The sequence below is a fragment of the Phasianus colchicus genome, chromosome 7 (assembly GCF_987193195.1).
Source record: "Phasianus colchicus chromosome 7, bPhaCol1.hap1.1, whole genome shotgun sequence".
Lineage (NCBI taxonomy): Eukaryota > Metazoa > Chordata > Aves > Galliformes > Phasianidae > Phasianus > Phasianus colchicus.
The window spans coordinates 25,830,431-26,407,146 of NC_143442.1; the positions used below are offsets into that span (position 1 = coordinate 25,830,431).

General features: G+C 38.6%; 24 protein-coding genes and 1 long non-coding RNA gene across 89 annotated transcripts in view; 10 read left to right on the forward strand and 15 right to left on the reverse strand.

Annotated features, from left to right (window-relative positions):
* The first annotated feature begins 1,775 nt into the window (after positions 1–1,775).
* On the forward strand, positions 1,776–23,177 carry MPP4 (MAGUK p55 scaffold protein 4). Its single transcript, XM_031601239.2, has 21 exons — positions 1,776–1,909; positions 2,959–3,080; positions 3,982–4,059; positions 4,749–4,829; positions 5,380–5,511; positions 6,135–6,216; positions 7,457–7,542; positions 8,541–8,612; positions 9,061–9,257; positions 10,311–10,375; positions 11,079–11,096; positions 12,080–12,118; positions 13,361–13,381; positions 14,366–14,380; positions 15,773–15,814; positions 16,630–16,800; positions 17,861–17,941; positions 18,825–18,918; positions 19,673–19,781; positions 20,852–20,986; positions 21,917–23,177. The coding sequence occupies exons 1-21, from the start codon at positions 1,849–1,851 to the stop codon at positions 22,106–22,108; spliced, it is 1,893 nt and encodes a 630-aa protein (XP_031457099.1). The 5' UTR covers positions 1,776–1,848; the 3' UTR covers positions 22,109–23,177.
* A 1,112-nt stretch (positions 23,178–24,289) lies between these two features.
* Positions 24,290–37,678, forward strand: TMEM237 (transmembrane protein 237). Of its 2 annotated transcripts, XM_090144255.1 has the most exons (13): positions 24,290–24,349; positions 25,765–25,796; positions 26,756–26,766; positions 27,275–27,331; positions 28,813–28,926; positions 29,188–29,302; positions 29,992–30,152; positions 30,735–30,858; positions 31,859–32,050; positions 32,861–32,934; positions 33,430–33,523; positions 34,441–34,562; positions 35,509–37,678. In XM_090144255.1, exons 1-13 carry the CDS (start codon positions 24,320–24,322, stop codon positions 35,574–35,576), a joined length of 1,194 nt encoding a protein of 397 aa, XP_090000381.1. In that variant the 5' UTR covers positions 24,290–24,319; the 3' UTR covers positions 35,577–37,678. The 2 variants fall into 2 exon arrangements, with proteins under 2 accessions (XP_090000381.1, XP_090000380.1); XM_090144254.1 differs by lacking the exons at positions 24,290–24,349; positions 26,756–26,766 and adding an exon at positions 24,389–25,361 and having other exon boundaries at positions 35,509–37,677.
* Positions 37,679–39,847: 2,169 nt separating this feature from the next.
* Positions 39,848–50,614, reverse strand: STRADB (STE20 related adaptor beta). 6 transcript variants are annotated; one of them, XM_031601234.2, is made up of 13 exons: positions 50,467–50,614; positions 49,606–49,698; positions 48,489–48,540; positions 48,069–48,149; positions 47,600–47,699; positions 46,367–46,488; positions 45,814–45,892; positions 45,138–45,261; positions 44,511–44,682; positions 44,001–44,105; positions 43,536–43,765; positions 43,128–43,170; positions 39,848–42,665 (listed from the first exon to the last, which is right to left on the reverse strand). In XM_031601234.2, exons 3-13 carry the CDS (start codon positions 48,498–48,500, stop codon positions 42,504–42,506), a joined length of 1,230 nt encoding a protein of 409 aa, XP_031457094.1. In that variant the 5' UTR covers positions 48,501–48,540; positions 49,606–49,698; positions 50,467–50,614; the 3' UTR covers positions 39,848–42,503. The 6 variants fall into 6 exon arrangements, with proteins under 6 accessions (XP_031457094.1, XP_090000377.1, XP_090000378.1 ...); XM_090144251.1 differs by having other exon boundaries at positions 45,814–45,922; positions 49,655–49,698; positions 50,467–50,613; XM_090144252.1 differs by having other exon boundaries at positions 45,814–45,922; positions 48,489–48,580; positions 49,655–49,698; positions 50,467–50,613.
* TRAK2 (trafficking kinesin protein 2) lies at positions 48,075–117,656 on the forward strand. 22 transcript variants are annotated; one of them, XR_016468360.1, is made up of 22 exons: positions 48,075–48,166; positions 49,991–50,103; positions 55,950–55,996; positions 59,330–59,636; positions 60,525–60,719; positions 66,415–66,485; positions 67,077–67,193; positions 68,553–68,762; positions 69,275–69,353; positions 70,878–71,008; positions 71,201–71,275; positions 72,136–72,252; positions 73,149–73,228; positions 73,830–74,030; positions 74,165–74,463; positions 74,802–75,080; positions 76,240–76,339; positions 76,851–77,040; positions 79,196–79,367; positions 82,479–82,587; positions 111,643–111,751; positions 117,571–117,656. XR_016468360.1 is itself a non-coding variant. In XM_090144224.1 (21 exons), exons 4-21 carry the CDS (start codon positions 59,600–59,602, stop codon positions 111,659–111,661), a joined length of 2,481 nt encoding a protein of 826 aa, XP_090000350.1. In that variant the 5' UTR covers positions 48,075–48,166; positions 49,991–50,103; positions 55,950–55,996; positions 59,330–59,599; the 3' UTR covers positions 111,662–111,850. The 22 variants fall into 22 exon arrangements, 18 of the variants coding, with proteins under 18 accessions (XP_090000350.1, XP_090000349.1, XP_090000351.1 ...); XM_090144224.1 differs by lacking the exon at positions 117,571–117,656 and having other exon boundaries at positions 111,643–111,850; XM_090144223.1 differs by lacking the exons at positions 111,643–111,751; positions 117,571–117,656 and adding an exon at positions 89,123–89,306.
* CASP8 (caspase 8) lies at positions 84,111–93,218 on the reverse strand. Its single transcript, XM_031601230.2, has 9 exons — positions 93,067–93,218; positions 89,300–89,838; positions 88,438–88,543; positions 87,215–87,353; positions 87,068–87,124; positions 86,798–86,865; positions 86,190–86,325; positions 84,682–85,183; positions 84,111–84,396 (listed from the first exon to the last, which is right to left on the reverse strand). The coding sequence occupies exons 1-9, from the start codon at positions 93,121–93,123 to the stop codon at positions 84,261–84,263; spliced, it is 1,740 nt and encodes a 579-aa protein (XP_031457090.2). The 5' UTR covers positions 93,124–93,218; the 3' UTR covers positions 84,111–84,260.
* LOC116233979 (caspase-8-like) lies at positions 94,574–103,234 on the reverse strand. Its single transcript, XM_031601231.2, has 8 exons — positions 102,380–103,234; positions 101,092–101,421; positions 100,764–100,869; positions 99,573–99,711; positions 98,506–98,582; positions 97,733–97,844; positions 96,100–96,589; positions 94,574–95,524 (listed from the first exon to the last, which is right to left on the reverse strand). The coding sequence occupies exons 2-8, from the start codon at positions 101,400–101,402 to the stop codon at positions 95,365–95,367; spliced, it is 1,395 nt and encodes a 464-aa protein (XP_031457091.1). The 5' UTR covers positions 101,403–101,421; positions 102,380–103,234; the 3' UTR covers positions 94,574–95,364.
* Positions 104,658–118,084, reverse strand: CASP10 (caspase 10). Of its 2 annotated transcripts, none has more exons than XM_031601221.2 (11): positions 117,754–118,084; positions 114,991–115,328; positions 114,752–114,851; positions 114,306–114,441; positions 113,507–113,595; positions 112,361–112,397; positions 111,864–111,935; positions 110,354–110,442; positions 108,802–108,910; positions 107,616–108,120; positions 104,658–106,938 (listed from the first exon to the last, which is right to left on the reverse strand). In XM_031601221.2, exons 2-11 carry the CDS (start codon positions 115,302–115,304, stop codon positions 106,767–106,769), a joined length of 1,623 nt encoding a protein of 540 aa, XP_031457081.1. In that variant the 5' UTR covers positions 115,305–115,328; positions 117,754–118,084; the 3' UTR covers positions 104,658–106,766. The 2 variants fall into 2 exon arrangements, with proteins under 2 accessions (XP_031457081.1, XP_031457082.1); XM_031601222.2 differs by lacking the exon at positions 117,754–118,084 and adding an exon at positions 115,639–117,577.
* A 2,451-nt stretch (positions 118,085–120,535) lies between these two features.
* On the reverse strand, positions 120,536–134,714 carry CFLAR (CASP8 and FADD like apoptosis regulator). The gene is made up of 10 exons (XM_090144245.1): positions 134,633–134,714; positions 133,986–134,417; positions 133,036–133,141; positions 131,767–131,902; positions 131,505–131,602; positions 130,346–130,394; positions 129,539–129,588; positions 128,637–128,703; positions 124,187–124,700; positions 120,536–123,211 (listed from the first exon to the last, which is right to left on the reverse strand). The coding sequence occupies exons 2-10, from the start codon at positions 134,279–134,281 to the stop codon at positions 123,073–123,075; spliced, it is 1,455 nt and encodes a 484-aa protein (XP_090000371.1). The 5' UTR covers positions 134,282–134,417; positions 134,633–134,714; the 3' UTR covers positions 120,536–123,072.
* Positions 134,715–139,460: 4,746 nt separating this feature from the next.
* On the forward strand, positions 139,461–200,899 carry HYCC2 (hyccin PI4KA lipid kinase complex subunit 2). 8 transcript variants are annotated; one of them, XM_090144240.1, is made up of 14 exons: positions 145,297–145,424; positions 146,025–146,068; positions 165,204–165,308; positions 168,707–168,785; positions 169,721–169,822; positions 174,542–174,721; positions 177,124–177,204; positions 178,139–178,254; positions 178,982–179,077; positions 181,682–181,798; positions 182,459–182,546; positions 186,916–187,075; positions 188,289–188,456; positions 193,135–200,898. In XM_090144240.1, exons 4-14 carry the CDS (start codon positions 168,735–168,737, stop codon positions 193,737–193,739), a joined length of 1,764 nt encoding a protein of 587 aa, XP_090000366.1. In that variant the 5' UTR covers positions 145,297–145,424; positions 146,025–146,068; positions 165,204–165,308; positions 168,707–168,734; the 3' UTR covers positions 193,740–200,898. The 8 variants fall into 8 exon arrangements, with proteins under 8 accessions (XP_090000367.1, XP_031457077.1, XP_090000366.1 ...); XM_090144241.1 differs by lacking the exons at positions 145,297–145,424; positions 146,025–146,068 and adding an exon at positions 139,461–139,519; XM_031601217.2 differs by lacking the exon at positions 146,025–146,068 and having other exon boundaries at positions 145,291–145,424.
* Positions 141,831–145,303, reverse strand: NDUFB3 (NADH:ubiquinone oxidoreductase subunit B3). Of its 3 annotated transcripts, none has more exons than XM_031601235.2 (3): positions 145,156–145,303; positions 142,465–142,606; positions 141,831–142,084 (listed from the first exon to the last, which is right to left on the reverse strand). In XM_031601235.2, exons 2-3 carry the CDS (start codon positions 142,602–142,604, stop codon positions 141,928–141,930), a joined length of 297 nt encoding a protein of 98 aa, XP_031457095.1. In that variant the 5' UTR covers positions 142,605–142,606; positions 145,156–145,303; the 3' UTR covers positions 141,831–141,927. The 3 variants fall into 3 exon arrangements, with proteins under 3 accessions (XP_031457095.1, XP_031457096.1, XP_031457098.1); XM_031601236.2 differs by having other exon boundaries at positions 142,465–142,679; positions 145,156–145,295; XM_031601238.2 differs by lacking the exon at positions 145,156–145,303 and adding an exon at positions 144,907–145,101.
* Positions 200,900–200,909: 10 nt separating the features above from the next.
* Positions 200,910–222,458, forward strand: ORC2 (origin recognition complex subunit 2). Of its 6 annotated transcripts, none has more exons than XM_090144234.1 (17): positions 200,910–201,610; positions 202,445–202,588; positions 202,880–202,966; positions 204,506–204,595; positions 205,840–205,871; positions 206,983–207,040; positions 207,875–208,056; positions 208,626–208,724; positions 210,344–210,453; positions 211,135–211,267; positions 211,687–211,783; positions 213,491–213,637; positions 214,274–214,445; positions 214,748–214,809; positions 215,524–215,642; positions 216,285–218,816; positions 222,325–222,458. In XM_090144234.1, exons 1-16 carry the CDS (start codon positions 201,448–201,450, stop codon positions 216,369–216,371), a joined length of 1,782 nt encoding a protein of 593 aa, XP_090000360.1. In that variant the 5' UTR covers positions 200,910–201,447; the 3' UTR covers positions 216,372–218,816; positions 222,325–222,458. The 6 variants fall into 6 exon arrangements, with proteins under 6 accessions (XP_090000360.1, XP_090000359.1, XP_090000361.1 ...); XM_090144233.1 differs by lacking the exon at positions 222,325–222,458 and adding an exon at positions 219,143–219,239; XM_031601219.2 differs by lacking the exon at positions 222,325–222,458 and adding an exon at positions 219,143–219,239 and having other exon boundaries at positions 201,071–201,538.
* On the reverse strand, positions 219,277–225,404 carry NIF3L1 (NGG1 interacting factor 3 like 1). Its single transcript, XM_031601203.2, has 6 exons — positions 224,909–225,404; positions 224,133–224,298; positions 223,587–223,713; positions 223,071–223,209; positions 222,367–222,450; positions 219,277–221,399 (listed from the first exon to the last, which is right to left on the reverse strand). Exons 1-6 carry the CDS (start codon positions 225,327–225,329, stop codon positions 221,215–221,217), a joined length of 1,122 nt encoding a protein of 373 aa, XP_031457063.1. The 5' UTR covers positions 225,330–225,404; the 3' UTR covers positions 219,277–221,214.
* PPIL3 (peptidylprolyl isomerase like 3) lies at positions 225,328–233,017 on the forward strand. Its single transcript, XM_090144595.1, has 8 exons — positions 225,328–225,514; positions 225,570–225,699; positions 227,223–227,295; positions 227,837–227,911; positions 229,895–229,988; positions 230,640–230,707; positions 231,316–231,434; positions 232,655–233,017. The coding sequence occupies exons 1-8, from the start codon at positions 225,328–225,330 to the stop codon at positions 232,779–232,781; spliced, it is 873 nt and encodes a 290-aa protein (XP_090000721.1). The 3' UTR covers positions 232,782–233,017.
* Positions 233,018–233,385: 368 nt separating this feature from the next.
* On the forward strand, positions 233,386–240,450 carry CLK1 (CDC like kinase 1). Of its 2 annotated transcripts, XM_031601196.2 has the most exons (13): positions 233,387–233,541; positions 233,862–234,001; positions 234,640–234,877; positions 235,979–236,069; positions 236,494–236,560; positions 238,004–238,120; positions 238,276–238,442; positions 238,535–238,629; positions 238,714–238,843; positions 239,159–239,241; positions 239,645–239,724; positions 239,954–240,044; positions 240,126–240,450. In XM_031601196.2, the coding sequence occupies exons 2-13, from the start codon at positions 233,862–233,864 to the stop codon at positions 240,339–240,341; spliced, it is 1,515 nt and encodes a 504-aa protein (XP_031457056.2). In that variant the 5' UTR covers positions 233,387–233,541; the 3' UTR covers positions 240,342–240,450. The 2 variants fall into 2 exon arrangements, with proteins under 2 accessions (XP_090000370.1, XP_031457056.2); XM_090144244.1 differs by having other exon boundaries at positions 233,386–233,541; positions 238,535–238,843.
* Positions 238,566–251,174, reverse strand: BZW1 (basic leucine zipper and W2 domains 1). Of its 2 annotated transcripts, none has more exons than XM_031601200.2 (13): positions 251,036–251,174; positions 250,651–250,721; positions 247,949–248,125; positions 245,580–245,674; positions 245,252–245,317; positions 244,887–245,022; positions 244,267–244,376; positions 243,979–244,149; positions 243,504–243,650; positions 243,006–243,144; positions 242,068–242,190; positions 240,458–241,872; positions 238,566–238,731 (listed from the first exon to the last, which is right to left on the reverse strand). In XM_031601200.2, the coding sequence occupies exons 2-12, from the start codon at positions 250,709–250,711 to the stop codon at positions 241,841–241,843; spliced, it is 1,257 nt and encodes a 418-aa protein (XP_031457060.1). In that variant the 5' UTR covers positions 250,712–250,721; positions 251,036–251,174; the 3' UTR covers positions 238,566–238,731; positions 240,458–241,840. The 2 variants fall into 2 exon arrangements, with proteins under 2 accessions (XP_031457060.1, XP_090000376.1); XM_090144250.1 differs by having other exon boundaries at positions 251,040–251,155.
* A 1,626-nt stretch (positions 251,175–252,800) lies between these two features.
* Positions 252,801–303,279, reverse strand: LOC116233971 (aldehyde oxidase 2-like). 3 transcript variants are annotated; one of them, XM_031601207.2, is made up of 38 exons: positions 303,190–303,279; positions 299,313–299,385; positions 297,539–297,596; positions 295,942–296,038; positions 294,892–295,000; positions 293,801–293,927; positions 292,787–292,848; positions 292,217–292,303; positions 290,193–290,273; positions 287,694–287,838; positions 286,331–286,423; positions 284,997–285,148; positions 284,367–284,460; positions 282,448–282,557; positions 280,406–280,590; positions 280,011–280,173; positions 279,717–279,809; positions 278,126–278,295; positions 277,498–277,612; positions 276,831–276,950; positions 276,171–276,267; positions 274,959–275,083; positions 274,483–274,616; positions 273,704–273,791; positions 270,541–270,627; positions 269,818–270,009; positions 268,349–268,576; positions 266,712–266,807; positions 265,673–265,801; positions 264,814–264,888; positions 264,396–264,448; positions 263,755–263,869; positions 262,708–262,773; positions 261,219–261,407; positions 259,916–260,083; positions 257,193–257,314; positions 254,030–254,124; positions 252,801–252,831 (listed from the first exon to the last, which is right to left on the reverse strand). In XM_031601207.2, the coding sequence occupies exons 2-36, from the start codon at positions 299,367–299,369 to the stop codon at positions 257,261–257,263; spliced, it is 4,014 nt and encodes a 1,337-aa protein (XP_031457067.2). In that variant the 5' UTR covers positions 299,370–299,385; positions 303,190–303,279; the 3' UTR covers positions 252,801–252,831; positions 254,030–254,124; positions 257,193–257,260. The 3 variants fall into 3 exon arrangements, with proteins under 3 accessions (XP_031457067.2, XP_090000336.1, XP_090000337.1); XM_090144210.1 differs by lacking the exons at positions 252,801–252,831; positions 254,030–254,124; positions 257,193–257,314 and having other exon boundaries at positions 259,951–260,083; positions 260,846–261,407; XM_090144211.1 differs by lacking the exons at positions 252,801–252,831; positions 254,030–254,124; positions 257,193–257,314; positions 259,916–260,083 and adding an exon at positions 263,190–263,393 and having other exon boundaries at positions 261,385–261,407.
* LOC116233962 (aldehyde oxidase-like) lies at positions 301,002–341,350 on the reverse strand. 3 transcript variants are annotated; one of them, XM_090144214.1, is made up of 35 exons: positions 341,216–341,350; positions 340,120–340,177; positions 338,231–338,327; positions 336,908–337,016; positions 336,273–336,399; positions 335,153–335,214; positions 334,327–334,407; positions 333,601–333,681; positions 332,062–332,206; positions 331,815–331,907; positions 330,121–330,272; positions 329,802–329,895; positions 327,784–327,893; positions 326,770–326,954; positions 326,083–326,245; positions 324,864–324,956; positions 322,806–322,975; positions 321,074–321,200; positions 319,888–320,010; positions 319,008–319,104; positions 317,988–318,112; positions 316,835–316,968; positions 316,077–316,164; positions 315,033–315,119; positions 313,204–313,395; positions 312,675–312,902; positions 311,601–311,696; positions 310,798–310,926; positions 310,250–310,324; positions 308,627–308,679; positions 307,936–308,050; positions 307,235–307,300; positions 306,490–306,678; positions 304,524–304,702; positions 301,002–303,549 (listed from the first exon to the last, which is right to left on the reverse strand). In XM_090144214.1, the coding sequence occupies exons 1-35, from the start codon at positions 341,273–341,275 to the stop codon at positions 303,546–303,548; spliced, it is 3,987 nt and encodes a 1,328-aa protein (XP_090000340.1). In that variant the 5' UTR covers positions 341,276–341,350; the 3' UTR covers positions 301,002–303,545. The 3 variants fall into 3 exon arrangements, with proteins under 3 accessions (XP_090000340.1, XP_031457042.2, XP_090000339.1); XM_031601182.2 differs by having other exon boundaries at positions 301,003–303,549; positions 304,535–304,702; XM_090144213.1 differs by lacking the exon at positions 301,002–303,549 and having other exon boundaries at positions 303,599–304,702.
* SGO2 (shugoshin 2) lies at positions 341,345–357,302 on the reverse strand. Of its 6 annotated transcripts, none has more exons than XM_090144215.1 (10): positions 355,291–355,620; positions 354,800–354,985; positions 353,076–353,251; positions 352,615–352,692; positions 352,230–352,312; positions 351,788–351,846; positions 349,039–351,033; positions 346,860–347,007; positions 345,215–345,363; positions 341,345–341,426 (listed from the first exon to the last, which is right to left on the reverse strand). In XM_090144215.1, exons 2-9 carry the CDS (start codon positions 354,939–354,941, stop codon positions 345,258–345,260), a joined length of 2,787 nt encoding a protein of 928 aa, XP_090000341.1. In that variant the 5' UTR covers positions 354,942–354,985; positions 355,291–355,620; the 3' UTR covers positions 341,345–341,426; positions 345,215–345,257. The 6 variants fall into 6 exon arrangements, with proteins under 6 accessions (XP_090000341.1, XP_090000342.1, XP_031457044.2 ...); XM_090144216.1 differs by lacking the exon at positions 341,345–341,426 and adding an exon at positions 356,460–357,302 and having other exon boundaries at positions 343,589–345,363; positions 355,291–355,632; XM_031601184.2 differs by lacking the exons at positions 341,345–341,426; positions 355,291–355,620 and adding an exon at positions 356,460–357,302 and having other exon boundaries at positions 343,589–345,363.
* Positions 355,524–370,304, forward strand: KCTD18 (potassium channel tetramerization domain containing 18). Of its 6 annotated transcripts, XM_090144248.1 has the most exons (8): positions 357,594–357,858; positions 358,017–358,188; positions 359,357–359,568; positions 360,184–360,377; positions 361,518–361,612; positions 362,052–362,154; positions 363,993–364,116; positions 364,217–364,382. In XM_090144248.1, the coding sequence occupies exons 1-8, from the start codon at positions 357,727–357,729 to the stop codon at positions 364,286–364,288; spliced, it is 1,104 nt and encodes a 367-aa protein (XP_090000374.1). In that variant the 5' UTR covers positions 357,594–357,726; the 3' UTR covers positions 364,289–364,382. The 6 variants fall into 6 exon arrangements, with proteins under 6 accessions (XP_090000373.1, XP_031457059.1, XP_031457058.1 ...); XM_090144247.1 differs by lacking the exon at positions 357,594–357,858 and adding an exon at positions 355,524–355,608 and having other exon boundaries at positions 363,993–370,304; XM_031601199.2 differs by lacking the exon at positions 357,594–357,858 and adding an exon at positions 355,805–355,893 and having other exon boundaries at positions 363,993–370,304.
* A 737-nt stretch (positions 370,305–371,041) lies between these two features.
* Positions 371,042–444,086, reverse strand: SPATS2L (spermatogenesis associated serine rich 2 like). 6 transcript variants are annotated; one of them, XM_031601195.2, is made up of 13 exons: positions 443,940–444,086; positions 427,116–427,176; positions 406,974–407,035; positions 397,248–397,356; positions 393,274–393,323; positions 392,104–392,344; positions 389,729–389,929; positions 389,183–389,318; positions 379,219–379,277; positions 376,031–376,140; positions 375,377–375,479; positions 371,865–372,088; positions 371,042–371,540 (listed from the first exon to the last, which is right to left on the reverse strand). In XM_031601195.2, the coding sequence occupies exons 3-13, from the start codon at positions 407,010–407,012 to the stop codon at positions 371,142–371,144; spliced, it is 1,671 nt and encodes a 556-aa protein (XP_031457055.1). In that variant the 5' UTR covers positions 407,013–407,035; positions 427,116–427,176; positions 443,940–444,086; the 3' UTR covers positions 371,042–371,141. The 6 variants fall into 6 exon arrangements, with proteins under 6 accessions (XP_031457055.1, XP_031457054.1, XP_031457048.1 ...); XM_031601194.2 differs by lacking the exon at positions 443,940–444,086 and adding an exon at positions 443,424–443,573; XM_031601188.2 differs by lacking the exon at positions 443,940–444,086 and adding an exon at positions 442,691–443,126.
* A 39,319-nt stretch (positions 444,087–483,405) lies between these two features.
* LOC149917285 (uncharacterized) lies at positions 483,406–495,088 on the reverse strand. The gene is made up of 5 exons (XR_016468361.1): positions 495,016–495,088; positions 493,690–493,838; positions 490,940–490,996; positions 484,456–484,539; positions 483,406–483,583 (listed from the first exon to the last, which is right to left on the reverse strand). It is a non-coding gene; the product is annotated as an uncharacterized LOC149917285 (long non-coding RNA).
* Positions 495,089–504,939: 9,851 nt separating this feature from the next.
* On the reverse strand, positions 504,940–509,135 carry MAIP1 (matrix AAA peptidase interacting protein 1). Its single transcript, XM_031601135.2, has 5 exons — positions 508,800–509,135; positions 507,991–508,062; positions 506,562–506,688; positions 505,472–505,622; positions 504,940–505,199 (listed from the first exon to the last, which is right to left on the reverse strand). The coding sequence occupies exons 1-5, from the start codon at positions 509,118–509,120 to the stop codon at positions 505,121–505,123; spliced, it is 750 nt and encodes a 249-aa protein (XP_031456995.2). The 5' UTR covers positions 509,121–509,135; the 3' UTR covers positions 504,940–505,120.
* Positions 509,136–509,197: 62 nt separating this feature from the next.
* TYW5 (tRNA-yW synthesizing protein 5) lies at positions 509,198–514,669 on the forward strand. The gene is made up of 8 exons (XM_031601179.2): positions 509,198–509,495; positions 510,296–510,450; positions 511,221–511,290; positions 512,131–512,175; positions 512,669–512,806; positions 513,420–513,507; positions 514,013–514,129; positions 514,283–514,669. The coding sequence occupies exons 1-8, from the start codon at positions 509,409–509,411 to the stop codon at positions 514,537–514,539; spliced, it is 957 nt and encodes a 318-aa protein (XP_031457039.2). The 5' UTR covers positions 509,198–509,408; the 3' UTR covers positions 514,540–514,669.
* Positions 514,670–521,515: 6,846 nt separating this feature from the next.
* C7H2orf69 (chromosome 7 C2orf69 homolog) lies at positions 521,516–526,580 on the reverse strand. Its single transcript, XM_031601177.2, has 2 exons — positions 526,212–526,580; positions 521,516–524,877 (listed from the first exon to the last, which is right to left on the reverse strand). Exons 1-2 carry the CDS (start codon positions 526,512–526,514, stop codon positions 524,038–524,040), a joined length of 1,143 nt encoding a protein of 380 aa, XP_031457037.1. The 5' UTR covers positions 526,515–526,580; the 3' UTR covers positions 521,516–524,037.
* A 100-nt stretch (positions 526,581–526,680) lies between these two features.
* SATB2 (SATB homeobox 2) overlaps positions 526,681–576,716 on the forward strand; it is a 211,723-nt gene continuing 161,687 nt past the window's right edge. The window contains exons 1-2 of one of the 2 annotated variants that reach the window (XM_090144256.1): positions 526,681–527,078; positions 537,726–537,818. In XM_090144256.1, coding sequence (XP_090000382.1) covers positions 537,816–537,818 — 3 coding nt within the window. In that variant the 5' untranslated portion in view covers positions 526,681–527,078; positions 537,726–537,815. Of the gene's footprint in view, positions 527,079–527,653; positions 527,708–537,725; positions 537,819–576,716 lie in introns of those variants that run through there. The other variant, XM_090144257.1, reaches the window with a different exon arrangement.

Below are 576,716 nucleotides of genomic sequence, written 5' to 3' on the forward strand. Positions count from 1 at the left end.
GTATTCATGGCTAGATTTATATGGCCTGCTTACTTGATCTGCCTAATAATGGATTTAAGAAAGCTTAACAAAGGAGAGGGAAAGCCCTTAAAGGAACAGAACTCAAGAATATTGAGGGATAAAAATAATTGTAGCTCAACCCAGTTCCCAGTGAGCATGTGGTAGGAGGATTCAGTGTTACATAAATTGTTACATAGATAAAACATAGAAAAATAGTTTTTCCTCACTGGAAAAACAGTTGTGTAGTATAATGCGACAATTAAATGGAAATGTTGCATTGGGTGGTGGAGGGAGATCAAACTATGTATTTGCTGGTCTTTGAAAGGAGAAATCATAATTGTAGAAGTGGTCTTTGCATTAGAATTTCTGCAAGACATATAACTGAGCATCCTGTGCAGGTAGCTTGTAATGAATCACCAATACTCAGCAATAAAATGTTTGAATCAGAATTTCCTGACTTCTGTATTTTTCCCCTCCTTCTGAAAACAGTTCTGTGATTTAACAGGAGAGAGGAAAAATGGTTTAAAAATAAGTGTTAAGATGTGCAGTAAAAGTGACGGTAATGCCTTCTGCTTTTATAAGCAGATCAAGGTAATACATTTCCAGCTTTTCCTTTTGATGTGTTCTATCCACAGAACAATTTAGAGGAAAATGGCTGCATTTTTGCTTCACTGATCTAGGAGATGAGCTACCATATATTTAACAGAATTTGGTGAGGCATTCTCTGTGCAAATAGCGTCATTGTGGTGTTCACTATTGGCTGATGTGCTCAGATATTTGTTGTTGCTGACTTTTTAACTTGTTAACTTTTAAGTTGTGTGACCTGTTCAAATATGTAGTTCTTCAAGAGTAATCTTAGAATAACAGCAGTCATGACAATATTTTCATATTTGTATCAAACATGATTTGGAGTTGGCTTAATGAGATGTAACAAAGATGCTGAATTACTGCACATCTCTCATACATGGGCTTTTGATACTTTGGTGTAGAAATACACCAAGTTATTTCACAACTTTAGGGAAATCAGTAAACATAGGACCGTGTGAGAGAAAATAGTGTTACCTGAGGAATTTCCATGCTTGTTGCAACTTTTAAGTAAAGAATTCTGAGCATTCTCAAAGGCAATCCCCTACTACATTGTTTCTTGCTAGAAATAGATTGGAGATCTTCCTCCACTTTTAGTCTAAGTTATTACTTAGTGCAATCAGCTATAAATGCCCGAGTCCGATGAGGTAAGGTGTGGGATTTTTGTTTGTTTAATTCACTTTGAGGGAATATGGAGGAAAATATGAAATCCTTTCAAAGATGTTGCATTTAAACAGAGATCCTTTCTTTGCAAAATTGTGCCCTCAATTGTTTCAATTTTAATAATGTCAATAACAATAAGAATGAATATAATTTGATTTTTTTGAATGATTTTTTTTCAGGCTATGTAAAACATCTGTTTTATGTAAAACAAGCTTTTAAAATCTCGGGTAAAATAACTTTGTGGTAGCACACTTAGAGTTGAGGAACAGAGGTTATACAAGCAGATTGTTATTTTAGACAGCTTAATAAAGCAAGCTAATGACAATTCCATGAAGAAATAAAATGATATTTTGCAGTTGAGGTTTGTCTCTGCATTTTGGGTGTTGGTGGTAACTGACTTTACATTTGTGGCTCATGTCTTCAATTTATGCTTGCAACCTGTTGTTGCATGTATAAAAATGATGGTCATTGCTGTTTTTGTTCTAATTTTGCATCAATTTAATATACTTGATTTTTCAGTATGAACATACTCTTTTCCCTAGTTCAACATCTGTCTTTCTGAAAACCTACTTGGTGTGAATGCTGTAGTCAAAAACATAGATGGAATCTCCTGGAATGAAAGAAAAAATGGAGGTGCCAGCAGTTTGTGGTCAAGATAATGGTACTTGTAACCCTTGTATTTATCTTTCCAAGAAAACTGGCAAAAAGTTTTGTTCCATGCATGTCTGACTTAAGACTTGTGAGAAAGGCTAATTACATCTATGTTTTACTATAATGGGAATGACTTTTGGTCCCTAATGTTGGTGGGTAATTTATAGGGTTTCAGAAGAGAACTACTGCCATTTGTTTCTGGCTTAAAGTCAATTTCTTTAGCTGTATGAAAAGATTCTAATTTGTAATAGGGCTTTTTCCTTCTGAAGTAAATGATTCTGTTTATTTAAAAAACCTATGCTTCTATGCAGAGTATGTTGTTTTGTTTGAGCTTATTTGTGTAGGGATTGCATTCTTGGAGATACTTAGTGCAAGTTCTCTCAGAGGAAGGCAATGAATAATGAGGAAGAGATCTCAAAAAGCAGCGTTCTTTTGGGTGGTAGGAAGTTTCTGCAGCAGATAATCCTTTAAAGTTAGCTGTGTTTTGAAAGCTTTTCCTGTGGGGCTTACAGTCGTAGTTCACAGAATTCATAAATCATTATTCTTATAAGCGTTTAGATGTCTGCTTTCCTGAAACAGATGGTTTCTTTGGTAATGAGGTACGTTTCCAGGCTTCCCAATTGGGATATCCAATAATTCTGTCTGATGGTTGAGGTAAGAGTCCCATCTGGAGAAGCTTAGTGAGGAAGTACCTGCATAATTATTGTATAAAGAAAATAGCCAATTGAAACTGAAGTTGATCGTATGTGTTGTCATCGTTACAGTGTGGAGTTGGTATAGGAAACAGTTAACTGTCAGTGATTATAAAAAAAAAAAATAAAAAATTGTTCAGGAGAGAAATAAGAGCTGGTTTCTGCATTCAGTTAGCTGTGGTAACTGGATAATGGCAGCTGATTATACAGTCCATTGCAGAAAACAAGTAAAGCAGATAGAGGAAATCAGTGTGTATTTCTTGCAAGTATAAAGATGTTGCTTTTCAAGGAATGGGTCACTGATTAGCTTTTGTTGATATTCTATTTGTGCTGAAATGTGTTGCACTTTTCTGTTTCTTGGGCTCAGGTTTATCTCATGTTCTGACTCTAGTGCTGCAAGAACTGAGTTTGCTCTGTAAAAGAGATGTCAATGGTGTTGGCGTATTATATGACCTGCTCAGATCTCACTGGCTGCAAGCACTTTTAAAGGTAAAATAATACCTAGCTATGAAGATGGATGTTTGCAGGTGATAGCTACTTTATTTTGTCATGTAAAGACAGTAAAAAAAATAATTTATACTAAGTGCTAGTCCTTATATTAGAATTAACATCAACAGTCCGGGTGAACAAATCTACTTTAGCTTTATGGAAAAAAATTTTTTGTTATGAGATGAGCTCTTTTACTTGATGCGTCCATATTAAGGTTAGGGGTGAAGAGGCACGAGTTGAATTTGGCATTGCTCAGCTGTCTTTTTCCACTCTTGAGTGTCTGTTTGGCTATGTATCTTGCTTGCCATGGATACTGATTAAATAATACTTTCTGGTTTTTATGATCTGATAGGCAGCTGGATGCTGTGTGTTGTTATAGAACAGAGTTTTGGCTGGTACTTCTGTCTGAATCAACCATATCTCTTTATAAAACAATTTCTGTACAAATTTTGCTTTACTTTTGTGAGGATTCTAAAAATCTTTAAAGTTTAAATAAGAAAAAAAAAATCCAGAATGCTTTTAAGGCTGTTTTAAATACAGCTACTTGGTATTAAATTTCTTTTGTTAATCATGCCTTCAACAAGGGTAAGGAAGCAAGCCACTAGTCAGAATTGACACTATCTTGCTACTGTCTTGTGTAATCAGCTTTTCTTGGTGGAAAATTAAAAGCCAAAGCATAACTAGCTAGCTGAATGACTGTATGGAAAAACAATTACTTATCGACTAAATTCTAGATGCAGTAGGCATTAAAGATTGAGATTACAAGCTCTCTGGCTCTAGTTGAAATGACAAATTCCTGGAAATACAGTATTGTCTGTGGTATGTTGTGTATGTATCTATATAGTCAAGAAAACAGATGATGCTGTCATTGCGTTGTTTTGTCTATCGTGGCATGCAATAGATTTATGAATGCCTCCAAAACTACCTCGGAAAAAGACCAGTTCCTGTCACGCTGCAGGCATATGTGTTGAATTGTGAGGTAAGACCATGTATTTCTTTACTTACTAATACCAAATTAGTCAACTTAACTGCAGAAAACAATGTTCTAGTATTTGTTTTGTGTCTCAGGTCTGAATATACTATATGAACTGGAAGGATTCTTCACCTTTTCAACAGCTGATTATTTACTGTGTTGATAGGGAAAGAAAACATATATAGCTGTAATCATTAGACTGCACAAGCTCTGGCCATATGAGATAATTAATTGTTTGCTTTAACCACTGACTAAATGTGTGTGTATATATACACAAAATCTATCTCACTGTAGTTTAGTGTTATGGATATTATAAAGCACTTTGACATGAGGTTTTTGAAAAGCTTTTTAGGTATTTTTTTTCTAATAGCTGATTATTAAATAGTAAGAATTAACGACTAAGTGAAGAAACTGATAGTAGTGATGATATTGGTTGAGGCATAGGGAAAAGTAATTTAGACCTCATGGCCTGAACCAAACTAAGTGTTGCATAGTCGCACAGCATGCCAGATGTTACATAGTCGCACAGCCAGACTTATTTTGGTCCAATTTTAGAGCAAACAGTATAGGTATGCTTTTAGTCATATAACGTGCAGGACTTAAACGTTTTATAATGTTGTATTTCTCAACTTAATTTAGAACTTCCTTTGAATTAATTGGCCTTCAGAATCAGACTCTGTGCTTACTCTTATCAGGTGGTAGAGTTGCTGCATGAAGCCCCTCCGTCTGGAGAGATCAAAGAGCTAAGACGATTGCTGAGGGCTCCTCACTTAAGGGTAAGTAATGCTTAAGAACATAGAAAATTTGTTCATAGCAATGTCTGCACTGGGGGTGGAAACAGATGACCAGCTGCTCACAGGAATCAGCAAAGAAGTAGCAAGAGGCTTAGTTTCCTAGTCATGGGCTAACCTAATCAAGAATTCATTTCAGGACTGTGTATCCGCAGTACCTGCACTGGCTGTGTTTTATAAACAGCTACTTTTTAGAGATGTTTCTTTGAAAGGTAAATTCTGAGCAGTTGATGCAGACATGTAAAATCAGAGTTTATTTGATATTATGTGTAAAGCCTGCATTCTTATCTTCCGAATAGAAATATTTCAACTTCTGTAAGATTTCCTGAGGAAACACAGAGAGGAACTGTTCTTAATTTTTTTGCAGTTGGAATTGCCAAAGGGAAAGAAGAAAAAGCCTATGTGGAAGGAACCGATGTCCACTTAAGAACTTAAATTGATTTCTGTTTCCTGACCAGTCACTGTTAAAAGTAAAATCTGTTTTGTTGTATGTTCTTTGCTGATGGGTTGACTTCTTTATTTTTGCTTGTTACAGGCCTTGCTATCTGCTCATGATACTGTGGCCCAGAAAGATTTCGAACCTACGCTTCCACCACTGCCAGACAACATACCTGAGAATGAGGAAGCCATGAGGATTGTCTGCTTAGTGAAAAACAACCAGCCTCTGGTTGGGAAGTTTACTGATATGTCTAATCCACTGCGTTGGATAATGCATCATATGCATTTTGGTTTATTTCCAGGAATATCACACAGACTGTGTGTGTTCTTGAGGCTTTTACAGAATTGGAGATTCGCAAGAATTATTAAGATTGGAAAGGACCCTAAGGGGTCATCTGGTCCTGCTCTGTGGAGGGACAGCTAGAGAAGGTTGTTCATGGTCATGTCCAGTCAGGGTGTGAACATCTGGCAGATGCTTTTATCCCATGAAATTTAAAATGTAAATAAGACTGAGAGCTGTTCCCTCTTTCAAAACAGTGAAGATAGAAAGAAGGATAGAATGAAAGGTTCATTTGTGCTTACAAGCCGAAAACATATTGTAATCTGACTAATTATCTTGGGAGGAGATTTCTAGGAGTCAGATGCTGAGGTTAATTTAGTATGATATTGGATGACTTAATACTATGTGATAGCACTGCTAGTGATACATTCTTCCTAGATCCATGTGGTGTTTTAAAAAATATATTTATCCTTTAATGCCTCTTTGTCATTGCAGAAGAGATCAGACCTGTAGTTTGAAAGAAAACTTATAAGATCTTCAGTGCTGAAACCAGTTTTTTTTCTGTTTGCCAGGGTGCCACTATTAAACGGCATGAGATAACAGGTGACATAACAGTTGCCCGTGTGATCCATGGTGGGCTAGCAGACAGAAGTGGTAGGTATGACTTGAAACGTGGTAATAACAAAAATTCAAGGTGAAATAAGATATTTTTCAAGTAAGATAACAGCTTTACTTCTACAATTAGCCTTCCCTTGTGAACAAGCAGATGCGTATGCCATACAGCACTGTATGCCGTGTTGCATTGGAGTGAGTTTGATTCTGCTTTAATTTTTGTATGAACATGATATGTTTGAGAGAGTTGAGGTACAAATCCAGTTTTTCGTTATTCGGAAGTTAAAAGCAAAGTCACACAAATCTACTATGAGATTGATCATTAACAACCAAAACTGATGTATTATAAAGCTAGCAGCTCATTCTCTGATGGAGAAATAAAATTATAGATAACTTTGTGTAAGATAAAGGGCACTAAGGAATGTGTAGTAATACTTTTTGGGAGTAGTCTATTAAATGTTCTGGTATTATTAGTTGCTAAGCAAAATTAAGACTTTCCTTGGAAACATTTGCTTTGTCATCCTAGAATTATATGCCATTTGTGTTCCTTGGGAAATGTAACTAAAATGTAAAACAAAAAATGAAATTTATCTGTAATCACTGTAAAGTTTCTATTAATAGTTCTGGATTCTGTGTAGAGAAGAAAACCCATACTGTAGGCAGTAGCTGAATATATTCCTAGTTTGATTAATATTTTAAGTTGAAGGAAAATGTGATATTCTTAATTTTTCAGCACCTAAGCAGTTAGGAATTTCTTAAGGTTTGGTTCCAAGTTTCATGGTTTATTAAGACGCTCAGAAATTATTTTAGGAAAGGAAGCTATATTAAAATGTTTATGTAAACTTTTAAGGCAAATTGTCAGTAGATTGCATGTTGTGTAGGGGAGGTGATACAGGCTGCCCAGAAGAGTGGTGGAGTCACTGTCCACAGAGGTTTTCAAGGAAAGATTCACATGGCACTGAGGGATGTGGTTTAGCAGGCATGGTGGTGTTAGGTTGATGGTTGGACTTGGATAATTTTAGAGGTCATTTCCAACCTTAATGTTTCTAAGATTCTAAATAAGAAAACTGAAGTGTTCAAAGTTCTCATGTCTCACAGCATCCCCTGGTCTTATCCAGGGGCAATATGGTGTATTCTTGTGTACCTAGTGTATGGAAACTTCTACAGCTGGCATCTAAACCTGTGATATATCTTTGTTTACCCACCTCCCTCTTCCCCCACCAAGATCATCCATGCTGTGATAAAGTTTTTGCTGCTGCTTTCATCCTTGTTTTTACTGTAGGGTTGCTGTATGCTGGAGACAAGTTAGTGGAAGTAAATGGAGTTTCTGTCGATGGACTTGAGCCTGAGCAAGTTATTAATATTCTGGTACTGAATCTCTTTTAAATTTTAATTGGACTTTGAGGGTAACAGTATACTACTCTATTTCCTTACCTGTGCTGCCTTCCACTCCCTAGAAAGATTGTTTCATTGCGGTGGATGAAATTCACAGCTGCTTATAAAATTGAAGTATTGTGCAAATTCAAGCCTGAAAATTCAGTGTGGGTATAACAGAATCAAATCTAACTTAATTGTGGCCTTTCCATCCCCAAATTCTGTGCGTGTATGTGTGGGGGGGAGAGGAAGGTAAATTATTAATTTATTCAAAATTCACTGATGCATAATTTCCTTGGAAAATCTTCCACAAGAATGAAGTGGTAAGGTGCTATTCTAATAAAATTCCATCTTATGAAATAAACTAAAGCAGAGTGAAGTGAATAAACTTGAGTTACGTGCCTTCGCTTGCATGAAAGCGCAGTGGTAATCGCTTGTCAAAATCTTTTGAAGAAATTTGTGATCTGTCTTTTTTATTTACTGACCTTGCACACAGTCCTTCAGGATTTTTCACTGCAGTGTATTAGTGCCAGTTAGGAATGGCATTATAGTCATGCTATATGTGATGAATGTCAAGTCTTTCGATGTGTTATTTTCCTTGGCATACTATTTCTAGATAATTTTTAGCTTAATTGAAATACTTGATTTTCAAATATTAAATATTTTCCTCCCCCTTTTACATCACTTGTCTAACCAAACTTGCCACTAATTTAAATAAGACTTCAGTAGAAAAAGTTAGGTTTGAATTCATGTTGAACTTGCATATATTTATAACAGAACATGGTTTTTCGTTGAATTAAAAGTATTCAGTGAGATTTTGAAGTTTTCTTCTTGATTTTACTTTTGGAAAAAATATAGTAGTCATATTAACTCAGTCTGCCTAATTCCATTTGTAATAACATAAAAGCCATGTTGTGTTAAGTCTGTGTGACAAAGTTTGGTAATTTATGTTGAATGCCAGTCGTGTTTTATTCCTCTCTTTAATCATTTAGGCTCTCTCTCAAGGAACAATTATGTTCAAGTTGATTCCAGTTTCTGATCGTCCTGTTAGCAACCAAACCACAGTAAGAGTTGTTCTTTTTTCTATATTGCTACTGCAAAGAATTGCTACAATAATACCTGTCTAGTGGCACGATACAAAGATGTGGTGTTTGAAGTTTACTGCAGTCCCTAAAATGTTACCTGCCATATTGGCTATCTCTCAGCTAATATCTGTATGCTGTTGCTGAAGCATTAAATAGACTCAACTGAAATATAGTTGTGTCTCAGATAATGAAGACATTTTTAGAGATATGTAGAGGTTAAAGCTCAATTCTTCTCATAATTTACAAGTCTTCTCTCTTTGCTACTCTATTTTTTCTCCTCCTTAATGAATTGATAGGATTCAGAGCTTGATCATGTTTTTAATCAACTTAATCACGAACAGACTTAACTAGCAGACATACTTGGCTTTGTGATTATAAAGGTTATGTAGTATCTTGGGGTTTTTTTCATTTGCTTGTTTTTTACCAGCTGTATGTGCGAGCAATGGCAGATTACTGGCCATTACAAGATCCTGCCATACCATGTGCTGATGCAGGTTTGCCATTTAAGAAAGGTGAAATACTCCAGATTGTGGACCAGAATGATGCTCTGTGGTGGCAGGCTAGGAAATTATCGGATCTTAGTGCCTGTGCTGGACTGATACCCTCAAACCATCTTCTTAAAAGGTAAAGTAATCTCAATTTTTATGATTTCTAGTCCAGTCTTGCTACATAAACTTTCGCCGTTCATAACAGTAGGATTCAGCTACATCTGACATATTTTTCCTTTTACTGTTCTCAGGCTTATTTCTCTCCTTTTTCTCACACACACTGTGAAAGATGCTTTTCAGAACACCTATGTCATCTGAAATTAAATCTTACATTCATAGCAGTTATCTAGTCTCTGTAGTAAAAGCCCTGCACTAGTTGGAGGTAGAAGCTACAGTTTTAGTGAAAGTGAAAAGCTCTGTTTGGAATCATAATTCATGGTGTTTAAACGTGTATTGGAGGAGTGGGAGGGATATTAAAATGTAAGATAAGAGGATATAGCTGTATCAAATGTGTGGTTTTTTGTTTCTTTTTTAAGATGTCTTATGAGCTATTATTGACTTTTCAGTTTTGGTCAAAACTTATTTCACCAAATAAATGGAAATGCTTTAGAAGAAGAGAAGGATCTTTTGCCTGTTCTGTACATATATAACCCACAGTTTGTTTCTGAAAGCTTGAACTGTAAGGACAATTTAAGCTGCCATAGCACACTTCTTCAGTTTGATCCTCTAGCCACGTGTCCCATCTGTGTTGCCTCAAGAAAATATAAGGCCAAGCAATCATAAACTTTGATTTATACTCTATATAAACCTACCTGTGTTTTTATAATAGAAGTTGAAATCATACTAAGTTGTGACTGAGGCTGGAAGCAAAAGACTTTCCTCTAATTCTATAGGTCTGTAGACTAGAATGGCTAATATGCCTGTCCTTATACATTAACTCAAAATATTTTTGTGCTGCTGATTTGGATATTACATTTAAACAGTTCTGATAGCGCGTGGCTTTCCTTCACTATTCTGCATTGGGCTAAAACAACTGCTAGTATTTCCATTTTTTTGATGTTTTGCACTGGCTCAGTAGTGATTAACATCAAACATTCTGTGAATATGGTTGAAGCATCGTGCCCTTGTGGACTGGCTTCTTTATTTATTTTTTTATTAATTTAACTGTGCTATATTTCTTTCTATGCAGGAAGCAGCGAGAATTCTGGTGGTCTCAGCCCTTTCAGCCCCACCTCTGTCTCAAGTCATCAATATGTGAGTGAAAAGTTATTTGAATGGTAGAGCAGGAAGGAAAAGTCTTGTTGCTGCTTCCCGGAATACAGAAATTACAAGCTCATACAAATTCAGTTTAAGTCAAAGACATTATTTCTAGAGCCACGTTGTAACGTCAGCAGTGCTTTAAATATTCTCTTGAAAATAATTACTTAGTGGTAGTTGTATTTGGAGGACTGGTGGTGATTTCAGTCATCTCCAGTGTACTAGATACCTAACTGAGAATCTGTGAATTCAGTTTCTTCTGTAATTTTAGTGAGTTAGGAGCACTTTGTGCCCACAGGGTCAGGTCTGAAGTGACAAAGTCTCTGAAGTGACTAGTCTCATGACTTTACAGGGGCATAGACAACAGTTCTGCCCTGGAAGGTGATACAATACTTTTAGAATAGAAGGGAGTATTTTTTCTTCAAGGTACAGTTAAGCTACGTTGCCCATGGGAGATCCACCTTCCAGCTACATAATCTAACTTTTCATAAACTTGTAGTTATTCCTAGACATGAGGAATGTTCATCCTGTTTCTCTCCATTTTTTCTATGGTTCTTTTTACTCTTCTTTTGTGATAACTTCTAGATTAAGTGCTTCATTGCATAGGATTCTTCTGACTGAAAATGATTTGTTTGTTAGAGCTCTCTTTTACCATAATTTTATTGCGTTTTAATTGCTTCACTGGATATACTGTGGATAGTAAGCACTGTGGAAGAAGGTAGGAGATGGTGTGTGGACTATATTGCATTTCTGTACTTAGAATCAACATAGCACTTGTTTTTTTTTAGGCTTTGTAAAAGTTGCCAGAAATAAGGTGGTTTGAGTTTTTTCCACGTATTTGTGAAGTTCTAACATTTTGCATGCAAGTCTTTTGTTTGGTTGAAGTGATGGAAACTTAAATTATCCAAAAGTGGAAGTTTAAGCTATGCGCTATTTGATGGGGAACTGAGAGTTTGGATGGAGTGCTTAGAGGAGGGAAAGACGGCTTTTTCCTTCCTCTCTTCCATCTTCAGCAGATAATGTGAGCAACTCTGGGAGAGTACCTCATGAAAGGATATCTTTGGGCAAATGTAATTAGGATGGAAACAGGAGTTTATTGGGATTGAAACATGGTCAGCTGGAAAATAGTTCCTACTGGGCCTGTCTGTAGAACACAAAAGAGCAGAACACGCAAATCTGAGGATGCCCAAATCCATGACGTTAGATTTCAAGGACATGAATTGATGTGATCTGAGCATAAAGAGGAAACTGAATCCATCTTTTATTTTTCTTTCTTTATAAAATTAATATCAACCAAATAAAACCACTTCTTTGAGCAAAACATAATGAAAAGATGGACCTAAATGCAGTGAGAAAACAGAGTGAGTGGAACATTGCACTCTGTAATTGTAATATTTAATAAATAAGTTTTCATAGGGTAAGCAGAGCAATTACCATGTTAGACCTTTTGTTATTTCAAAAAGATAATTCAAGTTGGAAGTGTTCAGACTAGGAGCTAAAGAACAGTATTCTGCTTACAAAAGATGGAGAACATCAGGAAGACGTGGTTGCGGTGCTTGAAATCCATAAATGTATAAAGCTTCAGATCTCTTCTTTCAGTTGTCTGAGTTCAGTCTCATTATGTGTAAGGTTTTTTCCCTCCTCTCTTTTTTCCTGATTTGGATAACTTTTGTGTGTGTGTGTGTGTTGATCTGTCTGCAGAGGATGACATGCAAATTGATGAGAAGTGTGTGGAAACAGGTAACTGAATTGACTTTGGACTACTGTTTGCTTCAAGGTAATAGCTAGTCAAAGCAGATTTTATTTCTTACTTAAAGAGAATCATTCTTCAAGTGAATTTAACTGTAGAAAATTCTTGTTTTCATACTCTGGTAACGTATGTCACTGTATGAAAATGAGCTGTCTGCAGTTCTGGTGTACAGTGAATGACTGCTTACAGTGAAATGTGCTGAAATGAGGGACCACCCAAGAAACATCTGAATGAGAAACAACATCTTTGATTCAGATTTTGAATTGTGTAACAACATCAATTTTGCATATTTAAAGCCGGAGATTATTGTAATCTTTGAGAACCCATACAATTCATTGTCAAGAGTCTGAGCTGATTTGAATACATTTTCAGGCAGTGAGCAAGAATGGGGTTGCACAGGTAAATAGTATATATGAAGAGTGTGAACTTGACGCACTTCCTGAAGTGGCGCAGTTCGTTCTTCCTTCTACTGGGGTTTTTAAGAAAGTTCTCAAGAGGGGATGTGATCCTGTAAGTACCTGCTGTAGAACTTTTTGCAGTTTTCTGAAACAGTTGTTACTGTCCACATCTGATTGCACTAAGAAGCGTGAAAAACTGCTAGCACATTACTTGTATCATGTCAAATTTGTTAAACAGAAGTTTGAGAATCTGAGACATTGCCCCCAAGCAATATTGTTTATAAAGGCATCGCAACACCTGAATGCTTGTAAATGTATTGCCTTCAGGTGCCTGGTGCATCACAGGATTAGTGCATGCATGCAGAATGCCTTGAATATGGTGACTAAAGTCCCCTAATCTCACACACTAGGCTGTTGCATCCTTAGCCAGGAGCTCAGGTACTTGCCTAAGTTACTTTTGGCATCATGGGAGGGGTTTGAAAGTGTCTTTGCCTCAAACACAAGTAGGTACTGTATGTTTGCTGTCACATCAAAAGAAAACAAAACAAAAAAAACCCAGCCTGCATACAAGAGTCTTCTAATTCGTATGCCAATCCACTTTCTGCACATATTGCTATTGGGGAACAAACATTTTTCTAAACAGATTTCCAGAAGAATGACTGTGCGGAGAGAGATTAGGTAGTTAATTCAGGCATTTTCTCAATGTAGGAGGAAGTGAAGAATATGTGTATGAAGCAGACTGATGGGAGCTGGAAAATTCCAAAATTTTGTAAGAGGAAAATAATTAATTTTTGTATTTATTTTAATAACTTTGCTGTCCGGATTATTAAAAAGATGAAGAAACATTTGAGTCTGGTAAGTTCTTCTGACCTAACTCTGAATTCCTTGATATTGTTTTGCTTTGAGATGACTGTCCACAAAAAAAAGCAAGCAGCTTAAAAACAAGCAGTTGACAAAAATAAGAATACTTTTTTAGCTTTAAAAGCCATCCTGATCTATGGTGCCTGTAGGAGCTGCTGATGTATAAAGAAGGAAAATGTTCCATATTCTTGATTGTGTGCATAGTCAAGAATGTATAGAAAGAAAAATGTTTTTATGAAAATGAATGGGTTATGTATAAGTCAATCAGCGAGGGTGTTTCTTTGTTTTGGTTTTGTTTTTTTAACCAAGCAAATCCTTTTAGGTAACAGCTACCTATCTATTGCATATTGAGAATTCTGCAAAATGTTGAATCTTCTAAATAAATGTGTTTTTTACTAAAAGAAGTCTTCTACTATTAAACTTCATTGAGGTGTTTGGCAGCGCTATGGAGAAAACGTCATTCCAGCTCCCTTTCCTGCAGCTTTTCTGCATTTGACTTGCCAGTAGGATCATCTTTTATCACAGATCAGTAATTTTCTTTCACCTCTTAGTCAGAGCCTGAATCTCTTAAGACAGATCTATATGGCTGCTTTTTGTTTTCAGGCTAGGACACATGGTAACTGCATTTCGGGTTTACTGTTGCAAATCCTACTCCTTACCACTGAGTCTGCTCTCTGCTGTAACCTAGAAGAGCAATAAGGAAGCAAATATTTCCTATCCTACATCTTACTAAACAATTATCTGGCTGTCTTTATGATTTATTTTGCAAGTACAATACTGAAATAGATGCTGTAAATGAGACTCATTCTGAACATTCATGCTCTGTGCTTCATTGGGTGTATTTTGGAGTTAGAGCCTGCAATACCCGTTTCCCAAATTTCCTAAATTCAGTGGGCCGTGCTGGTTAGTTTTCTTCATTTTAGTTTTGAGAAAACAGTCCATACTAATTGTTCTGTCTGTCTCTGTCTGAACCCTCAGAGGAGCTTAAAGAAGGTAACACTACCTCTTTTCTTTCTAACCCCTGTAAGCAGCTCTCTATTAGAATTTATCATGATATATTGCATGATGAAAAACTATACTCCTGTTATAATTTCTGATAGCTGATATGGTTGCTCACCGTGAATTTCCATGCTGCACTCTGTACCATGTAAGGACAGGGTAGATAAAGTAGATAGACTCAAAGATTTGAATGACATCTCAAAATAAATGAGGATAGAAAGGATATAAGCATAGGTGTGCTGCGCAGTACTCTAAACTTTGCTGTAGTCAAGCAGTTCTGTGCCAAGTAGGGTTTTCTCATTATAAACAAGGAGTTGTTAGCAAGTATAAGAAGTTGGAATGAAACTGTCTTTTAAAGCTGTGAGTAGTGCAGAGTGCATAGGCCTAAAAAAAACCATGCATCTAACCTTGTTTTGATATCTGCTTGCTTATGAGATAACTACCAGTCAATTGACAAGTTCTAAAATATTATACATTAAATGCATAATGGTTCCAGAACAAAAAAAATAATTTTCATTTGCAAAGCATCTAAAGATATGCCTATGTCTTCTGTATCTTGTTCTTGGTTTAGCAAAGCCTTTGTAAAGGGAATACACAACTTGAATAACTATACATGTGATTAGGTGAAAATTAGGAGCCCTTCTTGAAGAGAAATAAAATACTGATGCCACTAGGTTTTTTGTTGTTTTTAAGTCACCTCAATAAAATAGTTGAGCTCGAGCATTAATCTGTTGGTGAAGTGATATTTTGGAGCTTTGTCGAAGACATTTAATTTAAAAAAAAAAAAATGCATGTAGAGATCTAGAAGACTTATCAAAATGCTTACAACATTACAAGAAACAGCATGAGAATGGGGAGAAAATGAACTGGAGGAAACAGATTTTTCTGGAATATTGGATATATGGTTGTTCTAAACTTGTTATTTTTGACTTTGACCTACTGTACTGTTAGTCATCGTAATATTGTAACTGAAGAATTCTTTTAAGCTAGGTTTTACCTGAAAAGCTTAAATTAGGTGGACTTTTTTTTTTTTGCACTTTAAGTATTTTGAAACATTGGTGTGTAGTTATCATAGAAAAAGAACAAATAAAACACTGAGGTTTCAGATCTCACTTAAAAAAAAAAAACAAAAAAAAAAACCAACAACATGACTTCCAAGCTTAATTCAACTAGTTTAATTTCCAAGCTCTTACAGAAAATGTGGTCATGTTTGAATATTTCATATTTTTGTGTAGCGTGCTTTTTAAACTAAATTAGTTTGTAATACTAGCTTGTGTTATCTGCAACGCTGTTCTTACAGGATCAGAAATAATTGCTAGCAGTATAGCTTTGAAACTTTTACTCTCCTTTTTTTTTTTCCTTCATGAGTATTTCTTCTTATTCTAGAAGAGGAAGAATTTGGTGAATTTGGTCAACGAGTCTTCATTGGTATGCAGTGACTAAAGATAAGTAAGATGTTTAGGGCTTGATCTAGATTAAATGTTTGTGTGGAGTTTAAATCAAATGCTCTGGTCTTCACCTAAAGAGTTACTGAACTGAATTTTGCTCACTTGTTTTCCAGACTTCAGGAAGCCATTTTCTTCATACCAGTACTTGCTCTCTCTGTTTAAGCCTCTGTTCTTGATAGATTTCTACTGAGGCATGGCCGCCTTTTAAATTGACTTTGTTATATTTGTTATATTTGTCTTACTTCAGGATTATCTTTTATTAGAACATTGTTCTGTTATCTGTCATGCATCAAGAATAATGATGAGGATTTTCATTAGAGAAGTAAATGTAAAAATGAGGTTCTCAGAGTTGGATAGTAAAGTGGAGCAATAAGCGGATCCTTGATACTAAATCATAACAATCTCTATAAAATATTTGTATTCGTTTTGTAGGCTGAAGCAAAAGTTCAGTATTTGCTTTAGTAGAGTGGACCTTAAAAATAAATAAAATCTGTTGACCTGTTCCTATGGATGCTTTATATGATTATAAATTTCTGTTTGGGTTAGTTTTGGGCATATTGTTGTGGTCTTTAATTATGGGCTAATTTTCAGGTAGCTTTTAATGCAATTTGACCTCGTTCATCTAACGCTCAGAGGTCCTACCAAGCTAATATGCCAAGTACGCTAGTGAAATTAGCTATCTTTTACCTTGCTAAAAAATACAGCAGATATTTAGCTTAGGGACACTCTAGGCTCCAGAACTACCTGCTTGCATTTAGTTGCGATTTTTAGTGCTGATGCCTTTGTCCCTTACAGCTGGCTTCCGCAGAAGTATGCGCCTGTGTCGGAGGAAGTCCCGGGCCACCCAGCAGTCATGTTATGCTCGGTGCCCCAGCAGCTGCTGTAGCACTTTTGCAGCTCCATATGAGGAGGTGGTTAGGTACCAGCGGCACCCGGGAGATCGGAACAGACTAATTGTACTTGTGGGTAAGCTGTAGTTACTTCCTAATGAAACATTCACAGCTTGTGATGGAGGGGAGGAAATGGTCAGTTTGTGTCCAATTTACTGCTGCTAATCTTGACAAGTGGTGGCTGAGGACAGCATAGGTAGCCCTGAAAGCAGCATATCAAGAATGATTTCTTGTAACTTTTCTCCATTGTTGATTTTACACTCTGATGTATGTATCATCTTTACTTGAGACAATTTTCTAAAAAAGAAAAAAAAAACAACAAAAAGACAAAGTCTTCAGAAGAAACCATATGGTTGTGAATTCTGGTTGAATATGCATTTTATTAGGAAAATGGTTCAGTTTTATATTCAGGTAGGACTGATACATAAAAGTGATGAAAAACATAAGTACACGCAAGCATTTCTACTACTGGAATTAAAAAATGTGCAGGTATGGTAGCTGAAACAAGAGGTCTTCAAATCTTTGGACTAGAAAATATCTATCCTGGGTAGAAGGGAAAGCTAAAAAGATGTCTTTGATTGTGGTTACTATCGTAAATATTGTATTAAACAGGCTGCTGTTTCTCAAGTTCTCTTTACGTCATTATGACTGAAAGAAGCCTGGTTTTCTGTAGTGTTCCACATTCCTGAAAAAGCAAACTGAGTAAAAGCAGGTTACTTGTACTTTCCAAGTCTGTAAGTTTATTTAGTGTTTTGTTTTAAAATGGTGCTGCTGAGTTACTTCCCAGGAGTGACCATATTGCTAGGAAGTGATTTGTACCCTCATCCATCAAGATACTTTAGTCACATCTAGTATATTTTTCAAGAAGTTCACAAGATCAAACTTGCTTGATTACTTGCTACTAAATAATTCTTCAACACGAGGAGCAATCTGATTTCTATTCTGGTGATAGGTCATTGCCTGTTACCTAAAAATACAAGTTCATCATATTTACAATTCATTTGTGTATGTGTGAAATGTTAGAAAACGGTTGTCTTAGAGATTTTTTCCAAACTTAATGATTCTATAAAAATGTGGGGGGTGGGTGCAAAAAGTGCCTCTAAGTGTAATACTAGTCATTTTTTTCAACTATTCAGGTCCTGCAGGAGTGGGAGTGAATGAGCTAAGGCGAAGGCTTATTGCAAGCAACCCACGAGAGTTTCAAAGTGCTGTGCCTCGTATGTAATATTCTTCTTATTTCTGTCCCCCCCTCCTTCAAAAATGGTGATAAGGAAATGTCAGGTACCTACCTCTTGCCTTTGTGTACTCATGCTCTTTGTTGTGTGACTGTTTGTACTGCAAGCTGTAGTCACTTGCTTTTATAAAAGCTGGTTTAAAATACTGTCTTTCTGTTTTGGCAAATCAGCCAAAGGCACTCTTCAGTTACACCTTCTGAAAGCTTAAAATTCTATGTAGCAATAAATCTGTATGACTCTCTAATCTTTGCCATTTTCTTTTCATAGATAAAAGAGTATTTCTTAGGCACCTTTTAAGTTCATAGCATTTAGGTGATCAGGTACGAGAGTGGAGGCAACTGAAGATGGTGCTTAATAGGCTTTGCAGCTTTCCTCATTAGCCTTCTGGTCTCGAATGAGACTAATACAGATTAATTTCTGACTTAATCATAGAAATTTTCTCTACCTTTGCTTATTGGGTTCTTGTGATTTGGGTAACTAAAGAGAGAATGTATCAATCTGAAACTTGTTGAAAACTTAGGAATTTCCATTATGTTTAAGATCCCAAATATGAGGAAAGTGCAAATGTGCAAGTGCTTGCGGAATGTTTCAGAATGAACATAAATCAGCTTCACCTTGGAGGAAAAGCAATTATGCAACTAGTTCTAAAGAAGTTTCTGATTGATTTAATCCAAACAGCTGCACTTCTTCTGTTCTAGGAAATATAGATAGCTTAGCAAGTTTGGACTTAAAAAAGAAAAACAAAAAAAACTGATTTTAGTACCTACAAAATAATTATTTATATGCCTTCATGTAAGCTCTCTTATTTTCATCTATAACACTGCAAGAATTTACTTCAATTGATTTCTACTATCTCTACTTTCAGACACCACTCGAGTTCAGAAGAGTTATGAAATGAATGGTCGTGAATATCACTATGTATCAAAGGAAACTTTTGAAAATATGGTGTATAGCCACAGGTAAAAACTGTAACACTCTCCGAGAGCCGATGGTTTTGTAGTTAGGATTTAAGTCTGGGTTCCTCTCCTTACACTTACATAGCAAGTTGGGTGTATATTTGAGTCAAATTGTTTCAAAAACCATTTGTGCAATTGCAAATAAGTTCCTCTACAATCAATCTTGGCATTTTTCTCAAAGTGTGGTCTCTAGTCCTGAGCTTGTCTGGTGTGATTGGTAAATTAGGAATATAAGCCCTCTTAGGAACTGGTTTGGTTTTCAAAATTGAGTAGGTCAGGGCTGTCCCTAACCTGTATCTCTGTTGTGGAACCTGTGTGGTGATGACATCTCCATGTAAGCACCTCAGCTATAAGGCCCAAACTTTAAGAACTGTTCCTTTCTCTGCCTCAATAGACTCTCTGCTAAAATAGACCAGCTTAGCAGCAGAAGCTATACTCCTTAAGTATATACTCCTTAAGCTATACTCCAAAGTGCTTTGAGATCATCTCATCTGTGAAGTTATTAGTACTGAATATAACTGACAAGCTTTTTGTTACTAGAATCCAACCCCCAAACACATTATTTGTATTAGTAAAATAAGTAAAAGATAAGTAAAAAAAATGCATTCATTATAGCTGTAGTAGTTCTTGAGTCATGTTCACTGTTTTATGATTTTTCGATCTTAATCACTGGTTAGTTTGGAAAGTTTCATGCTTCAATGGAACCTTTTTGAGACTGAAGCTCTCTTGTTTTCCTTCTTTCTCACCACTGATACAGAATGCTGGAATATGGGGAATACAAAGGGTACATGTATGGTACCAGCATTGATGCAGTGAGAACAGTCCTTGATGAAGGGAAGATCTGTGTAATAGATTTGGAACCACATGTGAGTTGTAAAGGGGCAGGGAATCTATAACTATATCTCCTGGAAGGAAAAATAATTCTGTATACATTCATGAGCTACTGGAATGCTGTTAGATGCTTTGTCTTGTATTTCCTGTTACAGTGTTTATTAATAGTAGATTTGTTGTTGCGTGGGTCTTAAGGGAAAAAGTACTTCTGTGACAAGTACATACAGATCAGTATTATTCTCTTGTTCATTTGTTTTCAAGTGAGCAGCTGCATTATCAGATGGAATGATGCAGAAAAGAGTTTTCATACTTGCATACAGCAAGGACTATTCTTTCATGTGGAAGCTGTGATCACAGTGAGCTAGACTGAGCCTTTTTTTTTTTTAAAGTTACATACCTGTGGAGCACTACTCAAAATCCAAACTGCTGTAGGAGCAGATAAGGCTACAGTGTGGTATTTGTTTTGCATCTGAAAACATCCATAGGTTTATTCTGCTGCACTTCTCCTGAACAAGAGGGAGGAGGAGGGAAGAAATTTAATTTCACTGCTTCAACATTATATGCCACCATGAGTTTCTAGAATGTGAGTTTGTGGGCAAGTTTTAGGGTATGAAGTAATGGTACATAACCATTCTTTAGTGGTCACTAGGAGGTAGGAGAATTGCTGTGTAGTTGCATACTTGTATTTTAAATGAGGTAGTTTGGCAACTTTACATGCTGCAATTTTTATCTTCTTTATTTTTTTGTTTTCCAAAAATACTTCTCCAAAGGTAGCTCAATAGTTTTTTTGGTGGCTGTTTGTTTATTTAAAATCAGAGTCCTCTTTGGTGTTGTCAATTTGTTGAAGGCAGTGTCCAGATACTCACTGACATTGAAAGCATCTTCTAATAAGGTTGTCAAGCAGAATTAAGTGACCGGTATGCTATGCTTGCTTTAATAATGTCTGGTCCAGGGATTATCAGTGAGGTCATTTTAAAGTAGGTGTTTGTGAAAAAGATTACTGCTAGGTCTGGAGGTAATAATACATTGTAAACAATTCGTTTTCTATTGAAATACAACTGGGATGAATACACCTGAAATAGTTGTTTTTATTCCTATTTTGCAGGGCATCCAAATAGCCCGGACTCATGAATTAAAGCCCTATATTATATTCATCAAGCCATCCAGCATAAGCTGCATGAGGCAAACGCGTAAAAATGCCAGAATCATTACAGATTATTATGTGAACATGAAATTCAAGGTGAGATGTGGGAATGGAAGAGACACAATTTGCTACACTGGGGTTGTGTGTTTAGAACATAATGCATTCTATTGTGCTACTTGATTACATCTTTATAAGTTTAAGTCCTGAGGTTCAGATCTAAATTCTTTTTTCATTTTATTTTTGTTTTTTTCCTCCTCTAAATTTGCTTTGAAGGAGGGTTGTGATTTGTACATAAGGAATTGAAGCATTTGGTCAAATGTCTTCATACAAAGAGGCTACTTGGGATACTTCAGTTTTAACTAACTGCCTTGTGACAAGGTTTGAGTCAACAAACACATTTACTGTTTGCACTGAAACGTATGGATCAAATGTGCTTCATTCAGTGATGTAAAAAAGTATTTTTCATGCAGTTTTAAGTGTGTAATGTACTCTATTGTGTATAAATGCTGTATAATGTATTTCTGACAGTACTGATATCTGTTCCATAGTGACTTTTATAGATAGAACACAAATCCTGCTTGTAGGAAATACATAGCTTGCATTTGCAATGTGTGTAGTGTATTTATCACCACTGTTTCCATGCAAATCATAATCAAGCTTAGCACCTTAAAGTTTTAGAGACCTCAGTGCATAACCATAAATGCAAGTCATAATTGTTATGACACAAATATGAAAATGGAGAAGGTAAATTAAAATGCAGAGTAAGAATGTGTGCAAGAGAGCAAGTGGAGCGTACTGAGACTCAAGGTACTTCTGTGAGAAGCATACGGCAATCTTTCAGAAGCCTGGAACTGATTGTAGCCAAGATTTTTCAGTGTTATAGCAACTGTGAATTGAAATACTGTGCAATGGCATTGTCTTGTCTACTCACTTCTTGTCTTCATAGCGCAGGGTGTTGTGCAGATGCCATGCAGATTGTTTCTCTCTACAGTAACTAGAGCTTTAGAGATTTGTTGTGTCTCACAGGAGGAAGATCTACAGGAGATGGAGGATTCTGCTAAGAAAATGGAAGCTCAGTTTGGTCAGTTCTTTGATCAAGTGATTGTGAATGACAACTTACAAGAAGCATCTGCTCAGCTGTTGTCTGCAGTCCATCATGCACAAGACGAGCCCCAGTGGGTCCCTGCAATATGGATATGCTCAGATACTCAGACATAATTCAGAGTGGGAGGCAGCTCCATGAAGATTACGGATTGTTTTACTTCAAGAATAATCCTCATGTCAGGATTGTGAGAATTTATCTTCGTATGCAAGGGATTTGGAAGAGGATTAGGAAAGAAGCCGCTATAGGAGATATTATCATACTATGTTCTGTGTAGCTGTTCAGCTTTTATGCTACAATTGCACCTTTTTTGTACAAAAAGGAAACACTGTGAGCAATCCACTGCAAGAATAAATAAAAATCTATTTTGTTGCATGTATAATTTACTCATGGGTGTCCAAACTTTTAGCTTGCTTGGGCCACACTGAGTGAAGAGGAATTGTCTTCAGCCACGTATACAGAGGCTGCTCTGAAAGTAATGACTCCTATTTTACTTTCATGGAAACTACAGCAGAAAAAAATAGCACAACAATGTTATTTAATAGTGTTTTGTAGCTGAGAATTTGCTCTGTTTTTCACTGTGATCATCACCATTAGCTATGCATTTTGTCAGCAGTGAACAAGAGCCTACATGTCGTGCTCATCAAAACCTGCACCAGCAGAGGTGACCCACTGTGTTTGCATCGTGTTTGGTCTCCATTAAGGAATGGGTGCCATTTTTTCCACATGGAGGAATTCAGTGACACTTCTGCTTCAGATGCCAATTTGTCAATCTGCCCCTCTGCTGCCATCTGTCACGTGGAACAAAATGGAATGGAATATTGGTGGGAAGGTTCACCTCCACTCAATATCACCAACATCTGCTTCTGACATTGCAGGCCAACATAATAAAATAAGGGGTGTTACTTTCAGAGCAGCCTTCATAAAATATGCAATACAGCTACTGTGTAAAGAGCAACAAAAATATCAAACTAGTGGGATATGTGATCTTGTTTTTGTGAAACAACACATTGGCCTGGTTTGATGGCAGTGGTTGCAATTCTCGGGGAAGTCTCAGAGCGTTTGTTTTGGTTTTAGGTGAAATTTTACTTGTACTTCATCCTTGACAACCGTTCACAAATGTATGTATTGCCAAAAAGGGATGATGTGAGTAAGGTGTGATTGTGAAGTGAGAAATATTTTTCTCTTGCAAGAGGGGGCTTATAAAAGTCTGGTAAAGAGATATGACCAAGCTTTTCTTTGAAGTGAATGCCTGATTGCAACTTTTGAAAATTTGCAGGTTATTCATTTATGTTGACTGAAAATGCAGTCATAAATATACAAAAATATTGATTTTTTTTTTCAATCTTGAAGTCTCAAATTCCCCTATTAAAGTAGACAGCATGTTTTTTGTGGTTCATTGATCTGTGTGCAGTTAATGTATCAAAATGTACACATTTGAGTTAGCACTGCACCCTCTGTGTGCCCCAGCCCAGACAGTGCTGATCACGTGCCGACACGCGGTGGTTGTGAGCAATGGCTGCTCAGTGGGGCAGAGCTGCTGCCATGATCTATCAGGGCTTGGCTTTTCCTCCATCAACTCAAGTGAATGAAAACTGACAAAACATGGGTTTATTAAAGCGGAAAATCAAACCCAAAGTCCATTTTCCTGTTGGTTTGAGGCAAGGCAGCATGATCTCTTCAGCAGCGAGTACCGTGATTACGGCTAACAAGTTCCTCACTCTTCATCTTACATTACAGGTGTATTGGATGCTGAGGAAACAGCTTATTCTGTCAGCCCAGCTCCCCCTGGAGAAAATCAACTGGCGAAGGCTGTGCTGCCTAGAAGTTATTCATGTAGTAAGCCTGCCCTTGTAGCTAGCGCTGTGCCAGCTTCTTGTGAAGTCAGAGCCGGTGTCCTTGGTGAGAAACACGCTGGAAAGCAGAGCCCACCATGGGCCTGGAGTGGGGTGAGTACAAGCAGTGGGAGAGGGACTGGTGCACGGGCTGGTACTATGCCCCTCGCAGCAGTGGGACGTAAACGGAAAGGCAGCTGCCGGAATAGCACAGCATCAAGCGTTCATTCCCTCTGTAGTTTAATTTTCTTCCCGTTTAGAGTTTATCGCTTCATTTGCAAATAGTGTCAGTGATAACAAGGCGAAGGAAGCCGGAATCCCAGTTTGGAAAACGCCTTGCTCCCGCCCCGCCCGCCGGCCTGAGAATCCGTGCGGGCAGCTCCGCTCTGCGGCCGGCCCCGCAGCCGAGGATCGCGCCCATAGCGGCGGGGCGGGGCGGAAGCGAGGGCGGCTCCTCCCTGCGGGGCCCGGGACGGCGGCGGCGGGCGCGGCATGGCGGAGCCGCGGGCGGGCCCAGAGCGGGTGAGGGCGCGGCGGGGCTCCCCAGAAAAGGGCGGCGGGGGGACCGGGCCTGCAGTCTTCTCCGGCCTCGGCCGCGGCGTCGGTTCGGTGCGGCCGGGGAGGGCCGGCCCTGGCGGAGGGAGCGGGGCCGCTGGTTCGCGCCGGGGTTGAGAGCTCTCGTTGCGTTCGCGTTTCTGTCCCTGTGCGTTCGCAGGATAACGAGTGTGACGAGCGCGAAGCCCGTAAAGAGTTCGTCAGTGTTAAGTGTTGGAGCTTGAAGAACCGTCCCCCGTTGTGCCTCTGGGGCAGCTCGGTCACCGCGCTGGCAGGTGAAACGCGTCCTCTGGTGCCGCGTTACCGGAGCCGCACCTCTCGCTCCGCTTCCCTGAACGGACTCCCGGCCGTGGGCGTATTTCCTCCCCGGAGGGTTCCTGGGCGCGTTCCCGCGGCCCTGCGGCTGCTCACCGAACAGTAACGGTGCCGGGAGTGCGCGGAGTGCGGGGCTGCTGGCTCCGACCGGCCCCTTCTCCTGCAGCCGGCACTGCGCCGTGGGTCTGCAGCGTGCTCCTACGGGCCCTGCGGAGCTGCAACTATGGGCTGTCCTAAGTAATTAACGGTAGATACCGCCCCAACGTAGGAATCGATGAAAGCAATGAGCTCCGAGCTAAACGTAGGTTGAAGTTTTTTCTCCCTTCGTCACAGGGTGTTTCATTCGTCAGGTGAAAATCCCCGAGTAGTGCTCACCTGCACTTTTACCAGCACACGGAGCGATGGGCTTTTGGGGCACGTGCCATTAGGACGAGCTTTGCTGCCAGAGCAAACCACCACTGATTCCAGCAGGAGTAGCACTGGCCCTGGCCCTGGCCCTGGCCCAGGAGCAGGGAGGTTCACAGCCAGTTAATCCGGGCTGCTAGAAGCTTATTTTTAGTTCAGAATTAGCAGGGGTTCAGCATGAGCAACGTCAGGAGTAGGGAACTGTTCACAGTGCCTCTTCCAGGGAACTGCTTCCAATGATATGGGGAAAAAACAAGTGGTGAGTTGGGGACCCTTGAGCCTCACTAGTCAAGCAGCCTTTTGCGTCGCTGATATCGATTGAATTCTTAGAACATGGGAAATGTTTTGTGCTGTACTTCTTAAATATAATTATGTAATACAAAATCAGCGAGTGAATTGCTCTCCTGTATCTGGATGGGAATCATCCAGCGCAAGAATTGCATTTCAGATTGGTAACGAGAGATACTTGTGTCTTACTATGTATGTATTTGGTTATGTATGAGATGTTTAGAATCTCGTTTCAGAAGCATAGGTGGCAAAATATAGGTAGTGTGAGTTCTTACTGCCTCTGGAAGCAGCTGTTCTCTGTGGAGTAGTTTAATAGACCTCAGGATGGTTTCGCACTGGGAGAAGCTGACTTCTGTCTCTCTGTTATGTTTCAGTGCCCCCCACGTGCCCTCCCTCCAGTGCCAAGGTAAGATCAATTTGTTCTACAGGATTGATTGTGGTTCTTTATTGCTGTGTTTTTAAAAGAAATGCAATGAATAAAAATGAGTTTGATAAGTGTCTGCATAGTCACAATAGCTTTTAAAACGTTGCTTTTCTTGCTACTTTGTTGTTCGAGGACTCCTTACAAGATGTATAAAGCATTTAATGTTTTTAGAGGTTGAGAAAACTTACCTCATTTTAAATACTCAGGTAGATTAAACCTTTTAAAGTCTTGGATAAGAGCAGCCTGAGTTTTATTAGCATCTATTTCAGTCTTACTGATGTTTCTCTTTTCACTGTCTTCTTCCTTAACTCTTTGTTGCTGTCGTTGTTTTTTCCACATTCTTTGGTACGTTTAAATTGCAAATCCTTCAGGACAGGGATTTTTGAAATCAAGCTAGATATTATCAATGGAGACACAGGTATTTACCAGTTTGATGTAATATAGGAAGAAATTTGGGCTTTTTTTCCCCAGCATTTTAATGAGCAGTGTGGAAGGAAAAGCAACTCTACAGATTTTTATGGCATAACATGTCAGAATTCCTTCAAAGTACTTTGGGGTAAATGCAGTGTGCATGATTGGCAACATATAAAGATAGCATGTTTTTAGTAATGTATATATTCTAACGTTTCATAACTTCTGTTAGTTTGTTACATGTCAGGCAAGTTTTAATTAGCCAGGTGATTATAGCTTTTAATCTGATCTACAGTTGGCCAATCAAGAAACTGCACAGTCACTAACAAAGTGTTGAGTCCAGTTGATTGCTTTGTACACTTAACCCTTTTGTGTACAGTTGCCAATAAAAAGACGTAGGAATGGAATAAGGGAATCAAATAAAAATGTAGAGAGAATGTCACTGTTGTGAGTTGATTAAAAACTAACTCTCTTCTTACCTTTGTTCCTTTTGCACTGCTCTTCAACGCCTTTTCTCATTAAATATGAAGTGGAAATCAGGGTGAGTTATTCTGTCATCAAAGAGAATCATAAACATGGATAGTTCCTTTTGATGTCCCTTCATCCTCTCTTAAAGGATTGGTCCTTACAGGTTTCCTAAATATAGGCTGATAATTGTTTAAATTGTATGGGTATTAGGATGTTTTCCTCTGTTCTTTTTACCAACTGCTAGTTCCATAATAAATCAAGGTAACTGGAAAGTTGTCACTGTGCTCTAAAGAAGTAGTTTATTCTTTGGAGCATTGTTTGGTTTTTCACTTAACACATGCATGTGCATATTCAGCCTTTGTTGCACATGAGACAGATTTGTTGTCTTGTTTTCCTGTTTTCTACTGCACTTTTCCTGCTTGTGCAAATCAGTTAATTCTCACCTTATCTTTAAAAGCTGAAGGATGTCTTTGCTTGTAAAAAGGACTCTATTTCTTAATTTGGAATGGTATGGTTGTTAGAAAAAAGAAAATGGAGGTTTCTCCATGCTGTGCACATTGACTTATGTTTCTGTTCTGCAGATGACATTCCACTCAGTCGTCCCAAAAAAAGAAAGCCCAAAGGAAAGACTTCTTTAGGTAAGGTCCCACCTGTGTTTGTAATCCTGAGTGATACTTACACTGTAGCCAAACTCCTGACAAAAATCCTTTTTGTCTTGTACTCTGTTTTGGAATAATATTCTTCTCAGTTTCTTTATTAAAATTGATTTTGTGTCAAGTGCTTTCCCCCACACACACACCTCACCAGAATACTATCTGTCTTTTTAGAGCAAGTCTGTAGTGTTACCTTGAAGTAACTTCTTCAATCTTCTCTTTTCTTCTGGATCCGTTCCCAGTACTGGTAATAGAGCAAATTTTAATAGTGAACTGAAAAAAATGCTTTAATGTTTATTCCTCCTATTTTTTTCCTTTCTGAATCTTTTTAATACTTAATTAAATTAAGTATTAAAATTATTCCATATGTAAACTGCTTGCAACGTAGAGTATGTTAAGTGCTTGAATTTTTGAATGAACTAAGATACAACTAGTTTAACAAATTGGTTCAACTTAAATCCTCGGCCAAATAAAGTCGCAAGTTAACCATTCCACTGTCATCTGAGAGTTAAGAGATGAAGCATGGCTAACACCAGAGCTTTGCATTTTTACAAGAAGTGCATCTGCTGAATAAACTGTTGAATGCAGTAAGTGGAGCTGTTGCCAGCAGGGCTTCCCAAGGAGCAGGTTTTGTGACTGTTCATTCCAGTAGGCAGATTAATGGTGCAAAGCATATTCTGACTTTGGCCATTAGCATGCTGTTTGATTTTCCATTTTAGCGCAGTAAAACTGTGTAAAAGATGGATAAGCCTGTTGCTTCAAGTGAAAACAAAAGTAGATTTTGTTGTTATTGATAAAAACTGCAGAACTTGAAAGCACTCTAAAAAGGTTTGTCCTCCTGTATGAAAAGATGCCAATTGATGCTAGAATGTTTGATGAGATTTCATATTAACCCGCCATGAAAAGGTAGTTCCTCCAAAACTTAGCACTTTTTCTTTCAGATTGGAGTAAGTGTTCTTCAGAATTGTTTTTTATCTGTTCCTCCCAGATTCTTGTGCTGTTTGTTCAGCAATTAATTTAAATTTCCCTTTGATATTACACCATTTTGCCTTAACACACTTATCTGTCAGTATGAATCAACTTGTCACTGTTAATTTTTCTGTCCCTTGCATCTTTGTCTTTGCACGTAGAAAGGAAAAATACAGAGCTATCGTTCCTTCCTGTATTAGATTCCATTTTATCAGTCCTCTGTTGTACACACGAATGGGAATCATGCTCCTTCCTGCATACCTACGTTTCCTTCCAGATGTGAAATTGTTATGGTGAAATGAAGACTCTATGTTTTCATCTTGTATATTCTTATTATCATATTTGTTTCCCATCTCTTATGTATTCTAGCCAGTATGTTTTCACCTCAGCTGGGCAAATACAGATACTCTACGCTGTGTAACAGCTAGCAGCATTTTCTTGCCTTTTTCTCATCAGCTTTGAGTTGAAGTTGCTGGAGGTTTTTTTTTGGTTTTCAGATGACATTGTCCAAGCAACTGTTCGTCGGCAGTCTGAAAGCAGTGAGCCCTTAACTCCTGAACCTCAGGATGTCCCTCCTCAGCGGAAACGCAAGAAGAAGAAAGTACCTCCTGGTATGTGAATAACGGTAGGCTGCAAAGAAGGCTGAATAAAACCTGGTGACAGAAGTATGACTGGCCAGTTGTGTTTTCGTTTAAAGTGTTTCAAATCGAGTGCTCTTGTAACAAGTGGAATTAATCTCTGGGTGAATGATAGCTTAGAGTTGCCATTTCTGCCATGTTTATGTAATAACTATTTCTGTATTTAAGTGAATGTGTCTCTAATCCCATAAAAGCTGTAAAATTTTCATGTGGCTTGTTTTTTTAAATCTCCAGATTCTGAGACCTCCTTTACCCAGCAGAACGTTGCATCCTTATTTCAGAATGGAAATGGCGTGGATGTTCCTGAAGCTGAAGAAACAGTGGTCCGCAAACAGAGAAAAAGAGCCAAGTGAGATAAACAGTTCATAATTTGGAATATCTGTGGCAGTAAAAGTAACTGAATAACAAAGACATTGCATCTTGGAAGTTCACAATACCATTTACCTTGCTTAGCAAATTGTATGCCTGCAGTCCTGTCCAGGGCTAAGATCTCACTTTCTTCACATGTTTGCTTCATTGTATCTGGATGCATTTCAGTTCAGAGTATGTTAGCATGACCCTACTGTTTCAATACATAAAAAATTAAAATGCATAATTGCTTTCTTTCATTTTTCCTGTATTTTTCTTAATTTTCTGAGAGACAGCTGCTTTCTTAACCTCCTAAATGGCCTTTTCTCCAAGAGCTATGCCTTTACAACATTTTAGTTGCCTTTCCAACCACAAATATCCATTCTCTCAGCCTTGTATTTAGTTTGTACATATTTTTTCTGATTGTTAATCTCTTGATCTGTACTTCTTCCCAACTTAGTGTTTTGACACAAGAAGGTATCTAGATTGAAAGAAAAACCCCCAAATCAAGGCTTAGTGTTAATGCTTTAGTGAGAACTATAGCTTTAAATTTATAAGTGGGGGTAATATACTGGTCAGTAGCTTAATCTGTTTGTGTCAGTGAGGTTAGGCATGGTAAACGTTCATTGAAACCTTCAAGTTTTAAATTTTTCTTCTTTTTCTGCCCCATTGAATGACTTGTGATAATAGGAAGGCTCGGCCAGCAGAAACACATTGTTCCAATGAGCTGGAGGTAGAGGAGGATGACATTATTGAAGATGAACATAGAAGGAGCCCAGATCAGCAGCCTGTGTTTGCTGCTCCTACTGGAATTAGCCAGCCTGTCAGCAAGGTGTTTGTTGAAAAAAATCGTAAGTGCATTGTGTGATTTTTTTTAAACTTAAATAATTTCTTGCATTTAAAGAACACATAATTGTATTTAAAATCCAAATATTTTGCTATTAGGCAGAATTTAAAAAGGGAGTTTGCCAGCAAAAAAAAATACTTGAAAATAAATGTACATTATAATCTTTCAGCAGTGAGTGCTGGTGTTGCAGTGTTACTGATTTGTTGAATTTTTTAGTTCTGTGGGTGAAAAAAACCTGGTAGTACAGAACTGAGCTCATTTGACCTAATACTGTCACAAGACGTTGAGAAGTATTTACTATATTGCAAAAATAATTCATGTGGAAGGCGGTGTTCTTTGTTTTTTAAGCACAGAACTTACCCAGTTGTGCTGTGCATTCATAAATCCATAGCCTGATCTGTCAGGGTACACCACACTGACAGAGGCATCATGATCTGAATGGAAGCTGGCAGGAAAGAAAAGGGAGAAGAAATCTGATGGAAATTTTGATACCCACAGCCTTTTCTTCATAGGAAGTTCAAGTATTAATGTAAAAATATTGAGTGAAGTTAATGGTACTCTAAAATAAATTTTCTCATCCTTTTAGGGCGTTTTCAAGCAGCTGACCGTGCAGAATTGATTAAAACCACTGAAAATATCAACGTGCTTTTGGATGTGAAGTCGTCTTGGACCACCAGAGATGTTGCCCTCTCAGTGCACCGAAGTTTCAGGTGATGGATTAATGTTTTGATGTAAATAAACTGAAATAATTCTGGTGTTGATTTTTTTTTTTTTCTTTCTTTAAGATGTTAGCATCACTTCTCTATCACTGTGATGTATCTTCATGTGGATACTTCTAACAGGTTGTGGTTGGGTATGCAAATGGCATAAGTGCTCTAGCTTTTTTCTGTTGACAGTAATATCTATTTCTAGTCAAGACATCCATTTGAAATGCAACCTCTAAAAAGAACAAAAAGCTGAAGCTAATTAAGAAAGCTGTATTGTTAAGATTCAGAAGAAATATGAATAGAAAGAGATATGTATGATAACAGAAATACTAGGGACCTACAATAAAAAACAAAATGAGATTCTCCTATCAGCTGTGATATGAGCAGAGTTAAAATGTCTGAACGCTTTCCACTAAAAAAGGAGGAGTGAAGTTGGACTGGGCATAAATGTGCACACAGAAGTAAAAAATGATATTTTTTTTCCATATGTGGTTGTATAGTGATTCAGAATGGGAAGATGACAACTTTTTCATGTCTCTGGTGTATTTTACCTGGAAACCTGTGCTTGATCCTTAGCTTTTTGTTAGCAAAGATGGCAATCACAGATTGAAGAAATTCTGAAAAGACTGACTTTCTCTCAAGGACAGATTAAAGAGCCTTGCATGGATGAAAGGGGCAGTGGTCTTGGGGAGCTACAGATAAAATGGGGGAGCAGACAGAGTGAAAGTGTTTGATTCCTGTAGCATTAGTAAAGGGATGTAGCAACAGGATCAGACAGAACACCTGCACTTTCCTGGTTGACTGCTCAGGCCCTGGTGAAGTCTGTCAGGGGGGGAAGCAGAAGTCCTATTGCTTAGGATTTTTGAAACTAGATCAGAATAAAGCACTTGAAAATAATCTATCACAGCAGCAGGATTGAAGGGGTGAATTTGTAGGCCTTTTCATCTGTAGTTTTCTCTAATTCAAGGCATTAAACTTCTCAAATGTTCTGTTATCCTTTCAGGGTAATCGGACTCTTTACCCATGGCTTTCTTGCTGGCTACGCTGTGTGGAACATTGTTGTTATCTACATTTTGGCAGGAAATCAGCTTACCACAGTTTCTAACCTGCTCCAGCAGTATAAGATGCTAGCCTACCCTGCTCAAAGTTTGTTCTACTTGTTGCTGTCTATCAGTACAGTCTCAGCCTTTGATAGGTAAATTGTTGATGATTTATTGATTCTCTTGGTGAATGATTTTGCACTTAGCTGATGTATAGTTAAAAGGTGTACTTGTATATTCAGGCTTTTGTTACTCATTTCTGTCCATTACCTGCTGCCTTGTTTCAGTATACGAGTGCTGTTTGTGTAATCAAGAAGTAAATCAGATGGGAGAGCTGTGGTGGAGGGGAGTGAAGAACAGCTACTGTTTCTGTTCAGTTATTTTTCATGTGAATTCCTTATTCAGTTAAGTTTGCAACATAGCTATATAAACAGTTTACCTAGCTCAGCTGGTGTTTCTGTATTATGGCTCAAAGAGTCGTTTCACTGAAGTTTATTTTAATGATGCATTGTTTCCTTGGCAGCATGGTAAGCCAGGGAAAGAGTCTGTTTCATGGAAGGAATTGTGTCTTTTTTTCGATAAGTGGAGGCAGGGAGGAGTCCTGAGTTATTCTTAATTCCTCCTGTACCAGTGTGAGCTTTGTAAGTAGTTTTATTAACATTAACTGCGTTGGTGCAGACACTGAAATGAATGGTAAGGTCTAGGGGGAGCAGATCTCTCCACACTCTCCCTGACTGCAGTGTGAAAGCTACAAAACTTATGGAACATCATCCTTAATTTCAAACTTTCTGGAGCTTGGCATAATGAGGATCGTTGCTTGTGTGTGCAGCATGGTAGCTTATTAAGGCACTATAACACAAGCAGGAAAAGGTATCTTGAAAAAAGTAAAAGCAACAGAACACTGTTAGAAGAACAATATTATTATCTTATTGAGCTGTGTTAATGACTCTTGTTCTTCTAATCAGGATTGATTTGGCAAAAGCATCAGTTGCACTGAGGGGTTTTCTTACCCTAGACCCAGCAGCATTGGCTTCTTTCTGTAAGTATCCTGAAGTGAATAGAATGTGGCCCAAAAAAGAAAGTAAATGGAAAAAATCCTGCATTCTGTTTTCAGTGGATTTTTCCTCCGTGGTTTATTTTCTACCTTTAAAATAAGTGACTTGGGGAGGAGTTAAAAATAGCATTTAAGAATTATGGATGCTTCGCGCATTTTTTAAGTATTTGCAATAGTAGCATTAGTGATGCTACTGCTGGGATGGTTGTTTCCCCACTTATGAACACAAAACACAAAAGTAGCAAAAATTAAAATGGGACCTCTGATGTAGATGGTAGATTGAAAAAGAGCAGAAACCCAATTTTGATGGGTCAGAATACCTGGACTTTGAGAAGAACACTGGAGAAGAGAGAATGCAGTTAAGATGGCAATATCATTGGAAGAAGTAAAGTGAAAGAAAATGTAGTGATAATTGTCATTTCATGATGGGCCAGCATTTTCTACTTGCTTTATACCTGACGCTAATTTCATTTCTTCCAGTGTACTTCACTGCTCTTATCTTATCCTTAAGTCAGCAGATGACATGTGACAGAATTAACCTCTACACACCGCCTTCAGAAAATGGCAGCATCTGGTAAGAAACCTAAGAAAGGTCTTCTGTAAATTGTAACATCACTCACTTATGAACCATAGTCAAACTGTTGGATTCAAAAGGTTATATAACATACATAAGAAAGTATTAATGAAGAATTCCATTACTACATTTGCCTTTGTCTGACCGTGCCTTGAACCTCTGAAACCTTCACTCAGAAATGAGAAGTCATATTTGGTCTCAGTCATGTTGGTCACCAGTGCATCATAACTTGAACAAGATCTTGTTGAAATGATGCTGAGAACATCAAGGGTGACAGAAACTTTAAGCATCTCTCTTGCTGCATGCAGTTAGCTATTTTTTCCTTTTTTAGAGCTTCCATAAGTGTTTATTGAAAAATTTGGATTCTAGTAACAAAACCTCAACCTGCTGCTACTAGTGACAGTATAAAACATATCAGCAAACTTAAATCCTAACCTTTTACCTAAAGCCCCATCTTATCTGGCCTCTGTCTACAAGTTCTTGCACTGGCTTCCAGGCAGACTTCACTGACTTGCTGCTCATTTGCTCTTTTGCCCTACTGCCCCACAAATGATGAAAATAAGATCTACTGATGACTTTGTTATATCTTTCCTCATAGTAAAATTTGACAGTGCATTTTGGTTTTTATTTTCTATTTCTTGGCCAGGAAAAGGAATGCACTGTTGAAATCTACAAGTGAATGTTCTCTGTGAGCTAATGTGGTGGTTTTTTTTTTTTTTTTTCCTGAGTTGCTGTCTTTGGTATACACTCTCTTTACTAGATCTTTGTAAAGCAAGACCATTAGGATGATAGTGATATTATTACATCTGACTTAGAAAGTTTTTTATTTGTTTTTTATTATATTCTGCTGATGTTATTACTGTAATATGTGCATGCTGGTGTGTACCCTGACCAATTGGTTGATGTGCTTTTCCCAGGACTGCAGGTATGGAGGAAGAAATTCTTCAGCCGTGGATTGTGGTGAATCTGGTAGTATCAATTCTAGTTGGGGCAAGTTGGATCTTCTTGTCTTACCGACCAGAGCTAGACCACAGTGAAGGTAGGAAATGTTAATTGACAAAAACTTATTCGTTCAGACTTTTATCTACTGTAGTCTGCATTGGGTGCTCAAGTGTAGTACTGAGAAGTGTTATGACTGAGGAACAGATTTATGTTTGGGAGGTCAAAGAAGGCTAGATGTGCTTCTTCAAATTACTCTAGAATGTTAATTTACAGCTTTCTATATTTCAGCTGCTGCCAGTTATCCTAATTAATTCTAATAACTCAATTAGTTTTTAAAAAAAACACAACTAGTTGGCAGCTTTTACAATTATTGAAAGTAAAACTTACAGTAGATGTCTAAATTGTAATTAGAAGTCATTTTTTAAGTAATAAAAGGCTTATTCAAGAAGACAGAGGTGTGATCTAGCCCAGATTTTGATGAGATTATAGATATTTACAGATGTCAACTAAAATTAGGTAATTTGCTTCAGCAATTTCAAGAGAAAAATTCTGTTAGGATTTATCCCAAGTAGTAGAGAAATATTAATAGAATGGAAAAACAAAAACAAGTGTGTGATTTCAAACTTGAGTGGATAAAATTACAGTGCTGTGCGTGCAGGTTGTGTAATTTTGCCACATTGACAAATTGTTGGCAAACAGTAAATGATCAGGTCTGTAAATGGAAATATTCAGTCTTGGTTCGGACAATTTCAAAACTGGAACAATCTATCAGTCTACTTACAGACACAAATTTAAGTGTCCAGGCTGAAGCCTACTTCCTATGATCAGCTGCTAATGTCAGTACTAGTTGTGTTAATGTAGGAGGACAACTACAGTTTTCTAAAGACAGTGGTGGGTCTTCTCATTACTGAATTGCCAATACGAGGGCTACAAAGAAAAGCAGGAGGCTTGGGGAAATTCCAGAGAACTTTTCTGGAATAATGACATAATATTCAGGTGAAACTTTTTCAATAAAACCAGTATTCTTTTCTCTTTTTTTTCAGAACTGATGTTTCATACTGAAATTGAGGAATTTCCCCAAGGACTTATCATACCCAGAGTCCAGCCATAGAGTGGAACATGAACCTTGTAGCTGAAACTGATGGCTCAAAGCTTACTGTATTTTAACCATGTATTATAACTTTCATAAAGCAAAAAAAAAAAAAAAAAAAAAAAAGTATTTTTATATTGTATATATTTCATGGATCTTTTATGTATGCTAATTTTTAATTATTCAAATGTGACTGAAATCTTTTATATATCTTCTTTTTGTTTTGTAAAGTAGATTATCTCTGGTACATAAAGTCAAGGTACTTCTGTAAACATTGCTACCTACACAGCCAAAGGAAATGGGTGAATGTTGAAGATCTGCTATTCTGTGCTTTTTTGACAGCAGTGCTATATTGTCATCATCAATCTATGTTTTGTTACTGACGCTGTTAGCAGTTGAGGTATATCCTTTTTCTAAGATATTTCATAGAGATGAAAATAAATCTTAGGAAGAAAGCAGTTTAAGTGAATAAATGCAGATGTCTTGCAGGATGAAACAATCTCCTTAGCAGACATAGGCAAGTGCTAGTCTGAAATCCATTTCTCATGCAAGTATCACACAAGACTAGTTTTAAATTTTATTTAATATGTATTGAGTTTTGCATTATTTTATTTAATGTATCTGAGGGTGGTTTTAAAAGATGTGCAGTGTCAAAGTTCCCTGGAGGCTACTGTGTTTTATAAAAGTGGTGGTGAATTTAGCCAGATGAAAGAGTGGAAGGGAGATGTTAAAGAGCCAGTAAGTTTCTATCCTGTTGCCTAAGTTGCTTTAACACAAGAATGGGAACATGAATAACTAGGACAGCTTCTGCTCTGTCAAGAACTTGAGTTCTAGTGTGTTTATTTAGCAAATTTAAGTAATTATATAATTCTAGAGAGGGAAGAAAAAAAAAGTTCTACTGGAATTGAAAGATTTTCCATAACTGCTGGCTCTATTTTAGGGCATTCACTTGTTTCTGGGAAGGAACTGTTTAACTTTTTTGTCAATTATTATGATGTGTATATATTCTTGTAAAACTGTGGAGCTCAGTTACAGCTGATGGTGCATTGTATGTTATAACGAAGAGATTCAGGATGCTGGTCCCCATCAGTGTTACTTTGGAGGTCCTTGTGATTTGCTGTAGGAGATGGGAGATGAAGCCACTACTTAGTGTTCTCACATGGGTTTCTACACAGTAATTTCCTTGCAAAGTGGGAAATGCACATCACAAATTCTTCAAGCGTCATATGTTTGATTTACAGAATTTCTGAGCTCCTGAAGATGAAATTAGTAATGGATTCTATTTGCTATTTCATGCTTCTGTCATCTTGGCATGTGATAAAAAGTATAACTTCTCTCATAAGGTACGGAGCTCAAACACAATGGTGTGAAGGCACCCAATCAGTACAGAGAAACATGAAGACCATCACTGCTTGATTTCATTTCTGAAATTATTTCTAGGAATTGGCCTTCTAAGTATCCCACAAACAAAGCAGTGCTAGCCAGGAGCCAGATTTTGCTCTCATTGTGAGATGGTTGAGCAGTGATTAAGTTTTTTGACTTAATGGCATCAGTAGTTGAAGCCAGACTTGCCTTCCTAGTTCATACCTTTTTTGGAGGACCTGAGTATAAACCTAGATGAATGAAAGAGGCTTGAGGTTCGCCATTTAAAATCACAGTTAGATAAACAATTTCATGGCTTATTACTTCTTTTACAAGGTAGTTTTCATTCCGTTAAGCCTCACAATGGAATTTAACTGCTTTTTATGCGTGTATGTATTTAGATACTTGGAAACCTTTAGAACATCTTAAAGTTTACAGAATAGATGTTTAATTGCAGAACATGCAGTATATGTAGAAGCCTTAACTGAAATGCCTTTGTGCATTTCCATTACCATTGTTTTTGATACAGTATTTTGTGTTGAAGGAAAAATTGCAGAGAAGTTAGTGCCAATTTTTTGTTTTTAAGTATCTGAAAAGAGTGAGGAAGTGATCTGAATGAGTATTAGCTTGTACTACTTTGTACTGTTTCCAAACGTTTAGTTTGTTTAAAATAAATCAGTCTAACTTGTTTCTTTCTCAATGCTAACATTATATTATTGTATACAAGCTCTGAGCAGATTTTATGGGAAAACATTGCTTTCTGTAGTCCTTTTCCATTACTGATGTAAGTAATGGCTGTCTTTCCACCAGCAGGCTCTTGCCACCATACTGGCCTTCTGCAGTGAGAAATAGCACTGTAACAGCCCAAGAACCAGCGAGTAGACTCACTGGTCTGTGCTTTCTGAGATCTGGTTTGCATCAGATTTAGACTGGACATAAGGAAGAAGTGTTTTGCAGACAGGACGGTGAGGCATTGCAACAGGTTACCCAGAGAGGTAATGGTGCCCCATCCCTGTAGACACTCAAGGTCAGGCTGCACGGGGCTCTGAGCACCGTGATCTTGTGTAGGTGTCCCTGTTCATTGCAAGGTGGTTGGACCAGATGGCATTTAAGGGGCCCGCCCAACCCTATGATTCTGTGCTGAAGTGCTGCTCGGCGTCTTCGCAGCAGAGCTCCGCGGGATGCTCGACGGAACACAGCCCGGAGCCGCGGCCCGCCGCCACAGCCCTTCCCGCCAACAGGGGGCGCCCTGCGCGCGCCTAACGGCCGGTGCAACTGCACGGCCGCCATTTTGGGCTCTGCCCCAGGGAGGCGGCGCGGCCACTTCAGTACCGCCTTTCCTTCCTTCTCCGGGCAATCGGCGCTGGAGTCTCTCGGCCGAGAGGGGGCTGAGCCAAAGGAAACGTGTAGAGTTCTGAGGTACGGGCGGTGCTACGGAAGGGGAGGAGCCGGGGAGACGAGCAGGTTGGGCCCGGGTGGGTTTGGCTAAGAGGCGTGTCTGCAAGTGGTTGCAGAAAGCGCAGGGAGGTGTGGTGATACAGAGGCCTGAGGGAAGCGCTTAAAAATCTTATAAAGGTTCACGTTATAAAGACTTTCAGAAGCGAAGTTGATGCAAGGAATGTGTTCATAAAATCCATCACTAGTGGCCAGAAACAGATTGCTGATGGATTTAGGGGCATTGCTGCCCAGGGCAGGGTGAGATCGTCACCAGCAGAAACCAGCAATAAAGTACATTTTGCTGTCTCATACTCTTACAGCAAGAGTTTTGGAAACAATCTAAAACCTCTTTTACATAATTTCTTCAAGACAATCTTAAAATCCAGCTAAACAATATAATAACATGAAAATCTGCATTAAGCAAAGGCATGCAAAACTTTAGGGAATAGTAAACCAAATACAATTGCAGCTAATTTGTGTAATTTGCATTTTTCAGAAATTTGTGGGGATTTTTGATAACGAGCATGTTTAAGTAACTGATCTGTGGAGTAGGATCAGTTGCTTGCTTTTGGGAATCATGGAGGTTTCCATAAGAACTAGTTTAAACCTAGTATTTATTCTTTCATTGAATCATGAGTTTCTGGACAGATTAAATTATTTTAATTACCAAAAAGTTATTCTGCTACCTATTAGTAGACCTGTTTTTCAGTGCTTTCTTTTCTAAATCGTTAAGTCTCTGCTGCACTGTTGCACCAAATAAATTGATTTCACAGTATGGTTTCATATTCCTGCTCTTTGGATGTCAGTCTGACAGGGTGTGTTGTGCAGGATCTCTGAATTATATTATTTCTTCCTCAGTCAGAGAAGACCATCATGAGGACAAGTCATTACAGCTGGCTTAGGTGTTTTAGCGGTTTATTAGACAGCCTAATGTACTTTAGCAAAGCTACTTACAAGCATTAAAGACAGGGTACATAAGTCACCTACTTTTGTACCTCCCTCTTATCAGAGACATTCAGAACAGTCTTTTTGAAACATTTTTCCATGATTTCGCAGGCTAAAAACTGCTTACATCACTTTTAAAAGGGGGGTAGGGAAAAGAGAAATGTAAGGTGAAACTAGGTAATGTTTTTGTAATGCTTGCTTTTGTTCACTGATAACATCCATTGGAAAAAATGATCATTTCTCCAATGGATACTTATTGAAGTACTTTATATAGAAAATCAAGTTTATTGTGACTAAATCACATTTTTATCCTATGTTCATCCATTCAGACATTCACAAACTGCTGCATCTGTCATTAGACCAAGACAGTAGGAAACAGAATAGCATGGTTATATTAAGGATGATGTTATATAACAAGTTTTCTTTTGTGACAAGTTTTTAATTACATTACATAGTGTTAAATGCTAAATAAGAGAAAGATGGCAGCAAAAAAAAAAACAAAAAAAAAACAACAAAAAACAAAACAAAACACCAACAACCACAAAAAAAAAAAAAAGAAAAAAAAAAAAGAAAAGAAAAGAAAAAGAAACCCAGACCACTTCTGTTCTATTTCTACAAATGTCAAAATTGCAGAAGTAATCCATCTATTAATTTCTGTTTCACAGGGCATGAGAACATTTTGTAAATATATGAAAATTTTTACAATGTCTCACATTGAGCTTAAATGCAAGATTCTTTGAAAATTTTAACTCTGACTTCAGCACTAGTTCGTATGCTAATAACATGTAATTGGTATGAGTAAGGGTTAATACATGGATGTTCTGAGAAATTAGAGGTTTATTGTGCTTGGAAGCATGTCAGCTTGGAATAGGAAGTCCCTTTTAACAATGCAGATAACATATGTCAGGTTTTGAAAATACAAATTGTATGCAAAAACTTCTTCATAGCACTGTATCTAATTTTCAGTGTATCACTGTATCTTGTTTTCAATGCCATGCAGTTGTAACCTGTTCAACAGTATGATTGGTTACACATTTGCTGTGTTAACTGATGCACTAACACATTTTTGTGTTAAGACATTTTATGTTATTCCTTAGAAGAAAGTAACACAGTTAATGAGCAGAATTGCAACAAATCTCTCTGTAAACTTAATCCAGAGACTGGAATATTTGGCTGTTTAAATTTGTCTATTCTTTACTTCGCTTTGTTGTTAGTATTCAGGTTCATTGTTACAGAGTGCAGAGCGCTGTTATTTCAAGTGAAGCTTACAAACACTAGCACTTCAGCTGCCTGAAATGTTTGGCATCAGGCTTTCTTAAAAACAAACAAACAACAGTGAATTAATGTTTGTTCAGACATCTCTAATTTAAGTATGTGCAATTTCATATCTGTTTTCATTTACTTGACTTGGGGATTATATGTACAGTTACTTATACAAAAATACTTGTAAGTGCTACATAATTTATTTTAAAACAATCAAGATTTGCAGTGGTTAGGGGTAAAGAACCTTATGGGGTTTGTGTGAGACTAGTGTCTTCTCTGAAGAGCCCACAAGCTAATATTGGTATGATTAACAAGAGTAACTTAGTAGTTTAGACAACTGTTTTCTTAACTGATGACTGACATAAATCTGAAACATTTCTTGCAGTAACAAGAAGCTGTTAGTATGATTGAATTGTGAAAACAGGAGTACAAGAATTATAGAAATATATGGAGGCAGACAGGGCAAGTTTTTATTGAGAGGCTCTTAAGCTTAGTTGTACCTATTATGTTCTGAACTATGAGTTCCCTTCACAGCGTAATGAGTAGTGTCAAGTATTTTGTTAATACTTCAGTGTGATTATTTAGAACTGGTTGTGCCTTCCAGTCATTTGGCATTCAAGGCTTTGAAGAGAAGCTGCTGGCAAAGCAGTAGTATTTGCAGGGCTGGTTGCACGTAGGCCCAGCCATGTCAGATTTGAGCACTTCACAGTGGAATTTCCATGTGTTGAAAAACTGAAATGTATCCATTCACTATCTATACATTTTCACTATTGTCAGAACATATGTCAGCAAGTAGTAGTGGCTTGGGACACAGCTTTTTCTAAAACATGATGAGGTTGCAGTTTTTAATAATAATAGTAATAAATGCTCCTTTTGTTCAACTTGAGTTGCTTGGTCTAGAGTGGGAGATGAAAAGTTAGTGATTTTGTGGGCACAAGGGCAGTTTTTCATCAGGAAAGAGACAATAAAACCTCTCAGATTCTTGTGAATTTGTGCCCTGAATTGAATCATGGGAATCTGACTGCAGAAGATGTTTGCAAGCAGCAACACAGGTGAAGCTTAATGTGTTTTGTAACTTCTTTTGAGAAAACAATATTAGGTCGAGATAATTCTTGGTGATGGACAGGTACACAGTATAAACAAAAATACATACAGGGACTTCAGATTGTTTAACAGGTCTTCAAAATTAACCTGTATGTGTTATAACTTAAGACTTCCTTTACGTTATAAGAGGTTCTCAAATTGTTTGTTAAGATGATGCAACAGTAAATGGAGATGCAAAAGCACAGATCTGCATTAAGGATGCAGAAAAATGCAAAAGCATTTTAAACTAGCTTCTTTGGTTAACATGTAGTATTGAAACTGCAGAAAAGTCTTGACTGATAGCTAATTCAGGGCAAACACTGACCAATGCATGTCAATTGGCCAATTCACCTTTTGAGAGGCAGGAGAAAGAAACATGATTTGTATAAGAAACTCATTTCTGCAGTTTCAAATTTAGGCTTGAAAATGGAAGATTACTCCTCACTGAGATAATTTAGGCAACAATGAAAGATAAATAGAATACTGAAGAAAAGCCATGGACAAAAGACAAAGCCTGAATTCAGAAAGGCACTTGGACTGCAGTAATACGAGCTAAAAAGTGCAGTATAAAGTGAAAATACAGCAGGAACCCTCACATTTGTTAAGAAATATTTCAAAAGAGGGAGATAAGAATTCAGTTGTTCCTTACATGCAGTTTTGCTTGAGATCTGAAAAAATGAGGCATACTGCACTTCCCGATACAAACATATGATGAAGTTAATGGAACATGGCCACTTTAACTGCATTTTCAAGTATACAGTGTATAACTGTATTTCAACCATACAAACTAAAGCAGCAACTAGAAATCACATTTTCCTTCTTTGAAGCACAAGAGAGGTATGATTGCTTGGTATCTGCTTAGAATTCCCAGTCGGGGAATGCTGCAACATGTTGAGTTGCAGCATTACATCCAAATCCAGCCTCAGCTGCTGCTGAGGGCAGTGTCAAGAACTCTGATCTGTTGTTTTGAACAGGGGGCGGTAATAGGGACAGTAGTGAGTTCTGTGTTTGTTCTTTTACCTATGAAGAAGAAAAGTTAATCAAAAGAGGGCTGCAAAAAAATCTGCGTAAACTTGTGCCTGACTTAATTAAAAACATGTAAAAGTCATAGAGCCATCTTCTTGCATGTTACAGTATTGAAAACAGGCTAAGAGGTTTAGCTTTCCTCACTCTACAGAAAGTTGAATTCATCTTTCATGACTAATTGCATTAGCTGTGGAATTCTTCTGCTTGAAATCCTGAATATTTACCAATTTTCTCATTAGTTAGGCTGACCTAAGTTAAACCATCATTATCAAAGGGAAAATAGATTATTCTAATGATGCATCCTTTTACAAAAGTTGTCTGAAGCAGATGAGCTGTTACGTGATGGTTTTTGCTTCCAGCTAACCTAAATATTTTGTAATCCAACTCTAATATTTTAGGACTTATTTTGATTTTTTTTGATCACTGTGTCATTTAATAAAAATTTAGTGAGCTCACCTGTTTGAAGAACGTATGAGAAAGCAAACTGCTTGCTGATGGCCTGCATCATAAAATGAACAATACGATTATATTTTGCAAAGTTAAATTACTCTTCTTGGGAAAGGGCCTAGTCTGACAAAGTGCATGTTTAAAATTAATTTTACTTGTCTAAATGCAATACAAGATAGATTCAGACTGTAAGAAGTTCAGGCCTAAAGGGAGTCAAAACTTTAAAAGCATGGTTCCTTTGTCAAATAAGACAGTTTTTAAATAACAAGACCAAAGGAAAGTGTAGAGTTTTGTGTAGTAATTCTGGTCTGAAATTCTGATTGTAACAGTATTCAACTAATTACTGTATCCTAAACCATAGACTAGACCTGGTCTAAGACTAAAATGACACAAAATCAGTTTTCACCAGAGCATTACCTTTTCTCAGGGTCCTGTTGCAAGCAAAGTTCTACCAAGTCGTAGAATGCAGGGGAAAATGTTTTGGAAACAGGACTTTGTAGTCTTTCGCTTGTCATCGTGCGTGTCAGACTCTCACTAATTCCAGAATCAACACCTGATTGGGAATTCTTCATTCTGGATTCCCCATGGGGGAAGGCATTTATATCCCAGGGATAGTATGTAGGACCTTTCAGCTTCTGCAGCAGCATCTAGTAGAAAGGAAGAGCGGTTCTACGAGTGCACCACCCACAGACCTATTCAGGCTATGCTGTGAGTCTACCAGAAAGGATTATTTACTCTAGCAAGAAACATGCATGTTTGAAATAACAAAAAGCGGCCACCATTTCATCAGTAAAAGTACTGCTTTATCTCACTAATGCTTTATTTAAAAACAGAAAAAAAAATCTGTATCCTTTGAAGTAGAAATGGAGTTTAGCATCATACCTGAGTGCGAGGCATGTCTTGAAATGGAACATGTCCATTGGCTAATTCACATGCTGTTATTCCCACACTGTAGATGTCAGATTTCATATTATACCCAGACAAATCCTGTGGGAGAAATAAAACTGTACTGGACCACAGAAGTCATTGATGCATGCAAACAGAAACACAAATACCAGCGTCAAGACACAATTCTAAAATTCTGTAATCTAAACAGGATTAAGGCAATTAACAAATTGAAACAGGCTTTTTCTTGTGATGTTGCACTGAAGACAGGATCTGCTCTAGTTTTCAGGAAGAGAATCAGGCAGATTCAGTTGTAAGCACCACCTCACCAACAGCTTTAAAACCTGTTCTCTTTAGGAGAATCACAAACTCAGTTAATCTGGGTATTTTTGTTTTTAAATTGCAGTTCAACAGCTTCTATTGCACTTCTACAAGCAGATGTAAGATGGAACTTGAGTACTTCCTGTTAACTTGAAATGAAGAAGAATGAAGTGTATTTTAACTGACCTGTCTCAGTAGTTCAGGGCTCAGCCAAGGTAGTACAGATGTACTAAACTGAGGAAAGTCATACACCACCTTTGACTTTTGTCCATTGTTAACTAAACTGTACAGGTTGTTTAAGCCAGAGAGAGAAACTAGTCCATCCCCTGAAATCAGAATGTGGCTAGCTTTAACATTCCTGTAACAAGAAGTGGTAAATTTTAGTTAAACAAATTACTCAAAGCACTATTAAAGTAGAAGTATGAAAATCTTTCATTAATTTATATTGGGGAGTTTACATGCAGTTTTGTTTAGCAGATTATTTTCATGAGTGGTCTTCCCTTAGCATGAGCTGTCTTTTTAATACACCCGAGAGATGGTTAGCAAGAAAAACTGATTGCCAGACAGGTGGTCTTTCCTTCCCTGCAAAGAAGGTAAAGAATGAATTTATCTATCCTGCTATATTATTCAAAAGCAAACTAACAAAATGAAACAACCTGTACTGTTTCTGCATCTGCCATAAGAAATATATGGAAAAAGGAAAGATGACATTGAATCAAATATGGGTTTTGTAGTGAAACTAAATTCCTAATAAAGTAGATACTATAATCTGATTCTTACCTATGGCACTGATTGTCCTACAGGTTGTCCTACCTGTGAATGTAGCCATTCTGGTGCATGTAATTTAATCCTCTGATTGCACCAAACAGAATGTTCCCTATCAAAGCTTCACTCATTCCTTCAGGAAAGTATGTCTTCAGCAGATGTCTCGCAGAACCTGGAAGCAGGAGGAAAAAATACCCTAAGCCTAACAAGCCACCTTAAACTTGTTTTCTATGCCTCTTTTCTTGTTTACATTTGCCAAGAGTGATATTCTCACCTTTATATTGACTATGGTACATCAGGAACACTTACATGGATGCAACTGAAGCATCCATCAATCATAAGGATTGCACTCGTGTCATGCTTGCTAACTGAAAGCCAATGCAAGCCTGCTCTGAAACCAACAAGTTTTCTATTCTATAAGGTCAAATGCATCTCTCTCTTATTACTCCGTACTTTGTGGGGATTAGGACTAAGTGAAATTGAATGCAATTCAAATGTCAATCCTTTCTGGGGAGGAAGGCGATATACAGAAGACTTATCTAAACAAGTGGTTTGGGAAAGCGTGTCTATTGGGGTTTTTTTCTCCCCCCCCCCCCCCCTTTTTTTTTTCCTCCCTTCTCTTTCTCTATGAGGAGATTCTTAAAGAAAAAACACTTGTCAACTGCATAGCCCAAATTTCATCAGTCCTTTTCCATATTCCAAAATTGCAGTTAACAGTTCTTACCATAGGCCATGAATGGAGAAATGACCCAAAGCCAACTACCAGCTGTAAACACTGTCCAAAGCGTCATTATGTTGGGATGCTGGAAAAAGTGGGATAAAACCACCTCATTCTATGGAATTAAATGAAAATGGATGTATTAATCACAAAACAACTGTCTTACTAAAAGCATTAATTGTGTCAGTAATCAGCAGAAAAAAAAAAAACCAACTATTCAGTTTATTTATACTAAATTGCATATGATGAGCATTGCTGCAAGAGATATCCAAATAGCCTGGATGTGATTGCATTTTTCTGAAGTCTAGTTTGTTCACAGTTGTAAGTTTTACTGTTAAATCCAGAGCACAAAATGTTTTTTCAAAGGAAGAGTTGTAAAGTTCTATGACAGTTTCTAAAACATTCGTCAACGGTTTCTTCAGATCAAACTTGCACATGCCTTTTCTATTCCTTTGAAGATAAAATTTGAATTCAATTGCCCAGTAAAAGCACAAAGACTGCCTCAGTTTACTTAATTCTTACGTGTTCAAAAGTGGCTTCAGAAGGGTTGTTGCTTTACCTGTAAGGCTTTCAAATGCTCTTCTGAGCAGCTTTCTAGGTCTGTGATCCTTATGGCAACTTGTGTGCCTGTAGGGGTATGCCGTGCAAGGTAGATTGAAGTTAAGTTGTTGAATCTCCTTCCTGAAACCAAAAGTTGATACCTTAATATTAGAAAATGTAGTAAGTCACCAAAAATTTTTCTTTGTAGTTAAAGGACTTTACAGTTCTGAATTTTAGTGGATAGCAGCATGATGTTTTCTTTAAGCACACCAACAACTTAAGTAGTTGGGGCAAAATACATCCACAAATTAGTTAGAGCTTGGTTCTGCTGTTTTTAGAGCAACAAAGGACATTTAAACATTTGTCAGCATCAGTAATGCATCTACATTAACAGCCCTTTAAGTACACACATTAGAATAAACAGGAGAGACACAGACCTATTAGAGAGCGTCCAGATGGGGGGGGGGCACAAAAATAATCCAAGTGATGAAACACCTCCCCTACAGGGACAGGCTGAAAGAGCTGCAGTTCTGTCTGGAGAAAAGAATGCTTCAGGGATACTCAATAGCAGCCTTTCAATATCTAAAGGAGGGGGAGAGACTCTCTAGCAGGTCTGTTGTGATAGGAAAAGGGGAAATGTTTCAAACTTAAAAAGGGGAGATTTTGATTGGAGATAAGAAGTTTCTTTTATAGTAGGGTTGGTGAGGCAGTAGCACAGGTTGTCCAGTGAGGTGGTGGATGCTCTGTCCTTGGAGACATTCAAGGTCAGGCTGGATGGTGCTCTGAGCAACCTGATATAAGTATAGGTGTCCCTGATCATTGCAGTGAAGATAGACTAAGTGACCTTTAAATGTCCCATCCAAATCAAATAACTCTATGACTTTAAGCTTGCACAGTGAGATTCAGTGCAGCCATCATTAAGACAATCAAAACAAGTAGCCAAAGGACAGGTTATGATGTTACTTAATGTTATATTTATTGTTTGCATGCCACAGATTTTAGGCAATGACATCCAAATGCACAAATATCAAAAGAAAAATTTGATATTTGTTAATTTGTCTTATGTTTTAAAGCAAGCGCTAACTGAAACAAGATCTGTATCTTTCTCAAGAATAGGGAATAGTAGAAACAAGAATAATTTTAGTCATCTGATAATACATTTTCCAAACTTAATATTTATTGCAGTTAGCAATAGTTACAGAGAGAATGCATCTGCAAGAACAAGAACTATTTTAATGTACAGTTGTGTTACCTATTTCCACCTGGAGTTCATAGTGAGAGACATTGGAAGAGCAAAATATCATTTCATTCCCTCCTTTAGATGGGGGAATCCAGGCTAGCTCAGAATCAGCCTAACGGTGGAGAAAAACATAGTTCTTAGAATTACTATGTACATTTATGTTTAAAATTAATGCATAAATAACATCAATTGGAATGCTAAGATCAAGTACTGGAGTTGGAATATTCAAGCTGGTGCTTGAGACTTACTACACTGAGACTTACACAAATAAGCTACTGGGTTTTTTGTTTTGTTTTTAAACTAGTAAAAGATTAGTACTCCAGAGTACTCCAGTTATTTTTCCTCTTAGTGTTTTATTAAGTGCTTGCTAATGAGATAACTTTTTTTTTCCACATGTGCAACTTCATACTGAACTTTGCCAGTTAATGCTTTTTTTTTTTTTTTTTTTTTTTTTTTAATTATTTGTGGTTTTTTTTCTTACCAGGGATTCATGGCTGCTGCTCTGAGATTGCTTTTCTGGTTGGATTGACTCAACTGGTGTACGTAGAATACAGGAACAGTCCTTGAGAAAAGAAACAAGTGAGTTGTTAGTGGTCTGGCTGCAATTTATTAAACAAGGCAGTGGGAAAACACCACAAGTTGTTGTCTAATCCTAATAAGCTGTAGTTCAGAAAGTTTTCAGCTACAAGTCAGACATGCAAGAGATTAAAAAACAGTATAGAGCATATGGTAGGCTGAGAACTAAACAGCCTGCATCAAAAGTTGATACAAGGAAGCTTCAACATCTCAGAACTGTGGAAATCCCCCTAAGCAAAACATTGCACCAGGGCTGTTTAACTTAAGGTATTGCTGGCTAGCAAGGTACAACTATTGAGGATTCCCAAATAAAATACAAACTTACCAAACAAGACATGGAACCACTTTAGATGAGGTGAAAAATACACCCATTGATCCTAGAACAATTAAAGTAGCAATGTCAGATTGTACGTGAACCTGTGATAAAAGTGAGTCTTTTAATAAATGAGAACATTGAGGCATTCCTCTCAGTTATGTCACACTGAAACTTCTACAGTCTTGGGAAGGCCTGCTTTTCTATTAACCATAACCAAGTATATGCCGCATACATTCCAACTTAAAGGTTTCCTTTTTAATTCATGGCTTTTGACATCTTATTACCATTTCTGAACAAGCAATTTAATTGCAAGTCAACTGCATAAGTGCAGAAAATAAAACAGAAATGGATTTGTGCATCATTAGCAGTTCATAAGAAAGAAAAAAAACCAACTTATTTTAAAGAAGCACAGCTGTGTGCAGCTGAACTAGCTCACAAACCCAGCCAGAAGCTATTGCACTTTACATTTCCCAACTGAAAGAAGAAATACTATTGTAGAGAACTTGAGTAAGAAAAAGAGGGGAAACAACTGATTTTTTTCAAATCACTGATCACGGAATAGGCACTCAAACTCCCTCACAGATCAGAATCACTACTTTTCCAGCAGACTTTTCTGTCCAACATGTTGAAAGCTTACACAGAGAGGACAGAGAGATGGTTATGTCTAATATGCACACTGCAGTTTCTAGCATAAAGTGGGACTACCTCACTTTAAGCTGCCTGATGATTCACAGGGAAGTCTTCTACTGTGTTGAATCAATCCTACTTGACAGCTGACAAAGTCAGCTGTTGGGGGTTGTTCCATGTTAATGTGTAATTATTGCTTGAAAGTTAACTTCAGAAGGTGAACTACTACATCCAAACCCAATAATTTTGTAAATCAGGAACCTAAGCTTGATTATATCCTTCATTAAAACTATGAATGCTCTTTAATCTAGGCAACACTGAAAAGTGAACAAGCACCAACCAGCCATCTCCTGCCAAATAACTAAGCCACCAGTAATCCTTACTATTCTTACTCTAAACAAAATGCTTGAAGATTATGTGCGATTCCTTTTCAAATATGAAAAATGGAGAGATCCTTAGTAGGTATTTGGCTCTGTTAGAAGGTAAGGGCTTGACTTACCCACTTCACCAAAGAAGTCTGTGGCAGGGTAGGAAAAAAATACAAATACCTCAAGACATTAGCCAGTTCAGCGCGACAGTATCCTTGTTATACCTGGAAAAAGAAACCTTGTTCCATTATACAAAATTAGTTACTCTGTTGCTTGAAACACTAAGCCACAAAAGCTAAGGCAAGGTTGTCTTAATAACTCAGGTATGCTAAAGTGAAATCGTCCGAGAACTTGTTCAGAGCTGTGCAGGGGTATCACCAGACGGCAGCGGTGTCCCTAATCCACATTTGTTCTAATAACATTGTTTCTTAATTTTTTTAAATTCCACTGTTTAATGTTGTGTCCATTTTCATTATGGCTTTGGGTCCCTAACCTAAGCCTTTTTTTCTACTGCAGGTTGTGACAGCGGCGCACAGCTCAGCTGACTGTCATCGCAGCTCAGCTAACGCTTGGGATGCAAGTTCCATCTATTTCCAGAAAGACGTGAGCTGCGGAGGCCCAAAGCCCAGGTACCACCAGTGTTACTGCTGTCCTGCTGACGCGGGGCTGCAGCTCTTGAGGGTTTGAGCGGCTGAAGAGGTTCGAGTTAAGTGATCTTTGACAGATACCGACTCGAAGTCCTCGACAAAAGGAGCGGAACGCGAAAAGCGCTCCCAGCCTCCCTTTGCTCAGCTCCCTTTAGCTCGCACCTTTCCCCCGCGGCGCCCACCCGCCCCGCCTCCCTCAGCCCCGCGGCGGCCGGCACTGCACTACCCCGCTCCCGGCCCGCCAAGCTCCCCGACTCCAATTCCGGAGGCGCGGCCGGCTCGGAGCCCCTCGGTCCCCAGTGCGGCCGGGAAGCCCCACGGGAGTGAGGAAGCGCCCGCTCGTACCCGCCGCCGCAAGCCCGGAACCCCGCGGAGCTGCGAGGGTTGGCGGGGCCTCGGCAACGAGCGGCCCGGTGTGCCGCGGGGCCGGCCCCTGGCGGCGGGTGGCCCAGCCGCGCCGCGCGGCGTGCCGGGGCCTGTAGTTCCGCGACTGCCGGGCGGAAGTCATCGCCGCGCTTCCTCGGTCGCCGGCTGATTGCACGGCGGGCGGCTGCCCGTCAGCCGCGGGCGCAGGGCGGCGGCGGGGAGGCGGAGCGCTGGAGGGAGCTCGGGTAAGGCGGGTAAGGCGCTGCTCGGCGCTGATTTGGGGTGGCTGTGCCGCTTATGGGCGCTCTGTAAGTTCTCAGTGCGAGCTGCTGAGGTGCAGCGGGAGCGTGTCGTGGCCGAGAAGCATGAGGGCTGACCGTGGCATGGCCTGGCCCCGGCTGCGGGCCTGTGGCTGCGGGTGGGCTGCGCTATACTGTGCTGTGCTGTTTTGAGCGGGAGGCGAGCGGCAGCCCTCGTCCGTTCTTGCGGTGAGGCTGGCGGAGGTCTTTTCGGGTGGTAACGTAGATATATGTGATGCTAAGCTTTATTTTCGGGTGGTAATGTAGATACATACGATGCTAAGCTTTGTGTCTATAGTATATACGTGTGTGGCTGCGGTCGAATGGCAGACTTTGCTGCGGCGATGGCAGTGACCGCAGGCTGTGCATAGCGTGACCTTCAGCGTGCCGCCAAGTTCGTTCCATGGTAACAGTGCCCTTACCCACACGGGCTCCGTATGGGGAGGCTGTGTCTCTGCTCACAGAAAGCAAAGCTTGGCGAAACATCAGTTGTGTCTCAGGTTTTCTATGGACTTTAGGACAAGGCGACTCTGGGTTCCGTCAGCTTTTTAATTACAGCATTGCATTCTGAGCTTCTGAGTAAAATGCAGTAATAGCTTTTTTCCTGTTGGCCACCCAGTGAAAAAATGCTGCATGATGCTGCACCTTTGTATTATTATTATTATTATTGAAAGTAATCTTCAACTGTAAGCTGTTGAAAACATCCTTTTTTGTTATGTGTCAGAGTTATTGTTGCCTGGCAGTGAGAATGTGGATCAGATACATCAGATACTATGAAATAATTCTTAACACAATGTTACAAGACAGCATGGTGAATTTTAGGTTAGCTTTCACATACTTTCTATTTTAAAAGTATGTATTTTATTAGCATTTATTGGGACTTTTATCTTTGCTGTTGACAAAGAATGCTATGTAGAAAGTATTGAAGTTAATCTGTTGTCTTTACATGTATTTCCAGTACTAGTCTTAACATGCCTAGAGTTTGATATGATGGACAAATGAGGAAGGAGAATGGTAGAACAAATGCATGGAAAGCTAGATCTCATTAATTCCAAAGCTTATAGGTGCATTGGTCTCTTTTCCATCCCTTCCAGTTCCCATATGTAATACAACCTGACTAGATGTGCAGACAGTTGGTGTGATACCGCAGATGTGAAGGCGTTCGGCACTCTGTACTGATAGAGCCAGGCATCAATTTGTCTGTTTGGAGGAAGGCTGGTAAGGAGGAATTGAAGAAATGAAAAGGAAATGTGCCTCCAGCAGTTAGTGCGTAATGCTTTTCAACCAGGTTAAACGAGCTCAATATTCATTTCTTCTCCTCCATTTCTTGTCTACACTGCCTGTGCTTTGAATGTCTTTTTTCTTGCAGTTGGTATAAATACATTTCAGGGCAGTTAAGTCGGTTGTTTACCTCATTCTTTTATTGAAGGCATGCATCCTCAAGGTTTTTTCTTTTAATTGTACTTCTAACACTGAAGGTAACTTGAAAAAAAAAAAAAATTACATATACCTGAAACTTAAGAGCTCTTTAGTGATGGTGTCCTCTATTAGATCTGTATCAGTTCATAAAATTTGGGATGAGGATTTGAAATAATGATTTAAGAAGCAGAATGCTGGAAAATCTGGATGTTCTGTTGTTAGTTTGCATCTAATATAGCAGAGGGCTGACTGGGGTGAATATTGCTCTGTTGAAAGGCAGTGTTTCAGGAAGGGTGAGCATGTGATTCATTGATAAGTTTTCCAGGAAGCTACCAAAATAGCATTTTTGCAGAGATGTTTACAGAAGAGATGACAGATCCTTTTATCTACTTAGGTTGCTAGCAGTATTCTGATGGCTGGGTCACATTGATCAGTCTAGTTTCTTTTAATAAATATAGAATCAACCTGAAAATGTTAGTGATCTTAGTGGAAAATATTATTTAAGTTCATCTGAAGTATAGACAGCAAGCTTCGGTTTTTAAAGAAGCCTCTAAGAAACCTTTAATGAAATACAAGTACAACTCTTGCTTCAAGAGTGTTTGTGACGTTTTTGTACTTCCTGACTAACAAATAGAGGATAGTTCTTTTTTTTTTTTTTCCTCTCTGAAGAAAGAGAATTAAAAAAGCCACCAGAGGTCTTCCTGGAAGAATGTGTACACTTGAATGTTATGGCTGTGCATTTAGAAAGTTTTATTGATTCTCAGTTCTTTCCTGTATGTTATTACATGTAGTTAGCAGCCATAGTTTCTGCCAAAGATAGAATTAATTTAAGCATGTATTTCTACATTGTGTAGTAGGGATGATATAGACAACCTCCAAGCATGTAAACACGATTGACTTTGTAGTCTCAAGCTGTGAAATTTAGCACTGTTCATGTATACTTAGGTGTAAAGCGTATACGCATGTACTGAACAGCTAGTTTTGCCATGTATGGAGATACACGGCTGACAAGGAGCAGAAGTGTCCAGCTTGGCTTAAGGCCAAACAGAGATCACGAGAGAATTGTTATGGTCAGTGTTGTGACTTCCTTGATACACATCATCTTCTGAGAGATGTTCTCCAGCATCCCCTCTGAACCCTTGCTGCTAACCCAAGTTTAAAAAACATCCAGGAGATGCATGTGGGATTCTGTTTTTGTTCTATTTTTTATGTTAGTTTCTGGAAGTTGTTACCCTCTATATTTGATGATCTGATACAGGATTGCTTATGATGATTTGGTGAGTATCCTATTATTAGGACTGTGTTTGCCTATTTTTTGAAATGATCCCATTTCTTACATGAGAGGAAAAACAAGCATTAAGTAGGCTTCTGTGGGGATAGTAATGGCTGAATATAATATAGGTGTGAGGTACACAGCAAGTGGTAATTGTGATTGAAAAAGTTCACTTTCACGGATACTTGTTTTTTGGTGTGTGTGTTCCTTTGTCTTCCATTGTCTACTAAATACTGTTGGCAGATTTGGCTTCTTCTGAGCAGGAGTCCCAGGAATGCTTTGGCTGCAATTCAGTGTGGTTGTGTTCACTACAAGAATAGAACTGTTTCATTAACCTTGACATGCAAAATATTTTTCTTGTTATTAGCTGACTTGATACAATTCCAATTGTAGTAATAAAAAGCAGTGTGTTTAATGACTTGATACAATTATTTTTTTAACATATTAATGTAACAATAAAATGTGGCATTCAAGGATAACTGGCTTGTTCATTTGGCTTCTTCTTGGAAAGATAGTGTTGCTTTGGCATTACTTTCTTGTTGTTGAAATCTCCTTTGAATTAGCTGGGACCTGTTGTCTCACGTCCTATAACTACACAGAGGAACAAATCTAATTTAGTCCTTCCGGGTGCTTGTGAGAAGGCAGTTGCTCACAACAAATAGAAAACAGAGAAAATAACAGGATGTTTCTGTTTGAGTTTGGATGTTGTCAAAATAGATGCTGGTATTTTGAAAGTGATTTTTTTTTTTTTTTTTTTTTATGCAGGAAGAAATGAACGCCTACATTGTTTATCTAGTCTTTCCTTTTGTAAAAGCAGCTCATCTCTGCTTTCAGATCATTATAATTTGAAGTAACAGAGTTCTCTAGTGGTAGAAAGTCTTTTGAATTATGTTCTGAAATAAGATGGCACAACTGCCATTTTGCATTCGTCTTGTTCAGAGTGGCAGTTACAAAGAGCACATTAACTCATTTGTATAATATTTCATGGCTATTTCAACTTTTCTAAAACTTCCCTCTATCTTGCTTTTGCAAGTTAATTTTGGTTGAGATTTTTTGACTTGCTGAAGAAAAAAATTAGTGTGATCTCCTGCCAGGTTCTCGAGGAAATCATTTTTGTCTCCTTGTTACTTAGATGGAATGATATTGAAATAGCAGTGCTTTAATGGAATGTGTGGTTGTGATAGCTGAATGGTGTGACGGAGAGTTTAGTTCGGAGAGCATGGAAATATACATACATGTGTATCTCATGTTTGTACGTATAATGTTGTCTGATGTGTTAGCTTCTCTTCAGAGGGCATCACTTCTGCATATAAACTGTTCTTCAGTGTTTGAATTCTACTTGGTTTATCTCATATTCAGTTGAATTATTTCTAAGAGACTTCAACATCAGTGGGAAATGGGTGTATGAGGGGTACGGGGATAAAACTGATGACAAGTACACTTGTGTAAAAATAGTGTAGTAAACTAACAATAGAAATGGTATTTTGTTATAAGATCTTTTAACAATTATGTGAAAAAAAGGAAGTAATGAAAGTACTAAATCAGTAGTTCTTGTGCACTGTGGTTGCGATCACGGTCTGCTCTTGATAGTTTATGGCACAAGTCCTTCACATTTTTTACTGTTCAGTGATTAATAAAAGAATGTATGGCTGTGAAAGAGGGAACAGAGAAAGGAAGAAGTTCTAGGGCTGTCTTTTTGGGCAGCAGAATAAGAAAGAACAGAAGGTGTCTTTAATTTGTAACTGTCTTTGAATGTCTTTACTGTTAATAAATGGTCCAATAGGAGACTGAAGCCTCTGTTCCTTTTTATAAGGGGAAAATGGCATGGCTGTTAGAGCTAACTTTAATTCTTTCTTTCTGACAAAATTCATATATGCCAACTAAATTAATCGTCTATTATAGTGAGTTTTGTGAAGATCATAAAATATACAGAGAGGCACTTAGCTTTCAAAATTTAAAATATTTAATCAAAGAAAACTGCAGCAAGAACACTCTTAGTGTGTGCACTTTGACACTGCAATGTAGTACTGAAGACAGGGGCGACTCCAGGTCTGTCAGAGCAGTTCTGAGGATAAATGGTCCAGAAGGCCAGGTGGCATCAGCGAAGTATTACAGTGCTTCAAGTTTTGTCATGCCATTGTGAGGCAGAAGATGAAAGATGACGGTGGAGCTGTGGTTACACTCTGTACAAACATCTGATTTTTAGACAATTTGTTTTCAAATCTGAACAAAAAATTAATTGTATTTGTGAAGAGAACAATGTGTAGGTTTAACTCAGGCACCAAGAAGTGTTTTCTTTCTTGTCTCTGATAGCAATATTTCCTTTGAGCCCTCAGTGGACATTAGACAAAGTAGAAAGAACTGCACAGATCATTTTAAGTAGGTTAATGTAAGTTTCTGCTTTTCTGTAGCGTGGTGTTGTGTATTGCAAAAGATCAAAGAAAAGTTTATGGTCCTATTTTACTTTTCAGGTGACCTTACCTGCTGCATAGATGACAAGGCTTCAGTCAAGTTATAAGTGAGTTAGCTGTTATTTCCCCAAATTGACAACTTCCTTACTTTTTTTTTTTTTCCTTTTTGTTACATTTTTCAGTTTAAATAAGTAACCTTATTTAGTGTTTTGCCCTATAATTTGTTTCTATTCACAAGAAGAATTTTCAAATTATTTCATTTGTGTTGTGATTTTAGTCAATGCCACACTTGTCTTTTAATTCCTGGTTTGGTTTTTGAATGTTTGGCAGAAGTAGTTTAAATTCGGTGTTTAAATGTTAGCAAAGACATTAAAAGCTTAATGTTTTAATACTTTTCATAATAAATATCAGACACCTAAATTGTGTGATACTACTTCATATTCACTCTTTCCAACTTGTGTGTAATTTTTATTCTTATTCAGACTAAAAGAATACCTGAGAAAGTCTCTGGCTCCTGTTTTGGGCATATCTCTGCACAACTTAACTACTTAATTTGAATTTCTAATTGTCTTACAGTAGAGCTGTGTGTATTAAAGCTACATTATAAATGTTGGAGGTGTTATCCATGTGGATGTAAGTATGGTTGTAACTTGCTGTGCTTCAGGAATAGTTTTATAGTTGCACTATTGCAGAGGTCAGGGAGCCTCCTTCGGGGTTTTACTGTGCAGGCTGGTTAAATTTCCAGAGAAGTTACCCCATGGTACACTGGAATAAAGCTATCAGAAACTTTGAAAGTGGTGATATTGACTTCTGTGATGTTTGCTTCTCAAGGGTGTTGCAGATGAGGTTGCCCTTTGAAGTCAGTAGCTGGTTATTGGCATGGTGCTCTAGAAACTTCGACTCAAATTATTTACTTTTTTTCCTATGATTGGCTGAACTGAGACTGACCTGCTAGAAATGCTGTTTCTGCTTTGGACTACACAAAAGACAGATTAGCTCCAGCCTTGAGAGGAAATGACATTCATTTTTAGACTATTAAAACTCAAAGATAGATTCAATCAGACTTGTGAAGAAACAACCAAATTCTGAGTTTTTTCTTCCTTTACAGTGACTCGTGTCATCCCAGCTGCACACTCCTTGTATCATGAACTTCTACAGTTATGGCAAATAACTATAGCACACCTAGCGTAGTGTTTTTTCTTAGTTCTTTCTTTTAATTTCTTTGGTTCCTTTTGACTACCAAGTTTTCAACTAAAAAAAAATACAGAGGAAGTATTTTGTTATAGGATTAACCAAATGCAAATAAAACATTGACTTAAATAAATATCCAGTGTCATGTAGTTATAAAGTGAATATACTTTTCAGAAAAAAAAATTGTTCTTGAGATGTATTATTGTAATAAATCCAGTTTCTCCTGGGATGCTTAAGAAATCTTTGTAACTCAAGGCAGATGAGTTACAAATACACATACAGTTCTACTCTCACATTTGCTTATAGGAAACGTTGAGAATAGTAGCTGCAAAAGTGCCAGATTAAGGAAGGATTCTACCTTATGATATTTTTAAAATTGGACAAGAATATGAGTTTTGTCAGAGGGTTAGGGAGGAAAAAAAAAAGGCAAGAAAAATCAGTTGTTAGTATGTGCAGGTGGCACAGCCCGGTGTGTCTACTTTATCAGGCACACATGCCTCTGACCTTTGGTATTATGGGTGTACAGTGGTTCCATGAGGTGTCCATGTAAAAGGAATATAAGATTAAGTTATTTACTGGAGAATTGTAGCATAAAAGTTCAGCTTAGAAACAGGATTGATTTGATGTGTCCTGTGGTGATTATTTTCTGGGACACCTTCCAGCTGTTTGTACTGCTTTTAGTACATTGTGTAACTGCACTGTATACATTAATAATGCAACATGTGATGTAGGGGTACGCCATGCATATGGACACTGGCATATCCCATTTATGATTGCCATTGCAAACTGATTTATTACTGGCCTCAGGCTCTTAACTGTAGTCACAACTGCTGTAACACTGCATTGTCTTGTATCTGCCTGTGATCATTTCTCCTTTCATGTGATTTGTCTTTTTTAATATGGTTTAGAGTAGATATCATAACCATTGTTTGTACGACAATCTAACAGTATCAGGATTGAAGCTTGTATAACCAGAAGAAACAATAATTTTTCATTTTTATGCAGTTTTAGTAAGGCTGTTTGCAAGCATCTCCCTATTAATATTATCTGCTAATATGAACTTTACGAACATTTACTTTAATATGAATATTAAGCATTTGGGTCTCTTTATTTTTTTCTTCTTTCTGATTAACATATAATAGTGTATTGAATTCCCTAAGAAGGACTTGCAAGGAAAGGAATGTAACGCTGGCATGTCTGGTGGAAAACAGAGAACAAAACCACCTTGCCTTGTGAGGAGATTGTTTCTTTTATCAAGCATGGTTGCATCATAAGCACGGTTAGAACTGCTCTGAGGCTTTTAGTTTTTAAGTACTTGCTAAACTGAGAAGTAAAACTTAAAGAATCTGATGACATGAAGCACTTCTTATGAACCTGCATTGCTACCTTAAGTGACTCGCAGAACAGTTGAGATTGGAAGGGAACTCTGGAGGCCATCTAGTCCAACACGCCTGCTCAAGGCAGAGCCACGTGGAGCTGCTTGCTTAGGACCATTTCCAGATGACTTTTGAATATTTCCACAGTCTGTCTGGACAGCCTTTTCCAGTTCTCAGTTACCCTCACAATAAAACAAAACAAACAAACAACAACAACAAAATGCTTCCAATGTTCAGACAGGATCTCCTGCATTTCAGTTTTTGTCTATCGCCTCTTGTTCAGTAAAGGCAAATGCCAAGTCTTGCACCTCAGAATAAGCTGTGTAAGCAGCACGTGCTGGGAGCTGACAGCCTGGAAAGCAGCTTTGCCAAAAAGGACTAGGGAGTTCTGGTAAACAATAAGTAGACCATTAGCCAGCAATGTTCCCTTGTAAGAAGGAAGGTCAACAGCCATCTTGGGTGACATTAGGAGGATCACAAGCTGGTTGAGGGATGTGATCTTTCCCCTCTACTCAGCCATGATGAGAAACATGTACAGTTGTGTGTTCAATTCTGGGGCTCTTAGTAGAAGAGACATAGACAAAATTGTGAGCCCTGCAGAGGTTAAAGAACTGGAGCATCTATCACATGAGAAGAGCTGAGATAGAAAGCTCAGAGCAGAATCTTATCAGTGTGTGGAGAAGACTTTTTTTAACACCACACTTAACATATGATGATGTAATGTGTAAGCTAAGGATTAAAATGATTTTTTTTTTTTTTTTAGTTAAATGGTGATACGGAGAAGAAATAGAATGAAAAAAATGAGGCTATATTAATCATGCTGTCTCATTTGAAATGTGTTAAATTCTTGCACTCTCTTTGTTTTATTTTTAGGTAATGGCTGAGCTGAAGATCTTATGCAGCTTTTATGAAATAACCTATAGATGTTCCTGCTGATGGGTAGTACCTCAGATGAAATGAGCATGTCCTAAGAGATTTGGAATAAGAACCAATCAACAGAAGGGAACTGATGCCAGATTTGTTAGAGTCTGGGTAGCTTGATGGCTGTCAATTACTCTGTCTCTAAACCAAAGCCGTCTTTTTACCAAAGCAATCTGACTACAGAATGCAATTTCCAAAGAAGTGAACTGTAAAGAAAGACTCATGAATTTTGATCACAGGATCTTGGAGAGCATCTCTGGTGAGTTGGGGAAATAATTCTGGTACAGATCTTGAATGCATCTAATGTTTTACATATCACCAACTTGAAAACAGCCTTGCATATCATATTGATCACTACTGGCATCTCTTCTATTGGAAGTTACTGAAGATAGCCTTCATCTTTAGTGGGCGTGTTCAAATGATAATAATTATATACCTTTGAGATGCAGTATTTTAGCAACTTAATGTTTATTTTGTTTGTTTTATTTATTTGTGTTTGTTTTGTGGGGTTTTTTTGTTTGTTTGTTTGTTGTTTCTGTTGTTTTGTTTTTTCAATAATATTGAAGAGGAGAAAAGGCAGGATGAGCTATATTTCCTGTTCAGAATTTTTAGGTACTGTGTTTACATAAGTTGTGATTCCAGATGGATGATAACAGAATTGTATACTCAAGTTGCCCGATTTCAAGGCAGTATTCAGTTGCAGGGCAGTATTAATTGGCAAACAAAAGCATAAATGGAAGAAACAGAAAAATGCTAATTTCCTTCGGGAAAAGGGAACTATAACCATTCTACAGCCAATGAAACCTTACAAAATTAATCAATAAAATGTAGATCTCTGTTTTAGTTCAATAAGCAGGAAAAGATAGAAGCTGAAACTCATTACATGTATTGTATTGAAGAAATCAGAAGGAGCCATGGATAAAACAGCTTTGCAGGAAGCTTTGCAGTAACTTGGGAGTGAGGAACTTGCAAATACTGTCATATCAATTAAGTATTAAATAAATAAGTATTCTGCTCATTTGTTCAGTACAGAATAATTCTTTTCAAATCTACTGAAAATTTATGAAAGTATAGTAAGTAGAATCAATATTAAATACATGGAATATTTTATAGTCATGTTCTCTTACTGGCATTTAATCATTTTTAGATGTCTGCTCCACTGAGGATCTTCCTGAGGTAGAGTTGGTGAGCATGCTAGAGGAACAGTTGCCAGATTACAAATTACGAGTGGATTCTCTGTATCTCTATGAAAATCAAGACTGGATTCAGTCTCCTACTCACCGTGGTCATCTTCCTGAAGTCTCTTCTCCAGTTCATGATGAGGAGACCTTTCGTTACGTGAGTGAGTATATCTGAGCCTAAGGATTTTATTATTTATTTATTTATTTATTACATTTATTTAAGAGAAAAATGTAAATGTAAACTGATTAATGTTAAAAGTATAATGTTCAAATTTGAACATTTTAGCACAAATGAAACAAAAAGCTTTTCCTCTGAACTCATCTTTTAGTGTGACTCTGCCATCCTTAGAGCTGAGCTGGTATGTCACATAGCTGCCTGATCATTAGTTTTTATTTAGAAACAAAATCAGAAACATGATGAAGGGGGAAGAAGAGGGAACATGAAATTGTACTAGATTATATGAGATGTGAACAGTATGGCATATGCAGCAATTCTGTCTTCAGGAGCATTAATGATGCTGTGATTTTTTTTTTTAATGATGTTTGCCCCTATGTATTTTGTCATTGTTGCTTGTAAGATGCTGTTAGATGTTTCTTCTGCAGATATAAATTGTGTGAAAGCCAGGTAGGTGAGTATTAGATCAGTGTTGATCACTGCCTTTGGTTCTGAAAATAACAACTAATTTTTGCTACCAGTCAGTTGTGATTACAGCAGTCCTTAAAGCTAGCAGATCATGAAGAAGAAAATGGATAGCATCAGATCATGTGGAGAAACCATTAATATGTTAAAAATCAAATGGTATAGAAAGGTTGAAGGAAAAAAAACCCTAAACGCTTTCTTGTCATAATTTCAAGTGTTTTTCATGTAAAAAGAGGAAAACACTGTAAGCACTTTTAGATAAATCTACCTTTGAACAAGGGGAAGATTTAGGTTGAATATAAGGAAAAAGTCTTTTACAGTGAGGGTGGTAAAGCACTGGAACAGGTTGCCCAGAGATGTGGTTGATGCACCATCCTTGAAGACTTTCAAGGCGAGGCTGGATCAGGCCCTGGGCAACCTGATTTAGCTGTCCATGTCCCTGTCACTGCAGGGGAGTTGGACTAGATGTCCTTAAAAGATCTCTTCCAACTCTAAGGATTCTATGATTCTGCAAATGGCTAAGTCCTGTTTCTTCCACAGAATCACAGAATCGCTCAGGTGGGAGAAGACCTTAAAGATCATTGAGTCCAACCATGACCTAACCATACTATCCTAACTCTAACAACCCTCCTCTAAATCATGTCCCTGAGCACCACATCCAAACTGTTTATAAACACATCCAGTTCCTTCAGTCTCTCCTTGTAGGGCATATTCTCCAAGCCCTTCACAAGATTTGCTGCCTTTCTTTGGACCTGCTCCAGCACCTCAGTGTCCTCTCTGTACTGAGGTGCCCAAAACTGAACACTTGGGGGAATGAACTTGGTATTTGGATTACTGTTTCTCTGTAATGATTACCTCTTCCATATGCTTGCCACCTCTGTACAGGGGTTTTCTGTTGTTTGTGCTTTCAGCCTCCACCCAGGGCATATAGCAAATGATTAAATAAAAGTGACATATTGCCTTCTACAAATACAGTATTCCATAATTTAAAGTAATCTTGTTATCAGTTGAACTTTCATTCTTGGGATTTTTTTAACTGTGGAAAGTATATTGAAAGCCTTAATGATTATTGCTCAGCCTGTTTCTGATAATAGTACTGCAAACACAAATGAATTTTGAGTTGAATGAACGTTTTTATAGTTCACTTGAAGTGATTGTGTGTAGTCAGCGGGGTGTGTACTGTCCTCAGTTTTTTTTATAAAGAGGTGGGATCAAAGTCTGTCAGTGCTGGTAGCAACTTGACATCAAATGTGTCTCTGGTCAATGCATGCATTTCCAGTGTGATAAAGCACAGAGCTCCAAGAGAAGGTTCTTCAGTGAATGTGAACCTGCATTTCCAATCAGTGAGAGGCAGGGGTTTTAACCCATGTAAAATTTGGCAGTCAAGATATTACAGAAACTGGTGTCTTCCTCCTTCACCCAGCAAAAAGTTCTTTTTAGCTATAGAAATGTGTTCTGTGAAAATAGTGAGCTGCTTGTGAGAATTCTTTGGAATTGCTGCCATAGTTTTCCTGGCATTCTCAAAAGTGTTCAGTAACTATGACTGTAAATTTCTGTCTAAAACTGAATATTTTGAATGAGTCTATCTCAGAATTTTGCATTTTAGGATTATATAGGCACTTCTGTATGTAAGATTCAAGTGTGGTTACCCAATGTGAAATGCATCACATTAATTTAAAACATTGTAGTTAGATTTAACATACAGAATTAACTATCATTTACTTGGCCAGGTAGAGAAAGAATAAGGGGGAATGATTTTAAACTAGAAGGGACAGATTTAGGTTAGATTTTAGGAGGAAATTCTTAGAGAGTGATGAAGTGCTGGAGCAGGCTGCAAAGAGACTCTGTGGATGCTCCATCCCTGGAGGTTCAAGGCCAGGTTGGGCTCTGGACAGCTTGAACTAATTGTGGCAACCCTGCCCATGGAAGGGTGTTGGAACTGGACCCAAGCCATTCAGCATCATCATTTTGATGATGTTGTAACTGCCAGATCATCTTCGAGAAACTGTCCAAAGAGGAGTCATCATAGGAGACTTTTTGAGCCTAATAACTTACAGGAAGATACTGGGATGGTCCTAGACAGACATACAGAAACGCAAATCAGGATCTAGTTACAATCACATCCAAATCACTTGTTAGCTGAAGTTTGCATCTTTCTTATAATTGACTGAAATTGGAAGTAAGTATGATTATCATAGTCTTGAAGCATAACTAGGGATTTTTATCAGTATCTGTATCCCTCTCTCTATACGTGTATGAAAACATTATGGAAACTTTTTCCTAAAAAGAATGGTGAAGTTATGATTTGATTCAATTTGTAGTCAATATCTAAGGAAAAAAATAGCAACACACTATTTACTTGAACTCCTCCTCTTTTTATGGCTGCTGCTGCCTATTAGAAGGTTGATCCAGCAACTGGGTGACTGACACTTACCTAGTTTCCAGTGAAGTGGAAGAATGCTTTCTTTGAGACAGAAGAATACTTTTTCTTCATTTGTGGCAGCATAAGAAACCTAGAATTAGAAAATGTCTGTCCTTAGAACTACTTTGTAGATGTGAATAAAGGGGCATGGCACTGCATAACAAGAAGTTTAACCAAAGTGAAGAGTTGTTTGCAGGCTTCACATGGCAAGGTGAGTGAACAGATATGTGTGCTTGTAAGAGAGTGGTGTAACAAACTTATGTGTAATTTTGATTCTGTACTGAAGGAAATTAACAAAGGTTGTATGGAGCTGAGTTTCAAAGCTGTTTCAAAGTTTCAAAGCTGAAAGTTCTGAGATTTCATTTACCAGAGGAGATAGGTGTCTTTGTTTTAGGAACCTATGTATCTGAGTAACCCTGCATGTACTTAGCATAGATCTTTATTAAGTTGATTTAGCAATGGGTAGAAACTTCCATCTGAAGTCGTCTGGTGGGAACACTTAACCACAGGAGAGCTGGCTGTAATATTCTGCCTATAAAGGCTGATAGTTATTTTTGTGTACAGTTGAATTTTCAAAATATTAATAAGCAAGGTAAGTGCCTTCTTGGCAAACAGTGTGGAAGTGACACAGTAAAACTATCCTACAAAATGCGTGTCTTGCCACAGGTAAGTACTTCACATTTTGAGGAGTTAGTTTTCTATTTTTACCCCACCTTAAAATAGAATTAATAAATATCACTGCTTGAAGTTCAAAGCTTGTTAATATTTGGATGGCATGTGTTGGTTTTCTATGCTCACTCATCTACTTAGTAAAAAGTATTTGACTTGTTAGCTTAATTTTCTTCCCAGTTAAACTATTACAGAAACAGTTCGGTAAATCTTATTCTTCTATATTGTTCTTTCTGTTCTCCTCTTTAAAGACAAGTTTCTTCATACGCTAAAATGCAACTTATTTTTTTCTGAAGCACAGACTTAGTGTTATGTTATGTGAGGTTAATTGTAGGCATTACCTTTGTAAAGGATATACATAACTTACATAACATACATTAATAAAATTACTGTGCACTTCAGTGTAGCTCCATTGTCTCATAACTATATCAGCAGCCCTCAGTAACAACTAAGATAAAAATACTCAGAACCAGCACCACGACATACTTGGAGTGTGAATCAGATTTAAACAAGGCATAAAATTATCAGAAATAGATGTAGACCATAATAAACTAATTTCACGATGCAGTGGTGATGGAATTAGTTTCAAAATAGATTAATTTACACCTTCAGCTGAAGCAGATTCTTCTGTATTTATTCATTTTATATTGCTGTATTTTTTTTTTGCTTTCTTGATCATGATTCCATCAAGTGAAAATAGCAAATGATGAACTTTAAGAGGCATAAACATCCTTCACCTGTAAGATATCTAGTCCTAATTTTGAAGAGAATCATATTTAAGTGGTTCCTTAAAATTTCCACAGAAGTTTTAGTAATAAAAAAGGTATGTTTTACATATCTCTTTACTTTTATAGTGGTGGAGGATGTATGCAAATAACCATTCCATTTGCAGTGGTTGCTTTCTATACCTCACCATACCACTCTCTCACTCCCCCTCGCCAAAAGGATGGAGGAAAAATATGATGGAAGAAAAGAGACGTATGTTGAGATAAGGACAGTGTAATTAAAGAAGAAAAAAACAAACCCAAACCCAGCCGGCAAAAGAAACATAGGGTAAAAATAATTATCTGCTTCCCATCAGCAAACAATGTTCAGCCATGTCTTAGGAAGCAGGGTTTCAGTACGTGTAGTGATTGCTCAGGAAAACACTTTCATAACAAGAGCCCCCCTTCTCCTTCCATTTCCTCAGCTTTTTTTGCTGAGCGTGGTGTCATACACTACAGAATATCCCTTTGGATAGTTCAGTACAGCTGCCCTGGTGGTGTCCCCTCTCCACGTCTTTTCCACCCCCTGCCTACTGGGTTTTTTTTTAGGGTGGGGAGAAAGTCTTGATGTTGTGCCAGCACCACTTAGCAATAGATAAAATATTGGTGTGTTATCAGCACTGCTGTAGCTACAAGTGCAAAGCACAGCAGTGTATGGTCTACTGTGGGGAAAGTCAACTCCGTCCCAGCCAGACCCAGTAGACTGTTGCCTTAAATTTTAACTCTTTTCCTCTTCTTTATCTTTCTTCTGTCTTTCATTTTTTGTTACTATAGCTCTTATTGAACTTCCTCCCTCCTCCTTGTCTGGATCTTGCAAATTTTCACAAGGTAATTAAGAGTTTTCTTATTAGTGTCTCTTGTTTCTCAGGACAAGAACTAGAACAGGATAGGGATTTAGACTTTAGCACTGAGTTTTGTTCAGAATTGTCTCATGTTCTTCATGCCCTTAAGTCCCATTTTTCAAGTCCTGCTTGTTGTGGATGAAGTCTTCAAGTGTTTTCAGCTGTATTTGGATATACATTACTTTCCCTTTCTCCCCAGTCTGGTAAATGATTTAATAGCTTAGCTATATTGAAGAAGTTGATCAAAAGATTCTTCACCATTTTCTAATTTTACAGGATATGTAAGCACCTCAGCTTCTAGCTAATGTTGCTGAGAGCTGCAAATACTCAATACCTCATGAGATCAGTCTCTCAAATTAGTACTGTTTCAAATTTCTGAAGTTAAAATGCATTTTCATAAGTTTCTGCGAGTTTCCTCAACTGATTGCTGTATTTCTGCCGTGATTTAGTTCTCTGCCTTCCCAGCAGTCCTCTTATAAATTAAGGTACTTCAGTAAGCGTGGTTTTTTGTCTTGTTAGTTCTAGGTACAGATAATGTGGAGCAGAAAACCTACAGTGATGCTGATATGGTCAGACATCTGCTAGCTGAGGTATGTTCATCTCTGTAATGCTGTGTTAATACATTTGAGGACGTGTATTTGAAGAGATTATTCAGCTACTGGGAATCCTGATTCAGTTGTCTTCATGAGCTGCTTATCAAACACATGGGTCCTGAGAAGCTGCCTAGTCAGTTGCATCATCTCTAAACTATGGATGCCTCACAGGAGCTGGCAAGTAACAATGAAGAAACAGCTTTCTTCTTGGCTTTTACCCTCTCATCACTACTCCACTTAAGTAGTCTGTTCTGGAGAAGTTGTTACTTGAAAGACAACAGAATTGGGCATATGTGAATTCTTAGTATAATACAACAGAATCTTCAACCTCATCAAAACTATACCTAGATTAGGTGCTGTCCCCCTATTATTGAAAATGACTATGCAAGAGAAACACAGTTAGGGATGTGTTCTGGATCAAAATGAAGTATTAATCTTTTTTTTTTGACAATGTTGAAGAACCAATGCATTTGATAGAGGAGCTCTCAAAGTGGTGATGCATTAAACAGTAACTAAGAAAATAAAAATTACTATGAATTTACACTTTATCTGATCAAAAGTAGACATTCATTCACTTTTTATGTGCAGAAAGATCGGGACCTGGAACTGGCAGCACGAATTGGACAAGCCCTGCTTAAGCGAAACCATCTGTTGACAGAACAGAATGAAGCACTAGAAGAACAGTTAGGACAAACTCTAGATCAAGTGAGTGATTTTTTTTTTCTTCTTTTTTTTCCTTTTTTCTTCTTTATATGATGATGGAAATGGGATTAATAGAAATATGTTATTCCATTGTGAACACATGATTGCTGCTTTCAAACTATGTAGTGTACTTTGAAATCATTCTCCTCATTGTCATGGTTCAGTCAACTTTCTTGGGCACTGTGAAGTCTGCACATGGTAGTTACTGAGAAATTGTTAGGTGCTGGAATGTTAGGTTAGGAACGTTAGGTACTATTTATGATAGAGCAAAATTGCACTTTTGAAGTGTTTGTTATGACCATCAGTCTGATATTTTGGTTTTAAACTGAATATAATAATATAAGTAAAAATAGACTGTAGTTGTCATCTGTTGTGACCTTTTAAGTAGCAACTTCTGAAGAGAAGAAACAGTCAGAAAATGAGTGCTTCCATTTAAATATAAAACTAAAAAAAAAAAAACAAACATGAAAAGGGAGTTTTGTTCCATATCTTCACTCCATTTTTTCCTTATTCTTTATTTAATATTCTCTTGATTATTCTTGCTTAAAAATAAATAAATAAATAAATAGTTGTCAACCTAGAAAGTATCCCAAGTTTTTTTTTGTATTTTTTATCTTTGGGGGCAATACATGTAGGGTGAGTGATAGTGAAAAAGTTTCAGCTGCTTGTATTAAACAGTATGCTGGTAATAAATACATACTCACGATCAGCTGTAGGCCGGCATAGGCTTATTTATTCACATAAAAATATCAATAAGCAAAATGGAATCTGTCTTAACTTCAGATTTGTCTCATCTCTTTTTTTTCTTTGTCCTACAGTTCATTTACTATATAGACTGGTGGGGACCATTCTGTGCACATACATAGATTATGGTTAGGCTGAGGTTGGACTTGATGATCCTTGAGGTCCCTTCCAACCTGAGTAATTCTATGATTCTATGATTATCTACTGGTTCTTTTCTCCAGGAAGTTACAGTGCAGAAAAAGGGTCGTAAACAAAAAGATACTAGCTTGTTAAAATGTAAGATATAACAAGGCAGCTGGAAAATTATTTTAAAGTAAGTTGTCTTAAAAAAGGAAAAAAAAAAATAGTAAGCTGTGTTGTCCATTCCTATATTGCCTTAAATTTTCATTCTCCTTTGCAGTGTTAAAACTATGATTTTGTGAACTTCATATAGGATACACAGGGTCTGGATCTTCTGTGCAAATATATATAAATAGATCGTGACCAGAAAGCAGTTTTTAATCTCATTTTAGAGTAGAGCAATGATATCCCAAGAATTGAGAGGCTGCATAAATAATACAATGTAATAGTGTTTAGCTAAACAGTAGTTCACAAGCTGGTAATCTTGTTTTGTGCTAGGTTAACCAGCTCCAGCATGAACTGTCGAAGAAGGATGACCTGCTTCGTATTGTTTCAATTGCTTCTGAGGAAAGCGAAACAGATTCTAGCTGTTCCACACCACTTCGTTTCAATGAGTCTTTCAGTGTATCACAGGGTCTCTTGCAGCTGGATATCTTGCAAGATAAACTCAGGGAGTTGGAGGAAGAGAACCTTGCTCTCCGATCGAAGGTATAGCTGAGTTATAGTATGTACTATGTATGCTGGATATGAGATAAATTAGAACTGTTTAAAAATCTAGTATCTGGGCTTCTCTTTAAACATACAGGTGTTTTGTTTCACTGTATACACATCATATCTAACCACATTTTCTCCACTCTCCACATCCTTCTGTTTCCTTCACTACTACTATGTTCAAAGACCTCTACTCCTATCACAATGCCCTTATGTTATATGTGAATCTGTGTGAGCACCCAGCTGAAGAATGTAGATGTATCAGACCCTTGAGTGTTTGTGACCTGTTCTGGTGTAAATTTAACTGCAATTGGTAGCAGTATTTTGGAAATTTCTATGTGTTGAGATTACATCTTAGTTCGGTCTTAAGGATTAAATAAATAAACAAATCCTTATGAAGACAAAGAGAGGGCAGATTCTTCACTTGCAGCAATGTCCAAAATAAAATTTGTAGCATTAACATATGTATACATAAACTGAAATGGGAAGACTAATTTATTTTTTTTAAGGCCTGCCATCTGAAGACAGAAACCATTACGTATGAAGAGAAGGAACAGCAGTTAGTCAATGACTGTGTCAGAGAGCTCCGTGAGTATCCAAGTTGTATCTTGCAGCAGCAAAATAGTACTTGAACATCTGCTGCCTAAACCTTCTCTTGTTCATCCCTGAATTAAAAAATGAGCTTCAGTAATTTCTGTCAGTTATTTGAGTTTTACTCTTTTACCAAGTGGAAATATCTTTTGTTCTGTATTTCATGAAGTTTCATTGTGGTGTTCAATTTCAGCACAAAACCTCGTGTTTATAAACCTAAACTGAAGACTACAGACACTGGAAAATAGATGAATTTGAATTGGCAAGTGTTTTGATGTGTCTGGAATAGTTATCTAAATTTGCTTTGAGGACTACTTACTTGCAGAGAATGGCAGCTATTCTGTTACTTTGGGGTTTTTTTGATGATTGTATGTATATATTTTTTTAATCAGTAGTCATTTTATATGGTTTGATTCTTTTGTGCATAATAAGCCCATATTTTAAGTTTGCTTTTTTATTTTTGTATGCAACCACCATAAAGAAGACTGGCTGCCTGTTTCTTCTTTTTTAAGATAACCATGAAACAGTATGAACTGATACCTAGCTAGTTGTTAATTTACTATTTTGTCTGTAGAAACTTATATCCATTGCAAGTAAATGTTAATTTCTTAAAACCTCTCAATTTTTCCTTCAGTGAGAATATTCTTGAGTTCTGTTTTGTCTAACTTCATAGCATATACAGGCTTACTAGCCAGTTTAGGCTCTCAGAATCTTCTTCCACAGAATGCCTACTCTGCAGCTTTAAAATTTATGTCTTCAGGAAAGTGATCCTAACTATGACATCAAATGCCTACAGGCCCTTGGACAGGATTTTATCCTGTAGCAAATCTGTGAGATACAGTAATCACTATCAGTTAAAGATAATTTACACTGTTTAAAAAGATAAGTATTTAGCACTTCTAGAGAATCATTTTTCTAACTCAAATTCCACTAAGACTGATGAATTTTTTTTTTTTCTTTTTAAGAAATAAGATTTTTCTTGCTCTAAGGTTATCTTCTAAATCTGTAGTCTGACCTTTTATGCAAGATAGATCATACTTTATTATGACTTTGTACACGTGCCCTTTGTACACGATAGAAGCTATCTATATAAAATACTTCAGCCTTTTGAGGTGCTTTGTCACTTTTCTTCAGGAAACGTTCAAAGAAAAATAACCACTGGAAATTGTGTGCAGTGGGTCTTTGGGGAACAGACAGTTATTAGAATCAAAAGATAGATTAAGAGGTGTATGCTGTATTGAGAAAGCGTGAAAAAATTTTGCATACAGAAAATGGCAGATCAACTCAGAGCCTACTTTCTTCAGCATATTCCAATAAATCTGGTCTTGATTATGGGTCCCTGTGTCACTTGAAATAATTTGTAGTGGCTTGTCTTGGTTATGCTACGGTCATTGATCCTATCTTTGCTCTGTATATCAGTTTCTGCATACTCAATTTTCAGCAAGTTAAACCTACATTTGAAGTTGACTTTTTCTTTTATTTCCTTAAAGCCCTTGATGGAGTTGCTTTTATATTTTGTAGGGCAAACAAATGCTCAAATTTCCAGAATAACAGAGGAGTTGTCAGAGAAGAGTGAGGAGCTGGTTCGCTACCAGGAAGAGATTTCATCCCTTTTGTCTCAGATTGTTGATCTTCAGCATAAACTCAAAGAAGTAAGGGACTGCTGATGAATTGTGTGTGCATGTGTTTATGTGCAGACAAGCAGATGTGTGTACTTGCAGTGGGTGAAAATAGACTTGTGAAGTGGGGGTTACATCACTGTGATTGTTTCAGGAAAGTATGGCAGAGAATCAACTCTCAAGGAAATCAGTTAAGAAAATAATAGACACCTTTTGTGCTTTCAGCATGTGATTGAGAAGGAAGAGCTGAAACTTCACTTACAAGCTTCCAAAGATGCTCAGAGACAACTGACAGCAGAGGTATTTAAGGTGCATGTGCACGTTTGTGTGTGTAACAGAATACAAGAGAAATAAAACTAAATGACAAGAAGAACTTTCTTCTTTTTAATTATTATTTATTTATTTTAAAATTATTTATTTATTCTTTTTTTCATTATGGTAGGAGACAAATGATAGGAGGAAAAGAATAATTGCTTTGAACCATACTTTCGTGGTTCATGAAAGTCTGAAAGGCAAAGAGGATGTTCCCAGTAGATAGATTTTACTTACTTTTCTTAGTTGTTATGAAAAAGAACACATTAATATGAATATTACTGATTACATCAACAGCGCTGTAGCTCACCGTAGCTTAAGGAAATTCTATTCCTTCTTTTGCATTTGTAGTACTTTATTTGCAGGCTTTTAATTGACTTTGGTTTTAAGTCTGTACTCTTTTAAGTCTTAATTTGGACTTTGTCTCTCACCACTGAAATCGGTGTGAGTGTTACGCTGAGTGTAGTCATAGAATCACTGAATGGTTTCTGTTGGAAGGGACTTTTTAGATCATCTGGTTCCAACCCCCCTGCAATAGGCAGGGATGCCTCCACTAGACCAGATTGTTCACAGCCCCCCATCCAGCATGGTCTTACATACTTCCCTTCTAGAGGAGGTGCTCCAGCCCTCTGGTCATCTTCTTGGGCCTTGACAGGACCCACTTCTAGAGCTCCATGTCTTTCTTGTGTCTAGTATTGCTTTCAATTTTAGATGTTAGCATGTGCTGTGTAATGGTAGAAACATGGTACTGAATCCATCCCATCTGTACAAGTTACTCAGTTTCACTGCGTCTTTTTGTTTTGTTTCTGTTGGAGCATAATGGTATCATGTCGTCTTTTCTCTTTCAGTTACATGAGTTGCAAGATCGGAATGCAGAGTGTTTGGGGATGTTGCATGAATCTCAAGAAGAAGTGAAGTTGCTGCGCAGCAGAGCCAGCTCCGTTGCTTGTCTCTGCCACCCTCAGGCATGTGGAACATTTCCTGTGGTAACAAATACTGCTACTATGGTGTATACCTACTGGCACAAATGGCCTTGAGTAAACAGCTGTTACCTGCACTGCAGTGGGAACCATTTTGTTATAGGCAAAGAAGCTGAGGTTTTTCCAGTTTTTTAAGGTGCACGCTTCCTAGTGTACGCTTTTCATATTTAGTAAATTAATCATTCACTTGCCATTTTATGATATTAGGATGGCTTTTCCTTTTTATGCGACTTTTATTTTAAGTACAGGAATTGATATGTTTGGTTGCGCTAGTATATTGTTAAATTTTATAACTTGACAATATTTAAGAAACCTTTTTTTTGAGAGTTCAAACAGCGTTTTTTTCCTTTAAGTATCTTATGATGTGCTTTTATGTCCTTATCTCCTTATCTTGTGAAACTGAACTTTTAAGCATAATCAGAAATGTGTTAGACTAATTGCTGAAGATAACTAAACCAATGGAAAAAAAATGGTAAAAGCTTTTACTTTCTTGTTAGTATCAGGAATATTCTGAATAGTGTATCACAAATTTCTGGGCTGTGATGGGAATTTGTCAAGTTTTGATTGGTCATTCTTATACAGAAACCCTTGTGTGTGTTTTGACCTTGTAAGAAGTGCTCCTACCAAGCGTAGTTTAATTTAAGAAGCCAAGAGTACCAAGAAAGTAGATTTTGCTAATGAAAGTTTTATGTAGATGTTTTTATGGTGTAAAACTTACTTCTCCCCACCTTCAGAGACTGGAAGGTCTTTGCATTATACTCTGTGTGAAACATATCTATGAGGGAAAAAAGTTGAAAATTTTCAAGTATTTTGAGAGATGTTTTCTGCTAAAATTATTGTATTTAATTTGTCAACTCTTCTGGTTCTCTTTTTTTCTCTAGGATTCCCTTGCAGCAGAAATTGAAGGGACAATGCGGAAAGAACTGAGTCAGGTTGATGAATCTCTCCTATCCAAGCAAAAGTATGTTTTTAGATATCTTTGTGACATTTCAGTACTTTTCCATATGCTTATATTAGGTAAGGTGAGCTATTTGGAAATCTGTAAGTGTGAACTTTCATTCTACAGTAAGTTTTCTATATAGCTTAAAAAAAAAAAAAATTACCTGGTAGACTTTTCAAGTTTGAAATCTATTATTCTTAATTGGTTCCATGAAGAAGCTGGAAATTTGCTAGAATGTTATCTCATTCTTTGATTTCTGAGATTTTTTGATGCAGATTCTCTGACAAGCAGCACTAGTTTTATCATTTTGACTGCTTATAGAAAAATTATCTGGCAAGGGATATTATAGCTTAAATATTGATAACAATTTCTAAAGCTCTGAAGATTTATTCCTGAAGACCACACTTTTGACCAAGAGTTAAATATAAGCTTCTAAAATTTCTCAGATAGTTATCAGTAGACTGTTTTGTTCTTCCAGGTCAAAGTAAGCAATAATTCTGATATTAATGGAGGAGTATCTTAGGTAATTCTGTTCTACTGTAGTCTTTGGCACATTTGTTGTGCAAAGCTTTGTTATCCTTTTAAAAATGCCATATTTGTTTCCTTGTTTTTGTTTTTGCAGGAGTCAACAGAAACGAGTATTTGACACTGTCAGGGTTGCTAATGTTACTCGTGGCCGTTCTTCTTCTTTTCCTGCTCCATTACCAATCCCTGGATCTAATAGGTCAAGTGTTGTTATGACAGCAAAGCCTTTTCAGTCTGGCTTACAGATGGAAAGCCATGCACACATGATCCAGAGGAGCAGCTCTGAGAAGAATTTGAAGTAGGAAACAGTCTATTATTGTCTTTCTAAACTGATTTACTTAAAACTAAATCCACACTGGACCCTTGCTACGCAAGAGAAAAATATTTAATTTAGTGGTCTCCATATCTGTTATTATTTCTTGTTTCTCACAGGGGCAGACATAAGCCTGGCCAGCCAGGAACTCCTGGAGACAATGACTTAGTCACAGCTCTGCACAGACTCTCTCTCCGTCACCAGAACTATCTCAGTGAAAAGCAGTTCTTTGAGGAGGAGTGGGAGCGCAAAATGCATTTGCTGACTGAGCAGAAAGAAGGGGCTAGTGGTTATAGTACACCAACAGAAAGTTGTTTTTCTTTGGGTACAAACTCAGAATTCACCGATCTCTCTGCCAGCTCCAGTAACCTCCGTGTCCTTCTACCAGAAAAACTGCAAATTGTCAAGCCCATCGAAGGTAAGCAGATGATCTTCCTTCTTCTATCAGCAGAAAAAGATTTGATATTAATTTGCCAACTAACTTGTTGTGTGTATAGACAGATATGATAATTAATAAGGGGAAAAAGCATTATTGTTGGCTTTGTGCCAACTAGCTCATCAATATAACTTTGTATTTGGCTTTCTTACATGGTGCTAAGTGTTAGGCTTTTTCTGGCTCTTGGCATCACCATCCAAGTGCACAGTGTGCTTTACCAACAGCACCAGGTGGCAGAAATTGTTGTGATTCAGTGTTCTTGTAACTCGATGTAATAGTAGGTATTGGCTCTCTGAAACCATTCTCTTTTGTGGCACCAGGATCTCAGACCCTGTTTCACTGGCAGCAGCTTGCTCGACCCAACCTAGGCACCATACTTGACCCAAGACCGGGTGTTGTTACAAAAGGTTTTACCCCTCTGACTGATGATTCTGTGCACCGCATCTCTGACTTGGAGGAGGATGATGAAGAAGAAGGGGAAGGAGGTATAACATTTCAAGTGCAACAATCCTTCCCAGAGAAAAAGAAGTCTGCGGTGGCAAAACCAGTGTCAGGGATTTTTCTGTCACCTATTACTTCAGTAGCAGTACCACTCCCTGGTAAGAAGCACAGTTACTGATTTTTTTTTCCTCCTTTTGTATGCTGATTTCTGAGATTTTAACCCATACTTGATGCCTTGATAATTTTAGCTGTTTACAAACTGTCCACCCTCCACTTTCAAGTCTGCAGTAAATTTGTTAGGGAAACATTCTCAACTTCATCTACACACACATGCTACAAAATATAGTGATGGGGGTTGTAGAAGGTGATGTTTGTCTTTTATGTCAGTTTTTTAATTAGGTGGTACAAGACTGCTGGAATACTTACCTGGGATAAGGTTATATCTGAATAACTATATGCTAAGCAGTTGTCTTCTAACACAATTGAAGATGACCAGTATCTTCCATTTAATTATCAAAAATGTGCTACTTTTGTTAGTAAAAGGTGTAAAGCTTAGATTCTGTGGAAAACAGTGCCTTACAAAGGTGAGGATGGATATCCTAACATTAAATTTGTATCAAACCCCTCATGGGAAAATTACGTATTGCGAACATTGATCTTATTTTCGTCAAAATACAAATCCCTAAGGAAGGCTGATGTCAAAGAATGGGAAAAACATCCCTGCTTTCTCTTGGCATATGGGCTTCATCACTGTTTATGTGCTGAGCTCTCTAATTGCAGTGTGGGTTTACAGACCAAAATTTTTTATCAGGACTCTACTTTTTGTTAGGTTTTATATAGTTTAGGAATATATCTCCAATAACTTAGTTTTCTGCAGAATTCTGTACTACAGTAGTTCAAAGTGCTAGTTCAAATGCAATTTAATACACATGGTACAGTTTCTTCCAGTTCTCTTCATCCTTAGAGCATTTTATAAAGGCTAGATAGAAGCTTGTGCCTTGTTTTTTGGATGTCCATATTTCTTGTACTGCTAGTTAGCTTCTGTGGTTATTGATGTTACTAACATTTGAAAAGCATAATTTCAGCTCATCTTAAACGGGAAAAAACATAAAGCAAGAAAGTGAATGGATTTTAAAATAAACTAATGGTAGAATCTTTTTCTCAACTGAAATAGCTGACTTTTAGACAATACTGTCTTTGTTACCTTTTAAAAAAGCTAAAAATTAGCATTGATAACATCATCTTAAACATTGCTTTCATTAATCATGATCTGTCTCTACTTTTAACCTCATGGGATGTAAATTCTCCACGTTGCAGCCTTGAATCCTGGCAAGTGTCTGTCTTCAACAAATTCTACGTTTACTTTTACTACCTGTAGAATCCTTCACCCGTCTGATGTCACCCAAGTTACTCCCAGGTATGGTGACTGCTGACATATTAAGAGTTACTGCATAGAATCAGATGGTTGCATTCTGGCTTTTGATATATAGACAAGTTTTTAAAAAAATACCAAGATAGTTAGGCAATGCATAAAATGTTATTCATTACAGGGGTTGCAATTACAAAGGCGAAATTTGAAATTCTCCAGAATAAAACAGGAGTGTTTTTTTTTTCCTTTGATCCTTTTTAAAAAAAACTGAGCTATTGCTTAGTGTTGTAACAATTATTTTTGTTTCCTGTCTCCATGTTCAGACATTAAAAATTATACATGAAAGATAAATGCTTTGGTACATACATCAAAACCTCTTTGTCAACCAATACGTTCTAGATATTTTGCAGAACACTAATAATGAATCCACTAAAGCTGAAACTGTCAAAAATATCAAGTTTACTTTTTCTTGAACCTTTCGTATACTAAAAGGCAGATATAGAGCCAAGCTGTCTGCATATATCTGAAGTGTATCTTCTCTGTTTCACTTTTGTTTCAGCTCTACGTCTGCCTCATTTTCACTTGGAAATAGTGGCAAGAGCTTTGGAAACCATGTAGTGAGCACTCCAGCCATGTCTTACAGGCTTAGTATTGGAGAATTTCTCACCAACAGAGGAGATTCAACCACTACCCTCAGCAGTACCAGCAGTCTGGCTCAACTCTTGCAAGAGCGTGGCATCTCTGCCAAGGTTTATGATAGTCCCCTATTAGATAAACTGCCTCTGCTACAGCCCCCTCGTACAGTCCCTGTTCCTTCTACTCCACCGAATTCTCCTTCACATTCACCTTGTCCTTCCCCTCCGCCATTTGAGTCTCGAGTGCATCACTCAGAAAATTTCCTGGCTTCAAGACCAGCAGAAACATTCTTGCAGGAAATGTATGGCCTAAAGCCCTCCCGTAACGCTCCAGATGTAGGCCAGCTGAAGATGAACCTGGTGGACAGGCTGAAGAGGCTGGGTATTGCCAGGGTTATCAAGCCCCCTGATACACAAGACCACAAGAAGAATCAGGGGGCAGAGGTTAGCTTGCAGAGGCCAGACTCGGCTGTGTTTCTAAATGCAGGTAGCAACTTAATGGCAGGACTGAGAAGAAACCAGAGTCTTCCAGCCATGATTGGAGCATTAGGGGCCCCAGTCTGCACACAGCCAACAAAAATGGATATCCTAAAAGAGGACTGATTGCTGTGGATACTGGCTTAGTAAATAATTCAAGAGGGATAAGCATCCAGTACAGAAAAGGTTAGGTGTGTTACAGAAGAGGTGGAGAATGCATGTGCATGTTAAAAGGGGTGGGGAGAGAAGTGATAGGGTCAAGGAGAAAAGAACATTGCTTGGGTCTGGGAAAGAAGGCTTTTGTGGAAGATAAGAAAAGAAAGAAGAAACCAAAGCTTAGTTTTGAGATCTCTCCAGCATCTGTCTTAGCTTAAGTAAAAGTCCCACTGTAGACGTTTTCAGTATTTTAATGTTTTAAACTGTACTTGTAGAACTGTCTTGCAGGTGCTGTTCTATTTTTTCTACCATATGACTATAGTATTTATAATTTGTTAGCAGTCAGGCTGTATCATTTGAATACGATATTAAGATAATAATCAGTCTGACTAGCATCATTTGTCCAAGTTCTTCTCTGTAGCAAATACAAAAACTTGGAACTACTTTAATTCTAGTATTTTCTAGCTCAGAAACTGCTCTTTTGAACTCCCCATGTTGAGAAACAGAAGTGAGAACCTTTAATTTGACATTTGAGCACAAAAATGAATGATCAGGATTTGTTTTTTTGAAAGAGTGCAATTGTGCTAGTGAGTTACTCACAGAAGTTAATTTCTTTCTAGAGCTTCTGAAGCATACAGTGGAAAGTGCAATGAGTGAGAACTAAGAAGCATAAAAGTATGTATTAGGGTGAAAATTTCAAACTAAGAATTTTTTTTTTTCACATACAAAAAAAACCTCTCAGGCACGTTTCAATATTCAAAATGACATAAAAACTAGATGCTTGATTCAGAGTTTGTTTTCACTTGGCATAAGCAGAGAGCTTTTACCTAAATGCTTGAAAAATCAGTAATCTGAATCTTGACAGCTAGGCATTCTGTATATTGGAGACTTTGGCAGCAACATCATCATGCCTTTTGTTCAGATATTCCTGATTTTAGGCAGGATTTTGTTTGAAAGATTTCATTAAGATCAAAATTTATCATTCTGTATTCAGAAAATGGAAGATGAAAGCCAGTGTTCTTTGTAGCATTTTATGAATGCAGATCAATTTGGCCTGTGTTGAAATCATGTTTGAATGATGAAAAGTGGCTCTGACCATGGTTCTGAATTACCACTGAGGCAGACTTTTTGTCTCAAAAGAAAACACCGCTGGAGAAATCTGGTTTCAGAATGACATTCAGCAAAGTATCATTGCCTGTTCTGCTTTTTGAATTCCTTCCTGACCAAGCTTCTAGTGATAACTGAATAATCTACAATAGATTTAAAATGTATCTTAAGAAAAAATATTTGTTCCCCATTCCTTGGGGGAATAGATCTTTGCCAGTGATCAGAATAGAAACAGGTTCTTAAATCTGTGATTTTTTTTTTTCAGTGTACCTAACGTATTTGAATGATTTTAAAGTTTGTTTCCATATAGTTAGTTAGAGCAGCCAGTGTTTACCTTGGCTGTTAGAGTGTATGTGGGAAGTAGGTGGCATCTTTCTGGATATATGGTATGAAGCACTGGCATAATTACACTGATTTGCATTTGGCATATGGCACATCCACACCCTTGTTGCTGCAGGATTGAGTGGAGTAGGGCAGGAAAAGAAAGCTTCTTAAAGTGATTTGTAATGTGGCCTTTCTGCTTTTACAGCCCTATGGATCTCATGATGACTCTGATATAGCAGTCTTTTTTTGTAAAAGGAAAAGGACTAATCACTTCAAACTTGCACAGGGACTCTCAGCAGAAACTTTCTGTCAGCAGCGCACAGAAATATTCAGGAACTCCTGGAGTTGCCTTTTGCTCTCTAAGAATCTTATGAAAGGTGAATTTTATTTGAAATACTATATACGGGTTAATTTGTTTTTTAAATGAAAAATATTTAATTCCTTCATGTAAATATTTATGTTTGTACTTCCTTAACTGTTCACTGGGCCTTACCTAGCTAAATAAGGTAAGAATGAAAGAGCTGGGGAGAGATATTCTTGCTCTCCAGTAAACTAAGGAATGAGTTGACAAAAGATTAGATAGTTTGATATAAACAGGGAAGTATATAACGTGGCAGAAGTCTGTCTGTTTTATGTACGTTTATTATAGGAATGCATCGAAGAGACAGATAATTTTTAAAGGTATTTCACTATGTTTCTAACTAGCTTCATTATATAACTTCAGATCATTGCATGTGTTATCAGCAGAAAAAGGAAAATAAATTAAATCCAAATTCCTTTGGCAGACTATGCTTCCATTAAAAGCTATGTAATAGCACATTAATTAAATGCATGTTTCTTTTCAGGACAATTCCATTTTCTGTAGCCTAGCAATAGAAACTGGTTCCGTTCAAACGATACGATAGATATTGCGAGGTTTGTTGGTTGCTTTCTGTAGGATCATCAGATATTTACACAAGCAGGAAGATGATCAAAGAGTTTGAATACTGCTGTGTTTGTATTCATCCAGTTTTTTGATGCCGTGGTACAGTACTTTTGAAATTCTGTTGTGCATTTTGTATACTTGTGCCTAGCTTGCAGCAGCAGGGAAAGTTGCTACATCTTCCAAGTTTACCTCTTGGTGCCAAAATCAAGCAGACAAACACGTGTATTTCTGATAACATACTAAAGTTGCCATTATTCTAGGAACTCACTTGGGTTCCATTGTCTCCTGCAAGAGGGGAAATGAACTTGGATGACTTAAGTAGCTGAGATCTTGCTCAAGATCTTTTTGTCCTGCACAGATGTGATTTGGTTGAGTGAATTGATGGAGAGTTGCACTTGTAAAACGTTCTGCTACCTTGCAAATTTGAGACAAAAAATAGATGCTGCAAAGAAAAGAAGTGCCATGTTTGTGAAAGTTCAAGACATTGGAAAGGAAAATTTTGTAGTGTCTACATTTATTCAGGTTGGCTTAAGTCAAGTACAAGTTTATAACTTTCTAGTTGTACAGGCGTACAGTTCAAGCTTCACTGTGTTTGATAAACTTGGAGATACCTGCACACTCAAAATACCTGTGGGCTGATGAAGTCAAAAGTCTACTGCTGTCAAAGAGCATTACAGAGGGAATGAGGATAATAGGTTTGAGCCTCTTTTGGCTGCTACACAAAGGGATTACACACAACGTTTGAACGGTCTGGGAACGTTTGTTTTTTCCATCTGCTTTTTGCACCTACTGTTGTTTCATGGTGGAATGTAAATTTCGTAATAAACATGTATAACATGTCCTTTTTCAGTATGTTGGTCATCTTGTGTGGTTTCTTCCAGATGTCATCATCTGTTTTGCAATGTTATTTAGTAAAACTGAGATTAGAGCTTTTTGACAGTTGGATAGAATTTAGTGATTGGTGTACAGATTAAGTGAATTGGTATCTGCATAAGTATTGCATATAAAAGCTATCTTAGAAATTGATTCCAAAACTTGATCAGGCTGTGCTAGTCTTTGCAGTTGTGTTCATAATTAAGCAATTAAAGGAAATATAGATGTGCAATACAAGTTGTGGTCAGACTTTGACTGCAGTTTAGATGTGTTGGTTAAATCTAGAAAACAACATTTAGTATGCTGCTTTTTGAATAATATTTTACTTATGAGTGATAAAACTTCACATCAGCTTCTAAGCAGAATATTTGATTGTGAGCCTCAATTGAAATCAATATGCTTATGCTTTCTGGTAGTACAGCAGCTAATGCTGCATTCTTCTAGCAATATTGTGACAAATAGCAAGAAGCAGAAAAGAGACTGGACTATTCTGCTACAATTAAGTACCTATCTAGGTCAGTGGCTTTGTTTGCATTTATTTTATGGCCTCCTGTTTGGAAATATATATTCTTCCCTTGTTTTTTCTTCAGACCTTCAAGGGAAGATTGTTTTGAGCTTTTTACAGGAAAATGTGTGATTTCCTATCTCAATAGCTGTACTTCTATTAGCCTTCCTCTGTGTTTGTGATAAAGGGGGGGCAGAGACTGAAACCAAGCTACTTATCCTTGAAGAGTACTCCCTTTGTGCATGTCTCATGAAATTCCATATGCACAGAGGTACCCAATTTTTGCCTGCAGCTGTGCATACCTCCAACACATGTCCTTGCACCTGCTTTTGTGGCAGAAAGGCTCAGATTGTTCTGAAAATGCTCAATTACTTCCATGGTACAGACTGGGAACAGCATTTATTGCAGTTAACAGGTTTTTACTAAAATTTGTCTAATTTAATAACTGATAGTGGTTCCTCTAGCACTCTGTGCAGAACATCGCAAGAAATTAGGAACCAACACTATCCTATGGTAAGTATCTTCTATTTATTTAGCTTGCTATCTTTTCTGACATGAGAGAATGGCAAAGGACTGGAACCCTCATCTGACTGAAGATGACTTTTCAGCTCAGCATTTCATATGCTGAAGACTGAGTTGGACATCCTGCAGAGAGATTCTGCAACTGTTGGACCTACAGGTGGTTAGGCAGGGTCAAGCCACAAAATAGAATGCCTGCATCTGCATTGCAAAAGTCCCCTAAGTTTGCTTCACCAACATGCATGCAACTTACATTGTTGCCTAATATTCACTGTATTTATGCAGCTAGAAGGCTGTACATCTGTGTAAGAAATGGTGATCTACGTAGAGCTGCACTACTACAATAGCACTACTGCAAATACACGAGGGTAAAAGAATGTCCTAACTCTCTGTGAAATGTAGGCTATTTCAAACTAGTTCCTCGGTGATGGTTCTAACAATCTCCTCCTCTACAATTAAAAAAACAAAACAAAATAAAAAACCCAAAAACAAGGGAAGCAAGGAGAGAGTGAAGATAACTGTTCTTGGTATTTGGTACTACTTGTTTGTCACAAGTCACCTTAACAATTTACTGTTGTTTGTATTTACTAGTTGTGATGTTGATTTACAAAGAAAAAAAAAAACAACAAAAAGAAAACAGAGTTTTTTCTTCTTTTCTTTGCAAAGAAAGCAAAATACCTGCTGCTGAGAGAAGCATCAAGCAGAAAATCACATCAGTTGAAGAAAACCACCAGGTCACTGCAGTTTATCTCTATGATGAAAATGTTACCCTAAGGTAAGCACTGCAGAATTAGTGTGAGCAAATAATTGACACCAATGAGAGTTAGTCTAAAAAGTGCAAATGTTTACCTCACTGTGTGTGCTGTGGCCTGCCTGTGGCTGTCCACTTGTAACTGCTTGGTGCACTGTCCCACTGGCAGGGGTGCTTCTGCAGGTGACTGCAATACATGTGCCTAAGCAGCACACACAGAAGCCTTCGAAGCCTTACTGATGGTTTTGTTGCTTTACATATTTGTTACAAGGAGCATGAGAGGTAGAGAGAATTTCCTTTTTTCTTCATATGCATGAGTGTAATTAGTCTGCAGAGCTGCTGAGATTCCTTGTGAATCAGTGAGATAGTTGCTTTATAAGAGGAAACCAATTATAAAAGAGTTTGAAAGGGCACACATTTAATTCCTATTTGAAGAAGAGTTGCCAAACTGATTATATGAGGAGAATACTAGTAAGACCTTGCTTATGGGATGCATTTATCTTGCTGGAAAATTCCCCCAGATTTTTTATATCATGTTCTCCTGGGGAAACTATTTCCCTCAGAATAGGTAACTGTAGTTGCTGTAGTTTTTTTCTTTTAATTAAGAGTTGCCTGGGTGAGCATGCTGTCAGATTCTTCTGATTTCAGATCTCTGGGCTCACTTAAATTTTGTCAGCAATACAAGCTTAAAAGACAATCCAGCCTCCACCCAAAGGAAAGGGAAGTGTGCAACTTGTCATTTGGTTGTAACTGGTCCCCAGCTGGCTGATCTGCAGTGTGACAAGCAGGACAGTTAGAATAGCAGGAGCCCAAGGTGTATGTACAGAACAGAATGTTGCTGAAGAACACAGGTGCAATATAAAGTACTGAACGGTATGCGTGGAGAGAGAATCTTGGATGAAAATCCAAAGAAGTAAAAAAAAAAAAAAAAGAGTGAAGACATTCAGCATAGGAATCTAGGGAATTACTTACATTCCAAAAATGGTTCAACTGAAGACTTATCTAAAATCAGCTAAGTAGTCACTTACATTAGTATAATTACTGTGCACATAGTAATCAGAAGAGGCAATATGTCTTTAAAGAGCTGTTCACTTATCTAGTAAATTCTTTTTTTGCTATGCCTACAACAGAGACTAAAAAGTCAGCAAGGTAAGTGAACATAAGCATAATGCTGCACCTATACAATTGATTGGAATGTTAAGAGTACTGTGTAGGTAAAGTATGCTGTGAAATACAGGTCACAGCTCAGGATGCTGGAGGACAAGTTCTTGACTTATTTTTGAGGAGAACTAAGTCTGAATGATTTAAAGCAGAGGGGTGTGTAAGAAAATGAGCTGATGCATTCTATAAAATTTGCAGTCCCCTGCCTTTTATTTTATGAAAAATTAAACATAAAATACACAAGGCTTTATATGAATTTGTGTTTGAAAAGTATCTTAATAAAACAACAGCAACGTATGGTACATCTGGAAGGACCCTCAATCTATTGTAAGGTTGCAAACTGGAGACCAGTTTTCAAGTATAAAAAGCATCACCCAAATTAACTCTTACATTCGTAAAGCTTTTATTCCTTATCTATTATCATAAAAACATTCATATATATATATTCTGCTAGGAGCAGACTGATGTTTTACTGAATTCTCAGCTGAGATGAGTGGTTTTCAGGTTACTGCAGTGCTCAGTGCCTCTGCTCCCATTTAGTTTACAGGAAATATGAGTTTTTTCCTCAGTGTGAAACTGGGCTGGGGCATTTGCTTCCCTGCATTCTGCTTGTCAATCTTGCTGCTCACCTCTTGATTCACTGCTGTCAGTATGGTGAGAATATCTTCTCCTCTGCAAAAAATACAAGCAGTTTTGTATTAGAGTATTTGCATTTAACATCAGAAAACTTACTGTGTTCTTATACATCATCTTGACCTCTGCCACTGCTAATGGCTCCTCCTTTAAACCATCTTTAAAGCAGTTGGGTGAACTGCTTCAAACAATCAGTGTTGCTATTCTACATTGCTCTTTTCGCTCCCAGTGCATGTTATCTACCTTTGCATTCAAATCAAACTTGTGTCTTTCAGGAGGAAGATAAAAGGAGTTGCAAAAAAGTATCTTAGGGAGAATAGTTACCGAGGACAGCTGTTCTCCAAGTGTTGGCACAGTGACTGTATGTACCAGGTCCCCTGGCTTGGGCTTCTGTAGGAGACATAATCTTGCAGGGTAGCCATGCCCAAGAGGAAGTCTGCCTCTGAGGGGATGCAGTCCAGCTGAAATCTTGCATCCGTTTCTAGAGAATGATCTTGCTCCCCGGAATCTGTTTCAATGGTTACACCTTTCTGATAAGCATCACCTTGGCAGGCCTGAACGAAGAAGACTTTTGGTTTTCCAGCAAGTGATTTGCAATTTTGCCCAGTAAAAGAAGTGGTCAGTTCCTGGATAGGTACTTCCTGCCCATCAACACCATATATGATGCCTTTTTTTCCATGAGAGAGAATACAACAAACAAAACAGTCTTTGTTGTTGTGGTCCATGCACCGATACTTGTTCACTATCTTACGGATTTCCTCTGCAGTGCTGTCTTTGTATTCTGCTACTATAAAATGAAGGTTGCTAAAGACTTTTTTCAGAGCACCTGGAAAGTAAACCAAGGAGGAATTAAAGCAGTTTTCTAAAATTAGGACACTTCTTACAAATAAACCTTTTTTTAAATTATTTTTTAAATCCAGGTATTTACACTCTTTCTCTGAAAATAATGTAGTAGTCTGATCACTAGTCATATTTGTGTTGCATTCCCTTATCTCTCACTAAAAGAATTCCCTGTGATCTTGCTAATCACTAAATCCTGCACCTTAGGGCCATGCCCACACAGCTTTAAAATACCTCTGGGGTAGATACTCTACCACCTCCCCAGATAGCCCATTCCAGTGTTTGACCACCCTCACCCTTATGAAATTCTTCCTAACATCTATCTAAACCTCCCCTAGGACAGCTTGATCATGCATTCAATAAAAACAAAGTTAGTATATTGATTAAAATATTACAGAATAAAAATACTGACAGCTTGGTCATGCATTAAAAAAAAAAACGAAATTAGTATACTGATTAAAATATTACAAAATAAAAATACTGACATACATTCACCTCCATGCTTTCCTTTGATAATACATCCTTTGATAAAATATATATATATTTATATACGTATGTAAAATATTTCTGTCAATATATTTGGGTAGTCCTGCATCTCAAGAAGATAACCTGCACTCTGCTAATGGATTTTTCTCTCCTGGTTAATGTAGTGCAAATATACCCATTTCACAGACCCTAGGACCTTCAATGAGCTGTGCTGCTGCTCTGCAGGACAACGTACTAAAATGAGGGCCCTTGAATAGCAATATAAGAGTGCCTGAATTCCATATCCCCATCCACTCTTAAGCTAGAAGTGAAGTAAAATTCTGGTTCTCCAGCAAATCTGCTTCTGATTCTGTGTATTTTAGTAGTATGCAAGTCTACCACTACAAGAAACATAGCCTTGACGTGGAAGCTTGAACTCCTAGTCCAGAACACAAAATGGTTCCTGTTTTTATGTACGGTCCACTCTCCCTGAATATACGTAAACTCATCTGTAATGTTCATTGTACCTGCATCCACATCTGTCCCATTCCGATTTTTCATCTTTCTGAGTTCTGGCACTGCTTCCCTGGCTTTTGCAAAATTATGATTATTCAGGATCAGGCAAACTCCACGGGGTCGGCTGGTCATTTTATAAACTTCAAGCTGTTGGAAAGAAAGACTTCTTGTGACTGCTTCTCAGCCACTGTGGCATGGCACAGAGGGTAAAAAGCTAGCTTTCTATCTGGGCAACTCTCCCGGTACTGCTCTACCAAGGCTTGGCCACATGCTGCCTCACAAGCAAGCAAGACAGAACCCACCTCTTGCAGCTCCGCCCACAAGGGGGTGTGTTGCATTCATCCACTTCTCTGTGCCTATTTATCTGCCTACTGCCCGTCTCCTGGTATTAAAAGTTAGGCGTATCTTCTACCCTTAAAAACATTTCTTAAGCTTAATACTTCTGCAGCTTCTGCCTGATACGCAGTTTCAAAATAAAGGACATTAAAGAGTAGTGCATCATTGTTTTTCTAGACAGTGCCTTTAACAGCTGTGCTTATAATACTTCATCTGTACTTCATAAAGGAATGGTCTCTTCCGAGACAAAATTGTGACATTTCTGAGACACAAACTGACTTACCTGTGAAGGCTGATCACAATTGCCCAGAGAATCAGGTGCCACAGATGATGCCAGCCACATGGCACTGTCTGAATACACACACAAAACGTATGTATAAGTAAACAATTAAAAGGGAGTTTAAAGTGCTGCGATCAGTTAGTAAGCGAAAAGATTCTTGACCACTTCTCAGATAGGCACATGTTTAAAGGCAAGATGCAAGTAGTGTAGAGAGGCTAAAAGCCAGAAAAAAAGCAAAGATCTAAATGTTTTTTTTGAAGAAGTTTCAGTTACCTTCAGGGGCTCCTGTGCTGCTTCTTTGACCCTCTGTTACAAGCATCTCTCCTTCACCTGGAAAGCATTCAGCATTAGTCCTCTAAGACACCTTACATATCACTTCAAGAATAAAAAGTATGGGAAAGAGGCCTTGTTTTGTTTTACCAAATGAGTTTAATTCATACTCTTCAATTTTCTTCAACAGGCTCTTGTCCACTTTTCCACAAATAGTCTTCAGGACAGTTAAGTTGTCTTCTCTCAAAATCCCCTTCTTCTCCATCTCAGTGAAAACGTCGAGCATTGTCTGAGCAATCAGAAAAGTAGTTTGCTCTTAGGGCAGATCCATGCTGCTACTGAGAAGGAAGCTGCAGCATGTTTAGGGCACCCAAGCTGGCTTTCATGTACTGACAATACAAGTGACTCACTGTCAGTCTCTCTGTCTCAGTTGATACCTCAAGCTGATTCAATTAAATGTAAGTTGACAAAAGCTAGAAGTACAACGACTAAAAATATCTTCCCAAAACAAGCTTATTTCCCTCCCACTGCTCAGAGATGCTGAGAGCTAATGGTGATCACACAGGAACAAATAATGTCATTTTTAATGACATTTATCTGACTTGCAGTGACAACTTTGTTCACTTGACTGAAACACAACCATCACTGTAGCAAAAATGGGTATAACCATGCAAATATAGTATAAGGAGTTCTCTGAAGAGAGAACCCAAGGGACAGAAGCTTTTGCCAAAGAAAGTGGCAGAGCACAGTGGTCTCCCATGTATTTACTAGAACATCCACCACTGAACAGGCACAGTTGATCCTCTAAGAAAAGAGGAAAGATTTTAAAAGAGATTTCATTAGGCAGAACAAAGTACCTAGCAGTCTAAAGGGCAGGTTGACATAGTGTAAAGAACAGCTGGATATCTTGCAATGATGTAAGTTAACTCCAAGCTCTTGGGCCTTAGCTCTCTGACTGGATCTTTTTGGGGTTTTCTTCTAGGTTTGGAAATAAATAGCACCAAAACATTACAGGAATAGCCCTAGTGGGTGATTCTTCATTCGCTAATGACTGACTTAGCAACCAAAAGAAAACCAGCTGGAAAAGATGAATGAAAGTGCTCAGCCTTCCACTGAATAAAACCAGTCAACTCTACACAGAGTTTGGGTGTGCAGGCATCATGCCTGGCCCAGGGCTGAACTGTGCTTTCTGGGCTGGAGCAGTACATGCAACATTGGCACACAAGTCCTCTATGCACCATTCCAGGTCTTCCCTTTTCCTAATGGAAAAGTGACACTCATTCCCCTCAGAGCAACCTAAATGTTGCTAAGTATTACAGCAATTATTTAAAAGAAAAGAAAACAAAAGAAAAACAAAACAAAACAATTCTTACAGTTTCAGGGCTTAGCTTGCATTTTGGTAATTCTTTTCCCAAAAGAAACTTGAAACACTTCATGTCATCTTTGGTGATGTTTTCTGACAGCTGAAAGAGTAGATACCTAGAAGGAACAGTGGAGGACAGTTTCATTATGTTCTCTAGCATTCTCCTTAGCACAGTTTAACGTTGTACCACTGAACCATCCCCTCAGCTCCCCCATCTGCCTTCCCAGGGCAGCTTTTTTTTCTTTTTAATCTGAGGACATTAGTCCCAGAACAGACAGAAATCAAACCATTTCCAGCTGCAACTAAAAATATCCGTTTTCCCCAAATCAGAATTGCACGGAAAGTTTCTGCACTGGGACATGAGGGCAAAGACAGTCACACCCAGTCACTGACTGCAGCCCACAACAAGCCTTTGTAGTCTGCGAATTTTCTCAGAATCATAGAATCACTAAGGTTGGAAAGGAGCTCTAAGATCACGTAGTCCAACTGTCCACCTACTGCCAATATTTCCCCACTAAACCATGTCCCTTAGTACTACATCCACATGTTTCTTGAACACCTCCAGGCACAGTGACTCAACCACCTCCCTGGACAGTCCATTACAGTGCCTCACGACTCTTTCAGAGAAGAAAGCTTGGTCTTCTCTCCTTTACTGGACAGAAGTTTTCTCTACTCCTTATACCTGCTTTTCCTAGGAAAGATGGAGATGCTTGTGTTTTGCCAAACCTTACCTTGGTGTTAACTCATCAGTAAAAATCTCGCACCTACCCACCCAAGAAGGATAACTGATCCCCAGAGAGTAACTCCGGGGTCAGGCTCTGCCAGACTTTCGCCTCCAGGACCCTGGTGAACCCACACCACCAGCCGCTCACCTGAATGGAGACACCCGTGCCCTGCCTGGGACCTGGAGCTCCCTCTCCATCTCTTCTCGGCTGGAGCCCAGGTGGGAAGCCAGAAGGTCTATCCGATTGATCCGATAGAGCAGTTCCTTCAAGAAGAACAGGTCCCCCACCTCGATCATCCCTTTCTCTTGTAATGCTTGGAAGAAGGCCTTGGGCTCCTCAATATCTTCCCGCTTCCTTACAGTGACGTGCTCCAGGCTGAGAAACTTCAGAGATGCCAGCTCAGTCCTGTCCAGCGCCTCGCTGATCACGAAGAGCAGCTGGGAGAACTCCATCTCCTCGCAGCAGCTCCAGCCCTGGGCCGGGATGGGCGCCACTTCCTCGTGCACCCGCGCTTCTGAGCTTCCGCCCGCCTCCAGGCTGACGGGACAGCGCCCAGGCTCCTGGGAGCTGTAGTTCCGTCTGCATTCCTTACTTAAAAGCCCACAGTTCAACTCAGAGACTGCTTGTCTGCCGGGGGGGAGCTTTCTGACACAGCTGAGGCTGTCTCCGTTCACAGTTACGGAGCGCTATTTTTAAAAAAATAGAAAGAGGCTGAAGAAGTCGAAAATCCCTGCCGTGCGCTTGGCACGACCTAGAGGAGAGCACAGGGGCCGGTCAACGCTCACCAGCGCCCACCTCCCAGGCCAGTAGCAGTGTTCTTTTTCCAGCAGAGAGATTTCTCATATCACTTCAAACATGCATACTACTCTGACAGGAAGAAGTGAATTTTACATGCGTGGCTGGTAAAATGCAAAAACACAGCATTCTGCGCCGTTTTACATTAACACTGCTCTCTGCTTTTTTGAATTCTTCCCTTTTTGCTTCATAAAATTCATACACCCACTCAGCAAAACCAGTAAGTGGAAATGTGGGGGAAGCAGAAAGAGTAGCTTTCCCTCTGTGCTGAAGTATTTGAGAAGAAACACACTCAGAGACACGTGAAAATCAATTGCCAGAGTGGCACTTCAGTGGTTAAGCACAGTAAATAAGAGGACTTCAGAGTTCTCCAATAAGAGTTTGAGCTCCAATCACACCACTATCTTCACATGCATCCCAAGGATATTTCCAGCACGAAAAGGAGTCTTGAGAAAACTGAACTTATTTGAGCAGGTCAGGAGCTCTCCCTCTGCCCTGGGCATTTCTTGCAGTCATACCTCCACAGTCTAAGGGCACTAACAATTCATTGCTATTTTAATACAAGTGAAAGAAAATCTCAGAACACCATTTCCTCCTCGCAAGCTGCCCCCAGGCTGCTGACAGGAAGCACAGCACACTCAGTCCAGGTATTCAACCCTGTTCCCTAATAACAGGCACAAGCCACTAACCAACTCTCTTCCCAGCCCTTGGGATTTGCTGGAGGCTTTCAGCAGCAGGAGCAAGCCCACAGGAAGCAACATGATGGGGTGAGAACTTGGAATGGTGCATCACCTCTGTTATAAAGAGAGATGATATTTTATAGCAACAGGAGGAAGGAGGGAGGTGTTTTTACTGGTTGGAGTTTCATGCTTCTGAAACTGAACATTAACAGCATGGCAGGAGAGCTCAGCACTCAGCACTGATTTTAAAACAGAACCTCTTCCTACCAATACTCTCTTTCACAAAAAAATAAAAAATAAAAAGATAAAAAATAAAATTATACAGCAATCTGAGAGCGTGCTCCCCTCACCCCCAACCTCATCCTTTGGCCTGGATGTTACACCCATGGCTGTGTTCAGGGCTGATAACACAGTTCTGCCACATACTATGACTGTGCCAATCATCTTACCCTATAAATAAATAGTGAAAGCCCCAGAGCCCCTTGAACTCTAATCCTCATAACAAGGCTGCACACACCCTCTCAGTTCCTCCTAAATATTGTGGGTCTTGAGCAACTGTAGTCACAGGATCACTTATGTGGAGTAATTACTGGAAGTCGCTTATTGGGATATTCGCCTCTCAAAAGAAGAAAAGCATTGTGGACACCTCCAGGGTGGAATGCAGTAAATATGCATGGAGTGTATTCCATGACAGTTCCCTAAGCATAGGGATGGGAACTTGGTGGTACTATGGAACAAATAACTGCGTAGCGGTCAAACTGAGTTAGCAGTTTTTCAGTTTTCTGTTGCACCAATTGCAACAAAGATAAGTAATATTAGTCACTCAAGCTCCACCTGAAAGCAAGAAAATAGTATAAAAAAAGGGGAGGAGGAATTTTTGGGAAAGATACTATCGCAGACAAGTAGGGAGGACACTGCTGACTTCCAGAACCAGTCAATGGGCTGAGCCTCTCTTCCCACCCCTACAGAGACATCTATTGGGTGAGATTTGCACACTCAGTTACACCAAGTGCTTTCCTGGGAAACACAGAAATCTCTATGGAGGTATTCTATAGTTCAGAGCTGTATTATTCACAGTATTGGTATTCAAAAGAATCTGCCAAATTGGATATTTACCCTTTAACACAGCAATTAACCAGAAATATTTACATTATTATCATAGAAGTCACCAATATTCAAAGCCCTAAACAAGATATTTGATTACTGCCTGCATATAGATTAGGTCAAAGGTGGAAGTAAGCTGAATGCAGTAAGAATTTTTTTTTTTTTTTTAAACAGCGTATCAGTTATCCCCTCAAGTCCTGTTAAAACAAACTCCTAGTAAATCAACTGCAAGAGCTATGGATCTTTTTTTTTTTTTTTTTTTTTTTTTTTTTTGCACTGACATGTCTGGACAAAAGAGCCTAAACACAAAGTGGCTACCGGAACATCTAATATAAAGTAGCCAGGCCAAGCTCTGAAGATACGTGCAGAATAACTTTGTATCTAGCTAGGAATGTATTACAGTTGAGAACTGCAGAAGCCAGTCACATTATGTGACTGGGGAATTCCCGCAGTTGTCAACATAGAACAAATACAGCATAAGCAAAGACACAGCTTCAGAAAGGAAACACAAATGAGTACTTGGGAATTCCCAAAGATCTCAACTATTTTTTAGTACACTGCACAGAAACCATTGTAAATTAAACATGTTCTCTGTAGGTTTACACCTCTTTACCAGAAAAAGGTAGATCTGAATAATTCCAGAGAACATGTGCCCATGTAAGTTAGGGGTCAAAATAAAAAGGATGGCCATCAAGGACTTCACACTGAATATTTCCTGAGAACATTCTAGCTCTGGACTCCCTACTGCACAACTGGATCTTCTAAAGGATGTGGAGTTTGTTTCCACTTCCCATGAGTTTCCAGGATTTCCTGTGTGAGATGTAGATGACAGATGTAGCTAATAATTAAATATAAGTGATGAAATAAAAAAAAAAAAATCTCCTGTAGTCAAGCTTTTCAGCACTCTAAGTGCTGGGGAAAAAAAAAAAAAAAAAAAAAAAAAAAAAGTGTGAACCCTTACAGAGTTAGTGGATACTTACAGCAGCCTGTGCAATGAGAGAAAGCAGCAGCGAGCAGGCAAGCTCTTAATATGTGTCAGAAATCCACCCTGGCAGCAGCAGATTACCAGGTTGCCCTAAAGACTGAGAGAATGATAAACTTCCCAGGGAAGACTGGCATCAACATCTCTCTGGGACACTGACTTTAAGCTGACATTCAACTGAACAAATAAGAAGATGCAAATCAAAGGGATCAAAGGGCAGACATTCGTGCCTCTGAATGAACACTGCTTCCACCTAAGCAGATAATGGCCCTCCCTCACTCTTCTCAGCATTTTCTTTCGCAAACAGCCTCATTTTGATTGCCTGCTTTCTAGCTTATCTCTGCAGGACCTACCTCAGCCTTGCCTTCCTGCCAAGCTTGTGATTCACTTCCTGCTGGTAATGCCTCCATTGGCTGAAAACATAACAGACTTAAGTGTCACATTGCTTCAGTGCAAAGTTCTGCTTCCCAGACATGAGTTGAAGAAAAGGGAAGGCAGGCTGAATAACCATAGCCTCTGAACGGAGAGGCAATTGCCCCTCCCCCTTTCCCCGAGTTGTGCTACAGAGAAGAAACAGGAAATTGTCCGGTCTTCAAGTTTCCTTCATACCTCAGCTCTGGTAGAGGGCAACAAATATGGTCAGAAACATCGCAGCCACTCTGCCGTGGGGGTGTGCATATTTATTTTGCTCAGAACCACAAAAAAATGAAAGTGCATTTTCTCCTTCATTGAGTCACATATCAACCCACAGTATGACTTCTTCCTGAAATTACTTTTAAGTAACAAGAGCTTCTCCAAAAGTCATGCCTCCTTTTTTATATTATGTTCATTATTACTATACAAAAAAACCCAAGTAACATCAAGTAAATTTGATATTAGACACTAAATTCTCCTTATGTGGAGTTTATAAAAGAACCTAATCTGAGAGGACAGAATTCTGACACAGAGGCATAGAAAGAAACAGAAATGCTGTAGATTCACCACTTCACTAATACCAGTAATATTTTCTCTTAATTCTACTGGAGCAGCTGCCACCTTCCAGCAAGCTTCTTCCAGAGGAAGCAGCAATTTCATATAAACTATATTTCCATAAAATTAAAAAAAAAAACAAAAACAAAAACAAAAATCAAAAAATTTCTACATTTATAGCAAGGTCTCACATATGAAAATGCTATAGAAATTTGAATTGTCATGTTTTTCAACAGTTAACCAAACATCAGCTATAGAAATGCATCATAACCTGTAACACCTGCTAACACCTGCCACAAACAGCATTCTCATTTATATAATGCTTGTAATATCTATTTATTATTTATGAAACCTGTATGAACAGAGCTGTGATTCTAAGAACAGACATTCTCTCTTTTACTTAGAAAGTGAAAATGGTAAGCAGAGCAACTGTCAACAACTGTGAGGAATTAAGAGTAAAAGGCCTCACTTCAGGAAGACAAACAGGGCTGAATAAAGAACCCCCGCCCCCCCCAAAAAAAGCAAATTAAAAAAAGCAGAAGTTATAAAGTGTTTCACACTGATCCTTTATCTTGCTATAAAGCTCAAAAGGGACGTAGCCATTAGAATTCCAGATGGCTCCCAGATACTACATACATACTGCTGAAAATACAAGGTAAGAACAGCTTTACTGGCATCAGCTCCCATTATCAAGAATGTCCTAACTTTATTCTTTTCTACCATCTCTCCATCTGCTAATGAAAGAATATAAATACGCCACCTCTCCCTCAGGGTGTCTGCCATAGAATACTTCAGTGAAAGCAAAATAACTTCTTTAGCTGAAGCAAAGGAGGTTTGTTGTGCTGACTGTCCCTCAATCAACTACTCAGAGGAAAACACCACAAGCAAGAGTGATGTGACAACCAACAGCGTTTATTATAACAGAGATTAGAAGCCTGTAGAAGCTACAGCCAGTTACCAGGAGGTGACAGCGTCTCAGAATTGTGTCTCATAGAGTGGAACCTTACTTCCAGTGGTCAACAGCCTTTCAAAAGATAATGCTTCCCAAGCATTCTGAGAAAGAGCACAATTGGAACTTATTAATAAAAATCTTAACCAGCAATGCTGCCCAACCATGCAAATTAATAACATAAAGAAAAAAAAAAAAAAAGTGAAGGAAAAGAACCAGATATATAACAATCACTTTTCCTTTGTCCTTCTGGACAGAGACATTATTTTCTGTGAAAAACTACACAGCTTCCAGAGATACCCAGTCACTCACTTCCATGTAAATCAGTTATAGCCTTACACAAGTTCCCTGAGAAGGGATCTGGTGCTCTGAATCTTCCTGTTCTTTTCTTCAGATTTCAAGGACTTACTCTCCCAACAGATAGAAATGATAATGGCATATTACACTTAAAAATCATACTGCTTGGAGGCGCTTCCTCACTTAAGACCAGGGCTGAGGAGATTTCATTGCTTCTGCAGGACAGGAAAGCAACTCTTTACTCCTCCATTGCCTTAGAAGACCTACCAATTCAAGTTTGAGCAGACTCATTACACATGGCATTTGAAAAATTTAAGTCGGATGGCTCCTTGGAGGACAGCAACGAACTACACAGACCCAGACAATTTCTCTTGCAAGTTCTCTTAAATTCCCTGTGGAAGTCCATTCCAGAGGCAATTCCTAATCGAGGACATTCTTATTTTTCCTGCTTTTCAATTGACTGGCATTGTGGAATTTGGAAGATAAATTGTTTCCGTAGGGTTGATGTTATCTTTGGCATCTGTTTCCACCCATTTAATACTCTTCTTCCCACTTCCTTGTTCACTTCTGTCAGGATGGTTATGAGGTCCTTGCGACTTGAACAAAAATGAAGAAAAGTTACATTAAAATACACAGTATGTGCTGCTTGTCCAGAAATTGATCTATATTTGTTCCAATAAAAGAGATCTCGGAAAGTTATTATCTTTCCTTCACCTTGCCCGCAACTAAAATTACACATTCTGTTTTGTAACCAAAGAATTCAGTATGTTTTGGGGAATAAAAGCAACCTCAGTGTAGGATCACCTTCCAAACTAACACAGCCTTCTACTTCAGTTGTGTTCACAATAGCACAATAAAATGAAACAGAACCAATCTATGCATTCACCAAGCCCCCCTCTGAACATCATAAGAAAGTAGCGTCTGGAGGAAAAATTCCATCTTCTAAATTAAGTTTATGAGGGAAGAATTGATGAGAATTATGAATAAAGAATACTGATTTCCTGCCTGTGTACCAGCCCAACAAATTTGCCTCTCATCAGGTGTCACTGGAAGAAAAATCATTTATCAGTCAATAAAATGCTAAGAACATGCACACATAAATACACCTGCCTATATGTAATGTTCCAGCATTACAACCCCAAATCTGTACCTGGGTTAAAAATAGACTTACAGTGGGCAAAGTAACTCCATCTTGTCACAGAGGCACTGAATGTAAACACTGCCCGTCTTTATAGAACGGTAGCACTCAAAATCTTCCACAGTAGCCATGCCAACCAGAACATCAGCCTGGTCAGGAATAGAAGGCAGAGGGATAGCATCCATCTCAAGATGACCAGAACAGTCTTCCTTTACTGTGACAGCTGGATGACCTACGTAGCCCTGGCAGGCCTGTATGAAAAATAGCTTGGGCTTGCCAGCAAGAGAAGGACAATTAGATCCACTGAAGCAGGAGAGTAAATCTTTAATATTTACAAGTTCGTGATCAGTGCCTTTTATTTTGTCCTTCTCACCATGTGAAAGAATGAAGCAAACAAAACAGTCCATGTTGCTATGATCTTTTTTACTGTATTCTTTAACTTTTGCAAAGATTTGCTTTGCTTCTAGATCCATGTACTCAATTGTGTCAAACTGAAGCCATTTAAATACTCTCTTCAGAGCTTCTGGAAAAACGAAATTAAGAAGGTACTTATTAAACATCAGGCTATCTGCAGCAGAACAGGTATTAGCAAAAGTGTTTAGATCCCACTGATAAGTTCACCTGACTATTTCTTAGCCTGCCAAGTCTAATTAGAGAATGACCTAATTTTCTTTTCTTTTTTTAAAATAAAACAAAAACAAACAAAAAAAAGCAATGCAATCGGGTTCAACACTACTATTTAAAGCAAATGCAGGTTTCAGACTGCCCTAAAATTAATCTGTACAATTTAGTGAAGTGTACTTTTTTTTTTTAAAGAAGGCTTTCACTATTTGCATAGCAATCTCAGATGCTTAACAGAACAACCCTTGGTTAGTTAAGGAAGAAGTAACTCTTCACAATAACAAACTACCATTCTTAAATGAATTTGATCCCTCATTAATCATGAGAATGATTAATGCAGCAAGAAGGAAGACAGGGTAACCTGCTAACGTGCTAGCAAGGAGAGAGTGCTATATAGATTTCCCAGCAAATGTTGACTTGAACGTTCTGCAGGAAGAGATCAAATAGCTGGAAAGAAAGAAGCACGTAGACAGGCAGGGTGGAGTTAAAACATCATTGGCATGTGCTTTCAAGAAACTGATTTTAGTTTATTAAGTTAAAGAAGTGATTCCTGCAAGAAAACAAGCATTAAGGAAAGTTATAAAAGAGGAAAATAACTGCATTTATTTGAGCATTATTGCAAATGGGTGTTCATAATGACTAAATTGGAATGCTTTCTCAGCTTGCAGAATGGCCAAGCTGTATCTTCTAATGCAAACCAACACTGAAAGATTTTAAGGACCTCAAAATGCTACTCTATGATAGATAAAAATTAAAAGCAATCAGAAAGTGAAAAAGTGGATTAGTAACATCTCCTTCACTTTTTGTTACATATGACCAGTTAAGATGATGCTTTTTACTGACAGCATAAACACCTTCCCCTTCTTAAAGTCATGAGCCAAACTGTTGGAAATGGTATATTTCAAAATTCTGCAGTGATTGTCACTGCAGTTAATTTGGAGGCAATGGAGCTCAGTGGAAGCAATCATTTTTCACAGTAAAGTAACTCTCTTTCAGAGGGTAATACAAAAGAATAAACTAGTCATTGGATTAAAAAAGTACACACTTCCATCTTCCACTGTTCCTTCTCTGGTTTCATCTGGATTTTTAAAACGGTAGTTGTTCAGAATCACGCAGTAGCCATGGGGGTTATTTTCCATCTTATATGATTCCACACACTGTAGAACAAAGAAACCATGTAAGAAAGCGGTGCCAATCACCCAAAAAACAAATATGCTATGTACAGGTTGGTGCTCCTCCATGTCCAAACACACACACACAAAAAAAGAAGTCTTGAGGGCAAAGCTACAAGAAAAATAGTTTAAGAGTACAAGTCAGCCCCAGGTACAGGTGAGAGGAAGTTGCTTGCTCTTCTGGAAACCCTCCTCCTCTCTCTCTTTGGTTAGGATATGATTTTGGAATGGGAGAAAGTGAGTATCCATTAAATAAAATCTGCACACGTGGAGGAAAAGTTCCTGCACTATACCATTCACTGAGAGTCCTGCCTTTCTAGCAAGATAACAGATGCTTTTGGTCCCTTCCCACCTGCCCAGGATATTCCTGGACAGGACTTTAATGTCCTAGTCTCTTTAACATCGCTTTTCTTCCCATGACAAATAGGAAAATGACCTTTATTGTTTGTAAGGTTGCTGACAGCCAGGTCCTCATTAATGAACATGGCTTGGGTCTTGTTTTGAAAACAGGAACTCTTCTACAGCCAACATAAAAACCAGAAGCCCTCTCTTTCAGCTCTTCCACTCACTTAGCCTTAAAAACTTATTCCCCCTGCTCCCAAGAGTTAGATGAATATTTCAAAGGCAATCTTGAGGCATTTCTCACCCCACCCTCTGCTCCTTGTCCTGGTGGATGCGTAGACACACAGACTGGAAAGCTCAGATTTTCGTTAGAATAATTTTCTAAGAAGGAGATAAACAGAATATTTTAGGATAAATATTCCACTTTGCATATTTCAACACCAAACAAACAAACAAACAAAAAGCAACACAAAGAGATGAAGGGATGAAGCTGTGCAGAGTTTGGAACAAATTATACAGTTGTGTTAAGACTATACAGCCCTAATCAGATATTCTTAATATTATAGTTATTAAGCAGAAGTGAACTTCTGGGCTTGTGCACATACAGTAACCTGAGACAGGAGATGGCATGCAGTGCATTATCACAATGACTGTACCTTGACCAATTTCTTTGTTCTTTTATTGGCAGCAAGGTCCAAATAATATAGCAGTGTGAATGTGATAGTCACCCCAGGAAAGCAACTCATTATCTCCACTATGGGATACATAAGGAAAAGTGTAAAGCCATTTTTATAATGATACACTGCAGCCAACTCATTTACTTCTGAAGTTATTGTCCCTTCTCTAGAAGACTTTATTTTGGTAGACACACCAGGCATGCAGAACACTAGCATAATGGAAGATCTCCTCAAAGCAAGAAAACATTGCTCTAAGTACAGCTGCCATGAATAAGTGAATAAGTCATCGCTCAGGATTCTACACAAGGAAATAAATCACAATACTCATTTTAAATTGAGTTTAATTGTCAGGAAAGCAAGATCTACCAACATGCTCCTTTCCTGCTTAGCAAGGGGGAAAAATCATACCAGTAATACTAAAAAGCTATTCTCCTGACAAGGGGCTTGTTTATCCTGACCTTCCTTAGCCCAGGACAGAACAGAACATGTTTCAGGGAGAAGAACAAGAAAATATGAGATAGTGGAATAGCGGAGAACATTAGAAACCATGGGTAGCAAAAGCTGTTCTGTTTAACTTAATATACTTTAAGATGTCTCTCTTATCCTTAGATTCCTAATATCCCAAAGATAGAGCTATGAAAGTCACACACACACACAAAAGTTATCCTCCTAAACAGCTGATTAATTGATTTACCTTTTGTTTTTTCTTCATAGTCATCAATTTTTTTCTTTAGGTCAGCTCTAAATGCCTTTAATATACTCTTCAACATTGTTAGGTCATCTTCCTTAATTATTCCATTTCTTTCCATTTCCACTAATACCTTCAACATTGTCTGGTAAAGAAAAAAATGGGACAACAAACAAAAAGCATAACCCAAAATCATATAGTGACTTTCAATAACTGCATTATCAGATTCAGTTATTTATTATTCAGTTGCTTCTGGAGAAAGCAACATCCTCAGTTCCCGAAGACCGATCAACTTGAAGATCAATTTATTTTTCCTCTAAATTGCATTAAAACAAAGGTCAGGATGCAATGTGAATGAAGAAACAAATCACTAAGATAAAGACCATATTTGTAGAAATTGCCTATGGCAAGGTTATCCTGCTTTGCTTCAGCAGTGCAAAACACTTAAGCAGATAATAACACAGCATCCTCTTGTGCTTCTGCATTCAGGTGAACTACTGTAAGCCATTTAGCTGCACAACTCTACATTTTCTAACACAGGAAATGTCTTCAATGATGACTTTATTATTTAAAGCAGATTTGTCCGCCAAGTTGGAGGTAAATCTGCTAATTTTGCTACAGTTGCTACAATACAAATAGGACTTTTAAGGAAGCTTCTTTGTAATACCAAATAATTTCAAAGCCCTATACATTATTTACAAAACAGGTATTAGACTAGCTCACCAAACCTCCTAATACGATTGTGAGGAAATTAACAGAGTTGTTACCTCAGATTACAATGAAGAAGAAAATGTACTCAGTAACACACAAAAATTTGTGGTGGAGCTCACTTGAGAGCTCATTTTATGATGTCTGAAACATTGCTTTTTTTCCAGCAAACATCACTTTTATTAGATACATCATATGCACAAATACCTTACAAAGAGTCAAGAAAAAAAGAAAGGCAGAGCATGACAAATATCGCAAGAAAAAAAGATGAAGAGGCAGATGAAGAGGTAGTGGAGACAAAATGAGAACAGGAGAGTTAAAAAGTGAGAAAAAAGGGTCTGTGCTGTCACAGAGCACCTGTTGGCTACCATCACAAATCGTTGAAGAACAGAATTTTCATGAGCGCACTAGTCTCTCCCTACTCCTGTCCTAAAACAGGCAGTCTCTGAGCTAGTTTTGCAAGAAACTTATCAAGATCATTTTGCTTACAGCATTATCCCGTAGTTTGTTCTTTGGTAATTTTTCTTGCAGCAGGAATTTTACACTCCTGACATCTTCTGGAGTTAAGTTCTCAGCAATTCCATATAGCAGTTGTCTGCCATTAAAGGACAGAGAAAGACTGATTAAGAAATTTATGAAAAGTAAATGTGGCAAAATGTAAAACACGGTCTCCAAATTCACAGCATCAAGTAGTCATGCTGTAATAAATACAATTATGCTGAACTATTCATAAAGATAACACTGTAGACAGAAAACAAGAAAGACAACAGAACTGTTGTGCATTTTGCTTGCAAAAGTATACTACTTTTGTGCCTACCTGTAGGCTGACACCCGTGCCCTGCCTGGGACCTGGAGCTCCCTCTCCATCTCCTCTCGGCTGGAGCCCAGGTGGGAAGCCAGAAGGTCTATCCGATTGATCCGATAGAGCAGTTCCTTCAAGAAGAACAGGTCCTCCACCTCGATCATCCCTTTCTCCTTCAGCACTTCAAAGAAAGCTTTGGGCTCCTCACTATCTTCCTGCTTCCTCACAGGGATGTGTTCCAAGCTGAGAAACTTCAGAGCTGCCAGTTCTTCTGTGGCCAAAGCCTCAGAAATGTCAAAAAGGAGTTTCCGGAAGTCTGAACTCATTTCACGTTAAGATTTTGATCTAAACACAGAATTTGATTTGTTTTGTCAGTAATGGTAGTGCAACCACATGATTATAAAAGGTATCATGGCATACAGAATAGTCTGAGATAAATATATGTAATAAAAAAATACTTCAGTAGATGGAAGCGGTCCTGCAAACATAGCTTTGATGCTTAGCCCTTTGGTTCTCTGAACTTAAGTAAGAACACTAAAAATTGCACATAAATAAAAATGACAGAAAGTCACAGACCCTTCTCACTTCCTACGGTGTATTTTAATAACAGGATGTACTGATATGTAAGACACACTATCCTGGCAAGTCAGTGTTTTTTCTTTTGTTATTTCTTATGATTCCATTTGGGAGCAAGAGTCACTCAAAATCTGAAATACAGACTACACAGTAAATAAGACTGACAGATTTTGCGCTATGACAAAGATGAAGGTTTTACACTCTAACAAAGATAAGGGCACATATGAGCATGTTTCTAAGCTATTTAGCTGCTTCAATATACTGCTTCTGACCTTGGTCAGTGTAAACAAAGCACATCGTCCTGTTTTGGTTCATCTGCAGAAAGTAAAATTCAGTCCCCTTCTCTCAGTAATATTCAGATAAAATACGGATCATGTCAACCTCTTCAAAAAGACCAGGAGAATCTTGTCGAAGCAGTTCTGTTTCACTGATCATCAAATATCCTCCTCCTCCCCCATCACTTACACCTACCACTCCAGCAGCTTCACCAATATTAAATTTGACTTGCGCATCCAGCCTTTGAGCACAATAAAAAGTCAGAAAACAAGTTTCAGACCTACAACATTACTGCAACTAGAACAGATTTGCCATCTACATGCTGTCTGTAAATACAGGAGCACACTAAAACAATATTTAACTGCATCTGTCTTCTACTTCACTAAAATAAAAACCGATACAACGTAAACTATTTCTTCTATACCATAAATAGCCACTTTAACACACTTACTTGGAAAGGCAGGCTGGGAGACCGCTGAAACAACTCTGTAAAATGAAAGTAATTGTCTTGGAAGTTTCAGGAAAAGTACTGGGTGTACTCTGGCCTGTGTTGTCATATGACTTACAAAATGAAAGTTATATCGAAGCTGTGATAATTTTGCAGCAATTTCCTTCTCCACTTATCACTTTTCTGGATGAAGGAAATTGTTACACTGGTTGTGAGAAAAATCAGTAAACCTACAAAAATAACTGAAGCTTTTGAAATAGCATAGCAAGGACTTGCTAGCATATGGTACCATTCATTAAATAGTGATTAACTATGAATCCTAATTAAAAGATAGTGGTAAAGACGTGCATTAATTACATCTTCCCATTTAAAAATACCTCAGTTCCATCACCCTGTTGTGTCACCAGATCTTCCACATCTTACCTCCATTCTCTGAAGTCCCACTTGAACTTACCTAGCCTACTTTTAACAAGCGTATTTATGGAAGATTATTTCCTAAAATGAAATATCAGCACCATATTCAGTAGCAGTACTTAGTGCATACAGGAAACTGAAAGGCTAAACATCTCTTTGAAATTATTTCACACTTCCCCATTTGCAAAAGAATTTAAACAGTATTTAAATTTTGGCATTTACATCTTTTTTCATGCATAGAACTCTGCCTTTAATGATGAAGTTCCAAGAATGGTCCGTTGGTCATTGGTATACTCCATGCATTGGGAAACATATGAACAACAATCAGTACAGCTACCAACCCCTCCATTTATATCTGAAGCTCAGTCAGTATTATGAAAAGAGACAAGAGAACAGAAATATATTCAAATTTCACAATGGAAGCTACCTTTCATTGATTTCAACCTACCTACCTTTATGAACTCAAAATTATAACATACCCTTCAATAGAATGAGGCCTACAAACTTCTTCCAAAGGTCATACTCTTGTAAGAACTCAGAAAATTTGTCTGACATTCAATTGCATGAGTCTTCCTTTTATCCAAAGGTTAGAAATGACACCGAGGAACAAAACAAGCACTCTCTGATCTTCAGGTCCAAAACAGTTGTGTCTCACGTTGTCCCATGCCGCATTCTCTCTCTTCCTTCATCAGTAGCTCTGTGTCTTAAATGAATCAAGATTCCAGTTGCAGATTTAAAGAGGCAAAATACCGTGATTAGTACAGTATGAAGAATATTTGCAGACAAATCCAATCCTAAGATAGCTCTTTCCAGACAGAGACTTCTCCCATCATGCAGTTGTTCCAGGGAGCACCCCTTCTGGTATTGTTCTTCCTGTTTTCATGATTTCACTTCTTATTTCTCTCTCATCTTTCCCAAAATATTCCTGCTCTTTTGTTAACCCGTAGTTGCTCCAATTTCTGTCAGCTCTTCTGCAGTCCTGTTTGGTCCCTCTGGCTTCACCAAGAACAGTCTTGATGATCCAATTAATTCCATGTACAGCAGCCCACCAAGAATTCAGCTCTTCCAGAAAGGCTGGTCTCAAGGAAGTGAAAAATGCTGAGGGAACTGACAACTCAGCATTGTGACTGGCCTCTACTGGCAAAAGCCAGGATAAACCACTCCTATGCAAAAAACTGTCAGTATGGAAGGACTTGTCAATTATACAAATCCCACTTTAAAGATCTTCCAAATAAATTATATGCAATTATAAATAAATTACAACAAGTCTTCCATATGCCCAATCTAAATCCCGCCCTTTTTAGCTTGAAACTGTTTCCCCTTGTCCTATTGCAACAAACCTGCTAGAGTATCTCCCCTTCCTTCTTATAGCCCTCTTTAGATACTGAAAAGCTGCTATAAGGTCTTCTCAGAGCCTTCTCTTCTCCAGGCTGAACAGCCCCTGCTCTGTCTGCCCCCATAGGAGAATACTCCCATCCCTTGGATCATTTTTGTGGCTCTCCACTGGATGCACTCTAATAGGCCCACATCTCATCTCTCTTGTACTGAAGACTCCACACCTGGATGCAATATTCCAGGTGAGATCTCACCAGTACAGAGCAGAGAGGCAGGATCACCTTCCCTCAACTCCCTGACCACATTTCTTTCGATACAATCCAGGACACAGGCTTTCTGGGCTGCAAGGGCACACTACTGTCTCATGTCTAGCTTACCAACCACCAGTACTCCACATCCTTTTTGGCAGGGCTGTGTCCTATCCTTTCATCCCCCAGCTTGCATTGATAGTGGATTTTGTCCACTGATGCAGTTACACCACAAATGTCATTAAGGTCTCTTCTGCAGCATCTGATGCACAGACTCAGATGAGAACAATCCAAATCATTTATTGCAAGTTCTTACATCACTTCAGAAGTTCCCTTTGTCTAGCTTTCCTATCCACCTTTACAGGTCAACAGAGCATTCTACAAACACTCTTCAACTGTTCATGCAGGCGCTTTCTAATCAGAGCTGTGAGACATTCTTTCTTCTTCTAGGTGTCCTTGGTTCTCATGCTGTTTATCTTGCTCCACAGCTGCTGCTCTGAACAGTTTATTGTATTCCCACACTCTTGCAACCCAAATCACTCTTATGATTCTAAGATTCTTGTCAGTGCTTGTACTGATAAAATTCAGTTGTTACCTAAACATACAAAAGAGGAGCGCACCAAATCTGAACACTAATTTTGAGCCAGATACTTGGTGATTCTATTATGTTATATATTCTACTAGCAGAGAAAATAGTTTCTACCTGTGACATAAATGAAAGTTCAAGCATAGCAACTACACTGATTCAGAAGACTTAGAATACAGTCATGAATTGACTTAGAATGTAGGTCAATTCATAATGACAAAAAGTAACAAGTATGTTTTGGCAGATTGTCTGCAATTTAATGCTTTGGATGATGCAAAACTCTTCTCCCAAAAATCGTGCATACTGCAAGAAAAATTGCTTCCAGCAGCATCAGTCCATGCTCTCTCACTTTCTCATCCCAAGTCTTCAGCTATTTTACAGCTAGTAATTATAGATAACCACCACTGTCTTGTTGAAATAAACTAAGCTTCACTTCAGCTCAAGTCCTGAAGCACTAAAAATCCCATTGACTGATGAGGCCCAACAAAGATATAACACAAGGGAATGGCAGAAATCTGTGCCAGAGTAGGTTCAAACCAAATATTAGGAAAAATTTCTTTACCATAAGGGTGGTCAAGCACTGGAAAGGGCTTCCTAGAGATGCCCCATGCCTGTCAGTGTCTAAGAGGCATTTTGATAATGCCCTCAATTACATGCTTTATCTTTTGATTTGCCTTGAAGCAGTCAGGCAGTTGGACAAGATGATCTTTGAAGGCCTCTTTCATCTGAATTATTCCATTACATGTATTCTGCAGGTAGGCAAGCAGAAGCAATGATAAGCTTTAGCCCTGTACAAAATTTTTATTATTACTTTCTCCCCCTCCCCACTCCCTAGTTCTTAAAAATAAGTATACATTAAACTCAGTAACAAACAGGAAGGACACAGATACACATAGTAAATGTCTCTAACAAAATAACATCATATTATTTTGGTTAACTCTAAAACATACTCTGTTAGAAGCTTAATAAAGAGCCTTCTGTCCCACATGAATGCATTTTATATCTTAAAGTAAGAAATCAGGAAATTTAATGTTTCCAGTTAATCAGTCTGATCAATGTATGCAGATACAATGCTGAATATCATCATTTTGTAGTGCTCAGTTGTCCCATCCTAACTTTTCTTACAAGAAGTCATGTGGAAATGAGAGTTAACAAGGTTTCACAGAGGGAATACTGTAGCATATTGTCTATACTCAGTCTTGGAAACATCTCCTTGTAGGAGAGGTTGATGTTAGCTATTAGAGGGTATCAGTGTGTCCAGTGAACAAAGCAAGTGCTTTTTCAGTAGTTATAAGTAATTTAAATTAGGAATGAAAGAAATTCTCCTCCACCTACTACTTAAACTTTCTCTTCTTCATTCCTAACTTTGCCTTTCTCTGTGAACACAGCTTATGGTTTTAGAGGTAGGTTTAAACATATTAGTATGCAAAATAAAATTTGATGATTCTAAACTAGACTTAACATTCTAGTTTAGATATAAAGGAATATATAGAAGGCTACATATGCAATCCTTACGCTGGCTGAAATAGGCTTTTACATCTGCAGTTTGTGCCAGTACAAAAATGTTTAACATCATAGAAACTTGCTTCTCCCATCCTTGAAAACACTGATTATATAGATGATTGAAATAGCTGGCACACTGATTATGTTAACTGCATCTCTTCCAACTCAGCTTCACAGTTTTTTTTTCTCTGGCAAGAAAAAAAAAGCCTTGCCTTGACACTAATAGCTCCTCAGGAGTCAGTAACTGCCTTAAACAGGTGTTGTGAATGGCATTTAAAGAGACATACTGACAAAAAGATGTATTTTAAAAGTCTTGATGTCTCTGTGAAGGAGGAGGGTCTCTAGGTATTGGGAATATAAGTCGTCGTCTTAAGGTATATGCTGGCTGGGGCATCTGCTTCCTTGTTCCACAACGGTCAACACGCTTGCTAACATCTTCATTAACTTCTGTAAGGATGGACAAAATATCTTCACCCCTGCAGCCAAAAAGAAAGCAAAAATAAAAAGTGATTTATTAATGAGCAGATGATACAGTTTCTTCATGTAACACTCAGATAATCTAGAAGCTACAGTATAAACATTTAAAGCCAATAAAGATTAAACAAAGCACACCCTTTTTTCCAAATTCCCCTTCTTTTGATATTCACTTGAGTCATACTAGAAATCAAAAACTTTTTCTCTCTCTGACTTCCAGTGCTTGATCTAGTGGCTGGCAACCCTGCCTATGGCAGGGGATTGGAACTTCATGATTTTGAGGTCCCTTTCAACCCAAGCCATTATACGATTCTGTGACTTGACACACAGTAATCAAAGAGAAGGGAGCAAAATATTTTCATCTAAATCCACTAAAGAAACAGATGGCTCCATCTAATATGATAGAGATTTGAAGTTCAGAGGTTTTTAAGTTTTTTTTTTTTTTTTTTTTGAGGGTTAGTTCCCCAATAAACTTCACATTGACCTGATTAACACTAAGCTGCTACTGGTGTTAATGTAAATTTATCAAAGATGAATTATCACACCAGCAGCTTCACCGATTTTGCCTATTTCAGAATAGGGATTAATGTTACTACTTGAATTTGCCTTCAGAGAAAAATAAAAGAAGGGGAAATTCCTCCCATTTTTTCATAGAAGAGCTAAGTAAATAATTATTTACCTTGGTACCAACAATTGCAGCTTGCTGCACAAGGCCTGAATATACCAAGTACCCTCTTGGACATGTCGGAAAGAAGCATATCCATCAATTGTGGCCATGCCCAGGAGGAAATCAGCCTCTTCAGGAATACTTTCAGAAGGAGAAATGCTCTGTTGTACAGAAGAGAAGTTAGGAACTCGTGCATCAGTTTCAACACAGACAGGACGCTGTATCTCTTTACCTTGGCATGCTTGGATAAAGAATAGTTTGGGTTTTTCAGTCAACTGTGGACATTTTTTGGCAGTGAAGTAGGTCATGATAGTGCGGATTGATACAAGCTTCCCATCTTTCCCATACACTGCTCCTGACTCTCCATGAGATAGAATGCAACAAACAAAACAGTCCCTATCCTTGTGGTCTTCTGAACTCTGCCATGCTTGCATCAGTTCTTTAATCTGATCAGATGTCTGATCTGTATAAGTCCTCACATCCAGACCAAGCCATTTGAATACTCTCTCCAATTCCCCTATAATTAAAGATAAAAAGAAAAAATGAGGCAGTAGAAAGCCATTTTATGGTCATCATGCAAGCTAATATTAACTGTAAAAGACTTCATACACTGATCCTTCTGCAAATTCATCCTTATACTATTATCAAGTAAAAGTTAATGGAATAAAGGTGGCATCAGATCAAACACAGTAACTGATTCCTTCTAGACAAGTTTCAGAAAATACAATGACATTGTACAGTGTACAACCACAAACTGAGTTCAAAATTACATATGGAAATTAAGGTGATCTCTTTTGAAACCTTATTAGAATGCTCTTTTCCAACTGCAGTTTTGCCTATTAGAGTTCTATCAGTAAGAGACAAAAAGAATAAAGAGTATACATGGAGCTATTTACTTAAGGAGTTATGCATTATATTATATAAAATGACAGTCTATATCTATAATAAGGAATTAAAACTAAGTAAAAAGGAATTCTTGAAATGTTTAAAGAACAATCTAACTTTATGAAAAACTTGGTGGTTACTCAGTCTTTAGTCCTTCCTGCAAGAATACATAAGTGACGTAACATATATAGAAAATTTTACTGTTTAAAAATATTTACTGAAACACGTATGAAAAATATAGACCAATACAAGAAAAATCAACTATGGGAAATAAAGAGATCAACCCTTCAAAAATCTTACTTCAAGAACTTACAGGCATCTTTATAAGAACCCTTTCTCTCTTGAAGAACCCCATCAAATTTAACATTATTAATAACAAGACAAATTCCTCTCTGTGGCCCATCCATTTTGTAAGTTGACACCTGTAAAAAGTATAAGAAAAACAACTTAAGCCTCAGAGAACTTATTCAACACAAGTGACGGATGTGTGATCTCTAGAAATCATATTTCCTTAACATGTTTATTCCTTAACATGTTTAAAAACTAGCAACCAGAACACTAGAGGTGCCTAAGACTCCAGGTTATTTCTGACAAGGTGGAACTCACGATGCCTCCTTGTGTGAAGAGGCATGGATGAAGTCTCAAGCATACTATCACCAAATCATCGAAGTGCAGAGGAAGGGTTTAACAACTGAGTTGGTGATCTGTATGCAATCTGAACTGGTGTTAGGGTTAGCAGTACTTCACCGTCAGGAAAAGAGTTTAACTCGAAGTGGCAGAGGGTTTACCCTCAAACTTGACAATGTTAGACATCTGACTTCATTTTATGAGAACTGTTGAGTGCCTACTGGTGGTTCTGGGAAGGGATGCAATGAGAACAGAGATCTCACACATGAACAAACCTGCCACACTAGCAGTTTCGCTGAGACTTGAAAATTACCACCCTCTTTTAAGAAACAATGCTTTAAAAATTGAGAATTCACTAGAACTTAAAATATTATCCCTAATTTTAGCCTCAGGTAAAAATTAGAGTTCCACCATTCTGGTTCCTCTCTGCTAACTGGAAAGAACAATAAAAAACACATGGATTTTGTGCATTTTAGTTGAAGGAAATCAAGACACCACCCCAAAAACTCCTTCAAGAATTGCAGACAGTAGTGTTTGCTAGAGCATTCTAAACATCAGTTGATGGCATACAACTTTGAGAAATTAAAGAGGTATAAATTAACGCAGCAACATGCTCTCTCAATATCTGTGCTTATCACAAGGAAAAAGATACGGGGAGAATTCAATGGTTACACTGCTGTGCAAGCTTAAAGAACACACACAAGACTTCTAAAAAGGTACCTCAAAGAAGGCATGTTTTCCCCTGAACCAAGACCCCTGGTGATTATATGCCCATGATTACTTAACACACTTGCCTTTCCATCTCTTACCCTTCTTCCATAGTGGGTAGAGTGTGAAGGCAATATTATTAATTTCAGGGCACCCTGAAGTTTTTTCTAAGCCACAACCAGAGAGAGAGACAACTGTGAAGGTGCTTGCCTCTGCTTCTACCTGCACTTTCCGCTGCCATCTCTGAAATCTGCAACTCAAGATTATGCCAGATGATTTGCCTCTATCAGGGAGATTATTATGTGTGTATAGCACCAAAGGCAATAAGCCTTTTGTCTGTGTCTTTCAATATTGTGAAGTTCCTGACCTCCAAGGTTAGAACACCCTCCAAAATATTCTGGATCATCAGACTGCTCAACCAGCTTCACAAGACACAGAGAAATCTCACATGTTGTTGCATGCCACTGCAGGGATGGAGACCTTACATACCTACATATTCACAAATAATCATTTAAGAGATAATCTCAAACCTTGGATTCGTTTTCTACACCACTGAATCCTCCAGACAGCTGCAGGTTCGTTTTAGAGAAGACTTGTGTAAGATTAGGCACTCTGTTATCTAGGAAAAAACAGCATAAATATTTATGAGGATTAATCCAGTATTGGTGTATGTAGCAAAAAGGAGTTTAGCTACAGGACGGCCCTTTTTATATTCAACATGCTGATACACTAAAAGAAATAATTCTGTCCATATGAGATAGCACTATCACTTACATGGCATGACGTTTGAACATGCTTCCAGTTATTTTATTATATTATTTTCATGACAAAGGCAAGGTTTCTGCTTGCACTGGTTTTAGGGAACAAAGATGTTTGTGGTGCAATGATAGACTCTATCTGCAACAAGAAAATTAATTTTTCAACTGGAAATATTTAGAAATAAACTGCACTCTAAGAAGGATCTGTGACTTACAAGTGAAGCTCCCATTACACAATATTTTCAGTTCCTGAGCGATTCACAATGGCTCTGAGATAAAACTTCCAAACAGCATTCAAAGTTTAAAGTGGAAAACAGCAGGTTGTGCTGCGATACTTTTTAACAGGCCAATATGTTGTGGAGTCAGAAAGATAGCTGTATACCTACCAGCCACTGTTATTTGCACATAATCCTTTCAGAGATCTGATCTAAATTGTCATTTACTGCTGTATAATCAATGAATATACAGATGTTATAATTAAGAAATACACAAGAGAGTTTGGCTAAGCAGGTTATTACACCAAAAAAGAATAGATAGGGGGCTTACCCTTGTCCTGGGCTTGCTGGAAAACTCCAAAAGGAGGGATCTCCAGGAAGAGATCCTTCCCCACTGGTAGTCAGCTCTTAAATGGGGTTTAGGAGAGATAGAACCAAGCTCCACCCCTTCCGGCAGTACAGGTGAATTGCCTTCACCTGTGCTCCCAGGGCCGACTCAGTGCTGCCTCAGGTGATCAATCAGAAGTTCAGACCGTGATTCAGCAGTTCCCATACAATTGCTAATTTATTTATGTTTCCTTCTGAATCTGCTGAAACTCTCCCCCCTCCTTCTTGTACCTATCTCAGGCTACTTAATGCATTCAAAACATCAATTTCCACTGTATAACACTTGGTGATTTCCTCAACTGGTAATCTAACTTCACTTTTCCAGGAAGCCACTGGAAGATGTGCAAACATTAACTGTACATGCTCTCTCTAGTGTATAAAGGTGCTAGGAACTATACCAATTTTTGTCTGCTTGCTTATTTCTGTCCTCAGACCTTTTATTTTCTGCTATTTTAACAGCTGTTCAGCAAATGTCTGAGAAGAACTGCTGGAGAACTGACATTCCTGAACTGGAATGGAGAGACAAAGTCCAGCGCATCTTCTCATTTCCTCTATGAAGATCCCAGAGGTATGGCAGAAAGGGCTACAAGAATTGCTGTGGTCCTTTTAAATAACACATTAAATTTCAGGCAGCACAGAATAAAAATAGCTTAACAATTAAACACTAAGAGAAGACAAACCTTGCCTCCCAGGTACAGAGTTCACATTTCCAGCATGTTCCCGTGGGCTCCCAGGTTCTTCAACATAATGATCTATACAGCAAAAGAAGTCTGAGCTAAAGTCTCACACAAAAAAATTAACAGTTCAGTTTTATAAACAGTCACAGAGATCTACTCCTTCTAAGGCATATTTAAACAGAGCACTTGTTTTTTCTTCTCAGGAAGAACAAACAATCTTTTTACTACTAACCTTTATTTCACTTACTAAAAAAAGCACGTTAGTTAGTTTCTAGTGAATGACTAACAAAGTGCATGGGATTTGCCAATTTTCTCCCATTTACATAAGAACAGAAATCCTTCAAATCTTCTTGTGCAGAAAGCAAAAGACCCTTCCAGGTAAGACAGCAAGGTAAGTGTACTGCATTACACCAAATGCTAGAAATTTACTACAGTACATAATTGTATGTAATATTAAGCATAAAAGTAACAAAACTGAGTATGTTTTTGGAAAGTCTTACCATGGATACTGGAACTGACAAATTGGATTGAGGTCTCCTATTTTTTGAGTAGAGGAAAGAACATGTTAAAATTATTGTGTATACACACACACACACACATCTCATAGTGGTTTTAGCAAAACCGGCTTAATAAACACCAAAGCTTTCTAAGTAGCAGGTAACAAGGTAACAAAAATACCAAGTTCCTGAAAGCAGGAAGCATAATGAAACTACAAAAGACTTCTTCAGTTATTGCAAATCTCATGGAGCTGCAAACAAGCATTTTTTCATACAGATAAAAGAAACAGCAATTTTTTTTTTTTCAGTTTCAAATGATCTTTCAGTATAGGGAGGTGGGCAATCAATAAAAACAAAGAAAGAAGTCTGACACTGCCCCCTATCAATTCTCTTGGATAGCATGTTTAATTTTTTTTTCTATCTGTTTTTGTACTCTGACATTAATTTTCTTAACATGCCAAACGTCATGCATGAAAGCAGAGCAAATACAACTCAAAGCTGAAGTAATGCAAGCCCTTCTGATATACTGAATAGCCCATTTTCTTCAGCTCTTTTCTACCAGGACTGCACTTCTGGGAAGTATAATCAGAAAGACCATTCCTTTCCTCATTCAGAACTGGAATAAAACTCCCTCCCCTATAAAGAAATCTGTTATAAGCCATGCAAGTTAGGTTTCTTAATCTTCTTCATCATTCAGCTGTAGAAATGACCTAACTGAGCAAGGACTGCTACGCTGAAGAAATGGGAACACTCCTTCAGAAGCAGCCATTTGAACCAGTTGTCAATACATGGTGTTAATCCTTGGAGATAGATAGTTTAGTGATGATCAGACAAAACTTTAAAAATCTGCAATTCATGTCTCATTCTCTAGAAGGCCCTCTTATACCTCTCTCTCTCACATTTTTCCTCCTAGTATTATCTTTTCCTCCAATTGCACATGACCAACAGTAGTTTTTCAGTTGAAATTATTTGATGCTATATAGAGCTGTATTTCTTATATGCAGAATAAATAAGCTTGTCACCTTATTAAATCAAGTGGAAAGAATTAGTGAAACAGAGAGCCAACAAAGTATGGTTTCAAAGTGAAGGCAAATTAAAAACAAATCCCAAACACTAAAATCCTTGTAGGCAGCATGTGTTCCAGCGTACCTGAGGGGAATTGAATACTCTGATGCCTACAGCATAAGATGGTGAAGATTCCTTGATTGGAAGAACATTCTCCTGCTGAGACAGAGATACTAAGAAAAGGAAAAAAGTAAAATAAGTGAGAGAAATCACGTGCGTTTTAGTTAACAAACCTGCACGTTAGAGCAAATGCAGATCTGTACTTAATGAAAGATGTATTAAAATAGAAAACAACTTTGAAACACACAAAGGAAGTACGTGGCACTGGACCCCTTGGAAATACTGAATGCCCTCACACCTGTTTAAAACATAGCTTTGCAATTCCCAGAATTTGTTTCCCATTGCTAAAATAATCGGAAGTAAACCCTTTTCGCCAGTATGCTTATAGTCACTCAATAGGATATTAACTATAGCAGTGTCACAAACTGTAGTACAATACCCCTGAGAACACCAATCACACATTTAAAAATTAAAGTTACCAGGTATCAGAAAACACACAAATTGCCTTGCCAGCTTACTGGCAAGCAACTGCTTTGTAGATGTATATGTTTATGAATAACAGAGTGTCTTTTATAGGATAGTCATCATCATCTCAGTGCTACCCACATTGAAACTGAGGAGTGTGGCATATATTTAAACACATTCCTAGTGGGGAATAATGATGCAATACAAGTTAGGGACAGTTAGATTGAACCTGCATGTGAAGATAATGAGCAGTCCCAGTCTAGTAAAGCACACATAGATCTTAAAAGTTCAGTTGCCCAGACCCTCATAGAGCTTCCTGCATTTTAGCAAGTATATTCTCTGATTCTGAATTTCTCACCATTTGCCATTCTGTAGCAGTTTACTGTTTCCAGGAGATCAGGTGAAACATTTTTTAAGACTTCCTCCAGTATCTGCACATTGTTTTCAGTTAAAAGACCCTGTTTTTCCAATAAAATCAGCAACTCCAAAGCAGACTGATAAAGAAGATTTAAAAAAAAAACCACATTTATTGTTCTTTAGTACTTAAAACCATTTGTTTCAGCCCTGTCTGTCTCAAATAATCCCACTATCATCTGCTTTGCCTCCTATCAATGAAGTCCAAACAGTCAATTTTACATCACAGGGAGAGGGAGCTTCCTCCTTGCTCACCCTATGAACATTGACCAGCTTAGTCACACACCATCTTTTCTGCCAAAGACTTCTCACACTTCTTCTCCCATTCCACTCCCACTCCGATCTTCTTCCCTCCCCACCATACGCATATTTGCCACTCTCCCCACATACAATAGTTCTGTGTCGCTTTGGAAGATGGTTTCTCAGGAGGAATAGAATTTCCTGCAACATCTCATTGGTAATGTTCTCTGACAATTCATACAGCATCTGCCTGTAAGAGAGGGACTCAGTGAGACAAAGGTAGAACAGATGGTGGAGAAACTAAAAGCAATATGAGAAATTAAAGGAAAGGGAAACAGAATGTTATAGATGGCAATAATGGAAAGAACAGACTCTCGTTACGTACTTACCTGTACGGAGACACTCTTCCCTTCTCACGCAGACATTCTCGCACTTTCTCTTTAGTATAGCCAAGCAGACTGAGCAAGGAGTGATATTTAATTCTGTATAATAGTTCAGCTAGCAGGAAAGTATCTTCCTCATTCAGATAACCTTCATCTATAAGAAGCTGAAAAATGTCCATTGCTGACTGCACACGTTCTAGTTTTCTGAAGGGGATCAAGTCAGTACAGAGAAATTTTAATGCTGCTACATCTTCAGCCCCCAGTTTTTCATCAATGAGCAGGAGCAGCTGACGAAACTGCAAGCTGTCAACAACCTCCATGTTGTTGGCACTGATGATCTCTGCCTGAAAGTCAAATTAAATGTTGGTAACAGTCAAATCTCCAGCAATCCTCATAATTATAAATAATAATAAGATATAATCCAATGAGGTTTGAAAGACTTGAATTCTCTGCAAAAGAGAAGTTTCCTTTTAAATCAATCTGTAACATACTTCCTTCTCCAAGGGCAAAACAACAGAGAATAAATTTGGCAGTGTACAATCAACAAATATACAATTAGCAGAGTGGCATGATTAGGCTGGTATTTTACAGGTCACATAACTAGAAGGATTATCATGGTGGAAAGAGACAATCTAAAATAAATGAAAGGCTCACCCATTTCCTAAGCTTGCAGACAAACTCCAAAGGGAGCTCTCTCCAGAAAGAGACCCTTCCTTAGTGGGGGTCAGCCCTTAAATGGGGTCTAGGAGAGGTGGAGCCAGGCTGCACCTCTTCTGGTCACACAGCTGAATTACCTTCACCTGTGCTCCCAGGGCTGACTCAATGCTTGCCTCAGGTGATCAATCAGAGGTTCAGGTCGTGATTCAACAGTTCCCATACAGGCAGATGTTCTATACAACCCTGTCTAACTTTGATGTCAGCCCTGTGCTGATCAGTAATCTGTGCTAGATGTCCTCAAGAGATCCCTTCCAACCTAAATTCTTTTATATCATTTATATAATCTTTAACGTTCAGAGCTTCACTTCTTTACACTGTTGGTGGGTGGGAAGAGTCCCTGCTTATTGCAACTCTCAGTGGGGAGAATGTAGTAAAATAACTTATTCCTTGATCTTCTACTAAGCTCTTTCGCATTTCCTGCAGGAAAGACTCTGTGCAAGCAAATTAATCCTACTGAAGTTACCAAGTTTATGCACTGACTTCTTCAGTGTAGCTTATGCAGTCTGTGCAATGTTGTATAGGAAAGCTTATTTAAGAAAGAGCTTTAGTGCCTTCCTTCTGCCCAGGCAGACCGGTAGGTTCTTAGTCTTTTGTTCAGAGCAGTTGGGACACATCCCAAAACTTTCTATATAAGAGAGTACATGGGGGAAAAAAAAAAAAAAAAAAAAAAGAGCAAGCAAAGAAAAACCTCCAAATTCAGATTTGTTGAAGCACCTGGGTGGACAGCAGCTCAGCAGATCACAAAGGATATCATAGTGTGTTGGGGGCACAGAGATTTTTGCAATTTTGTATTTAAAGTGCTACATTTTCTAATGTAATTCCAAGTCCTGGCACCCAGCTAGGATACAAGCATCATCTACATTTCAAGTAAGAGAGTTGACAGTTTCCAGGAGTCCTGCACTCTCTTCTGTCCCTTCGTCATGAGTGAAAAACCACATGAAAACAAACCCTCAGATCACTTTTTCCTGTATTCAAAATTTAATAGCTCGTTAACTATTCTTTACAATATCTCCTCAATTTGAACTCCAAGTTGTGAAACTTTCTTCACTTAAGAAACCAGTTACTATCAAAAAGGACTGGAATCAATTCAAGTCAGTTTAGTCAAGCTACTTCTAAACCTTGTTCTGATGCTTTAATCAAGTGAATTTAGCAGAATAACTTACATTAAATTGATTCCTGCCTATGCCAGTAAGACCGTATAAACCAGGTTCAAACTGAATAGTGACTATTTGTAATTTGGAGCCGATGAGTTGAATTAAATCTGATAATAAATCATAGCTTTAGGAGAAGGGGGTCAAGTTGTGCATAGCTCAAGCATACATAATTGTTTCATCAGCAAATCGAACTGAAGCAAGACCCAGAACAAATTCCTTCATCTACCCTTAAAACAAGTTCTCAAGTTGTGCTGCTGCCACTCCTGGAACGCTCTTCCCTCCAAACACTTTCTGCTTGAGTTCAGAATATCCTCACAGCCACTAAACCTGTGCTGAATTTACCAGTTGTCCTAAAGTCCTTTTCCGTCCATAGTGAGGCCCAGCCCTCCCTCCTAGCAGCACTGGGAGAAGTGACACCACCCCTTCGTTGCTTGAAGTCCCCACTCGGTTTACAGCTATGGTATTTTTGGAACCCTCTAGCACTTATACATTTTATAAGCGACACTCGATGGCCAGGACCTCCTCACCCCCCAGGTTTGCCACGGCTCACAGCTAGGGAGCAGGGCACTAACAAGCACAAAACCGACGCACGCAGAAAGGTGGTGGAACTGCCGCTCCGATCTACGTTTTGCATAATATCCATAGGGAAGGAAAATGACATAAAATAAGCGATGAAGATTATCAAATTACTGTCTTTTCCTCTAACGTTTTACAGAACGGAACGCTGCCTAACTTAAAGATTTTAAAAGAACGCAAAACCACGAACGCAGAAGAACGACAAAACTCAGCCCACGGCCCCGCAAACAAGGGAATCAATCGGCCGCCGGGGGCAGCGGCGCAACATGGGAAGAAGGCGCGTTCTTTCGTTTCCTCTCCGTTCCAGTCTCTCCTTTCTTACCTTCGAAAGAAATTCGCGCCCGTCTTCGCTCCCGGCGGCCGCTGTGCGAGTGGTGCGCAGCGCTGCCCGCTCTGTGCCCCGCCACCAGGCGCGGCCCCACGTGCTGAGTCACAGCGCCGCAGCAAGGCGCCGCCAGCTCTGCAGGAGAGGCGGAATTCCCCGGAACGGGACTGGAAAGCGGCACAAAGCCAACAGGTTGAAGCCTCCGGGGACGCGCCTCCCAGCGCAACGAGCTGCTAGTGGGCGGCTCTGCTCCGCAGGGTTCGGCCGAGCGCCGGGCCGCCCTTTCTCCTCCCTGCAGGGTGCGGAGCCGTGCGGGCAGCGCCCTCCGCCCTGTCGGCCTTGGGACTTTTGGAACTCCCCGCCCTGGCCCCAGCCCAGGAAATTTGCTAAATAATCTGGAAAAAAAATATTCCGCCTTGCAAGAGTCCCCGTATAAGGAGCGAGAAGTAACTCTTACTACTTTCACTTTCGGTATCGAGCCCCTTTTAAAGAAGTTTACATTAAAAAAGGAAAAAAAAAAAAAAAAAAAAAAAAAAAGGAGCAGCAGAGACCGGGTTTATCACACACGTGCAACTTGAGATCAGTGCTTGGGGAAGACGGCTTCAATGGAGCTTTTACGCACGGCCGCCCCTCCGGCCCTTTGCTGGCGGGAGGACGGGGAGCGCGCCCTGCCCAGCGCAGCCCCTATACGTAACGCAGTGCTACTCCACGCCTCCGGGATAGGAGCCCTTGTGCGCGTACTGCTGCCCAGCACACAGCCAGGGGAATTCTCTGTGAAATGAACAGGTTCTCTGGCCGTCATGCTCTCAATTCGCTTTTACAGAACCGTGGTAACTCTGCAGCCACAGCAAGCACTAAAGATCTAAGAGATCCACTGGCCAATAATTCCAAGAGGTACTTCGGGCTGAAGGAAGGCTGACAAAGCTCATGCATTTTACTAATGGCAATAACTGAAATCACATTTATTTTGACATTATTTATATAAATTAAAAACTGAAAATACACTCTCAGAGTGACACAAATGAAAAAATAAAGCACGCAGAAAGAGACACAATCCTCAAAATGTCCAAAAATACTTTCAACTTTTTTGACTAACACAGAAACTGAGAAAACATCCTTCAGTAATAGTTACAGAGCTGTCAAATAATTCAGCACAGAAGATACAGTTTAAATGGAACAATCACATACGCAGCAGACAGACTGCACATCATCCACCACAACCAGCATCTTCATAGCAATATCATTCTGCATGTCAGAAATTAAAAGCTATGCATATCACAAAAACATTCTCAGGAAGCGTCATGTAAAGATTCTCTGACTCAAACATACAGGGAGTCACTGTTACTTCTTCAACTACAGACAGAGTAGTGCATCAACTGTGAGCACTGCAAAGTTCCTCTTCAATGCAACTTCTGAATCACGAGCTGGCATTGATTGTAATCCAGGACACAAATATGTAATGGTATAAAGTAAACTAGATATAAAGCTCAGAAAAATCATGCTACTCAAAACTGGAGTAAAACACCAAAGAATCTCCTGCTTCAGGGTTACATCTTCTGAGCCAGGGGGAAAGCATCATCTACATGTGACAATTCTTTTCCCCATTCCATACATACAACACATACAGAAGTATACTACATTTTTCAGCTCTCAGAAACCAGAACTGAAGCTATGCCATGGAGCCATGAGTCCAGCAGCCTTGCCCTGAGCAGGAACAATGCAGAAGCAGAGGAAGTACAGCTTGTATATCCTTGTTCAACAGCAGGTTCAGAAAACTATATGTTTTGGCAGCCCATTAAACTCCACTGGCACCTGCCACTTTCTATGGTCCTACACTAACAGAGTTACAATGGATCCAGAATTGTTGTCCCTCTTTTCTCTTAGCTGCTGAATGGAATTCAGCTAGACCACCTGAAATTTCCAGACTCAAATTTTAGATGGACAATGCAGCAAGAACAAAAAGACCCTACCACATATATGGAGGGGCACAAAAATCTACTGGAGAGGTTATAGACAACTTCTGCCACCGCAAAATTCCTGCACATTAGTCCAGGAAATCAATTACTCACTCTTGAAGGAAAAGCAAAGGCAATAAATGCTACTTAGATGAATGAATATGGAATGTGTACTAGTGTGGGTTAAGAATCTGCTGAGGGTCAAGACTTCAGAGTATAAATCCAGTATCTGATGCCCATGAATGCTGCATGACACAGGACACGTCCCCTAAATGCCTTGGTCATTAGAGGACTGTGATCAATTCTGATCTAAGCAGCCAAACACAAAGCAATTCCTTTCCTTTCTTTATTACAAGGGTTATTTACAGGCATCTCCACTGTTTTCAAAACAGTGCTTCTTCCTTTATTTCTTAAGAAAGGGGATATGGACTACACTACATCAGAGAATACACCTCAACCTTCAACACAAACCCATGTCATAAACTCGTAAGAAACAGAATATATCCTATTACTAACATTTTACTAAAAAGTTGGACTAAAAAAAAAGTTTTCAGATCTTTTAATAATATCCACTGTTCTTCTTACTTCCTATCTTTTCTCCTTCCAATACTGCTGTTGTACATCTCCATATCTTCTTTTCCTTACGTGTTCTTCCCTTGGTTATACCTACCACTTCCCTTTTCATTTCTGCTTGAATTGTCACTATTTCTTTCCCTCCTCTCTGCCCTCTCTTGGTTCCATTTTCCCTGCATTTGGTGTCTATATGGCAGCAGAAGTACTCATCACATGTAAAAGCTAGTAAGGAAAATGGAAGAATAATGAAGTTAATTTGTGAAGGGAATAACATTTATTAATATCACATACTTATATATGACAATTAGGAATCAAACCTGATTTACACAGCCACAGAAGAGTCTATATTTTTTTGCCACATCATTTGCTTCCCTTACCAGTCACAATAGGAACTAGTAAGACTCCAAATTTGTCATTTTATAATCCTCTCACGCTATGGAAAGAACATGAGCAAGGTGGAATTTCAAAATTACACTTGTGCTATATTTTATTGTAAGCTAGTCAGTTATGAAATATTCAGAGTTAAAAGTGAAGGCTATTTTTATTAACCATCACATACAATATAGACCCTTCTGTTGATGCAAAACTCTTAAGTTTTCTACTTTTGTGTGTGAAATACATCAGACCATATTTTTAAAGACATTAGCTATCATTAAAGACAGAAGCAATATGGAATTAGTGTATGAAAAGAGCCAGTTTAACAGGCCCTTTCTTATAAAGTAGAAACTGAAAGGAAGAATTGACCTTCCCACTCAAAAGTATAAATGCATTTATTTCCAGACCTATAACATAATGAAATTTGATTTAGTATTTTCTACATTAATGCTTACAGAGAACAAGTTGTTACTATCTTTGTCTTCCTATACCTCTACCTACAAAAAATTACAGTAGCACAGACAATACACTTATCCCTAATTTAAGATACAATTAGGAGTCAGGTTTTTCAATTCAAAGCTATTAAAAAGTTTTCATGTTCTTTTTTAAAGGGAAACTACCTTATTAAGTGAAAAGATAAAAGTATGTTATATATAGGTCTGTAATATAGCAAAATATTTTTCTAATTTGTGCAAACATTCTTCATCACAATTATGCATTTCACTTTCTACAATCAACACAAAAAAAGATACAAAAACAAATTTTTAAAATTTACAAAATTACAAAGACATAATTGAAGACTTCAGTTAATGATATAAAATGTACTTTGTATATATCATACAAAATTGTATATTAATATAAATAAATGGATATTGTGATCTTAACATCATATATAGATGGCTAAAGAAAGATTGTAAGGTAAAACCTGCTCAGTGGGTTTCTCCTCAATCAGCAGTTTAGGAAGCTCTCAAGCCAGGAAGAAACTGGACCTATACCACGTAACAAGGAAGGACTTCTGTGAGCTTAATGGAGTTAGACATCTACTATACCAGATAAATGTGACTTTACTTAAAATTATAGAAGCCACTTGAAAACTCATTTGCTATTTATCTGAATTAATATATAAAAAGATTGTTTTAAAAGAAAAAATAAAACATGGGGTTATCAAAAATGATGTAAATCCAACAACTAGAAGTACAACATAATACTGAGGAATGAAAAGGCATTTTTTCCTCATCAGGAAACTACAGTAGTATTAAAAGTTTGCAAGTAGACTATATAAAGAGGGAAGAGAATGCTATAAACTCATTAAATTTCAATATAAATCATCCAGGTTATACTGTTACATAACAAGCAGATCAGCTGAACTTTTTGTGTCAGGCATATGTTCTAGTGGAGGGGGAAAAAAAGCTACAACTTTCACTACTGCCTTTTCTTGACAGATTAGAGCAACTTAAAAAACAAAACAAAATCAGTTAATAAACTGATAAACTTTTTCCATAATCAAAAGAGGTATGTGTGGGAGGGTGTTGGAATAATTTTATTTAGTCTTAAGAAGCAGTGGTTGCTACATTTTGGTTTAAATGTGTTAAACAGTATACTTATACTTTGCCTGGTACCACACAGTGAATTGCATTTCAGCATCCCTGGAACACCTGCCAAATTCCCACTATTTATTTTTCTAATCTGCACAGACTATTACAAAGCCCTGCTACACGTAGAGTCATTTTTGCATCAGTGGTGAACACAGCACAAAACATGTCAGACTCTCTGATTTATTAGCATACAATCGTTGTGTGCTATGGATAGTACTGACAGTACAGAGTTCTGTGTGAATTAGAACTTCTAATATACAAAGCAAATGGAATCAAAATTATTTAAAAAGACCATCCCTCTCTTACTTCTGTTTTGTTTAATTCTGTGGAGGTATGCTGAGTAAGCATTTCTCCTGACATGTTTTAAGTGATAAGAAATTACTTAGTGAATTTCAATGGTTTGCACATTAGATTTCAATGATTTGTGCTGGCTTGTCTTTTTTTTAAGCAACAAAAGAAAAGCCTAGTTCAGTGCACTTACATCAAGATCACTAAAATACAAACAACCAAACAACAAAAACACAGAACCCTGGAAAATCCAACAACCATACAGTTTAGAATTCTTTCCCCACTGTTTACCTGTTGCACTTGCTTGTAAGATCTGCTGCCGTTCTATACAACAGCCGCTGTTACCATCCAGGCTTTCAGTCTTTCATATTAAAATCTATAGTGCCTAAACACCCTAAAATGCTTCTAAATACCTGGGTTTGGAAGCAATAGGCACATGTGCAGTAATAAAGTCTAAGTAAAAGTGTGGTTGCAACTGAGCCAGAGGAAGCATTCCTCAGCTACGTCAGACATGTCCTTTCCAATAGCAGTTAACTGGGAGAAAGAAAAAGTGTTTTCCTCAGTGTGTGCTGGAGCAGAAGTGAGTATTGCTGGTTTGGGTCAGTTGTCTTATTCCATTCATAGACTCTTCTGTTCAGTTCCGTATGGATATCTAATATAGAGAGTTTCCTGCAGCAACAGAAGTAAAAGCTTTTTATTAGACAAAGAAGCAAGACACTATTTAACAATCCACAGATGGAAAATAACTATAGGCTCAGCGAGGAGAAAGTTTCAAATTTCAGCCATTATTGCAGAAGTTATGCCTTTAAAACCCAAAGCTGAATATGCATTCTGTAGATAAATTCATTACATCCCAAATCACTGTTGTGATACTGATTTTAACGAAATGATCTGTGCTTTCTTTACAAGATCTCAGGGTTTGTGAAAAGTACTAAATATTAACCCACAAGTCCACTGAAAAATGCTTGCTAGCTCTCGTAGATCAGCTGTGCAATGAAAATCTTTGTTGGTAAATTTATATATGCAAGCATATTTTTTGCTCAGATCTCTTTTGATAATCTCTTTGGATAGACAAACGTCTTTGATAGTTTTCATTCAACATCGTAAGTTGGAAAAACTCATGGCTTCCTGAAGTCTGGGTGAATTATGCCTAAATGAAGAATGAAATCCTTCCCTCTCAATTGCCTTTTTTTCCCCCCGACTTATCTCAGACGCTAGCATTTTATTTGCAAGCAAGGTCATTCTTAATAATTTAAGAGGCAATCTTCAATTTGACATGAAGCCAGGTGTGCACTTCATAAGCTGGAGAAGAACACTCTCAAATCCTGCCTAAAGCCCTCAACTCCATAGCACTGATATTAATGTATATCAGTTTCTTCCCTTTTTATATTCTTCCCTTTTTAGTCTACAATTCCCAGTGCCATAACACACTTATTTTACCCTCTAGAATCTGAAGCTTCATTCTCACTCTAGACTGCGTTCCTGTGACATTCTTCCAGGACGACGTACACTTGTACTTTAACTTATGACATAGCATGAAGGCACTTCTCAGAATGAGAAAGGATGAAATCTAGCAGAACTCTTTCTCAAAGACTGTAAGCTGTCCTAGAAAAAAAAGATTCCTTTTTCCTGATTTTTATTCACCTTTTATGAGGATTGCGGAGTAGCTCAGCCAGACAACGAAGATAATACGAGGACGGTATTGAAGATTTTTCTAGTATAGACACATCCACCTTGCACTGACTCCAAAAAACATCTGCTACTTGGGGAATAGTGTCTTTCAAGGGCATTTTTGCATTAGAGATAATTTTCTTATTTCCATTTCCATCTATTTCCAGACTAGTAAATTCTTGTTCATCTTCTGGCACAATGTAACTCTGAATAAAGAAGAGCTTTGGTTTTCCTCGGAGCTCAGGACATGAATCTGCCATAAAGTACTTCTTTATTTGCTCCAAAGGGAATCCAGTGGAGATGGGGTCTGTACAGAAGATGCTCTGAGCATTTCCACGGCTGACTAATATGCATATGAAGCTGTCACAACTCCTGTGCATCTTCAACCTTGCAACTTCAAGCAATGTTTCATTCATGGTGATCATATCTAAGTGCTTGTGACAACGAACATCATAGTCTAAGCCTCTGAAAGTCTCTTCCAACACATCTGAAAAAAGAAAGATGTAATTAAGTCACAGTACCTCAAGACTCAGTCTGTCTTTAAGGGTTACAGAATTTATAATATTTCATTACAAGAAGTAGGGTGTTTATTTCATCACAGTACTTAAAAAAAAAAAAAAGAGTACTTGGTGTTGATCAAACAGTACATGACATACATCCTATGTGTATACTGTCTTTCAACATGATTTGCACACTTCCTGACAAAGGCATTATTTTGTAGCATGCAATTTTTTCCTAATTCCACAGATTTCAGTGTGCTTTTATTTAGAACCAGTATTCCAAGTTTATAGGACTTAAAATACCAGGCAAGAGGAAATTAAAAAATGCTTCACAGAGAAGATTCTTGATATGAAACGGAACGTGCTGGATAGCAAGGGAAGTCTGTTTCAACTGTTTAACTTTTCAAAATTACTCTGAATGTTTATTAGAGAAGTACATAATTCAACAGAGATTTGCTTTCAGTAGTTAAAAATGAATCTACTGCAGTCATTTATGCTTACTATTATCCAAAATGGACTTAAAAGTGATAAGCTCCAGGTGAAGAACTGTGACAAGCCAGACAACAAAATGGCATTTTCAGAAATAAAATGCTAAACAATATCCTAAAAATTTAAACTGTAGACAGCCTATGTTACCCATGTTAACTTTTGCTGCAGGAAAGTGTGCTATGTTCTGAAAAACTTGGGATGCTTATTAATATAGAAGTGAAACCAGATCCATGTTGGTTAAGTTCAAATGTATTTAAGTATACAGAGAACCAGAAGACTACAAAATATAACTGTAGCATTGTACCCTTAGTAGAAATCATATATACATTGCCCACATGCAGTATGTGATAACTGTGACAGAACATACCAAGTATCACTTCAATATAAAATGCCTCACAGACCCAAGAAGCTAGGCTGACCCCTGACTTCAGAAGTTTAACAATCCCTAATTAGCAAAGGCTAATTAGCAAAAGCTGATTTCAGAGGTAACCAGCAGCAAAGCAGGAGCTGCACGAGCACACTATTCCCCTCAAAAAGCGCATAGTGAAAACAGATTTAATAAATTTAATCAACAAAACACAGAGTAGAAATACACTCTGCACTATAGCGAGGTGATGAACAGGAGCTATGTATGGGGTTCTGTTTCAGCCCACTTCATTTGATTAAATTTGGTACAATATTTCAAATATTCTAGACTTGCTTGTTTGTAAGTAGAAAGGAAAATATCTTTTATTTTAGACAATAAAATATGCTCTGAAAATTCAAGGTGAAAGACATGATCAATTCAAAAGGTATTTTTACGCAGGAGTAAATCAGTACCATTCAGAAGTTATATACTTGATGAAGCACCATTAGAGGGCAGTAGTGCATATGCAAAATGACAGTTACAGCAACAGAAAAGCTCTTATAATATCTTCATCTCACTAGCGTGTATGTAGACAAAGATACAAAACTTGGTAGCACCCTAGACCATACACACACACTAAGTTTCATGATTAAAAATAATAAACTCAAACTGTTGGAGCTGATACTGTTGCTTAAAAATGAATCAGAACTTACACATGGCAAGTTTGAGATACAGCATTTTCACTTTGAGGCAAGATAAAACAAGAGATTACACACAGCAACCTAGACCAGCAATCATTTCCCAACAAATCACCAGTGACTTTTAAGGAGTTTCCTTTTCTACATAAAAAATTACCCCTCTCTTCCTCTGTTTACAACACAAGGATAAAACCTGACTTCCAAATGGAAATGAAAAAGTCAAGAGCAGCCAATGACTGCTTGAATAACAACAAAAGCAACTTCAGTTTGAACTTTATCAGCATCTGATGAATTCACATTGTTTGTACCAAGCATTTTTAGTCATTGTGATACTTGATCTTACAGCATTTATCATTGGTTCAGCTTCCTCATATTAAATCTTGGGATAGATGCAGACTCAAATGCGTGCCACAGATGTAATTCCTAACTTCCTCCTTATCTTTTTCTCTCTCTTTGGTATCTTCAGACTTCAGAAGTAGTGCGGCATGAGAACTCTCAAGTAGTCAACACATTTCTAAAACACTCCCTGAAATAATGTCATATGCCCTGCACCTCTCCTAAATAGTAATCTACATTAGTGTAAGTCTTGCTTTCTATCATGTTAAAATGCTTGTTTTAATGCTGGTAACTTTAGAAATCTGAGACAAAAACATGGTTTAATTCCTTCTGTGTGCTATACAGATGAATGGAGACAGAGACACACTAACACTTGCTTTGGGTAATTTTGGCACAACAGCAGAAAATCCATGATTTGCAGGTAAATCTGCTGAAAACGTAATCCATCTTAATTCTTTCAAATCAGCAGAATTTTCTTATTCATATTTATATTTCCTGTTCTTGTGCAAATACTGAATTGCATACATGAGCACAAGAACAGCAATCATAAATTTTGTGCATATATTTGTATTTCATTGTAATTACCATATCAAGGGGGTCTACATTGCCAGGAAAAAAGATCTGTGCCTTCAAATGATGATCTAAATTTAGATCTAAATTTATGCGCCTCTGACTGTGAACTGACATAGTAGTTCCTTCTTTATTACCGGTTCTCTGAAGCATATGTGCCTTCCAGATGAATAAGTTCCTTGCATCAAAAAGTTTGTTTGCTCATTAAAGCCACCATAAAAGAGAGAAGAAAGGAGAAATGAAGAAGTAGGCCTCCCCACAGAGCAGGATTTACTTATTTGTTTATTTAAAGTCTCAAAAGCCCTGACCCTGTCCTTCACATCTTGGCAGGCTTTGTTTTCTTGGGGCAAAGCTGGCGTAATGCTTTTTAAGAGCAGAAATGACGTACATTAGATTGAAGAACTTAGTTTCTATACACAGTAATAGCATTCTTAGGGGCTTTTTAAAAATTTAATTTATTTAATTTTGCTACAAAAGTAGTTCATAAACTTTCTGCCTATCCCAGCAAAACAGATTCTAAAGGATGTTTTCCAGTTGCATGTGAGTTCAGTGTTTTCCCTTGTCCTTCATTCACAACTGGCAGGATCCTGAATAAGTTTTAGTTTCTTGTACCCAAGTGGCAAACTGTATTGTTTTATATCATTTACCTAAAATATTATCAAGTAGACAGTAAGATTTTACTTTCTGTGTCTGTGCATTGCATCCACTTCTCTTCACTAATTGCATCAATAATCATAGTTGACCTGCCTGCTAATGGTCCTTATAAGAAAGAAAAAAAGATATCTCACTGATCTTCTCCTATATCTCCTAGTCTAATAAAAATTGGCTGCAAGCATTCTATTTTAATTTTAGCTTCATGTGTTCCAATGATTTTTTTGGGGGGTGGTAGGAAGGGTGGGATTTTTTTTTTGTGGGTTTGTTTTTTTGCTTATGTAAAGATTCTTATTTTTGATGAGGAGATTAGAAAAAGGCACATTTTAACCACAGTACTGGTTACTTTGAATTCTAGATGTATTTTTTACTTTTATTATGATTTTCAGTTAAACTGAGTAACATGCAACTTGGACTGGAAGTGTTATTAACAAAGGACCATTTGCTTTCAACTATTCAAAATCAGTGGTGTCTTTTTTTTTTTAATTACACTTCCAGTCTGCAACAGGCTCATTTTTATGGAATGGTGGCAGATGTTTTCTTTACCATCTTTGCCAATAACCTACTGTGCAGCTGTAGCATAAGTACTCTGTTGGTCTCTCTGGATGTAATTTTCTTCCCCCTCACATCAGCCGATCCCTTTTTAAGTTCCTTCACTCAAAGAGTCTCAGGTTGGGCCTCCCAACTTCTTTCTTTAGATGACTAACTGTAATTGACAGAAAAGCTGACTAAGACAACATGACTCTAGTTTGTTGGAAAATATGCATCATATTCTTTATGTTCTAATTACCTGAAAAAAATAAGAAAAGGAACTTCAATTTCCAGAGACTTACCTGCGTCATTACCAATACAGTCTATAATCAGGCATACTCCTAAAGGCTGACTTTGCATTCTGTACACCTGAGGAAAGTGAAAAATAAATACCAAATTGTTATGTCATTCTCTTATCTTATAGACTTGATTCTTTTGTCTAATTTAATCACTTTAGGCCTTTCAATCATATTCTGTTGCTTTTCCATTGAGTAACCAGTAGAAGCATATCTCCTGGAATTCAATGTTTTTACCTATGTAACAAAACTTCAGGAGACATGGATCCATGATTTTTTTTTTCCTTATTTCCTGTATGGCCTTAACTTTCATATTCTGTTATTCTATCTTATTACATTAACGATCCATAACCTAAGACCGGACCAGGAATGGGAGAAGGAAGTTTGAAATGGGGTAGAGGAGCTTTTGAAAGACCTGACCTATGAGTGCAATGATCCTATATTAAATTCCTGAAGTGTTACTGCTAACATGATATTGGGAACTTTAAGTTTCACACTGTCAACATAACATAAGTAGACAACTTCTGTGATTTGTAGGGATGCAGTAGACACTGCTTATCAGGACAACATTCATTTCCTCATTTAGTACAACAGTGTAAAGCCTCTTCATTCAATTATCTGCAATGACTTTGCACAATCCCTTTCTCCTTTAATAAGCTAAGGATCAGCTTGCTATAGGCAATTCCCTATACATTTAATTTACATTAAAACTACATAGAGCAATTTACAGAATCTATTTATTGCTGATGAAGCTATGAACGTTCTTGTTGCATGTAGTTAAAGAAAATGTTAAAAAACACCTAAGGAAAACTAAGGCAAATATCTACTGTGTTGGGTTTTCTTTTTTTTTTCTTTCTTTTTTTTTTTTTAAACTTGCATACATGCATCATAAGTGCTAAAGCACTTACCTTATGTGATGCTGGTCCTGATTCTTGAATAGACATGTGGACTGGTTCTTCTGTGGTTAAAACATACAGAAGCAATCTCAGTGTGTAGGTATTGGTAGCTATTTCTTTGACAGCAACAGAGATAAAAAAGAACCTATACAGTTTGGTCAAGTTCTCTCTCACCTAGTCCTCCTACTTCCTATGTATATTACTGAAGTAGAAAATAACAAAAATGCTCACACTAAAATGTTATTTGGATTGCACTCTACATTACTTATGACTAGAAAAGGAAAACAGCACAACAATAAGAAATAAAAACAATCTCTCCCCTACTTTGAGAGAATTCAGTCAACTAGTCTCTTTAAAACCATCGTATTTGAGAGGTATTGTGAGTTCCCAAAAAGAATACAGCACACACAGTACTCATTGGAAAACTTCCTAGATGGCCTGGTGGAGGATCCACAATTAAATTGATGCAAAAACTTCCTAGTCAAGACCTAATGGGAACAGATGCACTACACTGCTCTCCAGAACTGGATAGTCAACCTCTTCCACTATTTTATTAATATTTATTCTATTTAAAAGTTGTTTAAGTGGAAGGCACCAGCAATTCCAAGAAAGTTTTAAGATCTGGCAATACAAGCAAAACAAATAATAAGATAAGGCTCAGTTTTCAGAGGAACCAAATACTCTCTGCTCCTGGTGACATTAACCATCTTAGCCATAAACACAGCCATCAAAAAATTGTTCTTTCAGTAAATGAAATTCATTGTACGGCTCTAAACCAGCTAATCTTTAGACAGCAAATAATAGAAAAAATTTTCTTACCTTGAAATAATTCTCCATTTTGTGATTTTTCTTTGTTCACATTCTGAAACTAAAACGAAGAAAAGTCTATTTTCCCTTTCTTTTTCAATGTTAGTAATCATGCTTTCAAAATACCATGTGATAATATTTCTTTTCCTTAACAAAAGGATTACATCTTTTGGATTCAAACTTATCCAACTTAGAATTTTAAATAAATAATTAAAAAAAAAAAAGGGAGAAAAATTCTTCCCCCCCCCAAAAATAATCAGTTTTCCAAGAACAACAAAGGAAAGCTTATTTCCTATGGTAGTAAAAGTCCCTCTAAAGGGACTTTTGTTACCTTTTGTTACCTATATAAAGGTAAGTAGAAACTTTCATAAAATTCAAAAGGAAGTTAAAACAAAATCATTACAATATGAAAGTCAGTACAAATTCTTCCCCATTAGTAGTTTGGAAAACAAACCTGTTGCTTTGTTCGTAAGAGCTAATTGGATCAATGGTGTTCTTATGTAAGCTTGATGTTTATTAAAAACATATCAGAAAACATCTCTATGCAAGATTAAAGATTTCAAGAAAGGTCAGTATTATTACAACATCAGACCTAAGTCAAACATAAACAATGTTGCACACAATAGGGTTTGACTGAAAGTAACTGAGTGGGTGACTTTTGACATATTGAGAGACTTTGGTTAAAATCAGATTAAAATAAACACAAGCAAAGAAAACAGCTGAAGCAAGCCACAACTTTTTGCTTCTAAAGTTTAAAAGCTATTATCCCCGTGTTCTGCAAAGTCCACAAATATAATAAGACAATTGTGTTTCACAAAAAACACTCAAAACAAAACCTTCCACTCCCCAGAGTAGTAGAAAAAAAACTTTTAAGAGAAAGGATTTTGTATTCTTCATTAATAAGAAAAAAATATATATATTTTATATATTATATAAATAAATATATATATATAATATATATTATATATAAATCACAGGAGTTACTGAACGGCAACCTGACAGTCAAAATTTCTATTGGGCCTTAGACATAGTACATAACAGAAACAATAAATGTAACCCAAACAGTATTCTTGTTACTAGCCATTTCTCACTCCTCAGGTGTTGCAAAGATGAATCCTCTTTCTTGTAATGTTTAGATACAAAGGATCTGTTTGAGTTACTATATACTTACCCCTGAATTGTAAGGAGGATCAATCAGACTGAGATTAGGGAGAGATGCCTGAAGGGCATTTACATATACAGGCTGAGAATGAACGGAGGACATGAAAGCTGAAAATTGAACAGAAACACACAGAGAAATATACTATGATACAGGACCTGCTTGAACAGACCAATTCCTTGGAGCATGCAAACAGTCTGACTTGTAACTTTGTCTTTAGTAAGACTGCATCTAACCCTTATTATCAAAACTAAGCAGTGCAAAAGTATTTTACCTTCTTGCTTATACTTCTCAATCTTCTTAATTAGGTCTATCCTGTGAATATTTCGGAAACAGTTTTCTATCAAATCCAGTTGATTTGGAGCCACCAAATTCAGTTTCTCCAGTTCAATAACTAGACGTAGAAAACTCTGTAACAGCAACAGAAAACCAAATTGTTACCATAGAATATCCTTGGTTCCTGAGTCCAATTTCTGTCTCCACACAAAACCACTCAAAAAAACCCAAACCATATTTCTGACAGCGTTGTCCAAATACTTCATGAACTCTGGCAGCTGGTGCCGTGACCACTGCTCTGGGGAGCGTGTTCCAGTGCCCATCCACATTCCAGTGAACAACTTTCTCCTAACATGTAGCCTGAACTTTCATCAACACAGCTTCATGCTGTTCTCTCAAGTCCTAATACATATCAGTCATTTGTTCTTTATTGCTAAAAAATAGACTCAAAATAGTATGTTCAGGTGGTACAGGTTGAATTTTCAGGAACTAGGCATGTTATTGCTGACACGCTAAGAGGAGATTACCTGGAAAATATTAGAGTTCTTAGCATTATTATTATTATTAGGATGTAATAGACTTAGAAACAATTCAAAGGTTTTGAGGAAACAGCCTTGCATTTCGTTGTTACTACATAGCCAGCCACATGAAATATCACTTCATATGCCATAAAGCAGTAGATAAGAAAAGCTTTAGGAAATTTGCAGGATCTCTCCCCTCCCTTGGTTAAAATTAAAAATTCAGAAGCCTTCAGTGTTCTGTGCACACAGTGGCCAAGCTTTTTGAATCCTCACTTTCTTTGGCACTTGGAACAAATATTCAGAATGCAAATATACAAAGAATGACATTATTAAGAAAACCCTATGCTTTTGTAAATGGAAGAACACAAACATAAAAAGTGATCTTGTACATCAAGGCATGTTTAATACTATCAATGGTTTGAGATCCTGCAGATATGTATTTTCAGATCAGCAATACTGAAGAGAGATTTTACTTTGTGTCTTCTGCCTGTGAGATTCATGGTAACCCTGTTCACTACAGAAACTATTCAGAGTTCTCTCCAACTATTTCTTTAGCTTCTTTTCTTGCATTAAAAACAAGAACATCAGCAAAATAATGAACTACAAACCACTTCTCCTTTCACACTTGACTTCTCCCTACTCCTGCCTTGCCATCCATTATGGTACAACCTCTTCTCCTTCTAGCCACCTCCCTTTTTACTTTAATCTCTTTGCTCTAGAGGAAAAGATGAGAAAAAAGGTTTTACCTTATCTTTCGACATTTTCATTCGAGGAGCAAAATCTCTGAGTAGAAAAACAAGAGAACTCACTTCTTCTTTTTCCAGATTCTCATTAATCTCCACCATTAGTACTCTGAAATAAAATTGAGACATTTCTAAAGGACTGGTTTTTAGCAAGATCCTACCCTTGTTCAACTACCCAATCTTCCCCACATTCCAGTCTTCACATAACATTCCCAGTTCAACAACATTGAAAAACAACAACACACAACTATTCTGCTCCAATATCCAATTACAAAATATCTCATCATGCTTGTCAGCACCAGTATTACTTCAGACTGACTGCTGGAGAAATAGTCTCCTTAATATTTCAGTAGAGATTAAGAGAAAGAATACAAGACAGTATAACACACCTTTGACTTTTAACCTAATAGTGATAGGGTTTTTATTTCAGTGAGATGTCAGCACAGGAAAATCTTCCTTATGATTGTATGTATTCATTTCTGAAATCCCACAGGGAAGATCACTCTATTCTCTTAATTTAAGCTTCTTAAAGCTCAATAAAAGAGAGCAGTAAGGGACAGGTCACCCAAGAAAAGCTATGGTGAGGCTATGTGCCCAAAGCAAGCCAGAAAAGACACTATATCTAATTAATGACACTTCCATAAAGAGCATTTCTATCTGCTAATCTGCTAATAGAACCACACAATCATCACAGTTTTCATAAATTAAGATAAACAAACTCTTCAAAGATAGATGTTTCCAATGCCCTGACCGTCAAGAAGTTATTAAGGTTTATTTTAGGGATTAAACTTGACAATCTTTTCACTATATGAACTAAGAAGTTCATATAAGAACATCTTATATGATGTTCTTTTCTGCTTTTCTTTCACTCTCAAGACAAATTAAACAAGTTAAAAATTAAACAAACACACACGTATTTTGAAGAAAATACAGAAGATTTCTGAAATAGATACCTGTAATCAGGGACAAGTCTGGGATTCCTGCTAAGGTTAGCTTCCACTGTTGTCTTCTCAGTCTTCAAGATCCTCCTCAGCAAATCAAACCTCTTAACTCTGTACAACAGCTCAGACAAACCAAGAAGAGATAGTTTATCCCTTTCATTCAAAGCCAGCAAAAGCTCTCTAAGGCCAGCAGTAGCCAAGTCAGGAGCAAGGTCTCGGCACAGGAAAATCATCATCTCATCTTCTTCTTTATCCAATTCTTCTTCAATCTGGTGAATAAGGACAGCTGGTACTTGGCACTTGGTCATCACTTTCTTGCTGTCCCTTTAAAACTGCCAGCCTTCCTTCTTTTAAACAGGAGGCCAACATGACATGAAGTCTGTGTCTGCTACAGCACGTCTCTGGCCTTCAGTTGTAACTATATGCATTTTGATGTAAGGAATTCTGTGGAAGAGAAATAAAAGCTTCTAAATCTACTGCACAAGATCACAGTTAACTCTCCTATTTGTCATACCTCCCTTATAACTAAAATGCCAACCTAGTTTACATGGCCCTCCTGTTCTGAAGGGGTTCTCCCAGATGTTCATTACAGAACAAGAAGTATTTGGTAGGTCATACTGATCAGAAAAAAAATGGAAGTTCATTTAAAGTAAAATTACCTTAACACGAGCCTGTGAATTCCATAGGAAGTGAAACAAGAGTCATCAGCTTGCTGATAAGAAGTCTGTATTTCAGGGGTTTCTGGTAATAAGAGATTAAGTTCCATTTAAGAGATTAAGTGCAATTGAAGTCTAAAGCCCTGATCTTTTTCCAAAAACCCACCACTCAGTCTCCTGCCCAAATGTCTCAAGGCATTTTAAAGGAAACATTTTGAGAATTAAGAGGTAGTGTAACCACATACCGTAGACAAAACAATGAAAACAACAACAAACTAAATATAGAAACACTTATCAGATATCCATTTCAAAGTTAAAAAAAACCAAAACAACATAATATTTTTACATATTAGTTAACTTCAAATTCAGAAACATGTAGACTGCCTTATTTATTAGTACCACTTTAAATGATTCCACTCTGAATGAGTTACCAGGGTTTGAAGGGTTCCTCCCCCACACTCTCCAGGCTCAATAAGGTCAAAGAAGCATTCAAAAAGAAAAAATTCCAACCTTCAGTATGCCAAGTAGTTAACTCTGAAGGCAGAGATAAGCCACAGACCACCTCTTTCTTCACATGATACCCATGCTGAAAATTGAAAGAAGAATCAAAACTAGAAAGAAAAAAAACCCTCGCGATTAACAAAGTAACTAGGGTGCTATGATCAATTTCCGTTGCCACTATGGAAATCCTATCTGTCCCTCTCTGATCCCCATTACGTACACTGAGAAAGATGAAATGAGCAATCTGAAGATAAATCTTAGCCCTTACAAGCAGTTCAGTTAATACACTGCATATGGTTTTGTGTAAACCACACTGTAAAACAAAACCCAATGGAGCATCAAAGACTAATATGCAGTAAGACTGGAAGACTAGGGTAACATTTTTTTAAAATGAGTTTCAGCCCTGGAAGTCACATTCAACAACACATGCTATGTCTGTGCATTAAGCAGCTAAGGAGAACTCATCTAAAATCTTTTTTAAAATCAATTATAATTTCAGAGCTGTTTAAATGAAAAAATAATTCTATACACTTAACTGACTTTACAGAGAGAATGTGTAAGAGTTGGATCAGAGTAAACCATAGGCTAAGTTCTACTACTCACGAAAAGAGCAAATCAAATTCAAGTTCCTATGGCAAAGTCTCTTTATCTACAGCTACGCTTGTGAACCATATTTTCTATGGAGTCAAAGACTGCAGTGGATTTTTCCTCCACTTTATGACAACCACAACAGCAGGAAAAGACATCACTATTTAAAGAATAAAAGAAGAAAAAAAAGCAAAAAAGAATCATCTTCCTGGTAACATGACTGAACTACTAGGGGATTTTAACACAAGCAGCTGCTATGACCCCAAGGTGCCACCTTCAGAAGCAAAACATAAGTTTCTGTAAAATATTATACATTCACCACATGAGAAGACCCAAGTATTACTTAGTTTAAAAACTCCTACACTTCTGTACCACCATGCAAATGAGACCAAATGTATTTGTAATACTCAAAATGTCATCGAGGCCACTTAGCTCATTTTCAGTAGCACAGAGTATTCAAAAGCACCTAACAGTAACAAGGCTGTGGATAACCTTTGCTTATCAGTCTCCTAAACAGTCAGCTCTACATGTACCACATACCACGTGCGTTCAACACATACTTCTAAACACATACAGAAGATGCATGATTAGGGTACTTCTGCTATGGCACAGAACCAGGAAAAAGCAGCACATCCTCAGACACAGTTCTGTTCTTCAGAACCCAAAAGAGATCACATCACATCATTTAGGAACAAGCTGAAAAGTAATTAAAGTGTTTCCAACAAAAATGAACTGTAAAGACAAAATGAGTGTACTTTTGAACATGCTGTTTCACACAAGGATCTGCTTGGTATAACTGGAGAAGCACAGCTGTAGTGGAAATGCTAAGTCATGGCCTGAAGCAGTGATTGAGCACCTGGTGGAAGGCATGGCCACCCCAATGGAGCTCAGGTGCACTCAGTGCAATGCAATGGAAAATGGAATGCACCTGAGTGACCGGAAGGGATGGAGCCAGGATCCATAAGCAGGAATTCCACTCCCATGAACTGTAATCTGTTCTGTACAGTGTTCTATCAGGGGAAAGACATTTTTGCTGTTAACTTCTGATTTTCAAACTAGCATCAAGTATTATTTGTGAGATGGCCCACAGAAAAACAAACTTTTTTGTGAGATTGAATTTATTCCAGAAGGGGGAATGCTCCCATAGGAAAGCACCCCCCAAGTACTTACAGCCAGGATTTTCAAAAGCACTTGAGGAAGTGAAATGTATAACTTAAAAGCACTCCCTCCCTGAGGGTTCTCAGTGGGCAACGACTAAGAGCAACATGAAGATCTTCAGTATCTGAAACAGCATTTTTATCTTTACATCCAAAAACACGAGTTGAGAAAAAAACAGTATATCTTCTCAACACAGAAAACAAAAGTTCATAGAGTTAAAACTGCCCCAGCAGGTTGTGTGCTCTTGTGCACATGTGATTTGCCAATATTGCCACAACAAAATACTGAACATTTTTCTGTTCAGTGCAGTGTTAAATAAATAAATATTTCAATGCAAAGCTTCTGGAACAGGAAGACGGTTAATCATTTCAAATAGCTCAAGTCTGACATCACCACCAACACTGAAAGGTCACATTAGGGGTGGTAAATGAAAGACACTGTCCTACACAGAGCACAGAAATCATTTTCCTTCCTCGTGTTAGAAGAGCTAGGAAACCCCCAGGCAGAGTAAGGGAAAACAAGCCATGGGAGGACAGTTTTCTGTAAGTCTGGCTATTTTAGTTCACTATCACTCCAGATTTTCTCAGAAAAGGGGCTATTCTGATACCTGTATTATCTCCAGAAATAAAACCATCAATTCTAGGACTCATCAGTCCTCTTGTCCCCCAAAAAGGCTAAGAGAAAAACCTCAAGGAGGTTAAGATCAAAGTGCACCTGAATACTAATTTCTGGTTATCATTAACTTTCAAGCTTCCCTGAACAAAACGTAAGATTGTAAAGCTGAGTTGACACCTACTGGTTAATTTCTCACCTACTGCATGGGAAACTACCTTTCTGACAATCCTATTTGCCTAAGCCTAGACTGACCTGTGACTGTGCCAACAGTCCAGAAGGTTCAGAAAATTTTTGTTTTTTAGAATAAACACATGAGAGTATAAGCAAACATATTTACTCCTTAAAGCACAAGTCATTTCCATTTCACATCAGAGAAGCAGACAGAAACCCACCACTATGTTAATCAGTTTCTCTGATGCTAATAAACTTAATCATACTCCTATTTTTGAGCTTTTTCAGGCTGTGGATAGTCCATACAGCATAGAACCAAAATCAAGGACACCTTTTTTACGCAGCAAGTAACAGCATACTAAAAGTTCACACACAAGGACAGGCAAGGCTATTGTAACTCCCTGTCAGCGTTAACAAATGGAGACTGTACAAGGTTCAAACAATTTTACTCTTTGATACTTAACACCATGCCGAAACCTTTGCTCCCACGACTGCAACACAGACATTGTGCAACATTCAAATGTCGGTGTGATTAGCAAGGCAAATAGCATGCTGTACTAATCAGGATACGGTCATATCTCAAGCCTCACGTTAAGAAAGCCTTTCAAAAGAGATGAAGAAACATTTCACACTCTAAACTAGGTCTAAGCAAGCCTGTCATTTCAGACAGCATTCATTTCTTTAACATTTCATAACCGTCTCTGCGGCAGCAAAAACAGGATATAACATCAGTGCCATAGTTATTTGGAAAGCGCTCTTTGTTTCCTTCACTGATGAGCTCATGCGGAAGCCCCTGCATTTCAAATCTGCGATCTGGCTTTGTTCAGCGTTAAAAACTACTCAGCGTGCTTCCCAGCTTCCAAATTTCCCTGTAAAAGAACGAGCAGGGAAAACAGAAGTCTCAGAAAGGACCTTTCACGCTTCTTGTTCCTCTGCCAGGCTTGAGTAACTTTCCACGTACATTACCAGCGACCACACGAACTGCCATTTAAAGATGGCAAGAACCCCAGTCTTGCTCATCAAAACAAGTAAAGTTGGCTTTTATTCCAGGGAGTTTACGTAGACTTCCACTCCGCTTTCTTACTAGTCACTTTAAATCACACACGGAAAAGCCAAGCGAAAGGACTCTCCACATCTCCAAGGCAAACCCCGCCACAGAAGGCAGTGTCGGGTTTCACGTCTCCCCGGGAGCGCGGTGGCCGCGCACCACATCCGGCTCGGCCCGCTGCCGGGCAGGGAAGGGTCCGCTCCGGAGCGCGCAGGGTGTGCGGAAAGCAGGGCACGGGGAAAGGAAGAGCGGGGAGTATAACGCACCCAAGCGCGCCGGGAAGGTCTCGTCTACAGCAGTGTGGCCGGGTCCGGCATGGGAACGGGCGAGGCTTCGAGCAGGGCGGCGAGGGACGCCCTTCTGTGTTTCAGAGCACGACTTAAACGCTTTTCCCTCATACTTCCCAAGGCTACTGGAGACCTCAGCCGCCCCTGCGCGTGGGTAGCAGCAGTCGCCGTGCAAGGTCGAGATCCCTCTCGCTGAGGGACGAGGGCGGTGCTCTCGGTTGCCTTACCCTCCGTTATTCTCTGCCGCGCCACGTTCGTCAGCCCTTACGGTTTATCGTGGCTCCGGTATCGGGTATTTCGGAGCGAGGCGAGGCGAGGCGAGGCGAGGACTACGCTTCTGGTTCCATCATCTCCTCCAGGAGAGCGAACCGAGCTGCGCAAACTCGCCCACCATCTGTCAAGATGGCGGCGCGGCGATACGAAAGGACGCGGCGCCTCCCGCCGGCCGCCGCGCGCGGAACGGCTCCCGGAGCGTTGTGATGGAGGTTCACCTTCGTGGTTCTTCGACCGTGAGGCCGGCAGGTAGGACTCCGCTCTCAGGAAAGCTTAGTGTTATTTCGTATCTGTTGTAGGAGTTGTGTGTGTATAATATTTTTATATTCCACAATGTTGACAAAATATGTTCGTTGTAAATTAAGGCAGCAGCTAAGGGCTGAGGCCGAAGCGCTGCCTAGCTATCACATCCCTGAATGATCCCATGGTGATTCCTAAATTCAGGAATTTTAATGATGCTAGTCCAGCGTGACAGCTGGTATGCCTAATATGCTTATGTAAAATCGTGGTCGCCTAGGATAAACTCTTGATGAACCAAATGATCCCTTAAAAAAAGGTACTGAGGAACACGTTAGTTTGTATCTTTGTATTTTACAATCTTTTTGCCCAATTAAACTAAGCAGCACACTGTTATGCATTCTGAAAATGTGCTTACCATAGCTTGTAAATATGCTTCCATCTGCTAGTGACAGGAAAAGAAAAACGTATCTCCTCAGCTGCTGTAAATCACAGAGTAGAATCAGTTGAGTTGGAAGGGACCTTTAAAGGTTAATTTGTTTGTAATAGTCGGTGAAGTGGCAGGACTGATGTTTTAAAAGACTCATCCCAGAGGAACTTGTAGCAACCTCACTTCAGGCTCTGAAGCATTCAACAAAGAACAGAGACCAATAAAATGTGAACCTATAGAATAGTATGAAAACAAGCTTTACCAACAAGAAACTAAAACCAAGAGCAACTATCGCTTAGAGTTTCCAGAAGCGTTATACAATGTGGCAGGGTGTCTGGGAGGCAGTGGAAAGCTGTGTCAGCACACGCAGCAAGTATGGGAACAGCTGAAATGAGAAATGTGCATTCAAAGCTAAGATTCACTGATAGCACATGTAATGCTAGCTCTTAATAGTTAACTGAATTTTAGATTGTTGTTCAGAAGAAATCTTAAACAATTTAGTCTTAGGTCCACATAGAGGGGGAGAAAAGTGAGTATTAGCTTTTGCAAATGTGTACGCTTTCTGGGTGTACCTAAGGGACAACATGGAAATACTTGGTGCAGTGGACTTCACATAGTATGTTCTTGATTTGCTTTTTCACAGACTGATTAAACTGTGTGGAGACGTTTCAAAAAGACTTTGGGCAAAAAAGAAGTTCAGTAAAGCTGTTGTGTGCCCTATGAACAGAGCTTTGAGAAATGTCACGCAGAGATATAAAACTCCACTGAACACTACAGCTACTCTCTCAAATCAACAGATGCTTACTGATTCTAAAAATAATGCCCCATTGTAATTCCACTTAAAAATGTTGTATAAATACATATTTTAAAGATATTTTTAAGCCATTTGGTAGGAGCTTCAATTTTATTTTAATAAACCTGTATATGTGACATGGCTACCTCAGAAACTTTCCACTTTATTCACAGTGGATGTGCACTATATAATTATCTACTGGTTTGTAGCATCAATTTTGCTTTCTTTTTAGTGATAATTACCCTAGTGTCTGAATTGAAAACTTAGACAATATAACTGCCTTTTCTTTCCTTACTGAGGGCATAACAAAGATTTAAAATAGGATATCCAGACAGTGCCAAAAGGCCCTTTTTTTTTTTTTAATATCTCCTCCAAAAGAGCATTCAAAAAGCACTCTAAGAGGAATAATGCAAAGAAAAATAATATTAAAAAAATAGTATAAGAAAGCGGTATTCATGCAAAATTATAACTGGAATTGTATACCAGAAAAAACAACTGATCTCTATTTTCAGTTTCATTTATTTACACTCAAGTGTATTGGAGGCCATGCTAAGATAAGGTACAACTATTGCTGAGTGAAATGTACACTACTTTGTTTAGTAAGTGTGGTAGAAACATGAGTTTTAATTTCTGGATGTTACAAAGAACAGATTATTTTGGTGCATAGTATCTGTAAGTTAGTGTCTTCAATATGATTAAGCATAAGGTTTGGTATTTTCACGCACTTCTAGGCAGTTTGGATACTTTTTAAAGCTTTAAGGTAGCATTTTTTCTTACTGAGAGACAAAAGAGTATAAGTTATACTTTTAAAAAATAACAAGTAATGCAAGATCCCTTACCAGCAAATAACAGCTGTTAAATCTGTAAGGAGTAAAATAGAATTTTTCGCTCAAAAGCATCACACTGTCTCAATTTCATTCAGCAGGATGTTGGCAGGACTTAAAAGAGCTGGGCTGACTGTTTTCCTTTAAGAGATGGTACAGCAAGCCCAAGAGTATATATATTCCTTGTTTTCCTTCCCTAGACTGAAGTCAGGGAAATGGCTCTGGCTTCTCTTCTTGATCCTTTTACAAAATTGTAATAAAATCAAAGCAACACGCTTTTACCTGTGATAGACTTTAATATGCTCTTTATAAGTACAGTGGGCAGCAGGCTTTTGTACATTTTAGTAGTGAAAAGTACTGTCATATTTGATCTTCAGTGATGTCCTCCATTCTTCTTCGGGGGAAACAGGGCATACTCAATGCCAAGAGCAACAACAAAAGCTGCAAATCCCCACTTGAGTCCCCTGGTAAAGACATCTGTTAAGGTGGCAGGTTTTGCATAGCCACCCATATACCTCCAAGCTTCATTACTAAAAGGAAAATAAAACCAAAAGAATAAAACAAGATCAGTGGAGCCAGTGTGATAAACATGGCAAAAGTTATTTGGAAAAACGTTGAGGTTATTTCTGGGTATGCACTGAGATGGTAACATTTCTATCACGTAGGCATTCAAGTAACTGTAGTAGCTCTTAAGTCTTTATACAGGTACAGTTTACAGGAGATGCAAACAACACTAATGCAGTATCAGACTCACTTTCCTAAACTAGGTACACAATTCTTACATCTTCTGACTTTACTCTGAAACTAAGATTGAGGAGTATTTGAGCAAAGTTTATATAGTTCATAATGGGGGGAACAAAACTATGTTAAGACAACATCTTAATATTACTTTTGAAGCTCCTGCACTTACCGAGCCCATGGATCCCTGAGACCCCGTTTGGCCAACCTCCTTTGGACCTCCTCAAGTGGAGTACCCTCTATCTTCCACTGCCTGTAGTCAGGGAGTTCTGTTCGGCCATGGCCATGGCCATGTTCACCTCCATGCCCCATACCTACAACCAAAGGTGAATTTCAGTTCTCAGGGACCATCAGCTTATCTTCCAAACACTCAGAAGTACCAATATCCTGTACAGGAAGAGCAAGGTTGTTACAAAAAGTACTCCAAACCAGTAACGTTGCACACAAAGCATTCTTCTGCTCTGTGAACAGTGCACCTTTGAAAAACGTACTAGGAGACTTTATACTGCATTTCAGAAGCTGGTGATAAAGAAGCAAACTGTGCTAGATTTTATAATTTTCCCACATATAACAACAGTTGGTATTTGGTCTGAAATCATACGTGGTTACTTCAATGTGCTGTATGTCTAAAGGCAAGAGTCTTCACATAAAACTATTTCCAAAGAAATAATAACATTCTTATCTATGGAAAGAAAAAAGAAATGGAATTTTTGCTAATAAAAAAAGACCATTAACACAGATCTTCAAAAACACTGCATTAACATAACACAAACATTGCCCAGGAACAGAAGAATCTGCATTATTGAACAACAGAAAATCACACAACCCAGGAAACTAAAAGAATAATTCACCTGGGTTTGATATCATAGTGTTATGTAAATATATCTGATTAATAGTTTAAATACTCCACACTGTAGTTTTTTTTTTTTAATATGCCAACTAAGAAACCATGTTACAGGTTTTTCCTCACACTAAGTCAGAAAAATATCCCTAATTGCATATTTAGAATTTAAAAATAGTGATGTGGCTTGAAAAGGAGAGACAACTTCACAACTACAAGTCACTATATGGAATGTTAAAAAAAAAAAAAAAGTAATCTCAAGTTAGTGACCTATGTACACCCTTATAGAAGACTATTATGCTTAAACCAACACCTTCAATAACTGGAATTCAAAGACGTGAACACCTGTGAATTACTCAATTTAACTGAATCTACATTTACTCTCCACAGTTTACTATCAAATAAAAAAAAAAACTACAAAAAACAACAGAGGAAGATCTAAATGTAAATATAAAAGAATAGGGCATTATATTAGATGTTAAAATTCTTATGGAATGGTAGCCTATTAAAAACATTAATGCACATACAAAAATATTAAAAATGGGCAAAATTATTAGCTGTAAAGCATCCATAATAGCATACTGAACACTTCATAGATTAGCATTATTATATCATTGACTAATAAAATTGTAATACACTCATCCAGGATAATCAGCTGAACTACTCTCTGAGAAAGCAATCTTGTTTCCTTGTACATGGCAAAGAAGCTGGAAGCTGTTAAGACACTTTTCTTAAAGCATTACCTTCATGTACTGTAAGAAAATGGATCATTTTCTTTAAACAGTAGGCAAGAGGGTTTGTTTTGTTTTGTTTTGATATTTGCCCAAAGAGCTTTTATTTCTTGCTGTCACTAAGAATGTTTTAAAACATAAGTTCTAAAATTTCAGGATACACTAAGTGTAAAGTTCTTAAAATTATTCTACTGGATGCAGATACTACTACATTTGGAATTAACTGTGTTAAACATTAAGAGGTTTTAGGGTTATAGAATCACCAAGGTTGGGAAAGACTTCTAAGACCATCGAGTCCAACCATATTGCCCACTAAACCATGTCCCTCAGTACTACATCTAAACATTTCAACACCTCCAGGGTCGTGACACTTCCTGGGCAGCCCACTGCAGTGCCTGACTGCTCTCTCAGAGAAGTATTTCCTAATCCCCAACCTGAATCTCCCCTGGCACAACTGAAGGCCATTCCCTCTAGTCCTACCACTAGTTACATGGGAGAAGAGGCTGACCCCCCACCTCAGCACAACCTGCCTTCAGGCAGCTGTAGGGAGCACTAAGGTCTCCCCTGAGCCTCTCCTCCAGACCCTTCTCCAGGGTTGCCTTTGAAAAAACCAACTCCATACAACACTACAGCCACTGTTTGTTTTGAACATTCTAGCGTAATTACAATTTTATTCAGTGACTGCTTTAAAGTCTTTATTTCCACAACATAGTGAGACTTCTTTCAACATGAGTTTCCCATTTGAGCATGTATCTGGTAGCAAAGAGCAGCTTTCATGCCCTCGTTTGTAGGAGAATTGTCTGCAATGAAAGCATGCCAAGATGACAGCTTCAAAGTCTGCAGTGCTGTAAGAGCCTCTGCTGCGGGGGCTTAAAGGGATGGAAGGGCATATCTGAACAAGATAACTAACACTGTTATTACCTGAAAAACATCTGTTCCTAAAAATAAACAAATACATACATTTAAAAAAGAAACACGCACAAAAACCAAACAACCGTCTGTCTGCAACCTTGCCACGCAAATCCACGACCTTGTTTCCTACCAGTATTTACTTCCCCACCGGTAGGGTTACGAGCAGCCCCCCGCTGTCCCACGCATCGGCAGCGAGCCGCAGTGCGGCACAGCCGGGTGCCCTCTGCCCCGAGAAGGGACGCGGCCCCGGGCTGGTGCAACTGGCGGCCTAACGGAACGCGAAGGGCCGGGCGGCACGGCGCAGGGCAGCCCCGCTCTCCCCGGCTGAGCGGGCCGGGCCTGCCTGCTCCCCGCGCTCCCCGCTCCAGGCGCTCAGTACCTGCCCGCTCCGCGACCCTCCACCAGGACGCAGCGGCTGCCCGGAAGCGGAAGTCAGCGAGCGGAGCCGCTACGGAAGCGCGGCTGGGCACGAGCGTTCCGCGTAGCTTCCGTTCCGCTTCATTCCCCCCTCCCTCCCCAACGCCACCGCCCCGTGCAGGTGGAAGCTCTGAGGCTGCTCTCGGCCCCCCGCTTCCCGCGGTGCTGCCGCCGCGGAGATTCACCGAGGCAGCTCACGGGCACACGACGATACCGCCAGCCCGAGCGGAGGTGAGGGGGAGGGGGGATGATAGAAGGACGGGGAGGCACGGAGCCAATCGGCGCGGGGCTTGTTAGGGCGGGAGCGGCCCAATGGGCGGGCGCGTTGTTGGGCTGCGGGCTGGCAGCGGCTGGAGGTGGCGGCAGCTGCGCTGGAGGAAAGGGTGAGGGGGTGGTGGCGGGAAGGGTGCGCGCCAGAACTGTGGGACGGTGGGGCTTGGACAGGGGCCGCAGCGAGGTCTCTCTTTCTCTTGCTTCCTTCTCTCCTCTCCCGGTATGGCTGTTGCCCGTCGGTTCTTGCAGGGACGGGAGCCCGCAGGGTCTCCGTGTGCGGGGGCGCGAACCGCTGCTGCCGCTCGCTGAGGCGCGGGGCCTCCTCTCGGCCTCCTTCTCCTCTCAGGCGGCGGCTCCCGGGCACCCGACGGGCGACGGCGTCCCCGCACCCCGCGCTTATGTAAGCCTTGGGCCCGGCCGCCCCCGGCCCGGCTGCTGCCTGCCCCTGGGGCTGCCTTCGTCAGGGGAGGGAGAGCTGGAGCGGCCGCTAGGCTGAGCTGAGGGGGGGGGGCTGTCGGCGGGTGTGTCCTGAGAGGGCATCGCTGTTTGTTTCCGTAGGAGAGGTGAGGAGACGGGGTGAGATCCTGCAGCTGAGCTGAAAGGTGACTGAAAGTTAAAGGTTTTCTCAAGACCTGCTTCTCCTGTGAGGCTGCTCCTTCCTTCTACTGAGTGCTCGTCCCTGGAGCTTGGAGTTTTGCATGTCATTAATATATATAATTATGAAGCATTGATTGTGTTGCTGTTTAGGTCTTTTTTTTTTTTTTTTTTTTTGGTCTATTCTTCGAGATTGAGTATGTAGTACCATTTCTCTGGAAAGAAACTTGGAAGGGCAGCCAGTCAGTAACTTGGCTTTAAATTGTTTCTTAATGCTGTGGTAATGCTGTTTCTTCGTAGCTGAATGCGAACTCTAGGTTATCCATTTCTGATACACAGATAGGAATAAGAATAAACACTGGTTTATAGTGCGGAACTGGCAGAACATTAGGACTGACTGCAGGCTTGTTTTTTTCATACCTGATGTGAAGCTTCTTCTAGTTTTCAAGCTTTTACAGTGATATTAGGAGATCATGAGAAGCGTTCCAGAAAGAGTGCCATTATCGTGTTATTAACAGTGAAATTGTTCTAAATAGAGTGCCATCTGTTTAATCCAGACTGCCTCTGTCTGGTTTCAGCACTGAATGTTTTTCCCTGTGAGGCAGTCTGTGAGACCCTGTGTCAGGAGGGGAGAAGATGCATTAGTTTTTCAGTAAAGTAGGGAGGTGAAATTGGGGATGGGTTCTTTATTTGTTGAATACCAGGGATTTCAGTTTCTGTTTCATGCATAATTACGTTCTGTCTGAGATCTGTGAAATATTTTTTCTTTCTTAGTGAGGTGGAAGGTATATGTTCAGCATCAGTTTGCTGTGGAATGCTGATATTCCTCTCAGAATATTTTTTTCAGTGAGCTGTGAACATGTTAGATACCAGACAAGATGGTTTCCTTTTTTGAAGGAAAAAAAATAATCTCCTAGATTTGTGTTTTATTTTGTTTGCTTGGTTTTTTTTTTGCTTTTAATTTTTTTTTTTTTTTTAAATTTTCATGGCACTTTGCAGTATAGCCTGGTGATCTATCCATGAAGCCATACTGATATTACGAGTTTATCAACTTCAGTGTTCAGTGGTGATCACAGAAGATTGACTTTGTGGGACCCATTGTGGTCAAACAGAGTTATAACAGAAGAGTACACTGCAAGATTCACCTTCAAGCACTGCAAATGTCAGGATTGAACAAGAGTAGGGGGAAACAGCTGTTCTAAACTAAGTACATAAAACCTCTTAATAGGACAAACTTTTTGCACTTCATAGATTTGCTTTGCAATAAGGTTGCTTAACATCTTACTTTCTAAATTGTCTTGTATTTCAGCATGGACTTTTCTCTTTCCAAAATAGAAGATTGCAAACATGGGGGATGTGTTGTTCTAGTGATACAGGAAGCTTTTCTCAAGCTGTATTTTTACCAAATAAGTGAGTCTGGATAATTTTAAGGGGCCTTATGGTCTTGTTGTAGCCTGCTGTTTTTGAGAAGGAAACTTCACCTTGCTGAGTTACTCTTTTTTTTTTCTTTTTTTTTTTTTTTTTTTTCTGGCCTGTAACAATAATATACACAAGGAGCTAAAATATGAGAAGTTTTCATCTTGTGTAGAACATACTGGATGTCCTTTGGGAAGAAAAGGTCATTGAGATTCTGTGTAAAAATAATCAGTGCTCTTTATGGTTTATTCAGTTGCTTTTTTTTTTTTTTTTCCTGTACTATTTGTGGTGGTGATAATTTCTAAAAATTAAGCATTCTGGGATATGGTTACATTAACATGTGCTTAGCCATGCTAGTTATGATTAGTTGGGATTCTTATGAATACCAGGTTAGAGGAAGGTGGCAGGGCTTTCCTGATAGCATTCAGAAACCTGTGTTTCCAGAAATTTTAGTCGGTGTGTATTCTAGCTTACCAGATGCATCTCTGTTACTGTTCTTCTGTATGCATACTAGTAGTTTCTGTGATCTGTGTTTAGTGGTATGCTCTTCATGATTATTTTCTGGCTTAAAGAGCTGCAAGACTGACAGTGACTTGAAGTACTCAGTTTTGAGGGTGCTTCTGTTTTTTCTTTGGCTTACTGTTTTAATACATATTTGAGCCACTTGAAGTGAGATGCTGCATGTTTTTCTCCTGAAATTGCATGTTACTTTCTCAGGCTTTGTGTCAGTAGTCAGTTATACTTCACTAGAAGCCTGTTGTCATTTGAATGAAATGGTCAATCCTGTTTTAATTGCAGTAATGATGAAAAGACCTTTCCTTAAACTGCTTAGGTTTCTTTGGATCTTTTTTTTTTTCTAAGAAATGCTATGGAAGGTGGGGGAGCAAGTTATCTTCTCAAGCTGTGCTTGAGCTAAATTTTCTATGGGTTGTATCACAGTCTCAAACCACTGTTTCACCTCTATTTAGGAGAAGTGGTGTGCTGGAGCAATACTTCCTTTCTGTTTTTTGGCAACCCAGAGATCGTTTTTCACAGGAAGATCTATACTGCTGGGCTAATCTGCCATCCTATCCTGAAGCCCAATAAAGCTCTTTGATCCTGGTATGTGACAGAACCATTGTTTCAATCCTGCTTGTGCTGCACAACTAAGCAGCAGATGCTCTATTCTTGTGCTCTTTTCTAGGCGGGCATATTGGGTTACTTCTTAGGTCAGCTCTCCCAGTCCCTCTGCAGGGATGATGTTTTGTATGGCTTTTTATTCCATGGATGTATGGAATTTTTAAAAACTCTTGAGTCCATGTATTGTTTTGGAATCTACCACCATTCTGACAGCAAGCACCACTAGACTTCTCATGTTGTGTGAATAAGTCATTCCTCTGTTCTGTTCTGAACTTGTTATCTGAGAACTTCATATGATACTCCCTGTTTTCTGCAGGAGAAGGAACGGAACTGTTTGGCTCTTTCCCAAGCAGACTGATATGAGTTCAGAATCAGGCTAATGTGTTCAGTCAAACACTGGTATGGGCTTGAAAGTAATTTTAGATTTTGTTCCTTTATATTAAGTTATGAACTAGTATCTGGCAATGAAGTTGAATGCTTCCCCAGCTGACTCCTAGTGAAGGCCATCTGCCATAGTAATTATCTTTTAGGTAGAAGTCTTGTGACTCTTGCAAAGAAAGTGATCTGAGCACGTGCAGTCATCAGTCATAGTTTGACTGCTGCTTTGGTCAGGTATTTTCATTTATGGATGGTACAGTTACAGGAAGTAATTCTTATTTAATGCTGTTTTTCACTGTGCTTCCTTTGCAATTGTTTCCTTATGGTAGATAAAATTTCATGCGGATTTGTGTTCAAGGAAGCATTCGCTTCTGAGTCGTGCAGGCTTGTTCAGACATTTCATATAGGGTGTAAAGGAAGGGTAAAATAGAGACAAATGACTTCAAGAAAGATTTTGAGCTGTCATGTATTATCTGAATAATCTGTTACCTTTTTCTGACCCTTTCTTCTGTCACCTTATTTGGCAGAAATGTAGATTCATAAATAAAGGAATCATTGGATGGTTATGGTTGGAAGGCTCCTCTTGAGATCATGTACATCAGCTCCTTTGTTCAATACAGGGTTAACTAGGACAGGTTCCTTAGATTTTTGAGTATCTCCAAAGGAAGAGGGTGCACAACCTCTTTGGGTGACATGTCCTAGAGTTTAAATGCTCCCACCCTGTAGGAGTTTTTTCTTGTGTTTCAATATATGTCCAGATAGATCCAGTTTCTTTGGACAGCAGGACAGTGTTTTGAGTTTGTGCTTGCATCATTAACTGGAAATTAACTATTGAAATAGTTGCATTTTTCTCTGTTCCTTTCCTAATAACAAGACAGGTATGTTTTTTTTTTTTAATTATTATTATTATTATTTTTTTTTTTTTTAAAGAAAAACAACAACTTTAATCAGAGGACATACTTTTGGGAGTGACTTCCCCTCTCCAATGGAATTCTGACCTTTTGTTTTTAAATTTGAAATCCAGAGAGGCAGAGGGGCACTCCTGATGAAATAAAATATTGTTATATAGTAAAACAGAAGTTTCTACTGGCAGCAGTATGACATAGAAGAGAAGGTAGAAACCTGGATCAGGTGCTGGGTAAGATAACGCACAGTTTGCAAACTGTTCCAACACATGCTGCAGGTTATCAATAATTAATAGAAGTTTTGTGCTGTAAGAAGAATTGCAGTGTGGCCCTTTGTCATTCTTCTGTTAGCATCGTACTTTTGTCAAACATAAGGAATTTGGGCATAGACTTTTGTGTGTTTTTCTTCCTTAGAGCCAAAAAAGTTAGAAAAGTTACGTTAGATGTTTTTTGAATGACACTTAAGTTTGTTAATGGCATCTTACAAATCAGTTTTATGTTGATTGCATGATGTAAATCTAACAAACCATGGAGCTACTTTCAAACTAATTTGCATCTTTTTGTTTTATGCCAGCGTAATGTAATTTAGAACTCCTGCACCATTCTGGAGCATTAAGCTGAGTTCTACAGCAGTGTTACCTTGCTGCCATGAGGTGGTCTTTTCCTCTCCTATCCAGTGTTTCTCATATTGTGGATTCCATTTGAAAGTGCTCATGGCAGTAAAAATTAGTTATCTGCTTCAACAGGTATGTGACCAGGAGTCACAGTTCATGTGATTTTTGAAGTAGTCATTGGCAAGTCTGTTGTTGTTTTTTCTCCTTGATTTTATTCTGTTTTTCTGTGGTCTGTCTGGCAGGCCCCTGTTTCCCAGTGCCTGTGGTCAGTTTGCTCCCTTGGTATCGTTCAGTAGAGTAATATGAATGTTACACTTTCAATTTATGATCTTCCTTTCAAGTGGAAAATAAAGAACCAGAGATATTTGGAAGGAGATCTCACTGGGATAGTGAACTAAAATGTCAGATGAATGTCTGTTGTAAAGGCTGAACTCTCTTGTCTGTCTGTCTGTCTCTGTCTTTCTGTCTCCTAGAGTTGAATATTGGACCTTGCCAAATCCCCTTGCTGCATAATACTGTTCAGCAGAGATCCCAATGGATGCAGTTGCAACAGTTCTCTCTTCCAGGAATGTACTCTTGCTGCTTATTTTGGAAGGTCTTACTGCAGGATGGGGTGCTTATCAATAATGTTATGTGTATACAATCAAGTTGGCTAACTGATATTTGCAGTTCAGAAGTGTCAAGTCTACGTTCTTCTGTGTCATCTCAGTAATTTGACTGCTCTTGCTATGCTTTTATTTTACTGTGATTCTTCACTAAATTGAAATAGTTAGGTCTTCTTTATCAGTATTCATTGTGTGTGGTTCGTAAGTTCTTTAAATAGTTAGACACTACTATTCCACAGAAATATTTCAGTGAGATATGACATGGACATGTGTGCAGGCTGCATGACGGTGGTTTGCTGATTCATACAGGGTAATGCTGGAACATTTGGGATTTTTTTTTCTATTTCCATTCTCTATTTTAGCAGTTTATGAACTTTCAAATGGAGTAGAAAGGGTCGTCTTCCATTCTTCTGCCCTGCCTTGGTAACTGTTGAGGCTAGGGGGAATTATTCTACATCTGTCTGGAAGGGCTGTTCACATTTTTCATGGCCATTCAGTTGAGATGATGATGTGTTGAAAGAGAATGGGGTGAAATATGTGCAAAATCTGTTCTCCCCCCACCTGCGATATAATTTATTTCCTTATTTTCTCTTTCCATCTCCTCCTGTCTCCTTTGGTTTTGAGCATGCCCTGAGCTTGAGAGGCTGGAGAGCAGCCCCCTGCATGTCTGCCTGTGTTCTTGATGGGAATTGGACCGTAAAGTCGGAAACTTGATGTACAAAAAAATCTGAAGATCCTCTTAGTACTTCTACAAGTGACCCTCCTCAGTATCCTAAGCACTCATTTGTAGAGAGCTGAGCATAAGCGTAGCAGATTTCGTTTCAGGGGTGGTTTTAGTTGATTTGTTCCCACCAGGTTTCTTTTGATTAAAAAGCCACTGCATGGATAGGTATGTTTGAGACAGTTTTGCCTTTGCTTTCCTGCTTGTTTTTTGGACAGGTGAGACAAAGTGCATGAAAGCATTGGTCAGGGGCTCTGCGTGTGTAATTCAGATCAGTGGGAAGGACTCCAGGTCTCGAATTGGACTAATCTTGGGAAGTGGGTGGTTGTGAAAACAGTAATTTAAAATCAGTTGTTCCTGCATGTGAAGAAACAATTCTGTTCATTTGTTTTTTGTAATTGGAAAAGCAGCATCTGTGTAGAGCTGCTGTTGATTCTGTAGGCAGCCGGGCACTGGGCTGTGCTATGCTATGTACAGCTGTATCAGTTGCTGCAAGGATGATATGCAACACTTTGTTCTTTTTATCATGTGTGTCTCCTGTCTTGATTTACCTTTGTTATAAGCAGGCTTATGACAAGTGACTTCTTTGAAGACAGTTTGTGCAAGACTGAATTTGTAAGCTTTAAGCTCAGTTTCTAAATGTGTGTTTTGTTTGCTTTTAGTAGTCTCTTTTGTTGTGTGTGTGTGTAGGTTTTTTTTTTCCCCTTTAATTATTGAGTGGCTGAATATAGTGAAGAAGGCTTTATGTCTGATGTGCTCGTGTCCATGGAGTTTTTCCCTTGGAAAGATAGTTGCTAGTAGTATTGCACTGGATTAGCATTTAATGTGCCATAGCTGTGCTGGCCTTGCAGTAACTTAATGACTGATGTCAAACCACTTGGTGAGTTTGGATAGCAGCTACCCAGGTATTGCAGATGAAAATTCTTTGTGCTTCTGCCTCTGTTGAAGTCAATGCTGGATTTACATTTATTTCCATGGGGTTAAGGTCACATTCTTAACTTTCTGGGCTTCTGTTGTATTTTACTTCACTACAAATCTGTAAAACCAAATTTCAGCAGGCATAACTAACCTGTATTTGCCTGTATTTGTAGATGGAGCTCAGTCTTGATAGTACAAATCTTTCTTTGTCCAACAGGAATTGTAGAAGGATAAGGGGAGGAGTAGTCAGTATCATTTCTAACTCTTCATATGCTAATAACAGCAGTGAGATGGATGTATGGTTGGTACCAATCCATTTATGTGAGTGAAATTACATAATAAGGTTTGAGGCATCTGTTTGAGGCAGTGTGTCCTTTTGCATGGAAATGTCAGGTATTCGATGAAGGCTTTATCCTAGCAAAGGTTCCTATTTCTCTTCATGTGACAGTGGAGAACTTTCCATTGCTTTTTTTTTTTTTTTTTTGCTTTTTTTTTTTTTATAAGATATTCAGCTGAGCTGGAACAGCACAAAGATATGAGCTAAATATGGGCACAGAGGAGAGCAAGAGTTTAGATCTGCAGTGGAAAAATGAGTAGTTCCTTACGTGTGAGCATTTTTAATGCTTTTTTTTCTTTAAGCTGCTTGCTGCTTGTTCTTGGCATAGAGCAGGCCTGAGTCAAAACTGCTGGGCTTCAAAAGCTTCTTCTAGATTGTTAATCATGTGCCCATTCTGTTTAGTAATTATGTAACTGACAAGGCATGGTATGTGGTAAAGCTGCTCTTGTCGATGATACCTCTGTGCAATAGTTGCAAATAGTAACATCCTTATGTTTCTGGAAGTTACTAAACTAAATTTCTGGCAATTTCTCGGGTAGATAACGGAATGAGGTGCTGTTATTGTCAGGCTTTGTGTGAGCTGCTCTCATAATTGAACACATGTTAATGAACTGCAGCAGATAGCAGCACAAACCTTTGCCGTGTCGGAGTAGTGGTGGCTTCGTGAAAATCTGAAACAGCTCAGTGTGACCTTTGGAAACACAAGTAGGGGTGGGAGTCCTGTGATGGAGGCTCAGTTGAACAAAGAAAGAAAAGAAATACCTGGCATACTGAGGTAATTTAAGTTAAAGGTTCATGACTGTATTTCTGGGCTGTTTCATTTCACAGAGGTTCTGTGACAGCAACCTTTTCTTTCAGTCAGAAGTGTGGCATGCGTTTCCCAGCATGCAGGATAGCCAGAAGCAGGCTGCTGCCTCTTCTGTTTGCTTAGTTTTATGCACTGCTGCATTTCATGTCATCTGCTGCGATTCTTCAGCTTTGCCTTCACCCAGGTAACCGTAAACACCTGAGTTTGAGCAACCTCTGTTTACCTGTGGAAGAGGAGACTTCCTGGCTTTCTTTTTGTTTCATTCGTGGGTGAGGACTGAAGCAAGATTTTTCATTATCTTGTCACCGGAACCAATGTTAGAACTTGAGACAATCAAGATGGAAAATGATTTGCCCCAACTGTTAGCTCTGTCTGTTCATCTGATTGCTGCAGTGCAGCCAGCTTAGACACAGCCTGTAGCCCACAAATCTCCAAAGGACGATTTGGAGAAATAAGTCAGATCCCCTTTTTGTGTGGATATTGAGTTCACTGTTGATGCACAAGGTAATCTGTGTGACCTGCTCCTTCTCACCCAAAGTCTGCTTTTTCTGCGCCAGTAGTGAAAATACATCTGCAGTCGTTCTTCGTGCATACAAAAATAAAACTGTTGGATTCTTAGTCACTTCAGCCAGAGAAAAAGGAAAATGTGTTTGATACAGACAGATATGTCTGGGTGTTGAAGTCATTCAAATGGCAGCAGCGTTACACATGCATACCTTGTGTTCCAGGAGTCACTGCATGAACTCTTTACCTAACAGTGCTTTGCTTTTTTCCCCCTTTTGTATAGGTGAAATACTTTTGCCCAGGTCTGCTGTGGTTTTTAGCAGTTAATTTTTACAAGTTACATGAAAAAAAATTGCAATGACTGCACTAGTAGTTTTCCATTTGTAATTGGAGTTAAAATGTTGCCATTTTATACCGATTTTTTTAACTTGTCAAGCTGGCTCAAATTTAAAGTCTGGAATGTAAAAGACAACCAACTAAACAAAAAACTGTCAATTCCATAATAATGTTGGTGCACTAACTGTACCTTTACTTTTTTTTCCCTAGCTACTTCAGTATTTAATTGCGTAAAGCTGGTGATGCTAAGGCAGAAAAATAAATGTGCAACTATGGGATTTCACAACTGTTGTGCTCAAATTCCTAATCGGGTTAAGGTTTGTGTGTGGATTCCAGGCTGAGGTAGGGGTCACTGGCTGGCACTGGTTGGCACTGCTGCTGAAATGGGGCAGTTAGTGTCGTGCTGGTCGTTGTGGGGTGTCCCCTGTTCTATCCACACATCTTTATTTAGCAACGTATAATTAACCAAGTGTGCAAAGGTTGGTTTGGGTTTGTTTTGTCTGTACCTTCTTCTCTGAGTGGCAAGTGGTTGTCAGCGCTGAAGACCAAAGCACTGGACTGGATGGGAGAAAAACAGGAGGAAGTTCAGAGAAATATAGAGAGGAGGATGGCTCTAGATGTTTATTTGCTCTAATAAGCTGAGGTTTGAAGTCTGCTGCAGAAAGCTGGAAAATGATCTGTTGGTCAGCGAGGATGCTGCGCTGCTTTTCTTGCCAGCTGCTGGAAAATGACTCCTTTAGCACTGCTGTGTGCTGTTTTAGTGAAGCGTTTTGTAGGAGCAGTGCCGTGTTTGGCTGCTGGAGGTACGTGTGGGTGTGACAGTCAACTGCTCATCTCTACCCAGGATGCTCCCATCACTGTAACGTGTCAGAAACTGTTTGCTAACTTCTTTTCATACGGAATTTTTGCTATGGTGAGAGGTGGGAGAGAGGAGTTAACAGATGTTAAATGAAGAATGTTATTGTGCTAATGAGGAAACCTTAATCACAATTTAGAGAGTTTTTATCTTTAGCAAATTTTGAGGTATTTCAAATTCCTATTCCATTGGGTAGATTGAGATGGACAAAAATATTTTTCCTGCATCATTCGGCGTTACGCAGGATTCTAGTAATAGTTATTTACTGCTATTTCTGTGAACTATTGGGAAATTCTGCTTTAGCAATGTGTGTGGGCTTTGAACAGATTTGTAGATTGTGATGATTATCTTTTTGTCTCCATGAATGCAGGCGTTTCAGCTTTCTGAAATGCATAATGTTGCAATTAGTAAATTCTGCCTATGCCTTGCATCTATGAGAAATGAAAAAGGTTTTTATTAGCATTTGCTTTTTTATTGCCTGAAAAATGTTTGAAATTAGAATCTTATTTTTTGGTTTTAATTATTCAAATTAGATAGGGCGGATTAGGGAACAAAATAACTAAAATACAGTTACGAAAGTCGTCTTAATACGTCGTTTAGATAACTGGCAGGTAATGCAAAAAGCATGAGGGTTTTTTCTGCCCCAAGTATGAAACTCCTGCTGCTTACTGATAAGAAATAATTATTGAATAATCGTCTTAAGTAGCAACGTGCAGATAATTGCAAGTACCAGGATCTGGGTTTGTATTTTATTCAGAACGGTTTTCTTGCATGCTGAAACTGTCACATTTCCAGTGCGTGGGTTTCTTTTTGGTGCTGGTGTCCGTGTGTGCAGCTGGTCAACCTTACGTTTCAGGAGGTTACTTAATGCTGTGCGGGTCTGCTGCCTGCATGCCATTAACCTCAACGATCCGAAACTGTCAAAGTTGCCCTTGAAACACCATCTGCATTTGTTTTCTGAAGCATGGTGTGGTATTAGAAGAGTGTAATTCCTTACACCACAAGTGCAGAACCAAAAAATCTCAAGTGCCTGGTGCTTGCATTTCAGTAAATACTCCTGATTGCTGTTGGCACGGATCCATAGGGAAGCAGTGCAGTGGGACATTTAAAAGACTGTTTAATTAAAATCAGGCTCTGATTAATTTTTTTCTTTGCTGATGTATTTGAAGAGAATGATCTGAATTTGCTGTATTGCCAATATAATTTTTTTCAAAAAGAAAATGGAAGGTCAGCAATAGTTAGTATTATTTAAAAAACAAAAAACAAAGAAACCTGCCTTGTATATGTTGAGTGTATATCGAGTATTTCATGTGAATATAGGGGGGCTGCTCTGAAAGTAACGCCTCCTATGTTATTCTGTTGTCCCACATTATGGGATGTTGGTGGTATAGCTGTAGAGGTTGAACCTTTCCACCAATATCCCATTGCTACTTTCAGAGCAGAATAGAATTTCTGAAGGAAGGTTGTTTTTGATTAACGTTGGAAAAAGTAGGAGTAAAACTCTGTGACATGTTTGCATTTAAGGCAATTTTTCCAAAGGTAAGTTTATTCAGGAGACCTGAGGGGAAGAAGAACACAGTCTTACTAACTGCTTTTGAAGCTGGTTTTAATCAGGAAAGCTATTTAGTATTACAAACAAAGCCCCAGAGCTTCTCTGTCTATGGGTGAGGTTATGCAAAAAATGGCTTAAGTTTAGAACATTGAGTACTCAGTGAGAATTTCTGCTTTTTTTTTTTTTTTTTTTTTTTTGTGAGGAGTGGATGAGAGAAGTTACTATGAGAAAATGTATGTATGGAATTGTACAACATTGTAAATTCATTCCTCCCTCCGTACCAACCATAACTGGAAGAAGGAAGGGTACCCATGAAACTAGCCGTATGGATTTTCAGTTAAACTTGTAGCTATTAGTAATCTTGAAAGTCCTTCTACCTTCTTGGAAGTACATTAGGACAGTATTTTAAAAAAACTTAATTTTGTTCAGGCCGTGAGTAGACGATGTACATAAAAACAGTAGTATGCAGTCATGCCCCTTTTCTCTATTTCACCATCACTCCTATATGAAATTCAGCAATGGCTGATGTGGAGAATATTGTGGTGTGTTTCAGTTGATATCGCTGAGGCTTTGAGTGCTCTGCATTCCATCAGAAAAGCCCATGGAAGTCCTGTTCCCCCCTCTGCTCCTCTAGGTATTGATCCCTAGCTTAGATAAATGGAAAGCTTTGTGGAAAGTCTTGCCTAACAGAGCACACAGAAGGTCTGGCTGGTTTAAGTCATACTGGGTTGAAATTGCATTCCTAAAGGGATTGCATGGAAAAATTTGCCTTAAAAAAGACAAGTTTCAGATTTAAACCCAAGTAAATAAATAAACAAGTAGCCCCGGTATACTTTGTGCTCCTCACTATTAAAAAAGTTGCTTCACACGAAGATGTGAGCGCATTCTTTCTTCTGAGCAGTCAATCTCTCATGTTCTAATGGTAGCTTGAGAGTAAAAGAGTAACAGCTGTGTAAACAACATGCATTGTGCTTAACTAGTCAGCACTGAAGGTTAATAATTAATCTCATACCAAAGCAAAAGAGGAAACTTCTGTAGATCTTGCACTAGTTTATGCTTACAAATGTTTGAGTTCCTGTGAAGTTATTTCTCAGAGAATGAACCTCTACTTCCATGCGATAGGCTGCAGGATGGTCTCAGTAAGCTGAGTTTCAGTTTAATGAGGATTTAGAATATGGTGATTAAAAGGAGTTCTGTTTTCTGTAGAGGCATTGTTTCTTTGCCAGGTTTCCATGGAGGAGAGTCCAACAAAAAACAAATTTCCAGTTCTGAAGGAATCTTGTTGAAGTTAATAGGGTTGGTCAATTTGGGCAGGACAGTCACCTTAACCAGCTGGGTCAATTGCATGAATAGTTCATGTCAAAGCAGCAACTGATGGATCTGTGTTGCACAGGATTTAGATAAGATCTTGTTTGTTTTAGACTGCATTTTTATTACATCTGCTCTGCCTTTAGAGGACACTTCCTTGATGTAATTGACTTCATCAAGCAAAACTATGAACCAAGGCGGCCAGGTTACATGGAAAGAAATTTGCATGAAATGTTTTCATATGTGAAGAAATTCATGAGTTGCAGACAAACTGGCATAGGAAGAGTTACTATGTATGAGCTGATGCTAATAGAGAAGAAGTCTATACGGTTTAGCATGGGTTATCACACAGGGTCCTGACAGGAGGATTTAGTGTAGGATGACTATATCAAATAGTTTCTAAGGAAACTACTGCTGAGAGGATGTACGAGGTAAAATTTCTATGGCAAGCCTACGTGTGTGTGTATATTTAAGTGAGTTCAATCTTCGTAATAGAAAAATTAATGTGTGCTTCTATATTTAAGAGTGCAGGATAATTCCTTTGATATATTGTTGTCACCAAAATCACGTAGATAAAGTAGAATAGTATTTTCAATGTCTCTTTCCACAACCTGGATTGTCTTGACTCTTTTCTGCTATATTCATTGCATGAATTCCTAGGAGAGAGATGTAGCTACAAGTGCATAAGGTGTGGCTGTTAGTTTTTATTTTTTCCCTCAGGTCCTTAGACTCAGAGAGGCAAATAGAATTTATTTTTTTCTCTAAAGTTCCTTTTGCAGCTTTCCATAGCTGCTGTATGCAATACAGTGTGAATGTCAGCTTTATATGGTTTTTTTTTTAAACTCTGCTATGAAATGCTGTATTAGCCTGGATATTGCTAATGTGTCAAAGCAAGCGTGGAATTCATGTATTCTCTTGAGTGTTTTCTGACATTGAGACTCGTCTAATAAGGCTGGCAGCCTAAATCCTACACGTAGAATACATCAGTGTTTATATTTTAATGTTGGAATGCATGTCTGTCAGCTAAGCTGAGAAATTACCTAAGAAGTGGAGTTGGAAGAGGGGCTCTTCCCAACAAAAAGAAGACTTGAGCTGATGGAAACTGTCCTGTGAATGTTTTTCTTGCTTCTTTATCCATTTTCTACCTTGTTGAATTGTTTCTTTGCTCTATGCTATGAGCTGTTACAACCGACAGTCCTGTACTGTTTCCAACACAGTGATGAGGTTGTGGTTCTGATTTGTTGATTATAACAGGTTTTGAATTTGTTTTTTGATGTCTTTATCAAAATGGCAGCTTATATAATTGTATGTTAAATATGCCTGCTATAGAGTAGAGTATTTATGTAGGTGGAATGAAGGCAATCATAATGCTATTTTTATATGTTTATTATAATCATACATGCACTTCAAAATCAAGTAATGCACGAACTTTTCTCATTGTAGAGGCCCGTGGCTAATGGCATCAAACTACCAAATTGGCATTTCAGATCCTCTTTGTAAAGGATGATCTTGTTTCTTTTGGGATCATACTGTTCCTTTTCCACTATGGAAATAAAAGCATACTGTGGCTGTTCAATATGGTCTAGCAGTCCAACGGCAGCTGGATGCAGATGTTCATAGGAGCATAGATGTTCAGAAGGAGATGCTCATAGAACTTTTTGTGAAGCAAATTGATTAAATACTAGCTTACACCATTATGTTTTCTACTTTTTTCTTATTTATATTTTTAAGAAGTAATCACTTAGAACAGGTATTGTAAATATTTTTGTAAAATCTCTTCTTGTTGCATTCATGGTATTTTATCCTGAATCCCTGCTCATAGCATAAGAAACAGTATACTGTTAGAAGCCTTCTTTTTTTTTTTTTTTACCTTGTTATGTTTTGCTGTTTGTTTTGTATTATTCTCTTACAGAATTCCATTCTGCCTTCTCTGCTACTTAATTCTGAGTGCTTTTAAGGCATGGATTTTTTTTTTTTTGCTTGAATTTGAAATTAATCCTATATCCTTAATACCAGGTTAGAAGTTATTTTTCACTATCATTATCTTCATTACTTGCTTCTTAAACACTTTTGCCCAATACATGTAGGTTTTTTTTCAGGTTTCTCGAATCAAATGTGGCCAGTATTTCAAATAAGACCATGCTATCAATTTTGTGTGCTCTACTTATGTATTTTCAGAATTCCTTTGTATGACTTCTGTTATTAAACAGCTCAAGTGTTTTTCCAGCTGCTTTTAAATTCCTCAGCAGATGTTTTCATCAAGTAGTTGAATGTATTATCTGTTCTTTTCCATTCAGACTTTTAAACCTCTGCACTGAAGAATAACTCTATGTGAGAAGTTCAAATTGGTTTCTGTTATCTGTATTTGTCAGTGTGTTGCCCTGCTTCCTTTCTCAGGAGTTCCTTATAGCTTTATAGTAAGGAGAGGGAGGAATGGAGGATGTTTGCTATTTAGTTCTGAAATTATTCTGAATCCAAGGAATTTAATGCTGATTTACTTCAGACTGATGGTGCTGTGTCGATGCTTTTCATGCTACTTTATTACAGGTGTAGCATGGAAAAACTATTCTTTAAGTACACTTCTTTCCATGTTTAATAATGGATTATATATATGAGAGGAGTGTATATATATAGCTTGGAACAGCAAGTTGTATTGATACTTGTTTTCCTTTCTTCTAGGCCTGCTATGAGACAGTAGTGTTCTCTTGCATAAGTGGCACTGGCGAGGAATCATAATACTGAAAGCTTTGCTCTTGTTCAGATTTCTCCCTGCTCCAGATTTTCATTGCATAATCTTCTTGCCATAGACCTTGAGGTCAAAATACAGTTTTCTCATCCATCATGCAGCTGTGACTCAATTACATTACATGCATTGTGACATCTAGCATATAAATGTCAAGAAATATACTCGTTTTTGAAATGCATGTCCTGTTTATGAAAATGTTTTGAAGCTAATATAAAATCCAGCTTTCTTTTAAAATAAGTAAAAACAACAGCAACAAGAAACCTACAAACTGCCTTTCCCAAATCCTCCACACTTGAGTAGTCACATCTTCTTGGATGGCAACAATTACTAATATCTCATTGGTAGTACTTTGGAAAAATATTTTCTTCTGCATTGCTAATGCCATTGGCTCTGATTACTTGAGTAATTGTTCTTCTGTTGCAAATAGATCTTGGTTAGTGTTTTAGTGGCCTTGTAAGTAATAACGTAGTCAGAGCTGGTGCATTGTTATTTCAAATGTCAGTGAAACACATGCTCTTTGATGACAGAAGTTGATTGAACTCTTTCTCATTTCCATCACAGTAGAATTAAAAAGTTTTTGAGTAGTTACCTATGTGGATTCTTATTTTTAAGTTATTTGTGCACGGTGTGAGCTAATTTGGAGAATGCCTTAGCTTAGCATAATGCTGTTTAGATCCCAGCTGTAATTGCAGAGGTGACTTCCTTTGAGAGTAGAATGTTGCAGCTTCAGTGTTGAAGGTTCCAGGTCTAATGATTGAGAAGCAGTGGTCTCATCCTGGCTCTTTTTATGCTGAGTAAACCAATTCAGGAGAAGATGATAACGATGATCATAAGTGCTTTTATGGGAAGCTTTTCAGTAATTAATTTTTATATTTGGTTTTAACATTGACTGTGTTCCCATCTAGAACTTTTCTGCTTTAACATGATTTCAAACTTGCTTGTTTGTGTGGTATTAAAGGAATCTGAACAGTCAGTCTCTGTGTCAAAATATTTGATTGTATTCAGTTACTGCTGTTACTAACAGCTAAATTTGTGTTTAGTTATGATTCCTGCTTAAGAACTTTGAGTGATAGTAGGAAAAGAACTAGTTCTTTTAAAGTAAATATGTATTTTGTTTGGTTTGGGAGAGACGTGAACACTTTGGAAATTTCAGTACTCTTAGTTGAGGCTGCTTCACCTTTGAATAAATATGCACTGGATTTAATGCAGTTGGACCAGTTTAGTTTAGAGACACACCCCCGTGGTGTCTGATATATTTATTTTTCTCCAAATCTTAGACTGTGCATGGCAAGCCTAGAAGTAAATATAACTGTGAGGCAAGCTTTACAGATGTTGGTGTGAAAGTGCCAAAGCGTGTCTGCCTGTCAGGTGGAGGCAGCCACACAACTGCTCTGCATGTGTTCTTTTCTGGAGAGTGACAAAGTATGCCTGGTGCAGCCTGGCTGGTGCCTGAGTAGAATGGGGAAGTTCCTGCTCTCCACCAGGGCAGCTTGGCTCTAGGCTGGGGACAGTGGGGAGGGACAGCCACCAGGCACTGAGCTTTTGCTCATTGCTCACGTAGGGAGTCAGAACTGTAAATCTATGTCCTGACTGACTTGATTTTTTGTACAAGTTCTTACAATTGTTTGTAACATCCAGGTCATTTGAAGGGAAAAGCTGGTTTGTCTGAAAGCTGAACTAGCATAGTAATCCTAGCTGAAACAGGTGTGGACTACGTCTGACATGATACAGCAGAACTGCTTGTCTGCATCCTTTTTAAATCACGTGAGCAAAGTAAGTCTTAACATCTGAAGAAGTCTTCTGAGAGGAATAGCCTTGGAGAAACAAATGGTTTGTGTTTACATTTTCTTGCAAATGTGTTGTGAAAGAGGCACACAGATCAAGTGCTTTACATCCTGGGGTATAGTTTATATTATTAGTCTTAAATGTACGCTCTGTTAAAAATGGTCTGAAAGGATCAGTACAACTAGCTGTATTCGTTATATAAGCAATCACTTTGAGGTAATGTAGGAAGTTTTCACTGAGTGAAAAAGAATAGACCATACAGTAGAAATGGCACAAAAAAGATGTTATGTAAAGCTGTTTTTTTTTTTTTTTTTTCTCCATTCTTCTAAGACGAATAAATACACAAAACACACTGTGCTTTTATACTTAATGAAAAACTGTTAAAACCTTACCCTGTTGCATATAGAGTTTCATAACTGACATTATTTTTGCAGGGCATGTCGTAAGCTCTGTTTCAACAGTTACTTTCAAGACAGCCCCTGCCTTTGGGCAGCAAGCATGGCCCTGGTTGTAAAGCTGATGTACACTGAAATAGTTGCCCCAAATAGGGCTTGCTTAAAGGTCAGTTATATGGTGCAAACTCTGGAACAGAAGTATGTATGATACTGGTGGGGAAGAAGGATGTTTCCTTTTTCATAGAATGTAGCTACTAGATGAGCTTAACTATAATATGAAGTTGCACCTGAATTTTGACCCCTACACAGGTTCAGTTTTCAGCTTAATGTGAGTTGTTTTGCAAAAAAGCTATTCTGGGATTTTCTGTTAGGCTAAATAGACATGGAATGAATCATGGAATCGTTTGGGTTAGAAGAGGCCCTAAAGGCCATCTAGTTCCTACTTGCCTACTGCAGGCAAGAACACCTTCCACTAGATCAGGTTGTCCAGCACTCCAACTAACATGGTCTTGAATACTTCCCAGTATAGGGCATCTACAGCTTCTCTGGGCAGCCCGTTCCAGTGTTTCACCACTCTCTGAGTGAAGAATTTCTTCCTAATATCCAATGTAAATATCCCCTCTTTTAGTTCTTCCCTGTGTTCTATCACTACGTTCCCTAATAAAGAGTTCCTTTCCAGCTTTCTTGTAGGCTGCCTCTAAGTACTGGAAGGCCACAGTGTGTTCTCCCTGAAGCCTTCTGTTCTCCAGGCTGAACAACCCCAATTCTCTCAGTCTGTCTTTCTAGGAGAGGTTCTCGTATCCGTAATCTGAACTTAATCCAGTGGGTCCACAGCTTTCTTATGTTGAGGACCCCAGAGCTGAACATAGTACTTCTGATGAGACCTCTGATGAGGGCAGAGTAGAGGGGAACAATCACCTCTTTCACGTGCTGGCCATCCCTCTTTTGATGCAGCCCAGGATCTGAATTGCAAATGAATTGCAATTTAGTCTAAAAAGAAAGGCTAACAGGAAGTACCAATCTCTAGCTAGCATGGAGAGAGAAAATAGAGAAAGAAGGGAGACCTTTTTCATAGCTGGAAGGTAATTAATTGGAAAAGCAGTATGGAATGGAATATACTCATTGTTCGTTTACTTTAGTTTTCTATTAAAGGTCTCTGGATACTGAAATCGTCTAATTTAGACTAGGCTCATCTGTGTGCTCTTCACCTTCTGCTCAGCATGAAGAGATCTTGCAGTGAAATGTGAATGTCAGTGTAATGTAAGATTTTTTTTGCAGTGAAATTGGAGTTTTTAGCTCTGTAGGGAATATGTATTGAACAGTGGCAGTAAGGAAGATTCTTTTAATATATTCCAGTTATGATTTGGACCTTTTTAATAGGCATATGTTCTTCCAAGTTATAAAACTGATTCCATTCACTTTTTAGAAATGTAATTCTCTTTTCATTCATCTTGAATCTTTCTTGCACTGTTCTTTGTATGAAGTAATGTTTTAGTTTTCCTTTTGTAGTATGCTTGTACTACTGTGTACCACTGAGGTGTAAAGGTTATCCACATAGGGAAGATGTCTTTTAGTAATTCATGTAGGCAATCCTTCCCTCCTTTCTCCCATTCAAAAATAGTGGGCTTGTTGTTGTCTTTTCTTTGGTTTTTGTTTTTAGGAACAAATTGCTAACACGTAGGAAGACCTGTTTTTCCTAGACTTGATTTAAAAATGTTAAAAAAAAAAAATTTGAAAAGGCTGAAAAAAACATAGAATCATAGAATCATGTTCACATATTGCTGTTTCTTTATTGTATTTTTTCTTCCTTTGTGATAATCAGTTTATTTTCATCTTTTAGAAAACAGGACAGTATTTGAAGGCTTGACAAATGCATCCCAGGCTGAAAAACTGCTGCGTTTCTCCTCCTCTTCCTCCTTTAGAGAACTGACTTCTTGAAAGAGAGGTAAAGTTGGATGTTGCATTTTAGGTAGAATTTTTTTCTAGACCAAGTGAGCTAAAATTGAACTAAATGTGAACTTCTTCAGCTTTTTTTGTGATGTTTTAAATTAAGTTTTATATATCTCATTCCGATGTCTGATATCTGTATCTATTGAAAATGATGTCTTCAGAAAATTTTGTTTGCAGAGATATGTTTAGTTGTACTGTGTTATTTTATGGTATTATTTAGCAGTGCTTCTGCTAAAGTGAGTTGTCTGAGAGTTAATTGAATTTGAATTGATCTATGTTACATCTGAATCTGATATCTCTTAGGATATTTAAACATGCTTTGGGAATTTAATGTTGTTCCTTAGTTACTGGGAGTTTGTATTCTCTGAATGACTTGCACTGCCAAAGGCTGTGCTAAATTTTGTGTGCAGCCTCATTTATACAAAGATGCATGACATGCTTCCCCACACAATTCTTACATTGCATTTCATGTCATTTTCTATTTAAAAAGCACTGACCTGTTCTTAAATGCACTTCTTTCTTCAGAAATCAAAGCAAAAATGTTCTAAGACCAAGATAGATGATTCCAATCATCTAAGCTGGCTATTTGAAAGCCACTTATCACAGGGCTTTCATGATGTAACTGTTATATATCAAAACACTTTCGTTTGAACTTAAATAGCTTCCAAAATGCATCTGGGAGAAAATTGTAGAAAGTAAAGATTTCACTTCATCTTTACCTGCCTTTTTCCTGTAAAATTAACAACAAAATCTACCAATAGTAGCACTTTGGTTATTTATGACGTTGTATGTAGTATTTATGGGACTAAAGTTGACAGTTATCATCGGGTTTTAGGAATGTTTCTTTTCTTCCCATCTCAGGCTGAAAGAACTTCAGAGAAAGGTGACTGTATTAAAGGCAAAAAAAAAAAAAAAAAAAAAAAAAAAAAAAAGTTTATTATTATTGATTTTTTTTTTTTTTAAGGAATGCTTTGTAGCTGATAGTTATTTATAGATTTTTTTGGAAAGTGTGATAAATATATCTGACAATGGGTGACAGCTTTATTGCACCTAACTCTTATATATATATATATCTTCTTCTAACAAAGAATACAAAAAAAAGTAACTAAAATATGTCATAAAATACAGTATCCCTTCACTTACTTGTTTCTGTTCAGGCTGCTGTTAAATTGCTGGTCCTGTGAAAGCCAAACTTTTGATGAACCTTAACTAAGTATCACTGTCTCGTGTTTGATATGGCTACAAGAAGTCCTTACATTTTATTGTCTCCTTAGTTTATCCCTTTTCAGGACATTCTTCTTGAAGTTTTCCTTCTGGTTGATGTGCTTGCAAGTCTCTGTGCTGTCATTAGTAGTTAAGTTGTGACTAGAGACTTTAGTTTTCTGTAACTTTTTTTGTGGATGAAAGTTTATCCAAATAAGTATGTTGAGTTGTTGTGCCAGGTGAGTTTAAAAAGCCTCAGAGCATTCTGAACAGCAATTTATTCAGCTCTCCTTTATCCTTTGGCTAGCAAATCAAAGCTTCTCTCTGAAGAATAAGGCAATAATTAATTGAGAGCAAGGAAAATAGTTGTATTTAGTTTTTTGTTTGTTTGTTTTCCCTCATAGTTCAGGGCAGTGAGAAGTTCAGTAGATTGGTGATGTAATCTAAGTCCATCTGAATTCCTTACAGCTTCAATCCCCTTAAGATTTTTTTTTCCCCGTCACTTCATGCTCAGGGTAAGAGCTTTATCCCAATCTCTTTGTTATGACCCACAGAAGTGGTTGAAAGGAGACTGTTTAATATAAACATCGAACTCAAAACCCCGTTAGGTTCTTTGTGTTTCAGTAAAGCCAGGAGTGTGAGTTAAATGTTTTTAAAATTTCCAGTATGCAACCAATGGTATTAACTATATGGTTAGAAATGCACTACAGTGTTCAAAAAAATGAAACAAACAGAATACCCTGCTAGCTCATAGACACATACACAAGATAGTTCTCTTCTTCTGTAAGAGTGATTGTGTCTGAACTAAATTTCTTTTGCTCTTTTTTCTTTCTTTCTTTTTTTTTTTTTAAGAAGGCTCTTCCAATTTCTTCATATGCATGTATTTTCTTTACTTGGTTATCAGAATGTTAAGGTCTATGTATGTCGCATCAAAATCTAAGATCTAATCAGTAATCTAAAGGAGCTGGGAGAACTCTTTATTATTTAGCTGGGATTGCCAAATAAATCATCCAGCACGGAACACTGGAAGGGAACTGTGTGTACAGAGAGAATAACATCATCTTTGTTGCACTTCATTTTTCTTTATCTGTTCTGTTTGTTACTTGTTAGGTCTGAAGGTCTTCATAAATGCTGGTGTCAGGTGCTGTTCCTGACTGCATTCTTCCTAGTGTTCCTCTCAGTACAGGCACACAGAGGCTCTCCTGTACAACACAGTATGAAGAGCCAAAGGATCACTTTTGTTTGTGTCTTTTGTTCTGCCTCTAAGGTAGTCAGAACAGATTTTGCTGGTTTCATGGATTAAGTTGTGTAATAATACTGCGGCGAACTAAGGAAACTGAGTTTTGTTTTTCAAACAAATCGTACTTGAAAGAAGGATGGCTTAGGCCCAGTGTTAAGTGTTTTGATCTTGTATCAACAGAACACGTACATTGTCCCACTTAGGACAGGTTTCTCAGTAGGTGTGTTTTTTAACAAGAGAAGCTATCTATGCACAGTAAGTTTGAGCAGGTAAGAATATGACTGAAAAAAAATTGAAAGCAAATCAGCGATCTGTAGAAATTGGAAACATGTTAGACTTCTACCATGATGGAAATGGAAAACAATAGCAACAATTGTCCTTGACAGTTTTCTTTTTTTCCTGAGCATTCCAGCATATTTTTAGAAGAGCTATATCTTGAAGCTTTTCTTTCAAGCTGCACAATTCTTTTAAGAACAAGCTTTAGGGAGTGAAATTCTACTGTTAGAATTTCTAATAACTGTTATTATGAAACTGCTTTACTACATGTATCCGGAACTATCTTTACATCATCTCACATCGTTTGTTCCATGATGCTGTTGACTTTGGCCTGCTTCTCTTTTTTTTGTGCTATATTTGGTAAGGGAGCAGGAATGGCATGATGTATTTGTGTTAAATAATGCACATTTTGGCCTGAAGCACCAGGTCCGTCTCTTTCCTTCTCCTCCGTTATAGCGCAGTAGTTTAAAAGAAGAATCTGAAGACAAAAGTTTTTTGTTACTGTTTGAAAATGGGACCAGTTGTCAGGAGTGCCACTTCTCATCTTGTTGGATATTATATAAATCTTTTGGGAATTTATTAATAGACTTTCATTGGGTTAGGATTTTACAGAACCAAATTTTTCTACCAGAGCTCTTCCTTACTTTCTTTTTTTCTTTCTTTTTCTTGTTAAGGTAAGAGAGAAGATACAGAAGTGAGAAAATGCTGGGATCAGAACGGGGTGTGGTGGAAGAATGGCTGTCGGAGTTCAAGGTGCGCTGAGAGGAAAGATAGCTGTAGCGTTGGTAACATTTTAAATGTGATTACTTTATCTTTCAAGCTCGTATAATTAATAACAGGTGCAAAGATCTATGTCAATAAGTCAAATGGTACCTAATATACAATGCATAGTCCCAATAGCAATTTTTAATTCTTTTTTTCTTTTTTAGTTGTATCATACAGTCAAACATAGCCCGTTATAACAGTGGGATTTTTAAGGCGTCTCTTACTGTGTGAATCAAGTTGACAGAATGTAACTGATAGCTGGATAGTGCTACCTGCATTCCTGATTGAGCAACTTCTTTAATTTCCCTTTAAAATACGAAAGAAAATGTTTGGCTGCTTATTCCATTATACATAAAATGAGTTGTTTTATCAAGAGGAATCTGAAGTATTTTTAAGCTGTTTTGCTTGTTTACAATTATGGTGAATGAAACAGCAGATAATGCATAAGCAGGCAGATGGGATTTCATGATTGATAGAATATTAATCTGTTATTTAAATTAATAATAATTCCTCTAATCACTGATATCTAAAAATTAATTATATAGTGTTACTAGGAACTTGTTGAGGAGCCAGAGATGCGAAACGTACAGACATAATTCTGTAGTGGAGCTTTAGACTATAGCTGACTAATCAAGTCTTTGGAAGTGCCCATTAAATAAGGAATATTGAGCAAACAAAGTGTCTTCATTTCAAGTTGGATCAAATAATTTTACGAAAGGTACATCTGAAACTGCTTTTGAAGATAACCCTGAATGTTGCTAAGTTGCCCATAAATGCAGTTTATATGGAGCAGAACTGGTACTGAATGAACTAGATTACAAGTCCTAAAATTTACTCAACTTCGGGAATTGGGATGAGGATGAATGCATTTGTACTTGTGAACACTGATTTATCAGAGTAACTCTTTTCTTATTATTATTTAGGCATTACCTGAAACACAAATTTCCAGCTATGCAGCTACGTTGCACCGAAAAAAACCACTGGTACCAGCTCTTTATAAAGTCATTCAAGACCCAAATAATGAGGTAGGAGGCTTAAATAAACATTTGTTTTCAGTTGTATGGTTTCCACCTCTATAACTAAACGTAGAGAACTTGGAGGGGAAGAATATCCTTTCTGATGTGGTCTGACAGGGGTACTATCCCTCTTATTATTCTCTTCAATTTTGACATTCACTTCAGTGCTTTTCTGATAAGGCACAGCCCCATCTTCTCCCCAAAATACAGTTTATACTGTCCGCTCAGTGTTACTTGTCACATCTGACAGTTACAGTTGACTTTGAGTTGCTTCTTTGGCGAGAAAGCACCTTTCACGTGCAACAAAGTAGGACTTACAGTGAGAACCTGGTAAGTCTAATGTGCATCTTACCTGGTGGCTTATTACAGTGGAAGAAAGAATTGCTGTATGTCTCACTATATGCAGTTAAAATAAGCAGTCTTTTGCTTATACTAGTATGATGTTTGTGAAATTTGGTTTTAACTACTATAAACAAGTGCAGAAACAGGACCCCAAAATATAAATATATATTATCTTATCCTTGTCTATAATTCATTTTGCAAACGATGCTAAAACTATGCCTTCTATTCCAATGGCTTTTATTATGATCATTTCTGGCAAAGTGTTTGAAATGCACCTTCTAAATGAATTGAGCAAGTATACTGCTCTGCAGTGTAAACTGTTTCAGATAAAATGCTTCAAAAAATTTATCATCTGTGATCTCTTGTATATTTATAGATTTAATGGCAAGCATGCACATTAAGGAAGCTTTTTCTTTTCCTAAATACAGCTCATCTGCTTTCGGAAGCTGGATGGTTGATTGAGCTTAGAGGAGATTACCTAATTCTCATGCAAAAAGATCCCCACTTCCTAGGTGTTAAGGTCATTTCTGTGTTACAAATAACTTGCATAGTGACGTTTTTCTTTGTACTGAAGCTACTGTTACTCTCTGACCTGAAGCCATCGTTGCTACTGTTACTTTCAAGCATCATAGATACACTTTGGAGTGTATGTGCCTGTAGACTTCAGAGTATCTAAGTGCTGTCCTTTGCTCTGAGAATAAGCATTTGGTTTACTTTTTACAATACAAAGAACCAGATTTGTCAAAAGAGCATATTCTTAAGGGTCTGAGAGAGATTTTAAGTTGATGCTTGTCTAATTCTACTCTTTGGAGCTGCTCATGCTGTTTAACAGGGCCTGATTCTGATCTCAAGTATAAGATGCATGATCCCAAATTTGAGACTAGCTTCAAGTTCTGGTTGTTAAGGTTGTAAGGTTGTTAAGTATATATTTCTAAACTTACATGTGAGGAGCATAACCACACACTGAAATCTCTCACAAAAATATATAATAAATTCATTACTTTGTGTAATTCTGTGGCAATATTTTGCTTTGAGAGAGATTTTTTATTAAGTGCCTTATAGGGTTCTAGTGGGGTTTTTTTTTCTTTTTTTTTCTTTTTTTTAATTTTAGAAAGGTAACTGATTGCTTATGAAGCAAAAGCTGGTGTTGTAAACCACTATAAGAACTTTTAAAAGGGAGGTTACTGCTTGGGGCAAAAATTAATTTTGCCAAAATCAGTACTCTCTTGGTAAGACAAGGACTGCTGATTTAGCATGAAATCAACATGCTTAAGAACCACACCAAGCAACTAAGGTGGGTTTTCTTTTGCTATCTGTCTACTAATTTCAATTAAAGGCAAGCAAGCTGTCAAGTTAAATGCAACTGTTATTTGTACCTGTTAGGAAATTCCCTGAGTTTCTTAATACGATAATGATAATGGCTGGAACAGGAGGTTAGAGATCAGTGTGATTTTTTTTTTTTTTTTCTTCTCATGAGTGGCTCGTTTAACTGAGTAGTGTATTTTTATTTTATTTTTTTGTTTAATATTTGCCTTCTAAGATAAAGCAGTTTTGAAGAACTGTTACTTTCATATAGTTTCTTAATTTTTAAAATTGGTTTATAGTTAGAGGAATGTTTTATAAATCTAAAATTAATGTAGTAATGAAATTTAAATACTGACTATTCATGTGTGGCTATTTCAGTTTAACCTGGAAAGCTCAGCCTTGAAACAAAATAGTCACCTTTGCAATGCCAAGCATTTTCAGACATAGTACTCTTCAAATAACAATTAATTTCATTCATTGTCTTATACTTAAGCCTAAAATGAGCGTGTTATTTTCTGTTGTGCCTTAATTAATCTAAAAAGCAAGCATTTCCAGTCTTTGTCATGCTTTTTATACTGAGTTTTGAACTTCAAGATATGGTAATGACTCTTTAAGATGTGACAACCTCGTAAAACAAGCCAAATGTGAAAGCAAACAGTCAACTTCCTTAAAACATGACCAGTGTGCATCTCCCTGAGGTGCAAAAAAGAGATCTGCAAATCACATCACTGCCACTTATTGTGTATGTTAGTAAAAATACTGTTTTTGTTTGTTATGCTAATTGTTCTCTATGCCGATAGGAGAGCTCTTCTAATGGAAGCTTTTGATTTGTCAGGAAAGAGATATGATTCTAAAATACTTTTTAGCTTGTTTAGCTATTCTACTCAGTTTACTTAATATTGTACAGGAAGATGTTCTGGAATTGAAAAAGTTTATGCCTATTCATTTATACATTCATTACTGGTGATGATAAATGTTCCATTTCCTCTGTTTATCCAATGTCTTCTGAACATTGGACTAGGAGAATTTGCTGAAAAAGGCTTGCTGCAGTTGTTAACTCTTTTGCACAATTAATGTCACAGTGATGAAATGTGAAGAGTATCTACAGGCTTGCAGTACCACTGACTGGATGTTCCTGTATCTCTCTATGCAGCACAATCTAAATTAAGACTAATTTTATAAAACTTTCATTTGAAGGGCAGTAGAACGATCTCAGTAACTACGTAGAATTAATTCTGGTCAAGTCTAGTCTGACTTTAGCTAAAATTATTCTTTTCCACTGTTTTTAATGAGATTTAGATTAGACTGACTAATTTCAAATAGGAAACAGCTTTAGGCTACTGTCATCTCTAATCTAATACAAACACTATTAGTAGCAATGCTACTGTATATATCTAGTTTCTGATAATGTTTGTTTAGCTCATCTTGCACCTGTTATCTCCTCACAGATGCATTTGTATTTCTTATTTCCATAGGGATTCCTCTTTTATTTTTAACACTAGCTTCCTGTTTGTATTTTCTTTTAAAGAAAACATAAACATGTGTTTGGTGATCTCTGAATTATTTATTAACTTCTCTTTTTTGTTTGGTTGAGCGTCTGAACAGTGCTAGACTTTTCATGAAATGAGAATACATTTGTCTCTAAGGACTAAAGCATCTACTGTAACAAATGCTTTTAATAATTAGTGTTACTTTTAGACAACATTTGCACTGAGTAAATATTAGAACAATTTACTTGTAAGTCGTTGAAACATAAGGTGCTATGCACGTGTGAAATGTTAGAATAAATACACTAAATAAACTAATTTATGCTCAATAAGAATGGTAGGGCCTTTTCTGTCATGTTTGTAGTAGAAGGCTTATTTTCATTCGATTCTAAATTTATAAAAAATGTAGTATTGAGGTATTTTACATTTATAGCTAATAAAAATCTGTGTGCTCCAGACTACTGAACTTTGCTGTCAGCAGTCTTAGTGTTAGCTTTCTTCCTTCCCCTGTTGAAGGAGTCTGCCTTTGTTTCTGCTGTAAAAACAGACTTTTAGCTTAGAGTAACGAGGCTGTCCATCAGAAGCCTTGTTACACAAGGTACTTAGGCTAAGCCTAGCGTAAGAAGAAATTTGACTGCTAGCAAAGTTTTATTTTACACAGATGTGATGTTATGACTTACATAATCAGTGGTGTAATTAGCCTGCTTCATTGACCAGGGTACTGTGTGTTAGAAATGGAACTGTGTTCACTTCTTCTTGGGCGTTGTAAAATTGATACTCTCTTAAAGCATCTATCTCAATAGAAATTCTGTCAAAATTTATGCTGTGTGTGATGTACTAGAGTAAAATATTGAAGTCTAAATAGATATATGTTAAGTGTTACAGTCATACAGATTTATGGCATTGTATGTTTATCTAAAATTCAAATCAAGTAGAAAGGTCTCTCCCTTTCCTCTGCTGGTAGCAAGGGACTCGTTAAAATGGTTTTAGAAGATAGTTCACTACAAGCCAGAGAAGTCCTTCTTCATACAACACAGCTGAGCAGCAATGGTGAATTCTACATGAAATTCTGGGTGCTACGAGCTTGATGACTAGACAAATTATTGTGGTGTTTGTATTATATTGAGCAAATACGTACTTTTTGGGCTTTCTATTGCTCCTATCAATAGACTTGTCTTCAGCAGCTTCTACTAATCTCCAACCTTCTTCTACTTTTCTGAACATTATAACAGCACCACTGAACTTCTGTGTTCCATGTAGTTCAAGCCACTAATCTGTCACATACCTTAAATTAGTATCTGTATACAAATCTCATACTGGCAGTCCTAGAAAACAGTATTCTTAAAGAGCAAGATGGTTGTTTAGTAAGGCCACATTTCCCAATTCTGTATACCTGTTCTGCTCAAGCCTTTACTTACAGACCTCCTTAAAATGAACACAAATACTATTTTGGTTCATTCATTTACTTGACATTGAGGGACGTCATCTCTACTGACTACAGTGGCTGCATTGTATAGCCTATATATTTGATATTGTGTTCTCTTTCATTACGGAAGCCCAAGAGTAATTCGTTACCATTTTTGTCTTTTCACAGTTTCTGGAACCTGTTTGCCACCAGCTCTTTGAACTGTATCGTAGTTCTGAAGTTCGGCTGAAGAGATTCACACTGCAGTTTTTGCCAGAGCTGATCTGGGTATATCTGCGTCTTACTGCCAGCAGGGATAGGCAAAGTAATGGTTGCATTGAAGCATTGCTGCTTGGTATTTACAACTTGGTAAGTGAGGTGAGGGGGTTGGCTGAGGAAAGCTTTGATCTGAAGTTTTGCATCACTGACTGGTAGGAATAAATTATTAGAACAACATGTATATATGAAATTATAATATGACTGCATGAAAGCATACTTAGAAAAAAGTGTAATGTTATGAAGATTTAGTAAAAGCGGTTTTGCAGAAATATTTGTTATTGATTGTAAATCCACTTGGAGCAAACATTTTAACTCAAAAGGATCATTTCATATGTTTTCTTAGCGTTGCATAATTGTGTGCATAAGAAGATGAAGTAGCCCTCTTTAATGTTGAAACATAGAATTTTTACATACATATCAATATGTGATTAGTCAGTCTTCCTGTACCACTCATTATTCCCCCTGAATAGTTTATTTTTTAATGGCAGTTTGAAGCTGAAACTACTGAGCATGCTAGCGTTTAGACGTGTGTGTGCTGCTGAGGCACTGTCCTGAGTGGAAGTGTGATCTTAAGAGCAAGTGAAAGAAACTGTAGGTGATCAGGTTCAGCTGTTGGATTTAACAGTTGTTTGTTATATTCTTTCTCTTATACCCTTACCTTTTCTTGAAAATTTTTATTCTTGTATTAAGAGGTTGTTTGACAAATTTAGCAATATGGCTAAGAAAGGCATTCCTTGATAGGAATTTCCATATTATGTAACTATAAAGCATATAATACCAAACTGTTGTCCTTCACTCTACATATTTTAGTGAACTTCTTCTTTTAACTCTGTTTTCGCTGTAGCTGTGATGAGACTGATGAGATACTGTGATTCTCTAAAAATTAAAAAAATAATAATAAAAATTACTGCTATGTGTCTAGATCACCTCTAACATACTTATGCTGATAGAAATAAAGAGGGTACTGCTTGCGGATTTTTGGTACTGTTTTCTAGGTTGAATATTTATCTTTGGCATTAATTTTCTTATAGAAGTCCTGTAGTGCTTCCTTTGAAACTCGTAATTCTTATTCTTTAGGGATGCTAAAGAAAGAGACCTCAAAATGGACAATAACTAGCTTCCATTTCTTTCTTTGGTTCTGTTGTTGATATTTTTCTGCTCATCTGCAAATACTACAAGAGTGAAGTTATTTTCTCAATACTTAGAAGGACAACAATAGATTTTTTGCATTCTGTTAAATTCCATCAGTTCTCTTCCCCTTCTGATTATTAAAGCCCACTTTAAGTACTGTGCTACCTTGGACTAGGATTTCATATAAACTGGGTTGGTTCAACTTACTGTTTAAAAGTTTACAGTACAAAGTGGAAAGGCATGTGTCGTGGTTTTATCTCTAGATCTGTGTCTGTGATGAGGACAGTAGATCCACAAGCCCACTCACCCAAAAGAGGGAAGAAAGGGAAAGGGAGGAAAGAGGGGGGGAAAAAAAGCAAAAAACAGTGGCAACAATCTGAGCAGGAAAACAAACTTAGTTTACTAATTATAGTAGTAAAATACAGGTTAATTGGAATTGAAGTTGTTAAATGAACTGAATGAGAGAGAGAATATTCAAAAACCGAAGGCCTTGCTCTAGTGCTGTGGGCAAGGTGACCAGCAAGTACACAGAGGCAGGCAAAAAGAGGGAAAGTCTCATGAGTTGCAGTCAGTTTTATCTTTCTCACCAACCAGAAAATGGAAATGGAATAGTGAAGTCTTCTGGGATCTGTAGATCACTCTTTTCTTCTGAGGCCAGAGCTGTAGTGTTAAAGAATGAACTCCCAGTGCACTGCATGGTGTTCTGATGTGGAATACTGGCCACAGATTGTAAAACCCACCACAGCATGATCTTAGACTGCTTTCTGGTACATTCCTGCGTAATTGCTTTTAGTTTATTTGCTTTAAAAACTGCTGGGTTTGCTTATATAATAAGTATCCTGTCAACTATAAAATCTAATTGGTTTGAAAGCCTTTTGAGAAAATGCTGTGTATTTCTTTCTATTAGAATTCCTGAGGAGACTTCACCAATCTCCTTGATTTCACCTTTTTTCTGTACTGCATTTATTTTGAAGTACTGCCCTTTGGCAGCAAGTGACTCATCAGCCCTCATGCATCTATATATTTAGGTTTCAAGTTTAGCATTGCTCCACTATGCAGTTCTATCATACATAAATGTCATAATGTAATGGGCTACAGAAGCTTTCACTTCTTGGTTTTGAACAAAGCCAGGAAGATCAAGGAGCCAGTAATTTTTTTTTTTTCTAAGCGCAGTCAATGAAGAAGGTCTTTCCCATTAGGTCTTATCAGATCAGAGCATCTAACTACTTACTTTCTAAATACATTTTAGGAATTCTGCAAGTTTTCCAGATCCTGTCTTTGTTCTGTTGTGCTTTTTCATTGTTTTATTTTTTTTGGTGATTTTTTTCATTGTTGTTTATTTTTCTTTGTTTTAAATTCAGGAAATTGCTGACAAAGATGGAAACAACAAAGTTTTATCTTTCACCATCCCTTCATTATCTAAACCCTCGATATATCATGAGGTGAGAGAGCTGCTATGGCAAATTAACTTGGGTCTATCAGAGCAATGAAAACTGCATCCATTTGGAGCAACAGACTATTTTGGTGCATCCTGTTTTTAGTATTCCTTTCTTGGAGCAATTGGTGTAATCTAATCAGTAGCAATAATAGAAATGTAGATGTTGTAAAATGATTGCTGACAGTGCCCATTTTGTATAGAGATTAGTTATGTTAGTTATGTTGTAGTTGCAAATGGGTTGCCTCTTAAGTGTTAGGATAAAAGTAATCCATTTTCTTTTGTAACTCCTCATTAACACAAGTTGAACTTGGGATTCATTTTTCTTTCTCTATGGTTGCTGTACAAAAGGCCTATGCAGTTAGAACAAACCTACTTTAGATGACTATGCAACAATCAAAATTGAAAATGACTTTCATTTGCTTTTTATGATAATGAAATTATGTCACGTTTTTAGATTTTGTAATTATTTTCATTTTTAAAAGACAACTGTTTATTTTGACTTGGATGATTGTCCCGCATGGCATCCTGGTTGCCAAATCGGAGAAAAATAGATTTGATGGATGGACCACTCACTGGTTAAGGAATTGGCTGGGGGGCTGCACTCAAAGAGCCGTGGTCAATGGCTCAGTGTCTAAGTGGAGACGGATGGCAAGTGGCATTCCTCAGGGATTGGTGCTGAGTCCGGTGTTATTTGACATCTTTGAAGGTGACATGGACAGTGGGATCGAGTGCACCCTCAGCAAATTTGCGGATGACACCCAAACTGAATGGTGCAGTTGACACCCTAGAGGCCTATAGCAGGGGGTTGGAACCAGATGATCTTAGTGGTCCCTTCCAACCCAAACCGTTCTTTGATTTTATTATTAGGAGTTTCAGTGCTTTTGGAGGCCTTTTACTTATGATTTGTTTTCTCCTCCCTCCACACCCCGTACTTCTAGCCCTCTACTATTGGATCCATGGCTTTAACTGAAGGAGCTCTCTGTCAGCATGATCTCATCCGAGTAGTTTACAGTGATCTTCATCCTCAAAGAGAAACCTTCACAGCACAGAACAGGTGGGTTGGATGCATTGTAATGTTTGCGGTGCTTCACTAGACAGTCAAAAAGTCACTAAACGTTAAGACCAAATAGATTGTGGTCAGTCCTTTCTGTGCTAGGATGTAAAGATAGAGTGCAAATCAGTAAACTTGCAAAATATTTTTGTTTTTGCTTCCAACTTTGTGTGTTAGTACTTCATTTAGATGAGAGTGACTTCTGTCATCTCTGTGCCTGTCACAAATATCTTTTGAGTTCATGCCTGTCAACTCAAATTTTACTGAAAGCGTAACAAAAGTCTGGCATTGCCTTTACCACAGGAAAGAAAGGGATGGAGCCAAGTGCACAGAAAGAAGTGAGGATGAAAAACCTTAGGAATGAGGTTTCCTGTTTCTGCTGCATGAGGACATGTAGACTGGGGCTCCACTAATAATAAAATTTTTTAAATGTTGCAGACTTGTCCAGCTCTGTAGCAACCTGGAGAAATGTTATGACATGTCATTTCCTCGATAATTCCTGCATATACTAATGGTTTTCAATAATAATTTAAAGTGAACCTTTAATGTCCCGTTTCAAGTTAATGAGTTATAGTGGAAGAGGGTTTCAGGATTTGTGTGGTTTATTTCTGACATTTTTTCCTTTGAGGTGACTTTCAATTTGAATTGTAGGAATTTTAAAATTTTTTATATTTTGAATGGAATATAAAGAATTTAAACCATGCAAGATCTTGATCTTGTCTCTTTTCAGGTTTGAGGTGCTGAGCTTTCTCATGCTGTGCTACAATTCTGCTATTGTCTATATGCCTGCCTCTTCTTACCAATCACTTTGTAGGATGGGTTCCAGGTGAGACACTTGCCTTTGAAAGTCTTGCAGGGTACATCTAGATTTCTAAATATTCATCCAGCAGAAAAGAGTAATCAAACCTTATTATATGTTTTAAGTTACTAAATGCAACTTTTGGTCACTTCTGCAACTTAGTTGAAAATTTGATACTATGCTTGGATTATCTTACTCCTGCGTTGGATTTTGTTCCATTTATTTAACCTTTTGTTATCTGGAGGAAAAAAAAAATGGGGCAAAATCTTCTGAACCTACTCAGATTGATCTGCATTTATTGGATTTACATGTTATTCAGGCACTTTTCAGTATGGCTAGCTTCAAAATATTGTGAGGGATACCTTTTGTTTCTTCTGCTTCCAAATATTGATCTCTTGTTCCTCAGGATAGTTTATATGAAGTGCTAGTACAGTGTTCCATGCTTTAGGTTATGTATTTTTTTTGTTTTGTTTTGTCCTCCTTAGTAATGATATCCCGTTTTCTGGAGAATTCAGTACTGTGATTTCTCAAACTCTTACACATGTCCTTTATATAATCTTCTGCTTGAACAGTCTTAAATGCATCTGGTTGGCAAAGATCCCTGCTTTATGCTCTGAAAAATCTGAAGTGTTTCTGATATTTCCATCTGCCAGTTTCTACCAGCAATTTTGTTTGAAATGAAATCAATTGACTCCAATATCCAAACAGACGGAGCTCTTTAAAAATGTTTAATTTAGCTTTTTTTCTTCAACACGATACTGCCATGAAAGAAATTAATTACATGCAATTCAGTTACATAACTATAAAGGATCAGGCTAGCTTCTGACAAATATGTATTCTGTACTAACAGGCATTCAGGTAGGATGATAGGCTGTTTCTCTCGTCCCGTTTATGATGAGAACCGGTCATTTCTCAGTGTGCTTCCATCATTTTCATTTGAGGTATAACTATGCTGGATTTAATAAATATGCTGAATTTTCCTTTGAAAATTAGATCTACTCTTCAGTTAGAGTGGAGAGAGACAACGTAGGAATTGTTTTGGTGGTTTTTTTTTTTTGTTTTGTTTTTTTGAAACAATGCAGCAACAGCAATAATTTGGGTGTAGCAAACTATTTCCAACAATAAAGTTATTTTATTATGAACTGAGTAAAAGTTGCATGTTTTTGTCTTGTTATGCCATTATAGTGTGTAATATGTGTCATACAACAATCTCATTTCAGCTTTAATCATAAATTGCAGTCATTTTCCTTAACCTTCTAAATTTAACTTTCCACAACTGTTTTCATTCAGCTAAAACAAGCAATGATGTTGCTCACTTGAGCACATGTTAATGGAACTGTACAATAAACTCCATTCTGAGTATTACACTCACTAGTTTTGTAGTAGTTTATAATCTAAGTCATGGACAATTAGAGCAGGAATCATTTTGTTCCACAAAGAGTGGAGTGATCTTGAAAAGGAAACATCCTGAATCCTCCTTTTGTAACTGTATGCAAGCTTTACCTTATGATTTCTTCTCAAAGGTTTTGTGCTCCTGGTCTGTAGTGCAGCCTAAAATGCCATTATTATTACTGACTTGGGTCTGTGTACCTTGCCTTGTTGGAAAGACTGGACTATACATATTCAGCAGATAATTCCTACTGTGGTACACTCTGCTTTCCAGGATGAACTTGGACGACAGTTTTTGTTACTGAGGCAGCAGATTGTATTACAAAACAATAGATTGCATGGGTTTCAGTTTACAGCTGATAGCTGGGAGACCTTTTAGATATTAGCTTTCATTTTTTGGTCATTTTCTGATAAGAGCATTAACACAGTGAGATACTTCTTTGTGTTGTGGTTTTGTTTTTCTCTTGAGGGCTTTGGGTTGTTTTCTTTTCTTTTGGTGGCTAATTGACATTTTCATTCCTTTTCTCTGTTTTGCCTAGTGTCAGTATGTGCTCGTGGATTCCATGCAATAATCTTCCCAGTTTTAAAGGAGAAATCTAATGTACACAGTACTGGTTTACTAGATTAGAGAAACAGGCAATACGTTTACATTGAATGTATTAATATCCATGCATTGTTTTATGTTATACATAGTCAGAATGTCAGAGTTCTGAATAAACATATCTGGTGTGTTTTTTTTAACAGCAGAGTCAATGCAGTATGTGACAAGGCAGGACAAGGGCCATAAATGATTTTGGTTTTATTTGTAATAAAAGGCAGCTGAAAGTAATTCTCAAGAATAAGGTATCTTTGTTAACCAACAGTGTACATAAAATGGGAGATGGTATGTCTCTGTTCTATGCCACTGAATGTTTTCTGTGTTGAAAATTGGGTTTGTTAACTGAATTTCTGGGAGAGTTTTGTGCTTGGTATCTTAGCAGTTTTGCCATTCTAATTCTTTAGAAATTGATTATGATTTGAAGAAATCAGAATTAATGGCTTTATGGGAATTATCTCTGGTTTATTAGCAAGTTATATGTCAAGGCACTGTTGTTAAACTGCTTTAATGATTGGAAGAGCAACAACGTAAGAATATTCTACATTGTGAGTTTATGTTTTGAAAAACAGGTTTTAAAAGAAAATCATTTTTAGTTTGAAGCAATTGTAGGGTTAACATTGAGGTGCAATGGTATATTTTTTCAGGCTGTGTGTGAGTGGATTTCCACGGCAGCATGAGAAACGCTGGAAAGAACACTGTGGTAGAGTGGTGTTAGACCCTGACTTCATGGTGCAGCTGCTCACAGGTGTCTATTATGCTATGTAAGTAGACTTTTTTTTTTTGGTAATAGAAGTTACTGGTTTTGCATGAGTTAAAATATCAATGCTTGTTGTTTTAAAATTGGAATCAGTGAATTTAACCCAATATGACACAAGGATTTAACCTGGTTAGTGTAGTTCCTGTTACTTACTCAGCCAACTGATAGTTTGAAAATATCTTTGTCAGCTCTGGAGTAGGTGGTGAAGGACCAGCACCAGAGAGAAGGAAGCTCTTGGCTTCATTTTTTCCTGAGTTTTTATTACCATCAGATAACCTTCTGTTAACAAGCATGATGAGCTTGGATGCCAAGATAACCTGATGAAATGCAGTCCTCTTGAATGCCAGTAACTTCTGAAGTAGCAAAAATCCATTTCTGATAAGAACTAAGTAAATCATGACCCCATTTTTCATTCTTTAAATTTGTCCTGATTACAGTGTCAGCTTTGTCTCGCTGTGAGGTGAGAGGGAGCATCTTTTTTCATTATACCAAAAAGAGTAATATGAAACTTACCTGCTTATACTACAAAATAGAGAACAGTCTGGGTGTGTATGCAACTGATAAACGTTCTACATAAAGAAAGAAAGAGCTGAATTTGGATAGGAAAAAAAAGCCAATCTGAGTTCCTAGGATACAGAAGATAAATTTGTTTCTTTACATTTAGATATAATGGTCAATGGGATCTCGGCCAGGAGGTATTGGAGGACATAATTTACAGAGCACAGCTTGAACTCTACTCACAACCTCTGTTGGTAAGAAAAAAATCTACTGAAATTTATGGACTTGATTATGGAGAATATGGAACTGTTTCTGAAGTGGACTCTTAAGGCCTTTGTGACCACTTACTGCATTCCCAAATGCAAGTGGTTGTTAACAGCTGGTGTTTTCAACATAGTTATTTACACCATACTTTTTCTGCAGGAATGTTGGGATCACCTAGTACTTGTTGATGCAGAAAGCTAGTATTTTCTAATGTAGTACAGTTGGATCAAATGTTTGTTGTTTTGGCACCAGCTACTGATGTCTTATTAAAAAAAGCTTAACTGAATGATTTTATATTGCAGGAAAAAGATTGTAAAAAGGTGTATTCTTTGCATCTAGACCTTCAGAAGACTTTAGAATATGCTGTGTGGTTTAACTAATAACACAATAGAAAAACAGCAACAGGACAAAGCTGTAAGAGAGGAGGAGCTTTATCTAGATTCAGTGTCAGATTTTAATTAAGTTACACAAATCTTCATCTTCTTAGTAGACCATCAATAGAGTGGTTTTCTTACAATCAATTGTTTTGGGGTTGGTTTTTTTTTCCAGTTCCCAATAGAATCGTTGTTTTGATCATTTAGGGGGAAAAAAAAAAGAAATAGGGAAAGAGGTGAAACTGAGCAGGATACAGATGGAGGATAAGGAGGTTGACAAAGGAAAAGGAGGAATGGAAGGTTTTTATTTTGTGCGAGATGTAGAAGCAAGGCTCAAAATAAGAAGGAATGTTAAAGAAAATAAAGTAAGTAGAATAGAACATTATCTCAGTTTCTCTGAATTGTGGCCAGAAACCTTTGGTGCTCTTCTGAAAAAACAAAAGTAAATTTAATTACTTTTACATAACTGAGAAAAAAAATTGATTGGGAAAAGTTTTTTTCTGTGTCAATCTGACATCACTCTCTCCCCCAATAAATTAAGTAAAATTATTCTCTTGATGAATTAATATTGGCTACAAAACTTATCTACAGGCTTTCTGAGAGTCCTGCATTTTAAACGGTTGGTATCCATTGAATTATTATAATAGCTGGTTCCTTTTCAAAATGACTCATTGCTCCATCAGATTGAAAGTTTTAAATTAAATATTGAACCTGCAGAAATAGACCACCTTATCAAAATACAACATTGAAAAGTTGTGTAGGAGGATCTGGAACATAATTCAATTGATGATAGGACAATTTTCAGTCCTGATTATTCATTTTTAATCATTTTGTCTTTTGAGATAACTTATAAGAATCTTCTAGAATGTCTGTTTTTTCAACAGGCATTTGACATTTGGTTTTGCTGCTCCAACCCATTGTTTGATGCTGTCATCACTGTTTTTTTTTTCTTCCTCTCTCCCCTCCATTTTCTAATTGTCAGGTTTTTCATGCATGTATGTGCAGGTGCATCTATGTATTTTCTTCTGGCTCTGATCCTTGCCTTGTTTCACAGCTTGTTTCACAGCAGTTTTTGAAAAGCACCTTTCAAGAAATCAGCAGATTTATAAAAAGATAACCATCTTGTCTTTGGACTCACACTGTATATTCAAACCACCTGACCTTTTCAAAGGTTGGAGTCCTTTCACCTAGTTGCAGTTTCCAGGAGATGTAAATAATTTAGCAGCATAGAACTGTATTTTTCAAATTACTGCACCAAATAAAATATCATCTGTGCATCTAGTTTGATCAAGTTCAAGTCTCTGCTTACAATTGCCTAGCAGTAGCAAATTCTTTGAAATCCATTTAATATTTAGGTGATCTTCCATAGTAGGATTCTTTCTATGTCTTTGTACACAGGCTGTTTGTTTAATTATGGATATACTGATCAGTCATCAAAATGATGAGACACACCACACCTTTTAGTGCAGGATTAGTAATACCTCTTGGTATTAAGAACAGTGAAGGCAAGGGGTTTTTTTGCATCTTCCTTCTCTTTTGGTTTCCCATCTGATGGAGAAGGGCTGTGTTTTATTCCTTCTGGTTGTTTGGATTATTTCCAGGTTTTACTGTTGCTTAATTTTATTTTCATATGGATCTCCTTGATCCCCAGAAGTACAATTTGTGCTGCTAAAAAGGGCCAGTTGTTAAAATGCTCCACAAGTAAAAGTGCTGTGTCACTTTCTGGTCCTACTGCAAAAGCCTTTTACTACCAATTTTCAGATTTTAATCCTTTATACTGAGAAAGGCTGCATATTCAAAAGAGGCTGGAACTCTAGCAAAGTAGAGGATTGGAAGGCAAACCACTATGTGAGTGAGCTTGATGTGCATTGAGTCAGTACAGCAGAAATGTGCTTCAAAGTCTCTAATGAGATCAAGGATATGAGAACAGTGAGGTTTAAAGATGGCAGCATGGAAGAAGGACTACATATGAATAAAAGAGCAATTTGCAAACAAGCAATGAATCTGAGAGAATTGAGTAGCAAAGGCCATATCAGAAGTGGACAAGTGGTAGAATGATGAAGAGTATTTTCTATAATGGTGCCAAGAATCTTTAGGCTACTTTGAAGTCAGACACAGCAGAGGTGTTTTGTGTGGAGTTACAAGATCACAACAGAAGCTGGAGAAATTCAGGATCAGCTATGTGGCAGCTGCTGTAGCTTCCTAAGAAGTAAAGAGTATTAGAGTTAGTTAACATCTTATCATCTCTGACTTTACTGTTTGAATGAGTTTCATTTCCTCACATGTCTGCTGGATGGCTTGTGTATTAGAATTTGTAGGAAAGCTTTATTTTACTGTGATGCTACTAAATGCTTTTAATTCATGTAAATTATATGGCATAATAGATGCACTGAAATATTTATTTTTTATTAAGCATTATTTGAGATCTTCACAGGACAAATCATACAAACGCGGTTCTGCTGATAGAATCATATTCTAGTGGTTTAGTAAATCTCTTCTTGCTTGTGTTTTTGTAAATACTACTCAAAGACAACTTCATTAAGTAAGCAGATTTGTTGCACATGGGCTTTCAAAGTTTTAGGGAATTAATAGAATGTCTCTTGCATTTATGACACCTCTGGCAACCTCAGAATATCAAGGCAACACGGATTAAATTTAAATCTTAATTTTCTCATTATGTGGGGAGGAGTGTATGAAAATGTTACTTCCAGCATAAAACTAGGAAATGCTGGATTGTAGGAACATTCTAAACAGTTGATGCAATTCCATCAGCTAAGCACAAGGTTTTATACAATTAAAAAAAAAGAAAAAGAAAGAAGTTTGTGCTATACAACAGAAAAACAAAATGGCTGAAGGTGGTGGTGGGGGGGAATATGTGTGCCTTGCTAAAAAAAAAAAAAAAAAAAAGTGGAGAATCTTTCAAAGTTGTGTATTCTAAAACAATCTGTATTTCATTTGAGTGGACAGAACTGTTACCTTGTAGTTTTATTTGTATCATAAAGAGTTTACATACACACTGTCTTGGGTTAACAGGTAGATTGCATCTATTTAAGACTTGCAGAACACATAAATTTGAGATGTTTCTCTTGTCATACAGTGCATTCTGATCTCCGAAGTTGCACCACTATAAAATTATTTTATTTTTTAAACTTTGTTTTCTAATTCAAGGGAATATCCATTAAGAGAAAACGTACTTTTCATAGTGATGACTGTATGCTGTAATGGGAACTACCTAAATTATTGTAGAAACAATTGATAAGTAGGATTTTATAGGGATTAACTAGATACATTTTCCATGCTTATTTTATTTTTTGTCTAGTTATCTGTGGCCTCCTTAGTTTACTTACTCATCTTCATCAGGTGAGGACTAAGAGCCATGCGGGAGGTCAGATATTTGTGAAACAAGAGATACACAAAAGAAGCTGTAATGTAGGTTTAAAACGTGTCTGTTTATTGCTGGTTGGCTGTATAAGGTCAATAGGATTATGGAAAATCAAGGTGAATTCACTTTGATTTTTTCTGAAGTTTTAAAAGATTGCGCACGACAGCTTTATTTTCACTAAATACTCTACATGCTGTAGAGACCTATGGAGGTGGAAAGTGGAAACTGGTCTTGTGTCTCCTGTGCCATTCTTGTCATACAGCATGAACAGTATTTTTCTTGTTATCTTGCATCTGTTTGGATAGAGAATTTATTGTGTAGATTGTTACCACGCTTAGTATGGATGTCAAATTTAGAACAAAATAGCTTATGGAAAAAGTAAAAATAGAGAGAATTGGGCTATAAATTTGGGAATAGGCTTGTGATGGTCTTTTCAACTTAGTTGAGGGCTGTGAGTCTTGGAATAGGACTGTCCATCTGGATGGGATCTGACATAATAAACAGTTCTTGGTTGTTTCTTCTTCTGGATCCAGCAAAGAGATTTAGTACTGCCATTAACATGATCAATGATGGTAGTAGTATAGCATTTCACTTTCATCTTAGGTTGCAAATGCCATGAAGAACTCACTGCCCTTTGATGCTCCTGATGCATCCCAAGAAGGCCAGAAGGTACTGAAAGTAGAAGTTACTCCAACAGTGCCGAGGATTTCTCGAACTGCCATTACAACAGCTTCTATCCGTCGTCACCGCTGGAGAAGAGAAGGTGAGCTTTCTTTTCCAATGGCAGGTACTGTAATGTTCTGTATTCATCACCATCACTGTTACCTGGCTTCTGAGTTTGAATGTTTGCAGAACAGTTGGTCGTGGTTGTTTTGTTTTTTTTCCTTTTGAAAAATGATTCTCCATAACAATGTATAGTATTTTACATCTTCAGAGCACTGCATGAACATGAACATTTGGAATGTTTGTTTTGATTTTTTGAAAAAACATTAGGTGTGTTTGAAGGAGAAAAAAAAATTAAAAATTAAAAAGAAAAGGGGAAAAAAGAGACTGGAAATTCTTTACTAAGACTTTTTTCCCTCTATTATAATGGAACATAAAATTGTGGCAGAGTTTAGTGTAGAATTTCTGTTATTTCTGTGATGGACTCTAAAATTCAGTTGCTCTCCCATCCTAAATAGCGTAGGAAATTAGTGTTATTATTCAGACCTTGCTAGGGTTCCAGTTACCCACAGCTGCTGAAGACAGTGGGAGATGGAAGAGCTGAACATCATACTCCTAGCATCGTGTGGTCCAACTTATAGAGGGAATGTGTCATAAAGTAGTTTTGGATAGCTTAAAATTATTCTGTTTTTCCTCATTCCTTATTGAATACTTAGATTATGTGGAAGCACGCTGGACTATATGAAGAACAACAGTAAACATATAGTAATGTTTTCCTTCATATGGTTAAATTTTTGTTGTAATTGTAGCAAAAATTGCTTTAAAATAATTTTTGTCAAACTTTTTAAGTTTTTTACTGCATGTATGAAACACAACTTCAAAAAAGCTGCGTAATGACTAAGGCAAAATGTAGAATAACCTAAAAATAAACTGAGGTTACAAGAGTCTGAAAACAAGTATTACATTTTTCCTTTTTTTTTTTTTCTTTCCTATACCGTGTGCCAAAATATTTAATGACCTCTGGTCCTCAGCTGAATCAGGATGTCCAGGACAAGAAGCAGCTGTCTTCTATTTTCAGGACTTTGGGCCATGTTTGTCTTTACTGTAGCTGCCATTATATTCATTTTCTAGTCTCTGGTATGGAGTATAGCCCACCTGTCCCTTTCTGTGGATGTTCTCACAAACTTTTAACTAAGCATGAGTAGTGTTTCGTGTTTGTTCTATGTCCACATAAATCTTCTATTTTCCCTGCCTGGGTTGGAATGCCAAGAAAGGAACAGAAAAGCACTAAAATGTTATATGTTGAATCCCAGATGGCTTTGACTTCTCAAACGAGGCTGACTCAAGCATACCTGGCTCACCGATCCAACACGGCTCCACAGACCTAGGGATCAAACGTGAGCAAGAGGGGGAGGTGCTGATGCGCAGGACCCCTGAGCATGGCTTCCCGGAGCCCACCTTGGCAGCAGCCACAACAGAGGGTAGGACAGAGATGAGGAGGCAGAAGTCAGTGAGGCAATTGCTGGAGGAGGATCCTGGCTCCCTATCCCCAAGCAGAACTTCTTTCCATTCTAGTGTGTGTTTCCGCTATCCCAGGGTGTATTAGCTTCTCTTTGCAATACACGCATCCCCTATATACCTAACATCAGGTCAGGTACTACCTTTTGTTATCACATGGGCTGGCCTGGGGCTTGCATCTGTGTGGTGAAAGGCTGCTTGGCATGGCAAACAATAAAATAAAAATGACAAGAGTAATAGCCAAGAGCTTTGGGATTGCTTGGACACTTTTCTATTACTGAGCATGTTTAATCTAATATTCAGAGGAAAAAATGCACCTGGTGAACATGAATCCAGTCCTGAAAAATAGGTAGTGTAGAGTATAAATGGATTTGGTTGGCAACAACTTAGTTCCAATGTCTTATTAGTCTGTGCTTTTAAATTTCCAAGAACAAAGTCAAGCCTATCTAAGACAGATTCATAACTATTAATATTTTTTATTTGACAGTCAACCTTTAATTGAAGACTCGTAATCTTAGAACTAGTGTAGATGAACAATCTGACTTCTGTAAAAACAAGCACCAAAAAGGAAAAACTTGTGTTTCTAAACACTTTAGAAACAATAATTGCTTCTTTATTCAGTTGTGCTGTCCACACAAGTGCTGTAGGGCTTCATATTCCCACACTATAATCAGGAATAGCAGACACAGTAGTTAGTAGAGATTTATTTTGCTTCAGTTCATTTGTTTATTTTGTCATCTTTATTCCATGAAAGGTATTGTTTTGAGCACTGATTTTGAAACATGATTTCTCATCAGAAATGAGAATTAATTTCTTATAAATTTAGCTAAACATAATTTGAAGTGTTTTCATATTTTAAATCTCTGATCTGAACGGTCTTCTGGTATTTCCAAAATCTATAAGCATAACAGCTGATAGTAAATGAGATCTATTTTTAGATTTTACATAGGCTTCAGATTTGTTCTTCTGGAAACAATCATCTAGAGAATTTGAAGATTTAACATAGTTGTCACCACAATCCTTATCCTTATCAGAGTTGCTATCAAGCATGGGATTATAATCTATTCCTTGGTGCATAGTGGGTTTGAGCATGCTCAGTAAATGAGTATGGCCTTCTCCTAACTTCACTGGTTCACTTGATCTTATTCCTTTGCATGTGCATGACCTGAAGGATATGGAGAAGTCCTCAGATGCAGAGAACATTCTGGAAGAGATAGGAAGTGGGAAAGAAGTTGAAAAAGATGTGGCCTTCTAGTCTTAGTTGTTTCTAGATGTTTATATTATTTGAGATGTTACTGGAGAAGTGATCATTCCACATGTTTCTGTTAAAGTTGTTTGAATATACTTCTTTAAATGTTGACAGTATAGGATTACATGCTTGGGTGAATGGAATTTTGCTAGTTAATACTAACTAGGAAAAGGTACAGGAATGGAGTATGGCTTGATTATCAATATAGATATTGTTCGTGTATGTATGGGTCTTTTATTGATACATATTTCACAGAAAGTTTTGGTTAGTGAATATCCTCTCATAAGTTTTTATATCAAAAAATATAATGAGAGACTGATTATTTTCAGTTACTTTTCAACCTTCATATGTGGAAAGGGTAAATAGAATTAATGTTACTTTTGAAAAAACAAACATAAAATCCTTTTCAGATCAGCGTTTTGACCCAGTAATTACAAAAAGGCAGAAGACTTCAAAAATGACTCAGTAAATACCTTAAAAGGTATTCTGCTTCTGAGTGGTAGCAGCTATTGCTCTGCACTATTTTGAGTAGAGAATGCTGTATCTGCATTTACAGAATTACATACTGATATTGATAATGTATTCTTTAGAGAAAGATTTATCCTGATAAGGAACAGCAGGAATCCCAAAGACATGCTATAGGGTGATTGATGTGATTTCTGTTAGGCTGGGTTGCCTTTTTTCTTCCGGCCTTATAGTAAAGAGTTCTTGGCTTTTTAAGTTTTGTTTTCTTTTCAAAATCATCTTATTGGTCTCTTGGTAAACAAGCAAACAAATCCTTTGTGACTTCATCCTATTTTACCTCCAAACACAGTATGTAAAGAATGGAACATTTTTTGTTTGTTCCTGTGGACAACTTTTAAAGGAAAAATAGATGTATTGGGAAAAGATTACGTTTACGGAGTTTTTTCAGTCCTACTGAGAACATCTGTAGCTATATGGATCTGACTAGAAAGTAATTCTCGTGCATGTTGTCTTCTCTATCTTCTTCATTTTTTAGCACTGCTGAGCTGCTTGAGCCTCTGTCTAGTTGCAGCATCGAAAAGCTTGCAACAACCCCTCTCAGTCTGGTGTTTAAATTTTGTGGATGAAACAACACTTCTTTTGTGTGACCCCTTTGCTTCACTGTCCCTGAATAGGCACCATATGCTTTAGTATTTTATTCCTCATATGTTTTGACGTGAACTGTGAGAAAGCAGTAACGTTCTCATAATAATGAAAAGCTTAGCAGTATTGTCTGGAGACAGCATTTTGCAAGTTACGCGTCTTTTCTAGAATAAAAGGGATTGAGAGGGGACTTCTGCTGCTATTATTGCTGCTTGTAACCAAACACGCTTTCATCCAGCTTTGCATGGTTATAAAGAAAGATTTACTTCGGTTTATTGAAATAATCATCTTTCTTTTATTAGGTTCCAGTCACATCATACTTTTCTTAGCATCTTTGTTTATGTGTGGGAATGTTGGGGTGGGAGAGGTGGGGGAGAGATGAGGTGAATGTTAAATAGAATTTCTCGCTGTCTAATGTAAGAAAATACTTGTATGTCTTGGTGAGAGGAAAGGGCCTAGTTTGACTAAACAAGGAGAACTAAGAGTGTTTGTATTTTAAATATGGATGCAGGAAGTTAAAAGCATGTAAAGCATTCTTGATTTTAATGATAGCCTTTGAAGCCTATTTTTTTTTTCTTTTTCTAAGAAGGCCAAAGACTTTATCAATGAAGAAAGACTGCCATAACATGAACTACAGTATCTTTATGCTTCTTAGAAGGCTTAACAAATCAAGTTAGAAATATATAACACAACAGAATAGTCTCATTGCATTGCTGAGACAGGCCTGACCATGATCTACTTTGGAGAAGGCTAAATGTTGTTTATAAGCTGATGCACAATGGTAATTCTGAGGCAGAACTTCCTAAAAAGAGAAATAGATTTAAAAGAAATAGAGTAATTAAGTCTTCCTATAAAGTCCATTTTTGCTTTACATTTTGAAAATATGAAGTTGGATCAGGCTTATGTTTCTTCTATGCAGAGGAAGCAATATTGAATTAAGGCTTTGTGACTGTTTTGTTTGCCATAACAAAATATTCTGCAGTGCTATGCTAGCAGTCAGTATAAAAGGATGGGGTTCTACTCAAATAATATAATCTCTTAGATGTTTACCACCTCATTCCATGAAAGAAATTGAAATATATTTCCTTGGTGGCATACTGAGCTGGACAAACTGTCAGTATAGCAGTACAGTGGTTTTAGCTGTTAGAGAGGCTTTGCAGTTTTCTCACCAAAAAAAAAAAAAGTAAAAATTCAAGCTTCACAGCTTTTATAAAGCAAAGCAAAATTCTTATATCCTGAATGTTTTTTTCTTTCTTTTTTTTTTTTTTGTGTAACTAAAGATATCAAGCTCTACTTTCAATTTTGTAACTTAAATGCTGTTTAATACTGAAACAATAACTTGTTTTAAGTACTTGGAGCTTAGAAAAAGGATTGGAATAAGATTTAAAAAAACAAAAAGTCTTCATGTATAGCCCTAATCTATAATCTATAAGCCCTAGGACTGAAAACAAGGATTTAAGAAAGAAGCTTTACAAGCTTTAAAATCCCATTCCAAAGGACAAAGCTTCTTGTACAACATGAAATGTTTCAGAAGTTAAATTTCTATTATTATATTTATTTTCTCAAAAATCTTGATGCTGAGATTAAAGCAAATATGATGTGGAAGCACCTAGGTAGGATTGATGGAAATGCAGGGAGGATGAGCTTTCAGAGAGAACTAGGAATTAGGTTACTCTCCAGCAGAAAGCATAGTCACGTTGTTTGAAAAGCCAGCTACATACAACAGAAGCCTTTTGCCTCTTGTTGGAGCATTCTTGCTGGCCTAGGAAGTAACCTCATTGTGAAGCTTACCAAGCACGTGCCAGAAAAGTACTTGAAGACACTCAGATCTAGCCTCAAACTAGGATAAAATTGTCTAAAAGCCTTTTTCTCTTTTTTAAAATAAATGATGATAATAACAATACCCACATATAGTAGGAGGATGGGTATTATTAACTGTGGGCAGAACTAAAACAAATTAGCCATTAGGCAAGGCCTAATTCTTCTGTGTTGATAGACATAGTTTTAGATATTATCTGGACTGATGAAAGCAATGCGGAGGAAGAACAAATCAGGTTCAGGAAGGATTTGTTGTCAGATTCCATTATTCTGCTATATTTGACAAGAAGATTATTGGCAGATAATCAGGAATTTTTAAGCAGGTGGAAAACAGGTGGATCAGCAAACGAGGGTTTGTTTTGGTGGTCTGTGTGCATCTCTGTATTCATGTAACTTGAATGCTTATTTTGTGTTCTGATTGGTTTGGGTTGTTTTTTTTTTTGGTTGTTCCTTTTTTTCATTAATAGATACTGAAGGTGTAAATGGAAGAGAGGAATCTGTGAACCTTAATGATGCTGATGAAGGATTTTCATCAGGAGCATCTCTCAGCAGCCAGCCAGTTGGGACCAAACCTCAATCATCTGTATCCCAGAAAGGCAGCTTAAGAAAAACAGCAAGTGGACGTTCTGCTAAGGATAAAGAAACCTCTTCTGCAGCAAAATCCAATGACAGCCCTCGAGATTCAGTAGCTCGGAAGCAGTACATGCACCAATCCCCTGACCTTGGTACAGATATAATTGAGATGACACCTACTAAGAAACACCTCAGCCTGCCTGCTGGGCAAGTGGTGCCAAAAGCCAACAATTTAAGCTTGATCAGGACTGCCAGTGCTTCCTCCAGTAAATCGTTCGACTATGTGAATGGTAGTCAAGCAGGCTCCAGTGTTGGAGTTGGTACAGAGAGTGTTACCAATCTAGCAGCTGGCAACACCAATCGTTTTTCAACTATCAGCCTACAGGAGGACCGACTAGGCCATGCTGGGGAAGGTAAAGATCTTCTTCCTCCAGGAACTCCCCTAACCAAACAGTCTCGATCTCCAAGTTTCAATATGCAGCTGATATCCCAGGTGTAACATTTAACTCCCTTTGTTAGAACTCTCTCTTTGCTCCAAATCCCCAGGCAAGTTCATTCTTAGGCAAAACAAGAACCATCATCCTGCAGTGTGAAAATACTGACTGTTGTGATCTTGTTTGATTTGGTTTAGCTATCATACTGTATTCCTGAAACAGCAATAATTCTTCCTTCACTTTCATTCTGCCCCCTTGTAAACATGGTTGTGAAGCAGTATATAATGTACTGTATGCCTTTTTCCATGCCTTCCTTTCTCCTTGGGTGATGTGCAATCCATCGTAGGCTGATCAGTCCCATTTCAACACTGTGAGACTGGAGACACCGTCGGAAATGGTGAATGTGATCCCTATGAGATGATGCTTTGGCTTTGTTAAGAAATAGAAACGGGTTTGTTTTCTCGGTCTACAGTACTGCAAAGACTACTGGATCATGACTTTTCTTTCTCAGAACCAGGAGTGCCTCAGAGATTCTAATGTGACTTTGGACCTCTCTGAGTCTGTGCAATCAATTCTGGGGAGGGAATTGTCATTGCTGCTCCTGGCTGCTTACAGCACTTTCATTAAAATGAGGGTAGTTTTTTCTTGCCTGCCCCTAGTCTCTCATCCCAGAAGCTTTTGATGTTCAGCAACTGAGACATGCTTATTACCAAGTTGTTTTCCCTCAAAGAGAGGATTGTAAGTAGATAATGTAGGTTACAATGCACTTCTAATGGTGTTGTAGCCATGTGTAATGTTATGTCTTCCCCTCCAGGACACAGGGTCATTCCGCATGTAGACTAAAATTTAGACAAAACCATGCTGTTAAAGAAATTGGATTTGTAAGTGGGAGGGAAACACTATGTTCTGAGGAACTAACGGCTAGCTCTGCTCCATTTTTGTTGTCGGTGGCGTTGTTTTTTGTTGTTGTTCTTGTGAGGTGGTGATCACTGAGTTGAAAGGTGTATTTGGGTAAAAGAGTATTTCTCAGGCTGCTTTCTACAGTATCATGGATGTTAGACATCCCCACCCCTTTCAGCTTCTTCCTCAAGTGTCCCTAAAGTCAGTCATGGAGTCATTTTGAGAATCTTGCAGTCCAAACAGACCATCCTCTTAAGGGACTGTCTCAGGGATAGAGACATATATGTATATTTTTTTTGCTAGAAACACAGAAGCTTTAATGTGAAATGCTTTTCTAGAAACACCATTTACACAAAGGGGTACTGACAGTCCTTTTTTTTTCCAGAAGGATCAGAGTTCATTGCCTTGGTATTTATCATCTATTACGTTTTTCGTCATTATTTTAGTGGATAGACCCCTACTCTAGAAAATGCAGAACTCATGCCATTGAGCCAAGCCTTGAATGTATATGACTGGTGTGAATGGTGGGCGCTGGCTGATACTTATGATAGAGAACACTGCTTAGAAGCACATTTCTGATTGTGTAGGAAAATGTTTGTCATCCTATCTCTCTCTCTGTCCTATTGCTAGAGAGAAAAGGAGAAAGTTCATCCTGTATTCTTAAGTAATGTATGATATCCTGGAAGTTTACAAATTGTAAATCCACAGAAAAGAGTTATGATCTTCATGTGAGCACTTTGGTTTCATTGTCACTGTGAAGAGTAAACATAAGCTGTTAGACATAGCAGGTTATCTTTGAATGACAGAGAATCTTTAAGAAATTCAGGATAATAACATGGTGTTACTTTTGTTGTTAGGTTTTATATTTTTTTATTCTTTTGAACCTCTATTCCAAACAGAACTTTCAAATTTACATTAAAACTCATTTAAATATTTGAAATCTTTTTGTAACTTGATAAATCACTTTGGCAGTCTAGTCTTCAGATCTTACATTCATCCGGACTGATGCAGAAATGTAGTTAAAAAATAGAATCTTCAGAAAGAAAGCCCTGCTGTTTCAGAATTTAGATTAGTCTTTAAGGTTCACTACAGATAGAACTAATGCACAGTTGAGATTAAACTGTGAGAGATTTTATGGTTTTTTTTTTTAAAGCTGCTTATGATTAGACTCTTCTTGATTTTTTTTTTTTTTTTTTTTTTGGTCAAGTTTTGCTGGTGGAGGTGATTGGCAAGTTATGGTTTGCTTGGTAGTAGTTTCTTCCCTGAAAGTACAAATCTATATTTTGTAGAGATCATCACTATGAGAATTCTATTCTATTGAAGTGCCATCGCCGTGAACTGATAAGGACCAAATGATGATTGCTTAAATCTTTGGAAAATAAAAGGTCAGAAATGTCAGCTTTTTGAGGAATTACTTTAATATTTCTACACCTTTAAAACATAGGGTTGCTTGTTAGTAAGGTTCTCTTGTTTCTGCTTTTGCTATTATAAACATTCCCATAGAAGTTTTAGGACATGTAATTTGGCATTAGGCCAAATTTTAGAAACAAATATTTTTTACTCTGAAGGGAGGAGCTCCACACTATTACACTATTTCAGGAAAGCAAGACAGCCCAGTGACTTCAGATAGGGAAATCAAACATACATGCCTCAATTTGAAGTAGTTAAAAGTTCAACTAAACTACACATCAAGATGTTTTTTGCAGTCCTCATTTTGATGATGTGCCTTTTGTTACAGCTCACTTCATTTTATTCTGGTTTGTTCATGTGTGTACATGTATATACACGTACATAAGAACAAACCAAAAATATATATATATACCTACCCCATTTAGAGCTTTAAAAAGGGTTCAATTTCATCTCTATTAAAAAAAATACTTTTTGCTATGTGCTGATGTGCAGCATCTGTAACTTACCAAAATTATCCCGAGTGCGTTGTTTCATTTCTGAGAAGTTTTGTCATTTTCCAGACATAAACTGATCGACATCTGTCTTAGAAAATGAGGTGTCACTATGACCTGCAAACCAGCTGTAATAGCAGTCTCTGCCAGTGCTGTGCATCACACCTACCTGTAATCCTTCTTGGCATCTCAGACTATACCAAGGTGTGTGAAGATTGTAGCAAAACCTCGTATAGTGACATTCAGTACACTTCAAAGTACTGCGGTGGTAATGAAATTAGAAATGTCCAGGATCTGGGCTGAGAGAATAATCTGCTAGCTTTCTGACTGTGTGTTAAATATTAACAAAAAGTGTGTTCTAATTTTCTGATACCAGTGACAAATATCTGAACTTAAACCTCTCTATCCTGAATTCACTTGGCTGTGTCACGTTTCAGAACATTTGGTACTTTATATAAGGCACTAGATTGAAATTTCTGCAATATTTCAGTGCAGCTGCATCATTATAAAAGGGGGTTGAAAATCAGAACACTACATGTGTGCACGCATGTGTGTGCAGATATTTTTAATGCTTAGGTGAGGAAGTGCGGGTACTGTATGTAGATGTCTATACACATGTAAGTAGGGATACATGAATTATCCCTTGATACAGTTTTTACCATGTTACACTATGTTGCCATCTTACAACTCATCTTTCTTTGGCTTTATAATTTTGAAAAGATTGCTAAAATCAGACTTTGGTTCTCCTTTTCAGGAGGTTTTTATGAGCAGCTTTTTGGTTCAATGTTGATCCCTTTTGTTTTTCATCCTGCAGGCCACAAAGTGATGAAGTGAAAGTATCTGTTAGAATGAATGTGGCAAGATGAAGTTTTAAGTTGCTTTGTTATTCTTGCTGCTTTTAATTTGGAGACTTTTTATCTCACTTTCTTATCTTTCACTGTTTGTTTTAAATGCAAATTTCTTTGAATACAACTTTCTGATGTGTTTGAAGAAGTTTTCAACAGCGTACTTCATTCTGTAATGCTGAACATCATGTTGCAGCCAGTAAGCATTAGAAGTAGTTATTTGTAGATTGCTAGTGTGTTGGTCTCAATTACCTAAATCTAACATTTCCAACACACTCCTGCTAGCTTGAACATAGCTAGTCATCTGTTCTGACAGCAAAATTACGAGGAAAAAAAACTGTTTTCTGACAACTTATTTATTTGCACTACTTATGAATACTGGAGTTTACTGGGACAGGGTTTTTTCTCACCATGTGAGGTTTACTTGTGTGTGGGTAGGTACATACATTTGTCACGTGTTGACAATCAATTGCCTCAACTGTGTGTATACTGTATGTAAATATAAACATATTTTTCAAGACTAAGGGGGAAACCTGCACCTTAATGGTGGTAAAGCTGCTCTGTAGAAAGGTGGCCCCGACTCTTACCCCTTTCTGTCTCCAGATAGATGTGGCTTGTTTTACTTCTTTAGTGAATATAATTAATTTTCCTGGAAAATTTTAGTTCCAGGGAGATTTTCCTCAATGTTTAATGTATAGCATGTTCAGAGAATTATATTTTCAAAAATTAATTTTGGTGTAGATTATGCTATGGCTTATTTTAACCTAAATTTTAAATTTGTCCTATTTTATCATGAAACAATGGCTCTCTTTTAAGTGTTCCAGTGTTTTAATTTCGGTCACAGGCCGGAAATTTTTGTTTGACTTGGCTTACAAATTTAAGTTAATTTGAAGACCAAGTAGTAACCAAGAATAACTTTTTGAGTAAAATTCTTAATCAGTACAAACTTGATACTGAACTCATAATCCTGGAGGAGGTGTGGAAAGCATAATGGAACTTACTTGAATGGAATGTATGTGCTGCATACAGAACGAAAAGATGTTTCTGTTATTTGTAGATCTGTAAGTCTTATCCTTAAATTTTGCAATTCTGTCACTGCCAAAGATATTGTTACCTTGGCATGTTTCATATGGGATGTTAGCTAGGTCTCATTTGTAACATTCACTTACATCATTGGAATAGTTTGTATCAGAACAATAAACTTGCTTTTTTTTTTTTTAATGCTTGTTTAGGACGATCACTGAACTGAAGTTATAAATTATCAGTCCTCTTCAAGCATCAAAAGTGGAGGGCTAATCCTCTGTACTTGCATTGCATTCTTGGCGTTAATAAAATTGATCCATATTTTGAATTTTCTCCAGTATTTGAAATGCTGCTTATTGCTGATATACAGGCCTTAATTCCTCTTTCTCTTACTAAATTAAGATAAATTTCTCTTAATTTCTTAACCTAGTGTTAGTTTGTTTTCCCACTGGCTCTTGAATAAATTTCATTTCTGAATAGCTGTTTGGTAGGTGATTTGGGGGAACAGATCCCAGCATGGATATTGTATTTGTGAATACATACATCAGTCTGTCAAAATCTGCATGCTATGATCAGCTGAAGAGCTGAAATACTCACCTCCTTCTTAAACTATGATGGACAACAGCAGAGAGCTGTGAGCAACTTGGTTCATCAATAGTTTATGAAGGCAAGAAGTAAATGGATTTTGCAAGACTGATCTGTATAATGATTTTCACTTAGTCATTAAAAGATTTTATTTTAAAATAAACCAAATCATGGAACAAATTTTCAAAACATAACAGGTAGCCATTTCTGAGAAACTTACCTTGTAAGTTTGGCAAGTGTCAAGGCCTGCTATCAGGTAATGCATTAGAAGCAAGCTCTAGAAGCCTGAAGGTACCTCGCAGCTGCCAGGAATAGGTTTAGTAAAAATCTGTCTCGTGTTATGTGACTTTACTTGAGATTTTTGTGAAGAAAAAAAGAAAGTAATTTCCATCTCTATCATTTATTTTGTTTAGAATCAAAGAAACAAACACTTCTGATTTTATTTTTTTTAACTGTACTCATCAGATTTTTAAAGTAGTTTTAGGGATAAAATGAATTTTAAAGTAGGTCCATAAATTATTGGTTCTATCATAAAGGATTACTAAGCTACTCCTGTGAGGAGCTGCTGTGTGAGAACACTTGTACAGTAAAACTTTGTGTCTGTACAGTAAAACCTTGGCCTATATTTTAGCTTGTGCACAATGGGAAAAGTTGATTAAGCTGTATTAAGAAGTTATCTGGTTGTGAGCTCCCAGTGTTTTATAGTCCTCATCCTCCCCAGAACTGATCTGAAAAGAGAAAAATTAGTATGAATGAAGCAACCTTTTCAAAGAGAAAAGGGCTTTGTTCAAAAATAGGTGGGACTTGGGGGTGACAAGTACTGGCTTCTGACACTGTCCTTTTTGTTCATGTGGTTCCTGTTGTTGTGCTAGACTTTCATGCTGTTTATGAAAAAACTGAGTATTAGAAACTTTATGGCTTGAAGTATACAGTAGATGTGAGTTAGCAATCACTAACTAGATAAACCACTTCCCAAAGCTTTTTAGTAGATAGTACTGGGGTGTGTCTATGTGTTTTTGTGTGCCGGTGTTCGATGAATACTTTGAAACAAGACTTCTTACTGTTTACTTGCAGAAAGTGCATACTTTTAGGATGGGTATAACTGGCTGGTTTGTTTATGAAGAAACAATGTACGATTAAATAAAATTGAGTTATTTAACATTTTTTTCCATATCGAGGATTCCAGGAAAAAAAGCTAATAAAGATTTTTAATAATTAAATCAGATACTCTTAATACATTTTAGATTTACTAGGGTAGCTTTTCTTTGCTATAGAGACCTGAATCGAGGTACCCCGTGCTGCATTTTTTAAATTTGTAATTCCTCTATTTTACAACGACTCTTTTGCTCTGTACTGTCCTTGTAAGAACACAGGATACGCCATCGATTTTACTAGCAAAAAGAAACGCTCTGCAAGGGTTAAAAGATTATTTTCCTACTTTTTCTGTCATACCAGGTTTGTTTCTCTGAACTAAGCTTTCTGAGGATTTTTACTACTTTAACACGATGTACTCTGATCTCTGTTGTACAAGGAGCGTGAGCAGCACGTCCCGTGTGTGCAGACAGCTGGGCTTGGCCCGGGGCAGGGATAGGGCCTTTGGGCAGGAGGTGCTGGGAGGGATGGAACACGCGGGCTTCAAGAGGCCGTGAGCTGTGCTGTGTGATGCCCCTTATCCTGGGACCAGGGAAATCCTCATTCTTAGAGCTGAAGATGGCACGTAGCGAAGATCGTGTTATTGGTGCATGTAAGCCATTATCTTACTGTCTTACTGAACTGGGTAATGCTGTTGACTGTTGTTGAAATGTGAAGCATAGTTACTGTTGACTCTGTAAATACCTGCCAGAGATGAAATATAATTATTTTAAATCATTGTAAATAGAGATGTATAAAACTTGACACAATCTGCAATGCAGAAAAAAAAAATTATATATATATATAAATATATAAAGATGTTAAATAAATATTGTGCTGTTTCTGAACAGAACTGGAGCTGCTCGGAGTTGGTTTTGTTTTTATACTTTGAGCGGCGTTGATGAGGGCCGATAACGCTGCGGACCCCAGCCTTCCTTAGGCGGCTTCGCGTCGTCACGGCAACCGCTGGCGGCCGCACGCGTGGCTGCCAGCGGAAGTCCCGCCCCTCGCTTCTCCCGCCGACAGGCGGCGGGAAGCGGGGTCCTGGGTCGCGGATTGGCTGAGGCGTGCGTCGGTCAAAGGCAGGCGGCTGTCCTCACAGCGTGGGCGCCCCGCACACTCTCAGGGAGGGCGCCGGATTTGGTGGTCGGCCGGCACGTTAACCCGCTTCGGGCTCCTTCCCCCGACTCGAGGTGCGGTCTGGAGCCCGTGCTGAGCCGCCTGCGGTGAGGGCGGAGAGGAGGCAGGCGCCCGAGGCCTAAAGACCAGGCCGTCGGACCCGGGCCCTGCGACGGGCGGTCGCTGCCGCTTATCCCCGCGGGCGTCTGGCGGCAGCGCCCCCTGGCGGCCCGCGTGCGTGAGGCGGGGGTGCTCGCCGGACGCCCACCATGAGCTTGGCAGAGTGTCGGAGCGCCGGCGCTCTGGAGGTGAAGTTCGTGCCCGACGAGGACGTCCTGAGGCACATCGCTGACGACGCAGGTACGGCCGGGCCGGCGCTCCCCGAGAAGGGCGGTCGGCCCTTCTCCAGCACTTGCGGCGGCCGCCGGCGAGGTGAGGCCTTGAGCCGCCCTCCCCCCAGGCTGCCTCCTCCGCTCTGCGCTCGCGCCCCGCCCGGCGCGCGGAACGGGTCGCTGCGGTGCGTGCCCTCAGCTGAGGGTGACGCGTAGTCCTGATTGCAGCTGCCCGGTGGGGAACGTGCGCGTTGGGGGCCTGGCTGCGGGGAACCGCCCGCCCGCCTCTGCGCGTGGCGCGAACGCACGGACAGAATGAAAGCAGAACCGCGTCCGGGCCGGGCGCTGCAGGAGCCCCGTGTCGCAGTTCTGGCTGCTTGTAACGTCTGGAATTGTGGTCTGCGGAGATCCTCAGAACGCATCCGCGTGAGGTGCGGAATACCTGATCCATGTTGCTGTTGGTCCTGCTCTGAGCGGGGATCAGACGAGTGGTTTACAGAGGTCTCAGCCTAAATTTGTCTGTGGGCGTGCTGGTAGCCGGTACCTAGCTCTAATTAGTGTGCGTCCCACCCCCATGCAAGGCAGGGGATGCTAAACGCACCCTATTTGCATGTAATTTGGATCTTGTGTGTGTGAGTTACTGCCGTTTCTTCCCAAAGTGGAAGCAGGTGTGTGCTGAAATGAGGCCGTTGTCCTCCTTTTACCTGCAGTATCAGCTTCCCTACTAAAGGAGGGACTGACAGCTGTGGGGCAGCTGACTGCCCTGATACAGACCAGCTGTTCCATTAGCAGCAAACCTTTTCTATTTTGCGTTTGTATAGCATTTTGCACAACAGTAGCTTGGTCTGTGAAGGGGGGTAGCTGCATAGTACTCCAGTGGACATAACGATATAACAGCTTTCATTTAAAAAAAAATCTTCTATTGTAATTGCAGGTGTTAAAGTTCAGAAAGGCAAAAGCCAGCTGATAGTCAATACGAAGAGATTTGTAAAGAAGCTTGAGGCTATCTCAGATGATGAAGCTCAGGAGATCCTGGAGGAGAAGAACTATGTTGCTGTTTTAGGCTTATGTGGCGAAGGTACCTGGGGCACAGGAACATACCACAGATGTTACTTTGGGAGATTCTTTTTGTCCCAATGAGTTGCATAGTGTTTATGAAATTGCTGTTGTGGGCTGGCTAACTCTAGCTGTGCTTGTGGTAACAGAGGGAGAGGATATTGATTTCTAGAATTTGTTTGATGGTACTGCTTTCAAAGCACCTACAGTGCTACTGTTTGAGCCCAACAGTAAATCATCACCTTTCCTATTCCATGGGTTGGGAGTGTACTTGTACTTTTAAAGCAGTTACAAGTAACGTTTCTATTCACAGAATCAATGACAAATGGCTCAAGCGTAGGTGGTGGTGAAGTTTACACATTCCAGACTCCCAAACGCTCCAACAAAATGGCAGAGCTGGGTATGTTTTTCTCTTTCTTCTTCCATCTTGTTCTGGCTATGATCTTTTTGATTATCTCTATTAACGTGATCTGTATCTTCTTTTCATTCAAGTTATGTGCTTGTACTATTCCAATAGCTTTTATCCAGCTCTGAATTGGTTTTCCTCAGAAACAGAAGCTCAGCACTAGGGCAAAGCAAAGGCATGGTGTGAATAAGAGATACTTAAAATAAATAAATATGTAAAAACTAGGAGTCTGTTAATGCTGTGAGAAGAGCTTATATGTATGTGCCCAAGGATGGCAGGACTTTTATTTTTGTATCTTCAGAGGATATGTGAGAATAACTAGTTATGTAACAAAGAATTTAAACCAACAAACCAACAACCCAAAAGGCAGTGTTAGCTTTGTGGAAGGGGATTTCTCCTGCACAAAGTGTCTGTCAGTGTGCTTGCTAGGCTGGTTGTTAGAAGAAACAAGCTGTGCTGAAGAGTGGGCTTTTCTGGCCCAAATAAGATGCTTGGACCATTGTGCCACTACATTTCTTCTTTTCACGTGAAGAGGCCTTTGTTTGCCCAATACCACCTGAACTCTAGCGGTCTTTGGTTTTCACAGCTACTGTTGTATTCTGCAGAGGAGAAGGAATTTCCTTCCGTATCATGATACAGAATCTGTTGTTTCCATCTCTCTTTATCTTTCCTGGGCTTCTGCTGTGTATCAGGGAAGTTTGTTTCTTGCACCTTTGCAGCGGTATACATTTCCCTGGTGTTCCCTCTTGGAGCTGCAGCTCAGTTTGAAAACTGCTTCCCAGAGTTCCTCACCAATATTACTGAACCCTCCTGGTATGTGGTGATGAATCAATGCCTTCCCTTTTCAGGAGACACCCTGCAGTTGAGTTGCTGATTATTTTAGTCTAGCAGGCTGGAATTGGAACTTGGAGTTGACTTAAAGAGATGGATGGGTTTTGGACATCAGAGATGGCTAAACACTGTCAAAACTGAGCTTTGACAGATATGAAGATAAGTAATAGTAACTTGTTAGGCAAGTAATACAGTAAGAGGCTGTATTTGTTGGTGACCTGTTAGATGGGGCATTCCATATTCAGGTCAGTGATTCAGCTTCAGCTTGAGCTGATAAGTAGTTGAAAGAGGTAAGCAGAATACAAGAACCTGCATCCTGGTGGACTGACGTGTTTGCTTTAACTGCTGCTCTGGTGTGTTCAGTCAAGCAGTGTTAAAGAACTGACTGGGCATAACAGAGCATTTATCTAATTTTGAAGATAGGCAGTACCCCAGAGAGCAAAGCTTGCCCTGTCATTGCCTAAGCAGAACTTTGAAATGAATTAACTGAGGAATTCGGGTTTTGAAAATTTTTGTCTAGTGTTACATTAATCTTTAGGGCTAGAAAAAATAATAAAAAATAAAGCATCTTATGCACTTTCTGAAATAGCTAGGAAATTAAAATTTAAACTTTCTTGTGATGTATGACTTCACTGCTGGCAAACCCAAGTTGGAAGTTTTGTATCTGGTGTGTGAAACTTCTTTCCCTTCTATGTTGTACAGCCTCTGAATTAGCACAGACACCAGGACAGAGTGTTGTACCTGATCCCTCTGAGTGCCCTGAGAAGACAGCCAGAACCCCTCAAAGCAGCAGTAAGTGTATGATGCTGTGAGAAACTGAAGCTGAGTGAACAGGTTCCTCTTTGTGTGGTGAAGCAGATGCTTAAGAATTCTGGTCAATTTAACATTGTAGGTTGAATTTGCATGGCCTTTTGTTCACTTGTCTGTTGCATCTTATATTCTTTCCTGCTGGTGCAGAGAAAATGAACTTCTCACTCATCAGTTGCTGTCTGACAATATATAACAATTTTATTCATGTTCAACACAGATGATTGGACTTGAATTAATGAGCTGGGCTGATGTGTTGAGCACCAGATGAGTTGTGAGTGGGATTGTGTGCATGTTAGTGTGTAACTTCTGTTGTGGTTTAACTTGGCAGGCCTCTAAGCATTACACATCCATTTGTTCACTGCCCCTCAGTGGGATGGGGAAGAGAAGCTAAAACCCGTGGGCTAAGATAAAGACAATTAGGACAGAAAAATAAGGGAAGAAAATAATGAGGATGATGATGATAAAAGAATATACAGAGTAAGTGATGCACAGTGCAATTACTTGCACCTGCTGACCAATGCCCACCCCAGCCATCTCTTCCCTCTGCCCAAGCTTTATTATCCAGCATGGCATAATGTGATATGGAATATCCCTTTGGCCTGTTTGGATCAGCTGTACTGGTACTGTTCCCTCCTTGTGTGCTCCCAGCCCCCTTGCTGGCAATGCAGCGTGAGAGGATAAAAGGTCTTTAGTATAAGTACTGCTCAGCAACAGCCAAAACATCAGTGTGCTGTCAACATTATTTTCATCCTAAATCAAGAGCATGATGCCATACCAGCTACTGGGAAGGAAGTTAACCATCTCAACTGAAAACAGGACACTTCATAATTTATTATATAGTTTTCTGCCTGCCATTATTGAGTGCTTGAAATGAAGGTGCAAAAAAGTCAGTGCAGGTCAAGATTGGCAAGTGTGTTGCTTTGTGCTCAGTCTGCCCTCAGCATTGGGGCATTTAGTTCCTTTTTCAGTGTCTGTCAGTCCCCTCCTGCCGAGGGCTTCCCACAGCTGTGGCCAAATTAAGAGCTGCCTTCTGTGATAATAACATTCACTGTCTTTGTTTTCTCCTTGCCTGCCTGTGGGGATCTAATAACTTCCCCTGTACTGCTCAGGGAGCTGATATTCTGTGTAGTATACCTTTGATCAATGGATGCCTGTTTTTTTAATAGAGCATCTTGTGCCTCTGAAAATATGCAGTGCTCTGAACTATGCTGTTTCTTGCCTTGCAGAACGTTCAAGTTCAAACCAAGTTCAGCAGAAGGTGAGTGATACTCTGTTGATTTATTATTATATTCCTCCCCAACACTTTTAAAGCTTGAACTGACAAATTGCTGCAGTTCTGGAAAGTAAAGACCCTTAAAAGCCTCACCCACCTTATAGATGTCTCCTAATCTGAGTGGGCAGGGGTAGCTTAAGTGAGAACCAAAACTGCCACTCGTCAAGGCTATGGAATTGAGAGTCTGTGCCAGTCAGTGAATTTGACAGCTTAATTAGCATGGGTGAAGACTTTCCTTCCATCGCACAAATGAGAATGTTAAACAATCTCTTCACATGCAATTAAACTCATAGCTTTCCACTTTCTTATCAAAAGAAGAAACAACCTTAGTTATAAAGATAGCAGTGCTGGTAGAACAATAACTTAAAAACGGTGATGCTGTTCCATTTCTTAATTTAGCATTTGTTTATTAAAAAAAAGAAGAGAAAAAAAACAAAAAAAAACAACCACATGAATTATCATACTATGAAAGATGCCCCAGAAGTTGATGTCTTCTTTCATGATTGTATAAAGACGTACAGTCTACACGTGCCAGTTGTGGTTAGAAAGCAAGTGCTGTGAAATAGCTGAGTTCCTGAAACAGCATAGCATCACTCTAGAAACGTGAGCAGAACTTTTTGCAAAGTAAGGTTCCTGGATGGGAAGTGCCTGTAAGAGATGCTGCTTTGGGATGCCACATTCACAGCTTGATGATGCCACATCTGCTTTGACTAGATTAACAAGGATGTAGAAGATAAATGACTGCTTAGGGAAGCAGAAGTATTTTCAATTTGTCTTCTGTTTGACTCTTGCTAAGGGGCCAAAGTTGGCACCTTGCTTAAAGATTTCATAGCTTTCCACTCTTTATCCCAGGATGTTAGTTAAAAGAATTAAGCCCTTTTTGCTACCTGATCCTGTCTCTCTCTGGCTGTGAATGGGAGCTCTCTAGACTTATTGCTTCTGCTTTCCCAGTTTCCTGTTGGCTGAAATATCTTGGAAATTAAACTTGATTCTCCTCTTCACTTGGTGAAAGGCTGTTTTGGGGAGCTATGTGTGATTTCCTTCTAATGCATGTGTTTGTTTTGTTTTTTTTTCTTCTTTTTTTCTGCTAATACAGACCAAAAAGAATGAATTTGTGTCTACCACACCTTACAGGCTCCGAAGGAGACTAGCAGGTAATGATGAAGCTTTGTAATTAGCTTCCATAGTCAGTGAGGCACCGTGTTCAGAGGAGGGTGTTTCACCTGTGCCTGTAGCAGCGGCCAAACTGAAGCAGTCTGATTAGTCCTGCAGTGAACAGAAATATCCCTAGGGCAAGCCTGCATAGATCTTTTCCATACGTTTTGCTGTGTAGGAATAGGGTTAGAAGCACCCAATTGCTGAGCTTTAGAGATGTGATCAGAAGAGGCAAAACTCTGAGCAATCCTACCTGTATTGATGCTTCACTTTGGAACAGCAGCTTATGGTAATTTTTTTCAGTAACTGGTTAGCTACACATGCTCAGGCTGAGAGCAGAGGAGAGTTCAGTGTGTGACATTTCATGTTCGTTTCTTTTGTGTTGAGAGACCAAGACTCAGCCAGGTTCTGTCTGTGCACTGAATCAGCATTGTTCATGTTCACAGAGATGTTTTCAAAACCTCTTTTTGCAGAGTGTGAACTAGAAGATACCCAGATTGCATGATTGGCATTTGTAGAAAGCTGATGTAGAGTTGCTAAGAGAAATAAGAAAATTGATTGTCCATTTTAATTCACTTTTTAGGATGGGATTATGTTTCTTAGTTGGTATAAAAGGGCAGAACTTTACTACACAATTTCTGAGTTGAAAACTAGGAACAAAATGGTTGTGTGTTTGCTGTCCTCTTAAGCTTTGTTTTTACTTTTCTCTGAAATATTCTTAGTAATCATGTGCTTGAAAGCCGTCTAGAGAATGTATGAGAGCGAGTGTGTGTGCAAAGTGTGTTCTGTGTAAGAATTCATTGATTGCTTTTAACATTAAGTTTCTCCCCTAGCTCCCGATGCTCAGTTAGAAAGCGAGAGTGAATATTCTGCTTCCTGCTCAGAAGAGGAGGAGGTAGAAGAAGCCCAGAAAGAAGTCAGCACTGTTTTATCACATCAGAAGACCCCAGCAAAAACTAAGGCCGTATCTACGCCTCCTTCTAGAAAAACCCTAACCAAAAAAAAAGACAACATGGTGAGTGTGCAGAGAACACCTCTGAGCCAGCAAAAGTGAAGGGATGTTCAGTAACAATGTGCTGTTAGTGAACACACTTGGGGAAGTAATTGCAAATCAAACCAGGTGTGTTGGCTTTTGCTGTACTTGTGAGCAATCTCTACTAGGTGGGCATTGTGTGAGCCTGTGGGCTAATACAGTCTCAGCAGCTACAAAATGAGAAGGTCTAGGATTTCTGTGAAGGAGGAGACCTTGTGCTGAGAAATGATAAGGAAATTGACTCCTGTAGTGCCAAAAGAATCACGCTTTACTTTCTGGCTGGCTTGGCATTCAGCTTTGTTTTCTTCTAGCACAGAGGATTCTCCTGCAATGTGTTCTATTCTGTTTTTATGTCTGGGAAAGAACCATCTGAATGGGTTAGCTTTGGCAGAATGCTACTTGTATACTTGTATTTTTGCAAATATAGAGTAAGGACTTATAGAAATCCAGAAGGTAACTCATACTGGTCATCTTCAGACATGCTCATGAATGCAAGGGGAGAAGGGTAAATTGTTAGTAAAGGGCTGATTGATCTTCCTGGCCCTTTTTAGAACAACCTCGTAGAGGAATACTTTGAAGCTCACAGTAGTTCCAAAGTGCTCACTTCGGACCGAACGCTGCAGAAGTTACGGAGGAAACGATTGAATCAGGTACACTTGAGAGTGAATCACATAAATAACAGAGCTTCTGATTTCTTTGAAGATTTCCCCCATCAAAGCTGCCTAATATTGCTGTTTTCAGTTTAATTGCTGATGAAATTCTCAATGATTTAGGCAGGGGTTAGGTAGCATTTCAAGCATCATACCTCCCTTATGCCTCCCTGCTCTGAGCAGGAATCGTGCCAGTGGGCTGTTGCCCAGCTGAGTGGGTTTGAGACAGAAGGGGAAGTGCAGGGAGAAGGCATTATCAGGTGAGCAGATAGTTGAAAGCTTAGGTTACTAGAACAGGTTAAAATTTGATTTTGGAGAATAAGCAGAGTTGTACAGACCTGCTGTAAAAGTTATTACCAAACCAGCATTTTTTCAACTGAATAATCGGTCTTGATTATATGTTGAGGAGATGGAGTCCTTTTTGTCTGTATGTTTTCGAGTCAAGCCCTGTGCAGGATTGGGACGGCTCTAAACTAAGTGATTCAAAACTAAGTGATAACCGCTTTATCTCCTTTCAGTTCCTCAAATAAATAAATTATTGAAATGTGACTGAACTACTGATCTGTTGTTCCTTTCCCCCCAAATATGCCACTTCTACAGCCAGTTCAAAGTAGGCAGTTGTACCTTAGAGAGATGAGTACATACAGGTGCCAGGAAAGCTTGCAAAATATATGGATTACTCTTGTGTCTATGACTGTTTCTTTGTGCCCTTCTTGTTTTTCAAAGGTGGTGTATATGGAGAATGCCTAATGCCTGTTGTCATCTAGAATTGCTACCCAGAGTAAATGTTTAGATTCTTAACAAGTTGTTTCATAACAACTCTGGAGCAAAATCAAGGCTTTCAGTATTAGATCTCTCAATGGCACTAACGAAAGGTGTAGCAGTTCTGTCTCTCAGTGTTTTATGTTTGATAGATACACTGCAGCTGCCTATTGTGTTCTTTCCAGAGTAAACTATTTACTACCTGAAAAGCAAAGCTGTTAAAATTGAAGAGAAGGGGAGGCCAGTGTAGATGCGATATCATTTGTTATGTTACTGTGCTGTTCAAACAGCAACATCTCAGCACATTTTTAAAGCCAAGTTAATCCTTAGGTTCTTGATATTTTGCTGTTGGCTTCAAATTATTTCCTTTCTGCTATGTTTATATTTATTTTCTCTGATGATATTTATAAACATTCTTTTGCAGACACAAACATATGAATCGTTGCTAAGCATGTTGACTGGAGCCCTTGTTCCTGTGAACAAGGTTGTGGTGTTGGTATTTTCTTAGTGCAGTGTTTCATGCTCTTTTAAGTTCTGAGCATGTCATGAGCATGAGTTTCCGTAATGGTTTTCCTGTACTCAGCAGGAAAAGGTAAAACGTGGTGCAGTAGTGGCACAGATCTCATTTCTAGTCCTAGTCTGATTACTATTTCCCATTATAAGGTCATTTACTCTGCTACTTTTTTTTCCAGTAGCAAAACTATGTTTAGTCCTCACAGGGGAGTACATAGAGAAACGTGAATTGTGTGTACCATTGGTGAAAGCCCTAGCTAGAGAGCATATTGGAAGGGTATTTATAAAGACTCCAGGCATACATCCTGTTTTTCTCAGCTTTGAATTACTCTTTTTCAACACAGCAAACATTGCATGACCTTCTGCAAAAATCTCCCCTTGCCTATGCTGCTGAAATTAAAGAGTTAAACCAGCAATATGAGTCCCTGTTTTCAAAGTGGATGCTGCAATTACAGTAAGTATCTAGTGAGAACTACTGAAGATGCCTAACAAACAGACACTGCCAGTAAATTTACCCTCATGTCAGCAGCATCCTGTGGATGTATGCATCAGGTTGGAGAAACTCATCCATATGTGATATTGAAATCAGTGACGGTTGTTCAACACCTTACCTTTGTTCACTACTTTTTGAGTGACCCGACTCTTACTTCTATTCAAGATGATGCTTTTCCTGTTCCTCAAAAAGATCTTGTAGTGACTGTGACCCATGGTAAACATTTAATGTAATCATGTGTTGAAGGACTAAATGTTTGTTAGCCTTCATTATGTTGAAGATGCAGTTCTAGTATCATTCTCAAACAATCCTATTGTTTTGCATAGACACTTCACTGAATTTCTGGGTCTCCAGTCTGCTAAAAGGCTACTTTAACTAGAATGTGTGTGCCATATATCAGATTTCTTGCAGCTAACCTTACAGAATGATAGAATAGAATCATAGAATTGTTAGAAAAGACCACTAAGATCATTTAGTTCAACCCTTGTTATGTGTCCACTGTGAGCTGAAGTTAAGCCTGAAGCTGACGTTCCCTAGAAACATTACTTTTAGAGGCAAGATTGCAATGGATCATTTTACTTAATGATAATCAGAATGTATAGACTTGTACTTTTTTTTATTCAGTATGTTTGTTCTCTTCAGCTTGGGTTTTAATATCGTGCTTTATGGACTTGGCTCGAAACATGATTTATTAGAGAAATTTCGTACATCTATGCTCCAGGATTCTGTTCACCTTGTGGTTAATGGATACTTCCCCAGCATCACTGTGAAATCTGTAAGTGTGAGAAAAGCTCATTTTTATCTAGCCACTGTGTCTTATAGATACCTCTAAAGGCTTTCAGTGTAAAATGCTAAGGAAAGCTTCCTACATCCTGTAGCAACACACTCCTGAATGAAGAACAATTCCCATATCTTTTTTTAAGAGTTCAAAGAAATGAACCATTGCATTTTCAAAAGAAATGCTGTGATTCTTATCAGTAAAGTATTCATCAGTCTAAAGAGTTATTTTATGTCATAGTTTTGAGAAGGAGCAGCAGTTTTGTGTTTATTTTGACTGTTTGGGGAAACTTACGGTAAAAATCACAGTATCTCTGTCATGACAGTCAAGGACTAACTTTCAGATTTTCTGCACTAGGTCCCTCAGTGCCAGCGCCCTTCAGAAGGGGCAGTGGTGACTGCTATTTTCTGTTGTAGGTTCTCAACTCTATCACAGAGGAGGTATTGGACCATATAGGAACTTTTCGCAGCCCACTCGATCAACTTGAATTCATCATGAAAAGATTTAAAGAAGGTAAAATGATATATATTTAAACATGTAAACAGTAGACATTGTTTAATTTTAGGAACACCTGAACATTTTCTTTGGTCATTATTTTTTTTATATTGTTGCAGTTGCTTAGTCTGTTGTAGCTAGTGTTTTCTTGTCTCACAGTTTATGCCACTACTGATGACCAGGAATAAATGTGTATGTTGCTTCCAAGCTGTCAGCGTTTAACACAGAGAATTCTGTAGAAAAGGATTGAGGAGGGTGTGAATATTCTGGTAAGCCAGAGGCTATTCAGCCCCTTGGCAAACAGAAATACTCATCTCTTTTGCATTTAGCACGGTGCCTCTGTGCTTTAATTACATGGTATTTCTGTAGCCATGTTTCATGATGGAACATGGGATAGCTAAATTGCAGTTACATGAGGGAAGATGGTTCTGAGTCACTGCTTGAGGACCTGACATAAACCTCTCTGTAATTAGCAGCATGAAGAACTTGCAGACAGTTTGAATGACATTTACTGATTGATCTCAAGTCCCTTGGGCTTCTCTGGAAGATTATGGTGATGGGGAAGGGTCTTTCTAAAAATATTAGAATAAGCTGACTTAAGGCTTGTCACGTTAACTGCTTAGAGCAATAGTAGTGTAATTTTAACACATGTAAAATATGTTAAATATTAAATTTACTTATTTAATAAGTAAATGCTGACATGAAAATGAAATAAAAGACAGAAGTGTCAGTTTAGAAATGGCTTCAAAATCAAAGTTAAATGTGTATAGAGACTCTGAAAGGCTGCTGAATTCTCTTTGTATATAGGTTGTACTGCTTATGCATACATAGGTTATTGCTGTGGAATTCTAGTTTTCTAGGACAAAAATGTTAAAAAGCATACACTTCATTCTTCATCCCTATCAATGTTTCTGGTGGAACTAAGGGAAGAAGATTAACTGATTTACAGTAGTACACACGTGAATCTGCATACATCAGTCTCATGTATTTATTACAGTTGATCTGACAGGGAGTCTGAGAAACTCTTGGTTTCCATTGGCAGCCAAGTGTGTATTCATGCGCACAAGAACAGGCTATTCTTACAGAATTCTTTCTGGAAAAACAGGAAAAAGCTGTTTCCTGGGATTGAGTATAACAGCAACAAGCTAAGTTGGAAATCTTAACATCTACTATTTGCATTATCCAAACTAAGTCTTTATAAGTTTCTCTGAGTGCTCAAGGGGAAATTTTTCTAATTAAGGTAGTGTGCTGCAGGTCCAGTCCTGAATATGTGTATTTCCATTTTATGAGGGCTTAAGGATCCTAGTTCTGTAACTCAAAAGCGGCTGAACAAACTGTGCTTAGATTTCTCTCCTGAAATACATTTGAATGACCTGAATCACAGGGCTAAAGACCGTATTGAAAAAGGACAATTCCTGGTAATACACTGAGCAAGTGGAAAGGTTTGTTTGTTGTTTTTTTAAAATAAAAACTTTAGCTGCAGGAAGAACAGCACCTGTGATTAAAAACTGAAATATAATAAATTGAGAGAAAGCCTTTTAGCTATCAAAAATACAGAGTGTGGTACAGGAATCAAAGTAAGCTGTACAAAGAAAATCATTTGATACTGGAGTGGTGAATGTGGAGCTGATGGAATGGACTTGTCCTAGACTGCACTGGGAATGGGAAACTGCTTTGTGTACAGTTTCTTTGATTGGTTCTGTGCTGTTTTTTCTGACCTTGCAGATTCATCTTTAGAGCTCTATGTCCTCATTCATAACCTGGACAGCCAGATGTTGAGAGGAGAAAGAAGTCAGCAGATCCTTGCACAGTTATCCTCTCTGCCTAGCATTTACCTCATTGCCTCTATCGATCACATCAATGCTCCTCTCAGTGAGTCCTCTTGGGCCTGATGTAGAATCTACATTCTACTTTGGGCCCGCTGAGCATGTTTCATAAGCTCATGTATTACTCTTGGTGTGCAAAATAGACCTGGTGATGTATGTATGGCTGATGTGGCTGGAAGCCCTGATTGGAGCTGTGGCTTTGTGCAACCCAAACTGTATAAAGATGCTAAGAACTACCAGTCTCTGATTATAAGAAAAAAAAAAAAAAAAAAACCACCACAAAAGCAAGAAAAAAACAACAATGTTCACAAAACAAGCAAAAAAACCTCCAAGCCTGTGGCACCCTTTTATTTAGTGACTTACTGAAATGGAGATTGGATGCTACATTTGTCACTACATCTTAACAATTTTATCCAAAATTCTTTTCACACTGCTGATTTTTGGAATGATTTACAGCATATCCATGAAGCTGGTATGAAAAGGGGATGCGTGCAAATTTTCCATTGCAGAGGATTGTCTTGCCTGAACTGCAGCATCTGGGTGCATGTACTGTGAATTTCACGTGCATTTTTTTTTTTTCCTCAAATACTACAGTAGATCTAAGTACATTATAATATTGCTTATTTAATACCTGAAAAAAGCTAACCCTCCAATTTGTCTGTTCTTTTTCCTCTCTGTCTAGTGTGGGATCAGGCAAAGCAAAGCCTCTACAATTGGCTTTGGTATGAAACGACCACGTTTAGTCCTTATGTAGAAGAAACATCTTATGAAAACTCACTGTTAGTACAGCAATCTGGATCTTTGGCTTTGAGCTCCCTAACACACGTCTTGCACAGCCTCACTCCCAATGCCAGGTAAGACGCTGATAGTCTTTCACAGTAGCACCTACTGAGAAACCAGTCTTCACTAGGTTACTCTGGACTTCTGTGTTAACTGTTAGGCATACACCAACCAGGAGGCAATCCCTGTTTTCTGACAGCAGTTTTCAAGGTGAAAATGATGGGACCCTAGTTTTCATGTGATTGATAACTTTAAGTGGAAGAAGCTTTAGCCAGCAACTACATGTGTGCACAGATTCCTTGTGATGAGAGAAAAATAAATTAGTATTTGCTAATATTTTTTTCTTTGGATTTCTCCTTCTCATCTCTTTGCTCAGGGGAATATTCAGACTGCTTGCTCAGTACCAGCTGGAGAACAAGGACAACGCATCTTACCCAGGTGCATACCTACTGTTTCCTTGCCTGTTTGGGGTGGCATCGCTAGCTCAGCCACAGTGGCACTGGCTTTTAGTGTAAGGGTTACATGAGCAGCAACAAAAGACCTGTACTTGTTGGTTCAGTGTGTCTCAGTAGTATAGACCATCTTTCTCTTAGTGCTGGATAGACTAGCTGGATTCTAGCCTCCTCTTACTGTTGTCTGCTTTCATGTTTAGACATTATTGGGACCATTGGGGGGGACTGTGGGGCTACAGAATTAAAATCAAGGGAGAATATGAGCTTGCACAACAGTAGTGCTTGATGAACCAGGGAGAAACAGGAGATTTGGTTTCCATGCTGTTCCTAAGTAATCTCCAACGTGTCCCTGCTTTCTAGGATCCATGTGGAATACATTATCATGGTCTTAACACATGCAGCAGAGGATGAGCAGCGTGTTAATGGTGCAGAAAGATGGAAGTGAGGTGGAGGAGTTGGAAATTGAGATTATACTGGGAATTGCCATTAAAATTCTATTAGGCAGACAGGGTGTCTGGAATGCTAAATCAACTGTTTTCTGTTGATTACTGAAATATTAACTTGGCTGTGTACTTGAAGTGATGTTGTTGCTGTAAACATAGTGGTGTAAGCCAAAGCAACATTTGTAGATGGGGAAAACGTTTATAGTTAGACACACTTACCATTTCAGATCCTTGTTCTCACCTTTCTCTGTCTCCAGGCCTCTCTTTCCAAGACTTCTACCAGCAGTGTCGAGAGGCCTTCCTTGTAAACAGTGACCTAACGCTCAGGGCACAGCTGACAGAATTCAGGGACCACAAGCTCATTCGGACCAAGAGGGTGAGTTGTGGGAAGACAGTAATTCTGGGGAATCAGTTATCTTAAAAAGCTGCATTATTCCTTAAAAGTATACCTAAGACACAAGTGGGTGCTAGCAAATAGCTGAGATTTTGTAATTGCAGCTCTTTCCATAACTTTAATTAGTGAGCACCCTTCGTATGGATAGGGGGCTATAAATACAAGCAAAAAGCCCACAACCAAAACAAAAAAACCAACAGTGTGGCTTAGTTAACTCAGCAACTTACAGGTGTCTGTGGAACACAACTTCCTGAAGACCTTGAGAAGTAATGAACACTGGAGCTTGACAGTGTGATTCAATTAGTTACCTATATTTGCATGGCAGAAGAGTGCAGAGTCCTAATAATGAGGCACTGTAGCAATGCTAGATGTGGAAATATGCTGTTGAGGAGATGTGTAGTGATAAAATAGCATAGCCCACCAGAAGCTTTGCATTTTTTCAGTATTTGTGCTTTTCCAGTGTTGCTCTAAGGAAATATTCCTGGTTTTAGCAATGCAGTCATTCACATGCTTGCCAGCTCTCACCCTGGCTGCAAGGATTCAAAGTGTTGCAGTGCAATCTAATGGCTTGCATTGCACTATGCACTGATGTTAACAGAATGTGTATTGCGTGTCTGTTCTCAGGGAGCTGATGGTGTGGAGTACTTATTAATACCCGTAGATGACAGTACCTTGACTGACTTCTTAGAGAAAGAGGATGAAGATGTATAACGTCTGTCTGTTCCCAAAACAACTACGGCAATTGCTCTCAAGGGCTGCTGGAGAGGGGCCTATACCCAGGTCTTTCTCTTCAGCCTCAAAGCTGCTGGACTACTTACTGAAATGTATTAACTGTAATGAACGATGTTTCTTGTTCATCTACTTCAGATAGTTTGGAACGATAACTTCTTCAAGCAAGCTGTTTCTTGCTCTGAAGTTAGATTTATCTGCTTTGTCTCTTAGCTCAGATGATGCTCTCTTCATATCTACATAGCCAACTATACAGTCAGGAAAACTAACTCGGTAGGACTGTGCCTTCTGCTCTTTACCAGACATAAAGGTTTGGTTGGAGCAGTTCATGTGATGTGCAAACCACTGGATGGTCAGAGCTTTAGTTTGTACCAGTGATGGATTTTTTTTTTTTTTTTTCCTCAACTGAGTGCTTTCTGGCACTCCTTTACCAGCTAGACAAGATTGGCTTCTGACATAAGAAGAAGCTAGGATTTGTAATGCTAAGAGATCTATATTGACTGCACAAGGAATATGAGCGAGTTTGGGATACTGTGGGTAACTTATTAAATTCTGACAGTGGAACTGAAAGACTTTTCTCCAAGATGGAATTCTTTTATAAGAGGATTTAGGTAACAACTTGAGTCCATCACAATTTTGATTACCTCTTGATGAGGGTGAGATGTTCCAGCTTCTTTCATCTACTTTCCAGTTTATAATCCGGAAATATGAAGAGGCTGTGAAGTTTAGTTTACTTTAAAAAATAATAATACAAAAATTGATTGTTTATATGTATTTTTTTACATTAAGAATGTCCATTAATTGTGGAGGAGGCCTTAAATGCCACTTAGCAAGCTCTCCCTTTTTGTAGCCCTTAGAGGTTGGGAGAGTGCTGAAGTTTCACAGGTTTTCTTCACTGTGTTTCTCAGGTATGTGAAAGTAAGCCCTAGTTTCATCAACTGTAGTCTGCTAATCAGACTTCAGGGACTCCAATGTCTAACTTCGTAGCTGTGTTACAGCTCAATGTTGTAGTTGTTCAAATCAATCAAATAAAGTTCTTCATTAATTTTCATTAGCTTATCTCATCTTCCACATGTGTTTTTATGTTATGGGAAGATAGAGATCTTTCTGGAAGTTGTGTAAAAGTCTCATTTTCATTATTATGTCAAATATCTGTGCAAATCCTTGTGCAGGGGGCAGAAGACTTCAAACTAATTAAGGAAAGTATTTCATATTTTTTTAAGGTATCAAAAATAATAGCAGTTTGTATGCCTTGTAATGCCATTATATATTTAGAAAAGAACCAAAACATCACATGGAATAATACTGTTACTCTCAGTGGTATGCTCCTGGTATACCCCTTGCTGGCAGAAGCAACAGGACAGAGGTTTACAGCCTGACTTTGATTTGTATTGGAAACACGGGATATTTACTTATCCCACTGTCAAATTGATTTTCAAATATAGGAGTTATTTAACTTTGCTGAAATGTGATAGGAGGGGATACTGGTACTTGCCAGCAGTGCTCTCCAGCTTCCTTCCCCAGCACATCTGAGACAACAGGAGAAGGCAACAAGGAAACTTGAGGAAAATACTTAAAGGAATGAAGGAGTTATCCTCCAGGAAGGCGCCAAGGCTGGCTGCCCAGCTAAAGTGCCTCTACACCAACACACACAGCTTGGGAAACAAAGAGGAGGAGTTGGAAGGCACTGTGCTACTAGAAAACCATGACATAGCTCCCATCACTGAAGCCTAGTGGGACGATTCCCAAGACAGGAGTGTGGCTGTCAACACTTAGAAGTTGTTCAGAAGAAACAAGCATGGAAGGAGAGAAGGAAGCATTGCCCTCTACATCAAGGAAAGAATAGTGTGAAGATTTGTCCGAGAAGAATGGCCACAAGCAAGTGGAAAGTCTATGCTTAAGTTAGAGACTGGGGCAACAAAGGGAACCTTGTAGTTGGAGTCTGCTACAGGCTGCCTGATCATGCAGAGCCTGTTAATGAAACCTTTTTCTAGCTACAAGAGACATCACAATTGCAGGCTCTTATCCTGCTGGGGGCCTGCAACCATCCTGACATCTGCTGGAAAAATAGCATGGTAAACTATTGGCCATCCAGGTCTTGCACCTGGGTCTTGGCAGCCCCTACTATCAACAAGCTGGGGGATGAAAGGATAGAGCATAGCCCTTCTGAAATGGACTTGAGGGTACTGGTGGATGGTAAACTGGACTTGAGACAGCAATGTGCCCTCGCAACCCAGAAAGCCAACTGTATCCTGGGCTGCAGCAAAAGAAGCATGGTCAGCCCATCAAGGAAGGTGATCCTGCCCCTCTACTCTGTGCTGTTGAGACCTCACCTGGAGAACTGCATCCAGATGTGGAGTCCTCAGTGTAGGAGAGACATAGACCTGTTAGGCCACATCCAGAGGAGGCCCACAAAAATGATCAAAGGTATGAAACTCTTTATGGGGACAGGCTGAGAGAAGGCTCTGGGGAGACCTGAGAGCAGCCTTTCAGTAACTAAAGGGGGGCTATGAGAAGAAAGGGGACAGACTATAGCAGGGTCTGTACTGACAGGACAAGGCAAATGGTTTCAACGTAAAAGAGGGGAGATGTAAAGTGGCTATAGGGAAAAAGCTTTTTACAGTAAGGGTGGTGAGGCACTGTAACACGTTGCCTGGAGGTGGTGGATGCCTCGTTCTTAGAGACATTCAACATTAGGATGGATGGGGCTCCAAGCAGTCTGATCTAACTGTAGATGTCTCTATTCGTTATAGGGGAGTTGGCCCAGATGACTTCTAAGGATCCCTTCCAATTCTATTGATTCTACGATTTATTGATTCTATGATTTCCAGCTGACCTTCTACTTTGGAGGCATGTGCATCTGTGTTTGACAGGCTGCAATTCTAAAGGTCTGCAAAACACATTAGATCCTTCCTATTGCTGCTTAGGCTACCATCAGAACCCCTAAAACTGTCCAACTCTGCGTTAGCTGTAGTTAGCTCTGACAGCTGTGCAGCCCCCTTTTATTTGGAAAGGAAGAAATCTTCCCTCACTTTGACCCTTAGCTGTCTTTGTGGCATTGATAAGAATGATTGTCTTTATATCACCTTAGCAGTTTCAGATAATACTGAATTTAGCTATCTTTCTTCATTGGTATTTAAATGGAAGAAGACGTGCAATTACTTTTAAAGCATCACTTCCATTATACCTGAGAATTCAATTAGTTTTTCTACAAGAATAATGAAACGTAAGCACTTGTTTCAGGCTGCAGCAATGCTGCCTTCTATGGAGGTTTTATTTAATTAATTGATTCCAGTCAGTTTGAAGTTGTAGGACTAGTTCCCTTGTACTGCGTGGGTTGAAATCTCCCTATAAATCACATCACTTTACTAGTTTACAAGGTTGAACGTGTTCTTGAAGTGAAGCAGGCTGGCTGTGTCATGGTTTTAAGTTGTTTTATTGGACAAGAGTAAGATATGAAAGAGGGGAGTTAAAATGCTTGACAGTGTGGTTAAGTTGTATTGAAGTACAGCTTGTGGTGGCAAGCATTTGGTCACAGCCTCACATCAAAGTTCTGGAGAGACTGCCTCTAAGTCATTGTCTGTGTGTGAGACCACTGGGAGAGCCTAGGTAGCTCTCAGTAGCAACAGTTTCTTGACATTTTACTAGGGTACTTCTAGCAGTGCTCCACTGAGGAAAGGCATGGTCTTCACTTAGACCCTCCTCAGCTGAAAGAGAGTCCAAGTTATGGAGAAATATTTCCTAGAATCCTGATGATTTTAACTACTGCAATAAATCTTCATGCAGTTTTCAGTGAAAGTTCCAGGTTCACACAGGACTCAAATGCACTGACTTGATGTATGCAGCACAGAAAAGATCTAGCTAAGTAAGCCAGCTTTATTAACTAAATTTAAAAAGATGCCACTCAGATATTTATTAATTTGCAATGGAAGTATTTTCAGTTTGTTTAGATATTTTTCTGGTGTGTATGTAATCCAGAGATGGTAAGATACTCAACTGGGAGATTTTTTTCTTTAAAAAAAAAAAAAGGAAGCAAATGAAACATCAAACTCCTCCAATCGTTACTGATAATGGAAATGCTACTTGTTCAGCTTTAGTAATCCTGTAATTGAGAGCCACAAGTATAGGAATTGTTTTTAAAGAGAGCAAAAACATATTTAATTAATCTGCCTGAGAATGGGAAGTGTTATAGCAAATTTTAAAAAAAATACTTCCAAAGTATTTCAATAGAGGGACCCTCCACTGAAAAACAAATAACCAAAAAAATCCCCAACCAACCACCACCCTTACTTTTGTAGGCTTTGCAATTGAATACTAGCACCAAATGCCTGAATTGTGCTCTGCATATACATATGAGCTGTGTCTTATTAAAACTGTTAATGTAAACCAGTGATCAATACTGCTTTAGCTATTATCGAGAGCTTTATTGGCTAAAATTTGCGTGACTTGTATTGACATAACCACAGTAAGGTAGAACTGCTGTGTATGCTTGAAAATGGAGCTAAGTCAGATTTTTATATTTTAGCCCTCTCCCCCTTGAATGGTGTGGTTATTAAATATATGTAATAATAGTACATAGTAAATTCATTCAAGTGAGAGCCCAGTTATTGACTAAATCATCTTTCAGTAGCCTGAAACAAGCATTTATTACGTATCTGATAGATGACAATTTATATTGTAAACATTGGGTGAATGTAGAATACAATGCTATACTGACCAATTCAGAGCATCTTCATTCAGCTTCCATTTGTATAGCTCTGTGCAAGATTCTACTAAACTCTTGACTCTGCTCTCTCACTTCATTTTTTTTTTTTCCTCCTCCCTCTTACACCACCTGGAGGGGATCTCTGTCTTTCTCAGACAGAATGATGTTGATTTTGTTCTGTAGGTGGATAGTTAGCATGTCACGCAGCTCTGACAAGAAGCCTCGCTCGGTGTTACTGTGTTCACACAGAATAACACTTACACCGTTGGCAACTGCATCCAGAACGTCATGGTGGGACATCTCTCCTGCCGCGTGGAGAAAGAAATGTCATGTAGATTTCTTGTAGTTGAGGTGAATAATTTCTTTGTGTAATGTGTTCAGAATCTCAGCTAGAAGCTGGGAAGAAGCCCATGAGGGGAAAAGCAATGCTATCTGCTCAGTGTCAGAATACGACATACTCCTATTCTGGTGTCCCTTGAAGGACATTCAGCCGATATCCCCAGTGTACTTCTGAGACAAAACCACAGAAGTTCTGTGCTGTCTTTGAACAGTGGTGTATTTTGCTACTTAGGGCAGGAAATGGTATGCAGAGAGTGGTTTTGGAAGTGTTATGCGTCTGCTCAACTGGGTTGCTACAATGAGGGAAAGCAGCTGAGGAAGCTGTGTGAAGAACTGTCTGAGGGTCCACTCTGTAGTGCTATATATAAGGGAGGAGACCAGATGTGCCTTGCCAAAGAACTTGACTGAATTAAGCACAAGATGCAAGGCATTCTTCATGTTGTGGAGCAGGCTGTGGGAAGTATCTACTGCCCTGTCAGAAAGAGGATAATAGACTGTGTCCTTTTGGGCAGATACAGCGGCTGTTGTTATATACTTTCCTTGGAAAGATTCTGTAGACAACATTGTTTCCCACTTTCTGTTTGAGAATTCTATAGTGAAGTGGGGAAACAACTTGTATCTTGCCAAAGAAGAAACATTGAAATTTGCAAGAGATTCTGCTATCAAACACTGATTTTGTGTTGGGGGGAAAAAAAAAAAAAAAAAGCATGTATAGTAACATTTACTTCAAATAACCATCACTATGTGATACAGCCATCTGATCCATGTTACCTCTACTCTAATGTTATTTTTATGTTATTCCAGTAATCGGCTGTTTCTCAGTTCTAACAAGTAATCATTCTTGCCAAATCTTTCAACAGCCAGACAACCCTCTCTTTTCTCTTTTCCTAGTGCCTATTTTTATAAAGATAATAGAACAACGTAGTCTCTTACCTGTGAGATAGAGGTCAGCTTCCATTCCCTTCAGGACGCTGCTCCCAGAACCAGCACACAGCGCAGCTTTCTTCACTGGAGAATCTGCAGGATACAAGGTGCCATAATTAACTTCTTTTCCTCTGTTTAGCCCTCATATCAGTACAGTTATTGTGAAACAATATCAATACCTTAATTTTAGGGTCAATGTAAACTTATTGGAGGAAGAGACACAAATGTCAGTTTGTAAGAGTCAAAGGCCCAGAGCATCTGTAATAATAAGCAAAGTCCTCTGTGTACCAAAAAGATGGGCAGAAATTTTTCTACAAGGGGTGGGAAAGTTTGCAGAGAACTCCAGCACCATGGCTGGTTGTTGGCTACTGCAGATTAGTTCTTTTCTAGTGAGGTGTTGTTACTTAGGTATTTGAACTCTTTAATTGGCTGCTGCTCCTTCCAGGACTCTGAAGTTCCACTGTATTTGTTTTCCAAACTAACAATGCCACTAAGACAGCATTTTCACTCTGAGATGAAAAGTAGTACTGTCTCCTAATTCTGCTTTCAAAAGGCTGTCTCTTGTCCTTTGTCTCTTGTCCTTGACAAAGCTTCATAATGTTTGCAAGTAAACCTGTTCAAGGCAGCAGTATCTCTCACACCTACACACACACACTGCTTGTATTCCTGGAATACTGGTTCAGATGGGCAGTGTTACTGGCAGGTTTGATTACCAAGTGTCTTGCCTGTTCCCACGGCGAGGCGGATGTGGGGTAATTTTAGGTGGCTTTTGATGCGCTCAATTATGTCTGACAAGGAGGCTGGCTCACTCAGCGTGCAGAGACGTCCCATTCCAGTATGTGGAAGAAGAGGCTGAAGAGAAAAATTCAAATTACTGTGAGAAAGCTGACTCCAGAAGTTCACATTACTTTCCATAGTGTACAAGAATAAGTATATTGGGCATTAAGGAGAAACAATTCTCAACATTATGAAAAAAAATATGTATGTTATTGAATGTAACATACTAACAATGCTAACTTTTGGAACCAGTTTTAGAATTAGTTCAGGCCACATAGTTATTTCCATTGTTTTGGAAAATGGATATGGCTTTAAATGCCCAGAGGCCAGTATTTCAGAGAACTGACAGGCAGCATAGGAAACCTGCAATGCCAGCAGTTGCTGGGAATCAGTTTTAGGGCGTTTAGCTTACACAAACTATATTCACTGGAAGCAGTATACAAATTTATTACCTTCTGTAATAAGAGAACCTCAGTCTTGCGATAAAGAAGGCTGTTCTGGGACAATAATGCCACCACCTCCAGCAGTGCTTTCTGAGAGCAGTTCAGACTGACTCGTGTTTGCTCCTCCCCATCAACCCTGAGTAAAGATGTGTTTGGCACTTGCTAAGAGATAGATAAAATTTCAACATCATATTCATAGAAAATAAAGGTGTTCTGTCACAGAGGCCTGCTGCAGAGAAAGGGGGAAAAAAGATGTTACAGTCTAGCTTAGTCTGCTCTCCTGGAGGAAACACACTTGGAATTTAACTCAACTGTTCTTATTTTGTATTTACCATTAACCCTCTTCATCACTTTAATCCCTGTGATGCTACATGAAGTTGATAGTTACCATTTAGTAAAACAGGGGTTGATCAGAAGGGAATGATTATCCTTTAAATTTATGGATCTGTTGCTGAAGAAAAATAGCACTGCACAAAGGACAGTAAAACACAGTTCCAGCAACTTAATATTTTCTAGCAGCAGAAAGAACACAACGTTAGAGAGTGAAGCATATACCTGACAGGGAGAGTGGTGAGACAGAAGATCTCTGGGATGTCTTTGATTTTGGACAGCACTGTCTCTAGATGCTCTGTAGTGTCTGCACAGAATTCTACCCGGTGAGTGCCCTCAGTCGGATGGCTTGGAGCGGTTGATGGGTGCAGTGGGACAGAAGTACAGGCACCTGAGAAAACAGAGCAAGGACTGGTTTTAGAAAGCTGAATGATGTGGCTGATTCTGATTTAGCACGTATCCAAAAAGGGTGCAGCTTTGGACAAATTTTGCACTTGAATCCATTTTCCCTGACTAGAACTCAGGACTCTTGTCCTGCTAAGTGCAAGTAAGTTGAATGATACATATAATTTGTTACTCTTCATACCATTCAAGTTGTATTGTACCAAAAAATCATTTCTGGTTTGTAAAGCAGGCTGGAAAAAGCACAGCTGTTCTCATTTATAAGCCACAGCAGAAGATAAAAGTCTAAAAGAATTTTAGATACTTTAAGTCATGTAGGAACAATAAGATTATCTATAAATTTATGAATTGCAGGCAGTGATTTAAACTCAGTGACCTAACCTCTTTAGCCAGGATAGACAGTAAACACACTGCACCTGTTCTGACTGTCCAATAGCACCCAGGCACCTGGAAATGTCCTCTGGTGTTCATAGCTGGTTTGTAGCACACCGAGGAAAGGAAAGCAGGGAGGCAAGGCTCCCGCGTGGGATAATTTGACAGATGTAACGAATACCGCTGAGTAACTGCACCCAGTGTCGCTTTGTTCTGAACAGTCTCACCGAGTCCCTTGGACAGCCAGTTGTTGACTCCGTGGGGCACGGCATCGTACGCTGTGTGTGGTGAGTAGATCCCGATCCTGTGCTCCAGAGCGCGGACCACCAGCCGCTCCTTCCAGGTCCTCCACGTTACCCGCTTGAGCGGAGCGAAGATGGGAGGGTGATAGGAGAGAATGAGGTCTGCATTCTTCTGCACCGCCTCCTCCATCACCTGCTCGGTGAGGTCGTTGGTGAGGAGCAGGGTGCGCACGGCGTGGGGAGGGCTGGGTTCCACCAGCAGCCCCACGTTGTCCCAGCTCTCAGCCAGGGAGAGGGAAGCGAAGTCATTCAGGGCGGGAACGAGCTCGCTGAGGTTCATGAGGGAGCGCAAGGGCGGGCGGCCCGCGGCACGGACGCGATGGAGGGGCCGGCAGAGCGGCAGCATGCGGAACCTGCGGGGAGGGGGAGAGGGCGGGGGCCGGGCCGGCAAGCGCTCCGCCCGGAACTCCGCGTCTGAGTGGAGCGTGCCGGGCGGAAGCTCCCGCAGCTCCGCCGCTTCCGCCGGGCCCAGGGGCGCCTCTGTGCGGCGCCGAGCGTGCGGAGCCACGGGACGCCCGGGTCGTGTCGGCGGTGCGGGGCTCAACCCGCGGTTGCGCGCGGTTACCGCCCGTGGCGCTGTGGTGAAAAAGCGCGGAGCCCCGCGGGCGTTTCGGAATCGAAAAGAACCGGGGGAAGGGTGAGCCGAACGTCGTGTGCTTCCTTTGCAGGCAGTTGCTGTGTGTGCATCAACCTCAGCTTTTTGATGAGCGGGCATGGTAAGAACTGTAGCACTTCTCCCATGCTTCTGTGCTGAAATGTTCGCCTCTTGGAAAGAGAATGGCTGCTCTGCTTCTCAGGTGTTGTGCTGTGCTCTGATGCCGTGTAGAATTTGCAGTGATAAGTGCAGGTTTCAAACGGGTCAACTTACCGTTGTATCAGTCTGAAATTCAATTAAACTCTCAGTTGTAAGGCAGCCGATTTCAGACCTTGTTTAGCTAATAATCGGTAACCCAGTTTGCTTCTTTTCCTACCGGAGCTTTGTTGGAGATGCAGGCACGGGGCCCTCTGAGCGCACACTGCACTGTATGCTTACAGGCTTCTCAGTTCAGCAAGCTCCAGCTAGAGACAGGACTGTGTGTCTTAAACTGTTTGTACTCTGTCTGCAGCATCTTCGTGGCCATTACAGATGCTTCTCCCGGCCTGTGCAACAAAATCTTTTTAGAAATTTACAACTCAAGCAGACTCTATAATAAAAGCTAGTTACGTGGGAGCGAATCTGGTTGCAAAAAAAGCCAGAGCTGTTTTTTGACGATGAGTTCATTAAGCAATTATGCAAATTATGGCAGATATAATTTGTCCTGACAAAAAAAAGTAAATGGGTTTTTCTGAAATCACTAGCCTAGAGAATGGAAGAAATAGGAAAATCTATCAAAAGAAATCTTTTTTTTTTTCTTTCTATTTGACAATAGATGAAAGTACTGATGTTACAGCTACAACTCAGCTTGCATTTATATTAGAGGTATTGATGATGAATATAATGTCACTGAGTAAATGGCTTCTGTGGTGCCACTAACTAAATCTCTTGATTTGTATGAAGCAGTAAAAAAAATACATTAATGTGATTTTCTTTAACCTTTGTTAGCATGTCTGGTATAGGTACTGATGGTGCCCCAGTGCTGGTTGATCAAAGAGAGAGATTTATAAAGTTAATCGAAGACGATGCAGTGGCCGCCGGCAACTCAGTTTGGTGAAATATCACTGCATCGTACATCAAGAAAATTCCTGTGTGAAAGCTTTAAAAACAGTGACATCATGCAAGTTGTCATCAAAGCAGTGAATTTCATATGGTCCAATCATTCTCAATTCTGAGAGTTCCTTAAAAGCATTGATGCTGATTTATAGGGACATCATTTACTTTTCTGAAGTGTCTAAGTCAGGGTAAAATGCTAAAAAGACTTTATGATTTGAAATCAAGTCCTTTATTGAATCAAAAGGAAAATTTGTGTCAGAATTTGAAGATGAAAAACGGCTCACATGCTTAGCATTTGTGGTGGATTTGACACTCATTTAAATGAGTTAAATGTGTGTCTTCAAGGTGAAAATCAACTGTGCTGTTTCAAGCCAAAACAGCATTTGAAATTTAAACTTAAATTATGCTTGAGAAAAACAGGGTCAAATATCCCACTGGTTTTGTGTTTTTGTTGCTCTCTGTGTTTTTTTTTTTTTAATAATAAAAATGTATTTATAAGAAGGTTTTCTTACATATATACCTTAATTATATAATATATTTTATATGCAGCCCAAGACAATTTCTGTTTGCCAATGTGGCCCAGCCATGCCAAAAGGTTGGAGATCCATGCCTCAGTGGCTGTGTAGGTGGCATTTAAAATTTTGTGAAAATTGTTTATAAATTTTCAAGAGAAATGTGAGGTTTTGTAGAGTTACTTGTTTGTGGGGGCATGTTATATGTAGTGCTATTCAGAGTTAGCCTGATCACTCAGAATGCTCAAGTCTAATAATGCCCATCACTTCCTCTGGTTGTAAACCAGTAGGGTATATGCTCCTCCCAAAGTAGGTATTACCTTGATTCTTCAAATTTGCAGTGAAATGGCAGTGTGGGTCTAATTCACAGATGAACAGTTTGTCTCTGAAGTGTAACAGCACAAATTGGAGCTTCTGCATTGTTATGGCAAAGTTGGCTTGGCCTGAAAGTAACTGAAAGCAATGCATTCTGGTAATTTCAGTGGAAATGTGGAAGGTTTGTGACAGTAGCTTGCCTATGGTCAAATACTGACACAACGGTTATGTGTAGTGGGAATTGTTCCTGTTCTTGATAGGAGCAGGAAATAAATCTGATCTACAGCTCTTAGAATTTCACTGCTGGCTTAATTATGTTTTGTGACTCTTTCTCAGGCTGTCACGCTGCACACTGATGTAGGAGACATTAAAATTGAACTGTTCTGTGAGCGAACGCCAAAAACATGTGAAGTAAGTTGAATAACAGGAGTGGGACTGTGTAGTATTGAAGCAAAGCAGTAATGGTGAAGACCATAGAATGGGAGAAGTGACTGTTCCAGCTAACATTTTCAAATAGTGGAATATTCCACTTTAAGTTGGCATGAAACTTGTTGGAGAGTGTATTCTTGTGTGCTGTGTCATAGAGCCTAAAGCTATGCTTCCTGTTTCTCACCAGGTAGTATTTACTTGAGAGTTGTTTCTCTCTTATTTTTGGTGCATTCCAAAGTGTCCTTTGCCCTTAAGATGAAACGTGGAATGTGGCCTGGAATTCCCACATTTGCCTTGGTTTGCTTGCTCTCAAACAGATGGGACTTCTTAAAAAGAATTAAGAATCACTCCAAGTTTGTCAGAAACCCCAAGTTTTCTGCAGTAAAATTAAGCTTGCACTGAAATTGGTTACTTTTTAACTAAACAAAAATATGAGGCTTGAAGTTACTTATTACAAAATTATGATGCATTTACAAAATAAAAATGTGAATGCAAATGGTACTTATGGACATGCCTCAGTCCACTTATTTGTTCAAATTAAGATGGCTTTGTGCAGTCAACCTTATTTAAATCCTTTTTGTCTGTGGCAGTGTCAAAGGAGCAACTTAACCATAATTCTGTATGTCCGTTCTATTGCATTACTCAGTGGATTTCACCAAATAATCCTCAACCCATCTTAACTTTATTCTTTAAGAAACCAAGGAAACAGGAGCTCTAAAGACAAAGTGCATTTTTATTTTCTTAAAAATACAGCTTGTAAAAAAGACTTGTGGTTTTACAGCTGTTTCTCTTTTGCTGATAGATCATAAAATGATAAAATCTTTTCCATTGGAAGGGACTCTTAGAGGCCATCTAGTCCAATGCCCCTGCAGGTACACCTATACTTGATAGGGTGCTTGGAGCCACATTGAGCCTGACATTGAATGTCTCCAAAGATGAAGCATCCACCACCTCTCTGGGGAACCTGTTACAATGCCTCACTGTCCTTATTGTAAAAAGCGTTCTCCTTATATCCACTTTAAATCTCCTCTCTTTTACTTTGAAACCATTTCCCATTATTCTGTTGCCGCAGACACTGCTAAAGAGTCTGTCTCTTTCCTTCTTATAGCCCCCCCTTTAGGTACTGAAAGGCTGCTCTCACGTATCTTCAGAGCCTTCTGCAGGTAGAACAGCTGCAGCTCTTATAGGGCAGGTGTTCAATCAGTTGGATTATTTTTGTGGGTCTCCTCTGGATCTACTCTAACACATCCAGAGGTTCTATGTCTTTCCTGTACTGAAGTCTCCACACCTAGATGCAGCGCTCCAGTCGAGGCCCCACAGGCACAGAGAGGCAGGATCCCCTCCCTTGGTGGGCTGACCATACTTCTTTTGTTGCAGTCCAGTTGGCTTTCTGGGCTGTGAGGGCACATTACTGTCTCATGTCCAGCTTGCCATCTACCAGTACTCCCAAGACCACTTTGGCTGGACTGTGCTCCTCCTTTCATCCCCCACCTTGTACTGATAAGCAGGGGTTGCCACAACCCAGGTGCAAGACCTTTGGATTTGTTTTACCTCATGATGTTCACCTGTGCCCACTGCAGGGGAGTTAGAAGGAGATGATCTTTAACCCTTTCAACCCAAGCTACTCTATGACTTCTGAAACCCCATCAAACTTGTTTCAGACCTCATCGTATCTGTTGATGTATGTGCAAATGGCTTTGCTGTTGCCTATTTGATTTTCAGATAACCTATAGATGTTTTTTATTATGTTTGGTACTGTTTATATCGGCAAAAACCTAAAGAGGGATGAATGGGGCCTGAGTGCTGTTCATGCTTTTTAATAGCCAAAAGTGGTGTGGGACAGGGGGTAAATGCTATGGTCACAATGCCAAGCAGAGGCAGAAGTGTTCTTTCTGGTTTTGCCATTTTAGTAAGGGGGAATGTTATTTCTGTATTTTATTGATATGGTTTGTTTTGTATCCTTAGAATTTCCTGGCTCTTTGTGCTAGTAACTACTACAACGGCTGTGTGTTTCACCGGAATATAAAGGGCTTCATGGTTCAGACAGGGGATCCATTAGGTAAATTCTTTTGTCAGAGTCTCTCTGTAGAAAAATATACATAAATATCAAAGTAAAACAAATAAAACATTAAGAAATACAAAGAAATTGTAAGCATCAGTAATAATTACAAAAACAAAATGTAAATAAAGTTAATTTAAAATATCTTCTGTTGCTAATAGAGGTTTTAATTATATGAGGTTTTAATTATATAGAAGCAGCCGTTATCTGGTTCTAAATGATCTATTGCAGTAATAGAGCATTCTGTAAATTTTAATCTTCCTGCTCTTTCCATTGAATATGATGGCTCCGCTGACTTACCAGCAGTTGAACAGTAACAGTTGCTGCTATAGTTTCTCTGTTTTCTGCCTGGAAGGCTACATTGTGTCTAAAGCATCAGCATCTGGAGAATGTCTAATTCAAATATGTGTCTGTTTGTACTCATACTGAGTTTAATTTGAGGATATATCAGGGTTTTTTTTGTTTTGCTTCTGGAAATGCAATTACACAGAATTATGGCTCTACTTGGTATTAAGACACAAGAACCTGGTTCCTGGCTCAAGCACATCAGGGTGTATCTGGGGCCTCTGTTGTAAAATGTTATAATGTTATATTATTGCTGCATTTTCCAATCTGAAAATCCAGTAATGTATTGTGATATTTCTTTGTCAGGCACTGGGAAAGGAGGAACCAGCATCTGGGGCAAGAAGTTTGAAGATGAATTCAGTGAATACCTAAAGGTATTTTTGTGCTCTCAATGTGCTGTTATGTTTTCAGATTAATTTTCTTTACAGGTTGATGTATGCTCAGTGTTGTGCTGCATTAAATACTCGTTTTGTAATTGCAAAATGAAGTATAATCAAGGAAGAGTTAGAAAGCTTGTTATTAAAACAGAAATAGGCATCTTATCACTTGGCAAGTTAGTTTTGAGAGTTCTCATGAGGGAAAACAGAAGTAGAAACAATTTGAAACATAGTATTTTTAATGCATCAGTTTTTTAATTGCAGAAGTAGATTTGAGGAGCTAATGAGTTGTGATACCATAATTATGTTACCATGTTGTTGGTTGAAACCAACTAGGTAGGTTTTTAATGATGATGATGCTGAGGAAGAGTACCACTTGGATGCCCCATCCCTGGAGGTGCTCAAGGCCAGGTTGGATCGGCCATGAGCAGCCAGATCTGATGGGTGGCAGCCAGCCTGCAGCACAGTGTTGGTACTTGGTGAGCTTTTAAGTTCCATTCCAAGCCATTCTGTGATTTGGTGGTCATGTCACTGAACACATTGTACGTGTTGCAGTTCTGCTTTCATGGGTGATTGGTTATTCAAGTTTTTTTTCTGTCTTTTAGCATAGTGTCCGTGGGGTGGTTTCAATGGCAAACAACGGTCCAAATACCAATGGGTCGCAATTCTTCATCACTTATGGAAAGCAACCACACCTGGATATGAAGTACACTGTTTTTGGGAAGTGAGTGACCCTACTATATGCCTCCTTGTCATAGTGTTTAATGGACATGTATACGTAGAAGTACATACAATGAAAATTTAGATGCTTCAGATCTGAAGTGCTTTAAAATATTGGATGTGTATGTGTGAAAGTGTGCTTTCCACTGTCACCAGGATTAGTCATTGCAAAATGCTGCTCCATTTGTCTTAAGGGTAGGGAAATCATTGGAAACTGGCTTATTAAAAATTACCTTAAGAATAGAGCTGAGTTGGTGTGGGGTTTTTTTGTTTGTTTGTTTTAAGCTCATTGTTGTTGCTTGCTGTCTCATACCATGCTCAAATGGGTGCAGCCTGATTTACACAAACTCCAAAACAACTAGGCACACTGATTAGTGTTTGCTGAGAAGCAAGGGTCTGCTGTGGAACTGGAGATGTGAATGGTCACGCTTCTGTGTAGGTGGAACTGGCAGTTTATGAGATGGGATGCGATTGTTTAAGATGCATTGTTAGTTTAAAATATTCTCATGTTAATAGAAGCTGCTAGTAATATACCAGCCTTAAAGCACACGTTGAATTTTTGAGTCTTTCAAATACTGCTTTTTTGATCTCAAAATCATGGTAATATCTTTTCTTTTATTTGTTGTTAAGTCTGTGAATCTTACTGAGAAAAAGTGGGTTTTTTTTTCCAGGGACTTAAATGTTCAAAGGAAATGGGTGAAAATTGAAAATGCTGTTCCCTTCCACTTGCATTCTTCGTAGGCATCTGGGCATAGGTGTTTCTTTCATTGTTGAGTTTGTTTAGAGGTGTGATCAAAAGTTGGGGGTTTTTTGACATCCTTGTTAGAAATGAGTGGACACTGACAGGAACTTTGCCTATCTGTGCAGTGATAGATGTGGCAATGATGCCATTGTGCCATTAGATTTACAGAGTTATGGATGGTTACCAATTTTGTCTTTGAGTGAGAAGGTAGTGATTATAATCACGGGTTTGGAAATTGATTTTCCAGCCATGGATTTCAGTCATGCACAGAGAAGTTCGGTGTGGCCAGTACCTTGTTGCTGCTATGATTAGTCGTAGGTTATGTGCCGTATGCAGTGTTTGGCTGCCTTATTTGTATCGTTTACTTGCAGAGTCCTTGCACTACGACACTTAGCTAACTGTAAGGTGTTCTGAGATGCTTCTGTTGTGGAAGTTAAGTCGTTGGTAGGAGGAGATTGCGAGCGGTTCTGCTTTTCTTCCAGAGTGATTGATGGCTTGGAGACCTTGGATGAGCTGGAGAAGCTGCCTGTGAATGAGAAAACCTACCGACCTCTGAATGACGTTCGCATCAAAGATATCACCATTCACGCCAACCCTTTTGCTCTGTAGCAGTCGTGACACATTCTTTAGAGGCTGGTCAGACTGGCTGCTGGAAGGGGCGTTTGGTGCCCCGTCAGACGGGGTTACAGGAGCTGGGCTGTGCCTCGGTGTGCTGAATGTGGGGCTCTGGGAGCTGTGATGTTGTTTATGAATTGTCACAGGGGAGCCTTGTGTTCCTCAAGCCTGTGTTTTCAGAGTGTGTGTTGACTTGATTTTGACTTCTAAGCGTTGCTTTTTATACTTGTAAAATAAGACTTTCAAATATATATATATATATATATATATGTGGGTTTTTTGCAAATCTCTCTTTTCTGTCATCTTTCATAGCAGTACGATGTTGAAGCAATGCCTTTGCAGACTGCCAGCTTTCTGAAACCTTCCCGTGTCAATACTATCATGCCTTTATTTTTTTTCAGAAAGTGTCGTACCCTGGCTAATTCTTCCCCCTAGGTGGAAGCCGCGTACCAGACAGAGAACACTCCTCTCTGCCAGTGCGCTGATGACGAGTTTGTTTCTCTCAACTTAGTAGGGGAGCACATCGGGTTCCCGCGGAGGCGGGCGGGCGGGCGGGGCGGCTGGGAAGCACCGCCCCCATCAGGGCTCCGCATCCGCCCCGCTGTGTGACGCACGGCTCGCGCCATAATGCTCCGCGGCGCCGCCATTTTGTCGCGGCCGAGAGCTGAGAGCGGCTGAGGCGCGGCGGTAGCGGCGGCTCCGGAGAGCGTAGCGGCGGCGGTCGGAGAGCGCGGCGGCAACCCGGGCTGCTGAGGTACGGGGGCGGGTCGCGCTGCCGGGCGGTGGGGCTGAGGGAGCGGGGCCCGCTTCCTGCCCGTCGGCGGGGCCGCGGTCGGGAGCCTCCAGGCCCCCGCCTCCCCGGGCCGCCATGTTGTGTGCCCGCCCCGCGGCGGAGAAGATGGCTCCGGCGGGGCTCGGCGTGGGGCTGGGCTGTGGGGAAGCAGGGCTGCTGCGGTCGTTTGGGGGCGAGGAAGGGAGGGTGGGTGCGCCGGACGTGTGGGCTGTGCGCTGCGCTCCGTGGGACGCCCCGTCTGGACGCGCGGTTTGAAGAACAAAACGTTGCGTGGGTTTCAGATGGGAAATTACGAGCGCAGCGACCAGCCCGGGTGGGGGCGGCGGCGCGGCGGCAGCGAGCGCCAGGGGAAGCGGAGATCGCCCAGCGGTGCCCAGGAGGGCAGGCACTACAGGCACGAGGTGGCCAAGAGGCCTCACAGGTGAGGGCTGCGGCGCTCCGGTACCTGCGGGCCTGCGCGTGCGGTTGGCCTGCTCCGGTATGGCTGTCGGAGAACGCGGCGGCAGCTTGCGGTGGAAGTGTTTGAGATTGATGTTCTGCTGCCTAAAGCAGAAAGAAATGGCTCGATTAGGACTACAAAAACGGCCCAACATAGGGAGCTCCTATCCTACCAGGACCGGCTGAGAGCTGGGGCTGTTCTGCCTGGAGGAGGCTCTGGAGAGACCTCCGAAGAAGTTGGCCTTTTGGTACCCAAAGGGGGGCTCGATGAAGAAAAGGGACAGAGTCCTTAGCGGGGTCTGTGGTGATAGAATAAGGGGAAATGGTTTCGAACTAAAGGAAGAGAGATCTAGGCAGGATATAAGGAAAAAGCTTTTTACGGTAAGGGTGGTGAGATGCTGTCACAGGTTGTCTGGAGAGGTGGTGGATGCCTTGTGCTCAGAGACAGTTGAGGTTAGGCTGACTGGGGCTCCAGTTGCCTGATGGAGCTGTAGATGTCTATTCATTGCAGGGGCATTGGCATAGATGATGTTTAAGGACCCTTCCAACTTGGTCAACTCTGTCTCTTTATAGGGATGCAGGAATTACTTTAATTGGGTTTACGTGTTCTTTTGCTTGTAGTAAATGTTCAGAAACCAAATCCGTAAATGATCGGGAGCACCACAAGCGGAGGCGCTATGTGGAGGAGTACAGGACTGAGCACACGCAGGGCTGTGACAGCGGGCAGCAGCACCGCGAGCACGACAAGAGCGCCCACCGCCACCACGGCAGCAGGTCCTCGGGCCGCAGCGGGAAGGGCAGCTACAAGCGGTGGTACAGGACGCAGCACAGCGCCTGCCACCACCACCATCACTCACAGGTGGTTTGTCCAGTTATAACTGAGGGGGTTGTGTCTTAGGGAGATAAGTTCCCAGCTGGGCAGCAGTAATCGAGTGGGGTCTGGGGAAGTCTGTGAATGATGTTAGTAGATTAGCCCTTTTGTTCGTATTGATTGATAATTCTTTTTGTTAGTTTGTGTTGTTTTTTTGTTGTTTTTTTTTTTTTAATCTTTTAGAGAACGTATACTCTGTGGTTATGCTTGTAACGCTATGGAATATAGCCTTGCCTTTTGTTTGTTGGCTGTAATTTGAGCCAATTAATGAGTAGAAACCATCAAATGGAATATTTCTGCAGGCATCACTTTCATGCCTTAAAAATGTATTATGACATCAGATATTTATTTCTGCCCTACTCAAAAGTCCAAATGCAAACTTTCAGACTTGCTTTTGAGTACGTATCACTGAAATAGCAAGAAGATAATGTTAGGTTTTCACACGTTTCTTGGTACCAATTAAATAAAATGCTTTAGGTCTGAATTAAATCTGTAGAATTAGATAAGTACAGAGACTGTCCACTAGCAGGGCACTTTTTCTAATCGTTATCATATATTTAACTGTTGAAAAAGCTGAAGATAGGGTTTATGGTTTAATATCTTCAGTTGAGACAGCCTAAAGTAAATATATATGGTACTTTTGTGATTTAAAAAAAAGCTGTTACTGAATATTCAAGCAGTCATTTTAAACTCAATTACTTAAGAGGGGTATTTTCATTTAGCCATGAGGCTGTTTTATATGATGTAATTATTAAATCCTTTTGCTATAAGAAATAAGGGCACTGAAAACCTAAATGAAAATTCAGTGAACCAATATTTTTAAAGAAAAAACAATGTTGTATTTTTTTATTGCCTTGCCACTTTGAGTATCTCATCTGAAAATTTGTTCCTTGCCATGTTTTTCTCCTGTAACATAAACTATGTGCCCTGTGAATTTCCGGGGACTGAATTTGAAATTGCTCCTGCCAACCGTTTGTGGCCTGGCGTGTATCTGAATGCCCGAATATCTCCCCGCTGAATGAATTTCGTATTCTGACCTGAATTGACTCGGGTTTATTGATTGGCCTGACCATCTTGGTGCCGTTCCAGAGGAGTCATCGAAGGAAAAGATCCAGGAGTGTAGAGGATGATGAGGAGGGTCACCTGATCTGTCAGAGTGGAGACGCACTAAGTGCAAGATGTATAGAATATTTTTCAAAATTTATTAACATTCAGATATAGTAATTTCTTTTAGCATAAGATGTTAGGGGGCTTTGGCAGTCTTTTCTTTCTTTCTTTTTGTTCTGTTTTATTTTGGGGGAGGGGGGGATCATTAATCTTCTTCTGGAGAACTTAAATGTATTTCTTTTTCCTTTCCCCCTTTTTTTTTTTAATCCCAACTTAGTAAATGAAATTAATGTGTTAGAATGAGATACCTGTAAATGTGCATTGATGAGAGTTGTCCGATAACATCTCTCAACCTAGTTATTGACATTTTTAAAGAAGCACAGTCTAGAATAACCTTCAGTGATAGCATTTAGCCTTTTCTGTTTGTTTTGCTTGGTTTTTTTTTAATGGCTGAGTAACTTAACAACTTCTGGAGCTGACGGTTCTTTCCTTTATAGATGAGATTGTTGCTACTTTGGGTGAAGGAGCTTTTGGAAAAGTGGTGGAATGCATCGATCACAAAGCGTAAGTCTTTTTTCTAAACTTATCAGTTGGACTGATAGAATTACAGTTCATTAAGTGCTCTCAGAATGATTTTATTGATTTTTATCCCTACTAGCTCATATGTTGCTCTGTGTATTTCTTAACATTTTGGCTTAACAGAATTGGTGTTTTTTTTTTTAATTCCCCAGTGACATTATTGTGGCAGTTACAAATGCTTTGTAGCTGGAATTGGAGATCAGTCTGCTCCACTTCTTCATTAAAACTTCCTTTTGGGGAAGGTTTCTTGCATGTTCTTTGGAGCATACGCTGTTTGATGCTGGAGAGTTTTTGCTGCACCCCTTGAGGTGAATTAAGCACACATTTGTGCTTAAATATAAAAGGATATAAATGAGCAATGCATTAGGCAGTCTGCAAAGATGTGCCATGAGCTGGTTCTCTAAACATGCCCACCTGAGCCCTGCTCCGTGAGTGCTGGCGCAGGCTGTCCCTGCTCAGCATTTAGTTTATGACCAGTTCCGCTTGCCAGAAGGAGCACCTAGGACTATTTTGCAATTGCTGTAATATAATGCTGGGAAACCACAGCAGGAAAAACTTCACCTGCTTATGTGAAGTTATTTTGTCCCTGGCATTTTTGCTTCTAGGGAGTTTAACCCTTCCTGCAGTTAGACCTTATTAGCAGGTTATTCTGTCGTTGCATGTCACTGTTGCTGCACAGTTGCAGTTTAAGTTTCCCCTTCAGTCGTGCAGTAGAGTTGGATGCAGGAAGCTGTTCTCCTCCTGAATGTGTGTACTACATTGTGTCCTAGGCAGAGCACCTTAATGTAGCAGTTGTGCAGAGCTGCTGGAGGCAGCATTAGGAGGTAAACTAGTGTCTATCTTTAAGAATACTGCTGATACACCAGATACTGAGTATGTTTTAAAAAGTAATACCTGAGCAGCTAAATTTTACTTGCGCCTGTGTCTATGTGGACCTTTGTTATTGTATATATATATATATATATATATATATATATATAAAAGTCAGTATATACTTACAGTTCTTGAAGGAGCCTGTAAGCATGAAGGTGAGTGACTTTATATGGTCTGATAGTCTTAGGACATAGGAAAGTGGTTTTAAGTTTAAAGATGGGAAATGCAGGTTAGATATTATGAAGAAATAATTTACTCAGGTGATGGGGCAGTGGCACAGGCTGCCCAGGGAAGCTGTGGATGCCCTATTCCTGGAGGTGTTGAAGGCTGTGCTGGGACACTGGGCAGCCTGATCTGGTGGGTGGCAGCCTGCTTGTGGCTGGGGGTTAGAACTGGGTAAACTTTAAAGCTAGTTCCAGCCTAAGCTGTTCTCTGAAAATGTTTTATCTGGTTAAGGTTCACAGGTTACATTTGTTTTTATGCAGTGTATATGGTGGTAATTAAGGAATAATTGAAACTACTTCTTCTAATGACTGTTTAACCTGTTTATTTCAGGGGAGGTAGACATGTAGCTGTAAAAATAGTAAAAAATGTGGATAGGTACTCTGAAGCAGCACGTTCAGAAGTACAAGTCCTGGAACATTTAAATGCATCAGACCCCAGCAATACGTAGTAAGTACCTTACTTTGTCTTTAGGATTGCTCTGATGTCACTTTCTGTAACACCAGTGATCTTGAAGTTGTCCACGTCATGTGATGTACGTCTCTCAGCACAATGTATTACTTACTTACTTACTGTTGAAATTTGTATTTTCCTGCTTTCTGCAGTCGCTGTGTTCAGATGTTGGAATGGTTTGAGCATCATGGCCATGTCTGCATTGTTTTTGAGCTACTGGGACTCAGTACTTATGACTTTATTAAAGAGAATGGCTTTTTGCCATTTAGGTTGGACCACATTAGACAAATGGCGTATCAGATTTGCAAATCTGTGAACTGTAAGTATATGTATGTATGTATGTTATTTTTATTTTTGTTTAATTTTCTCCATGGGACTTGCTAACTTATCTCTGTATTTGTTACCTTGCAGTTTTACATTTGAACAAACTGACACACACGGATCTGAAACCGGAAAACATTTTATTTGTCCAGTCTGATTATGTGGAAGAATATAACCCCAGACTGGTAAGTTGCTGTCATCTCCCCTTCTTTCCTGCAGCCTTCTGGGTTTATGTCATCGTTTACATCTCCTGGTGTGTTTCACTTCAGAAACGTGATGAGCGCACACTAAAAAATCCAGACATCAAAGTGGTGGATTTCGGGAGTGCAACATACGATGACGAACATCACAGCACTCTGGTGTCTACAAGACACTACAGGGCTCCTGAAGTTATTTTAGGTCAGTAGAATTCTTTTTGTTTCAAGAGAGAGAGTGTGCTTTTCCATTCAGTGCTGATAATTTTAAGCAGTGACCACATATGGAAAACTGGAAAAAAAGTCCTGTTCAGCACTGTGTGTGCCTGGCTGGACAGAATATTTCTTGTTTTCATAGTGGTAATGAGCTTTTTGAAGTGTGTTACACAGATCTCTTTCACTTGGAGAATTTTTGTATGCTTTTCACCTGTACTACAGAAATGTGTACTTTTTTTGAGCTGTTCAATTTTGCTTGTAGCCTGATCTAACCCTGATGTTTCTGGTTTGTTTTTTCTCACAGCACTGGGATGGGCACAGCCATGTGATGTTTGGAGCATTGGCTGTATTCTCATAGAATACTACCTTGGGTTCACAGTATTTCCGGTAGGTGACAGAGGCTTGGAGATGCAGTGTGTGTTGTGCGCTGCTGCTTGGTAGAAACCCCAGGGCACGATGGGGTTGCAGAACACTGTGCTATACTTCTCTGCTTTGCCCCGTTGAAGGGATAACAGAGGCAGCTTCATCTCTCACTAGCAGCAGATATTACTCAAGTATGTGTATGTTTTGACAGCAGTACTTATAGGGGAAATTTATGACCAAAGAGAAGGCAAGACAGAATTGGGAGGGGAAAAAAAATATCTATTGTAACTGCCTTGGAAGAAGATGACTATAGGCTCTTTCTTCATGTGAGAGTCATTACTGTTTTGCAGTGTACAATCCAGAAATCAGGTTAGTGTGTATACCATGGTAATGTAAGGATAAGAGAGAAATGTTCATTTTCCTTCAGACTCATGACAGCAAAGAGCACCTGGCAATGATGGAACGGATACTGGGGCCTTTGCCTAATCACATGATACAGAAAACCAGGTAATTACACTTGTCATTTTTCTCTACCTTGATTCCTAATTTTTAAATGCAGTATTTTCAGGTTTGGTTTAACAAGAAAAAAAAGTAAATACATGTTTTTGTTTAACAAACTGCCTTTGCTGTAGTGGAATATTCTCAGATCATTTCCCTGTGGGAGGAAACATGCCAGTAAAGATATTTGGGAGGGGACAGATAGGTTTTAAATAACAAGTTGTGCTGTTTGTTGAAGGAAACGGAAATATTTCCATCGGGACCAGCTGGACTGGGATGAGCACAGTTCTGCAGGCAGATATGTTGCAAGGCGCTGTAAACCACTGAAGGTAAAATGATAGAAGGGAAAGGGCTTGGGGGGATGGAACTGTAATTAGGATATGAATAAAACAGTATTTGTGGTATTGTAGGAATTCATGACATGCAGGGATGCTGACCATGAGAATCTCTTTGACCTCATTCAAAAAATGTTGGAGTATGACCCAGCTAAACGTATTACACTTGAAGAAGCACTAAAACATCCTTTCTTCTTCCCCTTGAAACAAGAGAAAAGGAAGCTATCTCCTGTACCAGAGCAGTCCCATCCAGATGATATCAGCCCACCAAAGAAATTTAGAAGATTTTAAGTAATAAATTATTATGTATAGTTCTTTTTTGTAAATGTCTTATTTTGTATTGTGACTCTTTGGATACTTAATGCAGCTGCTGAAATAAAAGTTATTTAAGAAAAAAAGATATTAACCTGAGTGGTTGCTTATTATTAAAATCTCTGAACACTTTTTTTTAACCTGGACACATGGAAAGAGCATCTTTTATGAACTAGGCTTCTCCTAAAAGGGAAAAAGATAAATGATTATGAAAAAGTCACAGAAATGGTAAAATACTGGGGAACTAAAGATGCTTACAGACATCACTCTGCATTAAGTGTAAGAATGGCCTTTATTTGCTTGAAAAAAAAATTACAAAGTAAGGAAGATCACTGTAGTATTCAACATAGATAGCACTGTGATCACCACTTTCTTTTTTCATGTTAGTGGGTATACTCAGGTTATGAGTATTTCAGCTAGTGCTCATTATTAGCTTACAACAGCAGCCTGTCTTTACCAGCTGTCCTAAATTACCTGCTGTCCTGAGAATTGCCCTCAAGAATTCAAAGTTTTGGTGAACAGATAATCTGGTTTCATGGAACAACTGCCAGCATAAAGTAATCCTATGTAAGGGCGGGGGTAGGGTTTTGCTCAGCTTACCTTCCAGCAGTCCTGTATGTAACAAACAGCACAGGCAAGGCACAGCCCTGCCCAAGCACTGAGCAGCTTCAGTCAGGGCTCTAGAAAGCTGCTGGGCAGCTGCATGCAGAACAGCACTATTTGCTTGGGAGAGAAGCTGCAAACTGATCCTTGGCTGTATATCAGCCTGAGCAGTAAGTGGTGCAGTCCCTTAGGAACTTGGGCCACCAGCTGTGACAGCAGGCTCAGAGAGGCCACTCTTCATACCCCACCTTAGCTACAGAGGTCACTACCACCACCACAGGAGCTCCCTGCAGTGGCGCAGGTGCCTCGTGCAACAGCTGGATGCTAAGATTACTTTATGCTGGAAGTACAGGAAAAGAGATTACAGATTTTACAAAGATGGACAATCAACAAGGTTAGCTGGAGCAAGTAGTATGGATTAAAGTGTCACACCAAGTTACCACACAAGCCACGGCCTCGTTGCATCAGAGGCTTTTTACAATTTAATGTGCAAACAGAACTGCCATATATCTCATTTACGAAATCATGTCTACTCAAATGCAGATAGAAAACCCAAGGAGGTAAAATGAATTTAATTGTGGAAGGCCTTAAATTACATTATTACAGTAGAAAATACAGGAGGTAGAATATAACTGAAAGGACAAATGCAGGTTAGAGTCAAATCTATAGCTCCTGTAAACTACCTACTTAAAACATGGTTTTAAAAACTAAACCCAGTATTTCAATAACTATAGAAAACAGTTAAAATAAATTTGCCATGAGAGCCCTTATATCATGCTTGATACAGGGAGGTAGGATGTAAGAATCAGAAGGACACATGAGACATGACACTTATCTACAGCTCCTGTTTGCTTTACTGAGGACTGTTCCAGAGGTCAGTCACCCTCCTCCGCTTCAGACTCTGACTCTGCAAGAGAGAACCCTGATCAGCTGCTGCCATGAGGCCAGCCCTCCAGCAGCCCCAAACCACAGGGACTGCTTTTCCAGCCAGAACTGGGGGCACTCCCAGTCTCAGAAAATCCACTAGTGCCTCCCAGCTAACAAAACAAAGCACCAGGCATCTCAAAGTGAAGAGAAACTTGTGAACTAAGCTTTTGCTTACCTTCTTCAGCATTCTTGAGCCATTCAACAAACTTCTTCATTTGCTCCAGGAAGACACTCTTTCCTTTTGCAAGATGTGCATCTTTATACCACTTCAGGATGGGTTCTTCGCTCAGAACTTCAGCTGTAAGGGGTACAAGAGTGATGTTAATAGGGCAAAACACCTAATAGCAGTTAGCAAGGAACCCTGCCTAGCAGCCTTTGCTTCCTCCCCTACAAATTTCAACACATATTTGTTGGCTGCACCTTGGGGATGGCTGGACATACCTGAGCTATGAATAACTCCTAAAGTTCTGAGAACCACACATTTCAGATTGGTGACTGGGGGTTTCCTGAGCACTGCCTCCAGAAGCTGCACTTCTACTCCTAGTAATAACACAGCCTTGAGTATTTCACGGCTATTTGAGTTCATGTACTCTGAGAAAAGCTTCAGTCAACCGCTAGAACAGATGTCAGGACACCACACCAGCTGTTTTCAATTGTTACCATTTACAAATACAATATAATCTTTACATCAACAATTTTCCTTATGTTCCTATGGTGTTTCTACAGGCCCACAAACATGTCCTTAATACCTTTTAAACAGCCATTTAGCAGAAGCCCTAGAGCACCTTGACACCTTGGTGGTCTTAATCTCTGCCTGTTCAGACCAAGAACTAGGAATTATACTTAAGGAAAAGACTGTAGTTAAGTGCCTAAAAGTCTTATTGCTTTGCTCCAGGAGACAAGAAGCACCCTTCCTTGTCCAGAGTACTTATCCACGTGCCAAAGACTGCAGTATCTCCACTTGTATTTTAGAGTTCTAAGTTTGCAAACTGAGGGTAGAAAATTATTCAGTTATGGAAAAGCACCTGAGCTCCCCTGAAGGCCTTACCAGGACCAAACCATTCTGCAATCCAGGCTTAAACAGAAAATGAAATCAACCCCACAGAGATTTACCTTTATAGAAGAGCACCACTATTTTCTGGAAGGCCTTCATGAAGTGAATGTTGTCATAACAATACTCCTGAATCTTCAACAGAAGAGTCAGCTCTGACTGACCTTGGGTAGTAAAGGCAGCAAGTAGAGGGCTGTATTGCTGTAATAAGGAAAAACAAGTTGACACGCAGACACACAACATTTCTTAACATTTACTGCCCATCTATGCTGGCTTCACGCAGTTTCTATCAGCCACTGCTTAGAAATTTACAACCCACATATCGGGGAAGCAATTTCCACACACCCCCGGGAGTGTTTCTGCCAAAATCGTACTGCTTTTACCTCAATAACTGGAACAACAATCAATACTAAAGTTGCAAGGGGAGGAGCTCCCCATCTAATGCTGTCTCTGCATTATGGTACTTATAGGTTTCAATTCACTTGAAAAGAAAGCTGGAGACAAAAGGAAGCCCAAGCTCTACCTCAGGAGATGCAAAAGCCTCAACTTGGTTACAATACCTTCAAGTGCTTAATGGCTTGCTCTGCTACCAGCTCCTCCTTTTTGTTCCACTCCACAGTGCTCATCACACTTGACCAGATTATGGCTATGACAGTCTGCTCTGAGATGTTGTTTTTCTTCATCTCCTCCTTTACATACAAGATTATCTGTCAGAGAGAATAAAAAATCATCATGTACATCACATATGACAAAAACCTAAATTGAAACTTCTGTTCTAAAGACAGCTCAAAAGCCTTCAGTACGGCCAAGACTCAGAGCATTAAGGAAAGACCACAAAATTAAAACTGGTAAAGCTGGTACTTATTGCAATTGCCAGTGGGAACTAGGTGCCTGAGCTCAGTAATTGGACGTGTATCCTCTTCAGATTAGCATTAAATACTATTGCATTTCAGATAATTTGAGCTACATTCCCACAGAGGAAAAAAAAAAACAAAAACAGTTGCATATACACCTTGCCTGCAGACAAGTACTTACATCCTTAAATGGATCTCCCCTTGACATCTGCTCCTGAAGTTCTTTCTGCAGCTCCTTTCGAGCACCTATAGTTTGCTGGTTCCGAACATACTCAGAAAGTTCTTTCAGTCCTGCTTCAGTGAAGTACTTGGAGAAGTGTTCTACACTTTGTTTGTTGGCTGGGAAGAGTTCCTGAAAACAAAGTATACAACGACACTTTCAAAAGAGAAACGTGTCAAGTACTTTGCTGGTAAGAGCTATTTACCAAGCTGCCTTCAGAAGTGAATCAGTAGCAGCAGCGAGGCTCACCATTAGCCTGTTATCCATGTTTACTTTACGAAGACTGACAGCCACTGCATTAATGTCCTTCTCATTTATCCATGATTTGAAGAGCTTGACCGCAAAAGCTGCAGAAACACCTGTGAAACAGAAACAGTATATTACTGAAATTCAAAACAAAGGGAATCCAGTAAGTACAAGACACACAAATTGTCACCCCCTGCTCCAAGTGACAGCTGTGCTCAGAGGTGGCACAAGCAGCCTGCAATACTTTTGTCTGAGGACACAGCTGCTGGCCTGTTGGACTCCTCTCACAGCTCAGCATCATGAGGGCTTCTCTGTACTAAGCTCCACTCTCACTTCTGCAATTTAAGAAGCAGCCCAAGCACCTTCTGCACTGAGAGGTCCTTTTCCAGAACACAGTAGTCACTTGCGGGGCAACTCCAGTGACTGCAGCCCCCAGCACTGTGCAGAGAAGCCCTACGCACAAGTTTCCTAAAAGACAAGTTTCTAAAGACCTTTCAAGGAAGTGATCCAACATGTTTACCTTAGCTAAAGGGCACACTGTCATGGTTTCCTTCTACTTACAGTAAAGCTTTGCATTTTGTTCACATCATCGTTCCTCTTACAGAAGAGTCAGCAACACTTACCTTCTTTTACCAAGTTCTCATTATAAAGACTGTTGAGAATTGATGCATTAAGTGTTCCATTGGCTAGCAGAATACCCGTCAACATGGCCAGTTTGTTCCTCTCAGACTCTGAGAACCCTTTCAGGAACAGCAGCAACTGCAAGCAGAAGAGTTGTGAAGTCCATGCTAGATGCTTACTTTTGTTACTCAACCAGCAGCACTGCTAGCACACTGTCAGTCTTCTCCAATACTCATACAATCTTGCTGTTCTTCAGTTAAGAAGATTCTGTTCTATTATAATAATCCATTATATAACTCTTCCATATAATGACTAATTAGCAGGATATGAAAGCCTATCTCTCTGCCAAAACAAATCTACTCCATACCTTTTTGACTTCATCTTCAAAGCCTTTCTCCAGGTACTTGTAACGCCTGATGAGCTTGTTAAAAACCTGAAAAGAGACGGTGTGTCTGAAATGCTTTGGATTATCATTTAATTTGAATTAGGAGTCAAGTTCAGTACAGTTGGTCTGAATTCCTTTAGAGCACTTCCAGCTTAGAAGAGTACCATTCTACAGTGCCCAAAGCCAAGAGGTTCCCAGGAGGCTTCTTCAAGCCATACACTTTCTTTTAACCTGAAGTTTCAACTACACAAACATTTCATTTTCAACTACAGAAAGGTTTATGTAAAGTTATACTCATTTCAGGACTCACCTGAGCAAATGCTTGCATGGTTTCTAGGTCTTCCTGTGCTGCAAATACACAGACATCTGTGCGTGTCATGTCATCTGCGAGGGTACCGCCTGGGGCTAAGGAAGGGTTTCAGTATTAGTGCTGTGACTCCTCAGTAAGAATCAAATACTCATAACATGAAAAATATCTTGTCTTCTCATGGTAAAGAGAAGAACCACATCACTAGAGAGACACCCCTGCATTTCTATCTGCTCTGCTGCTGTAAATGCACTAAGCTTTAGATTGGTAACTTAGATTGGAACACCTAAATATTCCAACCCCTACACCTAAAATGACTGACAACACATCTTGTTCATGTCCAAGCAAGTTAATATGATTATACATGCTCATCTTCCCTTAAAGCTAAACACTGAGGCTGCTTAATCCTAACAACTTTTTACTATCTTCTGCAATCACGCTGCTTTCTACATCAGTCTTATATAACCAAACAAGTCACCACAGGAGATTAAACACCTAGAAACGCATATTCACAATTCAATGTCTTTGAGATGAGCTGAAAACTTGAGCCTGGAAAGCTCATTTCAGCTTTTTAGACTGAAAAAAATCAGAAGATGCTTCTTCAACATACTTCTTCAGTTTAATACAGACATTTGACTGGCACCCAGTCTGATTCATAACAGTGAATTCCAGTCGCTAACTTCAGTGTCAGAACAACCTGTGATCAAATTCTACGCCATCCTACATAGAAGGGAGATCCTTTTGTTTTGCAGTAGACAGAAACAAGACTTCAAGATGAAAATAAGCACCAGTGTTAAGAATTTTAAGAGGTGGTATGTTCTTATTTCATCCGTGTCTGATTAAAGACCAAAACTAGTCTACTCAGCTGCTTCTGCTTGTTATACAGAGCAAGCTGAACATATGTCCCTTCCATCATCACTAATGCAGTAATGCATTTTTCCCGTCTCATTCTGAGAAAAAACATTTCCTAACATAGCACACAGTGGTCTTAAGACTTAGAATGCAATCTCCCCCAGTTTGTACATTAAGATTTCCAAGCAGTGATGCTCCATGTGGCAGACAAACCTATTTTCTCATGCAACCAGCTCTTGTAACATCAGCAAGAGAGGCTTTTGCCAAAGCAAACATTGCACAGTAACTTCAGACTACATAACACTGTTCCAACACACAGCCTTCAGATAAGCAAGCACGCTTTGTTACATTGCGCCATTCTAAAAGCCTTATTTTTGGCATTTCTCTGAGCAAGTCACCTGACAATTCTCTAGTACCCGTGGCAGAGCTCCACACGTACAGCAGAGGTGCCCTCCCAAACCAGCCGCCCCACTGCAGGACTGCCACACAGTAAGGCTGGAGCAGCCCAGAATCTGATATTCCCTCTTCCCACTGCATTTAGGTTACTTGAATTCTGTCATATTACAGAAAGTCTTCTATTACTGCCAAGTTTCTCATTGAAGTCCTTATCCCCACCACAATATATAGGGCAACAAATGTTACAATCTGAGATGGACTGTTTCTGTCTAGGTAGACAACAGAGCGAGCCCTTTCCACACCCTGTATTTTAAACAGTTCCCTGCCACTTGAATCTCTTCCCACTGAACAGCAGTCAAATATACAGATCTAGAACTGCATCTTTCTTAACACTTTTCAACCTCATTTATCTTCATCTACATCTTGCCTGGTTGGTCAGCATCCCTTCCATTCTTTGCACTTTACACAGTGCATGTAAAAGTATGAGTTTACAATACCTTCAGTCATCACATTTCACTTGCTCAGTTCACGTGTTTTCTGCTGACTTGGCAACAACCTCATTTCTCACTCCCACACAAATACTAAGAGCCCACCATGCCCTCATTGCTGCTAGCCACAAACAACTTAAAACAGCACTTCCAAGACACAGCAGTTTCTTCTGCAAATAATGTTACTTTGCAGAAAACAGGGAAGGGTGCACAAGACAGGATCGAGTCAGAATCCTCCAGGGCAACTCCATTGGCTCTGTGACCACACACGAGTACGAACCAAGCATTTGTTTTCCATTAGCAGAAATGCCTTCATTACACAAAATTCTACTGTTGGTTTAAAAAAAATGTAAAAAAATCCAATATGCCTCTCCTTAATCTAAATTTGTATAGCCTACGCTTTCAAGAAGGCAAACTATCTCAAGCAAAAGCATGGTGTGCTATACAGAGTATTCCTGTAAGAATCTGACTGCCAATTTAGGCCTGGGATACTCGTAGTTTGCTACAGATAACAAACCCTGTTCTACACATCCAGCATGCTCCCTGAGAGAGTTTGTATAGTGACAGAAAACAGCAAGCTTCTGTCAAAAGTCAAGTAAATGAAATCAGACAGCAGCCCCATCAAAGAGTACTTACCCAGCATTCCACCAGCCACCAGGATGTCAAAAAGTGTTTCTGCATAGCGGCGATAGTCAAGTTTTGCACCAGAAGCATCAAGGAACTTTGCTACCGCCTCCAAGTCAGTGCCAGTTTCAGTTAAACCTTGTATAATGCAGTCCTGGAACTGGGTAGGGTCAAACCTCTCTTTTTCATCTGAAAAGACAAGTGTTTGTTGAACTAAAGTTGTCACACATTTACTTGGTCTCCAAAAATGTGAAAAGCTTTTCTTTCTTTCTTTTTGTCTTAGAAAAACAAAAGGAAATCTACACATTGACAGTTCGGAAATGAAATAGAACTGTGAACATTCCAGCCTCCCAAGACAACTGGGGTCTCTAGCACAAATAGTGAAATAACAGTGTAGCCTAGAACAAATCTCAATGACCAGTAATTACAAATTTTGGTGTTATCATCTCTACACTCAAGCTAAAACATACCTTATTTACCTTTCAATGAATTTCTCAGTCCTTTCACTAAGCAGAGCAGTCATTTGTGATGATCTGAATCTAACAAAACCTATCTGATTTCTGAGTTTGATTCTTACACCCCTGCTCACACACGATCACAACCTCTTCCCCCAAAACAAAGGCTTAGCCACAGACCAGAAGGTAATTCCACTGCACTACAATTTTGTACGTTTGACCCCATCACTCAAGTTCCACTTCAGTCCTTTGGGTCTCTCACTGTTTCAGAAGAAACACTTTGATGGAGATACTGCATCCTGTTAACACATGCAGGCTGTGCTCCCTGAAGAAGACCACCTCTTCTTCAGCTGGAGGTAAACAAAAAGCTACCATCTTTTGAGTGCCTGAGGGCAATATAGAAATCTGAGCTAACCCCTTTGTCTTAAATACACATTAAATAATTAACTCTTTTTTATTGTTTTAAGGCAGAAAAACCTGAATGGGACATTTTTACATTTGAGATAAATAATTTGATCACGGCCTTTTCACAGTTATAAGAGCTGATCCAAAAGTAGTGCCTCCTATTTTATTATGTTGTCTCGCAACACCAGATGCAGATGTTGGTGGTACAGCAGTAGAGGTTGAACCTTCCCACCAGTATCCCATCACATGTTGCTGCCGTGCGACAGATGGCAGCAGAGGGGCAGTCTGACAAAAAGGTGTCGACATGGAAGTGTGGATGAAGCAAAGGTGTGTCACTGAATTCCTCCATGTGGAAATGACGGCACCCACTGACATTCATCAATATTTGCTGAACATTCACGGAGACCAAACAGTGGATGTGAAAACCAGGAGGTGGGAGGTGCTGCGTTTCAGCAGTAGTGACAGTAGTCACCTCCACTGCCGCAGGTTTTTAATGAATGCATCATACAGGTTCTTATTCATTGCTGGCAAAAAAAAGCATGACTGACGGTGGTGACTGTGTTGGAAAATAGCATTTTGTAGCTGAGGATGTTCTCTTTCAAATAGCGTTATTGTGCTCTTTGTATTTGCTGTAGTTTCCATGGAAATACATAGGAGGCATTACTTTTGGAGCAATCTGCACAATACACAGCACTCAGGTAACTAATAGGCAGCCTTACATGAAGAGGTCTTCACGTCTATTCAATTCAGTTTGTCCTTAGATTATGCAAGCCATGGGAAGAAAAGCCTTCAAATAATACAAGAGCTCTCCTGTAAGCCTTTACTAAAGCACTAACAGCTTAGGTAGCACTGTTAACACCTGAATAAACGATTTTCTAAGGGGCATGTCAGTGTCCTTACATTCAGTGCAAGTTACAACACAGCCCTAACAGCAGGGTGGAGATTTGAAAATGGTGAAGCAGTCATTTTCCAGGACAGATCTATGAAACTCATCGTTACTGCAGGATTGCTTGGAAACCAAACAATGGTTAAAGGACATAAAGTCAGTTCCAGGTGATACCAGGTACTCCTGTGCCCCTCCACCACATCTTCAGCGGCTATCGCTCCCTCACTGTCCTGAGTGCCACCCAGAGCACCATGAGGAACCAGTGGGTGTGAGATGGAATAAGGACAGAAGGCAGCTGCTTTAAACCAGTTTCTGCCTGAAGAAAGGCAGTCATCACAATCTGGTAATAAAGAAGGAATCGCTGAGCCCTTTCAGGGCATCAGGGCTCCCTGAGCACTTAAAGCAGGTGATGTCCGAGAAGAGATCCTTCCCCTGTGGCCGCCAGCCCTTAAATGAGGTTAAGAGGGATGGACCCAGGGTCCACATTACTTCCACCTGTGCTCCCAGAGCTGGCTACACCACTCCACCAGGTGCTCAATCACCGCTTTCGGCCGTGCCCTAACGGTTCCCATACAGACGGGAATCACCAGAGCGCCCCGCCAGCTATCAACATCCAATAACCACATCCCGCCTCGCTTCTCGCGTTTCCCCAGCCACAAGATCTGCCTGCAGGGTCCCCGACAAGATACGGGCACCGCACGGCCCTCGGCCGGTTCGCCGCTTTGTTTCTCTAAGCACGACCCGCAGCAGGCCGCGCCGAGGCCGCCCGCCACCGAGGAGCACCGCACGGCTGCTTCAGGCCAAGAACGCGCAGCGCGGCCCGCGGGACCCGTTCCTCCACCAAGGTCACGGCAACCGCACGGCCCCTCTCGCCGCTCCCCTCCCCCGCGCGGCGCCCGCAGCACCCGGCGCCACGCTCGCGGCGCTCTCGCGCAGGAGGCAGCGCAGCGCCAGGCCGCGGCCCTTACCTCTCTTTCTGGTCTTGAAGCGCTGCCCCGATAGCGTCGGCTTCTGCTGCTTTTGATTCATAAAAGACGCCCTGCGCGGGAGCACAGCACATCACGCACCTCTCGGCGCCGCCCGGGCTCCCCCCGCCGCCGCCACCGCCGCCGCCGCCGCTCCCGACGCGCCCCGCGCGGCGCCGCTCCGCTCCTCCTCCCGCCGCCTCCATTTTCCGCACCGCGCTCCCCCCGCCTCCCGCCGCACAGCGGCCCCGTCCCGCCGCGCGACCCGGCGGCCCCACGGCGCTTCGCCGCTGCCGCGCGGGGGCACGGAGCGATTTCCCCCCCCCCTTCCACCGCCGCGATCGGCGCGGCCGCTGCCACCCCGGCCCGGCGCCCCACCGCCGCTCACCGACTTTAAGGTAGAGAGAAATCGCCCGAGGGCCCGGAGCGGAGACGAACGCGAGCGGCGGAGAGGAGCGGCGGCGGCAGAACCCTGCGGGCGGAACCAACGCGAGAGAAGGGGGAGGGCGCGCCCCGCCCGGGACGGACCATCGCGTTGCGCCGCAGGGGGCGCCGGGCCGGGGAGGAGGCCGAGCTCCCCGGGACTCCCCGCCCGCGGCCGCCCAGGCGCTGCGGACCCCCGGCACCTGGCCGTGCCCCGCGCCCGCCCGCGGAGCCGTCCGCTCGAGGACCCCCGGGGGGCGAACGCGCCCGCGCGGCCCTTTACGGCGTCACACGCGGCAGCCCCTGCCGCCTCCCCCCGCGCGGCGCTGCGCGTGGAACGGTCCGCGGGCGGCAGCGCCCCTGGCGGCGCGCTGTGAGCGCGGGCATCGCCGCCCCGACTGCGCTGCAGCGGCCCCTGCAGCAGAGCCGCGAAACGCAGCCGGGCGGCAGCGAGCAGCGAGAGCCCCGGCCGGCCGGTCGGTAAACACCCCTTTCCCGTCACGCCCGAAACGCGTGCCGCGGCTGGTGGTCAGCGGCGTGGCGGCGGCTGCGTTGCACAAACGTAGCGGCAACAGCGTGCGGCCCGTTCCCGAGCTGCTAGAAAAATGTTATTTGCTTTGGTGCTTTCTGAGTTAAATAAGCAGCAGCAGATGGGGTGGATCGTGAAGCCACAACAGCATGGCAGTTAAGGAAGATGACCCAGACCTGGGGCCGCTGACACCTTCCCTAGGACTGTTCTGCAGAAGCATGGCTTTGGAAAGGGAAAGCATCACTCCATACGTACTACCTTTCTTCCCCACCCACAGAATCACAGAATTGCAGAGGTTAGAAGAGACCTCTAGAGGTCGCGTCCAATCCCGCTGCTAAACAGGTTCCCTATGCAGGTCACACAGGCAGGTGTGTCGACACAGGTCTTGAGTATCTCCAGAGAAGGAGATTCCACAACCTCTCTGGGCAACCTGTTCCAGTGCTCCACCATGCTCACAGTAAAGTCCCTCCTCATGTCAGCATGAAACTTTCTGTGTTCCATTTTCTACCCGTTACCCCTTGTTCTACTGCAGCACACCACCAAAAGGAGTCCACCCACATAAACAATTATGAGATCCCCTCTCATCCTTCTCTTCTCCAGACTGAACAGTCACAAGTCCCTCACAGCGCTCAGCCTTCCCTCATATGGGAGATGCTCCAGGCCCTTATTCATCTCTGTGGCCCTCTGCTAGACTCCTTCTAGGGAGATCCTGTCTTTTTGAAGCTGGGAGCCCAGACTGGACAAAGTATTCCACATGTGGCCTCACCAGAGTAGAGGGCAGAGATCACCTCCCTCTACCTGCTGGCCAGGCTCCCAGCTTTGTATCATCAGCAAACTTGCTCAGTATGGACTCTATCCCTTCATCTAGGTCACCAGTGAAGATGATGAACAAAACCAGACGCAGCACCAACCTCTGGGGATCACCACTGGCTGCAGGCCTCCAACCAGACATGCACTGCTACCCACAACCCTCAGATTATTAAGAGCTGTAAAACTATTAGATCCTAAATTTGTATCAGAGTTGTAACTTCTTTTCCTCCAAACTTAGTTACTGTATCACCTTATAAAGACTCCATGTATTCTGGTACAAACAAAGTTATGGGTTAAAACTACTTACATCTGGTGTAGAATCACGTTCCTGAGTTCCAGGAGCACAGGCCTTCTCTTCCTCCATGTAACACACAGCTTCTTTTACCAGCAGTTGTAGCAACAGCGCTCATCCTGTCTGCAGGCTGTAGAGCATACATCCATTAGAAGACAGCATAAACAGAACCAGTATGGTTGTATGAGTCTAAAAGCCATCTAAACAGCAATGCTTAGATAGACACATCTGCAAGACTAGCTAACAACACACAACATGCTGGTAGAGGACAAAAGAGGCAATTGCTGCTGAGTTCCTTGTTCCCTAAAAGGGCAAACTACTGATTAACCCAGAGCTCACACACACAGCTGCCAAACTTCCATCAGGTGTAAAGCATAATGTTCCTTTGGCTAAAACTCTTGAGCTGTTATCAGGTGTGCAAACAAAGCAAGTCATTATGCTTCATGAAGAGAAAATGGGATCACCTGCACAACTATGGCTTTAATTAAAGTTGCTCCCAACCTTTTTTTTTTTTTTTTTTTTTTTTTTTTTTAACTCCAACAAACCATTTCCTTGGCTGTGAATCTTATGGCTTGTTTGGCCCAGTAAAGGACTGTAAATATTCAGAAGAATGTCAGGAGATGCCTGTGTGACAGCACCAAAGGACAGCAAAGTGAGCTGCATCTGTTGCTCTCTATCCGAGGAGCATACCAAATATGTTATTTTTCAGTGGAGGCTGGTCCTCTGAAAGCCTTATTCTGGAATGCATGTTTAAGAAGGCATACATGAATTTGTAAGTGAATAGCTTAAGAATTATATATTTTACAAGAGAGTACACTTAAAGCCTGAAAAAGAATAATTTTAATCTGTGATATTCTTTCACCAAGCACAACTGGTTAACTTGTGCTTGATCCTGCTGCTTTACACAGTTAATTATCTTGAATTCAGAGGGTGCTTTCCCTCCACGGTCTGTGTTTACCTGTACTGCAGGCATTGCACTGTCATCCAACCTGGCATTCACTTATTTACACTCCCATACATGTAAAAATGAGGGTAAAACTTGAAATAAACAAAATCAATATTTTGTTCATTCTGCAGGGCAAATGTATTGAAGGTATACAGTACGGACCCCTCTGGTAGCTGGCATTAGACATCTGGTCCATCCATTCCAGATCTACCTCTGTGGTATCACCTGCAGGTATGAGCCCAAGGCCTGAAACCTCACAGCAGTTGCTGGCACCCAGCCCTCCCCACACACACCAACCCATACAGCCACATACTGTGAGTCACACTCAGTCAGCTGGTCAGCACAGCTTGGTATTTGTTAGAGATCACATAGATATACATACCTTCTCTTGTTCCAGTTTTTGGCACCACATGTTCTCCTGCTGGTCAGAGCCCAGTTTCTGGCACTTATACACGCACAGGTATGCAGAACGGAGTCCTTCACCCAGAAAAATGGTCAGACATGGAGTTTAATTAGATAGGACACACTGTGCTGATCAGCCACAGGGTACAACCAGACAAGTGTGCTAAGAATCAGCTTGGATTTCCTATTTATCACTCTTCCTATGCTTATTCCTCCCTAAAAAAACACAACCTGTCCCTTTTCCTGCCTTTGGTTCCTCACCTAATCACAGTAATTACACTAATTACTGTAAGTTTAGTACTAGACCCCAGTTGATTTTCCCTCCATCCCATAAGTTACACTCCACCTTCCCAGTCTGGACAGTGCTTTGGACACCCTCTTCTGCTGAGTGTCCCCATGGCCCATGGAGGTGAAGGCCCCTTTGTGAAGCCCCAGCAAGAGTCAGGGTAAAAGCTGAGGGGCTGCCTTCTCTAGCTGTCTTATTGGGGTTTCCCTGCCTTCCCTTGTGCCCCTGGGCTCCTTGGTGGTCATGGAGACAGGACTTCTGTCACGCAGCCTGAGCAAATACTCTGCAAATAGTATCTTTCAAGTATGTCTTGTACTTTGGAATTGAGACAACTTTACTTTACAGATTTAGGACAAGAGGACTACCAAATCCCCCGAGTTCATCTGTTACTATGAAATTCAGCAGCAGATTAGTGGGTGTCCTGGTTTCAGCTGGGACAGTTATTTTTTCACTTTGTAGTGTCTGCTGTGGTGCTTTGTTTCTGCCTTGGGAGAAAAACAAATTTGATAACACACAAATGTTTTAGTTTTAGCTGAGCCAAGGATGTTTCAACTTTCCATATTGTCCTGCCAGTGAGGGGGCTGAAGGGGAAAAGGAGCTGGGAGGGGACAGTTGACCTAAGCTGGACAAAGGGATATTCCATACCATATGACATCATGGGGAAAAAACTTCATATTGACCAGGGGAGCAGTCGCTGCTCGAGGACTGGCTGGGCATCTGTTGATGAGTGGTGTGCAATTGCACTGTGCATCATTTGCTTCATAGACATACATCATTACCATTACTATTGTTATTTTCCTTTTTCTTCCTTTTCTGCCTTAGAAAACAGTTCTCAATCCACATGTTCTACTTTGTCATTTTTTTCCCCCAGTTCTCTCCCCCATTCCACTGGGAATGTGGAATGAGTGACCCTGTGGTGCTGAGCTGCTGCCGGCTTAAACCACAATGATGGGAAAACACGAAGCTCGCCAAATCGCTCACTCTGAATTGTAAGACCAAACACTGGCCATTCTTACTGTCTGTAGGAGCCAGATATCATTTCTCACATTGTCTTCATTGCTGTTTTTTTTTTTTTTTTTCTCTATCAAAACAGTACTGGTTGTAGAACAGCAGGACAGCACCCTACAAATATGCTTTTATTGAAGACTTATTTAAGAAAACTCCAGTTAACAGCCCAATGCAATCTAGAAAATACATCATCCAAAAATACCCCAAGCAAGATCACATTCATCAGACATAGAGTTTGCAAGTACTTTTCATTCATATTAAACCCAAGGCAGGGGTTGCTTTGATACTCATTCTAAAATGATAGCATTTGTTTAAATCACAACTAAAAGCCAAAAAGATAAATCACAGACTATGAAAATCTCATTTTAAGGTAAAGAACACAGACATATTAAGGAACTGACTGCAGGAATTAATAAAAGTCTCAGATTGCAAAGTATATTGCCAGCTGAGCTGTAGTGTCTGACAATTTATCCACAAGAAGATAAAAGGAAAAAAAAATGAAAACTTTACCAAAATAAGCTATCAAGTTTCTAATTACTTGGAATATTAATTTATTTGTAAAGGCATAAAATCTTCTTGTGCTGCTACAGATAAAATGTAGATAAAATTATTTATTTGATGCTCCGTGCAGATCACTCTCTCTTCTATATTAACTAATTTAAACCTGCAGACTCACCATTAAAATAAATGAAATAAGCTTAGACATGTTTATGTAACTGAGAGCAGGATATGAAGTAAAACTTGCTGGGTTTTGGCAAGTGTTTTAGTAAACAATGACATTGTAAAACATGTTCTTACTATTACTTTCATTATTTGAACTATCAAAGGTGAAAGCTGAATATTCATTTGTATGGATATCTGTACTGGCTCAATTTAGTACAGACATTTTCTTTGTTTTCTCTGAAGCACCTCTGAACTTGCTTTTCAGTCTCCTCTCCTCCTGAGGACCTTCTCCATCAAGATTCATATAGCTGTCACTACATCACTTTAAAACCTCCTTTCTAGCATGTATGTCACAGCATTCATAATGTTGGCACAGTTTGAGTCAAACAGTGAGCTGACACACCTGGTTTTAATGACAAACTGCTCTATTGCCATTGTTCCCTCTTAGCCCTGCTCCTCTCCATATTTTTCAGCTCAGTCACCTGCTGCATGTCTGCTACTCAATATCTACTTATCATTGCAAGGAGTGACCCCATTTAAAAACCAAATATTTCAGAATTAGTAAGAGTTTAGTCCTTTTATCTGAAATAGAACATCTCCTGTACCTCATGCTCTCAGTTCACCTACAGACGAATGCATCGGCTGTGACCTACTTCACCTTTTCACTGGGAAGAGGGAGCAAAACTGGATAAGGCAAAGGAGAGGTGGAGTGAACACTGACTGTGGCAAATAGCAGTGGTTTTATTCCAGCTCTGAGAGGTCAAAGCCAGTAGTGGTTCAGAGAGATCTAATGGGTATGGAGTAGACCTGAGATGGGTTGTCAGGAAGTAGAGAACTATACTAATATTACTGTGGTTACCATGGCAAATATCATTATCTAGAAAATATTTGGTAGTATGTACTCTTAGAATCTTGGTTCTGCTACAATATCAATGCATGTCTGTCACTATCTTGCACAGTATCTAACTCTGATTTACTGCAGATATTTTCAAAATTGCATGCAAATTATTCAAAGTTCATGGAGTAACTCCAGAATTATTCCAGTATAGCATGGAGAACAGCTCAGTTCATAAAGAAATATATTTTTCAAAATGAGAAGTGTCTTAGTCGGCAGTACATTAGGGCTGATACTTATACCTTGTCCTATAACTGTGTGTGTGTGTGTGTGTGTGTATTACAGTTATACTTCTTTCATGCAGGAATGCTTTCTTTCAGTCAGTAAGTTCCTGAAGGTACCACCTGGTTATTCCATACTTAGGATATATCAATGGCCCATGGCTTATAGGTTCCAGGTTTATCTTTTGGAATCTGAAAGAATGTAAAGAAAACATAATTTTGCTAAGTGGAAAGAAAATCTTAAATTCACAAATGCGTCTTCCTTTTCATCCATTTCAATGTCATTGCATGAACAAATCCACTCTTTTTCACATAATAAAGATCTGCGAAATCAACCAACTTGCCTCTAGTCAACTGTGAACAGTTAATTAAGGACATCTCTCCATAGCACATGTGAGCCCACTGCCTGAAAGTTTCAGGTTACTCATAGGAGGAACTGATATATGAAATTCAGTTGTACAACATGATTTAATGGAACTGCATTAAATTCCAGAGGCCATGAAGTCTGCAAGGAAATCCTAAATTTCAGAGGGCAGAGATAGAATGTCAACTCCTGATGACAAGATAAAAAGGTCATCTTCATTTAAACTCTAAGTAGTTAACAAGTGTATGCACAACACCTAGATGACAAAGGTTCTTGATTGTGGTTATGATTTCTATTAATATGAGAAATTCTATCAATGTGAAATACTTGATCACTGTGTATCGTGTGCAAAAGGAAGCAGAAGTGAATGGATGTGGAATTCACAGTTCCAAGCTCTAGTTAGGATGAGGTCAGAATGTCTCCAGCTGGCTGCCATTGAAAGAGATAGTAGCCTGCAGGTTTGCCTAAGTCAACTTCTGTCCCTTTTCATAGAGAAATTTGCAGCCTATGTTAGAACAGTTTTTCAAACCCAGCTTCGTGGGCCTTTTGATTAGACTTCCAATAGTGAAATATTGGCTTAGTGTGTGGTACCTCTTTTTTTAATTTGAAAACTGTATTAGAAATAGTGTGTGATTTCTGGAATACCAGAAGATTTGCAGATACCCAGAGAAGATCTGAAAGCAGCCCCGTTTAGATTTTATACCAGAAATGTGTCCCTGATGTTCTGCACAGGCTAAGGACTTCTGGCTCCTCAGATCTACCAAAAAATCCCTTGGGTCAAAACACAGCAGCTCTTGTTCTCAGCAGGGTAGTAACTGAAATTGAATGCTAAATTAAAGAATCTTGGCACAGTCTGGTCTGGTATTTCCCTATTTCCCTATCTGCAAAATACTCACCTCGTTCACTTTCTGACTGGACACAGACCGTGGTGATAAAGGCTGCAAAACCTTTGCTATTAATCTAATCATTGTTCCCATGCTTTATTCCTTTCATTTTGTTTTATTCCTCTTTTTTTCTCTTCAGCTTATAAACAATCAGAAATCTGGGGCAAGTGACAACGTATTACACAACACCTGGAAAACCTGCTGAAGTAGCCTAAAACTATTAAGTCAGAAAACAATGTGGTCATTCCTCTCTTCTCCTTTGTGAATAAATTTTTTTGTGTGATCATCATTGGCTTGGACAGACAGGGGATTTAAGTTGGCTCCTGCCTCAGTCTCACAAAAAGAAGCATACTCCAACAGCTACTGTTCTGTTCTGCCAACTCCTAGTGAGAGAAGGGCAAGATGCAAGAAGTGTGGATTAAAGATCCTACTCTGGAAAGAAAGCAGAGAGCATAGATGGCTATCCAAGTAATTTCAGCGACTAGCGGAAATTTAGATAGAAGTACACAGTCAAACCTTTTGGTTGCCTGTTCTATTAGAGAAAATATTAGAAGATAAGATTATGTCAAAAACAGCCAGAGCTGGCTTTACGTTGCAGCTGCTGACTGGGAAGCTCTACAGTTCTCAAACTCAGATATCAAAACTACAAGAAATTACAGTACCTGAGATAGGCAGAAAATAGGTCTTTTGCATGTTTACTGAAAGCATGTAGTATGCCAAGGCTCACAGCACTTGTAATCTTAGCTAGAAGTGCATTGTACAATGGGGAGAGCCATTGCCAGCCTCAGCCTTTTCATAAAAATCACGGATACACTCACTGAAGTAGCTCCAGGAATACTTATCAGATCATGACACAGAGAATGAGCTTATATGATGTAACAGGGACCTAGACAGTTCAGGCCTCTGCAGTGAATACTTCAAATTTGCACCCTCAGATTCTGCGTATGCCACTGTCACCAGGGTTGCTTGCATGAAACCATACCTAGAACTCAAATGTTGTATTTGGGAGTGTTCTTGTGCAATTAGTCTATATTTTAACTCCACGTTATTACAAGACCTGGATCCATATTTCCGTCTTCCTCTTTTTTAAGGAAGAAAGGTAGGAAACTGGGGTACAAGGTTCAGAGTGAAACTAGCATAGATTGGAAGCTTTGAACTAGTGGTGAAGCATACCTACTGTGTCTAGACACAGTCATATTTCCTCACAGAGATGCAAATTAAGTGGCACTAAAGACAAACTCAGACCATAATCTCAGAAGTATTTTAAAGGGCCCTTAAATTAATTACATTGAAATTTTCGCTTCTGAGGAAAAGGGACAGATACCTCAGAGTTTTGGAGTGTTGCTAACTCTGGCCACCCATTCATATTACAGCTGAGAAAAGTGTCACTGATGAAATAAAATGCATAACTCTGCTAATTGTGGCATCCTGAAGAATAGAGATGTGGCTCTGGCACTGATCAGACTATGTGCACTATGTCTATCCAGGTTAAAGAGGAGTACTGAGGAGGTAGCTAGCTCACAAAAGGAATGGAAATACTGTTACCATCTTAGTAAAGATATCATCACAGGCCATACGAATCCGCTCAACAGTCAAGGGGCTGTTCAGTGTGAAGTCCAGGGGTAGTCCTCTTTCTTTCCGTGCAGCAGCCACTGCATCACGTATTGCAAAAAACACTGAACTGCCCAGGAAAAATCCAGCCTCACCCACGCCCTGGTAGAGGAAAGAGACAGCTGGAGAGATGGGCTTAAAAACTAACAGCAGAGTTGAATCATTGTATATTTGCTGTAGTTATCCAAACTATACTAACTCGCGCTAGCTTTGTATTTAGTCAAGTCCAGCATATACACATTGAGCAGCTCTACTCATATCTCTGAGAGCTTTCAGTTTAGAAAAACATCGAGATACAGGATTTGGCTAGTGAGGACCATTTTAAAACTTACAGTATAGCTACACTATCAAAAAAGCTTTATGGTGTGACTTCTGTTGTCACATTATAAAGCCATGAAATAACTTACAACTGCACACATAAACTACTTGTTCTATATCTAAGTGGTCATACTGAGGAATAAAGTCCCCTTTAGCCCCCCCTCCTGCACAGATAAAGTCTGTGCCATCTACACCTGATATTGTGTTCCTTGTCTCTGTTTTCTTCATGTGGAACAGTTTGTTTACCCTTTAATACCAGGGAAGAATATAAGCACCTGGAGTGGACTTTCTTCTGAAAATTCTTATTCCTTTATCTAGATTCAAGGCTGTAACAGTGGGCACTCCTGTATTTCAGTAGCCAGAGGCTTCCTCCAATTTCCCCTTTGATTTTAAGTGCTTTTGTTTTGAGGCTACAAACTGGATTCTCAGAGGATAATATTCCCTTAAAACACAACAGCAGGTGCTCTGCAATGCCTAATGGAAGAACTAGACTCTATTCCTGTATCTATGATAGATTTTCCGTATGATTCTAGAAAGTCATTCAACCTCTCATCTCACGACTTCTCCACTTTTAAAAAGGATCACAGTATTTCCTTCTTCCATCCTTCCTCCTCTTAGGCACTTTAAATTCTTCAAGATGGATTCTTTTGCTCTGAATGCATTGCACAGCAACAAGGAACAAAAAAGGGTTTCAATTTTGATTAGGATGTTTAAGTGCTACTGTACTGCAAAGAAATCAGGAGGAAAATGAATAAAAAAGCTCAGAACAACAGTGCTTCATCATTTGGATAATCTTTAAGCACCGAATCAGAAACTGGAATTACTTCAAGGAAAAAAGTATCTACCATACTATACAGCCACTGAAGGTTTTGCAGCAGAATTGCCTTGTTTGCTTGCAAACAAGGTTTGGTATGCCTACCTTGGAAGAATAGATAGCAATTGAGTTGCATGAATTTGGCAGTAAATAGACATGGAATTGCTCAGGAATGTCACAAACCGCAGGGATCTTGTATGTATCTGGACTAAGAGTAAGCTGCTCTCCTTCGGGGGAAAAGTAGATTTCTTCTAATGTGTAAAGACCAACCCCCTGAATGAAGGCCCCTTCAATCTGAACAAAGAAAAAAAAAAAGTTAAACACTTACAACTCATTCAGGCATTTTAAAAAGACAAAAACATACATAGAATTAGACCTTCTGAGATTACACATAAACTGGAATCTTTCCTTCCAAAATCAGATGTTAGCCAACAGAGACTGAAATAGGGCCTATGTGTCCTCATCTGACTTACACAAATATTTCCATTGGCTCAAGTTCTACTCTTCTTTATTCCTGGCTAAATTCACCGTAACTAGTGCAGTTACCTCTGATTTGCTTTGGCAAAACTGAGTCAAGCATAATCTATTAACTTAAAGCTTATTGTTCACAGGAATGCGATGAGGAGATATTTGCTCAGGGTCTATGACATAAATAGTCTGTCCAGTCTGTTATTTTCTTATAAAGATTTGTGGATAGCTAAGGAATTCATTATAGAGAAACAATCTGTCAGACACAAATAGCTGATAAATTGGTTATGAAGAGAAAGTCACAAAGAAAGGCAATCTAAAGTGGTGGAGGACAACTGCTGAGGAGACCTCTGGGCCATCACAGTACTTGATATAAATAAACACTGCTGCAAGATGAACATAGCATTGAACTGCTAGTAAAGAATGATTTGATATATTTGAAAATCCTTGAATGTGCAGAATAATCATTTAGACAAAGAACATGTATATAAGGATGAGCCTGTAATAGGATAAATGAACAGGGTACGAAAAGTTTTTTAAATTTAAGTCAGATTCTTAGGAGTGTTTTCTTTGATTCTGCAAAGAAATGACAACTTTTTTTTTTTTTTTTTTTTTTTTACATTTCTGAGTTCACCACTACTTTCTTATTTATAAACTATTAGTGTCACTGCTTTTGTTATTTAGTTTATCTGCAGGTGTAGATAGTTCAAGAAAGGTCTGTTCCATGTCCACAACTTTTTCCATGAAGTTGAAGTCAGCAGTACCCTGCAGGTGGCTGAGATTTAGCCCTCTCAATAATTCTAGGCTAGAGTAAACTGATCAGGAAAATTCACAAGTTGGTTCAGGGTGCTGATCTACAACATATTTCCAAGTGAGGTCCAATGGTTCTTCTTCTCTTAACACTTCTCAAATATAAGAAAAAATAAGATATAGAAAACTTAACCTAGTATTTTTTATAGCTGCAAATAAAAACAAGCAGTACATCTATTTAGTCCAGCCTCCTTGATCACTAATGCACAGCATGTCTTAGGCTTTGGTGGACATTAATATAACCAGTAGTAGCAATCTTTTAGATATAAAGAGGGATGTGCACTAATATTTGATAAAAAACTGTAAAAGTACATACCTGTCCTATATCTATAGCTGGATTTATGCTAAAAGAGGCATCCATCACAATGTCTGTCCTAATGTTCTGTTAAACAAATAAAAGGTGCTATAAAGTTATATTTAAAATACACAACAACAAAGGGATGCTAAGCAATATATAGTCTCACTCATTACAGATATGTAACAACAGGTGGTATTACAAATTTACTCTGAAACATGAGAGCTACTTGAGACAGGCTATGCTGATAGAGAGCTCATCCATATGATTCATTTTTTTATGACTGTCTGAAACTTGCAATGTAATGTGCACATCCAATGCATAACAAGATGATAATGAATTCAAGAACAGATTTGTCGCTTGCTCTCTGACAGAAACTTAATTGCTTGAAGTGACATTTAGCCATTTTCCATGCTTTGGAGTGTGGAAGCACTGACACCTGTGAGGAAGTTCCTTACGTAGAGAGAAGGGCACAGAGAAAAGTGTCTACTGGGTTTTCTTACATGAAGACCAGTGGCTTTTGCTTCTAAATTCTAGCTTGCGTAGCTTGACCAGGTTCAGAGTCCAGTGACTTTGGCATCTAGTTCCACATGGGGTACTACACAGATGAGTTACTATAGACAAATGTGATTCCCCAGCAGCCATGAAGACATTGGACTGGGGCTCCATCCCAACCTGCTGAAAGCTGTCCATGGACTAAATTCTCACTGCAACAGATCACATTATGTGATAGTGACTTTTCCTGTTTTAAATGTAGCTCTGTCAAAAATAGGCTGTAATTAATGATTTGGACTTGTGCTACTGAAAAGCTAACTTGTAGGAAGATGTCCACAGGGTCTAATTGAATTTCAAAGCCATCGTAGATAATAGAAACATTAGATCTTTTTTATTTTCTATTGTTCTCATATACTTCCTTAATCTTCTTTTAACAACAGATTTTATCAAAGAATAGGATGAACAAATTATAAAGGATTCTGTAGCCATTTATTGTCATGCTGTTTCTCTATTCTTAGTCAAAAGAGCAAGAGGAAAAAAAAGTCACATGAATGTAATGAAAGTGGCCACTACCTTGTGTGCTCCTGTAAGGCAGTCAATTTCTACTTCAGAACAGGCAGCTCCATAGAGAAAATATGGGAATGCATGGCCTTTCTTTGTTTTCCAGTTCATGTCTGTCACATAACCTCTAGAGGAAACAAAAACATCCCTCAGATAATATGAATTTGATCAAGACACCCTTCTTCCACTATCCTCATTCTCATGAATAATGCTTGTTGAGATCACTATGGGAACCATTTAAGATGAGAAGTAAACTCTGTAAATGACCTATTTTCATAGGATCCTCATAGTCAAAGACAATCTAGAGTACTGTACACTGATAAATATCTGTTGCATTGAATACTTTGGGAAATTAAGAATGTTGCAGTCATGATGGTTATCAAGTCAAATCCTTGTGGGTTTCCTGTATTCTATTGTAGTTGGCCTTGAAGAAGACCCTGTGTACCCACCTTCAAATCTTTTATATCCCTGCATAGCTAGCCAAGGTTGAAAAGATGACTTCCTGTTGTGTAAACAATGCAGCTTGACCCAGGCATGGTTTGTGTGCTGCATCTGATATGGCCTTGAGAAGACTGAGTGGGGACAGTTTTATCCTGTCTGTATCATATTGCCAAAATGGCATTTCTGATTAAAAGATTAACAGCTTTCCTTACTTGAAATAGCCAGTAGCTGAAAGGCTGATGCTCTTCTTGTGAGCTTCACTGATCTGTAAAAGGCACACTTATTATTAGACAGAAAATTTTAAAAATCTTTCTGATATTCTTTATCGTATTTAAAGAAAAAATGAAACTTAAAAAATTTGTTTAAAGAAAATGGAAGCCTAAGTAAAAGCTTTACATTTCCTAGTGTCCTGAACAGGTCTCTAGGAAGGGACACATTGCAAAAGACAACCTAAATCTGTCCAGATTTACTAGGGCATTGTGTTACACCACTTGCTTTTCTACAGTTTCTTCTCTCTCTTCCAGTTTACTTTGCAGAGAGGCTCCTTTCTGCCCCCAGAACAATGGCAGGCGTGACACTGTATCCATGGTTTCATCATAATTTAGTAGCAAGAAACAAAGAGACACTTACCCAGTCTTCCCATTTGCCTTTAGGATTATTTCTTCGGATAGGGTCCAGACGCTTCCAAAGGATTTGACAAGCATCCTAGAGAAGAAGTTAAGCACCACAAAACCAAATCTATCGGCTGTTTTCTATTTTCAAAGAAATACAAATGCTTTCCTGGTGAAGTTAGTTTGTCAAATGCTTCATCAACAAGTTCTGTTTTTACTCTCACTTGATAATTGCTCAAAGAAAGGCTGATTTGGATTAGCAAATTCATTCTGTAGTTCAGAATTCTCTTCATCTAGTTACAGTTTCTTTCCTCTGCTAGCAGCCAGCTACAAAGCAGCACTTGTTCACACACTAGGCAGCTGTTGAAATCATAAACAAAGAGAAGACAGGGGACCTGATTCCCCTTCTGTCTTGATTCACTACATCTACCAGTGTGAATGATTTCTTTTGAAATAAATGAAAGAAGAATTGATCCCAAAGTACCTAAGTGGATAAGAGTGATTAATTTTAATTTTAATTAATTTAGGCACTATTTTAAAAGTGCCTAATGTGTATCTTATGATAAATTTTCCTTTAAATTTTGTTCATATGTTCAGAATAAATTGAAAATCCATAATTTTCTCTAGAGTAAACCTGAGAAAAACCAAAGTTTGTACATCTGATAAGCTTTAAAGCTACTCTTTTTAGCAATGTTTCTATTATTTGCCTTACTTTAAACTGTGCATATAAATTAAACTAGCAACAGAAGCTTTGAGATAAAAGAACTGATGCTTTTTGAAAGCTGCTCAAAAATAAAGATGAAATTATGAATTGTCAAAGGGAATTCATTATTTAACAGAACGAATGATCATGGGAAAAAAATAGTAGTAAGTCTAACCTGTACTGCTCTTGCATTGATTTCTGTCCCTACTGATCCTGCTGTGTATTTGCCATTAGGTACAGTTGTTGAGCTTGTTTCACAGAAGTGTATATATGACAGTGGTATCTTCAGTTCACGGCTGGCAATCTGTAATAAAATTAAATAAAAGGATATCCAGTCCTACTTGAAGAGACAGTCTGAAATCAGGAAAAATAAGGCACAGTCATTCATGTCTCTCTATATATGCACACAGAGAAGTGATCTAATTCAAAGTAATGTTGTAAATAGGACAATACTGAAGTCCTCCTTGACAATTATTCTGTAATACAAATAATTTATTAGTAAATTCAGATACTAGAAGATAGGATAAAATAATACAATGCAATACCATATGTTTTGCCATTAATTAATTGCTCTATTTAATCAGGTTTTGGTTTTATATATATACATATACATATATATTTCAACCAAGATTTAACAATAAATCATTAATCCTCATGGATTTTCAAATCTTCTTTTTATCTTTTCCTTTCTATGTCGTTTCAAACAGCTTTGTTAGCTTGTTTTCACACTTCACTGTTTTTCAGCATTCTAACATTTCAATAACATTCAACTGATTTTGAAGGAATGATCTCATTTTTGCTCCAAAAGTAAATATTTAGCACATGGTTTTGTATATCACTGTTTGCACCTGAGTGCATAAAAACGGACTGATGTTGCCATCAGTTGCAAAGTTACAGTTTCTCAGTAGTTTAGCTCCTTCTGCAAAAAAAAACTGTTGAATTCTTTTTGCACGTTTTCTCTGTGCCTTAGCCATCCTGGTATCAGTGAGGAATATCACAAAGATGTTCAGCTACTATCCTCACCTTGAAAGATTACATTGATTATAGCTTATATTTTTCCCAAGATTTGTTTTCACCAGTAACTCTGAAGCAACAACTCAAAGTTAAACTTATCTTTCTTACTGAAACAAAATTTGTTGCACATCTGAGTGTCATCCATCTTTTTGGCTCAGTTATCTTGTTGCATTTACTCTCAGATGGCAACTCTTACTCACCTGTAACATCTTAGTGTGAATTCCTTGTCCAAGTTCAATGCCACCATGAGTTACTAGTACAGACCCATCTAAGTAGATATGGACAAGAGCACCAGCCTAAAGGAAAGATATGGAAATGTGATAATTCTCTTACTGTACTGAAACAAGAAGGTGCATAAGAAGGGGAACAAGGTAAAAAAAGATTTATTTCATAAGAATCAGTATATTACCAAGAACAAGGATAAATTCTCCAGTAGTCTGACAATAAATTTCACCACTCAAGAGCAGGATGGTTCTAAATGAGCTAGCAGTTACTAAGAGGAGTTCTGTAGGGATCACAGTAATTAGTTTATATTACAGAAAATCCTATCTGTTTTCTTGTGAAACTGAGAACATAAATATACTGGCTCTAGTTATATGTGAAGCCCCAGATCCACTGAAACAAAGAAGTTGTGATGAAAGTAATCACACAAGCCACTCACTCTTATGAAGGAATAATTGGATAGGAAAGAGAAATTCTGCAAATTTGCATTCTGCAGCATGGGAACAGCTCCCAGCAGTTAGAGAGCAAACAGCAGAGCCTGAGAGGTGTTATGAAATACCATGCCTCCAAAACTTTTTTTTTTTTTTCATGTTATTAATTTTACATTGAGAAATAATAGTCACGTGATCTTTTTGGTGTCAACTTGTGACATTTGCAATCAGGTAACATTTTGCTAATGTCAGTCAGTCTCAGTGACAGAGACCACAGCAAACAATAAACCCATTCTCTATGATTTAAATCTAGACCTTCAATCAGCACAACGCCTGACCTTTACTTTGAATGGTTTGGTTAACTGTAATTGTTATTTATGCCTTTTACTGATCTTTTGTATCAAATGAACTGTGATCTCTAGGTTCAATGCTTACCATGAGAATGTTATTGAAAGAATTATATGAATCTCTCTTTAAACACTTAATCTACAAATTTGTCCAGAAACAATCATGAGATGCAGCAAACAGCAGAGATATGAACAACATGTGTTTACTTTTTCATGCATTGCACCTCCATAAGCAAACCACAGTATTTGTTCATTTAACCTGGAACCCACTTGAGAAAGGTTCAGGGTATGAATTAAAAACAAACAAACAAACATGCCAAAAACAAAACAAAACCACACGCACACACAGAAACCAAACCAAAAAACAACACACCACTATCACCACCAGATAAATACAAACGTGTAAAATTTTCCCAGAAGTGCTATCATCTTGAACCATAAGAAATTCCAACAGCAAGCTAGCTTATCACATAGCTGGGGCTATCTCAACTGGAGAAGTGAGCATTTCCCTCACTAGGAACCAATCTGAAGTTCCACATTTTGACAGTGAATTATTTAACTTTTTGCTGGGTAAGTATAGCAAGCTGGGAATCTGCGACCCAGATTCTGTGAGGTGATAGTCTTATATGGAGCTAACATTTCTGAAGAGGTCAGCTGGGTACAGTGATATTCTTTCTGAGAGTGAGTATACTTCAGTGGATGATACTTTGTGTCACCCTAGCTAGTAAGAATAATTTTCCCTTCCTCTCTCTCTCATGCCTGCCTATTGAGACTGCAGTTCTCCGTGGAGAAATATAGAGATCTTAGATAACAAAAGCACTATTTTGAAAGAGTTACCTGATGAAAATAGGTTGCATTAAATCCAACAGAAAATTTCATGGGAATGATGGCAATCCCTTTCTTTTTCCAGTAATTCTTCCTGTTAAACTCTTCCACCTTTGTGTTCCGGCTGTGGTAGTCAGACTTAACCAAACATTCTTTCCAACATTTCCACAGATTCTCTGCATCAAATTTTTCTTTGAAGGCTGTTCGGTTAACTCCTCTGTACATGTTTATTTCCCTAACCTAAACAGCAAATGAATTTATAAAGCGCTGAAAATAGTAATTATATAATATTATAATTATTATTATAATGTAATGACATGTTACACATTACATAATGGCATGCCATATAATATAGTAATATAATTAATATTTAACCATCTTGAATGTAATATTATATCAGTTTCTGTAAGGAAATCACTACCTAAGTGTTCTGATCTCTTCAATCAGGTAAAATGTCAGTGAACTTCAGTAGCGCCAATGCGATTGTTCACATGACAAGACTACTCAAGGCAAAGACAGCTAGTAAATCGAGATTGTAAGTAAGACTAGACAAGAATGGCAGAACAACATGGGGCTAGGTGAAAACATCAATGATAGTGAACAAGAGTACAATGGACACCCAGTAAATCTCAGGAAGACTTTTAAAAGTGGGGAGAGAAAATTCATGGCACATAAGAAAACCATTATGCCTTGTCTAGAGCTGTTTTAAGTTGACATGAGGAAATCAAAAGTGTGGAACAAGTGTGGGCTGGGAGATAAGCAGATGGATAAGTGAGAGCAGAAGTTAAGGTTAAAAAACCATTTTGGTCTTTAAAGCTATGCCTGAATCCTCTCCTGGAACGTGAAAAAGGACATAAAGCAAATGGGACAGGAAAGAGATTCAAAGAAATAAGGAAAAGACATGATGGTTAGCATCCCAGGAAAGGAAAGTTATTTATGAACCACAGTTGTGTTACACAATTACATGTGAAGAAGGGAAAGGTTGCACTAGGCTGAGCAATGTATAAGGAAAGGCTGAATGTCACAGACTGGAGAAAAACGCTGGGAAATTGCCTCTTCAGGGGAGAGAAAAGAGAAGTGGCAACTCAACTCAGTGCCTTAGCTGACAGGATCCAGCTAACTAGACTGGTGATAGATGATAGAATGAAGTTCTGACAAGCTGAAATTCAGGTAACAGCTAAATGTACACAAATTGGTAAGAAACTAGTCATAGAATGCAAGAGATTATACTAGTTTGATTGAAGCAGGACATACTAATAGCAATCATCAAATATTTTCCAACAGATCCTGGGCCAACTTTGTCCACTGTTACCTCTACTACATCAAGTATTGTTCCATAGAAGAACAGGTCTTGGATAATGTACCATTCAGCCCAGGTAAAGTTGGTAGATCTGGCCCTATAAGAACTGACTTAAGAACAAGGAGCTTCAAAAGAATTATTTTTTATTCTATATTTTATTTGGCAGTCTTAGTTATTTTACCTTCTCATGTGGTAGTCCAGTCTTGGTTGCCACAGCCACAATACAGGTCTCCACAAACAGACCTGCCTGAGGAAACCCAAATCCTCGAAAGGCAGTATTAGAAGGCAAATTAGTCTTGCAAGCATGGCCCCTGACTCGGAGATTAGGAATATTATATGCATTGTCCACTTTCAGCACAATATACTCAATCACCTGTAATATGAAATTATAGAGATTTAAATGTCTCAATTTCCTTTAAAGAAAATGGTGAAAGATTCTCAAGAGATCAATAAGATGCAATTGCTTTAAAGTGGAGCAGTACTATACTTAGGTGTACTGTTCTCTGCTGTTTTTACACTGATGTATATAAACATCATAGGAATTAGAATAGCATGAAAAGCATTACTGGGGGGAAAAAGCAGATTTCAATTTGGGGAAAATCGGTGAATAATTTTATGATAAATGGGTACCTAATAAAACTTCTTGCATCTCTGTCCTCATTCAACAGATCTGATTTTTTTTATGTCCCAAATTTTCTGTAATTAAATTTTCAATGTCCTTATTATCACCTGGCAAGAACTACTGCACTGCCTTAATGACTGCATTTCTACTTTATGGAGGCAAGAGTTGCACTTAGCAAGAACAGGAATATTCTTAAGAGAAATAAATTGGAACAAAGAGCTGTTATTTTCTTTTTGTGACCAGTTTAGCCTGTGCATGCAGTATCAGTGAAGAAGGACTTACCAGCTCAGATTCATCTTTTGTACAGCCACCATTTATATAGCATTGAAAATCTGCGGCCATTATTCTACCATCCTTCATGAATCCGACCTGTAATATTGCAACCAATACATTAGTGGTCTTTCCTCTGATGTATTTCAAACTTCTCTTTAGAAATAAGCTAACCACTTAACAAATACAGCTTGAGGTTCAGAATACAGAATGCAACGGGATTTCTTTCCACTGAATTGAAAACATAAAAACCTTTGTGGATTTCTGTTTATAGGATGGTACATGTTTGGATCTGAATACTCAAACCAAGAGCAAAATAGCACATAAAAGCTATGAATTATCAGAATGCCTCAGTTTCTCACAGAGCTATTCTCCCAGATCTAGCCACTGACCATCCTCTTATTCATGCAGAATCTGTTCACCAGAAACTGTTCACCCCTGTTTTCCATTTGAAGAGAGACTAGAAGGAAGATGACAAGACCACTAAAAAAAGTACTAATTATGATTCTGCTTATTTTATTTCCTGAAGAATTTCTTTTGTAATCATCTTCCATTCTGATGATTTCATTGCCTAAACAATAAAATAAAGTGAGCAAATAGTGCATATATCTGGCATATCAGATGTTCAGAAACATACAATAAATTTAATTTTAGTTTTGGTTTCTTCTCTAAAAAAACAGGTTCTATATTCAGTTTATTTTGTAATATTTAAATGGGAAAAATTACAGAAAACTTTAAAATAACTAGAGATCAAATTCTTAACTGATGGAAAGTCATGCAGCTCCACGAGGATTAAGAATAGGAAGATGAATGCTGTTGCTGGTTAAATTCTGCTTAGCTGCAAGGGTAAGATAAGAGTTGGGACCAATGGGGCAAGTCCTGTTTGCTTAACATAGTTAAGCAATTCCAGTAGTTTCATGCAGTAAGGGCAGTTCTTACAATTAGGTAAAACAAAAGGTAGAGGGCAAGTGTCAGACTTAGAATTTGAGAGATCAAGGTCAACATTCCTACTCTTTCTAACTTGTTCCCATTATCCCAATTTTAGGAAAAGACAGGGAAGTTATAACTACATCAAAATAAAATATGAACTCTATGTCTGTGGAAGTTATTGAAAATTCAGTGAGAAGTATAATTATTCCTCCTTTTTTATCCAAAAACATAATCTTGGTCATAAATCACAATATTTATTTTAGCTTCAAGATAGTTAGTGACTGAGTAACTGCACCAGAGTCAATATGATTAATCAATGGTTTCTTCTTCTCTAAGGCTACACCTAAGTACTGAGCTCCATTTAAGATTCGGCAGCAGAAAAATGAACTCTTAGTTATCTCTTTTCCTTATGGTTTAGCCTGGCTTCTAACACCCTACATGGGACACTTAGAGGTAACCAACATCTGAAACTGAAGTAAACACAAGCTTTTGCTACTAGCACTAACTTTGAGACTCAGAGATGATGTACGGAGAAAATAAGCTCTCTACATCTATTTCAGCCCCTCTAGCAGTAACCATAATCAGGGATCCCTGGTTAGGAATGATCCCTGCACAAATGAACCATAAACCCTTTCAACATCACCTCAACAAAGCTTGGGGCCTATTTTGTAAGTAACATTCCTCTCATCAATTTCTTTGTGAATCCCAACTGTCACAATTGTAAAAACAGCCTTAACTCTTAAGCATACATCCCATCCAATATTGATAATTATTCTAGGTTTATTAAAGTCTTACATGGCGTTAAGTGATTATTGATGTGTGACTTGATAATCAAAAGTTTGAAACACACACCAAATACAAAGCATGACCCGGTACTCATCATAGCTTAAATATCCACATAAGATTCAGAAGAAGCCATAGTCCTCTTGCTTTTACTTTCCAAAGGGTATATATGGGTTCCCTAATACAAGTCTAAGTCTATAATGGTGATTCTCATTAAAAGGTAACTGAAGTTAAATAAAACATAAGCCAAACGCTGCTTTTTTAAGAGAGCTATCATAGTACTTCAAGGCTCATGGAAATACAAGAAATCACAAATTTTATCCAAATCCTAATCCAAATTCTAGTCTTAGAAATAATGAGGCACTTTTTTCCTTCAGCAAAGCTAGTTATAAGTCAAGAGGAGAGATGACCAATTTTTGCTACCACACCCATTTCCTCATCAGGACTAGCCCTCATCTTGCTTCCTGAAGTACATGTATTAGAAAGTCCATGCATCAAAGTTACGTTGGGAAACCAAGTGCTTAACCCCTTTTCCCCAAATCCTACCCCTCAACACGTGTTTTTTTTATCCTAGTTTCTATTATAATTAGGTAATAAATACCTAGAAGAGTATGAAGTATGTATGCTATTGACATCTGTCAGTCTCAGTTCCATTCTTCTCCCATGGTTAATACAAGATCTAACAAAAAATGAAACCTTCCTCTTTTCTTTTCCCAAGCCAGTTCTAAACCTAGCCTAAACATAACCAATACCATCTTTGAAAGCAGTATCTTCAGCAAAATGAAAAGTAACACCTCGTCTATCTCAGAAATAAAGAAAATGAAAAACAACCCCCCCCCCCCCTTCTTAGCTAAGCTCTATAGCTCATCTAAGAATCAGTAGGAAAGAAACTCCTTGGACCTTCTTTATCCAAACCATACTGATTCATAAGCCCTGTTATGAAGAGTTGTAGTGTCCTCAAATCATACACCAATAATGAAAAGAAGGGTTTTGCACTTGCTAACAACAGTTGCCTAGATGGCTTCAGTGCTGGCTTCATTTATTCAGTTATTCTTAATGTTAAGGATTTAAATAAAGTCAAAAGGAAGAGTTTTCCTACTAGTTGAACTTTCCATTGAGCTGAAGAGCTGGCTTCATTTCTCAGAAGTGGCTTGTATTCAATTCTGATCTAAGCACTTTTCAAATGAGGATGTGGTAGGGCTGATGTTAGCAATGTTTTGAAAGAAAATGGACAGATAGTTTTGCTTATTATTAGACATTGTATGGACTGTAGGATTAGGAGGATAGCTGTTGTTTTTATTCATAGTATTAGGATATTTTTAGGACTGGGGCAAGGTTGGTGCTGGGTTAGTATTTCAGAAGAGGTGGAGTTTGTTTCTTGCTGCTTTTGCCAGTCAATAAAAAGATGCTAACTTATCCCAGCTGAAAATAACTGAGAAACATAACCTCTCTTGTCACTCACTTTATATTTTCCAAAGAAAGGGTGACGTCCACCAGTGATTAACATGTCCATGTCTCTTTCAAGGGCAAAGCGGACTGGGCGGCCGGTCCTAAAGTAAACATAAGTCATCTTTAATTACAGTTTATCTATGAAGATTGAAAAGACATTATATTTATATGGCCAAACTTCTAGTGGCGGCTGTAAAACAACCCATTCTATGTTTTAGTTTCTTATTGACCATCATTTTATCAACCATGCCTGCTGATACTATTAATGCTAATTCAGCAGATAAAATGTAGATTGACTGCTACAGAGACAAGGTAGAGGAACAGAGCTTTCCAGTGACTTTCCTTTAGTGTTTTAAACTGGGAGGTGCAAGAAGTGCACACATGACATGGCAAGGACATTTGAGTAGTGAAAACCTGTGGCACAAAGGGCTGATGTGAGCACACCTAATAAATCCTAACAAGGGCTTTCACTAAATACATAGAATGGAGATTCAATCCACTACACCTGAGAAAGGCCTGGTTTGTTGGGATTTGTGCAGATGAGCAATAGGAAAAACTGCATAAAGGCTTTTTTTCCACTGTCAGATGGAGAGTAAGTGAATTCTATTGCCAGAATTCAAGATTATTTTCAACCTTCTATCCAAGATTTACTGATATGGAAGATAAGCAAGATCATGTCTTCAAGCCAAAACCCCAAACAGGGTTCAGGTTTAACGTTTCTTTCTATTTCAGTCTCATAATTTCTGATTTATTTAGTTAAATCATTCATTTTACTTAGTTAGATCAACTTACTTGTTGGCTGCCACTGCTGCAATTACAGCAAAGAATGAAGGCTTAGTTATCTTTCCACCAAATGCTCCACCAACACGTTTTGTGTGACACATAATCTTGTTGGACTGGAGGTTTAAAGCTGAAGCCACTAATTTCTGCAAAAATGAAATCCGTGCTTTTACTGAGAATTATCACACATCAAAATACATTAAAACTACCTCTTTTCCATGGCTAACTATGTATTAGAAGCTAACAAGCTTACATACACATTATCCACCCCCATATCAATCTGCTCATTTTTGTCTTTGTTCAGCTTCATCACTAGCCTCTTATTTTTATTAAAAAAGATATTCAAATCAATTAATCTGAATTGGGAGCAGCATAAAGAAGTTTCAAGAGGAGCAAAGGAGAATGAAAGGAACTCTAGGTCTTGCAGCTTATAGTTTTAAAATCATTTAGAAAGGTAAGAAACAGGTAAGAAACATACTTTATTTTACCTGTACATCTGTTGCATGCTGAGTTGATACATACACATCCATTTCTTTATCTTCCATTCTTGGAATAACAAGCACACTATTTGTTTCCAGGTAGAAATGTTCCTGTCCTCCCATGTGCAATTCACCTGGTATGTGTATAATTATAGGAAAAATCTAAGCAGGGTTTCAAGTGAACTGGGAGGGAATTTATATTTGCATAAATACATATGTCAGAAAAAAGAGTTCTATTACAGAAAGAAAATAGAATCACAGTTATTTCTCATTTCTTTACATCTCATGTTTGCACTTCTGGAAATATATGTTTATCTAGAAGAAAGATGCTCAATCACCAAAACCCTGTATAGCTGTATTTATTTCTCTGGCATAAGATCAGATTCTATTTAATATCTGAGGCTTCTTCTTCCTTAGGAGGTTAAATCTGTTCTGTTACAATAGGATTCTAATATATTCTCTTCTAAATCACTCTGTGAGAGAAAAAGTTCTTTTTTCCTTTCTTTTTTATTCTCTCTCCATCAGTATATGCCCTTATCCTGTTTCACTTCTCCTACCCATTTCTTCCCAACACATTCTTTTTGCACAATTTTCCTTTCAGTACATCACAACATAAAAGCTAATTCTTTCAGATTTGTGTTGTGACCTTTACTTTATGCCATCCTTAGGTCTGACTAGTTATTCTTAAAACACAGGTTTATGCAGCAGCAGTAGGAATCAGAACTGATTCCTCGAGAGGATGACATGAAGTGATAGGGAACAGCTGGGAAAAGTCCACAGGAGAGCAGAAAAAAAATCACAGAAGTCATGAACTTGTATGGAAAGATTGACAGAACTGAGGAGGCTCAGCCACAAAAAGTGCAGGAAAACATCTCGAAGTCTGTGGAAGACTGTTGCAAAGAGGTAGAGAATAGTCAGTGTTGTATTCTCACAGAAATAAGAACAGTGTAGTAATGCTTAAGTTACAGCAAAATCAGTAAGACATAAGAATACTCTTGTTAGTCACAGGAATGGTAAAGCACAGGGAAAAATCACTAGTGGGTTAGTTAATCTTCATTTCATCTTGATTATCAATGAAGGGGGAAAAAATCAACAACAGTGTTGTTCTTGTTAAATTCTTTTGAGAGCATAGCAAAAATCTGAGTTCAAGCACCAGCTGGTGATAGATTCTGAATAGCACAACTTCCCTTCCTCTCCTGATGCACCGCACGCACAAACTACCTTCTATGATTTTATCAGCAGACTTAAATCCTTTCTCAATGTCTCCTTTTTCTAGTTTCCTTTCTTTAGTAATGTATGAATTATGTTTTATTGCATCCTGCAGCAAGAAAAAAAGAACATGTTAATTATAATTCACTCAGATTATTTTTATACGGTAAAATCTTCAATTATCATTACGATCCTTTATTCAGATTGACAGATGGTTGCAGCTAAGTATTAGAAAGAGCAGGACAACTGTTCCCATTCCACCAGTAGAGAGCTTCTGTTTTTATTTTTCACAGTTCATACTACTCTGTCCTTCCCCTAGATTAGAAATACCTAATAACTGTTAATGGCACTCAGAGTCATTGAAAATATTTCAAAGTCAGATTCCTTTCTACTGAAGATCAGCCAGACTTGAAGATTTTCAGAACATGGGTGTAGGATGTGTGATTCCAGAATTTCTGCAAAGTAAGCTCTCCAATTTAATTCTATACTGGCCTACTCCTGCCAGGAATTTGGCTCCCACAAGCAAAGAAATTTTCCCTTAACACTTTCTGAATATTTTAAAAACTATTTTGAAAAAGTCCAAAGCCTGACAAAGACCTGCACAAGGAGGTGAACAGTGAACAAGGTGACTTAAGCGTTCTGTCAGACAAGGAAGAGGAGATGCATTGTTACCTTAATGGTGAGGACTGGCTGCAGATCTTCATACACTATCTTCACCTTTTTAGCTCCACACTTTGCCTGCGTCAGTGTCTCTGCAACCACGGCACAGATTATCTGTCCAACACAAATGACCTGCAACACACCAACATACATTACCCAATGAAAAAACATAGAAACAATTACACCTCTCTACAAAGAGTGTTGTGTGGAAAGAGATTATGCACCAGTGCCATTATTTAGGTTCTGTTCCTCTAATAATGCTATTCCACTGCCGACTTAAATTCATTAGCTGAGAAATACTATCGGCATCCTTCATCTTCCGCAACACCTCTGCTGCTATCAGTGATCATGGACATTTTCCTATGGCCATCCTGAAGTAGCCAGATATTGTATCAAGTAAAACCCGATATGGGGCAGACTGCTTTCCTTCTCAGAGAGGAAGGAAATTCAGAAAAAAGGAAAGAAAGGGATAACACACAAGGAATTACATCTGTCCCGCTGCAAATGCCAGCCTGCAGTATCATTTGTGATGGAGACAGCTTGGGACCTTGGACATTCTATGTAGTCACATCAGCTGTGCAGATTCTGTATGTTTCAGTGTATGAAAAACTCTCCTTATTTTTTATTTTTCATATGACTGAAGCAAATGTCCAGGCACTTCTCTAAGAGCAAGAAATACCTTGTCTTTTGCAAATGCTTCCTCTTCATCATTGCCATTTTTCCCTGGAACATCTTTTGCTGTTATCACATTAATCACTCCTGGCACCTGAAGGGCTTCTGAAATGTCAATTGATCTGGAAAGTAGAGCATGCACATAAATGAGTACAGTACACAGTACAAATATTTTTAGTGTGAACTAATTCCATGAACTTCAGGATAGAAACCTATTCCGTAGGTCTCATATTCTTACATATGAGAATATCTTTAGACAGAGAAGAGAAACTGGAAGTGTTGGTTAACACATTGAGAAAAATAAAACAAAAGCATGAGCAACTGTGTGTGCAGTACAAAAACACCTCTTTAAATTCTAGTCCCAGTACATTCAAAATCTAAGAACTCCCTACATTTTCTGTACTAAAAAGGATGAATGTGTTAACATGATCTCTTCTGTCCTTATCTGACAATACTTGAAGCGCATAGTAAGGACATTCTTTCTTATGCGTAATTGCATACCTCATTATATGGACAAATCAGATAATGTGAAGAGAGAATGTGCTTAACATACTTATATGGATATACTTTCTTTCTTACTTAATCTTTGCATGGGCTTAACTTTCTTACATGGATATACTTTCCTTCTTACTTACTTAATCTTTGCATGGGCTTTAACGCTAGTGACCACAGCCAATGAAAGTTCTCCATCCACTGGACAAATGTCATCAATGTAAACCGCTTCACCAGTGGTGTGCTTAATACCAGACTGGTGCATGATGGGACGTCCCACGGGGTCTTGTGGAGACTGTCCTGGGTCTACATCCTGCAAACAGGAATGTGTCTTCAAGTCAGAACAATAATTATAGAAAGCCTTACTCACACATTTTATCTGAGATCATTTTCTGATGATAAAATCCACATGGACACAATTTAGATTTTATGAAAATATTCTTGGGAAGTATTACGAAGGGCTAATTTGTGCTCCATTACCACCATGATGTTACTCGGATAGAGGTTGGAGAAATATATTGCACTAGATACCATTCACATCTCCAGTAAACATCAGTTTTCTGCAAAGACTGCAACAATTAAACAAGCAAAAAGCCAAATCCTAAAGAAGACACAATGACTTCTTCATACTGAGGATCCATGGCAGAAAAGATCCAAAACTTTCTGGATCTTAGCTAGCCTGTTTGCTGGGTCCATACTTTTCCTGACAGCATCCTTTGAAAGCCACACTTGCAGACTTCAGATCATGTTTCATGTTGTTTACTTCGGAAAAAACACATCTGAAATTCGGGATATATATATCTATATATACACACACATACATATATATGTAAAATCAGGAATTATTCTAAATCCTTCTTCCTCATCTTCCTACAGAGATAGGTAAATTTGTATTCTGCTGAGTGGTAACCAGACCAAGAAAAATGGTTTCATTCATGTTTCTGCTAATTAAATCTCCATCAAATCCTTCTAACACTTTAAAGTGCCTGGAGTTGACCTTCAGACACACCTAATGAAAGTACATCTTTGGTGCTCTCTGTTGTTGAGTTTTTGATAAGCTACAGTTCCTGATAAGGTCAGGGACAGTGAAAAACTTCCAACATTTGTGCTTTGTTTGCTTTTACTCAGAAAAGGATTCTTCTCCTTAAAAAAGTCAGTGTCTGAAAAGAACAAAAACAAAAGAATGTCTGAAGTTAAGGCCTTTTCTGGCAAACTGACACTAAGCAGCCAAAGATTGATTTTTAAAATTTCTCAGTTCTGCAATAAAACAAAGATGTGGGTGAAAATTCTTGATTTTTTTTACAATTAAATTTACATTCCCTGCTGAACAAAGTTTTTATTCCCTAGCTGCCTCTTCCCCTGATATTGTAGTTTTGCAAATAAACTTCTTAGGCTTGTACAATCAGAGAGATACTGCAGCAAGTGATTCCATTTATTTTTACTGAAATCCACTGAACAATGTAAATTCTCTGCTGAGCTCACACATAGCTGGAAGCTTTGCCTCTATTCCAGCTGTCGGGATATTCTGATGCTGCACAACACCTTGAGAACCAGGATTACATCTGTGCCCTGATAGACTACAAAATCTGTAAAACAAAAAGTTTCCCACAGGCTCAGCTGTTCCAGCAGCTTCATAGTACAATTAACAGAGACTTAGAAATAAAAACACAACAGAAGGGCACAACATTCATTAAAGCAGAGTCTGTGGCAGCCCCAGCTGCAAACAAACCTCACCTGATAGACTTGGACACCCTGGGGAACACCACTTTGTAGCACTCCCAAAGCACTCATCTTATCCTGTGAGAGTTCAGCATACCTGAAGGGATACTAAAAGGAAGATGATGTCAGAGTAGTATTGTCAGACCCTTATTTAAAAAAAAAAAAAAAAAAAGGTTTTCCCTTAATATATCTTAAAATACAACATAGCACCTTTACTCTCTCCTCTCTTATCCCCAAATATATAGAAAACCAGAAATTTCTTGCAGTCTGTCTGCTGATGCGGATATGCAGTTCTTGTCCTGTCCTTACCATCTGATGTAAGCCATGTAGCACTTCCAGGTAAAATCTGAATAAGAAGCTCACAAGCAGAGTTCTTCTATACTCTACTTTTCCACCTGAAGCTGATGGAGGAAGAGAAATTTCCTCCAGCACCAGTTTGCAAGCTTCACTCAGCATCTGATCATTCCACTGTCTGGTAGAAGAATAGGTTAGCATATACATACACTTTATTAAGACAGCTGAAACTACTGTGAAGTATGTGGGAAGTATTAAGTAAACAGCATAAGTTATATATCAAATAATAGCCGACTAGGGAGGGCTACTAAAAGAGACTGTGAGAAGCTGATGATGACAAAATCCAACAGGCCCCATGCATCACACCATACTTCCTGCTTTTTCCTTAAATACATTAGGACATCCACTACCTTCCAATGAGCTTCTCACAAGACTTTCTTGCACTGAGTGTGGTTGAGCCAATGCCTCCATATAAAATACTCAGATCTACAATTGTGTCTGTGCCTGGACTGAAGAGGACTCGCAATCCAGCATTCACTACGGAAAAAGCATTTTTCTGACGGTCAGCTTGTCTGAAGGCTGAAATAAACTCATCCTAATGGAATAAAAAACAATAGAAATGCCATAAATGGTAGAAATTAGTCTTGTTAAAATAAAGCAAATCTACAACTCCTTGTACTTTGATTATCACTGTCCAAAGAAAATATTATTTTTAACAAACGTTTTCTGGAATTACTGTTTCAGTTAATTTCTTAATTTTTCTTGAAGTACTAAGCCTAATCGTAGACAGACATACTAAGAGGGTACATTATTTGACATTGTCTGCAAGTAAGAAAACATGCCAAAGGTTTTTCAGTAGTTTGATGACTTCAGAGGACAGGAAAAGCTGTCCTGATATAAGCCACTTCATGTATGGATGGTGTGTTCTTTAAATCAAATCTCAGCTTAGAAAACAGTGGTTTCTCTTCCAGAACATGGAAATCCTACTGTGCCAAATAACCTGATTTTGTGAAGATTTTACACTCAGAGATTCTGTGTTTTATTCTAGCTACCACAGTGGCATTTACAGGGGGAGGCACTCAAAACAACGGCACTTTCTGTTGTCAGAAATCTCCTTTAGTTCTGGAGATGGTTAAACGTACTTTTAAAAACACATAATAGCAGATTCTTTCATGATCAGGCACAGAACTGATCCGTTTGTAAAGAAAATATTAAGTGCCCTTTTTCTCTAGCCCCAGAATAAAACGCTTAAAATTCAAAGCCACGGAGCCTGCTAGAGCTTATCAGGTTAGTTTCTCTCACTGTGTGTAACTGTAAAACTCAGGATTGTATGATCAACAGTGAGTTTTATCAGAAATGGAAAAACCCCTTACCAGGATTTAGATTTACTCACTTAAGCATCATTCAAATCAAGCTATGCAAAATCAAAACTAGGAACTGCCAGGAACAAGAGTGTGAACTGTCAGACAGATTCCTTCAGCTTTTGTTTCTGTACTTTCTGTTGGCTGTTTTTGCAAAAAAAGTTTCCATATGCATTTTTGTTATGTCAGCAGAATCAGTGGAAGAGATATTTCAACATTAAAACAAATGTCAGAAGCAATCACCCCAAAGAAATGGAGTTAATTTTGTGTGCTGAAGCTGCTGGATATCACACATTGTCCATGTGACTACTGACAGTTTTCCTCCTCTTTGAAGTGACCTTTTGAGTACACCAGTAGTGCTACTGTCTGGAATGTACTACTGTCTGGAATATGCTCCACAGCTGCTTTATTTCTCATATGATAATGCAGATGGGATTTCTATCTTCTAATGTGTGGAGGGAACTAAACCTTTCCACTTCCATTTTCTCCTCCAACCTGTTTGTCCCTATAATTACCACTGAGGCTCAAAGTTTCTGGGCAGTACAAACACCGCTGCTGCTACCAGCACAGATTATCCTATTGCAGTTTTCTGCTTGTGGAATTTTTTTTTTTTCCTTGGGAAACCTGCCATGGCTGGCAGCCTCTAAAAGGTTGGAGCACTCTTCCACCATGAGGCTACATATGTTTACTATGTGGTGTTGCAATGGGCAACTATTCTGATGTCAGGGTTGGTAGTTACTCCTGTGGTTATTTTGTCGTTAACTTCAATCACAGAATACATGCTTGCAGTTCTGTCTCCTGCTTGTGTCATACTTCTTCTCACATCCACTAGAGGGATATCTAAGAACACAGTAACAATGACATCATTTCCTCCACCACTAACTTCCTAAAGCTGTGTGCTGACACCATTGCTCACAGCAGTTCGGGTTTTCTTATTAAGATTTTGCTTTAATTAATGGCTGCACTGAATGCTTCTATCATCCATTATTTAGACTGAAATGTAAAATGATTTTGGTCTTTTATCTGGTTCTATTTACCCATAAGACAGACATCACAAAACAGCAATCTGGAGAGAACATCAATGATCTTACCTTTGTAGAATATGGGATAAGAACAGAAACAATGACCTCCTTGGGCTCTATGTCTGCATGTTTATGGCCAGCAAGAAACTGGTCATTTAAAAAAATCTGTCGCTTGCCACCTGTCACAGAAAAATGTATTGAATGTGGATTAAGAACAAAGCATCCAAATTTTACTTAATCTGTACAAAAGCATACACTTGGCCAGATCATCTATATAGGTTGAATTATTTTCACTTGGAGAAAAAATAATTGCACAAACATGCAGCTGTGAAAACTAAATGAAGGTGCTCAAAGAAGTGCTGACATTTTCAGTGAGCATTGTTTTCAGCAGAAAATAATAGCTCCAAAGTGCTGCAATAGCCTTAAAGCATACAGAATTACAGAATCACAGAATTGCCAGGGTTGGAAGGGACCTCAAGGATCATGAATCTCCAACCCCCCTGCCACATGCAGGGCCACCAACCATTCCACCTAATGCTAGACCAGACTGCCCAGGGCCCCATCCAATCTGGCCTTGAACACCTCCAGGGATGGGGCATCCACAACCTCTCTGGGCAGCCTGTTCCAGTACCTCACCACTCTCTCCGTAAAGAATTTCCCCCTGACGTCCAACCTAAATCTCCCTTCCCTCAGCTTAAAACCATTTCCCCTTGTCCTGCTGTCACTCACCCTTTCAAAGAGTTGATTCCCCTCCTGCTTGTAGGCTCCCTTTAGGTACTGAAAGGCTGCCATGAGGTCACCCCGCAGCCTTCTTTTCTCCAGGCTGAACAAGCCCAGCTCTTTCAGCCTGTCCTCATAGGGGAGGTGCTCCAGTCCCCTGATCATCTTTGTGGTCCTCCTCTGGACCCTCTCCAACAGCTCCCTGTCTTTCTTGTACTGGGGGCTCCACACTTGGATGCAGTACTCCAGATGGGGCCTCACAAGAGCAGAGTAGAGGGGAACAATCACCTCCCTGTCCCTGCTGGCTGCCCCTCTTTTGATGGAGCCCAGGATACCATTTGCCTTCCGAGCCGCAAGGGCACACTGCTGGCTCATGTTAAGTTTTTCGTCTATCAGGACCCCCAGGTCCTTCTCCACAGCTACTTTCACTCAGGAACTGGCCTTAGACTTTCAAAGTTCTTCAAGTGGAAAGTTTAATCTTTATCATATAGGTTAAGTGCATTTTTTTCCCTATGTGAATGTTATAGTCCACCATCAAAAATATCAAGTTTTTTTCTGGAAAATTTTCTGGAAAATTGACATCCTACAAAAGCTAATAATAATAATAATAATCAGAAAATCAGCAGTTTGGGTTTAAGTACAGCTATTATCTTTCTGCTCTCTTTCAAAAACTCTTAGACCATTAAATAATTAAAGCACTGCAATGAGAGAATGAGCTCCACACATAGCTCAGAGTTAGAAATAATTGCCAAGATTTTCCAAAGAACCCACAGATTTTATGTGACAAGGATGGAATTTGCTCAGGCTTGATTACTGTATGTGTTATTCAAACATTTGCACATGCACACACACAAGTACCACTGACTTCAATAGAAGTTTGTAGGTGCTAAGAGATCATGAGAATGAACCAGTTTTTCTTAAAATAAGAAAGACACAAGCAACAAAAGCAAACATCTGTCTGATAAATGGAACAGCGCATCCAGAGACCTGTCACACCTGACTGTTCTTCTTTCATGAAATCAATAGATGTTTCCTTTTGTCTTGTGAAACTCATAGACAGCATCTTCTGCTTGTAGACATTTCTTGATAGTTATAACGAGAGGCAAAAGCCAGTACAATGTTGTCTTCCATTCGGCAAAAATACCAATCTAATTCATTAGGGGTTATGCAGTAGTGTTTCATTTGAAAATGAATGACTTTAGTTATATTCTCTCTTGCATTGTTCTGTCCATACGGCAAAGATATCTGGGAGGAAGTTCAAAGCTTACCATCTGATGCCAAGTTGAGAACAGATTTGCCAGCAGATAAGATTGGGTTCAAGTCCCAGGCTGATCCCCTGCTTACAACGTGTCCTCCTAAAGACTTGAACAAACAATTAGGTTATTTTTAGGCTTGTTCTTTCATGTGTAACAGTGATCTGCATCATAAACCCATTTCATTCATTTAACAGGCCTGTTGGAATATCTCCTATTTGTTTTGTTTAATCTTAACTGAAGTTCTATATTCATAATTTTCCAGGTGATTTAATTTATTGTTCCCTTTGAAAGTTCTGTCTCATCATCATCTCTGTTGAGAAAGACCATGTTTACTTTTTTGCCCAATAAAATAAGCGATGGCCAATTTCTTAATTAGAGGCATAAATGCAAGGTATTAAGCTAAGGAAATTCCCTAATTAGGAAAAATATCAGAGATGCCTCAAATATAAACTCCCCTCCTGTTTGTAGGCTCCCTTTAGGTACTGAAAGGCTGAATGAGGTCACCCCGCAGCCTTCTTTTCTCCAGGCTGAAAAGCCCAGCTCCCTCAGCCTGTCCTCACTGGGGAGGTGCTCCAGTCCCCTGATCATCTTCGTAATACGTCTGTATTGTTGACTCATTTCCTGCCACAGCTAAATACATACCGCCATGCTCCTGATCTGTTCTCCAGCTAGAGTTCTCAGCTGCTGCAAGAGAGCTTGGTAGATTTTTGTTTTCTCCTCTGGGAGTTTTGGGATAGTCTCCATGAGAATATCTCGGAGCTGGGCAAGGCAACAGGCAGCTCCTACTACTATCCCTGAAACCAAATGAGTTTAGATAGTGAAATCATAACTCCACACTACATGCAATACCTATACAGCTAGTAAGGCCTCTAAAGACTTGCTATCGTAGGCAGCTTTTGTCAGCAGAAAAACAGAAAAATAACAGTAAGATAAATTTCATATTATAAGCAACAAGAACTGCAAATACTGTTTGCTTATTCAGAAAATTTTACCACTATACATATATCTGAAAAATACTACATTCTGTGTTTGCACACATAAATGCACATCATGTTTTTATGCACTGTATCCCCAAAGACACATACAAATATTAGTTGTTCAATCAGGATGAATGATGACAAATCTATTGGAACCAAACACTTGATCACATTTCCACTGGTATCAGAGAAGCCACTACCATGTGTTTCATTGAACTCTGATGTACACAGAAGTCTTCAAATGTTGTGAAAAGCTTTTTATTAATAATGAAAAGTAGGCTTAAATGTAGAGTTGTATTCGTAATTCAGTAGTTGCAGAAAACATAAGGAGATAAAGAGACAATTATCTAAACAGATTAATTCCTCTAATTTTAATAGTAAGATTTCCCATGGAGAAAGAAGATGCTGTATTTCATATTTTGCTGCAGATGTAATTTCTTCATTCAGTAGCATGATGTGCCTACTGCATTGGATTCTTAACTCAGTTCTTTTCACATCAGTGCACTTATGATTCCTTCTACTAGCTGAGAATCAAGCCCAACCACTCCAAAGAAAATATTCTTCTGTTTTGGGTTGGAAATCTATCATGTTTAAAATCTAATTCTAGCCTAATTAAAGTTCTACAAACTTTATCAGACAAATGGCTGTGACTGAAAGGTAAAATACCAGTCAAAACAAAGAAATAAGGCTGACATAGGGCCTTCCCCTATGTTTGCTGTTTGCAGAAATTTGAGATTTGAACAAATATGTTTTGCAGAACAGTCTCATGAATTGCCCCATCCATCATCATCTCCAGACCATACGTAAGCTGACGTATTGGCTAAAAGGCTTAGTAAAATGACTGCTATAGGAGAGGAAACAAAAAAAAAAGAAAAAAAAAATCCAAAACATTCAGCAGAAATAAGAGGTAATGGTTCTTATTCCTTCTGGTGTCAAAATACAAAATTCAGTTTAGTCATCACTGTTTGTACCATTAGTAGAGCTAACTTGGAGACTTACCATCATCTGTGATACTAAAAACTTGCATTTCTGGAATCCTCAAAGGATGGAGAATGACTGGATGATAGTCATCACAGTCATTTTTGTTGAGTCCTGTGAGGGAAAGTACAATACTGTAGTTAGAGACCTGTTTAAAAAGTTAAATATATTCTTTGATGCAGAGACTGCAAAGCTCAAAAGCATTGTAATTAAGTAGTTGCAAAGTCTTGTGAATTTTATTATGTAGTATCTTGAATGCCATATTTTACTGTTTTTCCTTGGTCCACTTCATCTGACCCCCATTGTGCTTACTCCTTCTCATACAGCCTTTTCAGATTAGTTTGAAGGCTGGTCTGAAGTCCGAAGTCCAATATGTTCTTTTCTGACTTTTGCTCCATGTTCCTCTAAACTGGTTTCTGGCCATTTCCTTTATCACATTAGATTTTACCTCTCACCTCAGAGTTGTATACAATTCTACATTTATATATGAGCTACATCATTTCTGTGCTTCTCTTGTTTTCTCCTAATGCAACACCTTTAATATATATGTATATTCCCAAAATTGTGTGCGTATGTATGTAGTAATTAGATTACCCCATGGTCTCTCTCTGTTGTAAACCTCATGCTTTGTGTAGAGTCCTACTTGCTCTGCAGTAGCTGTCAGAGCCTTATCCAATGACAAAAGGGAACTTTCTCTTAATGTGAAGAAACTTAAATTTTTTAGACTGAAGAGATTTACCATTCTGGTGTTATGTGAAGTATTACATGGTGGGAGAGAAGCTGGGAGGGAGGGTTGAGCGAGTATATTATTAGAAAAATGCTACAATTACGTTTGTAATGCAACTATAGCTGAGAATTGACTTATGTCTCTATCTACAATGAGAAATGCCCCCTGGTTGATTATTCCCTCAAAAAAACAAAACAAAAACAACAAAACAAACAAACAAAGAAAAAACCCCAGCAAACAACAACAAAAACAATAAAACACAACCCTACAAACTCTCAAGCCTGTCTATACTATGCAGAAACCAGCCAGTGCCTAGATATCATGAAATATGGGGTTACTGCGCTCTTTTCCTTTGTTACACTCAGGCCAATGTGGATGGGAAATGTTTGACCCTTCAACTTGGGCGATTCCTTCCTTATTCACACAATTTTCTCTCTGAGGTTACTAGGAGAAGTTAGTGTAAACCCTGTGCTCAGTTATGGTGGTACTAGTTCTAATTTAGTTTTCATATGCTGTAAAAAAATAGTGAAAATGACCATGGCCTAACTATAGAAGCACAGTCACAAAGGTGAAAGAATGCTTTCAGGATTCCAAGAAGACAAAATGCCCACTGGATAGCATAATCCCTGTGTCAAAACGTCTTTTGCCATTCCATACCTAAGCTGGTGTTCCCCACAACCACAGGTGCCTTTGGATACTTGGCTTTCAGCTCCAGAAGCTCCTTCAGGGTAGAGGGAGAAATCCATGTTGTTCTCTTACTGCAGAAAATAAGAGTCTTTCTTTGCTGTTCTTGAGCCATTCTCTGTGGTGGAAATGATAAAGATTTGTAGGTTTTGAGAAATGTCAATATAAACAATTTTATTACTACCTAGGACACTGTCATGATAAATGATGAGACGCAAATGGAGTTCTTCATCTTGTGCTTATATAGTGCTGTACAATGCCGAGTTTTTATAACTATGTTATTGCTAAAGGCCATCTAGACAACTATGCAAGAGACACTAGACTAGTGGTAAATTAGTCTTCTGTTTTCCTTTATCTTGCTCTGAAAGTTTCTCTTTGTATACAATGTAACAAATAAGAGTGCAACGTGATCTGATTTTGAAGGCAATCAGGAAGCCAAAAGCTCACTGCATATGTGAGAGAAGACAAGGAGTGTATTCTGTCAGTCAAGGAGAATCACTGTATCACCATCTGCCAGATGTCTCCTGTTTGCCTTGCTAGACCCTGATTAGTTTCTATGATATAGAATTTATTAACTTTTAAAAATGAAAGTAGCTACTTCTTCATTTATCTGCAAGAACTAATTTGTTTGGAAATACAGTCTCCTTGGGTTGGTTCATCAGTATTTGCAATTTATTATTTCTAATTTAAAGGGTTCCTAAGGCACCTCTTGTCTTACAAGGCTAATTCCCTTTACTCCACTGAGAATGCCATGTATGCTCTTACCATACTCAGCAAGTACCTTGTGGAATCATGCCTTCAAAATATACAAAAAGGACCACTGAGAAACATCTTTTTTGCAAACAAAGTAACGAACACATAGACCAGTCAGCAAATGGAAGAACAACAGCAATTATGAACTGGTTTTCTATGTAAAATACTAGCCTGAAACCCATGTAAGTAGGAGCATGTGGACTCAGTTATAATTAGCAGTTGGGCACTCCTTTGCCTGACAAGAATCTGTCACTAGTATTGTTCTCCACATCTTTGTAGCTGTATTTTACATGCTTTTTCCAGTATCCAGGCTTTCAATGCGTATTATAGAATCACAGAATGGCTTGGGTTGAAAAGGACCTTGCAGATCTTCTAGTTTCAACCCCCCCTGCCATGGGCAGAGTTGCCATCCACTGAATCAGGCAATAGATCAGATTGCCCAGGGCTCCAATTCATCAAGTAGACTTGATTTCACATAGAGCTTATGACCAACCTACTTAAATTGGCTGAGAGCTTGCAACAGACTTCAACAAACTCAGCATGATCATTCTTAGTCATGCTGTAAACCTCACACAGCCCGAAGAGACAGATCACTCCTCCTGGCAGCTTAATGTGAACATGTACAACAGATGACAGTATCTCCTTTCTTGATGAACAGCCTTTTGAGTTAAGAGCAGTTTAGAAAAGATGTTTAATCCAAGTACAGAAGTTGCAAAATATCCATTTAATGCCTGCATTCTTACAGCATGAGTCTGACAATGGCAAGTCAAGTAGCAGAAAGGTAAATTTGCCTTCAACTTCAGGAAAACATAAAGAAGCTTATACCTTAGTACGCATGTTCAGCACTGAGAGACAATCGTTAAAAATAGAACTTGTGCTCTTAAACTGAAGTGTTTACAAAGTTAACTGCCATTAAGTAACACTCTGTAACACTGTTACAAATCAAAGAATTAGGCCTTGGCTTCCCAGGACACAAATGAACTTTCCAGTCCCTGAGGTAGTTGCACAATAGCAGTGAGAAGTACACAGTAATATTTGCAACAAGAGTACAAATAAGGAATTTCACAAGAAGCTTTTGAAACATGAGAATCAAATAAAATCAGCCTGAGCCTGCCTATTTGGACTCTACTTGATCTGGTCTGGTAACACCCTATTCTACCATTTTCACAGCTCTTTTCTCTTGCCACAGACCATGCAGCACTTCACACATTCTCCTTTCAAGTTTTCATCCGTCCTTCTGTGACTTTCTAGTAACTGCTGCCATAAACGCTCTTTTCCCTCTCCATCCTTTCTTATGCATCAGTCCAGCCTCGATTTGCCAGCTGGAAGGAAACAATGGGTCCTGTAGTCATTCGAATCCAACAGAGAATGACAAGATTGAAAAGACTGAGCAGTTCATCTGGGAACTTTCCAACAAAATGCTGCATATAAAAAGGTCTGAAATTAAACAGTTCTCAGTAAGGAGATGTTTCAGGAAAACACTGGAAACAACATTTTTGTTATGGAGAAGCAAACCCTTTCTTTCTTGAAAATATAAGCAATTTAGAACAATGGCGACATACAAATTGTCCACATAAAAATTCCTCAGTACGTCTGATGAAAAATGTGTTTTTTTTTCTGTTTATCTGAGGATAGAGTCATCATGACCACAGTATTTGCAGGAAAGCAGTCACACTTGCATTACAACAAAAGTAAAAAATGAAAGATGAGTACTTTTACCATTAGTTCAGGAGGAAATATAAATTCTTGTGTTGGATCCACAGGGAGGAATTCTGCTGGGTTGCAAAGACCAGAGCGAATCTGCAAAGACATTGGAGTAAAAATGATGAGTGAATATTTTCAGAGTAAGCTGAAAGTCTTTGCCAAAACATGAGATTTTTTTGCTGATGTGACATTGAGTTTTGACACTTCACAGGTTGAATCCCGTTCAAAAATTTGAGATAGACAAATTGATTTTTAATGTTAAGTTACACTTGTTCACAAACTACTGTAAGACAGGAGACTATCAGAATAAGGATTCTCAAGCCTTTGCTTAAATTACATCAAGAGTCGAAAAAGATCTTACAGTATTTCCTGAAACCAGCCACAGCAAATATGCAGCAAGAATGGGTAAAATATCTACTTTGGGAGAATGCAGTACTGGATGCTATAACTAGGTTCTTTTCACAGACTGTGACTTTGAATGAGATGACAGAGTCTGAGATGACAACAAACAACACAGCAGTCCATCGGAGCTGACTTTCTGCTGAAGTCTCTCTACCTAATTGAATTTCTGGCAGCACATCAGAAAAAACAGATCTTTCTCTACTTCTTTACAGATACCTCTTTTCTGCTGAGGCCACTCACGAGGCTATGCATTCTCTGAGCTTTCAGTAATTTACATGGAAAGAGACTGATACCAGCACTGTTTAGGATTTTCTGCCTCACTGATTTATCTTCAGAATTAAAAATCTTGTCAGACTAGGAAGCAACAGCTCTCAAGCATATCAAGGAAGAGATTGACACATTTTAGTCTTATCCTTTCCCCAGGCAGTCATTACCTCTTGTCACTCTGAACAAATCATGACCACAGTAACTACAAGACCTGCCTCTGAATGACATAGTCTAGTCTGACCAACTCCACTGATCAAATGGCAAAAAAATTCCAGATCTTCCTTCATAATAATTAAGCAACAGCTTTTTAATTTGAATGAAAGCAATCAAAAGGAATAGAAATTGGTGAAAGCCAAGTAAGGGACAAAAAAAATAAGTGCTGTTTTATAACCAGCAGCTACCAGATTGCTAGATTTGTGCTTCAAACAACTGTGGCAGAAGCTGGCCAACAATTTAAGTACTTACACAGGCAGATAATACATTTAGCTGCACAAACAACATGCAGACTGTTTACCTAAGGTTTTTCACTGACAAAATACTTATGACATTTTATTTTAGAGAGTTACTTTAGAATTCCTTAAAGTTTTTCAGCCAGGATAATTACATCTGTGGAATCCAACTTCCCATCACGAAACAAGAAAGTGTTATATTAGGGCACCGTGGTCTCTTCTTGCAGGTGGATAAACACAACAAATTCTGATATGCACACAAAGAATTGCCATAGTCTACTGGAGTTCCTGTCTGTACTTTTACTGATCCTTTGGACTTTTACCAGAAGAATCATGGGTGATTTTTAAAGTGCGCCATTTACAGAGTAAGAATAAAACAATATATTTTTCTTCTTTCTTGCTATTTTCAAGCAATTCCAATGTATCAATTACAGTAGAATGTAGAAGACACATCCTCCTTAAGGATCTTGCACCTACTAACACAGTAGGATTTACGAAAATCTTCAGAAGCACAAACTTATATTGTGCAGGGATAGCTTTGTTTCCTCAGAGTTGGTGTTTCAAGAACACACAAGCCATGCTGATGGTTGCAGAACTTCTGTTACAGTAATCCAACTTCATGTTAAAACCAGCTTTTTTAAGGAGAGCGTCTCTCTTCAAAAGTTATCTTCTCCACAGAACTCAGTAGACTTAAATGTGCAATAGTGAGATCCACAATCACTAAAAAAAAGTCACTAAATAAGTCATGCCACTTTGCACTGTAATCTTCATTCTGATAATGCAGAAATGCAGATATGTTTATGCTACTATTCTCCAGCAGCGAAAGCATGAAATTCAGTCTGGGTTGAAGGACAGAAAAGATAGCCCATAGGAGCTAATGAAAACAAACAAACAAACAAAAAAACATTCAATGTATCTTACCCGAACTCCTGCAGAAGATGAGCACCCAAGTTCTTCCTGATCCAAGCAACATTGTCCAGTTCCTCTCAGCTGGCAGCATGTTTGCTCCTAAAGAAATCATATGCTGTTCTATAAAACCAACAAAGCAACTTCATGATTTATCTGTAAATTTCCATCTTGATTTTTCCTGTTCCAAAGCAGACTTATGTATTCAGGTGATAAGTTAGTCCAGGAGATCTCTTTAATCTTGGGGCCCCTAGGAGTGAGTTCCTTTTGGGTACCTGAGTGTCTTTACCCATAAGACAAATAGAAAAAAGCTCACAATTGTTTCAATGGCGCCTGGATCAAAGCAGCTGAAGCTGATGTAAAGGATTCTTAAGTTCATTGCAAGAGTACACGCAAAGTTAAAGTCAGCAGCAACTGTAAGTACTTAGCACATTTGAAAACAAAGTGTCAGATTTTTCAAAGGCTCAACCAAAAAGAATTTCCAAATTAAGCTAGATTTCAGGCAAGTTCTTCAGGAAGCCTCAGATTTTTCAGATCCCACCAACGGTCTCAAAATAATAAACACATTCACAAACATTGACCTACCTTAGCAAAAGATGCATAGCTGTCTATAATTGGCCTGTATCCTGTGCAACGGCATAAATTACCTGAAATAAACCACATAATGAAACATATGTAATTGTAATAATGTTTGGAAGCACTGACAGAATTTGGAATGGTCTGGGATGAAATCTGTGGATATGAAATGTTGAAAATTATGTCCCTAACTCCCTAACGGGAAAAACCATATCTGCAAAAATAAGAAATATTACTTTAATAGCGATTATGATATATGATTGAAATTCCTTATTTTAGAAATCATTTCTAATAATAAATGAAATACTTTTTATAAATGTATGTCAAAAATATATGACAAAAAGCACCCAAGAGTTAATACTACTATTGCTCTACTACTATTGCTACTACTATCACTACAATCTTTTGGTTTTATAATCCAATCAAAAATCTACTGCCATTGGCCACTATCATCATTTTCACATACAGCTAACAGCAGCTGGAAAATCTCTGCTGGAATTTCTGGTGCTTCTCTCATGAAGTTAAAACTGTTTAATGGGAGAGGTCAAATATTTTTGGGAACTATGGGATTGTTAACAAACTTGGAATTAGAATGTGAGCTCAAGTTGCTTCATCTATTATAGTAAATTTGAAGAGTCAACATACAATGTCATGTCTTTTATCTTCTCTGCAATTGTCTGTTAAAATTTTTAATAGGTATTTTATGTTATTGGTAGGTGAAGTACTTACACTGGAGACAAAAAAGAATCTATCTTTGATTATATAGATCATAACACTGAAACAATATTGCATTATATTGAGGCTGCTGATGTAGGAGTGCTATAAAAACAGACTGTTCTAAATGATTTTCAGAAATACATAGTCAGGGCTCAATGAATTTTAAGATGTCCTTAAGACTACAGTAGTTACAACAAAACACACTTTAAAACATCATCTACTGCTTTTGTGTCAAATCATACTTGCTATCCCAGTTAATACTTATTGTCTCATTTTACTTTTTAAAATTTACAGTCTGAGACATACCATCCAGAGCAGAAATTATCTGTTCCATGGAAGGTTTCACATGGTTTCTTAGTAAAGCATACATGGACATCACCATTCCAGGGGTGCAGAAGCCACACTGGGAGCCATGGCATTTGGCAAGTCTTTCCTAGGACAAAACATATGGCTTCACTGGCTTTCCGAATAGCCATTTTCAAGTTTGTCATCAACAAACATTAAACTAGTAGCAGCTTTTTTTTCTATCCCACCATGATCATTCATGAGAAAATTCTCAGAGCAAACATCTTGTTAAAAAATAATACTGTCTCGCAGTATTATACTTTGACACTCATGACCTTAATTCCTTGACAAGAGATCGGAATGAGAACGCAAGACTTTCAGTTTAAATATCCACCACAGTCATGAAGGCCAGAACATAACAAATCATCAGTCAAAGCTTCATTGCAGACCAGTCCCAGAGACAATATCCTTAGAAAATGATACTGAGAAAAAAACTACAGAAAACATTCTTAAATCAATGAGGTCAGACCATGCTTTTCAGGGATGAGGTAGATTGAAGGAAGTACAGAGCTGATCTAATCCAAGGGAAATCTCTGGCACACAGGGAAGATGCATCTACTTAATACTGCTCAATTTAATTGCCACCTGGGGTAACTCCTCACGCATTGCAACATAAGCAGCATGTTGTCCCCAGTAAACTGGCTAGTTGCCATACTGGTGTAATAACTGAAACTGAGCAGTGCTCTTTGTTCTTCCTAATCCTTGCTGAAAATTGCCACGCTACAAAACACAGGAATGGACAGGCCTATGTTGTGGAGACTGTGATATAATCCCTGCATGACAGTACATTAGGGAAGACTCCTTCCATGCTCCTTATTTCATTTCCTGTACACCATACCAACAACAACACAGCAATTATTACCTGAATTTCCAATAACTCCTGTTCATCTAAAAAGATCAGACAACACTCAGAGTTTCTAGAATTCTTTCAGAGATTCTGTGTTGTACAAACTCACAGTACCTTTTCACAACTCCCATCTCCATTACAGGCATAAGACAAAAAAAATCTCATTATCTTTCTGTATGTACTACACAGTCCAGTGTGTTCTCACCTGAATTGGATTAATCCTGTTTTTTAAGCTTCCAACCCCTTCCACAGTAGTAACAGCAGCACCATGCAGTGAGCATATGGGGAGCAGGCAGGAGTTGGCAGGATGGTGTCTTTGAGGTGTAAAGGAGAATTGCGGTGTTAAACAGCCTTGTCATATGGGTTATGGAGGAAGAAATAAAGGGTATATATACTTCAGCTACTAGGCTATAAAAAGACACTGTGGAAAGAATATACAAGAAAACAAAATCCTTCACATGGACTGTGAGAGCATGCACATTGTTTCTACTGGTTGGATTTCTTTCTACACACAAAGCAATAAGCTTTCTTAATTAAAAAAGAGAAAGGTTACATGAAAAAAAAAAAAAAAACAACAAACATGCTTTATTAAAACCTGAGGAGGAGAGTAGGATGTGAGAAAGTCAGACACAACATTTCTAAATTTAAGTTTCAAGAGCCAGGGAGAGAAAGAAATTAAAACATCTAACTTTGCTGTAGACAGAACTGTATAATTACAATAGAACGTGTTCATTGCTGAAGCCCACAGAGATTTTAGCAATGATTATGGGAAACATCTAGTAAAGACATTTCTTTGTGTTGTCTACTAAAGACTCACTGACAATGATACATATTCAAATAAGACAAAAGAGTCGGGAGAAGCAAATAATAAAGGGCTGCAGAAATCTGAAATCATAAAGAACACGATTTTAAAATATCAGTTCTCTAGAAAGTTGGGATGGAGGTTTTTGTTTGTTTTGTTCTGCTTTTTATTGGTGGTGGTGGGTTATTTCTTGTTTGTTTGGCTGTTTTTTTTTGTTGTTGTTGGCTTATTTTTATTTTTATTTTTATTTTTTTTGCAAAGATTTGAGATACGGGATTCTCAGTCTGTTATTGCATCATAGTGGGACCAACTCTGGAATCGCTTTTGTGGAGAAAGGCTATAGGTAAAGCTTTTAAATATGTACCAGAATTCCCCAAGATCTGTCTAGATGAAAAGAAACCAAGTATTTTTCCAAGTGAACATGAGTTTTCTCAAATATCAGTGTGAGGATACCGTATTTTCTTGGCAACTGGGTCATATGTAGATAACATCACAGTGCATGCACCACAGCCTCCTACTCCACAGCCATATTTTGTTCCTGAGAGACGGACTGCAAAAGGAGACTGTTAAAGAAATAAATTATAAGATGAAGTAGTCCTCTTTTCTTTTCATTCTGCTGAGTTTCCCTTGTTTTATGTACATGAGCAAAACTGGAGGGATCTTTGAACAAGATAGCTTCAGACACTCACAAGTAAGTGTACAAGGTAGATGAAAATAAAACAAAGAGATAAAAAGGGTAAGAATGGAGAGAAATGAGGGCAAGGCAAACTTCTAACACAGAGGTTTTCATTGATAGTCAATACCTGGTGAAGCCCCAAAATACTGAAAATCAGCACCCTGTGATTGGAACATGTTGAAGAAATACAGCAATAGGTTCTCTGACAAGCCTTATTTGTAACACTTTCTTAAGCTGTATACATAGTTATCTGCATCATCCATTTCCAAAATAGTCACAACAGATTTCAGTATGTCTCCACTGCTGCTTCATGAACATGAAAGGAGTACAGTACCCATGCACAAGACTAAGTTCTGTAAGAAAGGACTTTGTCCATTATGTGCAGTATAGAAGTTCCACTTTTTTTTTCTATCCAATTCACAGTCTACTCCTCTGTTGTCATGGTGCCATGCAGACCATGGAATCTACTAACTCATTTCATCTTAACTCCTCCATTCATCAGAATCATAGGTAATTGTATTACTCTTCCCACTGGGTAAGTACATTTTCACCTATTTTGCTTATTGTACTAGATCATGTTTACAAACTAATTTCATCATGTTTTCAGATGTCCCTGCGCTCAGTGCAATTTTTGTACTCCTATGCATTCCTACTAGCAATCATTATGTAATCATACTAGTAATCATAATAGTAATCATACTGTACTTGACTGTTAAAAAGATGCTAATTATTCCACTGAATGCCTGAACAATGCAAGTTAATAAAAAAGCTACAGCTTATAAAGTATTTTCCACCACTGCCCTTCTCCATTTACTCCTTACATTAGTGTTGTTTTGTTTCCACCATGGAAGGATCTCAAATGCTAAATACAGATGCTTAATTTTGCAACATGCATGGCATCTTTTTATTTAGAATAACTGTCACTGAAGTCAATAAAGCCTTGACACCAGTTTAGGAACCTGAAAATTCCCAACTAACAAAAAATAAAGATAAGAAGATAGTAAGAAAATATGCTTATACAGAATTCTTTAAGGGACTGGGGCCTAAATAAATGGTTTATTAGAAAATAAGTTGTGTTTATTTCTTTAGTTATAATTTTAATGGCAAATGAACTGAAAGTTTTTCTGTTGTTTGAGAAGCTGTAAAGAAGCATTTGGGTAGGACCTAGAAGAGTTCACTCAGAATATGTGATGTTAAACACTTGTAACCAAACAAATAATGCACATAAAGCACTGGATTGCACTGCCAAGAACAAATGCAACATGAGATGTCTTATTTCTACTTATTGTTCTTTTCCCAAAGTCAAACAAATCCTCAATTATAGCAGTTCAGAGAATTGCACAATTCAAAGGCAGAGCTCAAACAAAAGGATACGTTCCTTTCTTAGATAATACAGGAGTAATTCTTCAGGATCTGCCTGCCTCTCAATTACCTGCATCATGGGGAAAAAAAATAGTGATTATGTGTTAGGGAGTGGACATAACCTTCTTACAAGGATTAACTGTGACACTGAAATGCTGTGATTGTGAATTAAGGAGGTCTGTTTGTTCAGCAACAGGATCCTGACACTTGATCACAATCTACAGATATATCAAGAACGTGTCAGGTAATACTGGTGAAATATGTACTTTTAAAGTATTAGAAATAATCATGGTTGATTCAGAAAAGTGAGAAGGAAAAAGGCTAAGTAAACACTGGATGGAAAACAATAGACTCCATGTTTTTACTAGACCCTTTGTTGACTCATATCAGCATAAATCAGAAATCCCTTAATTTTAAAGCCATGAATGTGTATTTGCTGTGTATTTTTACCTCTTTGAAGTCAGTACTAACCCAGAAAGCATGAAAACATATTTTAGGACCTATCAATGAAGAATGAAGAGAGATCTCACTTCAGGCTTCTCTCAACAGTTTTCCTATATCAGCAGCATGCTCCAGCTTATCAGCTTCAGCTAGTTCAGGAACACTGTTCAGTGGAATTCAGAAATTACTAAAAGCACTACAGTAATCTCTCACCTTCACCAAATAAGGGAACAACCAGCATAGGAAAAGGAAAAGTTTTGAGCTTCAAAAATATTTTCACCTAAGATGAAGGGATGTAATAACATAGGCTATTTAGGATCATATATTTTTCAACTTGTTAAATAGCAACAAGTAATATGTGAAACTTCTATAGAAAATATAAAAGAGCACAACAATTCAGCTTTTCTTCCTCCAAGAGAATGCATTTAAGCATAGTTGGCACATACAGATTAAAAAGAAGACAAAAATTTGAACCACTTTTCCACTATCTGCCTGAAACCATTTTTATTCTTATTTTTTTTTATGCCAGTACTCTTGCTCAAGAATATAAAAATACTGACCAAACAAGAGAAAAATACATGGCAACCTAAAACAAAACAAAACAAAACAACAACAACAAAACCAAAATAGCCAAATCCTTTTATTTCAACTTTTAATATGTGCTGGGTGATATCATTAATAGGAACTCATTTTTTATTAAACTGGAAAATCAGAAAAGGTGACAATATATTAGAAAATGAAATGTGAGCTTTTGACATTAAGAACAGAAAAAGCAACCTCTTACTTTGTTTTTGTAAATTTCTGAAATTATATTAGCAAACAGTGCAGTGAACTAGTAGTGTTCACTCCAATTACATCAACATTAGGAGTATGTTACTGTAAGGTTTTAGTAAATAGTAACTAGTTATAATTCTAAAAATTCCAGGTAATGAAGTATAAAGTTGCTAATATAACAAATAGACTGCCTAATTTTTAAGAGTGCACAGAAAATACTGAGCTAATGTAAGCCAAAAATAACAGTTACAGAGATGAGATCTTAAAACTTCTCTCAGATAACTTACTGCTTAAGTTTATTTCCTTACAATGCCAATTTAAAAATTCTCAGTTTTGAATTGAAACCATAAAGAAATCCAACAACCCAGTTCACAGTAAAAACAAAGAATAAAGTCAGGAAGAGCCCACAACTTCCTTCAGGAGAAAACAGGATGCTGTAAGGAAGATCAAATCCACAAGAAGTTTACCTATGAATGAAATATTACTCCAGAATAACAGCTTTGCAGTATAAAATAAACAGTAAATATTAAAGCAATTTTCCAAAGGGAAAAAACAGCACTTAAAAACTTACCTTCTTGCCATTCACAAAAAAGACAAGGTCATTTGGTTGTTTGTCATGGCAAGCCATGCTGCTGCATTAATATCTGAAAAATTAAGTTTTACATACAGTGAGAAATGCTACATGCTCCTCGCCTAGGTCATATGACTCTGACTCAAGTGGACTAAATTTGCTCTGTGTCCCGCAGAATTTATTTTCAGACTGAGCATCAAATCAAGTAGATAGGGAGGAGTCAGTGTAAGGTACGCACTTTCACAGCAACTAATGCATTTTAAGGTGCTGGCTCACCAGACTTTCTACTTGCACTCTGCACAGTAACTCTTCTCTGATGAGCTGCAATAATTTGAAAAGAATAAGATCCCCTCTAACTCTAACTTTGTAACCTAAGTGATAAGCTATTTGTCGGAGGGGATTCCTGGGTCTGAACTACAACTCTGAGGCCTCTTTTTAATGCTGTGAACTGTAGAATAGGTAGGAATGCCTAAAGCTAAAACCTGTGCTTCTCATTTAGTATATCACTGATGGGCGTGTCATAGCTAGTGTTTTCCTGTAACCAGGTTTCAACATGTTGAGTCTGGATTATTACTGCGTAAACTTCAAAATTTCCTACTGATTATCTCTATGCCACTCCAGCTCAATAGCCTGACTGCTGCAGTTGACATTATGAGTTGATCATACCCTATACGATATACCATATGCGCTAAATTTATAGAGAAAGATACTCCAAACCCTGATCTGGTATTCTAGTATCTTATCTATTTACTGTAAATTCACATTTAGTAAACTAGGTTATTAATCTCAAAATGCTTTACTACAGCTAGCTTTTTTTTTTTTTTAAATTGAGAATTTATGTGCACAACTTTCAAAGTCTTTTTTTTTTTTTAAATGCACATCACTTTTTTATATTATACAGCAAAAGCATCTTTCATTTAGAAACAGTTTAGTATTTTAAGACAAAGTAGTCAGTTCCCCACCTTTTTTCCCATTAGAAGGAAATTATTCTCAGAAGAGCTACGTGCTTATTCTTTTGTGTTTTAGCCCCTCAAGTACGCAATGAGAATTATGAACAATGAAAAACTGAAGTCATAAGGTACTGCAGGCAAAAGCCCTATTGAAGTCTGCTAACTACAGCACTACTATGGTATTCCTTAAGTGTTGCACATACAATATGCAGGATTAAAAGACAAGAAGAGAAATAAACATATCTAATACTGGACTTTGGCTACCCAATATCTACCTTTTAGAGCAACAGACTCCAAATCAAATTAGTACCTCTGTGTTAGGTGTTTAAGATTCTCCAGCCATAGTTTGGGAGTGAATGAAGGTAGATATTTATAGAAATAATTATTTACCACAAAAACAAGAAAAAAGTTTCCACCAGCCATTTCCAGTTTGGGTGTTTCTGCACAATATATATTAATGTGTCGATAGCCACCCAACGCACCATGCCTTTGGAGACCTAACACTTTGCTTGTGCAGCTCCTCCAGTCTGCAAATCTTTAATACTAAAAACATAACAACAAAAACACAAAAAATACCCACCTCCTTAACACTTCTCTATTCCAAGAAAATTGATTTCACAATTTCCCTCATAGGTATAGCGTCAATAGAAGTATGTTTAATAGCTGATATTTCTAGCTTTCACACAGTTTTTCAAAATCTTAAAGCCAGGAGATTCATATCTTTTCATTAAGAAAAAAAAACCCCACAAAAACGTGTTTAGCATATAGCTAGATTTCACTGAGACAAATAGAAAATGGTGTCACTTTGTAAAGAGGCAGGAAGGAATCTTTGCTAATAGTAGCTGAGAAATACTAATAAGCAGATGTGATCTGTACTGCAGATAACAAAGCACAGGACTAGAACACAATGAATCCCAGGTGTATAAACAGCTCAGCATAGCAGGTAGGGTGATATCATTGCATGTAAGAGCTGGGCCACAATGCATACAATAATTCACCTACCTGGAATTTACCAGCATGCATTGTGATAAATAGGTACATAGGAGAGCCACAGACAATGCCCTTTCCACAATTCATTAATTTCATACGTTCCCTGTTTCAGCATATCCTGAGATTTACCCTTAGTTTGGAGCTATTACTGACACACGGGGTTGCAAATTATCACTAACAAGCTCACACAGCAAAAGATCTCTCTAATCAGAAAGACTAATAACATCAGCAGCACACGCATTTATTTTTGACTTTTCTTAACATATATAAGACCCAAAGCAATACAATGAAAATGAAGAAAAAGAAGTTAAAACTAAGAAGGCTTCAGCAGCCTAACCCACACTTCTAGTGTCCTTTTAGATGACCTACTATAAGCATTTTGGTCTCCAGTTACAATGTCGTATCTTCTAACTGTGGGCTCTACTATGTCTATCTTATCATGTCTAAAATGGCACTCAATCCCCAGGTTTAAGCAGATGAATTTCACCCACTCAAAGATCACAGAGTCACAAACTGCAACAATATTTATATTTTAATAGCCAAAACAAAAGAAGTTAACTTGGTTTCCCTCACAAATACAATACCAGCTCATAAAAGGAAAGAAAACAGTTGGTGGTAAACTAAGAAGTGAAATGAGAGACCACAGACCAATGTGTGAAATAATTAGAGCCATTGATTTTCATTATAAACAGCAGTAAGGAACAGATGATGCAGAGGTTCACCAAAATCACATGTTCAGCATGTGACTGTTTGACTTCATGAAAGAATGTGTTGAGGGACATGGTTTAGCGAGAACTATTGGTCATGGGTACATGGTTGGACTGGGTTATTGTGTGGGTCTTTTCCAACCTTGGTGATTCTATGATTCTATGAATCTACTACAATTTTTTCAAGTGTTACTTTCTGAAACATACATACATACACTGGAAAAAATGATGATTTCTCTGTGCTAAGATGCATCTTACATCGAAGCCCCAAATCCAAACGCCAGAGACTTTTGCATATCTCTGGGTATGTGTGAGCACATTCAGAATTGAGATTTCAACTTTGCACTTTGGTAAGAGGAAAAGCTGAAGTTTTCCATGAACTTAGTTCTATGGATTCTAACATTGAAATCAGAAAACTGTGACTGGAGCTTCCATAATATGTTCATTTCAATTTTTTCTATGTAATTTCTTGAACTTGTCTTATATTACAAATAAATACATTCTTCAAATTTAATATCACCAGAATTTGTTACCATTCTAAACAGTGCTGCTTTATATTTTCCTGTCTCCAGTTGCTACTACTCGTCTTCTGCCTAGGCAGTATCAGATGATTGATATTTTTTGTTTTTAAATTGTTTTCTGTTATTTTGTTTTTTATCACAGTAATGCTCAAGAGTGAAAGAAAAGCTCTTAACTCTGCTCTCATGACTCAGTACAGTGCAGAGAACAGGATTAAGCACTGTTTAAGAATCCTTTCCCAGACACAGGTTCATCCGGGCCTCTATTTAAAAGTATACTGAACTCCATGTGGATTTTCTCACTAAGTTCAGAGGTTTTTGAACTGCTCCATGACAAAAAGAGCCTTAATGGGAAACTACATTTAAGTGACTCTTCCAGCTTTGAAGATAAAATTAATCTCCTATCTGTATAGGACATACCAATTTGCCTGGCATAGCAGAAGAAAATCATAACACTAGTTCCCCGTATGTTCTTAACACAAAGATGTCTGTACCAAGGAAAACCTAAACTGACTTTATTAGAAATCAGAGCATCACTTGCTATCAAAAAGATATTCAATTTAATAAACAAAGTTCCAATTTTTCAACAAAGATTTCTGCGAAGACCTGCACTGCATGATTTAAATCTCAGGAATATTAGCTGAAGGTTCTCAAAAATCACATCATATGAAGTACTTTTATGTAATAAATGATAGTAAGGAATCTAACATACCTTTATAATACATCCTAACTTTCTTCTCCTGCAGCATATATTAACTGATCTTTCTGTGGATGCTGTGCAACAGAACCATTCAGACGACCCTTCTTGTGGAATAAGTATGTTTGGAGATACATTTCTAATAATTGAATGCTGTAACTTGAGTAGTTGTAAGTTTAGTAAGTATACCAGACAGAAAATGAAGACTGATAGAAGAGTAATGTATATATGTTTCTATTCTGAAAATGAGAAAATACTTTATTTTATGTGAGTTGATTAGTGTGTTTTGGAGCAGGCAATCAATAGTTAGAATTCTGTTCAGGTCTGATGCACTCTGGCCCAAGGAGTGGAGGAAGCAGATTCATCATTTGTCATCTAAGAAAACAAACAAGATATGAAAAGAATTACAGATTAATATTATTTGACTGACAAACTCTGAATATTGTCCTTATCAGGTGCCTCTAAGTTGCCCAGTAGGTGTACCACAGAAGATACCTACAGATGATATCTAGAAGGAAGGTAAAACTGGGCTCAGGATGAAACAGAAGCATAGTTTCTGCATTTAAGGACCTCACCTCCTGCAAATTCTTTTAATGAAACCAAGTCCAGAAACCTATTGGTTTTGGGGTCAGTGAGATCTACCACAAGCAAAGAAAAGTAATTTCTAAGTGAAAGCTCAGAAGTTTCTGTGCAAAAGCCACAAAGGTTTGGGGCACAGCCTGGATGCACAGACTGGCCAGAACTTTGCTTCACAAATTTTATAGATTAAATCTAAATTCAAGTAGAAAAAGAATGGCCATAACAATGGGAATAACACAACAGTGAACAGTTGCTGAAAACAGTGAATCTGAAGGGTTAGAATTATTGAAAGTGTATCACTTCATTCATTTTTCTTCTGTATTCTTTTGTTAGCTCTCAGTGACAGAGCGGAAGTTAGTGGGAAACTTTGAAGGATGATGAAACTGCACAGAGACTGATCTATTATCTAGCACACATTGGTAATACAAGTTATTTATAGAATGGTTATGGAATTTGCCATATAGAAGAAAAAAGGAGGCTTCAGGAGAGAAGGGATTGAAAAAAATGTTTTAAAAGGAAAGAAAGTTTATGCAAAATCAGATAATTCCAAAACAATGCTTGAAAGGAATCCACAGGAATAACTTAGTTGTGTGAGAGCTGTTATCAGATATTTCAGTTTTGAAGGAGCCTTCAGTGGAAAGGGCTGTATGATATTGCTCTATATAAAGCATTCCCAGCTGGAACATCATTAGGCACTTCACCACTCAGGAATACCAAAAGCTTATTTTGTTATATTTACTCAGACATAATTAAACAGATCAATCCCCCACCTTCCTATTACCATCTTAGTAAAGTCATCTGTGCAGGCTGCTCGTATTTGTTCAGCAGTCAGAGGGCTGTTCAGTGCAAAGGTCTTTTTTAGTCCTCTTTCATTCCTCACACAAGTTATTGCATCCCTCAATGCGAAGAACACAGAGCATCCCAAGAAAAGTCCTGCCTCACCTAACCCCTGTGGAAAAAAAGAAAAAAAAGGTTGAGCAAATGAGAAATACATGTCGTAACAATACCAACTGTAAAGCTAAGATGACGGTGACTCAAAGCACTTCATTCTTTAGTACGCTTTTCTTGAATTTAGCAGAAGCAGACTTAAGTGACATCAAGTCTGCTGCTGCTGGATGCTTCCAGGGACCTAAAAAGGTTGGCTTCAGATACTGGCTTCTGATTTTAAAATCTTTTTGCCTTCTTGCTGAACTGAAATTTATAAGTGACAGTATAAATTAAAACAATCTCAATTCAGGAGCAGGAACAGCTAAGAAAAAAGTTAGAACTCACATTAATTCACCACAGACAAGGAAACACCTCAGTGGTCTTTACATTCTCTTACTAATTCAGACATTAGATTCAGATTTGTTCCTTATCTCAAAAGTATGTAAAATCTACGCTTCCTCTGGATACTTTCTGCTGAAATACTGAATATCTTAATCTGAGTTTGACTGAGATATTGCAATTGCAATCTGCTTGCTACAATTTGAGAAACAAACGTCTTCCCCAAACACGCTGCATGAAGACAGAATTATGCTTCCTTAAGACAGTGAATTCTGAGGACAATTATAGATGTTCACAGAAAAGGGTAAAAACTACGAAGAGGGATACTAGCATCAATTTTATAGAATCAACTATGTAACAACATAACATAGACAATATTAAAAAAATAAATCTAATTATGTGTCACAAAGACAGCTTTAAATAATTTTAAAGGACTTATTTGTTCTTTAATAACTTTTACCTTAAAAACCATGTTTCTTCCTCCCGTCATGCTATTTCACTGAATTCTAAAAGCATAACTAATATCTGAAACAGTTGAAATTTTGCACAATTGCCTTGATCTTGATTCATTGTTACTACTTGCAACTGACAAGAATATTTACTGGTGTAAATTGAAGCAATGATTCTACCAGCTGAATACTTGAGCTTATCTCATACATAAATACACACACACATTCCTATTTCTTACTGCTTAACACATGCACATACTCTCACAGTCATTATCCTTTCTCTATCAATTTCTTGATTATTTTCATTCTAACCCATCAGTCTATCACTGATTTAAAAATTTTAAATTTACATTGCAACTTCTATGAATAGCTTGTTAACAAAACCCTATAATTACTACTTGTAAGCCAATAAGCTATGCTGAGAAAAGTTCTGGCTGCAATTTGCCAACCAATTCTTTATCCAATAAACAATCCACCCTTCAAATCAGTATCTCTCCAATTTATAGATAAGGACATCATGGGAGAACCATATCAAACACGTTGCAGAAGTCTAGGTAGATGGCATCAGTTGCATTCCCTTTTTCCACCAATGCCATCACTCCATCATAGAAGATCACTACATTGGTCAAGAACGACCTTCTGCTGGTAATCTTGGCTGTCTCAGATCACCTGACTTGTTCCTCATGTGCTTCAACATATCTTCCAGGAGGATCTGTTGCATGATCTTCCCAGGCACAGAGTAAAACTCACCAGCCTGTAGTTCCCTGAGTTCTCCTTCCTCCCTTTCTTATAATTGGGAGTGACTGTTTCTTGTTTTCTAGTCATCAGGAACTCCATCTAACAGCTATGACTTTTCAAGTATGATGGAGAGAGGCTGGGCAATCACATGAGCCAGCTCTCTTATGATCCTGGAAGGCACGTCATCCAGCCTCATATCTTGCATATATAAATATCCTTTTCTGTATTTATTTCTCTGATTGTCCTGAGATCTAAGACTGAAGTCCTGTGATGGTTTGCTTACCTTGGATGAATAGATGGCATACGGATTTTGGGAAGATGACAGCAGGGAAACATTAAACTGTTCTGGAATGTCACAAACAGCAGGGATCTTATACTGATCTGGACCCCGAGTACGTAGGACTCCTTCTGAAGAGTACTGTAATTCTTCCATTGTGTAAAGTCCAATGCCTTGAACAAAGGCACCTTCAATCTTAAAATAAGAAAAGACATAACATTTACGTACTCATGTTTGTTAAGATGGGTAAAACTGTGGCAAGAACTGATTTGTATCACTGGCTCTTAGAAGATCAATTTATTTCCTGTTTGCCTAAGGGGATTTTTCAACATTTTGTGGCTACCATGACGGGAAAAGCTTTCATACTCTTCTCTCACACCAGAGACAAGTGCATTCATGGTGAATGATGAAGTCTGTGGACCAGCCTGCAATGAAGAAAGATGTTTCCCTGCTAACAGGTAGGAAGGCAGATAAAACAACATGAGAAATCAAGAGAATGCAGATCACAAACAAGATTTAAGTCTGGCAGATAGTGAGCACATATACATGAAGGAAGTACTACAGGTTGACATTAAAGATCATGGGTAAAATCCAGGCCTCACTGACACAAATGGGAGAAGACTGCAAGTAAAGAACTTACTAATATCATATATGACATATTAATGTTTTCTGAATTAATAAAGAAATATTCACTTCAGATAAGACTATCAGTTTAATAGAAATCAGACAGCAGGAAATTCTTTGAACATACCTGTCCTATATCCACAGCTGGATTTATGCTGCATCCAATGTCCATAACTATGTCTGTTCTGAGGTTCTGTGAATAAAACCCAGTGTCACATCACTGATAGAGATGGATAGGCATAAGAACATAATATGGGTTAGAGCTGGTATTCAGTGGAACAATACATGCTAAAATGCATGTTCTTCCGCACATACACAATTTCAAAGTAATTTTCCATATCTCATTACAAGTAAAATGAGCTTGTCTCAGCTCTAATGGAATTTTAGCCAGAACTAGCCATCACAGATCTTTTCCATTTACACAAGGAAGTACGTACATATAGTGGGTGTATGATCAGTAGACTACGACACCTACCTGTCTAAAAGGTAAAAAAAACTGGAAATAGTATATTTAATTTTGCTGTAGTTTGTTTGCTGACTAACAGGGAGAGGACAGGCAGAGAATATGTCACATGTCTGCCATAATCCAAAAGCAAACTGGTATGGCATTGATACAGATGTGCCAGAAGCCAGTAAAGATTGCACAGGTATCATCCTGCGCTCTTCCAATTTGCGTTCACTCTACGAATATACTTATTATCATGTGAAAACAGGTGATTTATTCATGCAAAGCCCGAATAGCTGTTGGAATGTTGAGTGACACAAAAAAAAATCTAGAGGAAGATCATCCACATTATTTACAAACCTAACATGATGTTCAGTTATTACCTTGTGATCTCCTGTTAAACAGTTAATTTCAACCTCTGAACAAGCAGTTCCATAAAGAAAGTATGTGAATGGCTGTCCTTCCCCTTTCTCCCAGTCCATATTTGCATCATAACCTCTGATGGAAGAAACAAAGTCCACAACGAATAATCAGTGTTTGTATCATGACAAAGCATACAAGCACACAAAAGTTTGAAAACACTTGAAGTGAAATCTAACAAGTGCACTTGGGGTTGTCAATTCCAGATGTGTTTTCTAGAGCTGCCATATTTTTTTTCCTTTTGTAAAATGCAGTGTAATCATGTTTAAGGTGAAAAACAAAGAAAATATAGCACAACTTACAGTATATGGTAATATAGCTTCCAGTAAATAAGCTATATCCTGCTTCGTGTATTTGCCATTATGGGCAGCAGTCACTTTCTCAGTGCTTCCTGATTTTCTAATGGAAGCTTTATGGAGCAAATATGAGTTGAAATATTCTCCTCATGGTTTCTAGAGAATCTGCCCAGAGCTAGCTACAAATTAACACTTGAACACTATACTCCAACCTCCCCACATATCAAAGACTTGCATAAAATATAAGCTGAGTCATTAAGAACACTTGGACAGGGTCTCACACCCACTGAATTGGCATTGTCAGAAATCAGTCCTGGTGTTTACGACCATGCATTTTAAAGGAACAAAAATACTTCACCTAAAGTAGCCAGTAGCTGAAAGACTCACACTTTGTTCAAAGGCTTCTTTAATCTGTAAAATACAGCAAGTTTCGTTGTAAGCCAAGGAACCAGTAAGAAAGGAACACAGCATGCATTCATTTACTTAAAAAGAAACTGTAAGCATGTTTAGCTGCACATGGTGCCTTAGTATTTCACCACATTTAAAGGAGTAACCTGAACTCTTGATAATACAATATGGGATGGACCTGCAACAGCAGTGTTCTTAAAAAAAAAAAATCTTTATTGCTGGTAACACCAGAGTCAGAAAGGGTCCTGCTTGACTTTCCTGTTCAGATTCAATAGAAATGGGTCCTTCTTGTCAGCTGAACAGATCTGGTTCATAAATCACTGAGACAAAAGATCTGCATGACAAATCAGCATAAAAATGACAGTTAACAAGAGAAAAGCTCCTTTCACTGTTCTTCTGCCAGTGGCGTAAAAATGGATACAACAGCTTATATTTCATTTCCTTTCAGTGACATTCACGTCAGATTTATGTGATTCACAAGTCAGAAGTTTTGGGTTTTTTAATATATTAAATTTACTTACTCTGCAATAATAAAATTGTCTCTCCGCATGGTTTAACATTATTTATTAGGTTAGCTATTGTTGCTACTGCTTTAGGTGTGTCTGAATTATCCACACTTATTTGGCACCTAGATTTGGCATTAGATTTTATTTTTTTGTATAGATAGCTGTCAGTTATCAAGTTACCACATGTATCCTACTGTTAATTGCTGTTGCCAGAAAATATTTTTATTTTTTGTAGTTACTACAGTATTTAATCCCACAAAAAGAAACACCCTAGTGTACTGATCTCTAAATCTCTCAGTGTAGGGATTGTCATTTTCATAGGGCTGTAGATAACAAGTAATATTGGGTCATCAGAAATAACATGCTTTCCTTTAACATAACAATACAGCCAGGTTCACAGACATACCTTCATGGAAATAGCTAATGTAGCAGAATAAATTTAGTTAAGACAATGCCTTGCCTAAAATTCTGTTATTACTTCAAGTGGACTCCAGATACAGGCCATTAATATGAATAGCTTTAGCATTAATTCTGTACTAACTTACAGCAAATGTAACTAATATTATAATGAATTACATATCAGAGCAATGGAAGCAAGCATTCCTGCTCATTTTTTTTGCAGTTCTGCAACACACCACACATAGCAGATAGGAGTATGAGGTTGACAAAGTTTCCATTTATTTGTAAATTTGTGATTAGTGAAAAATAAAGAACAGTCTTGTAAGAAAACAGGCACTGTACACATATACCTTGAAAATCTTCTTGCAACAGCCTGTTTAAGAGTAAGTTGAGGACGGTCACACTACTGCACAAGCTAACATTTTATCTGCATAAAAAACTCAAGAAACTCCAAACGCGACTCCACAGATAGCTTTCCTTCCTTTTCAACCTAGATATGATCTAGGCATTATTTTGCATGCATCCAAAGCAACTACGTTCTAAATATTCTGTGAATCAACGTGCTTCAAAGCTTTTAAGATTATCAGGCTTAGAAGACTAACAGATGACAACACGTGTCACAGGTTCTGCAAGCACACAAACACATTTACTGGTTTCACATCTCTTACCCAATCATTCCAGTTGCCTTTTGGGTTCTCGTTAATGATAGGCTGCAGGCGTTTCAGAAGAGTTTGGCAAGCATCCTGGTTACGGAAGAAATCAGAAGAAAGCAATGCAAGATTAACAAACATAAATTTGGCAAATAAAGTACTACTCAAAATACATTCTAGTTAGTGCTCAGTTAATATATCCTTTATTGTAATTTAGAAAAAACATGGAAGGAGTTAACTGCATAAGCACAAACCTTATAAAGGCTTGAGTTACAAGGGCAGGAATCATTACTAATTAGTAGATTAAAAACAGGAATAAAACATAGAATTTGTATAGGACTAGTTTGCTTCTGTCTGAAGAGGCAAGGGTTTGGTCAAACGTAAGCGTTCTAAAGGAAAGCTCAGATCATATTCTGAAATACCAACAATTAATATTTTTTTCTTGGCAATCTTTAGTGGTGTTACTAATAACCTCAAATTATTTCCATGGAGTCACAATACCTAAAAGTTTGGCAGATATTAAATACCATTAGGAACGGTGTGTTTTGTTAAGCTAAACACTTTACCTTCACAGCCATGCCGTTGACATCTGTCCCTGCAGATCCTACTGAAGCACACGCATTAGGAACAGTTGTTGTGCTTGTTTCACAGAAGTGAATATATGACATTGGAATGTTTAATTCCCGACTAGCAACCTGTTTCAGGAAGCAGAACATATTCTTCATTTCAGAAACATTCCAACTGTTCCCCAGTATTTGCTAGAAGCTGGTACTACTAGGAAAGATACTGTTTTAGCAAGTCCTTCTCTAACCACCAGATATAGTCATTCTGCTGAGTTTGTCAGTACAAAGAGACAGCACAGATGAATAATGTTTTAGCTGCACTGAAACTCTGGATTGAGGTTCTGAAGTCCAACATTCAGATCCTGATTTTGCTGATTATGAGAGAGGACAAATTACGCATGTCCAGGTCCCAAGCTTTCATAAGCTCACTAATTATCTTTAGAGATCATGTCTCAGTTATTCCAATTATCCAGTAAACAAAGATGATGGCAATATCATCTCTTTGGACAGTACACTTATGTGATAATATTGACTTTTTTGTAATAGAATAGGGATTATAGAACTCTCTCTTAAAGATCAAAAGATCTTATTTCTAATGAATCTCCTCACATATCACTGGAAAAATAATACACATTTTCTCTCTTTTTGCTGTCCCTATCACCTTTGCTTTATCAATGCAAAGCAGCAAGAACAATGATAACGAAAAAACTGTTTATCTGGTACACTGAATAAGCAAGAAGAAAAAATTCCCATTGTTTATCTGTATAACAGGCAAAGCATAAGTTAATATTTGGATCATTTGTTACCTGGATCATTTTTGTATGAATACCCTGTCCCAATTCAATTCCACCGTGTGTCAAAAGCACAGATCCATCCGTATAAATATGAACCAGAGCAGCAGCCTAAAAGAAAAGTAAATGAATAAATAAATAAATAAAGATTATTCAAGTGAGAAATTTTTATGTATGGTGATGGATCAAAAAAACAAAAGGAGTTTTCTGCCTAATGTTTTTGAACAGAAAGTGACATTTTGAATTCTAGTCCCTTAACAAGCTTCAAAAGAAAATGATACAAATCCTTGGAGGTCTGCTTTTTGCTGTTGCTAGATCCTGAAATATAGCCAGACTTAGCAATAGACTCTCAATAGTTTCAAAAAAAGCTGTAAGAACTCTATCATTAGTGGTTCTAACTGATATCTGAGTGCCTTTTGAACACATGAGTTCTGAAAGGCTGACAGTAGGAAGGCTCTGAATGAGATTTTCCGCATAGACTCAGTGGGAAGTAGGTGCTGTGGTCTACAAATGTTCTGTATAGAGACAGGCCAATTTTATCTGATTCAGTGAAGTCAAATGACTAATTTTCAACTGATAGTACTATTCATTCTTCAAATTATTGAACACCAATATTAAACAAACATACTGACTAAAAATACTGCTGTTCTCCTTTTCATCCTTAAATTTACTCTGATGACTTCAAAGAGAAGTCTAAGAATCTAAGAAATCTAAGAAAAGCCTCCCATATTAACCCATAGTCAGAAAGAGCAAGTCCAAGACTATTTCTAAAATTGAGAACTTATCCAATTACACTTTGCAATCATTCCTAAAATACTCTTAACTACTCCCTTTTCTATATCACATCCTAAGAGACAAAGCTGACTTCTAAATAGGCATAGTCTAAGCTGCCTGGGTCCTGAAGATAAAACAACTGCGATCTCAACTTGCAGATAGCTGGAAGCTAGTACAGTCTCCCAGCAACAACTGTTAGAAGAATGATAACTTTCTAGAAGTTGAAAGATGACTTTTTCTTTATTATTATAAGGTAACTGTAATTGCCTACAAATGAAAAGTTCAGCTTGTTTATTCTTAAAAAAAAAAACTAACCTGAGAAAGGTACCGTGAGCCTAGTCCAAATGGAAACTTCATTGGAACAATGGCAATCCCTTTTTTCTTCCAGTAATTTTGTTTGTTAAATTCCTTGATAGCTGTTTTCCTACTGTAGTATGCAGATTTCTCCATACATTCATTCCAACAACGTATTAAGTTTTGTGGATCAAGCTTTTGTTTGAAGTGTGTTTGCTCATCCTCCTTATACATATTTATTTCCCTAACCTGAAATAATAAAATTAGCAGACACCACAATCACATTAAAGGTAGACTGACCATATGGGAGAACTAGTAGACAACCAGTCTAATTTATTATGGTGTTTTCGTTTTTTTTTTTTTAACAATTACAAGTTTGGTTTGGTTGTAAAGAACGTGCTATTCTTCAATAATCAGACACTGTTAAAAAGAAACAATTATAGTACAAATCATGTTTGACTTTAAAAAGATTTGTTCAAACATTTGAGCTAATCCAAATAATTTTAACTTCATAGATTTCATTTCAGAAGAGATGACTTTTTATTCTCACCTTTTCTGGCGATAAACCTGTTTTCTCTGCAACTTCTGTTATCCAAGTTTCTGTTACCAGTCCTGACTGAGGAAAACCAAATCCTCGAAATGCTGTGTTTGATGGCAAATTTGTTTTGCAAGCACAAGCCAAGCATCTCAAGTTGGGAATATTATACGCATTGTCCATTTTTAATAAGGATACTTCTGCTACCTGAAGAAGGGAACAAACAAGGAGAGTTAGATTTCAAAACAGTAATTCTTTCAGATTCACATTTAAATCTTTCTCATCTCATAGAAAGACCTTCAGTTTTTTGACAATCATTAAGCACACATACAAATATTTTCAGTCATTTCTCAAGCAACACATTAGATTTCAGTTCTTTTCACCAGATACTCACAGAAAACAGATGATGTTACTAGTAGCTCAGTCATTAGATAAAGATATAACTGATTACTCATTTTAAGATTGGTTTTGCTCCTGCTTCAATTTCAAAAGCCATAGAGAACTAAAAGAAGGTGGAACAGATTGAAAGCAACAGAAGCTGTGAAAGGAACTGATGAAAGAATTCTGAATTATCACGTCCTATCAAAATTCACAGTTAAGGTTTGGTTCCTGTAGAAAACCTATGTACTGCTCTCTTCTGGTTCTTATGTGACTTTTGTTGTTGCTGGGATGTTTGTTTCTTAGAGGTTTCACCTGACATAAAAACACAAGAAAAGGAAAATCCCACAGAAGGTATCTCTAGTTAAGACTTTGGGACTCAATATCAAAATAAATAATTTTTTTTTTTTTTATGTCTCACGGTCAGGCCATTAGCTCTCTTTGGTGTTAAGTAGATTTCTCAGAACAATAAATCTAACCTTAAATACCTACAATTTCTAATGTGCTTTAAACAATAAACTTCAAAACATTTCTGTATAGAGACAATTGAAGAGTACTGCTGTAATAATTACGTATATGGAAAACATCATATAAAGCTACCTTTCCACTTAGGAAATGTAAGTTGAAATGTTATTAGTAGAATAAAAACAGGACATATTTTTCTTGTTACAATCATAACTTTTATGGACTTCAGAGAAAATGTGTATTGGAAGCTCAACAGTCTTAAGAGGGTTATTGATAAGCCAGAGTGAATATAACATAGTTATATTACAATGCTAAGTTATGCTCAAGTTTCTTCCTACAAATGTTTGTTTTAATCTTGATGCTTTAAACGTGGATTATTTTGCTAAGCCAGGTCAATTTTTAGAAATAACAATAGTATGGACAATTGCACTGACAGATTTCAGTGCACAGAAAATACCTTCAGGCAGGATAGTAACCCATAAAGACAGTAACCTCAAAAAAATATTTCACTTACAGTTAGAATAACCTATACAAGTGCAAAGAGCTAGCGACATTTTGTACTTTGTAGACCTATAAGCAAGGAAGTGTACACAGCACAATAAGTGCAGACCTGGGACAGAAATGCACAGAGGTGGTAACAGAACAATTATCACTACGTTTACATTCTGAAAGCTACGGAAGATCTGCTCAGCTTTGCAGACACAAAGCTTTATGCAGGTACAAACATAGATACTATGTATTTTTAAATGAACACACTGTTGACATGTTTGTAACAGGAAAACAAGCCTGAGAGCCCACATATGAAGCAAATGTGTAAGGAAAACATCAAGAAGCTGACATAACTAAATAAGGAAAGGTAAACTGCTAGGTGTAGATTTTTCAATAACAACACAGTCCTCACTGCATGATTATACGACTAATACCTGTGCAAGTAAGTTTGACATAATCATTTTCCAGCTAATAATTTCTCCATAAGATTTGTCAGCTTATAGAATCCTTACCAGGACAGATTCATCAGGGGTGCATCCTCCATTAATGTAGTATTTGACATCCACAGCTCTGATTCTACCATCATTCATGAAGCCAACCTACAATGAATCACCAATTACCTTAGATTTTTGACATTCATTTATTTCTTTGCTGTTTTGTATATTTTGCAAATGAATGTAAGCCACACAAGGGTCATACTGCACTGTTAATTCCTGAGCAGCATTACTGAAACTGTAAAAAGGACAAGAGAGAATAAAAAAAAGTATAGATACAGGAAACAAGAAACTTATTGATAAAGGAAGAAACAGGGAAGCCCGGTGGTTTTTTGTGCATTGCCTAACAGATGGCTTAAATGTCATCTAGGAATGCCCACAGCATGCAGAGCCAAATTCCTTCCTAACTGTAAGAACAGATGGCAGATGCAGTATGACATTTGCTTGTATTTATTAAGAAATGCTATGTTTATCTTGCATCTCCTTTCACCTGTTGCCATTAAAGATAGTTGCTGAGCTCTCAACATGAGCAACAAATATTTTTCTTCTTCAGGGATACATCTTAGACAATTCCTTCTGCTTTATCTATGTATTCGATATTGAAATGTAGACAGAATTTTCCCTAATAAACTGTTACAAGTAATGACAATGCATGAACAAGAAAGCTAGAAGTTTCCTCCAGAAAGTGCCTTTTCATGCAACACGTTGTTTCTGAGAAAAAAAACAGCACCTCCTTTGTGTGAACTTAACTGTATCTAGGGTTTAAAAACACCTGCACAAATCAGAGCTAGCCTGCCTTCCAGGTCCCAGGAAGAAAGACAGAAAGAGATATAAAAGGAGAAGGACAGCAATGAACTAGAAAACAAAACAAAAAACTCTGCAGAGGTAGAGACAGAAGCAGGTTGTAAAGCAACTTTACCTCTTTGTTTCCAGGAAAGTAGTTTGTTTTTAATCTGATTATTATTACTCTAATGAATAGAACAAGTATTAACCAGTGACACTGAACTCCTTATTCAAGGACTATGAGCAGATGTTTTTTCACTAAATTCTCATGGTACTCACTTTATATTTGCCAATAAAAGGATGCCGTCCACCAGTGATTAACATATCATCTCCCCGGCTCAGAATAAGACGGACTGCTCTGTTGGTTCTAAATCAGCAAAAGAAAAGTAAGAATTTCAGATAAACTAAGAGATATCGTTAACAGTATTAGCGTATTCTATTAATTAGGAATCCAGATCTAGCAATGTATAATAGCATGCACTGAGCTTTAGTACAAAATTGGATTTTAATAGGCTTAAATACGTGCATAAAGCTATATCCAGAGTTCATTTTCTTTTGCAGTTACAATCAAGTCAGAATTTCTAATTTCACCACTTGAAAGTTAATGAAAATTTCAATTTTAAGACTGAACTGCATTAACTGTGCTAAGAGCAGTTCCACTCACGAACTCATCCACTGACACAGCAGGATCCAGTTCAATTCTGGACGACCAACATCATGGTTTGAATGCATATACAAAGTTTCAGTGTTTAGGGACTGGTCTTTTTGAAATGGTCAATCATTTCAAGACTACTTCAAACTTATACTACTCACAATTTTTTCAAATCCCTTCAATTCAGATGAGGTGAAGCTGCTTAATACAACTTAAGCAGTCTAACAAAGTGAACAAAGAAACGCATTGAAAAATCTTACCAAATGTATACAGACAAGATTTTATGACATTTTGGCTAGCAACCTTCAGAAAGGAAAAGACAATTTCACCAAGATTGTTCACTCACTTTTCTCTTCATATCCCAGTATACACACATCACGCTTACTTGTTTGCTGCCACTGAAGCAACTGATGCCAGTAAACCAGCTTTCAGGAGTTTCCCACCAAAAGCTCCACCAACTCGTTTAACATGGCACATGATCCTGTTTGCTGGAACACCTAGGCTTGCAGCTACCATCTCCTGTAGAAACAGTTTTACAGCAGTATCAGGGCCTGCTTTTAGCTCTAAAGTTAGCATTTTAATTAAGAACCTTTTGTAGAGAATGGCTATAAAGATGTTCTGTTCATACATTTGTTGTTAAATCAGCTTACAAGATTTTTTTCTTTTACCTCAACTTTAAGAGCAAGCAAAAGAGAACAAGAAACACTCAGCAGTGCTTTCATTCAATATGTCCGTCATGGAGACTGTGAAAGGGTCATGAAGAGAAGAATATATATATATATATCAAAAAGTACATAATTTATGCATGAAAAACTGAGAAACTTCATGTATAACAAAAATTAATAAAAATGTATTCTGTATTCTAATAATTAAAGCATTTGTATTATTTTAACTTTTAATTAAAATGTACTTTTTAAAAAAAAATAATCTAAAGCCTTGTTAATACCAGGTATACCCTTGCTTCAAATCTCTAATATTTATCATTTTCTCAAAGTTCCTCATGCTTCTTGGCTCTTGCCAATAAGGTAATGGAAACTGAAAAGCCCAGCTGAACTGGGTGTTGAACACAAAATGCAAGCGTTTGTTGTGAAATAGTATCAGTTTCATGTACCATAGCCATTGCTATACAGACAATATGTTGCATCAGAGTTTGCTTTACCATTATGACATGGAGCAGCAGTCTCCCCTACAGCTAATAAGAATAGCTCCATCTGTCAGCACAACTGCAAAATGCTGACTGCTCCTCACCTCAACAGAAGCTAACAGAGAAACTCCACAGGGATTTTCTCACAAACACAATAGTGGGGCAAGATATACTTTCTTCAAAGTGGAATAAGAGACATTTTCTTCCTCCTTACTCTCAGAGCAGGGTGGTACATCAGGATACAGCAGTATTACAAAGCAGATCCCAATGAATAATCCAGATGTGAAAATTCACATTCCCAATGTTTCTAAATTGCTAAGATGGATTTGCAAACCACACTTAAGGAGCCCTATTGTCACAAGTTCAATCACATTCTGAGAATCCTCTGTATTACCTGGATAAATGCTGGATGTTGTGTTGAAACAAACACATCCATTTCTTTATCCTCTCCTTTTGGAACAGCAAGCACACTCTGAGTCTCCATATAAAAGTGTTCCTGCCCTCCAATGCGAATCTCCCCTGTTCCAAATTAAAAAACACAACTATTACTGAAGGAAAAGGACAGGAAAATGTGAACCAGGAAAACAATAATGCTCGTCATCATGCAAATCACGGTAGTCGATGTCAAATCTTCTGATGCATCCTGTACAAAAGGAGCAACATTTAAAATAAAATAAGTCAAACTTTTCACAGATTTAAATTGGTCTTGTTCCAGTGACATCAACAGAACTTGGTTAATAGCATACTAATATTGCCTACAAATAGGCAAAATTAAATAAAACACAGATTAATTAAGCAAAGCATAGACATACTGAAGGCCATCAAGAAGGTGACAGCATTACAGAACAGAATGTATAACAAGAGACTGAAAAAACTGAATTTACTCAGGCATAAGAAGAAAAAGGTTAAGAACAAATTTTACTGTTGCCTATGACTACCTAATGAGAGGGTATAGAGAAGACAGATCCAGAAGTGTGAGCTGGAAGGATGAGGGTCAATGTACATAACAAACTGCAACTTGATAAAGGGAAAAAAAAATCACCATGAAGAATGTCAAGTATTGAAATGTGCAGAAGTTCTAGAATCCCCATCCTGGAAGATTTTTCGAATTTGGTTGGATGTAGCCCTGGGTATCCTGCTCTAACTGGAACTGTTTGAGGATAAGGTTGGACTGGACAACTCCCTTTCAACCTAAATTATCCTGTTATTCTATCTCAAGGGCAGAGGACACAAAACTTGAATGAAACAGGACCTCAGATCTACTAGGTTTTATCACGCTTTTATTCCAGACAAAAGCTTTCTCAGGCTTTATGGCCACATGACATCACTGAAAAAAAGGCCAAATGACACTTCAGGAACAAACAGGGAAGACCAAATACTGACAACTTCTTATCAAATATATTCTGAAATGTACCTTCAAGTATACGATCAACAGTTTCAAATGCCTTATCAACATCTCCATGTTCTAATTTTCTTTTTGGCTCAAAGAATGAGTTGTGCTTTATAGCATCCTGCAGTAGAGAAAAACAGAAACAGCTTTTTAGTGTATTTTGAAGGCTTACAGCTTATCATGGCATTTTATCTCAGGAAGAATATCGTTCTCTTCAGAGATACGATTATGTGCCAGCCTTTCAAAAGAAATTACTTCAATTTTTATATCAGAATGAGTATTCTGTTATACTCCATACGCATTATGTAAACAAGTGATTGACAGAACTAATTTTAGCTCCCTGCGAATGTCCTTTGCTCCTTATTTCCACCTATCCCTGTGAGTTCCACATCACATTTCCAAGATGTTCCATATCCCTAATATATTCTCCCACACATTCCTCTAACAGTTCCTAGATCTCCAGCCTAACTTTGTCAGCTTTTAACTAGTCAACAAGTAACTAACTACTAGTCAACAAGATTGTTCAGCCAATAATATATAATTTATTAATATGCTGGTTGCAAGTTTATAGCTACGAAAAGAACTAGAAATAACCAGAGTGCTCACTGCTTTTTTACTCCCTAGGAACAACAAGAAAAATTCTTTGTTCCTACTCTCATGTTTATTATTACAAAACTTGTGAGACCTTAATACTTTTGAGACTATCATCTATATATTACAAGTGATCAAAATTAGTCAAAAGTTATTTATAGAGTTACTGACAAACTAGATAATTGGATATTCAGTTTTACTGTCTTTGCTTAGAAAAACACGTTAAAAAAAGCAAGTGAGAAGCACAGACTGCTGCTTCCATTACCTAAATAGATAAAAGAGTGAAAAAGCAAGAGAAAAGAAGAATTAGTACCTCAATTGTCAAGATCACAGGTTCCAGCGCTTCATACTCTATCTTCACTTTTGCAGCAGCTTGTTTGGCATGAGCATATGAATCTGCAGCTACAGCACATACAATCTGACCCACACAAATTACCTGTGAAATACATATCATATACTAGTACAGTGGATTAAATTACTCCTGTACACGTTCCTGAAATTCCTCTTTCACATAATAATTACCAATGTTTCCTTTTTTTGAATTTTGTTTTCACTTTTTAGATCATCTGTGAAGCTAACAAATCACAAGGAAGACTTGTATTGTTGGGGAACCAAAAAAGGTTTTCAAAAATCTGCAAGTGATTCGGTAGTCTAAATCAAATACACCCTCCCAACAACTCAGATGATTCTGTGAGATTTAACGTGTCTTCCTCTGATTGATACTTGGCAGATATTTCTGATATTTCTCTTGGCAGACTATAACATACATCAGCTGTTTTAAGAGTCAAAAAAAGGAGTGAGAAAATATAAGGATGCGTCATACTGGTGCCATTCTTCTCTACCCACGGTTGCAGCCTCACCTTGAATACACTATACAACTTTGCATGACACAACTTATAGGACAAAACTATTAGACTATGTCCAAAGGAGGGCAAATAAGATGGTGAAAGGTCTAGATGGGAAAACAGATGAAGAACAGTCGAGGTCGCTTGGTTTCTTCAGCTTAGAGAAGATGAGAATGAGGGGAGACCTTGTCATGACCTACAGCTTCTTCATGAGGGGTAACACAGGGGCAGGCACTTCTCTGGTGACAGCAACAGAACCCAAAGGAAGGGCATGGAACTGCATGAGGGAAGGTTTAGGCTGGGTCTTAGGAAAACGTTCTGCAGCAAGTGGGCATTTGGGTTCTGGAACAGGCTCCCCAGGGCTGTGGTCACAGCACCAAGCCTGCTCAAGTTCAGGAAACATTTGGACAACACCTTCAGCTATATGATTTAATTTTTAGGTAATCTTACGCAGAGCTACGGGCTTGATGGCTCCCTTCTAACTCTAGACATTCTTTGAACCTGTGTCATATGCTTAACATGATTCCCTGACATACACACTATACAGAAATACAAGAGTCAGCAGGCAAAATTCCATTATAAAGACGTCAAGAAAAAAATGGTAGAAATTAAGAAAATAATTTAAAAAAATTAAAAAAAAGTTTGTTTTCAAACCTTGTTTCTTGCAAATATAATCTCTGGATCATCAGAGTAGTGAAACTCATTTGTAGCTGGTACATCATTAGCTGTTATGATGTCAAACACACCTGGTTCCTTCAGAGCCTCTGAGGTATCTACAGATCTAATTGGTATATGGAAAGACAGAAGTGTAATTCATTAGTTTTATAGTTGCACATAGGGAGCGAACACAATCAGAGGTATGTTTCTTGTACAGACAGAATCTGCACATACTGCCAGAATCAGATACATCTTTCTTCTATCTCTGGTATGCAAATAAATGATCAAAGGGAATTAAAAATTCTAGTAACTTGCTGTGATTCTATAAAATGCTCTCAACATGACAGGGAAATTATCTGCTCATTAGGCTGCTAAACTGCATTGATTTCATAAAAATCTGCATAATTGCAACTCATTAACACTTTACAGCTTACACAGATATCAACTATACAAATAAACTTCCTACAAATTGAGAGTTTGTGTGAAGAATTATGACAGAATTAGCAAGACTGGTATGAATGGAGACTGAATGAGAACACATGTGTGGAAAGACCAGAAAGAATTGCCTGTAAGAACAGCATATTTACAGCATCTATTTTAGTAAGTCATCAAGATTCCAGCATATCTACAAACACCCTTCCTGGATACTGAAATCAGAAGACAAAAAGTAGTGAATAAATCCTACCGACTCCTGCAAATTTAGGGGGTAAATGGGAAGTCAGCTCCTAGATGGTACCAAAAAGAACACATCCAAATCCAGCATGCTATTGCCAACTTGAGAATAAGTCAGGATGTATGACAAAGACTCTATAGCTAACAACTCCAGTTCTTTGTCTTCACAAGTAACCTCAACCAGAGCACATGGATATATGTCTTGATGCTTGAATGCTGGGCATACAACTTGTGTATTTTTGTACCTTAATAATGGAAAAACTGTTCATATATCAGTACTAAAGCACAGGTGAAAATAGTTTCCTTTCAAAGGAAGATCATCTTCAAACTTTCCTCTCTTACAAGGCCTCACATGAGTTTCACTGCCTTGCTGCAATGTGGCAATGTTATTTCCTACATTTTAAACAATTCTCTTTTTTCATAATGGAGTTGAGATTTCAAAACTATGTTCATGGATGTTTAGGTGCCTCTCTGCATTGCACAGCTCAGCACTATGTGTAAGTATCTAGGTTGGGTTTCAGTACCCTAGCTTACTGAACAGAAATAGTTCAACCTCCGTAGGACAGTAATATGAAGCTATATATGTAAATTCAATCAGAGCCTTCTACTAGAGTGACAATAGAGGGCCTATTGGAAAGCTGGGGGGAGAATTTTTATAAGGGCAGGTAGCAACAGGATGAGGGGAAATGGTATTAAACTGGAAGAGGGTAGACTTAGACTAAATACTAGAAGGAAATTGTTCACAGTGAAGGTGGGGAGACGCTAGAATAGGTTGCCCAGAGAGAGGTTGTAAATGCCCCCTTTGTGGAAGCATTCAAGGCCAGCCTGCATGGGGCCATCACTGAATGGTTTGAGGGGGTTGGATTCAGATGATCTTAAAAGGTCCCTTTCAACTCAAACCATTCAGTGATTCTATGATAACATTGCTTCGAATACCTGAGCCATTGTAGGTATCAGATGTGTTGTTCTGTATACACATAATCCAACTTCATTAGTCTGTTCTAAAAGCAACAGACTTCAAAGTAACACTTTCTTCAAATACTCTTGGAACACTTACACAATCTTAGCATGAGCTCTGGAACTAGTGACAACAGCCAGGAAGAGCTCTCCGTCCACAGAAGGAATATCATCAATGTAAACTGCTTCACCAGTGGCATGCTTAATTCCAGACTGGTGCATAATAGGCCGTCCCACAGGATCCTGGGGAGACTGACTCAGCTCTACATTCTGTATCATCAAAAAAAAAAACCAAAAAACAAACAAACAAAAAAAACTCAGAAAGTTAAAAAAAATAATGCTATATTACATTAATTAAAAAAATCACATAAAGATTAACCGTCTTTATTATCATCTTCTGGTTCTATACTAAAAGCAGATGCAGAACTAGACTGCTACTCCTGAGGTTTTCTCCAATCACTTCTCCCAGGGAGTCCTCCAAGAATCTTGTGCAGGTTCACCTAAATGTACATTTTCCATAATCACATCAAAGTCATACAAAGAGCAGCTATTTTTCAGAAGGCCAGTTTTCCCACTTACTGATTGGCATCATGAATGAGACTGGTAATTTTCTGAATTACTCTCACATTTTTCTGTTCTCTATTCTGCCCGTCTGCAAATACTCTAGTTTTAACAATTTGCAATGGCTTGTAGGATTTATCTTCCTCAGGAAAGACTGCGATCAGCGTAAATCAGACATAAAATGTTAAAATATTTCCTTCTCAATTTTATTCCCTTACAACAGTGTATGAATGTCATGTCTTACTAACCTTATTTTTCTAGGTTTTCCTGAAAGTTAATTTAGTGTTGCTAGATAATTCTGCCAAACCAACTAGTTGATGTTCACTTCCAAACCAGTTTTCTAGTTTTTGGGACAGTGATCATGCTTTTTCACTTCCTGCATTTAGAGCTAGTGATTTGCCCAGGTCTCAAAGTTTTTTTTTTTTTCCTCCTACGGCCTCCAGCCCACAAGTGTTCTCACTATGCATTTCTCTCTCTTGCACTTTCTGGTACATTCTCTGCTATTAGACCAAAGACATTTTTCACTTGACTGACTAAAGTTACTCAGCAAGTCCATCTAAACTTTATCTCACATTTATCTTGAAAGATATGTTTTCTTTTCTTCCCTACTTCAAAAATAGATAAATAACAGGTTCATATGAAATATTCCAGGTAGAAGATAAGAACTGGCAAAAGTCAGAAATTTAAAGTGATGAAACAGGCTGGGTTTCTGTATCTTCTGTGTTTCTCAGTGCTGGCTGATAAGAAAAATCAACAGTGTCCATTTCTGTTGTTAAGTCACTCTCTGTGGCAGCTCAGGAATAAATTGCAGAAAAAACACAGAAAACTAATTTCCTTAACCCTGGATCTTTTGTTAATTTTGTACTGCTATTACTTTTAAGGTAAGTCTGCAGAAGCTGTAGATAATGACTTAAATTTGAAGCACTTAAAGCTAATAAGTTATTCTAAAGAATAAGTAAAATTGAAACAAAAATCCAAGATCTTTCATTTTCCAAGATTTCATTCGAATTTTCTTTAGTTTCCTAACAACTTGATTTTTATAAACTGCATTCTTATTAATGACATGATGAGATCAAAATCCTTTGCTTGCTGGATTTCCCATCCAGATCTAGCCACTAAGACTCAAAGAGCTCAGAAAATCTAAGATGCATTCTTTGCTGCCATCTACTGCTGACTTCTCATTTAACAGCCTAAGCAGATAGCTATCACAAACTTGTTTCCTAAATCTACATTAAGAACTACATTAAGAATCTACATTAAGAACCCTCATAAAAAGCCTAAGAAAAGTGCAACTTGAGACAAGACTATTACCGTATCCTTGGTCTTGTCAATGTTTTTTATTTTTGTCTAAGATTTCTCAAATTAGGTTGAGTGCAGTCATGTAACAGCTTTAAGCAGGCTGACAATAGGGCTTATTTGGAATATTGAACTTTGATGAGCTGTTTATAATACAGTATATCCAGAAGGCAAGATTTTTATAATTTAGATACACTTAAAACCAAGCACTCCGTGCCCGTTGCTCTCAGTCCTTGCTTGAACCTTTACTTCTAACCAAGTGTCACAAAGCACAAAACAATCTTAGAATGAAATCACCTGCCTGGTATATTTGGATACTCTGGGGCATTTTGGTTTGGAAGTTTTCTAGAACACTCTCATATTCCATGGGTATGCCAGGATAGCGACAAGGGTCCTGAAAAGGAAGTAAATTACTAAAATTATTATTAAAGTTCACATTAGTAAAGCTAACAACAGAGATCACCCAATTCAAGCTCTTTATACAGAAAATTATTTCAAGATTCCCCAAGTTTAGGCTCTAAAGTGACAATGTGAAAAGAATTTAGAGCTTTAAGATTTCACTAAATGATATTTATATGTGTGTTTCAAGTAAGCAACATAATGTAGAGACAGTAAGATTTGTTCTGAGATCTGACGAAAACCAGTGTATATCAATGAATAGAAAGATGTTATAATTATGAAATAAACAAGAGAGTTAGGCTAAGCAGGTTATAGTAATAAAAAGAGAATAGATAGAATGCTTACCCGCATCCTGGGCTTGCTGCAAAACTCCAGAGGAGGGATCTCCAGAAGAGATCCTTTCCTACTGGTAGTCAGCTCTTAAAAGGGTCTAGGAGAGGTAGAGCCAGGCTCCACCCCTTCCGGCAGCACAGGTGAACTGCCTTCACCTGTGCTCCCGTGGCTGACTCATTGCTCGCCTCAGGTGATCAATCAGAGGTTCAGGCCATGATTCAGCAGTTTCCATACAACCGGTATAGAATAACTCCTGGTTAGAGTAATATCTAAGTAATGGAAATGGAGGAAATAGCTTAAGGTAATACAGAAAAGAAATGCAAAAGAGAAGTTTTTCCTCAGAACAGATTATAGACAAAAATAAATAAATCACAGCTAAAATATATTAAGCCAGTGAAATTCTGGAGTCCATCTCTCCCACTCAACAGCTCATATAAGAAGCACTGGTTTAACACATACAGTTGCTTTCCAAAGCCTTCATACTTTTTTTTTTTTTTTTTTTGAATTGTAGACAGATGGAGTAAGATGATCTTAATACTGATGTACTTTCGCATTATCCTTGCTAATTTTTTTTGTTTTATAGCCCAATATCCAAGGCAAAGATATTCAGGCATCTAAAAGTTAAGCAGGTACCTCTCCATAAATCTCTTTGGGATTTAAGTGCTTACATTTCTCTGTAGATCTAAAGCCTATCAGAAAATATTTAGCACACTACAAACCGCAAAACTTGACATAGGAAAAAGCCTTTCATTTGACCAGAAAAAAGGAAACATGGAGAATCAATTTACCATTGTCTTCAGTGACTGTAATACTTCCAGGAAAAATTTGTAGAAGAAACTAACTATCAATATTTTTTTATATTCTACTTTCCCATCCCAGGCTGAGTCTGGGAGAACTATTTCATTGAGGACTAGCCTGGAAGCTTCATCCAACATCTGTTCATTCCAGTATCTGTCAGAAGGAATAATACAGATATCATCAGACTAAGGCTCAAGATAAATAACTAAATAAATACGGATGTATATCAGTAATATCTTTCTACCATTCTGCTTACAATCAAACCAAAACATTCATTTTAATGACAGCCTTCATTTTCTAAAACAGTGTTGGTCAATGTCACTCGCAGAAGTGAGGTATCTTAAGTCAATGAAATGGAGCCCAATGTCAGAAGAAAATTGGTTTAAAACTTATGGACTATCATTACTCTGGAGATACTGTCCCATATTTAGAGAAAAGAAAATGACAACACTGTTGCAAACTAGAGATGCTTTTAAGGGATCTGATTAATGTCCAATTATTGTTCCACATTTTCTGATAAGGCTTTCTTTGAAGTATCTCAAACAGATAATCCTGCATAGTTATACAATGCTAGATATTAGAGTATAAATATATTAGAATAAATTTAAGCACATAAAGCATCAAAAAAGCTATCAAAATCCCTTTCTTCTGAGACAGAAAACAGTGAGGAATTTTACCTTCCAATAAGTGTCTGACAGGTTTGCTTTGCACAGACTGTTGTTGAAGCAGCACCTCCATAGAAAACGCTCAAATCCTTAATTTTGTCTGTACCTTCTTCAAAAAGGACTCTCATTCCAGCACTAATTATTGGGAGAGCATTTTCTCTTCTTGGTGCTTGTCTAAATGCAGAAATATACTCTCCCTGAACAAGATCAGACAGAAGAGGATAACTGGCAGACATGTAAGCACTGGGAAGCAAAACATATTTTGGCACTACAAGAAGCAAGCAAATAAAAAACAGAGAGCAGAAATTCAACCCCCTGAGCATTCAGTACCACATGCTTACTTATGTTGAACTTCTGTAGCTTTATCCTTCTCTGATTTTCTAGCAGCCCCTTCTTGATTTTCTGTTTCCTACACAGTTCAGATGACTAAACTTTCTCATGATAGTTGGAACATAAGGATCTTGTTGAGGGAAGGAGGAGGAGAATGGGACCAAAATCTTAAAAGGTTCAACGTACTGGCTAACTCAGGTAAAATCATCCCTAATTCCCTTCAAACATCTCATATCCACCATTACAAACAACATCATTTAAATATTATTGTTCAGTTCAGGAACATTTACAGAGGCACCATACACACGTCCAGCCTTAACTAATTTTAGGAAAAAAATCCTCAACAGGTAACAATTCTTTTTTGCCTAGTGCTAACCATATCACAGCTGAGCAGGCTGTATTGATGAAGTCTACGAGAGCCTGTCCAAGAACCCGTTCTTGTAGTTAAATACCAGTTGTTATTGCCTTCATCATTTTTGCCTAAATATCACGCTCAGTATATCACCAGCTACTTGCTGAATTACTGTTTTTGACTGAAACTGGAAGTTAGTATGACACTAATAGGATGAAATGTAAGGAATCCAGAAATTAAACAGTAATAGTATTACCTTAAACATAGGCATTATGCCCCACTCCTGCTGTTTATGTAAGTCTCTAAATCTTCATGAAGCAAATCGAAACACACTAGTGACTCACCTTCCTAGAATAAGGAATACGGACAGAGACTAAAACCTCTTCTGGCATAATAGCATCGTTACCAACTCCATTTGCAAAAATATCACTCAAAGGAATCCATCTCTTTCCTCCTAAAAAAAAAAAATGAACCCAGAAGCTTTTGTACAACTGTGCTAAGAACACACATTAAACAGTTTTAGTTGGCAAGATAAACATGCAAATTTCTTAAGTAAATAAAAACTTTAGAGTTTACATAACATCTTACCAGTGCTATACTCTATAAATGATGTATGAGTGCTCAATATTCCACAGAATCATAATACCAGAGTTCTAAAAAAATGGAGAACTATCCCTGTTCCGTAATCTTCTCTACCAGTCCTACTGCTTTTCTTCTCCTGCTCCTGTCAATGTGTTCCACCAAATCTCTATAGCTATGGTCATCAGTACATTCTCTGCTAAACTAAAGGAAGCGAGTAAGAATACTGAACGAGAGAGAACTGCTGTAAAAATATAGAATTGACTTCATTTTATTATCTATTTGAGCGATCTCAAGACTTTCTAGAACCAGATAATCTTTGGTGTCATTTTTAAGAGTTTCACGTATCCCTTCTTATATTCAATAAGCCTGATACTGCAACACTGGTTGCTTTGCAGCAAGACTACTTTCCTCATGTTTCCACATTCCCAGTGTCATGTGATGACAACACAGTAGCCTATTCATCCTAGAATAACATCTAGCATTCAAACTGCATTCCTAAAACACAAGTACTGTAACAGTAAGTTTTAGTACAGAAGGGTGGGGTTTTTGAGTTTTGAATCTGAAAAGCAACACTGTCAATACAGCAGCACTGGTGTTTTTAGGGTTTTGGCCTTTGCAATTTCATATAGAATAAAATTTGTATAGATATATTGTCCAATTCCACTTCGAGCCTGCCAGAATGTGGGAAGATGCATTTTCTCCTACACTGTAAACCAAGGTAAAAAATAAGAATAAAGAGTGTTTCTGCAATCTCTTTTTCCTGAGCAATTCACTTTTCCTAGGTTTCGCTGACTACCACTTGGTCAAGAAATATGTTAAAAATCTGTGAAAATGCCTGAAAATTTATCCCAGCAGTAAAATTCTATCAGGCTAACAGAAAGAGATATCTGTCAGTGATTCTATTCATCACTCAAATAGACATGTCATTGGAGCTGTTGAACGAAGGGATGCAAATATTTGTGCTTTCACTTGTCAGAAGACCTTCTGACGGTATTCTGATTTCCAATGGTAAACTATGCAAAAAGAAGTCATGGAAATCATATAGCATAATTTCTTTTGTGCATCTGTTCCAAGAAACCCTGGCACAGAAGCAAAACCATAAAGAATATTTATTTCATGGTACTGAATGAAATATTACATGGTCTGAAACGGCAGCATATGCTCAATCTAGATCAAGGTCAAAAATAGGCATTAGAATCACAGAATAAAAAAAAAAAAAAAGGACAAGACATGGAAAGGAGGAGAGCAGAGGAGAGCATACAGTTTCAAGCCACAAAACAGTTGATGCTTACCAATAATTTCATCAGTCTTTTAATGGTAAGGAGTACACAGGGACATGAGCTAACAGAGGGAAGTATACAGTGATAGAAGAAAAATGATGAAAGGACATGGAAGGAAAGTACTGGACTAGAAACTCCTGTATTGAAAGTTCACGTAAGGAACAAAAAGCTGGAGTTCCTGTCAGGGCCAAGGGATAATTTTAAAGCTAGCACAAAGTACCAACTGCAGGGAAAACTATCAGTAGAGTGGGCTACTCAAATAATGAGGTTTAAGGAATGCTTTTGGCAATTCAGTGCCCACAGAAAGCATAAGATCCAGTTGGTTCAAATGTTTATCTTCACATGAGAATCTCTAATGTTCTTAGCTTGTAAATTGCTTCTCTTACAGACATGAAAACAATTCCTCAACAAACACTCAACATCCATTTATTACCCAACCTCGCACGCTCTACAAGGTCATCCTGCACTTCTGGCACTAGCGCAGAGAAAGGATCTCTTACCTTGTGAAACCAGATTAAGCATACAATTGCCAGCTGCCAGAATGGGGTTCAAGTCTGAGGTTGATTTTCGACTTATAATGTTTCCACCTAATGACTTGAGAAAAAAAAAAAAAAAGTTATTTCTCTTAATCACCTTCACATTTTCATTGTAACAATATACCAAAAAGATCACTCATAAGTTTAGGTGCAATAAAAACTCTAACAGATGCAGTGAGAGAAAAATAACAGCTAAAAAATTTAAAATGCAAGTTTTACAAGCAATTTTGCATAGTTTCTGCTTCACACATGCAACTGGTACTGAAAGTAACATACAACATACAGCAACATTTCTTATCTGTTCTCCACCCAGTGTTCTTAACTGCTGCAAGACCGCATAGAAAATCTTTGTCTTCTCTTCAGGTAACTCCAAAATTGCATTTCTCAAGACATCTTTCATTAGAGAGAGGCTGCAGGCAGCTCCTATAGTTAATCCTGTAACCAAAATATTATGAAAGCCTAATGTAATGGGTTTACTGCCAGCATTTTAAACTACGTTCAAACTACAGCCTGGACTGCTCACATGCAGTAGGTTAGATTTAAGGCAAAGAGTTTTTGCACGTTAGAGGGACCAGTTTAGGAGACTGAGGGTAGAGTTTCATGAAATGATGAAACTGAGCTAAAGATTCAACACACATACTAAAAGAGAATATTATTCTCTCCTTCTACCTGCTTTCCTTTCACCATCTTTGACTAAATAAGTGCTTGAGTGAGGATTCACCCAAAAACATTCACTTAAGTAGTGATAAATTATTATATCAAGATTATACTTTTTAATTTTTTTCAATACTATAAAATAGTAGAAAGTCCTTTTAAATTCACAATTATTAGTTATGAAAAGTGAGAACATTCTGAAGGGGCACTAGAGTTCAATCAAAAATATAAATCAAAGGACATATCATTTCAAAATGACTTTTTATTAATTGAATAAAACTATACTGTGTATTTAAAACAAAATAAAATTAATCAAAACATCCTTTGCATTGAAATCTAGTTAAAGAGAGAAAATAACATTCCTTGTCAAACTAAGCTGCATCTCTATCATGTTAGAACCAGTAAGTCTCACTCTCTCATAACTAGATTTTTTTTTTTTCAGAATAAAAGATACAGCAAAAATTCTCTCTACATTTTCTTTTCCCAATTCCAGCCACTTCTCAGCTAAGAACAAATCAGTCATCGTCTTGAACCAACTGACTAAAATGAACTGGAAAAGATACTCACTCTAGATGCAATGCTGGAAATGTCAAATACACTTTACCACTTCAAGGAAAGCTGCCTTAGGCATTTAGGAAGTGACTGTCATTAGATATAGAACCTAATTTTCCTTAAAACATGGACAACATAATTTAAACTTAATTATGTTATTACTATACTTTTAAATCTATTTCTAGTTGCTATTTCAAATTTCAATAGAGCTTATTTTGAAACTAAAACCTAGTTTTACTTCAATTTTTAAAAAATCTCTGCACTGATCTTAAATACATACACCGAGGTACAAGAGTATTGATTAGCAATATTTAATGCTCTTATGTTTGACATCAGGATTAGTTAATGCATATTATCATTCATGTTGAATCACATAAGAAACATTTTTTTCCTAATATAGGAAAATAAAACATTATGCATAGTTGCATAATTTTGCTTAAACTCTCCGTGGTTCTACAACATATTGTGGTACAGAGATTAAAAATCAAATATTGCATGAATTAGCACCAGAACTGGTATTACCAGGATAATTGCCCCTGTACTGCTACATAAAATATTTCTCATCAGTATTCTGCTGTGTTATGAAGACAGAAGTCTGTATCACGGACAGTAGCCACAGCCACTTTGATACTCGAAATAACCAAGCATGCTTTGGCACGGCTGAAAAGCCAGGATTGTTGTACAGCAATTTAACACCTTCAGAGCCATGGAAAACAGTAATATCTCTTGCTGAGGAATCTCTCAAGCCTCAACAAAGAAAAGTCTACTGACCATCACTCATGCATTTCACCACATTCAGATCTGGGATCCTGGCAGGAGCAATGACAATTGGATGGAACACGCCTTTAAACTTCATATCAGGTCCTACCAAACAGAAAGACACTTCAGACAAAAAAACACATTCCATAACCACAATTCCAACATAGTGATGAAAAAGCAAAATAAACTGTAAGTTTAGTCCCACTCCATGGATGCACACTGAAAATATGGTAATAGAAGACATTCTGACTGTACGTACCCACACCAGTGTTTCCAACAACAAGAGGTGCTTTGGGGTGGGCAGCTTTCAGATCCTGTAATTCATCTAAGGTTACAGGAGAAATCCACATCATTCGTTCCCCATGGAAAACCAGAGTCCTTTTCGGTTGATTTTCAGCCATTCTCTGATGTGGAAACACAGAAGATTTACACACTTAAACATAGCCTTCAAGTACCTGAAGGGCCTACTAGAAAGCTGAGGACATAACTTTTATAAGGGCAGGTAGCAACAGGATGAGTGGAAACGGTTTTAAACTGGAAGAGGGTAGATTTAGACTAGATATTAGGAAGAAATTCTTTACTTGGATGGTGAAGAGATGCTGGAACAGGTTGCCCAGAGAGATTGTGAATGTCCCCTTTGTGGAAGCATTCAAGGCCAGGCTGGATGGGGCTGTGGGCAACCTGGTCTAGTGGGAGGTGTCCCTGCCTACAGCAGGGGGTTGGAACCAGATGATCTTCCAACTCAAACCATTCTATGATTCTATGATACATATAGTTGGCAGGGTCTAACAGACACTTATGAGACCAGAAGTAAAAAGATCTTAAAATATGGCAGTTCTACTCAATCCTCCAGAACTGCACAGAAATTGAACTGCCAGGCTGATTATTTGCACAGTGGTAAGTTTTTAGAATTCATGAGTGAACCACCATCAATTCATTCCAATGTGCAAATTGAATAGATTAATAATACATATAAGAAATAGCCCCCAAACAAAAAATGTACAAAAAGGGTCTGCAATTGGTGAAATTAATAGAAAAGTGATTTAAAATATTTAGGGAGGTACTTGCACACTTAGTTTGTTTGGAAATTACCAGTGATACCAGCAGCTGCATCCCTTTATACATACACATGATGCCTGGACTGGCACTGATCGCTTGGATATAGCTTGTGAATTGGTACAAATACATAGTCAGAAATGCCTATCTCCCTGTTCACAACTTCTCTTTGTAAGGAGACAATTAGTTATATACAGTTTGGCTTAGAATCTAACAATAATGCAAAGCGATAAATTTTTGTATTTTCCAGGGCAAATACTGCTGTCAGTAATGAAGGATTATTAGCATTTTCCATTCTAGTGCCCTTGTTTCAGATGCCTGTGTCTTTGCCACACTTTAACCACTGAGGCTAAACACTCACCTAAGTGGCCTTCTGAGGCTGACACTTTGACAGAAAAAAATAGAAAAAACTATTAAATGACAAAATGTTTGTTATTCAGATTGCTGGGAACATTTGTACATTCACGTGCTGCTCTGAACACCTGCTTTAGACTACTTCTTAGCATTCTCACCTAATGATTAATTCTGCATCTTCAGTTTCCCAATATGATATTTTAAAAATGTAATTAATCAAGGAGATAACTGGAATACAATAATATCAATTCAGAATTATATTTAAGATTATATGACATTTCTTCTGATAAATCATTGTAAAATAGGGATTAAAAATGAGTCTTGAACTATGGACTACCATAAAGGAAAAGACAGAGCTTAAGAGTAGACTATAAGCCACAAAAATTACCATTAGTTCTGGAGGAAATATAAACTCTTGGGTGGGATCTAAGGGCTGGAATTCATCTGGTGAAAACAGACTGGCAGATTCCTTAAAAGAGAAAGAAAACAAGACCAAGATTTTTTCTCCTTATTAGTTCCACACAAAACCAGAAAGAAACTGAAAGGGTTCCACTGAGGTCAATATAAAATCTGTAACTCTACTACTTTTTGGATTTAATGCTAAATTGCCCAAATAGGGGGAGATGGTTGCGATGGGAAAGGCTGGACATTGTTTGCTATGTGGTGTGGTTGGGCATCAGTCAGCAAGGGGTGAACAACTGTGTTGTGCATCACTAGTTTTATGTATTCTTTTATCATCATTACTATTACTATCCCTTTTTCTATCCTATTAAACTGTCTTTATCACAATCCACAAGTTTTAACTTCTTTTAACTTTCTCATACAACGCAATGATTACAATATAAGTAAAGCTGAGAATACCTGCTACATCATCTCCTCTACATAAAAATACACAAATAATTCTTAATGTTTATAAGTATTTCTAAATTAATTGTGAGGAATAATAAAATATCTGATTTCACATATAACAAAATGTAATATTATGGAAGGAATAAGTAGATCAAAATGGTAGAGTATGTATAAATCTTGAATACTTTAATAACAAGAACTAATGCAAAATACTTTCTCTAAGTTCTATATCCAACCAGAACAGTTACAATACTTAAAATATTACCTTCTCTTTTCTGTCAAACAAATCCTCTTCTTGATCCAAGCAACACTTTCCATTTGCTTTACTTTGACAACAAACAGAATCCTAAAGTAGGAATATTCCATCACTAAAATATTTCCCATAATGGCAGCGATTTAAAGTTTGCTTAAATTCTTCTCTCTTTATATTACATGTCATTTAAGAGTATCTCCTAACATTTCAATGAAGTTCTGGATGACATTTAATAAAATAATAAATTAAATTGGAAGTACATGTGTGTTAAAGAAACAATATCCAATAATATCTTAAAATCCTATGATATCAAAGTCCTTAGCAGAAAATAATTTATACTATATCAAATATGGTGGAATTGTGAGAGCACACATTCTGCATTATTTCCTTTATCCACAGTCAGTTCAGTCTCCTTCTTTCACTTTGACATGTTATTTTTGCCACTACTGACTAACAGTAAAAAAAAAAAAAACACATCAGGTAATTACTTTGTATTACCCTTCAAAATCCAGGCTGGACACCAAGTTCGTTTGTGGCAATCCCAAAAAACCCTTTATTTTTAAACAGGTTGGGCCACTAGATACCTTACACAGACTTAAATCACTTAAGAGAAGATAGATATGATACTAATAAAAATCTTCATGACTTGTATATGACTTGTATGCATAGATACTGTATTTCAGAATAATTCACGCTCCTCGTACACCTATCTCAACAGGAAAAATATTAGTTTATAAACATAGCAACAGAACTAATATGCATAATCTATTAACACACTAGAGAGTACTAATAATCATAACATAGTGATGGAAGTATTCCTATAATCACTAGTTCTTACCTTACAAAAGGTTTTACAGGCATCTAGGATGGGCCTGTATCCAGTACAGCGGCACAAGTTCCCTGGAAAAAGGAAATCATTAAGAAACATCTTAATGATGTTTCTGAAGTACGCTGATTTAAAATGCTTTTTACATTAGATTTGTGTTTTTGAAGCTCAAGGGAAAGTGTTAGCCCTCTGAAAGACATAAAAACATCACAATATCACTAGACTTAAGATCTTGCAGCTCCTGAGAAAAAAAAGCTTTTGTTTCAAAGTGGAGTTAGATATTAGGAGGAATTTCTTCACACAGATGGTGGTGACGCACTGGAAGAGATTGCCCAAGGAGGTTGTGGATGCCCCATCCCTGAAGGCATTCAAAGCCTGGGTGGATGTGGCTCTGGGCAGACTGGTCTGGTGGTTGGTGACCCTGCACAGAGCAGGGGGGTTGAAACTAGAAGATCATTGTGGTCCTTTTCAACCTAGCCCATTCTATGATTTACTAGAGGGAATGCTGACTACAGCTTAGTATTCTGGGGATTAGAGAATGTAAAAGGTTCCTCACCCACTCCAAACGTTTTTCCATCCCTTCAATCTGTTCTTAATAGCGGAGGAGCTGAGCATTATGCCTCCACCTAGTTAATCTCATTGTAACAGGAAATGCCTTTGTCTCCATTATGACTTTATAGTATAATAGATAACAAAGGATATTTTACCTGCAAAAAATGTTTCAATTTGCAATTTGGATGGCCTACTTTATCTCATTTGACTGATTAATTCCTACCACAAGGGGCCCTCCTTCCATAAGGCTTATGACACACTCAACTCCAGATGCAACAGGATCTCAAAAACTTCCAGGTACAGCTACACATCCAACCTGCTGTTATATTTTGCAAATTAGATTTAAAACACTTCAAAAGATGCAAATGAGGACATTTTTAACACCTGTCCCTGAAACAATCCACAATTTCACAATTTTTCAAGAGAAAAGAACAACAGGGAATAACAGTAATTCTGTTGGGAAGCACAATTTAGAGTACATACATCCATTGTGCTTACACAGACTTGCACTCACATACATAAAGCATCAGAAGAAAACAGTTTGATGAAATAACCACAAATTAAAAGTGACAATACTTACCAGCCAGAGCTGCAGTCATCTGCTCATAAGTTGGTTCTGGGTGATTTCTTAACAAAGTGTATATGGACATCACCATTCCAGGGGTACAGAAACCACACTGGGAGCCATGGCACTTGGCAAGCCTTTCCTAAAATGAAACACCATGAACAGCACTTTTTACAGTGTACTTTGCCTTTCTAACAAATTTTCATAAATAAGAAAGCCATACTAAATGCTGTCTTGAAACTAATTGTGAACTACTAAGGAAAACAATTTAAACATTGTCAAATAATTATTTGGGGTATGATGCCTCAGCACATATTACCAAGGAAATTAACTAACCTTCAGTAGTCTTCCGTCTCTTTTACATCATAGAAAGGGCATTGTCCAAGATGCGCCATTAGCCCAAATGGCACAGATCTTAAGTACTATTTGATCAGGATGTCAGTATTACAACAAGGGCTATCACGAGCCACACATCATCAGTCTTGATGAACCAACCAACTATTAGAAACTTGTGTTGCCTTCTGTTATCATTTAGCAGGAAGAATAATCAAAACATGAAACTCCCATGCCCAAAAAACACTGTCACTACAGACGGCTTATACAAAGAAAGAAATCAATACTCTTCTTACATAGTGATACTGTATTCTCACCTGAACTGGATGAATTCTGGTTCTTGTACTTCCAACACCTTCCACTGTGGTGACTGCCATACCATACAAGGAGCAAATGGGAAGCAAGCATGCATTTGCTGAGTAGTGTCTTTGGAACATTAAGGTGAATAAAGATGAATATTATTTTGCAGTAAATCAAGATTTTATACTTACAAGGCCATTTGGAAAGAGAGGAGACTAAGGCATTATAGAAGAGTTTTCTTACTAACTGCATCTCTTGTCCCCAGGCGGAATAAAAAGGGGCATAATATTGATAGTTGTGGAGAATTTTTATCTTCCTTAATACTTCAGTCTTTTTCTAATTGTCCTTTCATCAATCTTACCCACAAGCACCTTTCAAGTGTGTTTTGGCAGAGGAAAGTGGGGAAAGTTGGTGTAGTTATCTGCAGGAAGCAAGTCCCCTGCTGATAAACTGAAATTGAAATTTCTGATCCAAAGGAATTCTAGTGTAAAAAATATATATATATATATATTTTATTTTATTTTTATACATATATATATATCTTTCTAAATAGGAACAATGTGTCAAAATGAAAATTCTGGAAAGCTTCTCATCACTAACAATAAAATGTTTTGTTTTACAAGAGTTTAAAAGCTTATTTTTGGTAGACTCATTCTGGTTCTTTTAATGTCAACTCTTATAATAACATTAAACATTTAATTTCTATTGTATTCTGATGGAATGCAATTGTCTAAAGGGACAACTAGCGCATTTTGATCTTTCCTCCCTTCCCCCCAAAAAACATTCAATTCACAATGACGTTACCATTTAACAATTTCACTGAACTTTTCCCAATTTAAAAGTAACTTATTCCCACATTCAGTTTAACAACATAACTAGCAGGCATAATCTATTAGCCCTGCAAGGCTCAAACTCCTTTTTTGGAGAGGAGAGGGAGCAGTATTAGAAGGCTGGGTTGACCCACCTCCTACTTTTGGCTACCCTAACCTCACACCAGTAATGAGAGAAAACTGCTGAGAGAAGCAATGTTCCAGTGGTAAGTACAAAAGATGTTAAATTAATGTCCCATAAAGAGAGAATTCCTCACTGCAGCTATCAGCATATATTAGCAAACAAAGCATTGCAGCGTAACATACAAGCAAATACATGGCACAGTTGAATTAACAGAATTTTTTACAGTAACCTTCTTCAGATTAAATTAACTCTTCCTTTGGAGTACTTTACTGATTAGTGCAGATTTTACAACTGTATTTTTACAGTTTCATACGTTTATACCTGGAAACTGCATCCACAGTCATAAAATACAGCACAGAGCTTTTCAGATTTCTTGTTAAGGATACAGTATCTTCTTTGAAGCTGGCTCATAAGTTGATATCATCACCGTGCAGGCACCACAGCCACCTCCTCCACAGCCATACTTAGTTCCTGTAAGACGGACTGAAATTCCACTATTAGGGAAAAAAAAAGTTTTATTTCTGACTTTATTCTGTTATAAGACTGAGGACCATCTTTTTTCATGAATTTTGATGAAATACATAATTGGTTATATTCAATAGCACATACATTGCATTGCTTTCTTTACAGGACAAGGAAACAGGAAACTCAATTCTTTTTGGGGAAGAGTAAGCTGCGATAGAAACAAAAATTAAATAAGTTTCACAATAATTTTAAATCAGGAGACTGAAACTAAAGTTTCAACTTTTCCCTAGAAGTGCAACTGGAAAAGTAAGGCTCATATATAGTCAAAATCAGCCATCCTCCTAGCTATTTTATCTCAATTATGTATGGAAATTAGTTGTGAAAAAAATCAGTACCTCAATCTGGCTAAGTGGTTTTATATACAACTGTGCAGACACATCTCAGGGAATGGCACACTATCATACAGACATAAGGAACAAAATGCAGGAATACTCTAAATTGATATCTGAACTGTAAAGTAAAACTATCAACTAGCTCCTGAAAACAAATTAATCTTATCCCCATTTTAAAGACAGAATACAAAGATATAGCAAGGTCAAATGAGTCTTGAAGGTGCCAGATAAAGTCAGTGCAATATTATATATGGGACCACTCACCAGTGTGCTTTAACCAATGAAGTACAACTCTCCTGGTAAAGTTGGTATAGAGCTATGTTTTTTAGTTCAACGGAGTCTGAATTTGCTCAGATTACTGAAGAATAATTTCTTAAGTACCAGAACTACTACAGTACTACAGAAACTTACTCTTCTCCAGGCTCATCTCCACAACTGACCAGTAATGAAATGTTCCAAATTTTTCTTTTGAGACATTAAAAAAACTCTCTGTTGTGTGAATTCTCTAGTGTATGGTATCTGTCATTTTGTCCTTCAGGGATGTGTTTGATGAGACAGCCTAGAAAGCTGCCAAATAGGGGAGATTCTGCTCTTCACATCTGCTCCCTGATCCTGGCTCAGGGTCCCTAAACATAACACGTTACTCAACAGTATTACACAACAGCTTGATGAACACTAGGTTCTTGGTGCACTAGATTCCAGAAAATTGCTAACAGCTGAGAGCAGACACACAATCAAACCTCTGAAGAGGTGAACAGAATGAGAGGGAAAGATCAGAGGAAGTACTGCAGAATTCGTAACACAGAAAGCCAGAGAACTGTGGACTAAAACCAAGACAGAAGACAAAATTGTCTGCAAAAAGAAAACTGGCAAGTGTGAGTTCTAGTCCCTTCAAATTCTGTTTTTTTTTTTTTTTTTTTTCTGTTTTAAAAACATACTTGTTCACATTTACTTACTATTAAAACCTGTTCAGTTTTTTGTTTGTTTGTTTTGACTTTAGAAATTTGTTTGGAATACTTAGAAGAAAATAACATTGTTACAGAATTGCAACAGACTTAGGCCATCATCACAAGGTCTTTCTTCTTTCCAGGAAGAGAGACTTTTTACAAAACTTGGAGACTACTATGCTGTTAAGTTTTATTCATACTGGCCAAAAGGTTCTTATGAACAGACAGATAGATACACACACATAAATTGTGCCTAATAGGATAACTTGTTTGTTTAGGAAACCAGGCTGAAAATGCAGCAGCTCACCTAAGAGCATTTGATGTAAGAACATCATACTGCTATTTTATCTTAAGGAAGTCACAGCTTCTTTCACCTGGAAAACAGCCTTTTAATTATCACTTACGAGAATTCTACTTGAAGAAGGCTTTCAACTAAGTGACTGGAAGGAAAAATAATCAAGAAAAGGATACGTCTCTTTCGCAGATAAAACAGCAGCATCTGTTCAGGATCGGCATTTTTCTCTATTATCTGCAGTAAAAAAGAAAAAGCAAACTTTAAGAAAGTAGAGCTTTTCAAAATTCAGAACACGGGCTACATTCCTACAAAACCAGAACAAAAACATTCTCTGGTTCGCTCTCACAGAACTACTTGTATTGCCAAAGCCCACAGATTCCTTCATAGACAGATATGTTTCCAAGATGTACTAAAAATAAATGCTGCTCACTGAAAGGTCATACTGAGGGAACTAACCTTCAATCACGTTAGAAATAAAAATGCAACAGGACTTTGCCACAATAGAGGTAGCATAGCATAACAAATTAATCATTTGCAGATTTTAGAGTCTCTCTGGCACTTTAACCTACTAGGATGAACACCAGAGAAGCGTTTAAGGCTGTCAGCAGGAATCTTTTTCTAGTTTTGTTTATATAAATTTTCACTTCTCTTACTAGGCTAACAATTGAAAGCAATAAAAATGCCTGCATTCTTGTCTCCGTTAAAGGGTTTCTTATTCCATTGCTTAGAATCAGCTAGTTCCTTGCAATTGCATTTAATCAGTAACGAGCTTTGGTTTGCCCTTGCACTATTACCTTTTTAACAGTCCAGATTTTGGCACTGGAGCCTTGTTGACTAGCTTTCACGCCTGCGTAAATTTCTTCTCCAATAACCACTGAAGACAAGAAGCCAGGCACATACAAGTGAAAAACTAGTTCACTCATCAACCAAATCTGTTAGCCAGTCAAAAGTTCACTTCATTTTGATACTATCCCCCCCCTCCCCAAACTCAGCAGAACTAGCTAAAATAGGATGATTTAAGCAATTTAAGTTGCCCTCCTCTGATGCTTCTCCTCTTCTTACAGCACTTGTTAAATGCAAGAGAACTAGCTAACCGTAATAATAGCAGCTGACTGATTCACATTCCAAAGGCTCTGGAAGGATTCAATTACACTTTCCCAAGATTTCCAAGGAAATCTAAGAAAACTAGATTCTATCTGTGCCCACGTCTTTCGGGGCTACTTTTGAAACAGCAGTTACCCTTTCTTCAGACTCCCTCCCAACGACACTTACCTTTCTCCCATTCACATAGAAAATCAACTCCGCAGCCCCTACCGCCCCTTGCAGAGACATAGCGTCCAACCCGGAACCCTCCAGGCAGCAAATATCGCAGGCAGAGGCAGCAGCAGCCGGAAAGCCCCTGGGCGAGCAGGGCGGGGCCGGGCCGCAGCGGGCGGACACCGGGCAGCGTGGGAGGCGGCCTGCGGGGCTGAGCTCTGCCAAACTCAAACAGAAGTGGGTGGGTGGGTGGGTGCTCGTTGCGTTAATACAACTTTTGATTTAAATTTCCTACAGCAACGCAATTCAAACGCAAGCTTCGGAATACTTTAGCCTGATTAATTTCAATGTGTTGCGTTATTTATATATTAAAAAATACTTCCACGTGGAAAACACAGAAGAGGTTCTAAGGGTGCAAGATTGTTCTTCCCTGAACTGTTCAGGGTCCTTCTGAGTTGCAGCATACATGCCCACAGCAACCTGGGTTCAGGACAGATGATTCTATGTATTGGTCAAATAAGAGATGGCTGTTGCAGTTATTGTACCTGTTGTGCCTTTTGTTCAAGTACAAAGCTTTGTTGTTTAATAAAATAGAGCAAAATCTCTCAGGAAAATTTAGGTATTTCAGACTGATGTGAGAAGTAGAACATGTTTCAGGTGTTTCAAGGATGGAGAGCTTGCTGATTCCTCTGAGTTGACATATTAATCTATGAGTGGCAGAAGAGCTAAGTAGCTTTACTTAATTAATGTTGCTTGTGTGACCTGGAAAGTTACAAGTCACTTTTTTTCTTAATGTGTGAGTTGATCGTATAATTTTTTTTTACTTCATTCTGTTAAGTTAGCTTAAAATATTAAGACACATCTTCCACTTTCACAAAGGGCACGTGTTCCCATAGAGCAAAATGAACTAAATGAACTGCTAGTACTTTCTATGAGGGCTACTCTGAAAAATAATGCCTCCTATTTTCTTATGATGGTTCACAGTGCCAGAAGTGGATGTTGGTGGTATGGCAGTAGAGGTTGAACCTCCACACCAGTATCCCATTACACGTTGTTGTGTGTGACAGAGGCAGCAGAGGGGCAGTCTGACAAAATGGTATCTCACCTGGAAGTGTGGATGAAGCAAAGGTGGGTCACCAGATTCCTCTGTGTGGAGAAAATGGCACCCACTGACATTCACTGATGCTTGCTGAAAGTTTACAGAGACCAAGCAGTGGAACTGAGCACTGCAAGGCAGGGGTGATGTATTTCAGCAGTGGCAACAGTGGGTCAGCTCTGCTGATGCAAGCCTTCACAAGCACAGCATGCAGCCTCTTGTTGGAAAATAGTGTTTTGTAGCTGAGAATTTTCTCTATCAAATAGTATTGTTGTGCTTTTTGTAGAGTTCCGAAAGAATTAAACAGGAGGCATTAATTTTGGAGCCACCTATGTAACAGTTTAGTCTGCAAAGTAACTCTGAATTGTGGTTAAACCCAGCAAATTAGTGATCATAGGCCCTGTGGAAATTTTGCATAAATTTCTACTCACAAAATATTCTTCATTAGCTTCAAGACATTCTAAGCATTTATAAGGGCCACTTGCACAGCTGTGGGTTATAGAATCACTGTTTAAGTACACTGAAGTAATTTTCTTAAAAATTTTAAAACAAACAAAATCAGTGGTAAATGAAAATATTAAATATATATTAAGAAATAATTGCATAAACACGAGGAAAAAAAAAAATTTTGATGCTACAAAAAGAAGTCTGAAGTACCTTATCCTTAGCAAAAAAAAAGAGAAAGATCTCAATCCCTGTGACAGCCACAGATGCAGTTTTATCTGGAATATTCTGACCTGTTTTTACATTGGTTTTTCCTTGCAAAAGCTTCTAATATACCAGTGGATCTAGTAAAAAAACCACACAGTGAAGATTCAGCAGGTATTCCAACATTACATGCAGTGCTTCAAGTGGCCATTTTATAGAATAAATAAAGTAAGTAGATCTTAGATATTAAGAGTAAATATTATCTCTGTGTATAGCATCAACTTGAGCAACAAAAGTAAGGATGGAAAACAATGAAACAAGTGCAGTAATAACAGGGATGTGATTTCTGAGGTACATAAAGTAACTTCCCCCCTCTTCCAGGTCACTTTCTTTATCCTTTCTTACTCTGAAAGATATCTACACTTAATGCAAGTTGAAGAAGGTAAGGCATAAAGCCCAGGTTTTACAGTTTCATGTAAAACTGCATGAAACACAACAGCAGCCTAACTGGTAATAACAGAGACAGTGTTGAACAGCAGGAACTTCGCTGAAAAAATAACTAAGACTATCTCCGAAAGATCCTTTTTTTTTTTTTTTTTTTCCTTTTTTTTTCCCCCCCAAGAAAAGAAACCTGCACTTCTCTGTTTAGCTTTCAAACCATAGGCAATAGAGAGAAATAACCATTTAGGACAAACAAATAAATGAAATTACATGTTTCGCTGCTGCAGTGCCAGTACAGGGAATACAATTTGTAATTGATGCTTCCTTTGGAATTCTAATGAGGCAGCTAGCGATCTTGATACACAAAGAAGCATATAGTAGTGTATATAGTTCTTTCTTTAATAATATTGGATCAAGATAGAATCTATGTTTCCATCCATTACTACACCTCTTCAGAAAGAAAAAGACTGCTGAGAATCCTGGCAAGAGCCTTACTGAAGTTGAGGTAAAAACCATTCACTGCTGTCCCCTCACTCACCAAGCTAATGGTCTCATTGCAGAAGGTTATCAACTCAATCAGGTATGATCTTCCTTTCATAAATCCATCCTGACTATTCTCAAACACTTTGTCTTTCAAACATACAGAAACCAGGATTTCCTCACCCAGGTTACAATGCTACAAAAGCTACAATGAAGTACAGAGTACTGGGTTTTGTTTGTTTGTTAAATTTTACAAATATAAGAGTACCAATTACATATAAAAGGTTACCAGATGAGATCAAAGGTCTAGCTTACTGTAGAACTGCTCAGTCTGTGAAGGATTTAAAAAGTGAATAACCTTAAATAAAGTATTAAACAGCATTTCCAGTAATTCCTCATGGATTTTTCTTCCATTAATTTATCTGATTAATACCGTGTGAAGAATCACTTTCTGTAACCAAGTAACTTATTTGTGTCTCATTAAAAATGAGATACAATTATCTTGGTTCCAAAGTGAATCTGAACCTTATCCAAAATAATCCACAGAATTTATGGGGATTATAAGCTACAGCCTGCAGCTGGCAGCATTTATAACTTAGACATCACCCAAAAGTTGTTTGTCTCATGAGAAGGCATAACAGAATGCAGAAGTGACTGATGATGGTCCAGAGGGGAGTTGGTCTAAAAACTGATAGCTGAGTGATATTGTATGGTTGTAGTATTTGTCACACTAGCACAGTCTCAACTGGAAACTCAAAGCATTGCTATGAGCACTGCCTATGACCCATATGCATGATACTGGGTTTCTGTCAACAGTTCCTAAAAATGAGATCTCCTCATTCAGATCTCAGTGTGACTCTGTCAAATAAAAGCAACAACAAATAGCAAAAAATCCCCAAAACCAAACCAAACCACCATCACCACCAACAACAAACCACCACCACCACCAATAAAAACAACTCAAGGCTCTCTGCACCTATATTTGGGATGCTTATATCTGTTCCAGCTAGCATTGATAAATTACTCTGCTCATAGTATATATAAAGAAATCACAATAATTCCCAAACATGGTTTTTTTTTAATTCTCATTAAAACTTACACTTTTCTCACAAATTAATAAGTGCTGCAAATACTTTGAACAGATTATAAATTACTGAGCAAAAATTCAGAACACAAGACTGGATCCTTCACCAAACCTGAATTTGCCTTCTTTGGTGAAGAGTTCTATGTCCTTTATGTTGTGGGTCTTTTCTGAGAAATTCCATTTTGAAGTCTTTGTTTTACATTTATCTAATAACAATAAGCATCCTATACTACTAAACTATATTTTCTTGGAAAAAAAAAAGTACCATTTCAGAAGTGCTGTTCATAAAGACAATTCTCTTGTCTTCTTCAAATAAATTTTGATTTACTTTTAAAGCTTCTTTTCTTTTTTACTTTATAGACTGGGGAATGCAGAAATTGTGTATCTGTAAACTGATCCCCACGTCTTAATTTTCTGTGAACAAAAGAAATAGAAAATATCATGTGAATATCACCATATATCTATATAATTATAAAAACAATTGCAAGTGCTAAATAATCCCACTGAAAGTTAGATACACTAAAGAACTTTATTTTATGGAAAACAAATATGTTTGAAATAGCAAGGCATAGATAACATTATTTTTGAAAATAATGCTAAAAATCATAGTCATGTAATCTAAATTCTCAAGTGAATTCCAATTTTTTTTTCCTATTTTTGCCTTATTGTCTCTCTCCAGAAATATAAAATCTTATCATCCAGAAGGAGAATGTGTCAATGGCATAATATCACAGCATCAATTTAGCATGCAATTAAAATTAGTAGAGCAAAAATGCAACTATAATCCTTTTTTTTTTTTTTTCTTTTTTTGCAATTTTACAAACACCATTTCATAAATACTTCTGAAAAACAAACAAACTGGTGGTAAAATTATAGACAGTTCTTACTTTGCTTTTAGCTTCTATTTGTCCACAATCTCAGTGCCTCAGTTAATTATTTGTTTGCTTATTGAGGTAAACAAAATTCTTTGGTGGATGTATGGAAATACTGTGTGAAATTTTCAGTTTGTGGTTTTACTTTCTTCTCCCCTCATTTTCACCAACATACTCCCTTCTGCACCTGACTTGTAAAATAAGTAACTATAACCCTTTAATCCTCCAGACTATAATGGGAAAATCTCAATAGTCTTTAGCTCCTGAGTATGCAATCAATCAATACACATATAATGGAAGATATTTTTTCCTTAAATTAGGGTTTAAAAAAACAACAACAACCAAAAAGTGGTGGCTAAAACTGTCTGAATATGTTCAGGAGTTATTTTCAACTTAACAGTCCATTGAGATTTAGGTCTACAGGTACACAATTTGTACAAATACACAGATTTTATTAATGGATATTTGAATTTCTCTTTTAATTTTTAATAGCTATGACAATCTATGCCATATCTTTAAAAAATCTTGGAAATCTTGTGCTACTGAATTGAGCAAGAACACTGAGTTAGATAACTAATTATTAAATTAAAATAATTAAAATAATTATTAAAATAAATTATCTTAAACTCAAATTAAGTTAGATATATCTAGCTCAAGGAAGACCACAGAATTCTGTAATATCATTACAGAAATTATCTGGTCGCTTGGCATTATTACAAGGGCATTTTTATGGCAAAAGTGTAACATTTAAGTATAATGTTTACAACTGTACACCTGCAAAGGGGTTTATGTCATGATAAATATTAAGAACTCATCATTATTATACTGGTATAAAAAGTTTAACTATAAGCTAAATATATCTGATTCTGGCACCTAGAAATCCTGCCACACTAACAGGAAACATGAACACTGAGGTATCATTCCACTCCAGTTTGCAAAATAAATAGTTAATTTCTTAGGAATTTGAGGGTTTTAATAGCAAATCTTAATTAAGTTATGTACTACAAACAAAACCACCCCTCCCCATCTGATACCTACCGGTTTAGAGGGGGTTCTTTGTAGCAAATAGCAGCTCTTCCTCGTCTAACTGGTTCTGCTGAGTTTTCTTCTAAAATCTGGGAGGATTTAGGTAAGGAAGTGTGAGAAAACTCACTAGTATTTGTCACATCTTGCAAAGCTGTTCTCCCTATGGAAAAAAGAATATTTTATATGATTCATTTTAAATATTTTCTGAACTGTTAAGTAAAATTTCAATTCATAATTATCTGTTATTAGTATATATGTCACTCCAAAAGTAATGCTTCCTATTTATTTCCATGGAAACTACAACAGATACAAAGAGCACAATAACAGTATTTGATAGAGCAAATTCTCAGCTAGAAAATACTATTTTTTATCATAGTTATCACTATTAGCTGATTTGCACAGATAAGTTGATTGAGACAGTCTTCATTTTATGGTGCGACCGCTGTGTATTTGTAACATGGCTTGTCTTTCACATTCACTGTCACCACTTCTGAAACGCACCACCTATCACCTCACTGTGCTCATGTGCACTGTTTGGTCTCTATAAACATTCAGCAAGTGTTCATGAACATCAGTGGGTGCCATTTTTTTCTGCATGGAGGAATTCAGTGACGCACCTTTGCTTTCTCTGCATGGCTATGTCAGACGCCATTTTGTCAGAACATACAGCCAGCATCTGCCTCTGATGTCATGTACTGAAATAAAATATTACTTTCAGAGCAGCCCTTGTATTTCTTATAATTCAGATACTTTGGATGTTATTCCTGTGCTCAAGGTGCTCTGCAAATAATGGAATGTGATCAAAGGGAAGGGTATTACAACAGCTTTCAACCTAACCTAGTTTGGAGCTGTTTGAGGTCTACCATGCTCTTGAGACACAATCAAACCCCAGAGGTGCCCTAATCTGCAGCTAGCAGATATAATGTTACAGTAAAAAAAAAAACAAAACTGCAGACAGATCATGGCCTTAAATGTAGGAGGGAGGGCACACGTGTGTAATGTGAAGGGATCAAACTGTACAAGAATTGTCTACAACTAATAACATCTTTCAACTTTGCACCTGCTCTATGAGCGTGTATGCACAAACAAAGCACAGCAAGGTCATTAAGTGAACCTCCTTATCTTCAAAACTGTGTACTACAGAGCTATTTGAGATGCCTTGCATTTTCAGTCACTGCAAATGTGAAAGTTCAATACCCTACTATGAAGCAACCGGCCTCAGAAAAAGCACTATCAATATTGCAAAATTTTTTAAGATCAAATGCAGAATGCCAGACTAAACCTCAATACTTAGTTTGGAGACAAAGATTTTGATAAGTTGGGAGAAATAGTGAAATTATTACATTACCCCAAATTTCAAAAAAATTCTAAGGTGGATCACAGATTCTCTGGAGAGCACAGGGATTTAATACAGGTACCACTCCAAGATAAAAAAAAAACACGGCCTTAATCTGTATTCCTGTCAGTTTCTTCCAGGAGCATACATTCCCTGCTGATACAGGTCAAGTCTTAGATTTACTACATCCAGATGAGAACATATGGGATGCAGTTTTTCAATAGAACAGAAATTAAAACCCTCACATTTTCACATTTGGAGAATGAAGTCTTTACCCACCTTAAATTGCCTGAGGCAGAAAATACTTACTATTGATCACACAGAAGAAACTCACGTGTTCCAGATGAACGATGGCTTTTCTCTTGCACCTATTTTGGTACTGCTACATTGTAACACTGAATATGGAATTTGTAAGCCTACTGTATGAAAACTACTCTTGTTTCTGTTCCCCATCTATGAAAGGAACAGTATATACTGAAATTTCTCTTGTATAAAACTTAAAGTTACTTTATCTTTTTAATCCTAGTTTTCTGAATCATACAGCATTCTTGTGCAAATTGAATACAGGTTCCAATTATAACTGCTCTTCAAGAACAGGGACTGCTTAACCTGTATGACAAAATGTCTTTTTGGAACACATTACAAAGTAGCAGGTATATTAGTTATCACAATTTTGAAATATATTGAGACTGATATATGAATCATTTTAATGATTTTGAGCCTTACCTTTTCACTTCTATTTCATCCACTGTAAGCAAGGAATGAGTGGAATAGTTTTGAGAGAAGATATTTTTATCATTACTCCATGCAGAAACTAATTTAAAATATATTTTTTTCCCATTCTCATGCACTTACCATGACAATGTGTCAAAGTCTTTTCAGAAATCTCTTTAGAAATATGATCTGATTTTTGATTTGCTTTTCCAGAAACCGGTGCTTTATCTTGATCAGTATTCCCTGACATTTCTGAATTTTTCAGTATAGAGTTCATGGGAGCATTAAGGTTATCAAGAGCTGTGGGCTTCATTTCAGAAAAACCTTTCTGGAAAAAGCTACCCGTACTTACTGTTATATTCTTAGAACAATCAACAGGTAAGGATTCTAAAATTTCTAATTTTTGCACTGTGGGTTTTAACTTGTTTATAAAGGAGTCCATCTCATGAGAGACTTCCTGGTCATTCAAAAAATTCATCTGTCCCTGATCAATATGTCTGAAATAATTCTTTTTTTGTCTGCTCTCCATAACACCAGAACTAAGGCTCCCTTTTTCTTTCACTTGATTGTCACAAGAATTACTAATGTTAGATTCTTCACATGCTGCTGGTGAGGAATCTACTCTCTTTAACGTGTCAGCATTGCTGCCAAAATTTCGTGTGGAGGCTTTAACTTGCGGTATATTCATTGCCATATCATTCTGAGCAACTAAAGCTCCTTGAGATTGCTGGGTTTCAGTTATTTTATTTCCATGAACAGTCTGTGTGCACAATGCATCCTTATTTTCTAATTCTTCACTTTTGCAAAGTGAGAATTTAGTAAGATCTTTAGTTGGTATTACATATGCTTTACGCGCAGCCTTTGCCAATGTACGTTTTAATCTGCCTGGTGAAAAATTACCACTCTTTTGATCTACTTTTTGAATAATTTTATTAACACTATCATTTTCAGTTTCTCTTTGTCTGTAACCACCTTCTTTGTTGCATTTACTCTTTATAATATTCTTCTGGTATTGTTTTCTCTTGCTGTCACATTTGCACCTGTCTGTTTGAGACTTTTTTGAACCGTATTCTTCATACTTCCCATGATCAAATTCACAGTATTTGGCTGTGTTCATTTTTGAAGGGTTTTGAAAGGTTTTCCTGTTTCTTAGCAGTCTGACACTGTTCTTGTTTTCAGGTAGAAAGTCCTGCTGTAAAGGTGGTACAGTAGAGCTGTTATCCTGGAAGGTCAAGCTTTCAGCATAGCAAACTTGAGGTGGGATCTCACTACTAGATAAGCTTGAGTATGCTTTTATTATTTTGTTTTCCACATCTTCCAATGTTTCTGAGGAATTTTCTTTATTTGCTTCTTGTTCTTGTTTTTGATGCACTAGGCTAACTAGGCATGTTCTTCTAGTATCCTTATCCTTACTTAGACAATTTTGGTTTTGATTATAGTCATTGGTATTTGGTAAATTCTGTTTCTCTGTAGAATTCTGTGTAGGTAGCTGTTCTGTCTGACTTTGGAATAGCTGAGTTTGTGGATCAGTAGTTTTTGAAACGTTATTGTCAGTCCTAGTGTGGTTTTCTTCTGCATAAAAATCTGAACTGACTTCAGTCTTGTTTTTAACTTTCTCTTTCTCACTTTTAGAATATTTTACTTTTCTGAAATTTGCCAGTACTTTACCAGAATTGGCATTATTATTTTTATGTAATTTGTCTTTTGATGCAACTGTGAGCAGTTCACCTGCATCACTGGCAGTCAACTCCATATCAGCATCATAAACAGTTTCTTCAGATTTTATCCCATCAATAGGAAGCATCTCCTTACACTCACTGCTAAATTCAAGTTGTGAAGGAATGATGCGAAGCAAGTCACTTGGACTTTCCTTCACATTCACCTCATTGCTGCTGCTGCTGCTGCCACCATGAGGAGGCAGATTTGAGCTACATTTTTTACCAGAATCCTTTACATAAAGTTGTGGTTTTAACCCAAAATGTGTTGCATATTTCTTTCTTTCAGTCACATTTCCAGAGAATGGCAATGAACTATCATCTTGTCTTGTAAACTCCTCAGACTGTCTTAGAGGTTGTACATTATTGACATGAGTTAGGAATGCACTATTACTGCTTAGTTCTGTGCAAAACTGATTTTCTGGAAGAAAAAAAAAAAGACAAACTTTAGCAGCTTGTCAGAATAAGACACCTTACTGAAAGTTGGATGGGAAGCTTGGAAAATGACAAATCACATTCTTTTACTGTGAGGGTGGTAAGGCACTGGAACAGGTTGCCTAATGACGTGGTTTATGCTTCATCTCTGGAGACTTTCAAGGTGAGGCTGGATCAGGCCCTGGGCACATCTCTGTTCACTGCAGGGGAATTGGACTAGATGGCCTTCAGTGCCTTCCAACTCTAAGAATTCTATGATTCTATGAAATAAAAATCTTATTTGTTTTCTATGACCTCTGCAGCTATTATTTAACTACCACAATGCCATTCTGTTCACATTAATTTTGTTACACTTCTATGTGTGTTATTTGAATGAACAATAGTCTACAAGTTATAGTTGAGACACTTGTGCTTATGGGTGGTCGCTGGTTCTGAGTAGCGTATTACAGTTTAGCAACCTCACTATGTCTTCTGTATTACACATCAAATAATGAACTATTTCATACCAACTGTCATCTAGCTCCGAAAAACAGCTATTTGGTGTACAGAAAATACATCTTGCATCCTAAAAAACATGATTTTGTCAATGGTCGCTTCCATCAGATCTATTTCATTTAACTTTTGATTACTTTTACCAGAAAGCAATGATGATGCAAACTGAACTTGATCTGAACATGTTTCCTTTGACAAAATAGTGGTACTACTAAAATAATTTGCTATATCACACACAGAAGAGCTACCTTGCTGATTTCCAGCAGATGTTGCAAGTAAAGGAAGCTTCACTGGCAATTCTACAAATCTGAAGAGAGAAAAGTTTACTGTGAAGATTTTATGTTTTATACCATAATATTCAATTGTTTAAAACATTTCTTTAGTAATATATAAAAACAGAAAACAAAAACTCTGGTATGAAATGCACTTCTGCTTCTGTCTTAGGGGCAATGGTATTTATGACACTTCATCTGCTTTATGCTGGTGAGATCTCACGTAGAAAGAAGCACGTTATTCAAACACATATTTCCTCCCACTATCTCCCTGATCATTACAAGTTGCAGATAGTTTCTGAATTAGATAGGAAACTGTTTCTAGTTACCTCAAAAAATCTAGATCATAAAAAGATTAATTGTAAGAAAAAAAAAAATCTACACATACTTATCAGCTTCCAGATTTAATACAACTTACCTCGCTGACTGACATGTACTCTTCACCTGGTCATCAGTACAGCTACTTGGACTGTCTGACAGAGGAAAAGAACTCTGAAGATTCTTTCAAAAGAAGAACAGTGGGGAAGAAGTATTTTTTTTAAAGTCAAGTAACTGCATTTCGTCTGATACATAACTTTCAGATTTTTTGTAAACGAGATTAAATCCTCTATCTTTACTGCCTATAGCAGTGAAATGCCACTGAGTTCACTGGACTAAGGATTCACCTCTACTTTAAACAATAGGGGTAGATGTTTTTAAATGCATATATGATTTCAACATTTTAGTCATTTACATATTTTGAAAATATTATCCTGGAGCTATTGCGTAGATTCTGATATAGCAATAGTCAAAAAAAGTCTTACCTCAGAAAGACTGCTTATTTCTATTGCATTTAAGAGGTTATCACTCAAAAATGCTCCTATTTCTCTAAGAGTTTTATTCTGCATACAAAGGAAGAAAAAAAAATATAAAAGTGTCTTTTAAATTACTTTTTTTCTAAAAAAGACAAGATATAAAGGTGAATATATATTGTAATTTTTCACTCAGCTGAGGACAAACTAAATTTTCAATACCTTTTAATACAGAAATTACGCTGACACTGAAATAACCATGGTTATACAGATACACTCTTGAATAAAATGGTTAGTGTAAAAATTTCTAAGAAAGGAAAATAAAAAAACCAGTGATTTGCTATGAGATGACAGCTTCAAAAATCTGAGATGCAAGTGTTTGAAATCACCATTTTGAGAAGCAATATTATGTTTCAATAAAAGACGAAAGCTTGGTTTAGCTGATCTAGGCTTAAACACTATTGGCAATATACCAAACAGCTTAGTTTTCGACGAAGAAGGATATTATGAAGCTGCAGCTTTTCTACTTCTTTATGAAGAAAAATCTTCTCATTCTTCAGCTTCCGAGAATTTTCTTTCTCCATGCTCAAAGCCAGAGCTAATGCTTTATTATTTTGTTTTAAAGATACTTTCAACATTGATGAATTATCTATAGGAGACAAAATCATACCATTTTATTTTCAACAGCTCCAATTCCAGGCCCTCTCTTTATGTAGTCTCACTACACAATAATATTTTTATCTATATTTTTTGGCAGAACAGTAGCCTGACATAAAATTGTTCCTTGTTGGCTGCCATTCTGAAGTCTTCTGTTAGCTTTGAGTCTCATGCAAAGATTCTGCTCTTGCCTGGATATTATTATTATTTTTTTTTTAAACAAAGATATTTTAAGAATTTTAAATGTATCATTTTAAAATGTATACTTTTGTAGGCATAACAATGCCTCCTACCTTTTAACAAAGAAAAAATAGAATTTTAAACATTTTGTGCAAGAATGTAGATTTCAGAAATGAAAGAAGTTTAGAAATATATCGTCGACTGTTGTAATGAAAACTTACCTACTCACACCTGCTACCAAACCTTTTAACTACTATTCCACTTTTTCCTCAGTGACAGAGTATTACCAAGATAAACTCTTTGCTTCATATTCATAGTGTGCACAGGGCTAACTTTAACTCAGATGAGCCTGGCCACACTCTTTAGCAAAACCACAAGGAGCAAAGTTAGCATGAAGTGCTATTGCTATATTTATTCATTGTCCTAAGCTATTACTTCTGCAACATGCCATCCAAAAATCAGCAGGGCTTCATTTCTTTGCTTAGGAAAACATGCAACAACAGCTGCACCTTGTGAATCCAAACATCATGCTTTGAAATTACTATTTGGCTTTGTGAATTATTTGCATTTCTGCAACATGGAGATTCCTAAGGGACATGAATCTCATGTCAATACTCATCAATACTATTGTTTTATTTTTCACTGAAATTAATATTCTTGGTATAAATCACATTAAAAGTCTTGCTGCATCATTCACAGGAAGAGAAGCAGAAATCAAGATTTAGTTAGCTGTGCTACTTGAACCAGAGATCTCTGAAATAGTGGTGTTTTGCTATAACTACACTTTCCCTATCTTTTGCAGAAGAAGATTTGAGATATTCATAGTGCTGTGGACTTAAACATCTAGCATAAAAAAAAACGTATTTTAACTTAACCCTGGCTGACTGGGAAAGCAAAGTATGTTCTGACAAGTGCTTAAAACAGCCTGTTAACACCTGCAGTATTCTTTGATTTTCTAAGTGTCTCAATGAAGAATTTTTACAAATGCCATTTTGCAAATGAGAATTGAACATGTAATGCTATGACAACTATGTCATAAATTGTTACTGATTTAACTCATTTTGGTACCTCAGATTTTAGATGCTCAAGATAAAGCATAGATGTTAGAGATGTATTTGAGCATGTTTTTTAAAAACACTAGCACACCAAAGAAAAAGCGCTGGAACTATGTAGAGAATTAGATAAATAATCAAATTAGAACCATGTGTTTTAACCTTCATACTCTCCAGAAGTACTGAATACACCAAATTTTTTAACAGCAGCCATTCAGCAAATCATGCTAGATACAACTGTTCTTCCCTTTGAAGTCATATATTCTAAGTACAGTAAAAGGCTTCAGTTTTACTTTAATGGAACTTACTTAATAATTTAGATTTGATTTTAGATGCCAAAGAAGCATTCAGCTTTGCAGTTTGTAACGCTCTGTCCCTCTTCCTGTGTCCTCTGACAGCACCCGAAGTAAAAGCAGCAGATAATTTAGCAGTTGCTAGTTTATCCATCATCAAGATGAACCTTGTCAGGTGGAATGCACACTGGCAAGAGGAATCTGCAAATGACACATGATTTCACTCACAAATTTTGAACTTAGGCTGCATTATCTCTTTATGAGGAGATTATCCAAGATTTAGGTCACATTATCACGTTTTATTAACAAATATGAAGACTAAAAGGATGAGAGATTTTACTTTCATACATTCCATCAAGTTATCTATTCAGATCTACCCTTAAAAGTGAAGGGGGGAGGGGAGTGGGGAAGAAAAAGGCAAAAGTTTACATCAGTTGACAATGTAACCGAATCAGCTTCGTCAGGCCAAATTTTAAAAGTAAGTTTTTTTAAATAAAGCGCGTTACGGGTGTTAAATACTGAAGTACACAGCAAGAAAGACCAGGCTGCAAAGTTCGTTGGAGTAGCGAACGATGTTCTGCAAGCGGCTCCGAGGAGGCGTGTCCCGCCGCCGTCGCCGCGCTGCCCTCAGCCGCCCTCGCCCTCGCCGCCAGAGGGCAGCGTTCCCGCCTCGCCTCCTCGCCTCAGGGGCCGCTAACGGCTGCGCGAGCCCAACGGCCGTCGGCGGGTAACCCTCGCGCCCGCCCTCGCGGGAAAGCAAACAGCCTCCACCATCTGATTGTGCACGAATGGAGCATATTTGCAGCACAAACGCAGCTCCCGGGGTGATTCCTGCTCATCACAGCTTTCTGTTTTGAAGCAAAGAATTACACTCGGTCTTGAAATGCCAACCTTTACATTACAGAGTAGTGTTTCATACAAGAGGGGCCTTCATGTATAGGGTTTTTTTTGTGAAATAGTCCCTGTAAAAGGAGTCACAATAGAAGAAGTGACAACCAAGCTATCAAGGCAGTTATCAAAGTGGCATCAATAGACTTGCAAACAAAAGATGACACGCATAGGAGGCTCCCGCAATAGAACTGGAGCAAGGCTGATCTCATCCCTTTCAGGTAGTTAGGTTTGGCAGATGGAAGGAAGTACTTTAGCCCAGCAAAATGCTTTCCTCCGGAGTCTGCTCTGATCCCAAAGGCACAGCCCACATGCTTTAACACTCCCTTCACATGCATTCTCTTCCCCCTTGTGAGCACAGTTCTGCCAGCAGTTCAGGCAGACTGATTGCTGCAGTTGGCCTAAGGATTAATACATACATAGTAAACAGTTTTGTGAAAACATAGGAGGAAAAAAGTTACTGTTTTAATTTATTTGAAAATTTACAGAGATGTGGAAGGGTGAAACAGTAATAACAATAATAAACCATGCATTTTTTTTTTCCCCCCTAGTTTCCAAGTAAGATTTGGCACAATTTCTCAGCATGGTCCTGAAGCTGCATAACTTCATGCTTCTACACAATCCTTTTAAAACACAAATGTGACCCAGCACACCTTACACACCTGTGGTACGTTTCCCCTCACAAAGCAGCTTCCAGTGACTGCAGCCACTGTAAATTCTGAGAAAATAACAGAATAACATCATGCAACTGTAACAACAGAAAGTCAGTCAAGTTACTGTGACTCACCTCCCTCTGCTTTCAGGCAGGCAGTGTTTTCACCCAGCTCCAGTCATGAGATTTCATTTCCTTTACTTTTACAGCAGTCCCACCTCCTGAAGAAGCAATCACCAATCTGCCTCCAGCTAATGTTTATGTCACAACTGCTGATAATAAGCAAAATAAGTGTTGTGTTACCACCTGGGTGCTACTTTCCTTTGCACTGAGCTGAGGAACTTCTCACACGTGAAAATCCTCAGTTAGCTGCCAGCTGCTTAAAGGGGGATAGAGCCTAAAGGGTTGCCAGGCTTTACAGTCTGCATGCATTAAATAGAGCAGAAGTCTGGTTTGCAATCACTTGAGATACCATTATCAGCCTTTAAACTGAGTAAGAATGAGAGGAAAGAAGGGAAAGACAGACCTGTTGTAACAGCTCTAAAAGCTTAAAAATGATATGGGCATGTTCCTGCACATGCAGCGTGAAGCTAATTTAATGGGCTTCGGGTCCCAATTAGAAGAATTGCTAATATTCTAGGTTTTATCTCTCTTCTACACATACAGGCAGCTCAAGTACTTTCCAGAATGTTTGTGGAAACCAGCAGTTTGGCACTATTACATTTTGTACAATTATTAATTTGGCATTTACAATATATCAGGCTCTTATCATGAGAACCTGAAACTGTGTGTCTGTTCATGCAGCATTTTGGTCAGCAAGCAACTGCACCACAGCCATGAACCACTTCTAGCAGGACACTCTCTGTAAACTGTTGTGCATGAGTGCACAGGAAGCACCTAGCAGCCTGCACTTGTCCAGGATGTTTCAAATATATTAAAGCATTAATAACGTGCTCTAAGATTTAAAAAATGAAAAAGAAAAAAGGTTTCTGCCTTACAGAGCAGCCGAGTTTATGCACGCACGCCTCCCTTCGGAGGACGAAGGCACCGAAGCCGCGCCCGGCGGGCTGCCTGCGGGCTCGGGTCGGGGCTGCCGGCGGTGCCCCCGACCGGGAGATGCCGCGGTGGCTCCGCTCGCACGCCCCCGGCCCGGCCCTTCCTGCCGCCATTTTGCGGAGCCGAGGAGGCCCGGAGGCGCTCGGCCCGCTCCGGCCGCGGGGAGGCGGCGGCGCAGGTAACGCGCGATGGCGGCCGCCCCGCGCGCGGCTGGGAGGTGCCGTCCCGGCGTGTGCGCGCCCGCGGCTGGCGGAGGGCTGGGTGGGCTGTGCCGTCCCGCCGAGCGGCTCCGGCGCAGGAAGGAGCGCTCGGGCCTGCGCAGGGCGGCTGTCCGAGAGCTCCTAGGATGCGTTTTGTTGCTGTCCTTCTAGCGCGTCTTTCACACGTACTAACCACAAATCTGCCTCTCCGTATGCCTCGAAAGAGTAACTCCGTGTTTTCCAGCAAAATAAACATCATCGTTGTTTATAGTGAAGGTGTAAGCATTATTTCGAATTTTGCGGTTTTTGTGCTGATACACTTTAAAATCTGATTTACAGCAGCATGCAACAGGCGTGTTAGCTGAGCTAACGCTTGGATCTCTGTGTAATATTTCGGTCTTAGCATTAGACTGACACTTCTTTGTATCTGTTACAGCGCGGAGTAAATGCAATGGAAGAGGACAAGGCTGCAGAGGAGCAGGGTATCCTACGGCTGAATGTGCGAGGATGTCTGTACACCGCCAGGCGCCAGTCCCTGTGCCGCTTCAAGGACTCCATGCTAGCTTCTATGTTTAGTGGACGCTTTCCTCTAAAAATGGATGAGTCTGGTAAATATGTTAAAGCTGCACCTAAAACATTCCGCCTAGGGAGCTCTGTGGTAAATACATGCTTTTACATATCCATTTTATTGCGTCTCTCTTCTTCCAATTTGCTGAGCTTCTTGAATACCAGAATTATGCGTGCATAACTTATGAGTAATTCATCGGAATTCCACAGGACTGTTCCTGTTTGCAAACATACATGTTTGTACAGCACTTAGCCCTGCTTTGTTGCAGTCAAAATTGTCGAATACACTACTACAGTATAAGTGCTAACTTGGGTCCTGTTTATGCCTTCCTATATTCTCCCAAGGCATCTGACTTGGTCTGTTCATTACATAAGGAGATTGGTCTTTTATCTTTGTTTCAGAATGCCTCAGCACCCAGTAAAGATTGCATTTTTTACCAGTGTGGTTTGATATGAAAACTTGAATAAAACTATTCATGAATCAGATTTCACCCCTGTTTGTGACTTGGAAGTGACTGCCAAAGTACGGCCAGTTCTAAAACTATGCTGGATGGACAGTAGTGACTTCTTGTTGCCCACTTCTGGCAGTTTAAAATATCTGAAATGCCTGAAACTTTTTACAGGCAGGGTTTTACTATCATCCTTCAGTGAACAGCATATTATATACAGCAGTGTACAGTTTGAGTGGCAATTTTGTGTGGTCATTGAGCCCAGCATGAAAAGACAGAAAGAAAGAAAGAAACAAAACTGTAAAACTTAAGCAAGATCCAGATGTTGATACATACAAAAGCTGGTGCTACTTTTTACATTTAGATACAAAGTTGAAAAAAAAAGCTCTCCAATAGCAATAAATAAATAAATAAAAATTCTAGAAATGCTCCTAGAATAAGATTTTAGCATATTAAGCACTTAAGTGCAGTTTAGCTGAGATTTATACTGGCGTGGTCCTGTGCAGATCAGTGATATCCCTGACATTCCAAACAAGCAAGAAATTCTTCACTATGAATTTTATCTTCAAATAACTATTATTCCAGGGAAACAAAGTAGCAGCTTTAAAATAACAGAGCAAATATACTTAGTTACTTCTCCTACCTAAGTGAAAAGACTAAGTTTATATAAAAGCTTTACTTAATGATTTGGTATAATGCAAGAAATCTGTATTCACTTCTTAGAAGCAGCATCTTAAGTTCATCGTGTATATGTTTTCAGGAGCCTGTCTGATTGATCGAGATGGAAGCTTGTTTAAATATCTTTTGGATTATCTTCATGGAGAAGTTCGGATTCCTGAAGATAAACAGATTCAAATTGCATTGCAGGAGGAAGCAGATTATTTTGGCATCCCTTATCCATACAGTCTGTCTGACCATTTGGCCAATGAAATGGAGACATATTCTTTAAGGTCAAATGTGGAGCTTAAGAAGGTCTGTATATTTCTTGTATTTTAAAAGATGTACTCTTTTGAAGATGTATCACACCATTTGTTAGCAGCAGGTACTAAAAGTATGCATGCACAAATTAGCACTTTTTTTTTTTACCTCTTCAAATAATTCTGAGATTTAGGATAAAAAATTCTAGAACTGATAACACAGTCGTAGCCGTCAAGTACTCAGCTTTTCCACCACTACATTACAGCAGCAGTTTAAAGCTAACTCTTATGTGCAAGTCTGCTTTGAAAACTTGTGTTGTAGGAAAGACATTGTATAGTTCTCTATAGTTCTTCAGTTTCTCCCTTATTCATCTCCTTTTGAAAAGCATAAAGCAGTTCCATACTTTGAGGTTTTTATCAAATGGAGGGTTTGCCCCATCTTCAGGTATTCCTGTTGCCTCTCTTTGAATTTCTCCTACTTGTTGGACATTCTCTGTTATCATCCAATAAGATATAGTGCTCACAATAGCCTAGATAAACTACATCCTTGATAAACTTAAAAGAGGCCACCAGTTCAGTTAAGAAAATTTCAGAATGAAAGCTTATAAAACTGAACTTAACTAGTATTAATATTTTTGCTTTTTGGTTTTATTTATTTTTTTTTTTCCAGGCTTTGCTGGATTTCTGTGATTCTTATAATTTAATCTGCACCAAGCCTACAGTTTGGGTTCTGCACTATCTCAGCACTTCTGGGGCAAGCTGCGAGAGTAAAATTATTGGTGTGTATGCCACAAGGGCTGATGGGACTGATGCAATTAAAAAGGAGCTAGGAACAAAAATTCACAGTAAGAGCATCTACAAAAGGTAAGCTGACTTTCAAACTCACGAAAGCACTATGGAAAGACTATGAAGACTTACATATCATAATAATACCTAAATATTATTTTATGTGGCTAATATAGCATTATTGCACTATAAATCACTGGCAGGAATGAGATTATTTCCTGCTTTGAAAACACCCAGCTAGCATAATATTTAGATTTAACAAAATGAAGACTAAGCATAAAGGAAAAGAATTAAAGCTACAGAAGGTCATGAGCACACAGTTGCTCTAAGATCTCAGTTGCTATTTCTAAAATGTCTCAACCATTTAAAATTACGGTACAATTTAGGATGATAATTACATCAAGTGTTATCAGTGATATTTACACCAAGAATTATCATTGAATCCTGAAAACGTCCCCCCAGATATTCATAAAGCTGGATTTGTGGGGTTCTATTTTGCTGTCTGCTATGACAGCAGTTAAAAATATTTAACACAGCTTTTCTGAAGATGAAATTATTGCAATTCTTTAAAGGATGTGTACATTTCAACAAGTATTAATGCATTTTTACAGTAGTAATTTTTAGATATTAGTAGACCTGTACTACTTCCAAGTGCCTGGAAGCTATTTGTCTTTCCCTTGGTCCCACAGTACTGAATCAGAAGTGTAATTTACTGTATACCTTCTGAAACATGATTAAGATAGAGCTTTTGATATTGCATCATGTTTATAATTAAGATACATATTCTCCTAAATTTAGGCTGGGAAAATGAATATCTATTCTGAGATGTTTGGATACATAGTAATTCAGGTATTTGTCCTTCTACTGTGTTTTCCCTTTGAAAATATGATTCATAGTTAGAAGAATAAATTTTACACCATTAGTTCTGTAATTATTTTTTTCATGGACATCTGTTCTTTCCTGAATACCTTTTCCAGCAATAGGCATTCACAGGTGTGCAGACAACAGGAGAGTGGCAATTTGAAACTCTGATAGAAATGACAATGAAATCTAAGTAACATTTTCTTACCCACTTTCCAAAACATTTACTACTAGATCCTTTCATAGTTGGAATTTGGTAAAAGAATAATAGCTGTAACACTATTTCATCAGTGTAAAATTTTTGGGGTCCTAGGTAGATTTACCATATAACTGTTACCTTACAAACAATGTTTCTAGAGAAGCTGGAAATAATGTCCAATACATCTGGAGCTATTACTCTGAAGCTGAACTGAAAAAGATGATGGATGCTTTCGGCACCTGGGAAGGAAGAGGTACAGTATTAATTCTTTGCTTCTATTTCAGTATTTTTTTTTACAGAAAAAAAAAAACATTGCCAAATATACAATAATAAAATCCATGGATGTTTCCACTAATTCAGTATGTGACACATACAAGCTCCAATAGAGTGGTTATTTGAAGGGAAAACAAAAAGTTTTGATTGATGTTCTAATGAGCTGACGTGAGCTAACATATATGAATAGATGTAGCGAGAGCCATTGCATGCAAGAGGTGATGGAGACCCTGAGCACTCTGGTGGAAACCCTAAAGGCATGCTGGTTGTAAGCACGGGTACTTGTCAGCATAGTTTCAAAGCTGAAATTCTACATAATAAAATACATGCATTCATTTAATCTGGTGGAGGTACACACAATACTGTGTTCTCTCTGCTCAGTGATACAATCAGTGATACAATGTCCCTTTGAAATGCAGGTGTCAGCTACTGGAGAGTGCCCCAGGAGCTCATTGAATGCTGGACTCTTGAAGAGCGCTCTCTGAAAGGCAGTTTGCATCATATGCCTCCAGTTCATAAAAGGTACTTTGACCTGCATAGGTGGCTTAGCATGAAATGGAAAACAGCACAAAGATATATATATATTGTGTGTGTGTGTAATTTGAGGTTCTTTGAATAGTTATGTTTTCTTAGTTGTTCCTATTGACATTTTCACGTAATATATTCACTGAGAGCTCATAAGCAGAACTGATCTTGCTATCAGTAAATTACCTTTTCTAGGCTGCTGAAATTCTATTCTACAGCCTTTAAAGCATCATTTAAGAGTGGAAAGGAGTCATTTCAAAAAGTAGAGAACAACATTAGCTAAATGGACTAGCTAATTGAAACTTTTTTAAAAGTTTTAAAAGTTTTTTTTAAAAAGATTAGGTGATTTTCATGTTTCTAAGATGCTCTACTTTTACGCTAGAATATTTTCTTTCCAGTTCTATGGTCATACTTCTGACAACACTTCCATTCTCAATACATTACCTAAAAGCAGCATTCACAGATGCATCTACACAGTTGTCTGAGCCACTCAACAGCCATCTTACTACTATCTAAGGAGGATCCTGCTTACCTTATCTGTCTGGCCATGCTGTCATTTCAGCAGCAGCCACAGAGCCATGTCAGCACAGTGATCCAACTGAAAATCCCCATCTCCCCATCATTTTGGGATACTGTATTCTTTGCTTTTCATAGCTCATTAAGGAAGAAGCATGACCACTGGACTGATTGCCAAACACATATATTCCTCAACACTCCGCTGCAACCTTAGCCTTTTTATCTCCCATTTCTCTGCTTTGTCTTCTCTATTTTTTCTGTACCCAAAAAGCTGTATTAATTACCTGCAGTAATCCTTGTGAGAGCATATACCATCTTGAAATATTATTGTGAATTAATCTAGTTACTGATTACATTTTACCTGTACTACACTGCAGCTGTTAAAACACCAAGTCTTTGAATGCTTAAGTTTTCCTTTTTGTTTTAATAGTTTTTTTGGTCTAGGATGTACAGATTTCAAGAACACATTTTTACCTTAGGGCTCTGAAGAAAACCTTCCTAGATTCATTATAAGCACTTGGTTATTTGCAGGCTTTCTGCTTGAAGTGTCACCACACCTTTCTAAGAGTAATGATAAGAAATATTACACTTTTACATTCTTTCTCTCTTGATATGGATTCCTGTGGCATTTCACAGATCTTTTGAAATCCAAAATGCAAGCACCCTGAAAAATGTCAGTGCTTCAGTAGTGTACCTTACTCTGTTCTTTAATGGTTCTCTGAGTTACTTAAAAATTACTCTCTACTTTAGACAGTTAGAGTTGCCATGAGACTCCATAGGTTTTCTTACACAGAATTTTTATCATTTTTTTTGGAAAAATGGGTTATCTTTAATTGTTTAGAAAGGGAGGGGGAAGGGAGAAAGGGATATTCTTTTCTCAAATTACATGATGTAGAACTATAAATATTTTGTTTCTGTGCAGCTGGGTCTTGACACTTTGGTAGATAACTCAAAACATATCAGATTAACTTTTACTGAATTTTCTATTGGGTGAAAACTGTAGTGCTTTAATATTTTCTGTCTGTAACTCCTCCTGCCTTCTTTCTCATTCATTTTCACATAGCAATTTGTGCACCGTTTCTTACCAATTTTAGTGTGTAACATGACTTACAGAGGTAGAAAAGATTGCTGGTACTATTGATGCAACGGCAAGCCTGACTGCTGTGATCAACACAGATTGAGAACAATATTGATTGAGAACAACCAGCAAAAATTAATAGAACATCATATTTATGCATTCTTGATTTCGTAATTCTAAAAAAAAAAAATTAACTAAAATACATAATCTGTTTCTTCAATTAAGATCCTTTGTTTTACAGACGCTTAATTGATTTCTCTGAAGTGGAAGACTACATACCATGCAAAGTGGGTCCCAAGCCAATTAGATTCTCAGGTCCCTCAACAAGTACACATATCAAAGTCAAGAATTCAGCTTCATTAAAGGTAGCTGCTTGCAACACTTCACATTCTGCAGTAACTCTTAAACGACCAAATAGTGAAAATTTGATACTGCACAAAGTAGCTTCTAAAACTGTGTCCACAGCATGCATGCCAGAGCCCAGCAATTCCCAGGTGCCCCAGCAGAGTGCTGATGATGAAGCATCATGTCAAATGACTTTCAACACCTCAACATCTAGAAAACCCGTAAGCAGCCGTGCAGTAAAGCTGAAACGAACTCCACTTTTTCTCATGACACCTTCTCAGTCATCATCTGTATCCAATAAAACAAGCGAACAGGATAAAGCTGCTGCTGAAATTCCTACTACTTCGACAGTACTAAACAAGAAAGAACCAGCTGTGTTAGCAGAGAGCAATAAGCTTAAGAGTAATAAAGTGGATGGATAACATTGGACTCAGCCTGATAGGCTGTGTAGCTTGGGAACATCTGGCCTAAGAACAGCTCATCATCCCATGTTGTCAGTTATTCAAGGATTTGGTAGAAAATCATGGTGAAGATAGTGAAGAGTTAGTGAAGAGCAGAGGGAGAAATGAAGTGTATTTTCTGATTTTATTTCTAAGTATTTTTTAGAAGTTGGGAGGAAGAAACATGGCTAAAAAACCCCCTAAAACACAAAGCATGCTTAATATTATGGTGTCTCCTTCATATTTGTGTCAGGCTGTACTACTGACCTTTTAAAAGGAATACATGCACAGCACAGAAGACAATGTGCTTATCAAATTCAGTTCCAGTTAATTTCCTTAATCCATATATTTCAAGTAGGGGAAAAATAGTAACAATGAGTACCAGTTATTAGATTCAAGTTTGTCACAAGTGTGCAATATACTGAGTACTGTAAAGATTTCATTTTATTTTATGCTGGATGCACAAATAATGGTATTTGCAGTGAGGAGAAGTTACCATTTTATCATTGGTAGCAATTAAAGGGACCATCTTTACATGTACACAGAAAATTGATAAACAGGAAGGAAGAGCAAGACTAGGGAATAATAAGGTAGTTTTTCCTTAGACCTGAGACATATGTACTCTAGTTTCCTACTTGTCCTTCTTGTCCTCCCTTGTACTAGGGTGCATTTTCAGCAACAATACTGAAGAACTCCTGTATGTTTCTATCAGCAAAGGAAAGTAGAATTTGGCTCACTTTTTAAAAAATCCTTTGGGTTGTTTAAACCAATGCTGTTTACGTTTCCCAAAATTGGCTTCATTTTGTGCAATTGTTTGTGTATGGTTGGGTACTGCTTTGTTGTTGCTAATAATTTTGCAACACAGTAAATACAGCTGGCTTTAGATGTTGCGAAGTCCTATCGCATTGCCAAAATGAAATGTTCTTACAATTTGCTTCAAGTCTTTTGTGTTCTAGGTTATTTAGAAGAAACCACATTTTTAGGCTTTTCATCATAACTGCAAGGACTTGAAATTTCATATGCAAAGTAAAAAAGAGAAATAGCAAAATTTCACATACTAACATCTCTTTAAAGAGACATTTTGCCATGAATGAGTTATGTAAAGGTGAGAGTATTGTAATTTTCTGCTATTTACATGTATATTAAAGACCTGCCTACCTTTAAAAATCCTTAAGCTACTGTAATAAGCCTAAAAAGTCAATTTTCCAGTTGTTTAGTCCTCACTTTCACACTATGTCTAAATAAAAAAGGCTCTCCCTATCCCACAGAAGAGATTCACTTAAGACCAGAAAAAGCAGAAATTAAAGGAGATACTAACAATGAAACATATTCTTTGAGCATGCAATTCATCAACACTATATATACCAGTCTGATTGAAAAGCAGTTTTTAAATAACTACCTTCTGTGCGACTTTTATTTCAGTACTTACTGAATAGCTGAGCCCTTTACTGCATCCATTTAGGTCCTTTTACAATGATTCCTCTTCAAATTTGGGTGAATTTGTAGGCTTCTTTCAACATCATACAAAAGCTCACAAGTCTGGCTTCTTGCAGATAAGACTAAGACTGATCCCTCTGGACTTCCTAAGCCCGTGCTAGTTCAGGGTTTGTCTAATCATTCTAGTAGTACAGTATTTTTCATGTAACATTCATATCATTTGCATTCCAGTGGCTTCAGTCTTATCTTTGTCCTAGACACACTGACTTGTAGTTTAAAAAAAAATTACAAAATCACTCCCTTTAATTTCAGCAGATGAAATAATGAATGAAAGGGGCTGTGGTGGGAAGGTACAGCAAGTTTTTTTGTTTAGAGACTCGATTTTTTTTATTGGATGAGAAACAAACATGGCTTTAAGCAAGCACTTTTGTCTTTTTATTTTTAATCCCTGTGAAGCTTGCTAACATTCTGTTGTAATGGATGGACTGATTTTAAACAGCTTTATAAGAGCTGAACCTTCAAGGTGACTATAAAAGCTTTGTCTATATCCACCCAAGGCCTTTTAAAGTGTAAAATTAAATAGCATTTAATCTTCTGTCTGGGAGGCAGAGAGCTGAAAACAAACCTGCCCATCCAAGGATTAGTCAGCTCTTAACCTGGCTAATAGACTGTTCTTTTGAGGCCTGGAACAAAGAGCAGAAATTCTGCAAGTCTGAGAGTTTCTTGCAGGTTAAACCTTCCTCAGATCTGTACGATCCCAATTTTCTTCGAAGTCCACAGTTTTCTTAATGCTACACTCATCCGCCTAAAAGAGTTACCAGCTGGTACAGTCAACTGAAGTGATTATGGCTTGTTTTGCATCTTTGTACAATTGCCACTCATTATAACAGAGACCACAGTTAGAAAGTTTCTTTGCCCTAGTAATTTAATAGCTGTGCTCTGAAGTGTAACATGCATCACACCAATGAACTTGGATGCTTGTCTCTTTCCCCTCACAAACACAGTCAATTTTCCAGTTGTTTAGTCCTCACTTTCACACTATTTCCAAACCATTTATGATATGGCATAATGTAGAAAAATACAATTCCAAATTAATTTCCAGAAAATTACTTTTCCATGATTAAGTGCCTATTATCACCAGGATATGTTTCAAATAGTTGTAATTCTATCTGTACGCTTCAGAGTATGGAGAACTCATACTTGCCATAACCAAGCAGACATTATTTCATCTGCTAGGTGCACATGTTAACACTGATTCTCAGGGAGACTTTTCATCAGGCTTGTTTTCAGCTAAAGAGCCACAGAAACACAATGCAATCAAATAAGCTTCTATGAACTGGGCATTAATTCAGAGATGCTTCTCTATGAAATACAGCTCAAGTTACTTGTAAATAAAACAACTGACGATTCTCTCAAGACAGTGTTGACTGTTAACACACTGACTGCTCCTAAGAAAGCTACCTCTTTCCTTCTTTCAAGCTGTTCATATTCACTCCTTTAAATCCACTTAAAATGTTCAGATAATAAACATTATGTAGTACAAATCTTACTATGATAAAATGGAAATGACAGCATTATCCAGGAGGTAAGAAGATTTTGTCTGTTTAATTTTCAATCTGTGAAGGACAAATTCTCACCTGGCAACAATGGGAGGCCAGTTGTACCATCAAAAACTTGAGAGTGAAGCTATCTATTCCATAGCTGCAGTTAAGAGTGAGAGTGTGGCTAGAAGTAAAGCTCTGTAAATATGTGGAGGCAAAGCCCCAAGAGATCTAGATTCATTTTGGGCAACAGCTTTTAGCAGAACGTCAAGCAGCAGAAGCAGATACAGCTGATGTTACAGACCTCTGCTCTTTTCTGAGTTTCTGTGTACTTTCTACAGAATTCTATTTTTGCAGGAAAAAAAAAAATCTGCCTGCTTATACCAGCACTTATCACTGAGCTGAGTAATACTTTGCAAATTCACTGGACCACATGCATCAATAATTTGACCATATTCAATGTTGTCCCTTTCCTATACTCATCTCTTAGCTCATTCTAGTTTCTGGTACAACATCCATGAACATTTTTAGTACAGGTTGTTCAGTCGTTCTTGATACATCCCAGTCACTGCATGAGGAAAAAGACTCACCATAGGAAATGCCATCCATCCATCCAAGCTCAGACCAGGTTGCTTTCCTACAGCATACAGCAGCAGGATCCAGGAAAGGAGTATACAAACTAAAGTACAAACTTATCCTTTCCAAAATTATTAGTTTCAGTTCTAGAGCAACATTTCCAATGGCTTTAAGCCATTTAAAAGATTTTTTTTTCCGAACATCTTAAAATCTTTTAAAGTTTTGCTTAATATAGCTTAGCTATGTTAAATTACATTATCTTTCTAGTTTTCCAGCCACATATCTGGTTCTTTGTTTTGCTGAGTTCTCGTATTAATCTCAATTTGATAGTAAACAAAAGACAAAAAGATTGAACCCATTTTAAAATACCAGCCCTTAAGATGTGTATCTACTTTCAAAACAGTGGGAATTCCACATTTCAATGATGCAAAAAAAAAAACAAACCTGTACTTGTTTTGCAAATTAGGGGAAACTATTATTCTCTAAAAGGACTTGCTGGCCTTAAAGCCAAGGCTTGTCCAGCTCTTTATTCTCTCACTGATCCCTGTACAAAACCTGTACATTAAACGTATCACACAAAGCTAGATCTGTAATTTGAAGATAGAAAGTTGATTAATTAAATAATTATATGTATAGTGAGCAGTAAAGCACTCCAAGAAAATGGCAAATAAAATTCTAGCAGAAACATAAAAAGATAAAGGGATACTATTCTAACACAGCTATGTTTTAGAGCCAGCCATTTAACATATTTAAAATGTGTACTACAATACTAAAGCATATTTACTGCATCAAGACTGCAGAGTCCCCAGAACCAGCCAAATCCACACTTTTATCTCTCATCAAAGAATGTGTGTTTGTGTCACAGTCTGAGGATAAATGCTTCCTCTCACCTGTTAGTCCTGATCTGTCATGTACTAAGCCTCCAGCACAGCAAAGAGAAGCTGGTATTGAAGAGCACAAGGTGATCCTGTTGTGCTGAGTTATGATTTATGTTAGATTTGATTTGTTTTTTGGAAGTCTGCTTGTAAGGAAGCTGACTTATGGAATAAGAGAACTTCCAATAAACCTGTTAAGTGGAAAAGCTATAAGGAAGGAATAAAAGTCATTACAGATACATCAGATATTTTTAGGAGGAGGTACAAGAAGAGATATAAGTAACTTTCAGAAATTGTGCAAAAGCAATATAATATTGTTCTGGTGTAATACCCATACAGATACTGTGATTACATCTCTAACTATGAAGTTACAGTATGGCAGAAGACAAATTTTGAAAATACACTTTTCTGGTGGGCGTGCACAGCACAGAGATTCTGGAATTTCAGCTCCATTTACTTAAAACATTCAGCCTAAAAGCTTGATAGGTAATTAACCCAGATAGGAGAAGGGTTTGCAATGCTAAAAAAAAAAAAGCCAGTGTTTACCTATGAATACTTATTCTATCACCACTATTCCAGAAGATGAGCTATTTGCCTTGTAAAATCAGGTTTTACCATCATTCACATGTAGAAAACTGCACAGGTATCAAGAGAAATAATCAAAATCGTTTATAAATAAAAGTGGAATTCAATACAAAGAAAGTGTGTAGTCAGCTCATGGAAATTAGGCAGAGGTAACTGGCAAAAAGCAATAACCAACAATAAACGTACAAGGTGTCCAACTCTTACTGACCTCAGTGGGAAACAGACCCTTTTACACTTCTCTGATTCTGACCCCCAGGCCTCTAGTTCATTTTATGTCATGTCTGGAGTCTTTACTGATTATTCTGATACCTTAGTATTTTCAGTAACAGCTTTTAACATAGGTTTGTCCAAGATTAGCTCTTCATGGGAAGGTGCTGTCCTATGCACTTGCGGCATTGGAATTTGGCCAAAAGCAAAAGCCTGGTCCAAGCCAAATTCAAACCAAAGCCTCCCACTGACACCAGCTGAACTAAGCAAATCTAGTTTGAGTATGATCACAAGTGGTTAGGTACTACAAGGCAGCAAACACCAGAATGTTTTAGAAAGAAGATTTTAATTTTTTTTTTGGAAGAAACAAGTTTTCTGAAATACATAATCAGAACATTAACACTAAGATTTTATTTTAATAGAAAACTCAGAAGGATGTGCTATCTGCTCAAATATGTACCTCCACATTCTGCTGCATGTTGCTGTAACAAATTTATTAGTCATAGCTCTCATTAAGGACAGATGGTTCCTACAGCAAAAAATATAGAAAAATAATCTGGATTCAAGTCTAGAACACCAGTGACTTTTCATATGCAAAAAAAATAAATCCAACTAGTCATAGAAAAATGGCTGATAAGGATGGAGAATAGGACTGTGCATCTGAATAGCCATGACTATATATAATCTAAACTTGAACGAAATGAGCATTTTCATAAAAATAGTTTGTCAATGAAAAATACCAATATGTAATACATTTAGTACAATTTATAGGCAAGTCTAAAGATTTCAGTTTATGGAATAATAAGCTAAAATCAAATGTGCTGCTTTTTGAAATGTTCTTGTATGTAACAATACTGTGTGCATACAGTGTGCATGCATGTGTATGTATGTATGTGTGTGTATACATGCACACAGATACATGCACAGAAATAAAGAGGTGTATAATAAAGACTGCAGAAAAATTCTAAAAGATTATCTGATTTCATTGCATACCACAGCACACAGGTGCTCTGGGATCCTTCTAACACAGGCTGCTCTAAAGAACAATACTGTTGATTGTATAACCACATATCTACAACAAACCTTTTGCTATTGTGAATTTAATTCTGAATTTATTTTTCCAATCTAGATTTCATTCTTCTAAGTAGTATATGCTGCTTTGGTAAGATTCTGTATTGTCACAACAAAATAACTGTGAACATATTGGGCAAAGCTTTGAAAGTATAATTAATTTTGATAATTAGTAAATAACGAAGATACCAATAACTTTTAAGCAGCAACAGATTTAAAATGACTGTGTTCTGATTTATTTCCTTCACCAACAAGCATCTTGAGGAAGAAGCTAAAATGAGAATATTTTTCTGCCTGCCTTCACTGTGAGATTTTAAGCCACCAAAGTCACAGCTGGCACTGAAAGAACAGTGGTATCAGCAGAGACCTCCATCCTTGCAGGGCACAAATTGCATTGCGACACCCTGCCAACACCGCCTCGGAAAGGCCTGTGATCTGTGGTGTCTGCTGCATGATGCTTCCGTCGGTTCTTTTCTGGATGTGTCACATTCTCTGTGGTCCTTGCAGTTGCAGACTGCTCCTGATTTTTCATAGCTCCTTTATTTTTAGGTCTGAAATTGTTGTGCTGCTGTCTTCTGTGTTCAGACCTGGAGCCACTCCTTACATTATTTTGATCTGCCTCATTAGTGGCACCTTGTGGCTTAAGAGATCCATTGAGACGGACGTTTTGGTGCTGTGGGTTGAATCTTCGTCTTTGACTAGAAGGCCCACTCTACTCAGAAAGAAATTGGATAATTGTTAGGCTGAACTCTTCCAGTAATAAAATACAGCCACAGGAATTAACAAAAAATTGCAGAAAAACATTATCAGAGTAAATAGAGAGAGAAAATAGTATTGAAATAGTTTTGATATAACACAAAAACTGAGCTATGGCTGTTACATCTAAGTAGCCTGTAAATGTTTCCATATTTTTTTAAATTGTGAATTAAATATAGACTAAAAACAAGTACTTGATTTTGCAGTGAAGACTTTCAATAATGAAGGTTCTCCTGATATTTTTGACACCATTTAGTTCAGTTTATAACTGGTTTCTTACCTGCTTATTTGTTGGAATTCCCTGGGGAGAAGATTCTGTAGGATTGGAAGAATGATGACTTTGTACTCTACTAGTGCTGGCTGTTTTATTATCAGAGTTCTTGGCATTACTAGAGGACTTCCGAGTGTGTGTATTTTGTTTGCCAGTTGTTGCATGTGAGGTCAATGAAGACAGCACCGAACTACATGGTGTTCTTGAGGAATAATTGTTCTTTGGGTGAGAAACTATAAAAATAAAAGAAGTATTCTCTATTACCAGTTAAATGATCAACATCTGAGGCTGAATTCTTATCCTGCTCACAGTTAATTTTTGTAGCATCGATCAGTGAAGCTAGATAACTAGGTCAGAATTAAATCATATTGTTTTACTTTGAAACTGCCTCATTGTTAAGGATTGCTTTTGACAAAAAACCCCATGTGGAGGAACTGCACTAAAATGGAATGAGGCTGACAAAAGGCCAGAACACTCTGGTTCCTGTGGACTTGTGCTTGTGCTATATGGCTTATACTACTTTGTCCATTTGTACTGTAAATGTGAGAAATTACTTTCCTCGGTGCAGCTATCTGAAGAGAGCTACCTTGCTAGCTGGAAGACAGTTCAGCTTGTGATTACACCTGGAAGCTTTTGAGACTGCAAGTTGGTTTAGCACTATTTAAGAATAAAAAAAAGAGTTGTGCAAAAGTTGGAATTGTTTCAAAGCCCACAAAGCAAACAGCTAAAATAGACCCACTGCCTATTTCACTAAAATAGACAACACTGTAGTTCACCAAACTTTTTCACCAACACAAAGTACGAAAGCCCTGCTGACTGTCAGCCATGGGCTTTGGTCATCCAAGAAAATTTCTCAAAATTCCTGGCACATATGGGTTTGCTTGTGAAATTATAACCAGTTAAGGTAAACCCACGTGTTGTCAGGACTGTCCCCTCACACCGCTGTTCTATCAATAATGCCTCTGATAGGAGTCTTCAGGCAACAAAGGAAGAAACATGGGAAGGAAGAAAATGGAATGCCATTAACTCTACTGCCTGAGGTCAAAGGAAGTTGTGCCTGAAGATGCCACACACAAATCTGATTCCAAATCATTCACTGACCATGGAAATTGAAGAGCTTGCAGTTTACATACATACCAACCAGAACACAAGTAACAGCTACGAAAGCTTCGTCAGTATTTTTTTAATAGTTTTCAAAAAAGAAAAGATAGTAAAGAGCAATAGACTCTCCAAAGAAATGGTTAACAAAGATACTTCTGTACCATGGCTATCTATCAAACTGGAACCGAAATACACTAGTCCTTTCACACAGACCAGGGCAAAGTAAGCACTATCAAGAACCATTTAGTGTTCATCTCAGTATAGTCCTGCTTTCTACTTCTTAGTATTTTAAAATCGGAGAATTTCTTAAGCAATTCCATATATGAATGTGAAGTACACCAAACAAATCCTCGATTCCTACCACTCTGCATTTCCACAAGCTCTTTGAGCTGTCTGCTTCTGTACAGTGGTGCCTCAAAAAGGAGCCTGAGTCTATTGAAGTAAAGCTCTTGATCTTAATTTGTGGTTTTGATTTTCCTGATTATGTAATTTCTCTGTTTTTTTCTGGCACAGATGACAAACTAGAAAAATGCACCTTTGTTTTATCTAGTAGGTACTTCCATTTTTCAACTTTTAGGACAGAGAATGAAGATGTGAAGTAATTTTAGCAACTGAGCATCATCTGCCATTTTGCTGGGTGGCTTTTTGAGGCTGCTCAAATTAGCTAACTTAAGCTAACATCAGAGATTCTCCCACTAGGTGTCTTCTTCACAAGAACAATGCAATGATCTGCACAAGGAACTGCACTTTCTGTCACAAGGTCTGCTGTTACTGAATGCTACTGCTCCCTCTTCCCTAAAACAGATTGCCTTACACAGAAGCCCATATAGAAATTGAAGTGCTTGACATAAAAACATATTCTTAACAGAAAAGATGTACAATCCACCAGCAAGCATTCTGGATAAGTGTCAGTCCAATTACTTTTGTACTCCTTTGTCCTTCATGGTGATTTTATGTCTCTAAAGCACTCCTGCTCCTTGTGCTAGAACATGCCTACCTTTGCACAGGACTGGGGGTTTTGGTCATTGCTGGTGTTAAAGCTTTCAATAATGGCTATTTTTTAGCTACAGGCCTGGTATCATCTCCGTTTGAGGGGTACTTGCATTTCCTACGTATGGTATAGATGTCACTGTATGGTGCTTCATACAGTGACATACTGAAGGATGCTTCAAACAGAAACACTTGAAAAGCCCCTAGCAAAGACATGCCAATAGCATTTATCTCTTCTAAAGTCACTAAGAGCAGATTAGAGGTTCTCCAGTCACCCAGTTCTCTCTCTATCAGCTGAAAGATGGCACTGCTTCCCTGCTAACAATTGTTCTTTGAACTTCACTCAACTTGATTTCTATAGGCCTATATCTGAATATGCTTAAACAACGCTCTGCTAAGATGAAGTATAAATAATTAATTTCCTGAATTAACTACAGCTGGAAGTTATTTAGGAGAGTAGCTGAATGAGAACAGACCTGGGCCTAGAGGATCTACAAAGAGTTCTGCAAAATCAATCCTTATGGTCTAACAAACTAAATCAGCTTATGCCTCACAGGAGTCAGCTGTGGAATCACAAGACTGTATTAACAGACTGATTTTTTTTTCTTTCTTTTTTTTTTGTTTCTAGTAACTCCTTAGAAACACTACTTATTTCCTTCCTAAAATTAATTTCCTTTCACCAAAATGCACTAGTTTGATATTGTGTTAATAGTTTTTCTCCTGATGGAATATCATACAGGTGGTGACATGGAGCAAAGCATCATAGCATTTACTTTTTGGGGAGGATAAAAGCTTGACAAATACGAGAAAGAGTCTATCTCACATTTCATGTCAGGAACATGATACACAGAGCAGAAGATGAATATGAATTTTCAAGCAGAAAGGCAGATGGTTTCATAAAAGTTGTATTTGGGATTACCTTTGCTCCTGAAACACCCACTGAATATTCTTGTACAGATAGAAACTCGCTTCCTAGCAGGAAATAGATTAACTGATCTCAGATTATGATCTGATTAACTGATTATGATCTGATTAACTGATCATAATACTATGCTCACACAGAGAAGTTTCCAATTTACTAGTTATTCATAAGTAGCTATTGAATTTGAGGTTTTTACAGTTGACTTTCCATTTAGACGGAAAACTCCAGCTGACCTCAGTAATATCTGAAAATCTCTGACAAAGAAGGCAACTGTACACATGCAGATGGTCTGTGTAACACATGTACACTGTGTATAGTATGGTGTAAATTGTAAAAGCGATGTGTGCGTGCTCAACAAACCTCCTGTGTTGACATACCATTCACATCAGACTTGCTACACACACACTTTGGCAGTAGACATGCCATTACCTCTGCCCAGTATTTCCTGGACAAGTATTTGGAACACTACATTCTGAGACTGTAGGTATGATAAACCACCAACACTTACTCTCTCCACAGAGCTGAATTTGGGTCTTCAGCTGTTCTGTGTCACAGGAAAATCGGGCAGACCTGCCCAACTCTTCATCATATTTCCGTTCACTCACAAAGTGCTGCAGAAATACAGACAAATTAAGGTAATTGGCATTCTGATAGGAAGACTACATAGATGGTACAGAGACCAATCAATACTTATCTTAAGTCCACTTTAAGGCTATGCAATCTCTTGACACTGTTCTGTTGGCAGGATCTTTATGCAGAATCAAAAATTTTTACATCTTTACCAAACGACACTTCTCACAGCCCAATAATAGGTGGATCTGTCCTGCATTTTGGAAGTGGGTCACTTCACTGGGGTGCGTGCATTTGATCAACTCAATCTGAAGCTATCAGGTTTACTTGTGAACTGGGTCTGATAAATGATACACAAATAGCAAAACTCTCCACTGCTCTGCCTCTGAAGGGATACCTTACACTTCTCTGATAGCATATCCAGATTGCTCGGAAGCCCTATAATTCTTTAATAAGGTATGGCTTCCCCACAGAAAGCTAGTTACCCTTTGGTCCATAGGAGGAATGAGCAGCCTGGATACGTTAGCATGATAGCACTTTCTTCGCTTTTGTGCAGACAGCTCACATGCTTGAGAAAAAGTGAATGCCTGACCTTAATTTCAGCCCTGAGTTCAGACAGTTGTGCTTCAGCCATTTGACTGGCTAGGTCTGTCAGCCTCTTCAGCTCTTCAGCTTTCTTCTGCCGAGCAGTCAGGATTTCCACTGTCAAATACCAATAGTCAATAATTAATGCTATGAAGTTGAATTTATCTGTAATTCATTATTCTTTAGGTTTCAACACTGTACCACAAGAGAAACACACGCACTCCACACTTCAGCCGGACAGAATATGCTGTGCTGCCTGCACAGACAATCAGTGTATTTAATTGAACTGCCTGACATTTGAAAACTATCTGAAAACAGGATAGCTTCCACGAAGTCAAAGTTAAACCAATCCTTCAATGTTTAGACAAAGGGGGCAGAGACATGCTGTTCCAAGTCTTCCTATGCCTTATTCTTAAGCACAAATTCAGGCATCCTTTCATTTAGACATTTTACACTCCCTGAAGCCAGCAGTCTGTTTCCAAAGAAACGTTCTGTTTTACGTATACAGGGGCTTTATAGCTCCCCTGAAGGAAAAAATCTGTACATATTTGGTTTACATTCAAATCACTGGCACTGCAATTTTGCTTTTCAAGTACGTAAGTGGCAACTGCCACTTCTAGGGCAAAGCAGTGTTATAAACACCACCACTTCTAGGGCAAAGCAGTCTTACAATGGCCAACAGTTCTCAGGAAAAAATACTAATTATTCACTACTGTCCATATGTTTTGTATAAGGAAGTGATGAATATTTACACTTTTACAGGAAAAGATTAACCATGCAAGTCCACTTACGTTCAGAATAATGTGACATATAACAATTTTGGTGGAAAACTGCAAATTCTGCTACCTACACGGTGACTTAATGTAAAAGACTGATTCACGGCTGGTGGAAACAACACCTATGGCAGGGAGGAAAGACAGCACCTACATATAAAACACTAGTAATCATAGCCTTTTCAACTGTAGCCTCCTGTCTATAGCTTATGTCTATTGATATGGTAAGTGGGTGGCAGCTGCTGCAAAGTATCATAAAGCCAGAGATTTCGTTACAGATACTGAGACTTTCCGGCCTTCATTTGCCATAGAATTCCAGAGCTGTCCTGGCAAGTCTCAACCAGTTCATGCTTTATAATGTCATTTTTGCAGGATAAGAATTTATTTCTTAACCCAGTAGCATTTATTTACTGGACGGCAGCTTCCTCTGGAAGTACAGAATGGTCCAGCAGGTGCAGGGAAGACAAGAGTACTGGCTGTACAGCTGTATGGGAGCAACCCCATTGTGCAATAGAGGAGCGTGGATCACACAAGGTAGAGCTCTAAGGCAGGAGGTGGCTACAGCTCCCTTCAACCTGTTGATAAACCTCTGCCTACATTACTACTTTTGCTAAGAACAGGCATTTATCTGTCTTTCCAGCTGATTCCTTTTTGTGGAATACAAACTACAAGAATAATAAATGTTTGTTAGATCACATGAAGAATTTAATAGTTGTTTCTCTTTGCCCAGTAGTTTTACTGTTTATTCTAGGTGATGATAATACTGTTTCTCCCCAAGGTCAGCACTGCCTTTGCTAAAGTGACTGCTCAAACCATACAGTCTCATTTCCTACTGACACTTAGAGTGAGATGCCAGACAAATACCCACTTGCACAAAAACTGGAATTATCATGTTTGGAAATTTTCTCAGTTTTGACAGTAAGTGCAAGATTACCCACATTAAAATAGTCCTCCAGAGCAGCAAAGGGATGTGAAAATAACAATGTTGGTTAGAACGTTAGAGTTCTAGAAGAACTTTCTGCCTAAAGTTCTGATGGCACTTTATAGGCCTACAATAGCCTTGAGAGACAACTACACAGGCACAGAAGCCATCTAATGTTGTGTGTTGAGTCACCATGAAAGCAGGGAAACTAAACCTACCATGCATGAATACAGCACTTACGTGCCTGTAGATAAAAATTACATTTACTTTCCACAAAAATGGCTACTGTCCCTTGCCAAAATTAATGAAGTGGCCATCATGATATCATCATCCCTGGACTGTGGATTTTCAAAATGTATTTTTGTTTATGCAGTTGGATCCATGTCTGCTGATATCAATAGGACTTTGCCATTGGTTTTCCTGGAAATGTGCACATGCTCTGAAGCTGATTATGGCAGTCTTTAGAGGTAAACAGCATGTTTCCACCCACAATTCCTCTACATGTTAGCATCAGAAAAATCAGCACACAAAATTCCAAACCTAAATTAAAGCCAATTGCTGCAGCAGCAACTTGTTCTTTTTAGTCTCCATATGCATACAACTGTAAGAGACTTAAAGTAGCAATGTAACAGTATACATTTGTGAGCTCAGTAAGAGTTCTAAATACATGTGAAACATTTAGGAACACTACCCTTGAAAGGGCCTTACATTCACAAACAAATGAAAGAATTATATGCATACACGTCAGCAGTGTTTTAATATATTAGGCAAAGTATCATTCTAACAACACTTGGGTTATTCTTTAGTTCCATGCTTAGCTTTCTCTACGGAAACATATTCCCTTGCTTACTTGTCAATGAACGCTATGTCTCTGGTGGGTATAAGAAAGATAATATGATATGCTAATACATGTCAAATTGCTTTTCCCCCTCCAAACCATATACATACCTTACCTACTTAAGAAACAGAGGTGACGTGAAAGCCTGGAGTCAGAACAACTCTCACAGATTATTAAGAAAAATTCTAGTAAACATCTGGGTTTTGATTTATTGTTCTAAATCACGAGCATGATTACTACCCCTAAAAGGCATGCAAAACTAGAATTACCTGTTCCTCTAGCAACTTCCAGCATTGTAACTTACATATGACGACAAGCAAGCAAAAACAATGGTTAAGAAATCAAGAAATCAAAATAAAGTTGTGAACAAATTACAGAAATAAGGGAAAAACAAGAGTACCAAAAATCTGTGTTAAGTCAGTAGAAGAAATATATAATTTTAATCTAACTTCATGTAAATTTTTGGTTTACTTGAATATCAAAATACTGAAGCTTTGCTATACAGACCTTATAAACAGAAACTACTCCTTAACCACTCGAGAATATGCATATAATGAAAGATGTGAGAATGCTGAGAACAGAATTGGTACATTGTGTGGTTTTCTGCCAAACAAGTATTTACATGACTATACCAGAAGTTCCCTGACATGCTTTGTACTTACTGGCTTCTTCTTTAACTTTGTCAATTTCTGCCATTAATGACACTTCTTTGTCTATGATGCTGAAGAAAAAAAAAGAAAGGAAACCACCATTTAATCCATGCCAGAACTCCATCAAGATCAAAAGAAAAACTACACAAAGACTACGATCTTAGTTATGGGAAGTAATAAATAAAAAACATTTTAAAAGTAGAAGCTGAAGATAGGCACAATCACTACAAAAATTAGTTATTATCAGTGCATGTTAATTTAACCAGGCACTTCCCTGGTCTGCCTGCGTGCCTGCACAGATGTGGAGGTCAGTCCAATTTACCTCTTCTGCATTGCCTGGGCACCAGTAGCCATCAAGGGACAAAACAGTCCCTTTTCTAATTAAGTCAGATACACCTCTGCTGCTGCTCAGGTTAACACAGCTTAGATTTCAGTGCTGTACTGACAATAAGACTGAAATAAAAGCATATGGAAAGGGCTATTTCTCTTCCTATAGAGGTATTTTTGCAAAGTTTGTCAGAGTAAGCAAGAAAATAGTTTGTGATATGAAGAAGCCTAAAAGTATTTCTGTGAGAGAAGTCAACGTCCTCACCCACCAAAGACTGGGAATGAGTGGTTCCCCTTTTACAGGGCCTTCTGAAGATCTCCTAAGCTTTTCCTTTCATATGCCCCTAGCGTGCAACCCCAGACAGCACTTCTGGTCATCAAACTGCAAACTGATTAGGTGGGTCTACTGAGAGTAGACCAGGTCTGGTAAAACATTTGTATCACCATTACAGCAACATCATTTGGTGAAGTACCAACTGTTTTCCAGTGGGTAGCACACTGGTATGCCCCAGCAGTTTCCCCTCACAGAATTATTCTTAGCCATATTCATGACTAAAAAACACTTCCAACATTAATGGTTCTGTTTGCCTAAGTGAGTAAAATCAAGGAACTGGGGAGAAACTGCAAAAAGTTGATAAAAAATCCAGGCTCACACACAAAGGAATAGTGGAGTTCTCAGCTCAATAAAATCATCCTTGAATGCAAACTTGTGCACCCAGCTGAGGATACCAGGACGTCAAGACATAAAAACAGCCACTTGAAATTTGCTTGCTTTCAGAGACAAACTACACAGTATCTCCAGAATATAACATACTGAAATCTGACACAGTCATGGCAGGCAGAGCCAGCCCAAGATCTCTGAACAGCATGTCACAAAAATCTGCTATTCCACACGTGCTTTCAGCACCTAATCTGTATTTCAAAATGGCAGTATATACTGGTGAACAGAGAGCTTCTTAGGATCAAGAAAGCAAAGATCCTATGGAGTTCAGTGGGCAGCAGTCAAGGACAAAAGACTTGTGGAGAGAAGGATGCACAGGCTGTTGACTTAAACAGGGCAAGATTAAGGAGCAGGAAGTGTAGGCGACACACGGCAGATACACAACTGACTCAGCCAGAAATTCACCAGATAGATCATGTTCAAGTGCTATGCAGCCTTCTTGAACACCTTCCCATAAATTAACAAAGATCATGCAGGAGGTTTGCAACCAAAGTTCTCCAGAGTTCTATCCTCCGGTTTTACCAATCAACTATGCCACCTTCACAGTGACTCCCAAAAGCCAACAGCATTCTCCAGTCATAAGCATTAATCTTGAACTCCAAAGAGTCAGGTGATAATTCAGCTCTTTAATCTGAATGGATATAGCATTTTCAGTTAATCTTTTGTAATCATATGCTACAATAAACTTCCTTGGCTTCCACAGTAGGCAACTGAAGCGAGTTGTGCAAGTTCTCACTTGGTATCTATCTCCCACAAGGACTGTTATGGTCTTCATTACTTTCCTCCATCTTCAAAAAGTCTGCATATTTTTGCTTTTGCTATTTCTGTTACAAAAGTGTTTCCCTAGTGTACCCCCACAGGTTATATAAAATTTTGGCTGGAAAAAATATTCAAGCAACAAGCTTACAATAGCAGAGCTCATCAGAATTGTATTTTGGCCCAGGTCATTCCCTGACTGTCCTCCTCTGACTCCAACAACACATCCTGGCTAAACAGCTTGGCCACTAACATTTTATTTTGATGCCAAGTAAAAACACTTTTAATACCAGAATAAAAGCAATACAATTGCTATGATATATTTCTCATATTTTATAGTCAGATCTCATCTGTTACTAGACAGCTTTCCAGCCCTAATGTTTTAGCGTGGTCTCTGATGAACATTTCAGGAAAGCATTTGGAAGTTGAAGCAGGAGAGGCCAGGACTGTGATGACTGACAGAGCAACAAAATCTGTAGGTACAAACAGACATAAAAAAATACAAAAAAAAAGAAATAAAGAGAAAAAAAAAGTTTGGTGCCTTCGACAGTATCAGACTTGTTAACATAATATAATAAAATTTCTTCAGACAAATCTTCATAGGGTTGCCTTCCCTGAAGAAAAAACAGCTGTATTACCTCATTCCAGCTGAGGACACAGATTCTCTCTCCACATTAGGAATGGAATATACTAGTTCTCATCTGGAAGCGTACAGCCATATTTCTCAGCATGGAAATCAAACTATCATATATCATGGAATAACGGAGAAAATTAATGTTTTCTCTGAAAAGTCATAAGCCAACCAGCTCTAGGAAACATCACATTTCCTCTTAGTTCACAGAAGGGTCAATTATTAAGGAAATTGAGTATCCACAGAGCATCTTGCCAATTGTTCACCAGGGGTGAGCATCCGTAGCTTGAAGCACAGATTTCAGCACCATTTGATTTTAATAACAGATGATTTTGATGCGAGTTCGAGAAGACGACAACACTACCGAAGGAACACAGCAACAAAGAGCCTTAGCATAGAGAACATTCCAATGTGGCAAATAGGGCCAGACACAGGAATTGTTTGTGCTTTAAAGATATGAGATGCTGCTGGAGAGATAGCATTGATTATGAATCACTTCACATAAAAGATTCTCAAAGTAAGAGCCTAAGCTTCCTGCTCTTCGTTACACGGACACTGATTGTGCCTGGGCTTACATGGGCTGCCAGTAGTCACCCTAGCATGTCACAGAGAAAGAGCTGCAAACATCATTTCACTGCCGTAAGTTGCCAGCTCAGCAATGATAGGGGTAAATCATGCTGACAGCTGCCTCATTTCACACTCATACTCAGAACAAATTCTAAATTTATTCTGACATTAGTGGAAACAAATTAATCTCTCTCTAGTTTGCAGCATGAAATTTACAGCATGTATAGTGAAAGAGATTCACTTGTGGGTTTTCAGTCAGCTGCAACGCCACAATTTCAATCATTTTAGTGGAATTTTAATAGCATTCCTTCAAAAGTAACTGTTTGAGATTGCCAAATTTATAGCCTCATTGATGAGAATCAGAAGGCTTCACAATACCCAGAATACTCTCTTTCCTCTTCCCTCTTCTAGGCATCATACTAAACCCAAGTGCGCCTGAACAGTCAGGGAAATAAAAAGGCTGAGCTGGCATGGAGGCAAACATGTTGATGCAACTCATAACAGCAGACAGAGATGAATGGCATAGCAGTTGCTGTTATAGGTGCAATTCATATTATTCTTTCAAAGTTTCAAGTTTTCTCCTAGAGGTGCTTACTAAGCTCCATTGCTTCCTTAAAACAAGCATCTTTGTACACAGTTTGAGAATTATTTTTTTTTTTTTTCTGAGAAAAACATAGCTGTCACATTCTGAAGGACTGAAATAGGGGTCTTCATCTGGAAGGACCCACAGGTGGTCTTAGCAGGTGAGGAGCTAAAATCATGACACAGAATTTGAGTCTTCTTTTCTTGAGGAAGAGAATGTGACACACTGTTCTCCAGTGACTTTGCTCTGGCCGTGGGCTTTGGAACAGACCCCAGTAGCACCTCAAAGCTGAGTTGGTTAACAATCTGCTGATAACTCAAGCAAGTTGTAAAATAGTATGAGAAAAATTAGTACTGTCATGGACTCAGCTATATCCAAGCTGAGATTACACATGAATTCAAGCAATGCTCAACTCTATCCAGGAGATCTGATTAGCTTATGGTTCATTCACTACCCTTTTTTTCATGTATCCATTTCCCTTGTAGTAGAACATACCTGATCCACAGGTGAGTGAAAAGACAACCACAAAACAATCTCTACTCGAAGAGCATGTTTTACAGAAGAACTCACATCCCAGTCAGCAACTCAGAACTGTGTCTGTCAAATGCTAGCACAAAGAACTAGAACAACATGATAAGAATGTAAATATAAAAACAACGTGATGAGAATGTAAATATAAAACCAATCAGGTAGCAGGTGATTACAGGCTTCGTAGGAATACTGAATGGCCGTGTTTCAAGACTGCGGAAATGATACATGAAGTTTCCTCTATAGCACTAAACACTGTAAGAAAGGTGTTCTTACAATATGTGTTTTGCAATGTCTCAGTAAGCAATATTCTTCCAATATTAGCTCAATTGTGTTTGAATGTTCACAGTCCTTCAAGGTTATCTGATCTCTGTATTAGGACAAGCACAATGTTTACACAGCAAACCACATTACATGAATTTTCATTCTGATCACAAATACAATCTGCAAACAGCTAAACAAAAGACAGTAAATCAATTTCACTGGAATTCTTCCTCTCTATATGGCACCATCTGGTAATAGTAAAAGAACCCCAATGGATTTCAGTTCTTCAAGTTTGTTATATATTGCTCTATATCTATCTTTGCTAATATTGTTCTCTCCAGCAGCCAGCTAGTGTAGTGGTTACTGGTAAAGCCATTATAATTATATCTCTATTTGGATTTTGCTTTGTAGATCTCTTTACAATCAGTTAAGAATTTATTATCATAAAAACTTATTTAAACTTGAAAACTGACATGGAAAGGCATCTTGTAAAATAACACTTCTAAATTTTGTTTATTTACAAATGAAGTCATTATCTTAGAATTTTACCAAACTTCAAAAACTGTATGAGTTGCACCATGGCTTGTTAGAAACTGGCAAGTTTTTACATTATTTTATCATGGATTTCTTTCCTGTCTGAGTCTCAGTTCTGATTCAGTTACAGGTATCTCAGCATTGTACTGATTTTATACAGTTAGCCAAAATGCATTTGGTATGGCAGAAGGCTGTAGCTCCTGTTCTAGTGCTCCTGATATTCAGGAGAGGTAACTTTCCCAAAAACATCCTGGAAAGTCACAAAGAAGGGAGAGGTATTTGGCTCTTGGAATCTATTAACGTTTTTGAGATTGTTCCCTTTATGTATTTATTAAGTCAGATTTCTCCTTAACACGAAACTGAGATCAGAAAGGGCATATTCACTTTTTTTTTCCCAAAATAACATCCACAAAAACGACACAGCCCAAGAAACCACATGCTCACACTCTGCAGGAAAAAAACGCACCTAAAAATGACTAGATAAAAAAGACAACATGAGGCCACACAGTATGAACAGGCAATGAGACAGTGGAATCTACCTTCCCAAGTATAGTAAAATATATATATATATATTATAATTCCCATAAGCAAGTATCTGTAAAAGACTAAGAGGCCAGGAAGGGGACTATGAATCTCATTGTTTCAAGAGATCCATCTGTTCCCTCCACTAATACTAAGCCAAAGAAAGTAATCCCAAACTGCTGGAGACAGCAAGAAAAAAGCAAGCACAAGCTCCAGCTGCTGTAGCTCTGCAGGCAAGTGGCCAGCCTCAGGCCAGAGCTACTCTGCGGTCCTTCCAGACCCCCCAGGAGGTGAGAGTAAGGCTGGGGGGCCTAGGTAGAAGTGCTACTCTTTGAAGGTACCTGAAAACAAAGCTGGGCTCCAGGAAACCTAAACTTTTGGTAGAATATTTTTCCTTTCTGCTGACAAGGTTATGGACTGGATTACATGATTGATGAGCAAACAAACTGCAAGAGGATTTGAAAATCTCTTTAGACACATAAGGACTACAAAGTGTCAGCTGAAGGACAGACACATAGAAAACTAATGAGGACTGCCTGGAAACGCAGGGAGTAGCACAGAAACTCAACTCAGTGTAAAACAATACCAGCCCTGGCCTTCCCAGGCATCTGCCCATACTCTATGCTACAACACCTCTAATGAGGAAAGGTCTTAATCCAGCACTATTGAACATGGACTATAGGAAGCTCAAAACCATAATCTTTACAGTTCACCAAGTAAGTGTCCCAGTAAGAGAATGACACTGTTCTGCACTTGTGAGCACCAGCAGTATTGCTTATCACTTGGCATTGAATTATTATGTCCTCTTAAATGACACGTTCCCCCATTTAACTGCTACTCTGCTTTTATTCTGAATTAGACAGCAGCAGCAAATTTGCTTTACCTTCTCCAGACATTCAGTATATGCTTCCTTGAATGCATCTGAATATATATTTAAATTGTTAGCAGTGCCAGAGCCCATTTTTCTTTTCCAGTATTATGCCAGAGATATTTTTTTACCCAGACTATGGTGAAGCTTTCAAGTCCTTTTTGTTCTTTCATGGTGCTGGTTTTCCTGCTTTTTATAAACCACTGGACATACGACAGCGTTTGAGATGCAACAAGCAGAATAGACTTGTCCTTCTTTGTTCGGGTTCTGCACACAGAGTAATTAAATCTGTCTCTCACTACTAGAGTGCTTTCCATTTGTGGTTGGAAGCAGACTGTATGGACGAGTGGCAGATGTTTCTTTTCAGTCCTCCATATGACTGTGTGGATGCCCAATATGTACAAATGATTTGCTGGCAAAAGGTGCTATGAAGAACAGTGGCTCCGTTTGTGCTTTACTCACTTCACTCAGATTTCCTGGGGCTCTCTTTCTATCCCCAAGGTGACTATTCAGTCTCTCGGTAGAAAAGTGAGAACACAATTACAGCATGAGAGTTTTAACCTTGGCAACAAATGCCTCAAACACGATTGAGAGGGGACCTCGCTGAGTTTTACTGATCCTCCCTGCAACTTAAATAGTTTGTTGTTCTTCTCTTCCTTGTCCTACCCTACTGTATGATGTGGCTGTGCTCTGATATCTTCTGCCTTCAAACAGTAACCAGGGCAGCTTATATTCTCACTCATACAGAGATGCACCTGACGCCCACACCCCTCAGCCTGATTGCAAGGAGCAGAAACACTGAGCAGAAACAGGCAGAACTGTTAGAAGGATGTTCTTCATAACTTTCAGGTACAAGTCCAAGAAAGAGTGCCCATTCAGGTTGCTCTGCTTATCTCTTAGCCTTAAGGAAAGCAATACCATAGTAGACTTTGCAAAAATGGTGAGGAAGTGTGCCAGGTCACAGAAGAACACCAGCCAGGCACAAGCACATGGGTACATAAAAGATCTCTCACAGAGTAGGGGCAAACTGCCCCTGTCTGGTCGTGTCTATATAACATGCTGTGGTATTTTATGCTGGGAGTAGCAGGATTCCCCAAGAACGTTCAAAAAGCTTTGTAATCACTACCAGAAAAAAGATCAGATATCACTGTCATGCTTATGCACTTCCCTGTTCTCTACCTATCCTTGCTTCTGGTTACTGCATAACATTCTGGGAGCACAGTCAGCTGAACTGCTTCATTTTCCCTTGACAGACAAATTGACTGTGCCACAGTGAAACTCCCATGCCCAAGGAGGGTTATAAATGTGCAGGTGGCTGAATACTCAATTATCTTATCCTCACACTACCACTAATGATGCACTGTTCAGCTTTTAAGTAGGGAAACTGTCATATGCCCAGGAATACCTTGTTGAATGTACGAGGTCTGAAGCTAAATGTATCATTGAATCTAGTGATTTCTACCTGAAAGCAGTGAGTTTATAGCAAGTGGAAGCAAGTTTTGATAAATTAGGTGCTGGAGACAGCTTTTCCCATCTTTTTCAGAGATTTATTTTACAAGGTCATATTAAATATCCTAGAACTGTTTTTAATTTTTACCAAAAGTTAAGTAACACATTTTGCAGCTTAAACCAATTTATCTCTTCATGTATTTGAACAAAAACTTGAATACCAGACCTCTATGCTGCTAAAATCAACAAAATCCACGCTGAAATTTCTGAAAGCGTGTCCTCACATCACATTCTCCTTATTGCATGTAATGCTGTGCTACACAAAATGGCTTTGTAAGGCCTGAATATTTGGAGCACAGGTCTGATATATTCTAGAGATTCTGACAGACTCCACTACAGCACTTAAGTACTAGATCTGCTAGGAGGTGGAACTAAATGAAGTTTTTCTGGTTATTTTTCATCATTTTGAGTCAACTTGATTTTACACGGTCCTTTTGGATCATTTTGTCGCTTTTTCTATTAAGCTCACCTATTACGATAACAAATTTTAGTACTAGGTGATACGTTTCAATATTTTTTCAGGCTAAAACATGAATGCATACAAAATGAGTAATTTCAGTTCTGAATCTAATAATATATCCACTCTCCATGCATATTTAGATCAGGATAACGCCTATTTCACAACCAGAATAACTATTTTTTAAAGCTCCAATTAACTGTGAGTACATGCAAACAAGATTAGGCACATGACACACTACGGTTTTAACACTGTTGCAAAAAAAAATAAATAAAAATTGAGGGCAAGAGAAACTACACACCTAATGAGACCCAACTGTCAAATTACTCAGACAAAACGTCAGAACCATCTGAGCATAAGCAGTAAATGTTTTCTAAAATCCTGAGAGAGCACATCTACGAGCTACCACAAAAAGTGCAAATGGACAATGAAATTCACTTTATTATTGTATATTAACAGTGTAATTTGGAGCACTCCTGACAACACTAGCCAGTTTTGTACAACTGCCAATCACAACCCATGCTCATTTAGTTCAGAGATGGGAAAGAAACTATTTCTGTTAGACAATGAGGTACACCACCAGCTTGGCGCAAAAGAATCTTCCACAGAACCAGCTCAGTAATGCCTGAACTTTCCTTCCATACAGAAACGACAGCCCAATGGCACTGAAGCCTCTCAGGATGAATCACTGAAGACAATAAATACACCACTGAAACCCCGAGATAATGATTTTCTGCTGATACTACTGTACTTTCCTAAGAATTGCTTGTAAAAATACTGAAAAATATTGTGAATGAACTGAGGGCAAAAGGTTTTGTACACTTCTGTGATTTGTAAGTGACTCGTATACGTTTTTGCTGTTTACTGGAACACCATATAAAATGTAGGTTTTATATGGCATTTACAATTAACTAAAAGGTAGTTGATTAAATAAAAGCTAGTTGAGTAAAAGTTAAAACCAAAAATACATTTTTAAGACTTTAAACTTCTTAAAAGTTATATACTTTTTTCTTTTTTTTTTTTTTAAGTCATATATAGCAACGTGGAACTTGCAATATAAGCACTTGTGACAGCTACGAATTTTCAAAGGTCAGAACATGTATGCTGAAGATCAGGAAACAAAATTATAATGGAAAAAAGAAAAGAGTAGGAGATAAAGCAATGAGGAAAAAGAATGAATTAGAGATGAGAACTGGAAATAAGTGAGAAGAGTAAGAAGAAACAAAGAGGAGAAAATAAAAAAAGAATGGTGGGATAAGAAGCAAAGAGTATGAGAAATGTAGATTGAGCAAAGGACATGGTGCCAAAGGAGGTAAGATTGAATCTCTTCTTTCTCCACGTCTTAAAGCAGAAAACAGAAACTACAGAATATGCTGTAAGGACAGAATTTTGGGGAAAGCTTTCACTTGCTCAGTTATGTTGCCTCTGAACTTGATATGAAAGAACTAGATGAAGATGGATTGCTCTGGAAAAAAATCCCACTAGGTTTTATTTTTTCCTAAGTACTGCAGTTTTGTTCCTCTTTAAGAATATACATAAACATGCAAATATACATGTATTATATTCTTATTGCTGAGGAGTTTCTCAATTACACTACATCTTTTTTTGACAAGAACAAATAAACAGAGTGTAAGATCACCAATGTCATTGGCCTGCATGAGCTCCTTACTCTTAGGTGGTGCTGAGGGACCTTAAGCTGAGTTACCTACCAGCTGTGTAATTCTGCAAAAGCAGCTTTGATCTTCTTCACTGAATTATCTACTTCCTCTTTGATCATCATACGATATCTAGTTAGAGAAACGGTGCAACGCTGTAAGTCTTTTACTGATTTTTCAATGTTTGGCCCTAAAACAAAACAAAACAACAACAAACAAAAACAGCACAAAAGTCAGAAAGCTCGTTTTGGCTTTTCTGAATGAGGGAGCAGGAACAATATAACATTATTTGCCCACTGAAGTCCACAAGCCCATATTTTCCATAGTTCTTCTATGATATTCTTAAATTCCTAAACATATACACTCAAATTAATTCCTCAAACTAGATAATTGTCAAAGTAGCCATAATAGTTCAAATTATTCATTTCAAATTTAATTTTACATCAATCATAAATTATTCCGCTTATTTTTATTAGACTGAATGTGATTTTACTCCCACTTTCCAAGACATCTCTCCTTCACTTTTTTTTTTTTATTGTAGAAGCACCAGATTTCTGATCATTTTATTACACAATGACCACATGAAGAGACTTGCTTTACCTCTTTTTTTCACTGAATCATCTGGTTTTGTTTCAAGTTGGCTTGTAGCATTGGATGATTTAACTGAGGAAGATTTTGACTTTGGCCTGCCTAGGTTACCCTGCAATTGAACTGGTGACTGAAGAGGCTCATGCTGTTCTACTCCATTCACAGTCTTTGGGTTTAACTCCACAGACACTCTCTGACGCTCACGTTCTTTGCCTGCAAGAAAACAGTAAGGTACAATACACGGAGTTACAAGATTCTCTAGCAGGTCTTCACTCCTTGCAGGAAAACATTGAACAAAAAAAAAGTGTACTGAAGACATTAATACAAAGAGAGACAGAATAACATAAAGAAATAGGCAGACCTAAATTAAATGCAATATCCACACATCCTCTCACATCATACTGTGGCACATCACAGGGAAACACCAGCCTTACTTTACTATCTCGTCCCTGGAGTCTCTTTCAGGCAGTCACACTTTTATGGCTATGAAGGACCTAATCTCACAGACTGTGAAATGATATAAGCAAGAATTCAGCCTGCTATTTCTCACGGGGAGGAAAACATAAGGAGCTGTCAGCAGACCCCTGTGATATACTTCTATGGTGTCAGTTGTCTGAAGGTGACAGTGAAATGTCTACAGTAACATTAAACTGATAAGAAAGGAACAAAACAAAACAAGACTGACAATGACAAAACATAAGATATTGCAACACAAAAGGAAAAAATGTAAGACAAGGGCTCTCTACACATGCTTCAGCATTTCAAACAGCTTTAGCACAGTCTGACTTCCCCAAAAACCAAGGCACAGTTTTTGAACCAGAAGATCCTATTCACTCTTCTCTTCTCTCTAGTTCCACGTACTTCAGCACACATTTAGTAATACCTTTTGACCTCAAGAAAGTAGCTACTAAACTGCCTGCAAGACCAGAATTCTAGTGCATCTGGTAGTGTTTAAGAATCTCCTAACTTCTCTTTAGTACACAAATTACCAGGAATTTATTTTACCACGTAATGCAAACTTCAGAAATATTAAAGTTTCAGCTTTCTTTTCTCTCTGCTTCCTTTCCATTCTCTTCCCCCACCTCCTTCCTCTTCCACCATCTCTCCCTCTCTTGTCTTAGAAAGACCAGTTACTAGGTCAGTGACATGCCTAAAAGTTTATACAAATCTTATAAAATGCTTATAAAAAGCTACGGTAATATGTATCATCTTTGACATTCGTAAAAACAAACAAAAAAAAAATCTGAGATCCTTCTTGCCCTTAATATGCACAAATCTAAATGGCATCACCTCAAAGAGAGAAAAAAAAGATGACTGAACCCCAGTGTCACATAAAAAGACTACTGACAGCACAGCTATGTGAGTTCCTGAATTCAGGTCTGTTGCCTGCTAGAAAACACTTTAGGGCTGATTCAAATTTGACATGACAGATTGATTACACGTACCATATAATTTGGAGGAAAAGAATAAACAAATGTATACATGCTGCAGAATTAGTAGTAAAAATTCTTTTAATATCATGGAACTGCAGGATTTTCTGGCTCGTGGCATATTCTATCCAAAATCAGTATGAGTCCTCAGCAAGGGCAAGGAGTATTTCTGACCTCCCACACAATTCTTCAGACAAAATGTCTTCATAAGTAGTTCTGCAATTTGGCTGCTACGCATTGCAGAGATTTTATTTAATTGACCTTTCATAGAGCTTCTCGTGCAGAGGTTTGTTTCCATTGGTATAACCATAAACAGTAATTCTATGCTTACTAGAACTCAGCAAGGAAGAACTTTGTGTTACTGCTCCCCAGAGCTTCCAATTCAGTATCTAGACCCTAGCAGAAATGCATGCATACTAAGCAACTATCAGATCACACCTCCTTCAACACTAAGGTCCTCCTTCCCCTATAAGGGAAAATCAGTGGAGATCCACTTTGACTAACCTATTCAGGGGAGATGAGGAAAAAAAATGGACTAGCCTGGACTAGGCAGTAAAGAAGTTTTACAACATGCAGCAGGCCCGTACTACTTTGTCCCAGGTGAAGGACCTGATCACTTCTGTCACCATCTTATACCAAAGCCATTTTCAAACCCTGTATTCTCCTGTATTTTTATGTCATACTCCACACCAGCTGGGCCTCTCTGATTACAGTTTAAACTTTTTGCTCTAAAGAAGAAAAAAAAAGAGATACCTTGCAAGGATACTTGTTGCAAGACAAACTGTGCCCAGACACAGATCTACGTGCACAGATTTAACAAAAACATACATTTTGCACAAACATCACTCTCTGATATCCTTTTATTGTATTCATTTAATAGCAGTAAAAATTATGATCCCTATGTAAATAGGCTTGTCTGTTGCCAATTAAAAGGTGCCTCGTTCCAGATGAACTGACCTGTGGTTTCTGGACAGCCTGGTGCTGATGCTACAAATCGTGAGCTTTTGTTCTCCAGAGAAGTGGCTTCCAGTTTCTCATTGGCAGAATCACCACAACGGTTGTCCTTAGAGCATCCATTCAGATGGCAGACAGGTAGTCTCTGGGGCTCTTGAGGTGCCTTCTCAGGCCCATCACTCTTATTTTTAGCATCCTTGCTGCCTTGGTGCTGTTTAGATTTGCTTCTTTTTCTCCTATTATTCTAAATTCAGCAGTATTGAGAAAACAGACATTACTCAGAGCAGCTCAAAAACTCAATATATAACAAAAACCATATAAATACAAAATGATCAGTATTCTTAAAATGCTGTATAAGTGTCATTCACTACAATGCAATTTACATGCAGTGTATTATATAGCACACCACTGCATCTGTTCAGCTGAAAATATAAATAGTTTCAAATACAAACAGAAGACCCACATTGTTTTTCCTTTTTCTTCTAAACAGAACAGCTATACTGCAAAATGGTAACAGAGTCTGGGCTTCAATGATGCTCAACTAGTTCCTATCCACCATGGGGACACCCACTAAGTAACACGGACAATCTCTGAAGGCATCCCTCTTATCTGGAAGAATAGGAGCAGAAGACAGAGGTTAGCCACTGCTGCTGTAATTCTCCAACCCATAAAGTGGAGTCTCCAGAACAATGACTCCCTGGGCTGCCACTTAGCATACTGTGTATATATATGCATCTTAAACATATTCTTGAAGTGTCTGACCTGGGAACAACCCTAGAACATACTCCTAATTGAATACTCCTATGCATATGTTATTCTTACACCCAGGAGCAAAACCTCTAGCACCAAGTGGCTGCGACTCTCCAGGACACAACTGCATATTAAAAGTAGGCTGTTTGGGAATTTATTCTGTACTTGTCTAGAGTCTGGCTTCTACAAACACAAATGTGCTGTTCCAGAAACTCAGAACTCTGCACTACAGAAACAGCAACAGATGAACAAGATGAAAAACAGCGCATACGTTTGCTCTTAGGTATTCTGAACAGAGGCATGGATGAAGTCACCTATGTTAGCAAAGGCTCAAAAAGTACTGGCCAAAATGAAAATATTACATTCACTTGTAGACAGCTGATAGTGGTCTGAATACTCTGATTTTCCAGAGCAAGTCCTTACCTTCTTTTTCCCTGTCATATTCCATTCTTTCAGAACCTGAGTTGCACTACCTAGAGAAAAGAGGGAGAAATCATTTCAACAAAAGATATAAGAAAATTAGTATTTGGAAGCAGTTTTCAGTTTCCCAGCCAGGCAGCACTTCTGTTTGTTTCTGTGAGATTTCTAATGTTGGGAAAACAAAAGGAGAACTGCTGCCTCTGTCCTTTTTACTTTTGTCTTAGCTGATTACACTGTGGATGAGCTATTTGGCACTACTGCTGTTTATGCTCTTCCTTGCACGAAGTAATTAAGTGGATGCTTAACAAAATGCAATAGCATAAGCTTCAGAGAATAAATAATAATTTTTAAAAAAATCAATATTTTGTCTGAAAGAGAAGTATCTCAGTACCCCAGATAACACTAAATTAGGTTCTCCTGCTTCTCAAGCTTCTTCATAGTTTTAAATCTCTTGGCATTTTGGCAGATGTTTCCTGCACATTATCTGCCATATTCAGGAAACCTAAGAGCATAAAACTGAAGATTTAATTAGCATGTAGAAATATAGTTTTGTAGTCAACTGCAGAAACTCTGCATCCTTTGGTCCGTACACAGGCCTGGCAGTAAAAGCCATTAATCATATTGAAAACGAATATGATTCTGTATACCTGAAGTTTTGTCTGCCAGTCCCAGTGTTTGGTTAGATAAAATTTTCAGGACAAAATGAAAGCAGCCTTGGTCAGATCAGCTGCAGCTGGCACTTTGGAAGAAAACTCTTCTACATCCTGTTATCACTGGTGTGTTTTCCTTGATTCTAAAGCTAAAAACACACTCATGGAAGCATGCAGCCTGCACTTGCATCCAGACATTTACAGTATCAACAATCTTCTTAATCACACCAAGCTAGAACTTTTCCGTGTGAATTTGAGAATCCATTTTTCTAGTAAATACTTATTTACCATTCTGTGCAAATGGTTTTATATACTGCTATTCTTTCGCTCGTTTCAGGTGACATCAATGTTAAGAAGCGCTGCCGCTTTCAGGCTGCTACGAGTAGTCAACTTGTATTCTGACAAAAACATGCAAGGTTTTCAAATGCACCAAAATTATTTTTCTGTTCAAATAATCCAGATGTGAGATTATTTGGTGAGTCCCTCATACACATGGGAAGTGATTATATCTGTTTGCAGCAGTGCTAAGACTGATTTGTTAAACCGTGAACAAATACCCATGGAATCCAAAGTCAAACTTTGCTTCCCAGATGACACAACACTGCAGACAGAAGGTTAAGAAAGATTCCATTATATATATATATATAGTTATTTATCAATATTTACTTTATATATATATATATATATATATATATATATACACATATATACACACACACACATACAGTATATACACATACACAATTCCCTTGCTCCTTTCTTAAAAGTATGCTATCTTTGATAGAAGCTGTTCCATTATGGTGAAATAAAACCGCAGTTGCTGCCTTCATAAATCCATGCTGCTGAACACGCACAGTTTCACTTGAGAGCTCTGTTAGCTGTTTCCACAGTAGCATCCAATACTTTCTGTGTTGGATGGCATTGCCTTAGTTCTACTTCCCTCAGTTGCCCTGTGAGTACTATGCACAGTTAATATTACTTCAGGGACTGGCACAAACAACTCCAGTGCCCTCCCTGTTGGAAACGCACTACCATGCAAGTCCCAAAACCTTTACCGCAATGCATGAGAATAATTTTCTTGAACATGTCCACAAAGGAGCTGTACACAACTTCTGTTTAGGCCCGTTCAGGTAAATGCTTACACAGCAAAGGTGACATTTTAACTGCAGTTTTAAAACTCACATTTCACATAAATAATACATAACATACATATGTCACTCCAGATATAAAGAAAGATAGGAGATGACCTCAGAAAACTAAATTTGAACACTGATTCAGCATGCAGTAATTCTGAGAGCAGTAATAAATGGCTGTCCCCGTGTTATACGCTGTATGTAGCAGTAGGTTCCCTGTGACTGTGAGATATTTAAATCTTGGCATTTTTGTCATTCGCATGAAAATATGACTTAAAGAGCTATCTATATTCATTCTATTCACAGTAGCAGCTGAATGGACACACATCCCTGGTGCCACTTTGTGCTTAAACAAATCCAGGCTTCTGTCTTCGAAATGAGGGCAGTGTTTCCAGTGAGTGGCAAATAGTCTGTTTTCAAATGCTCAATTTGAAAAGACTTCTCAACTAAAGGCATAATGATGATCAACTTATCAAATTCAAAGGAAGGCCATTTAGAGGTGAGTTACATCACCTTAGTAGGTCTTTTTCAAGATTTTTTTTTTTTTAATTTCTCTTACAAGGTTTACTTTTACCATTTGTTCCTCATAGCTAGGACAATGTGTGGATAGGAAAGCACTTATTTTCCTTCAATACACAAGATATTTGCTGTTAACCAAAAAGGGAGAAGTATGTAGGTCACTCTAAAAGTAATGCCTCCTATTTATTTCCATGGAAACTCCAACAGCTACAAAGAGCACGATAACACTATTTGATAGTGCAAATTCTGAGCTGCAAAACACTATTTTTCAACAGTTGCAACCATCACCTACGCATTTTCACCAGTGATGAACAAGAGTCCACCGCACTCATAAAAATCTGCACCAGCAGAGGTGGCTCACTTTTTCACAACTGCTACAACAGCACTGTTGCTAGGAAAACTTTGCTCACACAGTCCAACTTTCACTGTTGTCACAACCACTGTTTGGTCTTCATAAATGTTCAGCCAGTGTCACTGAATGTCAGTGGGTGCCATTTTCTCCACTTGGAGGAATTCAGTGGCACACCTTTGCTTCATCCACACTTCCATGTCAGACACCATTTTGTCATATTGCCCCTCTGCTGCCATCTGTCACATAATAACCAAGTGTAATGGGATACTGGTGGGAAGATTCAACCTAATGCTATACCACCAAGATTTGCCGCTGACACTGTGGGCCAACATTGTAAAACAGGAGGCATTACTTTTGGAGTAGAATTCTGATGCATTTGTGATTAGCTTGCTCACATCTGCTTTCTACATATTTATATTTAATTCTTAGTACCTGATACTTTTTGACAGATGTGTTTCAGTAAATTAACTCAAACTAAAATCAAAACTATTCTGAACTAAAATAGCTATGAAATAAGCAGCTTGGTGAGATAACTCATAATGATTCCCTAATGTTTTGGTATCACCAGGCCATATGAACAGCCTCACAGTGTTGATTTGCTTTTTAAGACATAATAGGACTTTTGAAATTCTGGCCTCGTAGTATCTCTGAAGCACCCTCAAGCAACAGAATTTTGAGAGGATTTCCTCACATTATGCCAGTATTTCTACAAAGGTTTTCTAACAGACTTTGAGGAAGTTCAAAATTCTTGCCATTATATAGTTATCAGAAAAGTGTTATTTAAATACAAGTGACCTTTCACTAGAGATGGCCTCACGATGCAAAATACAAAGCCAGATAAAGATTTTGAGCATCTCAAACTTTCAATGGAGCCTTGCTTCAGCCATTACAAATATCAAAGCTATTTGCAAAATTTAGATTGAGGCTTGAATGTCAAGGTATGCATCAAATTCAGGGGTTTGTGGGCCCAGTTATCTGCTTCAGAACTATCCTCAATTTCCATTAGCAGTCTGTCTCCAGCAGTGAATCATCTTATGACATACACACTTTAAAGAGCATTAATTTTCATCAGAAAAAAAAAGGTCTGCAACAAGAATTACACTAAAAGAAACCTCTGGGAGAACAGATGAACAGCCAGGTCAAGCTCACGATGTGAAGAAACAAATATGCAGACAGCAGGATGAACTATAAAAAAATGAACTGGCAGAGTCACAACCATGTGAATTTCAGAAGAACAACAGAATGCATACACTACAGGCATCCAGAATACTTCAGCATGTAGATAAATCCCTCATGCCTTAGTGGAAAAAGTATTGTACTTACCATCTATGAAAGCCTGGACAGCCTTGTCTACATTGTTATCAAACTGTTGCAGCACCAGAACTATTTCGTTATTGCTTTTGTTTGGAACAACTGATCGGATTGCATTGATCTGGAAGAAAAAGAAGGAAGGTAATAATACATAAGTTTATCATATTCTTTAAGAAAACACAGTATTGTGCAAATGTCCATTTATATAAATGCTTACAATGTACAATGCTATACCCATATAAAGCAGTGTCAATCTCTTTAGTGCCTCCTGCAACAAATGGAAGCAATTTCTTTAAGAGACCAAAGTAGAGAAATAAAAATCAGAAATCAGTACAGTTGCTTCAAAACACCTGAGCGTCTTTTTTCTGACTATCCAGCACACGTTTACGATTAAAAACCTGATGCACTGCAGAAACGGAACTAGCAGCTTTCTTTGCCCCCTCTCTGCAGGACTACACCTTTGTGTATTTTAGTTATCAAATCACAATGTCATTATGCTAATTTCTGTTTGAGAAACACTGGTGGTCTTTTCGCAGTACTATGAACACGCTGAATTGTGAAAACAAACACGTGAAGATATGTCTGTTGTATGTAATAGAGCTAGGCTGGATTACATACTGAGAATATTCATATCAGCTTGACTTAGCTGTCCATGTAAATGCTGAAAAAGGAACAAACTAGATAAACTTTATGGCACCTTTACCAGTGGAAGCACCAGAAGGCGATTCAGACTTATGCTAAGATTTATTACTAAAATGTTATTTTGTTGTTTTACATCAACATCCATCCTCAGTCACTCTATTTTCTGTATACTAATATAAGCCATGATTTACTCAAGTTCTGTAATTGACAGTGATTGAAGGCTCTGATTCATGACTCCTGCAGGATTTAGCTTCTGCACAGCAGATGGTAGATACTTGCTTCAGGTCCATCCACACAGGATCAAGATTTCTAGATAAGTTAATCTAGAACTTCTGACTTCAGCAGAGACAAATTTAGTGACTCTGCTTTGGTAGAATTGACTTCACTCCTGTCCACCATCCTATCAATCACCTGTCTGCAGCTACACATTTGTCCACAACATGTTTCAAGTAACAAGTTTAGCCTTGGACAACTCAGGCCAAAACTATTATTTATATAGTCTCAAAATTAGCAACTACAATATGGTACGAGAGTCAAATCGCTTCTCTCATTTTCCAAGGACCCTTCCCAAAGGCCCATCTAATCACGTGTCCACTGTTCTTACCCCATGGCTCAGCAAGGTTTGCCCATGAGCTAGGGTCGCAGCCCAACAGCTAGCTGCACTGGAGATTCTAGCAAACAAAAATATCATCATGTTGGAAGTTGAGACTGTCTAGGCGATCAAGTTGATCAAGTGAGCCTCTGGCATTTCCAGGAACTATCTAGAAAAATCTGTCTGCTCAAGCTTCTCTCTTCAGTTGCTATGCGTCTGAGAGTGGGAGGGAAAAACAAAACAAAAAACAACAAGCAAGCAACTGTGAGCACAGCTCTTTATGCACTGCAGGCATTCTAGGTGAAAACCATCTGAAATTAATAGAATGCAATGAGAAAACCCAAGAAAAACGAGCTTTATTCATTCCCTGATTGTGGGCACTAGCACGCTATTTTATTTATTGATAAAACTGCAACAAGCATGAACTGAGTTGGCTCCATACCAATAAAAGTTGGCAGATACATGAGAGCTACAGCAGGCCACAAGCTGCTGTCCACTTTATATTCAAGTTGGTAGTTGCCAAACATTCCCATCATGTGGACTACACATTCTCACAAAAACCTCCCCTCTTCTTTCACAATCTTATGGTTCATCTCTCTACCCACTCAGAACTGCTTAAGCTGCTTGTGGCAATTACTTACAGAAGAATAGCAAAAGGAAATATTTAGTGTACTCCAGCCATTCCCATAAGCATGGGAATTCCACATGGCTGCTAGGTCCTTCTTTGCTATGAGAGGTCTGGAAGCCTTAAGAAGCATCTGGAAACTACAAAGTGAGGCCAAGACCACAGGACGGATCAGGCAACTTGCCACACCCTGCACTTTGGAAATTTTTGATTAATATAAAAATCAGAATTAAAAGCTAATTTGTTCTTGATCCCCCTAGTATTACAACCTAACACTGAAAATATGTGGACACATTCTAGTTATGGAGATAACCCCCAAAAAAGTAACACAAGTCTGTTAGGGAAGAACATTCACTAATACAGAGTAAAGATATTATGCCTATGACCAGCTCTGTGGACACAGTTCTGTTTTAGTTGGACATCATAAAAATTCAGTTTAGGGGAACATTTAAGCAGAGCTCTATGGTTTTACTGCCAGAAAAGCAATTGCCTTTGTTGACTGTTAGAAAAGATACACATTTATTTTTCTCTCTAGAAAATAAGAATTTTCATAAGACGACTCTTTAGTAAATAAGTATCAGATTGTACAGTAAAGCATTCTGGACTTTGGAAAATCCAAACCAGAAGTTGATTAACACACTGTTAATCAGCTTCCCTTGTGTATGTATGGATACTCACTTGATTATTAATTCTTCTGCTTTCCAAATTTCTGCATTGACTTATTTGGGATAAGAGAGGTGAAAACTAGAATTTCTAATCTGTAGAATATGCTATTAAGAAAATGATACATATACTCTTCTGTTCTGAAACAACAAAGCAGATATAAAACCAGAATTCCAATAGCAGAGAAATCACAAAAAGTTTTGCTCTGAAATATTTTGTCTTAAATTTTTTTTTTTTAGGAATAAAATGAAATAAACTAGGCATGTTTTCTTTTCTAAGTCAGCCAGATGTGTGCATCAGACATGACGTCTCCAACATATGCACTGAATATTTCATCCAGAATAAACTGGAATTGTACACATGCAACGAAAAAACTCAGTGGTTTCTGAATATCCAAAAATAATGGATAAATGGCTGCAAGTAAGAAATTCTAACATAATTCCAACCTAACAACCTACTTGACAGGAGGACAAGGACAAGCTGAGGAAGACAAGGTCATATGACAGCCTTAACTTTATGGTCCCTAATATTCTATCGTTTAGTTCTCTTACTCATCTTCAAAATCTGTGTAGATTTCTATGTTCGAACCTGAGGTCTGTTTCTACATGCAAAATGCATCCTATATATTTCTGGAAAGGAACGTGGGGATATACAAGAAAACACTGAAGGGAGATGTCGACAGCCTTGCTGAAAGCATAAGTCTAACAGAAATGCACTTACACAGCTGAAGGTCATAAAAGCCCCATTGCAATCTACAATGAAAGGCAGCTAAGCTGCAGGAATACTTGACAAATAAAAGCTGACAAGAAGGAGATGCAGAGTGGGGCTGAATGTGAGCTGGAGCCATGCAGTGCCAGTACGCCAGGTTCTGCTGGCTCACCTTCTGGTTCTGCTAATACACCTGTCCTTTTGCCAATACAGCTACACATCTTAACTGCTTACAAGTATCCAACTGCTTGAGAAGAGTTTGTCACTCTTCAACCCAGATGGCTGTGTACAGTTCATTTTTACTAATGGTTTGATAGGTCAATATACCAGGGCTGGGTATATTTCCAAATTATATCTCCCAAAACTTACAGTAATTAAACTTACCAAGAACATCTATCTTTTCAACACATAAACAACACAGACTGAAACTGGAATAATCAAATACATTATGACTTCTCATCAAAAATAAATTCCTTTTAAAAAACATATACCAACCTCATGAAAAAGAAGAGCCAAAGAACCTCATCCTATCACAGGATTAATGCTGTATTAATAATTAACAGTCTGCAAGAACAAACTCTGACTCACTGAAACCTGATCTTAGAAAGAATAACATTAACAGACTGCAGGGAAGTCAACTATTCTAACAATTTTGAATCATCATGTCTTTATCTAGCATGGATTTCCAGAAAATTTGTGTCACCATTTTGGGTGCTAGACAAGCATTCTGGGACATATATTCTGAATCACAAATAATTGCACAGTTAACGTCAGCATTAGCTGAGATGCTGTCTCTGGCAATAGTTACACTTCTAGGCTTTTCCCTTTGGTGGCCTGATAAGAGAATTCATTTCCTTCTTGGTTTATTGCTCAGAAGGCTCATTCAACATTCTAGTTTACAAAAGCTACTCTGAAGTTACCATAGATCTAAAATATAAAGCCCTTATCCTGAAAACTGCCATGTATGCTCAAGAGTGTGGAAAGCAGAACCTTGCTCCTTTTGGTCGGACATATTTGACTATTTTTCTGAGGATTACCGCTCAACCACATGAAATTTCAACTGGCACTCATTTGCTTAAAAAAAAAAATAATTCACTGAAATTTTAACTGCTCATGGTATTATCTTCCATACCTGAAGTCCTTGTGAGCACTTATCTCATGAGAGGTCCCTGACATAGCAAGCTTGAAAAGAAATACAGCCTGCTTCAAAGTTGTGAGAAGCTGCGACAACACCTACTCTGCATCCAGAACCAAGCTGATGTTCCTGCGTACTCATCCAAGTCCTTTAGGTTTTCTGTCAAGTTTCAGATGGTTCCCAGGCAACTGTAACAACACAGAATCAAGCATTGCCTGCTTGCTGCTCTACTCCATCTGCTCCCCTTTGGCATCATCTCAAAGAGGATGTTTTTGGTGAATAAGGAATATATCCGGGGTTCAGAGAATTTGTTTAAATATTTGTGACATAGTGACAAACTAAACTTCTTTGCTGAAAGCTCATGACTGTTCTGAAACCCCTGAACACAGCTGCTGTAATCCCTTTGAAGTGAGTCACTATTATGGTCACATACTCATTTAAAGTACTTTTACTCATGCTTGGTTACAAACACTAACCCACATCCACCTTCACTAGGTATGAACTATTAAGCTCAGCAGATTTTCTCTAAGTAAGAGCTAAATTCATTTTTCAAGTACAGTTATCAAAGAATACACAAATGTTTTCTGATTCTGATTATTCTCACTGTGTCAGTAGTAGATCTTTATAAGCACAATCACAGTGCATACACTCACTGCAACTGCAGACAGGTAGCAGCGTAAGCCGTGTTTGCCTGAACTACAATTCTGGCTGGGACTGACCCAAACCCTGGATGACGACAAGAGAAGGAGAGCTGTCTACAGCACTCTGCTGACTTCTGTAATTTATGAAGCATTAGCAGATACCCTGACAACATTAAACAAGAAAATGTATTTTCAGAACACCTCTTGACAGAAATAGTTTAGGTTTTGAAAAACTCCTACAAAAAAAAAATCATAAATACAGTTTGAATTTTCTGAATTAAAAGCTTATTATTTATGTAGGACCCATTCTTCCAGAAGCTTCGCTAACTAGATCAGTTCATTGTGACACACTGAGCACGTGTTTTTAACCTGCCCTTTGAGCAAAATAACAGCTTTGATCAGGTCTGCACCTCTCTATTTGCTATATGCCCTGTTTATTACATTTCAGATTGCTTACCCCTGATAAGCACAAACCAAATTCTACTTGCTGCAGTAATCTAGTGTGGGCAAATATCCTGGAATTACAATGTCCTGCATCCTCCTCTACTCTAATTTTTCAACTACTGAAATGGAAATTGGTTATGAGAAGACATATATTAAAAATATATATATAAGGTCTGGCTCAGTAAGACCTGTTTCACTTGAATAATGGCAGCATTATTTAGAAACCTAATTCTATAATACTCTTAGCCAAAGTTAAATAGCTCATCAAATGACAGAAGTGCATTTTAACCAACTGTGCTGGTCTTTGGACTAAGTCCTTTCACATCAACACATGTGTATGAAACAGCTGTGAAGGTCAGCCTTAAGGAGACCTAGTGAAATCATAGCTTGGAAACTGTCTGCAAACTGACAAAAGGAATTATTTTGAGAGAGATCTTGATGGTAAATTCCTTGCACTAACTACACTGGCACTGTAACCCTAGCTGCTGCTGCTGAAGTGCAGGGCTTGTATTATTTCAGAAAATTTGTGGACTATGTGCATGAAAATATGGTAATCAGAACTGCCCTGGCTCCACACGAGCATCACAGCTGCAGAAGTATCTGCCAACTATGCAAACACTCATTAGGCTGACATCACAGGCGAATATTTATGTTACTCTCTTGGGGAAAAAGTGGGGAAAGAGATAAAATACAACGCTTAACCTATTGACTTTATGAACTATTTCAACTGCAATGCTATGAGTAAATTACACAAGTATTAGTAAGATATTAACATTGTTTTAAGACTCAAATTAGGGGTAGGGTTTTATAAAATCTGCAGATGTGAGTATTCTAACTTCAGTCAGTATTACTTGAAATGTCTGACTCATTCATACAACTCCTTTAAAGCAGTGGCAGAAGTTTTACTTCCCTCAGTAATAAGAGGCTGATCATGGAAAGTACATGGGGAGATGCCACCATTTAATCAGGAAAAACAAACATTAATCAATCAACCAAACATTATGCCAAAACTTTGTGGACTCTCTACACTATTTGTTACAGGGAAACAATGATCAGCAGTCAAGTCCTAGCAGGAACAAAATCTTACATATACTAGCATTTGCAAGCACTGAGGTAGGAAAGAGGAAGGCTTGGGAAGGAATTGTATTCGATTCTGTCCTTTTAAACAAGAACTGATTGTGTTTGTACTGACGGCGATGGGGCTCAGAGAAGTAATTAAGTTTATAAATTTCATTTCTGTTTCCCAAAAATATTCACCAAAAGGATGAATAAAAATAAACACTGAACTCACTGCTTTTATGCTTTGCAGCATGACTGCTTTGCCCTGTGCATGTACGTTATTTAAGTGAGAAAGAAATCTGATTTACACTCTCTTGCCAGGATACCGTAAATGCATCTGCTCAGAAGTGCATAAGGTCTTTATATTTTAGCAGTTTATGGGCAAATACAATTAAAGCCAACTCAGAAAGGTGTATTGGCTCACCCCTGTGCTCAAATTTCTGTAGCACAGCTCCGCAATAACATGAATGTGGCTTTAGAAGCCTCTCATAGAAAGACCCTCCACACTGTAAACCAAATTGGATTTGTGAAATGGATGTTTTATGTCCTGCCATACCAATCTCACTTTAGAATGAGTCAGAACTGTCCAGTTGAAATAGCAGACCAACCGTGCTAGCTCTTTGGGCAGATATGTAGATCACGAAGTTCATGCTGTTCAGTTGCTAAGCCTCTAATCAGTAGCTTATTAGACTGTATTTTTCAGAATAAAACCCAGTGATTTTGCAATAAGATTTAACTGCTGGTAACTTAGATTTTAAGTTTGGCATAGGGATTTAGGGACATTAAATGCTGGCGGAAAACAGCAATTAAAAGAGAAACTATTATAAATAAGTATTAATTCTATTATCTACCTGCTTTAAAATGTGTGTGCTCATAAATGTTTAGTTTTAAGATACAATCAAGAGATATCAGACTTCGCACAGCAAATATTACATGGCACATAAAAGTCCTGCTGCAGTTCTGCATTCTAAAACTAGCAAAAGACAAACAGGCAATTTATAAGATCCCACATTTGTAAAATTGACTAAACTAACGAAAAAAATTAAGCTACATAGTCAATAAACATAACTTTAATTGATTTACTGAGCTGCATTTTAAGTTTTACAGTAATTTATTCTGGCACTAGAGAATGAGTGCAAAATCCATCATGCTACTCAATACTTAAATCCTGTCTGTTATTAAAGACTAAGGAATATACTCTTCATCAAAATGCACCTTGACATGCAAATCCTCAGCCACAGTAATTCATTCAGCAGCACACAGCAAATATGAGTGAAAAAGGACTCAAAAACCCCCAGGTGGCAGTGCATCAGGTCAGGCACTGTTTCCCGTCAAGGAACATAAAAGCAAAAAGGTTCTACAACCTTTTGAAAGCAAAGCGAATAATTAGGAAAAGATGGACACAACAATATGAACTCATTCCCACCTGAACTACTTACATCATTTGCTATTCTGTTTCCTTGGCAACTTCTTTCCTGTGGCAGGTAACAACAGTTTGTAACTTCTCTTTTGGGAAACATAATTAATCTGAAGCTTGAGGAAACCTTGTTTCAGGATCAATAATTGTCACAGTTCTTGAGGTCTTTATTAACTAAATGCAGTGTCTAAGCCATTAAGTCATGATCAATTCTCAGAAATATATTCCCTGATTGAAGAATTCGTTGCTTTATTCTGAACTCAGAAGTGAAATAGTAAGTTAATTAAAACCTGATTACTGACCTCTGGAGTTCAGGCCTATGTCTTTGAGAGGCTGTGGTGTGTTACATGTTATCTTAATGTTCTATCACTTACTGAGACTTCTCTAGTCTGGAAGGCCACATTTACAGTATTTGGCAGGTCTTCCTCATGCCAAATTACTTTCCCTGCTACTGGTCTACTGAATCAAGAAGCTGCAGTTTTGAATTGCAAAACCAAAGTTAGGGAAGTCTTTATCTGCTGAATAATATTTTCTTGCAGATGGGAAAAGGGTTAATACAAGAAACTATGTTTTTTTTCTTGTCTTTTCCACTGACAGGCCTGACACCCAGCAGGATGCATGTAGGTCTTATGATACAGTGGAAGATGACTACATTTCTCAGTTTCACATTGCCTTCAATTTTCTGTATTCCCTTCAAGTAGGGTATTTTATGAAACACACTCGATCCTATCTCCTTGTGGAATTCCATGATGTGAATACACCCAAATCAAATTTACATCGATATCTGAATAAATTTGGGCTTACCAACAGAATTAGGTTCTGGCCCTTCACGTACATCACACTGTCTTAGAATCTGTTACTGAGAGCCAGATCATGCTTAACAAAGCAATTCAAGGACTCTATTAGCTTTTTTCTGAACTTCCTAAATGTAAAGGTCCATATCATTCCAAGCATGAGACAAAACAAAATCTGATCTTATAAACATCCCAAAACCTTAGCTTCTTTTAAAATACAACATTGTGTTATACTCCTACACTCTCCCTACTTCCTTCTTCTCCTGTTCCTGACAAATTCCCTTGTTTCCCATCTGCATTGGTGAGGAATATCACTTAGGCAGATTATCTCTATACAAGCTGCCTGTTGGGAGTTAAAAAAAAAAAAAAAAAAAAAATCCCTGACCTATCTGTAAAACTAAATAGCACAGGAGAAAAACTATTCTAGAAGCCCAAGGCTCTCTTTAGATGGTTATGCAGCACTTCACAAAAAAGTGGCCTGCAAAACTGCAGTCCTAACTGCTATAGACTCCTTAATGCTTCCAAAAGGCCAAGCAAGACTAGCCAGTTATTAAGAGGATATACCCACACACAAAGAATGCGGTTAGAAGCAGAGCTACTCAGGTAGGAAAGAAATTCTCCTCTTTTCAGCTCTGTAATTTTAGGAACTGCCTCTGAGTATTACAAGTACAACATTCTTGGTTGAAAAATATTATTTCATAAGGCTGTGTTTCTTCAAAGGCTAAATTTTGTACCACAGCAACCATCACAAAGTGCTACTCTCCACAGCATTGTCATGTAAAGGGACCACAAGAGAATAAAAAAGATATACCTGACAAAACATTGTCTCCTTACAGAAAAGCTAAACGTGTTTCTCATTAGCCAAAATTAATATTCTAATCCTAGCAATACCTGTCTGTGTACTTAACTTCATTCACAGAGTTAATTTTAAATGAAGTATGTGAACAGTCCTTGAAGGAGCAGGGATGAAACGTCTATACATCATTTTGGTTTGCACTGTACTGATACTTGTGCCTACCTTCTCCTTGATATTTACTGGAGAACTGATTTCTGCCATCTCTCTTCTTACGAGAATACTGTCTGTGAAAAGAAGAAAAAAGCAAATAAGAAATGATTTTTAATCCCAACCTGACAAAGGTACACACATATAAATTGTATTCAATCATTGGAGAAACTTGAAAAAACTTACCTCTCCTGCTCAATCTTGTAAAAACAATCAAAAAACAACAACCAAAACATAACACAGAACAACAAACCCCAAACAAGTTCAAATCTCACACTTTCTCCAGATTAGTTCTACACACATTCTAAAAATGCTTCACAAGTATGAATCAGGATGGCAGGTATATCATACTTCTCCCATCCACGTTCATCAGACCCCATTCATTATTACTTGATACCTTTGAGTTTTAAGGAAGAGGAATACCTTAGATGAATTCAACAACTGCTCTCCCATTCACCGGAAATCCTACTTTTGCCAGAAAACTTTTCTGAAGATCCCATCTTAAAAAACTAGAAGTGCCATAAGGCAGAAAAGTACTGCACAGTTGACTTGTTTTTCAAAACTAAATAAAAAGATTTAACCACATGCTTCCTTATTAAAGCTAAAAAGGTCTGAATGATTAAATCTCCAAGTCTGTTCTGAAAGTTCAGGCACATAATGGAATTTGCATGTGATTAAGAAACCCTGTGATATCCTATTTCCAGTTAGTCAGAGATATTACACCACATGATGAAGAATTAACAGAGAAAAGAGTCCACTTGCCTAAACCTGTTTCCATCAAAACCAATTACCTTAGATTTCAATAAGAAACAAACTTCAATCTTCACATTTTTAAATTAAGTCACACATGAAGAATCACAGAGAAGATTAAGCCAAATGATATAAAGGCGACTTAGTTGCTAAACTCAATTCTTTTGCACACTGATAAGAAAATACTGTCATACATAAATGAGAATGAAATCTTAGTTCTTTCTAACTTTTTAAGCTGAAACACTTCCTCCTTTTTACCATTTAAGCCCTCTGCTGCTATGTAGACTGATAATATTTCCCACAATTATTCTAGATCTCTTAATGCACTTAAAAAAAAACCAAACACCTCCTTTAACTCCAGCTTTGGAACACAGCAATCTGGGGGTGTTGGAACTCCAAAATGTTTCTATTAATATGATATAAGTATCTTTACTTATTTTTCTATGCACATGTTTTCTAATTAAAAATATGAGGTTCAAGGAAGCACATTCTCAAACATAGCAAGACTTCATGGTAAACAGGAAAGAAAAGGGAAAGCATTTTTGAGTTTCAGTCTGATGGGGAACAGACATCACAAAACAGGTGCCAGAAGAAAACAAAGAAAAAAGTAGCCTTTACTGAAGTGTCATTAAAAAATGTCTGAAATGAGTTAAGGTTCCTCCTGCCCTCTGTGTCATGAACACATTTTACCTGTCTATATAAAGCACATACCTTTCATCTGACTTTGTTCAGCGGTTCAGTGAGCTTACAAAGAAAGAACCCAGTCTCACTATATATCTGGTAGGAGTTCTTCCTGGCATCTGGGTCACTAATGCCTTAGCACCACTGAATAAAGCATTTCAGATTAGAAGACCCCCACACTTCACTATTGTTGTTTTGTTGTTTGTTTTTAAATCAAGAATCAAAGAGCTTGAATTAGTTTCTCTGTCAAGCCCATCCAATGACAGCAGACTTACAAAATGTCAGGAGAAAGCAGGCAGGAAGACTATGTGGAATGTGAGCTTGGGACAACTCCATTTCCAGTATTTAACATGTTAACTTAATGCAGTCCATAGTACCTATAACATTTTGGGCTGGAGCACCTCTCCTGTGAGGAAAGGTTGAGGGAACTGGGCTTGTTTAGCTTGGAGAAGAGCAGCTCTGAGGAAACTTCACTGTGGCCTTCCAGTACTTGAAGAGAGCGGATAAACAGGAAGGGGAATGGCTGTTTACGAGGGTGGATTGTGATAGGACAAGGGGGAATGGCTTTAAACTGAGACAGGGGAGGTTTAGGTTAGATATTAAGAACTTTTTCACACGGAGGGTGGTAACGCACTGGAACAGGTTGCCCAAGGAGGTTGTGGATGCCCCATCCCTAGAGGCGTTCAAGGCCAGGTTGGATGTAGCTTTGGGCAGCCTGGTCTGGTGGTCGGTGACCCCACCCTGGCAGGGGGTTGAAACTACATGATCATTGTAGTCCTTTTCAGTCCAGGCCATTCTATGATTTTCTTGCTTCTCTTTTACTTCTGCTGTCAGCTGTTTCTTATGCCAAGTGGGCACAGAGCATAAGACATAGGCCACTAAATTTCCACGCAGACTGAAAAACCTAGCTCTAAAATCACCCTAACTCTTCATTATCCCTCACAGCTTTTCAGAAAAACATGCTTTCTATCTATCAACATCAAGCTCTGTGTTGCAATGGTATTATTCTCTGATAATATTTTAATGAATAGTTATTTTACTTGCTCACCCTCATACCTATTATCCAGCAGCTCCAGCAATACTACAGACAAATGAATGGAAGCCTGTTCTCTTGCATGCACTTAAGCCAAAACATACATTATGATAACAACAATAAAAGAAACACAGTATCAATAGAAACAACAGATAAAAAATAGGAAAACTTAGGATGAACGGAATGCATCACAAAAGACAAATAAAACAAGGTTCATAGCTAACAAACCCCTCTGATCCTAAAAACTACTACTATGTAAAACTAACACATAATGGGAAAATATCCATCACCTTAAATCTTCATGTTCTACTTCTTCAGCATACCGTACCAACTTTGAACCAAAACTGTATGTTGTAAAACTACATCATGTACAAAGCAAATTAATCAGTGATCTTACTAAGTGAAAAACCCAAACTTGTCAGTTCATGTTAGTTCAAAGGCAGTAGCTAAATTATGCATCCAATTCAAATTAAATGTGCTGATTAAACCATGCAAGAGCAACACTTAGCCAAATTTAATCTTTGTAGCAATGCTCTGACCCACTTTAAGACAAGTCACACAACACCGTCCCAGAGTTGACTTGCCTCTCCTTTGCTGTGTGCTCCAGGTATTACTAGTCGTAGTTTTCCACTGACGAATGTGATGTTGGTTCAGCTGGCTTACAATTGCAAGCTATATCAGGACTGGGCAAGCCAACAAAACATACCCTCAAAAGAGGTACATTTCTTTCCCTCTTCTTGCCCCCCACCCATCCTCCACAAGATCGTGAACTAAGAAGGCATCAGCTTTTTGCAAAGAGTCATTCCTCTACAGTTCTAACTTTTCATTAATATGCATATTATGACCATCAAGATGAAGATGCTAAAATTGAGCTGGAGCTATTTTCTATTCACCCTCTACAAGGGCAGATAGTGAAATAACCTGCATCAAACACTTGCTCCTTTATATAACTCACAGTCCAGCACTACTAGTTACATAAAATTCAAACTATGCATTGAAATCTCATTGTAGCACTGATTTTTAAAAGTATCTTCTACCACGATATTTAATAGCTAATTGGTTTTCTCATTGCAGCAAATCAATTTATTGAATTGACTTCTTCCCCCAATTTTTTTAATCCCATATTGAAAAATTGCTGCATTACTAAATCCTATGAGGAAAGATTATAGCACATGAATAATTTCATGCACAAAAATGGTCCCAATTAAATTTTAAAGCTTCTGCTGGAGCCTTGATTCTAAATTTGAAGAGTTCCATTCTGATTTGTAATACATGAGAGAAGCTTCTTCGTGCCTGAGCTGTGCAACATCAGAATATGGCCCACAATTGCATTCTAAAGCTAGTGCAGTGCTGTGCATGTCAACATGTGCACAAAAACAGGGCTGCAGAAAAATCTGTTACAGAAGATTTTCTGTTGTGCCTTAATTTGTCAGTTAGCATGAGTATTGAACATATTATGTATAGAACATACTGTATAGAGTTCTCAAATGCTTTATCTTGTTCTGCATCTCTTGCATGCATTTGTGTTTTTGAAATGTTAATGTACATCACAACAAGGCTTTCATGAGGAAGGAATGACAGAAAAGATACTACAGAATCCTGTATTTAAAACAGGTTGTTAATTTCTGATTGCAGTTTCCAGATGTGTTTCCTGGAACAGGAGATGGCTCTCAGTTGCTTGTTACATCCTGACCTCAAATACTGATGGAAGTGCATTATTTTATATCTAACACATACTTGTAAAGGAGATGGCATACTTTGCCTTGTAAACTGAAGCATTTCAATACAAGAAGAGAAAAATACAGTAGTGGCACTTCAAGGGAGTGCTGCAGAGCAGACTAGATTAAGTCTGCCAGAACTTATTTCTCTGCTCTACCAAATTAAGCAAATCATATTGCTCCTCACAGGTTTAAGCTAAGGTTAAACTGAACTGCAGCTAGCTGAAGTGCTGGCACATGTTCTGTCCTCCTGACATTACTGCAAGCAACGACCCCAGGGCAGGCAGTCAGGTATGGCCTTTAACCACTGCAGCACAACATGCCTGTCACAGCCTGCTGGGTACATGGCTGCTTGCCCAGGCTTTATAGCCATTCCTTTTCTGCCCTCAAGCAGCTCCAAAGTCCCACTGTTACTGTGTTCAGCCTCCAAAGAACACCTGACATCTTTCAGCCAGTACTGCCTCCTGGGATTTGTCACTCACAAAGCCAGGGAGGCTTTGGGGCAAAGCTGCCAGACTCCTTTTGTGAAACATCCTGCACAGGTGGGGTTGCCTGCCATTCAAGCATCAGAGAATTGGGAAACAAGAGTCTGTGCCCTGTCCTGCTGCGTTTAAGCTTCAGATTTACAAACAGCATCAGAAAAAGCAAAAAAATGCTTTTCTCTCCTCCAACAAAACCGAACAAAAGGAATCAGCCCATAAATACACAGAAGGAAAAGGAAAATGAGCTTATGAAACTGCCAGTATTGCCATATAGATAAAATCTGTAAAAACACCCCACCAGCAAGCTCTACAGAACAGAGGAGTGTGACAGCTGTTCACTGCTTCCAACACTGAAGACGTAACTTATCTTCAGCAATAAGGAAGAGAAATCTCCCCGTAAAATATCACAGAATCAGCTGGTTTGAGAAGGTTTTCCCATCTCTACATTTACAGAAGAGCAAAGTCTCCTACACCATCAAAATGACATATATCCTCATCTGCCCACTACAAGTGTTTCCTATTATAGTACTACCCCCTACACAACAGGAATCCCAGGTCTCAAGGAGCCGACTCTTCTCCACATTTTTTAAATCTCTACCTGCTTTTGCATCCATCTGCTGCATCTTGTGCAAACCCAGTCCTTCTCTTCGTTATGCTGATTTCCTACAAACATCCCAGGACTAAAATTTTTCAAGTTCTAAACAGCACCCCAAAAAAGCCTCTATCAGTTTTCTTCCTGTACTGCCTTCCTCTCCTGTTCACTAGTCAGGCAACTCCACAACTACATACCCTTTGGGTCATAGTACAGCAACATAAAGCAGGAGATAGCCTTACAGCTGTTAACTTATCAGCCCTACCAAACATGACTATGTGCAATCATTGAGAAAGCTTTCACATTAACACAGAAACTGGAATTTATAAACATTTTTAAGAGACAAAATTGTAAAGTCTATCAATGCTAGAATGTAGATTTTTAAAAATTATTTTCAACTGAGGGATCATTTACTCGTTTCCAAGTAGTTCAGTTAAAACATTCCAGATCCAAAAAGCTGACATATGAAGCACAGGTAGAACAAAGCAATCACAATTTTAGAACCAACTTGAAAAAAGATGTAATTGCAAGTGTATCTAATGAGATTGTGGCAGCCTGTGATATGCTTTCAACTTCTGCATTCCTACTTCCTCTACAAAATTACATCTCATTTTTAAGTGGGATCCCTATCTATCCTACATGTGCTGTATTACACTGGCTTGTCTGCAGACTTCCCCATGCCCTTGGTAAAGACAAAACCAACACAATCAGAGACACATAGCCTTCATTCTTCATTTGACTTTGTCTGACTTTATTACATAGGTGCTATTTGAGAACGGCAGATGAATGCTGGGATAAGCGTGCTTTTCAAATGCATTTTTAAATTTAAGAAAGACTAGCAGAAGTGAAAGAAAGTAAAATGCCAAAGTTCCTTCAGAAAGGAATTACTTTTTTTTATTTGGATTATTTAAATAGTAGAAGATAAGAAACTCTCTTGCCACATCAAAGGTCAAGAGTTAGTGCACTAATGACTGTCAGTAACAAAACCTTACGTGTCCTGAGCTGTGCCAAAAGCTATGCCACTGTTGTGCCAAAATTACAGGAAATACAACAAAGATTTCAGTACATGCTTCTACTAGCTTGAAAGTAGCAACAGGTATGATTTTCTATTTTCTGTAGTCTAGTTTCTAAAGATAAACTGAAGAGTTAAAAAATAAATATATCAAGAGCATCTAGAACATATTAACAAGTGTGTTCCTGGCAGCTTTTAGCTGCTAATTTCTGTGCTACTCAAAGTGAAGATACTTAGAAAAAAGAACAAAGTATAATTAACACAGAGCTGATATTTTTCAGTACCGTTCTCAGCCTTCCTAAAGGCTGTACCCAGAAACAGATTATGCATTCATTTAGCATTTCTTGTTTTACAGGAGTTTAGTTTAGCTACTTCAGGCTGCTTTCGTGTTTAGGTAAATTTGTTTTCTGAGGACTTTAGTATCCTGTCCTTACATACATAAGCGCACAGACACTGCAGAGGTCGTGCTCGTCTTAACTACAGAATGCAGCAGTTCTCCCTTCTGCTCAGCTAAGGCAGCCTGATTGCCTGACAGTACCATACTGCCTGAAATCCTCCGGCTTCAGAGCTGTAAACAGGATGCAGGAAATAAGACGTCTCACTGATCCCACATGTAAGTCTGGATTCCAAGAGAAAACAGGTTTGTGCTCCCCCACTGTTTATCACCTCTCTGAGGATTTTTGAGATGACTGATATGACAGGCTGAGAAAGGAGCAGATGTCTCAAAGATACAACAGCCATATAAACTGTTTGCTCGGAAATAGGTAGCAAGATATTAAAGTTTAGAAAGTATGCAAAGGTGTATCAGGAACTCAATTACATCATTTAACACCATAAAAATCCATGGACCCGTCCACTGCAATGAGGAAAACACAGAGGTGAGAGTGGTACTGGAAAGGTATGGATTTGATGGGTGAACTGTCTGATGGACTAGGAACTGGTTGTGAGATTGCACCGTAAGAATGGTGGTCAATGGCTCAATGCCTGAATGGATATCAGTGACAAGCGTGACAAGGTGTTCCTCAAGGTTCAGTTCTGAACCTGTGCTCTTTAGTATCTTCATCAACGACACAGATAGTGGGATAGAGAGTGCACTCTCAGCAAGTCTGTGGATGACACAAACTGTGCGGTACTGCTGACACACCAGAAGAATGAGATGTCATTCAGGGAGACCTAGACAGGCTCCAACAATAAATAGGCTCAGGTGAACCTCATGAGTGAAAGATCATGCCACCTGGGTCATGACAATCCCCACTATCAATACAAGTCTTGCCAAGAAGGACCTGGGGGTACTGATGGATGGCAAGCTGGACATGAGCCAGCAATGTGCCTCCAGAGCCCAGTAAGTCAGCCATACCCTGGGATGGGACGAAAGAAGCATGGTCAGCAGGTCGAAAGTGATTCTGCTCCTCTACTTCGTGCTGTGAGACTCACCTGGAGTACTGCATTCAGGTGTGGAGTCCTCAGTACAGGAGAGATGTGGACCCATTACAGCATGTCCAGAGAAAGGCCACAAAAATGATCCAAAGGACGGAACAGCTTCCCTAGAAGGACAGGCTGAGAGAACTGGGGCTGTTCAGCCTGGAGTACAGAAGGCTCTGGGAAGACCTTAGAGCAGCTTTTCAGGATCTAAAGGGGGGCTGTAAGAACGATGGGGACAGATTCTTTAGCATAGTCGGTTATGACAGGGCAAGGGAAAATGGTTTCAAACTAAAAGAGGAGAGACTTAGATTGGATATAAAGAAGTTTTTTGTTTTTATTGTTGTTATTGTTTTTTGTTTGTTTTTTACAATAAGGCTGGTGAGGCACTGGAGTAGGTTGCCCAGAGACAAGATCGAAGCTCAATCCTTGAAGACATTCAAGGTCAGGCTAAGAGCAACCTGACCTAGGCGTCAATGTCCCTATTCATTGCAGGGGAGTTGAACTAGATGACCTTTAAGGGGTCACTTCAACTCAGAAGGTTCTATCATTCCATGATTTCTTCATGCCTGGGTTGGCTTTCTTAGAACTGTCTCCTATCCTTCCCAGATTTGTTCCAAAGACAGGAACGGTTCTAAGTAGACATCAAAGCAACACTGGGATCTAACTGTTGTCACAACAGAATGGTTGAAGATTAGCAAGTCCTGTGACTGACCACACTGATCTTGCTGGACAATCTTTGAATGCTGAGCCTCTCCTATCACAGAATGGCTTAGGTTGGAGGGGACCTTAAAGACTATCTAGTTTCAGCCTCCCTGCCCTGGGTAGGGTTGACCCATCCAACCTAGCCTTGAATGCCTCCAGCAATGGGGCATCCTCAGACTCTCTGAGCAACCTGTCCCAGTGCCTTACCACTCATTAAGGAAAAAATTATTCCTTATCTAACCTAAATCTCCCCTTCTTTAATTTAAAGCCATTTCCCCTTGTCCTATCACTATCAGATAGCATAAAAAGTTGGAACTCCTCCCTCTTGTAAACTCCCTTCATGCACTGGAAAGTTGCAATGAGGTCTCCCTGGAGCCTTCTCTGTTCCAAGCTAAACAAGCTCAAATTCCTCAACCTTTCTTCATAGGAGAGGTGCTCCAGCATTTTGATCATCTTTGTGGTTCTCCTCCAGACCTGTTCCAACAGCTTAACATCCTTCCTGGGACCTCGGTTTTGAATGCAGTACTCCAGATGGGGCCTCACAGGGGCAGAGTAGAGGGGATTGACCCTGCTGGCCACCCCTTTTGATGGAGCCCAGGATGGAGCTTTTCATCCACCAGGTCCCCCAAGTTCTTCTCCGCATGGCTGCCCTCAAGGAGTTGTTCTCACTCCTCAAGGAGTTGCACTTACATCTGGTACTGCCTCAACCCAAGTGCAACACCTTGCACTTGGCCCTGTTAAACCTCAGTAGATTCTCATGTGCCCACTTTTCAAGCCTGTCCGGGTCCCTCTGGATGGCATCCCTCCCTTCTATCGTGCACCGCTCAGCTTGGCGTTATCAGCAAACTTGCCCAGGGTACACTCAATCCTACTGTCTGCATCATTGATAAAGGATGCTGAAGAGCACCAGTTCCAGGACAGATCCCTAGGGGACACCACTTGTGACCAGCTTCTACCTGGACACAGAGCCATCCCACCAGTGCAACCCAAGCTGAGCTCTCCCTTCACACAAGTTTCAGTGTGGCTTCCCCAAAAGATCAGCGTCACTGCACTAGCTGCAACTAATGTGTCGTGATTGATACCACGCGATCATTAAAATTAGAGCTGCCATCCCAGAGATAGTGTAGATGTTAGAATCTGCTAACTTTGTAAAATGTATCTTGAGCTGAAAATATCTAAACCAGCTGCTTATATTTAGGTCATTAAAACCATCTTGCATCTGCACAACAGAGATGATTTTTCTCTTAAAAAAAAAAAAAGAAGCAGCTTAAGAAACTGTGGTACCTTTAGGATCAGTCTTTAAACATCCAATATTCTGTTTGGGTGTAAATACAGTGCAGAACAACACTATACCACAGCGAAATCAGTCAAAGTGGTTCTTACAGCCTCTGGCTCACGAGAACAGAAAATTCAAGAGAACAGCTGAATTCAGACAGTTGTAAAATAGATGTCTGCATTTGTGATAACAGGAAAAAAAGATAAGTGGTAACATTTTACTCATCTTCTCTTGTACTTCTGAGTAATTCATTCAAGAAGAAATTTAGTCTAGTGTATAGAGTGTATGGTTACTATGCTCTAGAATACCAACCAATAGAAGATATTTTTCTTTTTACTGATACTTCAGGCTCAATTCTAATTTTATCTCTTCCATGCATTGCAAAATGTTGGCCTCTGTTCTTATCATTTTTGTAATGAAACAAATAAAAGCTCCGCCCTATAACACAGCTGAATCAGAACATTGACAAAAGGTAAACTCTGCATCAGATACAGCAAATTACAGGGATGGAGAATCAGTCTACAGAAGATGACACATGAAATTCCTGTACATAGCAATGTATCGGTGCTGCAACAGATGTGTACCAGTACAAAGATTATATCCTCTAACTGCTGAGAGATAGGAGAGACAGGCACATATGCATTCCTAGAAAAGGTAATTAAAAAAATAAATCACCTGTCAGAATAATCACAGCAGCATCAGTTGACACTAGCCTTCCCCATCTAGCTACCCTCTAACTAGAATAGAACTATTTTTTCTTTTAATGGCGCACACATATATTTCATACATTTATACACATACATTTTTACACCTACAGTCATCTCCTATACCAAACACAGGAGTAAACAACTACCCACATTCATGAGATATGAACACTGCTCTTTCCTGATGGCCACATGCCTTTCATCCATCCAAAGATGTTTGATTTGTTACCTCACATTTTAAATTTGCATTAAAAAGTTCGCAACACAAATGCACAATCAGCCTGATTGGCCTGTTATAACCTCTCACCCAGACCAGAGGATGGCAGCCAACTACTCTGGGAGTGGTAACAAGCTCTGTGATCCAAACCTCTTTGCACGGTGGGTAAACTTCAAGTCCATAGACCTACAAAGTTCTCATCGCATTCACTTCCCCTACTCTGTCACTTGACAAACTTGAATTAAATTGCTTTCAAATTAAATCACAATAGTTCTGATGCTATCAATAATTAAAAAAATAATAATAATTATGTTGCACTGCTGGCAAAAACAGAGATGAGATACACAACTGATTTCCCACTCCTTACTCTAGTTCAGACAAGGCAGTGAGGAAGAAGGGATGTTCAAACTCATAAAATACTCTACTACAGAAAAATTAAACAAGTCTTTGCTAAACAGCAGACACCAGAAGTTTAGTTCATTTTGACTGTTCTTCTAAGAAGCCATGTTTGTTCAGTAGCATGTGGAAACAATGAATACAATAATAATGCTTCTAATTTATTTAACTTTAAAGTATGGTTAATTCATCAAGTAAAATAATAGCCACAATTAATTAAGAAATAAATAGCATTCTAAACACGTGGAAATATAAAAAAACATTCAACACTGTTGAAGAAAAAACTGGGAATTCAGATTTAAAAAACACATTGATTTCTGGAATGGAGTCTTATTACACAATACCAAACCTTTCTGTGGAAAGGTATTTACGTAATATGAAAGCTGTGATCAGCTTTGTATCTTGTGAATAGCCAAGCAACTTCGGCACAAACTTCTCCCACTCTCCTGGCCCTTCACTAAAGCTGCATGACTGTATGCCATCTGAAGCAGAGTACCAGGAATCCAAAGCCCAGAGTTTTCTCCTTTGACTCTTGACAGTATATATAGCATCACATATTTGGACTTCTTACTCATTTGATTTAGTGTCCTAGCTGAGGTATGTGATCTGATTTGACCTGAACCATCATCAGGTTTACACTGACTACCAAGGATGTGTGGTGGTGGAACGAAGTTGTAGTTCAAAACTGAGGTGGCAGAGCTTCCATTAACCTTCTTTTCTGACACCACTCTGTTACCTAAGAAAACACTGACCAGTAGGCTACAATAAACTACAAACAAAAAATAAATACTAAAAATGTTGGAATACAGTAAGCTGGGACATCATTCACCAAATTTTTGTTTCAAAGCAGGATAGCACCAATTCATTGAAATCAGAACTTCTGAAAGAATGATTCCTATTCTGTAAGTACCTCAGATAAATGTTTATTTAAACAAAGGGAAACAGCTCAAATGGAAGGGACCGTGACAACTCATCCAGCAATCCAGTGATAGAAGAATGCTACCTGCCTACAGGAATTGAAGATCTAGTGCCTGTTCCACATAAGTCTGCAGCACCACTAGAAGTGTGCTTTGTGCTAAAACTCCTCGATCATACGTTAAGAGGGGAAAAGGAATTACTTTACGTATTTTTCATCTTCTTCTCAAACCTACCTATTGGTTTCCTAGCACCAGTCAAGAGCCAGCAAAGGTATTTCCCCATTCTAGGGCTTCAAAGAAAAGAATTCCAGCATCATTCATCAGTAGCCCAACTGCCACGACTGCTCAGGAGGATGCAGTGACTTGCTTGGCTCCTACAGCTCCCTGCTGCTGGGACTGTACCAAGGAACTCCATTCCCTCCTTGTCCCACAACAGTGGTGAATTTATCACACCACTGTGGTGTTTTAACACTGCTGAGGGCCTACAGTCTGTGTTCTGCTGGCTGGCATCCTAGAGGAGCATCTGAAAAGCAACTCTCTGATCCAGCATAAACTGAAAACATCTAAAATTCCTGGGCTTATTACACGCATCTCACTAGCAGAGACAAGTCTAGTTTTAACTGGATTCAACTACATGGCCAGTAAAATGTTCTTCTCTGATATACACGGTAGAGGGGTGGGGGAATCTGGAAAGAGAATTTCAGATTGAGTAAACTGACTTTCCACAGCAATACTTGCCAAAATAAATGTTACGGTCTTGCTCTTCCTCAAATGCCTGAATAAATCTTGCCAAATATACTGATGAAGTGAAGTTGTAAAATATGATCTGCTTGAAGTCTACATTGACACAAACCTCCTGCAATCCCTCTCCTCCCAAAAGGACCATTTTAGTCCTTGCAAGCTGCATATTATCTAAGTCATTCTTGCCAGGCACTTGAATCATAGGAAGTTGTTTATGTCAGCTCATATTTCAGCTCAGAATGACTTTCCAAGAGATAGTGTTAGCTACTTTGCACCTGTGGTTGCCCAAACGTGAACTGCTAGAATGATTACACCAGAATATTGTAACACCGGAGCATCAACTGTAGTAGAGTACCTTTCCTCAGTCGCAATGGTTTATCTAAACAGTACCAACAGAGGAACAAGTGTGAATGCTAAGAAGCTTCCACATCTACACTAACCTATGTAGCGCGATCATTAGAGTAAATTGCTGTCAACTTCAGATGGATCCTAAGTTCAAAGGCAGTCCCAGAGCTACTCACCTTTCAGCTTTATTTCTACTGAGAATTCCAAGTTCACGCTCTTTCCTCTCTCCAGTTCAGATGTCTCTGAAGAGCCAGTTCACCATTACTAAACATGCAGAGCTAATGCTCAAACACATGTTGGAGCAACTCCTATAAATACACAGCTTTAGAGCAACTCCTATAAATACATGGATTTAAACTTCCGTCCACTGCTTGCACAGCAAATGCAGGACAGCACAGCAGAGCTCATGCTCAGAGAAAGATCCTCTGGGCAGGGTGCTTTGGATACAGTTGCTGAAGCTGCACTGGCTGAGCATGCAAAGAAGCATGATGGCAGTCAGCGAGCTTACAGTGAGGTCTGGGAAAGAATAAACTTTAAAAGAGCTCCCTAATGAAAGTACTCCCTAATGTTTTGATGAATTTAGATAAAGCCAGATACTCAAAGGGAGGCAAGAAAGTCCTAAAGAAATCTAATGCAGTTAGGTGTTGGGTGACTGAAGAATGTTTAAAGCATATGTAAACTTTTGGAATTATGCATGTGCTTGAAGGTAAGTACTTATTTAACCTAAACATGTCAGAGCTGTCTGAATCTCGCAAAATAGAATCCTGAAATTAAATGCAGCCTTTCATTTTCGTACCACACAGGCCCTCCAAAGATGATGCAAGTTTTCTCTTATACACTATTTTAAATTAAATTGTGTACACAGGGATTTGTACATATAAGAAATACTAAAAAATCCTTATAAATTTCTCTACTACAGTGACTTGATGCATTCATGAAATCAGATGCAGACCCAGCAGTGTTCCCTATTTACAGTACCCTATACTGTAACCCCTGCTTACAGTCACACCCTATACTGGCAACAATACCACCGATATTTTGCTGTTCCTCAACTTACAGACAGCTTGCTTCTCCTCCCTCACCTTCCTACCTTCAAGGAAAGTCTTGATTTCCTATGTTAACAAAAGGTATTCCTGGAAACACCAACGACAACAGAAGCATTAAATAATCCAACCTATAATTGCTTACTGTCTAAACAGGCCCTTTATCTACTTGCTACTGTACAATAAATAAGTGGCTATTACAGTGTACTGGACCCTGACGTGCACTTTTTTTTAAAGAAAGAAAAAAAGAAACCAGTTATTCTTTCCAGTTGAAACCAATGATACTCAGGTATCATTGACATCACAGACATAACAAAATTAATATACAAGTCAGCAAATGCAGATTGAGTATCAGTAAAAAGAAGCCAAGGCAGCTTAAACAGTCTCTCCCTGATGATCAGAGAGAGTCAGAGAACTTTTCTGCATCTAAAGGTCAGTGTCATATGAGGTCCTGTCTGACTTACACAGACTAAGGCCCTGATTTAGTCAGTCATAGAAGAGGCTTTAAAAAAGTTGAAATAAAAAAATGTACAGACTTCTAAATTGGCCAGAGACAATCCTGATGGACAAATAACATCAGACAGACCTTTACTTTGCATCTGTCCAATACCTCTACAAAGAATAGTTAAGAGACATTGGTAAAGTAACATATTTGCTCTGGGGAATCTAGTGTTCAAAATCATCCGGTTAAGTTACTACTTGCATTTCCCAGTTGTGCCCTATCTATTGGGACTGTCAGCGTATGGATGGGTACCATACCCAAATTGCTTTAGCAAACATGTACCAGCACACTTCAGATGAGCAGCACACAGGAAAGTGAGCCCAATCTCCTTCATCTCTGTTGCCATTGCTGTTAATTATCAATGCTACAATAGAACTTACAACCTCCTATATACAAGTAGGCACTGTCAAAGAAATGGTGCTGTATCAGAGTTAACTCACTAAGCAAGCTGAATTTTCAGCTTCTCAACTTGCTCTAACTATTCTGTAAGCAGTAAGAACCGACATACAATAAATTGAGATGGCTGGGAATTTTCCAATTAAATGGGGCTTTTGTTGGAAAAAAGTATTACTTCATCACAACTGGAACATTTCTCAGAAACATCTGCTGAACAAAGCTTCTCCAAAAAAGCCACTTGAATTCCTCATGAGCCAGTTATCTCTCCCCACACAGCCGATATCACAGTAAAACTTAAGATGAGAGAAGTTCATCATATCAAAGTAGGAAATTACTGTGGTTTATGCACCCAGAGAATAGCCAATGACAGTGCTTACTGTCAAGTAAGGCCTTGTAGCAGTTATGCCTTTCCTTCATTCCCCTAGAGTTTCCTCAAGAATTGGCAAAGGTGACTCCTGAAGAGTTTTTGTTTTAAAATGGCTAACAATATACACTTTCATGAAGCCTTACGTAAGGCAGGCATCTTCATTTACAGTCATGCTCATCATCCAGACTGGCCTCTTACTGTAAACAAACCAAACAGTCAGAACTACAGACTAACACCTCTGATTTAGCCACACCAAAATGAGCAGGGCTGGCCCTGCAGGCAACAGAAATTACCTGCTATTAGATTCTGTGGTTAACAGTGCTCTACTGCTGGCACCCACAGAACCAAGGAATTGGCTAGAGAGTGCTGGCTCTATAGTAACTCAATATTTGGACTCTTCTCTCCAAAAATGAAAATGAGACACATATGAGAAGCAGCTTACACAGGAAGAGAAGTCTAGCTCCAATAGATGTCTTCCTTAGAAACACAGAGCTCCCAATAATGTTGACACACCAGATACTCCAATTGTATCCATCACTATTTTTCTTGGCAGTTCTGGCCATTAGCTGAGACCAGAGAGTCTAACCACCTTGATCACAATCTGAGCACAGCAAATAGGGAATGCTTTGGCTCTTTTTTGACTGTCTGAACTACGCTGTCAGAAGAGAAATACAGTAAGCCTTTCACCACCTTATCCCCATGTACAATCCTGCTTTTGAACAGGGCATAAGTCACAGATTTGGTCCTCAATTCTTGCAGAACAGACTCCATCTTGTTGCCCTCAGAGAAGGTTTGTTATAAGAATTCTTCCAATATTTCTTTCAGCTTACTCAGAGCGTGGCCTCTGAAGATTGAACAAAAAATACAAGCTACCTCTGCCCCACAACAAACAATCATCTCTAGCATGGGTATTTTCAGAACATGCTGGAGAAAAGCAGTCCTGCTTTGTCTTCCCTGCAGGCTGTTTTTTTTATTTTTTAAGAATATGCTCACTTTTCCCAAACATTCGTAGAAACTTTCATTCAAATCAGCATTTCAATTGAAAAGCCAAGAACAATTGTATAGCAGCTTCTAAGGAAATACTGAAGATTCACTGTGTTGTGTGCTTACTGTGTAACTGTCCAAACCTTACAATGCTACATTTCTCTTTTGAGTGAAAAATCCACTAAGAGAATTATGATGGCCATCTTCAACTTTTCCATTCAGACATACCACATACATTTGTCCAATGCTAGTCCCCTGTGACTGAAAAAAGGGAAACATCACTTCCATATTCAAGAAAGGGAAAAAGAAAGATCCAGGGAACTACACGCCAGAGAGCCTCACATCTTTGCTTTTGAAGACCATGGAGCAGATCCTCCTGGAGATCTTACAGTACACGTGAGATAAAAAGGTGATCTAAGACAGCCAGCATAGCTTTACAAAGGGCAGATCCTGCCTGACCAATGGTGGCCTTCTATGATGGAGTGATGACACAGGTGGAAAAGTGGAAAAAGCAAGTACAACTACTGTCACCTACCTGGACTTGCACAAGGCCTTTGCAAGGCCTGGAGCACATCTCCTATGAAGAAAGGTTGAGGGATTTGAGCTTGTTTAGCTTGGAGAACAAAAAGCTCCAGGGAGACTTCACTGCGTCCTTCAAGTACTTGAAAACAAATTACAAGCAGGAGGGGAACGGACTTTTTGCATGATCTGATAGCAATAGGACAAGGGGAAATGGTATTAAACTAAAAGAGGGGAGATTCAGGTTAGATATTAAGAGGAAATTTTTTCTCAGTGAGTACTGAGGTGCTAGAACGGGTTGCCCAGAAAGGTTGTGGATGCCCCATTGCTGGAGGCATTCAAGGCCAGGTTGGATAGGGCTCTCGGCAGCCTCATCTACTGGTTGTCAACCCTGCCAATGGCTGGGTGGTAGGAACTGGATGATCTTCAACCTAAGCCATTCTATAATTCTATGATTTTGTGATGTTTTTCCACCATCTGTAACAAATGCTCATCCATCTTAATTTTACCAGAATTGGAATAAAGGGCTTTCAGTAACACAGTAATGCATATCCAAAAAATAATGAACTTCTCCAAGAACTCAAGTCTCCTTTAACCCTTGTGATTTCCTCAGAAAATACCGTGAACGCTCAACTTGTTTTCAGTCTCAGACTCCAATCTGAAGTACTGCTTGCACTGTTTGTATCAAACATTAAGGCAGAAAATTACATATTCCTACAGACAGTGCCAAGATACACCTACAGGCAATTCCGTAACTACCTGTATCTGAGACCACTTGCCCAGTGCAAACACCAAAGCTTTCTTCATAACTGCTCTTGCAGAACACCAGAACAGTCAAGTCAAACATGCAGCATCAATTCAGAAAAGTTCTTAAGCACTCCTAAACTTCACGAAATTTAAACAAACGTTTTCAAACCATTCTTCAGAGAAAGATGAACAAAAGCACACACTTTTTGAACTGTTTCAGAAGTTCTTGTGTTATTAACATGAAATTTCACATCTGTAGATAGAAGATAATCAAAAGAATTCTTTTCTGGACACCTTACATCAGGATTTTTGTACTTTGGGTAATTGTTTACGACTACATTCCATTAAGAAGTGTACTGAGTTTCACTGGGATGGAGTCAACTTTCTTAACAGCAGCCTATGCAGTGGTGCGCTTTGGATCTGCAGCTGCAATAGTGCTGATAACACATCAGTGTTTTGGCTATTGTTGAGCAGCACCTGCAGTCAAGGCTCTCTCTTCTTCCTCACCCACACTGTCCCCACGGCAAACAGGCTGGGGATAGGCAAGAGGTTGAAAGGGGTGGGCTGAAACAGCTGACCCAGATTGGTTGAAGGGATAATTTCATGCTATCCACCATCAAACTTAGCAATAAAAACAGGGTAGAGGCTTTTTTGTTGCTGTTTACAAGGTTGCTGTTGTTCAGGGACAGGCTAGGCCAACTTTCCGCATGTGGAAAGTGGTGAGCCAATTCCCTTTGCTTTCCTTGTGTTATTTCCCCTCCTTCTCCCAACCTGCCTACACCTATTATACCATTTTTATCTCAAATCATGAATCTTCTCACTTTTGCCCTTCTTATTTTCGCGCTCTGTCCCAGCAGTGTGGGGTGAAAGAGACACTGAGTGCTTTGCTGCTGTACAGGGTGAACCTACAGCAAGTCGTACAGAAAACCCATGCCAGGTTACTGTACTATACACTTCTTGGTTTCTGATGTAAAACCTACTGCCAGTATTCAGTGTCTGCAAGATTCCATCATTTCTGTACTTATTTATATGGCACTTAAAATCCAAGTAGCTAAGCTGTAAATAGATAGAGTATATTTACTAAATTATTTTACTGATAGGTATTGAGGTAGAAAGAAACTATAGGAAAACATTTTCAGAATTGATTAGAAGTATTGGCCTTACTTCTAGAAGGAATATTTGCACACACCTGCCTCCTTTTAATAGGAACCTGGAGGTTTCTCAGAGCTAGAAAACCAGCTTTTTTTTATCAGCCTGAGGGATATACTGACCTCCTTACCACTGCCTCTCCAATTACACAACTGCCTCTCCAGTGGCTTGCCAGCAACAACTTCCCTATTTTCAGAGCCACAGACCATTAATCTGATGTGAAACGCCAAGCACTGCTGAGAAATTACCATCTTTAATTGAAATCACTGAAAGCCAGATTTGCTCTTTTGAGAAATTCCTGTGTTGTGTAACACCTCAGACAAGGGGAAAAATGCTTCCAAGGTATCCCACTCTCTAGACAGGTCATCTGTTTCTGGCAGTTCAAGGTCTGGTCAGGACCTGACCCAATGATTCACTTAGTCGTAGTAAGTAGTCAGCACATACTTGGCCACACTCAGGATCAGCAGATGTGTGGGAACAACTCTGAGCACCCGTATCTATCTTCCTTCCTTTAAGGAAGTCACACTGCTCACAGCTACCATGTTAGAAATGCTAAATAATTAACTAAAAGACAATCTATTCAGTGACTCCCTCTAAGCCTTCCATCACCAAATGCTTTGGCATTTTGACATGTAGAAACTACATTAGAAAAAGTTATAAATAAATTCTTAAGAAAGGAGAAGTACTGCAGAAATATAGTACGTGCAGGACAAGTAAGGACATGTGTAAATGATTCCTCCTTCTGCCTTTTATAATAACATCCGAGCATTTCACAAAGCTCAGTACAATATCTATTTATGCTCCCAACAACCATGCTCAAGTGCAGAAGAATAGTATTGTTATGTCATTTTACTAATATAAAAATGAGGTATTAAGCGACTCACTGAAGATTTCTCAGTAAGTTTTAAGAACACAATCCAGATGTCCTAGGTTGCAAGTAAACTGAAGAACCTTGAGGACATTTGATGAACAGAAAGCAAGGTGACTAGCCCACTTATCAGGCTTAGAACTGTAGCTTATGCTTTCATAACATACTGGTCAGAGACATGCTGATTCCTTTCTAACACAGTAACAGAGGGAATCACCTGATACCTTTAAACAAAATATTTTCTTCAAAACAAGCGTCAAAATGTATTGGGTTCAGGCTACCTCTGAAATGAGGCAATCGCAGACTCTCAATTTCTCCCCTCCTACACCACTCCTTTCCCCACCTACAAAGTAAGGAATTAAAATATAAGTTTCCCAGTAATTGCATTTGTCTTTGTTTCTCCTTTTTGTTTCTTCTTCTGTCATTGCTGTGGTATGTGGCACATTGCACTACGATCAGCTTTAGTAGAACAGGTCAAGAAAACTGATGAACCTAGCTGTAAAGGATAGGTTGAAAGCGTGACATGAGTTTCTGGCATGTGACTAAGTAATCCCAGTCACAATGATCTGCAGAGAAATATGAAAGGTATCTTACCACTGTGAAAGTCTCCAGTTTCTGTTCTTGTTTTTCTGTCTTCTCCAGTGGTCTGTATCTCCTGCAAAAACAGATGGAAGATAAAGAAACTTACCAACTAACCTAATTTTTGTTTACTTTAGTGATCTCTCCTTACAGGGGATGATATCTTAGAACAGATTTAAGTGAGAGTATCGCATGTGTAGTCAAGAATGGATTTAATAGCAAGTTTTAGGCAATTGCCTAAGCTTGTATGGCAGTGAAGATAAACCCTGTAAAAACTGGTATGGGCATCTGTCAGCACACGTTGACCAAAGCAGCAAATGGATGAAGGATGCCTATTTACACAGAATGGTCTCATGCTTTAAATTCAATCTAGTCAGCACACTAGAGTAGTACCTTACATTCAAGTACCTGAGCTGTAAATAAAGATAAACCTTGGATAATGCAAACTGTTCTACCTAGAAAAGCAAGAGGGCTGTAGGTGCAACAGATAAAGTAACTTGCAAGTCACTAATTCAATCTCCCTGAACACCAGCGTAGTTCCAGCATGATCATCCTCTAATAAGCAACATCATTAACTCAAGAGCACTAACTGAGCTGAAAAAAAGGGAAGCTCAAAGAGTGACGCCAGCACTTCACCCACATGACAAGGCCTTTGCTGATTTCCATAGAAATTTTAGAGTAATTCTCCCCCAAAGTTAAGAACACACAATTACACAGACAGCCGCATGCCCCTGTCCATACGCTGATGGATGGAAACTTGATTTCCTCATTTCATTGGTGGAGAAAAAATAAAGGAACAGAATTAATAGCTACATTTTGTCCTCTTTTCTGCAGCAAGAAGTCAGCCTGCAAATTCAACTTGCAGGATGTTATTCCTAATTGCCACTTAAGGCACACTGGTCCTTGTTTGCTCAGGAATAAGATCTGTTCAGCAGCCTCAATCTAACCCCAGAATTATTACATCACAGTTCTGAACAAACCAGTCACTGAAACCAGCCTCTCCTAAGCCAGTACAAATGGTTTCCCTTTGCAAGTTGAGTTCTTCCTTCTGCATTAGAAGATATGTGACTATTTCTGTTTACGCATTTTGAAATCACATTTTCCCAAAGATTACAGCGAAGCAAGGAAGTCCTATCAGAATCACAGGTTCTTATTTTTTATTTTAAAGCAATGTAGAAAGTTCTTAGTTGCTTCTGGAAGAGCCAGGTGTTTCCTGAAGCACTTCACCCAGCAAAACCCCCAGAACAAAGGCTCTGACAGCTTAGGTCCTAAAGTTCACTGCAATCTAAACACATATTACTGCACGGCTTGCTGAGTCACAGTTATGTTCAAAATAAAAGAGATGAATGGAGCAATTTAAAATGTGATGCTTCACTGAAGAAATACAAGCATTCACACATGTCATGATGTTAAAGAGCTGTTCTGGGTGTCGAATCTACACAACAAGCGCAGATTTGAGAGCTGAAAATGGAGGGGCAGGAAATCTGGTGAGGGAAGCATACTCACATGCTTTTGGCAGAATACTCATCCTATGGGCCCTATTGGCAATTTGTTCTTTGATGCAAACAAAGACAAGACTTGAGCCTTTATTCCCTTAAATGAGACACAAGAAAGGCCCAAGAACAAGACTGCGTGCATCTCTCTTGTCTAGCGAGCACTTGAATTGAGACTGGACAGTAAAACATCTGGTAGTTACTGTTCTTATGCAAAAGAATGGGTCTCTATCTCCTTCCATTAGGACCTGTAGTCTGCAGGTGGTATTTTTAAGATTTTAAAAGATAAACCATGCATATTATTGTACTAAGAAATCCTAGCTATTCTTTTTTCCCCAGCATAGCACACTCCCTGCTAAACATCAGTTTTGTTTTCCCTCAAGCCAAGTTGTGGGAGAGATTCCTTTCCAACTTCAGTGGAAAACTAAAATCTGGAAATCAAACGAGTGGAAGTTTACAACTTCAAATATAGATATACAGATTTTCTTCCCTGATCAGTGACTTCTGACAATTTCCACTCTTGTGAACTTCACAAAATATTGATGACTAAAGTGACAGATAAACATAGAAGTCCACTCTTAATGTAGCCTCAGGTATGAAATATGATCACTGCATGAAATTATTTAAGTTAGAATTGTACTTCTTGTACTTTGAAGGCTGTTATGAAGACTATTTTAAAGGACAAAGAAACAAGCAAAAAATTGCAGTCAAAAGTCTTTGTTTTGCACTACTGTACCATAAAAAAGACAAAGTAACCAAGACAGCTACAAAACATATGTGAAATTCACAAAAAAAACACAATGTTTTATTGGATATTGGAAAGGTTCTTTCTTCCCAAACATTATATCTATCAAGTTTGACCAAATGAGATGCAATACCTTTAAGAAAAAAAGGAAAAAATTTATAAAGGACATCTCTCTATAACTCACTATCTTCTGATCCTCCATTTTCTGCTCATCCTGTGTTCTATGACATACTATTAAAGAAAACATTATGCAGGAAATAATGACTCTAGGGAGACAAAAGGAAATTAAGAGTAAATGTACAACAGTTAAAAGGAACCTTATTTTCTTTGATAATATATAAGTGAAATACTGTAGCTTGAAGTCTGCAAATGTTTAAGATAATTTCTCAACAAAAGGAAAAGGTCAATTCTTGTATTTGTAGGTTAAAGTGATTTTGTATTTTCGACAAAAAAAAAAAAAAAAGACCCTTAAGTAGGAAACAACGATGTAACTTTGCAGATGAAACAGACACTTCAGGAACAGTGGCCCATATCCCTTGGTAGCAAATCAATGGCTGAGCGGATGAAGGTGATGTGTATGGATGAAATGCCATTAAATACCCCCTCAGAACCTTAAAAAAAAAGCCAGAGATATGGAATAAAGAAATCACGGAAGAAATAAGAAGTAGATATTCAGGTATCACACCCCCAGACCTCATATCAGTGAGGAGTAAAAGCACCAAAACCAAACACAAGCCAAAAGAAAAGTAGCAGGAGTCGGCGCTCCCCACAGTTTTACAACTTTGGAAAATATACAAGTAAATCAGTCACTTAAATCTCTTCCACACTGAACTCTGATCTCTGTTGCTCAATCCTAGTACTAATGTGACACATCACACACACGAACACCAGAACCAATTACTAATACAACGTAGACCAAAACAGTGGTCCATAGAGATGTGCACCTTAATAGTTCAAGAGAGCAGACCCAGAAGTCCACAAGCTATATAACACTCTGAATAGGAGTCTTTATCCTTGATCAGCTCTCTCTCCACTTCTGAAGAATTAAAAGAAAGAACAAAAAAACCCACAACAATCTATCACTTCTCTTCTGCTGCCTAGTTCTGACCCCTCAACCTGAGGTTTCATAACACCCCTGCAACACAGGAGAGCTCAAACACCAAACACTGCACTCAGTTAATTTCACTGTAGCCCTATGAGTCTTCTAGATCCTAACAGTAAATACAACCTTCAGCACCTCCAATTCTGAGTAAATATCCTAAAGGCAGGTCAGAAGGTGTTAAGTACAGCAGAGTGACAAAGGTCAGTGCTGAAGAAACATGCAGTGTGAGGAACAAGCCCACAGAAGGCAGGGAACCTTCCACCACATGCTGACGTGACCACATACAGAGGTTGTTTACAGTCTGCTGTTATAAAAAAAAAAAAAAGCAAGACTCAGTTGAGAATTTTGGCATTAAATTTTTTTGGACATTTCTTGGTTTTAGGTTTTGGCCTGAGCTAGTGAGCCAAACACACTTCCCTAACTGCCAGCACTCAATTGTTTAGCACCTGGAAAGCAAACTTTGATTTCCTTCACAATTGGCCAAGTCTTAAGATGTTTAGTCCCAGCCTTTTGCCCCACAAAGTCTGCCAGCTCTGGTGTAGCTGATGCAAGATGCGAGCGGCGCTCCTTGTCTGCCACTGCTTCACTTCAACACAACTGCAAGATTGCTGCTTTCCACCTCAGTACTTTATCATTTAATAACATCCCTCAAAGTCAAACTGGCTGCTGTGACGGTTCATTTTGTGTGCTGAAGTTTCTAGCTCCTGCCAGGGAATGCAGTCTTAAAGATACTCAGCAGGATCCAGCTGCTGAGGACAATTCATCTTAATGCTTAAAATCTGCATTTCTTACAAAAACAAAACTTGCATACAATTATAACACAGCACAAGCTCCAGGAGTAAAACTGTCTTCTATCTGGTATGTGCCAAAGATTTTATAGCAAAAGGAATCTGTTGACTTTAGGATTGGGAAACAAAAAAAAAAAAGCTTTAGGACTGGACCAGCTCCTGCACCAGATTTCTGTCCAGCGACACAAGTATGACAGTAACACCTCAGTAGTGCAAAGGATAGGATCCACATTCAGCACTGATCCAATTCAGGCAGGAACTACAGTAAATGAAGAACAGCTGCAACAAGGAAAAAAACCTATAAATGTTGTGTGGTCTTGCTCTTGAAGGCTCTCACAGCAGAAAGCAGACAATGCAACCAGAGACAGAGCTGGCATGGTCTCAGTTCCAGCCAACACAAGATAGCATGGTTTGAAAAACAGATGAACTCTGGCATTCACTATTAGCTTTAAGTTTTAGAGGACTCAAAGAATTCTGTCCTTTTTTCCTCCCCATATGAGACTTTGTCTGGTTCTGCGGGAGCTTTGAGTTGAACTAAAGCACAGATTTTTTATTTTTTTTTTTTAAAAAAAAGAAGTCCACATGTAAAAAGTCTGCAAGTACCTTCACTCCCCTAACAGTGACCTGTTGTTCTTTTAGTCAGTTATTCCTACTAACCCAACAGCAATCAACATTTTCCTCTCAAAGGCCTAAGACTTTTCCTACTGACCAAAATGGACTTGGAAAACAGGATTACGTTGAGCCTCATGAGACTAGAAAAACAACACCATACTGGTACTACACCTGGTATCTCACTACATGTGAAATCTCTCTTAGAAGTTCCCTCTCAAAAATACCCTGTAAACACAACTGTTAGCGGACTGAGCTATGGGAACTGCTAAAGCACCTTCACTTGGACAATTAGTGTAAAGCAACACTTGGGATTTCCACTGCTTATGAGAATTGCTGCCTGCTTCCTACAGCAGCCATGCTTCTGACAGCTCCTTCCACAGTTGGGAATGTTTACATACATGTGAGTTTTTTCTCCCTTCAATCTCTTGCTGACTTACAGATATCCCCAATTATTGTTATTTTTAATTCTCTACCCTCAGAAACACTAAGAGAGTTTCTGTAACCCACTCTAGGCAAGCAGTTGATGACTCCAGCAGATTTACAGAAAGCTCTCTTTCACTACTTACTAATAAACTCACCTACATGTAAGAATTCCCAAGATGAGAATTTTTTTGAAAGAACGACATAAAAAAGAAAAAAAATCCTTTGCAGCATATCAATATAAATGTCATCTCAGATTTGTAACATCTTTCAGCCCAAAGATGATTTTTCATTTGACAGAGATTCTTCTGTGGGACAGAGGTAGCAAAAGAAAAACTACCCATGCACCTCTGCTATGCTGAGCTCTCAGTGCCTGTGTGCTTTGTCAGGATCAGCTATCTGGACCGGAGATGAGAATTTTCACTGAAACAGATGAGCCCATGCATCAAAATTATTACCCCAGGGGCAGGAGGCTGAAGCTATATTTTCAAGTACTCAAAATGACACAAAATCCTCAGTCAAACAGTTATACCAGTTCTTTATTATTATCATTACTAAATAAAATAGTTTCTCATGCATTCCAACCAAAGCTTTGCCCTTTTTCCCACCCTCAACAGAGAATGCACAGAGCATACCTAAAAGACAACCTCCTAGCCACAGGTAGCAGATTGCCTGACAGCAAAAACCATTATTTGTCATGCCTTACTTTTAGCCAGGATGCTAGTTTCTGAATTTGATGAGTTTGTGCAGAATCCTAGAAGTAGTCCAACATACTCAAAAAACATATTTAAAATAGAAAATCTTTACAAGCAGCCAAACGGAATACTTGAGACAAAAAAAAATCATTAAAGAAGCTGCAGAGGATTTACAGTTGTGTTTTGTTTGGATCCGTACAGTAGACCAGTCCATAAACAGAAACTTAAAAAAAACACCAACATTTGCTTTGTTTTATTTGAGAGTTGTGGGAATGCCAGTAACCAAGCAACATCACAGAGCTGGAGAGCCCTGGTTAAGACTATCACTGATACCCTGATGAGCCAGGATGCGTTCGGTGCCAAAAGAGAACTCAATTTTTACAGACTTCAGTAGCCCTAAGAACACTGAGAAAAACATTCTGTAAGTTTGTGGACTCTACAGATCCCCCATACCTCTGTGTGAAAACTGCCAACTCTTGGTTGAGTTCTGCTGTCCCTTCAAGTCCATTGTGAGTTTTACTTGCCAATTTTGCACACTGAAAGGCCAATCTGTAAGAGGAAGCTTTTCTGGCAGAAGTTGGAGAACTCAAAAAAAAAAAAAAAAAAAAAATTGCCTCAAAAGCCTAAGTGTTGACAAGTTGAAAATAATCGCCACAGATTTATTAGAAAATTCAGCCCGGACTTGTCTAAATATACATATGTTAGCTTACACAAAATAATCTCAGAATTAATTCTAAGAGAAGATCAGGAAAAAAATCCAACCGCTAAAAAAATAACAATGTCATTTTCTGGGCAGAGACTATCCTCCCATTCATTTCCAGTAAATCAGAACAATTAAGCATTTTACAGCTCCTACGATTAATGACAGCTGGAATATCTCATTTCCAATTAACGTGCAATCACCACTGTTTTCAAACTGGCACATCCTCCATGTAATCTGTCTTCAGCCTCCTAACAGAAGGACAGAAGCTGTACTTTATACTTTGCACACAGAAAATAAAGTAGTCACACTGTCTCTATCTGATATTTTTTCCCAGCACTTTATAAAGTAATTTTTTCAGTGAACAAAACCAATATAGACATTTTCTTAGTAATGCCAGCCACATATATACATTTCTAGACAGTCACAGTCTGACAAAGAAAAAAGTATTTTCATGACACTTTTCCAAAGAAATTGGTGAACTGCTTATCTAAATAAACAGCAGATAGAGAAAACATCTGAACGCACATGCTTTTAACTGAATGAAATACAATTTTAGGAGAAGAAAAGGGTACCTACTGAACATAATCAGTGGGTGGAGGGTAACGCATCAAGGCTGTGAATGCTGAGTTTACACTGCAGTTCAGCATACAGCAACTGGGAGCTAGCACCACACCACACCCTGAGAGCGCCTCTTCAGCCCAGGAGCTAATGGGATCTTCCCTTCTTCCAGGAAGAACAAGGGCCAAGAACTCCCAGCCAGCTGCTTCACACTTCTCTTCCCCTCCGGGTACGTAGTAGTTGGACAGATCGATATGATGGGAAAGGCATTACAACAGAGGTATGATGACAGAAGGACTGGCACAATAGAGAGGTGCTACAACGGAAGGGAAGAAGATTGTTCACCTGTATCAGAAGATTCCAGGTTTGCAGGAAAGCTTCACAAAGGAGAAATCTCCAACCAGAGACCCTTCCCCAGTGTCAGCCAGCCCTTAAATTGGGTCTAGGAGAGGTACAGCCAGGCTCCACTGCTTCCTGTCACACAGATGAACTGCCTTTACCTGTGCTCCCCAGGTGCTCATCTGGGGCCATGATACAACAATTCCCATACAAGGTACAAGAGCAGAACAGAGCCACAGAACACATCTTTGGGTTGTATATTTCAAAGTGCTCAGGATTAAGCATACTCTAACATAGAAGTCAAATCTTTACCTCCCTCCATGTTAAATGGGAAAATACCCTTATGTTGTTGCATACAAACTCTTAAGAATGAAATCATAATGAAGATGCCTAAAGAAATCAATTTACAAATATAAATATAGCTCAAGACACTTTTGAAGTTTTAATAGGAAGGAGGAGCAAATTACCCAGGGGACCTTGGTTAGATTCAGTCATGACATAATGAGATCCCATTCCCATGTGGTATCTCACATCATAGAGGAAAGCATGCAGACTTCTCTCATAGCCCCAAGACAGAAGGATCCATGAAGCACTAATTTATATGTCAAAGCAGACACTTCATGGGAATGACATGAATAACAAAATAACCCCCAAAGATTTGGGGCAAGCTTCTCATACAGGAACTTATTGCTTCTCTAACTATTTAAAGGCCAACTTGGGCTTCAGATAAAATGCTTGTGTCAATCTTGCATCAAAGATGATTTTTTGCCAAGATTTTTTTTTTAATGCATTACAAATATTTTACATGGGATGTAGAGGCATTTTACATGGGATGTAGTTGGAAGAGGAACAATTATTTTAAGCCCTCATGTTTAAATATGGTAGCAGATGAAGGCAAAACTGTTGTTCTTTATTGTGTTTAGCCTTCTTTTAAGAAGAAAACCAACCCTGGCTCCCAACAATCAAAGTTAGTATTTCCAGAAAAACTTCAAAATGCAGACTTTTGGTCACAACTGGTCAGTTGCTCCCCATCCTTGAAAAGAAATACACTGTATATGCAAAAGAGAAACATGAGCTATGAAAGAGTGTGGTATGTAACACTGGGCTTCTAAGGAACAAAGGTGAAACTGCTGATAGGTCTTCCTTCAGCACTGAAGCCTTACGGTTAAGTATTAGAAATTTAAAGGAGACAATCAAGTTTTAGGTATATCTGAGTACATTAATATACATAGTTATTTGTATGTATTTGTCATATTAAAAAAAAAAGCACACTCAACGGGAAGGATTCTAAAGCATACTGGCTGCCAGCTGGCACCAGCTCCAGTGGTTTCCCCATGCCATCCATAGAGCTGCCAGAAGAAACGCAAATCTGCAAGTGCCTTGCTCTCATGCATGACCTTAGAGTCCTGCTTTAACTTATCAAAACAAGTTGTCCACACTATGCCTTCTGGCACTGCAAGAAATGGCACAGTCTATGAGTCTGTGATGCCATTTGACCACTGCCCTCTACAATATTGCTTCTGAAAAGCAGGGTTCTAAATTCCCTGGCAGTACATTGAGGATACAGAGCCTGATAGGCAGAGCTGAGCTTGGACTAAGCACTGTACTGTGATATAAAATATCCTGGCTTTCTTTGTTGTAAGTAACAGTAATCCGTAGGCTTGTCTTTTTTCTAATTCACAGAAACTTTAATATCAGTCTCAGCCAGTATCTAAAAAGAAGATACTATTTTCAACTTCAAGAGAATACAGCTAAAATAGTGAATGTTTTGAGAGTGTGATATTCAGTGTAATTGCATTTACATTACTTTGCTCCTTTGATAAGATTCAGTGTAGTAATAACTAACCTTTTACAGTTTAATAGACATTGCAAACGCAAAATGATCCCTCTTCCACTTAACAAACCCCTTGCAATAGCTTAATTAATCTGGTTTCACTCTTTGGCAACTCTCATTTAAAAGCATTGGAAGGTACCATTCACTTGCAGTCTGATCTTCAGAGAACCTGACTGCACACAATTCCAATTACAACTTTCTGTAGTTATTACCTCCAGCATGAGGATGGCAATTAGAAGTTTCCCACCTTTCTCCATCTGTAGGATAACTTGCAAAGTGCATAAATATGATTAGGGCCAGATAGAACGTAACTTACAGAAACTATGTTAAAATGCTAATATGGAAATATCAGCTCCTCCCATTAGCCAAGAGAAAGGTAAGCCCATCATTCTTTGTCAATGAATGGCAGCGTAATAGATGAATTTACATCTATGACCATCTGTTGCAAGATCAGGCAACAGTAGACTGACTTTCCAGAATGCCCAACTGTCTGCTCTAGCTCAGAATTTCCTTATTTTTGTAAACTTAGTTCATTTGTTACAAAATAAACTAAAATGCTTCACATTATTGAGCACTTTTCATCTCAACTCACTCTGTGGACTGTGAGCAGGGTCAGAGCTGCCAGAAGTTTCAGGACTGTGCACTACAGGAGCACCTGAGCACTCACTCCAGTGAAAGGCAGCACGCTGTTCCACAGCTGCATCCCATGTGGTATTCCCACACACAGCCAAACTCCCATTCACATCACAAGTGCTGCAAAACTGCTAACATAGCTTAAGCACTGACAGGGCCTTACAGGGAAATATCCCTTCCTCAGGAACTGAGCTGCAGAGGACCAAGATTGTATTTATTTCAGACACACAAAGGGTTTATACCTCCAAGAGGAAAAAACCGCGAGGTCACACGCCGTGTTGTGATGCAGGCTCAATGTCACATCACTGACACTTCAAAGGTTAGAGGCGCCTTGTACCAAAAATAGCAGTACAACAAAAAGCAGAAATTAATAGAAACACTAAAAAGATCATAAGACACAGAATTAACACCAGTATCACAGAAGTACAACTTCACTGATGATTTCCTGCATGAAGCATTTGCCAGATAACACAGGATGCAATTCTGTGATTCTATGCTATCCTTTTTCACACAAAGATAAATACCAGAGCCCTTTTTCACACAAAGATAAATCCAGAGAACTGAAGTTCTGCTCTAAAGCTCACTGTCTGCTCAGCAAAAGGCTTCCTCCAACACACCGAGCCCTGATCTTGTATAACCACCTCACAGAAGAGATCTTTGCTGTAATCCCCCCACTTCTACCATCACCTCACAAGCACCTATTCCCACAGGGGTATCTCAAAAGCCACAATTGAGAACCTGGTGCCCTCTGGCTGACAGCACTCCTTCCAGCCCTCAGGAGCTTCCACTCTCATTACAGGTCTTTCCAACCACAGCCAAAGCAGCTGCTCTAGTTCATTTATATTTGCCTCACCACTGGAAAGTGCACCAAGCTGAAGCACAGTCAGACGAGATGCATCCAATACCAGAGCCCATCTTCCAAATACTTTCTGCTCATCTTGCCTTCACACTCCTGATCTGGCTGCCTCTCTGTTAGCCAGATGCATCATGCCACCCTTTCTAGCTTCCACCATGCTTGTACACAGCCACAATTTGACTGTGGAGGAAAAAGCTCTCAGATTCTTTAGGGATTTTCATGAGAAATAGATTCCCTTCCCCCACTGCAGTAGCAAAGCAGCCCCAGCAAAAGCCACACGGAAAGCCACAGGAGTTGTGAAAGACTCTTCATCTGAGTGCTGTGCAAGCACTCTGCCTTCATGCTATCACTCTCCTCATCGGCTCCAAAATAAGGAGTGCAAGCTCTGATCCTAACACTGAAGCACAGATTCACGCCAACAGCTTAAACTAGCCAGCTCAAAACAATTTACAGTCAGCAGTAAGTTATTATTGGAAAGCAGCATTACAAAAAGGCAGCACTTTATTCAGACCAAGTCTGAAAGTTCTAAATCAAATCCCATGCAGACTAGTATGAATGCATAAGGCAGTTATTCCCTCCATCAACACAGTGTAATAATTTCTGCAGTGATGGCATTGTGACACTTGCAGGTTTTTCCATGGCTATCACAAACCACAGTTTCTGAACACATTCCCACTTCGTCTGAGTGCCACCATACCCAGACTGCTGTGTAAGGCCTCTGGTACATTTAATTAGGCACCAACCATCACACAAGAAATTCATTTAAACATTAGAAGCGGATAGTTTAAGAAAAATAGAAGGCATATGTGGGACATATACATAAACCAGTACAATCTGAGAAATGTTATTTTCATGTTATGAAGAAGTAACTCAGCCTGAAGTGACCATCTGAGTATATGCTTGAGAGTCATCTGAAGCCCAGATACTCCTTATTGGCAGATGCATCTAACCTCGGAAGGTTTCAAGTCCCAGTGTCCTACACCATTAGCTGTAACAAAACTCTAGAAGAATTACCGTCACTGAAAAGCATCTCATAGCACTGTATAATCAATGAATATATGGATGTTACAATTAAGAAATATACAAGAAAGTTGGGCTAAACAGGTTATCATGCTGAAGAAGAACAGATGGAAAGCTTACCCTTGAGAAAACTCTAAGAGGAGCGATCTCCAAAAAGAGATCCTTCCCCAGGCAGTCAGCTCTTAAATGGGGAGCCAGGCTCCACCCCTTCTGATAGCACAGGTGAATTGCCTTCACCCGTGCTCCCAGGGCTGACTCATTGCTCACCTCAGGTGGTCAATCAGAGGTTCAGGCTGTGATTCAGCAGTTCCCCTACAAGCACAAATACCATCTTTTGATGTTGTTCCAGGCAAGGTTCAGCAAACATTGTGAATTCTTGCACAGACTTTACACAAGGCTGGGGCAACGGCCACCCGCCCCCCTACCCTGAAGCAGAGGGTGTTTATTCTGAAGCACTGCCAGGCAGGCTGGCCTCACCAGCACCAAAGGATAACAGCTCAGTGAGGCTGCAGTGCTGACATGACAGTTGTAGCAGCGCCCTTGGTGCTAACTCAGAACACCCACAGCTTTACAGTCACACCTTCAGGAAATCATGCTCACTGTCCGCTCAGCCATGCACAGCACAATCAGATAACAATGCTTGCCGCCATGCCAGCCAGCTTACAGGAACACAGCTCATGGAAACATCAGGTTTAAGTTACCTATCACTTAATAAAATAATAATAATAATTTAAAAAACCCCCCACAACAGCAGAACAAAACTAAACAGGCCTTAAGCCAATGAACATCAAAATAAATTGACGAATTGCTGTAAAACTATACCAGTTTACACAGACCAAAATCTGTCTCCAGTTCTGAGCTGGTATATACTGGTATTCACACATGGGTGAAGCTTTTTTTTTTTTTTTTTTTCAGCTCTCACCTCAGCAGTTGGATGATTAGATCCACCAGTAATTTAAGGGCTGGATACAGTACCCAGCCATGGGCATCTTTTCAGTCAGCAAGCCACCAGAGAGGGTGCTGAAAGGCCTATTAGAAGGCCAATCACTATCCTTTTCTTGAATGACCACATGATAATCAGTAACCATTCCACAATGCATTGAAGGAGCCTTTTGTCAGAAGGAAAAGGACTAGAAGTCACAAATTATTGCAGATTCATTTGTAATTCATGCCTTTGGGAGAAACTGTATAGCTTCAGTTAAGAGCAAACCAAGAAAAGAATAAGCTTTGAAAATGTTATTAAACCCTTTCCTAATGTGAGTATACCAAGTGTATTTTTAGATTAATCTCTCTGTATTCCCAAAGGATGGACAGACATTCTATATTAGTTGTTTTACGAGATGAGTTGAAAATACATACAGAACTTTGACTTTATTCCAAAACCCTATTTAGGGTATGCAGCAGTGTTTGCCTCATCTAAATGAGAAAATCATTGGAAGCATTTTAAGTACAAAGTCTAAGAAAAGTATAATTGTTCCAGGATAACAACAAAGCATTGTGACTGCTGTTTAACAATCACTTGGTAATAGAGCAAATTTCCTATGGGGACCTCCTCATTAAAAAAGTTTTTTTCTAACTGAGAAACTGGGATTTGACTCTTAACGAATTTTGAAGTCTATTTGTGAAGTCCATCACAAAAACAGAGGTCAGTTATGTCTGATGACTTCTCATGAGTAGGGAAACATTCTGTTCTCCTTCCACCCCAATCATACTTCAGTTCTGAGGCCTCACATGCAAATGCACACACACTCCAGATGGAATTCACACATATGATTTCATTATAGAGTTTCAAAACAGTTTCATACAGACAAACTTTCGGCAGGAATGACAGTCGAGGCTCATAAGCGAAAACAGATTTCTTCTAATCCATATATGCAGAACTAGGGGAATTACCACACTTCCACTCAGAACCAAAAGTCCCAGCTGTTAGACCTGCCCTTTTCACCCATCTGTTCCACCCACGTGCTGTGAAACGAAATGGTCAGAAATAATGGTTTTCACTCCACAGCATCCCAGATTTCCCATTCCTAATGCTCTCACAACCCCTCCTGAAACTAAGCAATATGTTTTGTGCACAATGTTGGTGAAGACTGCAGGTGTGAGCTGGATGCAGCCTTCCCTATCACCCTATCAACTCACACCAAGAGAGGAGCCAGGCTTTGCTGCGATACCATATGGCACCAGCAGAGCCAAAGGCTCGGTTGTGAGAATCACACACAAACATGCCAAATAGAATAATTCATTCAGAAGGAACCTCCCAAGATCATCTAGTCCAACTGTGAAGTGCACATACACCGGAAACAGAAGTCCTGGCATGCCAAATATACCTGCAAGTAAAGTACATCACCATTTATCATCCCCAGGACAGCAAATGCAGAGACAGAACAATCCTGCACTGTCCTCCAGAAGCTCAAAGTGCTCGGAAACAAGCAGGTGGGAACTCCGCAGCCCCCTGCTAATCTCAATGAAGTTCAGGGTCAAATTCTTTTATATAATAACTCTTCCAAATAACTATTAGCGGGAGAAAGGCGGCAGACCTTCCTACCAGAAGTCTAGACTAAAACAAAGCCACTTTGCTATTGAAGTTAACCATTTCACATCTTTTGTACAGGAAGGAGAAAACTTAAGGAGAAAATTAGTGAAGCACCTGAGAAAGGCAGAAAGGGCGTGGAGAAGCACAAGGATGGGGACAGAACACAAAACCAGGGAGGATGGAGGAGACAACAGCAATAGCTGTGGGAAAGCATGTTTCTCCAGATCAGTACTGACAACAAATCCTTAACGTTATTTACAAGTTAATTACAATCAACAACTAGTTGTTTTTCTTCCCTTGATCTCTGTGCAAAGCCTCACTGCCTTCTGCTCCTAATAGTTACACACTTTCCTTTTGAAACTGTCCAGTTCACAGTGAGAAGTTTGGCCTTTCCTCTGGATGCGCAGAGCAACCACTTCTGACTGTTTTTAGGCAATACCTGAGCATTTCTTTCTATCCTGGATGACTAACATTGTTTAACAGTGTTCAAAGACCTCTAAGGCCTGGGCACTGAAAACACACAGTTAAATGCAGGGCCTAGAATGACAACAGAAATAATGCATGGGTGAAATGGAACACAAATGCAATGATGTGGGGGAATTAATAGCTGTAACTACTGACAAGGCTTGGCTTCGTTCTTTAAGCTCTCTTGTAGCTTGAGGAGTTAACATGTGAAACTCAGTTCAAGACATTGTAATCTTGCATTCCCTCTTAAAAACTGACCCAAACCATAGGATTCATTCCCAGCCACAGATTTCCTTAAATTTGGAAAACAACAAGTCAGTGATTTGCCACAGCTTTGTTACTATTTCTTTGAGAAAGGCCAGGAAAGAAAAACTGATTTAGATTGAGAAGCAAACGTTCTCCAACACAGACGGTACTGGAAGGCATTGCACTGAATGCTTAGGCTCATTACTAGATGTCAGACAACACAAAGACACTCATGCATACTCCTTCTCCAGGTCAATGAAGCTCAGAACAGCAGCCATGCTCACAGCTGTGGAAGCAGACCCTTTGGCCAGGAGCAGTCCTGAAAACATTTTAAAGGGTTTTAATTTCCTTCATCTTAATCACAACGCTTTCCTAAGCAGTAAATTTTCCAGAGTAGTGACCTTGCCCTGTTATATATTTATACAGCACCTGGCACAGTACAATCGTTATCTCGACTGGCATCTCTTTACATTTAACAGAGCTTGCTGTTCTTCTAAAAGGCCAAATTTCTTCAGCTCCCAAACCACAATTTGTGGGAGAACACTCACCCTAGCAGCAGCGTTCAGCTCCAGCAGACTGAGATGAAGCCTCACAAAGCTCAACCTGTTCCAACCTGGAAACCATTCCATGTTTACACATTTTGACCACGTCCACAGAAACAATGGTGGCCGGGGCGCAGCGCCCTGCTCAGGGCAGCTGGAAGGCTCCATCCAGCTCGCGGCATTCAACAGGTCACTGCCCACAGGGCTCCTCTCATGGCCAGCGCAGATCCGCCCCTGGTTAGCCTTGACATTTGGCAAACAACATTCTTTTCCACCCTATTTATAAAGCTTTTAGTTTAGTCTCCTTGAGTAATCGCATTTTGAAGAAAAGGGAAAAAGATGCTCTATAATATATGCAGGGAATTCAAATCAGAAAGTTACCAGAAAAGAATTCCCACAAGAAAAACCACAGTTCCCTCCACGCACGGAAAGCTTTACGCATTTCCAAGCTAGAATCAACCAAACCGATCCGGGGAACGTGGCCTGCAATGAAACAGAAGGATTACCCGGGCACCTCTCAGCTCTGCCAGGGAAAGCCGCCTGCTAGCGATTCACACCGCAGGGCGGTGGGGCAGAGGGTGGGGAAGAGGCGTACGCCGCTCGCTTGCAGCTCGGCACAGGCAGCGCCGCACCGCGCCAGAGGTAACACAGCCAGCCCTCCCGCTACCAGCGAGCCGCGCACCGCGTCGTGCGGGCACGGCAAGGGAGACAGCAGACGTTGATAAACAGCCCCTAGCACCTCAAGGCAGCGATCGCGGCGCAGACAAGTAAAACCCTTCAGCGTCTGTGCAGGGACAGCAGCGAGGGCGCAGCGACCTCCGTCCCTCCGTCGCCGTGTCAGCCCTCGCCGCGGTGCTGCCCGGCCCGCGCGGAAGCGCAAAGCAGCAGCGCTACAGGGCGAACGCGGCGCCGCCTCAGCGCGTTCGGCCGCCAGGCAGCCGGGGCTGCGGGCTGCGGCCGGCGGGAGCCGGCGCCGCGCTCCCGGGCGCGGTTAGTCATCGACGGCCGGGGCCGCCGCCGAACGGCCCGGAACGGCGCGGCTCCGCTCCGCAGACGCCCGCCGGGGCCGCGGGAGGGCGGGCGGCTGCGGGCAGAGCGGGGCCGGGCCGAGCCCCGCCGCGTCCCCCGAGTACCCGCCTCTCCGGCCCGGCGGCAAGAAACTCCGGGCGGGCGGGCGGGCCTCCTCGGCGCCGCTCCCGGGTCCCGCCGCGCCGCCCCGCGCAGGTGCCGAGCGGAGAGCGGGCCGCCGCCTTACCTCGCTGCGGCCGGGCCGGGCCGGGCCGGGCCGTGTCGGAGAGAGGGAGGAAGGAAGGCTGCGGGCGGCGGCGGCGACCGCGGGACGCTGCGGTGGCGCGGCGGCTGGTCGGGATACGCCTCGCGCCCCTCCCCGCACGCGCGCGCCGCCCCGGGCCCGCCCCGGTAACGGCCGCCGCCCCCGGCAACGGCCGTGCCGCGCTCCCCGGCCCGCGCGCGCCCCTGTGGCACCGCACGTGCGCTCCAGGAACGGCGGGCAGCGCCGGCCCCGCTGCCGACAGCTCGAGCGCTTCTCGCCGAGCGGAGCAGAGCGGAGCGCGCGACGTAAATCAGTGCCGGCGCGTGGCTCTTCCTGTCCGCGAGCGCTCCTGGACGGCGTCGGGACGTGAGAGCGCGCCTCGAGCCTTTCCGTTGTCGACGGTTTAAAACAGTGCCTCGATGCTCCGAAGAAAACGCGCGGTCTGCGTTGTCAGCACAAAGGTGAAGGAGCAAGACGTTACGATCCCCTCACGGCCAAACACTGGAACACGCAGGAGCTACAGGAAATCGCAGCAAATTTCCTGTAAACAACTGGATCTGGATTTCCTATCAGCATCGGTGTCCCGCACCGCCACTGGCAGTACCCGTAACCCACGCACACAGCAGATCTCGTTCGTGCAGGCGCTGAGCTGGGCGGTCCCAGCGTTTCTCCCCAGAGCCCTCACCTCACCTCCCTCTTGCTGCCCACGGCCAGCGGGCTCCCTGGGCGGTAGCAAACGGCCGTCTGGTGCCTCCCAACACAGATGGGAGGCAGCGCCAGCCCTCGCTGCTTTCAGCCAGCTCCCCGGACCGCAGTGTGGAAATGCCGCAGGCTGGGATCTCCCTCCCGGCTCCGGGTGCCCGGCGGACCACCCTCAGCCCCTCCTGCCCTACTCGGCTGCAAAGGGTTCTCCCGCCTCCTTCAGAAAGCTGGGCGCAAAGCAGATGCTCAGCACTGAGGTGCAGCCAACAAGCTCAGAATTTACATTTCTTTGGGAATCACGTCTTCAAAAGTACTCAGATCCTTGGTAAACATTGGCTTGTTTTAAACAGCATCATTTTGAACTTCCAGGCTTGCATCTGCTCTCCAAGAGTGCTCCTGCTCACACTGCTGACACCTATCTACTCCCTAAGCTGCATTAATTTTGCCTGGGAGTTCTGGAAACGATTCTGAAGTTCAAGAGAGCAGAGCATTATGTTCATAAATCAAGGATGCTGCCGAACTTCCTGCACGGGAGAACAGATGTGAACCATGGGCCTGAGACTCATCCAAAGGAATGCAGTGGAATCACACAGGATGGAAGGCTCTGAGGGCTTTACAAATTGCATTTGGATGGGAGAGAGCAGGGAGAAAGAGAATGTGGGAAAAAGAAGAGTGAAAAAGGATCCTGCTGTTTAGCTCACGCATAAACTGTGTGTGCTCAGCCAAAGGTCACTCCTTTTATTTTCTCATTAATTTCAGTGATGGTGAATGGTATATGAAGAATGACCTAAAAATGAGAACTGCCAGGAGTAGCTCAAGTTTTTCTACGACAAAGCAAAGGAAGAAAAAGCTGTGTGGCAACTTCGTTCTGTATCTGTAGAGTCCTTAAAAAGTAGTGACTGAAAGTTAATTATTTTAGATGAACCATACGTTTATTTAGGAAAGTTAAATAAAAATTCAGTCATCTATTTTTCATGCATTTGCCAGCAAAGGTTTTATACCCTCCGTGCATTGAAATTACCCAATTCCTAATTTTCTTTTTGTAATCCAAGAAATAGTGTATTTGTTTCGAGGTTGAGCACTGAGGTACTAAACTCAAGTGAGGGAAAAAAAGAAAAAGGACAAAAGCTTTGGGAAGCCACAGGTGTCCCAAAGCTGGCAGAAGGAAATTGCCCCTATGGGCAACTTTGGGAAAACCATCAGGAAAGAGTGGAACTGGCACCTGATGATGCTGTATAATAAACGCATATTCAAATGCCCTGTGCTGGTTCCAGCAGCTCTGCACCAGACAAAACAGCCCCACTGTGTGCCAAACATGAGGCAGTTGGAGAAGGTTCTGCTGCCTCTGCACAAACACATTTGAGGAGGAGGAGGAGACACGCAGGAGATGCAAGAGACACCGGGACAGGAGGGGTGAGAGCTGGAGAAGCACCGAGGGAAACAAACACCATGCACTGACCTTGGTCTCCCACACTGCCCGTTGCCTCATCAGAGGGACTGGGAGTCACTTGCTGTGGGGAACAGAGAGCAGGAAGGGCAGAGGAAAGGTGCCTGGAAGTGTGTCTACAAGGGAGCGTGTGTTTATTCAGTTCTAGAATCAGTAATTTAAAGTTTTTAATTGGGACTAAATTAAATCAGTTGAAATTCCCCTGGCACACAACCGTTCCTGGCTTGCAACAGGGAGAAACTGATTCAACACAGAAATTTGCAAACAAACTGGTGCAGTCACAGTGGTCTGGCAAAGGATCTAAGGGTAAAGATAGGGAAAACAGCAAATTACATTGCTTGTGTTGTAAGACAGTTGCTAATCTGGGGTATAAAAGAAACATGGCTCTTTTAAGCCGGGAGAAGGGCTGATAATAACATTCTATCCTGGCATTTGTTAACTGCAGTGAAAAACTGCAACGTAAGTGGAAAAAAAAAGTTCAAAGAGAGGCACCAGAAGAGATGAACAGAGATATATCTTCAGGAGATAGATGTTTACATGCTCGGCTTAGGAGAGCGCTGCCAAGCAGTGAAAAGGCAGAAGGTCCTTTCAAGGACCTGTGAGGATCATAGTGTGTTATGTGGAGTAACACCATGGAAAGAGAAAGAAGATTTATGATAGCTACAGAAAATTCTGACAGTCAATCAGAAAGGACCAAAAACTATAGAGGTTGCTTTTCTACATGGTATCAGCAGGTAATTATATTCAACATTCAGAAGGAAAAAAAGTATATATATATATATATATATATATATATATATATATATATATATATATATATATATAAGCTCCTGCATTTGGGTGTGTGAAAGGGAAAAAAAAAAAAAAAGATCTTTTGGCTCTGAAATTTATGGGTCAAATTTAGAAAGGGTAATTCGCAAGCCATAGCTAGTGGCTATTCATTTACTCAGACAAAGCCTGAATTTGATTAAATGGTTATGAGCACACAGACTGTATGCTATGGAAACAAAAATCTGTTTTGCAGTGAGGTTATTTATATCACAGATAATTAAAACTGCTGCTCTGAGATCTCACATTTCTCTGAAAATGCAATGTCCTCAAACGAGAGCGACAGCCGAAGAACAATTTCTAAGGAAGTTTTTTCTTTTTAAGACTGGGAAACAGTCTGTTAAAATCACAGACACATGAAGGTGAAAAAAAGAACCCAACACAACCATTTTCTGCTTCCAGAAACAATGCCTCTGTATCTCTTGGTGTTGGGTGTTTCAGAGTGAGTGTACTTGAGTGGGGTTGTAAACACTTAAGAATGACTGAAGTTCAAAAACAAACAAAAAGCAGCCTTGAGCTCACTCTGGTATAAAATGGGAAAGAAATGAGGGAAGGCTTGGCAAAAATCAGCATAATAGTAGCCTTATTGTTGGATCTGAAAGCTTCATTTTCCAACAGTGTCCCTTTTCTGAGAAGCTGCAGAATCACTCTGAAAGTGCTTTCTATAGAGATGATAAATCTGTGGTGGAGATTTATGCACATTCAGATTAAGTCAGGAAATCAGTCATGAAAAGGATAATTAAATAGAGAAGGACAAAAACCTAGAAGAAAAATTACCAGAACCCCCCAAACAAACACAACTAACAATGCACTACGATGCACCAGGTCCTGGGATTCTGACTCTGACTTTGGCACCTATTGCTTGAGCAATGCACAGGGCGAGCAACCCCAGCTTGTTCCTGACTGCGGTTCCCAGGGCTCCAGAGAGAGGCACTCTGCACAGCAGCAATTCAGAGCTGGCACAGTGTGTGAACAAACCACGCTTTGGTCGTTCCTTACTATTTTGCACTAGCTCTTAACGCATCGTAAAGGTGAAATCCACAAGAACAGAAGGTGTCCCACAGCTGTATACAGAATTGTTTGACACCACAGTCTCATACTGTGTTCATATGCTAGATGAGAGCTATTGAACATTACAGTCTCCATTTTAGAGCAAACAGCTCAGTCTGCGCAGGCACAAATCACCGAGGTGCTGTGAGAGAGCTGGCTCTTCTGACACAGAGGTGTCAGAACACCTTCTCCTTTCAGTGTTACAAGATATGCAGCAGACTCAGGGTGTTAATGGTAAAGCAAACACGTTGACTGAAGAAAATTTAGTAAAAAAAAGCCCTTCTGTTTTGCATCACTGCAATTCCAAAATATGCAAACTCAGTACCGTGTCACAGCCCACTGAGCAAACCACTCTAGCTTTGAAGACATGGTATATAAATGCTGCAGTTCTGTGAAAACCTCTAATTTGTGTACCGTGACTTTTAAATTAATGCATTTATTTATTAAATCCTGTCCTACTTCTCTAAACTGGATTCAGTCCTGGAGTCTGATTGGCCTCATGTGGGAGCTCAGTACAGAAGAGACTAACACAGACTGAAAAGACAAGAGGAAACAAGGTTTGATCAGCTGACAACAATATATGTAAGCACAATGATCATGACAGAAAATGTGATCCAAAAATGACCAAGGTCACTTAAGATTTAATTCAGAATGATGCCAAGCACATATTGAGGAGGCTTAAGCGAAGCTCAACACAGTAGAATATAAATTCCTCAAAAGCAAAAGGAAAGCATCTCCATGACTCTGAGCACTATGTAAGAGCAACGCCACTTAACTATATACACATACACCATAAAGGTAAAACTTTGGGGTCATTCCTCATGCAAGAGCCCTGCTTCATGTAACAGGGTTCACACAACATTTCTGTAGTCATGTTACGTGTTCATTACATAGAAGGTAATGAACACATCCTCTACTTACGACACATCTCATTGTACAAGAATATAGTTCTTAATTAATTAAAATGGTTAGACTAACTTCAAAATTTTAGGAGAAAGACACTTATACTCCAGACTATTTCTCCCTGAAGGATATGTAAGGAGTAAACTCAGACAAATGCACACACTTCATCAGCACCTTGTTGCCATTACTGCTGCACAGATAGCGAGGCAAAGACAATTTCGTTCCGCCCCATACTTTCATCTGCCAGCAGAACAGCTCCCAAAGTCACAATCCTATTAGATACCAATGTTTGAGGCCAAATTTTGTATTGCCTCATGCAAGCTGAATCTGATATTAAATTTAATGAAAAAGAAAGGCAGAAAAACACACACTTCTTTTGTAAGGCTACTTGAATATTGCTGATATTATGCTATCAGCAGTACAACATGCATCAAAAAATGATTCAGAACAAGCATCTTCTGGAGCAAAATGTGGCTATAGCAAAGCAGAGATATCTCACCTGGGGTAAGTCAGCCCCAAAGAAAAACTGAGTCATTCGGAGGAAAAAGGAGTAACTGTGAGGAGAAAGAAAAGGGGCTCCTTGCCCCATCCACCCCCCACAAGGTTTAGTGTGTGTGGGTGTGAGCATCGTGAAAGATCTGGATGTTTTTTTCCATTCATGCTGGTGAAGACCTTCAAGGAAACAGTTGCTTGAATGACTGGATCCCTCTTGTACAACTTGTCATATTGCCTGAATTTACCCTACTGAGTTCATCACACCACTGCAAAGCACTTTGCATTCTCTCCATTACATCACAAACACTAGATAAGCTGTATTTTGTCCACAGCAAAGTAAGAGTTAACTACCCATCAGAAACAGAGGAGGAGAAAGAAGAGCCAGGAGGAGAAAGAAGGAAGCTGCAAGCTTTGTTAATCAATTTCCAGCTTTAAATACATCACTAGAAGTGAAACAGATTTTTTGTTAAAATACATTGCTTTTCAATATGCATCAGTGCTCATGGTCGCAAAAATGACTCCACTTGAACTCTAAGCTATATATTCAGTATTGAAAAAAAAAACAAATATCAGAAAATGTGCAATCCTCCACCATTCCCACACCCCTAAGCTGCACTCAGCACTTACTGACTGCAGCAGCAATAAGCATTCCAGTAACAGCCAACACTGTTTTGTAGGCACAGTACAGAAAGTTTATCTTGATCTCTACAAACGATGGGCCCATGGTACAACTCCACAACTGATAAGCCTGAATTAACTATGGAAAAAAGTAATGTACTGCTTTTGTGAACCTCACTTGTCAACAAGATCTTCAAGAGCCACAGAAGAGAATATTCCATTGTGAACAAATAAATGCTGGGGCTGTCAAGCTGAGTTTCAAAGGACTCTCCTTTCTTCTACCTCTACACCTCATGGAATTAGACTAAAAATACCAAGCAGAAGCACAAATAACTTTCTCACCAGAAAGCAAGTTTACATAAATTCCATACTAGGGACACATGAGGAAGTTTGGCTACTATGCAGAACAAACTCACCTCGTCTATTATTTGGTTAAAAAAATGGAAATAGAAAAAGAGGGGGCATTTCTAACTGACCTCTCAAAACGATGAGTAATGCCCATAGAAACAAAGAAAGTACTTCAGTGAACTTTTCTACTGTGTAAATCTTGCTTCAGTATTTAAAGGGTTCACACTTGCAGATTACAAGATCTCCAGAACTCTGTAAATTTGTTAAATCTGTGTCAGAATTGTCAAAGTTTTATCTTCCAAATGATAAATAAGAGGTCTGTGTGTACCCTACATTAACAAATAATGAAGGGGACCTCACAAAACGCCTGCTATGCACTTGTGTTTCTGTAAGCAACAGCTATAAATTATGGAATGAAAACTTGACTTAATGCAATATGAAGCCCTAAGTTCCAGGATTAATGAACTGTAATGACACAGGTTAGGAAGCAGTCATCAGTTTTAACCCAGTTATATAATAGAATAAGCTGTTTTTTTCAAGAACAAAAACCCAAACTGCAAAGGCAATGAAAAAAGTCAGGCTTATGCATATTTCCTCAAAAATAGATTTATGAAGGGAGAAAACAACAGAGTTAGAATTAAATCTAAGTTAGGACTTCAAGTCAAATGTAGTTTTGATAGTGTTCCAGGGATACCAACAACTGGCTACAATCACCTTATCAAAGTGTTGTGATTAACAAGATAAAAAGCTGCATAGTGGTCAAGTAAGAAGAAATGATAGCAGCTTACCAGAGCATGGGTTCAGGAAGATATCATTTGTCACTCTCAGCATTGCTATTGCAAAGCTGCTCTGAGATCAAAATCCTGATTGTAATCCATCAAACCCATAACCACAGTGAGTTGAATGGCTGAGCAATTGTGATGACATAGCTGCATAGCTGGCCGCTACTAGGAATTAATACATGAAGCTGCTACCAGTGTGAGGGTGTACACATCTCTAGATGAAGGGAAAAGCAGCATGATTGCTGCTAATAACAATAACACAGGAATGACATCAAAACAGATATTAAAAGCAAACCCAATTGTGTCACACTGATTTTTGAAGCAGAAATATTTGGGCTTTCTGTTCACAGGTTAAACAACAGATGTATGGGGCCCTGCACATCTCTTCAGCTGATATGGGCAGAGAGATAAAGCCCCGTTCGGAGCCCATACTGAACAATGTGACTTATCATTTCTGCTCCTGCCATTTCTTTGGCAGGAACCAGCCACCAGCAGCTACAGCCACAAGGTGATGTTCAGGACAAGAGTGCTGGGCAGAAGAGACAGGGTGCTGGACAATTCCAATGAGCTGAAAACTGCTTTCATAATTGGACAGTAAGAATACCGCTGTTGTGCAAAACTGAGGCCACTGCTAGCACTGTGGCCCCATCTCACCTATGAGACGTGGTGTGTGAAAACTATCCAAGCTGTCTGCGCAAAAGCATCTGGCACTTTTGCCTCCACTCACCAAACTCTGACTAAACGCTTCTTAGCTGAGCCCCAGCAAGTCCACCTCAGAAAAGCCTTCAGTATGACAGAAATCCAAAACCAGCATTCCCCCTTCTTTCATTTCTACTTTCTCTTCCCTTTGTTATCTTGATCCTTTATCTCCTCTCCATTAGATTCTTACTCTAGTGCACCTTCTTTTTCCCCATCTAAACATAGTGGCTCTTTATCCTTTTTGTCTCTCTCCTACAGCTATGGCTGCTTATAATGCATCCTGCAGGAAATTAGGCCTAGTTTCCATTCTAATCAACTTCAGAGACTTACGCTTTTAATTAGACCTTTAATATTCCTCCTGTTTGCATAGACAGTGCATTCTAAAGCAGCCTTCCTAAGCACCATTGTGGTTTCAACTTCAGGGGAAAAATCATGGTATTCTAACAAGTGAAAACATAAGCGATCTATGATAAGCCATTATGATTTTATTTTCTCCAGCTGCAGCAGCAGATGTGTTAGTATATTTTTCCAACTGAAAAAGTACCATGTCCATGAGGAGTAGAGGTCCAGCAAGTCCCCTACTTGGACTCAGCCTCTATGGGATTCTCAACATAATGTAAACTGCTGAATCTGTAAGCAAGCCCTCTCCAAAACCACAGCGGGCCTCTGACTGCCTTGCAAGCAAAGATTTAACGTGTTAATTGAGCAAATTATGCTCACTTCAATAACCCCTTTGTGTTCAAGAAGAGCTCTGGTAGTTTAAAGCACAGCATAAGTGGTAAGTATTACTGGGTCACATTCTGAGGTTCAGGATCAGTTGTTACTTAATGTTTATTCAGGCAAATGTCCACTGAAGTAGAGCACTGAATTTTAAAAGAAAAAGTACAAACCTCCAAATTTCATCCATTATTAATCATTTAAAGTATCAATTAAACATAACGTTCTCTGATATTTTTTACTCTTAGCTGATTAAATATGACTCCAAATGAAAAACATTCAACTCTCACTTAAGGGGTGAGATTTATTGCCAGCCAACCTGCTCATCTGTAGTGAATTTCTGGGAGGGTTCTTGAAACTATTTTTCATTACAGTTACAACTACTGCCAGTTCTTGACTGTATTTCACAATAATTACAGTGATCACTCCAGAAATGAACTCTGAAAAAACCACATATGCTAAGACTGTTAACAGTGCATATACCAGCAGTATTTGTAAGATGTCAGTGAGACCCTTTTCCATCATACCAGACATGGTAATGCCATTAAGTGTATTCACAAGTGGTTCAGAGCAGTGGGAGATTTCTTTGTACTGATAGAGTGGTTCCTTACTATATCACATGACCTACGTAATTTGTTTTATTAATGTATTTATTTCCCACTTGTTATTCAGAATAGATGGGCTTAAAGACAAACAAGACACTAAAATTTTGAACAATTTTGAACCTATCTAGAACACTTCGTTCCCTGAAAAAAATACAGATAAATCCCATAGGCCAATGGGCATATCAGTGCCACCAGGATTTCACCCTGTACCCTGGCAACCAGGCAGCTTGCCATACCAGGAATGGTGCAGTTTTCAGCTTTGTGGCTTACAGAAGTTATTTGCTTGGGAATGGAAAACATGATACATACTCATTTCTAGAATTTAAAGATGAAAAGAGTCGACTCCTGTCATCTGAGGAAGTGACATTTCAGCCAGAAGAGAGAACTTGAAGGTTTTAGTATCAGTGCACACAGGTCCATCTCTCACAGTCACTGATGCCTAGGAAAGTACAAGAGAGCAAACTTGCACCAACGTTTCTCCACCAAACCTTCCCAGTTTTCCAGACATTTTCACCTTGCTCTTCTCTCTTTCTCGATGTTCAAGATCTTAATGTTTCAGGGTTTGAACACAGGAAGTGCCAAATCATACCTCGGTGTTTAACCTTATAAAAGCCACAACTCCCTAAGTCCAAACAGCCATAAAGGCCACACCCCATACCCATGGCAGAACTGAAACATTACAGTCTGAGAGACAATTGGAGTAGGGGAGCTTTTTTTTTTTTTTTAGTTTTTTTAGCTTATTTTTAAAATTTTTTTTTTTAGCCTTGGCTGAATTTACCCTGAACTTGCAAGAGTTTGAAAGAAGGCAGGCCTATGTTGCATTAAGTTCTCGGTGCCACAAAAGCCTTCTCACCAAACAGTGTATTATGGAGAAATATCAAGCTAGACTCTGCAGATCTTACTCATTCTACTTCTGCAGACTTCAGAAGAACTTTAACAAGGCTTTATGCAGGTTTCTCAGCTTAAGGTAAACAAATCATACAGGGAAAAATTATTCTGTCCAATCCTGGGAGAGAAAACAACCCAGCTTAGATGAGATACATCTCTGTGAAAGCAACTGACTTCAATAGGGGAGAATTTTATCCCCAGTTGCTGAAGACACTAACTATTTAATAATTAGCGAAAACTTATCTGTTGCATTGTTTGTTGGAATGCAAGTTTGAGGGACAAGAAGTCTGGGATTCAGAACTCCCTGCACACAGGAAAATACATATTTTTAAAACCACCACTAAAACAAATCAGAAAAATTACTGTCCTGAGTGTGACATAAATGAAGGGAAGAAACACATTTCTATAATTTTCTATATAAACCCAAAATATGTACACACACAATAAAAGGGGGAAAAAAGGAAATTATTCTTATGTATCCAAAATTTAGGGAAAGAGCTGAACATGTCAAGTTTGGCTTTCCTAACATAGTATTTCCTAGCATTTTGCAATGTATATATAAAATATGGTATTATTCCATTTTTGTCTCCCTTAAAATGCAACATCAACATAGCAGGTGTGGTTCTAACACACTTCTGCTATTTGGGCATTCAGAATGTTCCTTAGAAGGGACGGTATGCTGAACAGTACCCTGCAAACAGTCCAACTTAAAAAGTCAGATGATATAAGTCAAATGCACAGCAGCTTTCAGCAAGATCAGCTACCCAGAGACTTCAATGAAAGCAACATGTTTCAGTATAAAGTTCTTTCCATTTACCAGATCCTTCTCCAGACAATCTTTTGTTTGCTGATACAAAAGCTGACAAATTTGTCATTTGCACAAACTAGAGAATTTCCTGTTTGTTGCATAGAAACATGGAATCACGCAAGTGCCCGTTAGCTCTGCTTGTCTGACGCACTGGGAAACACATCAGAATAACTTAGCACAGCCTAAACAGGCTCAGCACAGCCTACCTCAAAATTTACGTTGTACGCAAAAATCAAAACTGGGAGACTGCCTCCAAACCATAATCTTTTTAAAATAATTTGCTTATTTTTAACCTCGGTTCTCAGTACCACTGCAATGGATAAAAATACTACTTTAGGAAAATCAGAAACTTTATCTTCACTTGATCTTATGCTGCCAGGTGCTTGAAAAGGAAGAAAAATATACTGCAAAAGTCAAAATAAATTGTGAAAGAATATAAACATACTCATTTCAGGAAAAGCTTAACTGAACAACTACAAAAGACACACAAGAGTATCCCTAAACTAAGCATCCAAACAATTAGAAAAAGAAACGGGGAAATTAGAAAAACAGAAGTTTTATACTGGTCCTGTTTGAATAATAATTGTTAAGAATCAGCTTTCTGTAAGAGAAAAAACCAACTGGGATATCTTTGCCTATAGCGTACCATTACAAGTTAGGTTTGCACAAGAAGAGAACAGAGGCCTCAGAGAAGTAGGAGGCAGAATGGGCTCAGAATGGATCTGCTCGATCCTGGCAGGTGCCTGCCCAGCACCTGTAAGGGAAGTTCCTCAGCCTCCAGCTTTTCAAAGCTGGAATAATTAGAAGATCTTTTCTCATCCCAAACTTCCGTTTCCCTTCCTGAAACTTAAGCTGATTTCCCCACATCTGGTAGACAAGGACAAATTATCACTACCCTCCTTAGAACTATTTTAACTTTTATCCTCACTCAGCATTTTTTTTTCCAGTCTAAAAAGTCCCTTTCTTCCCACTTATCTCATAAGCAGCATTTTCTTTGCTTTCATTATTATCTCAGCTTCTGCAGGCTCAAGCTCTTTGTAGAGTTCTCACAAAAACTCATGATCTGCTTTATACTTAAATACCCAAAGGAGAACATAGACAAAGAGCTCCACAACATTAATTACATGGAAAAAAAATATTTTACAGTGTAATATATTAACTTGCCAGTCAACAGCCTCATCATTGCCAAAAGATTCATGATCTCTTCACAATTGTTTTCCTGTCCCACAGTCCTTTTCCAATTGGTTTTTTGAAAGAACTTCGTGAAGAACTTAGGTCTGTTTTGTAACACACCTTCCATATTTAAGACTACACGCTAAAGATTGTGCACAGATCAATAGCAGTTTTTCATTTTAAACATTTAAAAGCAACTGGAATGTTTCGTTTTCTCATAAAGGTGATGAAATTTGGAACAGATGTTTTCTCCCCAAGAGAAATCTAGAGAGTAGCTCAAAAAAAATCACAGATGCCAAGGAAAGGAAAACATTAAAGACTGCCTTTTTGCAAATCCACTGAGTACAGTAAAGGTTAAAGGTGCAAACTGTATGACTAATTTCAATTCATGTAAAATAGGACATAAATCTTTTAAACCTAAAACTGTGCAAAGAAAGCGAAAGGCAGAAAAGCTGCAGGGGAGTTTGTAACTGACCTGAGAAAAAGTTTTCTCCAAGAGTGATGAAGACATCTGAAACTGGGCAAGGATAACCTGGTGAAGCAGTAGGTATGAGTAGGTCAGTGCAAGGCTGTTCCCACAAGAAAATAAGGATTACAGAAATTCCTTGCTATTATAAATTAGAGAATGAAATTGGTATCTAGTTGCTCAAACCAGTAACCTGAAACAAATGCTGTGCAAAGATGACTGTGGATATTGGCTGTTTATTTGTATAAATATACAGTTGGAGAAACCAAAGGAATTAAGTGGCTTCCAGCCATGAAGAAGTATGACAACAAAGGCAAAAGCTGCTCACAAACACCTAAAGAAAAACTGGAAGGATACGCAAACCACACAACGAAACGAAGTCTAGAGCTAGGTATTAAACATGCAAACCTGATTAAAAAGACACACCTTGTCAGGTAGCAAACTAGAATGTTGATGCAGAATAGCCACAGAACATAATAATGATGATCTTGACTTTCTAGTCCAGCGTGAGCCTATTCTCCATACAAATAACCTTTCTTACTGGCCCTAAATGAATAGCTTTGAAGCAGCTGAGAAGAGCTACCACATACACTAACAGGGAGGCAAGCCAGACTGAGCATAATAGACTGTGCCTTTTCTCATTAGTACTTTGTTTTAATTAAGTCCACCTGACCTTTAAAAAATAATTTAAAAAAAATCAAACCACAGTGTTTACAATTATTCCTATGAGAGTCTTGAACCACTACTCTGGGCAGATGGGAAACTCTATCTCATTTTTTTTTCACCCATTTCCAAAAATCCTTTAACATCCAATACTTGGCAGTTCACTTCTTACTTCACCTACACATATGCCTATTATAAAACCCGAGAACATAAATCAATAAAAAACATTCTCAAGTGATGTATCTAGTTCTACACATCCTCTGTAAAAGGAATAAACATATCATTCACATAGAATGAAACTATGGGAATTCACAAGTTTAGAAAGACTAATAGAGTATCTCACCAACTATGCTTACATCACTGACATGCAATCAATAAAGTTCTTTATGACCCAGTTGAAGGAATAACACTTAGAACCACAATAACAATACTGCATGGTCGAGAGCTGTGAGAGATGCTTTATTTTGTGCTGAGAAAGAAGAAATTCAGTGTTTATACATCAAACAGATAAATATTTGACAACAGAAAGGGGAAGAAAGCAAGACAATGTGGAAGATTTAAAGAACGGAGGGATATGTATTAAACATTAATAAATCCTTTAATTGGCACAAGACAGAATTATTCCACAATTTTCCTCTATATATACATGGCCTACTCTGAAAATAATACCTCCTATTTTATTATGTTGGCCCATGACATTAGAGGTGGATGTTGGTGGTGTGGCAGTAGAGGTTGAATTTTCTCATTGATATTCCATTCAATTTTGTTGCCATGCAACAGAAGGCAGCAGAGGGGCAGTCTGACAAAATGGCATCTGACGTGGAAGTGAAGATGAAGTGAAGGTGTGGAATTTAATTCCTGTATGTGGAAAAAATGGCACCCACTAACATTCATTGACACTTGCTGAACGTTTTTGACCCCAAATAGTGGATATGAGCACAGTGAGGCAGTGGGTAGTATGTTTCAGCAGTGGTAACAGTGAGTCACCTCCACTAGTGCAGATTTTTGCAAGCACAGTATGCAGCCTCCTGCTCATCACTGGCAAAAAGGCAGAGCTAATGGCAGTGACTGTATTAGAAGTAGTGTTTTGTAGATGAAAATTTGCTCTATCAAATAGTGTTATTGTGGTCTTTGTAGCTGTTGTGGTTTCCATGGAAATATATAGGAAGCATTACTTTTAGAGTATCTATGTATTACTCTTGAAGAAATCCAAGTGAAAAGAATCTATACCTTAGATCTTATTCCAGCAAATGCCTTCAGATTGCAAATATAGGTCACGTAGTCTTGGCCCCACGGAACAGCCTACAGCCGTGTGCTAATGCAGTAAATGGAGGCTGTTATTTAGTTCTACAACACATTAGAGAGCACATTTCCAAGTTCAGATTGTAAATTGTCAACTCCTGAAGCAGAAACCAACTTCTGCCATTTCTAGCACATTTAGCTAGCAGTTGTTTTTAGTGGAGACCTAACACATGATACTTTTTCTCATATCCTCCAGGTATGGTATTCTGGACTGTAAATCCTAATCTTAAAAGCTTACATAACAGTTCTAATGACTCCTAAATCTCATTAATCTCTGGGACTTAAACTGATAGAACTCAGTGCAAAAGGACACTATGTAGTATACAGAAGCCATACTTACTTTTCTGGCTGAAAATGTACGTTTGTCTCATTTATAGTTCTGTCTTGAGTTTAAACAAAAAGTTAAATATCTGAAAATTATAAGATTTAAAATTCCAGTAGTATGCAGAATGTCTTGGCATAAGGAAAAATTCTGATGCTACCCCGGGCTCTGTCCAAAGCAGTGGAAACTGTTTGCATTTGCAACCCAGCCATGCTTTCTTCTGGCATACTGGATTTCAACCTCATTTCCAAGGAAGTTGAAACTACAAAGCTGAGCAGACTGTGTACATCCTGGCCCTATCCTGGATTTACCCTTTTCAAGACATTATTTCTGCAGAAAGGCAAAATTAAATATACCAGCAAAACCTAATCAATCTATTTCTCAAACATAATTTTAATGCAATAGAATTTCTCACTGAATTAGTGACTGCCTTCTAAGCAGCCTAATGGGCACAAGTTAGAAATCATCCCTACCAATGCTAAATACAGTAGAGCTTTGTATCAATGTACTTTCCAGGGAAATAAGGTTTGCTTCATTTGTGATGTTATCTGACAGAGTTGGCATGATACAATCCATTTATAACATGTGGTGGAGTTTTTACTAATTTCCTTTACTTTCAAAGGTTCCCCTCTCGAACTGAGAACAGATCTGATTAGAAGAGGATGCAGGACTGGGTAGGCATTGGTCTGCTACTGGGAAGTGGTGAGCAATTTCCCTTGTCTCGCTTTTTAACCCTCTTCACTTACTAAGCTGTTTTTATCTCAACCCAAATTTTCTTGAATTTCTTCTTCCGATTTTCACCATCCATCCCACTGAGGTTAAAGGAATGAGTGAATGAGCAGCTGTGTGGGTGCTTGGCCATCAGCCGGGTGAACAAACCAGTATGTGTGCTTGTTTTTCTATCATATCCCATGAAAGGGTAAAGGCAAGAGATTTAACATATTCTCCCAAAGATCCTCTGTTAATTCTTATTATCAATTCATGAAGTCTGGTATTGTTCAACTTGATTTTTTCTTCTTCTTATTTAGAAGTTAGAGTATAATTGCTTGCATTATGCCATTTGTGACACTATGAGCTGATTAGCTCGTAAAGCTCTAAAGATTAGTTTGAGGTTATCTTAGTGGAAGGCTATGAATTAAAGAGGAATATTCAGACATGCCTAGAGAGGTACTTAAATAGAATTCATTTTGTTCACGTCACATTAAAAAACATAATTCAAAATGAAAATATTTCATAATTGCAAGCTACTGCAGATGGAACACAACACTACGAATGATTATGGAAATCATCTCCTAGCCAAACAACTCACATCATTTAATAGCCAGAACACCTTCCTATTTTGTAGTACAGTAACCTGCTTCTCACAAAGGGTCACTCCTGCATGCTCCCTCTTCTAGTGATGGATTCACTACTTACCTGGCTGATGGGAGAACACCGTCATGTTTGTAAACATCTAGCAGAACTGCTTACCAGTGCATTACCTCACATGCACATGCATACTGTGTATGCACATCCCACCTGTCAACACAGACCAAACACAGAACAGGAAAGTTCTCATTTTATAGATCACTGCTTTGCTCACTGAACCACTGGTATTCACAGGCCAGGACACAATGGGTGGGCTAACTACAGCTCAGTGGGATATTTTCTACAAGTCCTATTGGATAATGAGATTTTGAAACAGAAGACATAGTTGTAACAAATGTTTTTAGCTCCTTTTCAGCAAAGTTAATACTCTACTGCAGTGCTTCAGTTTGTTACTGTGGCTTGCTTGTTTTGACCGTTGCAACATGGCATGTAATGTGCAGGTGGGAAAATTACTTTCAGCCCAACATCACGAAGTCATTCAAGATTAGTTTTAAGTGATCAAAGTGACTAAAAAAAGATTTAAAAACATTAGTAGTTCAAAGTACAGCTTGGGCAAGAGAAACTAAAGCATACCTTAGAATTCCTCAGTGAAAAATTGCTAGGAAGGAATCAGCTTTGGAAGAAGTCAGAGGACTCCTCACCTAGCTGAGATCTGCTGTTGAAAGACCCAATATCACTGCCACTCCATTGCAGCAAAGAGATCTGAATCCCATTCAAAAAGATTCAGGGCTGCTTATACAGACAAAGCTCCCTTTTATGGCAGAATCAGAAGTACTTTGACTGCAGAATAAACAATCCATTGCTCAATGTTTCCCAGTAACTCCCGCTTCAGATATCAGACTCAGATTCACAGGCTGCAGTTCTTAACAGTGTAAGACACTTGGTATTTCTTGTAGAATTGCTTGTTACTTTGTGTGGACAAGAAATGACTTTACACCCTGCCTAATCCTGGTAGAACAGGAATACACAGTACAGTACCCGAATGATGCTCTGCCATACAATTCCCACAGCACAGACTGAAATTATTCATAGTACAACATCAGGGCACAAAAACCAATGGGGAAGAAGGGAGAGCTCACTGGGGATAGTCTGTCTCCTCAGTAAGCCAAACATTGTCCTATTATTATTCTGAGTAAAAGCTGATGTCAGAGCAAGGTCCAAAATGGCTGTGTAAAACATCAAGCTGTACCTCTGATGCACCACTGGGCAGATCCTACAGTGTGACAGTGGATATTGTCTGTATGGAAAAGCATGTAGGAAACCACATGACCTCTATGGCGTAAACCAGTCAGGAGAATGAACCACCCTGAACTTAAGGAATTACACAGACTGAGAGAGTCCAGTCCTGCTTTCTTGAAAGTTAAGCACCATTTTTTTACTTTTAGGATGGCCTGACAGAAACCAGTGAGTCACAGAATTCAGTTCTCAAGATCTTCTTTCATAGAGATACCTGAAAATGAACATCAGAATCTAGTGGTAAACGTCCATTTCAGCAGTGATCTATTTCTTCCTGGTTAAACAATTCCTTTTACAGAATGTGATCCAATCATTTTTTAACGAGTCTACTCCCCTTCAGAAATTGACTTACACGTTTTTGCTGTAAGTATTAAGATAAGAGGATACAATATCCCGAGTGTCAGCTTGTGCAAAAGAATGTAGTCCTACTGACTGTTGCAGAACACGGTGGATTTACAGCAGCTGAACAACTCGCTCTCCTCCAGCAGAAATGTTACAAAGGTCACAGCCACATGTATCCAGTACGACATCGAACAATGCTTGCGCTTCTATTTTAAGCTGGATTCCTCATAGCTGCTAAATTCACACTAATTCACGTTGCGTTGTGTTGCACAGATTACTACGAACCCAGTGCCTATGTGCACACACATGGCGTAACCTTGGTTACGTTACTACTAAATCAGACTTTCAACTGGGCCTAACATTAGTTGCAAACTGAAGTTGAAAAACGTGAGACAGCTGGTTTACATTTACAAAACTCCAATTTGTTTTAGTCGTCTTTTCCAACTATAGCTCACAATGTGGAATAGGAACAATACACTTCTAAACTGTTCTCCATCCACTATTTATTATTTTTCATCAACAGTATCTTCTTTAAACTTAACAGCCAGCAAATTATCTTCAGAATTGCCTTACTTTCTAAACACATGAATGGCACTTCTCCTATGGAAAACATTCAGTAATTTCAAATGACAACATAGCATTATGGATTTAGAATTTAATGCGTAATCTTCCTCCCTCCCCCATATGAGCAATCCAATGAGATCAGTTTTCAGCTCTGCTGGAAAAAATCTACTACATGAGAAACTCAGTACAAAAACCAGTGTGCTGATCCTTTACAAATTTAAGTTGCTTAATTTGGGGTCTGATACTAATCACGATTTTGAATTCAGTGGACTCTGGATGACCACTTTGTTTAGTCTTCTACCGACTTAAAGTTGCTCTCTATTTCACATGAAATCTTTGCCACTAACTACATCCAAACAGAAACGAATGGATTGCTTTCACAGCACTATGCTGCACAGAGTTGTGGAAGAGATTTTATAGAGCAATGCAATCACATGATAACTATTCAGGCATAAGAAGTCAGCCTCTCTGTCAGCACAATTAGCCCTGTTTCAAAGTAGAAATTGCTCCTATTTTCTTATAAGCTCACATGGATTCCTGCTAAATGCTTTCCGTTTTCACTTCCCTAAATGGAAAAATATTTTTCTTGCTATACTCAGTGACGTAACATTCACGGCAGAGTGAGTGAACTGCTTTGTTTTTTATTATATTTTTTCAAAGAAAAGTCCTTAGTTTAAAATCCTTCTTGAAATAACTTAAAAAACACCAAAAGAACACTTCTGCCAAGCCCAGCAACCAGAGGAGAACAAAAGTTTTGGGGATGAAGAAAGAAAGGTTTAAGCTTGATGGTCCTAATTTTTCAGTGAATTCCCTTATGGCCAGAGAGGTAGCCAACAGCTCTGAAGGAGCCTCTATCTATTTTACTTCATCATAAGGAAATCTGTATGACGGACAAATTAAAATAAACACTCAAGAGAAAAGTACAGTATATAAATCAGGAGAAGGACAAAATCAGCAAGTATCTCACAGAGCTGTACAGCACAGAGCAGTGGAAGCAGTTACGATGGAAAGTATTATCCATGGAATTCAATATTCCAGCCTTGGTATAGTAAAGGGCTCTTTGTCCTTCAGCAAGTTTTGAGGGTTATCTGAAGAATACATTATTCCCCGGTATTTTTAAGAATCCTATACAAGTTTACCACATAATACTTGTACAGAAAAGCACTTGCAAATACAACCCCATAGCTTCAAAGAACACACTAAGCTCCCCAGTTAAGCAGATATATAATAAGCTGGATGTAGTTTCGTAAAAAATGCACATTACTGCCAAGGGAAACGATCCTAGTGAAGTGCATTCTCAGCTGTGTGGGTAATTTTTGCATGCTTCTGTGGTCATCTTTATGTTCTTTTATTTACTTGCAATAGTACCCATGCACCTAGCTTATCTCAGTATATACCTTCCACGAGCTTAGGAAAACCAGAAAGAGGAAGTTAAGTACTGACCTGTAATCCTATTTGTTCCCATAACTCATTTCATATACTAAAAAAGAAACCCCGCCAATTTGAGGGTAAAACAAGAAGATTTCACACAAAGATACTGTGATGTAAGCAACAAGGTCTGCACACGCAGAGAATTTGTGAATCACCAGAAGAGAAGTCAGACATTTTGGAAACCTTCACAAAACCCATGTGTACCAGGGTTGCACAGTTCATATCCCTTGGGCATTACATAATGCATGGAGTAAAACCACTGTTACGATGCAGGGTCAGGTTCCGGTACCTCACCCCCAAATTTTTGTTGAAAGCAGGGAAAGATCATGACAGTATTTTCTTACCATGATATTTTCCATTTTAATCCATGTTATTCTTTTACAGAGTTGCATAGCTTATTTCCTCCACTCCATATCTGCTCAGAGTCTTACCCATAACCTGGTGTTTTTCTGCAGTTCCTTTCATGTCCTGCAATTTAACCTAGAAGCTGCAGCAAGCACACTGCACATTTCTACAGAAAAGAAACCTCTGCCAGGTCCCTGGAACCACAGTCGCCAAATTACTTGACAGTCCTGGAGCGGGATAGCTGGAAATGTTTTATGCTCCTCAGCCTTAGGAACAGAGCCGTCATCACTAGACCTCAGAAAACACCGGTATGATTCACTCTAATTTGAAAGCCATGCCTCCTCTGGCAGGAAGACACAAAGCCCATTCAGCACCATGCTGAAGTTTTCTTCCCTAAAGGCTGCTTAACAAGACAACCATCAAGACTCTGACCTATTTTCTCCAAGAATCACTGTCTAAGCAGGACTTCACAAAGGCACTGCTGCCCAATTCAGAAATGCTGGATCTATATGTGCTCCAGTTACACCATATCAGGATCTCCCATCAGTACCATTCCCCCCAGGGTTTCAGATTTATGAATTCACCATACCTTCGCTGGGCAGAACCTTCAAACATGCCATCCGTTTACTTGCTTTATGCTACTCACAATACTTGGAAAAAGATTTATTTACTCACAATCTCAGCTTTTTCCCTCCTTTCTCCTTGTACACTCAACTTCTGAAGCAATGCATGCTGATCTGTTTTCACTTATTTAAAAGAAGTGTCATACAGTACGGAATCAGAGCAGTTATGGTTTACATCTGTGAACATATGTGGCTACATTCTTTCACTTTAAGTAAACAGCGACCGGCAGTATAGTTCATGACCTTCTGGAAAAACAAAGTCACCACTGGAAAAAATTAGCTAGTAGATAGTTTCATGTGATTGTGACTACAATTCATTATGTCAACGATGGAAAAAAAAATAAAAAAAAGAAGAGCTCGTCAGACCCTGCTGAGGAGAACACAGGAATTATCACACAATCACATATACTCCTAAAATAATCTGAGTCTAGCTTCTGGGAGCGGAGGTGGTAAACTCAAATTAAGGCTGAATCCCTGGACAAAGTCCATTTCTGATGTAACTCACCAGAGGCCACTGAAACTGCCAGAGCCTGCTTAGCAGAAGAGCAGCACACGTGGAAGACGTGGCTCTGTGGCCAGGTGCAGTCAGCACTATGCACAGTACCTCTGCACACAGCAGAGAGAAATCCAGCACTGAAATGAAGACAAGCTTTTGAGTAGCTGCATACTGAAAAATTTCCAACTATCTCCCAATCTCTGCCAGATACCAGGGCGCTGACTGAGCAGAATAAGGCACAGCTGCAGATAGTGGCTGGCAGCCTCATATCTAAATTTCTTCTTTTGTAGTAGGATTTAGTTAAGGCTTTGACAGAACTTCTACTGCCTTGCTTGGAGTTACAATTTTGCCCATCAAGATAGAAGAAGGGATTTATCAAATGTCAACTCCACCATTTTCTCTAAACACCTTCTTTCAAATATTTCTGAAACGGAAGGAAAACTCAGACCAGTATCTATTTAAAGTCCTCTTCTCCACATCTATGAATTTTCTAGGAAGGAAACCGAAGAGCTGGGTAAAATTCTCGAGAGTTCCAAAGTGAAGGATATGTCCTTGCCGATGTTCTACTTGCCTATACAAGGAAGCTGCACAGAAAGAGAGAACGAATGTTCAAGTTTCCTTTGAAATTACAGACAAGCCCACCCCCTGAGGTACACAGGATCAGCCCTTTTGGGAAGAAGCACATTGAAAATCCACCCTTCAGCTTGCATTGCTCATTTCCTTTCACAGAAAAGTTAAGAGATTAAAGTTAAGCTGACAGCCACGAAAGAGGTGTTGGAAATGTTACTGGGATGTATCAGCAAGCCAGGTAAGTGCCGCATGTGAAGGTTCTCATATTTCATTGGTGATAAAAGTGACACCATCTTCCATTCTGCCATGGAAAGTCTAATGGATGGAGACTGTTCTCAGCCAGCTGACACTTTTATCCAAGGAAAATGCTTTGATAGGGAAAACAGATGCTAACATGAATTTCTACAGCATTCGTTGTACCAAGAACAGTATCAATAGCGAGGGTTGAAAGGACTACTTTGGATGCAAAACTATACAGCTCTTCCTTTTCCTTTGATGTTTTCCTTGCAGACATGGAGAAGTAGTGGAAGGACCCACAGCTCTGCCATCACACTGCTAATGCCAGCTTGCAGGAAGGCAAAGAGCAAAGCTGCTGCAGCTCAGTGACATGCTTCGGTTGCAAGCTCACGCAAGTCCTCTGCTCTTATGGGAAAGGGAAATGGTTTTGCTATTGCTATTATAGAGCCCTGGCTTCTTCTCTGATGGTTGTTTAGTTTTTGGAGGTAATGAAAGGACATAAAGTTTATCAACAGGCTCAAAGAAGCTAGGTGGGCAATGATGGCCAACACTAACACAGAGAGGGGAAAGGGTTTGTCCTTCTGTCACCTCTGTAAGCAAACTAGACCTACAACAGCAAAAAACACTTATAGAACTTTTTTCTGGTCACCTGTAATTTCATCCAGATGCCTCAACATTGTCATAAAGAGATAGAATACAAACTCACTATATCTGAGAAAACTGAAGATACTAATGTACAAAAAAAAAGACGAAAATGAAATCTTTAAACATTCTAGACAGCAAATAAATAGAAATCTGACATATGCAAACACATTTGCTAATTTTGAATTCGGCAGGTATTCTATTTCCAGCACTCTTTTTCTACATGTATGCAGCCTTATTTACCTGTAAACCCAAACAACTTTCCCTCACTTCAGTCAGCAGTGCTGAGTGCTGTGGGACCCATCAGCCTTGCCTTATTATTATTTTATTTTTAATTTTTCTGCCCAGGCAACAGGTAGCCCAACCTCCAGTCCCTGCCTTCTGGTGCCCACAGCCCCACACACTCCCCCCTTACTCACAGCTGTCCCAGGTACCTCTGGCCATGCATGATTATAATCTGGCAGCTCACTACAGACAGTCCAAGTGGCTGCAGCCTTCACAGTGCAGCCTACAGGTCTGCCTTGTTTTAAAGGCAGCCCCCTCCCATAGAGTGCTCTGGTACTTGGTAGCCTCTGACACTTCAAGTTCGCTCTTGTCAGCCTCTAAAACCCAAGCACAGCAACACAGCTATTCACTGAGGTGCAGGGAGAAAGCCAGTGCAAGCTACTTCTCTTAATTACCACATCTACCTTCTCAAGGAGATGAGAGAAGATTAATAATACATCCAATCAAAAGCTAAGCACAAAGATAACGCTTTTGGTGTAGGCAATTCCTGACATGCAAATGCTGGAGGTGAGGGAACACACAGGAAAGCAGTCCTTTGCTTGCCTTCTTCTCCTCCTCTGATTTACCGCTATGTGTCACTGACAGGTTTCAGTGCATGTGACAGAGGTAGCAAGGCCATAGGCCACAGCCCAGCTCCACAGAGCTATTCAGTAGGAAGACCTCACAGCAAAGACCTGTCAGATATTAAAGAAAGATGAACAGTCCTGACAATAATAGCCAATAATAATAGGTAGTACGGACTTTGTTAGATGCAGCACTGACAGACAGACTGTTCTGCTTTGCTCCAAGGCCTCTGGACCTTCCCCATTACAAAGTTTAGCAGGAGATCTGGTGATACCTTCCTCTGTTCATTGTGTTTGTGACTTTATGGTTCCTGTTGAAGTTTTGCCATCCCAAACCATTTCTGAGCCTAGAACTTCCACAAGCAAACTTTATCCAGAGGTCTAAAACCCATTTGAGCTCCTCTACTGTGCAGTCAATGTCAGGCACCCATCCTATTTGTTTGCCCATCCTTGCAGAGCATCACTGCAGCAAGACAAACAGTCACACCTATTTCTTCCTAGCACTCAGCAAAAAAATAATTGTCTAAAACTTTCATTAATGACTCAAATTCAGCTTAGTTTTGCTGAATGACTTTTCTTCACTGCAACACTTCCTAAGACAAAATGCTCCTCAAGCTATTTAATTGACTTTTAGAAAAGAAACGTGTGAGTTGGCTGACACTCTTAATAAAAAAGCAATATCTCAGCCCAAGGATATTTCTGATACTTTCATCATACAGACTTTCTACAAACAGTGAATTCCTATAAGTAAGGTGTCTGACCCTCTGCATCTTTTCTTTTTCAACTGTGATCCAGGTTGCAACTGGCAGAACCTGGTAGGAGGAATATGCAAGATACTGAAAGCTAAAATTAAAATCAGTGAATCCTCCAACTAAATTACAAGCACATTAAATACAGTGCTGTTAACTCTAAAGGTCAGATTGTGGTTTCATGAGAATTTGCTCAATGCAACAGGAACTGCACACATAAGCACTTTCTACAGCATGCCTTTAACTTCCAGGTGCAGAAAAGCCTTTCTGTTCCAGGGAACTGACATGACACTTTAAAACACAGTGGTAGAAGTACTGTAAAAACAAAACTAATCAAACTGTGTTTGCAAGAAGGCAATCGTCATTCAAAAGTAAAGTTGAGCCCAGCAGGTAGGACTATATTAGAAATCACTGAAATTCGGGACAGGAACACACATCAGCTCTCCAGCTTGCTAGCCACCAGGCAGTACTTTTAAAAGTTGTAACCTGTAAACAGCTAGACTTTTAAATGGTAAGGATGCATTGAGTACATATAAGATTTTTCAAAAGCAAGAGCATGCAGAGTTCAATGGATGTCAACAGGAAGCACTTTCCAAGAAGTCACAGTGAGGAATTTATCTGCCACTTATCAGATCTGCTGAACTTCAACATCCTCATTTGTGAAAACAGATTTTCAGAATGGATTGTGGGTTGTGAACCACACTTCAGTTACAGAACACTTCAGAAATCATAATCACACATCAATAGAGGACCTGATTATGATTGTTTCACATAGTGGGATTTGTACAAGCTAGGCGACGCGTCAGCATCCTGAGCCTGATCTTTAGCTGAAGTAAGTCAGCACCAGTTGAACATCCTCAACGTCTAATTTTATGTCTAAACCTAAACCTGGGTGGAACCCAAAAAGCACAAAATTTGAAATCCACATTCTAATAACAATTTTACGTAACATCATTTTTCTCTTAGAACCCACCGAAAGAGAAAGTGGAAACTAATGTTCCTTTCAGACTTCACCCAGTGGCACCTTCTGCTGCATGTTAACCTTCAAGCTTGACACCACCTAAACAGTTAGGTTTGAATTGAATCATAAGCTGATGTGCAATGCTCACATGTTTAAAACACAGGGTAGACACATGCATTTCTTCATATAAAGCATATCTGCGTATGTAAAAAGATGAGAAGAAAAAAGTAACAAGACACTATTTTGTGGTGTATGTATCAGTTCTTTCCTTCATTCAGCACAATGCTATACATTTCTTAGCAGAGAGCATCATATTAGGTAGAATAGCTTATATGTAAGAATATAGGCAAATATTCCCTCTATAGCAGACATCAGCCACTGGTCAGGTGACCAGCAACTTGGCTGAAATGGAGAGAAATTTTTCAACAGATGTATTTCTTCTTCTCCCATTCCCATCCTAAACAGAACTCACTTAAAACCTCACTGCAAAGCAACTACGTATAATGTAAATAAAATGCATTAGGTGCTTGAACTGAACATGGAACTTAAAGCTCATCTTGAATATGAAACATGCTCACATTAAAAAGGAAAAAAAAAACAAACCATCAAGTGGAGGCTTACAAGATGCCCAGCCTTCCTTCATGCTACAAACACTTAGTGTTTCTCTCCACAATACTAGCAGGAGGCTGTACACTTCCCATCTCACCTCAAGACTCTTCCCTATTTTTACTGAAGTACAGTCCCTGCTCACATGAATGAATGTTCCTCCTAACTATTAATAGAAGTGAGCTGTGTCATGGAAGCACCTATGCCAGCTGCTATACGCATACTGAGTAGAAAGAAGGAAGCTTTGCCTGAAAGGATTTATCTTCATAGAACAACCAAACTAAAAATCTCAGAAAGCGATCAGCCTCTTAAACGAGACGCCCTGAGGCACAGAGAGATCTAGGAAAAAACGTCCAAAATCATAAAGGAAGGCTCTTCAAATCCGGAGTCGGGTACTCTTTGCCAAGAACACTCACATCACAACTGCACAAGATGAACAACTTTTAGAGTTTGACTCTGTTGAAAACTGTCCTAATGAATTCACCTCCAGCACTGTCCCAAAAGGAGCTGTTTGATCAGGCACTGGTCTTCCACTCATTAAAATTAGATGAAGTTGTGGTGCCAGACTGGAAATTAAAGCAGATGTAAAAAGATTTAAATAAATGACATCATTTATGACAATTTAATGCAAACATCCGCTTTGCAGTCCAACTTTACCAATTACTCAAATTCCTCTGGTTATTTGAAACAAGAATCTTTTTCAATCATGGACATCCCAGCTCCTAGTCTTTAAATGAGACAGGGCAGCTAAATGCGCTGAACAAACTGAAATATCCACAAGTTCAGACAGAATCTGGGACATTTTCTGGTAAGATTTGACTTTAAAGATCATAAAATACCTACAATGGTTTTTTTTTGAGTCATCGGCAGCATCTACATACTGTATTTTTCAGAGAGTATTCCTTCTTGTGATTTACTGTCTGAATGAATTCATCATGAATTTAGGAGTGTCATTAACATTCACCCCAAACGAAAGAACAGCTCTGAGAGCATGCATACACATTTGTTCCACACCAGCTACAGTTCACTACATTGCATACTCTTTCAACCAGACTGTTTGGTCCTGGTAAACACCAGACAAGTTTTCCTGGCTCCAGTAGGTACTTAAAGCAAAGGAACATTTTCCTGACAAGTGTGTACCTGGTGTATTTCAGAACACCAGGAAGTATTCACAGGCTTTATCTTTGAAAAAGTCTCTTTCATACATGATCATAAACCAAGTCTGTACAGTAAGGAACAGTACCTTAAACTCTACAGAGCCTTCCAATGAACCAGGGAAGCATTCTGATGATGGAAAACGCGAATCCCTGAGAATTTCTCAAAAGCTACAACAGCCCAGAGTGTGCAGTGAAATTCTCCTTTCTATTACCACCTTACATCCATGTGTCACGTACACAGCTGAGGCATTATTTCAAACAAAAAAACAGTTGTGTAATTGAGACATTTTCATGAAATTAAGTCAATTTCTCCCTTATGTCAAGCTAATTTTGTTACCATCCAAATGCAGCAAGAGATCTGTTCTCCATCGCGTGCAGATCCTTCCAGATGCTTCTCAGCCCTCTCTACAAAATGTAATGTCAGTAGCATACAAATTAATTCCATTTGCAAAATGAGCAGCTCAGTGAAGAATGACAAAAGAGTCCTGTTATTCCTGTTCTGCAATTCAAGAAAAAACAGGCAAGCCTCACCACAAATGTCACCTTTTATTTCAAACCTATATTAAACATTCAGTTGCTAGATCCAGAATAATGCATGCGCATGTTTTAGTCTATGAGCTGACTTACTAGAAAGGAGGAATCTGTTACTCTGATGGCAACTACAGGTGGAAAAACTTGGTTCTTAAAGGTATTAAGATGTAGCTCGATGGATACCAACGATACAGTTTCTTCTTCCTGTATAAAACAGACATAAGCTTTCTATGAGTTTTGCTGGGGGAACTGGCATGGAATTCCTCCTTCTCTCCCCTACCTACTACTAAGCAAGTCAATACTTCTGGCCCCAGTAATCTCCACAGACGAATCCACAGTCACAAGCCAGGAAAAATCTGTGCCGATCTCCTTCCCCCACACTTCTTTCCATATCAGAGACCTGCGCTGTGGAAGATCAGTCAGAGCCCACTCATTAAATAATATAAGACAAAGCTCTAGATATTTTATAAGTTAATACTTTATGCACTTGTACAAAAAACTTACTGTACAGTAGAAGCAAGAGTAGCACTCTCAGATGCCTGCATTGATGAATAATTTGAACTTCCACTGCGTAAATGTGAATGAAGAGGCTGTAATGACAGATCCATAACCTTTTAATGAAACTAGTATCAAATATGTAACTATTCTGTGTAAGAGTTTAAAACGACTGGCTATTTGAGCTAGATTCTTTTCCAGAAAGGTAAAAATCCGCCTTTACAACAAGATTTCATACTACAACATCGTGGTTTTAAACCTCTCAGCAGTTTAATTGCATGGATTTTCAGAGCTCATTTCATTAGCTGCTCATTTTACAAAGCTGTACCACAGCACACTGCAAAAACTCAGACACACTGCATAAGGCCTTCCAAGAAAAGAATTTTTTCCTATAAAGTTTTTGCAGGAAACAGCAGTTTATTGGGTGACATGTTCAGCGCATCCTGTGCTCCAGCAACTCCCTGCTGATTTCAACAGTGCTTCAGACTTACCAGTAGCTCTCACATCAGGAAAACTATTGCTATGTTTGAAGCATTAATCACCTGGGTCATATAAAAAAAAAATCATTCAATTCAATGCTGTTGTCAGTAACAGCATTTTTGTTTTTAATCTACTCAGTTAAATCATAGTAACTTTATATTATATCACTAATTTTGAAGCATAATTTGCATGAGAAAAAAAATCCTTCTTCATGTGAGTCTACATTAATTACTAAAACTTCAACAATTTTCACATCCTGGTGCTGCCTGTTTAAAACAACCAACATTTAGTAGGTAATACACATCAGAGTTAACTGCACAAATGACATTAAGAGGATCAAAGGCAGTCCCAGCTATCTTAAGCCTCACAAACAACACTTTCTGTATTTTAAGACAACTGCATACAAAAGTCATGCTAAAATCTCACTAGACTTTGACCTATACTTCCTATGAAAATTATTAAAAGTCATACTGCTTAAGGCAATACTATACAAAGAACTGGGAAAATGAAGATAAAAAAACCATTGATTCAAAAAGCATCAGTCTGATTTACTTCCTGCATTAGTAAGATGCCATGGTCTCAAGACGCAACCTATGCTACACTATTCCAGGAAAAGCAAATACAGAGGCTCATGAGATTCAATTTCAAGGAATCCCTAGCCATTATCACTGAGAGGTTCCAGGAAAAGTAGGTATTGATTTCAAAATAAGTGAGTTTACAGATCCAAGTGCTTTTGCTACCATTACTCAATTCTTTTGTAAAGGTTAGAGGTTAATTTCAACACAAGAACAAATCCACTGCAGATGCAGTATGTAGCTGCAGTTCCATCTCAAGAGCAGACTTACTAGATTAGATTTGAGAAGGTTGCCCCTTTCCTTCCAACTTTTGTCACAGAGGGCAACATACTCCTAGGACATTTGATGGACATGACACTGTGACACTGCACAGCTCTTCTGCACCCGCATTCACATTACAGTCATGTCTACAAATGTAGGTACACTAGAGAAGCAGCCTGATTGATGTAGATTACTGTAGTAGCAGCACTGTCAGAGCTACACAGATGTCCTATCCATCATCAACAGATTTCTATCCTAGTTTTATCAGGTGATGAGTACCCCTTCTAAAAAATTGCCCAGCAGATATTCATGGCCGTTTGATCTTTCACTCAGGAGTAGGACATCAACAACCATCTCAGAGCTAAGTCTGAAGTATCCCAGCATCGCAGCATGCATCGAGGCATTCACCTCCACACAGCAATGTGCAAAACAGAACATGTCTCTTGTAGCCCTGCTATGCACAGAGTGCTGACACTGCTACTCAGTGAGGAAAGCACTTTGTAGAACAAAACCAAAAGCACTGTGTCTGTGTGACATTGGGAGAGCCTGGTGCCCCTGGGGACACAGCAGCAGCACATCTTCCAAGGAGTCCATAATGAGATATATTTCAAACTCTAAATAGAATCTAATGTGAAGACATTATAATGCATTTCTTATTTGCAGCTAACAGCAACTTGCTTCTATCTCTGAAGTCTCATGGGTTGTTCTGTCAGCCTTGCAGAATGTCTAGGAACACCTTAAATTACAAGAAATGCAACAGGAGCAAGATAAAACGAAAGAAGATTTTGATACAGAACAATTGTTAATAATTTCTCCATCACATGAAACATTTAAAGAAAGCTTCATAGAAAAGATGTTTGTTAGGAAGCATTGTTGGCCTTTGATGTTTGTCACCTGAAAAAGTTTTATTCTTCCAAATTGTATCTTGATGCTAATTTTGTTACCTTCACCTCCAGAAATACAATCATTTAATATAAAGCAACAATAGTGGTTACAAATAATAATAATAAAGAAATTAAGAGTGCACTTAAACATTGTTTTATAACTACAGTATTCGATATCACATAGGCAACAAGTAGATTTGGAAAAGATGCCATGACTACTCTGGAGTAAATACTTTCCACCTTGTACATCTCTAGCCATTCCAATCTATCCTTCCTAAGAAGATGATGGCACTTCTAAAAAAAAATTAGAAATTTTGTTTTGCACCATAATTAATAAGAATACAACAGTTCTCTGAAATCTTCCTCCCAGTAGTGGATCATCAGGCCAGAAGGGCATGCAAGCATGAGCCTTTCCAAAGTGGGAACTAAGGCAAAAGAATAAGACAAAATGATGCAGAAATGGACTGCAGCTGTGGGAAGATGATGAGCAGCTCCCAGAGTTGTTCCGTTAGAATCAAAGGATACGCTAGGGTGGGAACTGACCCCCTGTGCAAGTAAAGGCTAACAGATATAATAACGTGGTGCAATATAGCTCTTGGGTAATAATTGATATGACTTAGCTCATGCTACAAAGGGAATAAAGCCAGCAAACAAGGACATCTTTTGACAGAGTTCTACCACTAAAGTTAAAACAAATTCTTCCTTTCAGCTGTTTCATTTTGCAATGCACTACCACCATACAATAGTTTCAGATAATAAGCACAAAAAAGAAGGTCTTTAAAGGCAGATATCTTGGTTACAATCTTTGTCAGAAACATTTATGCCCTGACAGATGCTGTGAATTAAGCATTAATTACGTACTAAGCTGAGATAATCACTCAGTCAAAGCATCTTACACTAAGCCTAGGTAGAGTGATTTGGTGATGCCACCTTGCAAGTTCCCTTCTGTTGCTGACTTGGACTCACTATACATTGATGCATCTAGAAATTCAGCTCCCACCTTTCAGCTGCAATTCTACATTTTCTGCCAGTTAAAAAGACCCAAAGTTAGACTTCAGGGATAGTACATTTGAAAAGATAAACATTTAGATATTTAGGCCATGCCTATCAATGAATATACATTTTTTTTTATTCAGTGACCGAACTGCAAATGTGAGTGAGGAAGACATTTAGTAGCAGTCTACCAAGACTTAAAAAAAGACTTAAAAACTCCTGCCAAATATTCAATATCAAACAGAGGTTTTAGCTTAAAGTCACGCATAGTTGTCAGTGATGCAAAAAATCAGAGTGTACTCTCTAAAATGTTAACTGTATTGTTCTGCTTAAAATTATTTAGCTCACACCAGTGAGAAGTGCAAGGCAAGGCTGTTACGGTTGCAATGCTGACTGTGCCACTATGACAGATGTTTCTTGTCCTAGCAGCTCTGTTAGCCCTGATCACTGTTTATATTTCTAGAAAAGAATTAAAACCTGTTAACCAATGCTTTCATTTACACTATAGCCTCTGCACCAGATCAGCATAGATACCTCCAAATTAGCTCATAGTATCTTCAAACAAGACCATTTCTGCATGGCCTGTACTGACCACTGCAGTAAATTGCCCATCAGCCAGTCAGTCCTCATCTGGGCGCTCCTTCCTACGTTCTTTGAGCCCCCATCAGTCTCTAGTTACCTTAAAGCTAAGAGCACACAAAATTCCCCTTGCTTGTAGGAACTCCCTGCATTAAGATTTTGGTTTCAAATCACTGAATATATCAGTCAATGTATCATCAGGAACAAATTCATCAAAATCAATGCATCCTGGAAATCTTGCACTTCTTGCAAGATGACTTGAACCTACTTTAAAGGTGGATTTCTGTTTTTCACCCACATACTCAAAAATCCCATCAAAACTTAAAAAATATTGAAAAGACATTTTATACTATTAGTACCTGCTTCTAAAGAAAAAGAGCTGAACTGAAAGATTTCCTCTAACAGTGTGCCAGGCCAAGTCCCATGATTAAGCTAAAGGCATCTAGGAGAATTAAAATAATCTGAATTCTTTGGGCTTCAAAAAAAAATTAACTTTGATTTCAGAAGGAAGAAGCCAAAAGAAGATAGCAATATAAAAGTACTCTGGAAACAATTTGTGACACCCAAATCTCATTTCTTCTCTAATGGGAAAAAAAATTGCACTAGAGGACCAAGTTCTTCTTGAGCCCTGTTCTGAGCCCCAGGGCCTCTCAGGCACTCACTGCAATCTTCAGCAGCTGAGGTGGAAAACTTCGTGGTAGCCTCAGACATAGTACTTCCTGCTGTGAGAGATATGTCCTAGAGAGAAGTCTTGGACATTAGCTATCCCTAGCACACACCTTGACTTGTGTTAACTTTAGACTGAGGATTGGGATATGCTCTTAACATTGGCTTGAATAAGGTTAAGGAAATCTAAAGCTTCTGAAAGTTAAATGACTGCTCGTTTTGGCAGGGCCTGAGATCAAATGAGGTATCAATAGAGGATAATGCAATGTTTTCTAGAACTATAACTTTCAGTGACAGGACTAACCTTGTCAGAAAAGTTCCCCAAGACATTTTGCAGTGTTACTTTAAATAGCAAATCTCTAACTGTCAAAGTGTTAACATTTCAGATTCTTTATCTCTTCTACAAAAATCTATGATTTTTTTTCTATGAGCTGCAGAGATGGTTTGAAGAGATTTCTCTATTTGGCAAGTCATCCTTATCTCAAGACCTCCATACTTTCAGATCTCTGCTGCTCGCTTCAATTTTTCCTATTTTCCATCTTCATTTTCCAAATGTACTCTTGGAATTGTCACCACGAGGGAGGATTGAGGAAAGAAAAAAAACATAACTAAGTGCTGAGTTCACTTTACCATATGTGAAATTGCAACTAGAAGCCAAGGTTTTTTTCTTTTTTCTTTTTTTTTTTTTTTTTTGTATCTAAACTATTGCAGAAAATTGAGGAGCTGAGGACTTAGCAGGTAGCGGGCCAATACATGTGCACTAAAGGTCTATTGCAGCTGTCAGCAAAACCACTGGAAAGCCTGGATCAAGGCCTAAGGCTTTTTAAATCTGAAGCCGAAAGAGTCTTGCCATGAGAAGAAAAATCTAGTTCACGCTACACAGTAATCAACATTATTTCAACACTAAGAGTAACCTTTTTGAATTACTCCCAGTGCAAACAGTGTCTCAAAAGAGTGATATTTGGTACAAGTGGACAACAGTTGCGATAAACAGATAAGGCCTAAAAACGTGAAACAAAACTATGTGCATGCACACCATGTCCATCAGCTCACACAAGATACTTAAAAATCTACTAGAAGTAGGTTGAAAAATAGACCAGGGAGGTTAGTTGTCATCACACGCTCCAGGAGAAGAATTACCTATGCAAAGACTAGGCTAGATACCTCAGGCTTGCACAGGTCAGACAGTAAAAATCACCCAATGAGGATATACAAAGAGAACAATCCCTGTAGACCACTGCTCCCTCCATGCTGAAGAAGCCTTTGCTAGAATCTCCTGCTTGTTTTTTCTCCTTAATCCCCCCCCTCTTTGCTACTTCTTTTCTCCATCTATATGCCCAACTTTCACAAGAGTTAGAGTAGTATTTGGGAAATCTAGTTTGGAACACCAGATACTTCATTTGTGAAGACAATGACATGCAAAGGAATTTGGTCTAACTTTCACAGCTAAAATCCCATGACACACTCCCGAATTCGTCTACCTTTAGTTTCCAGCCATCGGATCCTACATGTCACCCTTCTCTAAACTTAAGGCTACCAGAAGTACTTTTAAAATTACATAATTGTTAGTAAAGTTCTCTCTTAAGACTTAAACAAACTAACTTAAATCCCTCACCAAGTTGTCCTTTCCAGCTCTCAAACCATTTTCTTTCTAAATGTGTTCCAAATGCTTAATGTGCTTCTGAACGCATGCACGCCAAAGACCCGCACACGTTATTAATGGAATGGTTTTGCTAATGCAAGATTTCCTTCAGGTACTCACCAATTCTTGGGAAAAGTTTGCTTTGTTCCGCAGCATAAGTTCTCTCCATGGATTTAACTACCAGGAGCAAATGCAAGACTTCAAGTAAGTTTGACAGTATGGCAAACAATATGTTTATTAGTATTGTGGGCTCCCTCTGCATTGCTCTATGTTTGTGCTACAGCTGAGGTTTTAAATGCCCCAGTTTTTCTTTTCTGTTCCCCTACTGCCCCTAAATGTCAGTGGACTCAATTCTATCTGCCTCAACATGTGGCTTTTTAGCTCTGGATGCTGAAGCTGTGCATCTTAAGACAATCAGCCACAATAGCTGTAGACCTACACCCCTCTGACTGGGCTGGTGAGGATGGGTGAACTCTGAAGTCTAATGCATCTGGAAGCAGGAAGGAAAGCAGGACTCTTCTTCCCCTTCCAAAGGCTACTGGGCCTGGACTAGTACATGATCAGTCATAACACCACAGCACCTGATCTGCTGTTATACATTTAAATAAAAGGACAGAAGGTTTCCACTTGGAAAAATGAAAGGTGTGATCCTCTTAACAGAAAGATAAGCTAAAAAGCACGAGCAGAAAATCCATGTGCTGGCTGCTGCTCACACCTGTCAGCACCACTGCAGTAACATTTGTTTCACACATGCCTGGTTTGGCAGGCACCTGATTTACATTTTCACACTTTGTATCAGCTTTCTACACACTTGTTCTCTAGCATATTGTTCATACATTCGATAACACTGCATTGTTTTCCAGTGCTATGTGACATAACTAGGTTATTACACGGGACAGAGCTCTGGCTCTAAAGTCAACTGCATGAAAACAGTGACCTTGAGACAACATATGAATTAGTGATATGACAATTTTAAAAAGCCATTAGCCTGTTAGTATCTACTAGTCTGTTGCACTTCCAGATTTCTTCCTGCTGCACCATAATAATGGACTCAGCCTGTTTACTTAAAAATGGTAACAGGTAACCATGACCCCACTTGTCTCAACAGAATTACACTCATTTCCAGCAGTCCTAGATTCAGCCTGGAAGCTACCAGATCCATTGTCCCATTTTTTCGAGATGACCAAGTAGGAAAGACCTATATTAGAATCCTCTTTTTAGTAAATGACCTTACAGTGAGCTGGCCTCCACTTCCAAGTAATCAAAACTATTATTCCAAGACATCTGCCTACATACTCTAAGGGATGCAGAAGTGGAGAAATGCTTTGCTTCTTTTGCAGTGATGTAGGTAAGAATGATGAACTGACAAAGTAGCAATGATTCTTCTGGCTAGTATCTTAACTGATGAAGTTAACTTTGATTTTCTGAGACCAGTATAAATACATCACTGAAGGACTGTCAGTAAGCACTAGCAGACTTGCGCTTACTTATAAAGATGCTGAAAAGGTATTATTTAACTCCATTATGGCAGAGGGTCAAACCAGCTAACACATAGCATGGGCCTGTGTTCCTCAAAATGATGGCAATCTTAACAGACAAAAGATAAAAGGAAACAGAACACTGGGGAAGCAAAACAGTGTATAAGTCCCTTGCAGAATTTGCAACAGGACCTAGGTGTTCAGCTCTTGCTCCACTATGCAAATTCATGCTTTTGTCTAGAACAAGAAGTTTCACACTACAGCAAGGCAGGAATTTTATAGTTTTCCAGAAGCATCTGTCTAGTGCTATAAAAAGAGCTTTCCCAGATACCACTTAAGCTATAAATTAGATAGCAAAAAACAATTTACTTTAACTGATAACACAACACAGGACTACCAGCAGTGTTGGTAAAAAGTCCTTTCTTCACCAACTAGTTTCCAGCAGCGGAGGCTTCTGCATGCACAGGGGTGGCCAGCTGAACAGTGCAGGGATGCAGAAAATCACAGAAGCAGCAGCTGCTACGTGCCTCAAGCATATGAACACTGATGACCTCCATAAATGAAAAGATATGGAAAAGGTTATTCAATAACATCCGGATATACTCCCAGAGCGTGATGTAGGCAGCAAATTTCAGAATATCTTCAGCTGCAGGGATTTCTGCAGATCAGTTAGTTAATGGGCACGCACAGATGCGGCAGCAGACAACTCCCTGACTCCAGTGAGCAGCCTGAGCTCAGCTCTAGGGAAGCACTCTGGGGAAAGCTTATCACTGAAAGCAATGCCTCCCAATGGCAGGACAGTCTGTCAGGGTTAGCAGGGAAATGTCTCTCACGTTTCTGCCCACGTGCAATGAAAGGTCTGGAAATTCAGAGAGAGCTGGCACCACTGTGAATATGTATCTCAAGCAGAAGGAGTTGCCCAGAAGGTTAAGACATTTGTGAAGAGTTTGTAGTAGATGTTTATAACAGATTTTGCTGCTTTCAGCTTTCTTGCCTGAGGTTATAACAGGCATTTTTCTGGAGAAAGCAGAATAATCTCAACTAGGAGAAAAATGAGGGAGATATTTATTGTGCCATTTTCACAAGTTAGTGGATTTTTAGCAAAGGATTGTTCATGCTCACTGCAGGTACCTTTAAAAAAAGGTGTACAGTCATATCTTAATCATTAGCCTTCTCATTTTGTTACAGCGACAGAGCTCCATGAATGAAAGTACTGGCACTGCTGAAAGAAAGAAGGGAATGAGTACACAGTGAAAAACAGATGAGGGATTCAGCTTGATGAATAAGCAGGCAGAAGAGCCTATCCATGCCCCGCCAGAGGAATAGAACCAGGAGTGTAGAGCATAAGCTGAATGATTATTTCACAGGCCTCATAACAGAGGAGGAATATATATATGCCTTTCTAGGATGGTGTATATTAGTAGATTAAATACAGTTTGTAAGTTAATACTTTATATCTTCCTCTATGATGAAAAAGCAACAGACTCACTTGGATATAACTGACAGAAATGCTTGCAACTTTCACAGGTCTGCAAATTAGTAGCAAGATTTTCTAGCAACTGTACAGAAGTTCTGAAAATACCTTGGCCAGGGAGATAACTGCATTATTCGAGAACAAGGCAAGCAGCTACAAAAACAATGATATGAGCATATATCCACCCACAGTGAGGTGGGAGGAACAGCCTGGCAGACTCCGAAGGTCACCTGAAGACCTGTTTTCTCATGACTCTGCTATTGGATAAATCTCTGTTTCCACATCAGGCACACTATCACACAACCCAGTTCTCAAACGAAAAAAAAGAAAAAGAAAAAAGAGATTGACTTGACTCAGTCATTGAATTGGTATGTGATAGCATTAATTTGCCAAACATTGTGACGAAGTTTTGCCCACTGGACTACAAGGCACCTCCAAATAACTCAGATTTCTCTGCTCTTGGTAAATCAGCCGGTTGCCTAGGGAATGAGACTGTGATGGTCACAATGTTTTTGGACACATAAGGTCACATCCTGTGCAGTTTACAAATTTGCTAGCAAATTTCAAATCCAGTTGACAGAGGAATTAACAATTCAGAAATAATTAAGACAGAAGAGGCAGTTAGGTGGAGGACACTGACCATCTTCAGCATCTGGCTAAGAGAAAGGATCTTTAGACATCAGAGAACATAGCTGGAAGGCCTCTCTTATAAAGTTTGCCACTGGAGAAAAGTTAAGTTTGCATAAATCATGAAATAAAAATATATAGAAATCACATTTGTTACTTCAGTTGCTCATTTTGTCCCACAGGAAGAAAGAAATTCAAGGCTTTTTCGATGGTATACTATTCCCATATTTGTTTATCAGCAGTACACAAATCCTATTACTATATCACAGCACACATGACACATGGGACTAAATGCTTCCTGACTGCATGCCTGAACAGCAAAGCAGCAAACAGAACTGTTTGCTTAAGAAGCTAAGAGGTAACTACAAACACTGAGGTGAGTAGGAGTTACTTAAGCACGATTGGTACCAATTTCCCTCCCTCTTGAATTCTTGTTTTAACTCAGTTTTCATTAACTTTGCCCTTTTCACCCTTATGGAAATTCATTTACTTAATAAAAACAAGGCAGTTTTTTCTTTGCTGCCTGCAGTAATGAAACATTTTGGCATTGGCTTGCCATGAGACACGTGCATGTCACTAAGAGAGGAGTTTGCTGCCAGCATGATGACAGTTGATGTCATTATCAGTATAACAAGAATCATGTTCCATAAATGCATGATCCGAGACCATACAAAGGCATGTAATTTGAACAGAGGGATGTGTGTTTTAGAGAAATAATAAAGCTCCACAAGCAAGAAGAAAACAGCATTTTACAAAGATCTGGGTCTGATTTTCACTTGACACTGCATTTTCAGTGCTGAAAGTGCCTTGTAACCTTCAGCTTAGAGATACACATGCTAGGGCTGGCTGAAAATGTGTCAGAGCCCTGCTGGCTTCTGTCTGACTGAGTGGTGAGAGTGGGTGTTGCGGTGGAACAACTCATCTTTCCTTTGGAGCACAAGTGGAAGATCGTTGTTCTACATTTATTCTCTATAATTTATATAACACTTCAGTGTTATAATAAAAACATTGAGGAAAAGCTTTCGGGTTTCAAACTAGAGTATACAGACCTGATGCACACTTTACTGTCACTCTTTCAGTGTCAGAGTAAAGCCTCTAAACGATGTTTAAAAGTGTAAATATTATGCTTTCTCATAGTATCCATAGATCTCCACTTTCCTTTGTAAGTTAAATGTCAATCACAACCTCTGCCTATGAAGTCTTAGTGGAGAATTTCCAGGGAGGAATGGGTGTCAGGAGGATACTAAATGCAAAGGTCCAGAAATTACATTGCCTTTGCAGAATCTGTGTTCAGCAGTTAATGAGATGGAATTGGACAAACAGTAATGCAGGTCACTAGAGAAAACAAAAACACTTTTTCTCACCAAGATACCAGAGCTGTGATGTGTTTCCATTGGACACTTTTGAATCAAACATCTGTTACTTCTCCTCTTCCAAAGATCTGATGAATCCAGAACAGCCACATATTGCACACTCCTCTTCTAATTAAATTCTTTTAAGAAAGGCTAATGAAGCAGATGATTTGCAGAAAAATAGAATGCTCTGACACAGGTGAAGAGAGGACAGAGCACAGGTAAGTAGCTGTTCCCTTAGTAGGTAGTTCCCAGTGGGTAGCTGTTTGTACTTGACAAATCTGACTCAACTGATATTTGAAAAAAAAAAAAAAAAAAAAAAGCAACAGTGTTCTTTGTTGTGAGGGAAAAAAAAAGAAAGGGGGAGGAGGGGAGAAGACAGATTTTTTTTTTTTTAACATTTTCAATTCTCATCTGATTTAGACTACAGGGATTTCTGCTGCTGATACTAAAATTAACTCCAAATAACACAAAAGATTACCCCGCATTGAAAAGCATTTACATCACCTCACCCAAGTGGTGCATAGCATCAGAGGAGAGAAGCACTTCCGGGGCCAAGTCATAGGAGGAACTTCACAGAATCCAAACTGTAAGCTGTCTAGAAAGAAGAGTTCACAAACTTAGGTGGATGGGTATCTTTTGGTTAGTCTGCCCAAAGATGCTCATGCTTCTGAACAAACAAATCAGACCCAAAGCAGCAATGGCACCACAGTACCATGTACTGTTAACCCATTTGCTACTTCAATAAAGGACACAAATGCTAAGTGAAACTTTCAGTCTGACCGAACTAAAAGAAATAAAACAAGGAGAGAAAGGTAAATCATCCCCTTGAAAGCCTTATGGCAAGCAGTCAAACCAAGACTGAAGCCCACATATGACAGCTCTCTCTTCAGTGAGGGAGAGCTCAAAATAGGAAAAATACCTTGTGAGTACCTAACACTATCAAAGCATACCGTTAGCTCACGAGCAAGCAATTTATCAATGCTGCATTACTACACTCTGTAGAACTTGTCTACTGACAAAGCACATATCAGCATTAGAAAAACACCTGTCCTGAACAACAGTCCAGCACAGGAGAGGATCAGGCTCAAGAAGCAGGAATCACAAACGAACTGCAGCAGATCAACAAGCACAAAAAGACAAAGCATTTAATGCTACTTTTGCTGGTCTTCCAGCCCTGTTGCAATTATGCCACTCTTGCTGTAAATGCCAAGGAAGCAGTAAAACAGTACTTGGTTTACATTCAGAAAATTTAGGTTCATTTTCCATTGGTCAATGACAGATACTAAAAAACAAAAGTATTTAAATTTTGAAAAAACAGTACAGGTGGAAAAAAGGACATATACTATTTGAGGTTCCACACGCTTATCCTAGGAAGCAGCAAAACTGCTTCTAGTAAGTTCTTGCAATAACAGGCAAAGTATCATTGGGAATACCAATAACCATACATAGGAAAAAAAGTTGACTCACTTAGCTGTTGATGAGGTTCTCCATCACACTCCTTCTCAGGAAGCAGCCTTCATCCAGGAGACAGCCTCCCTTTGGAAGCTAGCTCTTAAATAAGGCAAGGGGAAATTAATTAAAAATTCTACAGCAGTTATATTGAAGTGTCTCAGCATCTATACAACACAATATTTCTTTTCAAATGATTTCCATCTAGTTTGACTTCTTGAACTGACATGACTAATTATGTTTTAACCTGAATATACGAGTTTTTGAAGAATATTATCTTACTATTAAAAAATGTTTTAAAAGCTATCTAAACATAATTACCCTAACGTTGATAGTAGAAACATTGACCCTTTTGCTTCAACCAGGAATTACAATGAACATCTGGCCTGCACTTTCATCTCCTAAATTAATAGTTTTTTGTTTTTTTTTTTTAACTTACGTGTTGGAGCTAATTGAAATTCTTCCTGGTCTGCTATGCAGATAATTATCTCAAACAATTCACAGACATAATACACATGCTCCCTGTTTTATGCTAGGCTGTACCATCATTATTTGCATTACTGTAATGTTTAAATGTCCTAAATGTCACTCTGGTTTTCATCTTCTAGGTGCTGCACCAACATATGGTTAGCAGTACTGTATCAATAAAGCTATTTTTAATGTTTAAATGCTCTGCTGTTTGGAGCTAACACACACACAAAGCATTGGATGAAAAGCAGAAAAGCCAATCCTTCCAAAGGAGGAACATAAAATTGAACAGATTTCATCCAAGATCATATACAGTGTCAAAGGAAAGAACCAATTCAAACATCATTTTTTACTTCTTCAAAAGCAGCTTAGCAGCTTCAGCTTAGGAAGTTTTCATCAATCCTTCTCCGAACCTCCCACTGCTCTGCAGTAACATTACAGCCTCAAGCAGTGGGGCTGCTAAGGAGAGGAGATCTCTGCTTGTTCATTACCCCATTACCTCAGCAACTTGTAAACACAACCTTTCAAGCAAGATGACTTTCTTCATAACCACCAGCCTCCTCCACCCTCGTTCCTAGCTATACTACCTGCAAGTCTACAACTCACGCGATACCAGTGCACAGAAAGTTAAAGATGATGGTGATTTATAATCAAAGAAAATTTTGCAAATAATTTGTTGATGGCACAGGTGAACAGCTTTCAAACAAGAACTTCTTGAATAATTGGACTGCAGTAGTCAAAACATGTTCTCATTTATTCATGCCAGTTGATCTGTCAGTAAACGAGCAACAGTGACATTATTTCCCGTTTGCCCTCAGTTAACAACTCTGGAATTGGCCAAGCTATTGTAGTTACTTTATGCTCAAATATGTTATGAAGTAGTGCTTTAGGATAAAAATTACTGATATCTACTCCTAATGAACAGCCAACTCAAAGGATTTTCTGTGTGTAAATTTATATAATTAATAATGTTATTCTCATATTTTTGTTTCAGAGGACCACAGAGCTCTTGCCAATTCATAAATCAGCTACAAGATCTGTTCCAGTTGGAAGATATTCAAGATGTAAGAAAAAGAAAATATCAAGTTTAAGGTCAGTGATATGCCACATTAAATATATATTAAAATGCATTAATCACATTAAATACTCCAGGAAACTTTATTGGTTATGCTCAACTTTCACACATACATACTATGTACATATGTATATACATACACATTTTCCCCAGCTCAATCCTCTGGCAGTATAACTGTAAAATCATTAAGATAGTGTATGTGCCTCATTCTTGAGTCTGATTGATATCACATGAACTCGGAAAGAAACAGGAACCTGTTTCTAATTAATAAAGACATAAAAGTGTTCACATCGCAGGAAAACCTAGATATCTTATTATACCCAGTCCTGTTCAGAGCCAATGTGGTTTTGTGATCTGTATGTTAAACTGGCATGGCCAAGTTTGATTACACACCAGCACAGCATCTGCAAGCCATTTACATACTTTCAAATGTCACAGTGATAAACACACACAGCTCTGTGACAATCTGAGAACTACGTCAGATGAATGAAGAGAAAGCATTCACAAATGAGTAGGTCTATTTATGAAGGAAACAATCATAGAATTCTTTAGACTGAAATTATGCAGGGGTAGGAATAGAAGAAGCCTAAAACATACTCCTAAGGACTTAGGCAGAAATTATATTTTGCTCTCTTTATCTCAAAAGTATCCCTGCCACATGCTTACTGTTGCTATATGTACTGTTCAGACATTATTGCTTGTCTATGGAAATATGTTTTGCTTTGAAGGTAAGTATCTCTCCTTACTTTAGATATCCCCTAAGGAGCAAGAAAAACATCCACTCCCAGATTTACATTCACACACTGCGGCCAACTCCAGTGTAGAGTCCTCGCAGTAGAATTACAGTTTGAAGTCTTTTGGAGTAACCTTAGGGTACTGGTAGCCTCTAATCTGCTTTTGTACATTCATATAAGCTCTAGAAAGGGACTAAAAGGATGTGGTGTAATTTATGAGGAATGTGTTGTGTTTGGACAAGCAGTCTACATTATGCACTTGGCTATTGTCAGCCTCTTTATATTATTTCTAAAGAGCAGAGTATTCAGTGCATATAAAAATACAGCAACTGTCTCCTTTGAAATAGAAAAATATGTATACTTGGAAGCAAAACATTAATCTGTCAGGCTACAAGTTATATTGATGTTCCTAACTTTCACATCAATGAGAACTGTAAGCTCACTCTTCAGAGATGACACCTCTTGCAAAGACAAGTGATCTCTGGACAGTTGCTATTTACTCAAAAGTTATAAGCATATCTTTAGATCTGACTTTACAGAACCTACACTCTTCAGTTCAAAGAGTCTCCACTCAGACCCAGAAGAGAAAAGTCAACCATAACCATAAGATATGCAGCCCACAGCTAGGTAGCAACTGTACATTCCAACCAAGCTCAGACCTGTTCTAATTTAGAGCAAAAGAAGTAAGGATGAAAGAAAGCCCTGACTAGCTCGAAGATTATGTGAACAAAAACAGCTGCAACTTCTTGCCACAAAATCTTCAGCAATTACAGCCTTCAGGCTTGGCCTGAATGTTGCAGGACAACCATGATAAAAGGGATGCGCTGCCTTCAAGCTTTTATGGGACTGGAAAAAGCAAAGGTATCATTTTTGTTCTGCCTGCTCTCTCATCTCTTTAATAGCCATGTATTACTATAAAGTGAATGTCACAGTGAGTTGGAACCTACTTTCAACATTTCTCTCACTTCTTGGAGGCAAAAATCTAACTGAGTGCAGTTTGCTGAAATGCTGCTGGGCACAAAGTGTCTGGAAGAAAAAAGAGCAACATAAACAGCAACAAAACAGGTTAAAAGTTGCATATATGAGCAAGGACATGCAATATGAATTAATGTTTCCCTTGATGTCCTGCAAATAACTACTCATTCTCTCAAATGACAAACTTCTGGGCACTTGGCCACATGACCGAATACAGGGATAAATCAATCAAGCCTGAAGATGCTCATGGAGCTAAGCAACCAAAGGTTTTATATGTTAGTGAGCACTAATAAACACATTCAAGAATCATGTATGTATGTTTCATATGTATAGGTATTTTGACAATTCAGCAAGGCAAATTGAAAGAGGATCTTGAGAACTGTAATTGGTCTCCTTGTTAGGAGTAAAAAATCAGCTGTAAAGACAAAGCAAACACAGAGCCCTTAAACCAAAAGGGTCAGAACTGAATTCAGAGTAGCATCACTGTTCTAGTGCACCTCCATAACATGCTCCACCATCAGGCTTGAGCCTGCATTACTAACTTCTGTTTTAACTACTTATAACAGATTGGAAGGGAAAACCTCCCAACAGGGATATATACTAATTTACTGAAAACCTGCAGGGACTCAGTAAAAACTGCAATACAATAAAACATGCCCTGGAATTTTCAGAAGACAAGCAGGATTCGATAGAAAACAGGTACTCCCAAGCCATCACTGTTGTTCTTTGCAAATGTTCAAGCTCTGTGGAAAAAAGCAACATTCTCATTTGTGAAGTGGATCCAATTTTTCAACTGGGCTGCTGTCCAAAGTCATATAACTTCCTCAATTAATTTCCCCATTTCAACTTCGTGGAAGTGGATTTTCTCCACTGACCAAATTTGTTATTTTGGTTATTCACCATTTCCAAAAGTACTGAAATGTTATTCACTTACATGGTGGAGGCTTTAAACCACAATTCTTCACAACACTGAGTTTACTTCATTTGCAACTGATCAAATTCTGTCAGCAGTGTGGAATTTTGTTCAGTTCTCAGTTCACTATTACGCAGTGATGGTTAAATTAATCATTTATGTGAACTTGAAAGCTTCAGAATTTTATTTTTAAGATGCTGTTCCCAGCTGCAGCCGATTCAGCTTTTTGCACACGGCACGATGATGCGTCTTAAACATGGCAGAATTCAGACAGCAGCTTTTTAAGTCTTTATTTCATACAAAGTCCCTCAGTCCTCTCTGCTGCTCTTCATGGCCCAGACATATTTCCTGGGCAATCACTAGATACACAACAATCTCAGTCACCATCAAGAACTGAAACAATTGAGCTAGCTGATATGCATAGATGACTTTCAAAAATCAGATGAAGCTTAACAGCATACTTTGCTGAGAAGTAATAGAAAATATAGCCTGACAAGTTGTGTGGCATTGTAAAGCTACTGCAGCATTTACAGAACTGATCTAACAAACCTAACAGTTCAACCAAACAATACTGAAGTAATGAAAACCAGTATAGCAATTCTAAATCAACTTCTTATGAAAAGTTAAGCTATTTGCCCCTTTACAAAAGCAACACATTGAGCTCTCAGATAACATCATTTAAAGATCAGAATAACATTGCATTATATTTTTAAAGAGACATTAATAGAGATATAGAATACATAACATATCCGTAAGAAGCTTGCTTGCACCTCTAAATCCTTGTTTGGGTCTTAAATTGGAAGATTATTTCGTGCTTTAAGCACATTTCTTCTGCATTTCATGAGGTAGGGGCTCTCTGCTGCTTGAGGAGGTTCTCTTTATAGAACGTTGAACAATGAGTTTGGAAAAGTTTTGACTGATAATAGCTTACACATGGTGTTACAGAGGAGTCTATTTTAAGTATCCTTCTTCTCTGAGAAGGGATTTTAAGGAGGTGCCATGTGTTCCAAACTTGCTGGCAACGTGTTGAGCTTTCTCAGAGCCTCTGGATCTCACTCTTGAGCTTGCTGTGGAAACATATGAGCCCACTCTAGCCCTTACTAACATTCAAAGACTGGTGGGAGTACATTTTATTTCCAACACATGTGAGGCTTGGAGAGTGCTCCAGTACTGGAGCATAACGAGCAATTCTAAAGAGGAATGCTAAAAAATATTTGTTTTTAGGTATATGGATAATAGAGCGCACTAGATAAATTTCATCCACATAGAAGTATAAATAACAAAACTGTCATCATTTCTGACTACTCCCCTCCTGAGTGTAGGAGTTTTTAAAACTTACCATACATTATTACAAGGAAATAGCAATTAGCTAGAAACATTCTGAAAAGGATTTGATCAATTATAGGGAAAAGAAGGAGCATGAAACCTTTTTATTAAGATGAGTCTTCATGTTTTCCTCACTTTTCATCAAGTCCTAATCTAAAAGATAACCTTAAAGGCACCATACTGAAGCACTGCCTTTCAGATAAGAAGTTCACATTTCCAAACATCACCTAGGATTCCAGGAATTATTCTTTCAGCAAGTAACAAGCAGTGAAGACAGAATGACCTTGCAACATTTCAGCCTTCTGAGAGCTATCTGCCAACTTAAATTTTACCTGAGATTTCTAAGATGTTGAAACATTTCTATTTAATTTCCTTTTCTAAACAATTGCACTAAATTCATGAAACTGTTTCTAATATTTGTCACACAGAAAGGTGAAATAAATCTTACCAATTTTAGCGATTACAAAAATTTCTGGGATCAAACTAAGATTATCCTTATCAAATTTTATAAGAAAAGGAGCATTCATTTGTAAACATCTATAGCTATGACAAATTGCTTGAAACAAACAAAAAGCATGCAGATGATTTTTTTCTTTTGTTTATGAGTTATCTCTAAAGTAAATGTTTTCAACAAATACATTACCAACACTGTTCACATACAAAATTAAGTTCTCACAATAACAAGACCACTAACAACTATCTGTCATATATGATTGACCACTCCACAAACCAGACAACAGCACTCCTGATTTCTGCACATCTACAGCTTCAGTAAAGGAAGCAACCTGAAGGAGTTCTAAGTGGCTGGATTGGGAAGGAAACAATGAACCAATCTACCTTCCTTTAATCATAAACCAGGTGCTTTGATTTCATGTACAGAGAAACAAAAATACACATACAGAAAAATAACTAAGATATTATCTGATTGACATTTTTCCTTTATAGACACATATGCTGATAGCTTTTTTGTAGTATTTGCTGACTTGTAAGTCATCTATTTGCTTTACTCACCTCGCAGGGCTTCTGACATCATGATCAAACATCAGTGTTTCATTAGATGATTCTTCACTGTGAAAAAAAAAAGACGGTGGTCACCAAAACAGCAAATTATATAAGTTACAAATTTTTTAAATTTAACTTCTTCAGTCTTTGCATGTTTTTTCCAAACATCAACCATGAATGAACTACAGGCTAATTCTGTAAATACAATGGGCCAAAGTTATCTCTAAGATAAATTAAATCCACTTGAACTTTATTGCAAAATAATGAAAAACACACGTGCATATCTATCTATCCCAAGGTCAATATTTCTGAAACTTCAGGACAAAGGAAGAATTAGTGGTGCCTTCTGTCTGATACAAATAAATGTTTTACTAAGAATTTAATATCTATGAATTCCTAATGCCAGTAAGCAAACAAATGAACAAACCCTAACAATTTAGCACTGGACAGTTCATAATATTAGCATCATTGTTTGCATTTATCAATACAGACAATCACGTTCCTCAGTCTTTTATGTTATGGGTGACTGTACTGCATTCATAGCAATAGCTTGCACGGGGAGCATCAAAACTCCCAGTAAAGGCAGGAACTTTGGTAGAATAGACTTGAGCTTTACATCATGGTCATGACATTACAAAGGACAAACATCTCAGTGTCTCACTGCAAGGTCCATGCTTTATTTTGTAAATAAGTATTTTTGCATTGTGATATTTCCCATACACTTATGGAAACTCCTGCTTGCTTCTCAGTAAAACTTTCATGTTATCTCCTGAGCAAGAATGTGCCTGAAATTCTTTTTAGCGTGTGGAACAATGGTATTTTGCAGACTTGGGGAATATCAAAGAGCCCACCCACTAACCCCTTTACCCTGATACTTCCATCTCCAGGAATTATGTTTACAAAGAAGTCGATTCTTTTCTCTGGAAGAAAGCAGAGACTGGATAAATGTTACCACCAGGGAGCATTTCATATTCTTTCTAAACAGCCCATTCAAGCTAGTGCCTGCAGATTCACAAAATGTAACTGCTATGCTAAGGAAAAACATATGCTTTCCATACAGAAACAATAAAAATGTTCCAAAACTGTCCTTCAAGATTCTTCCTTTTTCATTTGGGAGAACCATGTAGAACATGCCTGGCCCAACTGGTGCTGCATTGTTCCCTGCAGAACTCCAAAGCAGCTCCCTTCTCAGAGAGCTATGCTCATTACATCCTATCCCTCTTCTCTTTCCCAGGAAACGTTCCCTAATCCACAAAAACAGTTTGGAACACCATTGCTCTTTTCCTTTCCCTGCTTCCCCACCACATGAAATATGAGCACAAATAGGGAGCAGTCACACACCACATTTATCTCGAGCCCCTTTGTTACAAACCAGACAAGCTCATGGCCCAGCTGTGTCCTGTTGGAAGACAGCTGGGGTCTTGCACAGCTGGAAACATTGCACCTCAAAACCCAGCACCACAACTGATTATCTTCAAATCAACAACATCCTTACCCTAAATATATGAAACAGACAACTCTAAAACTAGCACTCGGAAAAATCTGTGACTGTCTTCTAGAAAAAAAAAGGTTTTATTGTTGTGCGTGCACTTTGTTTTTTAAATGAATAAAGATAAGTGACAATCAGATGGCTTCTGAAGAATCAAGAAATGGATTTACCAACTGAAAGTTGATTTGTAACTAAAACGACCTTGCATGGACCTTCATATATGAATGCTTACTTAAGAAGGTGGGATTATAGCCTGAAATACAATAGATACAAAAATTATACATAATGTTCTACACAGGAAAATACAAACTGAACACTTTAAACACAAAGGCATCCATCCTGATCTTGTTTCCTCACAAGAGGATGCTATGCATGCTTATGCATATCTTTTGGAGGATATAATTTTAGTACCTTGTGAGGAGTTTTGTGAATAGTCATACATAAATTTATTAAAAAAACCCACACATATTTAAGTGGAATACTGAGACTGTCAGTGTTCCCAGTGTATTCAAATTTTCCTGTATTGGGAGGAGGAAACAAGAAAGCCCAAAGGTTTGATTCCTTATAGTATTTTAAAAGTACTATAAGGTAGAAAAGCATAAGCCTCAGGTGTCAGCAGCAGGCACAACTGCATTTAAAAGGTTTTGTTTTATGAAGCAGTTTTGGCAAGGCTGCTACCTATTCTTTAAAGTAAACTACATTGCCCTGATGGAAAAATGGATCTTAACTGCTAATGCAGATGGAAGTCCTTCCTTCTACAGGAAGAGTTAGCTAGCTCAGGCATGTATATTATCACCATCAGCAAACGAGTTTCAGCGATGTTATTGAATCCTGTTACCAATTGTTATGCCTCACACAGGTCCCAAACCCCCTCATTTCCTAGAAGCATATGGATTAATTAGTCTCAGTGGCACTGGATAACACAGAGTCCTAACCCCCAAACATACAGAAAAACTTCAAAAAGATGCCTTCAATGAAAGTACATACTCCAAGTAAGAATAACACAAAATAGTTTGCAGAGCGTTTCCCCTCCCCCCCCCCCGCCACTACTATTAAGCCACTTCCACAATTTTTGACTGCATGAGATAATTTCTTGCATTTCCCAAAGCCAACAACTACGGGGCCAGGCTGGTATGTAAGGAAAGGACCCAAAGATTTTTGAGCCATCCATACTCTTTGTTGAATCAATTTTAAGACATGCTCTTTTAAACAAAAAAGAAACAGCAGAGGGAATAGGTAGTCAGGGAAAAAAAAGATGAGTACACGTTACTTTTTTCTTTAGCTTGTTTCTGGTGTGGGGCAGTGATCAGCACTGTGCTAACTACTGCCACATGCGGGTCCTGAGAAGCATCACATCCTGCAGCAGTGCTCTAATCACGAGGATGAGCACAGAGAGTTTTTGTCACCACTGGCTATTTTCTGTAAAAGAGGAACAGAGCTCTTTTGTTATCCAGAGACCTACATGAAGCTGGAAGTATCTTCTTCTTTCCTTTTCTAATGTTTCAGGAACAATTAACAAGAAGGTTGGGTTATAGTGTATAAGATGAAGCTTTGAGGTAAACTAACAAAGAGAAGAGCTTACAAGAGATACCAGGGCTGCATTTCTCCTATTTTAGCAAGTAGTACAGAGCATAAATCTCTGAACCTATGTGAAAACGCTATGTGTTACACTATTTCAAAGTCTGCTGCTTTATATCAATGTCCTGCAGTGACCTTTTCTTCTTCCCCATTCTTGACTGCCAAGAAGTCTGAATTTGGCCTTTTGCACATCCCAGAGGACTGTTACACAGGAAAAATAACTATAGTGTAGAAAAACAGGCCACTGACACTTAAGTCCTAAGTCAACATTAGAAAAGGAAGCTTTAGTCTGGTATATAGGTCAGCACAGTATTTGAATCATGAACATTGGGCAATTTGATTCATGGAGAGGGCTGGCTCAGAGTACAGCTGCTCTCAAGAAACCACAACACACAACTGTTCTGAGCAGCCAGGCTGCTCCACATGTAACACCTTAGAACCATTTACTGTTCCAAAGCCATGCGAGGATAGAACAGATCTGGTTTCACAGCAAGCAGAGCTTTGAGCTGCATCCAGTGATGAGAGATAAGTCATTGCTTCTGTTCTGAGACAAAGCAACACATACAGTAAGACTCAAGAACATTCCAAGCAGTTCTTATAACACAGCAAACTGGGGAACAGACTCAGATGTACAAAAGGAATCTAAATCTGGAGTCATAAAACCTGCAGTGTGACAGGCCTTCTGGTCACAGTTCTAAAGAAAAAAAAACGTATCTGCAAAACATAACAAGCTAAAGCATGCAATCCACGGTACTTCTATTGCATATCTGGTAGGACAGCTTGCATTGTACAGTGCTCCAGCTCTTTGCTAAAGCTTGTCCTAAAGCACAACAAAATCAAAGTCAGTCATTTACAAGACTCTGAATTGGTTTTGAGTCATGTCCTGTGTGAGATGACTTAAGCACCTGTAGCAATGGACAGACCAACGTACTGGGAAAGGCATTACAACAGAGGTACAATGACAGAAGGACCAGCACAATAGGAAGGTGCTACAAAGAAAGGGAAGAATATTGCTCACCTGTATCAGAAAATTCCAGGTTCAGAGGGGAAAGCTTCACCAAGGAGGGGTCTCCAGAAAGAGATCCTTCCCCAGTAGCAGTCAGCCCTTCAGTGAGGTCTAAGAGAGGTGCAGCCAGGCTGCACCTTTTCCAGTCACACAGCTGAATTGCCTTCACCTGTTCTCCCAGGGCTGACCAGGTTCTTTCCCCAGGTGCTCAATCAGGGGGTTCAAGCCGTGACTCAGTTCCCATGCAGCAGCACAACTGCCTAATAACAGTAAGTCACTAAAAACTCCTATGTGCTCAGGCCTGTGGAGAAAATCAAATGGCTTTGTCTTTTCTTTCACAAGAAGAAACCAAGGGTAATATTCTTGAAAAGGCATAAGCAACTGATAAATCTGAAGTGTCTTCTTTTACACACCTGATTCCTATCAATTTGCTTTCAAAAACTGGAATTTGAGTTATTGTGTGACAATGCTATAAAAAAAAAAAAAATGTAGCTTACATCCTACAGAAAAATTTTGAGACTTCTTAAAAATGAAAATTAAGGTTTTCACCTGTGTTGCCATACATGCTAAAAGTACAAGAGAGAGGTGAAAAATCATGAAAAGACATAACTCAGTATGATCAAACTTTCACTGTGTGCAGCACATAAAATAATGTTTCCCAGAATACAGCACGTTAACTCATTTCTACCCTGTAAGAGCACTATCTGAAATTATATCTGTTCCAGTACAGAACTGTGACTCTGCTCTGCAGAAACATAATGGCTGTTTTTTAATGTTGCTAACCAATGGCACACGACTTTCTTTTATCGCCTCTCTTATCTTCATCAAAACCAGAAAACACTGGTCTGAAAGCCATGCTCAAGAGAGAGTGCACATTTAGACCTCAAACAGCTCAAAGAACTGTCTCTTCATTGCAGTGTCAACATCAGTCTTCAAACATGACTGACATCTTGGTATAACAATTTACAAGTAAATTGTACTGCCTGCTTCCTTTCCCAGGAGGTGCTATGTGATTCAGGATTTGAGTTTGCTGTATCTTGTTTATATCACATATATTTCAATTCTCTTGATTGAAGGAAGTCCAGCCAGGAATGCTTGACTTGAATGGACTAATTCAGGTATAGTTATGGTTTGTTTGCTCGATTAGGACTGAATCCCACCTGTGAAGTACCGCTGGCATTCATTAAAATAAAAAAAATACCTTCCCTTCAGCACATAATGCAGTCTCCCCATAGCCTACTGTATTTGAGCAACTGACCAGATGAGAACTTTGTGTCTAAGAATGCCAAGAACATTGGAAAAAAAATATCTATTTACGGTTATTGCCTCTGCTGCAGTACAACCTATCAAACTACTTACCAGGAATCATGGATGTTACTCTGAAAAAATCCTTCCATGGGATTCTTTACTATGCATCATCTCAATCACATTAAGTGAAAATCACAGGTAAAAGGTTAGTTAGGGCTTCATTAGATGACATAGAACAACCAGATCCCCCAAAAGCCAAATACATGCCTTGAAAGCATGTACCAAGGCAGTACCAATACTGGAGGCAGACTGTGGTCGGACAGAAAATATGAAGCAGTGCACAATCACAATAACATACAGCTGTTCTTTAGGAATTTGACTATACCTAAGAGCTAAGCATAAGGAAGATAGGTAAAGTGAAACAAAGCTTTAAAGGGTATGATTATTTTGCCATGTCATGCATTTACACATGCTTTCTGGCCCTTCTGAACAATTCATGCCTTTTGACACAAGGACTTCCTTTGGCATCCCATTCAAAAAAACCATGTAACAAAAACCTGCCTAATGATGCCTACACACAGCTCTACAGTGCAGTTTAAGAATTCCAGCAAGTCCATCTCAGTATAATATCAATCACTCAGTAGCTTGCACACTGTCTGAAGATACTCCATACAGCACACTCTGCTCTTGCCTTGGAGAACAAAAAAAAAAAAAAAAAGGAAGAATTACAAATCCAAATCTCTCCCCAATGAAAATACTTCTATTCTTCTTTCACTTTCTTGGCGTCATTCTCATTTGCACTGGTAAAAGTCACCATTAAAAACACTGGGATGGAGTAAGGCACTGAGAATCTTTGATATGCGTTTAGGGCCAGACACTCAAATGTCCACTGGAAATGGAAAAGATGGAATACAAAAGCTAAAACAAAAGAACAAGCAAATAAGCATAAGAAATTAACTGATTCTGCTACAGCAAATCATTGGACTGATGTGCAAATGCATGTGGTTGATACATACCAGAGATCCCCAAATGAGAAATGGTATGCAAATAAAACATGACTCAAAATACCGCATGCTAAAATGACAGGATATGTGTGACTTCAACCCTGTGAATATCAACCAGGAAGCACTGCAACATTTAGAACTGTGATGGCAGAAGTTACAAGGTTATACAGTGATTTACTTTGTGAAGTATGTCGGATGCAGCATTTAGAAAAAAATTCAGGAAAACATTTCCAGATGTCTTCACCAATAACCAGGACTATCAGCTTCAGAACATCCGAAGTGACATGACCAAGTCACTTCCCTTCAGTACCCATACGTGCAATTACTGTGCACTCAGTCAAGGCACACTGCAATATGATGTCAAGACTTCAAGAAAAAATGAAAGAGAAATGTGGGCAAGGAAAATGGAAACATGTGGAAATGTGTGTATGGATTTCACACCAGTCCCATTCAGGACTAACTGAGGAACATGGAGATCTGACACACACCTGGGAGAGGCATATATAATCTGGATAAAATCTCCACAATAGTTCTTCAAATCAATTAGTGAGAATGTGAAAATGGCAAAACAATTCCATATGATGCTGTTCACAAAGAAAACAGGAAACGTAGTCCACTAGGGGGAAATACAGAAGATCACTAAAACAGGCAGCCTGTTGTGAATGTAAACAAGAATTTAAAGGAGATGAGAAAAGGATTTCAAATTCCCCCACACTCTCTTACAAACAACAAAGTGCAGCAAACCAGCTAGACAAACAAGTACAACACTGAAATTTTGGAGAAAATTTAAATGACTTTTAACAGAGGTCAGCAGAAAACAGTATCCAGCCAGAACACTGGAGAGGGTCTCCATGATTTTATTTTGCTCAGTTATTCGAAACATACTTCCCTCCTTGGGGCTGCTACAGCTTCTGTTCTGAAAAGTCAGAGTTTCCTCTTTACTTGAATCTCACATTACCAACAACCTTTGGTCCCCTTCCTCTATTCCTGCTATTATAATTTCAGTTTTTGCCAGAAGAAGCCATTAGATGACTTAAGGGAATCTCCGGTACAACGCAAGGACTGCGTTTCCTCCTGCCACCCCTGCCTGAAATCCACACACTTCAGTGAAATAAAAGCAAGAAGCTGCAAAACGCAGGAGACCCTCATACCTCAGGGTCTCCTGTGCCTCAGGAGACCTCAGGGTCTCGAGCTGTGCCCAAGGACACTGTACTGGAAGAAAACTAACTGGGACAGACACGCTGATGATTTCAAGAGGAATGACAGCCTTCACTGCAGAGAAAGATAATGAACCTTATCAATCTGGCTTTCAAAAGAAATCTCCTTTACAATCCAGGAACTGGAACTATAACCCAAAACATGTGAGAACGACCTATCAGAAAGAATCTGGCTTTTTTTTTCCTCAGAAGTCTATAATATCAGCAGTGGAAAAACTTTTCCATCCCTAACTCCTGGTGAAAGAATAAAAAACAAGCAAACAAAAAAGGAGCACCACAATGTGAAGGATAACAAAAAAACACCCTCCCTTAAAACACAAATCACAATACCAAAAGTTTTATTATAATTACTGTTTTAATGCAGAGCTCTCTGTTGAGACAAAGATGAAGGCCGACATGAATTTGGACTTAAAATATCACCCATTGATTTGCTTCTAAAACTGCACTACAGTGTTAAGTTTTAAGCATATCCGCAATGTAACAGTTTGGAATCCAAGCCACAGTGAGTTTACCACCTTTACAAGTACTTGCACAAATGTTTTACCCTCCTCTGAGACCAAGAGCTGGAACATGATAGCAAGAGTGCAATCACGCAGCTTAATTCTCTCAATGCTGGATTGCACCATGCTTGAATGACAGCAGCAGGAATTATGTCTTTTGAAAGTACTTCTCAGCAGAAGTAAAACAGAAATCCTAACCCTTGCCAACAGACACTGCACACTATACCTAGAGGATTAGTGATTTCTTACGGGTTTGTAAGGCAGAAGCTGTGGGAGCAAAAAATAAGAAAAAGGCTTTTAAAAAACATTTTGTTCTACCTATGAAAATACCTGCTACCTCAGAAAACAGCTGGCTTAATGCTAATGACAGAAGCATAGGGAACAAGCTCTCAGCTCAGAGGGTGCTGCCACAGGGGCTTTGGCCTCAAGTGGAGATAGAAGTTACGCTGATAGTAATTAAAAAGCACAAAGTACCTGGCTGAGCTCATTACGAGTCTTCATAATATATGTACTTTGAACATAAAAGAAATGAGATTTCAAGCAGATGTCAATCCAGGATGACCACTTATGACTCAACTTCCACCCTGATCAAGCAAGCAGAGATTAAATCTTCACTTGTTCAATGGTCAATGCCTTGCACGACATGAGTTATGGGCTACACAAATTCACTTCCATTAGCTTGTTCTTCATTTCATACTGCAGTTCCTCAACTATCTTTCCCCCAAAAATAAATAAAAATCCCAAATCATTACTCATATTCTCAATTTATAAGACTATATATACATTAAATAAAAAAGAAACAACAAAGAACATCAGAAGTACTGACCTGGCTGTACTACAGGAAGGAGGGTAGAAGACTCCAAACCAGCATAACACCAGGGAGCACAAACTACCATGCTAACAGACCCATGGGCTTTAACAAGAATACTCACATGCTCAAATTGCACCACTGAAGCTTTAGGTCTCCAGATTGAACAGCTGGTACTTAAGTTATGGACACTGCACATGCCAAGTGGTTTCAGAAAATTAAAAGAGGGATTATCAAGGTATTCCTTCTCCTCCTCCCAACCTTTTTCATTCTTGATTTCTAAGATTCTGCTAGTTTCTAATTATCATAAGGCAGAGACAGCCCAGCTGCTCTGATTTACTGTAACTTTACCTGGGCAGTTTTGCAAACATACTGTGAAATCTCTGCAACCTTACATTTGGACTTCAGTTCCTATTTTGGAAATCCAAACAGTTCCCTCATGCACAAATCAGAGTACAAGAATAGCTTATTATATAAAAGGTTACTGTCAAATGCAACATATAATCTAGACAAACGTTAAGTCCACACTTGCCTCTTACACACACTAAATCTCATCCTTGAGGCAAAGGGCTATGTCCTTGCTGAGACACCATCTCCTCTGCCAGGTGCAATGGTTAGCAGATCAGAGATAGAAGATTTCCAACACCAAAACATTAGATTTGTCCATGTGGACAAACTTGACCTGACAGCCTGACAGCCCTTTGACCCGACCTTGCTTACGTGTACTTCGCTTGTCCTGCTCACATCACTCAGTTCCTGAACACTGTGAAACAAAACTCGTTATGAAGAGTCCTGTTCTGTGACAGAAGAGGGAGAAAATGGCACACAAGGGAAACTACAACACAACTAATTTGAACTCTCCTGCATTTCTGAGGGAGTCACTCCAAAGGCAGCAAAAAAGCTGCCATTCCTCCCATTAAAGCTCACAACAATCTTCCCACCAACTTCAATAGCTTACTACGAAAAAGCATACATCATTTAACTATGTTTGAGAGACATAGTTGAGGAGTGTTTTCAACAGTGCTACAGCTGTACAGTGACTTATTCAACACCCCTATACAGCAGGATTGTGAGAAAAATGAAAGAATAGCACATCAACAGTGGAAAAGGTGAAAGATAAGGAAGTATATCCCTACAACATATTGTGGACAGTACTCACCGTGCAACTCCATTTAGGCCAGCTGCTTTTCCCTTAGAAGAATGAATGCACAGCTATACAGGCAATGCTCAGTTTGCTAACAGCTAAATACCTCTTCCTGTGCTTGGTGCAGCGCTTATAAGCCAAGGCTTCAGATCCACACGTGAAAGAGGAATAAAAACAGAAACATTCCTCTAGCACGTGCTTGTATCCCAACCCGTGCAAGCCAGAGACATGATGTGCACACAGCCTGCAAAGAATCTAAATGGCCCCCAACCTGCAGCCAATGTTGCTGGAGCACATCAGACAGAAAACAAGTTTAACCACAACACAACTGAAGGGAAATACTGAACTCACTCACTTTTGAAGGGCAAACAATTGATTTTTACTACTGAGCAATTTTGCGCTGCTAAGACTTGAAAATAACCAAGTATTTTCCTGTAAAGATAAGGTTACACTTGAACATGCCTTGTAGACTGAAAAAAGCTGAATGTAGACTCCAAATTAATCAGGACAACACTAGGAAAAGAATCAAAATCAACATGATAAACATACTTTAAAACATGAATACAAAACTAAGGTTTGCTGCGTCAGACACTGAGGCGCCTGAATGAATTCACATCTACAACTCATCTTTCGTGCTATGAAATTGCCACTTCCAAATAGGTTGGCACTGCACAGAGAGATGATGCTATGGCTGACTCAGGATGAAAGCCCGTAAGAACATCAAGACTAATGTTCTTAAATCTAAATGACTTAAACAGCACTCAAATGGGAATAAGCACCTCTACCATTTTATCCTTTATCCCGCTTACTTTCATTAACATTAGCCACTTCCCAGCCGTGTAACCAAGGCCATCTACTGGTGAGTGAGATGTGCAAATTAATGGGGCTTTGTTGGCCAGAGTTAATTGACACTCGTCAAAACCTAGCTGGATTTGAATTGAAAATGTACCAAGCAGCTGTTTACAGTTGAGCAGTGACAGTAACAGGAAACATGTCCACAGTTTCTGATGAAAGTATAGTCTTCCCAAACCCTGTACGAACCTAAAGAAGCACCATTTTACTCAGCGAGAAGAATGTGGTATTTTACATCTCACAGTTCAGTCCTAGTCCAGACAACTTGTAACCTCAATGCTCTGTGTAAAATGAATCAGTAACTTCAGCCTGGCTAACAGGTATGGATTTTACTCTAAAACTCACTAACAAACCTAGTAACACTGTTTTCAAGAATTACTACAGCCCGCGTGAAAAAGTCTGCAAATATTCTAGATTTGTATGTATAGGATGCATAGACTGTAAAGCACAACTACAATTGCCCATGACTTACAGCAGCAAAAGTGGAAGTCAGAAAAGGAGATGGAAGGCAAATAAAGCACACTCAAATTCAAACATACTTCTAAAGTGAAGTCTAAGACAAGATTAGCAAGATAATTTAGGAGCAAGAATGCATGCTGTGACACAGAAGCCCACAGTATTCTAGTGATCCCTTTCAGCATTTCTGGGGCAGTACATTCATTCTTCAATATACATTTATTCTTTTTAAGTCAAGAACTAACCCTGGATTTACTTTATTTTCCCCTTATTTTTGGCAGGAAGCATAGCAAAACCACACACAGCATGGTACGTGTACTTCTTTAGAATGTCTATTGCTTATTTCTAAATCAGGAAAATATCTCTAGCAAAGCATCTTTCATTCTTTTTAAAGTTTTGTAACACAAATTATTTGTATCAGTTTTGGGTAAGTTGTTCAAATGGCATCACTGGAAATCGCTGAAGTAAAGGACGATATTCTTCCCCAACTTTGACTGTAAGTCTTGGATCAGAACTACGTAGAACAACCCCATATCCCTTTAGCCATGAGAACTTGGGACAGTCTTTATAGTATCTACCAACGTATTCACTAGGAGTTAGCTTGAATACACAATTCCATTTTGTACCTTAGAGTGGTTGGAGTAGCTACATTTAGGCTGGCAATGCAAAACCAGGAGGTTTATTTATTTGTTTATTTCCACCTTGAACAACATAAAAGAGAAGTATTTCCACACCACCCAATGAATAATACTGGTTTAAGCCTTGCAATGAACATGCTCTTATCAGAGATTTTCAGACGAAGAAAAAATTTAGAAGTTTAAGACAACTGCAGTATTGGATACCAATATATTCCAAATGACTAGAGATAATGTAAAAGCATATTTCAAAACCAGCTATAGTTAAAAGAGTGGAAAATTCCCCACTGACAACTAAAAAAATTAAAGAGCTCAAAGACCACTGGCATTCTCCCTGTCACATTACCACAGATCTCTATCTCAATTCCGATTAGAAAGAAATGCAAAAGCTTGGTATAGTCATAATATTCACTGATACCTGTTCCATGCAGAATCAGCATTCTTAATATATAACTCATGCAACTCATCATAACTCAGGCAATAATAAGCACTAAAAGTCCAGAGAAGTGCCTGTACTTTTCAGCACAGTACTAAGGCAGCAAATAAGTCTTATCATCATAGTTCTAACACTGACTAATTCATTCTTTTATGAAAAAGAAATGTTTACTTCAGGAACGAGAGCAATGGAACAGAGGCTACAGACTATGATTTGCATTACAAACTCATATCATTTGATTAATTCTGTAAGAAATACTTATCTTGCTTGACCTTAGTTGTGATCTATGAGAAAAATACATTCATCAAATCCTCAGTCCCTTCAAATGTACTCAATTTCATCTCACGATCACAGAAAACCAACCGAGAAGTCATTATTCTTTGTTATGCCAAAACATGGAGAAAGTCTTAAGAAAAGAGTATCACATTACGTAACATGTAATATATATAATAAATAATATATCCCAATTCTGAAAACCAGTTTTGCCGTAATGCAAAGTAGGGTCAGGAAGTCGAGTTCATCAGATCCTTGTGGATGTGATCAACAAAATAACTCCTAGACCCCACCAACCAGCAAAAAGGAAACACAAGCTATTTATGCGTTGTGGATTTCTGGACAGTGCATGCACTGGATTACAGTCTGACCGTAACCCCCTTCTACCAAGTGACCCAGAAAAACAATTTTACATAAGGCCCTGAGCAACAACAAGCCTTTGTACAAATTAAACAGGAGATAGTTCATGCAGTAGCCCTAGAGCCAGCCTGGACAAGATGAGATGTAAAAAATGTGCTCTACACCAAAGCCATGGAAAATGGCCCCATCTGGAGCTGCTGGCAGAAAGCACCAGAGGGGAAACTCAAGGTCAACCCATAAGGTTTTGGAGCTGAAACACAATACAGTCTAACTGAAAAAGAGATATTGGCAGCATATGAAGTGGCTTGAACTGCTTCAGAAGTGGCCAGTACTGAAACACAGCTCCCCCCTGCACCCTGACCACCTGTGCTGTGCTTATGCCCACTACCATCCAACAACTGTATGAGAAATTCAAAAGGGATTTTAGATTTTCTATGTCTTTATATAATGATTTGCTCATTTCTTCTACAAGGAGTTCCAAGAATTCATTTAGCTACATTATCAGGTCCTCTTAAATTCACGTTTTAGACCGACTATTCTAACACAAACTTCTGAACTTGAAATTATCTGTGAGTTACTGAATTGAAAGGAACATCATTTTTACTATCAAAAAATCTATGATCCATTTTCCTAGTGTGATGTTAAAGAGATTTTTTTTATTCCAATCTCACACCAAACACTAATAATGGCTCTAAGTTTCCTAATCTCAAATACATTCAATAATGACATTACCTCAAACTGAACTGTAGAAGCTAGACAATCTAAGAAGTCCATCTACTGCTATTTCATCTTGCATATTATTCAGTTACATAGTGCACAGTCCCTGGGGAAAAAAACATATGAAGGTAATTTAGAAGGGTCAGCAGCCATGAAAGTGTTGTAGTACCATTTCTTTCTTCTCAAATAGAAGAAGTCAGCATCCCCGTTACACTGGCCTTTGTGAAAATGTTCCATCTAAATGCCTTGGATGAGCAGTAGTACCAATTAAATCTGTACCAGCCTGTTCCATGGAAAAGGCTTTATTGCAAAGTTTCAGCATAGCATAAACTTCAGAAACAATTTTGGGTAAATCAAACATACAAAGTTCTTCCCTCCTTTTGGAAAAGAAGAAAAAAAAATAGGCTAAAATGTCTGATATTTGTAACAACAGAACATTTACAATGTAAAGATTCTGCAGAAGGCATTTATTCTAATAGCTTTGGATGTTCAATTCGTGTGATTGTCCAGTCTGGTTTTGCTCCTTCTGTAAATTCCCTTTGGAACCTGGAAAAGACAACAAAGTGTCATTAAAATTTACTTAAAGAGATACTAATATCAACAAGGAAGAAATTCAGGAAAGAAATACTTTACTTCTGTATTATTCCTATGAAAGTTCATAGAACGATGCTTATGCACCAAAGAGGAAGATATATATTAATTCTTTACATACTTTAAATACTTTATATATGTTCTGCACTGACACAACACACGTTTTCTGTTCCAAACTAGCTTCCACACCGCTAGCCCATGGACATACAAGGGGCGAGGAAACTTACTCATAGTTTGCTGTTAAAATATGTCTTTTTTCCTTTGTGCTTTCGTCTCCAAACACAATCTGAAAGACTTTGGTTTCACCTGGTACTTCATCAGGTAGGTTAGCACCATTCAGATACCAAAAACGCATCAGGATACTAACAAACTTTCTTCCTGTTGGAAATAAAGCATAATGAAGGCTTCATGTTTCTCAGTCATCAAATGCTCCTAATCCGCTATTTAGCTCAGTTTCTACTGAGACGAAGGAAAGGTAGTTGACTTCAGCCAGAAACAGTATAACAGAATAATTAACAATAAAGCTGTTTAAAGCAGTATTCGTGTTGTTAAGCAGTAATAAAAATACGATCAGGAGAAAGGTATGTAATTTATGAGCTTTACTTCATGCCTCATGAGAACGTATACAATCTAACTGTATAAAAAAGTTGGTTATCACAAGGTCAAAAGCCAACTATTCATGCTACAAAAGAAGGTAGAGAAATTAAATCTCAGCAGTGAACAGGGAAAAAAAAATCTCTACCTTCAAAAGCAGGAAAAAAAGCTCACTTGGTTTGAAAATCTGAAATTCTGATTCCAAGACTCATCTCAACTGTGTTTGACAGAAGACAGCATGCAATATTAGTATTTAAACAAAAGAAAACTTGCTTGAGGTTAACACCAGCTTAAAAAAATAACCAGTGTTCCGTAACCATATCCCAGGAAAGCAGAATAGTAGTGAAGACAGTAAAATGTCTTTAGGTCTTTCATTATCCAGCTTTAATTATTATTCCTGGAATGTATGTATTTTCATTGCTAAAGCAATCAGCCTTCTGCATATAGAACAGTCACTGCTTGAATGGTTTGAGATTAAGGACTAACAACAGAAAGTCAAAATCATGAAAGAGGAATGAACAAAGCCTACAAAGAAGTCAAAACAGTACCGTAATTTACAAACAGTATCGAGTTGTGGTTTAAAAGGAAATTAGGGAACTATGTACAGATAAAGTACAAGCAAAAGAACAAGGAATGAAAAAAAATTTAAAAACCCACTCATACATAGAGCAAAGCCAGGAAAAAGACCACCCATTGAGGAAATCTTTTAGAATTCTAGCATACCATCATCATCATAGTAAATGCGAACATCTCCTTCTGTTGTGTACATGATTGCATCCATGTCAGCTGCTAAAGCATCCCTATGGTTCTCAGAGAGTGAAGAAATCTTTTCCTTCAACATCTGAAGTACCTAAGTTCAGAAAAACTTGTGCTTAGTTAGGAAGCTGAAGTAGCAACCTTATCTATAACAGTTAATAAAATGAGCTATATTGGAATAACATTTGTTTAACATTGTAAAACATACAGCAAGAGTGAGCAAAGCACTGGGCACTCCCAAGCCCTAGTTAACCATAGTAAACAAGATCCATTTAATATTCAATTTGATGAAAATGTTTAGAAAATATACTGTCAAAGCAGAAGTTGCATAGCAATGCATGTAAATCCAGAAAATACCAGTTAAGTTTGCTTCCACAATGATACTTACACTCTGCCTTTGCACTGCTGACTTCGCTATATGCATATTCTTTACGTTTTGATTCAATCATTTCTCAGTTCTCACCAATTTCTTTGTAAATCAGTTCCATTACCACTAAGTTTAACTTTGCCATTTCAGGATCCACATTCCCACTGGAAAATGTTTAGACATTTGCCAATCAGTAAAGAGCGGAAAACCATTCCTTTAGGACTTAACTTACAGATCACACTCACAGTCGTAGCTTTTGAGCATCCTAAGATGTACACAACTGTGTTACATAAAAAGGATGTTGTGCACCGGCAGAACAGAAACATCACCTCAAGCACCACAAAAGGAGGCACCACAAGGAAAGACTAAGTCACGCAGCACATCTTTAACTCATATTCAATTTTTAATCCTAACTTGAACTGCCATTTTTGAAAAACAAATTCAGAGGTTGCATGGAAGTACGTGCATCTTTACCAGAAGACATTAGCTTCTAGGGCATGGCAAGTATGAATTTCACCAGCCAGAGCAAGACAGTAGTGTGGTATCAGTCTTGGCTCCTGCACACTGATCATGAGCTATCCCAATCACCTGAAGAATTTAAGATGAGCAGAGGAAAAGGAGATGCTTTCTCAAAACATCTGTAGGAAAAAAATCATAATCTATTGCTAACTCTGCTTAGAGAGGAGATAAGAATACCCAGCAGGGATAACTATATATATAAATATATATAACTATAACTGTGCCAAAAATTCTGTAGCAAAGGCATTGGTGGCAACAGCACAAACCAAGCTGAAATCCAGGAACAGGGCTGATACAGCCTGGAAGCATCTCCTCCTCTTGACTGATGCATATGCTACCTCTGTCCCTGCGAAAGGCCAAGACAACTTCAGCAATTTGGAATTCATAAATGACAGGTACACCTTTTGGCAACTGGTCCTTATGCTTAATGGCAAGAACATTCTTTTCTATCATAATTTTATTTCATAATAGAAAACATCAACTGGCAGAAATAGAGATGGAAGTATTTACCTCTGCTGAAACCAGGCCGTCCAGCAGGTCAAGTTTACGCTGAGACAGCAGCTGTGAAACAACGGAAAAGGCCTGAAGAAATAGAAGAGAAACACATAAATAAATAATTTGGGGTTTGCTTACTCTTTGGGCAAATACATTGTTAAAGGACAAGCAACCTAAACATTGTATGATTTAAGACTTCAACGTTTACAGGGTATATCACCATTGGAAACTCTTCCAGCATTAAAAAAGTGATTCTATTAACTGATAAAAGCCTAAGAGTTCTTCCCATTCTCATTTAAAGCACAACAGTTTTGGTAACAGGCAAACAAGTGCCTTTTTGTGAAAACATCACAATGGCCTATAGCTGTTTTTACTCTTTTTTTGAGTAATTCAAACGATCCATGCCTTTCCAGCCAATGTTCTCTTCCCTGACTGCCCCCGTGCCCAGTCCCATCCAAAGCCACCTCCCAGTCCCACTCAAAACAGATGCTCAGAACTAAACAAATTTGGTTTTGAATCTACTGTAGCCCCTAAACCTTGGAGGCGCATAGCCCCCCATCTCCCTGAGTTCTGTAGGCAGCGTCACACGCAGCAGCACTGCAGTGTGTCCAAACGGTGCACGTGCGAAATACTGACAGCGTGCTTTGGGCTCTACCGCGCGTAAAAATTACCGAGAAAAGAAGGGCAAAGTAAAACAGTACTGCAAACAGCGTGGCGCGCTTCTGCCCGGCTTCCTCTCGGGTTCCCAGACACTTTAACACCCCGCCGCTCTCCGCGGCTGCTTAATTAACCCCAGAGCCACCAGCCGGCGCGCCGGGTCTCACCTGCTTGGCGCCGCGCGTGAACTCTTCGATGCTGAACTCCGAGTCGAAGTAGAGGCGGATGAGCAGGTAATAGAAGCGGGTGCGGAGCCACGCCAGGGGGTTGGTGATGCGCACCACCACCACCCGCCGCTGCGGCCCCCCTCCTTCGGTCCCCTGCGGCCCGCTGCTGGCGAAACGCGCGGCGGGGAGCGCGGGGAGGGGGCCCGGCAGCGGCAGAGCCGAGACGCGCGCTGCGAGCGGGGCTGCGCGGGCCGCCCCCGGCGCCAGGAGCGCGCGCGCCAGCCACCGGGCATGCCGGGGAGCAGCGCGCAGCGCCATCATGGCGGCGGTGCGCACCGGCCCCGGCACGTCCTCTCGAGCGCCGCTCCGCCGGAAACGCAGCCTGCGCCTCCGGTTCCGCCGTGCCGCGGAGGACCGCGGTTCCGGGTCGTACCGGCTCGCCGGGCCATCCGTCGCTTCCCCGCAGAGCCGACTTCCCGGAGCGGAAAAGAGGGCTCCATCTCCCGGCCCTCGCCCGGCGGCAGGAGGCGGGGAACGCTTCCGCTCGGTTCTCGTTTCCCGGCGGAGCGGCGGACAACGCCGCGGCAGGGCTGCGGGGCGGCGGCGGCCATGGAGCGGCACGAGCAGCGCGTGGTGCGGGTGCCGAGCCTGGACGGCGTGACGCGGGAGCGCTTCCTGCGGGACGTCTATCCCCGGGTACGAGCACGGGCACGGCGGGAGGGGGGTGCCGGGGCTGCGGCGGGGGTTCCGGCGAAGCCTCCTCAGCCAGCAGCGTCATGCAGCCCTCCTGCAGACGGATGCCTGAGTTAGGGCTCAGTCCCGCGTTGCCGCAGAGCTCTGACACGCCGCTGGTGGCTGAATTATGTTTATCGCTGGTTATAAACTGTGCGATTGCTTTCTGTCGTTTTGTCACCACGACTCCTTTTTTTCTTTCTTTTTTTCCCTCTGAGGTTCTGACTGAATGAAAAAGACCCTCTCTATTGGGCTTTGTGTACAATGGACCAAACCTCTTTGTAGGTATCAGCACCGAGGAGCCTCAGCGTGGGAGGGAAGAGTTGCTTTCACGAGAACATATTACAGTTATTACAGCTCGCAGTCCGTACCTCCAGTGCACGGGAATGAGTGCGGCTGTTCTTCAGCCCAGCTAGATTCCTCAGTGGTCCCAGAACACACCGGCTGTTAATGCTGTTGTTGCCTCTCCATAACCTTCCTTATCCAGCTGGGAAGAGAAAACAGGAACTACAGAAGCAGTTGTGATCTCCCACATTTGGCTGAGCGTTCAGCATGTTCAGCATTCATATTGTTCATTTGTGACATTGTTGCAGGTCCTGATACTCACAGCTGTTCACGTGAACTTAGTTTACACCAGGTTGGAGTAAGACTGTTTTCTTTCCAGATTTCAGATGGCAAATTGAAAAAATAATTCTGTTCCCCACCAGCACTGCTGGATGCAAACATCATTCTCTGCTATTGTTTCTCTTTCTCTCCATCCTTAGAGAGAGCCAGTTGTGCTGAAAGGAATGGAGCTGGGCCCTTGCACAACCAAATGGACGGTAGATTACCTGAGCCAAACCGCAGGATCTAAGGAAGTAAAGATCCATGTTTCTGCAGTACCACAGATGGATTTCCTCAGTAAGAACTTTGTGTATAGGTACTTCCATCCCAAATCTCTTGTATGTAGAGGCAGATGTTTGTCACTTTCAGAAGCAATTGTGAAAACCTGAAATGTGTAGAAGTAAATAAGTAGAATTAAAATGAAATAAGTAGAACTAAAAAAAACAGAAACACTAAAGTCTTAATGTGAAGTTTCACAATTTAAAACTGATGCTGCGAATGTTACTGCAGTTCCATTGTCAGCTTCGTGCTGCTGCCTTGTCTTTGTATTGGATCTGGAAGTGCAGAAATCTGAATGTTCTTCTGCTGTTTTGGCTTTGTGAGCAGGTTCATCATAGCTCAGAGGAGTGCTGGTGCTAGTGTAGTGTAGGGGATGGGAAGACAGTGGTCAGCAAGGGCAGCACCAGTATGCTTCACTTTAATCTGTTCCAGAACTGTGCTCTTATTTTTCTGCAGTGAATTTGTAAGTGGGCAGGATACAAATGTTCAACCAAAGTCAGAACTCATATATTTCTTGTTGACTTCAGTGGCTGATGGATTTGCTTGCTTGGGTCTGTACTGGGGACAGTTTACTAAAGCAGAGAAGTTTCTAAGTGCAGGATTTTTGTCTGAGCAGAACTCTTCAAACATTCGCTGCAAATACTGGTTAGTCACTATGTTAAATAACATAAATTAATTTTAAAAAAAAAAAAGCATGTTGCACTTTCAGTTACACTATATAAGGTGAGAAAGCTTATGATTTTAAACTTTGCACTTAGATCATGTGTTGTTATGTTGACTGTATGAATTTCCATGTTTTTATTTCAGAACTCTGCCTTTTGATGTATTTGTACGAAGGGCAGCTGAAGTCAAACACAAAGACTACTTTCTTTCTGAGGTAACTACCTTGGTGTCACAGCTTCTTTTCTGTTTTGTACTTGGAGAGGAAAAAATAAATATAGTTTGAAGTCTTAGTCCTAAAGCACTGGATTTTAGAGTTAACTATTTTGAGTGGCTGGGAGCCAGGGAAAAATGTGAGGGAAAAGAATTCTTTCTGTGGAAATTATTTGGTGTGCATACAGTATGGTTAATTTCAGTGGTCCTTTTTCTGCTATCAATACCTAACTGACATCAGCAAAAGCTCCATCAAGAAATTGAGAGATGTAGTCTTGCTTTAGAATACTTGTGTACTTCAGGTGTTTAATAAGAAAACATCATGAAGATATGTGAGTTTGATCATATCTGCTATCAAAATACAAATACAGATTTATTGTAAGAAATTTTTTGAGTAGAGAACTTATGGCAGTCTTTACGCAACAATGTTCAAATTGGATTTTTCAGATAATTATAATTAGCAAGCAAACAGTTCTATATGCAAATTTGCTTTTCACTGTTTATGCTACATAGGATGCCATATGATTTGAAGCCAATTGAAATAGCTTCCAACATCAATGTTCTGAAGAATGTAAGTTGTAATCTGCATTTCCTTTGAATTCAGAAGAAGCAATGCTGAAGCAGCTGACAAGTCTCCCACTTCACTCCTCACTTAATTTACATTTCCCATTTGTTGAGATGAACAGCAGGGAGCAGTAAAGTATAACAAAGTAGCTGAATTTGTGAATCTGTTTGTATATTTTATTACAGGCCTACATTAGATTAATGAAAAAAATGTGGGCTCTTAAGTGTATTTCTAACTCATATTAAAACCAGAACAATTATCTTTGTGTATTATCTACAGGATGAGAAGTACTATTTGCGATCAGTGGGTGAAGATGTTAGGAAGGTGAGTTACTTGAGACTGCAGTTCTGATGAGAAAGCAGTTTTTGTTGTCACTGGCTGTGTGGTATAGGTATAAAATTTGTTTACAGTCATTTGGTCTAGGGATCTGAGTGGATTTATGTCAGAATATTTAAACCTAGGTGTCCAAAATAGTTGCTGTTACGAAAACTTGGCTGATCATTGAAGAGTATATCCTTTATATTCTATTCTCTGGCCATTGCTGTAACCTAATATAAAAGGATTTCTGATGATTACTTTTTCAGTGTGATTTCTAGCAGTCATGGTTCACAGCAGCTCTGTCTGTTTTTATTACCACTGGTGACCAAGTCTGAGCTGAAAGAATGACAACTGAAAAGCATTGTTTTCTGAAGTTATTTATGAAAGCTGAATAAAGTTCTGACCCTGTGTTCCTTGTGACACAAAATGATGCTAAGGTGCCACCTTATTTTAGCACGCATAAATGGTTCTCTGAGAGTTTTTGTCTTTTTTTATTCAGGATATTGCAGATATCAGAAAACAGTTTCCTGTTTTGGCAGATGATGTTCAGATTCCAGAGTATTTTGAGAAGGAACAGTTTTTCTCTAGCGTCTTCCGCATCAGCTCAGCAGGATTACAGCTATGGACCCATTATGATGTAGGTAATAATATCATTACATCAGATGTTGCAGATAGCATTGTGGGGTTGGGATATTAAGTTACAAATCTCTGTTGATGAGGTTCTGTTAATGACACACTTCTCGTAGGTAACTGTACAATGATTTGGGCAGTCTGTTGCTGCAGTGTGGTAGATTTCAAATAACATGGTCCTCTGACATCATACAGTGCAATTCCAAATACATGTATTTGTAAGAAAAATAGGTTTTTTTGCATTGTAAATGAGATTTTAAAAAATCCTTAGCAGCAGAAACTCAGCAAAATGCGGTAGAGGTAATACTGAAAAAGAACTCAAAATGTATTTCACATTATATTTTGCTGTTTTATTTATCTAAAGAGTGGTGTGCCTTGTGTTTTAAGATGGAAGAACTTGATTCCTGTACAAGGGAAAAAAGTAAAGTTGCTGGAAAGCAATGTTGTTTTATTTCAAATGCACTATTTTTAAAGACTGCAGCTAAGGGATGAGGTTGCTCACATTCTTAAGTTTTTTAGATTAACTATGTGGAAACTTTTAGCTAGTTCTTAATATATGAGGGATTTAATGCTCTTCATTCTTACCTTTTGGCTGACATCTCTTACTGTGCTTATTTCAGGTAATGGATAACTTCTTAATCCAAGTAACAGGTAGAAAACGAGTTGTTCTGTACAGTCCTCGAGATGTACCATATTTATATTTATCAGGTATGCATGCCACGCACATCTCATTCAGAGTTTGCTGATCATAGTTGCCCTTCCAGTTCATAAGTGTTGCACTGTAGGAAAACAATCTGTAACTGATAACTTTAATTGTGAGAAGTGATTTGGTCCCTCCGATGCAGTTTGCTTTGATCAAGGCCAAGAATTTTAGTGATGCAAATTAGGAAATCTACAAATGAGCCCTGCAGCTTTGCTTGGTTCTGTCTTCAACACTTAACTGTGGAGTACTGTGCTCTGTTCAGTTTTGAAATGATGTTATATATGTCAGTGGAAGTGTCGTTTAGTGTTAATAAGGTTGCAGTTGCAGGAGAAATACAGACAACAAGAGAATATTCATCTTCAGTAAATGAGAAGTGCCAACAGATTTGCCTGGCTTTTAGACGAGTTACAGAACAATAAACAATACTAAACTGGACTCAAGAACTGCCATCTCAAGCAGTGTATTAATGCTTTGTTTCTGTTTTTTCATTACTTCTGAAAATTTCTCTAGGTACCAAATCAGAGGTGCTAGATGTTGATAACCCAGACTTTGAGAAATACCCACTTTTTGTGAACGCCAAGCGCTATCAATGTTATCTGGAAGCAGGAGATGTGTTATTTATTCCAGGTAAGTAACAAATAGTTCCTGGTTGTAATACAGTAAATACAGTAGTGGGAGCTTTTCCTCAGGTAGAATGAGTTTGGATGATTCTGACACTTGTCATGAGTCACAGGGAAGTTTTAGATTGCAATTTTCATTTTAGACATTTTTCTTTCACAGCCATGTGGTTCCACAATGTAATTTCTGAGGAATTTGGAGTGGCACTGAATGTCTTCTGGAAACACCTTCCTGCTGAGTGCTATGATAAGAGTGACACTTACGGAAATAAAGATCCCATAGCAGCCTCTAGGGCTATACAGATCTTGGACAGGGCCTTGAAAACACTTGAAGAACTACCTGAAGAGTACAGGGATTTCTATGCTCGAAGAATGGTGTTACGGATTCAAGAAAAAGCCTTTAGGAATGATTATGGATAAAATAACACTTTGTAAGTTGCAGTCTCCTGTGGAAATAGAGAACTGTGTTAATATAGGAACTGTCCACGTGTACACAAATACTCTTTCTGTAAGGATAAAAAGCACTGTTGATAAACTTTGTTATACATAACTGTTGACCTTGTAGGATGCTTTGTTTTTCCTCATGTGATGTGCCCAATCCCATTTCTACAGTGAGGCATGTATCTGCAATGCCTGCGCTTCTAAATCTACTTTTTTTGAAATTATTTATGTACATTTTCCTGAAAGGAAGTCTTGGTATCTGGACGCATCTAGCAGATTAGATGCTTAGAAATAACTGCGTCTTCCTGAATGCCTCCTTCTTTATACTCAAGTTTAGGAAAGCTGTATAAATTTATATGGGGTTCAATAGAGCCATTGGTGGTAATGGTGATAGTTTCTTTCTCAGTCAGTTAGCCTGTGTGGGGAGCATCTGCTCCCTCTAGTGGTGAAACTCCACATAATTTAGAGCATAATTAAAGGCTGAGCTGGGAATAGTGCAGCAGCTTGACCACGAGGTAGATATATATCCCTTTCCAAGCTGAATGAGGCATTATGCAGGAAACTGTTGCAACCACAATCACTGCCTCAGTGCACTTAGGCAGCACTTCCGCTTCTGCAGCTGTAAAATACTTGCAACTAGCTTTCCCACAAATCCATCAATCTACAGCAGGAAAATCTGAAATGATCATAATGCTGGAGGAGATATAGGACCTGTTGGGAGCAGTATATGAGAAGCGTTATGTTACCATATGAAAGGAGGTTGCAATGTATCATTTGCAGGTGATATTTTTGGCTGCCAAACTTGTGCTTACATAAGCTATGTAGAATGAAGGTGGACATGTCACAGAAAGAGTTTCTATTGCCCCTTTGAAATCTCTAACACTTGTGCAGTTTGGGGGATGCAGTATTTATCTGACATCCAGGTCAGTCTGTAACTTCCAGCAGTGGGGCTATTTTCTGGAGAATGGTATCTTTTCAAAACCTCTTAGACTAGATATGTAGGGCAAATAAAGCACTGGAGAAAAAAAAAAAAAAAAAAAAAACCTCTCCAGAGTAGCAGGGGCTTTATACACTGTACCCATTATTTCTCTAAACCTATTCTTCTTGGCAGTTTAACACAGCGAAAATAGCTTGCTGCCGTGTGAATGGGCACCCAGCCATCGGAATGAATAGACATGAATTGACTCAGTCAAGCGGTTCTGATGGCATCATTGTGCACGCTGTGGGTAGAATTAAAATCTAGGATCACAAACAGGTCTCTCAAATTTTTTTTTTTTTTGAAGTTGAAGGATTGCTTGTACAGTACTGCTTAGATGGAACCTGCATCTGTTAGGCTGGGAAAGCTTCTTGGCTTTGGCGAAGTTGTAATGTCAAGGGCAACACATGAATTGTTTTTGTATGTTAGGAGTAAATGGAAAGGCTCAAAGAGCCTGCAGGATACAGAAAGCTTTTCCAGCATTGTGCCTTTGCAGCTCTGTTAACTCTAACCATCAGCAGCTTCCATTATGTTAGTACAGAGGAAGTACTGTGCCGATCCCTCATTCTACCGCTTCATGATTCTCTTCATTGCCAAAAGAGAGGCACGAACTAGCCTGGTGTTCTCAGGCCCTCTCAACACTCAAATATAAATAAGGAAACTCTGTGCTTTTCAGGTGCAGTTACTAGTGTGGAGGTAGCCCTGCAGAAAAGCTGCAATTCACTTGTTGGGCTAGTGTGAAGTTTGGATTGGAAAATACATATCTGGCTGGGCAGAGATAATCATGAATTAAATGTCAGCCAAGAGCTATAGGAACTGCAGCTACTTGTGCTTCATATTACCAACTTTAATTTTATTTTTATATGACAGCAAATGAGGTCATCTCACTGTGACCATCAGCCGGTAGTAACCTGGCCCTGCTCATGCTTCTCTTCCAGTGTCCTATGAGAAATGTGGGTGAGGACAGTTTTTTTTCCCTCCCCAGGACCCTTCTTGTTTTCACATCTCTGAGAAGATAGTCAGTGAATCCATAGTGACCTAAGCACGTATTTGAGAAAGGCAAACAAATAGTATTCCATGCAGACCAATGAGAAGATCGACACAGCAGTTATTTTGTCAGTAGCACCCATTTTTATCCCTTTGAACCAGTTTCTTGAATTTCTTAAACAATTTATATAAAACACATGGCTCTGAAATGCTATTAAATTAGAAACCAAGCAGTTTAAAAGTGTATTTTCTTAATCTGAGCATAATGTCTCTAGTGATAAAAATACTGAAGTTTGTGTTAAAAAATAAAATATTACAAAACAAAAAGCCCTTGGTGCTTTCTAACCACTGCAGTAGATGTTATGAAGTAAGAAGTAGTGATAAGTGAATGGTAAAAGTATTAAAGAAATAATCTCCAGCTAACACAGTGAGAGAATACACAGTAGCCACACTGAAAATCAATGACTAAAATAACATGTTAGAGCCACTAATGTTCTGTGGAAATTCGTTCTTTAGGGAGCTACGGCAAAATGGGATCATTCCACAATAAAACACATGAAGTTGTGGCAATTATAACTGCTGACAATCTTAGACATTCAAAACAGTCACTCTAGCAGTGTACATAGCAGGCTAGTTAGCTGATGCAGACTGCTCTGGACAAAATACTTACAGTATCTGCAATCAGTAGTAACCAAATTTTTAGAGTGAATTTGAGCTAATGCTTTTAGAATGTAATCCAGTTTATAGCAACAAAATAGCTGGAAAAAATACTTATCCTTGATTGTATGAAGTATCAAGGATGACACACAACTTCAGAAGAAACACTTCTTACACATTTTTCTTAATGTTTCTGACAGTAAGAATCAAATGCTAAAACTGATGTCAAAATATTCTTTTAACATCAAGATTTTGCCCATCACATGCATGCTGAAGATTTGATGAACGTCACTCGACAACCTGGTTCTCTCCAGAAGTGATATAGAGTTTATGTTAAATGCCTAACTTAAAAAGACTAGGCTTTCACAAAGCATCAGAAATACTTGCAATTGCTTTCAAATGTGCAGTATGAAACTATTTGCCTCATTCACATAGTTAGTCTCACAATGAGTTTATTAAGTTGACAAAGGCAAGGATGATTTTACCATAGTAAAGGTTATATTATGTATATATTTCATAGATATAGATATCTTACTTTCCAGCTTTAAAAGATTCTTTTCTCCTGTGGCCAAAATGTCCCTTTACATATCTGGGACATTTAGATGTTTCTATGCAGACAATATAGGTGTTGGGGATGTACGCTCAAAGATAGTAACTCCTATAAGAAATTCTCTATAATCTAATATCATTCCACTACTAGAGACTCTAGTGTTACTAAAATAATTGTTGTGTGTTTATTTTTGACATTTAAAAAAAATATATTTTATTTGGGCTTGAGTCAGACTGTAGCACCACTGATTCTGATCTCTGCAGCTATGAAATTCTGAGAGCAATTATCTCTTTATTTGGTGATTGCTATGAGAACCAGGAGCAAATTGAAAAGATTAAAAGAACTGCTCAACCATGTAAAATGAGCAGCTCCACATGTGATGCTGTGTTTGGCCAAAAATGCTCAGAAGCTACTGCTTGTGGTAGATCACAGCAATATACAATTTTTGCTGTGAAAGCACTTACATTTCAGATGTCAAGCAGTACATGGATCGCCTAAAACTTTCATCACAAAACTCAGTGTAGTTCTAAAGAAGACAAATGAGAAAGAAGAACTACACAGATATTCTGTAAGGGATGGAAGTTTCACCTGATGTCAGGCTAGAGTATTCTTCAGTAACTGAAGGCTGTTGTGGAACATGTAAAGAGCCCCATTTTGCACTTCACCACTGGTACCTTTTGTGACAGTCTTTCTATCTTGCAGCAGCATTTTCACTAGAAACAACTCAGCTCTGAAGTACCAAGTCTAACATAAGAAACAACCTGGACTTAAAGTGCTCTTTGAAAACCTATTGAAAAGGGAAAATTTTGTAAAAATTTATATGAAAATTGGAGTAGTAGCATTCTGCTGCTTTTTAAATATATTAGATGCTTATAGATGTTTAGAAAAAAATATTTTTTCCTTTTATTCTAGCAGATGTTTTTCTGATTATTTGCTTAAAAAGAATCTGGCACTTCCCGAGTCACTTAAGAAACAAGTGTAATGAAACTCTAGGGACAGGAAACTACTTTAGAGCCGTCACTATTTTAGAACCTAAAGTACTCTAAGCAAAATGCCTGCCTTAATCAGTTTTTCCACGGTGAATCTCAGTGATGTGGAGCAGCCAGTACTGTGGTTTTTTTTTTTCTTTTTTCTTTTTTTTGTCAGCAGGAGGAGTGAAATATGCTATGTTAATGCTGCTAAACTGAATTCAATCAGGAGTATCTGTCTGGCACTGGGAAAAGCAGTATCTGTCTCTTCCACACAGGTGTTGTATGATCTTACATTACTTGCTTACTTCATATTATTTTGAGTTGAGAACAGACATCTTGGACCCTAACAGAGTTAAGAGACCAATAAGATCAATGGAAAGCCAGCCCTGGTCTCAAGGTTATCATCAGCAATATTCACATGTGCCTAAATATCTGTCAAGTTATGAATATTATAAATTACATGTTGTGTTTTTTTTTTTTCTCCTTCAATCAACCTTCTTAACAAAAATGAAATTAGATTTCAATATAAGATCACAAAGATTTTGAAGAAGTAACACCAAAATGTGATTTGAAGAGGCTGTCTCCTGCAGGCTGCAGTCTGAGACATGAGTCTTTGCTTTTTGCTTTGTACAGGGACAGCCCACACAAAATTTACATTTGTAGATTCTGCTAGGCAGTACCTAAAAATGCGGCTCACAAGAGAGCACAGAGATTAGCACTTACGTTGCAACAAGAAGGGCTGTGAGACTTGGCTTCACGGGAATCCAAAGCACTGCTCAACACAGGTTTTATGCTAAAGCAACTGCAGAAGCATAGAATCACCAAGGTTGGAAAAGACCTCTAAGATCATCCAGGCCAACCATCCACCTGTCACCAACATTTCTCATTAAACCAAATCCCTCAGTACAACATCTATGCTGACTGCTACTCAATGTAGCTTATCTGCTACAGATTACATTGCCATACATCCTGTATTAAAACACACATGGCTCTACAGACTATTTCAGTGTTATCAAGAAACAGTGCAACAAATGCCTCAAGCTACAGTCATGATTAATATATTATACAGTTATGCCAGTACCGTGTGGAAATTCAGTAAAAACAATACAAAACCAGTTGAGTCATCCATAATTTTTCACAAAACATCTTTCTTCCACCTTTCCAATATTTTTTTTAATCAGTGTTATTGCAGAATCACATTTACAAAACAGTTTCAGTTACCTGGACTGAGAGAATATTATACACGTCTGAAGTATTCTTATAATTTAATTAATTATTTGAAAGAGACCAGATGGGGAGGATTATCCTCAAAAGTACAAAATTCAAAACCAACAAGACCACCAACAAGACAGATGTGAGATGGACATCAACAAAGGCAAGAAGAGGAAAAGTAATCAGCTTCTGATAAAGTTTAATGATATCTTGGAGAGTTTGATTTTACCCACATCTTTCCTGCTGTGTTTCCATGGGATACCAGATAAGTCAATTCAGTCTGGTTTTTAACAGACTTTCAGTCATTTTGTTTACTCGATAGATAGCTGCTTTGAGACCCTAAAGCCAGATCTCAAGAAACAGTGCATATATAGCATTCCACTGTTGCACTGACCATATGTGAATATGTATTATAGTATAATTAAAAATATGTACTTAAAGTAAATGGATGGGTATGGTATAAACTCAGTACTTCAACTTACCGTCTCTAAGACAAGATAAACACCTTCACTCCACACAGATAGCAAAATAGCTTCAGCTGAGAAAGGACAACATTGTTAGAAGCACCGTTGGAGGGAAGGGGGAAAAAAAGTGACTTTCTTTCTTCAAATAGCTCAGAAAGACTCTTCTGGGAAAACATAAGTGCATGATCAGATGCAATCACATTTATCCATGAATATCCACAGTAATAACGTCCTAATTCCTGAACTGACTTTGCAATAATTTCTATGACTATTTAAATACATGTCACTCCTATTAGTTATCTCTGTATCAGCAATAATGTGAATTTAGCAAGCTGGAACAGCTTACTATAAAGTGCTAGTGCTAACTTACATAAGGAAACAGAAAGATGTTAACATTGGGAGAACAAAAGATTTCAATAACGTTTTAAGACTTGGACCCTCAATCATCTTTCAAACTCTGGGGTCCAATTCATTACAGAAGCATCTATAGAAATGCGACTACATCAACCCTTAGCCTTTGGTAGGAAAAAAGTTAGCTAAGTTTCTAATATGTAAGACACACTCCAAGTAGAATCATTTATGTTATGTGTAATCTGGACAATTTCACAGAACTGAAAACTGTCTTAAAGGGATTTTTAACAGCTGTGGCTTAAAATGTATTAGCATTCCTCAAAATCTGAAGAACGTCTTTCCTATTGTCCAGGAAACAAGCAAGTAATATGAAGAAAACCAGCTATTACATACCTGGTTGCACTAAGGACGGTGTAACGTTCCTTACCCCACTCAAAAATATAACTGTAAGTAAGCATGAAAACCACTCAACTTTAGGCATTTACATCCAAGCATATTAAAAAATTGTCTTTGCAGTTAACCTCGAGAAACAAGCACATACAAACTATGACCCAGTTCATCCTAACATAGAAAAGTTCAACCTGTGGGTACTTCACAACAGCTTTCCTATGTATGCGAGTTTCCAGGAAGCTCTTTTAGAATTATGGATGCCAACTATGTTAATACAAAGCCTGCTCTGAAAAAAAAAGGTGCTTTGAAACAAATCACTTTTTAAACTAGGTCACCACAAACACCTGACAAAACATAATGCACAGAACTCAACTGCTTTAATCATTTTACACTCACATTGAAGTGTTTTCACCCATTATAAATAGTTTATTTTCTACATTCTTTGCATATCATTTTTAGCATGCATTGTACTAAATGAGGCACATCCAACAGAGCATTACAACTATCAGAGAATGAAAAAAACAGGCAGTTTTCCCTCCACAACATTAAGTCTCACAGTAAGATTAGCTTTATAACAAAGTGCTTATTTTTCAAACTAATACAGCAACGCTTGAGCTGCTTTTGCTTAATGAATTATTCTAAGCCACCTCCACCAAAAGGACAACTGCTCAGGAACTTCTGAAGATGATGCCAATATTTTAATAGTTGTTTTCAAAAGCTTGTACCAACCCACTCCTGCTGTTTTGGCTGGCACTGAATTGTCTAGAAATGGGTCTGTGATCTGCACTGCTACTGGGTAGGGCAAGTCTCAGCATATCTAAATTAGTCTGGTTAATTTTGCAGATAAGCTGAACTGACAGGGAACAAGGTCAGTGATATGTTTGTTTATTTCAATTTAAATGTGGATAAGCAATGATATTTCAAGCAATCTGCAGGCATGTGTAGGCCATTAAAACCATTTTTAAGATGGTCCACATTTCCTTTCCTTTAGAGAAAAGAGTCCTAACATATGATGCAAGGGTTATCGAAAGGACCAAAACTGTTCTTCTTTAGAACAGGTAAGTATTTAGAATCTCATTAAAATGGTAATAAATAGAGTTGAACAAAGTCTCCAAGAAAAACAAACATAGAAAGAACTAGATGCCAGATTCCCTTATGTTAGTTGGTTTACATGTTGCTCTTTTCTTCAGAAATTAAAATAGCTTATTTCTAGTTTTGATCAAAGTGGTACACATGGCCTCATTATTAGTGACATAGCTCCCTTCCACATCAGTAAAGTATGCATAATTATTTCTATTGCTCTTGATATTTTGAGTTTTTAAAAAAGTGTTCTGAGTTCAACAAAGTTTTCTCATTCTTTAGTGATCATTAATATGTGCATCAACATTGCAAGAGATGTCAGAATCCAGTCTCCAGTGAAACCTGCATTTTCAAAATATCCCAGTAGAGGAAAGACGACCCAGGTCTTTCCTTCCACAGTTTAAGGATAACAAGAAACAGGGGGAAGGGCATGGGAACAATGCTGAATAAAAAACTCTTTTTCAGAACTGAGCCGTATTTGTCTCTACAGTTTTCACTAACCTGCTTTTGTATTTCTATCCTTCAAGACATCCAAAGCCATTTTAAGCCAAGGTTCATCGTTAAAAGCTGCAGTTGTCTTTAAGGATTCACTAACATTTATTTGTAGATAAATAGAAAAAGTTGTTTACAATTGTAAAAAAAACAAAAAACAAAAACCTGCATTACGTCCATCTTTCATGTTGAAAAATAATCAGGTTCAAGGCAGGAGCAAGATTTGTATCTTAGAATTGGGTGTTGGGTTTGTTTGGTTTTTCATTTTTAATTTCTTGCCTAGAACATTAAGCTTTGCATATAGATTTTTGGGCAGCTCTACAAGCAGCTGCTGCAATACGTGGAAAGGAGAGAACAGTTCTACAAACAGAAGAACTACAAAATGGCTACAGGCAACAGCCTAAAATTTTTAATGTAACTTCTCATACACTATGTACTTACGGCTTGATTTAGATGAATGCTAATGCTGCAGTTTGTAAGAAAAACTTCCACCAGTCCAAGATCAGAAGGGCTAAAGATACCCCTTGAGCTGAAAATGCAGATATGACTGCTGGTCCTTACAGAAGTTAGTCAAAACAATAGCAAGGTATGTTGAAACAGCAATAAACTACAACCTTACAAACATTCTTGGTCACTCAACATAGCTAGGTCTAAATTTTCAAGCTCCCAGGCAAAATGGCTATTCACAAGCAGATGCTGTGCAATGAGTTAAGGAAACTTTGTAGCCACAGAAAAGGCAAGGCGCTCATGAAGAAGAAAAACAGATTGGCACCATTGTTCCAGATGTAAATACTCATGTCTTCTTTTCAATTAGGAGAAACATTACAAAACTGGAAGATTTACTTAACTAAAGGAAACAGTTTCCAACAAAATAGAGAGCTAAGATCAATCTAACAATCATTATCCTTTCACCAAAAAAACCTAAAGAAAATAATGGACAGAGACCAAAGTTTTTAGCCCTGGAAGCTACTAAGTTGACATATCCAGACATATGAAAGTCTTAAGTACTTAAAATTCCCATTGAAGGTAGCATACGACTTTAGACATCCAGGACTAAAAATTCTGCCAATAATTTAACAATAAATGCTCACACAACACAAAACATTTATAGAATAACTCTTCATAACAGTTTTTTTCTTTTCTTTTCAGGTATCAAATGATGACGTCTTGCTGATGTCCTCCTTTTGAAGCTACTTGAAATGCGTATATGGCAGCTATTAGTAACTCAGGTCTGATTTAGTATTCTCTTCAGAAAGCATCTGCACAAAGCTAGATAACAGGATCTAGATAACAGGATTTACCACATCAAAAGTGCTCTTGCAATGAATATACTATTTAGATACAGTCTCAAAATACTTCATGAACTCTGAAATGGTTATCTAAGGAGGGAACTTCATCAGCAAAATGTAGTTGATCATTTATTTCCACACCAAATTCTTCAAGTATCTGTACAAATTTCTCATGCTCTCTCCCAATCCATGACCTCATTGTGTCAAACACTTGATATGGCGTAACGTGAGAATGAACTTCAATTCCTGTCTGTGCAAGCTCTTTCAGCACTTCAGGATAAGTAACCCAAGTATTGCTTCCTCCCGAGTGACCACCATCCAACCAGTATATGGCTTTTATGTTTTTTAGGAAGGCATCTGTATTCTTGTCTTTCTTAGCTTCTTTCAGCTCATAAAGCAGCTGGTTCAAAACCACACAACCTTTACTGAAGCCAATCAAAGTAAATGACACTGCACCTACAGCAGATGGTATAGTGAAGTTCATGGTGGAATTATTAGAGCATTCACAATCTTTCTCTCTTTCTGTGGATGAGCAGCCATTTGCTGTAGGAACAGACTGCGGCTCTGATTTACGAGCAGATACTTTTGCATCCTTGCTGAAACCATGCGTGGTTGTCTGGGACTGCAGAATATTCTGAGAGAGTCTGAATGCATTAACTAGCAACGCGTGGAGATGCTTGAAAGCTCCAAAGTCGGTGCTGTGCTCTGGTGCTCCAAACATGTTGCTAGCCACAAAGTTGTCATAACAACTGAATTTGTGCAAGTGCATTCGAGAACACTTTACAACCCAAATAAAACTATCAGGGAATCGGTGAGCAAGTATGGTAGCAACATTTTCGAAACTCCAGTGCTCCCACTGAAAGTTTTCTGGGTGGCAAGACATGATGTCATAATAGTTCTGAAAAATTAAAAAATAGAAAAGACGCATTACTACATTGAAAAAACAGCTCAGCTCCAGCTAGTACATTCACAAGAAGGGATCACGACCAAAGGGATCTGTTTCGCACTACACAGATGCTCTCTTGCTAGCCTCTGAGAACAAGAAACATGCTACAGAAACTGCTACATTTAGCTTTACCTGTTCTACTTCAATATTTTTACCATACATTTTTACATCCCCAAAATCAACATAATAAAAGTAACTTGAAGTACACATCATTTCTGTAATATTACTCCAAAAGAAGACTAAAGTATTACTCATTTTAGTATGACACAGAAATGTAGAATTGCTAACGTTGGAAAGAACTTTAAGACCCATCCAGATCCAACCCCCTGCCATGGGCAGGGTTGACAACCACTAGATCAGTCCACCCAGAGCCCCATCCAACCAGGCCTTGACTGCCTGCAGAGATGGGACATCCACAGCTTCCCCGGGCAGCCCATGCCAGCACCTCACCACTCTCTGAGTCAAGATTTCTTCCTTATACCTAACCTAAATCTCCTTTCAGTTTAAAGCCATTGCCCCTTGCCTTATCACTATCAGACCGTGTAGAAAGTCAGTTCCCCTCCTGCTTGTAAGCTCCCTTTGACTACTGGAAAGTCACACTGAGGTGTCCCTGGAGACTTCTTTTCTCCAGGCTAAACAAGCTCAGCTCCTTTAAACTTTATTTATAGGAAAAGTGCTCCAAAACACATAATTATAATGTATTTACTCCACTTCCAGAAATATTGTTTGTCCTATTACAGGCAAACAATAGACTTGAATCTTCGGGAATTGGTTTTCTCATGCACGATCCTCGCCCTGAATCCCCAGCAGCAGAGAACACGGATCAGTTACACGTACTGAGGAGAACACAAGCTCTGGACAAGGCACAAGCAGCAGCGGCAGCCCGAAGGGTTTTCTTAGATCACCCTGACCCTTGAAATGGAAGTTACACGCTACCGGCGTGTGCAGACACCGCGTGCACCGCGGCGTCCCTTCGATGTCTGTCACCTTAGGGACAACACGTGCCTCCTTACAGGCACGGTTTTTAACACTTAGAAAGCACCTTGGTGACTGCTATCCACAGATCTGCTCTGGAAAGCTCCCGGTTTTCCAATTCCCTCATCTCTGCAAAGACACGCTTTCACAGCCCCAGACGCCGCCGCCAGCAGTGACGCCCCGAGCACTGTTTACAGACGCTTCCCCTCAGCCGCGCCGCCCAGCTCCACACGGCGGGCAGGGCCGGCTCCCTCAGCCGCGGGATTCCTGCCGCGGGCTCCCCGCCCCCGGCCCCGCACCCCGCCCCGTACCTGCACGTCCCCCGGGAAGTACACGACGTGATGCTGAGGCGGCGCCGGGCCGCGCGGGGCCGGCGGCAGCAGCAGCAGCAGCTCGTTGGCCCGCTGCGGCTCCGCGCCCGTCACCTCCGGCAGCCGCAGCCACGGCGGGCTCAGCCGCGCTGAGGAGAAGCCGCCGCCGCCGCCGCTCGCGGGCCCCGCGGCGCAGGCGGCCGGCGTCCCGCAAAGACTCATGCTCCCGCCCAGGCCGAGGGCGGCGGGGCCGATCAGCCCCCACAGCAGCGAAGCTGCGCCCGTCCGGCAGCGCCCGCTCATGGGGCCGCCAACCGCCGCCCGCAGCCCAGCCCACAGCGCGCCTGCGCGCCACCCCCACGGCCCGCCCATCGGTGCCGCCGCCCCCTGAGGGAACCCTCAAAGGGCGGTGCACGTGCGCCCGTAACGGCCGCCCGCCTCGGCGGTGACGTCACGGAACTTTGAAAAAGAGCGGGAAGGGAAGCGAGGAGCGGCTGCGCGGCGCCTCTGAGGAGACGGCGTCGGGCTGGGTTGGTGGGAACGCCTGCGTTCTTCCTCACCGCGCCTCTGGGCACCGGTATCTGCCAGCAGGACTCTGAAGAGAGCGTTTGCTGACATGCCCTACTCACGGCCCCTTGGCCTCGTCGCGTGTTTGCTGAGTGATGCTAAGATGGCAGTGCCCAGTTCACGTTCTGCATGGCTTTGCTTGAAAATAATGCCGGGCTAAAAAATTCAGAGGAAAGATTGAGCAGTATTTGCCTCCAAATTTGCTACTGTGACCAAGGAGCCCCCCGAGTGAAGTAGGCCCCTAAGTGTGCTGCTGGGGGATACCCTAAGTTCTGTGTAGAGCAGTTCATTTCAAAACAGGTATGTGAGCCCTTACCTTTCCTAAAGTACTGCAGTATTCATCACAGCACCTTAGGTGAATCTGTTTCATTTCAGTTATATTAGCTTGAATATGGGAGGACAGACATTGGAGGAAAAGTTTTGTGTGTTTTGCATTAAGAAAGTGCATTCACTGCAAATAAGGAAGGGGAGCCTTTCCATTCTTCCTAGGTGTTCTGGAGGGAGTTAGAATTCTCCTATTTTTGTGTATTCACTTATTTCTTCTGGTATTTCTACTTTGAGCAATATTTTTTTTTACATACTGAAATTAGAAACAAGATTAATTAATGCCTGGTGCTTTTGATGAAGGCTGGCTCTCCATCAAAGACTTGAGATATTTTAAAGATACTCTTCCTACTTTGTATTTCTAGGAGAAACTGGGATTTATAAACTTTTTTGTGACTAATGTGATTTGTCGATTTTTAAATTACTACCTTATAACTCATCTTTTCTACTTCTCACGTAGAAATTATGTTTGATATAGAGGTTTTTCAGATCTGAAAAAAATTGCTCTTTTTCCTGTTCACCAGGAGACAGCGCTATGCAATGTGAAAGCCTGGAGCAGCCTCTGCTTATAATCACAGCCGTGACTCGGGGGCTTGATGTTGGAGGTGTGTTTCAGCAATAGCTAGTGTATTTTCAGTAGAGCTAGTAGTCAGTTCCAAAATTTGCCTGTAGAGCTGGAGTCCCTCTGGAAGCTCAAGTAATGTATTCTGTCTATGTTCACAAGAGTCTCTCACAATCTAGAGCTGTGGGATGGTTATGATTAGGAGACAACTGCGCGAGTTTAGTCCAACTCACCTGCTCAAAGCAAAGTCTGCAAGAACATGTTGTTCAGGGTCTTGGAGACTCCACAACTTCTCTGCACAATGTGTTTTAGTGTTTGATCATGCTCTTCAGATCTAAAGTTGTTTTAATGATAAGACAGAATTTCCTGTTTCAGCATGTGCCCTTTCCCTTAATTGTGTTGTCAGCCTTTCAGTGGGCTTGCTTGGGTACATCAGTGTTTCTCCTAGTGGAAAATCTAGAACTGAACCCATCTCAGCAAGCGGCTGTAGTCACAGCAGTGTGAGTAGAGTGGAAGAACCACCTTTCTTAATCTACGCGTGGATTTTTTCTTAACTCCACCTGGGATGCTGTTGGGCTTTGCTGTGATGGTACATCGCATATTGTGCACTTTTAAGTTATGTTATTGTTATATGTAGTACTATATATAAATTATATATTGGGTATTTGTCACTCTCCTCCTATGTGTGTAATCTAGGAAGTATCAGTGTTTAAACTGTTCACATGGGCATCAGGATAACAGATTCCAAATATCCTGTTAGAAGAATCACAGAATAAGACCGGTATAAGAACTTGCAGAGCTTTTTGATGAAATTCTAGGCCTGTTTAAAAAGTAAAAATGGATGCATAAATTAGCTCTGAAACATAGGCACCTCAGCCAGAGTTTGATTTTCAAAAGAAGTTGTAATTAAGTAATATAACGCACTGTCCATACATATAAGATTAAACTGCAAATGTCCAACTCTATCACATATTTGGAAATATGCTTGACTTTCCTATATTGAACAGCAGTAAAGTTAGATGATAGACATCAAGTAAAGCTTGCAAGTGTTGAACCTTATTTCACCCTTGCTTCTGCACAGACTATGTAGCAGCATTGTTATAAAGAGGAGGAGTTGCACTAGGCTTAGTGGAACTTGGTATGGACAAAGATTTGTTTAAGGCGAAGGATTAGGGCTGAGCTTCCTAAAAATTTTACTTTACACTTGTGCATGTTAGGAGTCTAGCTTATCACGCCTAGGGCCAGCTAGAAATATTCACCCCCTTTCTTTCCAATTCCTTCCAGTACACTATTTCTGCAAGAGTAAGTATTTAAGCCTACTACTGTACTTATTTTTCTTATGAGATGCATGTATACACATGCTCATCTTTGCATTATATTTTGCTTTCAGCTGTACATGTGTTCAGATTGCAGGTTGGTAGAGGACTGGAAGAGCTGTGAAAACACCTTTAAATACTGATAGAAAACTCCTCTTTAGATGATATGCAGCTGTGTCTTTCACTGTTAAGAAAATGCACCAGGTGTAGCATATCATTCTTTTCAGGTGTAGTAACACTTAGAGGATGGAATTATGCTTGTCTGTGGCAGAGCATGCATGGAGGAATTTCCAGCAGCTACACAGTGGTGGGTGGTGAGGTCTTGATTCATAGTTTTTCTTACTGTATTAGTGGCAACAGTTCAAATGAAATTATGTCTATTATGCTCCATTACAAGCACTAAACAATTCTGCTGAAATTCCTACTGACAACTATGCCTGCCAACAGCCATCTTCTGTGCAAGGATATTCAGGAGAGCATTAGGAGGAAATCATTTTGTTCTCAACAATTTATTGAGTTGTATGAAAGCGAGAGTAAAAGCTTTTCAGGATGAAAAACAAATCTGTTCTTTTTCTGTCAGTTTTATTGGGAACCTACTGAAATAGCAGGATATGTGATCTCATTTCCATCTTTTTTCACTGCTGAAAAATTATCAGGGAGTATAAAGGATCAAAAACTCCTGATGCTGTTTCTCTTGTGCTATTTTTCTGTGGAAGTTTGTTTTCTTTGATCAGTCTGTGTGTACTACAGTTTATCTACATAATCTATCAGTCCTTCCCAATGGCCCTCTTGGCCATTTTCAATGAAGAATAAGAGTTCTAGAGCAAATAACCTGCAAGTATTGGGAAAACTGCTAGATGAATAGATGAGGATGATCTGAAAGAGTGCCTTCACTGAAGGAAAGTTGGGAAGGAAGTTGGCCTTTGTACTTCATGTTTGGAAGCAATTAACTGAAAATTCTGCCTGTACTGGCTTCACATGTGCTATCTGATGTCTGATCCTGTTCTTAGAGGGTGTGGTGCTAAAAAGGGCTGAAATTATTAAATAGAGAAGTTTAGGACAGAGGGCGTGAGTCTATTTAAAATTAAAACCTAAAACTTTGGTACTTCTGCCATTCATGGAATGCTTAGTTAAATAACAAGCAAAGAGCTTGTGTTGCAATTTGTCTAAGAATATGGGAACAGCTTGTGGCTTAAAGAAACTGTAAACTGTCTGGTATAAATCAGTATAAATTGAAAATCTGGTCAGGATCTAAATGAGCACATGGTGGCCCTAGAATTGGAAATGGAAGGTGGTTTTTATTATTAAAAAAAAAAGAGTGGGCCAAAGCTCAGCCCCTAACCATTCCTGTGGTCTGAGATGTATCTGGCAGTGAAGTTATGAAAATCTGGCTTGTGCACATCTGCATCTCAATTTCCCTTCTCTCATTCTTTGCTTAGCTACTGCAAGTACCAGCCTTTCCATATTGAATTTCAACATATCGACGATAGCCTTGATTTTTTTTTTTCTGATCTACCCTGGATCAGACCTTTGAGTTTGCTCATACTTCTGCAGAGCTGACTGGAGTTTTCCTGAAAAAATCAGGAGTTAGAAGTCCACACTGTGATAATTTTCTAAGTCTTAAGGACATGAGTTTTAGTGGGAGTAGATATTATTGAATGATGACATGGAATCTGATGGAAGATGTTTGAGTGTTGAGATTTGAATTTCTGACTGAAAGCAGCTAATTCATACATAGTGTTTGAATACTACTGCTGAGGTGTTAAGGCATTAAGGCAGTCTTCTCACTAGAAGACACTTATTGGGTGATGTTACTCCACCAAACATCTCTTGATGGGAATAACTGTAAATGTAGGAATGCTCAACTCTTATCACAGTTGTCTGAGACTGATACTGTCATAAAACTAGAAATCAAATTTCCTAATAGTTAGGAATAGATAGGGATAGTCTAGATATTTATTTAAATATTTAATAGATGGATGTTCTACCACAGTCACTAGAATACTGATATCTAAGCATCTATTCAACAAGAAAAATTGCTCGGTTCTTACACTGAGGTATTTAGATACATGGAAGATACATTTACAGTGGAGTAAATCTGGTGTCAGATGCACAGTTCTTTTGTTAGATGGAATGTAGAAATGGTTCAAAGAAGTGGAAATAAGGTGAGATTCTTTTTGTAGCAAGTACTAAATTTGTAGAGAATAAAAAATTATGCAGAAAATGTAAAATGTTTTTCCTTACTATTAATTTCTTGTTAAAATACTTGAGTTTAGCAATGAATATAAGTGGATTTTTGTTGCATACCAACTTTCTTTTGATAGAGAAGTAAGATTTGTCTTTTTTTCCCTTTAAATGCCACTATGTTACTATTTTAACATGCATAGTTAGGGTTATTGATATTTATGCAATGTGTGAATGTTACAAACCATCAAATATTAACATTCAGTGTCCAGAAGGAGTTGTTATTGAACTTTGCTCAGCACCAAAAAAGCAGCATAAAATGTTAATTGTTTTGAAAATGATTTATTTCATGCTAAACATTTTTGAGTGTCATTCTTAGTATATTATGGGTTTTCTTAAACATATTTCTTAGAGTTAAAAGATCTTGTAAATTTCTTAAGAACCTCTTATTCAAGATCAGTTGGTGGGTTAAGGATCAATTGTTGATTAGAGTGAATTAGAGACAAGTACTGTAATTTAGGAATAATCTAATTTCAATTTTGCAGTCTTTCTAGGAAGTTTGTTTCTAAATGAGTTGTTTAAAATTGACTTCCCTGTTTATGTGGCCTTAGAGAGGAAGTATTACTCTACCCAGGTCATAGTCATTTGTTTAAACTCTGTGAAAACAAAACTGCACATTTGTATTTAGTGGCTGCCTGCGTTGACTTTCAAATCAACTGATATGGCAATGCAGGCAGGAGTCCATCCTTATGTTGCTGCTTTGGCTTTATTTCCTATTCATTTTCTCTTGGCTAATGCAGAATATGGAGGAATGAAAAGTGGTTTGGAAATGTGTAAGTGGAGATCTTGAACTGACATTTAAATTTGTTGTCACTGGTAAATGGACATTTTTTTCTTAAATCCATCTCTTGTATGATTTAGAATAGGATTCAGCATTTTAAGTATCCTAACTAGGCATTTCTGGACAGCTATGTCTCTAGTTAAGAAGTAAAAGATTTGTCAGACTAGAGAAGTATATATGTATCAGTTATTTAGTCTGCTGGTACATAAGCTCTTCTTCAGAAAGCATGTGAAGCCCCAGTCTAGAAAAGGATGTGAACAGGTGACTAAGTGTTTTCCTATACTGAAGCCAAACCTAAGAGTATTACGAATATTTGGCTAACAGTTAAGCAAATTCATCTTGGGTGCTGAGGCTTGAGCTTTTGTAACTGTTGTTTCAACAATATTCTTCTATGTTGTTACTTGCTTGGTTGTTTTTTCTTCATGGGGGAAGAAAAGAGAAAACCTTTTCAAGGTTTTATTCAGGTCTTGATTTAAGTGGGAGACTAAAATGCTGTAGATGCCCACAAGAAACAACTGATTTGAAAACAGTTCTGTTCTTGATATGTATATAGCTGTACAATCTCTTCTCCCTTTCCTCCCTCATTACAAAGATACTATGTAACTGCAGGTAACACATCAAAATACCCTGAGCACATCTAACTTTTACTACATGTTCTGTCACTGTATTATACTGACTTTAAAAATGCTTCCTGTTTCCTAGTAAGTACTTTATATCTGCATTTTCCCACTATTATGTTGAAATACTTCTTTTCTGTAGCAATTGGATCTTTCATTCAAACAAAATTACAGGACTTAGTACCCAAATATCGTAAGCTAAGACAACCACTTTTCAAATCAGTGGCTTCAAATGAGTTAAAGATCATTACAGTTCAGTAGTCAGCTTCTTGGGGCTCCTTTGGGACCTTAAATCCTTCTTGAGGAAAAAAAGCATTGAGAAGATTTTATAAGTATTTCAATTATTTTCCCCGTGGCTGTGTACAAATATGTAGAGAATTCTGGCTAAGCCACTGCTGTTGGTTTTGTTTTCATTTAAAATTTCTTTGCAATTCTGTTAATTCGTCTTCTTGTGCTGAATACTTCATGGGAAAGAAAGATATGCTTTCCAACCAATAGGCTAAATGTCTGTGTTACGACATGCTGCATTTAGGAATTGCACAGAGGGATCTTTCTATATTAAAATATAACACTAAGCAGACTTCTAAACATAACAGATTAAATTGAGATTTCATTATTTTGCTGTCAAATCAGAGTACAGAATTTCATAAAATAGATTTCATGTTTAGAATTCCAAAAAGTTGATTACAAATGAAAATTGGTGATGAGCAAAGATGGCAATCTTCTACTAAAGTCCTCTTTAAACCTCAGTTATGGCTTAACTGTGACTAAAGAAAGTTTTATTGGTATAGCTTAATACCAACATAAATTCCACAGGACAGCTCTGCACTGTGATAGCTGTGATATCTGCCTGTATTGCAGCTGTTATTATTTACCTGCTGATACAGGATTTTCAGTCCTAGCTATGATTTTTCCATAATCCATTTATAAGAAACACATTATCAACTTTCTCACTCTTTACCTCTTTCAATATCATATTTGTGAATGGGCTATTGATAACAGTCCTTTAAATTGGAATGGCTTCTAAGGCATGAGATGAAAATAATGCTTGAAGGTGAATAAAATTGACATTATTTTAGAAATATACACAATTAACTAAGCTGGTCAAGATATACTTGCCAGTCTTAGCTAGCCTAACTTGTAAAGATATTCTAGCAAGGCGTCAGCATTTAAGCTTTTTGAGTTATGGTCCCTCTTACATCATTATTTCCCAGATGAGTCTCTGGAATGGTGCTCTCACCTGTGAATGAGATAGAAAGTAGAGCTGAAATACTGTGGATAAGTTTTCCCTACGGAAAGCTTTCTTCTTGCAAGTAACATATGTATTCAGGATTTTTTGTTCGGGGGTTTTGAGAGGAGAGGAAGAAGAAATGAATTGAAGGAGATAAAGGGTGAAGAAGGAATTAAGAGTTAAATCTGTAAGGAGACTTTGAAATATTTCTTGATAGTACTTATGGTTAAGAAGGAATTTGTCATTACCACAATTAACAAAATGGAACACTCTAAAAGGAGATTTCTATTATTACTCCAAAATTAAGCTGTCAAAAAGCATCAGTAACACTTGCAAGAGGTGGTTGTGAGAGACTGAAATTATTTAGAAGTAAAACTTCAGAATCCAAAATTTGAGGCAAATATACTTTTTCTCAGAACATATAATTTTAAGCCTCTAATGAAATTTTGTTAGAAAATCATTACCTTGAACAATGATATGAAGCTTCATGTTCTTTGTGGTTTTCATCTCTGTTTTGTAGCTTTCAATTGCCAGACAAGCTAACATTTGATGGAAAAAAAGCTGTTGGGTTTTTTGATGGCTTTGGCTGAAGCAAATGCAAAGCAGCATAATTCATCTGAACAGCTTACAGAGAGACTTCAAGTGTTTCACAGTTCTTATGAACAGCTGATCTCAAGACTTGTATTATCCTAACTTTAAGGGTTTGCTGCTTTTTGTCAGACCTCATTCTAGAAATAACACATGTTAGTGGAGTTTTCAGAAGATGTGAAATTGAAGAGGAAAGAAATGTTCTGTGTGAACATTTGTAATTCTTGCCTCTTAATGTGTAATCAGTGCAATTTCTTAAAGTGCCAATCCTTTCTGGCAGTGCTGGATTTCGTGAAGATTAATTTCTGGATGAAATTATCTCATTTGCAGATCATCTTAATATCAGTAATCTTTCAGTTTAGTACTTGCAGCATTACTATTTGTAGTTGCTGTTAACTGTTCTTTTAAATAAACCAACCTGATTGAGAGCTTAATTACTGTAATGTCCTGAACACTTAAACTCTTCTGCCATTTCAGAAGAGAAGCAGTGTGTGGCTTTTACTCTCTTGTTCCCTACTGTAACCAGATATACAAAGGAAATACACAGAGTGAGCTGTTATACTCACCTGAAGTGTATGTTGCTAAGCACTCTAGTACTTTTCCCAGTATCCTCTCAAGCTGCACTGCCAGAGTACGAGTCATCAAAAATTCCTTGTGCTTTTGCTGTTTGCACTGCAGGATATGGTTCCATACAGTACATGCCTTAGTGTTACCCTTTCCTCAGAGAGTTTCTGGCCTTTGTTTGATACTGGCCTGAATTTATTTTGCCCAGGACTGGTCACTTATCTATTTTTCCAATGTGCTTCTCCATTAAAGCAGTATGTGAGCACATTGCTTGGGATGAAATGTATGGGTCAGCTGCATCTGCAGTTGGTTTTGAATTGATATAGTACCATTCTCTTGAGGATGTGCTGAAGGAATAACCATAAGAGAAGCTATTTCCTGTCTGTTGTAGGGTGGTATGACTCAAACTTTAGAAGTTTTATAGCAGCATATTTCTAATTCACTGAAAAGGACTCCAAAGCAAATTCAGTCAGCAATTAAGACTTTCCAAATTCTGTTGAATGAAAAGTAAAAAGAACAGCATGCAAGATATGCAGATGGCAAGCAGGCAATTTGGAGCAAGCAATTCAGATTTTCCCTCTTTCCACAGAGAACAATCTGACTTTTTTTTCCCTCTAGCTTACTCATTATTCAGATAGCTGTGGGCATTTTTTCATGGTATCTTTGTGCAGCCAAATGATTACATATATTTGACAACTCAAATTCTGATATAATACTTCTAATTGGATGTTTAGGTCATGCAATGTTTGCTTTCTCTGACTTAATGACCTTTATTTCTACTAAGACTTCCCAAGTAAATGTTCAGTTCTTAAATTAGCAGCAAATAATTGCCTGTATTTGTACAGTTCCTGGTTCTCATCATTTCTGTTGGTAGCTTTGGGTACTGTAGTATCTGCAAACAGTGGCTGTGACCTGAGACTGAAATAAAATTTCAAGTGAATGTTTTGGGGATAGAAACATTAAACCATTTTCCAGTTCTGTTTCCATCTGAATTTGAGAGTAAATGCTGGTCAGTGAGGGTGGAGCCCAGCATTATATTTGTGCTGTTTTAGAATATCCTCTCTAGCTGTAATAATAAAAATAGTTGATCATTTTATGTTTAGACAGATATTTGTACTTCTAAATCTAACAGTATCCTTAAGAGAGAAACACTTTCTTTACTTATGGAGCATGTTGCAGTTCTGTGAAACATTGTTACACAAGCAACAGGTCTTCATGTACTAAAAATTTCCTGTCCCTGAAATATTGTAAGCTAGAATAACTTCATCTGAGTATGCAATATCAAAATATCTGTGTAGGATGTGGTTCAAATGTTGCAGTTACACAGCCTGTTATGTGCATGATGTCTGTGCTCTTCATATCTGCTCATGTAGAGTTCTCTTCAAAAGTACCAAGCTCAGATATGAAAAGTGAGGAATACCTCCAGTCCTTCTTGACTTCAACTGGAAATAAAGGCACTCCAGCTTTTGTAGTGCTGGAAAATGGAAGGTGCCTTGCAAATATCATTCTGTGATTAGTTGAAAATTGTTACTGTTTCACCGACTTTGTGGCTTTGAAGTCTTAAAATTTCAGTAAAGTGTATGATGATCATGTATGGTCTTTAAAAAAAAACAACCAACTTGGTTCATATAGAGCTTTATGTGATAGGACAGTGGGGTAAAATAGTCTTTTATATAAGTGCCAAAATGAGTTGCTTGAGAATATGGCCAGGTGCTAGAGACTCTTATTTTCTTCATATGTACAAGAACAAACACTCATTTTGATATGGTACTTGATTTTGCTTTAAATGTTACTATCGTTCAATACTGAACCATGCACTTTGATCTGACTTGCATAGCTAAAGTGGCTTAATGTGGAAACCTTTCTTGGTGAAAAGATGAACATTTAGAACTGGAAAAGCTTAGAAAAAAAAATTGATTTCTATCAACCTTGAACTTTTGAGGTTTTTATCACCTGTTTCCTTTTTCCTTTCCTTGTTTCATTCACATTAATGAATTGACTTGAATTCCTACTTATATTTGTGTATAAATGAATGATTTGTTCAGCTATTGATTATTTTTAAGTGTATCAGACTTTGCTGAGATCTTGGAAATCGGAATCTGCTGCTTTTCATTTTGATCAGTCGTTATGTTTTCCTCTCTAGCACTAAGTAACATTGCCATTGTTTTGGAGTTTCAGCTTTCAAGAAGCTGTTGATTTTTCGCTGCTACGTTAGAGGGCAGCAGTAGGCTAATAATGCGGGAATCTTACGGCGTTCCTTTGCTGTCATCTTGCCACCTGGTGGCAAAATGCAGAAGGCTGTAGCATGTGAAAAGTAAAGACTGCTTTCAGAGAGGGACTTCCTTCTGCTTGTATTCGCACAATGGAATAAATTCGGACTGTTTCCCCAAGAATCTGGGTTCTTTGTATTCAAGTGAATAACTTTATTTAAAATAATCGCAATAATTTTCACACAAATCCAGAGTTGAGCACTCTGCTTGAATGAGGGAGGAGGAAAAGACATTCATAGCTTTTTTCCAGCTTCAAATGCTTGTCTTTGTACTCTGTCTTAAAAGCTCAAGCCTAACTCTGCTTTTGCTGAAGTAAACAGTAAAACTTCTATTGACTTAAGCTTTTGTACTTGTTGTGTATATTAGAAATAAATATAATTTGTTTACTTGTAGTTACTATCTTCAATGTTGTTTCAAAGTGGTCATATTCAGTCTTTTCTATTTTTTTAGACAGGTACCATGCAGTAGTGGCTGAAACACTCTTTTGGAACAGTTTCTCCAAATTGAAGGAGACAAGCAACTCTGTGTGTTGAGCAGCACATGGTGAGTTTGAGTCTTTTTTTAATGGTTGCTACTGTAATTTTACTTTTCACTATTATTATATTATATTTTTATTTTATCATAAATCATTGTGTTTTTCCTAAAACACAACTTTCAGATCTTTAAAATACAGTTGTGAATTAGTCTCACCAAAATTAATAAATATAAGCTGGTAGGAGTTGATGACAAGAATTCTCTAAGTCTAGTGAAACTCTTCCAGGTACTCCTCTGACTTTTATATATTAAAGAAAAAAAACCACCCACAAAGAAACCCTTAATGTTTGCAATGTCTTGTTTATTAGCTTTTAAAGACATTTTTATTATAGGATCATAATTTTACATAATTTTCATCTTTTACTTAACCAGAAAAATGTGTCTATATACGAGGAGAGAGATATCTCCACTCAGTTTTAACAGCTTTTTAATGCATTACTATTTGACTAATTGCAATTACTGAGGCAGTTGTCTTACAAGGTACAAAGATCTAAAAGTATATATTAAATATATACTTATCTATTGCAATTTAGAAATAGTGTTATGTGGATTTTTTCCAATATTTTCATGAGTGATGTATTATTCTTCAAAAGTGTACTGCAATGAAGTACTTCATGAAATGGTTGCTGGACTTTTATTTTTAAGTATAAATATAAAGCATATGGATATGCATGCAAATATTTAAACATGCATTTTTCAGTGAAAATGACTACTTCACCGTATGCTCAAAAATGCTGCTTTTAGTTAATGCTGTTTTGCTGTTGGTTCTGTCAAGATGCTTAATTTTTAATGAAATTAAAATGTAGTTCTTCCCTGATTCTTGGACTGTTTCACATTCAATTCCTTAAGGAACAACAGAAGGGTGGCATTAGGTTTGCATTAGTGTTATTTTTCAGATCATGCACATTTTGCAGTCATTGAGGGTTCAAAGCCCATGACAGTTTAAATAAAGTGGCTATTTAAATTGTAGACCTGAGAGGTTTTCAATTTTTCATGTTAGTTCTCTGAATAAGATGATGCTGGTATAACTTACGGTTCTATATTGAATGGAACACGGTGACCTGTTCATGATGAAGTAGGCTTACTGAGGTAACCTTGGCAGTGGTTTAATGCTGCAACTTCTTGATGTTGGTATGGTAAGTCAGTGCCCATGCATTAGGCTCTGCCACCTAAATAATCTAATTACTCCTTACTAGCAAAGTACATTATTTCTTGATCTCACCAATGAACAAAAGCAAACATGAGTTTTTTTCTTATTTCTTCAAGGAAATAGTATGTATGTAGGTCACTCTGAAAGTAATACCTCCTATTTATTTCTGTGGAAACTACAGCAGGTAGAAAGAAAACAGTAATGCTATTCGATAGAGCAAATGCTCAACTACTAAACAGTTTTTCAACATAGTCAGCACCATTATGTATGTACTTCTGCCAGCAATGAACAAGAGCCTGTATATTGTACTTGTAAAAATTTTTACCAGCAGAGGTGATTGTACCAGTTCCTGGTAAATCTGAATGGAATTAAAAATTGTATCAGTCAGACTGGATCTGTAACATAACGTTCCTCCCATTCTGTATTGCTAAATGACTAATTTTGAGTGCTACAATATGACACAAATACAAAATTCAAGTTAAATGCTATTACACTCTTAAGTGTGTTAATACAACATGTTAAATGACCAATTCTTTAAATTTTAGTATTAAACATATTTGTTTTGATAGTACATAAGGGAACTGCTAGAACCACTATGTAAAACGGCTTTACGAGTTGCCATAGTGATTACATTGTAGAGTTCAGCAGTGTTCTTTCCCTTCTTGTTTCTTATTTCTCTTGTACAATTTTGAAAAAAAAAACAAGCCAATATTTCACTTTTTTTCTCTAGCAAAGTGGAAGTCCAAACAGATCTAAACTGTTTTGAATTTTTATTTGTGCTCCTTGCCTTGACAGTGCTTAAGTATCAGCTGTTTTAATTTTTCCATGATTTTGGTTCTTTCTGCTGCTTTACTCACTCGGGCAAGATGCGTGGCAGGGTAAAATTAATAATTTCAAGATCTGTGCATCTGTTCTTGTGTTTTAAGCGTTGTCCCTCTGTGCGACTCCATTCAGTACTTCTAAGCTATATATCTGCTTAATTGGGAGGGTCTTTTTTTTTCCCTCCGATCTGCTTTGATGTTAATCGTTAAAATTATGAACTAAGGCAGAACTTAAGGATGGTATATTTAGACTCTCTTCTTATTGCTCATTCCAGAGGCCATAAATTAGCACTTGCAAACATTGTTGCATGAAGTGTTATCAAATTGGATGTGTGAGAGGAAGAAGAGTGATTAACTGTTGTTTAAAGAAGGTGGGGAACCCGAACACCAATGACTGTATTCAGTAATTATGCTAAAGTGACCATGGTGAAGGCCTTTTTCTTGGCTCATCTTCTGCAGTGGTCAGTGCGCTCCTACCAATGGGGATGTGTTTATTTGGAGAGAGTGACTGTGGTGTGAGTGGGACAAAAGTTATTTCAATTAAATATCTCCTCTGAACAAGGTCTAAGTTCTGTCAACTTTATTTCTGTAAGGATCTTATATATTTGAAAAGCATAGATAGCATTTAACATCTAAGCACTATTTTACATGTAGAACATACTGTATGTTTATACATACCAGGGGTTGATTATCCCCTTGTACTCAGCTCTGGTGAGGCCACACTTTGAGTACTGTGTTCAGATTGGGCCTCGCACTACAAGGCATTGAGGCTCTGGAGAGTGCCCAAGAAAAGGGCAACAAAGTTGGTGAAGAATGTGGAACACAAGCCTTATGAGGAGTGGCTGAGGGAACTGGAATTGTTCAGTCCGGAAGAGAGGGGGCTCAGGGGAGACCTTACTACTCTCTACCTGAAAGGAGATTGTGGTGAAGGGGGAGGTCAGCCTTTTCTCACAGGTAACTAGTGATAGAATGACAGGGAATGGCCTCAAGTTGTTCCACGGGAGATTCAGATTGGATCCTAGGAAAAATTTCTTCTCAGAGTGGTTAGACATCGAACCAGATTGTCCAAAGAAGTGGTGAAGTCCTTGTCCCTGGAGATATTTAAGGAAAGATTGGATGTAGTAGTTCAGGATGTGGTTTATATTGGTAGTATGTAGACGACTGGACTAGATGATCTTACTGGTCTATTCCAAACTTAATGATTCTACTATTCTATATGTTTATATACCTATGTGAGTCTATATATGTATTTATACTCATGATGACATAAATGTGTATGTATTTATGAATCTTCTCAATCTGTTTTCTGGGCTTTTACTGGGAAGGAATGGAAACTGGGTATGATTCTGAGACTGGCTTAGGGAAGCCATCTGTTGGCTAAGATCCAGTTTGTAAACTTTTGTATTGTTTCTCTGCCAAATGTAAAGCATGTGTTAAAGTGACAATCAATGCATTTACAGTAAGTACATTCTTATGCATAAATGCTTAATGTTTAATTTTGTAGCAAACACAACGTATATATGGCTATTCCATATCCTTTCATTAATCCAAATCAGAAACCTTATATGTCACTATTTACATGAACTATGAAAGTTCAGCTGATGCTATAGTACAGAGCTGATGTCTCTGATACATGTTAGACTGGCTCATGATCTCAAAACAGCTCAATGTCATGCCAAATACTGGAGTTGTTTGCTCACAATTTTTATACATAGTTTCAAATTCTAATAATTATTTCAGATGTAATAATTTAACTGTTCTGAGATATCTTATAAATGACTGGCAAGCATCTAGAAGTACTAAAGAACTTATTATTTTATTTGTATTCAAATTACAGTTTACAGAGGGAGCTGGATATAACATGCTACTTCCTCTCCTCACACTGTGCAGAAAACATCAATGGTCAGAGCCTTGGGGACGACTATGAGTGCCTAATCATGCTTCCATTGTCAAAGTAGAGAAAATACTCTGGAAAGTGAAAAACAAAAAAAAGTTTCTGCATTATTCTTTTCCAAGGTAAATGCAAGTCCTGCTTGCCAGAGCAAAGGTGTTGGCAAATAACAGGAAATAATTTCCTAGCTTAAACCTTCCTTCAGGTACTACTTGAAGATGTTTTTTTCTTTCAGGCTTGTGAAACTACTGGTTTTTTGAGACTGTGCATTAGAGTTTTCTCTTCTTCCTTTCTTGGTACTTTACTTATCCCACAACTTTATTTGCAATTGGAATGGCACTGACCGTTGCTGAACATAGGCAGTAATTTTGCTGACCAGGATATGATGTTGATTTAATAGTGAAATCTATCATTTTTTTCTATTCCATGGTGACTTTAGTTCTGTTCTTCATAGTTGTTTTTTCTCATTACCTGACATACCTGAAGAAAAAAATGAAAACTTCGGATTTATGTTCTTCCTAGTTGCTTATTAACTCATTTCCATGCCACCTCTGATGCAGACTTAAAGGGCATTTTCTCGTGGCTGCTCCCAGCACTGGGCAAGTTGGAGAATCAGCAGTGCTATACTACTGCAGGCAATGCTGCTGTCAGGACAGCTTGCCTCCAAAGCGCCTGCTTGTTAGACTGGTACTGTCATCTCAATCAAATAGCTCCTTAACTGTGATTAACATCCACTATTGGATATTGTTCAACTGAACCCTGTTAAACTTATCTTTTTATAATGGATTAGCAAATCTACAGCAAAGTTGTCATGGCAAATTTAGTAACCTTTCTCCCAGTGAGATTTATGCTGTTTCAGTGTCTAATGATGTGGAATCTAGGAATGAGTGATGAATTTGTAAGGCAAGTGACCTTGTATCTCTCAAACACATTGGGCTGTACAGCCTACTTACCCTGTGAAAGTGCTGGTTGTGTGGTGTGATGCTGTACTCTACAAAACAGATTCACAGACTCAGCCACAACTGGCTTCAAGAAAGACTGAGGCAACATCAAAGGGATGATGTGACAGTTACCACAAAGTGAGGAAACAACTTGTTTTACAGCTTGAGCCTAAGAATGTCTCAATTTCTATTCTTCTGTAAGAGGAAAAAATGGCACAGTGACGTCTTTCTTTTCAGAGGGCTTTATTCAGTATTTTTAAAGCCTGGATGAGCAAACCAGTTGATGCAGTCCTTACACAATTTATGCTGAAGTGGTAGAATCCTAGATGAGTTTATGAAACGTAACTTAGTAAACAATGAAGAAGGCTGGACTTCCCAACTCTTTTCATGTATTTGGATTATGTAAAGCTTAATTGTGATCAGGAGCAACGTAACTTTTTTTCAATGCGTGAATAAAGCATTCAGCATCTAAGCACTCTTTGGATAATGGTTGCTTCAGATTTGTTGGGTGCAAGTCCCTGAATAAATATCTTTAGAAGTCACTTTGAAATAGGTTTATTCACTTTCTGTTATATTATAAATAATGCAAATGTGATGTCCATTTGGACAGTAGGTTTTTCTCTGGCACCTGCCACCAGCTGCAAAATTCACTGACTACAAGCTATGCAGCTGCCTTATACAATCAGTGCCAAGAAGGAGCATATTGCTAATGCACCTTCAAGTGCTTGAGCTGGTATATGGTACAGAAAACCTGAAGCAGGACATGAACCTTTGTTTTAAGAAAGTCACTTGGAGAAAATACTGAAATTGAATCACATTTGTTTAGGTTGGTGCTGGCCCTCAGGACTTGTGTTATCTTGTCTTCTAGTCTATGGTAATACAAGTTGTGATTTTTAAGGGATGTAGTAATAAGAGCTATATAACTGCATAAAACATCTACATATGTATGATTTTGATGTTTACATCTGAATGCTACATTTTTTCACTTCTCTCTGGCTTATTGACTTATCTGAATAAAACAGCAAACCTTCTTTAGTGAGATTTCAAAACTAACATTTCCTGGATATTTTGTCCACCATAGTTTTAGATCTGCTTGTTAGTCTTCAAATGTTGGGGATCTTCTTCTTTATCCATTATTTTTCTTTAGGCAACCTATCTACTTTATTTCTCATTCAGGATTTTGCTGATGCTTTTCCAACTGCTCACTCTCTTGGAAATGCATGTTCCAGATGACCCGAGGATGCTGTTGAGGAGCCTAGGGCTGACACTTGGTAAATTGAAACTGAGAGCTCAGAGCAAAGGCAATTGAAACTGATGGTGGAGATAAACACAAGGCCTAAATTGGAGATGAATATAGGTTTATTGCAAATTTTTTCATTAAGAAGGTGTTCTTCAACTTCAGGGAGAGATCCATGCTTTTTGGCCATTTAATTAATATTTATTAAATTAGAATAATTAATATTAATATATTAATATATTTAGATCTCTCTAAGCATAAAGCCTGTGCTTTGGGCATGCACTTGCATACATTAGCAGTGTTCAGTTACAAAGGAATATTGCTTTCTAATAAGGATTTCAAGTGGACAAAGTATTTACCTTTAACTGAAGGCGTCAAATATTCAGCCATGTCTTCCAGCAGCAGATTATAAGATGGCAAAAATCATTGTTGGCTTTTTGAATGTGTTGGGAGCTACGTAAGTTAGCACAAGCTGATAAGCCAGATATTACTTTCTCTTGGCATGTGTGTGTCTGGCTGATTATGCTGTTCTCTTCATGTTGTTTGCCAATGTTAGAACAGCACTTTAGGAGGTATCAATATTTTTTTTTTGTCGTCTTTCACACTGCAGTGGATAATCTGGTGGGAATTAGTTTTCCCTACTACAAAGAATAATATCATTGCACTGTAGTAGAGAGGCATACAAAAACATATTTAACAGCTATGAAATGTGTAACTAGCTTTTTCAGCAGTGTACATTTTAAAAGTCCTGCTCTGGGGGGATTGGCATGTTGTTGGTAAGTAATTCAGAATTTACTGAATGTCAATCACACTGCACTTCACGAAAAAGGTATATCACCTTTCATGTAACAAAAGAGCAAAATAAATAATTTTCTCCACCCTCATATCCAAAGAAAGATTGTCATCTGATTGTGTTATCTGCTATGACAGTGTGACTGTCCTTGATTTTAAAGTTTGGGATGTGCTTTCCTGTTGTGCTGAATTAGAGCTATGGTTCTGTCATGCTGCCCTGATTTCAGTGTATCGGCTGTTTGTGTAAGCTCAGTAAGGATTATAAAGTATAATCTGGATAATACAAAACATGTCAAAATGGAATCTACCAGATACAAGTAGAAATTATCTCTTGATACTTAAAACAATGGGGTATAGGGACATTGAAACACAGAGTAATTGATCTCTGATAGTCTTCTGCTAAGTGAGAGCAGGGTCAAATTCAAATACAAAATCACCTGCAGCATCAGATAAGATAGGTCTGGGTCATAGTCCTTCAAGTTCTGAGTAACTCCAAGGCTGAAGAGATGCTACAGTGTTTCCTGGCTAGTACAAAGGCACTCATTGGGTTCTTACCTGTTATAGGTGTCTGCAGTGAGACTTGCTATTTTACTTTTCACTGTAAAAATATTTGACAGAGTATTTTGAAAAAGGTGACCCTGTTAGTTTCTAGTCAAGGTTACCACTGTGTGTCTAGGCAATTCCATATCAGGTTACAATGGTAAATACATACAGGTAGTAAACAGGAGCTGGGGCCATGCTGAAAGTGATTTCTGTATATCAGATTAGAAACCTTTGTCATGTACAATATCTCGCAAGAATTTTAGTTTTGAGAACCAATTCCTTGAAGTGGATCTGTGCTCCAGCTCATGTTAGAAGAAAGAAATACTGAAGTACTTCCTAATCTTATTCCAAAATTAGGAGCTCTCTTAATGAAGAGAAAGATAAAAAGGAGAGGAGCTTATCCTCCTATGCTTTTTTAAGCAAGCCCTGTCAAGCACCTCTATGAAGTTTGCCTTTCCTTATTCTTCAGATTAGCACATCTGGGGTTGCTGTGCTCAGGCTGTCCTGAAAAGAGACATGCTGGAAAGATTAGAAATATGGTATGAAGCAATTAGAGATGGAATCCAGTGAAAAGGCTTACCAGATATTGGAGCATGTGCATGTCTGACACTCTTTCCAGTCCTTGCTCTGCCCTCTTTGTCTGCTAAGTACGCTCAAGGTTGCTTTTTGAGGCAGCCTATTTAAGGGTGTTAGATTCTCTCTATAAATGCTGTGATGGTCAAATTGGTGTTCAGTAAGAAAGGAAGCTGTTAATGTGCATTCTGCCTCCCAGACATTGGCTCCTGTAAAAATGTATAGAAATCAGCAGAATTATTTCAAAACAGAACTCAGACTGGGAATGTATTTATCCTACCTCCTGGATGATAGAGCTACCTACTTTCAAAATAAGGCTCAGAACTTCCAGTTTTTCTGGCTTTCCAGTGTATATGTAGAATGAATTGTGCTTTGGGATGGCCATTCTAGTAGCTTGTTTACTCCAACATCAAAACTAGTAAAACTAGTAACCCCGGTATCTGCTTACAGTGAGATTTTATAAAACCATGTGTTTATGATGGACTCAGACAACTCTCAAAAATTGAATTTACCCAGACACGTTCAGCTTGACCCCATTTCTATGGAAATCCATTTAGTAATAACAGGCTCCTACTATCAGCTTATGCCCAGGAAAAACTAATGAACTGGACATATCTGCTATGATGACAGGGTGGGTGTTGATGTCTAATAATGATTTTGATGTTTGGTGTACTGTTTACTGCCAAAATGTGGCATAGTAAGTGTCCTGGAAGACTTTATTGCAGTATTAAAATATGACTTGTAAATTCTTACAAATGTTTCATATTTATAATTAGTAAAAGATTGCTTTTGAAGAATATATGGCAGTATAAAGCAGCTAATTGAACAATATAAGCCATAAAGACCTTAGAAAAACGCTTAAATAAGGACACTTTTAATGCTGAGTTTAGAAATCTGCTGGCTTTGGTGTTTGTTTTGTTGTTTTGTTTTGTATTCCTGCCTCTAGCAACACTTCTTTCAAAGGCTGACTAGCACAAAGGAGACTGGATATGTTAGTTTGCTTCCATGAGAGGAAGTGGTAGATTCCCATCAACACACACAACCAGTCTACTTTCACAAAACAAGGAGCTAGAGTGAGCTAACAGACATTGATGGAGTAGAAATTAGTTTCTAGTGCCTCAGGAGATTTCTTTTTTACATTTTCATAACCTTATGAGGGGAAAAAGAGTATGCATCATTTTTCACTGCTCACTTTTGGATCCAGGTTTGTGTGGCAATAGGAATGAAGATAATTGTGAGATTAATGCATAAATGTGAGGAAATCTTGGTTATAGTGCAGCCAGGGCTAAGTCTAAGTAGGACTAAGGCTTCTTGTTCATGCAGACCCAGTTATTGTCACAAAGTCCTCTGCAGGCTAAGGATGTTATGTAGATTGAAGACATTTTGCTTCCATTTGGGAGTTTCCATCAAGATTCAAATGAACTGTTTATCCATTTGGTGAATACTAAAGCTGCTCAAAATTACCCACTCTTTTCCTCAGTTTCTCAGAGTATGTCTCATCAGAGTATGTTTAAAGAAGTGGGAAAAAAGTGTTCAACGTGTATGTTTTAAGTCCTTCATGCTGACACCTTATAAATAATGCTTGCTAATATTTTGTACTCTTTTCATGGGATTATTCTTCAAAGTTTGCTATTCATATGTTAATTACTGTAGGATTTTAAAGTGAATTTCATATTTCCTTAAACTGTATTTTAGGGTTTGTTACTCTGAAAATGCTGACCAATACTGCTCTTAAAGGAAAATATTCTTTGCTGTAGTGTGTCACATTAGTTACTTGTCCCTAACTTATTTTGACATGGTTAGCATAGTTCCTCACAGGTTCTTTAATGATCATGACTTTCCCTGGTGAAGCAATTATTCTGATGATGATTGTGATAGCTCTTAAGGTTGAGAGATCTATAAATCACCCAATCTGAATTCTTCCAGTCTTTGCTTAGTACAGGAATGCAAGGAAGATCTCCATGGAAATCGTTATTCATGCTCCAACAGCTGCCATGGACATATTCAGAACATAAATAGAAGTTTTTGAAGCCCTGTGATATGCTGGCTCTCTGGTATGGCGGTTAAATAATTCACCATAAGATTAAAGAGCTGATATGACAGACTTGAGCAGCTATAGGGAATTGCTGAGATATTGCCAGTGTAATTTTACCTGTACAGTAGGATTAATATAAGTCCCAGTTAAGCTCCCTTTGGAGGCAACATAAGTTTCAGATGAGCCCAAAATAAGACTAGAGTGGAGATGAAGCTTCAAATGCTACTCAAAGTATTTGGTAATTCAAATACCACTGAAATTAATAGAAGCTAAACATCAAGCATTGTAGGTAGTTTGCATGTAAGCCTTGAATTTTAACAGTATCTCTTTTAAGTCTTAATGAGACATCTAGTAGGCGAACTAAACAGGAGTTCTGACCTGAGTCTGGCCTCTTTGTAAAGAGAGGCTTCACCAGAACACATGCAAATTTGCAGGCACATTGACATACACAGGCTAATGGGCCAAGCTGTTTGACTTCCAGTGCTGTACTGTCTTTACTACAAAATTACTGACTGGGCAAGGATCTTTAATATATTAATACTGGTCCCTTAAGCCAGGTATCAGGTGGTTTGTATGATGGCAAATTTTGTGGTCTCACATTTAAATCCACGGATATAGCAGATGAGAAAATACTGTTATCCTAATTTATTTTACATATCACACAGCAGAACAAATGTTATTTTTCAGATCTCTACCCCAATTATTTTGCTAAGCAATTCCATTTTATATTGTTTCAACAAATAAGATCTTGAAATGTTTCTGGCCACAGAAAGTTAACTATTTGCATGTGGATTACTCTGTTGTCAACAGTGATTGTGGTCATTCCTCCTTTATTCTCATTTTTTTTTTTTACTCAGTGTAACAAGCCCCTCACAAGCAACTCAGCACTGTTAGATTTTTAGTGCCTGTTAACAATAGAATGGATTTTAGGTTTTTGCATCAATTATCACTATACATATCGTGATGAATTTATATATTGAAAGAAGCAAATGTCTCATTTTAAATGAATATTTAATTGGAAAAACTAGGAAATAAAAATGAAGCATCACTTCCAGTTTTACATTAATACAGAACAGAAGAGCTGATGTATTTCATTACATTCCTCAAGAACAAGTTGTATGGTGTTGAGGCAGACAAAGGTCATTAAAACATTTAACATACAACTTAGTTTAGTAATAGTAAAATAAGACTTGCAGAAGAATCTCATTTTTCTTTGAGAGAAGAGTCTAGTTCTCAACATAAAATCCTAAAAGTTCACACAACACTCAGATGAATAAAAAGAAAATGATTTATTACTTTTATGGATCTCTTGATTTGGGTGATCAGGCTTACGATCTGTTAATTTTTGATGTAGGCAGTGCAGTGCTCCCTGGTACTTCATATTTTTCTTGAGCTGTGCACATGCCATTAATTCACACCAGACCCTGGAAGAAAAGATTAGCTCTCTGATAGATAGAAAACTGAGGTAAAAGTTAAATGATTTGCTGAAGTGTTGGTGCCCAGATGATGGAAGAAGAATTTAGTGCCCTGCTCAGAATTTCAGTTATTCTAGGTTTGAGATAACTTGTTTCTTGGCAGTAAGAACTTTCCTGTCCTCTTTTTCATCTGATTTTTAGGATTTGAATAGGTCTGATTCTCTTCTCTCTAGGTATATTGTACTTTTGCTTCTTTATGATAGAAGGAAGTCCTTTGAAATATCCCTTAGCCCAAAAAGAATCCCAATACTTCTTAAATACAAGGAGATATTTACAGCTCTTAAAACATGTTTAAAGTCTTTAAAGTCTCTGAAACCTGGTTGCTGGAAGTGCTGAGCTTCTTTCTGGTGACTTGAACTGAATTTGTGAATACACACAAAAACAACTCTTAAAAATCGAGCTTAAGTAGATGCTTAGTTACCTAATTTTATTGAAAATGTTCACTTTAACTGTCTAGATAAAAAAAAAAAAGTATAACAATGCCCACAGAAGCCTTTTGTGCTCTGTATAGTGCAAGGGCTAGCCAAGGCAGCCATTTCCTTTTAAACAGACAGGGTAAGTTCCAGGATGTGCTCCTAAAACTGCCCTGTTTGATTACAAGTTATGTTCATTTCTTTACAAAGAAAACCATATTCAAAGCGTGTGCTTGCCCAACTCTTCTAGCACTACTTCAGATTCACACAGTGTTCTTTGGGGGGACTAGATTTGGACCTCTGTACAAGTCTAAAAACTCTTTGTTCTAGATAACCTCAGTGTTCACTACAACTTCAAAGATGACCTGAGTTGTGTAGTAAAAAGTATCTTTTAGTATCTTTGTAGCGCAACAGCTTATTTTCAAATGATCATAATTATTGGTTTACTTAAACTTCATTTTGTATCTTCACATTGTCTTTTTACTGTGATTATCAGTAACTAAGTTTGAAATAACTGATGTTGCTGTAGGCACAAGTTTTGACAGGTCTGGGCAGGCATTTGGTCCTGTGAACTGCGCTTAGCTATCTTTTTACTGCTCAACAAATACAATCTTCTCAAGCTGGCTGTTTAGAGGTGAGCTTTGTATGCCCTCTTTATGAAGCAATTGTTAGCTCTGAACAGGTTAGTAAGCATCAGAATTGTGTGGGACTGGTGAAGATGAGCCCGGCAAAAAGGAAATCTTTGTGTATTTTAGGAAAAATCCCAAGCTAATATGGCCTAAGGCACAACAAACTTGGTGGTTTGGGCGGATTATCAGTTCATTTGAATGTGAAATTCAAAGCAAACCTTAGGTGGTGTGAACACAGATGTGAACCAAGGCCAGAAGTACCAAGAGAACTGAAACTCACTTTTTGTCCTGATCTCATCTGAAAGTGAAATGCATCAAGAAATGAAACCTTTGTAGTACCATCTTAGTGAAGAAAGATGCAGATATTTTTAGACTTCTGGAAATATAATTATCTGCTTTGAGTGGTCTGCATGATCACTAAAGAAGAAATAGAAATCAAGCTTGGGGGCTGGGAGAGTTAGAGACTCAAATTTCTACTCGGACTTGTACTAGACAGCTATGCTTTGATTTCTTGCTCTAACTGAAGAAGAAACTCAGGTTCTGGAGGTTCTAGTGGTGACATTCCAACCAGATCCTGGATAAACTCGTCCTCAATTGACAGTATAAGAGCCAATTACTATCAAGTTGCCTCAATTTTTTTTTTTTTTTGAAGGGTATGTTATCATATCCTGTTCTTTCTTTTCTGTTCTATTTTTTTGCCATTAGTATTTTCAACTCTTCAAACATATTTAGGACCAGATTGTAAACTCTAGTGGAGATGGATGCATATTAGTCATATGAGGAATCAAAAAGCCTATCTAGGTGAGCCCACAATCGACCACACAAGACTTGCAAAATATGCCCATAGCAACTTAATTATGAAAGATACTAATCTGTGACTGGCATAATTTCTTTTTGGTATAAGTCTAATAATTGCATTATAACAACAAAGGACCTCTAATGAAGAATATACTGTACTAAGTGCTGATTACAATCAGAGAAAAGGAGACTCCCTGCTCTGAAAGGCATTTAATCAGTGTATAAACAGCAGCACATGGGCAGAAAAGCACAATAAAGTACTGAATGCAGGCATCTCCCAGGCATTACAGGAGAGTATGAAGTGATGTGGAAGAGAACAGTGAAATAGTTTTATAGTTATCTCCTCTCATTTTCAAAAGGCCACATGAGACAAAGAAGGCTTCTTTGGAACTATGAGAAGTAGGTAAAGAATACTTGTATTACTTGCAGAATGGGGAGCAGAAAGCTGTCATGGCAGAATATGAAATGAAAGAAACAGAGCAAGATTTGTCCTTGATGGCTTTGAAATAAAAATGTCTTACTCAGCTTCTTTCTAATAAAATCAGGTAAAAGTTGAAGAGCATGTGAGGTTAAAAAGAAAAGATTCGTTTTTCTTTTTTGGTGATTGCTCTATGAAATAATTGCCTCTCTGAGTGTCCTGAAATACCCGTAAAGTGACTGTCATAATACAGTGTTCTCAGAAGAGGGCAGCATAAGCCTGAACAAGTCGGGAAAGTAAATTTTGAGGATTTCAGTCCAGCTGGGAGAGATTGCAAAATGTAGCACAGATGCTATTAATAAGTTTGTTAAGACCAGAACCAAGGTCTGTATTCTGATGTTAAAACAAATTAATCAAAAGTTACAAGGACTATTATAGTGTCTCTGTTGTGACATGGTAATGTTTTGTTATCTTGCAACAGTAATGCATTCCTAAGAGTGCTGGTTACAGGGCCTTATGGCTCTGATATCTACAGTCCTCTAGATATAGGCCTTTTGAAATGTAAAAATTGAGTCAACATGAGAAAAAAACCAAATCCTATGCATTTGATGATGCTTGAAATGCTACTGAAGTCATAGCCAAGCTAATGTAAACTAGGTATCAATACAGGTAGCAGTACTTACACTGGTCCTGAAGAAAGCTGTCAAGGACTACAGTTTGGCTTGGGACCAGGAATTGAGTTAGATGGTTTTGGACTAAAGAAGGCAAATGTTCATGTATTTATGTTATGGTTTTAGTCTTAAGTGAACTTACTAGAAGTTTTTACTGAACAAGTACTGGACTGAATCCAGTGTTACTGGGTTAGCCATTCTTTTCTAGCTTCTGATGACAAATAATGCCTTATGCAATGAGGTAAATTCTGTTCCTGTTCAAAGAGCCAGTATGAGAGTAACAGATTTTACTTTAACAAAGCAGCTAGAAATATGGTGAAGTCATACTGATGCCAGTAATGCTTACATATATGTGGAAGTGTCTTTAAGAGGACTTCAAAACAAATTCCAGATCCTTAGGTCATTAGTACAGCTTGACTGTCAGCCTGCATACTGGCAGTAGGTGACTTGGGGAAAAAGTGTAGAAGCTCTTGTTGCAAGAGCTGTCTAACAATATTCTTAATCAGGATACAGGGAGACAAGAATGTACATTGAGAACTTCTGCTACCTTTGTTTTTGAAGTGTTTGGGTAATTACAGCTATTCTGCTGAATGTACTTAGAGTCCTCTGACTGAGGAAGATGCATCATATTTCACTTGATTCTTTTCTTAGTAGGAGAAAGCTAAAAGAACTGAAACATAAGCTGTTCAGTTTTGTGAATCTCAAGGTAGGTTATTTAACCTTCCGTTATGAGTCAAAATCCTGTTTGAGTAGAAAGACTGTATGTATATGCACTTAATGAACAAGACCCTAGAGGTTTGTAAAGCACCTAAGTTTATATGTTCCATTAAATATGATCTTCACAGACTAATTAGTTAGAAATTTCACCCTTGCTTATAGTATACATTGTTTTATGGTCAATAACACTAAAATCTGTGTAAACCGTGTTCTTTATTAATAAACATTATGTGCTTCTGGCTTTCAAATAAGCAAATGGATTACTTGTTTTTCTCTTGTGTCTGATCTGCTGGCACTGTAAAATTCAAGGAATTAGAATGATAGATTGACTATTTCATGTGAGATATGAAAGCTATACAGATAATTTAGTTTTATAAAAGTGAGGCTCTAGTAAGGACACTAGTACAGTAAACTTACATCAGCAGGATCCAATCTGGTGTGCTTCTGGAACGGCATGAAGTCTCTGGGGATCAGTACAGAATAGCTTGATTGTCTCCTCAATGCTACAGTTGTGGATTTAACAAAGATTAGTACTTGCTAAAAGTGATTGTTAGCTACTACTTAGTGGATAACTTCTGTTCAGTTCCTACTGAATGCATATGACTCTAAAACCTTCTCCATATATGGTACTGTTGGCTTTCTAACTGGAAATTGAATGATTCTGGATGTGTACCACCCTCCCCATCCCTGCAGAGGCCTCTGTGGGTTAGCATTTGAAGCAAAATGGTGAAATAAATGTTCCCTGTGGATCTGTAAACTTACGTGATAAACTTTTGTTCTGTGTTCTGCCAAGGCATGCAGGCATGATCATTCTTCCAGTCCGAGGGGGCTCTAGATGATATGTACCTGGGGATATATATAAACAGTCAACTAATTTTAGCTTGTCAACTGATAGGATTTCCAGTTTATGACAGCAGAAGATACCAGCAACCTAATGTTTTTACCCCTTACTTCCCCAGAAAGTGGGAATTATTGAAACAAAATGGCTGCTTACCCTAGAGTGGCAGATTTGCTGTACAGTTAGCCATGTATGCATGTATGAAGATCTAAAATGCATGGCAGCCCAAATATATTAATTAAATCTCTTGTGGTAGCAATCTCTTCTTTAGCCACGTTTTATAAACAGATGCTGCAAATATTTTAATGATTTAATTAGAGAAATCAGCCTAGCAGTTACCGTGGCAAGGAATAAAAATGTAGATTGCCTTTGTATTTTGCAAATGCGGTTGTTTAGCAGCAAAGACAGACTTTGGGCTAAGTGAAGACCAATTGCTTTTTGTATTATATTAGCCCTGTCCGAAGTAAACTATGTTCATCTGATTAGGAGTATGATTTTGTTTAAAGCAGTAATGCTACCACATACTGCATCTACCTATCCCTCCAAGGATGTTTCCTAAACAATTAACATTGTTCTGAGATGCATGGAGAAGGATGTGAGCCAGAATCCACTGGAGAACTACTCACTTCCACAAAAGTAGTTGTTAGGCACCTTATGTAGACTTTCCTTCATCTTATATATTCCATTTTTTCATTTCTTTTTTTCCCTAGTGCAAAGTATGTTTAGAAGGACATCATTTAGAAGAAGTGTTTCCTAACTTTTCCTGTCCTATAGTAGTTCCTTTGAAAACATGACGTAGAATTAAATTTATAGGTCACAATTATTGCCAAGAATCAGAATCCTAGGAAATGTGAAGGATTAGTTAATCTTTTACATGAGTGCATTTCTCTAAGCAACATTACGATTCCTGGAGCATCTATAGATGCATTGCTTCTTTACCAAGCTATACAATGTCCAGTCCAGAGAAAATCTGAATCATGTAGAATTAAATAGTTCAATCCTGTTCCAGGGCAGTGCCTATTCATTAAGTCCTTTTGTTTGTTTTCAGAGTTTAGGTCTGATTCTTGTCTGAACAATTCTCAAACAAGCTTTAAGTACATATTTTATCCCAGTACTGCAAATATTACTGATAGGGTTCTATGTGATGATTGGATGGATTACATTTTACAAATGAAGGTCAAATCTTGTGCTCTTCATGTCCTCTTTTCTGTGTGTTTTGGAGGATTTTACTTCCTCCTAAATAATCTTCTGACTGTACACGTTTTTACAGACACTCAAAGAGATTATTTGTTTTTACAAACTGCCGTGGCTGTTCCTGACCCTTTATTCTCACAAGTTATAGATCCTTCTTCAAGTTCTTCCCCAGGCCATGGCATCTAAGTATTTCAGTCCTGTTGTATTCCAAGTACTATTAAAGCTACATAGTTCAGAGAATATAGGAACATGCTACAGGCAAATGCAGAATATAGCTTTTATCAAAATTCAGACTTGGAACTGGTCGTTAACCAAAACTGATTTATGCAACTCTTTGAAAGGGTTGATAACTGCAGGACGAGGGGAAATGGTTTTAAGTTGAGGGAAGGGAGATTTAGGTTGGATGTCAGGGGGGAATTCTTTACAGAGAGAGTGGTGAGGTACTGCAACAGGCTGCCCAGAGAGGTTGTGGATGCCCCGTCCCTGGAAGTGTTCAAGGCCAGATTGGATGGGGCCCTGAGCAGCCTGGTCTAGCATTAAATGGGGAGGTTGGTGGCCCTGCATGTGGCAGGGGGTTGGAAATTCATGATCCTTGAGGTCCCTTCCAACCCTGGCCATTCTGTGATTATACTCCTCCATTTTAAAGCAGAACTTTTTCTTCTGAGAATGTTTCCGAAAGTAAATCACTTTTTTTCTAGAGAAACAGAGGGAGGCGTTCAGATCACAGAGCTGAATTTCCATCTATTACAAAAATTGTCTTATTGTGCTAAAAAGTAGGGGGTCTGTGGGTTTGAGCGGATGCTTTTCTTGCTGCACATAAAAGCCAAATCATATTGTTACTTGGATGATGGAATTCCCTTAGTAGGCAGCCACCATCTTATTTACAAGGAAATCTCAACTGTTAGTGTGTATGCGAACTGCTTATGGTCAGCTAGTTGGCTTTTAGCAGAAATGATACAAAGAAGAAATGAGACATCTATTGGGTTGAAGTAAGCAGTCTCTATTACCACATCCATATTACTAGCTTATGTTTAATTGCTTAGCATTTATGAGATTCATAGTTTATTGTCTTTCTTGCCACACAGTAGTCTGAGCAAGTTTAAAAAGCTCTAAGTTTCAAAGGCTGGAGTTTTGGGTGCCTGCCAGCACTGATCTGTTTAACAAACAGGCAGCAGGGTGCTTATTAGTAGGTTGTGGTTTGCAAACTGTGAAGCCTGTGGGGCCAGAAGCACTGATCAAATACTGGATCTATAGATCACTAAGCCCATTAGATGAAAAAGGGGAGTACCACTGAGTATAAATATATTTTTCATAGGCTTCAATTAGGCTGGCATAAATGACTCTTGTAACTCTTTCTGTTGACCCAGCAGTCTAAATATTAAATGTTAGTATAAGCAACATTTGTTCCAAATTGCTTGTCTTAGAATTTCCCAGTGACTTATAATTATATAGTACTTGGTACTAACAGAACAAGTGCCAAATTCCTCTTATTATTTCTTTTTATTTCAGTAACAAATAGCGCCTACGTACAACTTGAGGTACTTATATATTATTCATAAAAGCATAACAAAAATTGGCAGTGAATCAACCACTGCAACCACCAGGTGATTAGCTGGCTTCAATCAGCACGGTTCTATGTAAGTCAGCATGAGTTTGAGTTCCTTAAAGTCACTGAGGCTATGAAAATTTCTAGTTGTTCAGTGTCCAACCAAAGGACTCTGCAAATGACATTTCACCCCTATAATTTTCAGCTTCAGAGCTGCAAGCAGCAGTTTCAGCCGTGAAGTTTCTGAGTGTAGGTTTTACTGAGTTAATTACTTTGACTTCTCTGACAATAATTTTTTTTTTTGCAATTGTTTCAGCCTGTGAATCACTTGTGAATTACTTGTAAAGGCAACTGCTGCAATAGTTGTTCAAGTTGTACCTCATTACTTAAGTCAGGTGGCAAGATTCCTTCCCTTTTTCCTGATTGTGTACCTGCTGAACCCATGGCACTTCTACGACTTAAGCATTCCCAGTCCTGCTCCTTTCTATAATTGTTCTTGGGGACATACTTTTACTGTTAATAATGTTTTCAAGGAGAAAGTGAAAGAGGTTGTAATGCTGCTAAAACCATCATTTTTTTAATGCAAAAATTTGTGAATTCTTTCTGTAGTGTATGCTTGATTATAGTTTCTTTCGAGGAAGGATTGGTTAAAAAAAAAAAAATTCTGTAAGAGTATTCTGAGGGTTTATCCAGATAATAAAAAGGAAAAATAAATTACTTTCTGCAGCTGAGAATCTTCTGTTGAAAACACTCATAGAATAAAAACAAAGAACTCTTCTCTCATCCTCTTTCTGCTCTGTTGTCAGCATCTCTTTTTTGTTTTCTTTCTGTTGTGTAACTCAGGGCTGCCCCAAGTTTTGAGGGAAAAAATACCACAAAAGAAAACATGTTGGCAGCTTTCATTCAGTGTTGTCTCAAACTTTGCATGGTTGATATGAATTAATGTATTTAGAAGATACAAATTGTTGGTATAATATAAAAATAAATCTTCCTACTAAGCCTAACAAAAGTGATGTATTGCACCAGTTTGTAAGGAATTCATTGCAAATGCCATTATCAGAATGACAATTAGTTTTGGGCCTCTGCAGGCTACCAGAGAAACATATATCCACATAATATAAAAGATACTTAAAACCCAAGTCATCTAACCTTACTGACATGCAGCTTTGTTTTAGGTCTCATATTAGCAAGATACTTAAGTATATATCAAGTGCTATGTATGTCAGCAGTTCCACACTGACATGCTACAGAGGCTTGTGTGTTTAAAATTCACTGTCTTTACATTCCTTAGGCTAGTGCAAACTGGGACTTCATCAGCTCTCGTGTCATCAGTTCAGCAGAATTAAAATACATATATATAATCAGGTTGGCATTTTTTGAATGTGTGATTTACTTGGATGATTTTTACTCTTCAGTTACATGTCTAAATCAGATCATTCAAGGGCTACAATAGCTCTTTCAGGTAGGAAACCAGAGTCTATTGCTCTGAGACTAAGTTAGGACTAGAGGCCAGATTAATAAATAATATGATTCACATCCCAGAATTCTTAAATGTCACTCTGCAAGTATACATATCAGAGGTTTATTAGCTTCATTATTCCTGTGCAGAAACAACATCTAAGAGCATAAACAGGAACAAAGACTAACTGAGAAAGAGCCAAATGCTAATGCAGAATACCTACATACTCTTCTATATAGGGCAACCTAAAACCCAGCAATTTATCTTGTAAGCATATTTATTTTTCAAGTTCTAGCACTCTTATTACGAGGGAAATGCAATTACTCTGTGACCTTTGTGTCAAGCTGATCCTTAAATTAAGATGTTTTTGGTTCCCATTTTCTCTCCGGGGGCCAATGGCTATAACTCAGCAAAAGCAGTTACTCACTCCTCCGTGTGCATGAAGACTGATAGCCTTTTCCCCCCAGTCCAATTGACAATAAGTCTGTTTTTGAAGCCGATGAAGTTTCAGACGTATTCCATAGGAGAAGAGTAAGAGCCAGCAGGCCTTGCTGTGTTATCATCTTTTTCTGTAATATTCCCTACGGTTGGAGAAACTTTTTTCTTTTTGTACAGCTGGAGTAATACAAAGTCCTTACAAAATAGCTACGCAGTAGTTACTGCTTTCCAGTACTGACGTAGGCCACTAAAAGGGATCCTAAATAAAAGCAGTAGTAGTTTTTCCCTGCTAGATTGGCACTTCAGAATAAACAAAACAACATTGCTCCCACACCTCTTTGTGCTAATCTTAAAACTTCTGTCTGTGGCCAGCAATTGGTTCTGTATAGGAAACCCTCTTGCTGGAGCACAGCAGTATTGCTGTGATATACAGGTGCAGTAAGGAAGGAAGTAATGTAGAAATTAGCTTCACCCATCTGTCTCCCATTTCAGCTCTTATTTACGTGACCTCACACCAGACAAAAGTCCAGAACTATTCGGATTGCTCAGTTGGAAAAGTCTTATGCTCTGGCAAAAAACGCTGCAGTATGTTAGCTGAGCCTGGCTAAGCCAAGTTAGCTACCTTTGTTTAAAATGCAAAACAATAAAGGCACCTTGAATTTCAACTTGTGATGGTACTTGCCATGAACTCCAGATTTCCCAATTATCTGTTACTTCAGCTAATAATTTCTGTTAGAATCTTAGCTTTCTTGGTTTTGTTGCAACCTAAGATATCACCCCCCACACCACCTGTTTTCTTTTTCTTAATACTTGCACTTACAGTTTAAACCTGTATTACTAAGGGATAAGTCATAAGCTCCCAATTTTTGTTGTGTTGCAAATGCTTAGGACTTCCAAACTATGAATCTTTAATGATGCATTGAAAAAAACAAGAAAAAACACTCTAAGAGTAACACGCTACATGTCTGTAGAGAAATATGGAAACTCTTTTCTTCTATTAAACCAATGGATTATGATAACGCCATGAAACTGGACCAGTGTTTTCATGAAAACAAGTCAGCTTTTTTGAATTCAGGCCATCTTGCTTTGCCTCAGATTCTCTATTTGGCTGAAGTTCAGCAGGGGCATTAGGAGCTGCTACTAGCTGAATGCAAAACAAACTCTCACAGCCAGAATTAAGAACAGTGCTGTCTTCTGCAGGGTTTTTTTTGAAACCTAATTAAAGCAAATAGTTGGGAATGATTAAAAGGTGTACACCATTTTAAGATAAAAGTTTATTATAGTTAAAAAAGGAAGCTCTGTAATTTAAAATGGAAAGTTTGTGAAGCTTTAGGATAAACTTCAGCTAGGAAAAATAACAGGTTTCAGATGTTCCAAATATCATGCATTAATTCCAAATGATTGTTCTATAATACCAGCTTCCTTAGTCCACAGCAGTCAATATTAGAACACCCACTCTGCTTAAAGGTACAACGCTTCCTATAGTCAGCAGTTAGTCACCTCACGCCTGTCGCATACCAAGGCTGCGAGCTTTGTGATTGAAAAGGAGAAGGTGACTGTGTGCCTTTCTCAACTGAATCTGATTTCATCATATCCGGCATGCTTTGAACAACAAGTTGGACTAGAGTCTTCCTGAGGTATTTTCTAACCTGAATGATCCTAGAAGTCTATTAAAAGACATGAGTGGTAGAATCAAGATATAATATGATCAAATAGCCAGAAGATAGTATCTTTTGCAAGGGTTTTGGTATTTCAAGTTGTCTCTTTGTATCAGAGAGAAAGAGCGAGAATATTCAAATGTTATTTAATTGAGAGTAGCTGTTATTTAATCTACAGAGTCAGATTTATTTGGATAGTTACTATAATTAAATTCCAACTGACTACTAGAAACATATTGAAAGTTAACAACTATGTAATAAACTTTCTAAGAAACAAAAACAATTAAGTGTGTTGGGGAGACAAGTCTGCAAATCTTTTAAAGGTGCTTTCAAAAAGGAGACAAAGTAGTATCTGACAGCGTACTTAAAAGTATGGTATTACATTAAAAAAATCAGCCTTAGTTTTGCCATTTTGGGAGCACCTATCCAATAGTGTACTGTCTAGTAGACTGATAATGGTAGAACCTGCAGCCCACTCTTTGAGGCTCTCAGTGCCCTGTAATTGAAATCAACCAGAACACATGAGCTAGACTCTACTTGCTGTAAGAAAATGAGGAGCTAAGAAAAAAATTCTGTGAGGTGTGTGCTACTCAGGGTATTTCCTGATTCTGAATGTATGCCTTCAACATGGACCATTCTTGCCAGGCATTTTTAAGATTGTGGCGAAGTGCAAAGCCCATTTTTCTTTCTTTCCCCCTTTTCCCCTCCTTCCTCTCCTACCCTCCAATTATTTTTCTTTTTTGAATTGGTATGTACTTTCCAATTAATAATTTCATCGTAAAAGTAAAGTAGGCAGAGTGACAAGCACAAGAAAGGCAGCAGAACATATCCTGAGCAGTCCATGTGATTAACTGGGTGATAGTCTCAAGATTATTCTGGTTTTAGCTATCTTACTACTTCTTTGATTTCCTACCAAAATTGTGGACTTTCACTGCAGGAGTAATAGTCATTTTGTCCAAATCATGTTTTGAGACATAGTTTTAAGGATATCAAGAGTTTCTATCATTATATATAATATAACATATGTTATTATGTGTAATTATTAATAACAGCAAAATTATTAAATATTTTAAAATTAATTTCGGAAATACCATGATATAGATATTGAATACTTTTTCATAAAATTGGTTGTTGAACTGGAATGGAAAATCAGTAACTGAAAATCCTAAAACCAGAAGAATTTTTTAGAAAAAAAAAAAAACACCCATAACTAAATTAGATCAGACAGTTCTTTTTAAGTGGTTGTTAGAAGCACTAAGAAAATCCAATACTTAGCAAAGTGCACAGTGTCTTCAGCAGACAGATACAGAAGCTCATAAGCAGATGCTTGAAACACACAGCTTTTTTGCAAATTAGGTCGAAAAGATTGGTGTGATGCTTCATAGTCTAATCATCAAGATTTTAACACTTTAGACATGGTCTCGTGGAAAAATAGTCTACATAGGTATTTTCGTAAAACATGGAAGGAATTTCATGCTACTACTAGATGCATGTGCTCCCAAAATGGAAAGCATGTGAAGAATTGTCACACATAGGCATGATGGTGTTTTCATTAATCAACAAGAACAAATAGTTCAACAGAAATGGAATAATTGAACGAATAATATTCATTCAAATTAAAAACTAAAATACAGGAAAATAGGAAATGCTCATGATACCTTGCATGAAAGTAATGAAACTTATACTACATGAGTGAAAACCACCTCTCACCCTGTAGCATGATACCTGCTGTGCAATTAGGCCTAAACTATTACATTTACACTAGTGATAAACAACAAAAAGCTCTAATATTTTCCAGTAGTAGCCACTTGGCTTGTTTACCTTAACTCTTTTCCACAATACCGTGGAAGTTACTGCACATAGTATATTGGCCTATATACTGCTGGGATAATGTTTGTCTGCCTTGATAATGTCTTATTTGGAAACAACTGTTGTTTTTTTATGGTCTTATGGCTGCCACGCAGGTGTTTTCCTTCTTTCCCGTTGGAGCTCAGAGCTTTATAAACAAGGAGGTATTGAACTCTTTTGTATATTCAGTTCCATTGTGATTAAGCCTGAGTGGATTTCTTGGTGCAGACAATATCGTTTAATTTGTTTACCGGATACAAAGTGAGGTAGTTTCTTTTCTGTCATTATGGGATATGGTGACCCTCCATGCTTAATGTCATTATGTGATTCTAGCTCCTACTCTAAGTTCAGCTTTGTTTAGCTTCCACTTAGAGCCAGGATTTATCTGTTGTGGCAGAACCAGGCATTCATTTGGATCTTCATACATGTGCGACGTTAACATAGGTAAGATAAAGAGGAGCTTGGTCTTGTATTTCTTACTCAGGCAAAACTCCCACTGACTTATTGAATCTGACTTGGAAGTGCTGTTAATTGATTTTTCAATAGAGCTTTCACTGTAGTGCCCCGAGAACCAGCACAGGTTTTTACAAGATTATATAATACATGGGTTTTGTTCTTGCTTTTGTAAAGGAGTACTACTGCTTTTGAGATAATAGAAACATAGTACTTGTTATGACTTGATAGAAGGCCAGACTCTGTCTCACTGCTCAGTATGTGGATAGGCAAATCTCACACAGTTATACTAAGTAGAACTTACTGCCATTTTTTCTGCACTTTTTTTGCACTCCTTTTCTATTGCTCTTCATTGTTAGTTGTTATGTTACTTATGCATACCTTAATACTGCAACTGTCATCAGATGTTGTATTTACTATGGTGAGGAACATCATCACAGTAGTGAGCATCTGTATGATTTTGCCTTCAACATATGATGTCCTTCTGGTTGTGATGCTGTCATTCAGTTTTTTGCTTCCACTGGATTTTTACTCTGGATTAACCAATAATCCAGAGCAAATCTGTAGCCATAGAATTCAATATTATGTTGTCAGCAATCAATTACAGAAACAGACAATATTCAGATACACCATTTGCATCATTATTAAAATACAATAAGCTCTCTTGCTAAAAGAATAGTCAAACTTTTACAAAAGATAGGTTGAATTACTAGATTCCAATCAAAACAACCTCATTTCTTTCATTTTCCTGTTGTTAAAAATGTCCTCTGCTCATTTGAAAGAGCTTTTGTTCTTCTTTAGAGAATGCCTGAGTTTTAAAATCACTAGGGTAGCTTCTTGTCACCCATATTTTATATTCTGACCCATAAAACAGGAGAGAAAATTCTTCAACTACTAAGTCTTGACTGGTAGTTAGCTTCCTAGTTTTTTTCTAGTCAACTCACTGTGTTCCTGTTTTGTTTCTTTTTGCGTAGCTGTCCTAAGAAATTTTGCTGCAAAACCATAGTCTTGAAGAAAGAGTGTGCACTGTGACAATATGAGCTTCATTTCAGGATGAAAGCTCACCTGAAATTTCATATTCAAACTTTTAAATAAATGAATGTAACCCATTTCTGGGCACGCTGTTTTAAGCAGGTAGTTAACTAACATCCTTAAGCCAGCACATCCTGTATCCAAATCCCAAATGGACTTTATGATCCATATCCCCTGTTTAATAGCCATTGTGAGCATTTATTAAATGTAGGTACTGAAATGCTCTTTAGCAGAAGGAACTTGCATGATTGTATGGGAACTGTTGAGTCACGTCCTGACTACTGATTGATCAGTTGAGGAAAGAACTGTCAGCTGTGGGAGCACAGGTGAAGGCAATTCAGCTGTGTGACCAGAAGGAGCCAGGCTCCACCCCTCCTAGACCACACTGGAGGGGTGACCCCTACTGGGGAAGGATCTCTTTCTGGAGATCCCTCCTCTGTGTCTTTCCTGCAAACCAAGATCTTTGGACACAGGTGAGCATTCCTTCCTTGGTTGTTTCTTTTCCCATTTTTACTGTGATAATCTTTCCAGTTGTAACACCAACTGTAACCCATGAGAACCCTGGAGATGTTATGATGCACTTCTCAGTCAATTCCCTTAATCTGATGAGGTCATCTATTAAATGTCCACTAGCATTTCTTGTCTAATAGTGATGACTAGCTTAAGATTTTTAAGCTAATACAAATAGCTGCTACAGACTTTATGATTATCTGTTTAAGCTACCCATCATTTACTATTGGAAATCTCCAAACTCAAAGAAGTTCCTACTCTTATAAATCAAACAAGCAAGTAGGTTATCAGATCCCTTTTAATGCTTTTGCAGCTGATTTATTTTACAAATTTTTCTTAATTATTTTTTTTTTCCTTAAATTTGACAACTATTTGATCTTGGGATGGTGTGTTTTGTCATTGCTAGTAAACAAAATGGATATGATAATGGTATAATAAGGGATAGTGCTTTGTAAATCGAACTGTATAAATTAGAGGAGTTAAAGGGTTATCTGCTTTGACTTCAGTTAGAATCAGTTCCTAATCAGTCAGAGAAACCTGGAAACTTCTTGTATTCTTTTGTTTTACAACTGGCATATCTTAAAAGGTTACATGTAGTACATCTAAAGATTTCATCCTCTGCTTGCCAAATGTGCAATAACTTGGCTTCCTATTCTCTCTCAGCATGAAGGTGATACTAGTATCACAGTATGAACGTTGCTGTCAGAAGAAATGAGACTGAGGGACCTTTTAAAAATACGTATTTTCTCAGTTTGAGTATCTGCAATTAAAGAGGGTTCTTTGGGAAATCACCTGCTTGTCACTCAGCTACATTCCTCAAGAGGGAAAGCTCAAATAATTTTCACAGCCATGGAAAGCTCCAGTTTGAGGCTGTGCACGAGTACTTTCAGATGCCTGGAACTTTAGACAGAACTTGGAGGCAGCATCCCATCTCTCTCCGTTTCACTGAAAACAGGAGAAATCCACACAGAAGAACTCTGCACTTCACAAAATGTGGTCATATTACTGTTCCAAGCATTCACTACATTTTTTTCTAAGATTCTTACTTCAAATTTCCTTGTCCTCAAAAAAAGTCTTTGTATCTTGAAAATCCAAGTGCAAACATAGAGTCTCTTAGTCTTTATTTCAAGAGTAGCTGCTGTACAATACTCAAAGAAATGCCTAAGAGCTAGAGGAAAAAAATCTATAGCTAGCTAAGCTCTAGTTAGCTTGCAAGCCAGGTCCTTTCTATGGCTGCTGGCATACCGAGTAGGTTAGTTGTACAGAGTCATCAGTCTATAGGTTATCAAAAATGTGAAGAATACAATTTCCTTACAAACTGTGTTTAGAAAGCAAGTGATGATGATCAAAAGGTAGCACAACTGTTATAAATGTTTCCATACATTATTAAATGAATTTCTGCTTATCTTGGTAAATTCTTTGCTTAAAGTTGATGGTACTTTAGCTTTGTCTACAACTTTTTTTATTGAAAGTAGGTAGCCTATTCAAGTAGAAGTCAGTTCTAACCAGCAGATGCCACGTGAGGGTGTTATGTTACTTGTCCTTCAGATTCTCTTAAATAACGTTAAATTTTTGTACTTTCACACTGCAGTGAATCTTTGCTGAACCAGCCTAATAAATAACATATAAATAAATGAAGTGGATATGAAAAACCATCAACATTTGTGATGACAGAATTTATCTTAATACTTACTTGAGGTGGACTGCATTGGCTTTTTGGATAACAACAGTAGCTTTATCTAGGAATTACCTATCTGAGCAGTTTTAGATAATTTCTGCTGAATTAACTAACCAAGTGTAATTTTCTCTGCATGTAATTTTGTATAATCTGATAATACGCACAATTAAAAAAAAATTGGTACATGAATCGTGTTTTAAGGGATGCAGTATAGTTTTAAAAGCACTTCGTGACCTGATGTGAATTAGTGTGTGTCTGAATGGGACTGAGAACTGTTGTACCCATTGGATCTCAAAGCATTTTACAGTGCAGCACATTTTTTCAAGTAATTTGATATGAACTGGGAGCAGAATGCTCATCAACAGCCTTCTGAGTACTCAGCTTTATCTGCTTGACTCATATACCTTTCATGTTCATAAGCATAAGGAGGTTTATTGATTTCTTGCTAATGGCTTTCATACAGTTCATGTTATTTGTAGTGCTTGCTATATTTGGGGTGGATATCAGAGTATTTGTCTTATTTTTCCATACTGACTTCATGGTTCCAAATAGAATAACATAGCAGGAAAAACATGCATCAGTGAAAGTGTACCCAGCTTGGCATATGGTGTTGTGCATATAGTGTGACTTTGATTTAAAGAAGAACTGATAAACTGACCTTAAAAAATAACCACAAGTTTACAACAATGGAAGCCTAAGGAGTCTGGCCTAATTTCATTGTTGGTAACCACTGGCCTATCAATAATTGTTTCTGTTTCTTGTGAACCTGGGAGCTTGTGAAGTTTAATAAGTGAATAGCTATGTTGTCCAAATTCATAGTATCAGGTTATTTCATTCTACACATGTGCAAAGCCCAGAAGCACTGTGATTCCATACTCTGGGATCCTCAGCAACGTGATCATACAAATGAATAGCAACACCAGCCAGTTAGCTTGCATTTGAAATTAGTAATTCAGACTGAGTACCTGGGGTGTTAGTATGTACAAGACAGAAGGGTGTTCAGTCTATATTTACAGGCAGTATTTGAGTGATCTTGGATATGAAAACATAAGAAGACTGAAAAATGGTGTGTATTAAAACTTCTCATGAAAGAATTCATGAAACTCACGTACACTTTCTGTATGTTATAGTATTTGGGATTTCTATTAGGAAATGTTCATAATTCATTCAAAGGTGTAGTTCTTAACTGTGCTGTTGTTGAATCCTTTGAGGAATTGTTTTTCTTGCTAAATTCTGATATATAACTGCTAATCTGGGTGAAAAGGAAACTCAGTGTACAGTCTACTTGTTCTTATTGGAAACCGTCAGAAATCCAGGCTCACAGCTTCTTCAGGCCTACAAATGAACCAGTACTTGCATGGAAATGTACCTGAGGACACAAATAATGCAGCACTCCTTAATATCCTGCTCCTGCAGTCTACTTCTGCGTAAATAAATGCAAGGAGAGCAAATATATAAGGGTTATAGAGCAAACATATATGGACTAAGTGTTCTCAAGATGACTTCCTGCTTCACATCTGGAAATAATAGGACTACTATAATAGCTACTTGGGTGCTGTACACTGCAGCTCCATTGAAATAAACTGTGCTTTGACTGTCCTTCTAGCTGTGTCTCTGCTCCAGTATCAGCTACACGCTGCTGTCTGTACATGAGCAGCTTTGATGCTTGTGCTGTGAGCAATGGAATAAGTGTGTTCTCCACAGAGTAGGTAAACACAGAAATTTTCAGAAGTGTTACAGGGTTTGGGAGGGAGCATGGAGTATATTCCTTATGTTCCTTTGCAAATGAAAGATTGCTCTGTAAGCTCAGAAAGTGTTCCGTTTCTCTTTGAGTCAAGGTCAGCCAATGAATTTGAAAAGAAAAACATTCTCAGTGTCCTCCATGTAAAGTGTCCTCAGGCTTAAGAGGGCAGTGTGACTTGACAGAGTGGGCTTGCATTGCTTCTTTGGTGTGTTGCTGAACTACGCGGTTGCTCCCTCTTCTACCTGCTGAGTGGGAAAGTCACTGTAGTTTTAAAGCACTTTGAGGCAAATTAGGTTACTTTTACATGGTAAGAATTTGCTTACTTCATAGGTGAGCCGTTGTTAACAGTGGATACTAGCCACAGGTGCAGCCACAAACTATGTAATTGTAAACAGGCAGGTTCAGTCTTACTCACTCCTGCATCAGTAACGATTTTATTACAGATCAGTGCTTGCCCTTCTCAACCTTTGGTGGACCCTCTGTAGTCTATAAACTGCAAAGAAATCCTGCATGTACACCTTTGCCCCAGGCAAGGAGACATAACCACCAGAAAAGAGGTTAAGAGCGAACTTGTTCAAGTTTGTACTGATTTGTATACTGGGTAACTTGGGACAGAATGACACTTGTTTCTCTCTTCTCCCCTGTCCCATAAGCTAAAAAGTTGAAGAAGATTTATAAATTTTTGTGACACTTTGTAGTAGAGTTTGTTGGTATCTAGACAGCCTTTTCTGGTTGTTGATGCTTTGCCAGAGGTATGACATTTGAAAACAGGTGATTATCTCACAGGCTGCACAGATGACCAAGACCATCTTGCTGCTCAGTAGCAGAAACAGGTTTCCTGAAACTTGCTACTAAAAGGCACGATAGTTCTCTGATTCTTGATAGATTATCACTGGGACTTTAAGCTCTCAGGATACTGGACAGGGAAAGAGATTTTGGTTCACTGCCTGGCTCCATAGACACATGAAATCTACCTTCAGCTGATGCCTTGAGCCATGAAGTGGAGGGGCCATTAAGGACAATTCAGCACACATCATACATTTGACTTCTGGTTAATCAGATGAGGCTGCCAAGGCAAGGAACAGTTAATGCCAGTTACAGTTAATGCCAATTACAGTTGTGGCTTTTGTGTGAAGAGCACTAGTCCAGTAAAAGCTGTCCTGGGACCACCATGCTCTTTTCAAAAAAAAAAAAAAAGTTGGAAATAATTTTCAGTCTTGAAAGTACAGTGGCTTGCCAAGGTCTTTGGAAAAACCTTTGCAAATACTTTCTTCACATCAAAACCAATAAATTCCTTTCATGGCATTAGTGATTTCTCTACCTTGACTTTTTTTATTCTTTATAATCACTTCTGTTTTTTCACAATGCTTTAAAATGATCTTCTGCATGTGATTAAATTCTGTATGTGCTTGAGGCTTTCATGAGCAGAATGGATTTTGAACTAACTTCCCTTTTTACGTAAAGTTCCATGTAACTGAGAGGCTATGCCAGAATATACTGTGTGAAAGCCTCTGTGCCAGGTAGGTTCCCATTTCACCAGGGTAGCACTGATTTCTTTTCAATCCTTGGTTAACATGTCCATACATCTAAGTATACAAGTCCTGGAGGATTAATTTTACATCTTGTAAAGAATTTGGCATTGTTCATGATACTGCACAGCCTTTGTTACAATTACAGCAAGTCATGGGAAGGTTCAGCTATTTCATTAGCTGGCTAAATACAACAGAGTCTAAAGTTTCATTAAAATCAGATGTAACGTTTGCATTCCAAGATCATTTGGAAACTAATAGGAATGGTATCCCAACAAAGTTTGAGCTGTGCTAATCACTTTGAGGGTCACTCTGCATTATGCAGTACTGCAGTCCCAGCCTTTAGAGGTGTAATCTCCAGGTGATGTGGAAAGTTAAGGTAAGGTGAAGCGCATTTTGCTTACAGGAACATGTTATGTGAGGCGCTTTCCTGCGAACAGGTACTAGATTAAGTGGCTGATGTGAGTACCTTGTATTTTTCTCACAGGTTAAGCTGTCTCCAATAACTGCTGGAGGGTATGACAAGTTGCTTGAAAAGCCACCTACAGTATGTAGGCTCTTTAGTTTAGAGGTTGTGCAAAGCTTATATAGGGAATTCCCTCTGAGATTATTTTTTCCAGGAAATAATTGTGGTGGTATATGGTAGTGAAATGCAGCAGGCTGATTGTTACTAATGGTCATATTTAGCTTCCCATTTCCTCTTGCCCAAAGAAACCAAGCTGGGCTTGCTTGTACTTTACATTTAAAAGCAGGTCCTAATGGTAAAGGAAGGAGAGAGTGGTATTTGAATGCAGTTGGCCTAAAGAATGCAAGACAGTTTTAACAGCAGCAGTTCTTCCTCCTGAGCTTTACAGCTCCTCTTGGTGGATCAAGAATCATGCCCTTCACACTACAGTGGGCTAAAGGGATGCACAACTGAAGGGTTATGATGGACTCTTCCAACTGGAAGTGTAAAAAGACAGATCACTACCTGTAATAAAAGAAAAAGGGAAAGTTCCAGTTTCCTCTTCCCCATAGTCCACACAGTAAATTCTTGTCATTCTTTCATCTCCATTACAGATAGTTTGACCATCTGGGGTGCTCTCTCCCATGTGGGTCACCAAAAGATATAAGCACTGGTGTGCTGACCAAAATCCCCCCTTTAGGTTGGAAATGAGAAACATTCTGGAGATGTAGCAGCATAAGCGTCAACACTTTGTTCTCATTATACCTAGATCACTTTTATGGCTACTCCTGTCAAAGAGAAAGACAAATATCTCTCCCTCCACATTTGTTAGCTTATTCCCTGCAAAACACTCTTCCCAATCATTTTCCAAAATCTAGTTTTTCCTCTGCAAAACTCTCCACTCTGAACTTTGTAACCAGGATCCAAGTTTCCAAAGTTTCTTTCAGAGGTTCTTCTTAGGGGATAGGGCCTTGGCCCTATCTTCAAAAATAAACAAACAAGAACAACCAAACAGCACCTGGATACCTGATGACAGCCTTGCTTTGTTCATATACAGAGAGGTAACAGTTTTCAGGAGAGCAGCTAACCGCTGGCACTGGGAAGCTGGACACTTATTGAGTGTTTAGGAAATACCACATCTTAACCAGCTTCAGTAAGATGTGGAGAAATATTGGAAATGTCTTCTGAAGTCAGAATGTTATTAGTGTGACCAAATACACCAGGGACTGCGACTGAACTACCTAAAAAACTAACAAAATTTTAATGCATGCTGAGTGCAGAGGAAAGGCTGCCTTAGTCATCCTCATCTTCTAAAAGTCGGATCATTGCCTTGAAATCTCTGTGGCGTGGGAGCTGGCCTGAGTTATGTGGTCTGGTTTAAGAAAACCCTAAGAGAACTTTGCTCTAAGGTGTCTCAGCAGTACTCGTATGGCTCTTTTGCCTCAGCCTGTTTAGAATAGGTATTTTAATCCTGTTTTACAGATCACCAGGGTTTGAATGAAAAAGGAAGGGGTGTGCATTATATCTTGTCGTGCTGCCAGTAAGGTAATATTCAGAGTTTGTGGTGGGGACACGGGAAGGCCAAAGGAAGGCAGAGCTTATCTTTTTGATACTACTTTATGGCAAAAATGAAGAACAGAAAGGCAGGGTTTCGAAATAAAGGAAGCAAAAGGATTTGGCTTGTTCCTTACATAAAAAGTAATACCCAGTCTAAAAGGCTGTAATTGTGGAACAAATAAAATAATTGTACAGAATCTAAGAAATAATAAGGGAGTTCAACATAGCAAAGTGCAAGGTTTTGCACTTGGGTCAGAATAATCCCAGATTCATATACAGAATGGGAGAAGATGTCCTTGAGAGTAGCCCTGTAGAGAAGGACATGGGAGTCCTTCTCATCCTGGTGGATCCACACCTGGTGGATGAAAAATGGAACACGAGCCAGCAGTGTGCTCTTGCAGCTTAGAAGGCCAATGGTATCCTGGGCTCCATCAGAAGAGGGGTGGCCAGCAGGGACAGGGAGGTGATTGTTCTTCTCTACTCTGCCCTTGTGAGGACCTATCTGGAGTACCACGTCCAGGTCTGGGGCCCTCAATATAGGAAAGATGTGGAGTTGTTGGAGAGGGTCCAGAGGAGGGCCACGAAGGTGATCAGGAGCACCTCTCCTGTAAAGACAGGCTGATGGAGCTGGGCTTGTTCATTCTGGAGAAGAGAAGGCTGTGAGGAGATCTAATTGCAGCCTTCTAGTATTTAAAAGGGGATTATAAAAAGGAGGGAAATCAACTTTTTACTCATCTAGATAGTGATAGGACAAGAAGGAATGGTTTTAAGCTCAAGGAGGGAAGGTTTATGGTGGTTGTCAGGCAGAAGTTCTTCACAGAGAGAGTGGCGAGGTGCTGGAAAACGCTGCCCAGAGAGGCTGTGGATGCTCCGTCTCTGGGGGTTTTAAAGACGAGGTTGGATGAGGCAGCCTGGTCTAGTACGAGTTCTGAATGTTGGTGACCCTGCCTGCAACAGGGGGTTGGAACCTGATGATCCTTGGTTGTCATGTCCCTTCCAACCCAAGCCATTCTATGATTCTGCAATCCTATAATTGTATTTATTTTTTTTTTAATATCTGTTTAACTTCAGTAGTTAATATAGTGAAGGATAGTAGCCTTTGTTAGAAAGCAAAAAATGGTGTCTGTAAAGTGAAACTGAGAAAGTTCTCATTGTACGTGTTCTGAAGAAATCTAAGGAAACAAGGAAGCTAGTTCACCATGATATGTTTATAATCAAAGGGCATTTTGATAGAAAACAACTGCAGCAACAGCAAAACATTTATGTTAGAAATATAACAAAAATCAAGATGCTTATGACCAATTCTCAGTGCTTACTCTTATAACAGGTGTTAAGACTGAAGAATTTAACCTTACTATCTGTTTTATGTCAGAAAGCCTCAAATACTGAAGCAATGGAGGTTTATCAATTCCCAATCCATTATCTTTAGAAATAGATTGAGAGCTCAGTGGAAAACTTACTGAAATAAAGACGAAAAAATTGCCAGATGCTGCAGCGGCAGTAGGATTAAATAGTAAGAAGTCTTTTTGGAGTCCTTTGTCCCAAGAATTTAGAGCTGGAAACCTTGTCTTTTCTTTGATTTCCATTAGGAAAATATCAATGGTGAGATGGAATTAAATACAATAGAGCAAACTGTGTCTGAACTTTAGCTGGGCGATGCATATGCCTTTGGATAAATGCAAAATAGGCTGTAAATGACGAAGAGATAGTAAAGTCATACAGTTATTCCATTGATAACAAATTGTTTGCAGTGCAAGAAGAGAGAGTTCAGGTTGGGGAGCTTGAGAGATTAATCAGCATAGTAACAATGTCTTTTATGAGTTGCTAAACTGGTTTCTTAACCTGCAGAGTTTTGAATTCCAAGGGAATCCCAAGGGAATGCTGGTGGAAAAGTGATTTGTTAGAAAATGTGCCTGTAATAAGGGCACCCACATAGTGAAGGAGGCCTGACTGGGTTAGAAGAGAGCTGGAAATGTGAAAGTGATGCAGTATAACCTAGCCCGTGTTTTGATTCATTAACACTCTCATGGAATGAGCTGAAGTAATTAAATTTCACAGTCTTGCTTGTGTCTTGTCTTCATCACACAAAATTATTTCAGCCCAGAAATAAAACATTAAATCAGAGAATGTAAAATGAAAAATAAGAAGCAGAATACATGACTTTTGACTAGATTAACTGGCTGTAAAAACTGGGGTGAAGATGTTGAGGTTTACAATTATCAAAGCTCTCTTTGCATTTTTTTTGCAGCACTTTCTCAGTCACAAACATGCGTTCCCACATAAGACAGTAACAGTGCTTCTTTGTAGAGGTATCATTAAGTACAGCAGAATGCTAAGTGAATATCAAAGCTTTGAATGCAAACGGTTAGTGCTTTCTTTCCTTCCTTCCTATGAAAAAGAAAATGAGAGGTTTATTTGAATTATACGTTTTAACACAGATTACAAAATAATATATTCTACACACACATTGCTGAGAATTTCTGTCACTAGGATTTTTCTGTAAGATCTCTTCTTTTACATGGAGTGTGTATTTGAGACCTTCAGAAAGCTGAAGAATGTTTTCAGCATAGAAATGGTGATCTTACTCGAATTTCTCTTTACCTGACTGAGCTGACTGAACTTTCTTACTCACCTGAAGTGGCAGGAACATGCACAAAAGCATACTAACTCACAGGGCTGAGGCAGTGATAGTTGACTGAGAACTAATTGCATACGTGGTCTGTTTCAGTCTTTGCATTTTTTGGAGGTCTGTTAAGTTCCTTCTACATAATTAGATTGTTACAAGCACATGGTGGATGAAATGTAAACGTCGCAACTCCTTGTAGGACTGAGGTTACATTACAAGAAAAGTTAGTTATGTCTACATGGCACAATGCAGCGTTGTGTAGCTGTACCAAGCTAGCACTGAGGACCAGAAGTGTAGCCTTGTGAGCCGCAAATATGGTATGCGACGGAGGAAGCTTAGTAATGCAGGCTGGTGCAAAGCAGCCACAGGCAGGCAGGCACACTGAGAGTTTGTGTAGCCATCCCTCTCCCTCCTACTCTTTGACTCACACTGTTCACTTCATTGCCTGTAATCACAGAAGATAGTAGATATGCATATGTTCTTTCCGCACTACTTGTAGACTCCAGTGCTGGAATTGTACAGGAGTGCTTCAGGAATGTTATGTTTTATAATGCTCAGGAAGAGTATTCTCTGGATTCATGGCCTGTGTTCCTCAAAGTTACAGTGCGTGGCCCTGGCCTTGATGAATAGGCCTGCCAATTGGTGTTTCTTTCCCTCTTCAACCAGCTGCGAAGTTCAGAAAAGTATTGTCTGTTTCAAACAGTGTCTGCTTCTGCTTTATCATTAGGGTACACACGCAGTCAAATTTAAATCTTTATCCTTTTTTGAAGTAATATTCTACTGATGCTGAAAAGGAAAGAAGAGAACAGACTCTGTAGCAGGGTCTGTGGTGATAGAGCAAGGGGAAATGGCTTCAAGCTCAAGCGAGTAGATTTAGCATAGATATAAGGAAAAACTCTATTAGAATGAGGGTGGTGAGGCACTGGGACAGGTTGCCTAGTGATGTGGTTGATGCCCTGTCCTTGAAGGCTTTCATAGTAAGGCTGGGTCAGGCTCTGGGCATGTCTTTGTTCACTGCAGGGAAGTTAGATTAGATGGCCTTTAGAAGTCCCTTCTAACTAAGGATTCTATGATTCTATGAAAAACCTGAGCACTTTGACGAATATGCAGTTTTATCCAATGAAACAGTGAACTGCCTCACTGGAAAATAACCATTTGAGGAATTTTTTAAAGTGTCAGCTCTCATCTGGAAGATTTTAGAAGAGGATTAATCACTTCCCAATTTTGTTGAATCTGAAGCAAGACTTTCTGACTGAAATGCACGTAACTTAATTTTCTTGTGGCTGAATGTAAAAACCACCAAGAAATCATGCCATCCAGTCTGGATACTTCTATTTCATTTTAGGGAGAATAGGCAATGGAAATACTCATGCAAAAATAAGGCAGTCTCTACCCCTGATGCAGCAGGCATATTTTAATTTCAGGAAGCATGGATTCTTTTGCAGAGGTTCTGAGAGAAGATAAGATCAGTTGGCACAATCAGAATCTTGCTTTGTCAGTTTTGTGTTGCTTGCAAGGAGAGCAAAGGCAACAACAACACAGCTTGAGCACTGGAGTGAAGTAAATTATGTAATTGCAAAAATAGGTATAAAATAAGAAAATTAGCATTTACACTTGACTTTAGAACAAGCCGAACATGTTGAAATGTCCCAGCTACCTTTCATCTTACTGGCTGGGCAGCAGAGAACTTTGCTTCTCACACTGCTCTGAGGATGTAATGAGGAAAAACACCAGAAACATTGAAACAATCTTTCGCTGCTGAAATTCTCAACTTGAGGTGTCACATGTTGCTGAAATGTGCTGAGATACTACTTATGCTGTAAAGCACACTGCAAGCCACTGAGAGCTCTCAGAGAGCAAATTTTTCGGCAAGAGAAAGTCAAGAAACTTCTAAGAATAAAGCTGGCCAACAATTTCCTATCAAAAGATTTTTAAAACTAACATACACTGTGTTTCTAAACAAGTTTTGTAACTTCTGTTAAATGCTTCTGCTTTTTCCAAAGCATTTTTAAGGAAAAAAAATAATCCAGGTTTTCTAAAACATTGAGTATGTAATGTGAAAATATTTTCACACACAAAAAAAAAAAAAAAAAAAAAAAAAGTAAAAAAATAAATAAAAGGAGGGCTCTAATTTCTCCTAAAAACAAGCAGTGAAAATCATGATAAAATTGATTTTTATATTTCAGATTAAAAATAATTTCAATATTTGAGGTTTTTCTGTTACTGTGTTCTGACAGTAAGTCTTTATTTCATCATAAGTATAGAGAGCAGAATGTGTGTGATAAGGTGCCTTACAAGCAAATAAGAAATAGTTTGTATCTCTGGGTGACATTCACAAAACAGCATTTTAAATAGGAAACTTTCAACGTTTTTACACAATGTAGCTGCTTCCATAAGACCCCAGTAAGATGTCAGTAGCTCAATTTCCGTTTCTTAAAATACTGCTGGGACCTCTGGTTTTAGCATTCATGTTATTATGGATGTAAAACTCAAGCAAAGTATCATGTTAAAGTATTTATGCATGTGGTGTCGTGTCAAGTGCAAATACTGGCACTCAAACTTAACATTTTCCAAACTGCCAGCCAAATGTCTATTTGGGATATCTGGCCACAAACACATAAATAGCTGTTCTTTTTCCTATTCTTCTGTTGTTGCAGGTTGCTTTCTGTGACTGATTGTTCAGCTTATTTGGTCAGTGTGAGCATTACTTATAAAATATTTTAAATATTTGAAATAATTTCTCTGTTTTATCCAGGTAGGAATTTAAATATCTGAAATAAGTGGCTTCACAACGTATTGTATATGAGAATAATTTCAGGTGTCATAAAATTTATGCCTAATTTGAGATGTTTGAGGAAACTTATACCAACTTAAAATGTTGAAAATGATAGGCCACCACAAAGCTAAAGAACAACAAAATCATTCCAGAAACTCCCCTTTGCTTTGGTTTGCTATGTCTTAGCGTTGAAAAGTCCAACTGCAAAAAGATTAATCTGTGCTCTGGGATATTCTATGCAGTAAGTGTGTCAATCAAATAGCACTTTTCAAACATAAATGAACTTCTATTGCTCATAATAATCATGGTTGAAACAGGAACAGTGTGCATGTATGCAGGGCTTATAACTTGTAAACTATTCCCCAGGTGTAACAAATGCATCAGTGAATGAGTCAGTGCTAATTGTCATATTTTTATCAATTCAGATTCCCTTTTTTAATGTATTTTGCGTTCAGGGATGATAGCAACCTTC

Bases quoted from the DNA above. Each gene is read 5' to 3' on its own strand.
- MPP4 (XM_031601239.2), top strand. From the start codon at position 1,849: ATGGAATCTCCTGGAATGAAAGAAAAAATGGAGGTGCCAGCAGTTTGT. The intron at 4,830-5,379 runs GTAAGTAATGCT...TGCTTGTTACAG, and splicing joins TGAGGGCTCCTCACTTAAGG to GCCTTGCTATCTGCTCATGA. The intron at 8,613-9,060 runs GTAAGAGTTGTT...GTTTTTTACCAG, and splicing joins CTGTTAGCAACCAAACCACA to CTGTATGTGCGAGCAATGGC.
- TMEM237 (XM_090144255.1), top strand. From the start codon at position 24,320: ATGGCGGAGCCGCGGGCGGGCCCAGAGCGG. The intron at 33,524-34,440 runs GTAAGAAACCTA...TGCTTTTCCCAG, and splicing joins TCAGAAAATGGCAGCATCTG to GACTGCAGGTATGGAGGAAG. The intron at 34,563-35,508 runs GTAGGAAATGTT...CTTTTTTTTCAG, and splicing joins AGAGCTAGACCACAGTGAAG to AACTGATGTTTCATACTGAA.
- STRADB (XM_090144251.1), bottom strand. The intron at 43,171-43,535 runs GTAATGCTCTGG...TTTATGATGCAG, and splicing joins CAACAGGACCCTGAGAAAAG to GCCATCAGCAAGCAGTTTGC. The intron at 42,666-43,127 runs GTGAGCTCACTA...TCTTCTTCATAG, and splicing joins CTCATACGTTCTTCAAACAG to GTAAAAGAACAAACACAGAA.
- TRAK2 (XM_031601208.2), top strand. From the start codon at position 59,600: ATGAATTTTGATCACAGGATCTTGGAGAGCATCTCTG. The intron at 72,253-73,148 runs GCATGTGGAACA...TTTTTTCTCTAG, and splicing joins CTTGTCTCTGCCACCCTCAG to GATTCCCTTGCAGCAGAAAT. The intron at 75,081-76,239 runs GTAAGAAGCACA...TCCACGTTGCAG, and splicing joins AGTAGCAGTACCACTCCCTG to CCTTGAATCCTGGCAAGTGT.
- CASP8 (XM_031601230.2), bottom strand. From the start codon at position 93,123: ATGGAGGCATTACCAGCAGGAAGTGAATCACAAGCTTGGCAGGAAGGC. The intron at 87,354-88,437 runs GTAAGAATTGTT...CTGATTGCTCAG, and splicing joins GCAAGCTAAGCCCTGAAACT to ACAATGCTCGACGTTTTCAC. The intron at 86,866-87,067 runs GTAACTGAAACT...GTGTGTATTCAG, and splicing joins CAGCACAGGAGCCCCTGAAG to ACAGTGCCATGTGGCTGGCA.
- LOC116233979 (XM_031601231.2), bottom strand. From the start codon at position 101,402: ATGAGTTCAGACTTCCGGAAACTCCTTTTTGACATTTCTGAGGCTTTG. The intron at 97,845-98,505 runs GTGAGAAATGCC...TTTGTTCTACAG, and splicing joins GACAAGGAGCAGAGGGTGGG to TGTGTGGAATCATATAAGAT. The intron at 96,590-97,732 runs GTGTGTACTTTT...TCGTTTTTCCAG, and splicing joins AGGAACAGTGGAAGATGGAA to AAGCTCTGAAGAGAGTATTT.
- CASP10 (XM_031601221.2), bottom strand. From the start codon at position 115,304: ATGGAGGTTGTTGACAGCTTGCAGTTTCGTCAGCTGCTCCTGCTCATT. The intron at 113,596-114,305 runs GTGAGAAATTCA...TCCTTTTCTTAG, and splicing joins CTGCTACAGAATGGCAAATG to TATCTCTGTCTCAGCAGGAG. The intron at 110,443-111,863 runs GTTTGTCTTCTC...GTTTTTTCCTAG, and splicing joins CTCTGTACCTGGGAGGCAAG to ATAACAGAGTGCCTAATCTT.
- CFLAR (XM_090144245.1), bottom strand. From the start codon at position 134,281: ATGACCAAGTGCCAAGTACCAGCTGTCCTTATTCACCAGATTGAAGAA. The intron at 131,603-131,766 runs GTAAAATACTTT...TTCAATTTTCAG, and splicing joins TGAGAAGTATAAGCAAGAAG to CTTTCATGTCCTCCGTTCAT. The intron at 128,704-129,538 runs GTAAGTGCTTTA...CACTTTCCTCAG, and splicing joins CAGGACCAGCATCACATAAG to GTGTACAGAATGCAAAGTCA.
- NDUFB3 (XM_031601235.2), bottom strand. From the start codon at position 142,604: ATGGGGCATGGAGGTGAACATGGCCATGGCCATGGCCGAACAGAACTC. The intron at 142,085-142,464 runs GTAAGTGCAGGA...TTTTCCTTTTAG, and splicing joins CTCAGGGATCCATGGGCTCG to TAATGAAGCTTGGAGGTATA.
- HYCC2 (XM_090144241.1), top strand. From the start codon at position 168,735: ATGCTGGGATCAGAACGGGGTGTGGTGGAAGAATGGCTGTCGGAGTTC. The intron at 174,722-177,123 runs GTAAGTGAGGTG...TTTTAAATTCAG, and splicing joins TGCTTGGTATTTACAACTTG to GAAATTGCTGACAAAGATGG. The intron at 179,078-181,681 runs GTGAGACACTTG...ATATTTTTTCAG, and splicing joins CTTTGTAGGATGGGTTCCAG to GCTGTGTGTGAGTGGATTTC.
- ORC2 (XM_090144234.1), top strand. From the start codon at position 201,448: ATGAGCTTGGCAGAGTGTCGGAGCGCCGGCGCTCTGGAGGTGAAGTTC. The intron at 202,589-202,879 runs GTACCTGGGGCA...TTCTATTCACAG, and splicing joins TTTAGGCTTATGTGGCGAAG to AATCAATGACAAATGGCTCA. The intron at 208,725-210,343 runs GTACACTTGAGA...TTTTCAACACAG, and splicing joins GGAGGAAACGATTGAATCAG to CAAACATTGCATGACCTTCT.
- PPIL3 (XM_090144595.1), top strand. From the start codon at position 225,328: ATGCGGAACCTGCGGGGAGGGGGAGAGGGCGGGGGCCGGGCCGGCAAG. The intron at 227,296-227,836 runs GTAGGTGGCATT...ACTCTTTCTCAG, and splicing joins ATCCATGCCTCAGTGGCTGT to GCTGTCACGCTGCACACTGA. The intron at 229,989-230,639 runs GTAAATTCTTTT...TTTCTTTGTCAG, and splicing joins TCAGACAGGGGATCCATTAG to GCACTGGGAAAGGAGGAACC.
- NIF3L1 (XM_031601203.2), bottom strand. From the start codon at position 225,329: ATGCTGCCGCTCTGCCGGCCCCTCCATCGCGTCCGTGCCGCGGGCCGC. The intron at 224,299-224,908 runs GTGAGACTGTTC...CTGTTTTCTCAG, and splicing joins CTGGCTGTCCAAGGGACTCG to GTGCCTGTACTTCTGTCCCA. The intron at 221,400-222,366 runs GTAAGAGACTAC...TCCACGCGGCAG, and splicing joins AGCTGACCTCTATCTCACAG to GAGAGATGTCCCACCATGAC.
- CLK1 (XM_090144244.1), top strand. From the start codon at position 233,862: ATGGGAAATTACGAGCGCAGCGACCAGCCCGGGTGGGGGCGGCGGCGC. The intron at 238,844-239,158 runs GTCAGTAGAATT...TTTTTCTCACAG, and splicing joins GGCTCCTGAAGTTATTTTAG to CACTGGGATGGGCACAGCCA. The intron at 240,045-240,125 runs GTAAAATGATAG...GTGGTATTGTAG, and splicing joins GGCGCTGTAAACCACTGAAG to GAATTCATGACATGCAGGGA.
- BZW1 (XM_031601200.2), bottom strand. From the start codon at position 250,711: ATGAATCAAAAGCAGCAGAAGCCGACGCTATCGGGGCAGCGCTTCAAG. The intron at 243,145-243,503 runs GTATTGTAACCA...TCCTTATTACAG, and splicing joins AAGCCATTAAGCACTTGAAG to CAATACAGCCCTCTACTTGC. The intron at 241,873-242,067 runs GTAAGCAAAAGC...TCTCTCTTGCAG, and splicing joins GCTCAAGAATGCTGAAGAAG to AGTCAGAGTCTGAAGCGGAG.
- LOC116233971 (XM_031601207.2), bottom strand. From the start codon at position 299,369: ATGGCTTGCCATGACAAACAACCAAATGACCTTGTCTTTTTTGTGAAT. The intron at 295,001-295,941 runs GTATCCTCACAC...TACACCTCAAAG, and splicing joins CCAGTTGCCAAGAAAATACG to ACACCATCCTGCCAACTCCT. The intron at 260,084-261,218 runs GTAGGCATACCA...TTCCTCTACCAG, and splicing joins TTGCTATCTATTCTTCCAAG to GGCGTGGGTGAGGCTGGATT.
- LOC116233962 (XM_031601182.2), bottom strand. From the start codon at position 341,275: ATGTCTCTGCAAGGGGCGGTAGGGGCTGCGGAGTTGATTTTCTATGTG. The intron at 334,408-335,152 runs GTAAGAACTAGT...TTCCTACTTTAG, and splicing joins CCTGTAAAACCTTTTGTAAG to GATTCTGTTTGTTGTCAAAG. The intron at 303,550-304,534 runs GTAATAGGAAGG...TTGTTTTCTTAG, and splicing joins CAGATGACTTTACTAAGATG to ATGACAAATGATGAATCTGC.
- SGO2 (XM_090144215.1), bottom strand. From the start codon at position 354,941: ATGATGGATAAACTAGCAACTGCTAAATTATCTGCTGCTTTTACTTCG. The intron at 351,034-351,787 runs GTAGCTCTTCTG...TTTTTCTTCCAG, and splicing joins ATCTGCTGGAAATCAGCAAG to AAAATCAGTTTTGCACAGAA. The intron at 345,364-346,859 runs GTAGGTATCAGA...TTTTGTTCACAG, and splicing joins AAAGAACCCCCTCTAAACCG to AAAATTAAGACGTGGGGATC.
- KCTD18 (XM_090144246.1), top strand. From the start codon at position 357,727: ATGCGTTTTGTTGCTGTCCTTCTAGCGCGTCTTTCACACGTACTAACC. The intron at 358,189-359,356 runs GTAAATATGTTA...ATATGTTTTCAG, and splicing joins TCTAAAAATGGATGAGTCTG to GAGCCTGTCTGATTGATCGA. The intron at 361,613-362,051 runs GTACAGTATTAA...TTTGAAATGCAG, and splicing joins CGGCACCTGGGAAGGAAGAG to GTGTCAGCTACTGGAGAGTG.
- SPATS2L (XM_031601188.2), bottom strand. From the start codon at position 442,852: ATGGAGCCTTCCAGCTGCCCTGAGCAGGGCGCTGCGCCCCGGCCACCA. The intron at 392,345-393,273 runs GTAAGGACTTGC...TGCTGAATTTAG, and splicing joins ATATGACAGGGAAAAAGAAG to AATAATAGGAGAAAAAGAAG. The intron at 375,480-376,030 runs GTCAGGCATTCA...GTATTTCTGCAG, and splicing joins AACTCAGGGCTGAAATTAAG to CACTTTGTGAGTGAACGGAA.
- MAIP1 (XM_031601135.2), bottom strand. From the start codon at position 509,120: ATGATGGCGCTGCGCGCTGCTCCCCGGCATGCCCGGTGGCTGGCGCGC. The intron at 508,063-508,799 runs GTGAGACCCGGC...CTATTTCTTCAG, and splicing joins TCACGCGCGGCGCCAAGCAG to GCCTTTTCCGTTGTTTCACA. The intron at 505,623-506,561 runs GTATGCTAGAAT...TATTTCCAACAG, and splicing joins CATTTACTATGATGATGATG to GAAGAAAGTTTGTTAGTATC.
- TYW5 (XM_031601179.2), top strand. From the start codon at position 509,409: ATGGAGCGGCACGAGCAGCGCGTGGTGCGGGTGCCGAGCCTGGACGGC. The intron at 511,291-512,130 runs GTAACTACCTTG...TATTATCTACAG, and splicing joins AAGACTACTTTCTTTCTGAG to GATGAGAAGTACTATTTGCG. The intron at 513,508-514,012 runs GTATGCATGCCA...AAATTTCTCTAG, and splicing joins ACCATATTTATATTTATCAG to GTACCAAATCAGAGGTGCTA.
- C7H2orf69 (XM_031601177.2), bottom strand. From the start codon at position 526,514: ATGAGCGGGCGCTGCCGGACGGGCGCAGCTTCGCTGCTGTGGGGGCTG. The intron at 524,878-526,211 runs GTACGGGGCGGG...TTAATTTTTCAG, and splicing joins ACTTCCCGGGGGACGTGCAG to AACTATTATGACATCATGTC.